Source organism: Heloderma suspectum, chromosome 2 (genome assembly GCF_057233095.1).
Source record: "Heloderma suspectum isolate Gila_16-S chromosome 2, 16-S_ref, whole genome shotgun sequence".
Taxonomy (NCBI): domain Eukaryota; kingdom Metazoa; phylum Chordata; class Lepidosauria; order Squamata; family Helodermatidae; genus Heloderma; species Heloderma suspectum.
In genome coordinates this window covers 160,044,745-160,621,460 of record NC_139459.1, presented here as the reverse complement: position 1 = coordinate 160,621,460, position 576,716 = coordinate 160,044,745, and the positions used below count along the sequence as shown (strand labels likewise).

Sequence of the window (576,716 nt, the reverse complement as noted above, 5' to 3'; positions counted from 1 at the left end):
GGTTAGAATCATAGAATCATAGAATAGTAGGGTTGGAAGGGGCCTACAAGGCCATCGAGTCCAACCCCCTGCTCAATGCAGGAATCCAAGTAAGAGCATCCCTGACAAATGGCTGTCCAGCCTTATCTTGAAGGCCTCCAGTGTGGGAGAGCCCACCACCTCCCCAGGTAATTGATCGTAACACGCAAACCAGGTATTCTGGGTTGTTGGTGTAACCCATAGTTTGACCATGGGTTACAACTCTGGGTTGTCTCTCCCCCAACAACTGTATTTTATCAATGCCCATTTGCACATCAGTAGTGCAGAGGGGGGAATGATGCAAATGAACAGAAGTAACTAAAAGCGATGGCAAACTTTGCATGCTCCAATTCCAAAATTAATTTTAGAAATTCTCCTATAGTCAGTAAGCATGTGTCATTTCATGGAAAACTTTACAATAATTGTGTATTGGTGTTTTTATTCCATTCATAATCCTCTGTAGTTGAAGAACAGTGCCACTCTCTCATTTGAGGCATGTAGCTGTCAAGATGGCCACCATTGCAAAAAAAGAACAAACTCTATTATCTTAGTACATATTGGACCAATTTTATTTTGTAAGCTCTTGCTGGAGAAGTGTTTACATACAGTTTACATTTAGATAAAAACTGGAAAATCTGCTTTACAGATTTTGGAGATCATTATGAAAGGCACCATTTTAGGAGATCCTTATGAATAGAGTTGTACAAGGAAAAAAATAATTTACTTCAGTTACAGCAGTAGTTCTCAAACTTGCTATTTTCAAGGAACACTTTCCACATCAGTGTGACTATGAAATCCCTTCATGTTGGAGAAAATTTGGGGACACGTCCTAGGGCGTTAGTGGTAGCTAGTGAGAGCGTCTGCCACCACTGTAGATTGATCAAGTGGAGAGGGAAATCCCGGACCTTACTTATAAGCAGCAATGGAAACAGGCGTTAAGTACCATCCAAGTGCACAAATGCTGACTGAATAACTAGCCCTGGTGTGGGCTGCTGACATTAGCGAGGGTAACTATCCAGTCAACCATGCATTTGCATGGTGCTGACTGAGGCACCTCCACAGAACCACTGCAACCTCCCAGTGCTTATAGGTAAAGGCAGGAATTCCCCTGCCCTATAATCACCTCACTGATGGCCAGAAGTCCTGACTAGTGAACTGACTCACTAGCCACTGCTGCAGGGCGCTGACCAGGCCTGTCAGACCTCACATTCGCCTCATGAGAAAGCAAACAACGCTCCCCTGCAGCTATATTGAAAGGGGAGTTTTGTAGTGCGGAGGGCGAGCCGTCCTTCAGAGATGCTTGCCTGCCATTACATATCTTCTCATTAAGGAATCCCTGATAAGCTTCCAAAACACAGTTTGAAAATTTCTGGGCTACAGGATAAGGCAGTTCAAATTCGAGGCTTGTGCTGCCAAATTCATCTCCAGGTTGACTAAATTGAATGCATTGGGCAACATGAGCCTGACAAGCAGAAGCAAACTTATTGCACAACCCTTCCTATGCAGGTCTACTCAGAACTAAGTCCTAATTTACACAATGGGTTTTACTCTCAGTTACATATACTTGAAATTATAGCCTGACATTTCCGAGTTATGAGGCTGTTTTGATTTTCATCAGCTTCGCAAGGTGTCTCTTGAAATATGCAGCTCCTGGCTTACCTGGGAGCAATGTTGTGGTGGTGCGCAGTCCTGATGGGGAGGCAGGGAGGGGGCAGCTGAGCTGTGGCAGCGGTGCCAAGTGTGCCCCCACGTGGGAGGCAGGGAGCCAATCAGGGCTAAATTGGCTCGGCGGGAAGAGGGCTTTGTTGGTGGACTGGAGGGACAACGTTAACAGCCACAGGCTGTTAAAAGCAGGGCCTCCCATGTGGCTTCAGCACTGCCGTCGCCGACTTACCCACCCACCCAATCCAGGGTAACTCATTTCTTGCCATGGATTATGGTTAATCGCCAATCAATGGGGCTGGGAAGGAATTTTACCTGCACAGACATTGGCACCAACATGCAGGGGTTTCCCCTTCCCCATTGCAAGAATATGAACTTGGTGATATTTGGATTTGTTTGGCTTGACAAGTATAACTGTAAGGTTGGCTAGAAAACTCTCAGTTCCAAGTCACAACTTTGTAGGCATGGAAGGCATTGGGCTAGGGATGTACGAAAGTCACTTACCTTTTCGACGGGGTGATTCACGGTGGGGGGGAGGCGCTCCACACCTCCCCGTGAAATCCTAACCCAGCCGTCTCCGCTCCGCGGAGATTCCGCAGAGCCGCCGGCTGGGGCCGCCCACAGCCGGACATCCGGCCACAGGGCAGCCTGCAGGGAAAAAACAAACAAACAGTGTACGCAAATGGCAGTGGCTACGGCGGCCGCCATTTGCGTTCCCTTTTTTTCGCTGTTTTAGCCTACGTAAATATTCACGTAAGCTATTACGGCGAGAAAAAAAAAGGAATGCAAATAGGGCCTACTACGCTATTTGTATTCCTTTTTTTTCGCCGTAATAGCTTACGTAAATATTTACGTAGGCTAAAACAGCGAAAAAAAGGGAATGCAAATGGCAGCCGCCATAGCCGCCGCCATTTGTGTACGCTGTTGTTGTTTTTTTAGCTTGCCGTGATAGGCTATGTAAATACTTAGGTAGCCCATCACAGCCTCCACAGGGATGCAAATGGTGTCCCTGCATTAGCCGTGATAGGCTACGTAATTATTTATGTAGCCTATCACAGCTATGATGAGGAAACGAATGGCAGCCGCAGCGCGGCTGCCATTCGCAAGTCAGCACAGACGGCAGCAGGTAAGTGCTCCGTTTCGCGCGCCTTTTGTGGGGGGGGCCTTCGTTCTGCCACGGATTTCAGGGGGCCGAATGCACTGGCATTCAGCCTCACCGAGATCTGTGGCAGAATTCTCTGACATCCCTACATTGGGCTGGATCCATTGGGTAGGGGAATGGGACTGGATGCTCCGTTTTCCCCTTCAAGAGGGGGTCCCCATAAGGGACCATGCGGGGGTGGCATTAAGACCTAGCTCAGCATGGGGCTGCAATTTAGGCCACAACCCAGGGAGGCAGAAAGGAGCTCACTTCAATGGTCTGTGTTGTGGTGTGTGCCTCTGGCTCCTGCCCCCCACAATGAGGAACCTGGCAGGCAGGCCAGGTTGATGGGATTGGACTGCAGGAGGGTAGTCCAATTAACAGATCTGTGCCCTATGCCCCTGCCAACTCTATTCCAAGGCAAGCTAAACCAATAAAGTTGTGGCCAATTATTTAACCCATCCAAGTCTATGTCTGAATTTGTTTCCCCGCCTCCCTGTCCTGCCCTAATGGGGCTAGCTATGCACTGCCACACACAAATGGGGCTTGGGGCTATGTACAGGCACCTGGCTTAAGCAATCTAAGAATGCTGATCATGTTGAGGAAACTACATGAGTACAACTGGCTTCTCCTTCAGGCCTTCATGGATGTCAGAGAGGTCAGAGCCAGTGTCACATAAAATCATATAATGGCTCCCTTTTATTGGGTTAAAGGGTTCATGAAGCTAGAATGGGAAAAGGTTACCAAACGGAACGTGCAAAGTTATCAGAAGAGAACAGCTGAAGAAATGGGGAAAACAGATGTGTATACATGCAAAGCTGACTGTGGAACATGAACAACAAGATGCAGTTAATCAGTGGAGTTTGCAAGAGAAAAACAATGGACAAAGGGACTTCCAAGATAAGCTTGGAGCCTGAGATAGGACTGCCAACAGGTGAAGTCGTGCTCAAGACCGCTAAAGGAAAGACAATATCCTTGTAAAGAGACATTTACAAGAAACATATAGTAGGGTTGGAAGGGGCCTTTAACACCATCGAGTCCAATCCCCTGCTCAATAGAGGAATCCAAGTCAAAGCATCCCTGACAGATGGCTGTCCAGCTTCATCTTCAATGCCTCCAGTGTGGGAGAGGCCCCCCCCCGTAACTGGTTCCATTGTCGTATTGCTCTAATAGTCAAGATGTTTTTCCTGATGTTCAGCTGGAATCTGGCGTCCTGTAACTGGAGCTCATTATTCCGTATCCTGCACTCTGGGATGATTGAGAAGAAATCCTGGCTTTCCTCTCTGTGACAACCTTTCAAGTACTTGAAGAGCGCTATCCTATCTCCCCTCAGTCTTCTCTTCTCAAGGCTAAACATGCCCAGTCCTGTCAATCTCTCTTTATAGGGCTTTGTTTCTACTCCCCTGATCATCTTCGTTGCCCTCCTCTGAACCCTCTCCAGTTTGTCTGCATCCTTATAAAGTACAGTGCCCAGAACTGGACACAGTACTCCAGATGAGGCCTAACCAGTGCTGAGTAGAGGGGAACTAGTACTTCTCGTGATTTGGAAGCCATACTTCTATTAATATAGCCCAAAGGAGCATTTGCCTTTTTTGCAGCCACATCACATTGTTGGCTCATATTCAGCTTGTGATCTACAACAATTCCAAGATTCTTCTCACTTGTAGTATTGTTGAGCCACGTATCCCCCATCTTGTAACTGTGCATTTTTCTAGGTGCAGAACTTGGCATTTATCCTTATTAAATTTCATTATGTTGTTTTCTGCCCAGTGCTCCAGCCTATAAAGATCTCTTTAAATTTTGTTTCTGTCTTCCAGAATATTAGCTATCCCGCCCAATTTTGTGTCATCTGCAAATTTGATCAGCATTCCCTGCATCTCCTCCTCTAAGTCATTAATAAAAATGTTGAAGAGCACAGGGCCCAGGACTGAGCCCTGCGGTACCCTGCTTGTTACCTCTCCCCAGTTTGAGAAGCTGCCATTGATAAGCACTCTTTGAGTCCGATTCTGTAGCCAACTGTGGATCCACCTGATAGCTGTTTCATCTAGCCCACTTTGAGCTAGTTTGCTCATCAGGATATCATGGAGCACTTTGTCGAAAGCTTTGCTGAAGTCGAGGTATACTATGTCCACAGCATTCCCACAGTCCACAAGGGAGGTTACTTGATCAAAAATGAGATCAGGTTTGTCTGGCAGGGTTTGTTCTTGACAAATCCGTGTTGGCTTCCAGTAGTCACTGCATTGTTTTCATTGATTGCTTTATCATCTGCTCCGGAATTTTCCCAGGGATTGATGTCAGACTGACTGGTCTGTAGTTCCCAGGTTCCTCCTTTTTGCCCTTTTTGAAGATAGGGACCACATTAGCCCTCCTCCAATCATCTGGCATTTCCCCTGTCCTCCATGATTTCTCAAAGATATAGACAGTGGTTCTGAGAGTTCTTCTGCCAGTTCCTTTATTTCTCTAGGATGCAGTTCATCTGGCCCTAGAGATCTGAACCCATTCAAATTAAAGACAGGTTGCTTATCTGTAACTGTAGTTCTTCGAGTGGTCATCTGTGCATTCACACATATGGGCTCTGCACCTGCATTGTGACTCGTTCGGGAAACTTCCAAGCTGAACAAGTTTTTGGCAAGAACCCGTCCCCCACTGTCCATGGTATATATAGCGTGGGTTCCCAATTTCCCCTCAGTTCCTTAAGACCGCAAAGCAGTCTTGAGCCCAAGAAGAAAAAACACCTCGGCACCAAGAAGCGATAACATTGACACCGAAGTGGGGATGGTGGGAGGGTTGTGTGAATGCACAGAAGACCATTCGAAGAACTAGTTACAGATAAGCAACCTGTCTTTCTTCTTTGTGATCTCTGTGCATCACACATATGGGCGAATAACAAGCTGACTTACCGGAGGTGAATCAGTGTCTCACTGCAGTATGGATGAGAGCACAGCCCTGCCAAAGGCACAGTCTGCTCAGGCCTGAACATCTAGTCTATAGTGCCTTATAAAAGTAGAAGGCTTAGACCAGGTAGCCACCTTACACAAGTCCACCAGAGGCACACCTCTTGTAAAGGCCGTGGAAGTGGACACTTCCCTTGTCGAATGTGCTTGGATTTGAGGCAGTAACTCCTTCCTCAAGAGGTGGTACATTAACCTAATAGTCTGTACTATCCAGGAAGCTAGTCTCTGGGAGGAAACTGCTAAGCCTTTATTATGTCCTCCATAGCACAGGAATAATCGTTGTGGCTTATGGAAAGACTCAGTCCATTATTTATAAAAGGCCAGGGTTCTTCGGACATCTAAAGTGTGCAATCTCTTCTCCAAATCGGAAGTTGGAGAGGGAAAAAAAGCAGGGAGGACAACTGGCTGATGGAAGTCCATCACCACTTTAGGGAGGAAAGCAAGGTCCGGCCTGAGTACTACCTTTTCCCTGTGACAAATAGTATAAGATGAGTCTATTCGTAAAGCGGAGAGCTCACTCGCCCTTCTTGAGGTTGTAATCGCTACCAAGAAGGCAACCTTCCAAGAAAGCAGCCTCAAGTCCATGGTAGCAAGAGGATCAAATGGCGCAGACTTCAGGCTGTTGAATACTAGGGACAGGTCCCATTGAGGGATGAGGTCTCTCATGGGGGGAGGCAAATTTCTAAGTCCTCTTAAGAATTGTTTGTATAAGGCATGGCTGAAGATGGAGCACCCATCTATGCTGCCCCTCATTGTGCATAACGCTTGAAAGCCAGCATGGTGTAGTGGTGAGAGTGCTGGACGGGAGCCGGGAGATCCGGGTTCTAGTCCCCACTTGGCCATGGAAGCTCACTGGGTGACTTTGGGCCAGTCACAGACTCTCAGCCCAACCCACCTCACAGGGTTGTTGTTGTGAGGATAAAATGGAGAGGAGGAGGAGGAGAATGTAAGCCGCTGTGGGTTCCTTGCAAGAGGAGAAAAGGTGGGATTATAAATGCAATAAATAAATAAATAAATAAATAAATAAATATCACTGAGGCATATACTCTTACGGAAGAATATTTCAGTCCTCTACTATATAAATGTTGGAGAAAAACATAAAATATTCGTAAGCGAACAGTCATTAGGATTATAATTGCTGTCAGTCACAAACTTTACAAATGAAGCCCATTTAGCTGAGTACAAGTGGCACGTCTATGGCTTTATCACCGCATCTAGTATTGCCTGTGCAGTTGCTAGGATCCGTGGGGAGCGGTCTCTGGGCACCGGATCCTCCATGCCGTGAACTTCAAATTATGGAAATCGGGGTGGAGAATTCGACCTCAATCTCAAGAAATTAAGTTGTCTATTCGCAGGAGTGGTAGGCAATGTCCCTGTGACAGGTCTCTCAGTATTTTGAACCAAGGTTGTCTGGGCCACCATGGGGCAATTAAGATGCAATCCGTGGTGCCCTGTCTGATTTTCAAGATCACCCTCGTGAGGAGCGAAAACAGAGGAAAGAGGTAGAATAGCCGTTCCTTCCATTCCTGGAAAAAGGCATCGCCTGTGATCCCTGACCGACTCCTGCTCTGGAGCAAAATTTTCTGCAGGCCATGTTCACTGGAGTTGCGAAGAGATCTATCTCGGGTTGACCCCATTGTCTGAAAATCAGCTGTAGGGTTGCCTTGGCCAGCTGCCATTCGTGGGATCACCAGAGAAGGCAACTGAGAGAGTCCACTAAGACATTGTCTTCCCCCGCGATATGGAGAGCCATCAGACGAATGTCCCTTCTAATGACCCAGTTGTAAATGTCCAGAGTGAGAGAAAGGAGACATGAGGAGTGTGTTCCCCCTTGTTTGTTTAGGTACCATAGAACTGTGGTGTTGTCCGTGAGAATCTGGATGTGCTGGTGCCGAAGGTATGGTTCGAAGGCACGGAGGGCTTTCCAGACTGCTATCAGCTCCAGGAAATTTATGTGATAGATTGTTTCTGTGGATGACCAATGACCCTGTGTTTGTAGAGGTCTGCAATGGGCTCCCCAACCTAGTAAGGAAGCGTCTGTGGTCAGGACCCTGGACAGAGGAGCAGGAAGAAATGGCATCCTTTGGGTCAGCTGTTTGGAGTTCATCCACCACTTCAGGCTGAAAGCAACCTTTTCCGGTACCGTAAGGCTGACGAGGAAGGGGTTGCTGGTTAAGTTGAAAGTTCTAGTGAACCAATTTTGCGGGGGCCTCATCCACAGTCACGCCCATTCTACAACTGATACTGTCACTACCACATGACCGAGTAGGCATTGAATGTCACGCACTTTGGTACAGCGATTGAAAAATATCCAAGTGGCATTTTTTACCAGATCTTTGATATGATTTGTGGGAAGATATGCCCACCCAGTCCTGGAATCGAGTATAGCCCCTATGAACTGTACTGTTTGTGTGGGGGTCAAGTGGGATTTCTCCCTGTTGATCCTTAGTCCCAGCGCCTGAAGGAGATTCAGAACGACTATAATAACGCACGATAGGGCTTCCCGGGAGGTATCCACTAACAGCCAATCGTCGAGATCGGGAAGGTCTTTACTCCCTTGAGGCGGAGGTAAGCGCAAACCATAGCCATACACTTCATGAATATGCTTGGGGCTGTTGAGAGACCAAATGGCAGAATGTTGAACTGCAAGAGTTCCGCGCCGATCGCAAAGCGGAGGTATTTTCTGTGTGATTGTTCTATCGCTATGTGGAAATATGCATCCTTGAGATGGACCGTGGCGAACCATGAACCCTTTCGGAGGAGTGGGAGAATCGTGGCTAGGGTTGTCATTCTGAATCTCTTAACAGCGACAAATTTGTTCAGTTCCCGAAGATCTAAAATGGGTCGGAGGTCTCCATCCCGTTTTGGTACACTGAAGTACCTGGGGGAAAACCCCCTCCATACTGAGGTTTAGATGAATGCACTGGATAGCTCCTTTCCTTAGGAGAGATTGTGTTTCCTCCTGAAGGACCTTCAAGAATGGGGTGGTCCGTACCGAACCCAGCGGTGGAAGTGTGTTGAATTCTGTTTTGGATCTTCGATGGACAATAGCTGTCTGACGTCACTCTCATCCAAGTTGAGTAAAATTTGCTCAGAACATCTCCAAAAAGTAGTTTGTAATGGTCAGTATGGAGGGGAAGAAAACTGGAGTCAAAGGCGATGCTTAGAGAATCCATTGAAACTTAGGAAAAGGATAACTTTTCCTTTGTTGCTGTTGTTGCTGATGTTGGTATCTAGGTGCTCGATCCCCAGGTTGTTGAGGGGTGTAGGTCTGGTGTTGTTAGTACAGCAGCGCTGACAATAAGGAACATGGTGTTGTTGTTGTTGGACTTGGCCGATACCCATTTTACGAGCAGTCGTTCTGGCTTTCTGCAGAGTCCATTTGCTCGTCTGCTTTCGCATTAAATAAACCCTCACCGTCAAAGGGTAAATCCTCTATTCTAGATTGAGCTTCAGGAGTTAGGCCAGCAGAACAGAGCCAAGCATGTCTCCTTAAGGCGATGGAACCCATCATCACCTTAGCATTGCAGTCCGCCTGATGACAGGCAGTATTGATCTGCTGACGGGATAGTTTGGATGCTTCCGTGTGAAACATTCTTGCTAACTCGTGTTGATCCTCAGGAAGGTAAGCGATAAGGGAATCCATTTTTTCCCAAAGGAACAATTGGTACCTGGTCATTATTGCCTGGTAATTTGAAATCCGAAGTCCCAATGCTGCTGAAGAATAGAAGCGGCATCCCATGAGATCAAGCTTACGGTAGGGGTGCACGAAAGTCCCTTACCTGTCCTTGAAGCTTTTCGTGGTGGGGGGGAGGCGATTCGCTGCTCCCCCCGCGAAGTTCAGGCCGGGGGGGAGGCTTCCCGCCTCGCCCGGCCGAAATTCAGGCCGGGGGGGAGACTTCCTGCCTCGCCCGGCTGAAATTCAGGCCGGGGAGGAGGCGCCTCGCCTCGCCCGGCCGCGAACTAAAAAGTTAAAAAAAAAAACGCCCCCGTGATAGGCTACGTGACGATTAACGTAGCCTATCATGGCTAGATCTGCAAAGTCAGCCGTGATAGGCTACGTAAATCGTCACGTAGCCTATCACGGGTGACTTTAAAAAAAAAAAACGCGTACGCAAATGGCGGTCCCCATAGGGAGCCGCCATTCGCGTTCCTTATTTGGTCGCTGTAGTCTACGTAAATCTTTACGTAGACTACGGCGAAAATAAGGGCAACGCAAATAGCGTTGCCCTTATTCTCGCCGTAGTCTACGTAATCTTTACGTAGACTACAGCGACCAAATAAGGAACGGGAATGGTGGCTCCCTATGGGGGCCGCCATTATCCGTACGCGCTTTTTTTTTTTTAAGTCATCCGTGATAGGCTACGTGACGATTTACGTAGCCTATCATGGCTGACTTTGCAGATCTAGCCGTGATAGGCTACGTTAATCGTCATGTAGCCTATCACGGGGGCGTTTTTGTTTTTTTTCTTTTATTGGAATGGCGGCGGCGGCAGCCGGTCGAAAGACTGGCTGCCGCTCCCGCCCTGGACAAAGACCCGACGAACCGGCGGCCGGACCCGCCGCCGGGAGGGACATTCGCCAAAGGTAAGTCCCGTCCTGGGGGGGGCAGGGGGCGGGGAATTTTTCCCCGAAACTTGTTCGGGGGGCCGAACACGTTGGCGCTCGGCCCCCCGAAGTTTCGGGGAGAAATTCTCCGCCAACCCTAGCTTACGGCCCTCCTTATCCACAGGTGAGGCATGAGGTTTTTGAGAGCAGCCCTGAGCAGACTCTATGATTATTGAGTTCAGTTTTGGATGAGCAAAGAGGAAAGAAGCATCCATCACCTGAACCTGGTACACAGATTCTTAGCCTCTTGGCCGTCGGGATCAAGGATGAAGGCACTTTCCATGTCTGTTGCAGTGTACTCAGCAGAGCTGGGAGAAAGGGGATGGCCACCAAAGTGGACGTGTCTGCCATGACGGCATCAAACACCGGATCGTGGAGTTGCTGTGGAGGTTGTTGCACCTCAATGCCCAGTGATTGTGCCATTCTAAGCACTTGCTCAGAAAAGTGTTCCATGTCCTTGGAAGGCGAGGCTCTATCTCATGTCCCAACGACATCATCTGGAGATGAGATCGAAGGGGGGACTGAGGAGTAGGAGTAAGAGTCTGATGATATTCCTCACTGAATTCCAGTGAAGGGGCAGGTTGTTGTGCCACTTCTGTTGTACCATGAGGTGGAATTGGAGGAGGCAGAGCTTGACGGTCCTGACAGGGTTGTTGTAGCATCATAGACATAGTACGTCTCAGTACTGGAGGAGGAGGACAGAAAATGTCCTGTATTTCGGACCGTGGCTATTGTTTGGGTTGAAATGGAGTATATGATGCTCCTAAGTAACAAGAACGATCCAGAAAAAGGTCCCAATCCCTCCTATGTCTCCAGTCCACATCTTGCTGTGGTCCATGGGGAGGAGATGACCAAGTAGAAAAACGATCCCAATCACTGGATGGAAAGCAAGAGCAATCGCGGTCATATTGTCTACACCGATGATCCATATGTTATCGATCTGGAGATCGGTATCAAGGAAGCTGCCGAGAAGAGAGTATCGGTCAGTACCGAGGTGACTGTATATCATAACGGCATGGTGTTGGAGACCTAGATCTCCCGTCCCGAGCTGTCTCATCCACTGAGACCGTGGAGGCCAGATCCAAAACCACAGCTTGTGTGGAAGGGGCCACAACACAAATGGGAGAATCAAGTAGAGGAGGCGGAGGTGGAATGTCCCGCTCCTTCTCCTGCTGTTTAGAGACTTTCTCTTCTTTTTCTCCGGTGCGTCCACAGCCAATTTAGGGGGGGGGTGCCTTTTTTGAAAGCTTCTTAGCCACCGAAATAGTTAGGTTAGTTAGGTTCCTTCTCAGCATAGGTGGGTCTACTCGAACCGGCTCTGTGGTTAACAGAGGGGAGAATGAACCATGGAAGCTGCTCTTTTTGTTGAAGGAGCAACAGTGGGCTGTTTTCAAGGTGTTTGGAAATGGAAGAAAAAAAGGCAAGGAAGACAAGATAAAGATAGGAGAAAAACAGATTGACAAGAATGTCAAAGAAGTTCCCCATGAAGTAACGCTAAGGCAGTAAAAAAGGAACTGAAGGGAAGGCAGGAACCCACGCTATGTATACCATGGATGGTGGGGGAGAGGTTCCCGCCCATATGTGTGATGCACAGAGACCACAAAGAAGAATTAGGTGTTCCTTGACCATGTGCCTATCAGTCTCAAGCTGCAATCCTGCTCCTTCAGCCTGTACTTTGCCTTTGCCAGGGGGGCCATAGACCCTCTTTCTGGAGAAATCTGAGCCAAAAAAGGAATTGAACACGTCTGCCTTTTCTTTGTCATCTGTGATCATTTTGCGATCCTTTTTTAATAGTTGAACCACCGTTACTTTCCTCTGTCTCTTGCTATGGACATATCTGAAGAAAGCCTTTTTGTTGCTTTTAGCATCCCTCGCTAACCTCAGCTTGTTCTCAGCTTTAGCCTTCCTGACACCATCCCTGCAATTCTGTGCTACTTGCCTGCACTCTTCCTTTGCCACTTGGCCTTCCTTCCACTTCCTATATGTGTGTTTTTTTGTTTTCAGGTAATCTCTAAGCTTTTTGTGAAGCCACTTTGGGTTCTTCTCTTGCTTTCCGCCTTTTTTCTTGTTGGAATTGTTTGTAATTGTGCCTTTAGATTTTCCTTTTTAAAAAACTCCCGCCCATCTTGGACTCCTTTTCTCATTAGAGTCGCTTGCCATGGGACCTTACTGATCATTGTTCTGAGTTTATTAAAATTGGCTTTCTTAAAATCCAGGGTACGCGTTTGGCTACGCTTGGCTTTTGCTTCCTTTAGAACCAAGAACTCAAGTATACCATGGTTGCTTTCCCCCAGAGTTCCTCTAACTGCTACTTTATCGACTAAGTCATCTCTGTTAGTTAGGATCAAGTCAAGGATAGCCAGTCCTCTAGTTCCTTCCTCTACTTTCTGTAGGAGGAAGTTATCAGCAACACAAGTCAGGAATCTCATGGTGGGGCCATGTTTTGCCGAATTTGTCTCCCAACAAATATCGGGGAAATTGAAGTCCCCCATTACTACTCCATCATGCTTCCTTGAAACATTGGCTATTTGCTTTTCAAAAGTTTCATCCTCGTCTTCTCCTTCATTGGGTGGCCAGTAATAGACTCTGACCACCATGTTCCTTTTATTCTTTCCTCCATGTATTTTAACTTAGATGCTGTTGATGGGGCTACCAAGCTCATTCTCCTGTATTTCTGTGCAGAGATATGTATTTTTAACATGTAGTGCAACCCCACCTCCCTTTCTGTTCCTTCTGTTCTTTTTGAACAAGTTATATCCTTCAATTGCTGTATTCCAGTCGTGGGAGTCATCCCACCAAGTTTCAGTTACACTTATCAAGTCATAATTTCCCTCCTGTATTAAGAGTTCAAGTTAGTTCTGTTTGTTTCCCATACTCTGGGCATTAGTATATAGACATCGAAGACTATGTGCTTTATTGTCTGGCTTTCTTTCTACATGTTTCTGAATTGAATGCTCTTAGAGCTGTTCTCTCCATTGCAGTGCACGAGCCTTCGTCCATTGTTAACCCCAACTTTACGTGTTCCTCCCCCACAGGATTCAGTTTAAAGCCCTCTTGATGAAGTGAGGCTGTGGCCAAACACACTCTTCCCAGCTTTTGTGAGATGTAACCCATCCCTTGCCAACAGTCCATCTTCCAGGAAGTATAGCCCGTGGTCCCAGAATCCAAATCTCTCGTGTCAGCACCACCTTCGTAGCCTTCCTTTCCCTTTCTAGCCCTCTTCTAACTACTGGAAGGATGGATGAGAAAACTATCTGGGCCCCAAAGTTCTTGAGTTTCCTTCCCAAAGCTTCAAAGGCTGACCTGATTTCTTTGTAGCTCCGCTTGGCGGTATCATTTGTTCCCACATGGATGAGAAGAAAGGGATACCCGTCACTGGGCTTTATGAGTGTAGGCAACCCTTCAGTCACATCTGTAATCCATCCTCCTGGGAAACAGCATACCTGGCAAGTCCAGGGGTCGTCGCAACATACTTGGGTTTCAATCCCACACAGCAAGGAGTTTCCCACTACTCCTCTTCTTGTTGTAGGCCTTGTTTTCATTGCCTCTGCTTAACTGACCTTCAGCCCTTTGCTCGCTGTCCTGCAGGCTGTCCTCCAGTCTCATCCTCAAGTACCTGGAAACAGTTCCATAGTTCCACTGCTTCCACTGGTGCAGAGTGGCTTCTAGTTCTTCTGCTCCTGTCACCTTTTTCCAAGGAGTATCATATACTTCATTTTTCCTCACCTCAGCCTTTTTCTGTTCTGCCTCAGCTTGCTGTTGCTCTTCTGGCTTCTGTTCTTCACTTTGCTGCTGTAGTTCCACCAAGTTCTGTCCAAGTACTCTTCATCTTCTCTTATTCCCTGGAGAGTTGACACTCGCCGCTCCAGTCCTCTTACTTTTTCTTCCAACAGTGCAATCAACTTGCACTTGTTGCACATGTAGGCCATGTTGATCTCAGGCAAGAAAACAAACATTGCATGGATCTTGCAGGTAACCACCACTGGGGAGTCTTTTCCTTCCATTGTATCTATTCCCTTTAAGTTTCTAGCTTCCTGATTGGACTGGGATAGCCTGTGCTTTGTCTTCTGTTCACTGGAGGCTAACGACACGAGTCCCACTGGTTGAAAAATTGAGTTACAAGAAAATGAATTTTAAAAAAAAAAATAGGGACCTCCCCTTTCCTCTCCTTCCGAACTCCCCTGCCAAACTCCTGTTTGCTCTCCCTGTTCGCTCGCTCTCTGGGAGCTTGCTTGCTTTTATAGCCCCTGGACCAGCTGGAGCAGCTTCCTCTGCTCTGCTCAGCTAGGAGACAGGAAACAGGGAAGAGATGGGATGAACCTAATTAATGTACAACCAGGACATGTAGTCAAAAGACATGTTATACCACATCATATAGACTTGGGGAAAGAGTATTTAAGATACCCCCAAATCAGCAGAACTCCGAGAAAGAGTTGGCGCACCAAAAGAATTAGCTGGATGTAGCACACCTCAGCTTCTGAGTATATGACCTGGCTGGCCACTAGGCTCTGTTGTTCCAACATGGGTAATTACCTGAGTGAATGTAGAAAGTGTGAATGGATTGAACTGAACTACATTCTGTCTAAACAAAGGTATTCTAGTAACTGCATTGGGGTTTTGAGCCTGTGTCTCACCCCATAATCACAGCTATCTATAACACCAGGCATGTATGCAACATTGGAGATGGGGCCATTGATGCAATGCACTCCTGATCTCCTTTATTCATGCATTAGCACTTCTTTTTCTGCATCTGACTTTTATACGTGAACATATTTTTTTTTTTAATCAATTGCTTTGGGAAATTCAGACTGTGATTCACATTTCAACTCTGGTCTCAAGGCTTTCTATAAATGGTCGCTTTCCATTCTGCCTTCCATTATTTCTCTGAGAACATATCTTACTCAGTTTTCAATACGTCATACAGTGAACTTGCCAGGAAGCAGAAACATAACTGAAAGATATGCTTTTGTCAGAGGTTATATCCGCTTCTAATGCCGACTAACTGCAATAGCCTGAAAGCCCTTTTTAATTATTAAATAGACTTAAAGGTCCAGTAAGACAACCCCATCTGTTTGCCAGAGCACAGGCCATGATTGCCATTCACTGCCTTAGAGAAAAACAATGAACAGTAAGAGCCAAGCAACCAACATGCCAGGTCTGAGGTAAAAACTGGACTTATCTTAACCACAGAACATTTTGCAAGTGAGGAATGAGAAACTTCCAGGACTGGTGCAGCAAAGTGAATGTTTGGCCAGACTAAACCTAGAATGGAAAATAGTGTTCAGTGAAGTCCCAAGCCTCTCCCCACCTCCTCCACCAACTACTGTCTAACCAACTATATTTGTAAATCAATGTTTGCAGACAAAGCAAGGTTGCTTATCTAAATCATCATCAGTGGTTCTTGCCAGATCCAGCACGAAGATGAGTAATAGGCAGCAGTTCTCTCAATATTAATAACAAGAGGTTGAGAGAATCCCAGATCCATGACCTTTTGTATTCTTTCCCAAGCTTTAAGAGATACTAGATAAATAATATCCCTTTGAGGTAAACCAGATCTATACTAGAGGAGGAAAACTCTGGGCCTCAGTTTGCTAGCAACAACCAAAGAGCCTGGATTGACACTAGCAACTTGGGTAATTAGCAGTGGAATGGAGGATTCTGAGTTGCGAAAGATTGTAGATCTGAATAAAGTAGCAGTTAGTAGCAGTAGATAAAGTAGCCATGGATAAAGTAGCAGTTACAGGAATTCTGGGGGAAAGCGACCATGTTATACTTGAGTTCTTGGTTCTAAAGGAAGCAAAGGCCAAGTGTAGCCAAATGCGTACCCTGGAAAGCCAATTTTAATAAACTCAGAACAATGATAAGTAAGGTCCCATGGCAAGCCACTCTAATGAGAAAAAGAGTCCAAGATGGGTGGGAGTTTTTAAAAAAGGAAATTCTAAAGGTACAATTACAAACAATTCCAACAAGAAAAAAATGTGGAAGGCAACAGAAGAAGCCAAGGTGGCTTCACAAAAAGCTTAGAGATGACCTGAAAACAAAAAAGGACACATATAGGAAGTGGAAGGAAGGCCAAGCAACAAAGGAAGAGTATAGGCAGGTAGCACAGTATTGCAGGGATGGTGTCAGGAAGGCTACAGCTGAGAACGAGCTGAGGTTAGCAAGGAATGCTAAAAGCAACAAAAAGGCTTTCTTCAGATATGTACATAGTAAAAGACAGAGGAAAGTAAAGGTGGTTCAGCTATTAAATAAGGATGGCAAAATGATCACAGATGACAAAGGCAGAAGTGCTCAATTCCTACTTTGGCTCAGTCTTCTCCCAAAAGAGGTCTATGACCCCCCTGGCAAAGGTGAAGTACAGGCTGAAGGGGCAGGATTGCAGCTTGAGATTGATAGGCATATGATCAAGGAACACCTCATTACTTTGAATGAGTTCAAGTCTCTAAGGCCAGATGAAATGCATCCTAGAGTAATACAGGAACTGGCAGAAGAACTCTCAGAACCACTAACTATTATCTTTGAGAAATCGTGGAGGACGGTAGGGGTGCACGAAAGTCACTTACCTGGTCTTGCAGCTTGCTTCGCGGTGGGGAGGAGGCGCTTCGCTGCTCCCCCCGAAGTTCAGGCCGGGGGGGGAGGCTTCCCTCCTTGCCCGGCCGAAATTCAGGCCGGGGGGGAGGCTTCCCGCCTCGCCCGGCCGAAATTCAGGCCGGGGAGGAGGCGCCTCGCCTCGCCCGGCCGCGAAATAAAAAGTTAAAAAAAACAAAAAACGCCCCCGTGATAGGCTACATGACGATTTACGTAGCCTATCACGGCTAGATCTGCAAAGTCAGCCGTGATAGGCTATGTTAATCGTCACGTAGCCTTTCACGGGTGACTTAAAAAAAAAAAAAAAAAACACGTGCGCAAATGGCGGCCCCCATAGGGAGCTGCCATTCGCATTCCTTATTTGGTCGCTGTAGTCTACGTCAATCTTTACGTAGACTACGGCAAAAATAAGGGCAACGCAAATAGCCGTACGCGCTTTTTTTTTTTTTTTAAGTCACCCGTGATAGGCTACGTGACGATTTACGTAGCCTATCACGGCTGACTTTGCAAATCTAGCCGTGATAGGCTACGTTAATCGTCACGTAGCCTATCACGGGGGTGTGGGGTTTTTTTTACTTTTCTTGGAATGGCGGTGGTGGCAGCCAGTCGAAAGACCGGCTGCCGCCCCTGCCCCTGTCGAAGCCCTGCCGAACCGCCGCTGCGACCCGCCACCGGGAGCGACATTCGGGAAAGGTAAGTCCCATCCCGGGGGGGGGCAGGGGGCGGGGGGGCGGAGAATCTCTCACCGAAACTACTTCGGGGGGCCGAATACGTTGGCACTCGGCCCCCCGAAGTCTCAGGGAGAAATTCTCCCCCATCCCTAGAGGACGGGTGAAGTGCCAGATGCCTGGAGGAGGGCTAATGTGGTTCCTATCTTCAAAAAGGGTGAAAAGGAGGATCCTGGGAACTACAGACCAGTCAGTCTGACATCAATCCCTGGGAAAATTCTGGAGCAGATGATAAAGCAATCCTTGAAAACAATGTAGTGATTACTCGAAGCCAACATGGATTTGTCAAGTACAAATCCTGCCAGATGAACCTGATCTCATTTTTTGATCAGGTAACCTCCCTTGTGGACTGCAAGAATGCTGTGGACATCATATACCTCAACCTCAGCAAAGCTTTAGACAAGTGCCCCATGATATCCTGATGAGCAAACTAACTAAAAGTGAACTAGATGAACGATCCGGTGGATCCACAGTTAGCTACAGGATCAGAGTCAAAGAGTGCTTATCAGTGGGATCTTCTCAAACTGGGGAGAGATAACAAGCGGGGTACCACAGGGCTCAGTCCTAGGCCCAGTGCTCTTCAACATTTTTATTAATGACTTGGAGGAGGAGGTGCAAGGAACGCTGATCAAAGTTGCAGATGACACAAAATTGGGCGGGATAGCTAATATCTGGGGAGACAGAAACAAAATTCAAAGTGATCTTGAGAGACTGGAGTGCTGGGCCAGAAACAACAGAATGACATTTAATAGGGATAAATGCCAAGTTCTGCACCTAGGAAAAAGAAATCAACTGCACACTTACAAGATGGATGATACTTGGCTGAACAACACTACAAGCGAGAAGGATCTTGGAATTGTTGTAGATCACAAGCTGAATATGAGCCAACAGTGTAATGTGGCTGCAAAAAAGGCAAATGCGATTTTGGGCTGCATTAATAGAAGCATAGCTTCCAAATCATGTGAAGTACTAGTTCCCTTCTACTCAGCACTGGTTATGCCTTATCTGGAGTACTGTGTCCAGTTCTGGGCACCGCACTTTAAGAAGGATGCAGACAAACTGGAGAGGTTTCAGAGGAGGGCAACAAAGATGGTCAGGGGACTGGAAACAAAGCCCTGTGAAGAGAGACTGAAAGAACTGGGCATGTTTAGCCTTGAGAAGAGAAGACTGAGGGGATATATGATAGCGTTCTTCAAGTACTTGAAAGGTTGTCACAGAGAGGAAGGCCAGGATCTCTTCTCCATCATCCCAGAATGCAGGACATGGAATAATGGGCTCAACTTACAAGAAGCCAGATTCCGTCTGAACACCAGGAAAAACGTCCTGACTGTTAGAGCAATACGACAATGGAACCAACTACCTAGGGAGTTCTATGATTCTATGAAAGAAGACTATGAATAACTGTTAGCCTCTTTTTTAAAAGGCAGGCAGGCAGGAATTATAGAATCATGGAAGAGTAGGGTTGGAAGGGGCCTACAAGGTGATCGAGTCCAACCCCCTGCTCAGTGCAGGAATCCAAGTGAGAGCATCCCTGACAGATGGCTGTCCAGCCTCGTCTTGAATGCCTCCAGTGCGGGAGAGCCCACTACCTCCCTAGGTCATTGGTTCCATTGTCATATTGCTCTAACAGTCAGAACGTTTTTCCTCATGTTCAGCCAGAATCTGGCTTCCTATAACAATCAGCCTAGGATAAACAACACCTAACAGCCAAAGCCAGGCTGATAGTATCCATGGAATGAATGCACTGGCTTCTCTGTGGGACGCAGGTCTGTGTGTTAATCAATAAAATGCTGGAAGCTTTGTAAAAAGATGGCATTTCAGCAGCTGCAGCTGTTGTAGGAGTGTGGTTGTTTGATGTGTTTGTTTGAAGAAACAAACCCGGAAGTATGTTTCTGTCAGGGATTTATAATGGTGCGGTGCAGTCCTTCCAGGAGCCATGCGCGGAGCCATGTGGATTTCATGAAAACTCTGGTATTCCTTCGTTTGCTTCACCCTTCCATTGTCATGGAAACATGGCCCTAGAGGGGGCACTTGCAACAGAGTATTCAGACTACAGACAGGTTTGAGACCCTGTAATTGGTGTGTCTGTTTGTAACTGTGTTGGCAAATGCTAATGTAGATTCAGAAGCATCAGCTGTAAATTAGAAAATGGAGGGAGCAGAACTGCCAGTGCAGCCTGGAATTGCAGGGCAAGCAATGCTGAAAGAGACAGCACATCAGCAACAGCTTCATAGACCATTCCTCCTCCCAGGTGTTTAATAGCACTTTGCCAGTCCATACTGGAAAGCTCAGTGAGTGCTGCAATTCTGTTGGAAATAATAAAAGATGCCACAAATCAGGTCTTTAAAAAAAACAGAATGACAACATGGGAAATGTTGGAATGCAATGGTTTGGCAGAAAAATCATCTAAATTCTCCATAATAACTGAATCAACAAATTAAGTCACTTCCAGAGAAAAGAGTATGGGTATATCCTAGGAGTCCTAGGCAGGTCACAAGAAAGAATGTTTAATCTGCTTTAGCATCATAAAGGTTTCTAGTACTATAATGGGATGCAAAATGTGATCACATGACTTCCTGTGGATTCAGAATTTCCCAAGAAATGGTGAGTATGCCTTGCTGATCTCTTATTCATGAAAATGTTTTGGGGACGGTTTCATGAATTCTCTGGAAAAGTTAGTTAATATCTTGGTAAGGTTAACACACTAGATTTGTGTGTTGTAAGATGCAAGTCTTTGGAAATTTCCCGGAAATTTCCCAGAACTCCATGTATTTACTACCCAAGAAGACAACTTAAGGAGCATTGGCTTCCTTTTTCTCCTTAGGTTGTCTTTGCCAAGGCAAAGTCTTGAACCTCCCTGAAGCAAATGTGATATTTTGAGAGCTTGCTCCTTCCAGAAAATTGTATTGTCTCCCCCATCCCCACCCCAAGACTGCTGTTTGAAGAAGTCTAAAGCAACTAAAGCCTAAACATTAAATAAAAAACTTGTCCTAAAGGCTTGTCACACAGAAGAGGGCCACAATCTGTTCCCTGTCATCCAAGACCGTAGGACATGAAGTAATGGGCTTACATTACAGGAAGACAGATTTCGGTTGAACATCAGGAAAAACTCTGTAATGGTCAGGGCAGTCAGACAATGGAACCAACTGCCGGAGGGGGGGTGTCTCTCCATTGCTGGAGGTATTCAAGCAAAGACTGGATAGCCATCTGTCAGGGATGCTTTAAACTGGATTCCTACACTCAGCAGGGAGTTGGACCCGATGGCCTAAATGGCCCCTTCCAACTCTAAGTTGGTTCTTTTCCCAAATGGCTCCTTTATGTTCATGTGGCCAAGTTAACTGACTATAAGTTGCTCAATGCATAACAACCAGCGTAAATCAAAATAACACAATAGGTAAATGTAAAACTTCCCATGGGAAGCAGACTCTTGCCTATAGAGTCTTGAGAGAAAGAATTATTCTCCAGGCAACATCTTATTACAACCAGCCCCAGAAATCAAGAGATGGACACAAGGCTTGGGGTTTAACTAAGGCCATAACTTTATTAATTTATATAGAGGAAACCTGCAATACAAAAAAGTGGTGCAGAACAAGTTAATGTATCTGTTAGGGAACGAGTCATCTGGTCACAATAGCAGGGTCAGCACCCTATCTGACCCCACCCTCTGGTCACAACTTTAGGTGTTGAGAGCACCTCCCTGAGCAACATCCCCTTGAGTCCTGTGGCCCTACGTGTGAGACCCAATCAGGCTCCATAGGGAGCTCCTTTCCCTGCTCCAAAGTCCCTAGAATCCCCTTTCACCTCCAGGTGTTCACTCAAAGAGACTCCAACCCTAAGTGCCCTATCATTAAGAGCCCTGGCCACCTATTGTAACAATGAACTTCTAACCATTAATTATAAGAAGACTAAAATAATGGTCTTTACCAGAAGGAGGTTGAAACATAGCTGGCAGATCAACAGAAATCCCATAAAACTAGGGAAGGATGAAAGTCCCTTACCTGGTCCCGCAGCTTTTTTCAGGGGGGGCACTCCGTTTCTCCCCCCGAAATTCTTGGCAGGTGGGGAGGCATCCCACCCCTCCCCGCCGAAATTCTGGCCGGGGGGAAGCGCCCCGCCTCTCCGGCCGTGAAAGAAAAAAGAAAAGTAAAAAACAAAACAAAAACGTGATAGGTTACGTAAAGATTTACGTAGCCTATCACAGCTGACTTTGAAAATCTAGCCGTGATAGGCTACATAAATCTTTACGTAGCCTATCACGTTTTTGTTTTTGTTTTACACTTTACTTGGAAATGGCGGCGGCGGCAGCCGGTCGGAAGACCGGCTGCCGCAACGCCGCCAAACCGCCACCGGGCCCCGCCACCGCGAGGGACATTCGCACGAGGTAAGTCCCATCCCGGGGGGGGGCAGGGGGGTGGAGAATTTCCCCACCAATTTCGGGGGGCTGAATGCATTGGCATTCGGCCTCCCGGAGATTTGTGGAGAAATTCTCCGACATCCCTACAAACAGGTAACAAGCTACAGGTACTTGGGAGTAATTTTTCACTCTACCAGGTCCTGGAAACTATAAATAAAAAAGGCTACTGCAAATGCTCAGAGAAGTATCTCAGTGTTGCTTAATTTTTTCCATACTAAAGAAGGACACTATATTCCCTCAGCTATTCAGGTATTTGTAGCCAAGGTTGTATCCCAGATGTTATATGGGTCCCACTCGTGTATTTATGATAATTATGGGCCTTTAAAAGTCCTTCAAACCAAATTCCTAAGAGCTATTTTTGCAGTTCCAAGCTGTGTTTCCAATGTGGCCCTGAGACTGGAGGTGGGCTTAATTTCTTTGGAGACCTGTGCATGGATTTCAGTGACAAACTTTTGGCTCAGACTTATTTTTCTTCGCATAGGGTTGGCTCTATTGACCCTAACAGACACTTTTCAGTCAACATGGAAATGGGTGTTGACAGAGAAATTACTGTCTTACAGGTTTACACCTGGCAGTTTCATAATCCTTGGATACTCTAAAGCCGAAGTAATTATTAAGCCGCATATATAGGATACAGAACTACAGACCTATCTAAGCTTTGTCACTAAATATCCCTTCTCTGAGACTAAGGTACTCACACCAATTAATTATCTGACTTTTAATAATTCCCAAATATAGAAAAGCTTTTATACTAGCCAGATTCAATGTGTTACTTTCCATGCTTTTAGAGGGAAGATATCAGAAGGTGCTGTATCATGAACATACATGTCCTTGTGATGGAGCGGAAGTGGAAACTGTTGGGCATGTGCTATTATACTGTTCCTTTTATCAAGACATTTGCTGTGTTTTTATTGCATGTATTTTAAAAAAAATGCCAAGCATATCAAATGAATTTTATCTTTTTTTGCTTCTCTCTGACCAAGTTCCCCAGATTGCTGGTAATGTGGCCAGGTTTTGCGCAGCAGCCGGTGCGTGCTGTAAACTTTTGACAAAACAATAATATCCTATTTGGCTATTTGGCAAATACTCCAGGGTCAAGGCAGTCCGTTTGACCCTTGTTATTGTTGTTGTACTATATTTATGTACACTGTGCGTAATTATTGTAATTTTTGTATATGTTATATGCGCTGAGCTCATATTATGAGCTCAGCATTTTATGTTTTATTTAACAACCCACACCCTACTAATTGTCAATTACCTCATTTGGCGTTACACTATGGAATAGGTGAAAATCTGTAGGTGCCAGTCTGAGGACTGACGAAAAAATCCTCCTCTGCCCCATCTGCAACCTGCAAAAGCCCACACGACATCTAATCCAGAGAGGGAGGGCACATGCTGGCAAGATAGCAAGTGCATTTGTGGCCAGGCGGGGCCAGCTCATAAAGGCTCTCCAGCCCCGCCTCTTTTACACGAGATTGCAACATAATATGTGCACATACACATGAGATTTCCTTTATTACATGCCTGTGTCCTTCTAAGGCTACTCGCAAATGCTGATCCCCCCATGGATCGCAGTGTGCCCGGGGGTGTGGGGGAAGGGAGAATAGGTATCAGGCTTCTGCCACCACTTATATCACATAACCTGCGCCTAGAAGTTCTGCTGCAGGAGCAGCTCCAGGTTTTTGTGGGCCCTGTAGCAATAGAATATCAGTGCCCCTCCCCTGCCATGCCACTTGCTCCTCTAACCTTGCTCCCTGATTTAATCTAAAACAAATCTTATAAATATAGATATAGAATGGGAATTTTAATGATACGCTATATGTGTATTTTCCAGTACACATTCAATATTTCAAGTCAATATTTCATGTCAGGATCTGGCCTACAGTGTTAAAACATTGCTGGCCCCATTAAATATGGAGTGAAGTGCTGGATAGGTAACACAGAACACAATTTGCCAAAGCTGACTATTAAAAATCATTTTATTAAGCATCTATATAGAGGTATAGTATACATTTTGATACAAAAGCACTTAATAGAGTATTTGCTGCTCCAGATCTTGAACCAAGATGAATACCAAACCAGAGTTAAATTTGTATTGTGGAAATCACAGGACAAATCCAAGACTTCACTGTATTTGTGATTGGGCAGCAGGTATCTCACCAAAAAAGAAATAGAAAGTAGCAAAGGCAGGAGTCCCTGCTCTTTTTAGCTCATTCTTACTCAAATATTCTGTTTGTTTGTTTATTTATTTGCATTTTAAAAAAACGCAGCACATCTGCATGCATATTAATGGAACACAAAGCTTCTACATGCAAGTGAGTGTTGGATATGACATGGGGAAGCTTGGGACCTCAGGGAAGAGGTCTATCCCTGCAGAAAGTGGGAAGTTCAGCTTCAGAGACAGAGGCTGAGCAACCACCCAGCCTCAGAGAGCACTGTTGCCTAATTTTGGCAGATCAGTAGGGCTCCTTTAAGAAGTAAAGGTAAAAAGGTGTCCCCAACCAGTCGTGTCCGACTCTAGGGTGTGATGTTCATCTCCATTTCTAAGCCGAAGAGCCAATGCTGTCCGAAGACGCTTCCGTGCTCATGTGGCTGGCATGACTGAACACCGAGGTGCACAGAACGCTGATACCTTTCCCGCCGAGGTGGTACCTATTTATCTACTTGGAATTTCTTGCTTTCGAACTGCTAGGTTGGCAGAAGCTGGGACTGAAGACGGGAGCACACTCCGTCACGTGGCACTCGGGTCTCGAACTGCTGTCCTGCCGACCTTCCGGTCTGCAGTTCAGCGTCTTAAGTACCCAACTCCAAAGAAGGACTTCCCAAAAGGAGGGAAGTCCTCAGGAGCAAGGCTTGCAATGTACTGCAGCTGAGCCTTAGGTGGGGCTCAAGAGGCTCTGCATTAACAGTCTAGCCTTTGCTGAAAATAATGCTGCTGCTTCAACTCCAATAACTTGTGTTCTGACTTGTGTATGGACCTCTGTGTTATTGATCTTTAGACTTCTGCCTGATGCTGTCTTTTGGACTCAAGTTTCTACTTGACTGATATCTAGGGATGTACGAAAGTCCCTTACCTTTGATGAAATTTGATTCGTGGGGGGGGAGGCGCTCCATCCCTCCCCCCGAAATTCTGGCCGGGGGGGAGTTGTCCCGTCCCTCCCCCCCAAAATTCTGGCCTGGGGGGAGGCGCCCTGTCCCTCCCCCCTGAAATTCTGGCCGGGGGGGAGGCGCCCCGTCCCTCCCGCCGCGAATCCTGTCCTGCCGGGACTGCAAATGGCGGCCCTGCAGTCAGCCGTGATAGGCTACGTAAATGTTTACGTAGCCTATCACGGCTGAGTGAAAAAAAAACAACCCACGCGTATGCAAATGGCGGCGCCCATGGGCGCCGCCATTTGCATACGCGTGGGGTTTTTTTTCCCACTCAGCCGTGATAGGCTACGTAAACATTTACGTAGCCTATCACGATATTTTTTAAAAATCTAGCCGTGATAGGCTATGTAAATGTTTACGTAGCCTATCACATTTTTTTGTTTTTTTTTTTGTTTTTTTACTGGAAATGGTGGTGGTGGCAGCTGGTCGGAAGACCAGCCGCTGCTGCCGCCAAACCACTGCCAAACCGCCGCCGGAGCCACCGCCGCCAGGGACATTCGCACAAGGTAAGTCCCGTCCTGGGGGGTGGCGGGGGGGTGGCAGACCGTTTCGCCATCGATTTCGGGAGGCCGAATGTGCTGGCATTCGGCCTCCCTGAGATTCAAGGCGAAATTCTCTGGCATCCCTACTGATATCCCATGTGTTTGACCCTGGCTACGCGTCTGACTTCTCTCTGGAAAATCCATGTTTGCCTGGTAAAACCTGTACTTAGTTTTTGCTTGCTGAATTGACTTCTCTCTGTTGTAATCCACTCTGTGTTTGCATGGCAAAGAGCTGAACCTAGTTGGAGCAGGACAGTGGGGGAGAGTTTAAAAAGATTTCTCAAAGTGAACCAGCAAATTATCTATCCAGACAGTAAGATGGGTCGGTCTGCTCTCAATAGCTATGTTTCCTCTCCTCCTTTCCCCCATTCCCCTTCCAAGAAAGTCTGACTGAGTTCAATAGTATTTTTATATGGATAGAAATAGATTGACTGGGGAGGAAGTCAATCTAGCTCCCTTACTAGGTAGAGAATAAACCACACTGAACTTAGTAGGAGTTATTCGCATACCTAGGGCTCTCGTGGTCAGTCAGCCACACAAGCTCCCAAAGGAGCCTCGTTTTGTGGATATGGAAAAAATGCCAAGTGGGATTCACGTCCCATTTGCGGGCTGTACTCATCCTCACACACTCACTCATTCCTACTCATCTTCCAACTGTCTGTTTTCTTTGCCTTTAATCTCCATCTATGCTTCTCTCCATGCTTACCTGGCCTGACCTGCCAACAGCTGACTGGAAGTTTTTTGAAGCAGCTTAGGCTGCTGTGGCTGGGGCTCCAGCTTCCCACAAACCCCCAAGACTCTCATCAGTGCCCAGAGTGACCCATGGTTTACCAATGCCTGTGAGTGTTTTGAAGCAGCTTGGCAGAGAGTGCTGAGAGCCACAGCAGCCCCCATTATCACAAAACTCCTAGAAGGGGGGGGGGCTTTGCTTCCAAGCCCCTACACCTCCTCACAGGCTCGCTGCCAGGTGGATCAGGGTCCAACAGGGAGCTCTTCTGAGAGTCTGAACCATTGGCACCTGCCTGACGGTGCTGACCCCAGATGCCAGTCCTCTTCGGCTGCCTTTTTCAGACTTCTATATATACATTTATTAAAATGATTTTTAATTGCTTTGGCAAATTGTGTTCTGTGTTACATGTCCAGCAATTCACTCCATATTTAATGGGGCCCAGCAATGTTTAACACTGTAGGCCAGATCCTGACATGAAATATTGAATTGAAAAGAAGCAGCAAACAGAATCAGACAGAAAAGAAAAGAAAAGCACTGTAGTATCACCTTAGATGGATCTGAGATAGATGTAAAACTTTGGCCATTATTGGTTAAAAATCAAACAAAAAAGACGTTTGGATTTGTCAAAGGGAGTTATACTATGGGAAATTCTGGGAAATTTACAATAGCTCAGCAAGTTTTTCAAGGAATGACAGAACAGTGTGCTGTATGTCCAAACACATGTTCTTTACCAGCTCTTTCATGCACACAGGTGAGTTGTGTCATTTAAATGATACTGAAAGTTGTTTTTAAATCAGGTGAAAATGGGGACTTTGGATATTGTAGATCCATCTTTATTTCCTACAGATGGGAAAATGAGTCTTGATATCTTTCAAGAATGAATGAAGCTGTCACGTCCAAGGTAACCACCTGGAGCTGGTTGTTATCTAGCAGTTCCTCAGCCCTGCTGCTCAAGGCCAAGCTCAGTCCATGTTAACTGGGAAAGAGATACCAGCTTTGTCTGGTGGGAAGATCCTGCTTGTTGTGAGGTGAAGGTGGTGCGCCCAGGGGCTGAGCTTTGATTGGTTACACGAATTCTGCCCTGAGTTGCTAGGGCTGGGTCTTAAATAGGGGGCTGAGGAAGAGGTGGGTCATCTTCCTTTGCACTGATGGTTCTTGGATGTGTTGAAGGCTGGAGACTATCCTGGAAGGCCCATACTTTGTTATGTATAGGATAGACTAGCTAGCTTTGTTATTTTGCTTGGGGGTGCGTATAAAGGCTCTCAGCGTTCTTGGGTGTTTTGTCCATTGCAACCTTGCTTGTGATTCCCTGTACAACCTACCACCTCTCCCCTTCTTTCCCAATTGTCCTTTTTCCTTCAGTAAACTTTTCCCCAACTTTCAGTGGGTGTGGTGTGTTCTGCATAACTTCAGTGCTAATTTCAGTGCCTACTGGCCAGGGTGGAAGGCTACTGGGTTATTGTGGAAATTTGTGGCCAGATGTGGCCTGTCCTACCTTGCCGGGTTGTTGGGTCTTGGCCCAGCAGTCCTTCACAATGTACTTTTCAGTTCTGCAGTTCTGATTAATTTGAGAAGGAGGGAATAACTGAATCTAGTTAATAATGGTGTCCCTATATGTTAGGAAAACATGAAGATAAAATTCTGAAGTTCAGCGGGTCCAAAATGATAATATGAGGAAACACCTGCTAAGTTACATCAGTCACTCATTTCAACTCGTAGCAGAAACACAAACTGTTAATCAAACATTTGAATTCTGTGAGGGAAATTATGCATTTTCTGTTTTGATTCTCTTTAATTATTAAATGTTATTAGATGTAAGGCCAGAAAAGATGTATGTAATAAAATAATATTTTGGTTTATCTACACCTAGCGTACTTTTGTAAAGCTTTGTGTTTCACACAGATGTTCGAAAAGGAAGTTGTATGTAGAAGATGAGCCCTGATATAGAAGTAGCATGCACATTCCCCTAACACAGTTTTTTCTCTGACACTACACCAGTTGGGCAAAAATAGGAAGAGTTTTTTACCTCCACCTTTTGTTGTACCACAAGACTCTGTACTGTGCAAAAGAATTCTTAGGAGGTGCCAAATCTTGTTCTTTTTTTCAAAGTATGGGATTTATTTTGAATTTGATTTGAATTCTTTTGGAGGCACTGTTTAGTTCCAGAAGACTAAGGGCCCATCTCCATGAACTGATTTGAAATCAGTGGAGTTGTCCTGGGGCATGTTTCCATGCTATCAGCTTCCCTTTGTTTGCAACTTTGTTGCGATGTTTCCCCAATCGCATCTTCTCCTTTTCCAGTTTCCTCAGTGCTCAAAGTCCGGGCTTACCATCGCTGTAGCCTGGGGCTCTGTGCTGTTTCCACTGAGCTCTAATCGAATTATTTTCTTGATGGCTGGGTGGAGTCTGAGTGGAGCCTGGGTTGGGTCTGATTACCTCATCAGTGTTCCCACCTCCTCAGATGTGTTTTCAGGACAATGGAAGGAGAAGCTAATGGAGTACGGGATTTTTAAAAAGGAATCAGCTTTGCTGTGAATAGAGGCTTCCCCCCCCCTTTTCTCCTTTCCCCTGAAAGTCCAGATGCACCTGCACTTCCAGAGCAAGCCTCACTGGGCACAATGGGAGTTACTTCTGAGTAGACACACATATGCTTGTGCTGGGAAAGGGGGGCGGGGAGAACATGAAGAGGGAAACCAGCTCCCATTTTAACCTGCAGGACCTCATTGACCACAATGGGAGTTACTTCTGAGCAGACAGTAATGGGTTTGTTGGGGGAAAGAGACAGAAACCAGCCCCTATTTTAATGCACAGGATCTCTGTATGGAAACTGTGAAGGAGTTACGTCCTAAGGCAACGGACCAGAGCCTCGAGATCTCGCTTAATCGCATTTAAGGAATTGGGCTTTGATATGTGCCTGTCAATTGAGGGGCTTCTCTGTTATTTCTGTGGTTATTGAGAGGGCAAGCCTCATTTAGCACAATGGGAGACACACACCCCGGACTGGAGTCATGGGCTGTGTTCTAGTGCTTATTTTCAACGATGTTTTAAAAGCTGGTCCCTCAGCATCCTGCTCCAAACGGTGATGAAACTTCTGGAAAACAGTGAGGGAAAGGGTTGGGTCACTGAGGTCACAGCAACACACCCACAAAGGCTGGGCTACACGCCCCATGGGCAGGACTATGATACCAAACCCAGTGCGGTTGTGGAAACAGGTCAGCAATGGAGCCGTGGTAAGCTGGAGAAGTCAGACTATAAGCAGTCTCAGAAGAAGCAGTTTTTCAGTGATAAAAAGCGATGCTGGTCCTGAATGGCCATGACATCATGGAAACACAGAGACCTCACCACGTAGCCAGATTGGAGTAAATCACTGGTGGAAACACAGCCCTAGACTGTGTCTCCACAACAACGGAAGGAGAAGCAAATGGAGAAGTACTGGATTTTTTAAAACGAAGCGCTTTGGTCATGCAGGGCTCCATGAGTGAGTGCTCCACACCAGTAAAAATCGCTTCACAAAACATAACTCCTGGGGAGGGGGGGTTGGAGTGAATGTCATCTGACTGGCAGGGGCTGCTCAACCAATAAGATAAGCTTCCCCCCTCCCCCTCCTTTCTCCTTTCCTCTGAAACTCCAGATGCACCTGCATTTCAGAAGCAAGCCTCATTAAGCACAATGGGAGTTACGTCTGAGTTGACACACATATGTTTGTACTGGGAAAGGGGGGAAACACAGGGATGGGAAACCAGCCCCCTTTCTAACCACAGGATCTCTATAACGAAGGTGTGAAGCCTCACAACCAGCTCCAAGCCTTCTAAGCCGTTGGTGTGCTGGAGCACTTGAAGACAGGGGTGAAATGCTTCCGATGTGCACATTTGGGGGAAAGCATCACTGAGCACAATGGGAGTTACTTCCCAGCACAGACTAATTGGTCTGTGCTGGGAAACACAGGACGGGAGACAGGAAACACCCCTTGACTGGTGAAAGGCACACCCCTGGGCAGAGCTAGCATACCTGAGCTAAATGCAGGAGTGGGGGCACACAGCAATTATACTGCAGAGAACCCGACTTAAGGCAAAGAATGGGACTTTAAACAGTCTCAGGAAATCCGGGATTTCCCTAGGGATGGGAGAAATCCTCCACGGACCCCAGTGAGGCCAGATTCAAAAGAATCTGGCCCCCTGGAATCCATGGAGGATCGGAAGACTTACCTCCGCCTCTAGGAGGAATCCTCACCGGCCGGATCCTCCCCACCGGCCAGCTCTGGAGCGCCAGTAATATATTCGCCATTGCCGTATCGAGGGCTGAGTGTTTTGATTGCGGACACAAATGGCATCCACTACGCTATTTGCGGCCGTAAAGGTCTTAGTTTAGGTAAATGCAGCCATTTACGGCTGCATTTACCTTAAACTGAGACTTTTATGGCCGCAAATGGCGTAGTGGATGCCATTTGCGTCTGCAGTCAATCTGCTTAGCCAGCGATACAGCAATCAATGGCGGCCATATCGCTGGCACTCTGGAGCTGGCCGGTGGCTCTGCAGAATTGCTGTGGAGCGGAGCCGGCCAACTAGGATTCCAGGGGAGAGGGATGGATCGCCTCCCCCCACTGAGGACACACACATACCCAGACCCAAAGGTAAGCCTTCTGCCCATCCCTATTTTTCCCTGATAAGCTCCGGGATGGCTGCTGGATGGCCACGATGAAATCTATCCCTAACGACCACAACACATAGCCAGCTCAGAGTAAATCGCTGGTGGAGATACCCCCCTTGCTCCCATCAAGGAACACTGGAAGATATTTACATATTAGGCAAAAGCACCCTTTCTTCTTCTTCCCCACTACTTGTACCATATGTGAATCTTGTTAATATGAGAAAACATGGAAGAGAAACAGAATGCACATTGTTAAGTTTTATATTCTTCTTAATCATGTTGAAAATTCTTTTTAGAGATCCCTAAGTCCTTCAAAGACCAATTGTTCCACAGTGTTCCTTGAGTAGGAACCATGTCCATTCTGTCCCATTTTCTGCAATTAGAAAAAAAGGACACAAATGTGCATTTAAATTGTACATCTTTTCCCCTAAAATTTGCAATTTTGCATGCATTTTCTTCTAAAATACATACTTTGTATGATTCCACCCTCACAAACTATACTGTTTCATATGCATTTCCCCTAAAATATGCAGGGTTTGAGCCAAAAACTGCACTGCAAAATTTTGAGATGTATGCAATCTGAAAATTAACTGCATTGCAATCTATGTATTAGCCCAAGAAGTGCAAATTAGGTCACTTAGGGTGCAATCCTATGCATGTTTAGACAGAGAAAAGGCTGGGGAATGCTGGGAGTTGTAGGCTTTTCTCTGTCTAAACATGCATAGGATTGCACCCTTCAAAAGATAGTCTGAACAAAATTCTCCAACATCTCTAATTGGGAAATCTCCTTGGAATTTACTCTTGATTGTTCTTCCATCAACGGAGCCATGTCCAGGGCCACATCTATATGGCACTGCTTTGACCCCCCCACCCCATCGCAATGGCACAGCAATGTGGCTTCAAGACATCATGCCCTGTGATACGCTCGCGATCTTCTGTGTGCTTCCCTTACAGACTCGCCATGCCCTCCCCCCCATTTTACTGAAATGCACAGCTGTGCAGTCCCGTGAGTGTGGGGGTGCGACACTTCAGTGGCTGTTTTGTATTTGAGAGGCTCTGCTGTGTCTTTCCGTCCCTTTTTAGGTAAAAAGTGAGTGTTTTGTGCTCCTTCATTGCTGCACCATCAGTTTGTCAGTTCCCTAGCCCGAGACTCTCACAATGGTTCACACTCACAAGCGTGAGCACTACATGCCTAGCCATCACTCCAAAATGGTGGCCGGAGCGATGTTGGTCCTTCCCCAAGCCCTTGGGTACTGAGTCCACAACTGTTGCGAAGATACAAAGCTACAAAACTGTGCAAAAGTGTGATTAAATAGAAGAAAACACCCCTCTGTGCCTCTGTAACTGCACAGCTGTGAAGGGACGGGGGAGTTAATGGTGTCACAGGGTGACGCAGGCACGACACACGCCTACAACGCGCGCGCTGTAAAATGCTAAGTCAGTTTGGGGAAGGAACAGACAGCCCGCACAAACCCCCAAAATCACAGTAAAATGAATGACTCCTTGGAACTCCGCATTTTCCGGGCGAAAACCATGGATGGCTGCCAAGTCCCATCTATCACAAGGGACTTCGACTCGCACCCACCCCAGAGTAAATGCCCAGTGTAGATCCGCCCCAGGACTTGTGGCGAAAGATGAAATCAACAGCGTTTATCCGAGCTTCAGATTTTAAAACATGATAATCTGGAGTAGTGACTGACAAGTATTTTAGATAATCTGGGCCATTTCCTGATTTCAGATGGCCTGAGCTTGGTTTTCAATAGCTGCACAATTTCACTGGGTTTGGCTTGAAATTGGTGGTTTCAAAAGTGTTTAAGTCCATCCACATTCATGCTACTAAAATTTTGGCTTGAATTCATCATGGAAAGAAAAAAAATTAAATGGGGGTTGTATTTTTATCACAGGGAAATTGAAGTCCTACTTCCTAAAAAAAAAAAGCAGGGAGGGGGGAGAAGAATTGACAGAACAAGGAATCATATAAATTTCAGTACAGAGACCTAAGACAGAGCAGAAAGAAGCAACAGCAACCTCACAACCCCAGACACAGACTTTGCACTCCTCTAGAGGCCCAAGGGCCATCTCCACGGCTGTAATAACCACCTCGATTAATAAATCTTTTGGGTAATAGATGAAGGGTGGAAGACAAATCTACAAACCTCTCTCTTGACTGTCCAAGCGCAACATGAGGAAAGCAGAGACCAAAGGAAAATTCCATATATCTATTCTGCTATATTAAAAAAAGTGTGTATAGCAAACATGTGTAGGGTAAGAGCAGGATTTCAGCATACACAAGACTGTGTGTACAGTCCCCGTGCACATGCAAATTACAGTCTCTGTTTGTGTGGTCCAGAACCCTGAAAAAAGCAGGTTTTCCAATCACACAGATGAGCCTACATAAGGACAGTACACAGGGTTCTTCCCTCCTCCGTGATTCACACTGTGTACTTAGAATACCTTTTTTGCTATTCACTTGAATTCAGAAACTCACCCAGATCTCTTTTGTCATGTTTAGTTGGTCCTAATTAAGGTACTCTGCTACATTTCCTGTTTGAATTTTTTCTAATATACCAACACCAATTATGGAACCAATTACCTAGGGAGGTGGTGGGCTCTCCCACACTGGAGGCATTCAAGACGAGGAGGCAGACAAGGAAGCACACTGGAGGCATTCACACACTGGAGGCATTCAAGACTGGAGGCATTCAAGACGAGGCTGGACAGCCATCCATCAGGGATGCTCTGACTTGGATTCCTGCATTGAGCAGGGGGTTGGACTCGATGGCCTTGTAGGCCCCTTCCAACCCTACTATTCTATGATTCTATGATTCTGTGAACATAGCATCATGTGCCTTGCTAAGGCTTTCAGAACTTGAGGTTACTCTCTTTTTTCATGTGGGATTTTAGCAGCATACCGTTTTCTCTATGAAGAAGCAGACTTCTGATGTTGTTTTATAAATATCAGCATTACGTATTCACTTCTAGAAATAGCTCCATGCAGCACGGTAATGTTATCTCTAGAGCTGGCTTCTCATTCTATCACAGCTAGCTAACTGACTTAAGCCATCTGAACCATTAATGTCAACAAGATATAATCAACACTGTGCTTACTATTCCAATAAGTCATATTGATGTCCATGGTGGGTAACTGGCAGTATCCAAATTGACACTAGTGCTAATGTAAACTATGTTGCGCTAGTGTAAGTGACCTCTAGCACAATGGCAATAGCATTAGCTGACGTGATGAGTTTCCCTAGAAAACCCATCTTGCCAGCTAATGTGCTAGGGATCACTTACACTAGGGCAACATAATTCACATTAGTGCTAGTGTTGACTTGGATACTGCCCTTATGCTATACAATTGCTACTAAGTTAATTTTGCAAGTTTTTATAATGCTTCAAAACCTGTTTGACCAGAGATGACAAGGGACAAAAGAAACAAACAAAAGGGACAAACAAAAGTTTGACCAGAGATGACAAGGGCATGTACACCGAAGACAATGATGTCCAAATTGTTGGAATAACTATGGCAGGGGATCATACCAAATAAAGGTTCAAGTTAAGAGTTAATTTGTTCTTGGAGTTTTTAAAGTAAGTGCAATAACAAGGGTCAGTCAGAGCTTATTAACAGCTTAAGATGCATCAAAGATCTTTGGTTGCAAACACGGGTGACAGGGAGGCGGGGATGTTGCCTAACAGCCAGGTGGAACCAATGAAGTTTCCTTTTGGGCTGGGTTTCTTGTGTATAAAAAAAGACTAGCAGGTTCAGTAGTAGTTGAAGTGGTTTCGATCTGTTAGAAGCTTTGCCTGATACATTTTATACTTCTGATTGTATAGCCAGAGTCACTATTTCTTTATGACCCAGGGTGCTAACAATCAAAAGGCATTGTGCAGCAGCCTATTCCATCTTTTCTTCCATAAAAATTTTTTTCTGGTAAGAAAAGAAGACAGAAGAAGCAATGGGGAAACATAGGAGGGCAATGTCATCTGGACCTCTTGTAAAATTCCATGAATGAAGCAGTGTGATTTTCTGGAAGGGCTGCCAGTAAAGTTTGCTAAGCCCTTCTCTTTCTGGATTCAGCATTAGGGTCCAGGCAGGTAAATATAGGAGGAGACAATCATCCCCAAGCCATTTAGCACTTTGAATTGGGCCCAGAAATGGACTGAAAACCAGTGAAGATCATGAAACGCTAGTGTAATATGCAGTAGTGTAGTGGCTAATTCAGAAGTGCACTGGCAAATTCCTTCGTCACAGCCACACCCCTCACAGCCACGCCCCCTTACACAACCTTGTAAGATATACAACCTTCAACTGGGATCCAAAAACAGTGCCGCTGAGAGTAAGGCAATGGTATTTCAGTTGGACGTCTGAAAAAAATGCAGGGTGTTAAAATCTTTTTCACTCACTCGAACACAAACATTTTAGGTTTTCAAAATATGACACTCTATGGAAGCTTCACCGTCACTCGGTGGCAGGGAAGGGGAGGAGATGGCTGGAAGAGCCTGGCCGACAGCGGTAGGCTGGGAGTGGGAGGGACCTGGCTGAGACCTGGCTCTTTAAAAAGTCCCGGGTCTTTGTCCCTGTGAGACCCTCCACCACTACACCCCTGATAGTATGACTGTATATGCCAGTCCTTGTTAACAATCTCACTGCCCTACTTTGGACCAGCTGAAAGTTTCCAAACCATTTTCAAAGGCAGCCCTACATATAACCCATTGCAGAAATCCCAACAAGAGATTACTAGACTATCTCTGCCCAGACAGGGACATAGCCTAAGATGATAAAAGGTGTTCTGTGCCACCAAGGCCAACTATGCCTCCAGTGACAATTCTGGATCTGACAGTACCACGAAACTACAAACCCAGTGACACTCAGCTGTTTGTTATCTGACTCCAAGGACATGGTAGACACCCTTGAATGTTGCCTGAGTTTGATAATGGGCTGGATGCGAGTGAATAAGCTGAGAGTAAATCCAGACAAGATGGAAATGCTATTGGTCTACAGAAAACCTGGCTCAGGGACTGGGATTCAAACTGTTCTGGAAGAGATCCTGGAAGAGGTTACAAGATGGGGGATATTTGGCTCAACAATACTACAAGCGAGAAGGAGCTTGGAATTGTTGTAGATCACAAGCTGAATATGAGCCAACAATCTGATGTGGCTGCAAAAAAGGCAAATGCTATTTTGGGCTGCATTAATAGGAGTACAGCTTCCAAATCCCGGGAAGTACTAGTTCCCCTCCACTCAGCACTGGTTAGGCCTCATCTGGAGTCATATGTCCAGTTCTGGGCACCACACTTTAAGAAGGATGCAGACAATCTGAAGAGGGTTCAGAGGAGACCAACGAGGATGATCAGGGGACTGGAAACAAAGCCCTATGAGGAGAGAATGAAAGAACTGGGCATGTTTAGCCTTGATAAGAGAAGACTGAGGGGGGATATGATAGTGCTCTTCAAGTACTTGAAAGGTTGTCACAGAGAGGAAGGCCAGGATCTCTTCTCGATCATCCCAGAGTGCAGGACATGGAGTAATGGGCTCAAGTTACAGGAAGCCAGATTCCGGCTGAACATCAGGAAAAACGTCCTGACTGTTAGAGCAATATGACAATGGAACCAATTGCCAAGGGAGGTGGTGGGCTCTCCCACAATGGAGGCACTGACGATGAAGCTGGACAGCCATCTGTCAGGGATGCTTTGCCTTAGATTCCTGTATTGAGCAGGGAGTTGGACTTGATGGTCTCATAGACCCCTTCCAACCCTACTATTCTATGATTCTAGGTCGCTCAGGGCCTGGCTGTCTGAGGGACTGCTTGTCTTGGTATGAACCTGCTTGGTTATTAAGATCAGCAGGATAAGCCCTTTTGAAGGCATGTGTCAGGCACACAGGAAAGGGCTTTCTCCTGTATCACTCCCAAACTCTGGAACGCTCCTTCTCTGGAGCTGCAACTGGTCTTCACTCTTTCTGCATTCAGAAAGGAGGTCAAGCACACCTTTTTAATTGGCTTTTAGATTGATTTCCCCCCCCAAAAAAAGTGTATTCCTTTATTATGTTTTTATCTGATTATTGTTCTGTTTTGTTTTGTTTTTTAATGTACATCACCTTGGTGAGGCAGTATAGAAATACCAATAAATAAATAACTGGACACTGCTCTAGTAGTGTAGAGTCCTAGTATTAACATAAACCCCTACACCCAGTAACTGTAGTTACATAAATCCCGACACTCAGTGGTCCATTGCTGCAGTTGCGTGTATACAAATCAAATTCCAAGTACAATGAAATAATCAGCCTGGCCAACTAGGCAGCTTTGCTTCCAAGATACTGGTGAAAGGCAGCTGCTTTTCTCCAGCTCCAAGTTTATACTCCCTGCGATCCAGAGCTGGCTATCCTGCAGCTCTCATTAGATATAAGCATACCCTTCAACAGCAGATTACCTACTGATTTTTCTGAGGTCTAAATTTGCACCCCCAAACCATGAGAAGATCCCATCCTAATATCCCAAGCTTGAATGATGACAGCTCCCTCAATTAAGAAAAATGAGTCTACTTTCCTGTTCATGGCAGTCTCCTAGGATTAAAATATTTCCACTCTTCTATGCCAGATTACAAAATATGAATACAATATGAAATATGTTATGCTAGTATTAGTCCAACTTCATCAGCAAGGCAGAACTGGACACCCAGCAACCCAGAGCAGCAGAGCAGTTTACTCAATGCAAACCACAGACAAATTTGCTAAAGAAAAATTCTTAGGGCAGTGCAGAAGCTGCCTGAAAAGAAAATTACTTCAAGGCAAGCAGGCAAGCCTCAAATACAGGCTCACCCTTACTTACACTCTCATATCATGGATTTGCAATACCTTCTCACCATTTCCAGACACAGCAGGTTGGAAACTGTTGTAGTGTTCCATCCCATACTGGCTGCTCTCTCAGCCTTTCTGTTCCACAGGAGGATCCTTTCTAGTGGGTCATCTATCATTTTCTTTCCTTGCAAGCTTACAAACAAACAAACATTTTCCCTAAACTTTTATTCAGAAGCCACTGAAGTGTCAGAACAGACTAAATAATTTCTTCTAATATACATTATTTTGAGGACCTGTAAACATTTTGATAGCCATGTAATTTTGAGTTTTAAAGCAAATATTTGTCTATTTCTTATGCATATAGGTCAGACCTCATTCATTTAAATTGCATTTGGAGTAAAGAATGGCAAAGTTGATCTGGGTTTATCCATAATCATATTATTATATCATTGCATAACTAACTGAAAAGAGAAAATTATCTCACAATAATAAAGGAAAGGAATTTTAAGCCACAAAACCTAAATGTCTAGGGTATTAATCATATGGTAGTAGAACACCCACAGGGTCCTGGACCGATGGAAGTTGGGTTTAGAGTTGACCTCAGATCCCTCAAAGCCATATAGAATGCTTAAAATATTTAAGAAAGATATTGTGGACAGTCTGCAAACAAAAACAGGTACAATACCATAGAAACTGAATTTTCAGACGAGTAGATCCTACCATTTGGCAGAGTGAAGCAATTGCCTCAGATGGCACATACTGGAGGGGGGCCAGCAGCAGAAGGTTGGAGGAGAAAGTTGTGAGTGCCACACACGGCCTGCCCTGTCCTCCTGGGCTAGCCTGCTGCCCGCAGGTGCAATGGAAGATGCTTTCCCCTCACCAATGCTGGAGACTCAACAGCCAATCCGATTCTGGAGTGGGTGAGGGTGCTATCTTGTTTGCCTCAGGCAGCAAAATGTCTCAGACCAGCCCTTCCCCGACTGCCTCAGAGACGACTGGTTTTGGGGGGAGCCACGGACTCTGGCTGCTCACCTCTCACCGGGGCGGTGCTATTGTAGCCATTGAGGAACCTCTGAAGAACAACAGTTGGAACACAGCACCTTTTTCTCTCACCACTCGTCTTCTTCTTCCTTCTCCTCGAACATAAGCTACCTTGGAGGCCTGTTAGAAAGGTAGGATATAAATGTTTTCAATAAAGAAATAAATTGTACTAATGATGTTTTTCATTTATTCATGGTTGTAGTTCACATTCCCCACCCCATTGGTCAATTTTTCACGAAGGGCAAAAGCAAAAATGAACTTGCCTAAACATTCTCTTCATAAATCGCTTCTTGGTATTTTGCTGGTGAATGTTCATCAGATAAGTACATATTTAGCAAATATTTTATAATCAGCATTAGTATGTGACATACAATGATCATTGCTGTAGTTTCCAGCAGGTAACAGTGTCTAGCAGTAAGAGACAGCAGTCCTGAAGCGGTAAATGTTTGTTAGTACCTGACCTGATGCACCAGTAGCAGAGATGCAGTAGCAGGTCAATATCAGACACTACCTGACAGCTGATGTGCAACAGCATTTAGTACGTTTTGTACTAGTTTTATTCATGCAGCTAAAACTAGGACCTCTACAGCAGTAAACTGTAGCAATTTCGAAGTATGGAAATCAACATTCTTCCTGGCATTCTGAAGGGTTGTAACAAACCAAGCTTTTTGTTAATTTTGCTTTCCTTCCATGCTGTTTTATAGTTTTCTATAGATTCTTTTCTTCTGTTGATTTTATAACTTATACAGGGTTCAGCTCTTCCAGGTTAGGAAAAACAGTTTGTAAATATTTAAAACCAATTAATCAATCAGTATACAAATCCAGTAAGAAACATTCCCTAGAATAGGCAACACAAGCCTATTCAACAATCAAATGTTGATTGCAATTTTTTTTCTTTTGAAAGAAAAAGAGAGGGAGAAAGAACAGTTCACAAATCATTAATAAACTCTTTCAGCATAATTCATTTATGTTTGTATACTCTTTTCAGCAAGAGAGAAAGGAACAGGGTTTTTTTCTAGATTGTGTAATCTCCTAAAGCTGCATTAAGTTTAAACTATTAGTTTAAGTACTTGAGCAGTGGGTCTGTAAATTTTCTACAGTGTCAAAGACCATTGAGGGCTCCATCATATCTCAGGACCAGATTCTAACAGAGCAATCGGATGGAGCCTAGACAGCTTCTGGGGTGCCATAGGATGCTGCAGATCCCCTCTGCCAAGGCCAGAGATGGAGATCCAAATGTGGATCTCCCTCACCCCCGCCCTTCTCAGCTGCTTTGGCAAACTCAGCAGTGGCTCCTCACCCATGGTCAGAGCTCCGACCTTGGGAACAGGACAGAGAGGCAGGGAGGGGCCATGCCAGTGGGCAGGGTGGGGAGAAGAGAGGCCAAGGATCTGCCCAATCCAAAGGCCTCTCAGGCCAAGGCCTGACACAGCAGCTAGATGGGCTCAGAGGCCCGTCTAGCAAAAAAATTGTGAAGGAGGACAGTATGAATGTAAAAGCCTCTGCCATTCTTCCTGTCCTTCTTGGCTCTTTCCAGGAGGGCTTCGGATCAGAGCCCTCTGTCCATCAGGTGCCATAGGATTCTGCCCTAAAAGTTGAATCTGCATAGTTCTCCTCAGCCCTGCTTGGTTTGAGGGTGGAGCTACCAGACATTATTACTAAAAACTAGGGATGTACGAAAGTCACTTACCTTTTTGCAGCTTTGATTCGTGGGGGGGGGAGGCGCTCCGTCCCTCCCCCTGGAATCCTCCCTGGGCCGGCTCTGCCGAGCCACCGGCCAGGGCTGTCCACAGCCAGAGTTCCGGCCACAGCCCGCTGCTGTGGCCGCAAATGGCGGCTGCCGTAAAGGCCACCATTTGCGTCCTGCCAGGCTGCCGTGATACGCTACGTAAGTATTTATGTAGCCTATCACGGCAAAGAGCAGGGGCGCAAATGGCGTAGCAGCCGCTGTTTGCGCCCCTGCTCTTTCCGTCATAGGCTACGTAAGTATTTACGTAGCGTATCACGGTAAAGGCAGCGGCGCAAACAGCGTAGCGGCTGCTGTTTGTGCTCCTGCTCTTTGCCGTGATAGGCTACATAAATACTTACGTAGCCTATCACGGCAGCCTGGCAGGATGCAAATGGCAGCCGCTACGGTGGCCACCATTTGCAGCCACAGCAGCCAGCCAAGAGACCAGCTGCTGCTGCCCCTGCCGGAGCCACCTCCAGAGCCACCGCAACATCCACCCCAGGTAAGCTTCGTCCCGGAGGGGATTACGCAGGGTGGCAGGGGGGTGGAAGGCCGTTCCACCACAGGTTTCGGGGGGCCGAATGCCAGTGCATTCGGCCTCACTGAAATCCATGGTGGAATTCTCCGCCATGCCTACTAAAAACAGGAAACTGCCACTGCTCGCTCTTTTTTATCTTGTTTTGCCTATAATGTGTATGACATGAGTGTGCTATATACATTTCCCCACCCCAGATGGCAACTGATAACATGAGGCAGGGTCTGGGAAATCCAATGTTATGTCATGCATTTAGGGATGTACGAAAGTCACTTACCTTTTCGAAGGGTGACATTCGCAGTGGGGGGGGAGGCGCGCCGTCCCTCCCCCTGAAATTCTCTCCAGCCAGCTCCGCTCCGTGGAGATTCCGCAGAGCCGCCAGCCGGGGCCGCCCGCAGCCAGACATCCGGCTGCTGGGCAGCCTGCAGAGACACAAATGGCAGCTGCCATAGCCACCACCATTTGCGTCCCTGTATTTTGCCATGATAGGCTACGTAAATATTTACATAGCCTATCACGGCAAAAAAACCCCGAAAACAGCGAATGCAAATGGCGGCAGCTACGGCGGCCACCATTTGCGTTCCCTTTTTTTTTTTTTTGCTATGATAGATTACGTAAATATTTACATAGCCGATTACGGCAAAAGAAAAAAAGGAACGCAAATGGTGGCTACTACGCCATTTGCACCCCTCTCTTTTGCCGTAATAGCCTACGTAAATATTTACGTAATCTATCATGGCAAAAAAAAAAGGGAATGCAAATGGCGGCCGCCGTAGCCGCCGCCATTTTCATTCCCTTTTTTTTGCCGTGATAGGCTACGTAAATACTTACGCAGCCTATCACGGCTTCCACAGGGACGCAAATGGTGTTCCTGCGTTAGCCGTGATAGGCTACGTAAGTATTTACGTAGCTTATCACGGCTATAGTGATGAAGCGAATGGCGGCTGCAGAAGCGGCCACCATTCGCAAGTCAGCGCAAACGGCAGCAGGTAGGTGTCCTGTTTCGCGCGCCTTTCGCTGGGTTGGGGGGCGGGGGGGCTTCGTTCTGCCACGGATTTCGGGGGGCCGAATGCACTGGCATTCGGCCTCACCGAGATCCGTGGCGGAATTCTCTGACATCCCTACATGCATTATGTTCTACTGTGTGTAACCAGGAAGAAGGGGAAAAGAAACATGGAGTGGTGGAAACTATGTCTGGGTTCAGATGATCACGGGTGTAAAAAAAAACACATCATGGCTTTCCCCCCCCCCCACACACACACACGTGCTGCATGCACACCCGTCATTTGCATAATTACCCGCACTGTAGCAGGGGTTGGCGTGTCATCAGAACCCAGTGTGCGGCAGGGATGGCTTCATACCCACCCTACAACCCATGACTTGCAGTAGGGGTTGTAGGGTGTGTACGAAGCCACCCCTGCCGCGCTGCGCACCATATTTGGATAATATGCAAATGATGGGCGCACATGCAGCACACACAGAGGCGGGTTGAGAAGCCACGATGGCTTCTTTTACCCCTGCGATCGTCCGTCCAAACACCCAGTATGGCTTGTCTGACATCTTAGACAAGCCCTAACATACGATGGCCTTGTAGGCCCCTTCCAACCCTACTATTCTATGATTCTATGATCTATTTCACCCTTGGCCGGCCCCTGAATATAGCTGTATTACCAGTGCCAGTCATGCTTTTGATGAGTCCTGTTAATCAGTGATACTCAGTGCCGGACATGAGGGTGGAGATGGAATACACCTGGACCTTGTGCATGATTCCTGGTAGATGTTTGTGAGTAATATATTTTCACAGCTCCTTCTCAGTAAATGAAGTGTAAGAGAGCATGGAAAGGCTGTCAGTCTTTTAAAAATGTATGAGTATTTTCTGTCTGGAAGAGGGTGCAATGCTAGCACCCAGAGGCCAAATATTTAAGAAGACTAAACTACTTCTCCACTGTTTTCTGAACTTTCCACTTTTCATATTGTATTTTGTATCAATTTTCCCTCTTCACATGGACTATCCCATTTAGCCAATGTAAATCAATGAAGGGCATTACTGGCAGGTGATGGGTATCACATAATTGTAATGCTTAAAATCAGCTTGAACTGTAGTTTGGTCAATGTATTATTAGGAATGGGTAAGCATTTAATTTGGTTCATTCTTTGCAAGAACTTATCAGAATTTACAAATTTCTTCATAAACAAGATGGAACAGATTTGGGATTCTAAATTTTAAAATATTGGAGGAAGTGAAACTGACATATTTGTCTATCCCTACGTGTTGTGTGGATTCAGAGTTTGTGGATTTTCTTCATCTACTTTCCCTCCACATGCATAAGAATCTGTCTTTCTGGAACAAAACTTCCCTACAGATTTAGGTTGATGTTAAAACAAATTTTATGTATTAAAAATGCAAAATAAACACAACAATTATCAGTGCAACCCTCACTACTGGGCCGTGTTTCCACAAGGGTGAAGCAAGCAAAGGAATACTGGACTTTTCATGGAATCGGCAGGGCTCCGTGCAGGGCACCCCTGAATAAATGTGCTATCACGCGATAGCACAAATGCATGATAGTGCCTTTTTGGGAACAAGCCTCATCGACTACAGTAGGAGCCAGCAGGAGCCCCTGAACTAATGTGCTATCGTGTGATAGTGCTAGCACACAATAGTGCAAATGCGTGTTAGTGCTATTTCATGATAGAGTGATAGCAAGATATTGACATAGAAGGTATGCGTATTGATGGAAGATCCATGCAATGGTGTTATAATGAGATAGCGCCTTAGCGTGTAATACGAAAGCTGAACTATGAAGCTTGTGAAAGGGAACCAAACGACACAAAGGAATAATAGCCATGGATCCTCCCCGTGTGTAGTTCTGGGGAAGCAACCTGAGATAAAACTTAATTTCAGGTTGTAGTGGGAGCACTTGCTTGCCCACAATAGCATGCTTATACTCACTAGTGATCTTGTGCTTATTTTCAATGTTCTTTTAAAAGTTGGTCCCTCGGCATCCTGCTCCAAAACAACGTTGAAACTTCCGGAAAACGGGGAGGGAAAGGGTTGGGTCAGTGAGGTCACAGGCAGGTGAGTGACACACCCCCATGGCCAGGGCTACACGCCCCCATGGGCAGGACTATGATACCGACGCAAGTGTGGGTGATGGAACACACCCCAACAGGACAGTAACTGAGCCAAAGTAAAGAGGAAAAGTCGGACTATAACCAGTCTCAGAACCGTTTTTTCCACAATAAACTCTGGAGGGGGGGGGGTGTTTCCACCAACAATTTACTCTAGCCTGGCTGCGTGTTGAGGCTGCATGGTTTACATGATATTGTGGCCATCCAGCCGGCATCTCAGAGTTTATCACAGAAAAACCGGTTCTTCTGAGAGTGGTTATAGTCTGAGTTTTCCTATTTATTTTGGCTCGGTTACAGTCCTGTTGGGGTGTGTTCCATCACCTTCCCCAGAACTTCACCTTCCCCAGAACTAAACGCCCCTGAACTAATGCGATAGTGCATTAGTTCAGGAGCACCTGCTGCCTCCTGTTGTAGTCAATAAGGCTTGTTCCTAAAAATGCACTATAATGCATTTGCACTATTGTGTGATAGCACATTTATTCGGGGGTGCCTGCTAATGTGGTAGCTTGGTATTTAGAGGGAAAGGGAAAAATGGGTGGAATGGGGCATTGGCCTGGGAAGCCTACTCAGAAGTAATTCCCCTTATGGTCAATGAGGCTTGTTCCCGAGATTGCCATTAAGGGGAGTACAGCCTGGTGGGGGGAGCCTCCCCTATTGGTTGAGCAGCCCCTGCCAGTCTGACGACATTCACTTCCAATCCCCCCACCTCACCCGGAAGTATGTTTCTGTCAGCGACTTATAATGGTGCAGTGCAGTCCTTCGTGGTGCCCTACGCGGAGCCCTGCTGATTCCATGAAAACTCCGGTATTCCTTTGACCTGTTGTCGTGAAAACACGACCTGGGACACCTGCTGGATGGCCACAACGTCATGTAAACTGTGCGACTTCAACATGTAGCCAGGCTGGAGTAAATCGCTGGTGGAAGCACACCCCTAGTCAATCACTAAACATGCTACTCACACACTGAGTAGAGCCCAGTCATGCTCTGTGTGTGTGTGTGCGCGCCTGTGTGAGAGAGAGAGAGATTAAAATCCCATGGCATGGCTGCAAGTCACACTATTAATGTAATATACACCCTTTGTTATTTAGATTTCAATTACTACAGTGAAGTTAAAAATCCCCACTACAACAGTGGGATGTAAACACAGAACTTCTATAAATTCAGTTATACCTATGTTCGTAGTAACCAGCGTGTCCTGCCAAATTAGTTCTAAATATGTGGAAGTAGTAGCAGCAACATTGCCTGAGCTAGGCAAAAGCAAAGAAACTAGTTAGTCTTCCATTTATTTACATTCAAAATCATGTCCACCTCTTTCTGCTGGACAATCAAGAATGTGAGGGAAAGACATGAAGTGACGTGCATTGAACTCAGAAGAATCCCAGGTTGGGCCACTTTGGACAAAGACAACAAAATGAACCTTAGTCCACTGTCTTCTACAGCATGGAGTAAGTGAATCCCTCCCACCTCAAAATCAACTTCTGAAGGTGCCTAGCTCCCCTGCACCTATTCTTCTGAAATTTGGCAAGTTTCTCACCAAGGGGCACCTGTACAATATCTGCTAGTTTCATAGAAACTAATAATCTAACCATGGGGGTGGGGTGGATTAGCAAATTTTTTTTTACCACACCAAAACTGTCAAGCAGGGGTGGGCAACTTTGGGAGGTGTAAGGGGCATTTTGCCCACTGCATCCCCACGCCACAAGAGTTGGGGAAAAATTAATGACCCTTTTAAGCAAGCTAATTTTGACCCTTTTGGTGCTCTGTAGCCACTACAGACACCATTTTTTCAAAAGACATTTTAAAGTGAATTTGGAGGGAGGTGGGGGCCACAGTGGGGGCCTCAAGGGCTGCATATGGCCCATAGGCTGCATGTTGCCCACCATTGTGGTAAAAACTTCCCTTTCACAAAAACCTGCATCTATATATGTCTGAAACTGGGCCAGTTTTATCCCCACAGAATGGGCAACTATACCTGCAAATTTCATCTAATTCTGTGAAAAAATAAAAATGTCATAGGTGCTTCCCATTTTTAAAACAAAACAAAATTAAAAGGGGCCTAGTGCCAAAACCCCTGAACCTATTTGTTTGACATTTAGCAGACTTTGTACCTTCAGAAGGTTCTACTAAGCCTGCAAATTTCATCCCATTTTATTAAAAAGTAAACAGGTTACAACCATTCGTGGATTTCCCATGATATGCAATGGGAGGCATGAAGGTTCAGGTTTCTGAATCAAAGAGGTGACCCCTGAATCAGTCCAAGTCAAATTTGGGTGTTTTCAAATTTGAGGTCTGAATCTAATCTTGTGGTTGGTGCATACCCCTAGAGGATAGCATTAGATATCAGGTACAAGGAGTGGCATGTCTTGTGGGCACAATGGATGGTAGGAAGACCTTAGTAGTCGGACTCAGTAGAAGGCAGCTTCATATGTGTAATGATATGAATGGAAGCCAAGGATATCATGACACTAAAGAGTGCTTTTGAGGATAAACTCTATTCTTCCTTTCAAAACGTTACTTTGATTTTACATTGTGCCCTAGTTATAGTCCATCAGTTACAATACAAACCCTCATGTTCACCACCACCATCATCGTACAAATTAAGCATTACCATTACCATCTCCTATCTCTTACATCAGAAAGAAAAACATATTCTTAGCTATAACAATGTTGATAATATTGTTCAAGCAATTTTCATGTGTTGTCTTGGAGGTTTTAAAAAAGATGAGGGAAGTAGAGGATGCAGAAACGAAAACAGATTTTAAAAGATCATCCAAAGACACATGAGAAAAGAAAGGGGTGGGAGGGAGAAAAAGCAATAAATAGGGGAAATGATGGACAAGTGAATATCTGCAACAAGAAGAGCTTTACTCCATGTGAAAATCTACATGAGAAGGCTGCAGTTACACTAAAAACAAATACTGAAATGGAGATGCATCAGTAATTATATGTATGGCGGGAAATCCAACCAGAACCTTTCCTGTACAGCTACAAACCTTGTAAAAATGAAATGCAGAGCACAACATTAATGTGCTCTTGCACTCCCCCCATTCAGTGCAGTGGGGATTGTACAAGAGAACTTCTTCCCGGATTATGCTTGCTTATTTATTTAGTTAGTTAGTTAGTTAGTTATTGCACTTTTAAACTGCCCAATAACCCAAATTCTCTGGTGGCAAGGCTGGTGCCAGAGTCCAGTGGGCCCTTGGCATAGTGCTACTGATGGGTTCCTGCCACCAGTGGGCCCCTGCCATCACCGAAACACTACGTCTACCAAAAAGCCCCACCTACCTGACCCTGAAGCCCCCTGCCCACTGGTCAGCCAAAGCCTACCCCCAACACCTGCCCAGACAGCCAACCAACCTGGCTGCAGAGCAGCTCATCCCCATCTTCACTTGGCCAAGCCTGCAGGCCCAGCACATGATTTTACAAGAATTTGTTTTTACTTACATTTTGAGTAGCAGCAATCTGAACCAATCAGATGCTGCCTTTGGGGGGGGGGGACTCCGACAATGAGGGCACAGGAGTAACATAAGGACTGCCCTGTGCCCTCATTGGCTGTGCTTCCCAAAGGAAGCATCTGATTGCTTCAGATTGGTTCAGTTGTTGTGAACCGCCCAGAGAGCTTCGGCTACTGGGCAGCATAGAAATGAAATAAATAAATAAATAAATAAACTCTAAATCTAAGTAACGAAAAAAAAAATCGTTTAAAATGGTGCATTGCAGGGCCTGCATGGCAATTCCTTTCACCAGTGAGGCTGGCCGAGAGGGCAAGGAGGAAGATGGTGGCAGCTGCACCAGGTTCAGGGGCAGATAGGCCCTTCTGACCTTCTGTATGGTCAGCAGCAGCCTGCTGATGCTGGGCCTGCTGGGTGGTGTACAAATACACTGAAAAAAATGTAATACAAGCAACGAAGAAAAACAGCTTAGATGCTGTACTGATGTCATTTACATATCACTTGCACTGAGGTGGTTGATGTCATGCCAAAGTAGCAGACAGTTTATTCTGTATTTTTCTTAGTCTGGGGGTGCTTCTAGGTGAGGCTTTTATAGTGCCATCACCCTGCCTCATTCATGAAATTTTATTTCGGTGGAGCAGACAGTGACTGGGTTTGGATGATCAGTGGGGTAAACAGCACAGCATGGGTTGTTCCCCTGCCCCCTGCATGCCAGCTGCATGACTGGCATTTTCCTAATTCCCTATGGCATGTCACAGGTTGCCATGTCATCTGAACCTGGTGCACAGAGGGGCGGGAGTGGCTTTTCACCCACCCCACAACCCCTACTGCAAGCCATCGGTGGATAAGAAGCCCCCCCACTGCACCACACACCAGGGGCCGATCTACACTTACAGGTTTTTTTTGCTTCCAATGAGGTTTCACCGCCCGCCTTTCACACTACGCAGTACTAGGGATGTCAGAGAATTCCACGACGGATCTCAGTGAGGCCGAATGCCAGTGCATTCGGCCCCCTGAAACCCGTCGCAGAACGAAGCCCCCAACCCACTTACCTGCTCCCGTCCGCGCTGCTGTGCGAATGGTGGCTGTCCTGCAGCCGCCATTTGCTTCCTCCTTCAGCCGTGATAGGTTACGTAAATACTTATGTAGCCTATCACAGCTAACATAGGGACGCAAATGACAACGGCTATGACAGCCGCCATTTGCGTCCCTGCAGGGCTGCCCAGTGGCCAGATGTCTGGCTGCGGGCGGCCGGAGCCAGCCGGCGGCTCTGCGGCTTGGCCGCGGAGCGGAGCCGGCCAGCCAGGATTCCGGGGGGGGAGGCACAGAGCGCCTCCCCCCCCAGCGAGGATTCCGGGGGGAGGGACAGAGAGCCTCCCCCCACCTGCGGAGCCCGGCGGAGCCAGGTAAGCGGGGTTTCGTACACCCCTACGCAGTACCCGCCCTGAATTGGAATCGGAATTTCCCACTTCCATGCTCCTGCTTTCAATACCCTGATATCCTGGTATTTCCTCTAAATGTGCTCTGATTTTCCGCCTTTGCTAACGTATCTAGTCGTAGTCCCCTCCCCTGCTTGTCCATATAGAGCAGTGTTTGGATTTCCCTCCTGTCCAATCACAGCTCTCAATGGCCCCATGTCACCTTCCGGCTACTGATCGCATAGCTTCCTCAGCACTCAATGTTTCCTCAGCAACAAGCAAAGGGCTGGATGTGCGTGTGCTTGTCTGATCTCGGAAGCTAAACAGGGTCGGCCCCAGTCAGTAGTTGGATGGGCAACTGCCTGGGAATCAGGCTTCCTGCACTGAGCAGGGGGTTGTTCTATCCCTTCAAAAGAAACTACGTTTTACCCCCTCCTATCCCCCACTTTGGATTTTTTTTTTATTAAGGCATTATCTTCGAAGAATCGTGGCTTCTCCACAATTTTTTTTTTCTAATTCAGGCATGATCTTCGAAGATTTGAAGATATGAAGCTTCAAATATTTGAATTTTCAAATCTTCGAGGATCATGCCTGAATTAGAAAAAAAAATCAGAACAATGATCGTTAGCGTAGCAAGCGACGCTAAAGAGAAAAGGAGTGCAACATGGGTGGGAGTTTTAAAAAAAGGAAATTCTCAAGGCACAATTACAAACACTTCCAACAAGAAGAAAAGGTGGAAGACAACAGAAGAAGCCAATTTAGCTTCACAAAAAAACTTAGAGATTACCTGAAAACAAACAAGGACACATATAGGAAGAGGAAAGAAGGCCAAGTAACAAAGGAAGAGTACAGGCAGGTAGCACAGAATTGCAGGGATGGTGTCAGGAAGGCTAAAGCTGAGAACAAGCTGAGGTTAGTGTGGGATGCTAAAAGCAACAAAAAGACTTCCTTCAGCTACGTGCATAGTAAAAGACAGAGGAAAGAAATGGTTGTTCAGCTAATAAATAAGGATGGCAAAACAATAACAGATGACAAAGAAACGGCAGAGGTGCTCAATTCCTTGGCTCAGTCTTCTCCCAAAAGAGGGTCTATGACGCCCCTGGCAAAGGCCAAGTACAGGCTGAAGGGGCAGGATTGCAGCTTGAGATCGATAGGCATATGGTCAAGGAACACCGAATTACTTTGAATGAGTTCAAATCTCCAGGGCCAGATGAACTGCATCCTAGAGTTATAAAGGAACTGGCAGAAGAACTCTCAGAACTGCTGTCTGTTCTCTTTGAGAAATCATGGAGGATGGGTGAAGTGCCCGATGACTGGAGGAGGGCTAACATTGTCCCTATCTTCCAAAAGGGTAAAAAGGAGGAACCTGGGAACTACAGACCAGTCAGTCTGACATCAATCCCTAGGAAAAGTCTGGAGCAGATGATCAAGCAATCCATCTGTAAGCACCTTGAAAACAATTCAGTGATTACTCAAAGATAACATGGATTTGTCAAGAACAAGTACTGCCGGATGAATCTGATCTCATTTTTTGATCAGGTAACCTCCTTTGTGGACCATGGGAATGCTGTGGACATCATATACCTCGACTTCAGCAAAGCTTTCGACAAAGTGCCCCATGATCTCCTGATGAGCAAACGAGCTCAAAGTGGGCTAGATGAAACAACGATCCGGTGGCTCCACAGTTGGCTACAGAATAGGACTCAAAGAGTGCTTATCAATGGGACCTTCTCAAGCTGGGGAGAGGTAACGAGTGGGGTACCGCAGGGCTCAGTCCTGGGCCCCGTGCTCTTCAACATTTTTATTAATGACTTGGAGGAGGAGGTGCAGGGAATGCTGATCAAATTTGCAGATGACACAAAATTGGGCGGGATAGCTAATACCTTGGAAGACAGAAACAAAATTCAAAGTGATCTTGATAGACTGGAGCGCTGGGCAGAAAACAAAAGAATGACATTTAATAGGGATAAATGCCAAGTTCTGCACCTAGGAAAAAGAAACCAAATGCACAGTTCCAAGATGGGGGATATGTGGCTCAACAACACTACAAGCGAGAAGGATCTTGGCATTGTTGTCGATCACAAGCTGAATATGAGCCAACAATGTGATGTGGCTGCAAAAAAGGCAAATGCTCTTTTGGGCTGCATTCATAGAAGCATAGCTTCCAAATCCCAGGAAGTACTAGTCCCCCTCTACTCAGCACTGGTTAGGTCTCATCTGGAGTACTGTTTCCAGTTCTGGGCACCACACTTTAAGAAGGATGCAGACAAACTGGAGAGGGTTCAGAGGAGGGCAACAAAGATGATCAGGGGACTGGAAACAAAGCCCTATGAAGAGAGACTGAAAGAATTGGGCATATTTAGCCTTGAGAAGAGAAGACTGAGGGGAGATATGATAGCTCTCTTCAAATACTTGAAAGGTTGTCACAGAGAAGAAGGCCAGGATCTCTTCTCGATCATCCCAGAGTGCAGGACACAGAATAATGGGCTCAAGTTACAGGACGCCAGATTCCGGCCAAACATCAGGAAAAACTTCCTGACTGTTAGAGCAATACGGCAATGGAACCAATTACCTAGGGAGGTGGTGGGCTCTCCCACACTGGAGACATTCAAGATGAGGCTGGACAGCCATCTGTTGGGGATGCTCTGACTTGGATTCCTGCATTCAGCAGGGGATTGGACTCAATGGTCTTATAGACCCCTTCCAACCCTACTATTCTATGATTCTATGACATTTACAGGCCAACAGTTCTGTGAAATAGCCAGAATCCTATGGGTTGCTTACACCCCCATCCCACCTGCTTCTGTTATGCCCCATCAATTCCATTGCAGAAGTAGCCCCAACTGCTTGCGCAACATTGATTTAGCCCTTCCAGAGCAACCCCAAATTAGCGGAAATGTTCATTTCTGGAAGGAGTCAGGTCAGTGGAGCTCTCATAAGGGAGCTCTGCCAGCCTGCCTCCTTCCAGAAACAAGTGTTTCCACTCATTTCGGGGCTCCCTCTACAAAGCATGAAATATCCTTTGCATAAGTGGTGGGTTCCACTTGCGCAATGGAACTGGCAGGACCCACTGCTTGCAGAACGGAACTGGCAGGGCAGAAGGGAATTGGTGGGGGCATAAGCACCCTCTTCAATTCTGCCTTGTGTCTTCTACCCTGGTCAGAAACTAGTTGTGCCAGAGAAGGCCACTTTGGGAACAGAGTGAGAATCTGTAGGCCACTACTAATGTCCTGCTGACAAGTCCTGTTGCCACAAATGCACCTCTCTAAATCCTTCTGTTGTCTCTGGGTTGGATTGCTAATGCGAGGAGGTAGATAGCAACTCTCAGAGCATCTCTACACCAGCCTAAAATTCCACATTTAAAACGTCTACTTTCTGCTTCTGTTTTAAATGCAGGATCACAAGGTAGTCCCTTTACACGTGCTTCCTTTCCCCCCTCCCCTTTCCCCCTCCTTTCCCCCCTTATCTGAATCTTCTATATGTTTCATTGATCTTGCTCCTCTTCTTGCGGCTTTTTCTTTTTCACAGATGGGAAATCAAGTGGAACTCAAGCGCGGCAATTTAATAGCTCATTATCTCCGATCTATTTATAAATGGAATAAAGGTCATTTAGTGCAGGAGACGCCCTGGAGGTTCACGATGTCATCTAAAGGGCCCACAAACTTCCTTGAGTGAGCAATCTCAGTAGCAGGATAAAAGCTCCACATGAGCTGGATTTGAAGCCTCCAGCTGCTTCCAATGCTTTTTACAGCACCTTCAGTTACAGAAACAAGCAATGCACACAGGCAGGAGTGATGAGATATATTAAAATGTAGTTGGGTCCAAAGTACATGAGAATCAGTGCTTCATTGTCACCCCAATGGCAGCATCTGATACTACAGAAGTCAGGCTTGGGATAATTAATTAGGCAGAGGTGAGAGAGACAGTGGATGTTTATTGTATTTAACTTATCATTAAAACCAACAGAGGAATTATTAATGTTTTAGCAATGGGGGATGACTCAAAATCTTTGACAAATTATATGTAGCAATTATGAATTGCATTGATGTCCACCAGAGGTGTGCACTGAACCCCCCCTTTGACTCAGACCCCAATTTGGTACTTTGGAAAATGGCCCAATTCAGTTTGGACCAATTTGGAGTCTGTCCACATAGACTTGAAAGGTTGTCACAGAGAGGAAGGCCAGGATCTCTTCTCAATCATCCCAGAGTGCAGGACATGGAATAACGGGCTCCAGTTACAAGAAGCCAGATTCCGGCTGAACATCAGGAAAAACTTCCTGACTGTTAGAGCAATACGACAATGGAACCAATGACCTAGGGAGGTGGTGGGCTCTCCCACACTGGAGGCATTCAACATGAAGCTGGACAGCCATCTGTCAGGGATGCTCTGACTTGGATTCCTGCATTGAGCAGGGGGTTGGACATGATGGCCTTGTAGGCCCCTTCCAACCCTACTATTCTATGATTCTGTCCTACGATTCTATGATTCAGTACCAAACATGAGTCAAGGTTCAGAAATCCAAGACTTCATGCTTCCCATTGACTGTCATGGGAAATTAAAAATGGTTATTGCTTTTTTTCTGGGTCAGAATTGGCTGATATTTCAGGCATAGTAGCCCCTTAGGAGGGAATTATGCCTGCCATATGTCAGAAAAATAAGTGCAGGGGCTTATTTTACACACCTTTTACACATCTACACACCTTTATATTATATGATGACGATAATAATAATAATAATAGTAATAATAATGGGAGCTGCCAATAACTTTCCTATTTCTTGGTGGAATCGGATGACAATTTCAGGAATACTTGTCCCTCCTGAGGGGATCAAGCCTGCCAAATTTCAGAATGATAGCTGCAGGGGCATTGTGCAAGAGCATTCTTGACATTTTGAGGGTCTCCAGAAGAGGATGTACTTATCTCCCTATGTTCCTTGTGGACCATTGTTCTGAAAATGACAGACTGCCTAGAATTGTCTGTAAATAGGAAACTTGGAAAGTTTCAGAAGGATAGGTTCACATGGAAGAGTAGTTCGCAAATTAGGGGGTGGGGAGTGATTCCTTCCCTGCCCCGTTTTTTTGGCATGTGTATGAAAATGGCACACATCATAGAGGTGTACCCACACAAGAAACTTACAAAGTTTCAGAAGGAAAGATTCAGGGGCTACGGAAATGTAAGACTTTTTTCATAATAATGTCTGGTGGCGCTGGAAGAATGGCTATCTCTCAGTCCCAAACTTGCCATCCCTAAAGCACAGTGATTTGAGCCCCTGGAAAAATGTGCCCTAGGATTAGAAGGTGGAGCTGTCAGTCATTCAACTGCACCCCCTACCTCTCCCCCCCCCCCCGCTCAGTGTTTTAGGGCATTTCTGCATGAGGCTTTTACTGTGTATTCTTGATTGCTCACTCATGGTAGTTTGGGGTCCTTTAGATGACAACATCATACTCCACAGCATCTCCCGCTCTTTGCAACCAATATTGTGGGGTTTTCATAATGAAGAAAGTCTGTATTATTTCCTCATACTGCCACAGAAGCCCCGTGTAAAAGGGCAATCACGCTTTACCACAGTACCATCTAGTGGTTGTATAATGAAACACAGAAGAGCAGAAAGAGAGAAAAATCCTGGAAAAAGGCACGTGTAAAGGAGCCAACCTTAATCCCACAAAGAATGTGGAAGCAGAAGCCCCGATAAGGGTGTGGGATAAAAGCCTCATGTAGAAATGCTCTTAGAGTAACAAGCTATTTGCAAGAAATATAAAGTCTCCGCATCTCCAAAACACAAGTTCCTAATGAAGCCTGGTTCTGGAGTAGCTTTGGTTCTGTTGGGTTCCAAGGGAAGCCCACTTCCCCTCGAGAAGCCTGGGATGCTTTGTCCAAATCCAATGCACATCCCTAATATCCAGCCCACCCCTTTTTCTCAGCCTGGCTCAGATCTGCTGCCTTGCAAGACTACTGACATTCTGCCTGTGATTGACTGCTTGGTCCTCAGAAAAGTAATTGAAAGGGTTATTTCTGCAGATGTTTTAGCTCTTTGGTAACATTCTCCAGCTGTTGCAAATAGAGCTTGAAGGAAGAAATGATAAATGTGGACTCCCTGGCTACAAGGGGTTTGAGGGGATACAAATCACAGTGATTACATCTCAGAATCAATTTACAGTGCCTATCTCTTTAAAAGGGAAGCCAAAGCTCTGATTTGTTTATTGTCATGTATGCATATATAAGCACAATATATATAATGGAAGACTGAAACATGCATAAAAGGTTTCACCTTACTAAAACTTCTGTTTTTCCCATTTACATGGTAACAGAAATCCTGCTGTGCTTGACAGAGTAACTATCCTCAATGAAAAACATTTGCCTGTAGAGCAAGAGGGACTTCATTATATACGAAGGTATTTTTCCACATGAATTTTCCATCTATGTTACTAAGGGGTTTCCTTTCATTTTCAGATCAAGCAAATTCTGTGTTCAATATGTGACATTTTTAATGTTTTCCAAACCAAACATGTATATGTGATTGCAGTGGCAAAACAGAAGCAAATACCATTCTTGGACTGAAACTAGGCCATAACTTTATTTACATACAGGCATTAATAAATCTGCAAATACAGGGCAGGGGAGGAATAGGCCATCATTGCCCTTCCTATGCCACTTTTGGCTGCTTGGATGGTCAGCTCAAGACTGCACCTTCAGTCATGTTGCAGCTTTATGTTTGCTGTCCCTTCTGGACTAGGCATGGTTCCCATTTCCAACAGTTGCCCAAAATCTGTTGGATGGACAGCACTCTTCCCTGCACCTCTAATTATGGGCACTTCTAAATTCATCTCCTATGGGCCTTAATCCTATACAAGTATCCAAGGTTATAAGGGAAGATGAAAAACATGCCAAATCATCGCCAATCTGGAAGATATGGGGGGGGGGATCCTTCCCAGACCCCAATCAGGTAACCAGCTAAAGCCTAGGGTAAACCTGAATCTGAGGGTGGGTAGGCAGCTTGCACTGCCTGGCAGGCCCAGCTATATATGAGGCCAAGCCATGTGTGGTGAAGCCATATGAGGCCGAGCCATGTGTGGTTTTCAGAACTATATTAGCTCAAAATAAAATAAAAAAGCTTTATATAGGCCTCACCAAGTCATGCTCTGAAATCTCAGGAAGCAGAAATCCCACATCTCACAATATTTGGGCCTTCCTAAGCTCTTGCAATGGCCAGGACTACCTGACTACAGTGCCTAGAAACCTCCCAAGTACTGATTGTTGGGGCTGGCAACAATCCAGATGACTATGGAGGGCAGACAGGAGCTGAGCCAGCCCACTCCACAACCTTCTTCCATCCTACAGGTTTCACAGTTCACATCTGGGATTGGGGATGGGGGGGTGAGTGGAGAAAATCTAATGATAGCTTCCAAAATTGTGTTCCGTGGTATTGAGAATCCCCAAATGCACATTTTGGTGGAAATCTTCTTTTAAAAAGAATCCTTTTTTTAATTTGGAGGAGAACAAAATCCAAGGCCGTCTCCCCAGTGTATACTAATACAAGTTTCCAATGTCTGCAAATGTGAAGTTTCAGTGTCCTGAAGATAATATTGCGGGGGGGGGGGGATGTTGTTTGAACCCCTCAAAATGAAATGTTCTGAGTTTTCAAATTTTCCCCATTGCCTGTATATAAATTAAATACAAATATGCCAGTCTTTCCCTTTCTTGCTTTCATAATAGATGAGTAGAATATTATAAATCAAGTATATTTGCAATATATCATACAAGTAAAAAGCAACTCCCCTGCTTTCATTTGTTTAAAGTGTGGAGATTTAGAGAAAATCTCTTTGGAAAATGGAAAATGTTCCCCCAGATTTGGCATTGTCTATGAAAACTTAACAAAATCCCAACAACAACCGCCGTTTCTCTAAACCTGGTATATGTCCCTCCCTTTTGTGAAAACCTGGGATGCTCACCTAAGTTCTTATTCTTCAAATGTGAAAGCCTTCCAGAGTGAAGAATGATGAAAATAGAGAACTCCTGTCCTGTTCTCCACAGATTTTCTTCAGTTTCCCTAATTTGCCTAGAATTTGGTTAGACTTTATTATCCCACACAGTCACATGTCTTATATAGCCACATGTAAGAAGCCTCTATTTTTAACTGACATTTTCAGAACTATATTAGCTCAAAATAAAATAAAAAAGAGCATACGTTTGGAAAATAAAGCTAAATGTGATACCTAATACATTCAAAGTAATCCAAAAGGGGTTTCTACATTTATGTCTGCATGTATAAAACCATATTCATTAGCATAACGTTTACAAAATGCAATAGAAGTTTGCCAAGATGCATATTCAGAAACACACACATACCCTATACATCATCAAAAGCCACTTGCTATATACTATATTAGATCTTTAAATCCAATTTTTGTCCTCCATCCTTTCCTAGCACTCTAGTGCAGCCTTCCCCAACCTGGTGCCCTCCAAATGCATTGGATGACAACTCCCAGCATTCCTGACCATTGGCCATGCTGGCTGGGGATTATGGGAGTTGAAGTCCAAAACATCTGGATGTCACCCAGGTTGTGGAAGGTTGCTCCTTGTGGAAGGTGTGACCAAGGGCATGTTTCCACGCTATCAGCTTCCCTTTGTTTGCAACTTTGTTGCGATGTTTCCCCAATCGCATCTTCTCCTTTTCCAGTTTCCTCAGTGCTCAAAGTCCGGGCTTACCATCGCTGTAGCCTGGGGCTCTGTGCTGTTTCCACTGAGCTCTAATCGAATTATTTTCTTGATGGCTGGGTGGAGTCTGAGTGGAGCCTGGGTTGGGTCTGATTACCTCATCAGTGTTCCCACCTCCTCAGATGTGTTTTCAGGACAATGGAAGGAGAAGCTAATGGAGTACGGGATTTTTAAAAAGGAATCAGCTTTGCTGTGAATAGAGGCTTCCCCCCCCCTTTTCTCCTTTCCCCTGAAAGTCCAGATGCACCTGCACTTCCAGAGCAAGCCTCACTGGGCACAATGGGAGTTACTTCTGAGTAGACACACATATGCTTGTGCTGGGAAAGGAGGGGGGGGGAGAACATGAAGAGGGAAACCAGCTCGCATTTTAACCTGCAGGACCTCATTGACCACAATGGGAGTTACTTCTGAGCAGACAGTAATGGGTTTGTTGGGGGAAAGAGACAGAAACCAGCCCCTATTTTAATGCACAGGATCTCTATATGGAAGCTGCGAAGGAGTTATGTCCTAAGGCAATGGACCAGAGCCTTGAGATCTCGCTTAATCGCATTTAAGGAAATGGGCTTTGATATGTGCCTGTCAATTGAGGGGCTTCTCTGTTATTTCTGTGGTCATTGAGAGGGCAAGCCTCATTCAGTACAATGGGAGACACACACCCAGGACTGGAGTCATGGGCTGTGTTCTAGTGCTTATTTTCAATGATGTTTTAAAAGTTGGTCCCTCGGCAACCTGCTCCAAAACGGTTTTTCTCCCTTCTGGAAAACAGGGAGAGAAAGGGTTGGGTCACTGAGGTCAGAGCAACACACCCACAAAGGCCAGGCTACATGCCCCATGGGCAAGACTAAGATACTGAAACCAGTACAGTTGTGGAAACAGGTCAGTAATGGAGCCGAAGTAAACTGGAAAAGTCAGACTATAAGCAGTCTCAGAAGAAGCAGTTTTTCCACATTAAAATGCGGGGCTGGTACTGAATGGCCATGACATCATGGAAGCACAGAGACCTCACTACGCAGCCAGGTTGGAATAAATCACTAGTGGAAACACAGCCCAAGAAATGGGAAAAAAATCCAGATGAACCATGTTAGTTTCTTGCATCAAGAACAACAAATAGTCCTGTGGTACCTTACAGAGTATCAACTCTATTGTGGCATAAGATTTCTTGGGCCACAGCCCATTTCATCAGATGCATGATGTGGTAACCTCAATGTGTGTGAGTGTGTGATTGTAATGAGTGCAGAGAAAAGGGAATGTTTTTACAAAGTGAACCCAAAATGCCAAGAATAACGATTACATCATGAAAACAATATCCAGTCAAAAGAGTTAAAGATCCAATCACAGCAGGTGTGACCCACTCCCAACTTGTTATGAACTGACAAAGCAAGATCAGTAATGTACATAACTCTCTAAAGAGAGACACTTACTTTCTGTAGTGAGCTAACCCCTCCCAGTCCCCACTGAGTTCAAATCTGATAGGGTGAAACTGGAAATGAATTCCAAGTCAGCAGCTTCATGATGAAGTTTGTCTTTGAAATTCCTGTGTTGGAACGATGAAAACTTCCCAGTCTGTTAAAGAATGTCCATGAAGATTGAAATGCTCCTCCACTGGTTTCTGATCGCTATCAATTTACAGTACCTGATTTGTGAAATGGAAATGAAAGCCAATGGAAGCTGATCAGAAGGGAAGGGCCTTCTCCCACTGACCCACCCTCTTTCTCTGTGCTGCAGAGGTGACAGCACTGGGGGTTGGACTTGATGGTCTTATAGGCCCCTACCAGCCCTACTATTCTATGATTCACTGAGGAACCGAGCAACCAGTTTAAAAGGTGTTGACAGTGGGTTCCTAGTCAGCACTCCTCCCACCATGTGAGCAGAGGGGGCTTCCTCCCCCACTCCATGTAATGGCACCCAATAAAGGAAAAGCAGCTTAGTTCTCACCGAGGTGGAAAATCTGTGCCTAAGCTACACCAATACAGGTGGGGGGTGACATGACAGAATGCTCCTCCCTGCAAGTAGAAAACTAGGATGGCTGGGAAAAGGCCACATTAGAACCCTTCTGTCCATGAAAAGATGGAGAAAGACAGCAAACCCATAACAAGCAGCTGGCTGAGCAGCTTCCTACACATGGATCGGTTCACAAGGAAGATACCCAGCCGGTTGCTGTAACCAGTGAGACTCCTCTGCCTTGAGCATCATCTTGACCTTGGAATGCAAAATTATCTGTGTGCATCTTTCCTGTAACACCGTGCCAGACAGGGCTGAACCAAAATATTTTGCTGCCTGAGGCAGAGTAGCAAATGGTGCCTCCTGCCCTCCCTCCTAAGTCAAGGTGCACACAGCACCCAGGGAAAGTCAAGTTGTTGTAGCATGAGTCAGAAAATTCCACAAACACCTCTCTTCCTCTCTGGTAATATAAATACAATAATATGTTAAATAACAATATGCTACCCTTTCATGACAACTAAACCAGTTGCCTGAGGCGGCAGCCTCACTGTAATGGTAGTACCAGCCCTGATGCCAGCGAAATTTAATTTCTGTTAAATGAGGTGGGGTTTTACTGTAAGTGAATGATAAAGGGTATGGAACTGGCCTCTATTCCAGGAAATTTTGGCTCAGTGTTGCTCTTGCAGTAAGTTTCAAGATGGTTTTTTAAACTTTATTTAAAGATGATGTATTCATGAGAGATGGAGAAGAAAAGTGCTAACATATCAGATGTTTAAGCCATTAGCTATTTTGTTGGACAATGTCTCTCTTTTTCCTTGAGAGCATACCTGGCAATAGAACTGCTAGACACTTCAAAACTATCCAAAAAGAGGATTTTCCACCCATGCTCTGAACACAGTCCAAAAGTTAGAGCTGTATATCATAATTTTGCCACTTTTTCTTCCCATGCTTTTCCCCCCTAGTTATACGTGATGACGAGGAGATATGGATTCTTATGTCAGGAATGGTCTTGTACTGAAAGGCCAAGAAAACAAGAATAAGCAAAACACTGAGGAAGATGAACAGTGATGCATTGATCAAATCAGAAAATGCATGTGTACACAAGGGGGGAAACTTTTGCTAAAAACAGAACCAGGAATTAAAATGTAAAATACAACTTTCTGTTTGGTCCGTATACCTGTGTGAATCTTTTTTCAGTTATTTTTCTTAGGATTACATGTGCAACCTTTATCAAACACCTGTCCAGGCAGAGCACCCAGCTGACTTCTGTCAGATAGGAAAATGTTTGCATAAATCAGCTAAAGCAAAACCTGATTGAACAAAAATACTCGGAAAATATGAGTTACTGCAGAGAAATATAGTCATACTAAGATATCTGAGGGACACTAGTAAAAGAATAATCAAACACTTCATATAACCCAGACTACCCTGGTAATAAAATTATATTCTTAGAAAGCTACCTTAAATCTCTGGAGTTATTAGAAGCCTCAGAAATGATACAAAAATAGAACATGGGAGGAAAGAACCCAAATATTCTTCTGAAATCAAAAGCATGTGTTTGCTGAACACTTTGCCATCATCAAACCCACAAGCCATGTGTTTTGCACAAAAGCTGCGGGTAAGGCATCACCAACTGCAAAGTTAATTTTCTAATGACTTCCCTCAAAACATACACCAGGGTGGGGGGGGATAATTTCTAATCAAAACCTGTTTTGTGCCAGCATATTGTAATATTGGTCTAAGAACAGTCATAAAAGAATTCATGAAAAGGGCCACTTGGAGACACTATTTTGGCAGTATTCCATTGATAGCTATAGCATTCTCAATACAGGGGTCCAGTCCATACTCTCACCAGACCAGCACTCCACAACATCAGTTTCCATTGGTCTAGTTATATAGGGCCTGTTCGCATGTTACAACAAGCCACTCTGACCAGGTTCGGGGCAGGGGGGGTGTCTGTTGCAATCACAGGGCTATTATCAAATGCCATGTAGAAATAAAACAAGCTGGGGAGGAAGCATCTAGCATCTGCCATAACCTGATGGAGAGGAAGCTTGGCTGATTACCTTCACTAAACAGCTGCCATCTCACATTTGGAATTTTTTTGTAACGGGTTGTGTTTTACTATAAAGTAAACAGAACAGCTATTCCTCTACTGCTCATTAGCAATCCACAAAGAAACATTACTCATTTCCTATGGAGGGTCAGATATGTCTGGAAATGTCTGACGGGAAAGGGTGTTAACATGCAAAGACTGTTTCAAAGTGCTGGATTACTTTTCCACCACAGAAGTGTAACTACAGCATGTGGCCTGGAAGTGCTTCTTAGAGCTGCTGCCGTATGTGGGATTGCCTGTGCTTTGCCAGCGAGCTCATTCTAATTGCGCAAAGTATTTCTATCTCGTGTATTTCAGGAGACTATGAAGCCACAGTTAGAGCATGTCCACACCAGCTATTTCCCCAAGATTACGGAAGGGCTCACTTCCCGTGGAAATTCTGCACTATGTCTGAGGAGGCATCGCAGAAACACTAGAATTGCTCATTGGGAAGGCATCCAGCAACAAGTTGTAGGCAGCCTTCCATCGAGATAAATCAGCTGGATGGGAAAGTGGATCTATTCATGAGTACTTCTTTCTGGGTTCAGGATTTTTCTTCTATCAAACAGTCACGGCCATCCTACTAAACAATAAACTGAATACTGCTGCTGCTGCTGCTGCTGCTGCGGTGGCTAATTTTGCAGGTGTGAACTGCAATAGAACATTCAGGAAGGTGAAGAATCAAGGAGAGAAGCAACCCCCAGGTGTACACAGGCCCTAACATGAAGTCTAATAGTGCAATCCTAAACATGTCTCTATATTAATGTTTTAAAGACATGTTTTCAATTAAATGTTTACTCAGAAGTCCCATTGTGTCAATGGGGCTTACTCCTAGGTAAGTGCAGATAGTACTGCAACCTAAAGTAGGGACGTCCAAGGTTCCAAATGACTGACTGATCAAACTCACATAAGCAGTGGTGTAGTGGAGCCTGGACTCACAGGGTCCAGGCATTGGGATGTTCTGATTACCAGGGTGTGTGTGTGTGTGTGTGTGTGTGTAAAAATCAATTATCATTTAAAAAAATCAGATTAAAAAATTAAAGCAATGTTTTGGATTTTTTTTAAAGCATCATAAATAAAATGCTAAATTTCTCTCTCACTTAAAAAACCCCAGATACAATTAAATCTCATAATATCTTAAACCTGTACAACATGGGCACTCATTTCAGTTTTTCGTCTCATGAAAATGGCTCTCTCCAGTCTAATTACCAGCTCTTGCTTCTTGAAAGTTCTGGACTTTCAGTTTCTCTCTGACTTAAGTCACACGTGCAAAGATGCCGGCTAGTTAGGATTGTTTTTTTCTGTGCTTTTGTGGTAGTGCAGTTGGGCCAAGCAAGGCAGTGGAGTTAGGGGGGATCTTCACGACAATGGAATGGGAAGTACGTTGGAGTATTATCTGGATTTCCATCAGGGACACATGAAACAAGAAAAGTTGAGTGTACTGAACCTTAAAAATCCAGTTTTCATGGGTCACACCTTGAAATGACCATACGTCCAGGTGAGGTGGGGGGAGTGGAACTGAACATCATCAGACTTGCAGGGGCTGCTCAACCAGTGAGAGAGGCTTGTTTCCTGGCCCATGTCCAGGCTTCCCCCTGCTACTACATTATTATGGAAAGCAACTAATAGGCTCCCTGTGAGAGCAACCCCCCCCCCCCATTTTGCTGCACTCCAGCAAACAGTCATGGATTTATTCCTCTCTCCCCTGTTCCCCAATATGTGCACTTTTGCCTGGAGAAGCCAAAATCCCTGGTTCTCCATTGCAGCATCTGAAGGCTCTCCCTGAAAGCACCCCCCCCCCATTTCACCCCATTCCAGCAAACCGTTGTGGAGTTATTGCTTTTATACACACACACACACACACACACCACCTTTCTCCTTCTCTTGGCACTTTCTCCTTGCTTGCAGTGACAGGCTCCCAAGACCTCGCCAGATCAGAGAAGCAACTTTATATAACATTAAAGAAGCAACTTTACACAATATCGGAGACATGATTTAATGGAGAAGCGAAGTAATGCAAAGATCAGATAAGTACATCATCATTGAGGCTAATTACTGGCAAAATGGGAGTGCAGGGCGATTCTGAAGGCTGGAAAGGCTCAGTGAGGTCATGGCCAGGTGAATGACCACTGGGGTTCAGCTGGATATGTATGCCGTAACATTGACAAACGCGGTTGCAGCTCAAATATTGGTTGCACCGAGTGGAGATGAAAGGAAAGCAGTGTTGGACTCTTGGAAAGTATAGTCAGATAAAAGCAAAGGAATGAGAAGGATATAGAGTTCCGCTGAGTCCAACCGCAGTTCATACCGCTTTTCAAAAGTGGTTCTGTGTTCTCCCGCTCCACAGTAATGCACATAGATGTGTCTTGGTAGGAAATGAGTTGTGTGTGGCCATGTTCCATTCTGCACTGCCCAAACCAAGTAAGCGCTGGCTACGTTCTCCCATCGGAACAACCACAGTGGCAGTGAGCAGTAGGTCCTGAATTACTAAAACCGGGTAGTAGAGACAGCTGATCTAAAGAAACAGAAACTGCAATGAACACACAGGGCACTGGAATGGCACAAGACAAAGAGAAATTGGCACTTGCGGTGGGCACGTCACTGAGTTTTACTGTTCGACACAGCACATGCTCCATGGCAAGGCAGACTTCCACCACAATCACAGCAGCGGTTGTTCTGCCAACCCCAAACTGCTCTGCCACTGTGCAGTAGACAAACACATTGGCCAGGTGCCAAATGCAGAGTGCCACCCTTCCGACGACAGGGATGGGTTTCCCCATGTTGGTGCTTTCTCACTCCAATATTGGCTGCAGGTGGTCCGCAATCCGGAACAAAGTCCCACGAGACATCCGGAAATGCAAGATCCACCACTCATCATCCCACTCTTTAAGGACAAAGTTCTCCCACCACTCTTGACTCTTGGGAAAGCACCACCACCTCCATGCTTTCCAAGGACAGAATCCTGTGGCAGGGGGGACAGGATGGAACAGTATCTGCTTGTACTTTATGGTACCAAGAAAAAAGGAACTCTACCTCCTTCGACACAGAAATGCCTTTGTCCTCCTCCACCTAGCATTGTGTGCCTCAAGGACCAAATACACTTTGCAAAGACTTACAATGTTACTGAGGGCAGCCGAGATCACAGAAAGGTACACCTGAAGCTGGGAGGGATCCATTTTTAATTGAGGAACATGCGCCTAGCAATCACGTGGGTGAGACTTTGCAAGTGCAAAGCATCGCGAGAGTACCTGCATTCCGGAAACTTGGTTTCTGCTTCTGCACAAAGAGTTGCTATGACAACCAGGAAGATCACTAACCACATCCTGCCAGAGACGTGAGAGTTCGCACTGCTGCAGCCACGATGTGTCGGGTCTGCGCAGAGTTAATCACCACGAAACTGTGCAGTTTCTCACCTCCGTGTATTTGTATGCTTGAGCGTTCGCAGCAATGGAGTTGCGCAGCTCCGATGATATGAAGGACCAAGTTGGTGCCATGTAGTTGTGGCCCATGTTATCCTTCTGAGGCATCTATCTGGGATGGGACTTGGAGGCATTGTTCTATGGTGGCTCTGTTCCTTCTTGGAGGGGCAATTAAAAGAAAATAGCACTGGGGATTCCTGTTCGATGCCATGGCCATTGGCCTGTGGTGTCCCTCAGGGTTCCATCTTATGCCCCATGCTATTTAACATATACATCAAACCACTGGGAGAGGTTGTCCAGAGTTTTGTTGTTTGGGGCCACCAATAAGCTGATGTAACCCAGCTCTAGTTCTAAATCAGTGTCTGATGTTGGTAATGGTGAACAAGTGATGAGGGTGAACAAATTGAAGCTTATTCCAGACAAGACAGAGGTGCTCCTCGTTAGCCGAAAGGCAGATCAGGGAATAGTGATTCAGCCTGCGCTGGATGGGGTAACGTTCCCCATGAGGACTCCGGTTCACTGTTTGGGTGTGCTTCTGGATTCAGCCCAGAATCTGGATGCCCAGTGCAATGAATATGAACTTGAGCACGCTCCGGGAGAGAGCGCAGGAGAGGAAGGCCTGGCGTGCTATGGTCCATGGGGTCACGAAGAGTCGGACACGACTGAACGACTGAACAACAAGGAGTGCATTTGCAGAGCTGAGGCTAGTGCATCAATTGTGCCTGTTCATAGACACAGTTACATCTGGTTTGGACCACTCTATGTGGGATTGCCCTTGAAAAGTGCTCAGAAACTTCAGCTGGTCCAGAACAGTACAGCCATACTGTTAAGTGGAGCTTGGGACTCCCTTGTTACAACAGCTTCACTGGCTCCCAGTCTGTTTCCAGGCACAATTCAAAGTGCTGGTTATGACCTATAAAGCCCCATACAGCTTGGGACCAGGCTACCTGAAGGGCCAGACTTCCATACACACCAGTCCAGGTTTAAGATCTTACAGGGCAGCCCTTCTCTTGGTTCTTTCACCACTGGAAGCATGTTTGGCAGGGACATGAGAGCAGGCCTTCTCAGTAGCCACTCCCAAGCTTTGGCACTCCCTGCTAGGTTGGCCCCCCTCTGTTGTCCTTCTGCCGGCAGGAAAAGATGTTTGTATTCAAGCTTTGGCATGATGTAAGCTGGCCTGTTGCTGAAGGGGGGTTCAACTGGTTGAATGCCATCTATTTTTTAAAATTGAGTTTTTATAGGTCTGTTTTTATGTTATGTTTTAATCACAATTTTGTTTTTAACCTGTATTTTATTATAGTTAGCTGTCTTGAGTGCCATTTTGGCAAAAAGGTGGGCTATCAGATAGATAGATAGATAGATAGATAGATAGATAGACAGACAGACAGACAGACCGAGCATTGCGGGGAGACACAATTGTGTAAAGCTTCACCATGTTATTGCCTTGGAAGCAAGTCTTGTCAAACACCCATGCAATTGGTCTGATGTACATGAATGGTGCTACCAAACAAAGACAAAACAACAACAGCATGTGTGTCTGATGTCACTGTTCAGAGTCTACTTTTGCAAACCTTTGAGCTGCTTTCAAGTCAAACAATGAAATGATTTCCAGACTTACCACTGAAATATTTTTTAAACATATTATTCTCTCAGGGCCCATCATGTGCGCATTGTTTTGACACAGAAATCAATACTAGGGTTAGTCACAAAAGGCTCGTAAGGCACAAGTGAATACATTTGCTTCTTAACTGACATATGTATCAGGTCAAAAAGTGCAGGTTTATAGTCATTCCCATGACATGTGCTTTTCAGCTATTTTTATTTATTGATTTGATTTGATTTTGCCCGAGAAAAATGTCACTCAAGGCCATTTTTATATTTTCACCCTTCCTCCAAGGAGTGCAAAGTAACATGCATAGTTTGCCCCCTCTCTTTTTATCTTTTATTTTTCATGTTATGTTTAAAGCTGCATTTCAAAATTATCCTTTTCCATGTTTTAGCAACTTCCTTTAAAATTATTTCTAATTATCTGTGTTGCTGTTTTTAAATTCTTTTGTTATGTGTTATATCATTGGTTTGATTGCATTTGTTTGTATTATGAAGCCCTGAGAGCTTTGGCTATAGGCCAAACCATAAATTGAATAAATAATAATCAGGAACAATAATCTTCACAACAACCCTGTGAGGTAGGTTAGACTCTGTGACAGTGACTGGACCAGTGAGCTTCGTGGCTGATTTGAACACAGGGATTTGAACAAACATCACACTTATCTGAGTCCAGCACTTCATCCACTACAGTGAGGGATGGGAAAGGTGTGGCCCTCCAGATATTGCTGGGCTGCAACTCCCATCAGCCCTAGCCAGCATAGCCAATGGTGGGGAATTATGGGAGTTGTAGTCCAACAACATCTGGAAGACCAGACATTCCCCATCCTGGCACTACACTGTGAGAACAGGCAGTGGGTAGTTGGTCCATGTATGCTTAGGATATGCATTAATCTTCTCTAAAGGAGTGAAAATGATCTGAGATGCCCTGTGGAAACAAGCAGAAAGAATATGAACTATAAGATCAGAGGAACTCCATGCCACTTTTCCCTAAAAGGCTGGTGGAGATCAAAGTAAGACAATCTATTAAAATTCAAAATGATGACTTCTCAAAGCCTGGCTCTTGTTTATCTAAAGACTCCTTGCCCTCAGGTTGACCTTCTTCCCAATGTAAGTCTGTAATCTGAGAAATTTAGCAAAAGTTTTTTAAAACAGAGCAAAAGTTTAAAAATCACAGATCTCAAGCAACTTTACGAAGACAACTATTTCCATGTGCTCCAGCGGGCAATTAATTCAGCAGTCAATATTTTCTTTAAGCAACCCGTATTCTTTGAACCAGCAAATGTCTCCCTTCTCTTGCTAACTTGGCCTTCTGTTGACGGTAATGATGTGTCTGTATATCAATATGATGTCTGCTGTTGTTATCATCACCAAAGTCCTTTGTGAGGAGAAAGGTGGGCTCACACGGAAACACAGAGGAATCCAGCTGTTCCCAGCATATACCTCTACACATGCATTAATCAAGTTCTGTGTCAAACTCTGAAGACCAACAATTTGGGACTAGTGTGTACTTATACCTGCTTTATGTTCATTGTAACTCCCTCATTCTGCCTTCTCCGTCCTGGTGCCCTACAGATATATTGGACTTCAGCTACTATCAACCCCAGCTAGCATGGGCATTGGCCGTACTGGATGGCATCAGGTTGGGCAAGGCTGCCATGATGTAATGACTCGCATTAGCGTAAGTATGAATGCAAAAACAACATCCTGCACATTGGTTCAGTTTAGATTTTTGGCATTTTTATAATGCCTTGAAATATCATGAAATGTGAAGGCTGGTGATGAAGGTCTTGTGCCACCAATGTTACTGCTTCAGTCCATTCAAAATTCACAAGGCATATGGATTCTATATTTGGTTTCAGTATTTCAGGCTCATTTTATTTCAGGTTTGGCTGAACTAAAGCCAATTGGAGTGGTGATGATGTTCACACAGATGAACATGTGAATCATGCCCAAGATTCTGGGAATGAAATTTCATTCCCAGTCCTGTTGGAGGCAGAACTTCTTTGAGGTTTCCAGAAAATAATACAGCTATGAAGTAAAGATAAATTCTGAATGTTTGGAATTCCCATTAATTTTAATTAATTGTTGCTGTTGTTTATATAGTGTCAGCAGTGTGCATGGTACTTTACAGAGCATAAATGGATAGATCCCTGCCCCAAGGAACCTGCAATCTAAATTCAACACAGGGAAAACAACAGAAGAAAAGGAGGGATGGGGAAATGGGAGGCTGGATCCAGATTTAAGCTGGATTAACTGTGCTGACCGAAATGGACTTCCCTGCCCCCTCCTTCTCATGGCAACCCTTCCAGTCCCCTGAAAATGCTACACAAAGAGTCAAGAGTCCCTGCTGAATGGAGTGAACTGTGGGGGGGAGGGGATCCCCAAAAATCTGGCAGAGGGACCTTCCACGGGTGGAGCCCATCCTCTTGTAGAAGGCAGATCCTGGATCCAAGCCAGGGTAAACAGGGAAGCAATACATTACATGTGCGTAGGCTCAGTTACAGGTTCAGATACAGTAGGGCATGGGAATTAAAGGGCTGTGCCAGTGGCTTCATGGAAAATGTGGATTCTGAGAAGGGATTTGAGAGATGTAAGGGAGATGGCATTACCCAGGTATTCTGGTAGGCAGTTCCAGCAAAAGGGGCAGCAAACGAGAAAGGGGGGGGGGAGGAGAACTTTGGACAGTGGAAGATGGTGGAGCCAAACAGTGGCACTGCCAGGGTTGGACTGGGGGGCACAGGTCTGGGGCCCCATGATCGGGAGGGCCCCCAAATGACCTCCCAAAGCTGGTGGAGCAGCAGCAACAGCAGCTCCTCATTCTCCTAGCCCAGACAGCCCTCCTGGCCAAAGGAAGCAGTGTAGCAGCCGGCCAGGTGAACCTGCAGGCCCTGCAGTGTGCCATCTTAAAATATTTTCCTCCCCCTTAAATTTGGAGTAGCAGTGAGCTGAATCAATCAGAAACTGCCTTTGGGAGAACATGGCCAGGGCACAGGAGTGATGTAAAGACTGCCCCTTTGCTCACTGCTACTTTGATCACTGCTACTCCAAAACTTAAGGGGTGGGATGATGCACCATGGGGCCTGCAGGCTTGCTTGGCCAGCTGCTGCAGCACTTCCTTAAGCCAGTAGGGCTGGCTGGGTGAGGAGGAGGAGGAGGAGAGGGGCTGCTGCTGCTGCTGTGGTTCTTGCTACCACCACCAAGGATGGCTGGCTGGCAGGGTGGCAGTAATGGTGGTGGGGGAGGAGGGGGCCAGGAAAGCAGCTTGCCCAGGGCACCCTCAAAGAGGTCCCCCTCTGAAGCCTGAGGATCAAAGTTCACAGGTAGGGATGTGTCAGGATATATGTGCAGAGAGATGTGGGGAGTAAGTTCATGTAAGGTTTTGAAGGTCAAGGCAAAGAGCTTGTGCTAGAGGGATGATATGTCAGCAGAGCAATGAGAGATTTTGGCAGCAGAACACTGCATAGAGATGAGGGACCAAGGCGAGACCATGTTTAGGTGAGAGATGACCAGGGCGTGGGCCACAGTTTTTTCAAAGGGAATAGAGAGGAAGGGCTGTATTTTTTGTAAAGGGAGGAATGACTTGGCTAAGGAGAAGGGAAGGGAAGAAGGTAGAGAGAGGAATCAAAGACAAAACCAAGGCTATGTGCCTGTTCAGCAGGGTGGATGGTAACAATGTCAATGGATAAGGAAAGTGTGCAGGGACAGGACAGCTTGGGAAGAAAATTAGAAGTTTGGTCTTGTACGTATTGAGTTTAGGATGACAACAAAGCATCCCAGGAGAAATTTTAGAGACTCAGTTGGAGATGTGGGTTTGGATTGAGGGAGACATTTCAGGGGGTAGAGAGACAGGGCTAGGTGTCACTGCTAGTCCTGAAGCCCACGGGATTTGATGAAGTCACCCAGGGAATGTGTAGAACAACCTGGACAACCTGTGGCCCTCCAGTTGTTTTGGACTACAACTCCCATCTGCTCTGGTTATGCTGGCTAGGACTGATGGGAATTGTAGGCCAAAACAGCTAGAGGGCCACAAGTTGCCCAGCCCTGGTGTAGCGAGAGGGCTTTATCACACAAGGCTAAACATATTGCAATTTACAGAGGCTTCTGCTTCCGGAATCTTTGTGGGATTAGATAGGGTCCTTTCCACATGGCTTTAAAAAAGAACTAAACTTCTATGTGTTTCATTACAAAGCCACTGGGTGGCACTGTTGATTTATTTGCAATAAAAGTGACTTTAAACAGTATACCCTCATTTATATCGACTCCACGGTGGGAGGAGGGAAAATGCTGGACTTTTGTCGTCATGGAAAACCACACAATAGAGCTCACAAAGAGCAGGAGGTTCCCTGGAGGAGGGCTGCGTTGTGTACAGAACCTGCAAACGTCTGTGAGTAAGCAATCTCCATAGCAGGATAAAAGCCCTGTGTGAAGGAGCTCAGAGAAAAGCAAAGAATACAGGTACCCAAACTGCAGCCAGTTGCTACTCATTATTTCCTCGGTGGTCTTACTATTACCTTCTCCTCCCATCTCTACACACTGCCAACAACAATACACACCAGTTCATGCATAAGTGAGCAATTTACATGTAACCCCCCCCCCCATTAAATTACAGGGGGAAACAACGTTCCTCTATTCTGAAGAAGACAGCATGAACTAAACCAATACAGTAGAAATTGGTTCCTCATCTATGAGAACTCTCAGTTTGGTCATGTAGTAGGTCCAGCTCACCTTCTTTGTTGCCACCGATATTTTCTTTTGCCATTCATGAGTGACACGCATTCCGGGGTTCTGCCAGATAAGCGCTGGCTGCTCAAGAGAGTAAGCCCTCCCGGAGCCAGCACTCTCCTCACCTGAGGACCCACCCGCTGCTGCCAGAACAGCAAGGAGGGGCAGGACGGGGTGGGAGGATGAAAGGCCATTTCAACACACACAGAGTGGCTTCACAGAGGCAGAGGCAAGTGGAGCTGGCTGCACAGCAGAGACAGCCTGGGGCAGCTGCCCAAGCAAGGCAGAAAGCCGAGAGCCCCAGAAAACCAGAGCCTGGGAAGGCACAAAGGTGTGAGCCTCCCACCCTTGGACAGAGAGCAGCAGCACAAGGCAAGGGGCAGGGTGGGACTAGCCTAGGAGTGAAGTGACTCCCTTTTCCCTACCCCCCCCCCGTGTCGCCCCCCATCATTAAAGAGAAAAGGGCGTGCTTTGTTTCTTCTTGTTCTTGTCTGCCCTCTAGTGGTCACTCATGGGAGTGCAGTAATTCCAAGTTCTCTTATAGCCAAGAAGGCTTCTTATAGTTTTGAACTACATAGCCCTTGCCTGCCTCTTCTCCCAGGGGAACTGGGAACCCCTCTGGGGGGGGGTTTCTCTTGCTGTGTTACTAAAAACTGGCCATCACCAGGTTAAGGCAACCAGCAAAGACCATCCCTGCTTGAAGCCCATAGTGTTGGCAAGCTGCTGTTTCCATGATCAGGGCTCCTCCAGTGAGCTGAGCCCAGAGGGAGCCTCCTCCTCAATGAGAGCCAAGGCCCAGCGCAAGTGCTACGCAACGGCCATCTCTGCAGTAATTATTAAGTTCTTCTCCAGTTCATGCAGATCGTCTGGAAAGCTCTCTTCCAGATGACCTAACAGATGTACAAAGGGACTGTGTGGGGGCAGAATAGATTACACTGGAGCTTTAATGTCCATCTGCTTGGAAAGAAATGTTGGCCAGACAAGGGAAGCCCAAAGCATTTAGCAGACAGCGTGGACAGTCTGTGCGGGAATGAATGGATTTTCGTTTACTGACCTGGGAAGGTTGCACATTCAACTACAGTTAATCCAAAAACCACTGCCGAACTACATGTGCATAGTTTGGCTTTGCATGCAGGGTATCCCCCCCCCCACACACACCCTGTCAGTCTAAGAAGCCCAGTCTCAACTGGGACCCTAGCATGGTCAGCAGGGGGCTTTCACCCTTTGCCCCCTGCTGCAGTCCTGATCTAGTGTACCGACCTGATGTTTACTGACAAGTTAGAGTGCGTGGTGGGGGTGACACCAACTCCAGGCAGCCATGTAGCACAGCTGGGGGAGCAGGGGACTGGAGTTGCCACCTTTGCTGCCTCCTCTCCCACTGATCTTAAAGCAGCATCACAGTGATGAGCTTCTTAGCTCTGAAACAAAGACTGAGAAGGACCCCTCCACACACACACACACACACACACACTTTCTGTCTGAAAGAGTTCTGGAGCTCTAAAGGCTTTACAAGCAGGTAGTGTGATACAGGTTGCAACATGCTCTATTTCATGTGCGTGCGTGCGTGTGTGTGAGCAGCACACAACAAAGAACTCAGGAAATTGCCCACAAAACCACAGCGGAGGAAGGACATCCCTTTAAAAAAATAACCCAAACTTTAAAGGCTCCCTTTGCACAAAAACACCTGCACCTATCCTTCTCAAATTTGTCAGGGAATTTACCAAGGGGTACCTCTACCTTATGTGTCATGTTCATGCAAATTGCCCACGAAAGCATAGAGAAGGTAAGGCATCCTTTAAAAAAAAAGAGCAACTCACATTTTAAAGGTGTCTAGCCCAAAACAAATTGCATCTAGCAGTTTGAAATTTAGCAGGCTTCGTGCCTTCTAAAGGGACCACTATACTTGCACATTTCATTCAGTTTTGCTAAAGAATAACAACAAATATAGCTATTTGTTGATGATGCCGTTGTAGTCAATGCAGATGACATCCAAGGCCTCACCTTGATTTCAAAGCAAAGCATGATGCCAGTCCAAGCCTCTGAGCTGCGATAACCCCCAAACCCTGCCAATGAGGTGGGTTCTGAGGACAAACACACACACACACAACATTGCTAGTGACGGTAGCAGAAAATCTTCTTTCTCTCTGCTGCCACCACCACGAAGCTCTAAAATTCGCTCTCACCTGTTTGTTCAGATTCAGCTGAGGTTTTCTCTGCATGTTCTAGTTGTCATACCTGCTGACTCATCAGGATCTATTATTGTGAGAAGGCTCTTAGGAGCCATCACCACCCATCTCATCTCTGTATATCACAGATCAACATTGAGAAACCACCATATTCAACAGGAAACTTCCTAGGAGCTAACAGGAAACCATCCAGTTCCATCAGCATCCAGGGGCTGATCATTCTAACTAGTCCCCCCACCCTTGCACAGGAGTGACAGAATCAGGGCCTTATTATCCCTTTCTCATTCATGTGTTTGTGCTTAACAAGCCTGATAATCATAATAAAACGAACTTAAGAATGCTGAAGAATGGTGTGTTAACTCCCCTTTCTTTATCTCAGACAGACTGTTTGTCCTACAGATCCCTTCACAGGAATATTTCCAATGACTGGGTTCACACCATCAGCAGCCAGCAGCATGGCTTAAATAAGCCATGGTGGCTTGGGATATGTGCCAGCTGCCATTGTGAATACTTAAGCTGTGGTGGGCTGTCACCATGGCTTATCATGTCGTACAAACCCGGGCAAGGTGGCTTGTTACCATGGTTAACAAGCAACCCAGAACTCACAGGCTGCCCTTGTTTTCTGGGGTGGCTTGTTAACCACAATAACTACATGATAAGCTGCAGTGACCGCCCACTGCAGCTTGAATATTCACAATGGTGGTATGCACTGCAAGCTACCATGGCTTATTTAAGCCATGCTGGCTGCCAATCATGCAAACTGTCCCAATGTGTCTAATGCTCATGGGAAAAGTTGTGAATGTTCATTGAAGAAATTGGATGTATGTAGATTGTAACCCTGCAAGCCTTACACGTGAGCCTTACACTGAATGTTTCTTATTTCATTACCCCATATTTGAACCATTTCTTGGGACTGCAGAACAGGCTAGTTCATGCCACATTTTTCTCTCCTGGTGGCTGTTTCCCCTTCCTGGTGGCCGTTTTATGCCACCAAAAATTGGTTCTGCTTATATGACCAGTTAAGTTAGAACTACATGTCGTCTGATGGTCATCTGATTCATTGGAATTCATTAAATGCTGATTTAATTGCTCCCTACAAACCAGAATTGCAAACTAGGATGAAACTATGGTTTGCAATCCTGGTTTATAGGAAACTATAATTTACAAACCAGGAATCTTCCCAGAAGCTGAGCACACAAGAAGAGGACAGACAGAAAGAAAGAGGGGCTAAAGTCCATCACTTGTTCTCACAGCATGGTTTGCTGGACTGGGAATGCTACATCTGAACCATTTCTAATTTGCCAGAGACAGTGAATTCCCCTGATTGAGATGGGATTTGAATCTGAGCTCCCAGGTCAAATTTATCATTGTGTCACAACCAGTACCTCAAGTTCAAAGAGCTAAAGATCTTTTAGAGGGGTTGTTGGGCTGGTTTGGGGCAATCAATAGTTCTGGGTATAGAAGATAATGTGATAGGGTCAAGGGGTCAGATATGATAACTTTCAAGTCTTTCCCAGTCCTTCCATTCCTGATGTTGATAGTTAAATCATCCCATTCATGAATATTTTTTCTCATAACGCCTTCCAAAGAAAAATCTCCTGACTCGCCTTCAACATGCACCTCCTTACCTATCACTTATTTCTAATTACTTTATACCTCACTAAAAGCATTGCCTAGTGGAAATTTTATGGGGCCTGTACCAAGCACCAACACACATGCTTCCTGCAGATGTTCATGCAATGCAAGCTCTATAGTTGCACAAAACCTGACAGGGTTTTACTGAGTGCCTGGAGTGGTAAAAGGAGCATTACAATTGCAACTGCATTTTGACAGTCAATGATAAATAAATCTATTTAAAGAGAGTAGTAGAGCTGAACTCTGAACTATTAAGGGCTTAAGTAGGTCACTTTTTTTAAAGCCAGGAAAACATGTATCACTAGACTACAAATGAATCATACAGAATTCAGCTTCAGCTTCAAAAGCATTAGAAAGAGGTGTTGCTTGATTGCCAGATAACAAGGTTTCACATTCTCTTTACTTTGGAACGCTAAGTCTATACAGGCCAACAAGACCATTTGAAAGGGCAAATTCCTTTCTTCTCACTCAGTTCTTCTCCCTTACTTTGCAATGCTGTGTGATCCTGGAAAACCAATCCAAGACTCTTAGACATTAGTAGTGCTTGGGTAGGGTCCAGTTCTGGGACATGGGTGTAGTACAAGGTCACAGCATTCGCAACATTTAGTGGTAACAAAAGAACACGCCAAAGACTTAGTCAGCAACATGACACAGAAGAATTCTCAAACATCATGACTTGCTTGAAAAGCAGTTTCAACACACATGAGACAACCCAAAGACAGAGAAAAAGCAGGGCAGGATACCAGAGACAAGGAATGATTGATTACAGTAGGTGATCAGGAATCTAGCTAATGACTGGACACTTTAAGTGATCAAACTGCTCACCTGATAGATCACTCCATGCTATACATAGCTGGAAAAAGCAACCCTACAGTTGCCAAGTCTCTAATTCTAAAGTTTCCTCAGGACATTTCCTAGGAAACTTCCCCAGGATCCCTCTGAGAATGGAAGGACCAGAGAGTTTGTTCTAGTCTTACGGAGCCCTTGCTGCAGGACTGAAACATCTGCAACCCCCTACACTGAATGCAGCCCACCAGCCATGTATGGCAGAGGACTTAACTAAATCTCTTGTTTCAATGGGATTCACACACTTACCTGAAGTGCCCTCTGTTCAGTGTGAAAACACAGCACTTGGGGACCTTGAAAAAGTGGGTTTTCTTGGTCATTAAATATTGGGGTTTGATCTGCAGCAAACTAGTATTAATATCTATAGGATTGTGGGTTGTGAAGTACAGGCCTGCTTCAGACATGGGCTCCCCTTCATGTGGGAAGCAGCTCCCCACAGGGGTGCAGTGATATGAACCACACCAGTGAAACCACCTGAAAATTAGGGAATTTGCTGGTATGGCTGAAATCTCCACAACTATGTGGGGAGCCACTTCACTCAAATGGCTTTGCATGCAGCTGGAAGTTGTCATCATGCCACAAGTGGAACATCAGAAACAGACCTCAGCCTAACTGCCCAAGTGAAGTCAGGAATGTTGATTTAACTTGCCTAACAGCCATTCTGTGTTTTTGTTTGTAATGTGATAACTGCTGGACACTGACATATCAGAATAAAATGTCATACACATATTCAGGAAACCATTTTACTTTTTAAGTTCAAACACCAACCCAACCCCTGTACCCATTTTCAAAGAGGCCATGGAAGATATAAAATATTTTTTAATCTTCCTTCCTTGAGCACTGAGCGATTACAACACTTGGAAGATACATTTTGAATGTATTTCATTTGAGGTTTAAACACCATACCTGTTGAACTCCTGAACATTTGTAGTTGTCGTCATCGTAGTAGTTCTTGTTGTTGCTTTTCTGGTCTAACAAGGAACACACAAAGCAATGGAGAAAACTAGAATTTTACACACAGACACCAAAGAAGGCTCACAAATAAAAAGAGATAAAAACTATATGAATTAAAAGACACAAGAGCACTGAAAAAGTTTAAGTACTTGGGGTTAAAAAAAAGTATTTACTTGCCTCCAGGGCTGGGTGAACAGCCTGATACACACCCCCAAAATCAACTGGACCCTTTGAGCATTCATGTCAAAAGTTTTTAAAACCTCATGGTTTTTAAAAATCTTTTGGAAGGGACAATTTGAAAGGGACCAAAAAACCTTCACTTTGGGGAAGAGGGCAGGGCAGGGGTCCCTTAACCTCCTTCAGGTAAGTGACACTGTCACTGTCTTTTGCTGCCGTGGGCTTGTAATTCATCCTCATTTTCTCCAGCAGCAAAAGACACTGACAGCGTCACTTGCCTAAAGGAGGGGCGGCTCTGCACCCATGTTTTGAATTCTTACCCCAGCCCAATATTCCTTCTAGCTAGGCCTGGCCATCCACTGGGCTCTGATACTCATAGGCAGCCAATTAGAGCTGGCAGCATTGCCCCCTCATGCACTTTGATGAGAAACAGATGGGTCTCATTTACCTCCCATCCTGGACACCTCCGTTATGTAACCTTGTATCAAATTAGGCAGTTCTCATCATCATCATCATCTAAAAGCCAAGCATTATTTTATCCAACATATCAGCTTTTTACCCTGGGAAGAAATGGGTCACTCCTAATGTTCTAACTTCAGGCATTTTTGGAAGCATGTTTCCCTCCAAAGTCCTGGCCAAACTCCAGGCTGGGTAAGCCAATTCTGCCAGCGCCAAATTGCCTCCTGTGGTCCATTGTGCATGTCATTTTTCACTCTCATTTTTACAGCCTTTTAGATCATGTTTCTGGTAGAGGGTAGCAGCCACATTCCACCCTTGCTGTGTCCCTTGCAGCAAGCACTTCAAGCGGAAAGGTGGAGGGTGAAGAAATGCTGTTTGCATGACCTTTAAATTTCATGCCCTGCTCAGTCTTCCATAGTCTGCATGGAGCAAGCAGTCTCGGATCCTCATTACACACATTTATTGAGACCGTCTTCCAGTCCGTTGGTACCTCCTAGGGATAGACAAATCTGTCAGTTTCGCTTTCTCCCATGTTTGAGTTTTTTAAATCTCAAGGATGGAAAGAATTTGAGATTTAAAAAACTCAAATATGGGAGAAATTTGCAAATTTTGGTAAATTCTTATCAAAATCGAACTGAAATTAAATTTCCACCAATCAGAACCAGATAAATTCGACACAACTATCACCAGCATGGCGAGGACCAAGATGTACCTGCCTACCATAGAGCTGTTAAAGATGAGGAGCCTGTCATAAAACAGAGATGGCAACCCCAGTTCAGCACTATCATGGTTGAATACTCAAGGCTTTTAATTGCTAAATCCTCAAATCCTCAAATCTCTGGGCCTGACAAATCTATCAGTTTTGGGTTCTCCCACATTTAATTTTTTTTAAATCTCAAGATTCAAATATGGAGAAATTTGAGAATTCTGGCAAATTCTTATCAAAACCAAACTGAAACGAAATTCTCACCCATCCCTAGTACCTCCTGATATGCCCACAAATGACAGGGAACATGGTTGCATATCAGTCCTCTAACCTCAGTCAGTAACGCTTGAGAGTACATTTCCAGAGGGGAAGCCATGTTACTCTTTTGCAGGGGGGAAAACCCACCTTCAAAGAGTCTTGTGGCACCTTAAAGACTAACAAATTATGCCATCATAAATGTGTTAGCATTTAAGGTACCACAACACTCTTCATTGTTTCTAAATAAAGACACCTTCACCACCATTCATTTTTAAAGGCTGTTTGTTTATGAATTATATTTCTCCCTGTTACGTTCCCAGAACACCCATCTAAGATGCTTATAGGACCAGACATTTTTAGCTTTAAATTGACAAGGTAAATAGTTAGTTTGGAAAGAAACATTAACAAATAAACACATTTCTTCCAGTTACTTTGGTTTATTAAAACATGCCTTTAAGGACTTTCCCCTAAGAAACCACTGGGTTCTGCTCCACTGAATTTTGGCAGAGATCACAATTATTTTATTCCACTCTGCCAAAACCCTGGAGTGGATCATGGAAGCTAGAATGGCTCCTGGAGTTCACTCTAGGTGCTTCCAGAGAGTTCCTAGCAGTGGCAATCAAAGGGCACTGTGCATCTATTCTGTCTTTTCCTCCTTAATGGATTTGTTTCTAGTAAGAAAAAAGACAGAAGAAGTGGGGGGGGGGGACAGGAAGACTACCATTGAAGACAACGTCATCTGGACCCCTGTAAAATCCCATGAGTGAGGCAGTACAACTGCACAATGAATGCCACATCCGGAAGCACCCTCTGATTCAGCAAGATGGTGGTGGTAGTGGTGGTGGTGATGGTGATGAAATGGGCATGAAAGAGGTTCCAGCACACTCCCTCTGGGATATTTTGTATAGTTTTGTATAGAAACACCTTCTTCTATAAAACTACAACTCCCGATCATTTAATATCAGGCCAACAAATGTGCTGCTTCTTACTGGAATAATGCTTGACAGAACGGGGGTGGGGTGGGATCTCAGAGTAGAATCTTGGTCCAGACCATAATAATAATGTTGTAAATCTAACTCGAAAACGGTCAGATTGTTACAGCTAGAAATTCCTATATCTAAAGTTCTCAAGCCAGGGGCAGGGGGTGCTTTCATCTTCCCCTTGCTGGTTCTGACAGCTTCCATTGCAGGATGGAGGTGATGGGCTGTACTAGACCCCCCGTCTAGCTCCTTATCTGCCTTCCTAATAACAGCAGACTCCTAATCTGCCTTCCACAGTGTGATGCCAGTGGGTGCCACAGTACCTGCAACACCTCCCATGCCTCCCTGAAGTCCCCTGCCTCCAATGAATTTTTAATTTTGTTTCATTGATTTTTCCCCAGTGGTGGACAGGCATGGCAGTGCCAGGCCCAGAGGCATTCTTAGGAAATAAAGGCAGCAGTTGGCTGAAGCCTCACTGGCCACCCACTAAAAATGCTTGAAGAAAAATGTAGGAGAACCCTGCCGCCACCAATACGCTGGGGGAGGGGTGGAGAGGGCAACGGGGGAAATCATCAGGGGCCAGGGAGGGGGATGTGTGTCTTGTGTGTGAGAGAGAGATGAATGCGATGCATGCTTGTCTGTGTCCTCTGTGTGTGAATGGATGGAGAGGCGTGTGGGGCGTGTATTTGTGTGTGGGGGGAGGGGGGAGAAACTGTGTGTGTTTTGGAGGGCTGATCCTGAGAGAAAGGGTGTGTGGTTGTGTTTGGGTGGTGATCTCTGGAGAGAAACCAACAGCCATGATTCCGTACTTTTCACAGTATTAACAAACAGATAGTGAGTGTCATTTCAGAAAGTGTTCTTGATTCAAGAGTCAATGACGGCCAAGACACACACTTTTATCAATGTGATGTTTACTTGAAGTAAACAGCAACATTCCAAAGGGCTGGAAGCTGCAAGAGAGGTGCATCAGACTCATGGTGTCACTTTCAGGCAACTATCTTGCATCCTTCTTTGGGGCACACAAATTATCTCCTGGTACTATGTTTGCAGCAGAGACCTGTAATACTCACACACAGGGCACATTATCAAGTTCTCTTTGTGCACCATTTGGGGGGCTCTCCAAGTGAAGAAGTGAAGCTGTCCTCAGAAACCAACAGAGAAATCCAGGACTGAGCAGCAACGTGTCTCCTCAACCCCTCACATTTTTTTTAATTGCTCTTGTTCTTTCTAACTCAGGTCTTATTTTGTCTGGAAAATGTAATTTTAAAAAGATTAAACATTCAAAAGTGCAAGGCATCTGCATGCAAGTCAATGGAGCACAAGGCTTCTATAAACAATTGAGTAGTGAATCTGGGCTTGGAGGGGGCCTGAAGGGTGCAATTTAAAGAGACTGGCCTTTGCTGCAAACTGATTCGAGTTTGGTACACATTATATGTAGCTGAAAATCCAAACAAACCCTACTCCCATCTCTGAGCTGCAAAAGTAACCATGGACAACTTTGCAGGACTGCTGCAAGCCACTCTCAGCCAGATCAATGGATCTCTCCATTGTTTTCTACAGGCAGCTCCCACTTCTCTCCTAGGGAGAGATAAAATGAGTGTAAAGGAACCAGGAAGTTCTTTTTCCAGATAATAGACCCTGTGATTCTTGTCTTTTCCTATCTTGATAATTTGCAGGGTTTGGATAGACACAGAAGAAAGTTGGAGTGACACTAGTTTCTAGTTTCAATAGAACCCTCTCCCCTTGCCCTGCACCTCCCAGGGCAGAAGAAAGCCATAGAAAACATTTGAGAAATTCAGAATTTTACAATAGCTGTGTTTGGGTGACAGTTTCCTCCAAAACAAAAGGTATTGGCAAAGGCAGGAATTCATGGTCTTTCTACCTCAAATCTTATTTCATATAGATTTTTTAAAAATTAAACATCTAAAAATGCAGTGTGTCTGCATGCAAGTCAATGAAGCACAAGGATTCTGCATACAACTGTTTACAATTCTAGGGGGTGTTTCTACAAACAACTTACGCCGAGCTGGCTGCATCTGGAGGTTGTTAGGGATACATGATATCATAGCCATCCCGTAGCCACCCTGGACCTTATTGTGGAAAAACCAGATTTCCTGAGACTTCTTAAAGTCCAATTCTTTTCCTTACATCGGGTTCTCCACAGTATAGCTGTTGTGTGCCCCAACCCTCGCATTTACCTCAGGTATGCTAGCCCTGGCCAGGGGTGTGCCTTTCACCATGACCCAGTCAAGGGGTGTTTCCTGTCCCTGTGTTTCCCATCCATGTGTTCCCCAGCACAAACGTATGTGTTTCTACTCAGAAGTAACTCCCATTGTGGTCAATTCACAGTTCAGAATTTACAGAGATCCCCCTCAATCGAAATTGCACATTTTGAAGCACTAATTCCCTACAGGCTATAAAGCGCAATCTTGATGCTGTGATTCTCCATTGTTTGGTTTATTTCCATTCAGAAGTAATTACTTCCACCTTTCACCATCTGATCCTGCGCAGCATCAGGTTAGAAAAGGGGCTGGTTTCCTATCTCTTTGTTTCCCTGCCCTGTCTTTCCCAGCACAAACATATGTGTGTCTACCCAGAAGTAACTCCCATTGTGGTTAATGAGGTCTGTTCCCAAAATGCGTACTCCCAAAGCTACTGAGATCCCATGAATCAAAATAATTCATTTAGGAGCCTTAATGTTCATGGCCTGTCTCAAATAATATCTTGCCCAACACATGTGGCAGGATACACTTCGGACCTGGTTTTCTGTGCTGGATTGGGGAAAAATGATCTGCGGGTGGAGGAGCAGTGGTGACTCCTTTGGCATGGACAGATCAGATTTGACCTTCAGGCCACCTGTAACCTCCGCAGGGGTGGGGGACCAAATTTGATGGTCCGCCCCCGGAGACTAATGAATCTGGATGGATTTTTGAGGTCTCTTGGGGATTTTCCTGCAGGCTTAGCTGGTGGTCCTGCTGAGGTCCTGGTCACCACCTGGAATCAGGAGATGACCCAGGCTATTGATATGATCGCTCCCAAACGTCCTCAACCTAGTTGTAGAACTGTGTCAGCTCCTTGGTATTATGAGGAGCTGAGGGTGATGAAATGACTGTGTCGACAATTAGAGTGCAAATGGCAGAAGATTCGGAACGAATACGATCCAACACAGGTAAGAATCCACTTGCGATCTTATTCTATGGCGGTGATGGCGGCAAAGAAATCCTACTTCTCCGCCACCATTGCATCTGCTTAGTGTCGTCCAGTGGAACTCTTTCATGTGATGAAAGGCCTCTTGGGTGTAGGCCTTGGAACACAAGAACTCGAACCCTCAAAGGCCCACTGTGAACAATCTGCCAGACACTTTGCAGATAAAATTGCTTGTATTCGTGCTGACTTGGACGACATTGTTTTGACAGAGTCCGATATGGATGGGGCTGGTGCACCATCTAGTCATGTTATGGATACCTTTCGGCTCTTGCCGAAGAAACCAAATTTAGATCCCTTGGTTCCAGATAATTACTGTACTGTGTCAAATTTGCCATTCTTGGGCAAGATGCTGGAGCGTGTGGCGGCCTCACAATTCCAAGCAGTTTTGGATGAAATTGATTATTTAGATCCATTCCAATCAGGTTTCAGGCCTGGTTATGGGGGGGAAACAGCCTTGGTCGCCCTGGTTGATGACATACGCCAGGGAATGGACGGGGGGAGTGCAACCCTGTTGGTTCTTCTGGACCTCTCAGCAGCTTTCTATACCATCGACCATGGTATCCTTCTGGATCATTTATCTGGATTGGGCTTGGGAGGCACAGTTTTACAGTAGTTCTTTTCCTTTCTGGAGGAACGGCCTCAGAAGGTGGTGCTGAGGGACTTCGGTTCAACCCCATGGCCATTAGCCTGTAGGGTGCTACAAGGTTCTATCTTGTCCCCCATGCTTTTTTACATCTGCATGAGTCCTCTGGGGCAAGTCATCAGGAGGTTTGGGCTTAAATGTCATCAGTATGCGGATGATACTCAGCTCTACCTCTCGTTTCCATCTGTACATCCCAGGGATGCTGTGGAACTCTTGAACCAGTGTCTCGAGGCTGCTTTGGGATGGATGAGGATTAACAAGCTGAAACTTAATCCAGACAAGACAGAGGTACTGTGGGTTGGGAAACCAACTACTTCAGATGGAGGTTTACAATTGGTCTTAGATGGGGTTGCACTCCCCCTGGAAGACCAAGCATGCAGTCTGGGAGTCCTCCTGGGCTCTGAGCTAACTGGGGAAGCCCAGATGGCTGCAGTGTCCAGGAGTGCTTTTTACCAGTTTAGGCTGGTATGCCAACTGTGGCCCTATCTGGAGATGATGGACCTTGCCTCAGTTATCCATGCACTAGTCACGTCCAGGCTGGACTACTGTAATGCACTATACGAGGGGCTGCCTTTGAAGATGGTTCGGAAACTCCAGCTTGTGCAGAACACAGCCGCCCAAGTATTGGTAGGGGCGAGGCAATTTGATCATATAACGCCTATACTGCGCCAGCTGTGCTAGTTGCTGGTGCATTTCTGAGCCCAATTCAAAGTGCTGGTTTTGATCTTTAAAGCCTTAAACGGTTTGAGACCAAGTTACTTGAAGGACCGCCTACACCCATATTAGCCTGCCCACACTTTAAGACCAGAAAGAGAGGCCCTTCTCATTTGTCCACCCATGAGAGCAGTCAGGTGAGTGACCACACACGAGAGGGCCTTCCCTGCAGCAGCCCCACACCTTTGGAATAAGCTGCCATCGGAGGTCCACCATGCTCCATCATTGCAGACTTTTAAGAAGGCCTTGAAAACATATTATTTTACCTTGGCCTTCTATTGATATGACTGCTATTGTTGCTGTTGCTGCTATTAATGTTGTTGGTTTCATTGTTGGCTTTTATTGTTGTTTTTATTGTTTTTATGTTTTTATCACTTTTAATATTTTAATTGTTTTTTTATGTATTTTATTGTTGTAAGCCGCCTTGGGAGGGCTTCTGCCCTGAAAGGTGGCCAAGAAATATTTTAAATAAATACAATAAATACAATATAAATAAATTAATGTCAAAGCTTCAAAGCTTTGAAACTATAATTGATTGCAACGCGGCAGGGAGAACACTGTGTTCCTATGTTCTTTGTTGCTTTAAGGAACTAAGGGAGAGTAATGCGGGGGGGGGGGGAGAAGGAGATTGTTTGCAGCTTCAGCAAGTTCAGTGCAGAAGGAACACTGTGTTCCTTCCTATAATGATTGCTGCTTTAAGGGGGTAAGAATGTAGGGGTGGGGGGAGAAGAAGAGTGATTTCATCGAAGAAGAAAGTGGGTGGAGAGCCTGGATGGAGGGGAAGCCTCTCTTATTGATTGAGCAGCCCCTGCCAGTCAGCTGATGTTCACTGCAACCCCCACCCCACCAGAAACTATGTTCTGTGAAGTGACTTATACTGGTGCAGTGCACTCGCTTGTGGAGCTCTGTGTGGACCAAAGCCAGCACCTTGAAAAATCTGGGTAAGCCACCATGCTTTTCTCCTTCTGTTGTCATGGAGACACCCCCCTGGTCACCATACCTCAAAAAGGATATTGTAGAGTTGGGAAAAGGGCATGAAGGGGCAACTAAAATGATCAAGGGCTGGAGCAACTCCTCTAACAGGAAAGGTTAAAACATCTGGGAGTGTTTAGCTTAGAAAAAGGTGAGTACAAGGAGGCATGATAGAGGAGTACAAAATTATGCATGTTGTGTAGAAAGAGAGACGTTTTTCTCCCTCCCTCATAATAACAGAACCTAGTGGGGTCATCCCATGAAGCTGATTGCTGGGAGATTCAGGACATATAAAAGGAAGTACTTCTTCACACAGTGCATAGTTGAACTATGGAATTTGTTAAAAGATTTGTTGGCCACCAACTTGAATGGCTTTAAAAAGGAATTAGACAAATTCTTGGAGGAGAAGGCTATGAATGGCTACTAGTCCTGATGGCTATATCCTCCCTCCAGTATCAGAGACAATATGCCTATGTACACCAGTTGGTGGGGAACATTGGCTGGAGGGTACTGTTGCAGTTGTGTCCTGCTTGTGGGTTTCCTGTGGGCAGCTGGTTGGCCACTGTGTGAAGAGAATGCTGGACGATGGACCCAGGGGTTGGTTTCCCCAATGTTTTCCCCACCTGCATTCCCCTGATGTTTCTGCCATTTCCCCGTTAGCTGCTAGAGTTCTTTTTTTTTTTTTAAGTAAAGGATCAAACCAACACAGCGCTTTAGCACTGCATTGTGAACCAGAAGTAAGCATTCCCCATTCACTAGCCACCAACTGTATCGATGTTGGACATTTAAAGCCAATCTATTTGTTTTAAATGTTGGACATTTAAAGCCTCTATCAGGGGCTAAGACTTACGCTACTAAAAGAGCCGTGGAGTGAGGTGTACATATATAAGTTCCCGGCCAGATCGCAGCTCTAGAGGTAGTTACTGCAGAATCCTTCAGTTGCTCATGAAGGAGGCATCACTATCACTCCACAGCGAAGAAGAAAAAACCCCAGTTCTCCAGCAGCACCTCTACCCCCTCTCTCTTTGTTCCTGAAAGTGCACTATCATGTGTTTGTGCTATCTCGCGATAGCACATTTATTCAGGGATGCCTGCTAAAGCGGAAGCCCAGTATTTAGAGGGAAAGGAAAAAAAATGGGCAGAATCGGGCATAGGTCAGGGAAGTCTACTCAGAAATAACTCCCACTATGGTCAATGAGGCTTGTTCTTGAATTTACTGAGATTGCCATTAAGCCAAAAACACTACGTACACCCAGGGTACATCATGTATTCATCTGGTGAAAGGCATAGTAACTCCCCTAATGGCTGTGAAGTGCTATTTCCAAAGCTCCTTGTCTCTGCTGTTTGGAGCAAGGCTTTTCAGGAGTAATTAATGCTGGCTTCAATCCTTTGCATCATCACATAACCAGGGGGGCAGGAGAAAGGGGATTAGAGCCTGGAAGGGGGAGCCTCTCTTATTGGTTGAGCAGCCCCTGCCAGTCTGATGACATTTGCTTCCAATCCCCCCACCCACCCAGAAGTCTGGTTCTGTCAGCGACTTATAATGGTGCGGTGTAGTCCCTCATGGAGACCTGCATGGAGCCATGCCGATTCCATGAAAAATCCGGTATTTCTTCATTTACTTCACCTTCCATTGTCATGGAAACACGGCCTTTGTCTGATCGAGCAAGGCTCTTCTTATGTTCTTACGTTTAACTGAGTGTTGAATTTGGGCTGGAAGATGGTTTGAGGAGGCAATTTAAGAAAACTGACCTTAACTTTAACCTGGGGCATGCAGGATTTGAGCATGGAAATCCAAACCAGCCTCAGTCCCATCTCTAACCTGCAAAATAGAAAGTGGACTCCATTGCATTGTAAGCCACACTTTCTCAGCCACCCTCACTGAAAACTGCAGTTTGGGAATGAATAATGACCTGTTTGGGCATTTACATTTACAGAGCATTGTTTTGTTTTGTTTTAATATTTAAAAACTAAACAAACAAACAAAACCCACGACATTAGTCACATAATCTAAGCCGTGAGTTAGAAAGTGCAGGAACTCCTCCGTTTGCTGCTACCTTCTGTTTGGGGCTGACACATTACTGCCTAATCTTAGCTATGCTAAAATCCTGGATTTCATTGATTTCTATGGGCAACTCTCACTTCTGCCCTGGCGAAGTTTTAAAATGGCTTCCCTATGTAATGAGATAGGTCACTCTATATTTTTGAACTCTCTCTCTGTGTGTAGCAGCTTGTCTCATAAAAGCAAACTCCCTTGAATATCCTGGGGCCTGAAAGGACAAGGGCTGATGGAAGCTCAAAGATGAGCAGTCACCAAAAGGCAAAGGAGAATCACTAGCTGGCAGTAGCAGACATGCCGACATCAGCCATCACTGAAGAGGGCCTCAGTGTTAGACCCTCCTGCTTTTTTGAAGGGAAGGATCACGTGAATCATCAGCCTCCACATTATCAGGCACTCGTGCGGGAAATCCTGTTCATACTATGGGCTCACACTTCTCCTCCGTGCTGTTTCAGTCCCCCCCCCCTCCCTGACACACACAGCTGGATGGATAAACAGGAGCTTAGTGCTGCCCAACAGACCAGACAAAGCAATGTGAAATTTCATGACTTCTGGACTTTTAGCTTTCCCGTTTTAAATCTGTATTTATATCCTTGCATTGCGGCTAGGTTTTATTCTGGTTGTATTGTTATACTGTGGTTTTAATGTTTTATATATTTTATATTGTTTTATTGTGTGCTCTTTGGTTTTAATTTTTGTGAACCGCCCAGAGAGCTTCGGCTATTGGGCGGTATAGAAATGAAATGAAATAAATAATTTTTTTTTTAAAAGATAAATATTTTCCCTTCTTGCTGAAAAGCTTCAGGCCTCTGTCTGGCCCAGAGCAAAGCTACCCCTCTGCTTACAAAGGCTACTACTATAGGTTATGGGAGAACTGAAATGTGTTTCCAACTATTGATTGTTCCCGTAAAAAAAACGAAATAGTGTGGTGTAGTGCTCAGGCAGTTCCTAAGTGCTGATATCTATCTGGTGGCCTACCTAGACCAGTTGAGGCAAAGCACAAACTTTGGCTTTCTCTCCAGAGGGCACAAGCAGGCGCTTCCAGGCGGAGGGCTCCTAGTGCTACCAATCAAAAGACACTATGAAGCTATTCCACCTTTCCCTCAATAGATTTTTTTGTGGTAAGAAAAAAGATGGACGGAGCAGTGGAAAAACACAGGTGGGGTTATGAGTGGAAGACATCTGAACCCGCTGTATAGTTCAGTGAGTGCGGCAGTGTGACTACACATTAAAAGCCTCATTTGGAAGCACCCTCATTGGGTGATCTTGGGCCAGTCACTCTCTCTCAGCCTAAGCTGTCTTACAAAGTGAAATACAATAAGGGGAAATCTTGTACACAGACTAAACGTGTATTAAAACGTAGCAATGCATGAAATAAATAAATACATTATAGCTTGCCACTGCTGACTGTGGACTGATTTCAACTCATTTTTTGAATAGCTGTTAAAATTCTATATTAATCTGACTTTCAATTGTCTGAGCTCTTTCATCCATAGCAGTTATTACTTTCATGGAAGATCCTGTATTTCCCCCACAATGGAGTAGAGATTTCTTCAGATGGGTTGATTATGGATTTAGTCCAGACATTTCCTCAGTCATTGGTCTTTGCTAAATATTTTCTGCGCTTACTATCTCTAAAAGGGAACAGGGAGTAACTCTCAGGAGTGGAAATGAAATGGAAAATATCTAGGGAATTACTGATGACTAATAAAGTAATTGGCCAAATATAGAACCAAGAAATTCAATAAACAGTTCAACCCCCAGTGCATCAGATCTGATGAAAGTAGATATCACTATGACTTCAGGCTTAGGATGGGTGAGAATTCATTTAGTTTTTTTATTTAAAAATTACCAAAATCCACAAATTCCTTCATAAACAGGACAGAAAAAACGTGACGTTTATAAAATCTGAACATGGGAGAAACTGAAATTGACACATTTGTCCATCCAGGCCTAAGGTTTTGAGTGCTTAGCTCTTAAAAGTCTGGGTTTGAATCCCTGAGTATTCAACCATTAAGGTTGCCACCTCTTTTTTCTGACAGCGTCGTTATTTTTAACAGCTTTGTGGCAGGCAGGTACAACATGATTGTCTCCATGCTGGGAAAAGTTGTATCTACTGAATTTGGCCAGTGCAGATGGGTGACAATTTAGTTTTAGTTTTTTTAAAATAAGAATTTACAAAAACCCACAAAATTCCTCATACAAGGGATGGAAAGTATTTGAGATTGTAAATAACTAAATGTGGGAGAAAGCCAAACTGACAGATTCATCCATCCCTATTTCAGGCCCTTGCTGGAGTAATGGGCCAATTAAAATCATCCATTCTTGAAAGTTGATGCATCGAATGATTCTGCAAAATGCCTTTCATTGTCCTGTCAAAGCCTTGTTCAAGAGGGAATAGGGAGCTGACATGGCTGCTCTAATCTTTCACACACCTGAAGTTGAACATAATGAAGCAACGGGAATAACGCACTGAGTAGTGATAGCAAAATACATCTGAACACTGATTGGGGGTTGGGGGGATTTTCACAACAACAGAATGAGAAGCACAATTACGTATTACCCAGATTTTCATGGAATCGGCTTTGGTCCATCAGGGACACATGAAGCAAGATAAGCCTAGTGTAGCGTACCTTTAAAATCTGGTTTTCAGTGCGTGAAAGGAACATACTTCCGGGTGGGGTGGGGAGAGTAGAACTGAACATCATCAACCTCGCAGGGGCTGCTCAGCCAATGAGACAGGTTTGTTTTCTGCCCCTGTCCAGGCTCCCCACTGCTACTACATTATAATGAATGGACAGCAACTAATTCTCCCCATGTGTGTAGATTTCCCAGAAGAAACCAAAATCCTCAGTTCTCCAGTTCAGCATCTGAAGGCTCCTGAGAGCTCCCTCACCCCCACCCTAACTGAGTGTCCCCACTATTGCGGTAATGTGAGGGGTTGCTGCTGTGCTCCTGGGGATTTTCTCAAGGGGAAAAGCTACTTCCCTTGGGGAAACAAGAGGGAATGCGGCATCCCCCCCCCTCGACCACATCACTGCCAGGTCACAGAGGCACGCCCAGGATTCAATGCGGGCAGGACATGGCACACTGTGGTAAAACCGCCAGGGAGCTGCTTTCAGTAAAAAAGAAGTCAGAGTAAAAGGAGTTTCAGAAAATGCAGCTCTTCAAGAGGGAAGCAGCCTGGTTGGCAGCAGATTGGTGACAACGTCATCTGTCATGAAGGAACTCAGACCGCTCTAACTTCACACTAAATCACTCATTAAGACAGCCCCTAGGTATCATTTGAAGGCTTAACCTGTGGTGGTGGTGGTGGTGGTGATAGAGCCAGCACTCTACCACCACTCTGCACAGACCATCCAGCAGAGTTTTTGAGCAGTAAGAGAATTATTACAGCATGGTCTTTCCTGAGATGGCCAAAACACGCCTATCAGGATATGTCTTTAATTTAGAAAGTTAGTTTTAAAAAACATTGGGGGGTTTGGGGAAGTGAGGCTTTGTTGATAAGTGAGCGATAAGTGAGTTATCTGGAATCTGCTGGTCATATGTTTACATTGCTGCTGATGTGTATTTTATATGCTATATTGTTTACTGGTATATTTTAAATTGATATTATCTTCCTACATTGTTTTTCATTGTTTTATTTTATCAGCTGCCTTGAGGTCTCCATTGAGCCATACTTGGCAGGATTAAAATTCCAAAAAGAACTATAACAGTGCAACCCTATACATGTCTACCAAGTTCAATGGGACTTACTTGTGAGTAGACGTGAATGGGACTGCTTTCTAAGTTAAGGATTTATGTCAGATTGTCTTGGCATCAAAGATGCAAATACTCTTCTTGGGCTGGTGTGATAGACACAGATACAAATGTGTGTCTGTGCCTATAGAAGCAGGTGGGTAGAGAAATGTGTTGTGATAAGATCCAGGCATTATTAAATTGTACCCATGAAGTGGGAGAACGTCACACATGCCACTTCTGCCCTGAACATCCCCACGCATAACGGCTCCACCCCCAACCTTCCCAGATCAAGCAGGAAGGTCTGAAGCAGGTGTGTAAATACATCCTCCCCTTTATTGGGAAACCTCTGTGATCAGGACATTGGTGGGGGGAGAAAGGGTTGTGGTGTTTGTCACAGACATGATATTCTATTGATGTATATATGCATTTATAAGCTGCCCTTCAGCAAAAGCTCCCAGGGTGATGTACAGTTAAAATAATATATACTTTAAAAATTACAAAGATGCCTTACATTGAGTCAGCATTTGCTGGCAGGATTGGCAGTCCCATAAGACAGGGTGAATCCCCTGCTCAGGCAGCAGATTGGGAGGGATGGTGGATCATGCCACAGTGGGAGAGCAGCCAGTAAGGCTCCTTGGAGCAGCCCCCATCTCTCACTCTAAATGCTGTACCAGAGCAAGAGATTGGGGGCAGCTGCTCCAAGGAGAGGCTGCACACCCAATCTCTCACTTTGGGATGGTCCTCAGAGTAAGACATCAGGCAGGTGGGCTCTCTGAAGAGGCCATCTGCCCACCCAATGTCTTGCTTTGAGAACTCTCCCAAAGTGAGCGATCACACGGGCAGCCTCTCTGGAGAGCTGTATCAGCTACCCAAAGTGGCTCTCCAGAAAGCCTGCCTGCCATGGGATGGTCCTCAGAGTAAGACATCAGGCAGGTGGGCTCTCTGAAGAGGCCATCTGCCCACCCAATGTCTTGCTTTGAGAACTCTCCCAAAGTGAGCGATCACGTGGGCAGCCTCTTATCAGCTGCCCAAAGTGGCTCTCCAGAAAGCCTGCCTGCCAGATCTCTCATTCTGAGGACTCTCCCAGAGCGAATCATTGGGCAGGTGGGTGGCCTATCTGGAGGGCTCTCCCACCCAATCTCTCACTCTGAGGTGGACCTAGAGACTGCCTGTAAAGGGCCACTTCACAATGCCTCGCTTTGAAGAAGGACCCTTCAAAGCAGGGCATTTGGGCCTGGGTGGCTTTCTAGAAGGCTACCCACCCTATCTCTCATTCTGGGGTTGGGAGAAGGTGTGGGGCGCAGGAAGTGGCAGCAATGGGAGAAGCACTGATGCATGTCCTCCCATCTCAGGTGGTGAGACATCTTGCACCACCATTGTTTGCTGGGCTGATTGAATGATGGCTGCTCAGTCTGACTGACAGCAGAACTCCAGGGTCTCCAGGAGAAGTCTTTTCCATCTCCTGTTACCTAGCTACTGAGGGACAAGTCCTTTTTTAATTAGGAAAGGGGGGAAAGGTTAAAATTGAATGGGCATTGAAAAATGGTTTGACTAAGCAAAGCAAGTGTCTGTGACACACCTTGCAAGAACACCATGGACACCAAATCACCCATGGTAGTTGTGCTTGGTGGAGAAAGGATCACAGTTTACAAGCCGCCTAGGCTAATTATTTTAGGGCTAGTACACTTTGATTCTGTCCCAGTTGCTCGGACAATGTTATTTGGCTGGCTGAGTGATGGCTGTTCAGTCCAAACAGATAACTACAGCATCTGGAAAGGCCATAAAACCCATAGTGCCAGACAGGCAGGGCTTCTGGAAATCTTTCAGAGGAGGCTCAGAGAACAGATGTAAGTTCAGAACAGTTCAATCAGTCAGTGTGCATCTTGCAGACCAACATCTTGATGGTTTCTAGTAGGCCTATTGCACAGACTGGGCTGGGTTAGGCTAGCTTACACATGGTTCCTAGTTCTCACTTATATCATGAAGAGCCAAACATGTGCAAGTAGTACACCAGATGTTTAAGAAGCAACCACCCTACAAAAACGATGGCTAGCACAGAAGCCATGATGAGCAGACACAAAAGCAGACACAGGTCCACTTCAAAGTAGCCCTGTTTGTTATGGAGAATGCTGGGGAAAAAACATGAAATCATAATGGAAGCTACATTTTAGCTGCACTTCTACGTCTTCAGTATCATTTACAGAACTCAATGTTGCTGTTGTTACAATAAAAATTCCCAAACCCTGAAGCCAACTGAGATTGCTCCATTTTTGGAGCATCTGATGCCCTGTCTCATCTGACACAACATCACTCATTGTCAAAGAAGAGAAGGGGGCGGGGGGAAGCAGATATTAGCTCATACTGAAATAATACAGGAAGCTACTGACTATCAAAATAGGACTCTTCTGGCTGATACATTCATATCAAAACAGGAACTGCAATTTTATCTTTTTCCACATAAGTTTTAGCTTTAGATTCTCATCCTCTCGCTTAAAAAAAAGACAGCCAGCATGTTGAGACAGGGATTATGTACATATGTATGATCCCATTATGTGCTGGACTTAAGCCATGCGGACTCCATCAGTCTGCTGTATCCCACAGCTTAACATATCTCACATTATCAACACTGGAGCTCATTGAATATTCAGAACTCAATTTTAAAATCCACTGATTTGGGCTTTTCCTCCCTAATAAAATCAAAATATTAACTTTGCAATATTTGAAGACAACATTTTGATCTCCCAAATCAGTCTTTATTACATTTTATACTGAAAGCCACTAGACATTTGACAGGTACTATGTAGGCAGTGCCAAGCTGCCATGAACTTCACTGAAAACAATTACCCCAACCCAAGGCTCCATGCTACCACAATAAGGAAATTGTTATGTATCCCGGGGGTGGGGGTGGGGGGGTACTATGGTCTAGTTAATTGTTTTTGAATCTTGGCCGACCTGTATTTCCAGGGGTATTCTGAAGAATTGAGAGAATACAAAGAGAAGCCAGTGTCATTCCATCTGGATCCATCCATTGCACCAGTCTGCATGAAAGCCGTGCCTTTTGAATTGTGGGGAAAAATTAAAGAAGAGCTTGAGCATCTCATCAAGCAAGGTGTGCTAGAACCAGTTACACAGACCCAGTGGGCTACGCCCATTGTGCCGGTATTAAAACCTAATGAGAAGGTAAGAAATTACAAGTGCACTGTGAATACTTAAGCAGCATCCATATCCAGTGCCTGCTGTCAATCAACTCCTCGCTGTTCTTGGTGGAGGAAAAGTCTTTGCAGAACTTGATCTGGCCCAAGCATATCAACGGTTGGTTATTGATTATTCTACAGCAAATGCCCAAACAATAATCACTTATTGAGGGGCATTCCGAGTAAAGCACCTGAAATTCAGAATTTCTGTGGCCCCTGGACTGTTCCAACAATTCATGGAAACCCTACTTTATGGAATTCCAAGTGTTGTACTTTATCTTGGTGATGTCCTGATCATAAGATCAACAGAAGAACTTGCTGAACGACTTCAAGAAGTCCTACATCGTTTTGACACATCTGGCATTCATTTTAAAAAGGAGAAATGTGAAATTTGTGGTGTACCCAGTGTGGTGTAGTGGCTAGGGTGTTGGACTGGGAGCCAGGAGATCTGGGTTCTAGTCCCCACTCGGCCATGGAAGCTCACTGGGTGACTTTGGGCCAGTCACTGACTCTCAGCCCAACCTACCTCACAGGGTTGTTGTTGTGAGGCTAAAATGGAGAGGAGGAGGACGATGTAAGCCACCTTGGGTTCCTTGCAAGAGGAAAAAGGGTGGGATATAAATGTAATAAATAAATAAAATAAATTGGAACCTCCAACGTAACATTTTTAAGCTATCATTTTGATCCTTCTGGCATTCACCCCACAAAACAAAATACATGCAATTCATGATGCACCTGCTCCAAAAACAAAGCAGGAACTTCAAGCCTTTGGGGGACTTCTCAATTTCTACCGTTTGTTTCTTCTACAAAAGGCTACCATTGCTGAGCCACTGCATCACTTGCTGGGCAATGGAGTTCCATGGAAATGGAGCAGCCAGCATGAGAAGGCTTTCCGGAATGTTGAACACTTATTGAGTTCAAATTCTGTGCTTGTATATTATGATGCCCCCCCCCCCACATCCTTACTACTGATGCTTCTTCTTATGAGGTTGGTGCTATGCTAAGCCACAAATTCCCAGATGGTGCAAAGGCACCAGTTCCTTATTATTCAAGGACTATGTCATCCACTGAAAGAAACTTTGCACAAATTGACAGAGAAGCACTGGCTGTTACTGCAAGAGTCAAAAAGTTGCACAACTCTATGGCCAGGCGACCATACATACGGACCACAAGCCTCGTCTAGGAATCTTCTCTCCTGGCAAGCCTACTCCCTGCATACTGTCACCCACATGCAGCTCCCTGCTTATGATTATACACTTGTCTACAAGCCAGGAAAGGCAATAGCTAATGCCAATGGATTGAGTTGGGTTCACTTCCAATTCCAGATTTGGTTGTACCTGCTCCACTGGAAGTCTTGATGCTCAAAGCTCTTCCTGAATTCAGGCTGATCCAATTGCTAGGCTGACTGCTCGAAATCCTGTACTGGCTCGTGTTTTAATCTGGGCATGGAGGGGTGGCCGGATGAGGAACCGCCAGAGGAATTTAAGCCATTCAAGCTGTCAGCATGAGATGTCTGCCCAGAAGGGATGTGAGGAAACCCAGATAAGGGCCATCAAACCATCTTGACTATGCTGCATGCAGTTCATCCAGGGATTGTTTGCATGAAAGCATTGGCCAGGAGCTATGTCTGGTGCCCCGGTATTGACTCAGATATTGAAAAAAAATGTAAATGCGTGCAGAACTTGTCAAGCCACTAGGCACAAACCACCAGGAGCACCTCTGGTCTTGGTCAAGAATCCATATTGATTTTTCAGGGCCATTTCAAGGAAAAAACTTATCAGTTGTGGTAGATTCTTACTCGAAGTGGCTTGAAGTAGTCTTAGTACCATCACAAACAGCTGCTGCGACAATCATAGCACTGCGCCACTTATTTGCAACCCATGGGTTGCCTGATACTATACTCTCAGACAGTGGGACTGCGTTTACATCTGCTGAATTTAAATCACTTGCAGACAAGAACCTTATTCAGGCTGTCACCATTGCACCTCGTCATCCCCGAGCAAATGGCCAAGCTGAACGGATGGTGCAGACAACAAAAGATGCCCTGAAGCACATTGCGGGAGGAGACTGGCCAACACGCCTTGCCAGGTTTCTCGTTGCTCAGCATGTTACTCCTTGTGCAACAACAGGAGTCAGTCCTGCAGAGTTACTAATGGAGCGGTGTCTAAAAACTTGCCTTGAGCGTCTCCGCCCAGATTTCGGTGAAGGCTTACAAAGCAAATGGGAGCAAGCTCTGGATGCTGCCTTCTCAGCTCCTACTCTCCATTCATTTGCCCCACCAGGTCAGGTGTTTGCTAGGAACTATGGTGCTGGGCTAAGGTGGGTTCCTTCCTCTATCATTGAGGTCACTGGTCCTGTGTCATACAAGGTCCAGTGTGCAGATGGGTCAGTAAGGCATCACCATGTTGAACAGCTGAGAAGGCGTTCTGGCCAGAGTGGGTTGTCATCAGTAGAGGTAGCTGCTGAAGATCTATCTGGAACTGGTGTGTTTCTCTCACCACTGGTTGACACACCAGAACCACTAAGTGATGGGAGCAATACTCCTTCCTTACTTATGACTTTCATTCCTTACAGAAAGTCATCCCGTGCAGTGAAAGAGTACCTCCTTGTTGGTTGGAAGACTATTACAGCTAAGGGGGGGAGGAATATTGTGTATCTGGGGGGGGGGGGCTGTACTGTGGGTTAGTTATTGTTTTTGAACCTTGGCAGCTCCTGTAGAGCTGGGAGCAGCAACAGTGGGTGGAGCTTCTGCTAAGTTCTTCACTTCTGTGTGTGCTGAATGAAGAACAGTTGCGTTTGAGGCCTGCTGATTCTTCCAGTCATTCCTACTACCTATACAACAGGAATTGTGCCATCTATCACATCAGAAAGAAGACTTGAAAATTAACCTTTTGAATGATGTATTAAGTTCCGCGATTTTTCACACAGTCAAGCACCCTTTCTCTTCCCGTTTCTCTATTTGAAAAAGAGCTAGTATGGATTTCTCCTTTAGACTTCACACTCTGGAATATTCCCACTAGCCTGTTTCAGACTAAGTCTGGCATCCCCAGAGTTGCTGCCCTGCCAGACAACCGTACTTGAGCAGACAACAGCACTTCTATAAGGGAGTTGCTCAGCTCCCATTCTCCTGAAGCAGTAGCCGTTTTAGAATCCTCAAATCTCAAGCAATGCACTTGGGGGGTTCTAAAATGGCCACCTCCTCAGCAGCATCGGAGCCAAGCAGCTCCTGTACGGAAGCACTGCCACCTGCTTGAGTAACAATGGGGGGAGAGTGGGTAAGGACATCAGGAGGGAAAGCAGAGTGATGGGGAGAGGAGAATGGAGCAAGCAGGGGTGGCAAGGGGAGAAAGCGGGACGGCCCAGAAGAGAGAGGACAGAGAAAGAGAGAGAAAGGCATATTTATATACAAGTAATATAACCAGTAAAACAGGTCCTCTTGAATTTGCAAGTTATTTACATGGGAAATCAAACCATCATCAAGTCACAGATCACATTTGTCTCCATTGTCTGAACCTTAAGAATCACAGGTTTGTTTGTTTTTTTAAAAAAGCTACCATCAAATCATAGAACACCTTTGTCTCCACAGACATATCCTGCGATTTGATGATGGTTAGTTGGCATCCCATGTAAAAATCAAGATCCATGAGGATCCATGCTTTAGATCCATGTTTTTGTGTCACTTTGGAGCTGGCAAGTGTCTAATTTCTGTGGTTCAGTCAATGGAGACAGATGTGATTTAATGGTGGTGTGGGGACCTCATGTAAAAATCATATACATTCAAGAGGATATGTTTTAACTCTACAGGATATTACTTTTTAGCCAGACCCCACGGAAAAGCAAAGCATGTTGTGCTTTCACACCCTGTCTGGTGGGAGTGGGTGGGAGGAAGACAGCAGGTGTCTGTGGCACTTTTTCAAGATTGGGGACCCCTGGACTAAGTGTTTTGAGACTTGAATCTATAATTTTTTTTGCTATTTACAGAAGGCATATAAATAGCTTTTCACTTTGTCTTTTCACAACACTCAAAAGTAACCTTTAAATATATACATTTTGTATTTAAAATAAGGAATATAATTGTGCCAAGTCAAGGTGTCAACCAACTCAGTCCTGAGTCTCCACTTGACAATTATCTCCACAGACAGCCAAAGAAACCCAAGAACAAATTCCCCTTCTAACAAGACATCAAACTAGTAACATTTATTAAAGGTGAATACAAAACAGAATCTAATAAAATTATTTAAAAATGTAGACAAAAGAAGCTGGGAAAATAAAATCTTACAAGTCCCCATCAATAATTGCAAATAAGGAGTGCAAAGCTCATTGCTGCTTGAGACCCTCAGTACCAGCTTAACAACAAAGATAAATGGGCCAGGAAAGTATGGGCATCCTTGCACTCTGCTTTATTTAATGGCACACAGAAAATACAGATTAAGGTGCAATCCTATGCATATTTAGGCAGGAAAAAGTCTTACAACTCCCAGTCTTCGCCAGCCAGCCATGCTGGCTAGGGAAGGCCGGGCGTTGTAAGATACTTTTCTATCTAAATATGCATGGGATTGCGCCCTTAGTTGATTTCTGTAGTCAGCTAGAAGAACATCAATTTCCTTGAGAATTTATTAAATTCTATGATACATTATTGTTGTAGTACACAATTCCATAGTCCATGTTAGAATATTGGATATGAACATTCATACAAACAAGTGGACTAAAAAAGTTGGTCCTAAATTAGGTTATTCACTAAAGAGAGCTTGCTGACCTGACCAGTTTTTCTGCCTGTTTGTTGGTTACCACTCAGCATACAAAGAAGGGACCATCAGAGGCTTATGGATGTCTCTACCCAGATCATTTTGCATTCCATCATTGTTCAAATTTCTGGAGCTGAAAGTCTAACCTTATGCTAGTGTACCAGGACTGTAGTCATGCAGAGAGGGAAGGCTGGGGGAGTCCTAAGGAATATTTGAGGCTCCTTCCCTGGATTTTCAGAATTTTAAATGCAGGCTGTAGTTCTTTGAGTTTTGGAAATACATGGCCAAATGTGTAGCCAGGATTCCACCCAACTATTCTTTAAGAGGTAAACATGCTTGTCCTTCCATTTATTCTGATCAGTTACTGAGAATGCATTGAGCTGATAGATAAGCCCTTGGCAAACTGGTTTTTTAAATGATATTTTTTAAAGCTGCAGCTCAATTAAAGAAATGTTAATTGATGGATCATATGAGTTTTAGTCAATGAATTTATTTATCTATTGATTAGATGTGTATAAATTCACATATCAGTACAGACAATTTCTGAAGGAAGAAGCATATGTTCTTTGCTTTTAAATGATGTACACATGTGTAACAGCAGGTATCATTTTAGACGATATTCAAAGATCTTTGCTCATATGTGAGAGAAAAGTGAAGAATGCCTCTTAAGACAGGGCTTGTCATCTGGAATTTTAATAAGCGCTTATTTTAAAAAGTAATAATTTGTTTTTAAAAATCTGCTGCTCAATTAATCATGGCACCTTTTTAGTCAATTAAAAGCATTTCAATCAATTAATCTGATTAATTGATTCAATATTGCAGCCCTAATTTTAGTATGATATTTTAGTATGTAACTTTAGGCGCGTAAGACTGCTTGTCTTTTCAGGGTTGGAGCCAATGTTCCAAATAAATCCCTATATTCAAGTACAGATGAGGGTAACAAAAACTTGAAAATTAATCTCAACAAGAAAAATTAATCTAATTTACAAATATGATACATGCTTCTGGTTTGGAAAGATTTGCTTTTGGGAAGGGGGATAAGGAAAGTTCAGAGTAGATCCCATTTCATTTGAACTGAGCCAGCTGCAAAACTTGGCAGCTGCATACATGGTAGGTTCCCAACGGACCAGTGTTGTGTTCCATGCTGTGGTGCCCTTCTTAGGACTCCTTCACAGTTGTTTCATATGCAAAGAAGATTATTGAAGCTAAGTTTGTTCATCAGCTCAGCAGCTGTGAATAGTCACTGAAGACAGAATCAGGAAGACTGGCAGGCAGCCAATCCTCTTTTACTACAGAACACTGGAAGGATGTCCATGGTGCTTCTCCCACCTCATACCATAAAAATGAAGGTACTGGATAGGTGTGAGTCATGATAATTCCATATGGTCAGTGAACGCAGCACACAGTGCAGTCTGCACGGCAGAGGAAGAAACAGACTCAGCTCAGTTCGTTCTGCCTCTGAGGTTGGCCTAGTCTATTAGTCCTTTATTTACATAGCTTATATACTGCTTTTTAATGTTTGTTTACAAAGAAATTTAAAACAGTTTCATAAAAACATTTAAAATACAAATGTTTGACATTATTTTGGTTGTTCAAAAAACCGGATCTGTGATGAACCACTTCACTCTGCCACCAAGACAGGAAATAACCCAGTTGCATAGAATCCCAGCTAATCCTAATAATAAAAATGATAACCTAATCCTTCTCACACCCTTCCTAAGTTTCACACCATTGCCACCCCACACCCCATGCAGCACTTAGGGTGCACTTTGGCATGCGCCTGAAGCACAGACCCTGGCTCCCTCCCCCATCTTATTTATTTATGTATGTATGGGGATTTCCACTCTGCCTTAAAAACAATTTCCTAAGGCGGCTACAGCAGGCCACACAGCAAGTGGTAGTTGGAAAAGAAGAGATGGCACTTGCTGCTCCCTACAGCATCTTCCACTGCCAGGCAATGTCTTGGCCAATCAGGAAGGAACAGGTCCGTGGGCAGCCTACATGAGTTGAGGGATAAAATGGACATACCTCTTCTAGGGTGGCCAATTATGAAATGCCAAAAAAAGAGACAGTGATTTGCAAAGTATTTGTACATGCTAATTTATGTGTGTAGATGAAAATTTAGAAATAATTGTTATAATTTGAATACAGTACATCTCACCATAATGTGGAAGAGTGTGGCCTGTGTGGCTGCCTGTTCTGCCTGCTGTCCAGGTGCTAACTGGTGATGGGCAACAGTTGTTATAGTTCTTTATCTTTAAACTGGAATTAGACTTCAACTAGGACACCTTCAAACAGAGGACTGCCCTCTGGCAACTCTTCAAATAGAGAACTGTCCTCTGTAAGAGGATGCTTGGCCACCCTAACTCCTCTTGCTGATCCTCACCTTCAGGCTGTGGTATTCAACCTGTGTTTGGGCTGTACCACTTCAGCCCAATGAGGTGACCAATGTACATCTTCAGATTGTAGATGAAGGCTCAAATGATTGAGTGCCCCCCCCCCCACACACACACTGCACACAGAAAAATGTATGTCCGAGAAAAGGCTTCTAGCCTAGCCTTCTTACTTACATGCTAGTTACCTATGTGCAGGAGGGGGGAAAGGTAGGGTACTATAAGGCCTAAGCATGGAACGGGCTCATAGATTATTGCCTGCAGTGCCTAGTAGGGACCATGAGAGGGCTTCCAAGCACCTTTCCCTCGAAAAAGGGAAAGGAAATCACAACTCACACCCTCAGCCAATCCCATCGCTTTCCCTGTTGTGCTTGTGGTGCCTTGGACAAAAGGGGAGGTGAAATCCCAAGGGGGCACAAAAATAAGGATTTCACTGGCCCAACACATTTTGAATTACTACTACTACTACTATTATTATTATTATTATCATTATTATTTCTATACCACCCCATAGCCAGAGCTCTCTGGGTGGTTGCTGTTGTTCAGTCGTTCAGTCGTGTCCGACTCTTCGTGACCCCATGGACCACAGCACGCCAGGCCTTCCTGTCTGGCGCTCTCTCCCGGAGCGTGCTCAAGTCCATATTCATTGCATTGGTGGTGCTATCTAGCCATCTCATCCTCTGCCGTCCCCTTCTCCTTTCTCTGGGTGGTTACAAAGATTAAAAACATTAAAAATACAATATACAGAGATTAAAAACCATTTACATAAAAAAACACATGAACAGACAATATACACAAAAGAAACATATATCTAAAACAACTTCAAACAACACTCTCAAAAACAAACAACCATAACCATAAGACATTCCAGGATCAATTAAACACTTATCATATACTGTCAAATGCCTGGGAGAAGAGAAAGGTCTTAACCTGGTGCCGAAAAGATAACAATGTTGGTGCCAGGCAAGCCTCGTTGGGGAGATCATTCCATAATTTGAGGGCCACCATCGAAAAGGCTCTCTCCCTTGTCGCCGTCTTCTGAGCTTCCCTCGGTGGAGGCAGCCTTAGATGTTGAATTACAAGTGTTGTTCAGGAGCATTAGGAAGAAGAACTATAACAACAATTACACAATATAATATATCATTAAATATCAATAAAAGAGGAAAAGGAAAACAAACAACTGACAAAAATTTTGCAACATTTCTATGGATACTAAAAATACACAAGTACTCCTTAGTACAAATCAGAACCAGACAAAAAGAAGTTGTAAAACTGCACAATGCCAATACAGTGAGATACTGGCATTAAAAAGTACACCATGTGTTCTCTGGTGTGATCAGTTACAAGGCTGGCTCACAACACTCTGCTGCTTGAGGCAAAGGACAACGTGTACATTCCATGGACAGAAGCTGACCAGACTGGCAGCAGAATTCTATGTCAACACTGGCAGCGGGACAATGTCCTCCTGAGGGAGCAGGCTAGCTTAGCAAGCCGCTTGGCCTACGCAGCTCTGTCCTCCAGCACCTTACCACTGCTCCCAGTCCCACAGCATCCACACCTCACTCTCCCTAATGGCCAAATTAATTCAAGGTCTGGCAACAGTGAAATTTACATAATCACTTTTAAGCACTAAAAAGCAGACTCATCACACCTGTGCAGAGTTGTAAGGGAATCAAGCCTTTTGTTACATGTTCAAGTCTCCATTGCACACACACACACAAATGTAGTTGCCAAAACTAAATGTAAACCTTAAGGAAACAAAAAGCTTGAAAAACAAAACAGTTGTCAAATATGCCTATATAGATTAACCAAAAACATAACTAGCTAGAAAAGGTAAAGGGGAAAACCAGTTTAAAGCAATGGAAGGAAACCCACATTTTCATTCAGATCAGTGGGTACTATGCTGAGTGTGTATCCAATGTATCTCTCAATGAACATCTTAACAGCAGGGGGGGGTTTACCTTGTCTGTTACTAGAGAACATGGTGGTGTCCTTTTTAAAGATGGTTTGCCTAGCAGCTCTGGGCTGGCCCTCATATATGGGTATACAAGCGTGTGTGTGTGTGTGTGTGTGTGTGAGAGAGAGAGAGAGAGAGAGAGAGAATATGGGGGCAAATACCCCAGACCTCACACATGTAGGGGGCGATATTAACATTGTAAGTGCTTGAAATCATCAGATTCTTTCCCTTCCCAGACTGGTCAGTGTAAATGTTACCTCAGGACCAGAAGTAATTACAGTAGTTTGGGTTTGACCCATGTTCCATACCATTTACTGGCCCAAGTAAAGCAATCTGTTCCGCTTGAGCTTTGTTGAAGCTGGGGCCGTGTTTCCACAACAATGGAAGGAGAAGCTAATGGAGAAGTACCGGATTTTTTAAAAGGAATCAGCTTTGCTGTGAGCAGGGTTCCACAAGCAGGTTCTCCGCACCAATAAAAATCGCTTCACAGATCATACTTCCGGGGGGGGGGGGGGTTGGAGTGAACGTCATCTGACTGGCAGGGGCTGCTCAGCCAATAAGAGAGGCTCCCCCCCTCTCCCCCCTTTCTCCTTTCCCCTGAAAGTCAAAATGCACCTGCGTTTCAGGAGCAAGCCTCACTGAGCACAATGTGAGTTACTTCCGAGTAGACACACACAGGCTTGTGCTGTGAAAGGGGGGGGGGAGAACACAAAAATGGAAACCAGCCCCCATTTTAACCTGCAGGACCTCATTGACCACAATGGGAGTTACTTCTGAGGAGACAGTAATGGGTTTGTTGTGGGAAAGAGACTTGACACAATCCTATATACTAATACACAAAGGAGAGAGATACACCACCACTTTACCGAGGCAATGTCCATCATATTCCATACTCAACTAGCCTGGAACAGGAGGGAGAAAACATACTGGTTTGAAAAGCACAGAATGGAGCAACAACAGCTACACCTCCATTGTCCACACCAATACCACCAGTGCCCACCAATCACAGCCAGTGTGATAATGTCATGGAGATGATGTGAAAAAGTTGTGAGGAAATTGCAGAGATGTTGCAGAGATGCCCCCATGTCAGCCAAATTCAGGAGGAGCCAAATCCACATACTGACATCTTCACACCACATCCACAGTACACATACAACTTACCAGATATAATTATGCCACAGTCCCCTCCACTGTAGGAGGCATGGTGGCACAGGCAGAAAGACACCAACACCCAAGAGTTGTAGGCATCCCAGCACATAGAGGTTTAAGTCCCCTTATCTCACACACTGCTCCCAAGTTGTTTTTGATAACAATACACAAAGGGAAGAAAGCAGAGGCCCTATCAAAGAGCTCCCTGGGGAGGAGGCCTGCGAAGAGTACAGACAGCCCTCACTGGGACAAGGGTTCAAGACCCACCTAGGGAGGAAAAGAGTCTTTTGCCAAGCAAAAGAAAGGGAAAGGAAGGGATTAGCAACAAGGGAAATCATAGCCACACACTGAAGGAAACTCTTAACAACAAAGGAACTATACATATGGCAACATCATAACCGTTACTGAACAGCAGGGAGGATGAAGGAGATCGTGACAGGAAAAGATACAGGTATGGAGTGGCCAACCAGTCAGGCCAGCAGGTCCCCTGTGCCTTGGGCAGTAGCTCAACAGACAAGTCAGGAACATTATCCATTTTAGGAACGTTGTCACCTGCTGCATACCTCTCTATCACAGGAGTGCAGGAGCCTGCCTGGAGCAAGTGGGTTGGGAACACCAAAGAAGAACATCCGGGAGTATCCTGGTCACTGCTGCTGGTCAAGGGGTGGGCCTCTCTCATGGCCTGCATGCAGTGGGGTGTGTGAGAAGGTTCTGTACCTATGGCAGAGCAGCCTATGGAAAGCAAGGCTATTCACACACACAGAGGAATGAGAAACAGGCGGCAGCTGCAACAGGTGTTTGTGGAAGGGTGAGTGGTGCCACTGAAATGCTCTGGCAGTGCTCATGCCTCAAACATGGATGTCTGGAGGGTGGGTGGTGGGGGAACAGTCGCTCTCCCATTGCAACCTCAGCCTCCAGGATCAAGCAGCAGATTGGGTGGGCCGCCGAGCACGCTAGCCCTCCCACACGCACACCCCCACAGCATGGCCAGCAGCCACATGTGGCAGAGTTCAGCAACTATTTGAATGAAGCAGGAGGTTCCCAACACCATTCCACCCTCTTATTCCCAGAGCAACAGCATCACATGGAGGAGGAGGTAGATCTGGAGAGCACTGCCCTCCCTGCTGAATGCCATGCATACAGAACATAGATCCTGCCTGCCTGAGCTGCTCCATGGGTAGGCGCTGCTACAGCTGCCTGGCAGAGGAGGAAGAGGCGAGGCTCTGCTTACCGCCAGTGAGTGAGCCGAGCCTGGACTGTGACTGGCAGCCAATGCAGATGGAAAAGTACTGGCATAATGTGATCACATTGGCCAGTCCCTGTTAACAATCTTGCTGCCCTATTTTGGACCAGCTGAAGTTCTGGACTGTCTTCAAGGACAGCCCCATGTATAACACATTGCAGTAATCCAGATAAGAGGTTATCAGAGCATGGATAACTGTAGCTAGGCTATCTCTGTCCAGATAAGGGCATAGTAAGTGTATCAGCCTAAACTGATAAAAGGTGCTCCGTGCCACCGAGTCCACCTGTGCCTCTAGTGAAATGCTGGATCCAGGAGCACCCCCAAACTAGGAACCTGATCCTGAATGCACCCCCCCCCCCCCGAAGAGGTTGAACATCACTTAGCCTGGCAGACAAACTAGGGCAAGGAGGTAGTGAGTGCTCACCCTGCGTGGGAGACACTGCTGCCACCTGTTGGGGGAACAGTGTTACAGCAAGACAGTTTGGGCAAGGCAAAGTATTCACATATAGCAAAGTGGTGGTGGGGTGGAGGGAGACAACATGGGAGTCAGTTGTAGCCCTTTATTTACTTACTTACTTACTTACTTACTTACTCACTGTACTTTTAAACCACCCAATAGCCGGAGTTCTCCGGACAGTGTACAATACATTAAAAACATACAGTACATTAAAACAAAGAATAAAACAGTGCAGAATAAAACCAAAATAAAACCAGCAGCAGAATGCTTATCTGTGTGTATGTGTGTGGGGGAGCTCTGTTCTGGCAAGCCAAGTTGTTGGAATGTTTGCTGTTGGGTGGCTGTGACTCTCAAGGCAAGATCTTCACGTGCACACATACCCAGTGATCCCGATAAAGAGGGCTCTTTCCTCGCAGCTGGAAGTGGCCGGGAAAGAGCGAGCTGTATGAGGATCTCTGGGGGAGGGAGTGGAGAGCACAGGCAGTGAAGAAATCAGTGGGGGTGGGATTTGGTGGGGGGTCTGGCGGTCACCCATGATAGGCTACAATAAAGGCAAATGGGGCAGGTTGTGCATCCCTGATTTACATATAAGATGAATCAGAGGATAAATGCGTTTTGAGAAGCTATTTTTTCTTGTATTTTTGTGGGGAAACCAATGTGGGGGGCCCTCCACACAAACGCATAAATTTGCAGGGCCAACCCCCACCCCCACCCCAAGAGAAGGGGGCCAAAGTTAAAAGAGTGTATTGTATCTTAGCAATTTGCCATTATACACCATTACGGGGGGGGGGGTCATCATACAGTTTAAAACTCTACTAATACACCCCCCAAAATTGAATAATTTTCCTTACAGACTTTAATCTTGGTAACACACATCTGTAAAACACTGACAAGAAATTTAGATGTTCTGAAGGATATATATTTGTCAGCATTAGGCAATAGAAAGCAAACCTTTACAAGAGTTGACCTTCCCTTCAGTGATTTTAACAACGGATGAATATATTTGGCTCTGAGTTCATTATAGATAGAGCATTCTAGAAGTACATGAATAATATCTTCATCTGATACAGAATTGCAGCCACATCCCCTGTCCTTCTTAGGAACGCCTTTATGCAGACCCACCCAATCTGCTAAAGGAAGAACATTTCATCTTGCCCGAGTAAAAGCTACCCTCACTTTAACATTTGGCAGATCTACCAAGACAAGCCTTAATCCCAGCCACCTGAGGTTGCATCTCAGTGTCCTTAAGCCTTTGGAGCAATATTACTCTAACATATCCTTGGAGGTAGAGAATCCCAAACTCATGACAGCAAGTTGCATTTTTTGCTTCCAAGAGTTTGGGCCCATCTCTTCCAATACCATCAGAATAAATTCTGATACCCAGTTAAATGATGATCTTTAACCAAAAAAGCAGGGCTAATCTAAGAGCTTCAGCTTTGATAGTCATTACACCCAGTTCTGCACAAACCAATTCTAGTTTTGTAGAAATGGGAACTGCCAGAAGTCTACGCAGAAATTTAGTTTGAGCTCTTTCTAGTGGATCTAAATTGGCCATAGCCCATAGTGGAGCTCCATGTAGTGATTTTGGCAAAACCCTAGTCTTATACAATTCTAGGGTGGGCTGAACCAGATTGCCCCCCTTTGTACGATAAAGCCATAATAATCCATTTAATGTTCTACCAGCTAGTGAGGTGCTTAACCTTAGGCGGAGGTCACATAGGGAGATTTGGGGTTACTTTTGAGGAAGGATGATGTTTTAGATGTTGTGAGTTGTCTTGCCTTACTTTAGACAAGGTGGCCAAGCGGGTTGGTTTTTCCCCGTTTGTTTTCTAACTTTAAAAAAAAAGCCTTACTGCCACCCCTGCTGGTGTCAAAGACTCTTTGCAGCCTTTTACCTATATTTCCTGAGCCAAAATGACCCTGGGAACAAGGCTGAAATTTCCATGCCAAAACAGCTGTGTGGGTGTTTTGATCCAGCGGGTGGCCATGTGTCCTCTTTTACAGAGAACCATCCTCTGTTTGCAAGGCTGCCCTGTCCAATTCCAGTTTAAAGATAAAGAACCCTAAAAACTATTGCCCATCCACAGTGGGCACCTGGGCAGCAGACTGAACAGGCAGGCACACAGGTCATCTGGCCAGTCTTCCACACTATGGTGACATGTATTGTCTTTCTATTTAAATTAATGTTAATTATTTCTACATTTGCATATAAACATATAAATTAGCATTTGCAAAATTCAGATTGCTGTCCTCTCTTTTGGTGATGTGTTTCCTTGGGGGCGGGGGGTGATTTATACGTGGCCACTTTAAGACAGATGTAAAGAAGAGTTGTTGCAAGGGCACTATCTACATATCCCACACTTATGGAAAGAAAGTGGCATTTCTGAAACCAGAATTCAATGTTTTCCTGCCTTATTATTTCTAAGAGTGACCCAGGACCAACTAAAATCCTCTGAATGTGGCCCCGCTACTATTTTCATTTTTCTGGTATCGGAGCATTTTGAAAGCTCTGCACAAGAGCAATGAGCACTGTGTCAGCTGACCAATCCAGATGGGGCCAGTCTACGGACCCTTTCAAGCCCTGAGCATCTCTGTCCAGGGAAGTGACAATAATGCAATTCATTACATAATCTTTAGCTTTTCCCTCTAGGTCTGTATTTTCACATAGATCATTCAGGTTATTGGAAACATTCACTACAAGAGTGGCACAATTTGTTCAAGAGTTACAAAAGCAGGAGCAACCTGCAAAAACTGGAAGGCAACCTCCCACATATTATTTTGGGCTTCCCTTTTTCAAAGACATGCAGGGCAGCCTTTATAATGTTAGTTCCTTTTTGGAGGTAAGCGCTGAAGAGACTTATAGCATTCTATAATAATCTTTATTTTTACCATTGCCAAGCTTAGTTTGGGTGGCTTTTACTGAGGTGCAGAAACAAGAACAGGCAGGCAGTGCTGGATTCAAAATAGTAACACCACTAAACTCTCAAAACTTCTCCCAGTGATACAAATCAAGGCATCCTACTCATAGAAACACAGAGGTTCAGGGTTCTTATGGTAGAAATTCATTTTTCAACACATTTATCAATGAGGTCTGTAAAACAGTGTCTTTTAATGGGCTTAATTTTGGCTTCTAGAACAAAATGGAGACTTTAATTTTTTGCATAACTTGGTATATCTGTCCCATAAATTATAATACTATTATTGCTACATATGTTGGGTTTCTTTAACAGCAAATTTAAAACACATGTGGCTAAATGTGTGATGTTAAGTAGAAAAAGCAAACAGGTTTGGCTCAGCACTGCTCAAACCCTGCCTATAACATTCCAGTAGTATTAATTCATCTAGCAGTTGGCGGCAAATAAGGGCTTCTAATTGAAAAAGGCCTCCATTTATTTTTCAAGTGATAAACTTGCAAACATTGTTTTCAATTGATAACTGCTGGGCATAATTTTTCTTCCTCAGTTTTTGTGCCAGAAAAAGGATGCCATTGTGTTGATGTGAATAATGACAGAACACACTAAAGCACAGACTTTGACTTGTGACTTTGTCTTTCTCCGGAACGTTCTCACTGGTGGTTGGAATTTGCACAAATGCAGCGGCTTTGGCTTCTTCTGCCTTGCACATGTGCAGTGGCTTTTGTAGTATCTGTTCTGTGTATTGGAATGGGAAGCAGACAGGGCATCTGGGAAGACTACTCTGCCTGGTTGCCATATGTGGCCATGCTATGTTCCCTGAGCCAGTGCTAATTAGTGACAGATGAACTTACCCCAAGTAAATTCATTATTTATTCAGGAAGCAACAAATTTGTCCATCTGAGCTCAGATGAAATCCTTTTTTAATACGAAATCTAGTTCAATGTGGGGCAGTTTCTGTGCATGCGCAATATCAAGGTGCATCTTGGGAGCTGTAGTTGGGAATGATGTGGTGAGGCATGATGTCATGATATGCCCCCTTTCTGATTGGTTGCTTTTATGTGGCCTGCCTGTGTGATGATGTCATGTGATGTTTACTCACTGTCACCAATCACTGGTATGAAGATGGACCCTGCAGACTCCTATTTCTCCTCCTCGCAAAGCCAGAGCTGTAGTGGTGGCGGCGATAAGGGAAGCAGCTAAGGAGACTGCTTCAAGTAAGTGGGGGGCAGGGGTCTAGGTGGTAGGACGACTGAAAATTGGAGGGAAGGAATCTGTTTACTACTTTACTGCACATACTTCAAAGCTTGCAATCAATTCCAAACTTAATAGCAAATGCAGAATACATCAATCCAGGCTTGCTACGAATGGATGAGTTGTGACCAACAAGCTGCTAATTTTGAAATTCAGTGGCATCACTAGTGCTAAAACCTCACTCACTACTTTATCTGTTACCTGCCAGGGAGCATTCAGTGTCACAGGGTGCACTCTCAGACTACAAGGAAGCCTCCTCCATGCCATCTGGCTCTCCAGGCTCCAAATCATGACATGGAAGTCATTGGTTGGGCATGGATAGACAGTATTTCTGTGCATGTCCCAGTTTGAGGGTATATTTTTCAGAGAACTGTTCTGTTATGATTCAGTTCCCATCACATTCTTCTGCAGTAGTGAATAATTACTGAGGAACGTAAAGACACAGGGGAATGCTTCCTCCTGCTTCCTTCTGTCCTCTTCTCATGGGATTGCTATAATATAACGGGCCCAGTGCTGGTATCCAGATGGCAAGAGGTAAGATGACATCAAAGTGATCCATGTCTGGGATCTCTCCACTGGGGATTCTGTTGGGCTCAGAACTAATTCCTCACTAGCTGAGTATTGGGCGCTCCAAGGGACTTTGTTTTCTCCAGCATTCCCTCTCTGGTCACCACCTGGAAAATACATCATTGCAGAAGTGTTTACTCTCTGGCTTAGAAAAGACTGAGAGGAACCACTGAAGCACACCCTGTCCTAAGTTCATCACAATTTGATTTTTATAACAGCTCCAATTGTGTGTTTTCTGTAGCTAGAATATATTATTCGCCAAAAGTCAATCAACCATAGAATTACAAACTCATTTTACCCATCAAAGGAAGTATCTCTTGCCATCTGCAAACCGCTCAGGCTAAAGTAGTTCCCCTTGTAGAGATATGTGATTTTGGAACCAATAACATTGTTCCAGTATGCACAAAGCACCAAAAGCATTGTGAGTTTGACATGGCACAGGTGTTTGGAGATGAGATTTTATAGTGGCATTGCCACTTTAATCTTCAGGCTAGCAACATCACTGACTCAGAACCCGAACTTTGCCATTCTTTCTATATCTGTATTCGTTTAGAAAACAAAATTCCCCAGTGAAAAATACAGTACTTCTAATGCAACACAATACTACTTTTAAAAAGAAAGAATAAAACACCTCCACCAAAACCATCAGCGGTGGGCGGAAGGTGGGATAGATTCTACCAGTAGAAGATTTGCAGTAAATCAGGAAATTGACTCCCAGTTGTTGAACAATGGCAACAAGAAAGAAGTCTTTCCACCCTAAATTAGTCTATTAGAATCTCCAATTTGTAGTCATCCCAGTTTAAAGTGTGAGTAACTGACTCTGCTTCTTGAGCCACCATTTTATACTTGGCTCTGGTTGGTGAACCTCAGGGATATAGTAAAAAAAAAAAAAAAGGATCTCATAAGCCTGAAGTCTGCCCACTCCTGCTCTGCACTAATATAAATCCTCTCCATAATATCCTATTCACACTACTCCTCTGCCTCCACAGCCTTTCTTTTAGTAGGGAATGGAGTATGGTGGACCTTCCTCCTCGACCAATTGCACAGCCTATTTTATGCTAGCATTTCCCCTCTAAAATTGCCTGCCTGTTGATTTTTGAATTAGATCAAGAGTTTCTGGCTTTGTACCATTTGTAACTTAAGGAGTGTATTTAGCAACATTTCTAGTCAGCAAATCAAAAACATAATTGACAGTACAGACTACTTAGACCAGAGGTGGACTGACATAAATCTTGCATTGTCTGCTCCCACACCCTCTAGAATCCCAATGGTCCACAGAGATTTCTTAAATGTATAAAGCAAGAATGTATAGTCAGAATTTCTTAACATCTAAGGCATAACTAATCTGTGTTAAGTAATCTGGAGTATGCTGTTGTATAGGTAGTAGGAATGACTGGAAGAATCAGCAGGCCTCAAACACAACTGTTCTTCATTCAGCACACACAGAAGTGAAGAACTTAGCAGAAGCTCCACCCACTGTTGCTGCTCCCAGCTCTACAGGAGCTGCCAAGGTTCAAAAACAATAACTAACCCACAGTACAGCCCCCCTTCCCCCAGGATACATAACATTTCTCCCCCCTTAGCTATTATAGTCTTCCAACCAACAAGGAGGTACCCTTTCACTGCACGTGATGACTTTCTTTCAGTAAGGAAAGAAAGTCATAGGTAAGGAAGGAGTATTGCTCCCATCGCTTAGTGGTTCTGGTGCGTCAACCAGCAGTGAGAGAAACACATCCGTTCCAGATAGATCTTCAGCAGCTACCTCTACTGATGACAACCCACTCTGGCCAGAACGCCTTCTCAGCTGGTCAACATATCGATGCAACACTGACCCATCTGCACACTGGACCTCATATGGCACAGGTCCAGTAACCACAATGATAGAGGAAGGAACCCACCTCGGTCCAGCACCATAGTTCCTAGCAAACACTTGATCTTGTGGGGCAAATGAACGGAGAGTAGGAGCTGAGAAGGCAGCATCCAGAGCTTGCTCCTGTTTGCTTTGTAAGTCTTCAGCTAAGTCTGGGTGGAGACAGTTGAGACAAGTTTTTAGACACCGCTCCATTAGTAACTCTGCAGGACTGACTCCTGTTGTTGCACAAGGAGCAATGCTGCTTGCTGAGCAATGCTGAGCAATGAGAAACATGCTGAGCAATGAGAAACTTGGCAAGGCATGTTGGCCAGTCTCCTCCCGCAGTGGGCTTCAGGGCATCTTTTGTTGTCTGCACCATCCGTTCAGCTTGGCCATTTGCCCGAGGATGTCGAGGTGCAATGGTGACAGCTCAAATAAGGTTCTTGTTCACAAATGATTTAAATTCAGCAGATGTAAACACAGTCCCACTGTCTGAGACTATAGTATCAGGCAACCCGTGGGTTGCAAGTAAGTGGCGCAGTGCCGTGATTGTCGCAGCAGCTGTTTGTGATGGTACTAAGACTACTTCAAGCCACTTCGAGTAAGAATCTACCACAACCGATAAGTTTTTTCCTTGAAATGGTCCTGAAAAATCAATATGGATTCTTGACCAAGACCAGAGGTGCTCAATCACGGCTCAATACAGGGACGCAAATAGCGGTGGCTACGACAGCCACCATTTGCGTCCCTGCAGGGCTGCCCAGCGGCTGGATGTCCGGCTGCAGGGGCCGGAGCTGGCCAGCGGCTCTGCAGCTTGGCTGTGGAGCGGAGCCGGCTGGGCAGGATTCCGGGGGGAGGGACGGAGCACCTCCCCCCCCGTCAAGGATTCCGGGGGGAGGGACGGAGCGCCTCCCCCCCACCGCGGATTGCCCGGCGCGGAGCCAGATAGGTGTTTCGTACATCCCCAGTCAACAGTCTGGCTGCAGCATTCTGGCTGCAGCTCCCCCCTGTCCCCACCTAGCTTAGGGCTCGGTTACGCATTGTACAGGAGATGCATGGTCAGATCACCCAAAATGTGAGGGGTTCTTCTTCCTGGCTATTTTGAATTCCCTTTGCTGAGTTTCTTTGCTGGTTTTTTGTTTTTGTTTTGCATACATTCAAAATTTGTTTTGAATTCTGCTGTTTCAATTGCCTCATAGAAACTTTTGGTCTTCTAGAGCAGAGCTTTCCAAACTTTTCGTGTTGGTGACACACTTTTTAGACATGCATCATTTCGTGACACGGTAACTCAGTTTTACTAGCAAACCGGAGGTTAAACTAACCCGTTATAAGAGATACGGACACATACATAAATTGTAATAACGAAATGTATGGGGATACAACATATCTCATGAAAACCTTTCATTTATATTTTTAAAAATATATGATTTGTAAGATAATAGTATACATTGTTGTCATTTATGAGTAACAGTATGTAAATATGTGCAAGAATTTAAAAAAGTTGAATAACACCAATAACTACTTACCATTTTAATGGGATGTATGAGGTTGATGGGATGAACACAGCTTTTCAGTATGTGGTGGAATATTAGATAAAGACACTCGCATTTCGTCATCAAGCATTTTTAAGCTTCCACGTTTCAGTGTCTTTAAGTTTGCCATCGTTGAAAAGGATACTTCACAAATGTATGTAGTACAAAACTGCAGAAGAATTTTAACGCTTTTTTAGCTATGTTTGGATGCATTTTTGAAATGTGAATCCAAAAGCTGTCTAAGTCACCCTGTTCATGCATCATTAACAGATTTCGATCATTTTTTATGTCAGCTAATTCTTCTTCTTCAATAAGTGAAAAATTCCTCATTGCAGTTGAAAGAAATGGATTTCTGATCCAATCACAGTCTTGGATTTCAACATTTGGGAAGTAATGATGAACTTTTTCTCCAAGCAATGTTAAATGGTCAACAATTAGAGAGCTGATATCACATACCAGGAGAAAATGGTATACCACCCCCAAGGCTATACTGCTGTAAATATTTGCAATGCCTATGTCCAGAGTCCAGTTCCAGCACTCTCCGGTGGTACACTGCCAGTGAGTGGTTAATCCACAATTACAGCAGAGTAAAAATAAAAATAAATGGCAGAAATCAACTGAGCTCTGTTCCGACTGGCCAAGATGGCGGACGGCCCGCTCGGTGCAGTCCCAGGTGGCGTTTCCACCTGTATGGTACTTTGGCCAGAAGTCCGCGAAGGGCACGCCTGAAACCACGAAGGACTGGTGGCCACTGCCAGTTCTCTGCGCCGGTGTCGGCCGAGCTCTGCTCCCAGGGCAGTGCCTCCCTTCCCCTCTCTTCGCCCTGCGCCTCTTACCTTTCTGGGGAGCGCAGGCTTGAAGCTCCTCGCCTGCGCGGCGCAGCCCTCCCTGCTCTGTGGGCTTCCAGCGGGCCGTTGTTCTCCCCCGCTGCCCTGCAGCCGCACCGAGGACGTGGGGAAGCATCTCGCCCAAGCTGATTGCAAATTGCTCAACTAATTGCTCGGCTAACTTGAAATTCTCCACGCTCCTCGTGCAACCAGCGTTTCCACGCTCCTCGTGCAGCCAGCGTTTCCACACTCCTCGTGCAGCCAGCGTTTCCACACTCCTTGCCGTACTGCTCCAACACCACCAATCACGTGCGTCCTGCATCAAGATGCCACGTGATCCTAAAGCAGCTAATGTTAAAGCACCTAAGCCTTAGCAGCTAAGCTGCTTTAATATTAGCTGCTTTAGGAAGTTCCGGGGGAGGGACCAAGCAAAGCAAACGTGAGTAAGGGAACTCCGCGGTGCTCTTCCGCACAATTTTCACGTGACACACCTACACATTGCCGGCGACACACTAATGTGTCGCGACACACAGTTTGGAAAGCTCTGCTCTAGAGGAAAGCTATGCCCCTCCATCCCTCCCTCAGTTGAAGAGCAGGAGTGCCATGCTGGGCATGGAAACGTTTAACCCTTTCCCATGTTGCTTTTGAAATCTAAATACCCACCACCACCACCTGCTATTTGCCCCACTGGGAAAAAAACCTGGTATCTATATTTCTTCCTCTGCTGGGCTAACAGCTGCTTTTAAGTGAAAACCAGAATTTGGTAGATTGTGGTCACAGATCTCCCACATAATGATGATTTAGAGGATGTGATCATCAATCTCTCACCTAAGGATTAAGGGCCTCAAGGGAAGGCTGGCCAGAGCCCCACCTGGGCCAAAGTCTGCCCATTCTCCTCAGGAGAATATCTTCACAAGATATTGCAGCTATTTGAGGGACCCTCAGGGCAGAACGGGGCCTTCGTGTTAAAGTGCTTTCTCTCGTATATTGAAACTTTGGCTCATGTTTTCACTTTCATGATAAAAATTTGTTCATACACACGCACACTATAGAACCTTTGTGGTAAACAGTTAGGAAATGAAAGTCATTCATTAATGCTGGATGTTCTTCTTACCATATACACCCCACATTACTGAACTTCTCCCCTTGTCAACGCACACCACAGCCACAGATGTTCCTGAAAACTAACACAGACCAGCTCCTTGCCTATTCTCTGAACATCTGGTGACAAACTGAAGGACTCCCCTTCTTAGGCTTACACAGATGTCACAATGTTCCTCTGCTCAAGGAACTCTGGGATGTAATCACAAAAAAATTAAATCTCTCTAAGGGGCTGATTCACCCAGCCATGTACATCACTTAGGGCACAATCCTATTCAGATAGGCAACCGCCTCCGAACACGAAGGCACTATCCAATGCAGTGCAGGAGAAGCACAGAGGGGATTGTTCCTTCCACACTCCTGCTGCCCTGCATTTTCGGCTAGACAGCTGATTGCAGCTGTCTAGCCGCAGGAGGGCTGAGTGGGGGAGGAGGCAGCTGACAACACATTGGATGTGTCCTACAGGCATTTCCACCCACCCCGCCCCAGAACGCCCCTCAGAACACCCCCTTTCAGCTGCTCTGCACTCCTCTTGCAAGCACGGGGGACAGGGCTGTTCAGTGCTGCCTTGGAGGCAGCGTGGAAGTGGCGGGAGGCCAGTTCTCTGGGAACCGACCTTGGAGCACGGGCTACGAGGTCAGTTCCCAGAAAACAGCACATCCTATGGCCATCTAGCTGCTGTCTAGCGGCCATAGGATTGCTCCCTCCATCTCTCATCATTCAGCAGTCAATGATTCACTTGTGCATTGCCTCCATTCAAAAATGCATGAGGTTACGTTTCAAGTACTTGAAGAGCGCTATCGTATCTCCCCTCAGTCTTCTCTTCTCAAAGCTAAACATGCCCAGTTCTTTCAATCTCTCTTCATAGGGCTTTGTTTCCAGTCCCCTGATCATCTTTGTTGCCCTCCTCTGAACCCTCTCCAGTTTGTCTGCATCCTCCTTAAAGTGCGGTGCCCAGAACTGGACACAGTGCTCAAGATGAGGCCTAACCAATGCTGAGTAGAGGGGAACTGGTGCTTCATGGGATTTGGAAGCTATGCTTCTATTAATGCAGCCCAAAATTGCATTTGCCCTTTTTGCAGCCACATCACATTGTTGCCTCATTCACCTTGTGATCTACAACAATTCCAAGATCCTTCTCGCTTTTAGTGTTGTTGTGCCATGTATCTCCCATCTTGTAACTGTGCATTTGGTTTCTTGTTCCTAGGTGCAGAACTTGGCATTTATTCCTATTAAATGTCATTCTGTTGTTTTCCGCCCAGCGCTCCAGTCTATCCAGATCACTTTGAATTTTGTTTCTGTCTTCCAAAGTATCCCACCCACTTTTGTGTCATCTGCAAATCTGATCAGCATTCCCTGCACCTCCTCCTCCAAGTCATTGATAAAAATGTTGAAGAGCACAGGGCCCAGGACTGAGCCCTGCAGTACCCCGCTCGTTACCTCTCCCCAGTTTGAGAAGATCCCATTGATAAGCACTCTTTGAGTCCGATTCTGTAGCCAAGTGTAGATCCACTAGATCTTTGTTTCATCTAGCCCACTTTGAGCTAGTTTGCTAATCAGGAGATCATGGGGCACTTTGTCGAAAGCTTTGCTGAAGTCGAGGTATATGATGTCCACAGCATTCCCACAGTCCACAAGGGAGGTTACCTGATCAACAAATGAGATCAGATTCTTCTGGCAGGATTTGTTCTTGACAAATCTATGTTGACTTCGAGTAATCACTGCATTGTTTTCAAGGTGCTTACAGATGGATTGTTCTATAATCTGCTCCAGAATTTTCCCAGAGATTGATGTCAGACTGACTGGTCTGTAGTTCCCAGGTTCTTCCTTTTTGCCCTTTTTGAAGAAAGGGACAACATTAGCCCTCCTCCAGTCATCTGGCACTTCACCCATCCTCCATGATTTCTCAAGGATAATAGACAGTGGTTCTGAGAGTTCTTCTGCAACTTCCATTATTAGTCTAGGGTGCAGCTCATCTGGCCCTGGAGATTTGAACTCAAGAGGAGAGGAGGCACTAAATGTATCAGTTTGAGAGATCTGGCCACCAGGAGGGGCAGAAGACAAAGAAAGAGAGGGGAAGGGAAGGGGAGAGGAGAGGAGAGGAGAGGAGAGGAGGAGGAGGAGGACGGAGCTTTGCTGTGAGTCAGCCTCAGTTTGCTCATTGTGAGAGAGGTGGTGTTACTGGAGAGGCCTGTCTGAATGTTATTTGGCTAGAGCACTGGTCTCCAAAGTGGGGTACATGCACCGCTGGGGGTGCACAAGATCATAGAATCATAGAATACTAGGTTTGGAAGGAGTCTACAAGACTATCGAGTCCAACCCCCTGCTTAATGCAGGAATCCAAGTCAGAGCATCCCCGACAGATGGCTGTCCAGCCTCATCTTGAATGCCTCTAGTGTGGGAGAGCCCACTACCTCCCCTAGGTCGTATTGCTCTAACAGTCAGGATGTTTTTCCTGACATTCAGCCGGAATCTGGCTTCCTGTAACTTGAGGCCATTATTCCGTGCCCTGCACTCTGGGATGATCAAGAAGAGATCCTGGCCTTCCTCTCTGTGGCAACCTTTCAAATACTTCAAGAGGGCTATCATATCTCCCCTCAGTCTTCTCTTCTCAAGGCTAAACATGCCCAGTTCTTTCAGTCTCTCTTCATAAGGCTTTGTTTCCCCCGATCATCTTTGTTGCCCTCCTCTGAACCCTCTCCAGCTTGTCTGCATCCTTCTTATAGTGCACAGAACTGGACACAGTACTCCAGATGAGGCCTAATCAGTGCTGAGTAGAGGGGGACTAGTACTTCCCGGGATTTGGAAGCTTTGCTTCTATTAATGCAGCCCAAAAGAGCATTTGCCTTCTTTGCAGCCACATCACATTGTTGGCTCATATTCAGCGTCTGATCCACAACAATTCCAAGATCCTTCTTGCTTGTAGTGTGGTTGAGCCACGTATCCCCCATCTTGTAACTGCGCACTTGGTTTCTTTATCCTAGGTACAGAACTTGGCATTTATCCCTATTAAATTTCATTCTGTTGTTTTCTGTCCAGAACTCCAGTCTATCAAGATCACTTTGAATTTTGTTTCTGTCTTCCAAAGTATTAGCTATCCCACCCACTTTTGTGTCATTTGCAAATTTCATGTCATACTGACTGGTCTGTAGTTCCCAGGTTCCTCCTTTTTACCCTTTTTGAAGATAGGAACAACATTAGTCCTTCTCCAGTTATCTGGCACTTCACCTATCCTCCATGATTTCTCAAAGAGAATAGACAGCGGTTCTGAGAGTTCTTCTGCCATTTCCTTTATTACTCTAGGATGCAGTTCATCAGGCCCTGGAGAGTTCAACTCATTCAAAGTAATTAGGTATTCCTTGACCATATGCCTATCGATCTCAAGCTGCAATCCTGCCCCTTCAGTCTGTACTTCACCTTTGCCAGGGGAGTCATAGACCCTCTTTTGGGAGAAGACTGAGCCAAAGTAGGAATTGAGCACTTCTGCCTTTTCTTTGTCATCTGTTATAATTTTGCCATCCTTATTTAATAGCTGAACAACCATTTCTTTCCTCTGTCTTTTACTATGCATGTATCTGAAGAAAGCCTTTTTGTTGCTTTTAGCATCCCTCACTAAACTCAGCTTGTTCTCAGCTTTAGCCTTCCTGATGCCATCCCTGCAATTCTGTGCTACCTGCTTGTACTCTTCCTGTGTTGCTCGGCCTTCTTTCCACTTCCTATATGTGTCCTTTTTTGTTTTCAGGTCATCTCATAGCTTTGTGAAACCACATTGGCTTCTTCTGTTGTCTTCCTCCTTTTTTTCTTGTTGGAATTGTTTGTAATTGTGCCTTGAGAATTTCCTTTTTTAAAAGCTCCCACCCATCTTGGACTCCTTTTCTCGTTAGTGTCGCTTGCCATGGGACCTTACTGATCATTGTTCTGAGTTTATTAAAATCAGCCTTCCTAAATTCCAGGGTATGGGTTTGGCTACACTCGGCTTTTGCTTCCTTTAGAACCAAGAACTCAAGTATAACATGGTCGCTTTCCCCAGAATTCCTATAACTGCTACTTTACCCACTAAGTCATCTCTGTTGGTTAGGATCAAGTCAAGGATAGCTGATCCTCTAGTTCCTTCCTCTACTTTCTGTAGGAGGAAGTTATCCGCCGCACAAGTCAGGAGCTGTCAAGGGCTCCTTGGAGGGCTCTCTCAGTCTAATCCAGTAGCTAAGTCCAAACACAGACAAAGGGATTATTTTCAAAGCTTTATTCTTCTTTTACAACTTAACAACTCTACAGGTAGCAACTAGATCTGAGCAGCAGCAACCCTATGCCCTAAGTTGGAACAGTTGGTCCCCGTTTGAAAGGGATTTACTGGCAGACCCCTGAATATAAGGACTAGGGAGAATCCCTCCCCTTTTCCCTTGGATCCTCTGGGCGCAACCGTTCTTTGAGTGCGAACCGGGCACTACGCCTCCTTTCCGCGCCCTCCATTTGGCGCCGCACATCCACCAAGTCTGCTATCTGTGCTGGGTCACTCCCTGGACTGCTTTCTAAACTAGGAATGTGGGTGGGAGGAATCTCCGTCAGCTGTTGGTCCTGGGAAAGAAGAGCACGGTCCTCTCCTAGGAGCGACTGCTCTTCCTCAGCATCAGAACTACTCTGGGATTCTATGGGCTCAGTGTCCACCCTGACAGGAATTTCCTGGAGGGGCCATGTTTTGCAGAATTTGTCTCCCAACAAATATCGGGGAAATTGAAGTCCCCCATTCCTACTACATCATGCTTCCTTGAAACATTGGCTATTTGTTTTTCAAAAGTTTCATCCTCGTCTTCTCCTTGATTGAGTGGCCGGTAGTAGACTCCAACCACCAGGTTCCTTTTATTCTTTGCTCCATTTATTTTAACCCCGATGCCCTCGATGGGGCTACCAAGCTCATCCTCCTGTATTTCTGTGCAGACATATGTATTTTTCACATACAGTGCAACCCCACCTCCCTTTCTGTTCCTCCTGTTCTTTTTGAACAAGTTATATCCTTCAACTGCTGTATTCCACTCATAAGAGTCATCCCACCAAGTCTCAGTTATACCCATTAAGTCATAATTTCCCTCCCGTATTAAGAGTTCAAGTTCGTTCTGTTTGTTTCCCATACTCTGGGCATTATTATATAGACATCGAAGACCATGTGCTTCATGGTCTGGCTTTCTTCCTACATGTTTGTGAAGGCTATTATTGGGCGCTAGTAGAGCTGTACTCTTCATTGCGGTGCATGAGCCTTCATCCATTGTTACCCCCAATTTTACGTCTCCTTTCACCGTAGGATTCAGTTTAAAGCCCTCCTGACGTTCTTCATGCTGTGGCCAAACACTTTCTTCCCAGCCTTTGTGAGGTGTATCCCGTCCCTTGCCAACAGCCCATCTTCCAGGAAGTACAGCCCGTGGTTCCAGAATCCTAATCTCTCTCATCGGCACCACCTTCGTAGCCAGTCATTTACCCAGAGTATTTTTCTTTCCCTTTTTATCCCTCTTCTAACTACTGGAAGGATGGATGAGAAAACTATCTTTAGTTTCCTTCCCAAAGCTTCAAAGTCTGATGTGATTTCTTCATAGCTCCGCTTGGCGGTATCATTTGTTCCCACATGGATGAGAAGGGATACCTGTCAGTGGGCTTTATGACTTTCAGTCACATCTCTAATCCGTCCTCCCAGGAGACAGCATACCTGGCGACTCCACGGGTCTTCGCGACATACTTGGGTTTCGATCCCATTCAGCAAGGAGTCTCCCACTACTACTACTCTTCTCTTCTTGTAGCTGCAGGCCTGGGTTTCATCGCCTCTGCTTGACTGACCTTCAGCCTCTTCCTCGCTCTCATGCAGGTTCCCCTGTGATTCTTCCTCTGCAGGCTGTCCTCCAGTCTCATCCTCAAGTCCTTGGAAACGGTTCCATAGTTCCACTGCTTCCACTGGTGCAGAGTGGTGTCTAGTTCTTCTCCTGTCACCCTTTTCCAAGGAATATCCTCTACTCCATTTTTCTTCTCCTCAGCATTTCCCACTTCTGCCTCATCTTGCTGTTGCTCTTCAAGCTTCTGGTCTTCCCTTTACTGCTGTAGTTCCCCCATTCTGTCCAAGAACTCTTCGTGTTCTCTTATTCTCTGGAGGGTCGACAGTTGCCGCTCCAGTCCTCTTACTTTTTCTTCCAGCAGCGTGATCAACTTGCACTTGTTGCCTGTGTAGGCCATGTTGTTCTCAGGCAAGGAAACAAACACTGCACACGCCTTGCAGGTCACCAACACTGGAGAGTCTTGTCTTTCCATAGCCTCTTCTCCCTTTTTGTGTCTAGCTTCCTGGTTGTTCTAGAGTAGCCTGTGCCTGCTCCTCTACTCACTGCAGGTTAAAAACAGATGATCCATTGGGGTTGCAGCAGGGTGGGACGGGAGTTGAGAGGGCAGCTACAGGGCATTTCTCTCTTGGCTCCAGTCCTATCCTGCCTCTGCTGCAGCCAGGAGAGCAACTGCACCAGTCTCTGCCAGGCAGGGCAGAGGAAGCTGCAGCACTGGGGCAGCTGGCATCCGGCCAAAGGAGAACAGAAAGATTAACCCTTCCCACTCTCCTTTGGCAGAATGAAGCCGAGAAGAAAGTGCATGCTATGACAGCTATGTTAGTCTCTCCCCACCTCGCCCCACACTTCTGTAATAGGTTTACCTTTCATTCTTCTTGTTTGCTCATTTAAAAATCCAGAAAATTTTACTGTGCTTGATGATCTCCCCACACACATACCTTTTCTGTTCTCTCTCAACTATTAGTTTGCCCTTGCTTTGATTCTGTCTAGATTTTTGAGAGAGAGAGAGAGAGAGAGAGAGAGAGAGAGCTTTCCTTTCCTTGTTCTTGGCTCCCCTGCATGACCACCCTTTCTCAATTCCTGTATTCCTTCCCTTCCCATTTTTTATCTCTTTTCCCGAAAAATAAATAAATAACCCCTTTCTCTTCTGTTAGGATTATAGTTAGTCCCCCAGCCTTTGCTTGTAGTTTAGTGTTTGCTTTTCTTTGGCTCGTGTGTGTGTGTGTGTGTGTGTGTGTGTGTATGCGCGCTTGTACTGCGTGGACAAGCAAAAGGTGTGTGTCAAAGGACTACACACAGTCCACATTTACAAAAACAGTGGGCAAAGCACTGCACACTTCAACAGCTATTATTTAAATAATATAATACTACACTGTGTGTTGCAAAGCAAGCAAGCCCAATATGCAGCACCTTCGGGGTCTTGGCAGGGGCAGAGGTGGGCGAGGTGCTGCTGTGCCCTCCTGGCAGGGTTGCTGTGTTGCTTCCTGCCTCTGTCAGTCCAGCAGACAACTGTCATTGCTCTTCGTTCAAGTCAACATGCCCACAGGGCAGGGCTGCTGTCTTTGTTTGCTTCCTGCCTATGAGCCCAGCCAGTGTTTTCCCAGGCAATTCAGCCAAAGAGACTCTGAGGTTATTGACTGTGAATAGGAAAACAGTACTAGGGGAAAGGGGTTATTTGCACTTCAAAGAAACCTACAGCAGTGTTTAGGGATAACAGCCTCCTCACCCGCTTCAATACCTAACCTGATGAACTTTGCTTTGAGTTTCTGAGACCAGCACATTTTACCTGTGCTTAGCACGAAAACTCCTATGCCAAACTGTCTGATATTGGCAGGTGAGATGCCCTCTGGGGCGCTGTGCATTCCCCAGATTTCATGCACTTCTATGAAAGCAGTGAAAGGTTATAGCTCTTCAGTTTGAGAGATTTCCTTGAAAAAAATCAAATTTTACCTGTGCCTAGCACAAAAACTCCTAGGCCAAACTGTCTGAAATTTGGCAGGTGAGATGCCCTTGGGGGGGTGTGGGGGGGTGAGAGTTCCCTAAATGTTATGTATTTGTCATGAAAACTGAAGAAGTTATGGCCATTTGTGTTTTCTCACGCAAGTCAATGGGAAAACGCCCAAAACGAGTGATTAGGATATCCGAATCTCGCTTTGGATTTGGATCTGAGTCGAAGCAGATGGGGTCCAAATCTGTCCAAAGTGAAGCTTCAGAAGGTCCAAAGCAGCATCCAAAGTGAAGCAGGGCGTCCATGCACAGCCCTAGATTAAATATATATTTAAGTGGAAAATTGCCCAGGAACTCCAACACAGTCACATTTGACTTCAAGACAGGAAACATCTCTAAACTTCTGTAAACCACCCAGAGAGCTTTGGCTATGGGGTGGTATAGAAATGTAAATCATCATCATTATCATTATAATAATAATGGAACTGGTGAAAAGGAAGTTAAAAGGGGGAGTCAACAGGATTAAATCTCTTCAAACTGCTTGGAGATTACTCAAAACCACAATAATAGAAGCCCAGCTAAAATGTATACCACAGATTAGGAAAGGTAGCACCGAGTCCAAGAAGTTGCCAGGATGGTTAACGAGCAGTGTCAAGGGAGCTATTAGAGAAAAGAGAGCTTCCTGCAGAAAACAGAAGTCTTGCCCAAGTGAGGAAAACAAAAGGCAGCACAAGTTTGCACAAAGACGATGAAAGCAGACAATAAGAGATGAAAAAAAGCATTTTGGAGAGCATATCGCCAGCAACATCAAGGCCAACAATAAAGAATTCTTTAAATATATCAGAAGCAGAAAACCAGCTAGGGAGACAGTTGGACCACTGGATGACAATGAGGTTAAAGGAGCACTGGAGGAGGGCAAGGAGATTGCAGAGAAGCTGAATAAATTCTTTTCATCTGTCCTCACTGCAGAAGATATAGGACAGATACCTGTGCCTCAACTGAAGTTTTCCGGAAGGGAGTCTGAGGAACTGAGGCAAATAGTGGTGACAAAAGGTGAAGTTCTCAACCTTACTCATAAATTGAAAGCAAATAACCCACTGGGCCCAGATGGTATTCCTGGCAAAGGAACCTGGAGAAGAGCCTTTCTCTTAGTGCCCTCCTGCCCTAGGTAGATCCTTCTGATTCACTGCTATGGCTCATGATTTCAGGGTTCAGAAAGATTTGTTTTGTCAGTTTTCCCTGGGGAGAGAGTTTTTTTGTTTTTGTTTTGCCTTCCTAATAGCAATCCCTATTTTCCCCAAGCTGATTTGGGGTCGTCGTTGCTGTATGTTGCTGACACAACTCATGCTTTTGCTTTGTACAGGGACTAAGCCTTTGGGATTGAGGGGTTTGGATATCCTACAGTAATCACGTGGTGGGGGTGGGGTCTCTTTGATAAGTCCTTGGAGCTTTTAGGCATCCTAAATAGGATTAGGTTCACCAGCACCCCTAGGGAATGGCTAAGGGGTCCACTTACCATGGGCCCCTGTCCACCACCAGTTGGGTATGGTTTGTTAGGCTGACATCCTTGCCCATCTACTGCTAATCAGTGTGGTTAATAAAGTTGTGACCTGTTCACCTATTTCTCTGTGTTGGCTCCCTTTCCCTATTGTGAGCACAAGTAAATGTCCTTCCTCAAAAGTATAAATGTTATCTCACTTTTAATGGGGGAAACAATTTCAGGACAATATTTAGAAGAAGATGTTGCATTGTTTACTTTCTATTATAAGCTTAGCATTTACTGAAGATACAAAATCAGAAACAAAGTTAACTGAAGTGCAACATTTCATAAGGTGCATAGCTCAATTTGGTGTGAAGCTGGAGGCTCGGATGCAGAAGACAGCAATGGAGACCTGGGATGACATGGAGCATGTTGCCCTTTCCCCCCAAAGGCATGATGCTCCGCTCCACTCTGGTGCCTGCACCTACGAGTAGAAGAGGACTTTACCTCTTTGATGAAGCCTTTTCATTGTTCAGGAGCTCTCCTCACGGTTTGGGGGAATCACTACAAAAAGGAGTAACAAAGCATGGCCATCACTAGTGATGGACTTCCAAGCTATCCCTGCCTACAGCCTAAAAGAACAGGGAGATGAGCATTGAACCCGCAGCCATTTGATGGGGGAAGGTTTGTGCAACATACATTTTCTCACATCAGTCCCTTAATAGGAGAGGGTAACTCTTGCACTGTCTCACTGGGCTGTTTTTTTTTAATTTTTCCTTTTTTTAATTGTATTTTACGAACACATACAGTTCTTCATACCTGGAGAGTCCCCTGCGTAAAAACACCTATTTTATTTTTTGCTTCCACATTGATAGGTACTCAGCCTCGTAAGTTCACTATTAATATACATGATGTTTGACAGTGGGGTAAACATTTTCTAAACAAACAAACAAACAAACAAACAAACAAATACGAGAATTTGGCTCTTAAAGGAACAGTATGGAAGAGACTGCTGCCAGCAAACTTATTTAAAACACACTTGGTTCTGTTATTGAATATGCTTCCTTTTGTTCAGACATGTGTATACATATTCTCATAGACATGCATTTGTTACATCCAACAAGAGCCTATAGACACTGTTCATAGAGCATCTATGGCTAAAAGGAGGCCTCCCCACCCAAGGATCCACATACATACACAACATTGGGGAGACAAGCCACTTGGGTCCAATCTACATGGGTGATTCAGTGCGGAGCGAGAGTACAACAGGGCTGTTTGTGACACATGACATTGTCGCCACTCTGCAGCAACCCTGCAGCTTTCCCCTGAAAATAGTGCATTTTCGGAAAGTAATTTTACTGGATCTTTTTTCCTTAAATGTGCCTCCTGTGTGGTTCCACTGCAGGGTGCCCCATTCCCCAAATTAAATGCTGCATGCTAGGCATACCTAAGGGTGTGTTTGTGACCAGACTAGGGATGTCTCTCCCTCCCCCCGCCACAATCCCTTTTCTTCCACCATTGGCAGTAGCGCACTTTTTGGACACAGGCTTAGGGTTCTTTTCCCACCAGTTAGCACTAATTTGCAGTAGTGCTATTTCGCAATAGTGCAATTTCACTCTTTACCACTAGTGCTCCCCTTTCCTTCTCCTCTGTTTATTTTTACTTTGCACTAAATTGTAGTAGTGCTATTTCACAATAGCGCTATTTCACAATAACACTATTTCACCTTCTCACTACTCTGCAATGGTGTGCTTTGGATATAAGGCACATGGTACTTTCTCCTGCAGCTCCCTTCTCAGCTGTTTATTTTTACTGTGTGCTACTTAGCAGTAGTGCTATTTTGCAATAATGCAGTTTCACTCTCTCACTACTTCACAGTCATGTGCTTTTGATATAGGGCATTTTTCCGCTGTTTATTTTTACTTTGCACTATGCAGTGTGCAGCTTCCTACTAATGTAACCGTTCTAGAAGCGAAGCACACTTATAAAGACAAATGGTGAATGCAAGGGCAGAGGTGTGGGGTAAACTACAGGGACATAATTTATCTCTTCCATTAAACTTCCCTGAGCAGGAGAGCATAGAGAGGGGTAGAGAAGAAGCCTCTCCCATTCACTGAGCAACATCTATGAGGTTGACGACATTCAGTTCTACTGGCAGGACTCTCCACCCAACCATAGAGTAAAGTGGTTTCAAGTGCAGTTTGACCTTGAAAGCAGATGTTTAGGTAGTGTGTAATCTGCTTTTCTTGCTTTATGGGCTGCTGATGGACCAAAGCAATTTCATGAAAATCCGGATATAACCAGAAAGCGCTTCTCATACCATTTCCATGTAGATTGGGCCTTGGTGTGTTGATGGATTACAAACAAGAGCTTAAAAGGCATATGTTGATTTCATAGAATAACAGAATCATAGAATAGTAGGGTTGGAAAGGGCCTATAAGACCACTGAATCCAACGCCCTGCTCAATGCAGGAATCTAAGTCAAAGCATCCCTGACAGATAGCTGTCCAGCCTCACCTTGAATGCTTCCAGTGTGGGAGAGCCCACTACCTCCCTAGGTAATTGGTTCCATTGTCATATTGCTCTAACAGTCAGGAAGTTTTTTCTGATGTTCAGCCGGAATCTGGCTTCCTGTAGCTTGAGCCCTTTATTCTGTGTCCCGCACTCTGGGATGATCGAGAAGAGATCCTGGCCTTCCTCTCTGTGACAACCTTTCAAGTACTTGAGGAGCGCTATCACATCTCCCCTCAGTCTTCTCTTCTCAAGGCTAAACATGCCCATTTCTTTCAGTCTGTCCTCATAGGGCTTTGTTTCCAGTCCCCTGAACATGTTTGTTGCCTTCCTCTAAACCCCCTCCAGTTTGTCTGCATCCTTCTTAAAATGTGGCGCCCAGAACTGGACACAGTACTCCAGATGAGGCCTAACCAGTGCTGAGTTGAGGGGAACTAGTACTTCCCGGGATTTAGAAGCTATGCTTCTATGAATGCAGCCCAAAAGAGCATTTGCCTTTTTTGCAGCCACATCACATTGTTGGCTCATATTCAGCTTGTGATCTACCACAGTTTCAAGATCCTTCTCGATTGTAGTGTTGTTGAGCCACGTATCCCCCATCTGGTAACTGTGCATTTGGTTTCTTTTTCCTAGGTGCAGAACTTGGCATTTATCCCTATTAAATGTCATTCTGTGGTTTTCTGTCCAGCGTTCCAGCCTATCAAGATCCCTTTGAATTTTGTTTCTGTCTTCCAAAGTATTAGCTATCCCACCCACTTTTGTGTTATCTGCAAATTTGATCAGCATTCCCTGCACCTCCTCCTCCAAGTCATTAATAAAAATGTTGAAGAGCACTGGGCCCAGGACTGAGCCCTGCGGTACCCCACTCGTTACCTCTCCCCAGTTTGAGAAGATCCCATTGATAAGCACTCTTTGAGTCCAGTTCTGTAGCCAACTGTGGATCTACCTGATTGCTGTTTCATCTAGCCCCCTTTAGGTATTTTGCTCATCAGGATATCATGAGGCACTTTGTCGAAAGCTTTGCTGAAGTCGAGGTATATGATGTCCACAGCATTCCCACAGTCCACAAGGGAGGTTACCTGATCAACAAATGAGATCAGATTCTTCTGGCAGGATTTGTTCTTGACAAATCCAGGTTGGTTTCGAGTAATCACTGCATTGTTTTCAAGGTGCTTACAGATGGATTGCTTTATCATCTGCTCCAGAATTTTCTCAGAGATTGATGTCAGACTGACTGGTCTGTAGTTCCCAGGTTCCTCCTTTTTGAAGATAGGGACCACATTAGCCTTCCTCCAATCATCTGGCACTTCCCCTGTCCTCCATGATTTCTCAAAGATGATAGACAGTGGTTCTGAGAGTTCTTCTGACAGTTCCTTTATTACTCTAGGGTGCAGTTCATCTTTTAGCATCCCTCGCTAACCTCAGCTTGTTCTCAGCTTTAGCCTTCCTGACGCCATCCCTGCAATTCTGTGCTACCTGCCTGTACTCTTCCTTTGTAGCTTGGTCTTCCTTCCACTTCCTATATGTGTCCTTTTTTGTTTTCAGGTCATCTCTAAGCTTTTTGCGAAACCACCTTGGCTTTTTCTGTTGTCTTCCACCTTTTTGTCTTGTTGGAATTGTTTGTAATTGAGGGAATCAACTTTTGGGGGAATTAACTTGATTTGGGGGGAATCAACTTGGTAGAGCAATGCAATCGAAACATAAGCATAATCAAGACTGTGATCTGGCAAGCCTTCTTTGAGAACTTTACTCTGGATTTGAAAATTAGGGGGAAAAAAGGGGATATGAGGGTAACTGGAAAAGAGGGAGAAGATTTAAGGGAAAGCTGGGCTAATGGGGAGGGGGTTGTGATCTGGCTACACCTGGCATTCACTCACTGTAGTTTACAAGGTTACATGTTAGGAATCTTTTCCTCTAAAAAGAAAATACATATTGGCTAGGCTTCAGCAGTTACCAAATGTTATCTTGAAGGGCAGATGGAAGAATGTTTTTTACACCAACCGTAAATCGGGATGGGTGAGAATTTTGTTTCAGTTCATTTTAGAGAAGGGTTTACTGAAACTTGCAAATGTCTTAATATTCAGGATGGAAATAACTTGAGATTTTAAAAATTTGAATGTGGGAGAAAGCAAAACTGACAGATTCTTCTATCAATAAGATCGTTAAGAAGACCCCTGCTGGATCAAACCAAGAGTCCATCTAGTCCATCAATCTGTTCACACAGTGGCCAACCAGCTGCCTGTGAGAAATCCACATGCAGGACATGTGTGCAGTAGCACCTGTGTTCCCCAGCAACAGAGGCATACTGTGTCTGATACTGGAGATAGCATATAGCCATCAGGACTGGTAGCCACTGATAGCCTTCTCCTGTCTAATCGGTCTAATCCCTTTTTAAAGCCAGCCAAATTGGCTACAACTTGTGGAATTGGATTCCATAGTTTAACTATGTGCTGTGTGAAGAAGTACTTTCTTTATCTGTTTTGAATCGCTCACCTATCAGCTTCATAGAATGTCCCCAGGTTCTAGTATTATAAGAGGGAGAAAAATGTCTCCCTATCCACATTCTCCACACCATGCATAATTTTGTACACTTCTGTCATGTCTCTCCTTCCTTGCCTTTTCTCTAAGCTAATCAGTCCCAGACATTGTAACCGTCCCTCATGGGGGATTTGTTCCAGCCCCTTGATCATTTCAGTTGCCCCTTCCTGCATTTTTTCCAACTAGACAATACCACTTTTAGGTGCAGTGACCAGAACTGAATTCAATATTCCAAATATGGTCACACCATAGAGTAGTATAAGGGCAGTATGATATTGGCAGTTATGTTTTACCTTTTAATTTTCCAATCAATTCCTTTTGCATGTGTTCTTCTATTTCAATTTCCTGCCATGCTGTCTTACATTTTTGTCTGATATCATATAGAGATATTTTAACAAAGTTGTGTCATTTTCAATGTAATTCAGTCAAACGTTTTGACTCATACCCCTTTACTACTTCTTCTATATTAATTCATTTTTCTTTCTATTTTCTTATCACTTTCCAATAGCATTTTTTCATCCCCCCCCCCCCCCGTGTTGCTGCTTTTATCCCACAAACATGTGAAGTGCTTTTATTGCAGACTTGAATGACAGCCTTCTTGATGGCCACTCCCAGGCTCTGGAACTCCTTATCCTGTCCCTTCTCTGGTTACATTCCATTGGTAGGCAAAGACATTTTTATTCAGACAGAACTTTGGTCTCACAAGCTGATGATTATGGCCACTGTAAATGTTGGTCAACTAGCTGTTTTTAATCAGGTTTCTTAAAAAAAAAACTATTGATGTTTTTACCTACCTGTTTGTATGCTTTGATATTTTGTATTTTACTTTGTATTTTACTGCTAGCTGCCTTGAACACCATTTGATAGGAAAATGTGATACAAATTTAACAAATAATAATACACCCTGTGCTCTCAGTTGTGGCATCCAGACTGTGGAACAGACCCCAAGAACAGTCCCCCTCTACTGAACATATATGTAAGTACTATGTTTCCCAGAAAGTCCAGCATGGTCACCTGTCATTTCAAAAGATGAAAGTTCTCAAAAAAGCTAAAAAGAAGTTAAAAGTTACTGGGATGGTGTGCTGTGGGGAAAGTTGCTGGGAAGTGGGGAAACAACATTTATTATTATTGTTTTTCTAACTAAAATGGCGCTATCTGTATAGTCTTATAGATCACTATTCCCCTGAGTGAACTAAAGCTACTTAACTGGTTCTATTGCCATGGAATGGTTTTGCTCCCATATAAACTATATGCTTCAGTAAGAAGCAGGTCACATTCTGAGCGTGTTACAATTTCCTGAGCTGCCGAGCACTTTGAATTTTGGCAGAGTTAAATCTATGAGTCATTAATTTTTTAAAAATAATTTCTCCTGTGTGTTGCATTAGAGAAAACTTGGGAACTTTACTCAGAATTTCCATCCTTCTCCCTCCCTCTCACACTTCCCCCCATAAGCCTCTTACAGCTGGCACACAACCAATGACTTGTAAGACTCAACCTTTACTTCAATGCATGTTAAAATGAGCTCACTCATCAATATCAAAGGCTTGTCACTGTGGCATTAAAAAAATACAGTTGGGGGGAGTGTTGTAATTCATCTGTTATATTGTCAAGAAAACATCCCTCTGATTGTTTGTCAGAGGGCAAATGACATCATTGCTCCCAGTGATTGAAGAGGTTAAGACTGTGCCCTCAGAATTTGCACTGTAGGTCTCTGAGATCGGACATAAATCAAGCATTGCAGGAACTCTTTTCCCTACAAGATGCTTGTAGAGTCGAATGGACAAAATGGATGAAGACATGGGTTTTCATGACGTTGGAAGGGCTGGGCATGAGTATCTTAGGCTCAGGTTAGATATCAGACTAAACCATGATGAAGGGAATGTAGCTTTAGTTTTGACATGATGTTTGAATTGACAACCCATAGTTCTGGCCATGGCTCCGCTTCCAGAGGCTACTGCACTTAGAGACTCAAGTGCCATGCTAACAGAAAATGAAAGCAGACAAACAGCTCTAAAACATGGGTTGCCTACACATTTGGAAGCTCAAACCATGATCTGGGTTCTAAACTACGGTTAGAAGAAGCCATGTTTAAACATGATCTCTGAATTGAGCCAATGTTACAAGAGGCATTTAGGAAACTGGAGAATTCAGGGAAACGGGTGCATTTCCAACTGAACTGGGTCTCAGCACAAGCAAAACTATTCATTTTATCTAATAAAAACATAAGTAAGCTGAAGGAAAATATTACAGATGTGTTATGTGATGTGCTCTTGTTAGACCTGTGTAAGAATTGATACACATTCCAAAAGGACCTTATAAGGAATCTTTAGACATTGGCAAATAGAACATCTATGGCCAAGAAGGTGATTCCCACCCAAAGAGATCCACACTCAGACACTGTTAAAGCGGATAAAGCCACAATGGCCCATTTATTGAGGTTTACAGAGATCCAGATGCTCAAGCTGATTTTGGGAGAGTTAGCTGAGTGAATGGAATTGTTAACACTTACACCAACTGGGGATGCTCAGCCTTCACTTAGTTGTGCCTTGATGGGGAAATTAGTTGCATTCTTAGTGAAGCTGAGCTCCAGGCCTAAAAGTAGTTTTCGAGACTGCAGGAAGAAGTCTTCCCAAGGCTTGAAGCATACACACACACAGTAGAAAGAAGGGGTGCAGGCTACAATTTGTACTAAGAACCTCAAAGAGCAATATACCTTTCCCTGGGCTAAAGCCCTTTCCTGTAGACATGAACTAGCAAGTGTTGCAACTCCTAGTCTCAGGTGAAAAGGAAGGAAAACAGGAAGCCTTGGCAATGGGAGGGAAGGAGCCTAGTGATTTCAACAGGAAGGAGGCTAGTCCTTCAGTGATTTCAGCATGGAGCCCTACCTCTGGAAGGAAAGACTCTGTATGATTTCAGTAGCAGCACTGCACCTTACCCCTGGGGAGTGAGGCACCTAAGGATTTCAGCAGCATGGCCCTATGCCTCTGGAAAGAGCAGGACCTTCATGACTCCAGCAGCATGGCCCCATGCCTTGGGGTTGAGGGAGACACTGGCTGCCCAAACATAAGGGTTCTTATACAGTTCAGAGAAAGGCTGTGACATCACATTATGTTCACTAGCACCAAAAGTTGTGATACTTGCTAAGGGATTAAAGACTGTGCTGGCCTTTCATCCTGTATAACAACAGAGGGTGCTTGGGGATGATGGCTGTACTTGCTGGAAACAAAAGTCCCACTGGGTCCTTCTTACTACATTCTGTGAACAAAAGATGTCCTTTCACGCTAATGACTGTCTTAACCTCACCTGTCAAGGCTAGAGTGCAACAATAGGAGCACAACTGACCAGGTACCTCCCAGATATCACTCTTGCTATCCAGCATGTTCATGTTATGCTCATTTTTTACCCCCACCTTTGTCTTTGGGGAATGCATTTTAAGAAGTCCATTAGAAACTGAATTGCTTGATCTAGTCTAATGTGGTCACTCTCAACCCCATTCCTGTGCCTTTCTCCTACCTTTGCTGAAGCTGGGGATGAAGATGCCTTACTTATTAGCTTGGTCTCAAATTGTTCACTCATACCAGATGGGAAACATGTGTTAAAACATTTTCAGTATTAAATCTAGTCTCTAGGATTTGTCTGTCCATATGTGGCTTATCTGAGACATGGTTTAACTGGCTAAGCAACATTCAGTTTTCAATATGGTTTGCTACTTCATTAATTCCTGAAAGTCTGCAGTCTTTAGGAGGTCATGGAAACAAAGTTATACTACCCAACCATCAGTTATCCACTTTAATTTCAGAAAGGAATGGGAGGACAGGGAGAAAAGAGGAGATAAAAACTTGGCAAAAATAGTAAAGAGGAAAAGAATGCATGAAAACATTATTTGTAAAAACTGCAACAAAAATATGTTTAAGTTATTTACCACACATTGACTTAACATATGGAGTTTGTACAGTCACATGCAATCAAGGAATTTGTTCCATATTTAAACTTGTCTCATTCACTTTCATTTATAAGCCAATCACTGTGGAAAAGCTTCAGACTTTTTAATACTTCCTCCAATCCTGATCACTCACCATTTTATAATTTGCTCTTCTGTTTTTATCTTTTTTACTTTAACGATTATTTATGCCTGTGAAATGCCTGTAAATGTCTTATATTTCTATTTTATTCCCAGAACCAGAAATAGTTTAGGAACTGCTGTGAGTTACAGCGCAATACTTTGCTCAGTTTATGCCAGTGGAGAATGTTAGGATCCCGAGGCTGCTATCGTATACACATTTACCTAGGCATAAGTCCCACTGAACTCAATGGAGATTACTTACTTCTCTAGAAACACATAGGATTGCTCTGAAAGTCTTCTGTGCCAATGAAATCTGAAAATATGCTATTGTGAGGGACTCTGCTAGGGTAACCCCACTTTTGGCACAATTCTGCCTGCATAGAGACCTAAAATGGGCAATATGCCCATGAGGAGTGGACCGTATTAGAGAACCTAAGCTCCCTCAAACTGTGGCCTCTGAGCTTCTTGGAGGATGGACAGCGTAAAAATGTAATAAATATTCTGCTTTAGGCAAGCTGACTTTATTTTGCCTAGTTTTGGTGTTGGTTCAGGGAAAAAAATATGTCTCCACAGTTTATTATGCTTTTTTTTTACTCCGTTCATGGGTTTTGTATTATGTTGAAATTGATCTGATTGTGTCTTAATTTTTATTATAAGCTACTTTAGCTTCTTAGGGTTGAAAAGCAAAATACACATTTTCTTATAAATAAGTAATTGCAATTGAGTACACAAGGGGGAACCTTGGTGTTGGGAACTATGGTGAAAGGGCACTTGGTATAAAAATGCAGTACTTTGTTAAAACAACCTAGTCTTAGAATAAACATAGTCAGAGCATACTGCTAACACTTTTCTTCTCAGAACTCTTATAAGTAGTCAACTTCAGAACCCCAGACACAAACACCCAAAAGGAATTTCAGCTCCACTCCTCCAATTGGGGATGCAAGGACAGGTGGAGGTGAAGAAGGGGGATTGTTGCACAATGTCTCCCTTCTCCACCCCTTGTCCTGAGCTCCAAGATGGAGATAAAGAGCAGCTGCTGAAAGGTCCCAGTCTTTATTCCTAGCGTGCTATTCCTAGCAGAGCTTTAGAGGTCACTGTTGGAAGCACACCTCACCCCCCGCCCCCATGAGGAAAGGTTACAACATTTGGGGCTTTTTACTTCAGAAAAAAAGGTGACTACAGGGAGATCTGATTTATAAAATCATGTTTGATGTGGAGGAAATGGGTAGAGAGGTTTTTCTCCCTCATTATACTATACAACTTGAGGTTATCCAATGAAATTGATTGGCAGGAGATTCAGGCCAGAGAAGATTCTTCACACCACAGATAATTGTTTTATGGAATTGCCTGCCACAAGATGTAGCGATGGTTGTTAGATCAGATCGCTTTAAGGGGGTGCAGGGAGTAGACAGATTCATACAGAATACATATATTAGTGGCAGCTAGGCAGGACGGCTTCACGGAACCTCCAGGTCTGCCACTGAATACCAGTTGCTGGGGAACACGAAGAGCAGCAGGAGGAGGCTGCTTGTGGGCATATCAGAGGCATCTGGTCGTCTACTGTGGGAAACAGGACTAGATGGACCTTCAGTCTGACCCAGGAGAGCTCTTCTTTATGCTCTTATCTAGAAGTTGTAAATATTTTTTCCCAGCCCTGCCCACATTAAAGCCTTTGGGAGAGGGCTGCTCTGGTCTGTTTAAAGGTATTGTTTAACCAGATTCATTCCTCAGGACATGAAAGGCGAATGGAGGGGGAACCCCTAGAGTCTGGGGCCTAGACAACAGTTCCAACTCCATTTGCTTCAGTAATTACCTGACCAAATGATGATGATAGATCTTACCTATTTTGGACAGAATTCACCCAGACACTCTGCTGCGTAACAACTCTCGTGCATTACAGTGGAACTTCACAGGATCTTCCCTGTGGATGGTGCCATTTATGCCCCACCTATACCCTGATATCCCTGAGAAATCTGAGAGAAAGCTATTGAATTGTGAAGTTAACATGAGATGTGTCACAAGGGCTTGTTGTCTCAGGGAATATACTCTGAGGCCTCTGTCATCTGATACAGCTCAGGGTTCCATGGCTTCCATATGTCTCTCTCAGATGGTCTTACATATTTGGCAGGTCATAACCTCAATGTGGTGCTTTGCACTGGGCAGGGAAAAGGTGATCTGTGCTCACTGTAGTTCCTTTGCAATAGACAGATCCTTTCCTGCTGGGTTTAGGTTTAAAGGGACTATTGAACTCTGTGTGGGTGGGGTGTCTATTAGGGCTTCTCTACACCAGGCTTTTACCCACACCTCTACCAGGGCTTCTCCTTCTGGAATCTTTGCAGGATTAAGATTGGGTCCTTTACATGTGCTTTTTTCAGGGATTTCCTGTATCTGACAGTTCTATATGTTTCACTATACAGCCACAAGATGGTAGTGTGGTATAGCGGAACTGTGGAAATACATGAGCTGTTGGAACGCGTCAAAGTACTATTAAAATTAAATACTGCATTTTCCCTGTTAAGAAAAAAGTTGCAATAATGGTCAGAAAGCATGGGAGTGGCCCTGGAGGTTGATGACATCATGAAAAGGACCTGCAAACTACTGTGAGTGACCAATCACGAGTGCACAATAAAAGCCTCATGTAGAGAAGCCCTTAAAATGATCCACCCTTACAGATCTGAATGGCTGACCTGATGGCTCTCAGGGAATTTCCTTTTGTTATGACTGGCAGTTCTGTCAATACTTTGGTCAATATCTGGGATGGAGAAATGGCTGATATGGTTGATACAATCACGCTGAAATTCCATTTCCTGCTGGGCAGAGCCCAATCTGCTCACTGGTTTGTTGTGGGGTTTGGGGTGATGAAATGGTGAGGACAAGAGTGGGGGTGGCAATGGAGGAAGACTTGTGATTAATCCAATCAAATATAGTATGGAAGCACTCTTGGCCTAAATGCACTGTGATTACTCCAGTGAAGAGGGAATGACTGACCTGCTAATGCAGGCAATTGAAGATGTATCATTGTGTTTTTACTAGGGCTCTCAACCAATTACAGAATTTTTAGTTGAATTTTTACTTTATCTGCTTTTTAACTGATCAATCAATAAAATAATACATAGCTTTTATATAAAGCATTTCAAATGTTCAAAGCTTTACATATACTACCTTGGCAGTACTAACAATGGCCTTATAAGTTGGCCTTACAAGGTAAACTTAAACCAGACAAGATGGAGGTACTGTGGGTAGGGAAACCAAGTGCTCTGGAAGGAGGCTTGCAACCGGTCCTAGATAGGATCGCATTCCCCCTGAAGGACCAAGTAGGCATTTTGGGAGTTTTCTTGGACTTAACACTAAGTGTTTTTCTACATGAGGCTGTTCATCCTCTGTATCTACTTTTGGTTTTGTCACAGAATTGAGATTCAAGCACTACATGAGGAGTGTTTCCTTTCCTGCTTTTCTGCTACATAACCTCTAGGTGGCACTGTGGTATAATGGAATAGAGCAAATACACAAGAGGAAATTGCACTTTCTTTGACTTTCACAATAAAATGTTACATTTTCCCTGCTCTACGAAAACTGCTGGTTAAACACAGAAGTGAAACTGGACAGTCATGATATCATCTACAGAACCCATGAACAACTGTGAGTAGGGAATGACAAGCACATGATAAATGCCTCATGTAGAAAAGCCTTAACTGGACAAGCTCAGGTGGTGGCGGCAGCCAGGAGTGCTTTTTACCAGTGTAGGCTGGTACAAATGTGATCCTATCTGGAAAAAAATGACCATGTTTTAGTTATCCATGCTGTAGGCTGGATTACTGCAATGTGCTCTACACGGGGCTGCCTTTAAAGACAGTTTGGAAACTCTAGTTGGTACAAAATGTGGTTGCTTGTGTACCAGTATGTACTAGATAATCAGATCATGTGACACCTATATTCTACCAGCTGCACTGGTTGCCAGTGCATTTCCAGGCCTGATTTAAAGTGCTGGTACTGGTCTTTAAGGTAGCAATCCTATGCAGAGAGGCAACCATCTCGAAACTTGGAGGCAACTGCCTATCCAAAGCATGGCGGGAGAGCGTGGAGGGGATAATCTCCGCTGCACTCCAGCTGCCCTGCATTCATGGCTAGACGACCAATTTTGGCTTAGTCACAGGACATTGGAGTGCTGGTGGGGAGGCCAGACGACCCATAGGAAGTGTCATACCAGCACATACGAACTCCCCACCCTGCCCCTGGGAACACCCCCTTTCTCCCGCTTTGTGCTGCTCTTCCTACGAGGCGGAGGGGAGGGAGTGGGGAGGCAGTTCTCTGGGAACCAACCTCAGGGTGCAGGCTCTGAGGTCGGTTCCCAGGAACCAAACAATCCTATGGCTGTCTAGCCACTGTCTAGCAACCATAGGATTCCCCCTAAAGCCCTAAATTGTTTGGGTCCAGATTACTTGAAGGACCACCTTCAACCATACCAACCTCCTCACACTCTGAGGTCAACATTGGAGACCCTACTTCTGTGCCCACCTATGAGAGCAATTAGGCTGGGGGGCATGAGGGATAGGACCTTCTCTGTAGTAGAATTCAGTTCCAATTGATGTCTGCCAGCCCCCATCATTACAGGTCTTCAAGTGTGCCCTAAAGAATCACCAGATAACCTCGGCCTATAATTGAATTGCAGCATTACTGGGTGCCATTATGTATGTGGTACTATCTGGTTTTAATTGTTAATTTGGGTCTTTTATTCTTATCATGATGTTTATCATTGTTTTATTGTGTTTTGTGATTTTAAATTCTGTTGTACACCACCCTGCTTATCCTAAAAAGCATTTTATTGGGAAAAGAGTATTACTGTTCCCAATATTGTACGGTTCCTATACTTATATATCTATAGATACTCTGGCTTGGATCCAAGGATTGTTCTTTTTGAGCCAAAGGCATTTCCACTTCGTGTGTGCGCGCGTGCGTGCATGCGTGTGTGATTAATCCCTGCAATTGCAGCCCTCCTATCTAAAAGGCTTCTGTGGAGGATCCCCTACCTGACTTGAGTCAGTTTAGGGCAAGTGTTGGGGTTATAGCCAAAGATAACTTGATAACTCCTTCCTTGCATAAGGAGAAGTGTCTTCTAGTCCTGTAATGGGAATTCTGGATCCAAGCATTTAGTTGTGATGAACAGTATAACAGCACAATCCTATGGCTCCTAGAAAGCATCTGAGCTGGGGCTTTCCTCCTCCAAGGCTGTAGACAATGCTAGGACCTTGGAGGGGGATTCCTCACCCCCACCCTGCCACTCCCAAAAGCTATGAAAAGATCTACAGTGGCTTCCTCTCATGAGGTCAGTATTGCAACCTTGGAGGGGAGGAAATTGGTGTGTTGGAGAAGAGGCAGTGGGTAGGGAGGGAAGAAGGTGTGGATCCACCAGATCCAAATGCCTGTCAGCTCCTATCCCCACCTCTGGAAGCATGACTCAGCTAGATGGGCTCAGAGGCCTGTCTAGTGAGAAATGCAGTTGAGGACAGAAAGGCAAAGCTAGCTTCCATCATTCCTTCCTGTAGTGAGTTGGTTAATAAGTGAAAAAGTGCACTTCACAGAGTTCATGTATGCTGGTGATAGGCTTGTGTAATTTGGCTTAACCAGCAGCTTTATAGTTAAGTAAGCAGGCTTTTTACAACAGGCCTTCACTGGTTCCAAGCAAGTACAGCTCCATATGTCAACATTTGGACACTGCTAGGCCTTTGCCCAATTAAAGAGATAAGGGTATGCTGCCTTGATTCTCATGGGGGACCTGGGGGACTCCCCCCTCCCAGGAGCTGGAATGTTGGGGCCTCTCTCTTTAAGCTCAGGAGCAATTAGGTTCCCAGGCTGGGGTGCTTTGAGTGGGAGAAGGCCCCCTTCTCCTGAATGTGTGTGTGCTGGCCTGTTAGCTCCTGAGAGGGTCTTGCCTCGAAGGGCAATGTGTGCACAGCCAGCTTGAAGTAACTTGTGGCTCAAGGGATGGCTTCTGTCTGTTGTGGGGACTCCGACAGACACCCAGCTATGACACCTTCATTAGCTGGTAAGAGGTGTGAGCTTGCTTTGCAAGTATATTCTGCATCTATTTTCTATCAATAAACTGTTACCTTTTTGCACAAGTAGCTTTGTTTCATCTTGGTAAGCAAAAGAATCCGCTTTGACTGGGTCCTGACAAAATCAGAACCCCAGATCAATACACTTCCGCTCAGCCAGAAAGAGGCTTTCAGGGCATTGGATACTCGGAAAGCTCCAGTCTTGGAGGCTTCCATCATTGTGGTGGCAATCCCATAGGTGCATGAGATCTAAGTGTGTGTCTGCACCATGGCTACATTTATCCTGATCTGAGCAGGAGCTCAGTGTAAACACTACAGTTTAAAAACATATTTTCCATCAATCCAGAATATATTGCATACCACTTGTGGAGAATTATAATTAAGGGTGCTTCCAAATGGAGGGCTTCCACCACTACCAATCAAAATACATCAAAATACATTGTGCAGTCATTCCACTTTCCCTTCCTGAACAGATTTCTTGTGGTAAGAAAAAAGATGTAAGAAGCAGCGGGAAGACACAGGAGGATTCAAGTGGAACATGACATCATCTGGATCCCTGGTAAAATTCTGTGAATGAGGCAGGGTGATCGTACAATAAAAGCCTTGCCTTGAAGCACCCTAAGACACTAACTTTGGATTTTAGCCTCTTTGTAGCTGAAAGATACGAACTTTGTTGAACAGGAGAAAAAAAGATGCATTTCACATGCTATAATCAATTATTAGCATGGCTTACCCAAGACTAGACTGATTGGCAGTTGAATCTTTCTTCAACACTGGTGACAGGACAGCATCCTCCACTTCACCTGAAGGCAGCAGGCTAGCTTAGGGAGTGCAGGGCAAATAGCTCCAACACCCTGCCACTACTCTGCACCCCCCTTGCATTCGTCAGCTGAGGTGACTACCTCACTCTGCCTCATAGTAGGGCTGATCCTATCAATTATAAGGATGGCTGTTGTAATTTTTCGATGCTTGACATTTCTGAAATTCCAAGATGTGTCTGTTGCATGTTAATAGATCAATGTGATGCATAGAAGCAATATCAGCCCTTTAATTTCACTGGCACAAAGGACACTGAAATTAAAACATTACTGCAGGTACCTGAGTATCCAGTTCGTTAATCTTTTCAAGGAGAATGAATTGCCCTTGCTTACAAATTAGGTTTTCTTGCAGTGTATGATAACATGCCATCTAAATGCTACAGGCTTGTACAATCACGATTTTATAACATGTTATAGAATTCAATAGCTTTGGAATCCCATTTATAGGGGAACATGAGCTCCTGATCAGACTCCAGGACTTCTGAAGGAAAACATGATACTCTCAGGTCAGGAAAGATGCTAAGAGAGGGCTGCTACTTTTCCAAGTTGGTGCATCATCACAAGCGAAATGCCAGTATAAGATGCCAGTTTATAAGATCACAAAGCTACACATTCTGATGCTGTAAGCTGACTAATTCATAGACTGACTCCTGATCTGAATTATTTTCCATGGGAAGCATGGGCCAACAGTGGGTTGGCCAGACAGTAAGGATGAATCATATGTTCACAAGAGTACAAGTGATATAACCAATGTTCAAGTTCGTTTGTTCGTTTGTTTATAATGTGTATATCCCAACTGTTATGTCTCTCAGGATCCCTAGAGTGCTAACAAAAACATACAATGCATTATAAGAGATGGTATTAATAAACGAAACAACAACATAATGGGAAAAATTGATTATGGCACAAAACGGCAGAATCAGCATCCATCAAATATCTTCAGTATTCAGTCATCACGTACTCTGAAGGCCATCTGAAACAACAGTGTTTTCACTAATTGACAAAAATCAAGACATGAAGGATCCCAGCTGTTGGTCATAGAACCAAGCTTGCTTTTCTGAGGAGGGTGTCCCAGAGCCCAGGCTCCACGACAGAGAAAGCCTTGTCTCCTGTGGCCACCAGCCACACCACAGACTGTGGAGGAATGCAGAGAGTGGCCTCTTATGCCATTCTGAATGAATGGATAGTTTTGCATGGGAGGAGGCATTCCTTAAGAAATCCTGACTCCAGAGCATTTAGGACAGTGATAGGCAACCTGGTGCCCTCCAGGGCTTGGAACCAGAATTGTTGATCTGCCCGCTACAGAAGGATACTGCCGCTGGAATGGGACTTGCTCCACCTCTCCTCCCCCCAGCAGCCTCCCATGTGCCCTCCAGATTTGCTCTGGGAGGTTAGGGGACAGTTGTGCTGGAAGAACGACGATTCTGGATCCACCCCAGATGTCTGGGCCACCACTCCCAGAATACCTGACCATTGGCCATGCTGGCTAGAACTGATCGGAATTGTAGTTTAAAACATCTGGAGGGTACCAGCTTCCCTACTGCTGATTTAGGGCTTTAAAGATCAATGCCAGCACTTTGAATTAGACCCAGAAACCAATTGAAAGTGAGCGAAGATGTATCAGAATTATATGCTCTATATGGCACATTCCGGTTAATATTCTGGCAGCTGCATTTAAAAAAAAACCCAATTGTAGTTTCCAGATACTCTTCAAAGGCAGCTCCACATAGAGTTATAGTAATCTAATGTTACCAAGGCATGAGTGACAATGGCCTGGAAAGGGTCCAGGAAAGGGTTATTTATTATTTTTATTATGACATGTATATCCTACCTTTTTTCTCTCTTGCAAGGAACCCAAGGCAGCTTACAAGCTCCTCCTCCTCTCCATTTTATCCTCACAACAACTCTGTGGGGTAGGTTAGGCTGAGAGTCAGTGACTGGCCCAAAATTTGGTATTTTCATTTGGTATTTAGTTCATTTGGTATTTTATTTGGTTTACCCATGAGGTCATCATTGATTTCAAGCACTCATGGGACCTCCACAGCCTCCCTAGGATTTGATGGAATGCAAAGATAGAGCTGAATGTCATCAGTGTATTGATGGGATTGTACCCCAACTCTCCAGAGACCTCACCCAGTGGCTGATGTTAAATAGCATGAGATACAAGATAGACCCTTGCATCACTCCACAAGCCAGGAGCCATAGAGTGGAATAGCCATCTCCCAGCATTACCTTCTGAAATCAGGAATGATCAGAACCACTGCAACATGGTGCTCCCTAATCCCACTCTGGCAGAGGGTCCATAAGGAAACCATGGCTGATGGTACTGAACAACATTCAGAGATGTAGCAGAAACAACTCCCATCTCCCAACACAAGTCATCTACCAGAATGACCAAAGCAACCCCAGTCACAAGCCCTGGCTGGAAACCAGACTGAAAAGGATCCAGATACTCCACATAATCCACATAATCTGAATTTGGGCTACAAGTATCATATATTTGAGAATGACTGACTGCTAACAATGGTTTCTTCAAACATTCTCTCACCTCAGCCTCCTTTGAAGTTGTACGGATGACACCTTCCCTTAAAGAGGCATTTGTCATCTCTACCACTCAATAGGCCAGAAGTTCTATCAACTCAGGAAGGGTAAGGGTAGAATGTGCATGTTGGAAGGCCTCATTTCTTGAAAGACCCTCTCTGCATCATCAGGCTGCACAAACTGAAATATATACCATATGAACATGACAAGTAGAGACCACAGAAACACTGAGAGCTGTTTCTGTAACTACTAAGGAGACCAGAGGCGAGTCTCCACGACAACAGAAGGAGAAGCGAATGGAGGATTACCTGGAGCTTTTCAAGGGATTGGCTTTAGTGTGCTTGTGTCTGCACAAGGCTCCATGAGCGAGTGCACTGTACCAGTATAAGTCGCTTCACAGAAGATACTTCTGGGGGGGGGGTGTTGGAGTGAATGTCATCTGACTGGCAGGGGCTGCCCAACCAATAAGAAAGGCTCCCCCTTCCAGCCCCTCCCTCCCTTTCTCCTTCAATAAAATCCTGGATTTTCCTCCAGTGTCTTGCCAAAAACCACTCTCCTTCTCTCCCCTCCAACCGCATTAAGTACTTCCTTAAACTAACAATCATCACAGGAACAGAGCATTCCCCCTGCCCTGAAGCTGCCGAAGCTATGAACAACCTCCTTCTCTCTCCCCCACCCACACATTACTTCCTTCCTTAAATAAACAGTCATTATAGGAACACAGTGTTCTCACTGCCCTGCTGCAATCAATCGAAGCTTCGAAGCTTTGACATCAAGGCTCTCAAAAAGCATTATTTCAATTCATGTAAATCTCAGTAACTTCAGGAGTGCACGTTTCAGGAACAAGCCTCATTGACCACAATGGGAATTACTTCTGAGTAGACACACATATGTTTGTGCTGGGAAAGACAGGGAGGGGAAACAAAGGGATGGGGAACCAGCCCCCTTTCTAACCCGATGCTGCACAGAACGAAAGTGTGAATTAGTTACTTCCGAAGGGAATAAACCAAACAATGGAGAATTGCCATTTCAGGAACGCGCTTTACAGCCTTTAGGGAAATAGTGCTTTAAAATGAGGGGGATCTCTGTAAATGCTGCTGTGCGCATTCAGGGGACAAGCCTCATTGTTTGTGCTGGGAAACACAGGGACAGGAAACACCCCTTGACCAGGGTCACAGTGAAACACACACCCCTGGGCAGGGCTAGCAAATCCGAGGTAAATGCGGGGGTTGGGGTACACAACAGGTATACCACAGAGAACCCGACTTAAGGAAAAGAATCGGACTTTAAGCAGTCTCAGGAAATTTGGTTTTTCCCCAGTAAGCTCCAGGGTGGCTGCTGGATGGCCATGACATCACGTATCCCTAATGACCTCAACATGCAGCTGGCTGGGAGTAAATCACGGGTGGAGACATCCCCTAGGACTAGTTTCTTTGTGTACACTGTCCAACAACTAATTCAATGAGCCCCAAAGCTTAGGAAAGCTATAGCCAGGCATAGTATGGAAAGCACAGAGAATGGCAAGCAGTGGCTGCTTCTGCATTCTTTGGCTTCAAGACTGCCCCAAGACATTTTGCTGCCTGAGGCAAAGGACAGTGCCTCCCTGCATTCTGTGCACAAAAGCCAACCGGACTTCAACACTAGCAACAGGTCTGCAGTGTGCCTTAGGGCAGCAGCCTAGCTTCGGGGGTGCAGGGCAGGCCACATGGCACGCACAGCTTTGTCTTCCAGTGCCATGCTGCTGCTCTCCAAATCTCAGCATTTGCTGCCTGAAGTGGCTGTTTCAGTCTGCCTAATGGTAGGGCCAGCTCTGCTTGGCTTCCTAATAGGTGTGAATAGTTTTGTCCGCTTCTCTAATAACAGAACAGATGGCAACTCATCTCTCTCTCTTTGCCATGTACTTTGTGCTAAAAATCCTAAAGAATAGCTATTTGCCAATCATGTGACTAGTTAACTTGCTGGAAATATATCTATGTTCATTCCAGCAAAGTGAATGCAACAGTTGAATGTTTCCATATGTGAGTGACTTCACACATGTGCGTTCGCGCGCGCGCACCCCCCCCCCCATATTGATGCTGAACTTTGTGTGGACACCTGATTGGCACAGCCCACTACAGCCCAGAACTCCTGAGCTCAAGCAATCCATCACTCTCACCCTCCCGAGTAGCTGGATTATAGGCTCATGCCACCATGCCTGGCTTATTTATATACACACAAACACATGAGATGTCAGTGCAGTTTAAGCTGCTTTTCTAAGGCAGAAAACAAAGCAAATATTGTAAATAAAAATGAGGAAAAATGAACAGGAACTATAATAAGAAACAGCTGTGCTATTCAGATCAGGGGTAGATGGCTAATTTATGAATTTGTCAACATTGAAATATAAAATAAAACTAGGAGTTGCCTGTTGATAAGTGATGTGGAACCAGATTTGTCATACACATGGTCCTCAGGGCTCTCAAGCTTACTTGGGGGCCATGTTCACCACCTATGCTCTATGTGCATATTCAATTACAGATCCTGATTCTGCTGCCACCCCCATCTTGATATAACCATTAAATTATAGTGATGTGGCCAGTGTTTAGGGGCAGAAACAGCCAAGGGCACACCTTTAGTTTTGGTTCTGTAGAGTCGACACTCTTAGAATGCATGGTTTGCATGCAGGAGGTAGCAGGTTCAATGAGTGGCATCTCCAGATAGGGCTGGAAAGACTCCTGCTTGGAATCCTCTAAAGCTACTGACCGTCAATGTAGAACAGGGATGTGGAACCTCTGGAACATGGGCCTAATGGAGGTTCCTCATCCAGTCTGCCAAGCTACCTTGGTTCTCCAGGGAGCAGGGCTTGGCCTCCCTGCTGGTATGTGTTGTGCATATCTGAGCTTGGAGATAACAGAGGGGATACAGATGGTGGGGAACTCTGGTGCTAGGAGGAGCAGCCACTCTTTCCAGCACCAGCCAAGATTTCCTTCACATCCCTCACACATCATCAGCGATGAGGATGGCAAGAGGCACACAGAGGAGATGCCCAACTTGGGAAGTGCTGGGAGAAGCGGCTCTTCCCAGTGCCGGACGAGTCTGTTTGCACACTAGTCACCATCCCCATTGGGACATGTGGTACACAAATCTGGGGACTCATCCAGCGCTGGAAGGAGTTACCATTTTTCCTAGCACTGGCCAAGTCTTCCTTCATGTGTCGCTTGTCACTGCTGCTGCATGGAGGTGCTCAACTCGGACAGTGCTGGGAGGAGCCTTCACGTGCCCCTTGCCACCCCCGATAGAGATGACAAGAGGCATGTGGAGGAGGTGCCCAACTCTGCCAGCCCTGGGAGGAGCAGATGCTCATCCCAGCACTGGTCAAGTCATCCTTTGCATGCCTCTCTCTGCCCCCAGCGGGGAGAGCAAGGGGAACACAAATGAGGTGCCCAACCTGGCCAGCACTGGGAGAAGCCAGTCCTCCCAGCACCAGCTGAATCCCTTTCTCTGTGCTAAGAGAGGCATGGAACTCTGTGCCCCTCTCAGCATGAAGAAAGACAAAATGGATGGGGGTGGAGCTACGACATCAGTTGGCATGGCCACACCCACTGGCATCATCCAGCCCACAGAGGGTCTGCTGTGGTGCAATTTGCCCCCCCACCCCCAACTGGTTCTGCATCCCTGGTACTACTGAGCTACTACTGCATAAAATGCAGAAACTGGTTCTGCATCCCTGGTACTACTGAGCTACTGTCATACTACTGAGCTAGATGAAGCAATGTTCTGACTCTGTGTAAGGCATCCACCTTTGTTCCAGTGTTTTAGTTCTTAGACCAAAATCAGAAGATGAGTCCAGAATGTTCTTGACAGTTTCTGGCTCCAAAATAAGCCAAATAACAGTCTCCAAGAATGATCTGACTCTAGGGGCACTTAATGCATTTCTATAAGCAAGTCTGGCTATATAGTTGCCAGGATGGAAGACTGCTTAGGAGTCATAGTAAGCCAGTCTGAGCTCTTTCAGAGCAAGAACAGGCTATACATGTGATAAATATTTTTTCTAAAAATAACTGAGGCACTTCTATCAGACTTCTAGTCAGACATCCTGTGTTCTGAATGCCTACTCAATCTATCAGTCAATCAGTTTATTTTGGTCTATAGACCATAACACACAAATATATAAAATACAAATATATATGAATACAGTATATTGATTTTGTATTACATTGATTATAACCAGAAAGGATATTAACTAATTAAAACTACAAACTAAAAATAGTAAAAAAATGACTGTATACAAATAAAATCCATGGTCAACTAAAAGCCAAGAATACATAAAAATGTATACATAAATAAAATCCATGTTTATCCATCGATAAAATACTGTTCCCTTAGCTTATCACTGCTTTAACAGTTGCAGTCTAATTTTAATGGCTAGAAATTTGGCCACATCCGGTGTGATTCCAGGTTTAACATCTGCCAGCAGGATAGAAACGTAAAACTTGTCAGTATTTGTTGAACAGAGTAAAAGGATTTGGGAAATAAAATGGGCTCTCAGGTCTCTATAAAATTCACGGTATAATAAAACATGAACTACTGCTTCGACTTGGCCACTTTCACAAGGGCAAAATCTCAAGATGTTGAGAAAGACACAAAAAATTCCCTTCTGTCATTGCTGATGGTAAGACATTTAGTCTAGCCAATGTAAATGCTTTCCTATATCTGGAGATATTTAAAGAGGCAAGGTAGTTGGCAGATTGGTGGATTCTGCTCGGTTGTAAACAGAGACGCACAGTTGAACAACCTCCCATCTGTAGGTTTTGCAGGTTTAGATCCAGCACCCTCCGTTGATACATCCAGTTGCTTTACCCAACTCAAATGGTAAGAAATACAGCAAGGAGTGGCCAATGGATTTTACTTTGTTATTAACAGACCCTGGAGAAGATGCTGATGCTAGGGAAAGTGGAAGGCAAAAGGAAGAGGGGCTGACCAAGGGCAAGATGGATGGATGATATTCTGGAGGTGACGGACTTGACCTTGGGGGAGCTGGGGGTGGTGACAGCCGAGAGGAAGCTCTGGCGTGGGCTGGTCCATGAAGTCACAAAGAGTCGGAAGCGACTGACCAAATAAACAACAATTAACAGATCTTAACCATGACCCAGCATAATTATCAACCAAGCCTAATGATAAAAAACCCAGGTCTGTTGGTGATAAATATAAGTGCAACCAAAATCCAATTGCAGAGGACCATGCAATTGACTCCAGGGAACATATTCCCACTTCCATTTGTAAAACTGTTAGATACATCGTTTGGAGCACCTAAGATTTTCCTCAGAAAGATGGATTGTATTCTCTCCTGAGAATCATTATTTCTAGAATCCATAACTGCACACTGTACAGCATCCTGGTAACTTCCACTACTGAGAGTATGTGCTGGCCTCCTAGGGCATAGTATTACTCTCTAAAATATTTTTATTCTTCTTTATTTGAATATAGGCCTTAGTTAAAACTTTAGCTCCAAAGGCTCTGTACTGTTTATAGGATTTTAATAGGTTCTTTTTTTGGTCTATACATTCTGTATCAAACCAGCTTTTGGTTCATAATAATGGGGGGGGGGCTCCCCACTTGTGCAGCTAATAGGTAGATGTTCACAAAGAGCTATAATTAGATCATCATAAGCTGTTAATAATGTTAGTATAGATTTATTTTCCATTGCAGTTTTAAGCTGTGAGAACTCAGCTGAGTTTAAGAGGTTGCTAAATTTATCTTCCAACTTTAGTGTCCATTTAATTCTCCTAAATGTAATACTATCCACAGCTCCATAAACACTTTCACGATGTCCAGTGTGCAATGGACACATTTTAAGCTGCATGCATAATCACAAGGGCTGATGGTCGCTACCAATCTGAAAGTGGACCATAAATTCTTTGACCCTATGCTTCTAAAGGACGGGAGGGAACTAAAAAAAAAAAAGCAGTCTATTATACTACTCCCCTTTAATGAGTTGTAAGTGTATTCCCCTAAGGGATCCCCTTGAGTAGAGCCATTCAGAAGTTTCAATCCTGTTCTCCATTGTTTAAATAATTGCTCCTGCTGTATTTATAACCTTATCTTTAGAATTCCTCCTATTTATGCCATATTCATCTTCATTATCTACATGCCTATTCCTTCTCCTCTGCATATTTGCTGATGCTCTTGTACTGAGGCTATTTCTTCATTTCAGGTATATATATTTTGGCACAGCATTGCATTCTTTAAGTACTCTAAAGCAAGGGAAATATTCCATAAAGGGGACTTCTCCTGTTTTGGTAGACCAACGGTCAATGGACCACAAACAGAGACCCATCCTCCCCAACTGTGGAGTGAAGCTGGAATCCAGATCACACGCCAGAGGGCTTGTTAGAGGGCTCTGGATCCACACCGACCAAATCTAACCTCTACCCCAATATTGTGCATCCTTACACAGCAATGAATTTATTGGTATGTAACTTCTCTTCTCCCCACCCCACCCCGATTATGTGGGTGTAAAGAGGATGGCTTGTATCCAATGGTGGCTTTGTACTAGCAGAAAGCATTTACACTTGCACAAGGTGAGACTACCAATTTTTGCCAATCCCCCTACTTACTGAGCCCTCTGTGCCATAGATACTGGAGCATAGAGGGCTTCAGAAAGTAGGGGGGACTGGCAAAAACTGACTGCTCCACCTTGCACAAGCAGAAGTGTTTTTTGTTAGTGCAGAGAACACTGGATATAACCCAGTGTGTCTGTGGACAAAAAAGTGATAGAATCAGAATGTTGTTTAGGCCATTGTCTCTGAAAGCTCACACCAAAAACATCTTGACTTTCCTACACAGAAAGCACTTCTGTGTAAAGAAAAGAGTGAAAATCACACACACACACACACACACACATACACATGTATATATATATTCATACTGTGGCCAGTCACAGCTTCCCACTACATGCACACAGAGCACAAAAGAGACATGTGTGATCATCATCATATATTTTACATATAGGAAATTCAGAACATTTGAAGCAGTCTTAGGAAGACAAATACTAACAATACCTGGAGAGGCATTTTCCAGCATGAATATGCTCAGAGTCCCTTAGACTGGAACAGACCAGATAGTCATAAAGTCTAACCCAGGCAGAATTGCCCACTTCACTTTAATGGTTTATAAGAGTGAAAGCAGGCTACATTGCTTAAGCAGTGAACTGCTGTAGATCTGCACTCTCCCCTTTCTGGGCAGATGTACATACTTCAAGGCTGAACCGAGTTCAGAAGCAATTGGTTCTTCCTGTTTCCAGGAATAGCTGGCTGTGCAGAACACTGAATGGCTGGTCCTTGTGGCACTCATGAAGCTTCATCCCCATCTGGCTGTGCAAATATGTTGACTGGTTGGCCATTGGGTCATTCACAAAGTCACCCCCCTGCTCACCAAGAGTAACGTTTCAATGCTTTTTGAAAATAACACAACAACTGACATAAAAGACAACAACCCACATGTGGAATAAGTGTTAAAGGCTGCAGTCTTATCCCTATGTTCCTGGGAGCAAGTCCCATTGAACTCAATGGGACTTATTTATAAGTAGACACGTATAGAATTGCACTGTAAATGAATTTTTATCACTATTGGTGGCAATGTCAACATACAAAGAGATTTTAGAAACAAGTGAGCAAAAATTAATAAAACGCTTAAGGTAAAGTTATATCTTGGACCTAAGATTTCTCTGTTCATTTATTTGAATAAAGCAGAGGTTAATAAGGAAAAATAAACACTTTTATCGCATATGATGATTGTAACAGCTAGAATGGTTTCTGCAAAATGTTGGAAGTATTTCACTCTTCAGCTGAAAACGGCTTCCAGAGTGGCTTACAAAGATTAATAATAACATAATCCCTGCCCTCAGGCTTCCAGTCTTAAAAATATGGCACAAAAGGGAAAGGGATTGGGAGGAAGGAGGAAAAAAAGCAACTCGAGGCACTAAATTTTAGCTACGATGTTCCTATAGCTGTTCTTTCTGGCAGGGAAGGGTGAAGGAAGCTCCCTGCTGCTGTTTCTTCTCTGGCTGATGTATAGAGTCAGGTTGCCATGATATTCTCCTAGGAGGCAGGAGGTTCAGCCTCCCAGTGGCCCTTGGTCCCCTAACCCACTGGTGAGGCCAGAGTGGTTGCTCTTCAGCTCTGCAATCCCCGGGCAACTAAACCCTCAGGTGGAACCGAGTTCTTTTTGGCAGGGAGGAGCAAAACAAGCTCCCTGCAGCTGCTCCCTCTGGCTGATGGATGGGGCCAAGTTGGTCTCGCACTTGCCATGACAATTCTTCCGGGGAGGCAGCCTCCTGATGGCTCTTGGTCCTTTAGTGCTGGATATGCCCCTAAGGCAGTCAGCAGCGGGGCATCCACAAACCCATGTGCGGCAGTTGATGCTCTAAGTGTGCCTCGCCACTCACTTGTTGCACAGCAGCAGAGCTGTGGGGGCATTTATCACTGCGCCAAATTTTTCGATCTATTTATTTTCAATCAGTCATTGGAGGGAGGGGCAAAAAGAAATTGCACCCGAAAAATTGTTGGAAAGTCTGAGAATTTTGGATAAATTTCTCAGTGTGAAGGGCTTTAGTGCTTATAATGAGGTGGCTGAGGGTGGTGCTGGTGGTCTGTGCACTCTTTATTTTACCACCATTTATATCCTGTTCAGTCTTTGCGGTCTCCTTGGGAGCTTGAGTTTTCTGAAAAGCCCCCTAAGGACATAGCCAGAAGTTCCTCCCTTGGGGCTTTCCAATATCTGCTGAGGGCCTGAAAGCTGAGCAAGGGTTGTTGTTATTCTTGATGTGTTGTTGTTGTTGTTAAAAGGACTTCTAACAACAACAACAAAACCAAACCAAAAATGCCTTGCTAAGTTTATTCTTGGTATTTCCAGTTAAATGGTCACAGGTTAGAGAGGTCGGAAAGACACCTGCATGACACTCTGGCAGTCGAAGTACACTGTACAGGGCTAGAGGGATCAAAGGCCTAATTCAACTCCTTCTGACCCACCATGGGGATTGCAGGATACTGGGCTTTTCTACATGAGGCTTTTAACCTGCTACTTTACCGAGGCTTCTGCTTCTGGATTCTTTGTGGGACTGAGATCAGCTCCTTTACATGTTTTTTTTCTTTCTGGGGTTTTTGTTTCTCTGTCTTTCTATGTTCCATTACACAACCACTAGGTGGCGCTGTGGTATAACAGAATTGCTCAAATACATAAGGGCTTCATGCTGCCATTCACAGAAATACAAAACTTTCCTCCTTAGGAAAACATACATACTATAATAGCTGGCCCTGGAGGAGGATGACGCGATGTTACGCATCTGCAAACTACTGTGAGTGAGGAATCACAAATGCACAATAAATGCCTTGTCTAGAAAAGCTAATTAATAGTGCTCTATGGAACCATTATTTTAATTCCCCTTATGGCTGATAGCAGAAAAGCAATGCCTCCACTGCAGTAAAGTGGACTTAGTATGGAAGCAACCAGAAAACGTAAGAGTTAAAACCCAAATGTAACTCCAAAGAAGCACATGGACAACTCTAAAGAAGATCTCAACTAGCCCAGCACCAGACTACAACAGGGGCACAGCTGGAGTAGGAGAACACAGTTCTCACACCAAGACAGGGCTATACCACGCTGTATATTTATGGTACCGAAGAGCAGAGACACAAGAATACAGCAGGAGGCACAACTGGCTTGTGCTGTTTCTCTACAAGCCAGCCTTTCCCAATCTGGTGCCCTCCAGATGTTTTGGACTTCAACTCCCAGAAGCCCCTGCCAGCATGGCCAATGGTCAGGAATGCTGGGAGTTGAAGCCTAAAACATCTGGAGATCTACCTTCTCCCCACCCGATTCAGAGTACAACATGGGTGGGCAAGAGGTGCAGATGAACCCTTTCACTACATACACTTTTCCAGCTCAAATAAGTTTAAAAAGCCATTTCCTGCCCAGCAAGGATCAGTTATAGCTGTATGTCGAGGTTTCAATTCCTACCTCCTCTCCATACTGCATTTTAAATCCCGTATAGAATTCAGTAGCAGATCCAATTCTGTACACAGGTCTGCCACCATTAGGTCTAGTTTATGCCTACAAGTGGGAAAGAAGAAAAAACAGTAATGAGGATCATTAGCAGAGAGCCACATAACAGAAATGGAACACATGCACTAGTTACAAACACCCAGCACCTAACAACAACAGAGAACACATTCAATGGAAGAGGGGTTGCTTGCATATAATCCCAGATTCATTCTTGATATTTCCAGTTAAAGGGTCACAAGTAAATATTTTTTTAAAAACATTTTTTCTTAAATTTCCTTTTCTTGTAACACATACTTCCATACCATTGGGACTGTGTTTTTAACCTCCAGCGAATAGAGGACAAAGCACAGGCTATTCCAGTACAATCGGAAAGCTAGAAACATAAAGGGAATAGAGACTATGGAAGGACAATTCTCTCCAGTGGTGGTGACCTGCAAGGTCTGTGCAATGTTTGTTTTCTTGCCTGAGATCAACATGGCCTACATGTGCAACAAGTGCAAGTTGATCATGCTGTTGGGAGAAAAAGTAAGAGGACTGGAGTGGCGAGTGGCGACCCTCCAGGGAATAAGAGAAGACAAAGACTTCTTAGACAGAATGGTGGAACTACAGCAGCAAAGTGAAGAACAGAAGCCAGAAGAGCAACAGCAAGCTGAGGCAAAAGAGGAAAATGCTGAGGCGAGGAAAAATGAAGTAGAGGATACTCCTTGGAAAAGGGTGACAGTTAGGAGCAGAACTAGAAGCTACTCTGCACCAGTGGAAGCAATGGAGCTATGGAATCATTTCCAGGTACTTGAGGATGAGACTGGAGGACAGCCTGCAGAGGAAGAACTACAGGGGACCCCACAGGAGAGCAAGCAAGAGGCTGAAGGTCAGTCAAGTAGAGGCAATAAAACCCAGGCCTGCAACAACAAGAAGAGAAGAGTAGTAGTAGTGGGAGTCTCTTTGCTGCATGGGATCGAAACCCAAGTATGTCGCGAAGACCCATGGACTCGCCAGGTATGCTGTCTCCCAGGAGGATGGATTAGAGACGTGACTGAAGGGTTGCCTGCACTCATAAAGCCCAGTGACAGGTATCCCTTTCTTCTCATCCATGTGGGAACAAGCGATACCGCCCAGCGGAGCTACGAAGAAATCAAGTCAGACTTTGAAGCTTTGGGAAGGAAACTCAAGAACTTTGGGGCCCAGATAGTTTTCTCATCCATCTTTCCAGTAGTTAGAAGAGGGATAGAAAGGGAAAGGAAACTACTTCAGGTGAATGACTGGCTACGAAGGTGGTGCCAATACAAGAGATTAGGATTCTGGGACCACAGGCTATACTTCCTGGAAGATGGACTGTTGGCAAGGGACAGGATGCACCTCACAAAGGCTGGGAAGACTGTGTTTGGCCTCAGCATGAAGAACTTCATCAGGAGGGCTTTAAACTGAATCCTACGGGGGAGGGAGACGTAAAGTCGGGGCTAACAATGGACGAAGGCTCATGCACCACAGTGGCGAGAACAGCTATAATAGTGCCCAATAATAGTCTTCACAAACATGTAGGAAGAAAGCCAGACAATAAAGCACCTTGTCTTTGATGTCTATACACTAATGCCCAGAGTATGGGAAACAAGCAGAATGAACTTGAACCTTTAACATGGGAGGGAAATTATGACTTGATAGGTGTAACTGAAACTTGGTGGGATGACTCCCATGACTGGAATACAGCAATTGAAGGATATAACTTGCCCAAAAAGAACAGGAGGAAGAGACAGGGAGGTGGAGTTGCACTATATGTTAGAAATACATACCTCTGCTCAAACATACAGGAGCTTGGTGGCCCCATCGAGAGCATCTGCGTTAAAATAAATGGAGCAAAGAATAAAAGGAACCTGGTGGTCGGAGACTACTACCAGCCACCCAATCAAGGAGAAGACGAGGATGAAACTTTTGAAAAGCAAATAGCCAATGTTTCAAGGAAGCATGATGTAGTCGTAATGGGGGACTTCAGCAAAGCTTTTGACAAAGGGCTCCATAATATCCCGATTAGCAAACTAGCTAAAAGTGGGCTAGATCGGACTGAAAGAGTGCTTATCAATGGAATCTTCTGAAACTGGGGAGCGGTGAAGAACGCGGTACTGCAGGGCTCAGTTCTGAGCCCAGTGCTCTTCAACATTTTTATTAATGACTTGGAGGAGGAGGTGCAGGGAATGCTGATCAGATTTGCAGATGACACAAAATAGACAGGATAGCTGAAACCCTAGAAGACAGAAGCAAACTTCAAAGTGATCTTGATAGGCTGGAGTGCTGGGCAGAAAACAACAGAATGAAATGTAATAGGGATAGATGCCAAGTTCTGCACCAAGGAAAAAGAAACCAAATGCACAGTTACAAGATGGGTGATACTTGTCTCAACAATACTACAAACAAGAAGGTTCTTGGAATTGTTGTAGATCACAAGCTGAATATGAGCCAACAATGTGATGTGGCTGCAAAAAAGGCAAATGCTATTTCGGGCTGCATTAATAGAAGTATAGCTTCCAAATCACGTGAAGTACTAGTTCCCCCCTACCTACCACTGGTTAGGCCTCATCTGGAGTACTGTGTCCAGTTCTGGGCGCCACATTTTAAGAAGGATGCAGACAAACTGGAGGGGGTTCAGAGGAGGGCAATGAAGATGATCAGGGGATTGGAAACAAAGCCCTATGAGGAGAGACTGAAAGAACTGGGCATGTTTAGCCTTGAGAAGAGAAGACTGAGGGGAGATACGATAGTGCTTTTCAAGTACTTGAAAGGGTGTAGAGAGAGGAAGGCCAGTAGTTCTTCTCAATCATCCCAGAGTGCAGGACACGGAATAATGGGCTCAAGTTACAGGAAGCCAGATTCCGGCTGTTAGAGCAATACAACAATGGAACTAATTACCCAGGGAGATTGTGGACTCTTCAACACTGGAGGCATTCAAGATGAAGCTGGACAGCCATCTGTCAGGGATGCTTTGACTTAGATTCCTGCACTGAGCAGGGGGTTGGATTCGAGGGTCTTGTAGGCCCCTTCCAACCCTACTATTCTATGATTCTATGATTCTAAGTAAGAGAGGTGGGAAAGAACCTGCATTTTTATTTTATTTTCTATTATTGCACTTATCCCACCTTTTTTCCTCTTGCAAGGAGCCCAAGGCAGCTTACATTATCCTCCTCCTCTCCGTTGTATCCTCACAACAACAACCCTGTGAGGTAGGTTGGGCTGAGAGTCTGTGACTGGCTGTCAAAATACACCATACAGGGCTAGAGGGAACAAAGGCCTAATTCAGCTCCTTCTGACCCAAGTAAAGATTTCTTTATAACTCTACAGAATGTGTATTTAAATTGTCACTTAAAAACAAAAACAAAATTGTGACCCTTAGCAGTGCAATCCTGATCTCTAGTGGGCAAATAAATAATGGCAGAACAGTGACTAGTCCATTACTCCACATTCCCTAAACTATAGTGCCTGTGTCCAGCTCCCTTATATCCTCCACCTTATATCCTCTACCAGCCACCTTTCCTTTCAGGCATTTACAGTTCTTTGTCTCCTTAGACCCTTGCTGTTTCAAGAGTGACAGATCAGGCTGAAACCACTATAGCAGAAGATGAGCTGAGGGTTTTTCATCATATGAACACCCCACACACAGTGATGGGGGAATAGGACTGCATCTGGTGGCCATCTCTCCCCACCCCAATTTGGCCAGCATAGGAAGTGGCCCTAAACGTATTCCAGGCTATGTGCATAGAGTTCTTCTATGTGAAGGGGAGGGGGGGGGATCTGGCCCAATAAGGGTCTCCTCTCACCTGGAGGCACTCTGCATATAAAGGCTGGTATGTACATAGAGATGCTTCACACACTGACCAAACACTTGGTCCAGTGTGCATGTTGGTGATGGGGTCATCGCTGCTAGGCATGACCCCCAAAGCTTTCACTCACCTCCTGTACTGGGTAAAAAAGGAGAGGAGAAGGGGACTGCGTGAGCCCAAGGTTCATTTGCATACACTTATTGGGCCATTGGGTGGTGGCACTTAAAAAGACAAATTCCGTGACAGAGCTTTTAACCTTACTTGCTTCTCTTGTCCATTATAATCTACTGCCATCAAATAGGAAAGATACTCTCCACTACTGACGCCTTAACATGAGGAATTCCAGCTCTCCCACTATATGTGGTGAGTTATGTCACCAGTACCCTTTGTGGTGAATATACATGTTAACATTACTTGCTTCTCTTATCGGTCATCTTTCATTGCCACCAACCATTTCTGGTGAAATCACCTATGTCCCAGCCCTTCCATTAGCTAATCACCATCACCACCACCACCACCCCAGCAAAAGCAGTAGGTTCTAGCACCTTTTACTACACAAGAATAAGAACATAAGAAGAGCCCTGCTGGATCAGACCAAGGGCCATCTAGTCCAGCATTCTGATCACACAGTGACCAGCTGTGGACCAGGAACCCACAAGTAGGGCATGAGCACAACAGCACCCTCCCACCCATGTTCCCCAGCAACTGGTGTACATAGGCTCACTGCCTCTGGTACTGGAGACAGCACATAGCCATCAAGACTAGTAGCCATTGATAGCCTTTTCCTGCAGGAACCACCTTTTAAAGCCATCCAAATTGGTGGCCATCACTACATCCTGTGGCAGAGAATTCCACAGCTTAACTGTGTGCTGTGTGAAGAAGTCCTTCCTTTTATCTGTCCTAAATCTCCCACCAATCAGCTTCACAGGATGACCCCAGGCACTAGTATTTTGAGAGAGGGAGAAAAATGTCTCCCTATCCACATTCTTCACCTCATGCATAATTCTGTAGGCCTCTATCATGTCTCCCCTTACCCTCCTTTTTCTCCAAGTTAAACAATCCCAGCTGCTGCAACCTTCTCGCAGAGGGGAGATGCTCCAGATGCTCCAGACCCCAAACTACTAATTGGGCACTTAGTTGAAGTGTAAGTCACTCTGGGAGCCTTTCTGGCTAAAGAGTAAGGTATAAATGCTTTAAGGAAATAAATAATATATTAGTTGATTCATTTCTTTAAAGCATTTATACCTCACTATCCCACAGAGTGGCTTACAAATCAATAAAAACAAGACAGTCCCTGCCCTCAGGCTTACAATCTAAAAAAAAACGATAGGGAAAAGGAATGTGGTGGGGGAACAAGTATGCCAATTATACAGATCTTATATCAAGAGGCTGTAATGCAGACGTAATACTGCACTGGCTGCAATTCAGCCAGAAGTTGTTCTTGTAAGAACTAGCTGGAATGGAAACAGTTCAAAGAGAGGAGGAGACAACAACTGCTGGTCTCTCAGCTGAGCCAATGGAATGGCTCTGCCTCATATCTCCTATCCTTTTGCTCCTCGTCCTCTTTCTCATGCTCGGTTGCAGCCTGTTAGAATGGCTGATGGATGGCAGCTAGGGGAGAGGCAAAGCACAGTGGAGCTGGCTTCTCAGCAGAGCTGATGATGGCCCTGCTTTCCTTCTTTCCCTCTGCTGCCTAAAGGATGACAGTTGGGAGGAAGTCCTTTCTGTGGCTGCAGAAGAATCTGATAGCATCTAATGGCAGTCAGATAAAAGGCAGGTAATGTCCCATCAAGTAAACAGAGTTAGGTCAAAGTAGATAAGTCAAGGCATGGCAGACAATGTCACGGCAGAAGGGAAAAAAGACTTTGGATAGGCCCAAGTCAGTGCTGCTGGCTGGAACTCTCTTCTACTAGAATAGGAGGATGTTGTCTCAGTAGGGAGCTAAAGCCAACTGAAGACATATGTAGGCTGACAAGACCTGTAGTGTGGTCAACTGCACTACTCCTGGAGGAGCTGACTGGACTATTTGCCCCATCTGTAGCCTGGGAATTCTGTGAGGCTAGAGATATGAAAGTTCTGCCAGGGACTCTGAGCCAGAGGACGATGGTGGGGCTGTGTCTTCTGGCCAAGAGGGCCCTGAATAAGGCACTGACTGTCTGGCCCCTGAGAAAGTAACCTGTGTCTCATCCTCCTCAGAATCCTCTGCTGCACACTGGGAAGTCTGAGGATTGGGGGTCATGACAGAGGAGAGGCAAAGCCTGATGAAGCTGGTTTATTATTTATTTGTATTGATCTAAAAGGCATATATCCTGTTTATATCACCAAAAAGGAATTCAAGGTGGCAAAGTCAACAATATTTAAAATAATCTTAACCCCCCCCCCAAAAATAATAAGTTTCTAAAAATGGTAGTTAACCATAAAGTCATTGAAGAGCTATTAAAATGTTTAACCAAACACCTTTTTAAGGAGCTTTTGAGTTTTTACATGCTGCCTTTAAAAGTGCAGTGATGGGGCCTGATAAATCTCAGCTGGCAGAGCATCTCACAAGGTGGGTGCAACCATTGAAAATGTTCTAGATCTTGTTGCTGCACACCTAATTTCATGAAGCTGGGAATCTGAAGGAGTGCCTCAGATGACAACTGAAGCATGTGCGGAGGAACACATGGAACCCAGGTTCCAAGCTGTTTGGGGCTTTAAAGGTTAACACCTGCACCTTGAATTGAGTATGAAAACAATCCAGCAGCCAGTGCAAGTCAACTAAAATAGGTGTAACTTAGTCAAAACAGCTAGCTCTCACCAGTAACCTAGCTTCTGCATTTTATTTATTTATTTATTTATTTTTATTTATTTCTATACCACCCAATAGCCGAAGCTCTCTGCAATTTTGTACCAATTGCAATTTCTGAGTGCTTTTCAAGAGCAGGCCCATGTAGAGCACATTATAGTAGTCAAATTTGTAGTTAACTCGGGCATGAATGACAGTGGCAAGGCCCGCATTTGTCAGGAATGGTCATAGCTAGCAAGCCAGCTCAAGCTGGAAAAAGGTGCTCCTTGCAATCGACACCACCTGCATATCTAGCAAGAGTGCCTGCAAACTACAGGCCTAATCTTTCAGAGTGAGTGCAACCCCATCCAAGACAGGTTATACATCTAATCCCAAATCAGGTAATTTGCCCAACAATACTTCCATCTTGCTAGAATTAAGTTTCAGCTTGTTTTGCTTCATCCAGTCCCACACAGCTGCCAGACAGCAGTTCAGTATTTCTACTACCTCCATAGGATCCAATGAAAATGAGAAATAGAGCTGTGTATCATCCACATAGTGATAACTCTACAGACCTCATCCCTGGATGACCTCATCCAGTGGTTTCACGTAGATGTTGAATAGTGTGGGGAAATGGATGTAACCCTACAGAGCCCCAAAGGCCACCAGCCAGGGGAGGAGCAATTGACCTCCAGCACCAACTTCGGGGTCTCATCTTTCAGGAATGAACAGAACCACCCCAGTACAATCCCCATTCCCTTGAGACAGCCCAGAAGGATACCATGATTGAAGGCACTGAACACTTCTGGGAAGCCCAGGGTTGCACTCCCCTTGTCTATCTCCTGGCACAAGTCATTCACTAGGGCAACCAAGGCAGTTTCCATCCCAAAACCAGGTCAAAAGCCAGATTGGAAAGAATTTAGATAATCAGTTTTATCCAGAAACCCCTGAAGCTGTGACACCACTACTCATTCACACATTTTGCCCAGAAAGGGTATATTTGAAACTGAGTATTAATTACTCAGGTCTGATGAATCCAAAGATGTATTTTGAGATGCACCACCACATCTTTCAGTACCCTAGGTGAGCAACATGTGGCCTACAACTTCCATCAGCCCTAGCTATTATGGCCAATAGTGAGGGATGATGGGAGTTGTAGGCCAAAACACCTGGAGGGCCACAAATTCCCCATCCATGCCCTAGGTACACGTCAGTCCTTCAAGGAATCATTCACTACAAGCCTGAACATATGGACAAGCCATGATGGACAAGGGTCAAACAGACAAGTGGTGGATCACACTTCTCCAAAGATGATGTCCTCATCCCCATGGCCAACAACATGAAAAGTATCCAATAAAATGGAACAAACAGAGTCTATACCCTTGTGCAGAACTGTTACAGACAAACTGGATTCTAAGTGGACCTGAGTGATTTTGTCTTCAAAAAACAAATAATCACAGAATCATAGAACTGTAGGGTTGGAAGGGGCCTACAAGGCCATCGAGTCCAACCCCCTGCTCAGTGCAGGAATCCAAGTCAGAGCATCCCTGACAGATGGCTGTCCAGCCTCGTCTTGAATGCCTCCAGTGTGGGAGAGCCCACTACCTCCCTAAGTCATTGGTTCCATTGTCGTATTGCTCTAACAGTCAGGAGGTTTTTCATATTCAGCTTGTGATCTACAACAAGTCTTTTTGAACAAGTTATATCCTTCAACGGCTGTATTCCAGTCATGAGAGTCATCCCATCAAGTTTCAGTTACACCTATCAAGTCATAATTTCCCTCCCGTATTAAGAGTTCAAGTTCGTTTTGTTTGTTTCACATACTCTGGGCATTAGTATATAAACATCGAAGACCATGTGCTTTATAGTCTGGCTTTCTTCCTACACATTTCTGAAGACTATGATTGGGCACTATTAGAGCTGTTCTCTCTGTTGTGGTGCGTGAGCCTTCATCCATTGTTACCCATTGTTACCAGTAGCAGTACAAAGATCTTAAAACACACTAAGGGTGCAATCCTATGCAGATAGACAAACTCGGAGGCAACTGCCTATCCAATGCAGGGCAGAAGCATGGAGGGGATCGTTCCCTCCGCACTTCTCCTGCTCTGTATTTTTGGCTAGACAGCCGATTTCGCCTGTCTAGCCGTGGGAGGGCAGAGTGGGGGAGGAGGCTGCCAATAAGACACATAGGATGTGTTGTACCAGTATTTCCACCTTCCCCGCCCCGGAATGCCCCCTGGAACGCCCCATTTTGGCCGCTCCGTGCTCCTCTTGCAAGTGCAGAGCACAGGGCTGTTCCACACTGCCTGTGAGGCAGCATGGAAGGGGGGGGGGAGTCAGTTCCTGGAAACCCAGATATCCTATGGCTGTCTAGCCACTGACTAGAGGCCATAGGATTGCTCCCTAACACCATTAAAAAACCCCCTGTAGGATTAAAAAGCCTGAGAGAACAAGAAAATACCACAATATAGGTGCCTGGCAAGCATTTCTAGGGAGAGCATTTGACAACTAGTATGCCACCACTGAAAAGCCCCTCTCCTTAGTAGCCCCCTGCCTCACCTCATTTGGTGGAGGACCCAGAGTGATCCTTCAATTCTGTGTAACGGACTGGCCAAGCTGTAATAAGCCCTTCACCACATGGAACAACTCCACTGCACAGTACTGCACAAGTAAGACTTCTTTGCTGCCATCAGAGCTACAGAATAGGCTCAATAATAAGCTTTCAGCTGTGTTTAGTCAGACCCGCTATGAGTTTTCCTCCACCGTTGCCCTAGGTGGCCAGGTTCAGATGATCAGCGGGGGAAACAATGCAGTATGGGCTGTTTCCCCTGCTCTTGTGTGTGCTGGTCGCATGACCAGCATTTCCCTAATTACCCATACCACATTGGAGATTGCCATGTTGTCTGAACCCAGTGCAGCAGGGGTGGCTTCTTACCCATCCTACAACCCATGGCTTGCGGTAAGAGTTGTGGGGTGGGTGAGAAGCCATCCCCACTGTGCCATGCATCAGGTTCAGATGACATGGCAACCCTTGACGCAGTGCGGGTAATTAGGGAAATGCTGTTCATGTGATTGGCATGCTTGGGGGCTGAGGAAACAACCCATACTGCATTGTTTCCCCCACTGATTGTCCGAACACAGCTGCAGTCTTCCCACTTGCTTCATTTTCAGGTCCCTAGCACAGTGGTCTCTAAACTTTTTTTACTGCACACCCCTATCAGTAAAAAAATTTGAGCATGCACCCCAGTATATGTATATTTATTTATAAATGATATACATGTACGACTATACTAATATATTATGTACACTGTAAAACATACACACACAAAAAGAAAAAAAGGATGAGATAAAGGTGAAATAAACAATATTTTTTAAATAATTGATTTTATTTATTGATGGTACAAAAATGGTACAAAAACAATATTTTTAGTGAGAGCAATATGAATATGCTTCATTATTTTTGAAAATCTTGGTTTAACACTTTGTGATACAGCGATTTCAAGGTCTGATTCCAAGTTCAGTTTATTTCAATACTTGGTTTTAACGGCTGTCATAGCTGAAAAAGACACCTCACAAAGATACGTAGATCCAAATGGAAGAACTGCATCTTTGGCTGCACTTACTAAATCATAATACTCGTTTTTGAATCCTATCCACCAATTATGCAAAGGTTTTTGTTGAAATTCCGCTAGTAAATTTCCATCTTCCCTGATGTCAATCAGTTGTTCTTGCAAACTAATCAGAAGGTGTTGCATTTTTATATTCTTAACAAATGGATTTAAAACCCACTGGAACTCTTTGTTTGGAAGATTTTTAAACAGGTTAGAAAATTCTGTTTCCAATTTTTTAAATGTGCAGATATGAGAGTTTTTATAGGTGACACACTTACATTGTCTTCGGCAACAAAATCACATACCGATGTTTGGAAATATTTCCATCGGTCTTCAAAATGCTCTCTGCATAGCACGAGTTTCTTTCGAAAAGCAGTTACTTTCTAACTCATGGTAAAACATCACCTTTACCTTGAAGGGACAGATTAAGTGCGTTTATTTTTCCAAAGATATCTGCTAGGTAGCATACTATTCACAGCCACTTGTCATCACAAAACAGGTCAGCAAATTTGTGATAATTTGGAACAAACTTGCTCTCCTTCGGCAGGAGGGCACCTGCTCCAGTGCCGTGGCTGAGCAAGCAACTGCGCCTTCCCGTGCTGTGCCTGACAGAGACCGGCGCAGTTGCTCTCCGTGGCCGCAGCAGAGGCAGGATAGGACTGGAGCCGAGAGAGAAATGCCGTGGAGCTTCCCTCTCGGCTCCCGTCCCAACTTGCCGCCTCTGCCGTTGCCATCATTGCACTCAATGGCAGCTTGTCAGGGCAGTGGGAGGCTGCTCAATTATCAGGCGGCTCGCGCACCCCAATGGATCATCTTGCGCACCCCCTGGGGTGCATGTACCCCACTTTGGAGACCACTGGGTTAGAAAACTAAAGATCCTTATGAGCTCTGCAAGGGCAAAGAGGGTGGTTAGGAGCTGTTGTATCAATAGCTTAGGTCATCTATGTATTCCACAAGTTAACCAGGGCATTGGCAGAATCGCTGGCCCTACTGGCTAGAAAATCCCCCAGAACCCTCAGAAATCCATCTGGATCCACCAGTCTCCACAGGTGGACCATCTTAATAGGCTCTCCACCACTGCAGAGTGCAGAGATTGTGAAAAAGCTAAACCTAACCAGGCAGTCCATGACAAACCGAGTGGGTGACTGGCCTATGGTTGTCATAAAAGCCATGAAATCCTGAGCCACAGTTTAGAAGGAAGCCTCTGCGGGGACACTGAAACCACCCAGGACCAGAAGCCCTGGAGACTCAATTGCCACACCAGTGGCCAGCTCTGTCAACTCAGACAAGGAGAGAGTTGGGCAGCAGAGTCAAATATACCAACAAAATCTGTATCCTGAACTGGATTCCCAGTCTCAGGTCCAAGCATTCAAAGACTGTTGGGCAGCACGTCTGGAAAGAGAGGTGGTATCAGGATCGACAATGGCAACCCCAGCCCCCTTCTCACACACTGAGTAACTGACGCACTGACCCATTTGTGTCAGGTAGACTCCACAACCCCACAGTCATGGCAATAGCACAGAAATTTCATACACCATGAAGTTATACATTAGACTGAAGTCAAAGGATACCCTCCACTCTCTCTGGTCTAGTGGCCTCCTCTTTGCCTTTCCTCCCATTCAACTCCTCTCCAGAGTCCTATGAAAGATCAGGATAGAACAGGCCACAATAATGCTAGTCGTACCTCACTGGCCAAGGAAGCCTGGATCTCCGAGATATATATATGTTGTAAATAAATAAATAACATTGATTTCCCTTAGGTGTCTCTCCCTAAAAGCAGCCTTCTTGACAGCGATTACCTTGGCTAGGCAAGTATCAGAGCTGGGGGCTCTCTCCATCAGGAACCACCTCTGGGTCTTTGACAATGACACAGTGACTCAGACTGAGCCCTTAATTTTTGTCCAAGGTTAATTCCTTGCTCCACCATTCACAGGAACTTGAGAGGTTTGAGAGGTTCTTTTGAGAGGTTATGGTATAAGCTGGATGTATGTAGGGCCATAAAAGTCTACATACATAAGGTATACATAAGGTCCCAGTCTAGATATGCAGAAATGGAGTACTTCTTCATACAGTGCATAGTTAAACTATGAAATTCACTGCCACATGCTGTGGTGATGGCCACCAATCTGGACAGCTTTCACAGAGGTTAAGGCTACCAATGGCTACTAGTCCTGATGGCTATATATTACCTCCAGTAACGGAGGCAGTATGCTGGGGAGTATGAGCAGGATGGTGCCATTGCACTCATGTCCTGCTTGTGGCTTCCCATAAGCATCTGGTTGGCCTCTATGGGAACAGGATGCTGAACCAGATAGGCCTACTGAGTGTGCCCTCGAACTTGGAGGCTTCCAAGTTTTTTATGCCCTGCCAGGCTGAAGCCAGTAGGGCAGGAGGAACAGTAGCAGCTGTCTTCACCTTCCCGTCCTCCGATCTCCTGTATTTTTGCTAAATGGGCTTTTCAGCCCCTCTAGCAAGGGCGCTTCAAAGGGGGAGGGAAAGAGTCTGGAGGAGCCTCAGGATAACTCATATCTTGACTTATCATATCTTGGGCGGGGGGGGGGGGTTCTTCATGACAATGAAATGAGAAGCGTGTTGGAGTATTATCTGGATTTTTATAAAATCAGCTTTGGTCCATCAGGGACATACAAAGAAAGAAAAGCTGAGTATGCACTACCTAAAACCCCACTTTTCTTGCTTCGTGTGCTGCTGGCAGGCCAAAGCCGATTCCTGAAAAATATAATCAACATCACAGGTGCTGCTCAGGTGTTGTTCCCCACCCCTGTCCACACTCTCCTGTTCAGGAAAGTTTACCAGAAGGGCTGAAGTAAGCCCCTGGGGAAAAAGCAAACCTTGCAGCATGATCCCCATGACAGCTTAATTGAAAGTAAGTCCCATGAACTCAGTGGGGCTTACTCCCCTGCTTGAGACTGCAGGGGAGCGAGATTTGCCTCCTACTGGGAAGCAAAACATACTTCCGAGTAAACGTGCACATAAGGGCGGGCGGGCGGGCGGGCGGGGGGTGGTGGCTTCACAGAAACTCTCATCCAGCCCTTGCAATATGACTAAAGGCTAAAAGATTAAAGACTAAAACTGTGCTTTTATGAATGGAGCCAACAGCCTGCATTATGGATTAGTCAAGCCACTAACCTGACACATTGGAATTGCAAGACTGTGCCTTTAAGAAGGAAGAAAACTGCATTCTATGAATAAGCCATTATCGTGACCCATTGAAATAGCGAAACTGCACCTTCAAGGGAGAAAACAGCAGCGTGGCTCCGCTTTTAAAAAGGCACTGGAGATTCTCAAGGGAAAGGTACCTTTTTTTCTTTCTTTTTTTAAAAGAGATGGTACGAGCGTGTATTTTGGTGTGTTTGTTGTCGCTTCGAAGGGGGTGGAGGGAAGAAGAGCTGTGCGCATTGGTGTGACGGAAGCAGGAAGAATGGAAGAAGCAAGGTGACAATGGCTGAAGAGTCTGGAGCAGGTGGTTCTCCCCAGGCACCCCAGGGGTTACCCAAGTTCATTCCGAGAAGGTGGATAGACATGGGGAGTTACTTAATGCTTGACCACCAGTTAAAAAACAAACAAACCCCATTCCTATGTCTATTAACAGAAGTGCCAATGTCTCTTCCTCCCCCCTCTCTTTTTCCCTCTTTTCGTAGCCAAACAGCAGGAGGATTTCTGGCTCTCAGACAGCCCAGAAGCTTTTATGAATGAGAAAGGCAGGGTAGATACTCTGGCGACAGTAGTGCCAATGGGGAAAAAGAGTGAATTGGAAGGGAAGATGGGGCGGCCCCTTTGACCACCTCACTGCTCAGTCACAGCCACCCAGGATTTAATGCAGAGGGGCAGGGCATACCACAGCGGAACCGCCTGGGAGCCACTTTAAGTAAACAAAAACGGAATAAAAGGACTTTCAGAAAATGCGGCTCTTCAAGAGGGATGCAGCTGGTTGACTGCAGATTAGGCACGATGTCATGTGTTGCAAAGGACCTCAAACTACTCTCCCTTCACATCAAATTCCTGGTGTAGATTGCTTCCTGGCCACTTTCCCTCCCCACCCACCACAATGCCCCCTTTCCTGAGGCTCTGAGGTTGCTTTTCTGCCCTTGAAGAGGCAGCCAGTGTGTTTCTCTCCGCACTGGCTGCAAGGGGGAGGGGTCTGGGGTTGGATCTCCGACTTTTGTCTCTGACTTTAGAGAGGTTTTACAAGCCATCCTGTTGCCTTGTAGGCCCCTTCCATTACTATGATTCTATGGTCCTTGGGATGCTGTCCCAGGGACCATAGGATTGCTCTCTTAGCTGACTGAGGACTGCACTAAGTACACTGACCTGGGACAGAGCCCCACTGAACATAGTGGGAGTTCCTTCTGAGTAAATATACATTGGATTGCACTGTAAAGGCATTTAAGGATAGGTTCTTGATTTTGCTTACATTGAGGTGTATGTGTCACACTTTTAGTTGGGCACATGTGTAGATGCTGGCCTGGGTGATTTGTGAAAAGGGTGTTAAAGTAAAGTAAGTAAAATCTTTCCCATTGTGTGAGATTTCCTTCATGTTGAGTGCCTTCAGATGCTGCTGGCTAGGTGTATACCTTTGTTTATTGGCATAGTGAAGTAGAGGACGTTCCTTTAACATGAGTGCCTCTAAGTGTGTACAGAACACCTTTCCTTCAGTCACATATAATTGCAAGTCAGTACTACATAAGTAATGCCATGATCATCACTACCAACTTTCAACCTATGTGTATGGTTGCAGATGCTCATTTTGTATTTTGTTTTAAAGATATATTACCAGGGCCACCAAACTTATAGTTGTTTAACATATGTAGCAGCAGTCGTAAAGCATGGAATGGTGGGGTTGGTGGGTAGAGAAATTTTCACAGTGCACTTCAAACCTGAAGTACTACACATGGTACTTCACATTTGTAATCCTTACAACAGCTCAGTATCCTTACATGGTAGCTCAGTATTATCTACATAAGCAGTTGGGGCAAGCAAACTCAAACCACATACAGTGTACTGGTCCAGACAATCCTGCTGACACCCAGGCCACCACTTCTTTAGCAGCCTGTAGCAGCTGTTTCCCAGGCAACGAGCCTGATGAGCCTCAGGATGGGATGCGGGGTGGGATGTCAAAGCAAGAGGCTTTACAAATACACACAGCTTTTTCTGGAGTGCATGGAGCAAATGCAAGGCTGGGGGGCAAAGAAGTGCCCTGATGGATGCTGTTTTTTGTTTTGCATTGTGGAGAAGGTAGTATGCCGGGTTCCTAAGTGGTTTCTATGGATGATGGGTGAATGGGGTGTGTGAAAGGGTGAATTATATGGTGGGGCAGTAAAGTGATTGTGTGTGAGAGAGAAATTTGGAGGGGCACCGTTTCCTACTCCATCTCAGGCAGCAAAATGTCTTGGGCCTGCCCTGGATAGAGCAGATTGCTTTGGACTAGATTGACCAGTGATCGGACCCCAGTATAAACCATGCTTGTATGTGAATCAGATTAGCGGCATAACAAAGAGTCGTGTGGTACCTGAAAGACTAGCAGGTGTATTTTTGAATAAGCTTTCACAGGCCACTACATTAAACGCCATGTAAATAGCGCCAAAAGGCCACCAAACGCAAGAGATACAAGATCTCTGAGATATTTTCACGCATGACAAGGTTTGTGGTTAGGGCCTTGTGATTGCACTAGCTGTCATTCTCCTTTAGGAGTCAGGAGAGAGGTCCTTTTCCCACGTCTTTCGCGTACGCGGATTGGGACATACCAGGTTCTGCTCTGCGTGGTGCCTTGGGAGTAAATATGCCTCTAACCCAGAGTTTACGCAGCATCCTCTGTGGCGCTCCCATCCCACCAGACTACGGTGTTGGCGAAGCTTTGCTTTCGCCTAGCTCCTCCCTTCCGGCCGCTACGGAGTTTGCGCAGGGCCGCCGGTAGCCGCTCGAGAAAGTCACAGAAAACCCAGCTGCTCTTAGCGGACGCTTTGCGTAAGAAGGCTGATTGGTTGGCGCCCTTCGTGACGCGGGAGCTTTCCCTGACCAGAGAGGAGGCGATTTCTCCGGCGTCGGGTCTTACGGGAGGTCCCGGCTTGAGGCCTGTGCGGAAGGGTAAGGCCTCCGCCGCTAGGGATGGGGAGATGTGGGGCCGGATGTGGTTTTAAAGGATGAGCAGAACGCCAAAGCGCTGATAATTGTTTGGGTTGCTTTAAAAGGTGTGTGTGAGAACAAAAGGTTGACCTATTATTTGGTGAAGGAATATGCTGTTGCCTGCTAACCTTCATGCCCCTCCCCCGCTCCATAAAAAACCATCGTTAACTTCTTAATACTAGTTCTCGCTCATGGGGGTGTGTGAGCTGTAGAGTGTGTTCCTGAGCATGTATAGAGTGATTTTGAGTCGTCAGTAAATAACTGCAGTCAGACGAGCCAGTATGCCTGTGGTTTGGGATGCGTGTGTTTAGGGGCATTAAGTTCAAAGGCTTGGGTCTAGGCAAGTGGGATTAAGAACATAAGAGCAGCCCTGCTTGATCAGATCAAAAGCTCCATCTGCTCCAGCATTTCTTCTCCCCCCACCCCCAAGCAGGCCCCAACAGTGACCCAGCCAGGTAGCTCATAAGCAGCAACTGTTGTTTGTCCCCAGAATCTGGTAATTAGCGGTTCAGTGTGTTTGAACGTGGAGATTCCACTTAGCTATCACAGCTAAGGCAATGCCAAGGAAGGTGTCCCATGCCAGGGGAGGTACAAACTCTTTCCTGATCCTTTTCCCACAGTTTCTGCACAAAGCTTGATATGGTCTCACAACAGAGCAAATATCCCTGCTTCCTTCCCGCATTAACTAGATAACTTATTTATTGCTTTTTAACCCTGCCATTTTGCTACTGAAAGAAACTTAAAAAAAAAAATCACCAAAAACTCATATTGAGAATTAAAACAAATAAAAACCAAACCAGCAAATGTACAAATAGATCATAGCAAGATTAAAATGGCACTCAGTATTGGCTTTCAAGAAACACTTCCTGCAAAACATTTTAGTCCGCCTTCTAAAGGCAACAAGAGAAATTGCATGATAGAGTTCTATGGGCAGGGAGTTCCACAGGAAGAATGCTGCCACCAAAAAGGCCCAACCTTGTGCTACCTTTGTATGAAGTGCTGCCATGCAGCATAGTGCTTTGCTTTGCTGTCACTAATCTTCTGTAATTTGTCTGCATGAGATGCTCGTCCGTAGCACTTGTGGTTTTCAGCCATGCTTCATCACACGTCTTGGAGATTTCAGCCTCTTGCATCTCCAAGAACTCTCTCATCTTGGGAGTCAGTTTGCAAACCCTTTCTCTTGACTGACTTCTATTGCTCTGTGATTCTGAATGCTCTGTCATAGCAGCAGTTTGCTGTTTAACACTGGGTGGCTTAGGAGCTGCTGCAGATAGCAAACTTGGGCTAATCCTTCTAGAACCAGGCTTTAGCCAGCACATGGAGCAGTGTTCACTTAATGAAGCTCCTTACTCCTCTCCAAACATGAGAGTAGGACACTGATTCAGAAGTAGCCTCTCTGGGTGACTGGCTGCTTGCTTCTGTCTATGGCTGAAGCCCTTTCCCTTCAGCTTTTAAGACTCTGCAATTATTTTTGACCTCTTTTCACTTCTTTCACCTAGTTTTACTCCGTATTTACTCTGGAATCTGAGTTACTGTGTTTTTACTGTGCTGTTTCTATGCCTATGTGCCCTGCCTCTGGACACTTTTCAGCCAGTGTAACTCAAGCCTCGCTTTAAATCCAACAAACAATTATTTATTGAACAGTCTCTTTCGGTGGAACAACAAGGAAATAATAACTCACAGTCCACAGGAAATAAGGAGGTTGTCACAAATGAGGGCTAGGTCCAGTGGGAAAGTATGGGTGGATGCTGGATAAAAAGGGGTGGGGCCTGGTAAAAAGGATGTATTCTCTCCCAGGTCTTCTGAGCTGGCTAGGCCGAAAGTAAAGAAAGACTGCTGCCCAAAGGAAAGTTTCCATCTAGTCCATCTCAGACTGCTAGGATCCAGCTACAGCAGGCCAGGCTAGCAGATCTTTGATCTCTCCACCCACAGTAGAAACATACACATTTCTTATACTTTAACATGATATATGGGGCAGCACAGCCCTGCTTCATATCACTATCCTTTTAGCCTCATTAGGCTGTAGCACTTGAAGCAGGGACTAAGTTAATTATGGGGAAGCTCATATAGGAGCCATATGCCCTGCCCCCATATGCTCCCCACGACCATCTGTGTTTGGCCAATGTGTGAAGCAACTTTATGTGCAGCTGAATGCATGGGAACCTGACTGCTGGGTGCATCAGCAGTAGGGAGTTGGGCTAGCCTGCATGGCTCCACACCCTCTCATGTGTTGTTTCAACACCTGGGCAGGGAGTCTTCTAATTCCTGCTCCTATCAATTCACATTAGGGTCAGTATATTTGAAAAAAATATACCCTTATGCAGCTGAATTCCCCCAGGTATTACAGAAGATACAACTTTGGCAGATCTCTAGAGGTGGAGTATTCCACAGCTATGAGGCAGCAACAGATAATTCAGGCCTTTCCAATTGGTTAAAAGCACCTTTTCAAGAAAAGTAGTAGTGGTAGTGATATAGTCTATCCCCATGTACTGTAAGTGGAATGAGGCAGCGGTATCCTTGTCACTGATAGATAGTATTGCTTGTTGCTTGGGGACAAGTTGTGAAGCATTACAGACATATGCTCCAGTACTTGAGCAGTGGGGAGTGGGATATTGCCTTCACAGGGGTTTTGAAAAGGGTCCATACAATAGTGGAGCATTGCTGGAGGGGCGTGTTTTTTGCTTTGCTAGTGTCTGCCACTTGCTAAAATGAGGGGCCATAGCCCCTCATGTCTCCATGCAGTCATATCCCCATGTGTGCAGCTGCACTTAAAGTCCCCTTATACTCTGGCAAAACATAGCCCCTGCATAGAAAACATGGTAGAAAACATGTTTTATATGCAGAAGGTTCCAGGTTCAGTTCCTGGCCCCTTCAGACAGGACTGGGAAAGTCACCTGTCTGAAATTCTGCAGAGCCATGGCCAGTCAATATAAATACCACTGACCTAAATGGACAAGTGGTCTGACTTAGTATAAGGTAGCTTTGTATGTTCAAAGACCAGCCTTCTCCCACCTGATGCCCTCCAGATGTGCCTGACTTCCGTAATCTGGCTTCCATAATCTCCAGTGAGCATGGATGCCTATGCTAGCTGGGGATGTTGAGGACTGGAGTCCAACAGATCTGGAGGGCACCAGGTTGGGGAAGGCTGATCTAGATGAGTACTCCCCCACTGGAGGGGACTGGCAAAGCCCTGCTTTACAACTGTATTCTTGGTGTTGCCTCTAGGTTTGGAAGTGGAGTTGTGGGACCCAGGCTTGGCTTGGAGCCCCACCTGTGCAAGTCTTGAATGGCCCATGTTCCTTAATGTGACAGCTCCAGTTCTGTCAGCTTATATTGCCGAAAATGTGTAGTGTGGTCCAAGTCTCCTTGGAACAACAAGGACTCCAAAAACAGCACTTAAGGCACAATCCTATGTATACAGAAAAACATCCCACAACTTCGAGCAATGCTGGGAATTGTAGGACTTTTCCATCTAAACATGCGTATGATTGTGCCCTTAGAGAAGGCTATATAAATGGAGGGCAATCAAGCAGCTACTGAAGGATAATACCAACAAAAGGGTCTATTTTGGCCAGTTCTGAGTGGAGATGTAAAATTTCTGGAAATTTTGAGGCCATGGAAAATAACTGTTTTGGGGGGGGGGGGGGAATTTGAAATTTTGGAAAAATTGAAAAATAAGCAATAGTTTTTAGTGCTGTTTACAGGTCTAAACTCACTTTGTTGTTTTAAAACAGCCTTCCTCAACCTGGTGCTCTCCATATATTTTGGACTTCAGCTCCCATCAGCCTCAGGCAGCATGGCCAACGGTCAGGAATGGTGGGCACTGTAGTCCAAAACATTCAGAGGGCACCAGGTTGGGGAGGATTATTTTATTTTATGGTGACTCTACTCACATGTTGGGAACCTGAACATAAATGTTTATCAGTAAAATATTCTTAGATCAATAATTTTAATAAGGAATGAAAGAACTAACTACGCTGGGAATCTTACAGAGAAGATTAAAAAATATTTTTCCCCATGGCTTCATTATTTCCAGACATTTTACATCTGGATTTTTGGGGGGGACTAAAGGCTGGGTAACAATATATAAATTGTCTTACATTCTAAAATAAAATATTTCATAATCCAAAGCTGTTCAATTTTTCCAATGTGTGTGGGGACACACCAAAAACAGTCCTTAGGAAAAAATGTTTTTTCCCCAGATTTTTCCACCCTCCCCACCAGCTTTGACATCTCTAGTCCTGAGAGCCACAATACAAAGGCTTCCAGAAAAAAAAGAGTACAAGAGTAAACTACAAAGTGATGATCCCTTTTACATGAAGAAGTGTTTGATGGATTTTATTGAGCTTATTGAAGAAAGGGTTAACAGGTGGCCTCAGATGTTAACGCTTGAATTTATTAAGAAAGCTATTGGGGGAGTCAGTGTCCTACTGTGTGGCCACCCCTCCTGAGTAGGTAGGGAACCAGAGGCGCTCTGTTTCCATCCCCATAGTATCTCTTGGACTAGGATTGGTCATTTGACCAATGTGAAAGAAAAATTGGTCAAATAATGGTCAAAATATTTAAAGCATTTATTTGCTAGAACAATAACAGAGAGAGATACTTGTGCTAATCACAAAAACCATGAAACATTTTAAATCTAGATGATTCTTCAGAGTTTTCTAACTAAGAACGTTATCAGAATATAAATGTATGTCAGTGATAAGAGATTGGATTCATTTGAATGTACTGCTAAACCATTGTTTAGTGTTACAAGAACAAGCTGCAGTGAGGCTGGGGCTCCCCTCTCTTCCTCCATCATGGCTGCAAGGAGGAGTTTGGAAGCTTTCACTTCCATTTTAGAAGCTGGCTTGTTTCCACTAACCATAGTTAAGATTAGCCACAATTTAGCCTAGGGGTCCCCAGCGTGGTGCTCATGGGTGCCACGACCTCTGTGGGCACCTCCATAAAGGGGTCTGTGGGCACTCACACTTCCCCCTCCCTTTTTTAAAAATATATGCACATTCTAGCAGTTATACATAGGCTTCAACAAAAGTCAACCAAATATCCAAATAAGTATACAATTGAAGGTGGTGTTTTGTTAATTTCCATGAAGCAGGTAAATAATTTAAAAGAATGTGTACATCAGTGAATATTAAAGAATGTTCCAGTACAATATTCATCTGTATAATAACCTCCTCCAAAAAGAAGCAACTACTGGACATTGCCAAAACATGTCTAAAAGACGCATTAGCTGTATTGCACTGCCAGCAATTAGCTGAATTAGCCAATCCGTTATTAAAGAGACTGTCCGACAGACATGAAACAAAAGTTTTTGCTGAATAAGACACAGCCATCTTTAAGATCCATAGACATGACAGGCAGATGCGAAGGCGGCGATCCACTGATTAGGCATTTTGTGGTGGTGCCCACAGCAGTTCCTCAAATTCCCAAATGTGCTTACAGGTCCAAAAAGGTTGGGGACTCCTGGTTTAGTACATCATCCGAACCCTAAACTGTGGGTTTGGATACAATTAATCTAAAACAGAAGTAGAAGCTTCCGATCTCCTCCTTGTGGCCATGTTGGAGGAGGAAAGGGGAGGGAGAAAGCACATGAACCTGTGGCTCATTCTATGGCAGTGGTCTCCAAAGGGGGTGCACACACCCCAGGGGGTGCATGACGAGCTGCCTGATCATTGAGCAGCCTCCTGCTGCTCCTACAAGGTGGGCGGCAGCAGCAGGATGGGACTGGAGCTCTTGGCTCCTGTCTTTTTGAGAGCAACTGTTTGGGGGCTGTGGTGCCTTCCTGCTGAGGGAAAGCAGGAAGGAGATTAACCCTTCCCACTCTCCTTTTGCAGAATAAAGCCGAGAAGGAAGCGGTCACTTTACACACAGCTTCCATCCTGCCAAAGGAGAGCGGGAAGGGTTAACAGCCCAGGCCAAGCCACCAGTCGACCAAGGATTGGGGACTCTGGGCAGGGTGTGTGCAGGGCTGGTGACCAGGACTCCCAGCTCCGGTGTGGGCAAGCACGCCTTTCCCCTCCTTGCAAGGAGACCTTTCCCCTCCTTGAAAGTTGACAGTGGTACCCTCGTGGATTTACAGATTATTTACACTGAATTTAGATTTACACTAAACTAACCCTCACAAAATGGGCAGGTGACTTAAAAAGAACTGAACCTGGAACCAGACCTTTGAATTGCTGTATCAGAAAGTGTTAAACCAAGATTTTCAAAAATAAAGAAGCATATTCAATCACATTGCTCTCACTAAAATATTATTAATAATATTTTTAAAGCGAGAGCAAAAAGTGGTTTTGTACCATTAATAAATAAACAATATTTTTAAAATATTGTATTTTATTTCATCTTTATCTCCTGTTTAATTTTTATTTTTGTGTATGTTTTATAATGTTCATAATATATTAGTGCAGTAGTACATATATATAATTTATAAATTAAATATACATATATTGGGGGTGCATGCTCAAACTTTTTTCACTGATAGGGGTGCACAATCAAAAAGTTTGGAGACCACTGAACTATGGTTTAGTATTGCAGGCCATTAAATAGTTCTTTCTGACTCTTAATTAGAAGCCCTGGCATAGCTCAGACAATCTTGGTTTTAAATTTAACAAATAAATTATGCACTCTTTATATAGAACCATCAATGTATGTGGTTCTTTACAGACTAATATAAGCAAAAGACAGGTTCCTGCCCTGGGGAGCTTGCATTTAAAATTTTGAAAGGCAAAGTAAACTGGGGAAGAATATGTGGAAATACCGGTGACCATACTTAGGCTTAGTTTATGTAGGGGGTGAGGTCTAAGGTATTAGGCCAACAGCTTTACAGAAGGCGGGACAGATCCCTGTGTGGCTCCTGCATAAGTGGCTCTTTCTCTTGTTTGGTTTTTATTCATTTGTATTTTTAATCCCCCTCTCCTTTATGGAGTTTGCCGGGGCATCTGTGCCCCCCTCATTTTATTCTCATAATAAACAATGGAGATGGGCCCATCATCCCCTCTTAGCCTAACCCAAGGTTACTCAGTATGCTCCTTTTCGTGATGCAGTGAAAAATTTGAACCTCATGACCCAACTTTCTAGCCTCTGTATCATGGTGGCTTGTAAAATAAGTTCTTCAAAGAGAATAAAACAACAACAACCCTCCTGAATTTTACAGTTCAAGGGGGAAGGGGTTAGAGACAAGAAGAATGTAGATAGTTACGCAAGAGTAATTTCAAAGAAGTTCCATGACATATTAAAGACTAACAGAACAATCATATATATCTTTACTCAGAATTATTATTATTATATTTGTTTATACCCCACCTTTTTCCCAGTGCTGGGACACAAGGTGGCTTACAAAAATTAAAACGTATACAATTAAAACATATGAAAATATACAAAAGTTAAAATATAAATTAAATAACAATATAATTAAAATTATGTTAAAACATTAAAACAGCATTTTAAAACAGCATTTTAACAGCTTACCCCCGGGTTCCAACTATGTCCCAAAGGCCTGATGGAACAAGAACGTTTCAGTTTGCCTCCGGAAACACATCAAGGAGGGAGCCATCCTAGCCTCCCTGGGAAGGGTGTTCCACAGCTGTGGGGCAGCCCTGAGAAGGCCTTCTCCCAGGTTCCCACCAAACGTGCCAGTGACAGTGGTGGGACTGAGAGAAGGGCCTCCCCAGAAGATCTCAGAAAATGGGCAGGTTCATAAGGGAGGATATGGTCTTTCGGATAACCTGGACCGGAGCCATATAGGGCGTTATAGGGTGTAGCCGGCACTTTGAATTATGCCCGGAAACAGACTGGAAGCCAGTGAAGCCATTTTAACAGGGGAGTTGTATGCTCCCTGTAACCAGCCCCAGTCAGCAGTCTGGCAGCAGCTCTTTGAACCAACTGCAGTTTCCGAACACTCTTCATAGGCAGCCCCACGTAGAGTGCACTGCAGTAATCCAAACAGGATGTAGCTAAGGCATGTGTCACCGTGGCCAGATCAGACATCTCCAGGAACGGGCGCAGTTGCTGCACTAGTTTTAACTGTGCAAAAAGCACTCCTGGCCACCGCTGAAACCTGAGCATCCAGGCTGAATCCAGGAGCACCCCCAAACTGAACCTGAGTCTTCAGGGGGAGTGTAACCCCATCCAACACAGGCTGAATCCCTATTCCCTGATCTGCTTTTGACTGACCAGGAGCACCTCTGTCTTGTCTGGATTAAGTTTCAATTTCTTCTCCCTCATCCAGTCCATTACTGATGCCAAACACTGGTTAAGGTCAGAAACAGCTTCCTTGGAATCTGGTGGAAAGGAGTAGTAGAGCTGGGTGTCATCAGCATATTGGTGGCACCGAACTCCAAAACTCCGGACAACCTCTCCTAGCGGTTTCATGTAGATATTAAATAGCATGGGGGACAGAACAGAACCCTGAGGGACCCCCTCAAACTAACGGCAACGGAGTCTAACAGGCATCCCCCAACACCACCTTCTGAGTTCGCCCCGCCAGGAAGGAATGGAGCCGCTGTAAAACAGTACCCCCAAGTCCCATCCCAGCAAGGCGTCCCAGAAGAATACCATGGTCGATGGTATCGAATGCTGCTGAGAGGTCCAGCAGAACCAACAGGGACACACTCCCCCTCTCCAGTTGCCGGCGTAGGTCATCCACCAAGGCGACCAAAGCTGTCTCTGTCCCATACCCAAGACTGAAACTAGATTGAAATGGATCAAGATAATCCATTTCATCCAGGAACCCCGGGAGCTGGGAGGTCACCACATGCTCTAATACTTTGCCCAAAAATGGTATGTTAGAGACTGGATGATAGTTATCTAGTAAGGTAGGATTCAGGGAAGGCTTCTTCAACAGAGGTCTCACAACCGCCTCTTTTAAGCATAATGGAACAATACCTTGTTCCAAAGAGGCATTAACCACTCCCATTATCCACTCAACCAGTCCTCCTCTGGCCTCTTTAATAAGCCAGGAGGGGCAAGGATCCAGCATACATGTGGTGGCTCTCACCACTCCAAGGATCCTGTCTACATCCTTGGGCTGCACAAATTGAAAAGAATCCATCAATGCTGAACAAGCAGGAGCCAAAGTGACATCCACAGGATCTGCATCAACTGCAGCATCCAAGTCAGAACGGATCCGAGCAATTTTATCAGCAAAGTGCTGAGCAAATTGTTCACAGCAGGCCGTCGAGTGGTCAGAATTTTATCACATGGGCCAGGATGTAGAAGGCCCCTGGCCACTCAAAACACCTCCGCTGGCCGGCTCCCTGCAGATGCAAATGGTGGCAGAAAAGAAAGACTTCTTTGCTGCCCTCACTGCCACAGAGTAGGCTTTCAAATAAGCTCTAGCCCGTGTTCGATCGGACTCGTTCCAAGTTTTCTGCCAACATCGCTCTAGTCTCCGTCTCATTCGCTTCATTGCCGCCAGTTCCCTAGAGAGCCAGGGTGCTGGTTTGGTTCCACTCCGTGAGAGGGGACGCTTAGGAGCGATTGTCTCCACCGCCCTGGCCATTCCCCTATTCCAGAGATCAGCCAGGGCTTCGACAGAATCGCCTGCCGAGGCAGCAGGAAAATCCCCAAGAGCAGTCAGGAAACCATCCGGATCCATCAGCCTCCTGGGGCGGACCAGCTTAATCGGTCCCCCACCCCTGCAGAGGCACTGAGTTCCAGTGAGTTTAAACCCCACCAGGGTCAGACTCCCAGGTAAATCTACAAGGATTGCAGCCTAAGACATTTATTATGGCAGAAGTTTTTATAGAGTCCACTTTGTCAGATATATAAAGTGGTCATCTACATTGGCAGCAGGATTGATAAAAATCAATGATTTTTTAAATAAAGAATTCGGATTATTTAAATTTAAATCAGATTTTAAAATTTTCTTAAAACAATTAGTAAAAAAAAAGAGCCTAGGTCAAAGATTTCATTTCATTTATTGCATTTCTGTACTGCCCAATAGCCAACGCTCACTGGGTGGTTTACTAAGATTAAAAACCTTAAAATTACAGTGTTGTAATAACATACAAATCATTTACATACAAACATAAACACACAACGCACATGTATTCCAAGCTATTAAGAACAAATTAATGTACTTCTGAAGGGAAAAAATGGTGGAAAAATGCTTTTTTTATTTTGCTGCTTTTACATATTGCTGCTTTTACATAGATATCATCATGAATACCAATTATATAGCTTCTAATTATATTCTGTGAATATGTTAACAGCAGTTTATGGAGTTGGGAGATAATCTGATCAGTTCTATTCTGCAGTCCAGGTGATGTACAGAAGTGCATGCTCGCTTGCTTGCTCTCAAGTCCTTGCCTCTCCCAAAGTGCAAAGATAGAGAAGGTCAATGAATAGAGAATTTGGGGAGATGGAGTAGATCTGAACAAGGAGGAGGAGTCTGGATATAAATGCAGGGGAGGGAAATAGAACGTGAAACCAAAAGTGAACAGAACATACCCATGCAGTCCTGACTCCTGAGGAAGCTCCAGTTCTAATGAAACCTACATCTCTGAATATGTATTAGGGTTATATTAAACAATAATGTTGTTCTACTAAAAATGATTAAATAGAATCTTCCTCACTAGTGATTTAAACTGTGATTTAAATAAAATTAAAACTGAATCCTTCAGAGAAGTGATATAAATCATGATTTAAATCAATTTGATTTAAATCAAATCAACCTTGATTGGTAGGTTCATATCTGATATGCGTCCTGTTTCTGGAAGGCACCAGGTTGCCTACCCCTGGTACAGAGAGAGAAGAAAATGTGTTTAATTTGGTTTTGTACAAAGTGAAGCCAAAAGTTCACATTTCATGCATTGTAAGACGCATATGCCACAATTCATTTATTAGACTTTTAGGTGCCAGGCTACCCTGTTTTTGTTGCAAATGTCTAACAGGGCCCCCCTCTGGAATTTGTCAAAAGTAATATATAACTTGCAAAGCTTTTCACCTTCCGTCTTTGGCCCTTCCCTGAATTCTAATATTTCCTTGTGGAGGAAAGCTGGTCCTCTCTCCATACCCCACCTGGTTTTCCTTCCAAAACCATATGTTGTTATAACCATGGCCACTGTTGCCTGGATGAGTTCTTCCTAAGACTTAGGACCTGAAGCAACCCAGAATTAAGATTTCTTTCAATGGTTGGTAGGGTGGAGCCAAGGGGTCACTGGAGGATCCCACAGAAAAATGGGGCACATTAAGTTCAAGGTCATGAATGCACAGCGCAAGATGATGATACTAAGGCTTTCTTCACACGAAGCTTTTATCCTGCAATTGAGATTATTCCTTCACGGAAGTTTGAAGGCTCTTTGCATGATGCCGTGTCCCTCCAAGGCATCTCCTGCGCTAAATGTGCTTTGTTCCATTTTTAAATAGATCGTAGATAATGAGCTATCAGATTATCCTGTTGTGTTCTGCTTGAGTTCCCGCCATGAAAAGAGTAAAAGCGGCAAGAGGAGCTAGATCAATGAAAGATCAAATTTCAATCAAATGCTATTTTGGGCTGCATTAAAAGAAGCATTACTTCCAAATCCCAGGAAGTACTAGTTCCCCTCTACTCAGCACTGGTGACACCTCATCTGGAGTACTGTGTCCAGTTCTGGGCACCACACTTTAAGAAGGATGCAGACAAACTGGAGAGGGTTCAGAGGAGGGCAACAAAGATGATCAGGGGACTGGAAACAAAGCCCTATGAAGAGAGACTGAAAGAACTGGGCATGTTTAGCCTTGAGAAGAGAAGACTGAGGGGAGATATGATAGCGCTCTTCAAGTACTTGAAAGGCTGTCACAGAGAGGAAGGCCAGCATCTCTTCTTGATCATCCCAGAGTGCAGGACATGGAATAATGGGCTCAAGTTACAGGAGACAGATTCCGGTTGAACGTCAGGAAAAACTTCCTGACTGTTAGAGCAATACGACAATGGAACCAATGACCTAGGGAGGTGGTGGGCTCTCCCACACTGGTGGCGTTCAAGAGGAGGCTGGACAGCCATCTGTCAGGGATGCTCTGACTTGGATTCCTGCATTGAGCAGGGGGTTGGACTCTATGGCCTTGTAGGCACCTTCCAACCATACTATTCTATGATTCTGTGAAAGATAATGGAAGGCTCAGATACAGGGAGAAGGAGGGGGGAGGGGGAGAAGGAAGTGGGTAAAAAAGGGAGTCGTGATCCTGCATTTAAAATGGAAGCAGAAAGCCCTGTTTTAAATGCAGGATTTTAGGCTGGTGTAGAAATGCCCTTATACCGTCTTCATATCAAACACAGAAACCATTCTTAAGCCACATCAACCAGCAAGCCATACCAAAAACAGAAAAATGGTACACATGAATGCACAGCATAAGGTAATGGTGATACTACCACTACTAGTAATAATAATTTTTAAAGCAGCTTAAATGGGTTTTTTTAAACCCAGGCACAAGTCCCCTAAGCAGTTTTTAAAAAGTAAAAAAAAGACACAGAGGGGGAAACGATTTTAAAATGAATTCATTGTGGGGGAAAGGATTTCTTACCATCACAATCCTGGAAAATATATATATTTAATTAATGTATGCATTAAGGCCTAGACACAAAATGACCCCCCACAAACAAGGCACCCTATAAATAATTCACAGTGCAATCTTATGCATGTCTACTCAGAAGTAAACTTCACTGAGTTTAATGGGGCTTACGCTAAGCCAGGTGTGTATAGGATTGCAGGCATATTTAAATAAATACATGACCCAGGTTAGGCAAACAGGAAGCAGTATCAACAACATACTGGTAATTAAAATCAAGGTCATCATCAAATCAGTGCAAGCCAGCTGGAACAAAAAAGAAAAAAAATGGACGGACCTGCTGCTCTGGCCTCGGAACCAGCACAGTGCCTGCTTCCTGAGAGAGAGAAACTCAATGTGGCTGGCTCTGAAGCTGCTCAAGCACTGCAGCAGCCAGTCAGCCACACAGCATGCCCACTGCTCAACAAACTAGTCAATGAGCAAATCAGCCACAGGATTAGTGATTAAATCTGTGGCGCACTGGGCATCCTTACAAAAGCCTGATACATCCCCCTCCTTTGGGAAGGATGGGATTGTCTCTGATTGGCTGCCTTGGCTGGGAGCCTGCACTGAGGACCCTTAAAAAAAATTGGCCAGCTTCAGGGGAGTGTGTCCTCCAGGAAGCCTTTCCCATTAATTTAACCGGGAAAGGCTCTGGACCTGCATGCACATTTGCAAATCACAAAATGACCCTGGGGGATCAGGATCTCTTCTTGATCATCCCAGAGTGCAGGACATGGAGTAATGGGCTCAAGTTACAGGAAGCCAGATTCCAGCTGAACATCAGGAAAAACATCCTGACTGTTAGAGCAATATGACAATGGAACCAATTGCCAAGGGAGGTGGTGGGCTCTCCCACAATGGAGGCACTGACGATGAAGCTGGACAGCCATCTGTCAGGGATGCTTTGACATAGATTCCTGCATTGAGCAGGGGGTTGGACTTGATGGTCTTATAGGTGCCTTCCAACCCTACTATTCTATGATTCTATGACCGTTCTGGTCTGTAGTGCAGCAGCAGCCAACTTTCTGAAGCCAGTGCTGCCTGAGAGAGTTCAGCTGTCCAAGCCAGCAGTAGAATTTTTTGATGGTTTTTTTTTCTAACAGGGGTGAGGTGGAACCCGCACTCCCCTTTGGTTGGCACTGTGATTGCTTCCCAGATACACTGCTTCCCTTTACAGTGGGTCACCTTGTCCAATGTTTTTGTATCAGACTTCAGAACTGTACATTTTGTTTCCAAATTAAACATTTTTCTATTTAAAAAAACATATTGCCATTCTTATTTCACTTGAAACAAAATAATTAAGATGATCAAATGCACGGAGAAGTCAGCCTAAAAGCTGTTTTCAAGTGTATGTTGGAGAGGAAGAAAGCAAAATATCATGGTCACAGATGGTGTTCTTCCACCCTACTCTTTTGTTTCTGGGGTTGGCAATACGGAGGGCGACATAGCATCACCCAGGTAGTCAGAGTTGGTCCAGGGCCTACCAGTTGCTTACTCTAAAAATATTGGCTTGAGTTAACCATTATTTTTCTTTCATTTAAAATGAACAGATTATATTACTGGAAATTATTAAACTGCAGTTATTTCCTTTTGTGTATGAATAATTCAGTTCTGTCCATGTTCCCAGTTAATAGTGGGGAAAACCAGTATTTACGAAATATCTAAAAACTTACACTTGAAAGCCCCTAGGCTGACATGCCAGGCAGCTAACTGGTCAGATATTGTCCACTGACTGCCTAATATTTCACCACCGTCAAATATTCCAAGAATACCACTGTGTAGAGATGGTGGCTTTTTAATAGTATCATCTGTTAGCCAGGGCAGGACTAAGGTCAGCTTGCATGGTAAGCGCTGGAGCAGTCAGGGGCAAACCTAGCTGCATGACAAAGCTTCTTCCGCTGGTTACCTGCTCTAACTGTAGGCATCTCCAAAGAGAAACATAGCCATCAGTAGCAAAGGTGCATAACCTGCAACCTGAATGTGGCCCTCAGCTGCTTCTAGTGAGGCCCATGGAGCGATGGGGACCCTGTCCAGGGTTTCCCTTGTTAGTGCTAGCACTAGGAAGAAAAAGCCTGGGATTTCTCTTGCCAGCAGTAGAACTAGCAAAGGAAACAATTCCCTTATCTCTGATCTCTCCTGAGAGAGGTGAGTTAAGGGAAGGCCTTCCCTTGCTACCACAGGGGAGGGCGGGGGGAGAGGTGGTGTTTGAGGGAGGAAATGTGAATGAGTATGTCTCTGCATGTGCGTGAGTGTGGGTGTGTTTGCACATGGTTGTGCAGGCATATGTGCTGTCCCTGGCAGACATCCGATATGGCCTTTGGGGACAAAAAGATTGTGCATCCCTTTGCCAGTGAGTGAGCGAGTGATCATGGATATCCAGGTTCAAATCCTCACTCACCGTTAAGCTCATTAGATGATGTTGAATGAATAGTTACCTAATTTATTTGTATCAAAACTCTGATGATTATCTTCTTTGTTCTCATAAGGTTAATAATTTGACTGGTTAGTTGACAAAATCTTTTTTTAACCAGTCACTGACCAGCTTTAAAAGGCTGCATAAACTAAAGGCCCCCAAATCAGTATTATAGCTGTGAAATACACCAAATGGCTGCCTACTTATCAGTTCCTTAAGATTGACCATAGTGCTCAAAAGCATCAACTGCAGAGTGTGCTGCAAGGAGACAGCACTTGTATCACAGAAACAGGCCGAGCAAATAGCTTCACGTTGTTCAAGTAAATGATCCAAGCCATATACTATTGGTCATAAGAGTCATAGGAGTATAGAGATTCTGTAACAGAATTGTATCACAATCTGCTTGTGATGTGTATAAGGGGTTAGGTATGTCCAAACCTACAGTTCTGTGAAATAGGGCTAAATCTGAATACGGTGCTAAATAAATTTTAACTGTTATTTGTGTTGGCGAGCAGCTGCTAAGGAAATATCGAAGGCAGGTTAGGTTGAACAGTCAGAAATGTATTAAAGCACATCACAGCTGAGGGAGAAATAGTTGACATTTTTTCTCCCAAAAAGAAAAAGAAACAGGATGCTTTTATACAGACTGAAAGTTGGAGAACAAAGAAAATACGCTACGCATGCTCAAGAGCTAATTTAGCTCAGCAACAGTCTTATAAGCACAGCCGCATTATTTTCTCTTAACTTCTAAAGTCCTAAGCTACCCCCTAAAAAGGGAATTTCCTGCCCACAATGAGCAAGTTACAACTGCCTTCTCAAGGTCAGACACGTATATATTCTTTCAATTCCATTAGGCTTCTTGGTTGGTTGCTTGACTCAAACTACTCAAGAGGCCTAGTCTGGCCTACCTTCACACAGCCTTTATATTAAAACTGGGGAAAATGTATTTCCCGACGTTCTTTAATTTTGGTAGAAGCCATGGAATTTCCGTGTGCTTCATCCTAGTGGAAAATATTCATCTGGTTTGCACAACATGCCAGCCCACCTTGGCTTAATTTACCTGTGGGGGGCTTTTGCATTGTGCTGGGCACCTGTGGGGGGCCATTTTTGCAAAGGAGTCATGGGAGCCCAGCTTTCTGTAAGCACCCAGCTTGCCATGTCATTCAAACCTGGGTGGCAGGGGTTGTTTGAGAGTTAGACACATTTCAATTAACTCAAGGCTTGTTTGTAGGGTTGTTTGAGGGTTGCCTCACTCTCAAACAACCCCTGCTGCCTGGGTCTGAATGTCACGACAAGCCACAACAAGCCGGACGTCCAGAGGTGCCATGCAAAAATGCTGCTGATGGGTGCCCAGCACAATGCGGCAGCCCCTTCAGGTCAATTAAGCCGCATTGGGCTGTCAAGTTGCGTGAACCAGGTTATTCAGAACTTATAACTGGAAATCAAGTTTCAGTGGAATGCCTTATTTTCTTTATGTGATCAAAATTTTTTCCTTCTCCCACCAACTTTAGACTACCTTAAATATGGACATTAAAAAGTGACACTCTGCTCTCTGTGCTAGAATCTAAAAACTTCGTTGGCTTTTCCTGTTTCTTGAGCTTCAGCCATGATGGTAAGTTTTTCTCCCTGTCATATCGCCCAATTCTTGTTTTCGAAATGGGTAGAAGAGAAGAAAACATTGGCTGATCTGCTGTTTTCATTCTTTACACTCGGCTTCACCATGTGGAGCTGTAGGGCTGGTTCAAATGTAATGTCATCTAATAAACATTTATTTAGCCTAAATGGAACCATATTCTCCCTCCTTCCTTTGCTCAGGCAAATAGAAGACTTCTAGAGTTTGTTAAGCCATAGTTTTCCATGACATCCAAACCTGAAAGCCATGGTTTAATTTCAGACTACAAACCAGGATATGAAACCAGGCTCCTCCCTTTCTTAGTGAACACCTAAAAGCAAGAAGATGTAAAAGAGCTATTTGCTGATTATTGTAGCAGATTGTACTGTGCATTTAGACACATCCATCATTCATTGTTCTGAAGAGAGTGTACTTATAGATCAGGGGTGGGCAACTTGTAGGCCAAAACATCTGAAGGGCCACAACTTTCATCAGCCCTAAGCAGCATAGCCAGTGGTGAGCAATTATGGGAGTTGTAGGCTAAAGCATCTGGGCAGCCACCAGTGCTCCTAGATGGTTGAGATAAGAGGAGAGATGTGGAACTGGTAGAATACTACTTAAAGTGCCCCTACAAAGTGGCAGGGATCTATCAATTTCATAGCCTTCTTTTTCAATGTTGTCTGAGATATTAGCACAAATACCTAAGATCCAAATTTATGGTGGATCAACTGCGCTGAAGGAAGAGGACTTTCCTGCCTCATCCTCCCCATGTGGAGATGTGTGCCAGAAAATTTTCCGGTGCTTTATTTTTCTGTGGAAAAATTTCCGTTACATAAATTAATTAGTAACAATGAATGGACAGCAATTGCAAATATAATATTAGGCAAGCTTGGCAGTTTCAAAGTTGTAATTAATGTTTTTCAGGTGATTATCCTTAGCAAGCACGTGAGAGTATACATATATGTCACTGAAATACATATATGGCATGATCTCCCTGACGAGGCCCACCTGGCGCCAACGTTGTTAACATTTCGGCGCCAGGCTAAGACCTCTCTCTTCTCCCAGGCATTTGGCAGCATATGATAGTATGTAATCGATCCTGGATTGTCTTACGGTTATGGTTGTTTGCTTGAGATTACTTGTTTGAAGTTGTTTTGGATAATACGTTGCCTTGTGTATATTGCCTGTTCCTGTGTTTTTTATGTTATGGCTTTTAATCTCTGTATACTGTATTTTTAATGTTTTTAATCTTTGTAAATCAGCCAGAGAGCTTTGGCTATTGGGCGGTGTAGAAATGTAATAAATAATAATAATATAATAATAATAAATGTCTCAGTGTGAAATGGAATTAATAAGTAGTGACAATGAAACTGAAGGTGCCCCAACCACCTTAGTAGAAAAGAGCTGAACTGCACTGAAATAGATAAGTGGTTGCTTTGTGGGGTTGCTATCGTTTATTAATGCAACCTTCCCCAACTTGGTGCCCTCCAGGTGTGCTGGTGTAAAACTCCCAACATCCCCAGCCAGCCATGCTGACTGAGGGATGCTGGGCATTGCAGTCAGGCACATCAGGAGGACACCATGCTGGTGAAGGCTGAATTAAAGTGCAATCCTATTCATGTCTACTCAGAAGTAAGTGCCATTGAGTTTAATGGACTTTACTCCCAGGTAAGTGGGTATAGGATTGCAGCCTTCGTTTGTCAACAGTTTTCAGTACCTATGTTTTTTCTTACATTTAAACAATGTAAGGGAAGTACATGCTATTGTATTTAATTTTTTTGCAAGTATTCAGATAAAAAATTCTACATAATATAACATTTAAATCTCATTAGAATGCTTTAATTTTTCTGGTCCAATATTTCAGGGCAGATACTTGTGGTGTATTGGGACAAAAAATGAGCATAGGGTAGTTTTTTAGCTTTGTTTTACTTTGTATTTAAAATGTTAAAATAAGATCACTCATCTGAAAAATTTCCAGTGTAAACTGAAAACTTTTCAGTGTACATAACCTAATTTAGCCTAATTTGCATCAGAAAATTTTCCAATTCAAAATTTCCTGGAAAACCCACATCACTGTGCCATACCCCTGAGGATGCTACACAGTCAGGAGACCCTGCTGAATGGGGCAAGCTGTGGTGTGAGAGGAGAGAGATCTCCCACAATTGGGCAGAAGAACCTTCCATGAGTGGAGCCCTTCCTCTCATCGAATGCCCCTTACTGTCACAGAACGCAGGTCTTGGATCCAACCTCTCTAGTTTTCTAAATCTAGCTTGTAATTATTTATTTGTATTTATGCATGTACGTATTTATTCATTTAATTTCTATACTGCTGAAGCTCTCTCAGCGGTTTTGTAGTAGTGAGCTTTATAAGGCTCCTGCAGTTGTACTCTTTATTATAGTTAAAAGATCATGTGGTCTTTTTTTCCAACCTCTTTCCTCTGGGAAGTGAATTCCACACTACTGCTTTGACTGTGGTTAAGCATTAACATTAGCACCAGTGTTAACTGGTTTAAGTTACCCAGGCGTCCTCTTTAACCCTGATTTGAAATCAGCTTTAACTGTACTTTGAAACCAGAGTTTGTTGGTTTGAAATTATGGTTAAACGGGTCAGCATTAACCATGATTAACTTCATAAAGTAGCAATTACAGGAACTCTGGGGGAAAGTGACCATGTTGTACTTGAGTTCTTGGTTCTAAGGGAAGCAAAAGCTGAGTGTAGTCAAACGCGTACCCTGGATTTTAGGAAAGCTGATTTTAATAAACTCAGAACAATGATCAGTAAGGTCCCATGGCAAGTGATGCTAATGAGAAAAGGAGTCCAAGATGGGTGGGAGCTTTAAAAAATGGAAATTCTCAAGGTACAATTACAAACCATTCCAACAAGAAGAAAAGGTGGAAGACAACAGAAGAAGCCAGTGCGGCTTCACAAAAAGCTTAGAGATGACCTGAAAACAAAAAAGGACACACATATGAAGTGGAAAGAAGGCCAAGTAACAAAGGAAGAGTACAGGCAGGTAGCACAGAATTGCAGGGATGACGTCAGGAAGGCTAAAGCTGAGAACGAGCTGAGGTTAGCGAGAGATGCTAAAAGCAACAAAAAAGCTTTCTTCAGCTACGTGCATAGTAAAAGACAGAGGAAAGAAATGGTGGTTCAGCTATTAAATAAGGATGGCAAAATGGTAACAGATGACAAAGAAAGGCAGAGGTGCTCAATTCCTACTTTGGCTCAGTCTTCTCCCAAAAGAGGGTCTATGAGCCCCCCTGGCAAAGGCAAAGTATAGGCTGAAGGGGCAGGATTGCAGCTTGAGATCGACAGGCATATGGTCAAGGAACACCGAATTACTTTGAATGAGTTCAAATCTCCAGGGCCAGATGAACTGCATCCTAGAGTAATAAAGGAACTGGCAGAAGAACTCTCAGAACCGCTGTCTATTCTCTTTGAGAAATCATGGAGGACAGGGGAAGTGCCAGATGACTGGAGGAGGGCTAATGTTGTCCCTATCTTCCAAAAGGGTAAAAAGGAGGAACCTGGGAACTACAGACCAGTCAGTCTGACATCAATCCCTGGGAAAATTCTGGAGCAGATGATAAAGGAATCCATCTGTAAGTACCTTGACAACAATGCCGTGATTACTCGAAGCCAACATGGATTTGTCAAGAACAAATCCTGCCAGACAAATCTGATCTCATTTTTTGATCAAGTAACCTCCCTTGTGGATTGTGGGAATGCTGTAGACATCATATACCTCGACTTCAGCAAAGCTTTCGACAAAGTGCCCCATGATCTCCTGATGAGCAAACTAGCTCCAAGTGGGCTAGATGAAACAACGATCCGGTGGATCCACAGTTGGCTACAGAATCGGACTCAAAGAGTGCTTATCAATGGGACCTTCTCAAACTGGGGAGAAGTAACGAGTGGGGTACCGCAGGGCTCAGTCCTGGGCCCAGTGCTCTTTAACATTTTTATTAATGACTTGGAGGGGGAGGTGCAGGGAATGCTGATCAAATTTGCAGATGACACAAAATTGGGCGGGATAGCTAATACTTTGGAAGACAGAAACAAAATTCAAAGTGATCTGGATAGACTGGAGCGCTAGGCAGAAAACAACAGAATGACATTTAATAGGGATAAATGCCAAGTTCTGCACCTAGGAAAAAGAAACCCAATGCACAGTTACAAGATGGGGGATATGTGGCTCAGCAACACGACAAGCGAGAAGGATCTTGGAATTGTTGTCGATCACAAGCTGAATATGAGCCAACAATGTGATGTGGCTGCAAAGACGGCAAATGCTCCTTTGGGCTGCATTAATAGAAGCAAAGCTTCCAAATCCTGGGAAGTACTAGCTCCCCTCTACTCAGCACTGGTGACACCTCATCTGGAGTACTGTGTCCAGTTCTGGGCACCACACTTTAAGAAGGATGCAGACAAACTGGAGAGGGTTCAGAGGAGGGCAACAAAGATGATCAGGGGACTGGAAACAAAGCCCTATGAGGAGAGACTGAAAGAACTGGGCATGTTTAGCCTTGAGAAGAGAAGAGAAGACTGAGGGGAGATATGATAGCGCTCTTCAAGTACTTGAAAGGTTGTCACAGAGAGGAAGGCCAGGATCTCTTCTTGATCATGCCAGAGTGCAGGACACGGAATAATGGGCTCAAGTTACAGGAAGCCAGATTCCGGCTGAACATCAGGAAAAACTTCCTGACTGTTAGAGCAATACAACAATGGAACCAATTCCCTAGGGAGGTAGTGGGCTCCCCCACACTGGAGGCCTTCAAGACGAGGCTGGACAGCCATCTGTCAGGGATGCTCTGACTTGGATTCCTGTATTGAGGAGGGGGTTGGACTCGATAGCCTTGTAGGCCCCTTCCAACCCTACTATTCTGTGATTCTCTATGATTCTATGCTTAACTGCTAAGGCAGGTCAGGAAAATTTGTGCTTAAAATCCAGAGGAAGCACAGTGACCCTGCAGCCTGCTCATGCTCTCTTAATCCTGTATTTATATCAGTCCACAGCGCAGATACTGCCTGTTACACATTTCAGCTTCTCTTCTGGTTTAGCTGCTGTTGTCACAAACCACAATTTAGATTGATTGTGTTTACATCATTTACATCCATATACATTATTGTTGATAATGTATTGCTTATACTCCGTCCTAACCCTGTTTATCCAGATGTCTGATTATTTTCAGTTGGATTTACTTCCAGGTAACTATATTAAACATTGCAGCCTTGGAATATTAAATAAAGGATTTGTTTTTATTGACATTTTATTTGCTGAATAAATAATAGTACTTATTATATGTTACAGTACAGGAATGTACAGAATTGTTTATTTGGTTGTTTACTCAAGTTTTTTAATTGTTTTTGCAGCAACAAGTTTTAGAACTTGCACTGGATCGTGCTGAGGTAAGTAGTAGATTGACTAGATGATGCATACATTTTAAGATTATACTACTGACAATGGGAGGTGCTATTGCTGTTATATATATGATAGTTTCTCTAGCAATATATGAAGACAATGGATAATTCCAAATACATAAACTGTTCAGACATATGACTAAACTATGCTTTAGCATTACGTGAATAAGTGTCAGGCTCATGTTTTCCCCACTCCTCTGACACAGCTGCAAGGAAGAGATTGGAAACTTTTGCTTCTGTTTTCAAATAACTGCAGTTTAGCATTGAATTCAAACTCTAAACCATAATTATTCTTAACTATCTGTTGATAGAAAAATTTACTATGACAGTCTGGTCTTGGGATGAAATGTACCCCAAGAAAGCTATAAATCAGCGGTCCCCAACCTTTTTTGCACTGGGGGCGGGGGGAGGTTTCACAGGCGAACTTCCAGCCGCTGGGACGCAAATGGCATCTGCATAGCGGATGCCATTTGTGTACCTGTTCTTTGCATTAATAGGCTTCATAAAGATTTACATAGCCTATTACTTGAAGAACAGGGACACAAATGACGTCCGCTATGCGGACGCCATTTGCGTCCCAGTGGCCAGAAGTCTGTCAGCGGCCAGGGCCAGCAAGGATTCCGGGGGGGAGGGACGGATCTTGGACCCAAGGTAAGGGGGTTTCGCACACCCCTTCGCGGCCCGGTTCCTAACAGGCCACGGACCAGGACCGGTCCGCGGCCCGGGGGTTGGGGACCCCTGCTATAAATAAAACACTTGGGGGGATGGTATTAAGCATGACAGCATTTACAGGTAAAACATTACACCTTCATTGAGAACTTGCTTTTTCAATAAAACAGTGACTGTGTTCAACAATGTGTACAACAATGGAACCAATTCCCTAGGGAGGTGGTGGGCTCTCCCACACTGGAGGCGTTCAAGACAAGGCTGGACAGCCATCTGTCAGGGATGCTCTGACTTGGATTTCCTGCACTGAGCAGGGGGTTGGACTCGATGGCCTTGTAGGCCCCTTCCAACCCTACTATTCTATGATTCTATGACATGCTAATCCATGATGGGTTGTTTGCTTGAACAACCCACAGTGGGTTAGTGTGTTGTGCGAACCCGGACCAGTTTTATCAGGGTGGGTTGTTGTTGATAACCCATGGTCTGTTCAAGGGGTTGTTTTACCCACGATGGGTTGGCATATTGTCCTAGCCCAGACATGCCAACCCATTGTGGGTTGAGGGTATCAGGCAGCAAGCTGCTCTGCAAGAGCAGTGGGAATCCCTGCTGTTCTTCTTGAGCGCAGCCCCAATCGCTCTTCACGATTGCAGCCACACTGCTGTGCACTTGCGCAACTGCAGGTATCCAAAATATAGGGGCTTGCCTTGGCTGCTCCCTTGCATGTCAAAATACAAGGTAACAGTCAAGGCTATGCTGTAGCAAGGGTGTTTTGACAGCCTTGCACAGTTGACAGGTGGGGAAATGGGGTGTAGATCACCCCCTAACAAGGGTATCCCCAGGGTTCAGTGTGTTTCCTTGAACCTTTGGGGTACTCTGCTGGGAATCCCCACTTGCCTGACTCCCCAGCAACTGTTTTTAAAACAGATCAGAGACCTGAGAGGCCACCCTATTTTGCTCTACAGATCACTGTAACCCCTTCTATTTTGACAGCTGTCAAAATAGAAGCACTTACTCTTTTGGGGGTAGAAAAATGGGGTGGTGTGCCCTTTTATATGAAAATGGGATGCTGCAGACTTGGGGAGGGGTGTACTAGAAGGAGGGAATCCCCAGTGATGGGGGTGGCACTTTAAATCACTGGGGTCGCTTGGCTAACTGGGTGATCTTGAGCACTTTGACCGGTGGGGAGAGTGCCCCCGATCACCCGGTTGGGAGAGTGCCCCCTCCCACCAATGTAAAGTCTTATCCCAACCCTTGGGAGTGCTCCCCTTCTAGTCCACCCAACCTTGAGTCGGCAGGACCCCATTTTCATATAAAAATGTATTCCACCCCTTTTTTGCTGGTTTTCTAAACAATTGCATAGATGTAACAGGTACTATTATTCTTATGCAATGAGTTGTGAATTACTGTAGCAACAACATTTCACAGAACTTACAACCACAGCACATGCTACTCAGGTAGCTTGTGCACAGCTACCACATTTCACAACTGCAGATAAAATTGTTTGATGAAGTACATTGTCATGGCGCCACAGAAAAATATGACACTTCCCCCAGTAGGGATAGGTTTCAGCACTTTAGCTCTTTAGTGTTCTGGCTGGTTCTGACTGAAACCCAGAATGGATTGAAGGAGCCCCACCAAAATTGGAGCCACAAGCCTCCACTGCCATGGCCCACCTGCTTCTGCTTTTCGAAACAACCCAGGGTTGTTTAGTATTAAACAACCCAGAGTTTTAACTCACGGTTTGTTGTTGGGTTAAAACTCCAACCCTGAGCAACCCAGAGTGCCTGGTTGGGATGTCATGACAACCCAGAAATGGGGCATTCCTGGGTTGTTTAGGAAAGCAGAAGAGATGAATACATTGGGGGGGGGGGGGCAGCTCACTTGCTGCTGTGTGGCCATGCCTAACTATAGGTTAAACAACCCATAGTTAGCTGTTGTGTATGAACCAGGTCTGAGTTTTAACCTAACAACAAACCATAGTATAAAACTCTGGGTTGTTTGTCCCTCAACAACCCAGGGCTCCAGGTTTGCATGTCGCATCAACAGCCCAGGAGTGGGGCGTTCCTGGGTTGGTTATAAAAGCTGATGCAAAGTGGAAGTGGTAAGTGGGCAGGAGGTAGCCATACTCATTGCCATGTCACCTCAACTAACTCTGGGTTGTTTAACTCCTCGTTAATCATTACGTGTGAACTGGACCTTGGTCACTGTCTGGGCTAGACTTCAAGTTGCCTGGGCGCCTTCTTCTTTGATAAACAGCATCATATACATACATTAGAATGCAGCCAGGATTTCATGCCATAACTTGCAGGTTTAGGTGGCATATACTGCCTTATTATCACACTTTCTTAGATCTATATTTGGTACGGCCAGGTGTGTTGCTGGTGCTATCGTTAATTTGGGATCTGGCCTTAATTCCTTAAATGGTTTGGTTTGAATATATTCTATCCATTTTTAGCTTCGTTGCTGCCTTTTGCTTACCCCCAATTCCATTGTATCTCAGATGATAACAGACTCCTACAAGTCTGCCTGGAAGAAGGAAGTGGTGCAGAAAATGGTTTCAGTTGGGTTATCTGCTTCCTATCAATTGGGAGAGAGTCAAATGTATTGTTAAGTAGAGGCTACTGGATATTGATTCTCAAGACCTCTACAGAGCGCCATAGGGTCCATACTCTCTTTGGTTGTTCGGTTTACCAGGCCCAAACTTCAAAACTGGGATGTCTAATTTTAATTGGTTATCCATCCCCAAATATAGAAGAGCTTTTTTCTCGGTGCACTATTCCATCCTCTAATCTTATAGTTAGTAGATATTATTAGGTATGTCTGTCATTTGCAAATCTTGCCCTTTTTTGGTCTGATGGAGTCCTGCTGCCTGCTCGGCTTGCATTTGCAAGCTGAGCTGCGTCCCCCCCCCCGAATTCTGAGAACTTTATTTTGTTGTTGTTGTTGTAGTAAATAGAAAGTTGCGCAAATTGCCCCTGCAATTTGAGCAATTGCAGCTACAATTTGCGCAAATTTCTATTTACTAAAAAACAACCCGGAAAATCCATGAGCTGGCCCGATTCGATGCAGACTGAGTTGCACCAGCTCATGGGGAAGCAAGCCAAAGTCTGGGGGGCTGAGCTGATGAAAGCTCAGCAAACCCTTAACACACACACCCCGGACAGATTCCCCTGACATCCCTAGATATAATAAAATTCTAGTTAATAACAGATGTTGCCCCTGTCCTGCAACAATGAAAAGATGGAGTCTGTTCTGCATGTTGTCTTCAATTATAGTTTTTATCAAGGGGTTAGAGAAACCTCGATTTGCCCTACTATGCAATCTTTTCCTGGATGATCCATAGAGTCTTTGCTGATTATTTTACTTGAGGGTTCTTTTTCTTATGGTTATAATCTACCACCTGATGGAAGGTCTCTAGGATCTATATGCAGAAGTATTTTACAAAGGTATTCTTCCTTAGGAAAGAACAAACATGAGGTTTTAAATCTGTATTTTGATAATTATTACTTTTTCTCTCCTTTTTATTGTTCACCGCTCAGATATTTTATTGAAATTCAGAGCGGTGTATACATCTTCTAAATAATAAAATAATAATAATTTATCAGTATCAGCCTATAACCACCTTAAGCTACATTAGCAGCCATATTAAGACCTAGCTGTTCAGAGTTAGTGAGATTGACCACATCGCTAGATATTAAACAAAATGAGTTTAGATCATATACATTCTAGGTAAGAAGGCTCTGTCTGAATTAGGCTGTGATGCTATATGCACTTATCTGGGAGTAAGACCCATTGAACTCAGTTGGGCTTGCCTCTGAGTGGACATATGTAAGATTTCACTGTTAATGCTATGTTGCCTACATATAGAGTGATTTTAAACAATTATGCCGCAGTTTTCATTTCAAAAATCTTATCATTGTTCCTGATAGCTATAGCTAAGGTTTCCATTAAAAGTGAAAACAAGAAAGAAAGTAAGAGAAATGTTTGACATGTCCCTTCTGTAACAAAAATGTATATGTGAGTTATAAATTTGGTCCTTTTTAAGGACTAAAGAACCTGCACCAGATGGGTCTGAAACACCTCGGTGGGTAACCAAGCTAATCTGAACAGACATCACTACTGAAATCTATTTAAGGCTTTATTTAGAAGATTACAAAATATAAAGAAAGTGGTGACATGGTCGTTATATGAGCGTTAGAAACTTTCTTTGTGATTACAGGGAAAGAGAATGCAACAAAAATAGGAGATGAATTAAAAGAATTGCAATTCCCAAAGCTGGTACTACAAATTTAGCTGATAAGATAATGGCTTGACCTTCTAACATTGTTTTGACTCCTCCTTACTATCTTTTCCTGTTTACTACTTGTGGTTTAAAGCTAAACTAAAACAAATCTAAGCTAAATAAAATATAATTGTTAACTTCCCCTTTTCCTCCTCCTGCATATTACTTGAATATAAAAACTAAGCTTAAACATGATTAAGCTCCTCTAGGCATGTGAAAAATAAAGGTAGAAGTTAGAGTGAAAGTGAAAACCCAAGCCTTGGAAAGAATTTAAAGTTGCATCTTCAGAAATCACTCCAAGTCTCAAGCTCAGAAATTACCCAAGCTCAGGAAATAATCCTAAGACCCAAACTCAGAAAATACTCTTAAGGGCACAATCCTATCGAGATAGACGTCAGCCTCAAAGCTTGGAGATTGATGTCTATCCGATGCAGGTTGGGCAATGCACAGAGGGGATCCTGTCCTCCATATTCCGCTTGCCCAGCATTCTTGGCTAGAGGCATGATTTCGCACATCTAGCCATGGCTTCGGAGAGGGGTCTATAGTTATCTAAACCCTTGGGTCCGGTGGTTCAGAGAAGATCAGAGGGGAAGCAGCGAAAGAGTGAAGTGAGGGAGGAGCAGGAGAAAAAAAGAGCTCTCACTACCCATGCTTTTATACACTTGTTCTGGTCAAAGGTGGGGGGCCCAATGAGAAATTAGGCAACCATCTTCCAATCCAAATGGAGTGCGTCCTTTGTTAGACCACCCACTCACCAATCAGGTGTCTTACCTATCTCCAAGAATCTCACGTGTTTTATGCCCATGTGTTTTTGGGAACATTTCTGGCACTACTACTAATGAATAAATTTGAAGTTCCTTAAAATGTGGCAAAAAGTCTCCCATCTGGACATGTTATCTTGATTGACATATTTCTCCCTGGTATATCTTTCTTTGAACTCATGGTCATCTTCAGTCATATTTAGTCATATCCACCCAGACACCTCCTTGCAATTGTCACTCGTGCTCAGGGCTACAACTTTCTCTTCCCAACTTGCATCAAGTAAGGACATTCTCTTATCAGGAGGTGTACACCATGTGATGTCAAAACAGTAATTTTCCTCCTCCTACTGGGCCTCTAAGCATGCTTAGTTCTTTCATTCATCTAATCTATACACTCATGTTAGCTCATCGTGGCCTTGAGATTGTTTTGTGAAGCTGCTTGTAAAGACAGCTGTGATTTTTTCCCTTTCTTCAAAGCCAGTCCTGAAAAATCTTAGTTACAGTCTTAGTGGGATAATATCAATTAACATAGAATCAAAACATCAAAGTCTTCTTGCCCAGGGGTCACGGGTCTGGAATATAAGTGAAGTCTTAAATATGAATCTGAAGTCTTTTAAGGGATCTTGTAGGTCTCCCCAAAACCTTCATTGAGATTATTTCATCATTCCAGATCAAATTAGCCATCTTCAGTCTTTTGTTAGCAAAATTATTTAACCCCTTTAAGTACCAGATAAACACGAGTCAGCTGTTTGCCAATACTCCAGCTGAGGGTTTTGCCATTTTTAAAACATCAGTTTAAATTAAATTTTTCAAGAACAACCAAAGCTAGATACTGCCACTCAGCGCAATCAAATGCTTTGTCCGTGTCTGTGAAAATAATTGCATTATTTTGATTTAATATTTCAATTACAGTAATTTCCTTTATAAATCTTGTTTGGTTCTGATCTGTATAGTGAGATAGACCATTATTTAATCTGTTTGCAACTGTAGAAGTCCAAATTTTAAAATCCTGGATATAGATCTATAACAACCTGGATTCAGTTGGTAATTTCCTAGTTTAGGGATAATATGGTTTGGCTTCAGTCCAGGTCTGAAGACGGGAGGTATCTGTTTTTTATTTTTACATTTGTTAGATGTCTTGCCAAGCGTTAGATGACTTGTGACCATATTTAAATCTTTCATGTTTCATAAAAGTTTTTAAACACATGTTTAAGTTGTTTCAGTGTTTTGTGTAATTCATTATCTCTTTTTAGCCCAAGTTGGTCTTTTAGATATCCAAATTTATTGTAAAGCTGTTCATCCCAAAACTGTTTATCTTTGTTCTAGAATAGAAATGTCACCCATAAGAAGATTTTATATTAAATTCTGACGTGTTTGGCAATAAAATAAAGATATTGCATATATATAGGTTTTAGCAGTATCCCCTAATAAGGCAGTTTAACTCTGGAGTGATGTTAAGGTGGAAAAACTCTTCAGTTTTTTTTAATTAATCTGGTTAACTACCTATTCATTGTGTAAGAGTGTATTATTTAGCCTCTGTTGTCTTGAATTAGAATTATATTGAAACACTCAGGTTGTTACAGGAGCATATCCGTTGTTTCTGTATCTTCTTGTGATATTGTGTAGTGCTGAAGTGATCACTAAAGTGCTACTGGGGTGCGTCGCGTCTGAAGATTAGCTTGTTGGATTAAACTTTCTGTACAAGGGGTTTTCTTCCAAGGTTGAGATTTAACAATCTCATGAATTGTGTACTAAAATAACCTCAGTACTTCAAAATACTATACAGAAAATAAATGTAGAGATTAAGATATCATCATAAAAGAGAACTTTAGGAGTCATCTTTTTGTTAGCTTTCTTAGGGAGCAATCTTATGGTCCCTAGACCACGTCTGACAGGCCATAGGATATTTCAGATTCCCTGATCCAAGGTTGGAGACAATGCTCTGACCTCAGAGGGGGAAATCAAAGCTCTAACCCCTCCTTCCCCTCACAGCCAATGCAGAAAGCAGCACTTGCTGCTCTCCAAGAGTGGGAACACGACCTCGGAGAAGGGGAGAAAGGGACATTTTGTAGGGCAGGGAAGGGAGGAGACTGGATACGAGGCCTCTCCAGCCTCCTTCCCTCCCCCTCCAAATCGCCCCAGTTAGATGGGCAAAAAAGCCAGTCTAGCAAAAAATGCAGGCCGGGAGGAAGTGGAGGTGAAGGTTGCCTGCATTGGATGACTGTAAGCCTCTGAGTTCAGGGACTTATGATCATCGAGGATGCAACCCATAGGATTGCTCTCTAACCTACTCAGCCTTTAATGTAATGTACATTTACACCATTTTAGCAATGCTTTCATGGATCTTAAAACTGCCTGCACATTTGTTGTTGTTTTTTTCAGTATATCATCGAAAGTGCACGTCAGAGGCCTCCCAAACGAAAATATTTATCCAGTGGAAGGTAAGTAGCATTTAGTGCTTCTTGTCTACTACTTCAGCTGACAGAATTGTTACTCAATAGGTTTTTTTTTAATTTTAGAAAATCAGTATTTCAAAAATTATATGAACTGTATCTAGAAGAATGTGATAAAGAGCCTGAAATAAAGGTAAGTGGAATCCATTTACCAAACACATATTCTATGCTCACTAACTAGTGCTCGGCAGTATTTCATCATCAGGGGACTGATGAATCCAGCTGCAGATCCTGTTTAGTTTGCAGTGTAGAGTAGGATGAAAAAGTGGCTTGTCTCAAGCATTTATTTATTTAGACTATTTATATACTGCTTTTCCAAAAGAATTCTCCAAGTAGTTTATATAATGTAAGGTGGTTGAAAACGTTATTTCAATCAAGTTGTTTACAGTCTCAGCAGGGATGGTCTGCCACATATAGATCTTCCAGCCTGGAACGAAGTAACAGGTGTTCTCAATTGGTGCCTGATGTGTACACAGGTTCTGGCTGTCTTGGCCTCAGCAATGAGGCAAAGAACAACCCCTCCTTGAAAGCAAAATCTGGCAGAGATAATGTACAAGTCAAGAGATGTGCTTCTATCACGTAGTTCTTCCCAAAGACACCTAACTCCATGGGAGTTAGAATCTTGATAGAAGAGAACTTGATGCAGTTGCTCTCCTCCCAAACCAATTTTGGTGGTGGTTCTGCCCATCTTGGCCTTGGCAGTGGGCCAAAGAGCAGCCTCTCCCCTGAAGCACTTGCTCCCCAGAACAGATTTGAGAGCAGAGATGGTAATACTGTTTGGGTGCAGAGATCAGTACTGCTCCTACCATACAGTTCTTCCTAACTGGTTTGATGGCAGGTAGAATTTAATAATTTCTGCTGCAGGGGCAATACAAAATATTTTGCTCCCTATAGAAGATGATAGGGAAAGCCCTAATAGTGAGATAAGATCTCAAATTTGGGGCTCTTATTTTTTAACAAGACGTTTTAGAACTGGAAGTATTCAGGAATGACTAATAAGAAGAAAATGGAGAAGCTCCTGTGTGAAATGATCAAGAGTCCATAGTTCTGGACAGGGCAAGATTCTATGAAAATCAAACATAGTGAATACAGTCCAAAGCCTCGTTTTCACATGTTGAGAAATTCAGTGGAGGGTTTTATTAACTCACGAAAGTAGCGGAGTCAGATTATTTTGAGAATTTAAAGAGGTTTTGAAATGTCTATAGATCCCAAGAACATTCACATAAATGAAGACACAGCAATCTTGCTCAAGCTAAACTGCTCTGGATAGGAGGTCACCCAGGAACCTATGTACACTAGGATATACATTTAGGGTCGATTTAAATTGGACCAACTGCACTGACAGAAGTGGACTTCCCCACCCCCTTCTACCCACAGCAGCCCCTCCAGCCCCCTGAATGTGTGACACAGAAAATTAGGAGACCCTGCTCAATGGGGTGAGAGTGGGGATCCCCAAAAATAAGGTGGAGGGACTTTCCACAAGCATAGCCCTTCCTCTTGCGGAAGGACCCTTCCTGTTTTGGAAGGCAGCTCCTGGATCCAACCCATTACAAATAAAACATTAACTTCTGTTCATATAATTTAAGAACTAGTTGTATCATACTTCTTTGAATCATTTTCATTCTGTTAATTTTTTTTTCTTGACTCTTGATGCCTAAAACTAAACATCATGTTCCAAATAAGGTTTTACTTTAAGATTCTTCTGTTAATACATTTAAAGTGGTATTAGTCCTTTGTGCCACTTCTTCATAAGGGTGTGTTCAGTTTGTTATCCCTTAGCAACTTTAAATCCTTCAGTGCGTTAATTCCCAGTGCTCAGTTGGCTGTCCTCACACTTGTAAAATGTCACAAAGGAGAGGAAAACATTTGTGTCTGTTTTTTCATGTGGAACTTTAATTATTGGCTTGAATCCAGAGATGTCTTGCATGAGCAGAAAAGCATGACTGCTTGTGCAAGACAGCCCTTACAAATTCCTTCAATTTTTCAGTCCTGCTACAGTCTCCCTGTGTCCCCACACTGCTGTTCCAGTGCGGTCTCTTCACCTTCAGGAGTGGCTTTTGGGAGTGTGTGCAGAGGACTAATGGGGGGAGGCGGAGGAAAAGCACCATTTTCATGATGAGAGTTCTGCTCATTAGTCTGGATACAGCCCATAATATGTATATCTCCAGATAAGCTTCCATCCTTTATCCAGGCTTTGTAGGGAAGTGCAAAACAGAGTTAAGGAGGAAGACAAAAAGAGGGTCAGATTTGCCATTCTCCCTCCAATAAATACAAATATTTCTACCCTAGTATTTTAGCATGTAGTTTGAAAAATATATAGTCAGTCATCGTCAGAGGCTAAGATACTTGATGCAAAATACACATTAAAATGTGTAACAAAAGTCCCCTTTGTGTACTAGTAGCCTTCTGAAGCGGATGTTTTTTTCTTGTCTTCAAAGAATCTGTAAAGTTGGCCAGTTATGAACTTTTCTGGAGAAGGAATTCTCAAAAAAATAAGAGGCTCATTATAGAAAAAGCCCTTCTCCTGGTTTCCATAAGGATATAAGAGCCATGCTGGAATGTAATTTTTAAATCTAATGATAAAATACTTTGAAGAAGTCTGAAGGTTTGACTCATAATTATAACGATTGGAGCTGGCACTATATAGTGTCTATCACTTAAGTCAAATCAAACATAAATTATGAAACAAAGGTAGACTTTGGTGAGAGAATGATGGAAAAAAGCTTATAATGCTGTTAGTTTCAGTATTCATTATTTACATGCTGCCCATTTTAAAGCAGAAGCTGAGACGAAATGTGAACTTGTTGGAGAAGCTAGTTATGCAAGAGACATTGTCATGCCTGGTAGTGAACCTGTATCCAGGAAATGAAGGCTATTCGCTGATGCTCAGAGGAAAGAATGGCTCAGGTAAAGCTAGTGCTGAATAGCTGTTAACCTCTTGATTGTGTCTTGATCTAAGCCAGGGATAGGCAAACTTTTTGGCCTGTGAACACCTTTGGAAATTTGGAAAACTGTCCTGGGCAAAACCATCAAATGGCTGCCGTGGGTGGGCATGGCTAGTCACAAAGGAACAGTGAACTGCCTAGAGGCGTTCATTGGAAATTAAGATGGCAACAGGTAGAGGCTCCTACTTCGTTCTGAAGCAATCCCAGCAGCCAGTAAGAAAATGTGGAATACTCTAAAGATAATATTGGGAGGAGTAGGGTGTCTCGATGGGCACCAAGGAAGGTGTCTGGGCACATTGGTGTCTGTGGGCACCATGTAGACTACTCCTGATCTAAGCAGTGCTTAGTGTGGCTGGTTTTTTAAACCATCATTTGTGCTATTACTGGCTTCAGCTAACAATAAAACTGTTAGCCTGATTCTGGAAAATCTTTTGGCCTCCTGCTTGCTCTTTGTGTCTGTATGTGGCACTCTTCCAGCAAGTTCTTCTTCTTCTTTGTGGTCCCTATGTATCTACACGGAGCCTCGATTTGGGAAACTTCATAGCTGAGGAGTTTTCAGTGGGAACCCTTCCCCCACCATCCCAGTGCGCATGTCACCGGTGGGTTTCCATCTGTTGTCTTTCGACTGTTGTTGTCGTGACCTCATTTGGGAACTTCTGCGATCAGATCTTTTCTGATAGCTTTTCTGTGATCAAAAAGGTGAGGGTTTTTTCTTCCCTTTATCTTTCCTATTGTTTTTCTGACTTGCCCTTATCCATGTTTATTATTTTTACATTATTTTTCACAATCCTGCTATCATCCTCATGGGCATATGGCCCTTCAGGCCCTGTTTAGAAAGGGCTTCTGTTGTGGAGTGAAGTTGACACCTTCAGATGGGCATTCTCTTTGCCTTTTTTGCCTTGGAGAAGGCCACGTAGTTAAAGCCTTCCCGAATTGTGCGGTTTTTTCTAAACAAACCCATAGAAATCTGGCAGACTGCCTGAAAGCTGCACTCTGGAAATGTACATTGGAGTCTGTTGATAAGCCAAACGAAGTGGTGTCAAAATCGGAGGCTGCCGCACGTTCCCTGAGATCACATTCTCCCCAGTGCTGTACTCCACCAGGTACCCAAGATCCCCACACACTGGGCTGATCTTTGGCATTTACGCTGGCAAAGAAACTTTCAAAGAAAGCCAAGACCTCTAAAAAGGCAGACCTGCCTTCCTCTGAACTGAAGAGGAAGAAGAAAAAGAGTAGTGATAAAGCCATCACCTTGGCTCAGGATTGAGCACGCCCACCAGGCTGTCTGACTCTCCCGAAGAAAGTCCGGCTTTCTTTGGATTGACAGCAGCCTTCTCTCTTGGCGGTATCTCCTGCAACTTCAACTCACGATGAACCTCAGCCTTCAAGTCTGACAACACATGTATCTGAGCCTCAGGATTGACAGCATCTGTCAATACTGACTAAACCCACTGCTCCACCAATGTCTCCTAGTCATACCCTAACATTAGTACTGACAACCGTTCCACCTGATCCACAGATGATGTTTTCACCAACACGTATGGTGAATCCACCTCAAACATTAGAGACAGTACCAAATGCCTCTACGTCAGAGGGCGAGATTTGACCTGTCTCTAAGCTCCCTTAGGTCAATGCACTGTTATCAAAGGTATGATCGACACCAGCTGTCAAGAGTGAGGGCCTGCTTTCTACCATGAGAATAGGGCAGGCTGTCACGTCCAAATCAACCACCTGGAGTTAAGTGTTATTTAATGGTTTCTTGGCTCTGCAGCTCAAGGCCGGGCTCAGTCCATGTTAATTGGGAAGGAGATAACAACTGGGTTTGGTGGGAAGGTCCTGCCCCTTCTGACGTGTGGGTGGTGTGCCCTGGGCTGGAGCTTTGATTGACCATCTGAATTCTGCCTTGTGTTGCTAGAGCCGGGCCTTAAATAGAAGGGCTGAGGAAGGGCAGGCCATCTTCTCTTGGCCCTGATGGTTGGGGGGGGGGGGGTTGAAGCAGCTCCAGATAGCAGTCTGGAGGCTATCCTGGAAGGCCCATACCTTGGTATGTAGACTAGCTAGCTTTATCGCTTTGTTCTCGGGGGTACGTACAAAGGCTGTCTGCATTTCTGAGTGATTCTGGTATTTGTAATTCTGCTTGTAATTTCCTGTACAATCTACTACCTCTCCCTTTCCCCTTGCTCCTTACCTTAATAAAAATTTTCCAACCTTTAGTTGGTGTGTGAGTCTGAATAACTTCAGTGCTAATTTCAGTGCCTATTGGTCAAGTGGGAGGCTACTAGCTATTGTGGGGATTTGTGGCCAGGTTTGGCCTGTCCTACCTTGCAGGGTTGTTGGGTCTGTGTCCAACAATCCTTCAAACCAACAATCACCGGAGTCAGTATACTCCATCGCTTCATCTTACAGCGGTCATGGTAGTTACAGGTAGTTTTTACGAGTGCCCCCGTTACTGGATCTGGGACAGATCCAGATCCCCACATTATAGGTGAGATGACCCTCCCTCAAGAGACTCGCAATATATGAGACCATGGAATTGTTTGGAGGAGCATGATGACCATTACATGGCATACTATATGTCTCACCGTCCTGGTCCATCCTACACTGGAGCAGGTCAATACAGGCCACAGCCATCAGTTACAGTGTCAAGACCCCTGATCTGACACCAAAAGAATGACTGATACTGACACAGCCATTACACGCACAACCGACACAAGCCATAGACCAACTCTTCTCACAATTAGGATCCGCTAACATGTATATTCAACCAAGTGGATAGATGGAAATGCAAAACCCACCACAGGTTTCACCTCAAGAATTCTCCCTCTTTGCTGCAGAGGGCTACCAATCAGACATAACATCACCGTCCTCTTGCCCACTCTCCATTTCATCTCTGGATGCATTGGTTGGATCAAATGAGTCCATTTCTCCATCTGAAAACTTAGGCCAATTTTCCAGCGAGATACTCAGAATGGCTCAGGCTTTAGGATTGGAGACTCAGCAGGTGGCCTCAATGGTACATGACCCAGTCTTTAACTTGGTAAATACCCATTCTGTTCACCTGGTGGCCATTACTCTTCTTCCAGCCCTGGAAAAAACAATAAAACAGTCCTGGAAATGCCTGTCTACTATGCCACTAATCTCCAAACACTTAGAGGGAATGTATTGTTTGCAGGAATCGTCAGCAGAATATCTATTTAAGCACCCGACACCGAATTCAATGTTCGTAGAAGCAGCTCAAGGCAAGGCCTGCACGGCTCACTCATCACCTACTGATAAGGAGGGGAGATAACTGGATCTCCTGGGGAGAAGACTTTACTCTGCGGCAGTGGGTCTAACAATATCCAATTATCAGGCAGCGATGTCTGGATATCAGTTGTTGTTGTGGGACAAGCTTGGCTGTCTCCTAGAACATCTCCCTGAGGAGAAAAAAGAACTGGGGCACCTGTTTCCAAGCTGAGGCTCTAAAATTATTGAGGCAAGAAATTAATACGTCACACCACCAAGTCGACTGTGATGTGAAAGCACTGGTTGCTGCCATGGCCTTGCATCATCATGCCTGGCTCAGGTCCGCCAGACTCTTTCAAGAAACAATGGGCCATATTGAAGACCTCCCCTTTGATGGATTGGGCTTATTCAGTACCAAAACTGACAACGTATTGGATTCTGTAAAGAAGGCCCAGACCACGGTGCGGCGTATGGGTTTCTTGCCTCAACCGCTTCCTAAACAGAGGCATTGGTTCCAAAGCTCCTACAACTGGTGTCAACAGCAGCAGCTGGTACCCTCACAACAATGTAGACCACAGCAATCAGGCTCGGGTAATCTGATACCCTTCCTTCTCTTGTTACCGTGAAAATTACAGCCCCATCTCCTGTCTGCCACCAATTGGTCAAGACACTGCTAGAGAAGGGCACTATCATGCCGGTACTGAGGACGCATCTTCAGGATGGTTTCTACGCTAGATATTTTACAGTACCGAAGAAGGAGGGTATGATCCAACTGATCCTGCATCTTTGAAAACTCAATCTATGCATCTCACCCAGGAAGTTCTGCATGGTCTCTCTGGCTTCAATCCTGCCCCTTCTCAACCGTGGAGAATCATTTGCCTCTACTGACCTCAAAGACGCCTACTTTCACATCACCATAGCAGAACCACACCAGCGTTGCCTGCGCTTCGCCATCGGTCCAGGCACCTACCAGTTTCAGGTGTTCCCCTTCAGCCTGTCCACAACTCCATGAATACTTACCAAATGCATGGTGGTGGTCTGCTCCCATCTCAGACTACAAGCGGTTGAGATATACCCATACATCAACGATTGGTTGTTGGTGGCAACAATACAAACTCGCATGTCACCTCTATCGACCACAGAAATCTCTAAAGTTTGGGACTTTGTATCAACATTGAAAAGTCTCATCTACAACTGACCCAGAGTCTGCAGTTTATTGGGGTGCATCTAGACTCCAGGTCAGGCAGAGCATTCCTTCCTTGGGACCCACTAGAGAGAGTGACTTTGATGGCAGCGGAGCTACATTGCCACACAACTATCTCAGCATAAAAGTGCAGTGCCTGCTAGACCTAATGGCTGTAACAACATCAGTGGTCCGGTATGCCCAGCTGCATATGCGACCTCTTCAAAACTGGCTCATATGCAACTTCAGTACTCCGCAAGATGCTCACTGGACAAAGCTCCGTCTCCCAAGTGGCGTAAAGGAATCCCTACAGTGGTGGATGCTTCCAGGCAATCTGTCAAAGGGGATGCCTTTCTCGCAGCTTTTGCCATCCTGAGTAGTGACTATGGACACCTTGCTCTCGAGATGGGGAGCTCATTGCTTGGATTGTATGGTCCATGGACAGTGGTCAGCCACGGAGTCAACACACCACATCAGTCTCTTAGAGCTCAGAGTAGTATGGAAGGTTCTTTAGGCATCCAAATTAGATCTAGCAGGCAGACTGGTCCAGGTCGCATTGGACAACACAACTGTTGTTGCATACTTGAACAAGGAAGGAGGCACAAGATTGCTCCCTCCTTTGGCCCTAACGTTAGAGATTTTCCATTGGTGCCTATCTCATTGGATCCGTCAGGGCTGATTCTGGGTGCAGGGAGATAGCAGCTCAGATTCAGAAGAGGAGCAGCCAGAACTGGGGGAGGCATTTTCACAAGCCAGTTCAGATATAGGTAGGTGTGCTTCCCAGGTTACCAATTCCCAGATGGCCGGGCATGAAGCTTCCTCCTTGCCCCCCTCTATGAGAAGCAGCGAGCAGGAGGAGGAGGAGATTGAGGACTGTGACCTAAGCGATGCGAAGAGGCGGCGCAGAGCTAAGAGGGAAATGTCAGGGGCGGAGCTCAGATGGTCGACCCGGTTAGCGATGCGTGAGAGGCTATGCAGGGAAGCATCACGAGAGGGGCAAGACCTCCCTCCCTAAGTTAGCCTAGCCAGTAAGCCTCCCTTTCAAACTGCGGGCAATTTTCAGTGATCCCATTTGAATCCCCTGGAGGTATTCCTTTGTAACCAGAGAGTCTTTGAAGATTTGCATCTGTAATGAACCTGTGAATAATGAATTAAAGGCGTGAGACTGAAGCTTCTCTATTTGTGTGTTTGTGAGTGCTTAAGGATAGAAGGGGCCAAGGGATTTGTGACAGGATCTGACTGATGGAGACACACATAGCAGGCGTGGACAGTATTTTAGCAGACCAACTCAGCCAGAGTGCATGAATATCTCACAAATAGGAGTTAGACAGGTCAGTCCTGGAGACTCTGTTTCACAATTGGGGCAAATCCCAAGTGGACCTGTTTGCCACTCCAGACAACACAATCTGTGGCAAATTTTGTAGCAGGGCGGAGGCTTGCTGGGGGATGCCTTTCTCCTTGATTGGACAGGAACATTATTCGTCCCATCATTTCCCCTAATCACCAGGATCCTGGCCAAGATCAGAAGGGATGGCATCTTAATACATCTTAATATTAGGTGACACATGCCTTAGTTACATCCCATTTGGATTACTGCAACGTGCTCTACATGGGGCTGCCTAGGAAGAGTGTTCGGAAGCTGCAGTTGGTTCAAAGAGCTGCTGCCAGACTGTTGACTGGGGCTGGTTACAGGGAGCATACAACTCCCTTGTTAAAGCAGCTTCACTGGCTTCCAGTCTGTTTCCGGGCACAATTCAGAGTGCTGGCTATGACCTATGAAGCCCTGTACGGCTCCGGTCCAGGTTATCTGAAAGACCGTATCCTCCCTTATGAACCTGTCCGTGTTCTGAGATCTTCTGGGGAGACCCTTCTCTCAGTCCCACCACTGTCACTGGCACATTTGGTGGGAACCCGGGAGAAGGCCTTCTCGGGGGCTGCCCCATGGCTGTGGAACACCCTTCCCAGGGAGGCTAGGATGGCTCCCTCCTTGATGTGCTTCCAGAGTCAGACTAAAACATTCTTGTTCCAGCAGGCCTTTGGGACATAGTTGGAACCTCGGGGTAAGCTGCTAAAATGCTGTTTGAATGTTTTAATATAATTTTAATTGTATTGTTTAATTTATATTTTAACTTTTGTATATTTTCATATGTTTTAATTGTATACGTTTTAATTTTTGTAAGCCGCCTTGTGTCCCAGTACTGGCAAAAAGGTGGAGTATAAATAAATATTATAGTAATTATAATAATTAATAACACCTTGGCGGCCTTGCCAGCTGCGGTTTGCTCCAGTTCTGTGGATGGCCTGCTGCCGCAGCCTGCCGGTACCATCGCCTTCCATCCCATCTATTCCTTCTCACCAGGGAGAAGGGCCGCATCCATCACCTGGATTTGATGACCCTCCGATTGACAGCCTCCTTGACAGGAGTCGAGGTTCGGTACAAAAAATCTTCAATATCGTGCACAAGCCATCGATGCAATGTTCGTATGTGAGAAAATGGACAGTTTTCACTGCCTTTGCTCACAGCCAGGACTTTCACCCTCAGTGATGTTCTTTGCTGCAGATACTGCAGTTTCTTCTATTGTTGTTTGACAAAGGATTAGAGTTATCATTGTTACGAGTTTGTCTGCTATTTCTGCCTACCATGCTCCTGTTGAGGCTTGTTCTGTTTTCCTGCATCTGATGGCAAAGGGGTTCCTTAACGGGATCAGGAATCTCGCACCACCAGTTTGTCCTACGGTACCTTGGAGTTATTCATTCATGCTTAAAGCACTGTCATCTAAGCCCTTTCAGCCACTGGTGACGACGGACTTGTGCCATTTCCACTCTCTCATGAAAGGTAGCATTTCTAGTGGCTGTCACATGTACACGCAGGGCTAGTGAGCTCTGTGCACTCAGAGTAGACCAGTCTTACTTAACTTTCCACAAAGAGAAAGTGGTGTGTCTAAACCTGACACAGCCTTTCTACCAAAAGTTGTGTCTGATTTCTATCTGAATCAGGACATTGTACTGCCTGCTTTCTTTACATCCCCATCCTCGCTGTTGGAATCGATTCTGCACACTTTGGATGTTCATCGGGCACTGGCTTTTTACAAGACCAGAACTGAGCAGTTTAGACTTTTCTCCTGACTGTTGGTTTATTATGGTGAGAAGCGCAAAGGTTAGCCTCTCTTGACTGAGTGCTTTGCATTGTGGGTCTTTAACACGGTTAAACTATTGTATGAGCTGGCTGGACTCTGTCTGCCTTGGTCCAAGCACATTCTGCTCGTGTGGTAGAATATGTCAGTTGCATTCGACAGAGGAGTTGCCGTCCCTGAACTGTGCTGTGCCGCAACTTGGTTGACACTGTCCACCTTTGTGAAGTGCTACAGACTGGATGTCAGGGCTAGAGCTGACTGTGCCTTTGGTCACGCTATCATCTCATCTGCCTTGTAGTTGGACACCAACCCACCTCCATGTAAGTTAGCTTGCTACTCACCCATATGTGCGATGCATAGAGACCATGAAGAAGAAAGACAGTTTGCTAATGGGGGGCGAAGGGTTGCTGCTGAAAACTTCTCAGCTATTGAAGTTTCCTGAATTGAGGCTCCGCATAGGAGCAGAGCCCATATGTGTGATGCATAGATGACCACTCAAAGAACTGCAGTTACAGGTAGCAACCTGTCTTTGCTTTACTTGCTAGAAGGAATGTTACATCTGCCTTTCTGTAGATAATCCATTCATTTTAAACCTGCTTCTCATTAATGCAGATTCGGAAACCATTCGACTTCCTTATGAAGAGGGGGAATTGCTTGAATATTTGGATGCAGAAGAGCTGCCCCCTATTTTAGTTGATCTCCTGGAAAAATCTCAGGTTTGAAATACTTTGAAAGGGTTTCTTCATTTTGCATTTGTCTATTTGGGTGGTAGTAGCAGTACTAACTATATATCTATTATGTGTTCAATGATCTGTCCTCACTCTTCTTTCAGAAGCCACTTTGTAGAATTATGATGACAACTGTTGAATTGTGTTAGAGGAATCTTAAATATTCCCCTAATATGGCTCACTTGAATAACAGTGTAATTATCTGCTTATTTTCAGAGGCTCAGTTCAGGTATCACACCAAAGCATGGTTAAGGAAGCTTAACTCTGGTTTGCATAATGTCTGAATTGACAATCTGTGGTTTGTGATTGACTGGCAAACCAGAATTAAAAACGGTGGTTTGAGGCATGTTTGCAAACTATTTTTTGTGAACTGCCCAGAGAGCTTCGGCTATTGGGCGGTATAGAAATTAAATAAATAAATAAATAAAATAAACTATAGTTTTGCTAATTTTGGTGTGATATGGACAAATTATGGTTATGGTTTCACTCCACCTCTAGAGGCTGCTGCACTATGGAGATGGAAGTGAACTTATTAAGCTCAGTGATGAGAGGGCAGAAAACAAAAGCAGATGAGTAGCTGTAAGGCTGTGCTCATATGTGCACTTACCTGGTAGTAAAACTCATTGAACACAGTGGGACTTACATCTGAATAAAAATACAAAGGATTGTGCTGTAAACCATGGTTTGTCATATGTTTAGAAGCTCAAACCATAGTTAGGCATGTTTGAAATGAGCCTTAGTGTTTGGCTGGGTGTCTTGAAAACTTGTGAACAGGGCTTGAAAAAATTGTTCCAAACCTTAGGAACGAGCATCAGATTCTACATTATTTGGGGACCATGCCTATTTAGAGGACACTTATTAACAGAATAAAAATATAGCAAGTATCCACAGAAAACTAAATATCTCTTTAGGTCTTAGGGTATGAATGTTGAAGAGTTGAAAAACTTTCACTTACGCAGGTAATTCATAATGACCTCATGATTAATATTTTTTGTTTGCTTTTAAACAGATTAATATTTTCCATTGTGGATGCGTCATAACAGAAATACGTGACTATAGACAGTCTGGTAATCTGAAATCTCCAACTTACCAAAGCAAGCACATTCTTTTGCGCCCAACAATGCAGGTAAGCTTTTCTTGGTTTCCAGAACTGGTATCGCTCTATTTTTTAAAAAAGCAGTCTTTATGCATCATATTTAGACATCCCCTATTTCATAAGTAATAAAAGACTGCCTTGGTTGCCCTTTGTGATGCCCTTTATGTGTCAGGAGAAAGACAGGGGGAGTTGATGCTGTTGATACTCGATCTTTCAGCAGTGTTCGATACCATCGATCATGGTACCCTTCTGGAGTGACTGTCCAAGTTGGGAGCACCACTTCGCAGTGGTTCTGCTCCTACCTGGATGGTCATTTCTAGTGGGTGGTGCTTGGGGAGTATTGCTCGGGTCCATGGAGCCTCTAGTGTGGGGTTGATTCTATCCTCCATGTTGTTTAACATCTACATGAAACCGCTCTGTGGGGTCATCCGGAGTTTTGGAGTGTGTAGTTAGTATGCTGATGACACACAACTCTTCTTCCCCGAACTGGTGTCTTGGTCTTGGTAATGGACTGGATGAAAGCCAGTAAACGGAGGCTCAGTCCAGACAAGACTGAGGCACTGCTGGTGGGTGGTTTCTCTGTGTGGATGTGGGAAGTGCCACTGGTTCTGGACGGGGTCACACTCCCCCTGAAGGAGCAGTTGCTCAGCTTGGGGGTACTCCTAGAACCCTCATTGTCATTTGATGCTCACGTGGCCTCTGTGGCACAGAGTGCCTTCTACCAACTTGGGTTGGTAGCCCAGTTGCGACCCTAGCTTAATGGGGATAGCCTAGCATCAGTGATCTGTGCTCTGATAACCTCCAGTTTAGATTACTGCAATGCATTATATGGTGGGCTGCCTTTGAAGACGGTTCAGAAACTGCAGGTAGTGCAGAATTCGGCAGCCAGGTTGTTGACTGGGACTTGCCAATGTGAATGTATAAGTCCAGTCTTGGCTCACCTGCACTGGTTGCCAGTTTGTTTCTGGGCCAAATTCAAAGGGCTGGTTTTAACCTATAAAGCCCTACATGGCTCAGGACCCCAAAACCTCAAGGACCACCTTTCCCTCAGGTCAGCTTCAGAGGCCCTTCTCTGTGTGTCCTCTCGGAGAGAAGCTCAAGGGCTGTCAGTATGGGAATGGGCCTTTTCTGTGATAACTCCCATGTGTGTAAGTCGCTTCGAGATGCCTTTTTGTGATAGGAAACGATGTATAAATGTTGTTAATAATAATAATAATAGGTTTCCCTCGTTTTTCTAGACCTTGATTTGTGATGTGCATTCCATTACAACTGACAACCACAAATGGACACAGGTAAAAATGTAGAGTTTGTTTCAATAGTTTTATGATAGCCCTCTAACAATTTCTAGTGCATTGTGATCTTTCTATTCTAAGAGAAGTCCGCTTGTTCAGTGGAACACAGGGCTGCACAGCAGATACGCAGGCCTAGTTCTTACTGAAGCAGCAAGCCTATCTCTGGGCTATGCAAATTTAGACTACAGGTATAGCTCAGATGATTGACTGTTCCTCCAAGTTTTTTTAGAATGCCTCCGCATAGAAAACTAGTCTTGGAGAAGGCTAAGTTAGTAGCCTTCTTCCTAACATCTAGAATTGTACTGTATATGCAGGAAATGTTTTATATGGAGGACCCCCCCCCCCCCGCAGTCTGAAGTGGTACAGCCTAGTCACAGATTTACTATCTCAGTGAGAGCTAACCATAGTGCATTGGAAGACTGGAGCTATTTTGCATGTTTGTTTGATGGTAGTAACCACAAGGCCCTTTATGCGTGTGGAAGGCATGTTCACAGTTAGTTGTGCAGTGGAGGTGCTCCATTTTCCTTTCCCTCCAACTGCAGCTTCCCGATGCCACATCCCATGCTATTCTGGAAATTCCTTTGGCCCTCAGAAGTAGCTGGAGGTGGAGAATGACACATGGGGTTGCAGCAGGAAGGAGTAGGAGGCAGGAAAGCAGAATTCCATCAATCCTATCCATTATTTGCATTCATTTGGTGGCTGGCAAACAGTGGTTTGTGCACGAGCTGTATTTCTTCCATGGTGCTCATAAATGCAATTTTCAGTTTTGAACAGGTAGAACCTTCTGGAGATTATCTGTTAATGAAAAGTTTAGATTAGGCTTGTTATGTTTTGACAATAACCATAGTAGTTCTTAAATGTATATACTTTAAGAGAGAGGGGTCAATTTTGGGCAGTTCTGTGGTTGCTGGGCCCCTCTCTTCTGTCATCCAGGTTGCATGATAACAAACAATTTATGACCCAAAATATTCAAAATCAATTAATCAGTCTCTCTCAAATTAAAAGTAGAGAACAACAGTTACATATTCCTAATGATGAATTACCCAGCTATCATGTTGAAGAGAATTTTTAAATATATATATATATATACACACACACACACACACACACACACACAATAAAAAATGTATTTGTAACTTGCAGCCAGTACTGTGCATATTCACATGCAAATACGTTCTATTGAGTTTAGAGGGACATACTTGCAAGTAAATGTGAAGAGGATTGCCTTAGTATTTTATTGCCATTTTAGAATCTTCTATATTTGTATTTTAGGAAGACAAACTCCTTTTAGAAAGCCAGCTTATACTGGCCACAGCGGAACCTCTGTGTCTGGATCCGTCAGTTGCTGTAACCTGCACAACAAACAGACTTCTCTATAACAAGCAGAAAATGAATACTCGTCCAATGAAACGGTACTGGAAAGTGGTAATCTGTATTGGACCTTGTAAAAATCTTTAAAATGGAATAGATTGCCCTAATGGGGAAAATATTTAGATTTAATTCAGTTTTTTAACATTTTAGCTGGTTTTAAAAATCCATACAATGATGTAGAACACTAGCTACACATTTCTCAAAAAAACTTAATAGTCTGAGTGGAGTCAAGCACACTTGTGATGAACAGGTGATCATTTAAAAAAATGAATTGCACAGCAGGCTCTAGAAATGCATTATTGGGTAGCTCTTTCAGTGAATGCAAGTTTGTATAAATGTGATCCAGAATGTAAACTTTTTTTCCAATGGGTTTTAGGTGCTTCAAGAGATACTCCAGGTCATCTCTGAATAGACAGCAAGAGGTGTCTCATTGCACAACTCCACCACAGCTCAGGTTGTTTGATTATTTGCAAAAAAGAAAGGAGAGGAAAGCAGCCCAGCAGTATGACCTCAAAATTTCTAAAGCTGGAAACGTATGTATATTTTTAAAACCTTAAGACAGCAAATCGGATAAACAAACTTATTTACTCTAATGTCTATTGTTCATATACCTTTGTTTTTCTTTTCCTTTTTTTAGTGTGTAGATATGTGGAAACAGAATCCTTGCTATTTGACTGCACCATCTGAAGTGGATGTAAGTGTACAGGTTTCTAAAAGTTGGCAATATCGGTAAAATGTTCCCTTTTTGATTTTTGGAAGGCAAATCGTATACTATAAGAATGTGAGTAAATTAGCTAGTTTAAGAGAAATAACACTTTATAAATGAAAAAGTTAATTATAAATCAGATAAATTGCACTGTTTGGTAAGATCTGTTAAAATAATTGAAAATGTAAGAACGGTGATTACTTAAAAAGCAAAGTTAGCTGTTTTGGTCCATAAGAAAAAAAATACAAAATCCACACTTGGGCAATCCCAACCTGAGGAAGAGATCTGGCAAACTTGAAAGATTGCTTGCTATTTTGTGACATTTGGGTCAATCCTAATAAAATTATTGCCCAACTGTGGATTTTTTTACTCATTATTTAAAATATTTAGTGCATTTAGAGAAGAAGGAATTGAATATACATAAAAATTAGATTGAAAACTTGTGTCAGGGTTGTATTCATGCTTCTCCTGGAAATTTCTTATCTTCCCACTTTGTAAGGATTTTGGCTATAAGAAAGCAATCCTGTGGTCCCTGGGCAAGCATCCCAAGGACTATAGGATGACTCTGAAAACGCCTTCCGTGGTCGGAGACAGTGCCCCAACCCCCTCACAGCTGGCTTGGAGAGAACAGTGCCAGCTGCCTCTTCGAGGTCGGAAAATCACCCTCAGAGAGGGGGGAAAGGGGGCATTCTGTCTGGCAGGGAGGTGTCAAGACCAGAGAGGCCAGGATATAATTTATCCTCAGCCTCCTCCAGCCCTCCCCTCCGAAGCACCCTTGCTAGACGGGCTGAAAAGTCCATCTAGTGATAATATAGAAGAACAGAGGACAGGGAGGCAAAGATTGTCTCTGCTTCTCCTCCCACTTCTGGATTCAGCCCAGCAGGGCATAGGAATCTTGGATGTCTCCAAGTTCGGGGGCTTCCGAGCAGCGAGGGCACAGTCCATAAGATTGCACCCTAACTCAAGAAACCTTCAGTAGTGTGTTATCTTCTTGTTGACCCTTTAAAACCTTAGTAATTTTTTAAAAAAAATGTAAGGTTGCTACCCTTTTATTTAATTCTGTAGTACTGTTGATAATTTAGAGTATTACAGCAATCAATGATGCTGCTGTTACCTGCTCTCATTTTAATTTAGTATTCTCTTGGATCTTTCTGAAGGTGGAAAAATATGCTAAAGCAGAAAAGTCTATCAAGCCTGATGACTCACAACCAAGTGTCTGGCCAGCTCATGTGAGTAATAATAGACTGTGAGTTAACCTTTTGTATAGTTAAGAGACTTCTTGTTCCAAAATATGAGAACATAAAGAACAATCGGTACTTGAGAGTGTTTAGGTGACTAGAGGGAAGACTAGGAATTGTTTCAATTTATTCAGGAAAAAGGGGGAAATTGATCTTGTGAGTTTCTCAGGAGCGCAACTGCATAGAATTGAGATGTAACTGTGAGATGCCGCTACTGATTGTGTGAATAAAACCAAATTATATTTGTAGTTTTCAGAAGTAGACTACCTCTGAACTAGAAGATTTCACTAGGACATTTGAACAGTCAATTTTGGTAAAATAATGGTCAAATATGTTTAAAGCGTTAAAGTTAAGAGAACAAAGAAGATAATCAGCAGCAGGTTTTATACGCATGCTAATTCCAAAAACAAATGAGATAGCTTTTATTGTGAACATTAACAGTAACATTAGCTTTAAAACATCGTAATGATTGTACTTACTGTCTGCTGATGCGGGAGAGCAAACAGGATGGGCTTCATCATCTTATCCAGGCTCCAGAGGCAGAAAAATCACATAAGGGTTTTTTGGGTGTATACCTTGCCCCAGTTTAGTTTCCTGCCATAGCTCAAGTAGCATGTTCTTTTCTTCTCTCTCCAGAGAAAAAATCCTTTTCCTATTCTACCTTTTACCCAAGTCCTTTGCACTCACCTTGCCTCTGCTTCTTGCCCACTGTTCCTCTGCTTTTTTTCCTCTCTTTCCACTGTGCTTTTCCAGCAAGGCACCAATTCAAAAGAAGACAATAAGCAAGACAAGCAAGTTGGTAATGATACTAAATGTGAAAGTTATCTGCACAAAGAGCAGTGAACCCCACACTCCCCAGGAATTCTTCTGGTGCTCTTATTAAAGACATAGCTGAGCAACTCCACTTACCTTAAAACATTCTCTTAAAAGAAAGATGTATCTTTCTTCCTCCATGTCCTCTTCATCTCTATCTCCAGTCCATAGTGCGGGGGGAGAATCAAAGTCTAAGTGATCAAAATCTAAAAGGCACTGCTCCCTAGTACACTTCTCTGAGGAGAATTTGGGGGAAGAATCAGACCAGTGTAAGAGCAGACCCAGCTCCATGGTCTATAATATGCCCCAACTATCTCAAGGATCTGACCATAAACTCATCTGATGATCAGGTTATAGTTGACACAGGTACCCCCAGATACTCCTATTCAAACCTGGGACTCTCCTCCTATCCCTCCATTGGACACGCTATACATAAAATCAGTCAGTATCCCCAATCCTAGTCAATGGGATAATTCATCACCAGTTCCTTCTAAGGTTGAAGAAGGGCAATTAGAGTGCTGGCGTGATACATACTTTGATCCATGAGCTCTGGTAGTTGTATTTATTTATATTTATTTATTTATTTATTTATTGCATTTATACCCCGCCTTTCTCCCTCTCGCAAGGAACTCAAGGCGGCTTACATTATCCTCCTCCTCACCGTTGTATCCTCACAACAACAACCCTGTGAAGTAGGTTGGGCTGAGAGTCTGTGACTGGCCCAAAGTCACCCAGTGAGCTTCCATGGCCAAGTGGGGACTAGAACCCGGATCTCCCGGCTCCCAGTCCGTCACTCTCACCATTACACTACACTGGCTCTCTTACACTACACTGGCTCTCTTGTAGAGACCCATTCCCTCATGTATGTTCAGAGCCCCTTTGTACAGTCTGGGGATGGGAACTGGATCCTTGGAGAAGTGAAACCTATCACATGTGTGCTTGACCTTCGCCCTTCCTGGCTTATAAAAGTGTCTGGGAGGGGGGGATGGGACTGACCAAGCAGGTAAAGGTAATGGGGAACAGCTCTTTACAAGGTGTGATTCCATCTTGTCTAAAAGTGGTGGCGGTGAGGCCTTCATTGGATAATTTCCAGCCAGTCTTCTATATTCCATTCTTGGGCAAGATGTTGGAGTGTATGGTGGCATCTCACATTTCTGTGTTGGATGTGCCTTGGATGCATCTTAAAGCACCGTCAGAGCAGACATGCGTACAGCTGGTCACTGCAAAAGTGGGGGTTCCATTTGCACAATTTGGGTGCATATCTCAAACTGGTAATGTGCTTACCAATGGTGGCAATGCTTCAGGCATGGAGCTTTCCTCATCAGGGCCAATTAAAGAATATGTATGGGTGACTCGATTGCATTAAGAACCTGGCAGAGTTTGACATATTCCTGAGGTCTCATGCCCCTTGCAAATTAGGAGTGAGAGCTACTACTGTGATTATGTTAGAAGATGATAGCCAATATACATTATGACTTAGATTTCTTGCCCTGGTAGATTATGTCTGTCCTATCTTAGTCTATCCTTCCCAAACAGAATGGAGATTTGGGGGGACAAAATGCTAGGGAGACTCCGCTGTATGGTTAAGTGGGGGAAGGGTTCTAACTCTCCCAAGCCTTCAGTTGTAGCTGTTCTCATTGCTGCCTGCCTGTATCTGTCCCCAATCCAGTAGGTATCCATTTGAAGGAGGCCCGGACCCGTTTACACTCTCCCTCTTATGGTAGCCCAGGCAAAACACTGGCTGCATAAAAAAAGCTGCTGTTTCACAATGGAATCCAGCCACTCATCTACCAACACTTCCTCATAGAAGTGGGATTTTGGTGTATGAAAGAAAGAAAGAAAGAAAGAAAGAAAGAAAGAAAGAAAGAAGTGCCCTGTCTTCTTCTTGTTATTTATGGACATAATAAATGGATTCAGCCCACAGAAAGATGAGAATATCTTAGGAGGGCAAGTTCCACCCTTAAAGGTGGCCTAACAATAATTTTAATAAATACATAAATAAAGGGGGCCTGAGTCTCACGCTTTTTGAAAACACTCATTTATATTCTCAAAGGCTTTGTGTGCCCCAAAGTTTTAACTTTCTGAGGGGCTCTCCAACAGGTTGCCTAGTTTTAGTTGTGTGTCAGAGAAGCTTTTTGGAGATAAGCTGCTTATATAAATATTTTTCTCTTCGATAGGAAATAAAAGATGATTATGTTTTTGAATGTCAAATTGGCAATCATCTTCAAAAAACAAAACTGACAATTTTTCAACCACTGGGAAATCCATTATACTATGGTAAAATACAGACGGTTAAAAATGATGAAGATAATGAGATCCCAGCAACTCCATCACAGTAAGTGGCATTAATCTTAAATTTGGGAGACAAGTATGTTGATAGTGATACTAACTTTTTGGGCAAGTTTCCGCTGATCTGTGGAAGATGAATTTCTTTACTTTTTTGTTACATTTTGGAAATTGGGGAAATGTTTCTTAACTGCAGTGTAGCCTTTTAAATTATTCCTGTACAAGTTATTCATGGAATACTAAATGTTTTAAATTTAAATTTAAACACATTGGCTGTGGTTGGACATGATGATGAACTATGGTTTATCTGTGCTTGTCAACTATGGTTTATTGTTAGGAGAATGGGGTTCCTGGTCCAGCACAACTGTGAGAAGACTGAAGCTGCTTCACCCATTTTCGATTAATCACTGTTTAGCATAAGATTATAAAAACAGCCCTGCTAGATCAGACCACCCAGTCCAGCATCCTTTTCCAATAGTTTCCAGACAAATATCTCTAGAACCTACAAGTATGAACAGCAGTGTTCATTCCCAGGATATGACATTCTGAAGCAAACGGCTTCTGAATAGGAGGGCTTTATTTAGCTGTGATGGCTAATAGCCATTTTATTTATTATATATTCAACCCTCCCACCAAAGAGCTCAAGATGGCGTACATGGTTCTTCTCCCCACCCTCACCCTGGTGAGTTAAGTTCGACGAAGGTTGCCCGGTGCGCCTTCAGGGGGACTGAGTGAGAACTTGAACTTGGGCCTCCCCAGTCCTAGTTCAGCATCCTAAACATCACACCATGATGGCTCCGTAGCAGTGTCCAGCTCAGCTGATCATCTGTTCTTTCTACTCTTTAATTATTATATTGTGTTGCTTACAGGTTCCTTATTGGCTCAAAGTCAGAAGCAGAACGGTAAGCGCTTCATCAATATTTCCATGGCGTGTTCAAGCTGTAACGCGTGCTACTTGCATTGCAAATACAGCTGCTATGCACAGACTCCGCAGCATTAACCCTGTCAGCCTCGTGTGCGCTTCCACGTTTATCTCCAGTGTTGGCACTGTAACACACTGTCTGTTTTTCATTATCGTCTTGTCTTATAAGGTACTGCACTGGAAATACTTACTGAAGGACAGTATATAAATTCATAAAGAGTCCTAATGGTACTGGATGGAAAGATGCCTTGGAGTTGAGCGTCTTTGTATTCTCTTGAGTGCTAAGACCTTTTGTCCCCTTAATTCTGGGAAAGGTGTAATTTTATCCCTCCAATAGGTGAAGACAGTTTGTAGTCTAATCTTACTTCTGAATAACGCCTTACTGCTCTTTCTTTAAACAACACTTAATTTTACCATTAGCCATGTGATATTTCTATTAAAGTAGTATTTTTTGCAAACTTGTGCCTGTAGAGATACTGTGTTTCTCACATCTTTGAATATTAGTTGGCCTAGCATGGGTGTACTGGGTGGAGCATCTCTCTCTTGTATGCTTGCACCTACCCCTCTACTTCCTTGGGACCTGGAAGACTCTCATGCATAATCACCCCAACTAATTACCCAGAAGGAGGAAAGGGGGTTGATACTCTTCTTCTTGCTCTAATAGGCAGCTTTCCCTGGCAGGGGGAGCATTTTGAGTTGCTGTGCCTGTAACGTTGTGGTTTCCTCCTGTCAGCTGTGAGGATGACATAGCTATCTACCATTTCCATGGCTGGGCTGTTCCTCTTGCTACAGTCCTGCTGCTGTGGACAGTAACAATAGGACACTGGTCGGGGTTGGTCTTTTCCTGCTTGACAGCATGGGAAATATTTTGCACGTGGTACAGTATCCGACAGGGCCTCTCTACCTCCAGTGCTTCTGTTGCGCTCCCAGGAGTGAGAGCTTGTGAAGGGGGCTTTTTTGCTTCTAAAAATAACCCTGGAAACAAGTGGAAATACTCATTTTCAGATCGGGACAGGTCAGCAGAGCTCCTGTTCTGAAAATTAGTGTTTCCACTTGATTTGGGTTATTTTTAGAAGCACAAAAGCCCCATTGTGCGAGTGGATGCTCTTGCAAGCGTAGGAGCAGTTGTAGGACCTACTACCCAGAATTTGGTAAGACACTTTGGACTACTACCCAGAATTTGGCAACACAACCGGCAAAAAATTTTAGCTTTTTATATATATGTACATACCCACACATGGATGATATTCTGGAGGTGACGGACTCGACCTTGGGGGAGCTGGGGGTGGCGACGGCCGACAGGAAGCTCTGGCGTGGGCTGGTCCATGAAGTCACGAAGAGTCAGAAGCGACTGACCGAATAAACAACAACAAACATACACACACACACTACCTATCTAAGTTTCAGAGTTCATTGAAGAGTTGCATGCTCTTTATATCATCCTGCCCATCAGTCCCTTGGTCGCGTTCTGCTTGGGCTCCTGCTTTTTTCATTTGTTTTCTTTTTTTGCCCCCAATATAACCCAGATCCTACTTCTGGAAACAACTCAGATAGTGAGCTTCAGAGTACAGGAGGTTATCAGTCAGAGCATATTTATAAAATGTAAGGATCTGCATAGTGGCGTAAAAACTATTCTGTCCAGGTCACTTTTAATCCTCTTTGCATCTTAAATATAATGTTTTATTTCTGTCCCATTATTTATTTGGAAGTAATGGTTAAGCAAAGAAAACACAAAATAAAAAGACCTGACTTCTTTGTTCGGTGTTCAGGTTGATATACCTGCACTTAGTGCTTCTGTGATCTCATGAATGACTTATATTTAATGTTACAGGGTAGTCAGCCAGTACCAGGAGCTAGTTCAGAATGAAGCTAAATGTCCAGTGAAGATGTTTCGTAACTCAGTTGGATCAGACCATCCAAGTCAACTTTCTCCTGGGAAAGAAATGGAAGTAAGTTATTACTGAATATTAAAGGACATCTTTGTACCCTAAAACATGCAGTAACTATAAGATTCCATTTAGTCTTTATTTACAAACATATACATTCACTTCCTATTCACGACTTAAATGCTCGACTTTTGCCCCATCCGCATATTTGCATTGCCTTGGATTGTTATCATCTGGTGTTAGTGTGCATACTTCTCAAAGTATGTCCCCACTACAGATTAAATTGCAAAATATACATTAGGCACTATAGGTTATCAGATAAAATGTAAGCCAAGAACAAACCCTGGATTGCAATTCTGATATGTAAGGGATACAACAAGCCAGGAATCCCCAGTTTAGATTATATGCTTGGGAAGGGAAGGGAAGGGAAGGGAAGGGAAGGAGGATCCCAGCCGCCTGACATTCATGATCTTCCCACAAGGCATGGCTCCAGCTTTCCGTGCTCTCCTGCCTGTTGCTGCTGCTGTCGGGGCCGGGTGTCAGGCTCTCCTGCCTTCTCCTTGCCAGCTGATAATCTTTAGCTGTTGAAACAGCCACAGGGGGTGGCCCACCACTCTCCTCCAGTCCAGAGATAAAAGTTTCCTTAGCAGCTGGCACGAACTTTACGGTCCTGTCCCGGACCTGCTGTAGCTGGAAACTGCATGGTTCCTATCTAGCAAAATAACAAACCTTGGAGTACAGTTCAAAAGCTCTCACATCTCACTCTCTCCCAATCCCTTAGTACCAAAAACTAACCTGCGTCACCTCAGTGTCTCATCCCACTGCTACTACCATGTAACGGGAAGGGAAGGAAGATCCCAGCCTCTGGGACTGGCCCCAACCTCCCTGCAAGGGAGGACTGCTGAGGACCTGATCCCAGGATCTCTTTCCCAAAAACAGGACTGGCCAAACCCGGCCTTTCAGTCCCACAAAATACCCAGTAGCCACTCTCTTAAGCCAAGAGGAACTGAAATTAGCACTGAGGTTATGCAGAGAGATCACATCAACCAAAGGTTGGATAAAGGTTTATTAAGATCAAAATAAAGAGGTAGAAGGAAAGGGAAGAATGGAAGTAACAAGTTGGACAAGAGAGTACAAAGCCAAATCACTTAACAATAAACAGAGAGCTTTATGAATGCACGCCCAAGCAAAATAATAAATCTACCCGGCCTATCCTTACATACCTAAGTATGGATCTCCTCAGATAGCAACCAGCCGTCTGTAGGTCCAGGACCACCAAGATGAAGGGAGACACCATGCCTTGCCCTCGGCCCTCTTTTAAAGCTCAGGCCTGGCAACCCAGGGCAGATTTTCCTTCAGCCAATCACTGGCTGAGTCCCTGGGTGGGCCGCCCTTGCCTCCGAGAGGCTGGAGCTCCCCATCAACTCCAGCTGTTCTCACTTCCCAATTAGCAGGGACTGCGCCCTGCCTTGAGCGAAGGGGCCGAGGAGCCTCTAGCTAACACACAGTCCCAGGTGGTTACATCAGACATGACAGCCTGACCTAATCTTCTGGTGGAAAACAGGCCATCATACTTGACAATGCTAAGCAAACCATTCCTGCCGTGTTTAGTGGTTTCCCTAGCAGGGGGGAACAAAGCAAGAGCAAATGGGCTGCATGCACTAACGTGCAGCTCACTCACAAAACAGTATTCAGGCTTATCTTTGCATGAAGACATGGTCAAATGGCTCCTGCATTGCCTCAAAACTTCTCCATTTCGTTGGCCTCAGAGGGATCTGAGCTGATGGAGTAGAGCCTAGTCATCTCTGTGGAACATGTTGAGCTACTTGGTCTTACAGAATCATAGAATAGTAGGGTTGGAAGGTGCCTACAAGGCCATCTAGTCCAACCCCCTGCTCAATGCAGGAGTCCAAGTCAGAGCATCCCGGACAGATGGCTGTCCAGCCTTGTCTTGAACGCCTCCAGTGTGGGAGAGCCCACCACCTCCCTAGGGAATTGGTTCCATTGTCGTATTGCTCCAACAGTCAGGAAGTTTTTCCTGATGTTCATCCGGAATCTGGCTTCCTGTAACTTGAGCCTATTATTCCGTGTCCTGCACTCTGGGATGATCAAGAAGAGATCCTGGCCTTCCTCTCTGTGACAACCTTTCCAGTACTTGAAGAGCGCTATCATATCTCCCCTCGGTCTTCTCTTCTCAAGGCTAAACATGCCCAGTTCTTTCAGTCTCTCTTCATAGGGCTTTGTTTCCAGTCCCCTGATCATCTTTGTTTCCCTCCTCTGAACCCTCTCCAGTTTGTCTGCATCCTTCTTAAAATGTGGTGCCCAGAACTGGACACAGTACTCCAGATGATGCCTAACCAGTGCTGAGTAGAGGGGAACTAGTACTTCCCGGGATTTGGAAGCTATGCTTCTATTAATGCAGCCCAAAAGAGCATTGGCCATTTTTGCAGCCACCTCACATTGTTGGCTCATATTCAGCTTGTGATTGACAACACTTCCTGGTAGCTCACTCTTCCCAGGCTCAGGAGCCTTTAAACTTAGCAAGGAGTACAGTCCTCCTATTTCACAAAGTACATTTTGAACCTAGGATAGCCAAGAGGGAGAAAGCCCCCTTCCCCTGGTGCAACAACTGCTGGGGCACAAACACTGTAGATTTTCTGGCTCCAAAGCAACCCCCCAAGTTGAGCACAGCTTCAGCAAAGGTGATGTGGTAGCAACAATAACTTTGGCACCTATTGGGAAGCCCATTGGCCATAGAAATTGGGGCCAAGCTCAATAATGTGGCACAGGAAATGAGTGGAAAGAGAAAAGAACCTGAGACTTTTTGACGGTGAGGGCTGGAGGAGAAATATTTTGGAAGTTATAGGGGTTGGAACTCTCCTTCCTTGGCAAATGTGCCACTTAAATAGTCATTTATATTTGCCTTAGCAAACAAACTATATGTAATACAAAGGTCAATTTTCTGATATTTTTCTGTATATTTCAGACCCCATGCCTGGATGGGGAATTGCCAAATACTTCAATCAATTGGACAGACAGACACGTTACTGTAGTGTTGTCCTTGAGTGCAAGGCTTTACTTTTCCCCATATGAGTGAATGCGAGCCATTCTTTTCTGTGGAAGAAAAAGTAAAGGTGCACTTGCAGACACCATTAACCCTGCCCAATGCCCTGGGAAATCCAGTGTGTGGAGGTTTGGGCCTCTTTTAGCTACATCCTGGATTGCAGTCCAGTAACGCCAGGTCAATCCCTACCAGCATAGCCCATCCTCAGTTCTGTTTCTTCTTGTGTTCAAGCAAACACAAGTAGAACTCCTGTTCAGACCTTGCCACTCAACATGACAAAAGTCGGAACCGAGGGTGGAGGAGTCAGCATGTGGTGAGATGTAGGTGGTGGGATGTAGAGGGTGGAGACAGCGTGTGCAGCCCCCTACCCTTACACAAGCATTAGCAAACACCAGCCTTTCCCAACTTGGTGCCCTCCAGGTGTTTTGGACTACAATTCCCAGCATTCCTGGGCACTGGCCAAGCTGGCTGGGGCTGATGTGAGTTGAAGTCCAAAACATTTGGGGGGCATCCAGTTGGGGAAGGCTGGCATACCCTGTTTGGGCTTAATGCCTGAGCAGGGCTTTAGTCCCACTGGAATGTGTGAGAACGTTGGGAGAGCAGGATGGAACATTGGAAGCTGGCTTTTTTAAAAACAGAGATTCCATTGGGAAGGGTACTGAGCAAAAAGGAGCTCCAAGTTCATTCTACCTTCAATCTGAGGAAGCGAAGAACAAAAAAGATTGAAAGATTAGAGAAGTTGGAAGACAATGTTGATGTCTGATGGGAAACCAAAGAAGAGAGCTGACCCTGCAGACACTCTTACCTGCCTCTACTTGAAATACATCCGAATAGATTACAAGATGAAAGAACCAGGCCAGGGGGGCTTTCAGTCCAGTTCTCCTGAAGGAACAGTTCCCCCCCTCCCCCTGCTTCAGTTCCAGGTGGTTAAGGAAAGTAAGTTGGAATTCCATCTTTTGAAGGGAAAAAAAGAGGAATATAGTAGTTCTATACTAAAAGCCACATTAACACCACCAGCATGTATAATTCTTAATTGCTCCACATTTCTGTTAATTTATGTAGAGTTTTCCAGGAAATATTCTGATTAATATTCTGATACCTAGGGAGGTGGTGGGCTCCCCCACACTGGAGGCATTCAAGAGGAGGCTGGACAGCCATCCGTCAGGGATGCTCTGACTTGGATTCCTGCATTGAGCAGGGGGTTGGACTCGATGGCCTTGTAGGCCCCTTCCAACCCTGCTATTCTGTGATTCTAATCAATCTGTGGTCTATGACTTTGCACTTTAATTCTAGAACCAGCACTCAAAGTCACTTAGGATTGCTATAAACAAGTAGGATGGAAATCCCAACCTTTTTGGCAGTAGCAAGTTTCGCTGTTGCATTGGTTCAGATAAAAATGCCAGCAGTCTGATAATACAGTCTTTTCTTAAGAATAAAATAAGTGGCTGAGGAATAATCTCTTATGAGGATCAACTTGAATTACTCCACTGAGGGAAAGTGACAGGGAATTTGGAATATGTTGGTCTAGGGTGGCACTTTGGTTTCCTTATTTGGTTGTCAGTATTTTCTATCAAAATGTAGTGAGATGCATATTATTTTTGGAGCATTTTCCTGTCCCCAAGAGTTTTCTTGGAACAGCTTTGATTCCCAACCTTTTCACAATCTTTATGTATACTAATGTAACTCATGTTGTTCATATTGGTGTGTGTTTTAGCAGCCTGAGAGTGTTTCAGGGTACATTCAGTCTTCAGTACTGGGAAAAGGTGTGAAACACCGACCACCACCCATCAAACTACCTTCAAGTTCAGGAAGTAGCTCTTCAGGTAAATGCTTTTTAGCACTTCTTCTTTGTTTTGATTATAGATAATCTTGTGCATGTATTTGTAGTCTGCCTTGCCCACCCTTCATATGCCGTCCCATACAGTAGCAACCCCATCAGCTTGTGTGATGGGACTCTTCTGGCTAAAGCTGTTCAGGGGAAGAAGTCTCTTGGGTTAAGCAGTTTGACCAGGGGGAGTCTTTCCCACACATACACAGATTGGCAGGTACCCTTTCCATTGGGAAATGAGGGATCATTATGGAAGTCCCTCATACTTCAAACTGACATAGGAAGGAGAGAACAAGACTACATTCATTCGAAGCTCACTGCTATACTGCAGACTAAGTGTACAGTTATAACTGGAGCAAACTTTAGAGAATAAAGAACTCTTTCTGATGTTGGTTCACAGAACATAACATGGATTAATTGTGCTTTTCAGGTAATATTTTTAGTCCACAGCAGTCAAGTGGCCATCTAAAATCCCCAACTCCTCCTCCTCCTCCCAAGCCTCCCACTGTCTCCCGGAAGCAATCCCTGGATCTGAATCAGCTGAGCATGCTTTCTCCAGCAGCCATGTCTCCTGCAAGCTCTTCACAAAGTGAGTCCCGCCCTAAATTCTCCATTAAGTCTTCATAGGCTTCTCACGGTAAACTTCCTAACTGACTGCTTGGAGAACCTAAATGTCTGTCATATCCCAGATTGTGTATAAAGCTGTGCAGCACTTAAGGCAGGCCTCTCGTTGACTGTATGTATTTTGTTTGCTGTAATTGTATTTGTTTTTCTGTATAAATATATCTGTATGCACCCTTCGTGTATACGTTTTAATCTGTTTTATGCAACCATCATTGGTCTCTTTTCAACACAGCCTGATAATTAATGTGATCGTAGATGTTTCCAAAGTGCAGCTCTTTCCATCAGTGTATCAACGGTAGCTCATTAAGACCAACTTTAATTTGCATATTTTAATTAGCTAAAAAAAATTAAATGTTGTTTGGATATGGTGCAGTTGTATTTCTGTGTATGTATATAACATGATCAGTCCCAAGGTGGCGATACAATAAACTATAAATTGACTTTTTAAAAACACTCCTACACTGTTTTACAAATCATTGCTGATGACTAAAGTGTGAGAATAATTTCAGGATAACAATAAAATTTGTTAATGTTTTCTGAATGAACAAAGTATCAGTATTATAAATCTCTTAAATAAACATAACAGCTGTGGATTTTTACTAACTTTCAAAGTATTTACATGAGCAGATTTATAAGGAGGGAGAGAAAGGGAATCCATAAGAATAGTTTATAGACTATTACCTCCTCAGTTCTTACGTCCACTGCACAATGTAGTCCTGTGGCTTGAGTGTGGCATGGTCTAAAATTGTCTGGATGGCTCAAAAGGTGTCATTTTTCTGCCTTCCTGTTTTGCATAAAGAAAACCTGTAAGGAAGCTTTGATCAATTTTCCAACCGTTTTGATTCACACAACCCGCCCCCCCATCCCCCCCCCCGATGCACACACCTTATGTTGCTGGTATGAATTGTATGAATATGTTGCACACAATTGTTGCTGTAAATAAGGGCTTTGCTCACAGCTTCTGGACATTCACATTTCTTTCTTTCTGCAGGACATGAAAGCTAAAAAAAAAAAACCCACATAAAATGAAAACACCTCGAGAGCTTTTGGGTTTTTTGTTTTCATTCTGTTGATATGATGTCTTTATGCCAAATTTATGCTTTACATTAAAAACGCAGTGTTTATTTTTTGCCACAAGCATTGCTACTTTCTTCCTTTGTGATTAGGTCCAAGTTAAGCAAACCAGTTATAGATAACTATTTGTACTGTTTTTTCCCAATCTGGTTATAGTCCTTGTTTTTGTTCAATCTGTTTTCCTTTCTGTTTAAATATTATGGTACTGTGCAGATGTTATACATGTTGGATGAACTTTTTTTGAAGCAAAATGCTTTATTTAAAGAAACCACTCAAATAGATATGAAGTTGTTCATAGAAGGGGTGCGGTATACATGTGTTATCTGTATTAGAATGATTACACTGACTATACAGAACTTGTATAATTGGAGTATCTGCAGGTTAAACATAGCAATATAGTTCACATGCCATACAGTGCATTTGTTAGGAGCAGCAATTACTAACACTTGCAGTTTGCTGTTTTTTGTTTTAAACTGGAGCAAGCTATCAGGACTAAATAAGAAAAAGGACTGACCTTTTATAACAAACTAGTGCTTTTTATTTTTCTCAATGAGCAGGGTCTGGAACTCCTAAACCATCTGCTCCTACTCCAACCAGCACCCTTTCATCAACCCCACACCCTCCTGATGCTCAGAGCTCAACTCTGATTACCCAGTCCACCACCCTTATGCCCCAAGATTCAGGCTTCACCCCTCTGCCCACTTTGCTAACCCCATTTGCTCAGCAGCAAACGTCTCTGAGCCAGGCAATGCCTGTAATGACCATTCCTCTTTCTGCCATGGTAGCATCCACTGCTACAGGAACCTCCTCCAACCAGATCATGACAAGCACCGCAGGACTTAACTTCATCAATGTAGTGGGCTCTGTGTGGTAAGTTGGTTTCACTATAGTACTTCATAGTTTACCTTTACTGTAAAAAAGAAATTTGCCCTGTAATTATTGTGCTCTGAGTCAGATGTTATATGATGGGATTGAGAAGGGCTTGGTCATTTACATAATTAAAGAGATATCCCCTGTATTGAAGGGAAGAGCATGTCCATGTGCTTTGTGCTCCACCTTCTTAAGCACTAGCTGATAATCATAAATATGTGGACTTGTGCAAGACGCTATAAGCTTTATAATATCAGTTTGAATCAGCTTGGAGTCTTTGTTTCTCTTGAGAAAAAGTAAGTTTTCCTATTTGATTCTGTCATTGGAATTGTTCTTAAGGAATACAGGTTCTGTGTGGCACTATGTTGTTTTTTTTGCACTGTAGTCAATTCTTCACATGTTGTCTAAGGTGCCTCTTAGAAATTCTCCCATTTGCATGTTTTTCTAGATTAATAATAAGGCTTAATAAAAATCAGCTGGGAACTGAATTATCTAACTTTGACCAATGATAACGCAAATGTCTTTGTTGTGACTTGGCTGGCAAAACTACTCCTTCATGCTGTTTTATGCCACAGTAGCCTAATGTTTTTCCTATTCCTTTTGTACAGTGGAGCGCAGACATTGATCAATGGCTCAAACCCTATGCTGGGGTGCAGTACTGGTGCAGTAAGCCCTGTAGGCATAAGCCTAAGTGGCATTTTACCATCAGGAGGTCTGGTTCCAAGTACGCTGCTTGCTGGGATGCAGCCCACCTCTCAACCTGGTCAGTATGGAAGTCAGCCATTGTTGAAGGGTGATGGTGCATGGTGGGGGACAGCTTTTTCATTAAGGGAAACTGTGAACAAGAGAATTGAGTGGCTAATTAGTCAACTGAGTAGTTCTCAGTGACAAGAATTCAGGAATTAGACCTGACTTGAATTAAGATGGACAGTATCTGAACTGGTGATCTTCAGTGCTTTGGTAAGTTGTGTTATACCACATATGGCTAAACTTACTAACTCTGATCAAGAGATTCATATATACACATCTGGTACCTTACACAACTTTTGTCTTTATCTACCATAACTCCCTGCCCATTTCATAATAAATTCTAGGTTATCCTCTCTGCAGATTAATGTAGTCTCTGTGTTACTCTACCTGCTGAGGTTAGACAGGTGGCGATCAGAGAACGTGCCTTTTTGTGGTGGCACATGGTCTTTAGAATGCTCTTCCTACATCTGTGTGCCTGCCGTCCACTGTTATGAGTTTTCAGTGTCAGGTAAAATTGATCTAATTTACCTAGGCTTTTTAATTTGGTATATTAATTTGGTACTTCTAGAGTTTCTGGCTGGATGGTTTTATCTGTTGCTGTTTTTGCAGTTATTTTTTCTAAGCTGCCTCAAATTTTTTGATGAGGCAAGTATAAATATACTAAATAAGTAAAGTATGCTTTGTACCACTCCTATGCCTTTCTCTCTTCCCCAGAGTAGAGAGGGAATGGACTAAGGGATTCAGAATTGAGGTGCTATAGTTCTGTGTACTGAAACCAGATATATTGCGACGATTCAGTGCAGATGCTCTCTACCATTCTGAGCCTTAAGATCTGAATACTGAATGTATTTTAAGCTCAAAGACCTTTTTCTTTTCATTCATTGTCTAAATTTAAGCTGACTCAATAAGGCATTTTTGATCATTGTAATTTCTCTTGAAATGGGTGAAATAGTATTTTTGCGTTTAGATTTTGTATTTATTATTGCCCAGCAATATCATTCTCCCTCTAGTTTAGATGTAATTAAAGAAAGAAAATCACAGTATTGTCTTGTCTAAATTAATCTCAGCAGGTGGTCCTTTTGGTTTAAAAAATGCTCCAGGCCTTCGTCCTTTGAAGCTCCTACAGGTAAATTGTATGGTGATGTACTTTGAGCAATTTTTCTGTATTGATTTCTCTAGACGTGTGAGTGGGGAGATTAGATGTGACCTCCATCTGTTTTGACTGGTGATTAAAAACACCCATCCTGTTGAAAAGGTTTCATTTCATTTAAATTTTATATATATGGAATTGACATAGGAAAGGAAAAACAATATGAAAATAATTTTATGCTCAATGGAAAACTTGCGGGGGGGAGAGATGGAGATTTGCATCAGCTGGGGTGGGGTGGGGTGTCTTCATATTTTCCTCACTTGTCACGTTCTCTTGCAATCCCCTCTGCCCAGCCACTTCCCCCAAACTGAGATTCTGAATATGTATTTGCTATTTCACAAGGAAAGGTTGATAAAGAGAGAGCATTGTAAGGGAAATTCAATAAACTGGATTAAGCATTCTGATCCATCGCTTCTCTGTTCGAGCAAGGAGGCATCCACAGTGGGTTATGATCCCTACTGCTCAGGGCAAAGGCAGGGATTGCATGACCAGGCTTTTACCTAGTCCCTCAGCCCTGCCTCCTCTCCATTTCGTTTCTTGCCATTGCCTAGGACAGAGGTAATTTCATTATTTTTCTAAGCTTTTTACCTAAGCTCCTTATCTCAGACTTGTCTCCTCTCCTTCTTGCTCCTTTCTCTTCCTCTGTTCCTTTTTCTGTATTAAAAAAAGAAAGACTTTATTTCCCTTTTCCCCATACTTTTCCTTTCTCTTTGCCCCTGGGCTCTTGGTTCTTTGCCAATGAGACCAGGGATGCCACCTAAACGACAGAAGAAGTTTGGATGACTTCTGAGTGGTCTGAAGCATGGGGTGAAGAAGTAAAGACCAGCGGAAGGTTCAGACCCCTGGCAAAGCAGCTGGGGTGTTTTCTGACCAGCCTCTGTTGCTAGGAAGACGGGCAGTTTCCCTCATAGCCATGCACACAGCTCTGTGGCAGATGAATCCCCACCCGTGCATGCTCTGAGCAACCGACTCCTGCCTGCCATTTCGTCTGCTGTAGAGACGCAGGCTTCTACACAGGATTCCACTAAGCAAACTTGTAGAGGAGCTGCAATTTTTCAGAGCCTACTACTACCAATAAAGAAGTGCCTTTCCCTTCATTTTTTGAAAAGTTGGTTAGGGCCAAGGTTAGAGTAGAAAGGGCAGATGTGGTGTTGGTAGTTCCTTTCTGGACCCATTGTCCTTGGTTTTTGGCAATCTTGCAACTAGCATACAGCAACCCTTGTTTTTTTCCTGTATCTTCTACCAGGGTCCCAGGGGCCAACCCTACATCTGGATGTGGGTTGGCTGCGCCTAGCCGTATGAAGTCTGAGAGGCAAGCCAATTCTTAGACTACCCAAAAGGTAGTCTTCTTGCCAATTCTTAGACTACCCAAAGGTAGTTATTGACACTCTGGTTTCTTCCAAGCAAGCTTCTGCCAACTGTATTTACAATATAATTTAGAAGGCCTTCCTGTGGTGGTGCAAACTAATATGAGTGGACTACAGAAGAGCATGCCTGAATCTAGGACTAAAGGCAAATATTCTGTTCAGGCAGGCATTCTTTGCCAATGCTCTGAAAATAAGGCAACACACCCTTGGGTTTGCACATACACCCAGGCCACTTCCATTTTTTGATGCTCCTAATATATTAAAAATGAAGAAATGCCAAAACATGGTGGTTTTATTTAAGACTTTATTTCAGAAAAATACAACATATAAAGAAAGTGGCGTGGTGGTTATATGAGCATTAGAAAGTTTCACTATAATCACAGGGAAAGAGAAAATAGAAGATTAATTAAAAACAAAAATAGAAGATTAATTCAAAGAATTGCAATTGTCAAAGCTGGTATTATGAATTTGGCTAATAGGATAACAGCTTGAGAAATGAGCTCTTACTACCTGTACTTTTATACACTTGCTCTGGTCAAAGGTGGGGGGTCCCAATGAGTAATGAGACAACCAGCTTCCAGTCAAATTGGGGTGCATGTGTGGTTAGACCACTTGCTCACCAATCAGAAGTAAGGTATCTCATCTGTCTCCCATAATCTCACGTGTCTGGGGAACATATCTGGCACCACTACAAATGGGTTACTTTGAAATGTCCCAAAACTTGGCCCAAAGTCTGCCATCTGGGCATGTTATCTTGATTGACGTATTTGTCCCTGGTACATGTTCTTTGAATTCATGGTCATCTTTGGCCATCTTTGGTAATATCCGCTCGAACACCTCCTTGCAGTTGTCACTCGTGCTCAAGGTTACAGCTTCCCTCACCCAACTAGTGTCGAGTAAGGACATTCTCTCATCAGCAGGTTTACACTGCGAGATGTCAGAACAGTACTTTTCCTCCTTTTAGTAGGCATTTGAGCCTGCTCAGTTCTTCTGTTCATCTCACTCATACCCTCTTCCAGCACACAGTGGCCTTGAACAAGTTCTGCGAAGCCGCTAGTAAAGACAGCTACATTTTTTCCCTTTCTTCAAAGACAGTCCTGCAAAATCTTAGTTAGCGTCTCAGTGAAATAATGTCATCTAGTGTAGAATCAAACTTCAGATTCATCTTGGGTCAAGAGTCTGGACTGATTTGTAAATATGAATCTGGGGTCTTTCAGGGGCTCTTGTAGGTCTCCCCAAAACCCTCACTCAAGTAATTCAACCATTCCAGATCAAATTAGCCATCTTCACTCTTTGTTAGCAATGTTATTTAACCCTTTTAGTACCAGATTAACACACTACTCAAGCTATTAAATTGCCAGAGAAACCCAAGCAGGTTACAAATTACATTAAGTGATTCAAACTGCCTTCTAAGACCCTATAAAATGGAATCAACAATAAAAAAGAAGACATTGATTCTCTAATATATTATGTCGCTCAACATCACACATCTTGCGATTGCAGGTAAACTCAGACAAAATGCCAGTATTCTGACTCTGAGCTACTAATTTGGCCACACTCATTGTTCACAAACCTGCTGAACGTCAGCAGTGAGACTTTAAGTGTTATCCCTCTCAACATCAAGTGTAGCATTACATGCTTCAATCAACAGATTACTATGCTTGGTCACTGTAAGTAACTTAACCCACAAAGATGACATTAGAACAAATTCAAGTTTGGACATGTATTTCTGGATAGAATCAAGTTCAGTTCAAGCCTGTACAGTGAGAATGAGAGATTCGCGTTCACTTAAGGCCTTTCTTACTTTATCCAAATGATGTGCAACTGGTCGTACACCATCAATCCGTGCAGACCACCTAGTTTTGGACATCCCATGCGGTGAAATGGGAAGATGTTGCTTCAGTATTTCACACCTCTGTGGACTGCTGTTGAATAAGTTGTACATTTGCTGTATAGTTCCAAAGTAAATGATTGCCTCTTTCCACAATTCGACACAGTCAACACCTACAACTTTTAATGTGTGGTTTCCACAGCTGGAGAAAATGCACTTTCAGTTACATTCAAGGAGAATTGATTGTACTCCATTATACTTGCCAGCCATGTTAGATCCATAATCGTAGGCTTGACCAATGCAGACTTGAAAATCTAACCCAAACTCCTCTAGAATTGTTAAAACTTGAGCAGCAATTTCCCTTCCAGTTTTTTTTGTGAAATTATCGAAATACAAATCCTTTCTTCAATTGAAAATGTTGAGCTGTGTTGACAATCTTTACATATCGAATTAGAATAGCGGGTTGTTCCTTATTAGAACGATCTGGCATAACATCAACAATTATTGAAAAATATTTGGCATTTTGGATCTCATCAAGAATAGATTTTTGTACAAATGAGCCACAAAGTTCAATGAATTCATTCTGTATGTGCGTGGAGAAATAATGTACTTGCATGCACTTTTGATTCGCTTATGACTCTCAAACCTTTTTAACATGTTCAAATAGAAGTGGTTCATATTTGCTTAGCAGTTCATTTATGCCTAGAAAGTGTCCATTGCTGTGATCACCTATGTGTTGATTAGAACCCAAAAAATTCAGTTCCCGTTCAGAAAGAAAAAGAATGACATCCAGGATGCACTCAAGAATTTTCTTCCATGAATTGACCTCTGTCGTGAGGTCAGCCAAAAGTAAATTCTCTGACAAAATATTGACAATATTTTATTTCTCCACACACAAAAAGTATATTGATTGAAGTATTTTTGACGGATGTGAAACGTTAGAATTTCTGCGGCAAAATAATGTCACTTTAGGATTTTGGATAAAAAGAGGTTTTTATCCTTCTATTTTCATACCACCACCCCCATTACATGCAATAGTCCTGGCATATCAAAAATTATAGTAGATCAAGGCAGAAGAATACAGAATGTATTGTTCACATGAACCAGAGAATATTATATAGAGTATTATACCAATTGTGGTTTGAATGATAGCGATGTGTCACTCGTAATCTATAGATGTAATTCTCTTCTAAATGTTAGATGGCAATGTCCTACAATATAATTGTGCTATTCACAAGATAATTACAGGATTTATAAAAAATATTCATAGTGCACTACAGGTGGTGTGGCCCAGTAATGGGACACAAGTTTAAAGTTGTACAATGAATGTCTTAGAATAGTCATAGAATCATAGAATAGTAGGGTTGGAAGGGGCCTAACAGGCCATCGAGTCCAACCCCCTGCTCAATGCTCTTCTTTCAGTCCCATCAGTTTATCTCTGTGTCTGTACATATAACCTCATTTGGAGATAACAGCAAGTCTGAATTTGAGGCCGTCTGTGAATGTGATAGGCCCACCTCAAACACATCTTGAGAGGGGCTGTGCTGCTAAGCCCTCCGGTGGTGCATCATTTTCTAAATTGGAGCCTACAGGTAGTACTTAACTGCTCTCACCAAGCCTCCTTTTGAACTTCTAGATTCTATTTCTCTCCATCTGCTCCCTCAAAAGATTTGTTTCCTAGCAGCTATAACATCAGCCCGACAGATCTATGCTTACTCTAACCTGTTATTCAGTACCTTTGAGGCTTAATTTAACAGTTCAATCTACCTGTTGCTTGGACACAAACAAACTGGAGAGGAGGAGCCAGGGCTGAGGGACTAAGCAAAAAACCTCCTTTGCCCTTGGCAGTAGGGAGACATAACCCACTGCGGACACCTCCTTTGCTTTGAAGAGGAAGGAACCTTCACGGTGAGTATCCTATGTTCTGTTCCCAGTTCAGATTGTGATTGCTTCCCTGCCCACAGAGGCGTTGCTAGGTACTTAAAAGATTTGGGGCCCAGACCCATTGGATGCAAGTCTGCATAAAATTTGCACTCGCTAATTCATAGCATTATATATACATTTAGAAATAATTACTAGGATTTATTTAAATTTCACAGAAGGCAAAGCCAGCCAATTCATTTCTCACCAAAATCACCTCAAATAAAATATTTTCATTAATTTGCACCCTTTCCTAGATTATCAGTAGTTCCTCTTCAATTAAAATTAATTTGTAATGGTATGAAAAACCTAAAAATGGCAACTTTTGCACCAAAATAGAGTTTAAAAATTTGACAAGAACACTAAACCAGAAGCAAGCCAAGGGCAAATCAGGAGGTCATCCCCACTTAATTGTCCAATTCCCATCCAGATGCTGCTTTAAAATTTAATGAATACCCCTTCAGTGTATTACCCTGTTCATCATTACCACATGAATTTAATTCATAAATTACATTCAAAGTAAAATTCCATTGTGGGTGGGGTGTTTAAAAAGCTAGATGGGTGATGGGAGGAGCTAAGGCTGGAAAGTGGAGCCGAAGAGGTAGGAAAGGAGCAAGGAAGAAGATTAGGAAAGAAAGTAGAGGGGACAGTTCAGAATGAACAGGCAGGTTTGGAGGTGGGGATTAGAAGAAGGGAAAGGATGGAGCTAGGATTGGACAGCATGAAGGAGAGAGAGGCAGCCTAGAAAGAAAAAGCAGAGAACGGGAGAAATCTCTTCCTTTTTCTGCTCTGCAGTTTCTGGGGTTGTTTCTCCATGTGGTGTGGTCTTTCAAAGCCCAACACATACACCGAGGAAGACATAAGCAGAGCAGGCTCAGAAGCCATAACACACACGCACAAGACCAGGATCTAACACACACTTGGGGTACCTGGAGAAGGACCTCCTCCCTAGATTGTTTAACTCCTTAGGAGGTTTTTCTCTCTCTTTCTTGCCCACTCATCTCCCCACCCCCACTTGATTGATTGATTGATTGAATTTCTTAATCGCCCATTTGGCTGGTCACCCAGCCACTCTGGGCAATGTACAGCAATACAACAGTTTTAAAACAATAAAATTCTATTTTAAAACATTATATTTCTAAAAATACCCTAACCCACCCCAAATGCCTGCCTGAACAACCATGTTTTTAATGCATGGCAGAAGCTCATTAAGGGGGCATGGCAGAGTTCCCTAGGGGGGGAGTTCCACAGAGTGGGGGCCACCACAGAGAAGGCCGTCTCCCTTGGCCTCACCAGACTAGCTGTCCTGGCTGATGGGACAGAGAGAAGGCCATCCGAGGCTGATCTTGTTAGGTGGCCTGTCTGGTGTTGCTGGAGGCGCTCCTTAAGGTAGGCTGGGCCGGAACCATATAGGGTTTTAAAGGTCAAAACCAACACCTTGAATTTGGCCCGCAAAACAACTGGTAACCAGTGCAGCTCCTTCAGCACCGGGTTGATGTGATCATGTCGGCATCTGCCTTTAATTGGGTGAGCTGCCACGTTCTGTACCAGCTGCAGCTTTCGAACTGTCTTCCAGGGTAACCCCACGTACAGCACATTACAGTAGTCTAGACGAGAGGAGACCGGGCATGTACTATTGATGGGAGCAGATGGTTGGGAAGGTAGGGGCGCAGCCGCCGTATCAGATGGAGTTGGTACAGCGCTGTCTGGCTCACAGCTGACACCTGAGCCTCCATGGACAGCTGGGAGTCTAAAATGACCCCCAGGCTGCGGACCTGGTCTTTCAAGGGTAGCCGTACTCCATCAACACCAGGTCAACATCCCCCAACCTCCTCTTGTCTCCCACCAAAAGTACCTTGTTCTTGTCAGGGTTCAGCTTCAGCTTATTCCTCCCCATCCAGCCACTCACTGTCTCCAGACATTTGGACAGGGATTCTACGGCCAACCTTGGTGAAGATTTGAACAAGAGGTAGAGCTGCGTGTCATCCGCATACTGATGACACCGCACCCCAAACTTCCTGATGATAGCCCCCAGCGGCTTCACATATATGTTAATTAGCATCAGGGAGAGGATGGAACCCTGTGGCACCCCGCAAGTGAAACCTCCTCTCCCAGTAATACCCTCTGGTACCTGCCGGAGAGGAAGGACCAGAACAACCGTAATACGGTGTCTCCAATGCCCAGGCGGTCCAGGGGGATACCGTGGTCAACGGTATCAAAAGCTGCCGAGAGGTCGAGGAGAACAAGGAAGGAGCATTTGCCCCTATCCAGAGCCCTCCTCATATCATCCACCAAGGCGACCAAGGCCGTTTCTGTCCCGTGCCCAGTCCTGAAGCCCAATTGAAATGGATCTAGATAATCGGCTTCTTCCAAGTGTGCCTTCAGCTGCATTGCCACCACCCGCTCAATCACCTTGCCCCAAAATGGCAGATTCGAGACTGGGCGAGAGTTGTTCAAGACTTGGGGATCCAAGGAGGGCTTCTTTAAGAGCGGTCTTATCACTGCCTCCTTGAGGGCTGATGGCATCACTCCCTCCTCAAGGGAGGCATTCACCACCGCCCTGATCCCCTCACCCAGTCTCCCTCTGCAGTTCATAATGAGCCAAGATGGGCAAGGATCAAGTAAGCAGAATCAAGATGGGCAAGGATCAAGGTCAGCTTTACAGGTGAAAGCACCTTGTCCACTTCATCAGAAGGAAGAAGCTGGAACCGATCCCACAAAACCGGTTTGCCACAGGCCACCTCTCACTTGCTAACTGTATCCACGGCACACGGAATAACACTCCTGATCTGATCAATTTTATCGGCAAAGTGCCTTGCCAAGGCCTCGCAGGAGGCCTTAGAATGCTCCACTGCTCTCCCTCTCTCCCCCTCCTGGAGGATAATTGTTCTGATCCCATGAAATTAAACTTGGAGGGGGGGAGCTTCCATTGGCAACAATGGAAGGTTTTTTTCTAAAGCTTCATTGCCTTTGGGAGGGGAGATTTTAGGTGCCACAGCACACCGGGAGGGGAGAGTTAACCCTTCACTCTCCAACTGCACTCCCTCTGAAAAGCCCCCCCCACACACACACATTTAAGCTTAGAAAAAAGTTCTCATTGGCACCAAATAAAGATTTTTACAAGTTTAATTGATGTTGGGGTGTGTGTGTGTGTGGGGGGGGGGATTTTTTGGTGGGTATAGCAGCATGTGGAGAGGGGAGGGTTGACACTTTCCTTCCCAGCTGCAGTCCCCCTTCAAAATTGCCCCCTTCATATCAATTAAGCTGAAAACAACAACCTTCCATTGGCACCAATTGACACTTAGGGCTCTGGGGAATAGATCTGGAGCTGTGGGGAAAAGACTCAGGACCCCATGGACCCAGGCCTAGCAATACTGCTGCCCACCCCCTTTTGCAGTTGTTGTGCAGATACTTGGGTTCTCAGGCCATGGTCTATGCTGAACATATAGTTCTCCAGGTTGGTGTGAGGAAGGCATCCCACAATGGGTTAACTCCTGCTATCGCCTGGGGAAAATCAGGGACCATATGTGTACTCTGTTAGTCCCAGGCTCCTCCTTGGCATTTTGTCCCTGCCTTTCACCCAGGAAAAAACTATTTCTCATCTCTCCTCCTTAAAAAAGCTACTTCTATTATTGCTATAATTCTTCTGGCTATAAAAACATTTATTTTCTTACCTGTAACTTCCAAACTTCACCCCAAGTCTTCACCAAGATCATGGTGTCCCTGTTGGCCCATCTACACCTAAAATGAGTACCTACATGGCCTACTCATCTGGTCTCCTTGCAGTCACAAAGCTTCACTGGATCTTTCCTTAACTGTCACCTGCCTTCATCAGCAGAGATTTATCATAAACAGGAAAAAGAGCCAACTAACACCAACGCAATCTCTATTCCATCTTGGAGCTGTACTCAACACCATGAAGAGCTACCTGTTCCTTTCCAAACAGAATGTTCAAACTATAAACCCGAAAGAAGTTTCGAAATCAACACAATGCAGACTTAATGGATCGGAAACACTTCCTGGGCCTCATGATCTCCTGCCTTGGCATCATTCCATGGGCCAGCCTGCATTCTTGCCCCTTACAATGGCTACTACTACCCTTCCAGCTCCAGATTGCCAGGAAGGAACATCGTGTAATCCACCTTAATAAATCAGAGCTTCTCTTCTTTGGTGGCAATGCCTCCCAGACCTTCAGAAGGGCACACCATTCCAGCAACTAGGCAGGATCGTACTAACTACAGATGCCATCCTTGAAGGATGGCCCCCCCACTGCAACAACTATGTAGCCAAAAGGAAATGGCAGCCATCAGAAAAGAAATGCAGCATCATTTGGCTAGAATGCAGAGCAGTACACTTGGGGTCAACGTCAAATGCTCACATGTTCTCATAAGTACAGACAATATTACAACAAAGGTGCAAATTATTTGCCAGAGCAGATCAAAATCTCACTCACTTTGTGAAGACGTTCGGTCCCTGCTGCTATGGGCAGAACAGAATCTTGCCTCAGTTTCAACTCAGCCCTTCAAGGGGACACCGAACCACATGGCAGACTACCTGAGCTGACGGCAGATAGTCCCTGGGGGATGGAGTCTGCATCCTTCAGTATTTCAGGGAGTTCAACACTGCTTTGGCCTACTCACAGTGGTCCTATTCGCTTCACAACACAACCACAAGCTTCCAAGATGCCTTTCCAGATTTCACCGTTACGGAACAGAAGGAATGGATGCACTGAACCTCAGTTGACTGAAGGAGAGAGACTATGCCTTTCCACCAATCCCGATCCTCTCAAGGATGCTGCAAAAGATCAGTCAGGAACAGGCAACAGTCCTCTTGATAGCCCTATTCTGGCCATGCTGATGATGGTTCTCTGAACTCCTGTACCTGGCATATCAAGACCCATGGTTCCGCCCTCAGAAATCAGAACTTCTATCCCAAAGCCCAGTCCTTCACCCAGATCCAGGATGGCTTCAATCCGCATGGCTACTGAAAGATCCATCTATTCCAAACTAGGCTATATGGATGCAGTCACAAAAACCCTGCTGGCATCCTGCAAAGAATCCACCTCATGCATATATGAAATCACTTGGAAGGCTTTCTCCAGATGATGCAAGAGAAAAAAAAGACCAATGCCGAAACAGCAGGGATCAAAGAACTTATTATCTTCCTCCAAGCAGGCCTCAACTTGGGCCTAAAACTCAGCACCTTGCTCTGGCAAACATCAGCCATCTCTTCAGTTCTATCAAAACCAAGATGCCCTCCATTAAGCACACACCATCACCTTAAAAGATTCCTCCGGAGAGCCTGAGAAGCCCTCCCACAATTTACAGATTCCTATCATGGAGCCTACGGGTCCTCTCAGCATTAACAAAAGCTTCTTCTGATCCATTTAAATCTGTATCACTTAGAATATTGTCTCAAAAAGTCTTATTTCTGGTAGCCGGTACTTCTGCACAGCACGCAGAATATCAGAAATAACAACCCTTTCAGTAAGCAAAGGGCTCATCAACTTTCAAAAAGACATGGTGATCCTCAGGACAGATCCGATGTACATCCCCAAAGTTAGCACCTTGTTTCGCAGGTCTCAGGAGCTGATCCTACCCTCCTTCTGTCCTAATTCCTCTCACCCACAGGAGAGGGACTGGCACAAACTGGACATATGCAGGGCAGTAAAAATCTACCTTAAATGTATCCATTTAAATAAAAAGGTTTATTCATATCCTTGCACCCAACAGCTGTGGGCAAAAAAATGTCCAGATCCACATTAGCTAGATGGTTAAAAGCACGCATATTTCTGGCATACGAGGTCTCGCATCTCCCCAAACCCCTCCATGTTATAGCACACTCAACTAGATCAGTAGCCACCTGGGCCACTTTAAGCAGTAATGCATCCTTGGCTGAGATATACTGTACAAGGCAGCAACTTGGAAAAATTCAAATTCTTTCGTTAAACATTATAAAATTGACACACGTGCCTCTGGAGATGCCTCCTTTGATAGGAGGGTAACCCAGCATCACAATAGACTCAGTTAACTCATAAACCTTCTTCCCACTCAAATTGTCAATTAGCTTTAGCATTTCCCATCGTGGGATGCCTTCCTCCCACCAAACTGGAGAACACTGGTACTTACCGAGAGGGTTCCTTCAGGGTTGGTGTGGGGAAGGCACCACAACCACACTCTTATTTTTCACACACAGTTCTACAGCAACTGACCTCTGCGCCCTCAAGCTGGCCCTTCCGCAGGGCTCTAGTCGGTTATTCTTTCAGATGTTATAACTGCCTTAAGATTCATCTGCATGGCCGTCTGGTCTTTCTTATGTCTCCACCTGGCAGAGTTTCTACTATTCTCTGTTTTTGAGCTATAGTGACAGATGGAACTGGCAAGGAGGAGCCTGGGACCAACAGAGCTCTTGAGAATCTGTCACATGATCCCAGCTTTTTCCTGGGCGATAGGGGGAGTTTAACCCATTGTGAATGCCTTCCGCACACCATCCCAAAGGATCCTTTTTGGTAAGTCACAATATTCTGTTCTTACTGAATTTGGGGTAGAATGAGTTGGTGTCTGGCAGACAGTCATTGGGTAGGCAGGTTGAGCATTTTTTTGTGGCTGCATAAAGTGTAATTTTCTGCACGAACCATTTGTTTCCTTTGAGTTTGGCCTCTTTCCTCAATGTGAACTTGGTCTTGAAGCACTACATCAAAATCCTCTAGATCTTCTTGAAATGGGGTGAAGAGTCTTGGCGGGAATGGGCTTTTGTAGCAAAGGCCTGTCTCTTATGGTGACATAATCGCTAAAAAAACCCCAACTGGTCTTTTCAGAAACAGCAGTATTCATTTTCGTGAAATCAACAAAGAATACAAGATGTAATATCTGTGCCTACATTTGTGCTCATCACAGAAGAATGAGACAACCTGACATATGCCTCTTTTCTTTAAACTTGAACAGCTTCCAGGTGGCTCACTGATTTTCAACCCTCTCCAGCAGCAACAGCAGCTCCCCCAATTTCCATCACAGCAGCCTATAACTTCAAGACCTCAGCAACAGGGAGATCAGGTAGGCATACAAATAGAGGGCAACATAGGATTCGTGGGAATATGTGTATGCACCTGTCATCCACCTTGCAATACCCTAGAGTAAAGAGATAGTTGGTTACTTTTGCTCATGACAGCTGCACATGGAAAGGACTTGGAATAACTGCAGTTGAAGTCAAAATCAAAAGGGGTTGACATCAGGGGAGAGCTGTGCTGAAGAACACATGATGCAGTCAGGCTGTTGGCTGATCCTTGCCTGTTCTGGCAGTGGCTCTCGGGAAGAGATCCTTCCCAGCCCTGGAATCTTTCATTCATTTAATTTCTGTACTGCCCAATAGCCAAGGCTCTCTGGGTGGTTCACAAAAATTAAAATCCAGAATACAACATTAAATATTTCTTTAGTGAAGATGTTAGAAGAACCTGGGACCTTCCTCATGCAAAGAATGGGCTCTGCCCCCGAGTTCTGGCCCATCCTCAAACATTTTGAACGTATAAAGCTGTCCTGCTGAGTCAGGCGATTGGTCTGTCTAACCCAGGTTTGCCTACTATGACTGGTAGTGGCTCTCCAAGATACCTGGCGGGATTCTTTTCTAGCCCTGCTACCTGAAATCCTTTTAACTGGAGATAGCCAAAGACTGAACCTGAGCCCTTCTGCATGCAACGCTCCGCTATTGAGCAAAGTAATCTATTTATTGATGCTTTGTTGGTTTTGCATGGTTGAAGCTGCTCTAGCCCACTAGGACGGTGGGCTAGAGCAGCTTCAACCATGGGTTAAAGCTGCTGAGTTAGACAGACTAACCCACACACTTTCTTAGCTGCATCATAGCCTTTTGGCTGCGCTCATTAAACCTCCACAACCTTCATGACCTATTTGCCACAATTCAAATAGTTGGAGGGGGGTGGGGTAAGTGAAGAGAGAATTTATCCTAATAGCATGAGGAAGAACAGAATAGATTTGACGTGAGCCATCATGGATAACACTTTGGGGGACTTTCCTGGGTTTCTGTCCCCATAAAATCAAGTAGAGTTTTGCATAATGATGGCCAGAATGTTCCATGGAATTGATTAAATATTCATTGCAAGATGCATGTATTTGAGTTAAGTGTCGTGGAATGGCCATACTTCATTAGTGTAACAATATAATGATTCCCTTGGGAGACAATGGCTAGCAGGCTGTGTTCTCATAATCCCCTACAACATTTTGTTCCTTTATGCTACAGCTGCCAGACTTGGGTGTGTCTTAAGTAGGTGGAGACATGTATCTCACTCTCCCACTAAATATATAAAAATGACTCTACTCCCTATGTATGTGGGTGCAGCAGTCTGAAGAGGAGAGGGAAGATTAATGCGCTGGACTGAGAGCAAATGCTTGTCCCTCTGAAATAAGGGCAGGATTGTGAAAATTCAACAGCAGTTGACTCCTAATTATCCATGCCTTTGTAATGTGCCTTGTATAATTGAAACAACTGTTAACCCAGCAAACCAATTTCTAGCATTATGCTGGAGCATACTCATCCAACCAAGTTCAAATGGGGATCTTAACTCAACACAAGTAACATAACAAAAATAGTTTATAGTCACAGGCATTAGTTTGCATGAGGCTGGTAAGTAAACAACCACATGAGTATTACTGATGCTGTGCCATGAAGGCTGACTTCATTCGCTATCACATACAATCAATATTGCTCACATGGAATGTGACAGCAACTGCATTTTTCAAGGTGTTTGGAAGCAGGGATTATGAATGGATCATGCTTGAAGGAGAAGAATCACAAGCCTACTTCTGCTCAGCCATTTTATGAAGCCCACTCTTAATTTAAGTGCTGCGTATCACAGAAAATATTATTTAATGTACTATTAAAAGAGAATTCTTGTGTTTATGAAATCAAACAGAAATTATTCTGGGTTAATTGAAAGTGGCTCTACCCAGCAACCTGAGTGAGGGACATCAAGAAAACCTCTGAAAGGGAAGGAATTTGTTTACATGTGGTAGCTCTTTCTGCCACTAATTGGAGAGAGCTAGTTGCTATGCTTGAAATGCTTGATTATTTTATAAATATGGATATAACTTAACACCACTCTTTCTTCATATTTCTACCAGTAGTGGATGTTTTGGTCAGTTGTAACAATTCATAATGGAGATTAATACATTAAATAGTTTCCATAAAATTCTAGGTGCTGTTTAAATTTATGCACTCTGAAAGTTAGAAGGAGTATTCTTAAGTACTGTGTCCAGAAAACGCAAGTGTCTTACCTTGGAGGAGGAGTTTATTCTAGCACAGGCCTTCAAATTCACTGTTTCTCATGGACAGCCATTAAAAAAAAAAGTTAACTGTGAGTAGTAATCTTTTGAAAATGTTTGTGGACCCACCCTTTTATATTAGAGGCTTGCTTTAAACAGGAAGGTGGTGTGGTGGAGGCTGTCCGCCTTAGATAGTGTCTTTGTAGCCAATGGATATTGACCTCACAGACCACAAGAGAGGGCCAATGCAAATGGAACATAGGCTCCATGCAAACCATGGTTTGCAATTTGGGAGTAAATGTTGGAGAGGTGCTTCCCCCTCCCAGCGTTAACTATAACCGCATGTTACATATTTACCAGTGCAAACCATGGTTCACGCAAACCATGAGATTATCTATAGATTGAAACCATGATTTGAAGTGTGTTTGCAAGCCACAGTTATGAGGAAGCATGGTTTACACATTAACCATAGGCCTATTCAGTTATTCTTAAAAGCACTTACTTCAACACGTTCAGTAGGGATGGGTCTGTGCTGAGTAGCTCTGCCCTGATGTTGTGCATGTCAGGTAGCCCCAAGTGTCCACAGGAAGCAGAAGACCTCCTCCTTGCGGCTATTTGCAGACGCCTGGGCGAGGAACTATGTGACAAGTATGACATTGGGGATGGAGCTACTTGGCACAGCCCCACTTGAACACCTGAATAAAGCTCATGGCTTCCATCATTGAAAGTTAATGTTGTGAAGTTACTGCTGGAAAAGAGGAAAATCTCTGGAGAGGGTGGGGAAAGGAATGCACATTGCAGAGGCTGGTTCCTAATTTGCAAGCCATGTTTTGCAGGAAGCCACCATTATCTCTCCACCAGCCCAGGAGAAAATTACCTGTGCTTTGAAAATTACCTGTGTCTAATCAGTTATATGCACGTGTCTCTTGAAATCTAGTTACAGGTAGTTCATTTTCAAAAGAAATTACATGCACAAGAGCATCTTCCAGTTCTGTGTGACATATCCAAGTCCAGTGAGTATCAACCTTTCTTTGCCAGGGTTCTGAGCAAGCCTCCACAAATCAAGACCAGGCTTTATCTGCTCAGCAAGCTGCTGTAGTTAACCTGACTGGAGTAGGGAACTTTATTCAGCCTCAGGAAGCAGGTATGTGTCTACAGGAAGCATCCTGATGGAGTGTTCCACTGCAAATCTGTTTCTTAACCACTGAAAGCCATGGAATACCATGACTTATATGTAGGAGTAATGTAGCAGTAAGTGGATAGGTCAAGTCCTTGCAGATACTCAGAAACTCTTCACATGTCACAACAGGGATTGCATGAGGTCTGTCCCATGGGTAGCACAGGCGGTGGAAGTTTATGGTGACACCAGGATAGGAGCAGAGTGCTATGTAGAGAGATGGAAAATTTCCAGGAATTTTGAAGTCTTGGAAAAGCCATGAGGGGGAAATGGAAATTTGGAAAAAAAAAAATATGTGCAGCGTTTCAGCAAATCTAAATTTACTTTCTCCTTTAAGAATGAGAATGTGAAATATCATGTAGTAATTAGTTAAAATTGTCCTGAAATTGAAATGCTTGGATGTCATAAAAATTATAAATACAGTTAGTGCTAGAGATGGGGTACAAAGATTGAAAAATTGAAAGCCATCAGCATTGTAGCAAGCTAAGGAAGATTTTATTATCTGGGCTTAGAAATAGTATGTAGACCGCAGCATTATCATGCAGAAACAGAAGAAACTTGTATTTTTATAGAAAAAGTTCACAAAAGAATTACTCCTATAATGTAATTAAGGAGTAACAGTGACTTTTGGTATTGCATACCGTCAGCATGGAGTACAGTACACAATGGGGGAATGAGCACCACTGAATTCTGTAAGACCTGCTTCTGACTAAGCATGCGTAGGCAGGAGCAGGCTGCAGGTGTTAGTAATTGAAGATAAAATTAGCTGTACTGAGGGCGCAATCCTATGGAATGCACCCTGGGTACTCGTAAGCCTCCAAACAAGTATCCTATGCAGAGCAGGAGCTGCACGGCATCTCCTGCTCTGCATTTAAGCTAGACAGGCATTTTTGCCCATTGAGCAGAGGCTTCAGGGAGGGGGAGGGAAGGAGGCTGGGTCGGCCACAGGATTTCTCGTATGGTTGCCGCCCCAGTCTCCTCCCTTCCCCAGGGAATGCCCCCCTTTTCCAGTCTCCACCCTCTGTTTTCTGAGTGCAGTGAGGTAGCTGGCATGGTTCTCTCTGTGCTGGCTATGAGGGGGAGGGGGCAGGTAGTGTGGTTTCCTGGCTCTGAGGTTGGAGCCCTGTTTCTGACCTCATAGCCAGGAAACCGAACAATCCTTATGTTCCTCAGACGTTGTCTCGGGAGCATAGGATCGCTCTCTGAATCCATTTATTTTATTTTAGGACTCCTTCCCTCTTCTAGCAAGGGCACATCTACTATGGGTTATGCCCCCCCCCCAATTGCCCAGGGCAAGGCAGGGATAACATGACCAAGCTTTTAACCTAGTCCCTCCAATTGGCTCCTCCATTTATTCCCTGCCTTTGCTCAGGACAGAGCTTCTCTCATTTACTCAGCCTTCAGCCCCTTCAAGTTATTCCTTTCCTTTTCAACTATTCTTTTTATTCTCAATTCTCCTTACTGTTTTTTTTTAAAACTTTCTTTCTTTCTTTCTTTCTTTCTTTCTTTCTTTCTTTCTTTCTTTCTATATCGCCCAATAGCCAAAGCTGTCTGGGCGGTTCACAAAAATTAAAACCACGAAGTACAGGATAAAACAATATAAAATATGAAAGCTTAAACCTAAAATATAAAAGTGCAACCAGAATAAAACCTAGCAGTAATGCAGAGATTTAAAATACCGATTTAAAACAGCACAGCTAAAAGGCTAGAATCCTAAAATGCTGGGAAAATAAAAAGGGTTTCACCTGGCGCTGGAAGGAGTACAACTACAACGTAGGTGCTAGGCGAACCTCTCTAGGGAGCTCATTCCACAACCAGGGCGCCACAGCAGAAAAGGTCCTCTTCCTGGTAGCCACCTGCCTCACTTCCTTTGGCAGGGGCTCTCAGAGAAGGACCCCTGAAGATGATCTTACAGTTTGGGCAGGTGATCCTTCAGATACCCTGGCTCCAAGCCGTTTAGTGCTTTGAATGTTAATACCAGCACTTTGAATCGGGTCCAGACATGGACTGGCAGCCGGTGCAGCTGGAAAAGTACTGGCGTAATGTGATCTCGTTGGCCAGGCCCCGTAACAATCTTGCTGCCTTGTTTTGGACCAGCAGAAGTTTCCAGACTGTTTTCAGAGGCAGCCCCTCTTATAACACATTGCAGTAATCCAGACAAGAGGTTATCAGAGCATGGATAACTGTAGCTAGGCTATCTCTGTCCAGGTAAGGGCATAGTAGGTATATCAGCTTAAGCTGATGAAAGGTGCTCCGTGCCCCCGAGGCCACCTGTGCTTCAAATGACAGTTCTAGTTCCAAGAGCACCCCCAAATTGCAAACCTGATCCTTTAGAGGGAGTGCAGCCCCCTCCAGAGCAGCTTGAACATCACCTAGCCAGGCAGACGAACCACCCACTAACAGTACCTCTCTCATGCCTGGATTGAGTTTCTTTATTGGCCCAGGCCCTGATTCAGAACAGCCACTGCCTCATCTGGTTTTGATGAGAAAGAGAGGTAGAGCTGGGTGTCATCTGCATATTGATAGCACCTCAGTCCACACCTCTGGATAACCTCCCCCAGTGGTTTCATGTAGATGTTGAACAGCATGGGGGATAAAATGGAGCCCTGTGGCACCCCATGGCATAGTTGCCAAAGCACAGAGCAATAATCCCCCAGCACCACCTTCTGGAATCGGTTATCCAAGTAGGAGCGGAACCACTTTTACTCTCCGATATTCTTCTTCCTTCTCCTCTGCTCCTGAGCTGGCTGCCTGTATTTCTACCTCCAATGAGCTACAGCACATCCCAAAGCCAAAAGCTCTACCACTCTATCAGAACAGTGGCCATTTCAACTGCTTTTAGCACTAATGCTCCTCTGTCAGATTTGTAAGGCCGCCACCTGGTCCACCTCCAATGCATTTGTAAAGCACATTGGCAACTTACGACTCAGCCGAGGCCGCCTTTGGGTGGAGAGTGCTGCAGCAGGTGGTACCAAAACCATAAGATTCAGCCTCTTCCCCCCCTTAAATTACTGATTGGCTTGTGCACATCTCATAATAGATGCCTCCTTGCTAGAACAGGGAACGGAACATTGGATACCCACCATGAAGGCTCCGTCGTGTTCGTAGTAAAGGAGGCATCTACACCATGAGTATCCAATGTTTTGATCTCGATAAATAATGTATCTTTGAAAATACTAGAATAACGCAAGTTTATTTGTTTAATCTAGAAGATTCTTAAGAGTCTTGCAGAAAATTGAAAGTTTGCATGAACTTTAAAGATGCCTCTAAACTCTTCTTTACGGGTCAGTTTGTTCCTTGAATGCATGTGTATATTTTCAAACATTCATCAGTTTATTTCACATGATGCAGAGAAATTAGAGCAAGAGGAGTCAGAGGCTATGTTCTGTAAAAGTCTTGCCATAATTTTTACAGGATTAATATGCTTGGCAGACTTCTAGTTTGAATTAATTATCCTAAGATGTACTTTTAGCATTCTGTACTTTTAGAAAAACTTTTCCAACAAACTCCTAAGTGTTGCTGGTTTGGCAATCCAGACAAATGCAGAAGCAGTACTAACTTTTGGATTTTAGAACTAGGAATATTGCAGAAGTGTGGTTGGCTTTAACAACATTTCAAAAGATATTCATTCTGAAAGAGAAATTACAAGATAATGGAGATATTAAATTTTGCCCCAAATTCCACCCCTTTTCATTGAAAAATGCGGGGGGAGGTTCCCCCAGGCCTATGCATTTGTTCAGTGATGGCATAGAATTAGGTCTGCACTGCTGCCTGAGTCTCCTGTACTGTGCTGGAGCCAAGACTGTATCAAGACACACAGGGCTGCAGAGGCATCCCATGCATTATACTGGCATTTCATGCTTTGGCAAATGTGCCACAAATCTAGTCCAAACAGATTGGCTATCACTGGTCTATCCTAAAGTTTCTCTGGCTGGGACATTCCAGTAAAATGTGAGCATGATTGTAGACCGACAAATACATTTTATACCAGAGTGAAGCATGTTCTTACAAGCATTTTCACACTAATCTGATTACTACAGTTCTTCTGTTCAGTACAAATTGGTAGAGTACAACTATTCAATTACATACTTAGCCTGGAAATGGAAACATAGTTTGCATCCTGCATTGGTTCAGTGTGCTCTCAGGAAATTCCTTTCTGAAACAAAGTAGATATATGTCTTCCATGCTTCATTATGAAGCAGTTCTTTAAGCCCATAGCTAGAGATATGAAGGCCCATAAAAAAAAACCTGGAAAATTGGGAGGGCGGGTGTCCTATGCTTTTCCAAGAACTTGTTTTGTTTTTTTTCTGAAAAATTGAACAGCTTTGGCTTATGAAATATTTTCTTTTAGAATTTAAGACAAAATTTTATATATTGTTACCAAGCCTTTACTGCTCCCAAATGATTTCTAATAACTATGTAATAAGAAGACTTTTATAGAAAGACTAGAGATGTAAAATGTGTGGAAATAATGAAGCCATGAGGAAAACCATTTTTTTAATCTTCTCTGTAAGATTCCCAGCATAGTTAATTATTCCATTCCTTATTAAAATTATTGATCTAATATATCTTTTACTGATAGACATTTAGGGATGTCAGAAGAATCAGATACCCTGACCTCAGAACCCTTTGCCTCACAGCATGGAAGGTGGAAAACCATACTGATTCTTTCAAGAGATATTAGAGGTTATGACTGTCTCTCGTAAACCTTCCACTCGAACCTCATACACTGTGAAATGAAGGACATTTTCAGCTTTTCTCATACCAACAGGACAGAATCCAAAGTCTTGCAACCTTTCATGAGTACTTAAATTTGTCCTCTCCCTTAGAACTATGGGACTAGCACAAATCATCTCTCAGAGTCTACCTGGCAGTGAAATTAACTAATCATGACAAAGCCGAGGGTTACTCCCTCTACTCACACCCAAATGTTAAGCATTACTTAAGAGACTCTCCAGTCTTCATCTGCCAGTCACCCTACCTATCGCAGCATGGAGCCTGTTGGAACCGGCACAACTCACAGTGAAACTGTTGGCTACAGACAGTTTAAGGCTCCTTGCGATGAAAGTGGCTTTCCTCATTGCGATCAATTTGCCATGCAGAACAGGTGAGCTCTGCGCTCTTTGCCACAATCAGCCATATTTGACATTCCACAGAGATAAGGTAGTTCTGAGCCCAGACTGTGCCTTTCTCCCTAAAGTGATGTCACAGTTTCATTTGATTCATGACATTGTGTTATTCCTTCCACACCCTACCTCCCGTTGGAGGTCAGACTTCACTCTTTGGATGTTAGAAGGGCATTTGCATTCTATTTGCACTGAATGGCAACGTTGCAGACCTCCCCTTGTCTGCCTGTATGCTACTCTGGCCTGAAGAAAGGCTACCCCGTATCCTCACGTGCTTTGCCAAATGCATGGTGTTGACCTACTCCTTGCATACGAGCAGGCACACCTTCCCACTCCTCTGCATGTGTGTGACCACTCAGCTAGGGCCATCTGCCACTTTTCTTAGGGGGATCCCACTCCCCCAGCAATGCTTCAGCATGGGCTCAGCCTTCATCAAGCACGACGGCCTGCATGTCAGGCCCATATAGATGCAGCCTTTGACAGAGAGATGTGAAATTTCTGGAAATTTTGAAAACTTTAAAAAGTGAACTCAGTAACTTTGTTCTTATTGTCCAAATACATTTTAATATACCAAACATGATTAATTTTATGAGCACACCAAATTATACATAAGATATTTTAGATTCCTAGTTTACGTCCAACCAGAGGGAACTTCAGCAACTAATCCCTAAAACATCTGAATCATCCTAGAAGCCAAAAGAAGCAGGAAGAACTGGAGGCAGAAGAAGACAAGTCCAGAAACAAAACGCTATAGAACAAAACCCAAACTGTCAAGAATGTACATTTTCTTCCACATTATGATATGGTGACTCTATTCACATATTGGGCAACTGAGCATCTTGGAGCATCCCAAAATGTATATCAGTAATAGATGCATTGGATCGATAATTTTAATAAGAAATGGTAGAAATAACTATCTTGAGAACCTTACAGAGAGGATTAAAAAACATTTTTCCCCATGGCTTAATTATTTCTAGACATTTTACATCTCTACTCTTTCTAAAAGGTCTTATTACATAATTTCAGAAATCATTTTGGGGGCAGTAAAGGCTTGGTAACAACATATAAACACCTTGTCTTAAATGCTAAAAGAAAATATTTCATAATCCAAAACTGTTTAATTTTTTGGGAAAAAACAAAAATGGTCCTCAGAAAAAAATGGAAAAAAATGTTTTTTCCCTGGAATTTTTCTGTTTTTTCTTCCAGGCCTTCACATCTCTACTTTGGCAGAGCCATTCTCTCTACAGTTTTGGCATGACATTTCCGTCCTCCAGAAAATCTCTTGCTTTTCAGTCAGCCATATACAGAGTGGCCCAAAAGTAGGTATACAGTTGTTTAGAATGTTGATGGGAGGGGGAGAGAATGTGTGAGGTGAAGATGTGTGGGTGGAGTCAGAATGACATTTGGGAAGAGTGAGTGACAGGGAGTGACAGTTAAATCAGTTAAGTGTAGAGAGTGAGGGGAGTGAGGCCCTTAAGTAGGCATACAGTTGTTTAGTTGTTTAGTTATTTTTTTTACTGATACTGTGAATGATGGCAGCGAACTTGAGTCAAGAACATACTGTATACCTACTTTTGGGCCACTCTGTATAGGAGTGACCACGAGGAAGGAGGAGAGGTTGCTTACTTGTAACTGTGGTTCTTCAAGTGGTTTTCTGTGAACTCACACTACCCACCTTCCTCCCAGCTTCAGTGTCTAGCTCTCCATTATTCCTCTGCTGTGGCTGACTGGAACTGAAGGGCAGGTGGGACCCATGCCTGGAGAGCATGGTGGGTGGGACTCCCGCCTAAATTCTGTTCAGCTCTAGAATGTTCTGAATGTCTGTTCTGTGCAGGCATATAACCGATATGTGTGAGACCACTTGAAGGACCCTGTCCTTTTAAACTTGTTCATAAATGAACTGGAGCTAACGATGAGCAGTGAGGTGGCCAGGTTTGCTTATGTCACAAATTTATTCAGGATGGTAAAAACATAAAGAATGGCAAGAAACTCTAAAAGGATCTTTCTGAAGTGGGGGAATGGGCATTAAAATGCAATTCAATATAAGTAAGGGTAAAGTTATGCATGTTGGAACAAAAAATCTTTGCATGTACATTTTTTAATTATTTGTTACATTTATATCCTGCCTTTCCTCAAGGCAGCATACATGATCCTCCTCCCTCTCCCTTTTATCCTCACAGAAACCCTCTGAGGTAGGTTAGGTTGAGAGTCAATGACTGGCCCAAAGTCACCCAGTGAGCTCCATGGGCAAGTCGGGACTAGAACCAGGGTCTCCCCAGGCACTAGTCCAACACTCTACGCCATAGTGGCACTCTCACATGCCACGCTGACAGCGTCTTCGCTGGCAGTGACTGACAATGAAGGGGTCTTGGTGTTATGATGAAGAAGTAAATGGACGTAATGACCTGGTGTGCAGTAGCTGTGAAAAAGGCAAATTCCTGTTGGAGATGACTAGAAAGGGGATTGAAAACAAAGCTGCCAATATTGTATTGCTTTTGTACAAAACTGTGATGGAGCCATACTTGGAATACTGTGTACAGTTTTGGAAGCCACATCTCAAGAAGGATATTGTAGAGGTGGATGCTGAGATCAGAACTGTACAGAGCAGTGGTGGCTGGTGCCCACTGAGGCTGGTGGAGCAGAACCAAGGGGTCACCAGAGGCAGAGCAGTATTTTGAATTCCCAGCAACCCATACCACAGAAAAGGGAAACTGAGACACATGAGTGCAAAACAGGTGGGGGAACCAACACAGACACACAAAAATACTTCTTTAGGGCCACATTTTCCTCTTCCAGCAACTACTCCCATTGCAGAGAATCATGACTTCAAGACCATGAGCACAAAGCAGCAAATGGGGCAGAGGGGTCGGGGGAGAGAGAATCCACACAGCCACACAAAATCATCATCGTTATCCATTGTAACTGGAAACACTGAGAGAATATGCCTGCAAAGTTGAGTATTCAGGGAATGGGATAATGGTCATCATCCACACAAAAGCACTCCTTTGGCCCCATATTTCTCCATTCCAGCAACAATCCGTATTATAGAGAAGGACTCTATAATTATAAATATAAATATAATTTAACGACTTTAAAGTCATGATTGCAAAACAGTGGGGTGGGGCTCCATTCAGTCCAGGCATTAATCAACTCATAAGTTGAACTGAATTTCTCAGGAGTAAGTATGGTAGCAATATCTGAGAACATTCAAACATGTTGACAGAGCATCATTCCTCAAACCACCCCTCTTTATATGTCTACTCTTTTCAGAAGTAACTGTGAGAAGCAGCATAATGCAAAAGTTGGGTTTACGCATGTCTACTAACAAGTAAGGATGACTGGATTCCTCAGGAGTAAGCATGGGTAGAAAGTAATAGCATCCAGAATACAACCTTCTCATGTTAATAACAATAACAATAATCTCAGAGCAACAAAGAACAGCAGGCTTTGGAAGCAAATACCCTTCCTTGTGCTGCTAAAAAGGGAAGAAGAAGCTGGCAAAGAGCTAATGTTGCTGACAGAATAGATATGTAATTTTGAGATTCCGTTATTAAACTTTAAAGTGTTAGTATATATTCCTCTTGCTTCTCCAACCAGCTTAAACAAACACACACAGACACACACACACACCCTCTCTTTGGAGCAGTTTCAAATTAATCAACATGTTGGAGGCAGCCATAAGAAGCAATGTTGCCCAGCTGCCTGCTCAAGAACCTGAGCAGTTCAGTCTGAATGGCACCAATCAGTTGCTGGGCTGAGGGCATCTGCTGTTTCACATTTCTTCTCTGGTCACAACCTGATGCCTGGGAGGTGGGGTATTTACTTCCATATTTGACATCCAGGCAGGTCAGCACTGGAAAACGCTTTTGCCTGCCTGCCTGATGCCACCTTGGCTATAGCTCTGTTATGCCAGAACAGGCAATGAACAAAAGTGCATGGGCAAAAGAGAAAGCTTTCCACAAATGATGGTAAGTGCTGATATGGTACTGGCTAAGCATGGCGTGGCAGCGCTTACAATAACATTCTTTTTTCTTTTCTTTTTTTGCTCTTTGGGTCCTGGGAGTTTGAGATGGGGCAGGGCTCTGCCCCAGTAGACAGTATTCAAAGTATGTTTATGCTATTGATTTATATTAAGGCGTTACAATACTGGTAGTTTTCACTACTTTTCGTAGTAATCCCTAACATATAATTCACCTTTTCACTGCTACTGCACACTGCCCTAATGATCCCTAGCATGGAATTTGCCTTTTTCATATCTGCTGCGCACTGGATTGAGCTTTCCATCGTGGCCGTCAATCTCTTTCATGGTTAGTCACTGCTCGCTTACACCCTCGGTGTACACATGGTTAGGATTTGTTTGCCCTTGATGTGCATCACTTACACTTAACTACGGTTGGCATTTTATTGCCCATTTACCTAGTTTGGAGAAGTCCTCCTTCTGGAGCACTTTGCAATTCATTTTGACTTTCACCAACTTGAATAATTTAGTGTCATCTGCCTACTTGGCCAGCTCACCCTGAACTACAGATAATTTATGAGCCAAGTTAAAAAGCTGCAATCCCTATACAAATCCTTGGGACACCCTGCCTCTTGCTTGCTTCTACTGTGAGAACTGTCTGTTCATTACCAGTCCACAAGAAGACCCATTCTCTTATCCTATGACTCCTAAATTTACTCAGGAGCTTTCTACATTTACAAGATCATTCACATGCTTGTTGACAGTCTCAAAGAACTGAAAGATGAAGAGAAGCGATGTTGATGCTACTTCAGCAACTTTTTGATAGATTTATCTTTAATCATGCTTTCCACCAGTTCACTAGAACAGATATTTAGAGCACAGTCCTATCTGGATGTCCATCAGTCTCTGAACTCAGAGGCTGACAGGCATCCTATGCAGAGTGGGAGAAGCGTGGAGACAACTGTTGCCTCCGTGCTTCTCCCACACTACATTTTTGCTAGCCATTTCTGCTCATCTAGCTAGGGCTCTGCCGGGGGGGGGGGGGGGGACTGGGGATAGTTCGTATCCCGCTTCCCCAGTCCCCTCCCTGCCCTGCCCACAGAACCGCCCCCTTTCTGTCCTCTCTGCAATCGCTTTTGTGAGCATGGAGAGGCAGTCAGCATGGTTCTCTCCATGCTGGCTGCAAGGGGGAGGTGATCTCAGACTCCTAGGTCCGAGGTTGGAGCACTGGCTCCAACCTCTGATCCAGGAATCCAACCCAGATGCTGTCTAGCGGCCATAGGATTGTTCTCCCCACTACATGGCTGTTTTCAGGTTCTCTGGTACATAGGCCAATCTTGGGGACAAGTGACATATTTTTGTAAGAAGATCAGCAATTTTGTATTTGAGTTTTTTGAGAATTCTCAAGTGGATGCCATCCAAACTCAGTGATTTGTTAACTTTAAATTGGAAAATAACTTCTAGAACTTAATCTCTTGTTACCCCTAGTGCCATCCAGCCCATGCTTTGCTAACTTGCTAATTGACCGTGTTCTCCTTCTGAATCATCTGTCTGCAATGGGACTGGGGGGCACTATTATATGGTGGCTCTCCCACACTGGAAGCATTCAAGATGAGGCTGGACAGCCATCTGTCAGGGATACTCTAACTTGGATTCCTGCATTGAGCAGGGGGTTGGACTTGATGGCCTTGTAGGCGCCTTCCAACCCTACTATTCTATGATTCTGTGGTCCTCCTTGGAGGGGCAACCTCAGAAGGAGGTGCCACGGGATTCCTGTTCGATGCGGTGGCTGTTGGCTTATGGTGTCCCTCAGGTTTCCATCTTATCCCCCATAATATTTAACATACATATGAAACTGCTGGGAGAGATCATCTGGAGTTTTGCGGTTCAATGCCACCAGTATGCTGATGACACCCAACTCTATCTCTCCTTTTCATTTAAATCCAAGGAAGCTTTTCTGGTTCTAAGTTACTAGACATCAGTAATGGACTGGATGATGGCAAACAAATTGAAGCTGAATCCGGACAAGACACAGGTGCTCCTCGTTAGTCAAAAGGCAGATCAGGGAATAGTGATTCAACCTGTGCTGGATGGGGTAACTCCCGCGAAGACTCAAGCTTGCAGTTTGGGTGTACTCTTGGACTTGGCCCTGAAGCTGGATGCCCAGGTCATGGGGGTGGCCAGGAGTACACTTGCACAGGCACAGCTGAGGCCAGCCGCACCCATTCCTAGAGATGTCTGATCTGGCCACAGTGACATATGCCGTAGTTATATCTGCAGTTTGGCTTACAGTTTGAGTGTACTCTTTGACTCAGCCCTGAACCTGCATGCCGAGCTCTCAACAGTACCTAGGGGTGCTAATTGGGGTAGACACATGGTTGCTGTGGAGGCCATGAAGTCCTGAGCCACTCCTGACAAGGGGGCCTTAGCATGTATGTTGAAGTCTCCCAGCACAAAGAAGGGAGACTGTTGCGCAGCTGGGCGGGTGGTACACCAGCAGAATCCCTATTCTGTCTCAAACACCCACTTTCCGATACGCACACTCGGAACTAGAAGACTGCGGCATGGAGCACCTGGGTAGGGCAACAGAATCACGATAGCTCACTGCAACTCCAGCTCACTGCCCCCAAGTCTTGTCTGGTTCAGCATGGAGAACCCAGGTGGGCAAAGCTTGGAGAGATTTACTCCCCCAGTCTCATTCAACCAGGCCTCTGTAGTACGGGCCAGGTCAGCACGTTCATCCAGGATTAAGTCCTGGATGGCTGGTGTTTTCCCATTCACCAACCTGTCATTCAGCAGCAGTACCGTCAATGCAGGGGAACTGTCACCAAGGCTATCTGATATGGGAGTCAGTCTGGGAGTGGCCAGCACCCTGTTGTGTCCCCCACCTCCCTGAGCCAGCTGACTCCCGCCACCTCTTCCTCTGCCCTCTGCTGTTTCAGTGGCCGCCACCTGTGCCCTTCCACCTTTCTGTGCCTTTTTAAAACAGGCAGTAGTTATAGGTTGAATAATGCTCAAGAAGGCAGATATACAGGCAATCCATTTCCTTCTCCCCTTTGTCCAACAGATTAGATACCAGCCACAGGAAGCTGATGCAATCTTTTCTAAGGTGGCAGAAGGTCTCTTGGAGAGAATGCAAGGCCAGGGGTCTGGTCCTGCGAAGAGGCAGTTGTTCCCCGGCCCCAGAAAGTCTCCGTAGAGCAGCCACAGTAGAAGTCAGGAAGTACAGTGGTAAAGCTCGCTTACAGTCTACCTGGGCAGGTGTCCCTTCTGTGTCTTCTTGTAGCAGGGGGGTGCTGGTGGTCTGTCTGGGCTATCAGCCTGTGCACTTCCTTAGCAACCTGTCCTACCTCCTATACGTGCCCTTTTTATTTTCAGATCATCATTAAGCATTTTGTGTAGCTATATTGGCATCATCTGTTGTCCTCCTTATTTTCCTCATTGGGATTATTTCTGATTGTGCCTTTAGTATCTCCCTTTTCAGGAATTCCCATCTCTCTTGAACTACTCTTCCTGTTAAATTTCTTTGGCATTGAATCCAACTTATCATAGATCTGGATTTATTAAAATCAGATGTCCTGGAGTCAAAGGAATGCATCTGACTACCCTCAGCATTAGTTTTCCTTTAAATCATAGAATAGTAGGGTTGGAAGGGCCTACAAGACCATCGAGTCCAACTGCCTGTTCAATGCAGGAATCCAAGTCAAAGCATCCCCAACAGATGGCTGTCCAGCTTCATCTTGAAGGCCTCCAGGGCGGGAGAGCCCACTACCTCCCTAGGTAATTGATTCCATTGTTGTATTGCTCTATGGTCACTTGGACATGGTCACTCCCCCCCCCCCCAAAGTTTCTGCTACTTTCACCTTGTCAGGTAACCTCTGTTGGTCAGAATCAAGTCAAGGATTCCTTCGTTCCTGCCTCCAACCTCTGAAGGAGAAAGTTGCCAGGAATTTCCTTGAGAGACCATGCCTGGCAGAGTTTGTCCTCCAGCAGATATCAGAGTAATTAAAATCACCCATTACTGCTACTTAATGCTTCCTTAACATATCTGCTATTTGTTTTTAGAAAGCATCATCTACATCTTCTTGGTCAGTAGTAGACCCTAACAACAGTATTGTTTCTGTTCCTCCATTTATTTTAACCCAAATGCCTTCAACAGGGCCACCATGTTCATTCTCTTGACTTTGTGCGGGTGCATTTCTTACATACAGTGCAGCTCCTCCCACTTCTCTGGCTTCTGTTCTTTTTGAACAGATTATATCTTTCAACAGATTATATCCTTCAATTCCACTCATGGGAGTTATCCCAACTGTCTTCTACCTATTAAGTCATATTTACTTTCTCGAATCAAGAGTTCAGGTTCTTGTATTCTAAGCATTAATATAAGGACATTAAAAGCCATGAATTTTATGCTCCAATTACCTCCCTGCATTTTTATTAAGAGGTTTAACAGGCCCCACTACAGCTGCTTTCCCAGTTCCAGCTACCATGCAGCCCTTATCTGTAATCCTGTAATATACAGCCCTTATCTGTATATCTGAGCTTTTGTCTCCATCCCCCTCAGGATTCAGTTTAAAGCCCTCCTGAACAAATTCACCATTATGCGGGCAAACACATTCTTCCCAGTATTAGTGAGATGCAGTCCATCTCCTGCCAGCAGTCCTTCATTCAAAGAGCATAAATCAAATCTCTCCCGGCAATACCATCTTCATAGTTCACATGCATAATTCTTTCCCTTTCTGGTTCTCTTCAGTGATACCTTTCCTAATCTTTGGTACCCATGCTAGCAGAGTTTCTGTTACTGTGGTTTAAAATAAACTTTTAAGAGTTCTGGAGAGATTTGAGCCTCTTGACTTTCCCTTTCAACTTCTGTCTTAGTTCCCTTATCCTTTAGAAGCGGCTTCTTTTGAAATCAACTATGACTGTGTGGGGGTGGGGGAGTTGGCAGTAGTTTACTTGCATATATTGCATTTAATAGCATTGTGGTGACTGTTCCCAATTGGTTCAAAAATACTTATTTCTTACATCAGGTCCTGGGTGCCGCTTAGGACCTTCCCTCTGGTCGGTTCCATAATCATCAGTTCTAAGGTATAGTAATTTAAGGTATCTAGAAAGGGCTACCCATCTACCCAGTCTGTGTGAGGGTTATTGGAATTATCCAGTATTAGAACACATTCTTTGGATGCCATCCTGATTTCTTTCTCCATACCACAATCACCTGAAGCAGTTTGTCTGGGAGACAATAGTATGATTAGAAACAGAGATAAGGAGAAAACAAATTAAAGCTGTACAGGATCCTGTGTTTTATAAGCAAATAGTTACATATAATGACATGAATAACAAAAACCTACTAGGCTGGGTCTGTAAAATATATTACAACATAATATTGCAACATAAACTGAACATGTTTTGTCACAAAGAGGTCTTCATCAGTGGCCTAGCATAGCATGACAGGATTCAACGAAACAAATTTTATAAGCAATACAAGTAATTAGAGGTCAGCACTTCCAAAATCCAAAACCAATTTATATACAAAAACACCCAATAGGCTTTGGCTCTTGTATACAAAACTTTGAAGAAAATTTTATCTTCTTTCTTTGAAACACTTTCTTTCTTTTAGGATGATTGTGAACAACCATCCTAAACAGACTAACAATTTTCAAAAATCGTTGATCTGAATCAAAAACATGTCTGTCTGAATTTCCAAATTACAAAATTAATGTTCTCAGTACTTAACAATTAAGACTCTCCAAAACTGATAAATGTATTATTTATAAATTATTTATAATGAATTATAAATTATTTATAACTGATTATTTATAAATGTATAAATTGGCGTTTTTGGGCCAGTGGGCACATTTGAGAAAGTGCTGTGGGCACCACCACAAAGTGGCTCCCATAGAGGATGTGGCTAGTCGCATAATGGCTGCTGTGGGGGCTGGATAGACAAGGGTTGGGAGAGAAAAATAGAGAGGCTGGGAGGAGAAAAAGGAAGGAGTTGCTTTCTGGGCCATTCAATCTTCTTCTGTCCACACAGACCGTTCCCTTTTGTGCGCTCTCTCCCCCCCCCACTCCCAGCCTCTAGCCTCGCTATTTCTCCCCCCCCCCCACTACCACCTCTTTACCTCACTGTTTCTCTCCCCTCTACCCTTTTGCCGTGCCTTCTTTTCCTGCCTGCTGAACAGTGGCAGGTTCAGGAACAGGAGGGAGAACCTGGCCTAACATTTTCCAGTTTATTAAAAAAAATTTGAAGGGGGCAGGGAGTGAAGAGCTGTGCGGGCACCATTGGAGGTACCTCGGGCATCATGGCACCCGCAGGCACTGCGTTGGGGACCCCCGTTATACCCTGTTCTTCTGAAAGTGCTAGTGATATTTTACAGAACCATGCATATTTCAGTTTTTAATTGTTTACATGTCATTATATGTAACCACTTCCTTATATAATAAAGGATCTCGTACAGTGTTCATTATTTCTCGTTGTTTGTCTGAAGAGATTTTTGTTAAGAAATAGTTTGTGTCTTTTGTTATTTGTACTGGTGCCATACCATTATGCAGGTATTTTTGGAGCCTGGCTTTGCCACCCACAGCAGTTGTGTGGGTGGGCTCGTTTCTCTTGAGTTGTCATTGGACTCTATGCCTTCTGTGACATACAGAATACCACCACCCACAATTTGCCCCTTCCTGTCCTCCTTACAGAGTTTAGAACCACAGATAACCATATACCATTGGTTCCCTCCATTCCACCAGGTTACTGTTATGCCCAGTGCAGCTGTGCTCATTTAAAATGAGGCATTCCTGCTCCCCACTTTGTGGCTTAGGGACTTCTGGTGTTAAAAGTGGCCCTCTTCATATAAGTTGCATTCTTCTTTGAATGTCTTTATTATGTGTATTTTCCCCTGCAGCCCTTTGACTTCTCCGAGCAGCTCTCACATCTTATACTGTATGCTCACTTCCTACTTCTACTCTGTCCTCCATTGGAAGAACTGGAACATTTTGACCCTCCTCTCCTAGGAAAGATATGTCTTGAACCCAGATGCTGCTCCCCAGCTTCAGACTACTTTCCCCTAGATCTGTTTAACAGCTTCTCTGTAACCTTTTTTGTATTAATCACCAGCAGTCTAGCTCCATTTCAGTTCAAAAGGGACCATAATTTTTGTATAGGCTTGGCTTGTTCCAAAACATTCCTCAGCGCTTACCAAATCCAAATCCTTCCTCCCGACACTTCCATCTCATCTACACATGGAGCCCATTGTAATCTTTGGGGGATTAAGCATTGGCGTGGATGCCCTGGTTCATATGTTCCATGTGAATTAAATCAGGCTGTTCCATGTGAAGTATTTAAGTATATGGCCTATGACTGTCCTACTTTTTGAGGAAAGACTAACTGCTCTACAGTGTATTTATGCTGAAGTTGCTGAGCTACTACAGGGACTATAAGGGGTGTTATATTTGTTACCCCAGGAAGTTTACAAACAGGCCACTCAATACGTTTCTGTGTCACTGGTGCTGCTCGACTGTCCTGATTGTCCCCATACATAGACTCATTCCAGGCATGGGCCACCTGAGTGTACTGCACATCACCTTTAGCTAGGATCAGCCTGCCATGAGAGAGCTCACTTAACTTGACCCCTCATATACCTAATTAGTCATATTCAAATTAGGAAAAAACCCGGTCTTTTAAAACCGATAACTGGATTTTTAAGACGAGTTCAATTTTTTATATATTCAATTTTTTTAATCTCTGCCATTATAGAATCATAGAATAATAGGGTTGGAAGGGGCCTACAAGGCCATCGAGTCCAACCCCCTGCTCAATGCAGGAATCCAAGTCAGAGCATCCCTGACAAATGGCTGTCCAGCCTCGTCTTGAAGGCCTCCAGTGTGGGAGAGCCCACCACCTCCCCAGGTAATTGGTTCCATTGTCGTATTGCTCTGACACTCAGGAAGTTTTTCCTGATGTTCAGCCGGAATCTGGCTTCCTGTCACTTGAGCCCATTATTCCGTGTCCTGCGCTCTGGGATGATCAAGAAGAGATCCTGGCCTTCTTCTCTGTGACAACCTTTCAAGTACTTGGAGAGTGCTATCATATCTCCCCTCAGTCCTCTTTTCTCAAGGCTAAACATGCCCAGTTCTTTCAGTCTCTCTTCATAGGGCTTATCAGTTAGACATGTGAAAACTAGGCATTCTCCGAATTAGTTTGTGATTGTCTCACACGCTACAGTGAGGTACCTATTAATTCCATTGTTTGTTCCATTAATTCTTCCCGAAGTGAAAACTGAACTCTAAATATTAAGTTTTCTTTCTCCTTTCCTGGCAGCAGTTACAGTTCTTGCATCATCAAACGGTTATGGCGGCGGCGGCAGCACAAACAGCTCAGCTACATCATCATCATTCAGGCACCTAGGCAAAAAGTAAAAAAGAAGCGAAGCACCTCAGTGCTGCCAAAATCCTAAAACTTCCATTTGTTATCTATGTATGTATATTTATATTTATAGGATTTTAAAAAAATAAAATGGGTTTTCTGGAGAACTTGAATTTGGGGTTACACTGAGGCATGCAAACGCTACATGGCAACCAACTAATCCTGTGCCACAGTTTTTAAAAGCAAAAATAAGATTGGTGTTTGTACAGAAGCCTACATATTTTAAGATGTAATTTACCTATCCAGCAGCAAGCTGGAATGATATTTTGAAATAACAGAACTTCATAAATGTAGTATTCATTTATTTGAGATAATGAGTTTGTGCGCACTGCAGCAAATACACTTTTTACAAAACTACTTTAAGAAGGCTATTTGTTTATGTTTCTTTTATACTTTTCACCACTTTATCCATTAGTTTCTTCACTTCTTTGTGTCGTGCTGTTGCCCGGCTGATACAGTCTTGAAATTTTGCTCCTGTTAAAGCACTTCCTCCTTATAAGGAAACAAAAAAACCCCAATGAATTTACCATTGGCTGTTCCTTTCAAGCTGCTACCCTGTTATACTAACATTTCTATCATTTAACCAATTTTACAATATTTTCATTATAGTACATTTAAGATCCACACACTCATGATTGAAGTTTTTTTGCATAGTACAGTTCCATGGTGTGTGTGGGTGGGTGTGTGTGTGTTTTTAGTGTGGCATGACGTTTATAATTAAGTACTATTTAAAATGGAGATGGAGATATATAAAAATGAAAGATCTAATTTGTGAAGGTCAAAGCGCTCTAATTTATTTGTAGTAATTAGACACAGTACCTGGCTTATAAACAGAACACAGTTTGCCTTCTTCATCAGTTACAATGGTTAGAGTCCCAGTTGCCAAGTCTTCCTCTTCTGCAGTTGGGTCAACAATCACTAACATGCTTTTGGAGACACAAAAATCCAACAGTGCAGTGATTTTATATAAAAGCATAGACATCATATTTTCAAGATACAGTAATTGCATAGGAATTTACTTTGGGTTAACCCAGTCCAGTAGCTGTGCTGTGCACAGACCGAGCTGCACCAATTCACTAGACAGTAAAATGTATGAGAACAAAAACAAGACATCAGAACTGCTCCTTTGCTTATTCATATGCTCCCTGGAATAAGTATGTTGAAGTAACAATTACTAGCACAAATATCAAATGGACTCATTTTGGAATAAAGCCAGGCTCTTATAAAAGAATGACCCAAAGAACCAATAGCTCACTCTAGTATTTTCAGACAGTGAGAACTCCTTCAATCTATCCCTGAATTACCTGAGCGTCAAGCTGACACGCTCAGGAAAAAGAGCGCCAGAACAGGTGGAGGAAGACTACCACAGTAACTCCCCCACACCCAATATTCTGCACGGTCCCTCTCCACATTGATATGAATTTATTCTCTCCACACAATATTATTAGGGTGTGTTCATCATCACTTACACATCAGGGGCTATTAGGAAACTCTGTAGGGCCTCACTTACTCAAATAACACAAATGATGTAGCCACTGGTTGCTTTTTAATAGTCAAAGGGATCTTCTTCTTCAAGTTAACTTCTGCTAAACCAGTTTCTTCGTTTACAGTAACGACAGGCAACTGCACTGAAATAAGAGCAAGTAGTGAGAAAGTATGGCTGGGCTCCTTTTTACATGGATGTTTCCAGATGAGCAAAGGAGGAATGGGAAATTCCAGAAGCAATAAGAAAATAAAGGAAAGTCGTGTGCAGGACCATGCTTCTGATTTAAAAGTATGTGTAACATGGAAATCCTTGGCTACTGTGTATCTCTATTACTAGCTTCTGACACTGAAGTGTAAAGCAAGGTGTTTCATCGCTTAGACTAAATGAGAATGTTCTGTTGAAGGAAAGGTACGACAGTGCACAGTGCAAGAGAATTTAGCATTATCACTTCAGAATGATTTTCTTTGGGATTTTTGTTTTCTCTCTCTTGGTAATGGAATATTATTCTTATAAGACTCAGAATACAAATTTAAACAATTATCAAACAGGCTGGCTTCATGTGAAAGCCCAATGCTTTTGGTTCTGTGCCAACTCAATTTAGCGTGTTGAATTAAAGGTGTGCAGGAGTTGCATAAATATTAAAGATATTAATGATTATATATAAAACTGCCTTGCTGGATCAAACCAAGGGTCCACCTATGCATCTCAGTGCTCATCACCATATTGTCAGGTAATGTATCCCATAATTATGGATTGTGAGACGAATACATGTATCAAGAAAATTCTGTGAATACATTTTATGTGTGAGAGATCTGTATAAAGTCCAGACTGCCCCCTGATAGAAAGTAGGCAGTGGCAAAACCAAACCCACACCATTAAGAACAGAGGCTATGTTTAGGGAAACAGCTGTAGGAAACGGGGAAAAGAATAATTCAGTGATCAATGAATGAATCTTAACCCTGGTGTACTGGGAAGAAATAAAAGTGATTGAACCATAGCTTTATTACAATGCAAATTTCAAAGTTAAGGATTCGTGCTTTTCAAATGTAGCTAGAGCAAAAATGAAGCAATAGCTGAAGCATTCCTTTTCAGTGGGCAGAGAAATTCACAGAAAAGGGAGGGAAGGAGTCTGTTGTGTGCTTTAAGGGTTCCTAAGGAGAGATGCAGAAAGTCTCTTGCCTCCAGTTCTTCGAGCTTCTTGACTGGGATGGGGGTAAATCTTTTCACTTCTTGTCTCCATCAAGATACTGGTTTATAAGGAAGGAGAGTTGCTCTCAAATGGTTGATACCACATTACGTTTCAAGGGGCCATTGGCATGCAGCTTCCTGGTTGTCATCTCCTTCTTTTGGTGGACACGCCTTATTTATTCCTGCTGGATGGGTGGGCCTACTATGGACCGGTGGTGGTAATAGTGGCACTTTGATAAAGGCTGGGTGGCCACCTTTGTAACTAGTGTAGAGTGGTGCTGCTTTGAGGTATTGTGGGCAATTATAGTGACAGCCACCCAACGTTCAAGGAGCACCGGAAAAAGGCCCAGAGCAGCAACGTCAGCTGTGGTGGGCCCTCAGTAGTTACCTAAGCATGCTGACTTCTGGCAACATACCTCTACTAGCCACTGTTCTGGCCTCTGTAGAGAATCTTGCTTCATACATTTTAGAACACTCAATGGCATTAGTGTCTGGCTTTCCACCAATTCATATGCAACTATTTATTTAAATTTGCAAATACAATAAGGCAACTTACCATTTTTTAAAGCTGCTAAGAAAGCACACATACAGGCATCCAGAAGGTTTCCATCGTAGTCTAAGCATATAATGTCACAATACAGAACCCAAACAATCTAAGGAAATAAGGTCTACTGATGTAAATATTGAAAAAGCTTCTAAAAAGGCACCACAACTAAGTTCTGAAATATATTTGTGAGAGCTGCATTCCTTCGCATCACCTTCCCACAGACTGTCTGTTATAAGTTAAAACTATTTAAGTTGACACACCCATGCTTAAATAGACTCATTTTCCCACAATGATAAAAGGGACTGGCAGCTTAGTCCCAAGTTTTGGCGTGCCAATCTACAAACATGTATAGTGAAGTGTAACTACAGCTACAGTAGCCCACTGTTGCAAAATCACCTTACCCTAGTAGTACAAACACTACTAAAATGATATCAGAACCAGATCTGCTACTGCAAGCGTTTCGGAGTGTGGTTAAAGCCAGCTTAAACATTTAGTACTCTAAACTGTTTGTTGTTTATTCGGTCAGTCGCTTCCGACTCTTCGAGACTTCATGGACCAGCCCACGCCAAAGCAATGCCAAACTTAGTATTCAGATATATGTACCTGGGCTCTCTAGATACCTATGAGTATACCTTAGGGAATGCCCTACGCCAGCCTTCCCCACCCACATGCTGTCCACATGTTTTGGACTGCCATCAGTATGTATTTTTGAAAATAAGAAAAGCTGGACAGAAAAAACTTCACATCAAGCAGAAATAAAGCAATATGCCAAAACCTGCACTGTGACAGAGGTTGAGCACAGAACTGAGAAACCCAATATCCCCTTATGAACTAAAAAAACTACAGCACTTCAGAGTACAAAGGGTAATTCGATATTCACAATGGGCTGGACCCAGATTTAGGCACATGCAACTGGGCTGGCTTCCCTGCCCCCTCCTCCCCACCATAACCAAGTGAAGGAGTGCTCACTTGTAGAAAAAGACTCCTCGAGAGTGAAGTCCTCATAAGCAAGGCCCTTGTGGGTAGGACTTTTGCCAGAGGGCCTGTGTGGTGAACAACAGCTGACTCCTGGGTGGGGCTCTAGGAGCTCAGACTATAAGCCTTCAGTTTCAGTCTAGCCATTGCTGGAATGATGACCTACTTTTACCTCCAGTATCCCTGACCTTGCCTTGTGACTGAACCTCTGTGCTACTGACCTCTGGACTCCTGCTTGATTCTGCTTTTTGGATTGTGTTTGACTGCTCACCTGTGTTTTGACCTTGGCTATGCCTCAGGCATTTCTTTTGGAAATCATACTTTTGCCTGGTAATACTGCGCCCTTGACCATTGCCTGTTTACTGATTACTTCTGCCTTGAATTGCTCTCTTACTGTATTGATACCTGTGCTTGACCATTTGCCTGTTTATTGACTTGCTTTTGGATTGCCCCTTACTTTGGCCTACCACTGAGCCTGATCAAGCCACAGTAGGACATCTGATTACAATGGGGGAATCTGGAAACTGGAGGCAATACTAATAATATTAGTATTAGTATAATTAGTATTTTTTCTAATATAAACTAAGTTTTCCCCATTATGTTTAACTTATTAAATATAATAATCCCGGATCAATGCATTGTTTTCCCTAGTACCCAGTCACATCCTGAAATGTTCCAAAGTCCTGCATAGCACAGGCTTTCCAGTCTAATACTAGGACTAGGATAAAATATCATCATAATTAGTCATTTTATCCATATTTCTCCAGCGCATATAATCTTGTAAAATAGCATTTCAATTTTTCCATGTATGCTAGAACCAAACTGGCTGGTCCAGGGGTGTCCAAACACTCTCTGATTAAAACTCACTGTAGAGACTGAGCCTTTACTTACCTTCCCGTCTACAATGCAGAGATCTTCTTTCAGTAATACCTGTGAACTAAAACAGGGACACAGTGAAGAGGAAAATCCAGTTATTCTTACCATTTTTATTTAAATATTAAAACGTATTTTTCTTACTTTTCAATCACATCTGCAATAAACTGACTAGCTGCCTGAGCCTCTTCCCCTGGAGGTCCAGGTCGAAATCTTGATGAGCAGAGTGGAGGAAGATCCACATTAGGAACTGAGGGGTGGGGGAAATAAATTATTATGAATCAAGCTAAGCAAAAACATTAATAGAAGTAATCTAGTAGAATACACATTCCTCAATATAATTATTTCAGATATTTATATGCTGCCTTTAAGGGCAAAACGCTCTCAAGGTGTCTTCCTCCAAGCCCACTTTTGCACACCCAACCACCAAGAAAAAGAATGGGGGGAAAGAGACTCATGTCTGTCTGGTAAACTGAGGGGAAGGGGTATCACAGGGCAGTGGGGGGCAGTAGGAAGGGCAGCAGTATGCTAGCTTGGGGTCAGGAAAGCCAAGTGAAAGCCAGCTAGAGGACCTGAGGGGTTGGCGAGGGTCATGTGCTTGTATGTCTCAATGGGTGGGGACTGTATGTATGTGAGAAAGAGATGGGGAGAGAATGAGTCTGGGGGGATTTTGGAGGAATCCTGAAAAAAGTGAGTGGTTTTTTGTGTGCTTGCAGTCAGGAGAAGGGCGGGACATGATAAATTCATGGGGTGCTTGTGTGTGTGTGTGAGTGAATGGATGGAGACTGGCTGGGGGTGTGAAAACGATGTATGTGTGTGCGTGCATGTGAGACAGAGAGACAGAGCATGTGTATGGGTGGGGATCCAGGGTGAGAGTGTATGTATGGATGGTGAGGCAGAGTGAGAGATAAAAAGAGATGTGGGGGAATGAGTTGGCTGGCACAGAGGGTTGGGGAAGAAAAAGTTTGCCTTCTGTGAAATAGGTTTTTGTTGGTGCTGAAAACTTTGGGTTCAAAGAACTTGTTTAGTGGGTTGACACTCTGACCGCACCTCTGCCTTATACTCATTCTTTTGGGGAGGTTACTTGCCCTTTGTGACTAACTGCACCTCCCACGATAACTGTTTTGTGGTGGTACCCACGGCCATTTCCCAAATTGCCATATCTGCCCACAGGCCCAAAAAGGTTGCCTACCCCCAGTTAAACAAAAGTCAGACCAACTCTCTTTACATCTTCATTCTCTGAAATGTAAGACGTTGAGGTGCCGAGGTTATGAACTTAGGGGTTTTTTTTAATTGGGAAAGAAATTATGGATGTGAGTCCTTGCACTGGAAATATTTGATGACTTGATGAAGCCCTCATTATATTGGACTGAATAAATGACATTTAAGAATGTTGTGTCTGTCCATTCTATCTCTACCGCCTGCCCCCCTTTTTAAGGCTGTATGCTATTTTTGTACCTAGCACATATTTTTTTACTAATGCTTTATCTGTACTTTTAAAAAAAAAATCTGCAAATTAAGTGTAAAAAGAAGCTCAAGGAGCAGCAACCCAAAGACATAAAAAAAACCCCAAAGAAATAACTGAAACACTTGAGGAGAAAGAGGCCATCAAGGGATGAAAGGACAAAGAGGTAAGTAAGTTCTCTGATATGTCCTTGCTTTTTCAGCAGTATATTTAAAAACATGTTCAGTGGACAGAGTGTTAGGACATGGAGTGGGTGAACTGGATAGAAGTCTTCACTCATGCGGGGGATCATTGCAAGCCCTTGAGGCTGACATGCCCCATTTTTTTCTTTACAACAAAATTTGTTTAGGAGGGAAGGACATAGAGCTATCCATCTGGAAGCACCCACTGTTTTGATATAAGATACTTCTCTAGCATAGAACTAATACAACCCAGTGCAGCATTTCCATTTTAGAAGACTAGTTCCCTAAAGCTGCAATCCTACACACCTGGAAGTACATCGCACTGAACTTGATCGGACTTCTAAGTAGGCATTCTTTATTATTCATTACATTTATATCCCACCTTGCATTGGATTATGCTGACAGTGCAAGATAATTCTTGTAACTTGTAAGAATCATGATAAATATGCTGATTAGATTGAAAATATGCTTTCAGAATAAAGTTCTGAACTGTTAGGAGTACCATGAATTCTAATGCAATTACTTGATCTCTGAAATACCACTAATTCTAACCACTATAAAAAAATCAATACATTCACTGAAAAATGAAGAAACTTTACCAATATATCCTTTGTTACTGGAATCAACAGGGGGTGCTGCAAATTCCTGTATGCAAGGTGTTGGGGAGGCGGGGAGAACATAAACATTGGAAGAATTTTAGGAATGTTATTTCTAGAACCTTTGAAGACATACAGCTCGACTTCTGATTTCCACCTACTAATTGCAGGGAGGCTGTGGAATTCTGAACAGGTACTTGAAGGCAGCTTTGGTATCAATGAGGGTGAACAAGCTGAAGCTTAATCCAGACAAGACAAAAGTCCTTTGAGTGGAGAATTCTGCTGATCTGGATAGGGGGATTTAACTGGTTTTGCACTCCCCAATTAAGAAACAAGTGCATAGCTTGGGGGTTCTTCTTGCTGACTGTGGAAGTAGAGGTGGCAGCAGTAGCCAGGACTGCCTTTTGTCAACTTAAGTTGGTATGTCTGACCCTATCTAGGGTACACGGACTTGGCCTCAGTTATGCATGCCCTAGTTACATCCAAACAGGACTACTGTAATATGCTCTACATGGGGCTGCCTTCAAAGAAGACTCAAACTTCAGCTGCTACAGAATGTGGCTGCTTAAGTCCTCACTGGGGCTAGACAATGCATTTCTGGATCTAATTCAAAATGCTGGTTTTGACCTTTAAAGCCCTAAACAGTTTGGATCCAAGTTATTTGAAGGACAACCTAAAACATATGAACCTACCTGTGTTTTAAGATAATATTCAGAGGCCCTGGTTACCGTCCTGTCACCAACATCAGTAAGGTTGACACTACAGCCAGGGCCTTTCCAGTGGTGACCACTACACTATGGAATTCCCTCCCAAGAGGTATGTGGCTGGCCTTATCTGTGGCTACTTTTAAGAGGGTTTTTTAAAACTTCCTGGCTTTTAAATGAAAATTGGAAAAAGCAATTTTATGGTATTTGCTGATGTATCCACCAGCATTTTGAAACTATTTAACTGAATCTGATTTTATTGAAAATAGTTTGTATTTAATATGATTTATTATGTTTATTGTATTGTTTTCATGTGATAAGCTACTTTTAGGAAGACTAGAAAAGTTTCTACAAAATCTATTAAATAAGTCATGTCCCCTGCCATCAACAGAGCAAGTCAGAGAAAAAAATGCTAAAGTCCAACTGGCTTCATAAGGACTGTGTAACCTGAAGCTACATTAAGTTAGAAAAAAACTCTTCTATTCATGAACCTACCGCCTTTATGCCGCATATCACTGTAGTATTTCCTAGCTTCACAAGGGCGGAGCCATCTGCAGTTGTAATTGAACCTGAGGAGAGAAAGAATGCTTCATAAAATCTAAGCTTTCTACCAAGAAAATATATTTGCAGACCAGGCTAACAACCCTGTGACTGCTTACAGAATAAGGGGCACTGGTTACATACAGGTTATAAGCTTTTCAGAATTCTCTGTGTCATTCAGGGTGCTGAAGTTCTAGAACATTTAAGAAATAAAACGGAAGGTTTATATTCTTTTGAACCTGCCTAAGCACAATTCTGCAAGAAGCCATATGATGGTCGTGAAATGAAGAAAATTAATAAATTTATTTTATAATCTAAATGTAGACACCATTTTCTTCCTTCCTATGTTTACAAATAATGCCTGTCACATATTTCTGAGATGTCCTGGTTTGGGCACTGAGATGAAACTTTCACCCAGATTATTTGATGGCCAAACTAGAAGGTAGGGAAAAAACTTGACAGATTTTGAGAGAAATAAATACTGAAAAAAGGACAGCTGAGGAAAGATAGAAAAGAGGGAGCAAGACAGACAACAGCAGTTATAGGAGTTCAAATTGACTGTAGAAACAGCTAATATAGGCTGAATTAAATGAACAGTAACACTTTAGCTGCAGGTCTGCAGACCTATGCTACCCACTGAACCAGAAAGATTTGAAAAGGAAACTGACATTGCATCCATACAGGTAGGCCTTATGGGCCCAGTCCAGCCAAAGCTAAGTACTTTGACATCACACCACTTTCAATGGAACAGCTAAGTTCTATGGAACTTAAAAGTGGAGATGCACTGTTTAATTGAGTTGGATCCAGCTATCCGCTCACTAAAGGAGGTGGGCAGAAGCTGACTTTTCTGTCCCTCCCGCTCCCCACCAGTCTTCCCAAATGCTCCTTGAGGGTCCGAGAACCCCGCTGGGTAGTGCAGTCTGAGGCTGATTTTCCTAAAACTCCCCCTTCTCTCTCAGCCTCCTGGCACAGTCCACCCCACTCGGCAAGATCCTCCAACTTCTGGGGAGCATTTGGGGGGAACTGGAGACTTGTGGGGAAAGGAGAGAGTGGAAGAGTCAGCTTCTGCCTGCCGCCTTCCATGGGCAGATATCTGGATCCAATCCAATATGTTTTAGGATTGCCAAATTTTAGTAATCACAATTAATACTGTAATAAATTTTAGATACAAATTATATAAATAGGCAGTATGTTATTTTTAGTATAGGGTAAATATATTCAGTTCAGTTTATTTAATTATGATCACAGGCCAGCCACTAGAAATACAAAATACAAAATCAAGCTGACAAATACAATACCAGCTGCAAGTGCAAAGCATACATAGCATGGCAGGTTCAAATCAAAACTAGGTTCAATTACAGTATCTATTAGTATCAGCTAATACTAAGATGAATTCTAATAAGATTTAACCATCTGATTCGTAACAGAACATGCCTGGGCACAGAATTTTGCCACCTTATAAGCAAGTTCATTAGTAGAGTCTGAGAGAAGACGAGAGGAGTAAAACTTATCAGATCTGCCTGGAAATTTTGTTAAAATTGACACAATATAATGGGAGTGAATGTCTTTATAGTATAAACGGTATACTATGATATCTTCAGCTGTTTCAACCATGCCCAATTGACAGGGGCATTGAAAGTAAGAGATTCGTGAGTATCTCCCTTCCAGAAGAGCTGATGGCAAAACATTAAAGCAAGCCAAAGTAAAGGCTCTTCGATAGTTAGGGGTTTCAAGAGCATGAAGGTAATCTGCAGGAAAGGTAAATATATTAAATCTGACAATATTGCAGTTAACATTAACCACTTAACCATACTTTTACACCTGTTGCCTCTTTACGTATCCTTAATTAAACGAGAATCTGTCTTGTGTCTTACCCTTCCTATCAATTCCCACAGAAAACATTCACCTACATACTGAAGACCACAACGTTTGGCATAGTTCACTCAGAAAACTATGAGCAACCCTCTAGCTGTTGTACACTACAACACTCACCTACATTGACAGTTGTAGTTCTGAATTCACCAAGGTCCCTTCCATCAGGCCGACAATTTTCTTTCTAAAGCAATTATCAATAATACTCTTAAGTCAGACCCACACAATTAATCTTACCTTGCAACAAAACAGCTTAACTAAACCAAACTCAAAGTTCAGTACGTAATAGGCCACTAAGTTGCTATGTCATGTGTGTGTGCATTATCTAAATACCGAAGTATCCTTTTACCAGAATTTTTATATTCGTATGCAGATCTGTGCAGATTTAATGTAGGCAACAATAGTCCATCATTGGTTAAAATCCAAAGCTTCACACATTCATGAAATTTACAATGAGAAAACGTCTGGCAGGAAGTCTTGCATCTAAAGAGGAACTTCTGTCTCCCACCGTTGACAATATTGAAATGCAATTGTAACTGTATAGCAATATCTATTCCTATATCAGTTATACAGACAACATGTGATTAGCCTAAAAGGTATTAACAGTTTTCATTTTATATGAAAAATGATGTACCTCATAAATTATGCAATTTTTGTTTTAAAACCAAACTTTACCCATTTCTAATGTTAATGTTTCGATACAATGCAGAAATAGAGCCAGGGTAAGAAGGAGTGTTTTGAACCTAGAGTTCTGATGATTTGTTAGGATGATATTATAAGATTTATTAACTTATTTATTTAAAAGATTAAGCTCCTTGTAGGGCACACTGCCCTCACACAAGTAAGCTTACATTATTACAAAAAATTAACATACAATTACATACGCCTGCACACACACACACACACACACACGCATGAGCAGCAGCTAACGATTTGAAAGGACTAAATGCAGACTGGAATGTGACTAGGGTTTTTTAAGCATCCAGCAGTGATGAGGCCACACATGTCTCCCTGGAGAGGGAGCGCCAGAGTTGTGGGGCCTCCACTGAGGAAGTCCTTTCCCTAGTACCCAGCCTAATGGTTCTTGCTGGTGAGCCAGAAAGTAGGGCCTCTGACACTGATCTTAACGCTTGGGCAAGCTCATTCAGGTGTAGGTGGTCTGTCAGAGAACATGGTCCCAAACCACTTATGGCTTTAAAGGCCAAAGCCAGCACCTGTAATTGGGCCTGGAACCTAACAGGCAGCCAGTGTAGTGCTTCTAGCTAGTATCAAGCGATTCATATACCACTTATCATATTTAAAAAAGCAGTTTACAAAGAAAGATTAAAATACACCATAAGAAATACAAAAACATTTCTATACAACATTTATAAAAACATTAAAACCAAGTACTAACAACCCTATAATTAACCAACTGGGCAGCACAATCAATCAGGGAAAGCCTGGTTAAAGAAATGGGTCTTTAATCAGTACCTAAAACACATCAATCCGTGCCTCCCAAATACCAGGGCTGGGATCTATAAGGTGGGCACCACCATGGAGAAGGTCCACTTCCAGGTGCCACAAGATAGCCACAAGCAAGGCCTCCTGCGATCTTAAGGGTCACACTGGTCGACAGTGAGGAAAGCAATCCGCCAGGTGACCTGGTCCCACACTATTCGGGACTTTACGTGCCACCAGGAAGACCATGTTCCTGGCTCAGTAGCTAACAGGCAGCCACTGCAGCTGATTCAACAGATGTGCAATATGTGCACAGCCAGGCACCCCACTCAGCATCCTGGCTGCTCCATTCTGCGCCAGCTGCGGCTTCCATAACAAGCACAAGGGCAGCCCCACATACAGCACCTTACAGTAATCTAAACATGAGGTTACCAATGCATGGACTACAGTGGCCACACTATCCCTGTCCATGAAAGGGCATCGCTAGCATACCAATTGGAGCTGCTAATAGGTCCTCCTCACCACAGAAGTCACTTTGGCCTCTCATGGCAATGACAGAAAAGGTAAGTAGTTTGGGGGGATGCTCCTGTATCTAAAGGAGTGCAACCCCATCTAGAACAGGCAAACTTCCCAATTCCCATACCTGGGAACCATCCACCCACAGAGGCTTTATCTTCTCAGGATTCAGTCTCAGTTTCTTGACCCTCATCCAACCCATCACTGCACCCATGCATAGGCTCTCCTGATTCAGATGTCACAAAGAAATAGAGCTGCATCAGCATGAAGGTGACATCTTGCTCCAAATCTCCTAATGACTGCCCTCAGTACCTTCATATAGTCGTTAAATAGCACTGGGGACAAGGTGCTGCCCTGTGCCCCCGCCCCGCCCCATAGCACAATTGCCAGGAAGCTGAAGCACAGTCCTCCCAATACTATTTTCTGGAACCGCCCCTGCAAGTAGGAATGAAATCACTGTAGAATACTGCCCCCAATTCCCAGCTTACGGAGACGATCTAAAAGAATACTCTGGACAAGGGTACCAAGAGAGATCAAGGAGGATCAACAACAGTGCACTCCTTCCATCTCTCTCCTACAAGTGATCATCCATCAGGCGACCAAATCCAGTTTTGTCCCAAAACAGAGGGTACTTGAACCCAGACTGAAATGGGTCAAGACTATTGGTGTCCTCCAAGAATCTCTACAAATGCCCAGCCACCACCCTGTCAAGCGCTTTGTCCAAAGGAGGCGTGTTTGTGACTAGGCTGTAATTAACCTCTGGATCCAGGGAAGGCCTTTTCAGGAGTGGGTGCACCACTGTCTCCTTCAAGGCGATGGGCGCCACTCCATCATGCGAAGACGCATCGATTACTGCCTGGATCCATTCAGCCAACCCTTCCCAGCTAGCGCGAACAAGTCAGAATGGGCAAGGGTTGAGAGAGCAGATTATAGGCCAAACAGCTACAAGCATTTGTCTACATCCTCAGGCCGCAAAAGCTGAAAATATGGCAAGTTGTAGTTTTAGAATTTTGCACTGAACTATGAGAGTCCCTTGTTTGTGAACTTCCCCCCAAAATGTACTTTAAATTTCTCCACTTAACAGTTTAGATTATGGAGAGAGAAAAAATCAATATATATGTAGAGATCTCCCTTTTGCTGATTGGGTAGAAATGTACATATTTTTGGGTGCATGAATCAATTTGTAGTAGTTGTAATTCTTCCCTTGCACCAACATGTTTAGTATGAGAGGACATGGAACCAGCCCTCCTTTCTCTTCAAGGCACAAGACAGAGCAGTCAACCTACTACTTGAGGGTGTTCTGCCTTGGCTCCTTTTCCAAATCAGCATGTAGAAAGGCTAGGACAATGTTGGCTGAGGTTGTCAATACTCCTTTATGCTTGAACCATCCACTGAACACCTTCCATGTGGCTTTGAATTATCTAGTTCATGCACTCTCTTCTGAAGGTCAAAAGCATATCCACCATAACCTTCTCATAAGCTTGTGCTGTCTCAAGTCACTCACTCAAGCTCTAGGCAGAGCTTGTTAGACAACAATTGGGTAGGCTGTTTCACAACAGGTACATCTCCACGAGGCCTGAAACCAGGCCCACCTAAGCCAGGAGGGACCCACTAAAATCACTTCCGTCTCTCTGGCCACAACCTGGAAGACAGCTTGGTCCAGGATCCATTCCCCTCCATCTGGGTCCTGTCAGCTTAGCCACTCAGTGGCTGTGCTGTAGATGCCATACACATGCTCTGCTAATGATTTGTCTTGGCCTAGTTGAGGAAGAGGACTGACTTCTTTATGAGAGAACCTCGTAACCCCCTCCCCTGTTCATTTACATGAGCTGTCACTGCCTTGCCTTGACCCTGGGACTGAAGATCAAGGCAGATCACCTTGAGTTCTAGCCAGTGATGGAAGAGGTAACACCTTATAGTGCAGCCCTGCCTTCTAGAACAACTGGGAGGAGCAAGTTATGCAAGGATACCCCTCCTCCACCGAAGGAAAAGGTATTGTTCGCACAATGAAGGCAATCACATTGTCTCCCCGGTATAAAGCAATGGAGTTGTAAAACTGACATGCAAGCAGCTTCTGGGCCAGTCAGCTACAATCCTAAGAGATTTCTGATATACAGTTCCCACAAGAGGCCAGTTCTGACACTTATCTCGCAATTTTTCTCCTTAAATACAGTGGGGGAGAGATACTGCACCATCCTGCCCACCAGGTATGCCTATTCTGGATATCTACTCATGGGAATAATATCTGAATGGGCCCTATGTATGGAAAACCTTACAAGAGTAAAACCTGAGCAGCATGATATGCTCCACCACACACACACACACAAACTGTACTCACTAAAAATCTTCTGTAATACTCCAAAGGTTCCACAGTTCTGAAACAAATTAAATTCAAAGTAAGGGCAAAAAGTTTTAAAAACAGACCATCCAAGTCTAACCTGGTGGGATAAAAAGCTGTTCCTAAGATATTTTTGTGCAGCAAAATAGAAATGGAAAATCTATGCATTCGAATATTCCATTACTATAAAGGTGCAAAGGTGGGTTCCACAATGTGACGGCACTATTGTTTAAAATAGTTTTTAAAAAGCATGGGAGAAACGTAAGGCAAACAAACGGCCAACCCACAGCCACGCGTGGATACTGCATTAAACGGCTCCACGTGATAGCTTGCGAGAGGACATTTGGATGTTGAACCTCGCTGTGGACACTGGGCGATTTCCAAACTTAACTGTGTGGGATGGTGCGGTGAAAACTGGAACCGCTTTAGAGGAGGGCAACAAAGATGACGGGGTGCGTGGAAAGTAAGTCCTGCGAGAAGAGGCTGAAGGAACTGGGGCTGTTTAGCTGAGAGGCGACGCGAGAGCGCCTCTTCGAATACCAGGCCTGCTCCTGCTGAACAGCCGGGTCTCTCGCGGGGCTACGTCGCGCGTCCAGGCCTGGCGAAGCCCCGGCTCGGGAAACGGGGTTGCGGCCTCGCGAGATGGAGCGCGCGGGAAAGCCTCCCCTCGCGAGGGCCGCGCGGGAACGGCGCGCCCCCATCACGACGAGGCCACCCGCCCTCCCCCTGAGCAGGCCCGTGCGAGTCCCGCGCGCCAGCTCAGGGCCCGGCGGCGCACGTGCGTGGACACAAGGCCGCCGCCGGCGAGAAACGGGCAACCGCGCCGGGCGCTGGTCCCGGCCGGACGGCCCCGCCGAGCTCCCAGCGTCGGGCGCGAGGGAAGGGAAGGGGAAACGCCTGGCCGCCCCGGCGCCTCACGGGAAGGCGGGGCCCGGCGGGTCGCCACTAACCTGAACCCGCCCGCGGCCATCGCCGCCGCCGGGAGCCGGCACCGTCTCTCTCGACTGGCTGGGATTCAGGCCGCCCAGCCGCAGAGGGCGCTACCGAGTCGAGACTGGGGTGAATTTAGAGTAAGCAAAAGGTCGAGGGCACGCACGCTGAACGTCTCGCAGCCATCACTCCGTCATAGACGTAAGAGCTAGACACAGAGATGAGAAAGCATAGAGTGCCCCACCTCATTGTCCGGATAAAGAACTTCCGGGTTTACATTAGAAGGCTTTTTTTCCTCACCTCCGGGGTGGAAGTGAAGGCTGCCCATAGAATTCAAGGGAGAGAGACAGGATTTCAGCATAGTTGCGATTGTACATGTCTCCCCCAAACAAAAGATAGAAAGAAGGACAGGAGTTTATACTCTCCCTTACTCTAGTCTGGTTTAAAGAGTGGTTTGATGGCAAACCACCCCGCTATAGTCTGCCAGCGCAAGCGGCGTCCCTCTAGAGGTCAGTAATGACCCGGTGCTTGCACAGGAGGAACCTTCCCTTTCCTTGTTTGTTTCATTTTTTTAAACAACTTTTTAAATGCCCTGCCAATGCAAATACAAACACCCATCCCTATTATACCCATAGTGCAGTTTGAAGGGCTGTGATTGAAGGCACGTGGCGCATGAGGGCCCTGCAGTGTAGCCCAATGTTAATATTGCAGATCAGAGGCTGAGCCGAGGTTACTTTGGATTTCCTGCAAAAATCCCCTTATACAAAATACTCCTCTGATTGCAGCAAAAATCAGTCCACTCAATCTGCCACTTCAGATTCACTCCCAGCCCAAATCAAACGGTGAACTGAATGCTGAAGTCTTGGACTCCACTGACTTCCATGAAGAAAGACACCGCTTAAAAAGAACAAAGCCCTTTTCCATTTTTAACAAGAAATGAGACCTGAGTCAGAAGAAACACGAGCTCTCGCCACTGTTGTTGCTGCCCACCCACAGGTGCGCTGAAATCTCCGGAGATGTCCGAAGGCAGCGGCCACTCCCGGCTTCCAACGCAGCTCGCTCCGCGCTCGCGTCTCCTCGTCACCGTGCTACGAGGGCCGCGCCCTGGCCGCTGGCGGCGTTTCATTTAGCGCCGGAAGTTCGCGCTGCGGCCCTTTCCTGTCGCTCGGTTCCGCCTCCGTGTCTCTGGGCCGCTCACGGACTCCGTGTGCCTAAGCGGCGAAGAGCAGCGTCGGCCCGGCGGGCGATGGAGCTGGTGTGGCTGGTCGAGGGCTTGGTGGCACTTGCGGTCGCAGGGCTGGGGCTGGTGAGAGAGGGGCGGGGGCTTGGCGCGAAAGCTTCCCCTCGGCGAAGAGGGATGCAGCAGGGCGGCCCTCGCAGCCTGGGCTTCCTGCTCCCCCTCTGCCGCCGCAATGGGCTCAGGCCCGGAACTTCTTCAGCATATCAAGCGCTCGGCCTTGGAGCAGGTGAAAAGTGGCAAGAAGGAAAGAGCACTTCTGAGCACATGCAAGCTGCACATGCAAGCTTCATGGTCGAGTAACCCACCACGATTGCAGTAGGGTCAGAGGGCTTGACTTCCAGACATGCTCGAGCCCTGGACCCTCTTTTCCTCGGATTCAACAGCTGTTAAGTCTGTTCAGAGCCCACAAGCGGGTAACCGGGGTCTACCGTTAGGTTGCAATCAGCCTCATTGAAACTGTCCCCTTATCACTGTTGTTCTGTACTTCTAAAAGCTCTTGTTGTGTATTGCACTATATGATGTTGCTTTTACACATCCTGATAACGGCCAAGAGAATTGTATGCTGCTATTGCCGCTATCATGCGGATGAGGAACTAAGGGTGATTGTCATGAAAATTCTCTACTTGGTAGTTTTACCCATGGCCATCTGGCCCCAGTCCTGGGAAAATGCAGCATAAAGAATTTCTATTCTTTGAAACAGCTGGGTCACAAAAACAAAATGCAGTTAATGAAAAACAATAATTTGAAGGTTGATATAATGCATGGGTGGGGAACCTTCTTTTGGCCCAAGGGCCACATTGTGTTGTCTCTGTGGAAACCATTGCAAAGTGCATGCCAGCAATGGATGGAGCCAGATCCCAAACTGGACGGGGCCACCCCACTCTCTCCCCCCTCCCCTGTTCACAATATTCATATATATGTGATGCATACACACACACACACACCCCTCTGCTGGATGGGAGGGTGTTGTTGTTGTTCAGTCGTTCAGTCGTGTCCGACTCTTCGTGACCCCATGGACCATAGCACGCCAGGCCTTCCTGTCCTGCGCTCTTTCCCGGAGCGTGCTCAAGTTCATATTCATTGCATCGGTGATGCTATCTAGCCATCTCATCCTCTGCCGTCCCCTTCTCCTTTTGCCTTCAGTCTTGCCCAGCATCAGGGTCTTTTCCAGGGAGTTTTCTCTTCGCATTAGGTGGCCAAAATATTTGAGCTTCAGCTTCATTATCTGTCCTTCCAATGAGCAGTCAGGGTTGATTTCCTTTAGGATGGACTGATGTGACCTCCTTGCAGTCCAGGGGACTCGTAAGAGTCTTCTCCAGCACCACAGTTCGAAAGCATCAATTCTTCGGCGCTCAGCCTTCCTTATAGTCCAGCTCTCACAGCCATACATTACTACTGGGAAAACCATAGCTTTGATTAGACGGACCTTTGTCGGCAAGGTGATGTCTCTGCTTCTTACTATGCTGTCTAGGTTGGCCATAGCTTTCCTCCCAAGGAGCAAGCGTCTTTTAATTTCATGGCTACAGTCACCATCTGCAGTGATCTTGGAGCCCAAGAAAGTAAAATCTGTCACTGCTTCCATTTCTTCCCCTTCTATATGCCAGGAAGTGATAGGGCCAGATGACATGATCTTAGTTTTTTTAATGTTGAGTTTCAAACCAGCTTTTGCACTCTCCTCTTTCACCCTCAACAAGAGGCTCTTGAGATCCTCTTCGCTTTCTGCCATTAGGGTGGTATCGTCTGCATATCGGAGGTTGTTGATAATTCTCCCGGCAATCTTAATTCCGACCTCTGATTCATCCAACCCGGCATTTCTCATGATGTACTCTGCATATAAGTTAAATAAGCAGGGTGACAATATGCAGCCTTGTCGTACTCCTTTCCCAATTTTGAACCAATCGGTTGTTCCATGTCTGGTTCTTACTGTTGCTTCTTGACCCTCGTACAGGTTTCTCAGGAGACAGGTAAGGTGGTCTGGTACTCCCATCACTTTAAGAATTTGCCACAGTTTGTTGTGATCCACACAATCAAAGGCTTTAGCGTAGTCAATGAAGCAGAAATAGATGTTTTTCTGGAATTCTCTTGCTTTCTCCATGATGCAGCGAATGTTGGCGATTTGATCTCTAGTTCCTCTGCCTGTTCTAAACCCACCTTGTACTTCCGGTAGTTCTTGGTTCGCATACTGCTGAAGCCTAGCTTGTAGGATTTTGAGCATCACCTTGCTGGCATGTGAAATGAGCGCAATGGTGCGGTAGTTTGAACACTCTTTGGCGTTGCCCTTCTTTGGAATTGGAATGTAAACTGACCTTTTCCAGTCTTGCGGCCACTGTTGAGTGTTCCAGATTTGTTGGCATATTGAATGCAGAACTTTAACAGCATCATCTTTTAGGATTTTAAATAGCTCGGCTGGAATACTGTCATCTCCGCTAGCTTTGTTGTTACTAATGCTTCCTAAGGCCCACTTGACTTCACTCTCGAGGATGTCCGGCTCAAGTTCAGTGACCGCACTATCATGGCTATCAGGGACGTTCAGATCTTTCCTGTATAGTTCTTCTGTGTATTCTTGCCACCTCTTCTTAATCTCATCTGCTTCTGTTAGGTCCCTGCCTTCTTTGTCCTTTATCATGCCCGTCTTTGCACAAAACGTTCCCTTGAGATCTCCAATTTTCTTGAAGAGATCTCTAGTCTTTCCCATCCTGTTGTTTTCCTCGATTTCTTTGCATTGTTCATTTAAGAAGGCCTTCTTGTCTCTCCTTGCTATTCTCTGGAACTCTGCATTCAGTTGGGTATATCTTCCCCTTTCTCCCTTGCTTTTCGCTTCCCTTCTTTCGTGAGCTACTTGTAAAGCCTCATCAGGCAGCCACTTGGCTTTCTTGCATTTCTTTTTCTTTGGGATGGATTTCGTTGCTGCCTCCTGAACAATGTTACGGACCTCCGTCCATAGTTCCTCAGGCACTCTGTCTATCAGGTCTAATCCCTGAAATCTATTCCTCACCTCCACTGTATATTCATCAGGGATATGATTTAGGTCATACCTGAACGGTTTAGTGGTTTTCCCGACGTTCTTCAATTTAAGCCGAAATTTTGCAAGAAGCAGCTCATGATCTGAGCCACAGTCAGCTCCAGGTCTTGTTTTTACTGACTGTATGGAGCTTCTCCATCTTTGGCTGCAAAGGACATAATCAATCTGATTTCGATATTGACCATCTGGTGACGTCCATGTGTAGAGTCGCCTCTTGTGCTGTTGGAAAAGAGTGTTTGCTATGATCAGCATGTTCTCTTGGCAAAACTCTATTAGCTTTTGTCCTGCTTCATTTTGTACACCAAGGCCATGCCTGCCTGTTATCCCGGTGATTTCTTGACTTCCTACTTTAGCATTCCAATCCCCTATGATGAAGAGGACATCTTTTTTTGGTGTTAGTTCTAGAAGGTGTTGTAGGTCTTCATAGAACCGATCAACCTCAGCTTCTTCGGCCTCAGTGGTTGGGGCATAGACTTGAATTACTGTGATGTTGAATGGTTTGCCTTGGATTCGTACTGAGATCATTCTATCATTTTTAAGATTGTACCCCAGTACTGCTTTTCCCACCCTTTTGTTGACTATGAGTGCTACTCCATTTCTTCTAAGGGATTCTTGCCCACAATAGTAGATATGATGGTCACCTGAATTAAATTTGCCCATGCCTGTCCATTTTAGTTCGCTGATTCCCAAGATGTCGATGTTCAATCTTGCCATCTCATGTTTGACCACCTCCAGCTTACCTTGATTCATTGATCTGACATTCCAGGTTCCTAAACAGTATTGTTCTTTACAGCATCGGATTTTCTTTTCACCGCCAGACACATTCACAGCTGAGTGTCCTTTCGGGTTTGGCCCAGCCGCTTCACTCTTTCTGGCGCTACTTGGAAATACCCTCTGCTCTTCCCCAGTAGCATATTGGACACCTTCCGACCTGAGGGGCTCATCTTCCGGCATCATATCTTTTAGCCTTGTGATACGTTCCATGGGGTTTTCTTGGCAAGAATACTGGAGTGGGTTGCCATTTCCTTCTCCAGTGGACCACATTTTGTCAGAACTCTCTGCCATGACCTGTCCGTCTTGGGTGGCCCTGCACGGCATAGCTTATGGCTTCACTGAGTTACGCAAGCCCCTTCGCCACAACAAGGCAGTGATCCATGAAGGGGATGGGAGGGTGTGGGGGAGAGGAATCCAAGTCTCTTCCTGGACTGCTGGCTGGCCAAGCGTCCTCTCCATGCACTGAGAAAGGAGAGCTCCTTACTCAGTGCATGGAGAAGAATTCTTTAAGAACTATAAGAGTAGCTGCCTCTTCACCACTGCTCAATTGTTTCCCAGACAGGTGAGCAGTGTGAATTTCCTGCCTGCCTGTTTAGCTATTTGGGAAAGAGATGAGCAATGGTGAAGGAGGAGCTGCTGCTTCAAGACCTGCCTCTTCAGGGCACTCTGGGTGTCTTGATGGGACAGCTCCTGACTGAGTCAGCTTCCCTTCCCCTCCTCCAAGCTGCGGGTCTTTGGGGAGGGGCTTCGGCAGGTCAGGTTCCTCACTGCTGATATAACCGATCACGTTATTGTTTATGTGCATCAGTGTACATGGTATTCCACAAAGTAACATAATCCAAAGACAGGTCCCTGCCTCATGATTCTTGCAGCGTAAATTGCTCCTATACTGTCTGTAACCCATCAATCTGAATATGGTTCCTGAGCCATGGATTCTCTCCTGCCAGGTGTTCGACAACATCCCTGTTCTTGTAGTCCTAGGCAGACAGCAAAGCAGGAGGTTTATTGAGTCCCTGGTGGCTCACAAATTATGAGGCCCTGATCTAAATTCTCTTGTGTCTGCCCTAAGTTACTTTTGTGCAATATCGTGAGGCATTGGTGCAGTTCATAATTGCAGTAAGACCTCAAAAATGTTGAGTTGCAATAACTTCTATATTTTAGTTAATATAGATTCTCCCCCATTTCTACACAACCCCACAATTCTTGCTTGCCAACTGATTTCCCTTTATTATTGAATTGCCTTTGGCTATTCCTGCTTCACCTTTCTAATTTCAAAATGAATGCTCTTCTCCCTGCAAAATGCTTATTATGTGAATATTATGTAATCCTCACCTGCAAATCTTTTTCCTTCTCTCACTCCTCCAGGTCACTGTCATTGCACACATAACTGCAGCAAAGTTGCCAAACCTTAATAGACATGAGTCAGAAAAGTTATTTTTGAATGCTGAAGATAAGAAGGAATCTGTGCCCAGCCTCCATGATCTGCCAACACGTGACCTTTCTGTAGTTGTGCCTTCATATAATGAGGAAGAACGGTGTAAGAATAACTCCTTCTTTTCCTTGAGTGTGTATTTATAACACTGTGTTTTCCCTTTGTATCGCTTTTTCACCAATGCACTTTTATTCAAACCAGATCTGTGGTTTTGCTTTCCTCCCTTCTTCTTGCAGTACCATCAATGATGAATGAAGCTTTAGACTATCTAGAGAAGAGACAGGTATTTTTAAAATTACATTCAGTTGCAGTATTATCATTGATGAAAATATAATTAGCATTTTTCTGCTGTTCTGGTTCTTATGGTAAAAGAGCATATGATGCCAGGCCAAATGCATAAATATTCTTAATTTTATAGAGGCAAGATCCTGCATTCACATATGAGGTCATAGTGGTTGATGATGGCAGCAGAGATCAAACTACAAAGGTAGGAGAAATAATTGTGTCTTATAAATTCTATATATATTGTTGACAATGTCTGCTACTTTTGAAAAAAGCTTCTAGTTTTTGTTCTTCTGGAAATGTTTGGAAGCATGATGCCAGTAAGATATGAAGGCCTGAAAGTTGGAAGATACAGATAAGCTTGTATTCCACATCTCATTGCTGTTAGGTTAGTCCTATTATTTGGAGAGACTTGTCTCAAGACCTTCTCAAGTGTGTGCCATTAAGATTGGCTAGGTTGGTATGCACAAGAGATGTTATCTCAAACAGCACTGATTATTCTATGTATTGTACACCTTTTCCAAGTTCTGCCAAAGAATACTTTCTCTAAAAATAAGTGTAGGCATTAAATATTTGAATCCTATATGTTTAATGTATGTACACTAAATTATTAACTAGCAGGTGTTATAAAAATGTTCAGTAGATTTGGGGGAGGGGGCAGGTCCTAATCAAGCAAATATAATTTTTGTTTTTAACTTTAGTGGGAGTAAAATCGGACTGAATTTTGGCATGGGGAAGGGAAGAAAACTAAAGATGCCTGTCTGACCTCCCTATCTTTTGAGCAGATTTCTGCATTGCAATATATTCATATTTAATGCAGATTTCATGTTATGTCATGGACATGCATGACAACAGAGAGTAGCATTTAATTCTTTATTGAAATTACTGTTTCATTCCAATTTACATCTTCCCCTGTAGGTTGCACTGAAGTATGCTAAAAAATATGGTAGTGACAAAGTGAGAATCCTCACTCTGGTGAAGAATCGTGGAAAGGGGGGAGCTGTCAGGATGGTAATAAACTGTTACTTGTTTTGTGCTTTGAACATTTAAATTATTAAGGGCCCAGTCCTATGACTTACACTCTCAGTGCTTGTCAGCCTGAGAACTTGGAAACTTACGAGCATCCAGTGCAGAGCGGGAGGAGCAACAGGGGTAATCCTCGTCTCCCTGCTAATTCCACTCTGCATTTTCACTAGACAGGGTTTTTTTGCCTGTCTAGCTGGAGGCCGTTGGCGGGGGAGGGAAGGAGGCTCATATCCCAGCCTCTCCAGTCCCATCCCCACCCACCGGAGTGCCCCCTTTACCCCCTGTCCAAAGTTATGTTCCCGACCTTGGAGAGGCAGCCGGCACAGTTCTTTTTGCACCGCCTGGGACAGGAAAGGGGGCTGGAGTGCAGATTCCTGGATTGGAGGTCGGAGTGCTGTCTCTGATCTTGGGTCCAGGAATCCAAAGTATCCTATCGCCCCCCCCCCCCCGATGCTGTCCAGGGGCTCTAAGATTGCTCCCTAATTTTAAAATAGTAATTGAAGAAGTCTTAAGTACACAGTGTCATTGTGATACCAGCAAGTAGCCATTTTCTGTGAATTTTCATATGTAAGAAGATCTTATGGTGATCTTTTCTATAAGATGGGACATATTTATCTGCCAGATTTAAACAGGTATGGGGTAAGTTTCTGTGTTTATGAACACATTTAATTTGGTATCCTATTTGTATTTATGTTCATAAACTGTTGCTAATTGTCCTGAGACTTGGGGGAAAAGAAGGACAGAAATTAAAATTCAAACAAATAAATGCTGCATTTATCTGGCTACATTTGAACTGTTCTGCATTTTGTTCCTCCCACCCACCCTCAATGCATTAAGGCTGTCCATTTGGCAGGAATGTGATGAAGAATGAATGTGCTTCCCATAGAATCCCCTTAAGAGGCACAGCAACGTTAGTCTTTTGCCTTTTCAGAAATGTGTGACATGGCAACGCAATGATAGTGACATAAAATACACCCCTCGGTCCTGCAGACGTCTGTGCATATCCTCCTTGTGATCCTCATCTGGGCCTAGTTAAGATGGGTGGGTGCATCTCTGTCTGGGGCCATTGATTATTATGCAGAACTAGAGGTGGGCAGGGGCCAGGGCTTTACTTTCAAAATCCAAAGACAGCCCCATGGATTCAACTAGTATTGTCTGTCAAAAGCGATGACTTCCTGAAATCTTGCAGCAGAATTTGCTGCACTTGTACTAATACAATACGTTCAATTATTCTTACCTACAGGGTGTATTCAGTTCGCGAGGAAAAAAAATACTCATGGCAGATGCTGATGGAGCCACAAAATTTGAAGATATTGAAAAAGTAGAAAAAGGTCTTGAGGGTCTCCAACCCTGGCCTGTGAGTTTTCGTTAGGTGGATGGGTGTGTAGATACCTACTTAAAAAAAAACAATCATAATTTTTCTGTTTGCATGTCTGTTTGCCAAAGTACTTTTTATATGTAGATGTTGCTGTATGTGGTTTTTCTGCTTCTTAAAACTGAAGGCACAATCCAGAGGAAGGTAGAAACACTTTATTTCCTACTTTTTCTGAGGGTGCATCCAAGGTGGAAAGGTGTGTTCTGCATGGATGTTTGCGGTTTTGGTTTGGTGCTGAATGACCTGAGAGGAAGATGCTTGTACTTGGTTCAGCACATATGTCTTCCTTTGTGCCTCTGTTATAATGGAAGAGTAATGTGAGCATTCTCAGACACTAACAATATGATCAGCATGTTTATTTTCTGATTTCCATTTCTTTTACTGTTTGCATGTGATTTCAGATCATCTCAAACAAATTTTGTTTCTCATTGCTGTTATCTTTAAATTCAGTGTAAAAACGTTTACAATGCTTAAATATATATCTTTACCATGTGAATGAGTACTGAGATTAGTACTGGACTGATTACTTGAACCTTCCTTCATTCTGTACTGTCTTTCTTAATACATGGCTAGATTTTTGTGTGCGTTGTTAATTCAATTGGATTAATTAAACACCTTCTCTAAAGATCTACAAATTTTCATCTTTGAACTTCAGTTGAGTTGCATATAGCAACCTAATTTGAAGAAACCATCTGTTATTCACTGGTTTGGTATATTTTTCTTAATGATTATTAAAGTACATTTTTCCTTTAGGATCAGATGGCCATTGCCTGTGGCTCTCGAGCTCACTTGGAGGAAGGCTCAATAGCACAGGTAAGCTTCTCTTCGCTACTTTTCCTTCTGCATAAGTATCAGACTGCTGCATCCTTGAAGAAGTAGTGGAGAACGTACCTTACTGTTTCAGGTCAGCTCCTAGTCCTCCTATAATTTGCCTGATTTATTTGGGAATATGGGGTTAGAATGAAGAAATTGCATTCTTCGGCAATATCCAACCAGCCCAGTTTAGCAATGGAGGCACCACTGTATTGTGCACTATTAACAGTATTACTTCAGAATCTATGTTATTTTCTACAGCAGAACCTCAGGTCCAGGGGCCAAATCTGGCCCTCACGCCCCCTTCCCCTGGCCCCACCCGGTTTTCCCCAACCACTGATCATTTGGTGGTTTCCCGGCTTCTTGTGCAGTTTCCCCTACACTCTAAAAGGTTGAAATGTCTCTCTCAAGGTTTAGCTACTAGCACTAAGAGTGTTAAGCTAAAATATGCTGGCATTTTTGGTGTTTTGGCCCCACCTTTTTGCATTTGCCCCCGAGAGCTTCTTTGAAATAGAATTCAGCCCATGGGCTGAAAGAGGTTCTGCACCCCTGTTCTATGGTCTCTGCATTGACCAACGTGAATTGTATATTCACATACCATAGCAGTCATTTTCAAATGAAGTTATAGTAATATGTCTCATGGACAAATAGGGGGCTGTCAATAGGAAGTATTTATAGATTAGAATTCTTTGGGGAATTGAAACCACTGAGAGATTTTATTATCTTAAGCATCGTCTAAGTATTATAAATACAAAATAAATTGCTTTAGGTTAGCTATCAATAAAGGCAAGATAGTAAAAGGGTAGACTCTCATGGACCAAATATGCAAAGATTGTAATAATCCTGTCCATGTTTACTTAAAGGAAGTCCCACTGACACTCCTTAGTAAATATTTTTAAGATTGCAGCATAGGTTTCCTAGAGGTTCAGAAAATCCAGTAACCTGTTTTGAATGGCCCCTTTCCGTGAGGATAAAATTCGTTTCCATTGGTCAACCACTCAAAACAGTAGTAAAAATTAAAAAAAATAAAAAATACTCTGCAGTTCAGAATATTAATGGTGTTTTAAAAGAGCGTATATCTGGATGGCCACCTATTAGGGACCAGATGACCTTTGGGTACCTTCCAACACTATGATCCTTAAGAAATCTATTCTGTACCATATCACAAAAGGAGGGCTATGAGTACACAGAATATTTATAAAATATAATAAAAAGGCATATACTTCTAAACACCACTGAGCTGCTGCAGAATTCTCTTCTCCCTCTTATTATCCTGTTTATATTACTGTGTATTTTCTACTGGTTGTGATGTTCTTATGATATAAAGAATTTGTACTCCCTTGGTTATTTTGGTGATTTTTGAGGTGGACATTGCTGGAGACTTAGACCACTTTAGGGCACAGTCCTATTGGCATGGCTGTAAGCTTCCAAACTTGGAGGCTTATGGCCATCCAGTGCAGAGTGGGAGGAGTGGCAGAGGCAATCTTTGCCTCCGTGCTCCTTCCACTCTGTATTTTGGCTTGACGGGCTTTCCCCTCCATCTAGCTGGGGTGTGTTGGAGTGGGAGGGAAGAAGGCTGGGGATGCCCAAGGATACATCATAAGCCGGCCTCCCCAGTCCCCTCCCCTCCCCTCCCCTCCCCGCTCACCAGCATATGCCCCCTTTCCATCCTCTGTGAGGTCACTTTTGCGAGCTCGGAGAGGCAGATGGCGCGGTTCTCTCTCTGCTGGCTGCGAGCAGGAGGGGGGCAGGGAGCTTGGATTCCTGGGTCTGAGGTCGGAACTCTGTCTCCGACCTCAGATCCAGGAATCCGAAATATCCTATCCCCCCCCCCCCCCCCGACTCTGTCTAGGAACCATAGGATTGGTCCCTTAGTCATCCTAGTGGAGTGGGCCTCACAGAGGAGCAAAAGAAGAGGATTTTACTGTGAATACACATCCCTTGAAAAAGTATAATTTTTCTTAAAATAAATTGGAAATTAAGAATACAGTCTCTTTCTATATAACTGTTTTTGTGTGTGTGTGTGGGGGGTGTTCTTGTAGACAGTTTACTGACTTCTTGGTCTTTTTCCTTTTGTTTTTTTAATCAAGATCATTCTAAATATTGGGCTTGATATATCCAAAAGCAATCTTGCTGATCTGTACCACATCACAGCACATCTACATACTTGTACACATAGAAGCTATAATGAATTCTGTGTTTTCATTTCTTTTAAAACTTATGTCACAAAAATATAACCCATATAGCTTTGGTGAGTATCATGAACATAGAAACAGGAATGTTGCTAAACATATTTCACCAGTTCCTTTAATACAAACGACTAATATTTTGCCTTCTTTTCTGCAGCGGTCATACTTCCGAACACTTCTCATGTATGGATTCCACTTTCTAGTATGGTTCCTTTGTGTTAAAGAAATCAAAGACACACAATGTGGTTTTAAACTATTAACCCGAGAGGCTGCTTCTCGAACTTTTTCAGCTCTTCACATAGAGCGTTGGTAGGTTCCATCTTCCTCGATTCTGATTTGATCCATTGGAAATGGTATTGCAGCTAGTAACACGGGCAGGTTCAAGAGGCTATCCACTGGTGCATATTCCATTATGGTATGGAACATACAGCCATGTATGCTATGCAACATTATGGCTGAGAGCTAGAGAGCCACTTTTAGCAGTGTGCAAAGGCTTTTGCATACTCGATAGCGCTTCTCACTTCTGTGTCTTCAAAACAGCTCCTCATGCTGTATCAAAGGCTGTTTATGAAAATTGTTGTCAGTATAATGCTATCAGTGTATGTGGTGTATAATTGATTAACAAAACTAAACAAGGTTTTGTTTGGTTTTGAACTTAAAGTCTTCAAGGAATTTACAGTCTTTTCAGTTAAGGGGGCTGGTGGGGTGGGGAGAGATGACAAAGGGAGAGAGAAGGGTAGTAGGAAGAATGAGAGAGGCAAGGATAACCAGGCATGAATGTGAATACATACAGTTGCTTATATATAGGCTTTGTTTCAGTTGGGGATAGGTTAAGCCAAAAGCTTTGTGGAAAAGCACATTTGTGAGAGCGCTTTAAAGAAAGAGAAAAGGCACCATGTAGGAGCTTATGAAGGGAGGTCCAGACATAACGGCAGTAAGGAGAAATGAGCCATTGAATTAGGAGATGTGCCTCTTTATTATGTATACAAATAGCTGCTTCTTGTTTAGGAAGAGCAACTGACGTACCAAACGTCTTCTTGTTCTTTTTAATTTCACCACCGTACATAGTGATTTGCAACATGTATGCCATTTTCACATTTATGCCCCAGCTTTGCTGTGCTCAGAAGAAGCTTAGCATTACAGCTATACACAAAAGTTTTGGTGTGACTTCAACACAGTACTGAATATTCATTCTGCTGTTCTGTTGCAGGGCATTTGATGTGGAACTTCTTTATATAGCTCAGTGCTTTAAAATACCAATAGCAGAGGTTGCTGTCAACTGGACAGAAATTGAAGGTCAGTTAATCTTCACACTTTTTTGTCAATATGGATCATTTTAAAAAATGAGTTAGCTGAGTTCCTCAGATTTTCTTCTGTATTTTTTTAACATTTCTTATAACATAATGACAGGGTTCACATGGCACAGCAACCCACCACAGGCAGCCAGCCATGGTGGGTTGCTGTGTTGTCCAAACCTGGCACATTCTCTGCAGGGTGGCTTATTTCTCGAGAATGAGAAGGCAGCTGCATGGGACAGAGCAAATGGGGTCCTATTGGTGGGAGATATTGCTGGTGTAAGCACTGCTGGTGCAGGCAGTCCATTTGCTGTGTCCCATTCAGCCACCCTTTAAGGGTTTCTTTGAAACTGCATAAGGGTTTGGGGGTTTTTAACTGTTGGGAATATTTGCACAAATACAAGGGCTGGGAAGTAAATGGAGGGGAAATTTGCACAACTGCAGTAACTATTCCATTACTGCAGGTATGCAAATTTCCCATCCATTTACTGTCAGGGAGATTTGCACACATCCATTGAAGTGCAGCAACTGCAGCAGTAACTGCTCTGAAAAGGAGCAGCAAAAAGGGGTGGGGAGTTAATATCTCCCCTTCCTGGACTAGCTGGAGACTCAGGGAAATGTTGAAAAAGTGGAGGACACTGAGAAGTGTTAGTTCAACCCTTAAAAGTGAGGGGGATACATTGCCAAGGGGGGAATACTGGCCCCCCTGCCCCCCTTTTGGTGCACCTACTCTGTTTGCCTTTTCCCACCATTTTCAGTGGTTCTGAATTGTGCTACTGGGTCCCTCCTTTCTCTTACTATTATTTCTCCCCTCCGTCCTTTGCAACTGTGCGCAAATTTGCCTATATGCAGCCTGGTCTAGTCAATTTCCATGTATGTCACCTACTCTACTTGCTGTTCCCTTTGACAGCTGAAACATACAAGGAAATACACAAGGCAAGACTGCACATATCGGACAGCAGTAAGTGTGCACTTACAAAAGACCAACAAAAAATAATAATTAAAAAATTACAGCCCCATTTGTGCATTTTTGAGGCACTGAAAAAAAATGTTTAAAAAGCCAGGGAACTAAAAGGGGTAGTAATCAGACTAGGGAGGGAGTCAGGATGAGGAGACAAAATGGGTTCTGCCACAAAGGTGCCTGGGATGCATGCTGGAGCTGGCTGGAGGACTGAGGGGGGAGGAAGGGGAGGACAAGCCATGGCAAGCCTGATCATCTGTTGGGTGTGCCGTGAGTTGTTCTGCAAACAACCAACCCACCGTAGCTTATTTGCTGGGTGCCTTAACATGACATGCGAACCTGCCCACTCTCTCCACTAAACCATCTAGTTCAGTTACAAAAAACCAAAGGTGACTTCATCCATCCAGTGTTCCTTTTGCATGTTTTTTCCTGCCTCTCGTTCTCCTAGTATGATCCTTCCATGTCAGTACACTCCATATACAGACTTCCTTTGAATCTACGCTTGGCTTAGTTTTCCTCACATTTCTCACTGCTTCTTTCCCGTAGGGATTAGGGTAATCCAGTAGGGTAGGGATTATGACTGCTATGGAAGACAGAAGGGACCCCTCCCTGCCTGCAATGCTGAGAGGTGTGCTGCAGTCAGGCAGGAGTTCCCTGTCTCTTTGTTCTCATTAGCAGGAAGAAGAAAGTGTTATTTCTTTTCTTATCTCTTTACATGGTGTGGCAGTAGCTCCCCCTTCTTAAATTATCCCAGTCATTTTGATGAACACCAATACTGCAAAATCTTGCTACCTTCAGCATTGTACATGCAAAGGCAGAAATATGCATTTAATAAACAAAAATAACATTTTTATTTCAAGCATAAAAAGTATATCCACATTTTAGAACAAATCCATCTTGTAAACTTAAACAGGCACATAAAGCTTGTTAGTTGCAAAAAGAGCTTATTCCACAATACAAATTCTAAATAATGATACATTCAGCTCAAACATTATTCCAGTGACAGCTCAAGATTGCCTCTCCTTTGGTACAGTTCTTTAACTGGCCTAAGAAGCATGCAAGTATTTCTGTGTGCCCATGGGGGCTTTGGGGTCACGTTTGTGATATGGGATAGGTGAGGGGAAATCTGTTTAAAGTAAAACAACAACAAAAATCGTTCTGGGCATGCCTAAGTGCTTGGATGTCCTGGCTGTAGCTCTAGATGCTAGCCATCTGTGGTATGGCCTTCAAAAAAAAAAAAAAGGCTGGGTTGGATCCAGAATTCCAATGAGCAGAACTCCACTCATTTGATACTCCTGCTGGAGGAAGGTGATTTCTGTTGATTTCCCCTTCCTCCTGTGCTCCCTGTAAAATTGTTCTGGAGGGTCAGGGGACCTGCCAGAACAGTACGGGAGCTGGTGCAGGGGGCTGCAGGGGAATTGACAAAAACTATCTCTCCTTCTTCCAGTGGAGGCCTCCATTGGATCTCAGTCCTTTCTGCAAATGGAAGTATACCTTCCATGCATGGAAGGGATGCTCTGGATCCAACCTACTGATTTCAGGACAGCCTCAGTGATATCCAGTTGGTTCTAGCTGTAGAGCCAAGTGAGAAAATTCCATACATTAAGTGTTTGGGGGAGATATCAGATAACAGTTGCATTTGAGAGAGGATAACATAAATATTTACTTCCTCTGAGCTGTCTGCTTGATAAGATCTGCTGTCTGATTAAGGCTAGAAGGAGAAAAGGAAATCCTATTCTAACATTTTCTTTTCATTTAAATAATGATATAATCTGTGACAACTTCTGAAGATGAGCAGTTTCTCTTCAGTCCTCTCCCCAAATCCACATTGTTGTTCAGTCGTTCAGTCATGTCTGACTCTTCGTGACCCCATGGACCACAGCACGCCAGGCCTTCCTGTCTTGCGCTCTCTAAAATCCACATAGAACTATATTATTATTCTGGACTTTATTTCTTAAGCCTAGTTTAGTATTTGGCACAATTTCTGATAAGTGAGTTTTTATCCAATGAATGGCTGGCCTGAATTCCTTGGAGGATAGGCTTGGAAAACAAATGTGATAACTTAATAGTATGCAATGCTCTGGCCAATAGCTACTCAGCAGGACAATGTGTGTCTTTTTCAAATGCATTTTATTGTATTACTATCTCATACGTATTCGGAAAAGGCCAAAGGCTACTGTCAGTCTGCCTCCAGGAGGGCAGTATTTTAGGAAGCACAACCATTCCTAAGCAACATTCTCTCCCCCATCCCAGATCTGTTGATGACCTTATGCCACCTACATAGAATCATAGAATAGTAGGGTTGGAAGGGGCCCACAAGACCATCGAGTCCAACCCCCTGCTCAATGCAGGAATCCAAGTCAGAGCATCCCCGACAGATGGCTGTCCAGCCTCATCTTGAATGCCTCCAGTGTGGGAGAGTCCACCACCTCCCTAGGTAATTGGTTCCATTGTTGTATTGATCTAACAGTGAGGAAGTTTTTCCTGATGTTCAGCCGGAACTTGTCCCATTGATTTCAGTGGGTCTATTCTAAGTCTGAATCAACTCAACAAGTCCAAGTCCATCTTCCACAATGTAGCATGTTCGAAATTTGGAGCATCTGGGAATGTGCTCAGGCCATCAGGGGAGCAACGGTAGGCAGAGGAGGCATGGCCACACGTAATTTGGGACAGGAGGCAGGGAAGAGAAAATGCTGCACCTCTGGAGAATGGGATTTAAAAGGAAGGGGGAAAGAGCAATGCGTAAGTGTGTGGCAAGTGACTAGAAGTCTAAAAGAACTGTGCAGAACTGGTGAGAAACTAGCTGAGTGAGGCAGGGGATTCCTAGTGGCTGCTTTCCCAAGCTCTATGTGAAGTCATTTACATAAGATCTGGGAGTAAAGGCAGCAGCAGGTGCAGGTCTTCAAGAAAAAGAATGATTGCCCTTGGTATCTGTGAGTAAGGAAGCCAGTAGGGAGCAGGGAAAGCCCACAAAGCTAAGGAAAGGATTTTTTCCCTTGTGGAAAAAAACATGAGCAGCAGAGTTATTTACCTAGGGAGGTGGTGGGCTCTCCCACACTGGAGGCATTCAAGATGAAGCTGGACAGCCATCTGTCAGGGATGCTTTGACTTAGATTCCTGCATTGAGCAGGGAGTTGGACTCGATGGTCTTATAGGCCCCTTTCCAACCCTACCATTCTACGATTCTGTGATCTGTACCTGTGAATAAAAGCCGCAAACTTACCTGGAATGTCAAAGAACATCCTCTCTGTAACAGCATATAGTTACCTCAGGGGAAAAGTGATAGTGGTAAGCTCACTCCCCTACCGCACTTCCCTCCAAGAATGCAAAAGCTGGTCATCTTAGTTTTAGTTGGCAAATACACATATTCTTACCTCCTATGATATCTTTGAGCGGCTTTGCTACATTTTATGTTAGAACTGTATCCTTAACAAGTCTTCAGAGTACATTAAAGGTTGAATGTTGGTGAAGCTGAAGAAGCAACTGCCTCTAATATGGGCATATAAAAGATTATAATAGTTTGTCTTACCTGTTTTTAATAATCATAGGTTCTAAGTTGGTTCCCTTCTGGAGTTGGTTGCAGATGGGCAGGGACCTCCTTTTTATACGACTGCGATATTTGACTGGTGCCTGGCAGCTTGGAACAAGAAAAATGAATTAAGTTATTCATACTTACCAAATGGATTGTTTTGATATAAACATTGTGGTGAATTTTCTCAACAGTATGAAATAAGGAAATATCTGAGTTTACTACTGTTCTTACTGCATTTTTGGTTAATCTGTTTAAAAAATGGCCAAGAATATGGATGTCCTATATAATAAGCCTTTTCAAATTTTTGGGTTTTTAAGTTTTGTAACTGTTTCTCAGCCTTTTTACTTTTGAAGGAACATTTAAAAGTTATTTTCCATTTGCACAAAATACTTCCGGGAACCAAGAAAATATATAGCAGTAATTAATACATGAACTGGTATGGACTACTGTTTTCTATGAAGTCTGTCACTGTAGTAAGCCAAAGCATTGTTGTTTGTATACTTATGCACAAGAGAGCATCTCTTTAAATGCACAGAATGTCTCCTTGGTTGAAATGAATGGAGAATCCTTTGTGTATAAGATGGCTTCAGTACTTGCAAGAAATCACTGGATTTCAACATTTGTCTATTTACTTAAACTGGTCACTGACATCTTAAGAATTGCAGCATCAGTTTTCTAAGAGTACCATGAATGATGCAGACAGAGGTGGACATTTCAGCAGGAGAGAGTTGTGCATGAGTTGAACTCTCCCATTGAAGTCAACAGGGCGTAAAATTGCGCAACTTTAGTTGGATAGCACCCACCGTGTATTCTAAACTAAAGGTACATCTGTGAGGCAGAAGGTATTCCTAATAAACTCAAGAACTGGAGTTCAGAAGAGAAGGAAATATTTGTGTAACGGAGTGCAATGACATCAGTTTTCGACATGAGTTGTGACCGTGTGTTAAGCTCTGAACATAATGGACGTTAATTGACTACAACTGCAATTCCAACAGAAATCGAAGGTATTTTCATATTATCTCCATATTGTGGAACATTAAATTTAAAATGGTGTTGTCAAACTGTTTGAGAATCACTGTTTCTTAAATCATTTTCATAGTCTACAACCACAATCATAATCAGATTGCTTGCTTGCTTAGGAGTGCTTACAAAAGGCCAACCAGAATATCTATACGTATACAATTACACATATAGAAAGTTTTGTTAAGAGTATTTTACCCTTTCTGATGTCATATTATTTCTATAGCAATGTTTCTATCAGGCTCTCCTGACAGAATATTCCCAATCAATATGACCATTTTTATTGTGTTGGCATATTAGTCCTTAAAAACTGCCTGCTTTATTTACCCCATAGTAAAGGGGAAGCCTTCACCCTTAATTCTGGGTATGTGTTTGGATATACAGCATCATTCAGAGATTTCATCAAATTGCATAGAATAGTCATTTGAAATTCCTATAAAACAAGTTCTAAAACAACAGATAGTTGTCTGGTTATCTGGAAGGGCAAATGTCTGAAATGGTCCTTACTAGACATCTGCTGCTGCTGTGATCTCAAGCCCCCCTCCTATTCACTTTCCTTTTTGTCAACAATACTAAAAAGAAAACAAAGAAAGAAACATCTAGGTTTGTGTGCTACCTTTTAGAAAAGCCCTCTGGATTTGATCTTGGTATCAAGTGCCCACTTATAACTCAAACATATAATTGTGTTATACCTGTCTGGGAAAGAGGACAGGCTTAGTAGAAGGGATGGAGAAAGGAGTAGGGGGAACCACAGGGGCATTAGATGTACAGCAATACCATCCATCAATCAAAATTTGCCATTGCCTTGTTGCAGCTGAATGTTCTTTTCTGCTTCAGTGGTGGTTATCCAAGTATGGAATGTAAGTCTGCAATATCGTTCTCCCACATGGAATCATAGAATAGTAGGGTTGGAAGGGGCCTACAAGACCATCGAGTCCAACCCCCTGCTCAATGCAAGAATCCAAGTCAGAGCATCCCCAACAGATGGCTGTCCAGCCTCATCTTGAATGCCTCCAGTGTTGGAGAGCCCACCACCTCCCTAGGTCATTGGTTCCATTGTCATATTGCTCTAAGAGTCAGGAGGTTTTCCCTGATGTTCAGCTGGAATCTGGCTTCCTGTAACTTGAGCCCATTATTCCGTGTCCTGCATTCTGGGATGATGGAGAAGAGATCCTGGCCTTCCTCTCTGTGACAACCTTTCAAGTACTTGAACAGCGCTATCATGTCTCCCCTCAGTCTTCTCTTCTCAAGGCTAAATATGCCCAGTTCTTTCAGTCTCTCTTTACAGGGCTTTGTTTCCAGTCCCCTGATCATCTTTGTTGCCCTCCTCTGAACCCTCTCCAGTTTGTGTGCATCCTTCTTAAAGTGTGGTGCCCAGAACTGGACACAGTACTCCAGATGAGGCGTCACCAGTGCTGAGTAGAGGGGAACTAGTACTTCCCGGGATTTGGAAGTGATGCTTCTTTTAATACAGCATTTAATTTGGAAGTGATGCTTCTTTTAATGCAGCAAGTAACATTTGCCTTTTTTGCAGCTACATCACAATGTTGGCTCATATTCAGCTTGTGATCGACAACAGTTCCAAGATCCTTGTCGCTTGTAGTGTTGTTAAATACACAGTTACAAGATGTATCCCCCATCTTGTAACTGTGTATTTGGTTTCTTTTTCCTAGGTGCAGAACTTGGCATTTATCCCTATTAAATGTCATTCTGTTTTCCGCCCAGCACTCCAGTCTATCAAGATCACTTTGAATTTTGTTTCTGTCTTCCAAAGTATTAGCTATCCCACCCAATTTTGTGTCATCTGCAAATCTGATCAGCATTCCCTGCACCTCCTCCTCCAAGTACAGCACTGTGAAAATTTGTACAGAAGACTACTTGTTTGAGCACCTGCCCCATGAAAGCTATGTCAGAAGAGTGTGGAACAAAAGAAGATACATGTGATCCCCAAGTGGCTGTCTTGCAGTTTTCTAAAAGAGACATACTGGTTCTGAAGGCAGAAGCAGCTGTTGGAAGTAGTCTTAGGCCATGACAAAGTAATGCCTTTGTGTGCTAGGAAGATGTAGTCATTTATCCACACAGCCAAAATGGCCTTGAAAATGTTTTTCTGTAGTGGAAGAAAATGAGCAACACCTTGCTTTTATGAAACCCTGAGATCAGTTTAATATACAGTCCAAAGGCACTGCACATTGAAAGGTTTTTCCCCTCCCTCTTGAGGTACTTAAACTTAGAAAAAAGAAGGAAAAGGAGTCTCTTGGCTTATGGGAGCATCCTTGTAGGTCTGGGATACTCAGACCACCAGAGCTGAGATCATGCTACTTTTGCTACTCTCTGCTTAACCCTGAACAGAAGCTTTGTTAGGTGGGAAGGCATATGGGTCATTGTGCTTAGTGCATCTGTGGTTTCTGGTCTGTCACAAGTCTTGCAAAGTGTCTGTGAACTACTATCTGAAGGCTGAACCTGCAGGTCAGAGAGAAAAATTTCTGTGACTGTGGACTACACTCCCTTATCTAAGTACTGGTAGTTCAGCAAGTCCACTTGTGTTGTGAATTCCCCTCACAGGTGACCCAATTAAAGACTGTATGGATATAATGCTCATCAAGGGCCCAAGGATGCTTCCTGAAACAGCAACCTGGATCTTGTCCCATCTTGCATGTTCACCTGTGCTTTTGTAGTGGTATATTTCTATGTAGCTATTTAGGACATTTGTCATGTTTGAAGCAGCCATAGTTCCTCATATACAGACACAACTGCCCCAATCACTCGCACTTCTCTGTTCACTCATATTCAGGGTTAGTACCAGGTTTTAGGGGGTCTTGGGCAAAGTGCCCTCAGTGAGCCCCTGATGGCAATGGGTCCTCCCCCAAGTAGCGTCAGCAGACTGCGCCCCCTCGCAATGCTGGGCTTTCTAATGCTGGGCTTAGCAGCAGTTGGTGGCCAGCCAGCAATGCTGGCAGAAACTCCAGACCTGATCAACTGGACTCACCAATGCAGCAGCCATTTTAATTTAACCACAATGCGAGTCCTGTGACATACATTTCCAGCATTGCCTTATGGGAAAATTAAAATGGCTGCTGTTCTTACAAGTCTACTTTCAGCACTGCTGCTGGGCAGTCAGCACAGCATTGGCTTGCAGCAACTATTGCGGTAGGGGCCATAGCTCAATGGTACTTTTCATATAGAAGATCATAGAATCATAGAATAATAGGGGTGCAAGGGGCCTACAAGACCATCAAGTCCAACCCCCTGCTCAATGCAGGATACTAGGTTCGATCCCCGTTATATCCAGGAACAACTGCCTGAAACCCTGGAGAGCTGTTGCCAGTCAGTGTCAACAGTACTGGGCTAGATGGACCCATGGTCTGATTCGGTATAAGGCAGCTTCCTATGTTCCTATGTAACACTGACATGAGTGACAAGCCTATTCAGCTGGACTTCCCAGCACAGGGACCATATAATTTTCCAATAATGTAATGCCCATGATATACAAGTCACAGGCATTGCGGGGGGGGGGGGGGGGGAATGGCTGCCATACTGGCAAGTCTGGTTGCTTCAGGACTTCAAAATTAAACGAGCCTAGAGGAAAAGTGAACATGATGGTGGACCCTCCCAGGCCCTTGACATTTGCCTGAGTATGCTGTGTGTTGGCAACAGTCTTGCTCATGTATGTACATAATGAGGATGCTATCTCAACTTTGTGGTGACTTTGCCTAGTTCTAATGGCCTTTTGGAGTGTGAGAGGCAATGGGCTCCAATACCTATGGATCTGTAAGGCAACAGGTCTTCATCTCACACAAGAAAGGAATAAACTTACTGACGCTGCCCAAGCTAAGCATGACGTGGAACTAGAAATTCCCTATTCCTAGCAATGGAATCACAAAATATTGGACATAGCAGTTATCCAAAGACTATCAATGCAAATATGAACATCTTCAGAAAGCCCTCCTCTAAAAACGTATAGTTCTGGTATACAGAAGGAACATGGGAGATGAGGGTTGTGAAATGTCATATTATGCCACTAAGAAGTGGTTTACATCATTGCCTCATGACTTGCAGATGACTGCATGTATTATTTATTTATTTATTATTTATTTAGAAATCATGGAGGACCGGGGAAGTGCCAGATGACTGGAGGAGGGCTAACGTTGTCCCTATCTTCAAAAAGGGTAAAAAGGAGGAACCTGGGAACTACAGACCAGTCAGTCTGACATCAATCCCTGGAAAAATTCTGGAGCAGATCATAAAGCAATCCATCTGGAAGCACCTTGACAACAATGCCGTGATTACTCGAAGCCAACATGGATTTGTCAAAAACAAGTCCTGCCAGACAAATCTGATCTCATTTTTTGATCAAGTCACCTCCCTTGTAAACCGTGGGAATGCTGTAGACATCATATACCTCGACTTCAGCAAAGCTTTCGACAAAGTGCCCCATGATATCCTGATGAGCAAACTTGCTCGAAGTGGGCTAGATGAAACAACGATCATGTGGATCCACAGTTGGCTACAGAATCGGACTCAAAGAGTGCTTATCAATGGGACCTTCTCAAGCTGGGGAGAGGTAACGAGTGGGGTACCGCAGGGCTCAGTCCTGGGCCCAGTGCTCTTCAACATTTTTATTAATGACTTGGAGGAGGAGGTGCAGGGAATGCTGATCACATCTGCAGATGACACAAAATTGGGCGGGATAGCTAATACTTTGGAAGACAGAAACAAAATTCAAAGTGATCTGGATAAACTGGAGTGCTGGGCAGAAAACAACAGAATGGCATTTAATAGGGACAAATGCCAAGTTCTGCACCTAGGAAAAAGAAACCAAATGCACAGTTACAAGATGGGGGATACGTGGCTCAACCACACTACGAGCGAGAAGGATCTTGGAATTGTCGTCGATCACAAGCTGAATATGAGCCAACAATGTGATGTGGCTGCAAAAAAGGCAAATGCTATTTTGGGCTGCATTAATAGAGGCATAGCTTCCAAATCCCGGGAAGTACTAGTTCCCCTCTACTCAGCACTGGTTAGGCCTCATCTGGAGTACTGTGTCCAGTTCTGGGCACCACACTTTCAGAAGGATGCAGACAAACTGGAGAGGGTCCAGAGAAGGGCAACAAAGATGATCAGGGGACTGGAAACAAAGCCCTATGAAGAGAGACTGAAAGAACTGGGCATGTTTAGCCTTGAGAAGAGAAGACTGAGGGGAGATATGATAGCACTCTTCAAGTACTTGAAAGGTTGTCACAGCGAAGAAGGCCAGGATCTCTTCTTGATCATCCCAGAGTGCAGGACACGGAATAATGGGCTCAAGTTACAGGAAGCCAGATTCCGGCTGAACATCAGGAAAAACTTCCTGAGTGTCAGAGCAATACGGCAATGGAACCAATTACCTGGGGAGGTGGTGGGCTGTCCCACACTGGAGGCCTTTAAGACGAGGCTGGACAGCCATTTGTCAGGGATGCTCTGACTTGGATTCCTGCATTGAGCAGGGGGTTGGACTCGATGGCCTTGTAGGCCCCTTCCAACCCTACTATTCTATGATTCTATGATTTCATTTCTATACCGCCCAATAGCCGAAGCTCTCTGGGCGGTTCACAAAAACTAAAACCAAACAACACACAATAAAACAATTTAAAATATATAGAACATTAAAACCACAATATAACAATACAACCACAATAAAACCTAGCAGCAGTACAGGAGTTTAAAATACAAATTTAAAACAGCAAAGATAAAAATTTAGAAAGCTAAAATGCCTGGGAAAATAAAAAGGTCTTCACATGGCACCGAAAGGAGTACAATGTAGGCGCCAGGCGAACCTCACTAGGGAGCTCATTCCAGAGCCGGGGTGCCACAACAGAAAAAGCCCTCCTCCTAGTAGCCACCCGCCTCACTTCCTTTGGCAGGGGCTCATGGAGAAGGGCCTCTGATGATGACCTTAAGGTCCGGGCAGGCACATATGGGAGGAGGCGATCCTTCAGGTAACCTGGCCCCAAGCTGTTAAGGGCTTTGAATGTTAACACCAGCACTTTGAATTGGGCCCGGAAATGGACTGGCAGCCAGTGCAGCTGGAAAAGTACTGGCGTAATATGAGCTCGCAGGCCAGTCCCTGTTAACAATCTTGCTGCCCTATTTTGGACCAGCTGAAGTTTCCGGACCGTTTTCAAAGGCAGCCCCACGTATAACGCATTGCAGTAATCCAGATGAGAAGTTATCAGAGCATGGATAACTGTAGCTAGGCTATCTCTGTCCAGATAAGGGCGTAGTTGGTATACCAGCCTAAGCTGATAAAAAGTGCTCCGTGCCACTGAGTTCACCTGTGCCTCAAGTGACAGTTCTGGATCCAAGAGCACCCCGAAACTACGAACCTGATCCTTTAGGGGGAGTGCAACCCCCTCCAGAACAGGTTGAATATCACCTAACCGGGCAGACGAACCACCCACTAACACTACCTCCGTCTTGTCTGGATTGAGTTTCAGTTTATTAGCCCTCATCCAGTCCATTACCGTGCCCAGGCACTGGTTCAGAACAGCCACTGCCTCACCTGGTTTTGATGAGAAAGAGAGGTAGAGCTGGGTGTCATCCACATATTGATGGCACCTCAGCCCACACCTCCGGATAACCTCCCCCAGCAGTTTCATGTAGATGTTAAACAGCATGGGGGATAAAATAGAGCCCTGTGGAACCCCATGGCACAATTGCCATGGCACAGAGCAATAATCCCCCAGCACCACCTTCTGGAATCGGCCATCCAAGTAGGAGCGGAACCACTGTAGTGCAGTGCCTCCAACTCCCAACCCAGACAACCTATCCAGAAGGATACCACCGTCGATGGTATCGAAAGCCGCTGAGAGGTCCAGGAGAATCAACAGGGTCGCACTCCCCCTGTCCCTCTCCTGGCAGAGGTCATCCGACAGGGCGACCAAGGCAGTTTCCATTGCAAAACCAGGCCTGAAGCCCGATTGAAATGGATCTAGATAATCCGTTTCATTCAAGAGTGCCTGGAGCTGTCCTACAACCACCCGCTCAAGCACCTTGCCCAGGAAGGGGATGTTGGCCACTGGCCTATAATTGTTAACATCCTCTGGGTCCAGGTTAGGCTTTTTCAGGAGTGGTCTAATTACTGCCTCTTTTAAAGCAGCAGGCACCACTCCCTCTCTCAAGGAGGAATTTACAACCTCCTGGACCCAGCCGGACAACCCCTCCTTGTTTGATTTAATAAGCCATGAAGGGCAAGGGTCAAGCACACAAGTGGTCGATTGGACTTGGCCAAGCACCTTGTCCGCATCCTCAGGCCTCAGTAACTGAAACTCATCCGATAAAACTGGACCAGATGGTGCTCTGAACGCCTCTACCAATGGAACTACATTAATGGTGGTGTCCAATTCATGACGAATCTGAGCGACTTTATCCTCAAAGTGCTGCACAAACTTGTCACAGCGTGCTACCGAGGGTTCCACCGTCTCTCTCCCTGGCCCAGAATGTAACAGGCCGCGAACCACTCGGAAAAGCTCCGCTGGACGACACTGAGAAGATGCAATGCTGGTGGAAAAGAACTGCCTCTTTGCCACCCTCACCGCCACAGAGTAGGCTCGATAGTGGGCTCTTACCTGTGTTCAGTCAGACTCAGCACGAGTTTTCCTCCACCTGCGTTCTAGCCGTCTTGCCTCTTGCTTCATTGCCCTCAGCTCAGGTGTATACCAAGGAGCTGGCCGGGCTCTGCTCAGAGGGAGAGGGCGCTTGGGCGCGATCATGTCAGCCACCCAAGTCATCTCTGCATTCCACAGAGCGACCTGGGCTTCGACAGGAGCACCAGCCATACCAGCAGGAAAATCCCCCCGAGCCCTCTGGAATCCATCGGAATCCATTAATCTCCGGGGGCAGACCATTTTAATAGGTCCCCCACCCTTGCAGAGGGGAAAGGCCGCCAGAAGTCTAAACCTCAGCCGGAAGTGAGACAGACACATGTACTGAGACAGACACATTTGTATTTTTTAAAAACGGGTGTGTGTGGAACAGGCTGTGAGGTGATGGCTGTGGTGTGAAAACACAGGGAGCAATAACCTTTGTGTGGTGAAGAAAGCTTGGGATGGTGGGTCAATGTATTTAAGTCCGTACCCATGGCAACAAGCCAGCCTGCCCGGGGTTGCATGTCATGATGAGCCATGGCAGCTGCCCACCACGCCTTGAATATTCACAATGGTGGCTGGCATGTGCCACAACCCACTGTGGCTTATTTAAGCCACTGTGGGTGCCAGTGATTGTGAACCCTAATGTGAATAGGGAGAAATGAGGCAGAATTGCATTGGGTCTTTGGGGGTTCTGGAGAACTACTAGACTGAGAATAGAACTACATATTATGTATTTCCGTTATTCTTTTTACAGACTTATTTTGTTTTAGAAAATGGAGCCTTCAAGGCTGCATTCCAAAGGGAGAGACAGACTTGTTACCTACTTGCTTAGTTACCTACTTGCTTAGTAATCAACATGAGTTGATTAGATCCCTGTTTAATGGCTGGTCAGATGATATATTCCAAATAAAGAAGTTCCTGTCTGAGTGCAAGAAGCTTCTGATCACCCTACCTGACTTTGTACTAACCAAACTAAGTGGGGGAGTTATAGCTAACTCAGGAGAAATTGAAATAAAGAATAGCAAACAAAAAAAATCAGGGCCCCATCTACACTGGGCTTTTACTCTGGGGCAGGTGCAAGTCAAAGTCCCTCATGATAGATGATGCAGTCATGAGTTCGCAGCCATCTATGGTTTTCGCCTGGAAAAAGCTGAGTTCCAAGGCGTCGTTTTACTGAGATTTTTTGGGTTTGCTGCAGATTCCCCTGTGGTTGCGGGCCGTCTGTTCCTTCCCTGAACTGACTTCGCATCTTACAGTGGGTGTGCTGTAGGCATGCGTAGTGCCTGCGTCACTCTGTGACGCCCCTTTGCTCCCCCATCACTTCACAGCTGCGCAGTTACAGAGGCACAGAGGCATGTTTTCAGTTATTTAATCACACTTTTGCACATTTTTGCAGCTTTGTATCTTCGCAATGGTTGCTTTTGGACTCGGTACCCAAGGGCTGGGGGGATCTTGGGGGAGGAACAACATCGCTCCAGCCACCATTTTGGAGTGATGGGTAGGCACATAGCGCTCACACTTGTCAGTGCAAACCATCGCGAGAGTCTCGGGCTGGGGAACTGACAAACTGATGTTGCGGAAATGAAGGAGCACTAAATACCAAATTTTTACATAAAACAGGGTCATAAAGACACAGCAGAGCCCCTCAAATATAAAACAGCCATTGAACTGTCGCACTCCCACACTCATGAGACCGCACAGCTGAGCATTTCAGTATAATGGCAAAAAAAAAAAAGGGCAGTGAGTTTCTTAGGGAAGCACGCAGTACATTGTGAGTGTATCCCAGGGCATGGTGACTCGAAGCTGCATTGCTGCGCAGTTGCAACGGGGTGGGGGGGCCGAAGTGATGCCATGTAGATGGGGCCCATGTCTGTCTCCCTTCATCACAGGGAGGCATTTTACCCTCTTTTCCTTCCAATCGAGAAATGTGCTCAAGCATTTAAATGGCAGCCACGTGGTTTGACAGCAATGCACTTCTTTGGCGCCATCTGGTGCTGCTGTTGCCAAGCAGGATTTGGGCAGTTTGGATGGGGGGTTGCCTTGAAGCAAAGGGGAAAATCGCCAGCAGCGGGGGAGGGTTGGGCGCAGATCTTTCCTTCCTCAGCAAGACTTGAGTGGAGGCAGGAGTTTCTCTCAAACCGTGTGCCCTCCCCTCCTTGCAAGGAAGGGAGGGAGCACAAGCCCTCATGCCTGTCAAATCTGCCCGCAGCCTCGCAGCCCATTCTCAATGCCTTCGTCATCCTGACCATGCCCCCAACAACTGAAAACAAGTGCCCACAGCCAGTTTCTTCCGCTATTGGAGAATTTCACAGGGAGGCCATCGCGCTCCTGTTCTGTGGGCTGGAAAAAATACCACATTTTTTGTGTTTGGGGAAAACATGGGATAGGTTGGGGGAAATGGCAGGAGACACCCTGGAGGGTAAAGGCGTCATCTAAAGAGCCAGCAAACTTTCATGACAGAGCCATCTCAATAGAAGGATAAAAGCTTCATGTGAAGAAGCCCTAAGGCTCTATTCATACCTGATATTTTTAGCAGGATCTAATCACTGGTTTTTGCGGGAGCCTTCAGTGACACCACTGCTCTCCTGCTGCTATCTCACAACTTTCCTTCCATCTTCCTGTGTTATCTGAGAATGGGGAAAACCCAGCATTTTCTGTGCTAGTGATCCCCCCCCCCCCGTGTATTTCCCCTTTAGTGCTTTGTCCCACTTTGTGTGGGCCTGTGCTAGGGGGTGTTGCTGCGAGGTGTTGAATAACATTGTCATGGCAACAAATTGGTGGAGTGGGGGGCAGGTCACTGACCAGGCTTCCAGTGATCATTTCTGCCTCCTTCCCCTTTCACCATGGGCTCAGAGATCCCCTTGAACACAGCAGTGCTTACTTCTGAGTAAACTCATTGGCTGTAAATCTTTCCTTTCCTGGGAGTAAGTGCCATTAAAATCTGTGAGGTTTGCTTCTGAGTAGGCATGCATAGGAGTGCATCCCCTTCAGTGCATTTACTTGGAACTTCCCCATCCCATTGACTTCACTGACTACTACTTCTCCCTTGTGCTCACCAGTTTGATGGGCTTTTTTCCTCCCAGGTGATGGGGAAGTCTCCCTTCTCAGCCTCACAGAAGAAAGGCTTGACAGTTAGGATTTCAGTGGGTATTAAAAGTGCCTCTTCTTGTCCCCTGAATAAATTCATCATGCATAGCTTGGAATTGTCATTTTTAATAGTTTCCTTTTGGGGTGTAGAGTTGTTTTAGATAAGGTAGTAATACTGAGGTTGTTTTCCATAGCACTCCTTCCCACCTAGCCAGCCACTATCTCTTCCCCTAGCCCACCTTGCAGGGTTGTTGAGAAGCCAGAATAAGGAGGAAGAGCAACAATAGCAGGGTGGGGGGAGCAAGTCGGGTCTAATGAAGGTATCCCTGTGAAGTGGTCGCCTGGGGGCGGGGGCTGCTAGGGATGGCTTGCTGCATTGCTTGTATACAAGTCCGTTTGTGGATTTCTTACTTCTGTAGTTGGGAACCTGGAAATCAGTACACCCTTCAAACTCAGCAGTGCAAGCAATATACTGCATTTAATTCCATCATATACTGACATATTTAGCAGAGAAGGACTAGCAGCACCAGCAACCTCGGGGTAAGCCACTGAGAAGACTCTCACTCCCTCGGAGGAAGGAGGGGATCAGCTCCCATAGCCTGCTATCCAGATCACTTCTGACTTCCCTCCTGCTGGGGAGGAGTGGAGGGATGGGGCAGAGCCATCAATCATGTTACAGGAACCAATGATCGGGGAGGGGAGGGGATATGGAGCCAGCAACCCCCTTCTGTCCTGATTGTTCCATGAAGCTTGGCCTAGCCATGAAAAGATGTCATGTGAAGGGACGAGATATGAGAGATGCCTGTATACAGGGCCAGTCTAAATCCCAGAAAGGATCAGGAATCAAAAGGAATGGTTTGTAGTAGAATAAAATGCCAGGTGTGAAGAAAGCAGTGGCTCTAATGATCCCTCACTTAATATCCTTTACCAACCACAGAAAGTTACTCTAACCTTGGGAATTTCTAACAACCCCAGAGGTACAGATGAACCCCAGTTAGGGGGTTTTATGCTATCTCTGAATATTTCTTCCCAGAAGAATTAAAGTTAATAGAATGTTTCAGTGCCCTACCAATGCAAGATCAATAGGAGAGTCTATCACAATTATCTTCTGTATTGGAATTCTTGAGGAATAAGAGCCACTAGGGTCCTGGGACCCTACTGATTAATACCTCCACAGTTGGCTGTGACCTCCATAATGAAGGGGTAGCCAGATTGGCTGAGGAAGAGTTTGTCACTTACAGAGGCATGCCTTTGACACACAATTCACAACCCTCCAGTAATAAGGGAGAGTTGGCATTAAGTTCTGGGACACTGGCATTACAGCCATCTAAACTTTGCCATAATATTGTCTCTCTGAACTCTGGCATGCAGGGGTATAGTGTGGACTTAACCAGCTCCATTGCAAATTGTTTTGCTTTTAAGGGGATAACAGACAAAACAGACATATCTGGATATTAGGGCACTGGGCTTTTATCCTGCGATTGAGATTGCTACTTCATGGAAGTTTGAGGGCTCTTTACATGACAGTCTGCTGTGACCCTCCTGCCCTTTGTTCCATTTTTAAATTGACTGCAGATAATGAGCTATCAAATTACCCTGTTGTGTTCCACTTCAGTTTCCTCCATCAAAAGAGTTAAAGAGGGAAGAAGAGCAGTGAGATCAATGAAAGATAATGGAAGACTCAGATATGGGGAGAAGGAGGGGGAAGGGGAGGGGGGAAAGGAGTGCGTGTCAAGGCAGTTGTGATCCTGCATTTAAAATGGAAGCAGAAAGCCCCATTTTAAATGCAGGATTTTAGGCTGGTGTAGAAACGCCCTTAGTATTGTTAAAAGGTCCTTAGAGGGTCATCCAGTGACACACAAGTGCGAATTTATATCTCCTAAGGACTTAGAATGAACTTGAGAACACTCCGGGAGAGAGCGGGGGACAGGAAGGCCTGGTGTGCTATGGTCCATGGGGTCACGAAGAGTCGGACACAACAACTGAGCAACAACAAGGACTTAGAGAGAGGGAATGACAGACAGTTAGCCAAAGAAGGTAGGGCTCAAATGATTTGAAGGGGAGTTGTCTTTGAGCCCATCCGGAGAAGTTACCTCTTTCGATGTTCCCAAAGTTAAGTCAAGTAACGCTTGGACGCCTTTGTCTTTTAAGAACTGACAAAGAGCTAAAAGAAACATGTCGAATGCAAAACATCCTATGCCACATTCAGCCCAAAGGGCTGTTAGAACTGCCAATAGAATCACTAAAATTATTGTATTGGAATATTTCTGAGTGGGGGAACAAGTTGAAAGATCAGGGCTTTCTACAGCACCTGTCCCAGTTACATGTATTTAGCCTTCAAGAAACCTGGACTCAAAAGATTGACCTACAAGGCTTTCAGGTGTTTTCAGTGCCTGCAAGAAAGGGTCAAAAGAAAGGGAGAAGCAGGGGTGGTCTTGTCTTTGGGGTGTCTGCTAGTTTGGATATTGAGGTCCAGGCTCTGGAAACTGATTCACCATACTTGCAGGTTATCCATTTGACCAGCTCGAAAGGAGCAAGATTGGTGTGCAGAAATGTGTACATTCCCCCAAAAGGTTCTCAAGATTATGCCTCTAATACCTGGGATACTCTTGAGTCCCTTTTGAAAATTGCCAATCAACAGTATCCCTTATGTCCAATTATAGTAATGGGAGATTTTAATGCAAGAATAGGTGATGAATATATAATAGCAACACAAAAACTTGCCTTAAGTATGGAGGATATAGCATATTTGCTAGATAGGAAATCTAGGGACAAGGTTATAAGCAATGCCAGCATTCATTTATTTAAGTTACTGTATCAGCTTACAATGCTTCTACATAATAGTAGTGGCCCAGATGAATCCACAGGCAACTTTATGTATTGCTCCTTGAAAGGAGGGAGTGTCATAGATTATTATTTTTGAACGTTTTGTGCAAAGACGGGCATGATAAAGGACAAAGAAGGCAGGGACATAACAGAAGCAGATGAGATTAAGAAGAGGTGGAAAGAATACACAGAAGAACTATACAGGAAAGATCTTAATGTCCCTGATAGCCATGAGAGTGCGGTCACTGAACTTGAGCCGGACATCCTAGAGAGTGAAGTCAAGTGGGCCTTAGGAAGCATTAGTAACAACAAAGCTAGCGGAGATGACAGTATTCCAGCTGAGGTATTTAAAATCCTAAAAGATGATGCTGTTAAAGTGCTGCACTCAATATGCCAACAAATTTGGAACACTCAACAGTGGCCGCAAGACTGGAAAAGGTCAGTTTACATTCCAATTCCAAAGAAGGGCAACGCCAAAGAGTGTTCAAACTACTGCACAATTGTGCTCATTTCACATGCAAGCAAGGTGATGCTCAAAATCCTACAAGCTAGGCTTCTGCAGTATGCGAACCGAGAACTACCGGAAGTACAAGCTGGGTTTCGAAGAGGCAAAGGAACTAGAGATCAAATCGCCAACGTTCGCTGGATCATGGAGAAAGCAAAAGAATTCCAGAAAAACATCTATTTCTGCTTCATTGACTATGCTAAAGCCTTTGATTGTGTGGATCACAACAAACTGTGGCAAATTCTTAAAGTGATGGGAATACCAGACCACCTTACCTGTCTCCTGAGAAACCTGTACAAGGGTCAAGAAGCAACAGTAAGAACCAGACATGGAACAACCAGTGGTTCAAAATTGGGAAAGGAGTACGACAAGGCTGCATATTGTCACCCTGCTTATTTAACTTCTATGCAGAGTACATCATGAGAAACGCCGGGTTGGATGAATCACAGGTCGGAATTAAGATTGCCGGGACAATTATCAACAACCTCAGATATGCAGATGATACCACCCTAATGGCAGAAAAGCTGGTTTGAAACTCAACATTAAAAAAACGAAGATCATGTCATCTGGCCCCATCACTTCCTGGCGTATAGAAGGGGAAGAAATGGAAGCTGTGACAGATTTTATTTTCTTGGATTCCAAAATCACCGCAGATGGTGACTGGAGCCATGAAATTAAAAGACGCTTGCTCCTTGGGAGGAAAGCTATGGCAAACCTAGACAGCATAGTAAGAAGCAGAGACATCACCTTGCCGACAAAGGTCCGTCTAATCAAAGCTATGGTTTTCCCAGTAGTAATGTATGGCTGTGAGAGATGGACTATAAGGAAGGCTGAGCGCCGAAGAATTGATGCTTTCGAACTGTGGTGCTGGAGAAGACTCTTACGAGTCCCCTGGACTGCAAGGAGGTCACATCAGTCAATCCTAAAGGAAATCAACCCTGAGTGCTCATTGGAAGGACAGATACTGAAGCTGAAGCTCAAATATTTTGGCCACATAATGCGAAGAGAAAACTCTCTGGAAAAGACCGTGATGCTGGGAAAGACTGAAGGCAAAAGGAGAAGGGGACGGCAGAGGATGAGATGGCTAGATAGCATCACTGATGCAATGAATATGAACTTGAGCACACTCCGGGAGAGAGCGCAGGACAGGAAGGCATGGCGTGCTATGGTCCATGGGGTCACGAAGAGTCGGACACGACTGAACGACTGAACAACAACATGTGAAGAAATTTTCCATTGGAGAACAGCCAGCAAGTGACTATCAGCCACTGCTTTTGGAGTTAATAGGGTTTCAAGAGTTTAAGAAGGGAATGTGGCAAGATCCCCCCTACAGACAGTATGGGAAGCGTAGATTGAGATGGGACTCTAATTTACAGTTAAAGATAGCAGATGTCCTATTAAGTGAACATATGCTGACACTAAGAGATAGATTTTTGGGGGCAGATACACAAGATCCCCTGCCTATGTATCATATCATGGTGAAGTATTTGGACACTATTTGCTCAGCCAACTGATCTGGAGGCACATATTATGCCTAAGATGTGGGAAACATATTTTGAGCAAGCCCTTAATTTTGAGGCTGGCAAAGACCTGGACATGAATTATTTGTCACCACTTCAGCTCCCTAACATCATAGAAACTGATATGTGACCAGCTGTGACTGCCACTGAGGTGAAGCTTATTGAAATGAATTCATTTCAAGCTTAGGTAGGCGGAAGGCACCTGGGGAAGATATGGTTCCTCCAGATTTTTTGGGGGGGGGATAATTTATATTGGTGGGGCCCCATATTGGCCACGCTTTTCACTTATATCAACTCAATTGGCAGATTTCCCAGTAGTTGGAATCAAAGTATTGTTGTCCCGATTTTCAAAATGCGGGACAAATCCTCACCAGCCAACTCTTGCCCCATTAGCCTGTTGGATGTATCCTCCAAATTGTATACAGGATATCTGCTTGCTAAAGCGGAGACTTGGGCAGATCAAAGTAACATCATTGGAGAGGAACGAGCAGGCTTCCGTCATGGTAGAACAACCACAGATCAGTGTTTTGTGTTAAATCACCTGAGAGAGAAATATGCATGTCCCCTGAAGAAGCATTTATATGCCGCTTTTATCAATTTGACCTCATCCTTCGATAGAATAAACAGAGAGAGACTGTGGCATATATTATGGAGGCTTGGGATGAATAGATGCCTTTTGATTTTGATTAAGAACTTATATTCTGATACAGTGATTCAAGTAAGAGCTGGTAAAGAAGAAAAGAAGGACAACTATCAAAGGAGATTAAAACAAAAGGCGTAAGGCAAGGAGGCCTGCTGGCTCCATTTTTGTTTAACATTTATGTAAATTATATAATTGCACAGCTAGCCAGTGACTCAAATTTCCCTGTGTCTGTTGGGGCTCAGAAATTGAATATATTATTATATGCTGATGACATGGGCTGCCTTTGCATTAAAGTAAAAACCTGCATTCCTCCTGTTGTGGAGGCTTTCCATGTTTACAGCAGGGAGCCAGTGACCACGTAATTGCTGAGAGGGAAAGTGTTTAATTTTCAAGGTTCCACAGAACTCAATGAAACCGCACCATCTAGTGGCTGTTTTAATTGCGTAACATTCCAACTTTTAAAAAAGAATTCATTCGTTCCAGATCTTTTTGAGATGGAATAAGCAGGAAATACCTCTGAAGGTGACGGACTCGACCTTGGGGGAGCTGGGGGTGGCGACGGCCGACAGGAAGCTCTGGCCTGGGCTGGTCCATGAAGTCATGAAGAGTCAGAAGCGAGTGACCGAATAAACAACGAACAACAACCTCTGGATGTGCCCTGGAGGTTAATGACATCATGAAAAGGACCTGCAAACTTCAGTGAGTGAGCAATCTCAATAGCAGGACAAAAGCTCCACGTCAAGGAGCCCAAAGTTGCTCAACCTTGTATTAGATCTTGGAACTCTGATTAGTTCCTTATCCAGTAGATAGCAGTCATACAGCCTATATTCAGCCTCTGCTAGACAGCACAGCAGATGATAATGGTTGTTGGTAATTGCCTCTAAGGGCTCAGTAATGGGAAAGAGGAATTTGTGTTCTGCATCACTGAAGAAGAAAGGGCCAACAGACATGATGGTGGTCATGGGTAAAGTGATGGCCCAGTAAGCATTCTACACGTTACCACAGGCACATGAGTTGATGCATTCCCTTGCAGAGTTAGCATGCCAGACTGATAATCCAAGACCAAGTGTGCTGCTGGTATGCTAACTCTACGGGCTGAGTGATGTGGTAGGCAAATGCATTTATATGCAAATGTCTAAAAACTTTGGCTGGTCTTGGAGGCCAGCCAGACATTTGTGGTTACCAAGCCCCTCCCCAAGCCCCCCATTCTTATGACTGCATCTTAAAAACGACTGGCGCTGAGGAGGGAATGGGGGATTGTTCCTAGAAACACACTATGCAGTACAGCACTGAAACAAGCCTTGTTTTGGAGCTGGGGAGAGGGAATGGGGGTCATTTCCTAAAGTTGTGCTGTGCTTTGGAGGCCCTTGGAGCATGTAGGCAGCCTAGCATAACTGCAGGGACAATTGCCACCTGCCCTTCTCCAGCTATGAGCTGGAGAGGAGCGTGGGAGCTTATTTGGCTGTGGGCTGGGAGCACCTTTTATTTATTTTAGGCATTTATACCATGCCCTTCAAAAAAAAATCCCAGGGCTGCTTACAGCATTTCAAAACACAAAATAAATTAAAAACATCCAAATTAAACACATTTAAAATATACTAAAAAACAATAAAACCAATACAAGCAAAATCAACGGCTGCTTGTCATGATGGCTATATACTATCTCTAGGACAGAGACAGTATGCCTCTGAACACAGTCACTGGGGAACAACACCAGGAGAAGCTATTGCCATCATGTCCCGCTTGTGGGTTTTCCTGAGGCATCTGGTTGGCCACTGTAGCAAGCAAAATACAGAAGTAGATAGGCCTTTGGTCTCATTCAGCAGGACTCTTTGGGTGTCTCTACACCTCCAGTTTATCGCACATTCATGATTGGCCACTCACTGAATTGTGCGGGTCCATTACATGACATCATCATTCAGTCATTATCCCACCATTTCCACCCACCTATCTTGTGTTTTCTTCAAACTGAAAAAATGTGGTATTGTTCCAAATATGCACGAATGGAGCGACATGACCTCCCCGTGTATTTCTCCCCTAGTGCGAATGAACCGCTGTGTGTTGGTGGCTGTGGGCAGTTGTTTTGGGTTGCTGGGGATGCAGTCATGATGGCAAAGGTGGTGACGATGGACTGTGGGGCGTGTTGCCTACCTGTGCCTGCACCACTTTGGGTCCTTGCCATTTTCGGCCTGCAGCATTTTGAACGTGGCGGCAGAGCAGCAGATCAGCAGAGCTACAGGTCGGCAGAGCAGCATGCTGGCTTTCCGACCTGCCGGGACACCCCCCTGCTGTGCATTCCCAGCGAGTAAACAGCTGAGTAAATGACAGAGATTGTCAAAAACACTAAATGGGGAGGCAGGGGGGCAGAGAGATCAGTGGGGGTACTGTCTGCATGTCAGTCCCCATCCACCAGTAATGTCCAGGGGGAGGGAAAGGGGCAGGAACCAGGGAGGAACCCCAAACACGTGTAATGCTTTTTTGCAGAAAGGTGGCAATGCCTCCGAGCGGCATCATCACCCCCATGAGAAGGAAAGAAATGAGAAATAACTTGACAGGGACAGTCATCTAAAGAGAACGACCCAGTCCTGAAATGATACTGGATGAGGAAAGAACCGGCATTGATGTAGAATTCGCCACCTGTGTGATGGAGCCCTTCTTATATTCTTATGGAGCAGCATACAAATAACAGACCCATCTGTATGCCCTGGCCGTGGGCGGCTAAGGTTTGGAGGTGCTGAGATAGTGATAAGCCAGATCCAGGTTTACTTACAAGGAGACTTTATTGAGTACTTGCAGCACACAGGCGTACCCAATGGTTGGAGCAGACAGCTTCTCTGAACCCAGAGCCATGGGGTAAAATGGGTTTTATACAATACATGTTAGCAATGGGCAGCATGACAGCACCAAGCGTTAATTAGTGTTCATCTGCACCTTTCCCAGCATAGACTAACAATACTTGTTCAGAGGGAAAACAATCAAAACTTTCCCAGCACAGCCACCTGTAAACATAGCCTAAACAGAGCCTCACTTCTCAAGCACATCCTAGGCCCTGATAAGATAAGCGGTAGCTCGTTAGCATGGAATGTGCTGAGGCGGCAATATCAGCCTTTGAATAATCTCACAAGCCAAGAGGCTCACTAGCAAGAGAATTGCACTAATAATAATGCCTAAAGAGAGCAATATGGATCTCTAGGCTCCTCTAAAACTACTGGTCACTTGTTTACAGGTCTGGGGCCATTACACTCCACCCCCAGATGATCAAAGGATGATATGAGTCTGTGCATCACAATATCTTCTTACCCAGAGGGCCGGATCTTCTTTGCCCTGTCCTTTGATCACCAGGGGATTGAGAACTACTTTACTGTATATTTTAGAATACAACAACCATATGAGCAAGCACACAAGGCTATAAAGCTGTTAATGATAGTCAGAGGTATTGCAACCACTTGCTTCCACCTTGAAACCAGTCTGAAATCGGTTTGAAGAGGAAGTCCTCTTCTAGGTGATGTATTTTCTCACTTTGCACATACAAAGCCCTTACACTGTGATTTATCATACTCTGCTTGTCAGGAATGTACATGCAGCATTCCTGCTGCAGCATGGCACAAATACCTCCCTGGGCCGCTGTAATCATATCTAAGGCCAGGCAGTTCTGCAAAATAGCAGTTCTCATGCTTGTCAACTACATTCCAATGGCTTCTAGTGCCTCAAAAGTGATATTCAGTGCCATATCCATTGCTCTTCCAAAAGATATTTACCTTGTACATTATGGTAGCCACTCCACTCTCGGGGAATAAACTCCAAGCATAATTAGCAGCACTGAAGATGCTTCGTTGCCATCTCACCTTCCAGGCCCTGCAATTCTCTATGGCAGGGCTCTCTAAGGTATTTCCAACCCTATGGAGACCCCATAACAGTCCCAGGGAACACCTTCCAAGTCATCCTGGGGGCAACCACGGCCACGCCTTTTCTCCACAGATCTAATAACTACCATTAGGGGCAGCCAGTTAATGCCAGGATGCTCTTTCTAATACCCACCTTCCCAACACACTAATGGCCATGGTGGGGCATACACTCTTAATGTGGTAAGCCATCCTATCCCACTGTGTAATTGCTAGGGATGGCAGCGAATTCTGCCACGGACCCCAATGAGGCCAGATTCTAAAGAAACCTCTGCCTCCCTGCGGAATCCTCTTCAGCCGGATCCCCCAGCTCCGGAGCACCAGCAATATGGCCGCCATGCCGTATCACTGGCTGAAGGGGATTGACTGCGGACGCAAATGGCATCCAGGACGTCATTTGTGGCTGTAAAGGTCTTAGTTTAAGGTAAATGCAGCCGTAAATGGCCCTGCTTTTTTTTCATGCAATAGGCTACGCAAATATTTGAGTAGCCTATCACGTAAAACAGGGATGCAAATGGCGTCCACTACGCCATTTGCAGCCATGTTATTTCACCCCCTGTTTTTTCACTCATTTGGAGTTATATCTGACAGTAAAGACATTTGCAGGTATCGCGTAGTATTTAAGAATTCATAAAATGCACACAACAAACTTTCATTGAAATCTAACACGATGAGCGGAAAACACCTCTTGCATGGTGAGGCATGATGGAGCAGATCCAGCAATCATACTGCACCTCCAGGTTACATGGTCAGGGCCCATCAATATCAAGGGAAAGACATACTCACACACGCAAGGAGTTCTAGGCCACCACTTTCACATCGGCAACTCCATGCCGCATGAGTTCTGGCAGAGGGAAGTCCAAAAGTCGTAGATCAAACCCAGCCTGCCATACACTGAGCTGACTACAAGCACAGACATACAATCCACAGCAACGAGAGTTCAAGTCTATGAAAAGCCTCACAGCACTTTTCATGGCAAGTGCTTAACAGGTCAAAGTTCCAGTCCATGTGCAGAGTTCTTCTAAAAGCCCATACAATGACAAATCCGAACAGAGTAGGCTTTGGGCAATAAAGACAAGATGTTCTTAGCCAAGGCTCCCTGCCTCTGCATCAGCTCAAAAGGAAAGGTGTGACTTTACACCCTTTCCAGATCCCCCGACAGACAAGGGCCTTTAGCCTTTCAGCAAGGCTTCTGTCTAAACAGAGCGGTACTGCTCAGCTCTCTAACAGTGACACTTCAACCTGGACAACTTTTCTGCAAATCCCACTCCACCTCTGTCAGGTTCTCACATACATCATTCCAGCCTCCCTGCCCGCCAAAGCTAGACCAGCAGTGGACAGGGAATTGGCCCCTGGCTCCACTCTGAGAACACTGACAGAGATAAGCTCACAAAGACTCTGACATTTCTAAAAACTGAATAGGCCCAAACTCTTCCAGGCTACTTCTAATCAAATCCTGGCTATAACTTAGAAGGCCTGCTGCATTACTGATGCTGGGCCTTTGACATTATCTTCGCTCCCATAGAACCTCCTTACCCTAAAAACTTTACTCCCCTCCCTTCACACCGTCTTGGCTTGGTTGCTCAGAGATTGCTGAGGGGAAGCAACTGTCTAAACTAGGGAGCTTGTAACCACATTGCCAGTGCTTCTGAGCTTTCAATGGGTCTACTTGGAAATTTAAATCTAAGCTATTTCAAACACATTAAAAACAACAAAACCACCTCTTCTGCAAGGAGAAAAGGGGAGATCTACATTGGCTGTCATTCTTAAAGCTGTTGACATGGCTTTACAGACTATAATCAGCTATGATCCCCTCCCCTTAAACTTAAAATTACAGGGCAGTTTTGAACTGCAGGGCTCTTAACAGCAAGGGAACAACAATTGTACTTTTAATTGCTTCTCAAATGAAGACTAAGGAAACTGAGGTTTGAGTGAGGGGAAAACCTTTGGGGCTATCCATCACTAGGTAGGCTAGCCAGGGATTCACAACATGACACACACACCCCTTCTTCTCCCTCACTTGGCACACAAACTTAAGCAGAGTGCCGAAACTCAGGACGCCACAGGGAGATGGGGGTCACCTTATACTTGCATTCTTTACGCAGCCATCAATCTTCTTTGGGAGGCAGCAGGGTGATTTGCAGGGCTTGAAAGTGAAGCTTCATGGTTTGTTTGTATTTGTAAATCCAGGGTTCGAAACAAGACACGATGAGGTAAAGGGCAACTGAATCTTTGCTTTGTCAGGGGTGATGAATGACTCAGGTTGGTCTTTCTCCGCTGGGGTGTCAAAAAGGAAAACAGTCTTGGTTTGCAGTTGTAACATAATTTACAGCATTAGCTAGCCAGCTACGGCAGGTCTCACTGTTTTTGGAGACAGCTACTATGATATCTTCTTTTTCTCAATCAGGTTGGGTCTCCCAGCTTACCGGGTTTGTTGCAGCTTGCAGGAGTATGGTAGTAGCGTTTTTGGCTTGGCTAGGAACACGCTGTCAGGTTTCCCGATCTCTTCAGCGCACATGCTCAGGCATTCCAACACTGGACGCCCAAATCAGTGAGATTTCTTTATTGCAGGGAATCCCACAGCAAAAGCTTAATGGTTACACTCTTCAGAAATCATATAGCTGATAATCAGTAGCTATAGGCTTTATGTACTTCTAGAACAGCCCAAAGCTAAACACTATTACCATGACTGAGATCTTCAACAGGGTTTTTCTGCTTTATTCTGCCTTAGGACCATCCTCTGGAACGCTTTCTGCTCTAAGAGGGGTCTCGCCCGTGCTCTGGGAGTGCTGATTCTTCATCTTTACTTCATTCCTCGTCTTCATCTTCTGGGTCTTCATCTTCAGTCTCCACTTCCTAGGGATTTCATACCAATCGGGGGAGGTGATGGTGTTGTGCACTTCGGCAGTCTTTGGGAAATTCTTCCAAGCTTGGCATATCAGCCTAATGGCTACTTCTTCAGCCTTACACTCCCATGCCTCTTTGGAGGCCAGGCTGTCTTGCAACATTTCTCTAGTTAACAGCCTCAGATCTTGTTTTTTCCCCAGGTCGTCCTTGAGCTTTTCTTTTTCTCGCCATTCTGACTCCTTCTGCCCAACAGTTTGCAATGCTGTCAGCAACAGCCATGCCAGAGTTCCTGCACTCTGCACCTCCTTAGCTGACCACTTTTCCAGCTGCAGAGATTCCAATGCAGTTCCCAGAGCCACTGGCGTGCAGTCCTTCTCCACCTCGGGCCACGCAAATGGTCCGCTCAGGACCGCCGATTGCTTTGCGACTGGACCCCACGGCTCCAACTGCAGACAGCCCGAGAGTCAGTTTTGCAAGCCAACAACCACATCCTCCTTCCCTTTGACTCTGAACACATCAGTTCTCTTGGCACCCTGCTCACTGTGCAAATTATGTGCCCCAGCTGTGGGCTGCTAAGGTTTGGAGGTGCTGAGATAGTGATAAACCAGATCCAGGTTTACTTACAAGGAGACTTTATTGAGTACTTGCAGCACACAGGCGTACCCAATGGTTGGAGCAGACAGCTTCTCTGAACCCAGAGCCATGGGGTAAAATGGGTTTTATACCATGCATGTTAGCAGTGAGGCAGCATGACAGCAGCAAGCGTTAATTAGCGTTCATCTGCAACTTTCCCAGCAGACTAACAATACTTGTTCAGAGGGAAAACAATCAGAACTTTCTCAGCTTAGCCACCTTTAAACAGAGTCTAAACAGAGCCTCACTTCTCAGGCGCATCCTAGGCCCTGAGTAGATAAATGTTAGCTTGTTAGCATGGAATGTGCTGAGGCAGCGATATCGGCCTTTGACTCATCTCACAAGCCAAGAGGTCCACTAGCAAGAGAGTTGTACTAATAATAATGCCTAAAGAGAGTATGGTGGATCTCTAGGCCCCTCTAAAACTACTGGTGACTTGGTTGCAGGCCTGGTGTCAGGGGTGTTTCTGAGCACAGGGAGTGGGATAGTAGTTCAGATTCTGAAGAAGAACCACCAGACATGGGGGAGGTATTTTCCCAGGCTAGTCCAGACATGACTAGGCAGGCTCCTCAGGTTTCAAAGATACAGCTCTTCACCCCACCCCCCAGATAGCAAACAGGGGGAGGCGGGGTTCATGGAGTCTGATTTAATAGATGCCAGGTGCAGACAGAGAGCAAAGAAAGAGAAGGCTGGGGTAGAACTTAAGACGGTCTACCTGATTGGCCTTGTATGAACAGCTGCACTTAGAAGCCTCACAAGAGAGAGAGACAGAGACCTCCCCCCACCCCTTAAGTGAGGCTAGTGAGACCGCCTTCCTCTTTGGCAGCAACTTTTGTAACTACCTTTTGAACCCCCGAAGGCATTTCCTTGTAGACTGAGAGTCACTGAGAATTTGCATCTGTATGACCCTGTGAAGTAATGGATTAAAAGCTGTACACTGTGTTTGTTTTGGCTTTTGATGTTAAGTGGGGGCAAAAGGAATCCTGACACTGGGGGCATTACACCAGCCAAGATAAAAACAAAGCAAACTGAATGAAAAGGTCTGAGGAAATAAAGGTCTTCCCTGCCTTTTGCTAAAATGACAGCAGGGTAGGCACCAGGCAAGCCTCTCTGAAGACAAGATTCCACTGAGGACTTCTGGGGCTAGAGATGAACACTTCAGGCTTGGTTTGGCACTGCTCCCAAAGTCTGGGGCATATAGTTTCCTCCCTGCTTTTTACCTTAGAGGCACTAAGTGCCTTGCCGGTGGAGCACTGAAACTAGCCTCAGCACTCTTCTTTAAAAAGGGAGCTGAAGCTTATCATTTTGCTTCTTCCAAGGCACTTCTAGAGCCTCAGGGGAATAGCGCCAAAGCACACATGGTCCGCCTCCGACCTCTGGAACTGGGGAGGAACTAGAGGTTGTCTCTGCAGTTGTGCTGCACTTGGAAAGTGCTCTGAGCTTGGCAAAATGAAGACAGGAAGGCCTAGTTGTGAGTGGTAAATGTGCATCCTGGCCAGAACCTGTGGCCCTCCAGATGTGTTGGGACTCAGTGTCCCATCACCCAGGCCATCATGGCCAGTGGTCAGGAATGATGGAAGCTGGGAGGCTACCTCCCCACCCCGATCTAGGCTGTACCACTACAGGTGGGGGCTCACATACGTGCCTTCAGACGAAAACTTTCCTCCACATGGAACACTAGTATGCCAGGAAGATGGCTAATCTAGGCTAGAACCCTTTGCCGGCAGGCCGATTTATTACATGCCCGTGTGCGTGTCTACGGGAGCAGCCCATACTATTGGCTATGTAAGAGGCCAACGATCTCCATCGTCCAGCACAGAGTGGCATGCGTGTTTCCTTCGAATTAGAAGGGTCCGACTCAATTCATGCGTTACATGCTTAGGCGTCTGTCTTGGTACTTTTAAATGTACACCTAAAATATGGCAAGCCAATACGCCAAACACGTGCCTCACTCTGGTGTTCTCCCGAGGCAACAGCGGCTCGAGCCGTGCACGTCGAGCGCCCAGTCGCTGGGCGAAACCCGCGCAGCTTCTGCCTCTCCGTGCGGCGCGAGGGCGCGGGGCGTTGTGCGTGCCGCGCTTCCCGCCTCCAGAGACGTTTTTGCCGCCTCCAAAATGGCCGCCATGACGCTACTCCGCTCTCCTCCCTTCCCGGGTGGGGCGCCGCCTTTGCAGCCGTCGTCGCGCAGTGATGAGCGCATCAGTCCTCGTTGCCACGTCTCTTCAGAGCAGCGGGCGGCCGCCGCGGCGACAGCGAGGAGCGGGAGAAGGGACGCGAGTAGGGAGGGTCGGGCCGGGCCGCGCCCCCTCCCCAGCCTGGCGGGCTCCTGGGAGCAGGCCGGCGGCGGCGGCGGCAACGCCAGCACTCGCTCATGGTGCCGCTGGAGAGGCGGTGAGTTGGTCTGAGCGGTCGCCGCCTCCTTCCCTTTCTTCCTTCTCCACGGTGTGGGGTGAACGGGGACACCGGCCATAACGAGGCACGGCCGGGCGGCTTGGCTGCGGAGGAGGGGGCCGCCGCCTGTGCCTCTCCCTTTGTTGCCGGGCCTCTTTTCTGCTGCTTCATCCCTTCCTCCATCGCGCTGGGTTAGTAACGAGTTGCTGTGGCTCAGTTACTGGCCTTCCCGCTTTCGCCTCCCCTCTCCTCAGGTGCCTCCTCCTCTGCGGACGGTTCAGCATCTTCCTTCTCCCGCCCGCCCTACCTACCATGGCTGCGTCTCTCCTCATTCCCTCTCGTTTTTCTCAGTCAAGCAACTTTTTCTCCATTGAGAAGAATGAAACGCCTTGTGCAGGAATTGGGACGCCTCACATAGAAATCCTTCGTTCTGTTTCCCCTGGACGATGGTACTGTTGCTGATGAAGACCAAGGCTGGTAGTGTGAGTTCGTTCATTCTTGTGTAGGCTGCTGAGGCTTATTAGAACTTCTTTTCTTCACCAAAAATTCAAACGTGCAAGGTTTGTCTCCAGATCTGAATGTCAGACTCTTCAGGGGTGCCTGAGTCGGAAACTCGCAGCAGTCAGGCACTCAGCTAGAGCAAGTGGGTGATGCAGATAGCACATTTGACTACCTCTCTAAAAGTTGTGTGACTTGTTCTGTCTAGGCTGCAACCCTGTGCACACTTATGTGGAAGTAAGCTCCATTGAACTAATGGAGTTTGCTTCTAAATACACACCCTGCCCAAGATCAGACTGCACGTCAACTAAGAATGGTCATTTTCCAGTTGGGGGTGGGACTTAACAAGTGGACTTCAAACACCCCAAGTTTCAACCGATGGTCCCCTTGGCAAAGCAAGCCTAGATGTCTGGTCAGGTTAGTGCCCATCCCAATCAATATAGGCCTGGAGACTGACATGGTGAATACACACTACTGCTGGTGTACATTGGTACCACATTGGTCATTGCACATGACTACTCTTATTGGTTGGAATGGGCTTTGTTTTGATCAGCTAACCCCAAAGTATGCAGGACTTGGGGGGCTTATCTTTCAAAACTCCAACAGAACTTAGAATCCACTTGTACTTAGTATCCATTTGTACTTAGAATCCATTTCAAACATAGAATCATAGAATAGTAGGGTTGGAAGGGGCCTACAAGGCCATCGAGTCCAACCCCCTGCTGAATGCAGGAATCCAAGTCAGAGCATCCCCGACAGATGGCTGTGCAGCCTCATCTTGAATGCATGCAGTGTGGGAGAGTCCACTACCTCCCTAGGTCATTGGTTCCATTGTCGTATTGCTCTAACAGTCAGGAAGTTTTTCCTGATGTTCAGCCGGAATCTGTCTTCCTGTAACTTGAGCCCATTATTCCTTGTCTTGCACTCTGGGATGATGGAGAAGAGATCCTGGCCTTCCTGTCTGTGACAATCTTTCAAGCACTTGAAGAGCGCTATCATATCTCCCCTCAGTCTTCTCTTCTCCAGGCTAAACATGCCCAGTTCTTTCAGTCTCTCTTCATAGGGCTTTGTTTCCAGTCCCCTGATCATCTTTGTTGCCCTCCTCTGAACCCTATCCAGCTTGTCTGCATCCTTCTTAAAGTGCGGTGCCCAGAACTGGACACAGTACTCCAGATGAGGCCTAACCAGTGCTCCAGATGAGGCCTAGCCAGTAGAGGGGAACTAGTACTTCCTGGGATTTGGAAGCTATGCCTCTGTTAATGCAGCCCCAAATAGCATTTGCCTTTTTTGCGGCCACATCAGATTGTTGGCTCATATTCAGCTTGTGATCAACAACAATTCCAAGATCCTTCTCACTTGTAGTGTTGTTGAGCCACATATCTCCCATCTTGGAACTGTGCATTTGGTTTCTTTTTCCTAGGTGCAGAACTTTGCATTTATCCCTATTAAATGTCATTCTGTTGTTTTCTGCCCAGCGCTCCAGTCTGTCAAGATCACTTTGAATTCTGTTTCTGTCTTCCATAGTATTAGCTATCCCGCCCACTTTTGTGTCATCTGCAAATTTGGTCAGCATTCCCTGCACCTCCTCCTCCAAATCATTCATAAAAATGTTGAAGAGCACTGGGCCCAGGACTGAGCCTTACGGTACCCCGCTCGTTACCTGTCCCCAGTTTGAGAAGATCCCATTGATGAGCACTCTTTCAGTCCGACTCTGTAGCCAACTGGATCCACCTGATTGTTGTTTCATCTAGCCCACTTTGAGCTAGTTTGCTGATCAGGACATCATGGGGCACTTTGTCGAAAGCTTTGCTGAAGTCGAGGTATATGCATTAATGTGCATATGTGTGTGTCTGTTCATTAATAATGGCTATCAAATAATGAATAATTCTGATTCTTGGAGTAAGTGTCCATTATTGCAAATAAGAATTTATTTTTCTGAAGTACCAGAGAACCCACTGGTGGTCATCTTTGAAGTAACTGGGGATTTTTGCATGGAGAAACAAACACAAATGGAGAGAGCTATCTTTTCAGGGATTGGATACAGGCTATCCTCATCTGCACCCCTGTATGTTTGGCAAGGGCAACATGCAGAGGTGGGGGGTGGGCAAGCCAGTATCCTTCAGTTTCATGCTGATGTGCATGTGCACAGAAGCATGAAACTGAAGGAAAAAAATAAAAATAAAATCCCCGGCTATGGGGAAGTGCGGAAAATGTTTTCCCGGTCCCATTTTTGCACAAAAACAGGGGTGGGGACATTTTAAAAAAGGGATCTGACCCCGACCACAATTGCAATCAGAGTCGGGAAGGGGGACTTGGCAGCAGATAAGACGGGTCTGCCGCTAGGTCCTCTGGAATGCGGGGTGGAGGACTGAGTGGGAGGGAGGGGAAATGAGGGGGCGAATAAGCCACCCACAGTGGGTTGGTTGCCTGATCATCTGGTGGTACACTAACTATGTAGGGTAGATTGTTCGAAAAACAACCCACCCTGCATGGCTAGTCACTCATCATGGGCTACCGTGGCATGTGAACAGCCCAGTGAGAGCATGCCCCTCCCAGTTTGAAAAGTTTGCTTATGGAAAAGTTGCACTTCCTGATGTGAACTACTTTGATCTACATTCAGAAATTTCTTGAAATGAATTACCACCAAAGCGTGGGTTCCTTTTTCTCAGCTCTTAAATCACTTGTTCTTTGAATGCATGGATGCTCACTTAATTCAAAGCAGTCTGGAGTTCATGGGCAGTTTTCTCTCACAGCTTTTCCATTTTGAATTTGCTACTTGGACTATTTCCATTGATATATGCCAAGGATGCTTAACCTGACTTGATTATGTTCAGCATAAGATGACCAAACATTTTATCATTGTCTAGGATATCAAAGAATCATAGGGCTGGAAGGGGCTTACAAGACCATCGAGTCCAACCCTTATTCACTTATACTTATTCACTTTCCTTGTAAATACTGATGAGGAATAAATGTTTGTACATTGCACTTTCCTGTGTGCTGTGGTCCAATAGATAAGTGTTGTGTTTAAATCCTAACTTCTAAAATGTAGCCCTGTGGGATGTTGCACCGCCAAGCAAGGTCCAGCTGCTGAGCAACAACTGGCAGCATTGCTGTGTGTGATGGGAGCATTTGCAACAATACTGGCAAGGATTTGTAACATTGTAGTGATATTTCCTAGTTAGGAACTGTTGTGATTACTCCAACTAGTTGCAGCAATGTCAGCTGTTGTTGCACAGCAACTGGGCTATGCATTATCCAATCCTTTTGCCATGGAGTTTGTGGTAATATATCTATGTGGCAGGCGATCTAGTGGATCACTCCTTTTGGATTGCGATCCTGAAATACTTTGAAATGAATGAGACTGGTAACTAAGGAAGAAAGCAAAGCAGAAGTGGCAGGGGCATGGAAGAATGTGACACACAGAACCAGATCAGTTAGGAGACATTCTGTGCCTTTAGAACTACACAGTCAGTACCAGGCTGTTCCCACAGAATCCTGGCCCATATGGAGAAGAAATCAACCCTTGCTCCACAGAACATTAAGGAGGACACTCAGGGCCCTGTGGCTAGTACTGGTGGTTAGTGACTCCTTACTGAATGGGATGGATGCAGTTGTGTGCAGACCTGACATATCATCTCAAGAACAGACTGCTATCTGTTTCTGCTGAACAATGTGGGAATGAATGATACAGTCAGAAGAAATCTTGAATGGATCTTCACAAACTAGAAGTGGAAGATTTCTGGAAAGTTTGAAGCTATGGGTAAAAATAGCTTTTTCCTAGGAGGAATTGGGAAAAAATGGAAATTTTGGAAATGGAAAAATGTGTAATACTTATTTTTAGCACTCTTTACAAATCTAAAGCCAGTTTGTTACTTTAGGATCCTAAAAGGGATTATGTGCAACATGGTTTGCTCATAAAAGTATCATTAAAACAAAAAACATTTAAAAGTAAAATCAGTACATTTGTAATTATTGTCTGAATAAACTATACTTCTAAGTTTTACTATACCAAACATGATAATTTGTATGAGAAAAACAAGTTACATAATACATTCTAGGTTCCTATTTTATATCTGACCAGAGGGATCTTCAGCAAGTAGTCCCTGAGACAGCTGAATCATCCCAGAAGCCTGAAGGATGAAAAAGAGCTGAAGTCGGGGGAAGACTGGTGTACAGTATCTGTTCATGTTTGTGAGGAATTGGTTGGGAAGGAGTGTAGAGAAATCTGGTCTGAAGGAAAAGCTATTGAGAGCTTATTTAGCTGGGTAAGAGCTAAATAGGATTGTGCTCCCCTTAGAAGGAAGCCTCCAATCTTGGAGGCTTCCGAGTATCAAATGATCTGTTAGGCTGCTGCCGGCAGGGCAGAAGTAACAACACAGGTGATTTTTGCTTCTTGGTGGTCCTTGTACAAAATTTTTCCCTAGACAGGCCTCTGATCCCATCTAGAGAAAGCATGCTGCCTGGGGCTGGGCCATGGCTGAAGAGACCATAGGATTTCTCGTACCCTGGCCTCTCCTCTCCCCTCCCTGCCCACTGGAACACTCCCTTTTCCCTCCCTCCGAGGCCATATTTGCAACCTCGGGAAGCAGCTGGCATGATTCTTTCCGGATCAGCTGTAGGGTGGGGGGAATGGGATCTGAACTCAGAGTCCCCCTTTCAAGGTTGTAGCAGTGTCTATGGCCTCAGGAAGGGGACTCCGAACAATCCTGTGTTCCCTGAGATGCCCTCTCAAGGACTGTAGGATTGCTCTGTAAGACTTGTATCTAGTAGGAATGGTAACCAAGCATATTTAATTTAAGAACATTTAAGCAATCTCAATCTATTATTTGAAGAGTGACATTTTATTCTGTTTTGTAAATAATTTCCCTTAATAAACACCTTTATTTTTCTTCATTTTGAAAGGTAGTGGTGGTGTTATTCCCATGCCATAGGAACCAGGCTACTGAATTTCTTTTAGATTATAGAAAATTAATTTTGGTTTTTATAGCTGAGGCAGCATTTCCTAACAGTGAGAACTAATTGAGAACTTAAATGAGAATTTAAAAAAAAAATCCAGTGGCAATGAATTCGATAGACCCAAGACAAAAGTGTTTTTTAAGAAAAGAAATATAGGTGGGATAACCCACACATGGTTCCATCACACGTGATAGTACTGGTGGGATAGCCTTTAGTGTTGATCTCATATGTGGGGTTTATAATACATTCATTTGACTGCTACATCATCTTACTAGAACAAGCTCAGAAACACTGGGCTCTGTAGAACAAAACTGTTAAGAATGCGTATTTTTTTCACACATTGACCTGGTTCACACAGTATGACAGCCCACCTTGGCTTAATTTACCCATGGGGGCTGTCACAGCATGCAGGGGCGCCTGCCATTTTCACATGGTGCCTGTGGGTGCCTGGCTTGCCAGGGCATGCGAACCCAGGGGGCAGGTGTTGTTTGAGGGTTGTTTGAGGGTTATTTGAGGGTTGTTTAACCCTAAAATAAACCCTGCTGCCTGGGTTCGCACAACATGACAAGCCATGGCAAGCTGGTTGCCCATAGGTGCCTTGCAAAAATGGCACCTGCAGGCACCCAGCATGATGCAACAGCCCCCATTAGTAAATGAAGCCATAGTGGGCTGTCATGTTGTGCATATCAATATGATATGCTGACTCTAGTCACATATTGGGAAACAGCATGACATAGAGCATCCCTAAATGTATATCAATAAAAGTTACATTAGATCAGTAATTATAATAAGGAACGGAAGAAACACCTATGCCGGGAATTTAAAAACCGTTTTCTCCTATAGCTTTAAAATCTCCAGAAAATTAAAACACTTCCTATTATGTAGTTTTTAGAAATCACTTTGGAAGAGTAAAGACCAGGTAGCAATATAAGAACACCTTGTCTTAAACATTTTATTTCTTTTTCAAAAAGAAAATATTTCATAATGCAAAATTGTTCAATTTTTTGAATTTTTTTTTTAAATCCGGGGGGGGGGGGATTTAAAATGGGATTCCCCTCCCCATTTTTCTGGGCTTTCACATCTCTCCCACAGACTATGAGGTTCTGGGTAGAAAACTGAAAGAATTAGGCTCACAATGCCCTTTTCCTCTGTCCTTCCTGTCAAAGGTCAGGTTGTTGGTACAGAAAGCAGGATACTAGAAGTGAACAACTGGCTACACAGATGGTATCATCAGGAATGGTTTGGTTTCTTAGATCATGGCCTACAATACCAATATCAAGGACTCCTAGTGGGAGATGGGGTGCACCTCACAAGAATTGGAAAGACCTTTTTGTCAGGATCTTCACAAGGTTTATCAAGAGGGCTTTAAACTAAATCCTGTAGGGAAGAGTGGCAAAAAGAAGCAGCCCAGAGCCAAGTACAGAGCCAAGTACTGGTGACAACCATATATGACAAAGGAGTAAGCAGGACAGTGGAGGTGGTGCCCAGTGATGTAGGTTTTCAGGAAAAATTTCCAATGCAATTCAGATTAATTTGCACAGGGTCAGTTTGTACTGGAAATTTTTCCAAAACAAATTAGGTTAATTTGTGTAGGGCCGTTTGCATAGGAAAAATTTCAGTATGCATTGAAACATTTTCTGATAGCCTAGAGAGATTTAATTTAGCATGATTAGTAAACAACAAAGCTTTAAAAAGTAGCCCATGATATTTTTTTTGTCCCAATACACTGCAAGTATTTGATCTGAAATATTTGAGGGGGAAAAGTAAAGCATAGTGTGATTTAGGGAGCAATCCTATGGTCCCTGGAAGAGCATCCAAGGAACGTGGGATTTTTCAGATTCTCCCTCCCAAAATCATAGACACTCCTACGACTTCAGGAGGAGGACCCTAAGATCCCTTCCCTCGTACTTGCTGCAGAAAGAACAGTGGCACCTGCTTTCTGAGAATTGACCTTGGATTACCTCATAGAGGTCAAAAGGGGGGTGTTCGGGGAGGAAAGAGGATAGGCCAGAATCTTCTCAAGCTGTGGCCTCTCCAGCCCTGCCCCCAGCAGTGCAACTCCTCTAGATGGGCTCAGGACGCTGTCTAGAGGAAATAAAAGGAGAATGGAGAGGCAAAACTTGCCTCTGTCGCTACTCATGCTTTGCCAGCAGCAGCCCAGTAGGGTACAAGATACTCGGAAGCCTCCAAGATTGGAGGCTTCCGTTTAGCTGGTGGCAATCCCATAGGATTGCACCCTTAACTGTTACATTATATAGAAAGTTTTATTGAAATATTTGTAAAAATTTAAAGACAGTAGCATGTACTTCCCTTCCTGCATGCATTTTCAATTCAAGAAAAAAAACAAAAGGTACTAAAAACTTGACACACTAATTAATTTTACCAACCCAGAGAACTGCATGAAAAGTTGACTCATCTATTTCAACAGAGTTCCTATAGTTAATGGCCAAGACATTAGTTTCTTAATCTGCATTTTTTTTCAGTAAACATGTTAAACGCAGTCTAGATTGAGATAAATGAGTCACATCATCTGCATATAGCAGTACTGGAATTTCTGAGATACCAACTGCAGCAAGAAATCTAGGCAGAACTGAGAGAAAATCCTTTTAGTAACAGGGATAATATTCAAAAAGTGGCTTGCTTGAGTGCAGTGTACCTGTTATATTTATATTGTTAAATATAAAAGTTGCTCTTCCCTTTGTGAAATGCCTAATTTATCCCATAATATTTGGGATAATATTTATCCCATAATATCCCATCACTCGCCAAATATGGAATCCAACACTGATATTTTCCACTACAGTAATACAGCCAAACAATGGTCCCCAGTAGAGCATCTGGCTTTAAGTCCAATTTGTTCATCTCCAGTCACTTTAAAATTGTGGATCCAACCCTTCAGTTTCGACCACAGGTATGAACCATAAAGCTTCCCAGTCTCAGAAAATAACCAATTGGGCGATAAGTGGTAGGGCCTGGTCTCCCTCCCTTTTTATATATTGGCACAATAATTGTTTTCTTGCCCAGAATTATTTATTATAGTGAAAATAATGCTTCCAGTGGGGGGTAACTACGACCCATTATTTGTCATAATAAGTTCAGTGAACATGCCGTTGGGTCTCTGAGCCTTTTAAGATGACAATCTGAAAATGAGATCACTAATTTCTTATGCTCATCCACAGAAGAAACCATTTTGGTGTTTCCATAAGGTTGGGAAGTACTAGTTCCACTATTCCGTGCTGGTCAGACCCCATCTTGAGTACTGTGTCCCATTCTGGGTGCCACATTTTAAGAAGGACATTGACAAACTGAAGCATCTCCAGAAGAGGGCAACCAAGATGAAGCTGGGTGTGTTTAACCTGGAGAAGAGAAGATTCAGAAAGACAAGATAGTAGACTTCAAATATTTGAAGGGCTGTCTTGCAAAATATGGAGCAGACCTCTGTTGCTTTAGAGGGCAGGACTTGAAGCAATGGCTGAGAACTGTAAGGAAGCAGAGTTCAGCTGAAGATATAACGGAAGTGCTGTTCGACAGTGAAACAGAGGTCTGGGTTCTCCTGAGGCTGTATGGCCATTTGTCAGGGATGGGGTAGTTGCATACATTGAGCAGGGGATGGACTAGATGACCTTCAATGGCCCATATGGTGGCTCTAAATAAATAGGATAGATTTCTCTTTAAGGAAAAAATAATCTGTCTCAATGAATCAATGTTTGTATCCAGTTAGGCAGGGATTTTTACTTTATTCAAGGGATTATTGCTAATAAGATAAAAGTTTGATATACATATAGAAACGTGGAACCACACGGGCCTAGTCTAGTATTCTGGAATGCTTGAACATTTATTCTTAGCTGCTTTTCTACCAAATAAACAGATTTATTACCTTCTATCATCTTTATAACTACTTGATAAATGAAAGCATGAAAAAAGAACCTTTTTCAGTACCATCATTTTTACTAATCCAGTCTTCCCAAACCAAGATAAATGTAGATTCGGCCATTAATCTAGATCCTTCTTAACTCTATCCCTCAGTGGTTCATAATTTAATTTGAAGAGATGTTCTTCCTTATGTTAAGTAAATACCAAAGTACTTTACTAGAATAGTACATCAGGTTGTATTAATCAAACTCTATTCCCATTTTCAGATTGCCACTTACATTAATTCCAATAAACTTCTTAACTTGTTCTATTCATTTTACAACCAGAGAGTTTACTGTAATTAAATTAGTTTTAATTTCCCTTAATGAATACACAGGCTTCATTACAGCTAACATTATGTCATTGGCAAAACCCAAGGTAATTAATTATGTTTGACCCAGATTAGTAGCCTTAATTTTCTTGGGTTGGGTCCAGATATATTCAGCAGAATTCTGCTGGTGCTGGAAGAAGGGGTGTCACTGTGACTTTCTCTGATTCCCCCTTCCCTCTTGCAGCCTCAGTGCTATCTCCTATGCTGTTCCCAGGGCGTTGGGGGACTTTCTGGAACAAAAATAATAATAAGGAAAGCCATGGGACTATCTTTTTTTTTTTTTTTTTAACTGAATATAATCATTTTCTTTATTGAGTGTTAGCTGCTCTCAGGAATGAAGCTGAGCGTGTGGAGATAGCTAGCAGCTCAGATTCATAATGGGAACAGCCAGAACAGGGGGAGGCTCCCTCCCTAGTGAGCTCAGATATGGCAAGGCCTTCTTCTCAAGTCCTTGGCACACAGATGGCTTGGCCTTGGAGGGCCCCACCTTTCCTCGTCAATGAGAACCCAAGTCTAGGGGGAGGAGGAGAGTGAGAGGCGTGACTTGAGGGATGCTAGGGTCCATCACAGAGCGAAGTGGGAAAAGTTAGAGGCAGGGCTCAAGACGCTTCTCCAGGTTGGCTATGTGTGATAGCCTACGTAGGAGGGAGCAAGTGTAAGGGAGGGGCATCCCCACTAAGCTAGTCTGGCAGAGAATTTCTTGTTCAAACCGCTGGCAACTTCTCTAACTTCCACTTTGGCTCCTCTATTGGTATTCGTAATTGTGCGGAGTAGCTGTTTCCTTTGCAGCCTGAGAGTCTCCTAGAATTTGCATTTGTAAGGAACCTGGTCATTAACTAATAAAGTAGTGAGCCTGAAGCCTGCTATCTTGGAGAGTATTGATTGCGAAGGAGGAGGACGAAGGAACTGACAGCTTGCCGGCAGTTTCCTACAACTTTGTCTTTTCACACCTTCCCTTCCCATTCAGTCCTTGTTTCATCAGTCAGTTCCTCAGAGAGCCCTCTCCGAAAGCATCATGGAACAAACTGTAGCCACCTTGATGCAGGAGAACTAGGCTCTTCGCGATCAGGTGAATCAACTGATGGGGGCTGTTCACGCATTACAAGCCGCTGCTCAGCCCACTCCACCCCCAATCCCTCCCTGTCAGAAATGCCCAGTGGGACTGCTGGAGAAGTTTGCTGGAGACAAGGGACTGTTTCCAACTTTCCGGGCCCAATCGGAGCTGTATATGCGCCTACGGCCAGAGGATTTCCAGACAGACCAGATCATTAACTTGCTTTCAGGAGTGGTGGCGAAATGGGCTTCTCCTTGCAAATGACCCCTTGTTGGTGAACTACCAGTGGTTCATGGATGTGATGGTGGGGGTTTTCAGCAACCCCCTTTGTGCAGAGACGGAGACCCAGGAAATCTGCCGCCTCAAGCAAGGAAAAGACTCTGTATCAGGTTATGCAATGACTTTTTGCTTGCTGATGCAGGATTTACAGTGGAACAATGCTGCTCTTGTGGCCTTTTTGGAAGGCTTGAATGACAGAAACTTGGATGAGTTAGCACGGGCCCCACACCCACCGACACTGGCTGGCTCATCCAATCGTGCCTGCAGATCTACAGTCTGCTGGAGGGGTGCCAACAAGCTAAGAAAAGCTCTGCCAGCCAAGACATCCCTCCTGCCATCCCTCTGAGGCCACTTCCCCCTCCCTGCAGCAACCCTGCCGCAGGAGCGAAGGACCCCCCACTGCAACTGGGAGCAATGTGATCTGGGCTGCCTCCGGCAGAGCGGGAACAGCAGCTCGCTGAAGGTCTGTGTTTCAGATATGGGAAGAAAGGACACTTTGCCAGGGCCTGCCGATCCTAACCAAAGGCCCCAGTGCCCTCACCACCTCCTGCCCCCCCAAGCCTGACTAGACCAACCCCCAAGTCTGGTGGGAGTTTCCAGCGAGGAAAGAACGTCCGCCACCAGGATAAGCCTTGCACACACCTCGGCCCCATCTGTTACTTCCTGTGCATCTCCAATCTCCCCACTGTGGGGGGAACATGTCATGGCCTTGGTGGATTCTGGGGCTACTGCCAGTTTTATGGAGGAAGAGTTTGCTCGACAACACAACATTTCTGCTCTGTCCCTGCCCGCCCCTTTGAAGGTGGAGGCCATCAATGGGCATCCTCTCTTGTCTGGAGCAGTCACTTGGATTACAACTCCAGTCACCTTAGGTTCCCAGGAGGACATAGAACAAATTCAATTTCATCTAGCCAAGGTTCCCCAGTACCCAATTGTGCTAGGCATATCATGGCTGTCAAAACACAATCCTCAGATCTCATGGAAGCTTCATCAAGTGCAGTTTACATCCCCTTACTGTCAACAACATTGCTTCCCTGGAGCTAGAGCGGTGATGACTCAGGAGTTAACCCTTTCCTCTCCCTCACTGTCGCTGGTGCCTCTAAGCAGCTCTCCTACTACAGTGTCCCTACCCAGGAAATATGTTGCTTTCAGGAATGTTTTTGACAAGAAGGAGGCTGACCAACTGCCCCCCCCGACCCTATGATTGTGCCATTGATTTGATCCCAGGAGCTACCATCCCCACCAGGCAGCTGTATTCTATGTCAGAGCTGGAACTGAGAGCTCCACAGGAGTTTTTGGACACCAATTTGAAGCGGGGTTTTATTTGTCCCTCCACCTCCCCTGTGGGTGGTCCAACTCTGTTCATAAAAAAGAAATTGGGGGAGCTCCATCCCGTGCATGATTACAGAAACCTTAATGCCATTACTATACGTGACAAAATATCCCCTCCCTCTAATCCCTGAGATGTTAAAGTGCCTGGGACAAGCCAAAGTTTTCACCAAATTGGACCTGCGTGGTGCCTATAATCTGATATGCATCCGGGAGGGGGACGAATGGAAGACAACGTTCAGTTGCAGGTATGGCACATATGAATATTTGGTCATGGCCTTTGGGTTAGCCAATGCTCCACCTACATTTTTGCATTTTATGAATGACATTTTCAGGGATTATTTGGACAAATTCCTCATCGTTTCCCTAGATGATTTACTTAATTATTCGCCAGACCCCCGGGCTCATGAATGGCATGTGAAAGCCGTCTTAACAGCACCTCTGGAAGCACCATCTGTTAAGCTGGAGAAGTGCGCTTTTGATTTGCCAACCTTGGACCACGTGGGTTATGTTATTTCAGCAGAAGGCATTAAAATGGATCCTGTGAAAGTACAAGCAGTGCTGTCCTGGCAGGCTCCAGCATCCAAGAAAGACTTACAAAGATTTCTGGGCTTCGGCTTTACCAATTTTTACAGAAAGTTCCTGCCCAGCTATGCAAAACTTAAGGCTCCTCTGACAGACCTCCTCAAAGGCAAGAAATCATCCTTCCACTGGTCTGACTCCACCCAACAGTCTTTTGAAGAGATGAAGAGTGTTTAGCTCTGAATCAATCCTCTTACATCCTAATACACAAAAACCCTTTGTAGTACAAACAGATGCTTCTGATTTTGCTGTAGGGGCTGTAGTTTTACAGCTTGGACAGGAGGGGGAAGAATTGCAGCCGTGTGCTTACCATTCCAAGAAACTGACCCTTTCAGAGAAAAACTGCACCATCTGGGAAAAGGAACTTTTAGCTATAAAGTTGGCATTGGAAACGTGGCGGCATCTTCTAGAGGGGGCACAGCACCCAGTTCAAGTTAGAACTGACCATCAAAATCTGTAGCACCTCCAGACAGTCAGGGCCATGAATCAATGCCAGATTAGATGGTCCATTTTTTCCCCACTGTTCAACCTCAAAATCTGCCACATTAGAGCCACAGGAAACCAACAGGTGGACACACTCTCTCGTAAGCCAGACTTACAGACAGGGGATGAGGAGAGCCCCTCCCCTGCTCCAGTCCTTTCCCCTGAGAGTCTGGCAGCTGCAGTTGACCCCCAGTCCTGGGTAGAGGTCCTTCACATGGAACAAGCACAGATCCCTTTGTTTGCGACAAAGTGGAGCTGGGGCAGACAGTTGGCGCTACCAAGTCAACCCCCTTTTTGTTGCAAGGTGGGCTGCTTTATCATTCACACAGTTTACGTGCCTTCCAAAAGCCTGTGGGAGAAAGTCCTCCAACAGTGCCACGACTCATCCACTGCTGGGCATTTTGGCTTTTCCAAAACTTGGTGCTACATGGGGTCACTTGGGATTTTTGGTGGCCCCAAGTGTGTCGGGATGTCAAAACCTACATGGCCTCCTGTGACACCTGTCAATGGGCAAAGGACCCCACGGGCAAACCCACTGGATTGCTCTGTCCCCTGCCTAAACCCCCAGGGCCCTGGAAACTGCTCTCCCTCAACTTTATCACTGACTTGCCACATTCACAAGATAAGACCACCATTTTGATGGTGGTGGACTTATTTTCTGAAATGACCTATTTTATTCCATGCTCTGGACTGCTCATGGCCAAAGAAATGGCAGAGCTGTTTTTGACCCACGTTTTCCGGTTCTATGGCTGTCCTGAGGGGCTAGTTTCAGATCGGGGGGCTCAATTTATGGCCTGATTCTGGTGGGAGTTACTTATGTTGCTTAATATAGAACTCAGATTTTCCTCTGCTCACCACCCCCTGATGGATGGGCAGACTGAATGCACCAATGCCACACTGGAGCAGTACTTACACTGCTATGTAAAATACCAACAGGACAATTGGGTGTCCCTGTTGCCGCTGGCTCAATTTGCTTACAACAATGTGTCTCATGCCTCCACATGCCAAACTCCATTCTTTGCCAATTTTGGGTACCATCCCAAGACCTTTCCCTCTTCACTAAGCTCTGCCTCAGTGCCAGCCACCCATGACTTTTTATAGGAATTGCGCTCTGTGCATCAGCTTTTACAGGACATTAAGCAGGCGAAAGCAACGTATAAAGCAACCGTGGACCAGCATTGGCAACCAGGTCCAGCTTTGCATGTCGGGGATTGGGTGTGGTTGTCAACCCAGAACCTCCTGTCTTACACCCCAAGTAAGAAGCTGGCAGCCCGTCGGACAGGACCTTTCCAAATTATGGCCCAGATCAATCCTGTTGCTTTTAGACTGGCCATCCCTCCCTCCCTGAAGGTGAACCCTGTTTTTCATCGATCTTTGCTTTCCCCAGTGATCTCTGGGGACCCTCATCACTCTGACTGCATGTCCCCGCCTCCCATTTTGGTGGGGGGAGAGGAGGAGTTTGAAGTTTCCAACATCCTAGACTCGTGTTTTTTCTGGGGGCAGCTGCAATATTTGTTTGACTGGGAGGGTTATGGGCCAGAAGGTTGCTCCTGGGAACCGGCAGAAAAATTGCATGCCCCCTTGCTGGTTCGTAGGTTCCACCATCGCTAGCCCCACAAGCCAGGACCCCCACGGAGAAAGGGGGGAGGAATTGTGGGAGTGGGGATGATGTCAGGAATGAATCTGAGTGGAGATAGCTAGCAGCTCAGATTCAGAATGGGAACAGCCAGAACAGGGGGAGGCTCCCTCCCTAGTGAGCTCAGATATGGCTAGTCCTTCTTCTCAAGACCTTGGCACACAGGTGGCCTGGAGGGCCCCCCCCTTCCTCCTCCATGAGAACCCAGGTCTCGGGGGAGGTGGAGAGTGAGAGGTTTGACTTGAGGGATGCTAGGGTCCGTCGCAGAGCGAAGCAGGAAAAGTTAGAGGCAGAGCTCAGACACTCCTCCAGTTTGGCTATGCGTGATAGCCTACATAGGAGGGAGCAAGTGTAAGGGAGGGGCATCTTCCCTAACCTAGTCTGGCTGGGAAGTTCTTGTTCAAACTTCTCTACCTTCCGCTTTGGCTACTCTATTGGTATTCATAATTGTGTGGAGTAGCTGTTTCCTTTGTAGCCTGAGAGTTTCCTAGAATTTGCATTTGTAAGGAACCTGGTCATTAACTAATAAAATAGTGAGCCTGAAGCCTGGTATCTTGGAGAGTGTTGATTGCGAAGGAGGAGGACAAAGGAACGTGACAGCTGGCTTCCTATAATCCTGCTTGGCCCTTCTTAATGTATTTTATTTAAAAACATGAACAGGTTTTTGAGAGGGAATTGCTTCAGAATTTAAAATCCTGGTTTAATAAAGAGATTGTACAATATGATTTAACACTGTTGGGTGTTTCCCAGGTTTAGGTATTAGCATTGTTATAGACATTATATCCCCTTCATGGATCACTGCCTTGTTGTGGCGAAGGGGCTTGCGTAACTCAGTGAAGCCATAAGCTATGCCGTGCAGGGCCACCCAAGACAGACAGGTCATGGCAGAGAGTTCTGACAAAATGTGGTCCACTGGAGAAGGAAATGGCAACCCACTCCAGTATTCTTGCCAAGAAAACCCCATGGAACGTATCACAAGGCTAAAAGATATGACGCCGGAAGATGAGCCCCTCAGGTCGGAAGGTGTCCAATATGCTACTGGGGAAGAGCAGAGGGTATTTCCAAGTAACGCCAGAAAGAGTGAAGCGGCTGGGCCAAAGCCGAAAGGACACTCAGCTGTGGATGTGTCTGGTGGTGAAAAGAAAATCCGATGCTGTAAAGAACAATATTGTTTAGGAACCTGGAATGTCAGATCAATGAATCAAGGTAAGCTGGAGGTGGTCAAACATGAGATGGCAAGATTGAACATCGACATCTTGGGAATCAGCGAACTAAAATGGACAGGCATGGGCGAATTTAATTCAGGTGACCATCATATCTACTATTGTGGGCAAGAATCCCTTAGAAGAAATGGAGTAGCACTCATAGTCAACAAAAGGGTGGGAAAAGCAGTACTGGGGTACAATCTTAAAAATGATAGAATGATCTCAGTACGAATCCAAGGCAAACCATTCAACATCACAGTAATTCAAGTCTATGCCCCAACCACTGAGGCCGAAGAAGCTGAGGTTGATTGGTTCTATGAAGACCTACAACACCTTCTAGAACTAACACCAAAAAAAGATGTCCTCTTCATCATAGGGGATTGGAATGGTAAAGTAGGAAGTCAAGAAATCACCGGGATAACAGGCAGGCATGGCCTTGGTGTACAAAATGAAGCAGGACAAAAGCTAATAGAGTTTTGCCAAGAGAACATGCTGATCATAGCAAACACTCTTTTCCAACAGCACAAGAGACGACTCTACACATGGACGTCACCAGATGGTCAATATCGAAATCAGATTGATTATGTCCTTTGCAGCCAAAGATGGAGAAGCTCCATACAGTCAGTAAAAACAAGACCTGGAGCTGACTGTGGCTCAGATCATGAGCTGCTTCTTGCAAAATTTCGGCTTAAATTGAAGAACGTAGGGAAAACCACTAAACCGTTCAGGTATGACCTAAATCATATCCCTGATGAATATACAGTGGAGGTGAGGAATAGATTTCAGGGATTAGACCTGATAGACAGAGTGCCTGAGGAACTATGGACGGAGGTCCGTAACATTGTTCAGGAGGCAGCAACAAAATCCATCCCAAAGAAAAAGAAATGCAAGAAAGCCAAGTGGCTGTCTGATGAGGCTTTACAAGTAGCTCATGAAAGAAGGGAAGCGAAAAGCAAGGGAGAAAGGGGAAGATATAACCAACTGAATGCAGAGTTCCAGAGAATAGCAAGGAGAGACAAGAAGGGCTTCTTAAATGAACAATGCAAAGAAATCGAGGAAAACAACAGAATGGGAAAGACTAGAGATCTCTTCAAGAAAATTGGAGATCTCAAGGGAAAGTTTTGTGCAAAGACGGGCATGATAAAGGACAAAGAAGGCAGGGACCTAACAGAAGCAGATGAGATTAAGAAGAGGTGGCAAGAATACACAGAAGAACTATACAGGAAAGATCTTAATGTCCCTGATAGCCATGATAGTGCGGTCACTGAACTTGAGCCGGACATCCTCGAGAGTGAAGTCAAGTGGGCCTTAGGAAGCATTAGTAACAACAAAGCTAGCGGAGATGACAGTATTCCAGCCGAGCTATTTAAAATCCTAAAAGATGATGCTGTTAAAGTGCTGCATTCAATATGCCAACAAATCTGGAACACTCAACAGTGGTCACAAGACTGGAAAAGGTCAGTTTACATTCCAATTCCAAAGAAGGGCAATGCCAAAGAGTGTTCAAACTACCGCACCATTGCGCTCATTTCACATGCCAGCAAGGTGATGCTCAAAATCCTACAAGCTAGGCTTCAGCAGTATGCGAACCGAGAACTACCGGAAGTACAAGCTGGGTTTCGAAGAGGCAGAGGAACTAGAGATCAAATCGCCAACATTCGCTGCATCATGGAGAAAGCAAGAGAATTCCAGAAAAACGTCTATTTCTGCTTCATTGACTACGCTAAAGCCTTTGATTGTGTGGATCACAACAAACTGTGGCAAATTCTTAAAGTAATGGGAGTACCAGACCACCTTACCTGTCTCCTGAGAAACCTGTACGAGGGTCAAGAAGCAACAGTAAGAACCAGACATGGAACAACCGATTGGTTCAAAATTGGGAAAGGAGTACGACAAGGCTGCATATTGTCACCCTGCTTATTTAACTTATATGCAGAGTACATCATGAGAAATGCCGGGTTGGATGAATCAGAGGTCAGAATTAAGATTGCTGGGAGAATTATCAACAACCTCCGATATGCAGACGATACCACCCTAATGGCAGAAAGCGAAGAGGATCTCAAGAGCCTCTTGTTGAGGGTGAAAGAGGAGAGTGCAAAAGCTGGTTTGAAACTCAACATTAAAAAAACTAAGATCATGGCATCTGGCCCCATCACTTCCTGGCATATAGAAGGGGAAGAAATGGAAGCAGTGACAGATTTTACTTTCTTGGGCTCCAAGATCACCGCAGATGGTGACTGTAGCCATGAAATTAAAAGACGCTTGCTCCTTGGGAGGAAAGCTATGGCCAACCTAGACAGCATAGTAAGAAGCAGAGACATCACCTTGCCGACAAAGGTCCGTCTAATCAAAGCTATGGTTTTCCCAGTAGTAATGTATGGCTGTGAGAGCTGGACTATAAGGAAGGCTGAGCGCCGAAGAATTGATGCTTTCGAACTGTGGTGCTGGAGTAGACTCTTACGAGTCCCCTGGACTGCAAGGAGGTCCAATCAGTCCATCCTAAAGGAAATCAACCCTGAGTGCTCATTGGAAGGACAGATAATGAAGCTGAAGCTCCAATATTTTGGCCACCTAATGCGAAGAGAAAACTCCCTGGAAAAGACCCTGATGCTGGGAAAGACTGAAGGCAAAAGGAGAAGGGGACGGCAGAGGATGAGATGGCTAGATAGCATCACCGATGCAATGAATATGAACTTGAGCACGCTCCGGGAGAGAGCGCAGGACAGGAAGGCCTGGTGTGCTATGGTCCATGGGGTCACGAAGAGTCGGACACGACTGAACGACTGAACAACAAGACATTATATGATGGCAGTAATTGGTTCCTCATACCACATCCGTTCATGACCTGTGTCAACAGAGGAGTTGTTACTGATGCTTATATTCTGTAAAAACCTAAGTTCCCATCTTGGATGAGGGTCTCCAGCATCTCTCTTCATTAAAATTCTATACTTATTTATTCTAGAAGGTAAGAAAGTACTAATAGTTCACTTGTCAGACTTTGTTTAGGTATATAGTACTGATAGATGGGTGTTTAACATTTTCTGTATGTTTTTTTTTAGCCCTGATACAATTTCCTTCTTACTTTTTGTACTCCTGTAATGAACTAATCATTTCCCAGCTTTATTACTACACTGAAAAAAGGATTGTCTAGTAATCCCTTCTGAATCTTTTGTTTCTAATAAATCTAATTTTTCATAGCAATCTTCAGAATTATTATTTTTTGGTTCTTTTCCAGAACCTGTGTGTCTTTCAACAGCTTGCCTCTAATCCTTTCCTTAGTCTTGTTATATATATATTAAATGAAGGATCTATTCCCTCATTCTTTGTAAAGTGGCATATACATGGATGATGCTATACAATAAATAATATTTGAGCCCTCTCAGAAGCATTTAGGGTCTCATCACCTGTTTAAATTAAAAATGTCTTAACTTCTATTTTTTTTTTCGTTTTAACAGTTTATTATTTATTCATTTACAATATTTTTATACCGTTCCATATCTAGAACAGATTTCGGAGTGGTGAACGCAAGAAATAAAACAGTAACAGAATAAAAAGATTAAAACACCACATTAAAATTATACTTGTTTAAAAACACAATACCAATAAAAACCATAACTGATCAATTAACAATGCCTCCTGGAAGAATGCTGTTTTGTTGTCTGCCTGACCTCCAGGGGCAGGGAATTCCAAAGAAAGGGGGGCCACCACACTGAAGGCTCTTCTCCTGGTAGACTCCAATCGGGCCGTAGGTCCATGTGGAACCACCAGGAGCAAGCCCTCCAGTGACCTCAGTGGCTGGGAAGGTTGGTAAGGGAGAAGGCGTTCTCTCAGGTATCCTGGTCACAAGTTGTTTAGGGCTTTGTACACTAGTATCAAAACCTTAAACCTGGCCTGGTAGCGAATAGGCAGCCAGTGCAGTTCCCTCAGCAAAGGAGTTACATGCTGGAAAGGGGCAGCTCCCTACAGGAGCCGAGCTGCTGCGTTCTGCACTAGCTCCAGCTTCCGGAGCAGCCTTAAGGGCAGCCCCACATAGAGTGTATTGCAGTAATCCAATCTTGAGGTTACTAGTGCCTGTACCATTGTGGCCGTGCTATCCCTGTCCAGGAGAGGCTGTAGTTGGTGAACCATCCGAAGCTGGTAAAAGGCACTACGAGCTGCCACGACCACTTGGGCTTCCAGTGACAATGATGGATTTAAAGAGTACCCCCAAACTATGGACCTGATCTTTCTGAGGGAGTGCAACCCCATCCAGAACAGGCAATGAGCCTATCTCCCAGACTTGGGAACCACTCACTCACAGGGCTTCCGTCTTCCCAAGATTCAGTTGCCGCTTATTGACCCTCATCCAGCCTATTACTGAGTTTAGGCACTGGTCCAGGATTTGCACAGCCTCTTCTGATTCAGATGTCACAGGGAGATAGAGCTGTGTGTCATCAGCATATTGATGTCACTTGGCTCCAAATCCCCTATTTACCGCTCCCAGCAGCTTCATATAGATGTTAAATAACATTGGGGGCAAGGTGGTACCCCACGGAACCGCATAGCTCAACTGCCAAGGGGCTCAGGAATGGCCACCCAATGTTACTGTCTGAGTACTAGTTCCCCTGTACTCAGCACTGGTTAGGCCTCATCTGGAGTACTGTGTCCAGTTCTGGGCACCACACTTGAAGAAGGATGCAGATAAACTGGAGAGGGTTCAGAGGAGGGCAACAAAGATGATCAGAGGACTGGAAACAAAGCCCTATGAAGAGAGACTGAAAGAACTGGGCATGTTTAGCCTTGAGAAGAGAAGTCTGAGGGGAGATATGATAGCACTCTTCCAGTACTTGAAAGGTTGTCCCAGAGAGGAAGGCCAGGATCTCTTCTTGATCATGCCAGAGTGCAGGACATGGAATAATGTGCTCAAGTTACAGGAAGCCAGATTCCAGCTGAACATCAGGAAAAACTTCCTGACTGTTAGAGCAATACGACAATGGAACCAATGACCTAGGGAGGTAGTGGACTCTCCCACACTGCATGCATTCAAGATGAGGCTGGACTGCCATCTGTCCGGGATGCTCTGACTTGGATTCCTGCATTGAGCAGGGGGTTGGACTTGATGGCCTTGTAGGCCCCTTCCAACCCTACTATACTACTATTCTATGATTCTATGATTCTATGTCTGGAATCAGAGTTCAGAACGTTGTTGGAAGACAAAGATTTTAAATCTGAGACATAGTTTGGCTGATTGCTTAACTGTACAATTTAAAAAATGTGGGATTTTAAAGAGTGGACTGCTTGTTGGGTCATCCTGCTACTCAATATCTATCCAGCTAGATTTCAAAATAGCCTTAGCTTTCATTACATTTAGAATTCATTTTCTTAATGAAATTAATCATTTGGATCCATTATCATCTGGCTTTAGGCCTGGTTTTCGAACAGAAAGTGCCTTGGTTGCCCTAGTGAATCACCTGTGCCAGAGATTAATGCGGGCATTCTACATTGTTGATTCATCTGGGTTTCCTAGTTGAGATGAGTATATATGATATCCCTCTTCAGTGGTCCTGTTCCTATCTCGAAGTCCAGACCAGGTAGATGGTGCTGGGAGAGTGATGTTCTGTCCCATGGCCTGTCAGGTACCACAGGGTTCAATCTTGTTTCGCCTGCTTTTTTATTTGTACATGAAACCACTGGGTAAGGTGATCTGGAGGTTTGGGCTGAGATGTCACCTGTATGCAAATGACGCACAGCTCTATTTCTCGTTTCAGTGCCAGGGAGGCAGTGGAGGTGATAAACCAGTGCCTGCGGTCAGTTCAGGAGTGAATGGGGGATAACAAGCAGAAGCATAAACTGGGCAAGGTGGAGGTAATATTAATCAAGAAGAGTGGCAATTGCGTTAAGTGGTTCAACCTTTTCTGAATGGGGGTGCGCTACTCCTGCAAGCACAGATATATAGCTTGAAGGTCCTCCTTATTCCATTGCAATCCCTTCATTCTCACGTGGTGGCAGTTGCTAGGAGTGCTTTTTATCAACTTCAGCTGATAAGGCAGCTTCAGCCTTTCATAAAGAAGGTGGAGTTAATCGCCCATATGTGTGATGCACAGAGACCACAAGAAGAAAGGCAGTTTGCTTACCTGTAATTGTGGTCTTCGAGTGGTCATCTGTGCATTCACACAACCTACCCACCGTCCCCACTTCAGTGTCAGTGTCGACTTCAGTGTTGGTACCGAGGTGTGATTTTTCTCTCAGATTTGAGGCCATATTAGGTGGCCTCAAAAAACTGAGGGAATGGACAGGAACCTGCTGAGACATGCGCAATGGACAATGGGGGAGGGTACCTGCCAATCCTCAGATATAGAAGTTTCCTGAATCGAAGCTCTGTGCAGGCGCGGAGCCCATATGTGTGATGCACGGATGACCTCTCAGAACCCCATTTACAGGTAAGCAATGTGCCTTTGTAGTTAATCATAATGCAATAACTTCGATAAGCCACAATCTGGATTTTACTGCTTTAGTGACAGGTCTCTGACTATAAGCTAGTCAAAGTTACATTCACCTGGAATTCACCAACTGTGGCATGTTTTGGGAACCATTTAAAGACCCATCTCTTTACCCAGGCCTTCCCTGATTGATTGTGCTGCCCACTTTGTTTGTTAATTATGGAGGTTTGAGTATTTGGTTTTAGTGTTTTTACAAATGTTTTATATAAATGGGTTTGTATTTATTGTGACTTATTTTAATGTGTTTTTCATTTTTTGAAAAAAATTCTTAGAGATTCTTTTTAGATATAGTAAGCAGTATATAAATCTATTTAATTAATTAAATTCTTGCTCCAGGAAGTCAGAGCAGACTCTGTTATTCAGCCTTCCACAACCTAGTGCCCTCCAGATGTGTTGGGTTACATGTGTGCTGCATGCGGGTTGGGGCATGCTGGGAGTTGTAGTCCAACACGTTTGGAGGGCACCAGGTTGGGGAAGGCTGCTGTAATAAGTTAACTAAAAGCAATGCTAAACTGTGGTATTATTTATTTTTGGAATGTCTTAAACGAGTCACTTAATAAAGGGCCAGAAGCTCTGACAGATAATTACCATGAAATAAAAAAGGGTAGCGTGTAGGAATTTTTAGTCCTGGGCAACTTTCCCCTTACTGTGCATGTGTCAGCAGCAACTTTTCCATCATCTTTTGTTTATTTTACTCTGTAAAGTGGCATGCATGTTGTGTTATATAAATAATATATTGGCACTAGGCACGTTAGTGCTATATAAATAACATTATATTGGTGCCATTCATGTTTGTACTATATAATAATAATCTGCAGAATGTGTGCTGGCTATATTATTCTCATAACTTCATCTGGTTAGCTATATTCCCTGGCATGGACTGAAAGTGAGGTGTGGATTCCTACTCTCACGTGTTAGGTGTAACACTCCATAAGTGAGAGTGGAAAGTTGGGGTTTGCCATGCTTTTGTTATATTTTGTTTGTAGCTCTCATCTGAAATGACACTAGAAATGAATCCTGGCCACAACTGTGTTGAAAACTGAGGTGCAAATAATAAGCTGGGAATCAGGAATTCCAGGTTCTATCTCACATCTGTTGATACTGTGGAGCAACACTGGATATGTTGTTGTCATTCAGGATTTACTTTTTCATGTGTGAAAGTGAAGAGACAATTTATTGGTTTAGTAGAATCCAAATGGTTTAGTTTCAAGCTGTTTGGCAAAATTTTCTCTTCTGTACAACTGTCATATTCAGTAGCTCTTTGCTCTTTGACCTCTTTGCAGTTGATCACCCTAGTCTGGGGTTTGCTGCAGACATTTTGCTGAAGTGGAAACTCTTCTGGCTAGTGCAATGTAGACTATTAAAGATTGGTACTAATATATTAGATTCTTTGTCTGTGGCACTCATATTTTTGAGCACTGTCATACATCCAGTGGGATTAGTCCATTGTGCATTGTGGAAAAAACAAGAGGGAAGAACTCCCAAATGGAATTATTATGACTGAAAAATTCCAGAAATGAATAAGGTCCTTCATATAAGACAACCTGAAATCCATAAGTGACTGATCTGGGTCTTTAAGACATGGCCATGTTTTCAACACCATTGATCATGTGTGTGTTGTTGCAGAAGTGGTACTGGGATGAAGGAGTGACTCTGGGTCTCATTACGTTTATAATTCTTCCTGCTTCACCAAAGGGAGAGTACAGCACTTCATTTGAAGCCTAGCGGTTGCACGCATACATAAGACTGGAAATATTACTTTATTGCAGAATGTCACTGAGCTTCAAACTGTCCCCATAAGCATCAAAGCAAAGCCTCCTCCCAAAGGGCTTCCTTCCTACCAAAAGGTTAGAAGACAGAAATCTAATCAGAATTCATTAGCCTTTCTGATTAAGTAGCCAAAAGGAGTAGCAGTTCCAGCAAAAGTCTAGGAAGCAGTGGAGCTCTTTTTTAATGCAGATTATTAGTTCTTCCAATATCTTCTAGAAACAGAGAGAACCTTCACAGTACACCCAGTCTATCTTGTGTGGATGGTGGTTGTAATATCCATGTTTTCAGGTAATAAAGGATTGGTCTTGCCTCTGAACAAGTACCAGGTCAGTTGTGTGCAAACAGTTAAAAGTGTTTCAATCCTGGATGCACGTCTTTTTGAATAAGCTCCATTGCTGGCCTTGTACTTGTGTTACAGCTTATGCAATTAATGCCACATACAAAACCAGTATTCACATTCTTAAAAAACAATTACTTAACCTTCAAATGTCTTATTCTACACTGAAGCAATCTTTGGACATGCTTTTGTTAATTGGTAAACATGGATACAGCCAACAGCAATCTTCATTGTTGTGGAACAAATGGGTTGCTGCTCTCTGCATCTGTGAATGTGCACATGTGCATGCATACCCAAGAGAAGGTTTGAACTGTTTCTATGTAGAAATAACAGTCTTGTGTAAACTACTGCTCCTTGGAAGATTCCATGCTTCCCTGTAGGATCTAGCCACTTTAAGGGCACAATCCTATTGGGATAGTCGGCTGCCTTCAAACTCGGAGGCAGCCTATTATCCAGTGCAGGGTGGGCAGAGCAAGGACAGGATCTTCTCCTCTGCACTCCGTCTGCCCTGCATTTGCTGCTAGACAGCTGGTTTTGGCTGTCTAGCTGGGGCCATCAGAATGGGAGACAGTGCATAGGAAGCATTGTAATGAAGCTTCAGCAGTCTCCTCCCCCTCCCTGCCCCTGGGAACACCCCCTTTTTCCCATGCTACGGTTATGAGCACTGAGACAGGGAAGAACTAGTGCCACCTGTGAGACGATGGGGAGTGGGGAGAGGTGTGAGGTTTCTGGGAACCGAAAAATCCTGTGGCCATCTAGACACTGTCTAGCAGCCATAGGATTGCTCTCCTCAGTGCCCAGAGAAATACTTAATTTAAATCGGTTTCCCATTTGTACTTCAGATATTTCTTAAATAAAGATGTATAATAATTAAGATCTATTGTTTTTGATAGAAGTTAAATAGACCTTTTATTGTACCTGTGGCAGTACACTTCAGCTACATATAACTATGGTTTACTATTTTAGAAAATGGTACCTAATGCATTGTTTACATAGATAACCTACTCTTTGTTTATAACTTATGTCAAGCTACTTTAGGGTGGTAACTAGAACTCAGTCTCACATAATATACATATGTTTGTATTTTTTACTTTCAAAACATGAATTTCTGTTTGTGTGCAAAGACACTGAGTAAGACCATGAGTTGAAGACACCGCAAAGACACTGGGTAAAACCATCAGTTGAAGTCTTCGACTACCAAACTTGCCAAAAGTAAATGCTAATAGTTAATGGGTAGAAAAATGTTTTTACATGAGATGGAAAGTAAATGTCCATGTTGCCTGGTTAGTAGATGGGATGCACCCAGGACTTACTGGGAGAAGGGGCATATAGTTCAGTAGTACACAACATGCTTTGTACTTGGAAGGTCCCAGGTTCAACCTCCATCTACAAAAGATCTCAGATGTCAGGGCTGGGAAAGACCCTTCTCTCTCTGAGACCTTGGGAGAGCCATTGCCAGAGTAGATAGTACTGGGTTAGATAGACCAGTGCTCTGACTCAGTACAAGGCAACTTCATGTATTCAGCTATCCTGGTGAGAGAGATAGGCTGGTGTCTTCTGGGTAAAGGGGCTAGGTCTCATTATCTGTGGTGACTTGTCAGCCTCTGCCTCTAGTATTGAGCCTATAGTAAATTATACAGTACGTGGTCCCCATTGTACCATAATTAAAATGATTGTCCATTTTATTTAATAAAGGATTATGGATTCAGTTTTAAGGGATAAGTTTAAGCTTTGTAGTATTGGGCTTCTATTCCAATTCTCCCCCCGCCCCCATTGGAACAATCTTGTAGACAGTGTCTGCCTATATCTTTTTTTTTTTGCAATTGAGCAAAAAATACCAATAGATTTTTAGGATGGGAACATACCAGCACAACTTGATAAATTATGTGTTACATTGGGAAAGCAGGGGCAACAGTCTGGTGTTGCTAGCAAGCTATGCCAGTGCAAATTTTTAGGATCAGTGTGTGTTGGGCATTTCCAAGACGCTCTGGACATATGTCTGAACCTAAACTAGGAAGGGACAGAACATAAAATATGAGATGATTGGGTGGTTGCATTTTTAGATAAATATGTGAGTATAATATATTATATATTATAACAGTATGCTTTCAACTGTATATCTCAACGTTTGGGTGCCCTGCAATTCACAAGTGCATCCATTTTCTACAATGAACAGCCCCAAGAGACACCAGGGGTGTCTTGGCCTTAACCACATCTCTGCGTATAACAGGCTAATCAGTGCTCTTCAAAAGTTTAAACTTCAGAGTAAGATGACAAGTAAGATGACATCAACCACCACCTGCAGAAGTGTTTCTCCTCCTGTAACTGTTGTTATGGATGATAGCCAGTTTCTCATAATTTCTTATAACAAATGGAATCTAATCTCCAGGCTGGCTTCTTGACGAGAACATCCAGATTTGCTTCAGTGAACTCTGACTAATAAACAGGATGAGAAATGTATGATTGACATCTAATTTAAGTGGTTTCTTGATGGTCTATTCTTAAAGTACCTTAATTTTTGCCTTTTAAATATTTCCCTTATCTATACTAGGTAATTAGTGAAAATGACTTTGATTACCACTAATACATCCTTTGTCTGCTGTTAGATATAATGGATTTTTGAATGAGTTACTTTGACCTCAGGAGTTATACAAGAGACATTTGCACTCTCTTTTGTTTTAGCAGGTGGCCAAGCCATAATTTTGTTAACAAATGTCTTTGCTTTTTATTTGCAGAGTTGGGAATTCTTTTAAGTTGTTACCTAGATCTCAGGGCAGCGGCTGCCAGAGGTGAAAGAGGTGGATTGGTTCCTGGTCATGCCCGGTGGAAGGAGGGGACCCAGCCGGCAGCAGCTAAGCCGTTCAGCTTTGCCTTCTCTCCAGACATTGGTTGGTGGGAACTGTGGCAACGGCACTGGTCTGAGAAACAGGTGAAGTCAAAATGTAACACTGTTGGCTTGAATCTGGGAAGCAGAAATCATAGGTCTGGTTTGCATGTAATGACAACCCAGAGTACAGATTAAGTATGAGTTGTCATTGAATTGTGGGTTGTCATCACTTGCAAACCTTGCATTATGGTTTAATTATAGGTTGTTAATCATGAACAATGTAGGAAGAGAACCCATGGTTTGTTGTTGGGTTGTGAACTCTGGGTTATTTGTGGTAACAACCCATATTTAAATCATAGTGCAGGGTTCACATGTAACATCAACCCAGGATTCAACAAGAACCCACGATTCAATGACAACCCATAGTCAATCCATCCTCAGGGTTGTTGTTAACGTGCGAACCAGGTCATATAGATCAATCATGGGTTAGACAACCCACAGTTAACCTACAGTTAGTAATTAGATTACTAATCACTAAGTGGGGTTGTTTAACCGAAGATAAACGTATAATGTCTGGGTTTGGACATCACGTAGCAATCCCTGATTGGCCCAGTTGGGAGTTGCACATTCAAAAAGGTTAATTAATTAACCTACAATTCGCCACCGTTATGTGCGAACAGTCCAACTGTTGGCAGTCCTATTTTAGAATTATGTTATCAGTGAATCCTTCCCAGAGGGTAGTTATAGCTGTGACGGACAGGGCTGGAGTCTGCCCTTTCCTGGGTCAACCAGTCACAGCCCCTGGAATGTTGGGAAGGAGTAGGAAAAGAAAAGAAAGGATGTTTGAGGATGTGTCAGTTCAGGGATGGCTGGGCCAGAGAGCGGAACTGGAGGGAGGTTTGGAGTAAGAGAAAGAGATTGCTGTAGCAGTTCAGGGAAAGGTTAAGGATTGATACAAATGTAACCAAGTTAGCTGGGAATGTGTGGCAGTCTGTTCTTGTGATAAAAGAAGCCTGCAAATAGTTTTTTTCCTTGTTCATGTTAACCATTTGCTTGAGCCTAGTCTGTCAGGGAACTTATTGGGTCCTAACCACAAACCATCATAGACAGAAGGGCACACCCGCTTGTCCATTTCAGTAAGCACCTTATTCCCTTTAAGGAAAGCCCCGGGCGTGGGTTAAGTAGAAGGGTTAAGGTGGATGACAGGAGTCTTGGGTAACCTGGAAGAAGGCTCTGTCACATTTTGGTGCCAAGCAGTGGAATCTTGTGGAGACCTAGAAAAGGCCAGAGAGATGGTCTCAGTTTAGGACATTTGGTGGTGTGTCAGTGTTTGAGAGAGTGGAGAAAAGCAGAAAGCAGGTACCCAAAAGAGGGTTTGGGGAAGGAAGAAAAAGAAATAAAAGCTGTTACCAGTAACTCCTGAGGTAAAAGTTTGGGTTAATAGTAAGGAGTTGCTGAGGGAATCAGTTATTAGTGAATTGCCAAGGTGGCCTCAGCAGGAATTGTACTTTCTGAGGTAAAACTGTTGGTGTAAGTAGGAAGTACTTGAGGCACAAGGTTTCAAGGCAAAAGGCTGGCAGTAACACTGAACTCAAAGTGATTTCTGAGGTATAAGACTTGGGGAAAGTAGGAAATCACTGAAGAAATAGGAGTGGAAGTAAAAACAAAAACAGAAGTCAGTAGACTTGTATGTTAATGTAGTATTTCTGAAGTACACAGAAGGGCAATACATAGGGAAATAAAGGAAGGTATGGCTCCTAAGAAAGTGAGAGGATTTCCGGGGGAAAACCCTGAAAGCAGCCAATGAAGGGGTTAGTGATCCAGGAATGGATGGGACAGACCCCATAACTGAAACCGCTGATACAGTGGAAATGTGGATAAGGGAGCGAATTGAGCTGGCTAAGTTGGAACATGAGAATTTGAGTTAATTAGGCTTGAAAAGGAAGAAAGGGGTAGAAAAAGAATTCATGAAAAAGAGCTCATGAATTGGAGATATATAATCTGAAATTAAAATAATTGGAATTAAAGGCCAGTTTGGCACCTGCTAGTTCCTCAAGTAGTAATTCCCCTCAAGTGGATATGAAAAGGTTCCCAAAATATTATAAAGGGGATCATACTGAGAATTATGTTTTCAGTATCTATCCTTCCCAGGGGGTAGTTATAGCCATTAAGGCTACAGGAGAAAAACAAGTGAGAATTGTGTCATCCTAGTGGTTATCAATTCTTTTCTTCCAGATGTGGAAGCTAACCAAAACTTGGACAGGGGATATTTCCAGTCTTGGAGCTTGCCAGTTTCATCCTGTGCAATATGTGAAAATGTTGCAATTATTACTTGCACTGTTCAAAGGCAGCAATTTGCAGCCTGTTGTCAAAACCAGACTAGGGGCTATGCAGAGATAAACACACTTGCCCTGTGCCATTGGGATAGCTGTGAGACCCATAGCATTCTGGTTTTTGTCATTTCATGAATATTCAGTGTACTGCAGTAGCTAAGCTGTGAATTGGGAAGTACCCAGTTCAAATCTCACCTCTATTTCTTTGTTACGTTTCTCTCCTGCCTTGCCTTTAAGGAGGCCAAGGCAGCATACGTAATCCTCCTCCTCCATCTCATCCTCACAACAACCTGGTGAGGTAGATTAGGGTGAGAGTCAGTGACTGGACTAAAGGCATCCAGTGAGCTTCATGGCCAAGTGGGGACTAGAACCCAGGTCTCCCAAATTCCAATCCAATACCCTAACCAGTACACCACAGAGCTTACTAGGTGACCTTGGACAAGTCATTCTCTCTCAGCCGCATATCTGCAATATATCTGCAATGATGATATTGACCTATGGTTTTGGAAGGATCTCTTGATATAATTTATGTGAAACAATCTAAGCATTCTAAAGCCCAGAGTAAATGCTGAGGATTATTATTCAGCCTATAACAGCATGAGATATCCCAGGACATTGGCAAGAACGACTGATGTGTGTTTCTTTGTTTCAGGAATGGTAGTGTTATCAACCTCTCTGCTCCTCCTATCACAGCCTTGATTACTCCTGAGCCTGTGCGACACTGCCGAATCCCAGAGCTGCCTGTGGATGGGAACCTTCTGTTTGAATTCCTCTTTTTCATTTATCTCCTGGTGGCCCTTTTTATTCAGTATATTAATATCTACAAGACTGTCTGGTGGTATCCATACAACCACCCTGCCTCCTGCACATCACTGGTGAGTCCACCTTGGTCCTTCTCACAGTTCTTTCAGTTCAGGAATGTTTATGCATTATGTCTTGGTCTCTCAGTTTATTAATATATATACATAGCACCAGGTAGTGATAAATAGCTTCCAGAGTTATACAGATAAGAAAATAGGAGCTGAGAAAGAAATACAAGGCCCTTCTATAGAAATTGTAGTTTTGAGGTGGAGGGGAGGGTTAATTTATACTTTGTTTACTATGTAGGCCAGGGTGGGCAATGTGTGGCCCTCCAGATATTGTTGGACTGCAACTCCCATCAGTCCTAGCCAGTGTAAACAATGATGAGGTGTGATGGGTGTTGAATTTGCAGTCCAACATCGGGAAGGCCACAAGTTGCCCAACCTGATTTAGGCTTTGAAACTGAGTGAAAATTCCATAGCAGCCTGCAGGGCAAGACTGTGTGTAATCTGTACCCAAAAACCTTCCAGTCATTCACCAATTTCTGGTCTCCCCCCGCCTGCCAGGTGCATCTGTTTGCATTGCACGGTTTTCTAAACTAGGGTTTTAAAATGCTATTAATATTGTGCTGAGTGCTGAAGTTGTACAGGAGAGAGTTGGTGACATTGGAGAGGATAGGAATAGTAGTGCCCCTTCTGAAGCTTCAGCAAACATGCTACCTACCATGCTTTTCTTTGCTACCATATAGCTAGAATGCTTTGGCGGCGGTGGGGGGGGGGGTGTTAACGAAAGAGTATGTTATGTCAAATACTGTGTAACTGGACACTGCACCCACAGATGTGGAACTCACAGTGGGGCTGTTCGGGGCAGGTGTGCGGCCACCATTGTGAATATCCAGCTCCCACTCGGGTTGTCATGTTGTGCAAATCTGGTGAGCATGGGTTATTCAAGGGTTAAACAAGGATGCTGTGGCTTGTCGTGGGTTAAGTAACCATGTCATCCGAACCTAATCATCATCTTGTCCCAGGATCATTTGACCCTCAGTAGACAACTATTGATTGTGGTGGTGGAACTTCTGGAACTTGCAGTGGGGGTCCCGAGTGGCTCACTGAGCCCAGAAGGGCTGGGAAGAGTCTCCACTCTTAGTATCTGGAGGGGGGCCCTCCCCACTGAATCCCCAAATGACTTTCTGTCTTTACTGCAGGCAGACAGTCCTCTGCAGGACTCTGTATGAGTCCCGTGCTGCCTCAAAAACACACATACAAAATAAAACCCAGCTATTTTTAAAAAGAGCGGAATTAAGGATCAGGGGATAGTTGGAAGATGGTACCTCTGGCCTCTTTATGGAAATTTCTCCCATAAAATTTTCTTGGCAAGCTTTTTCCGGAGTAGGTTGCCTGGTCTTTCTCCAACCCTCCCCATTTATCTAGGCTTGGGACCGGCATGCACACAAGTGTACATGGCTGGGTTTCATAATCTCATGAATATCAAAAGGTCATCTACTTATGCTTTATTGATTACATGAAAGCTTTTGACTGTGTTGAGCATGACAAGTTGTGGAGAGCACTACGAGATTTGGGGGTACCAGCACATTTGGTCAAGTTAGTACAATCATTGTACACAAATCAGGAAGCCACAGAAAGGAGTACGGCAAGGCTGCATTCTTTCACCTTTTCTTTTTAACCTCTATGATGAAATGATCATGAGGAAGTTAGAGCTCAAAGAAACACAAATCGGGGTAAGGGTTGGCAGAAGGATTATAAATAATCTTCGTTATGCTGATGACACAACTCTCCTCTCAGAAACCAAAGAAGTTCTGGAATATATGATCAAGAAAATCAAAGAAGAGAGTGAGCTGTTTGGCCTCTCCTTAAACATCAAAAAGACCAAGCTCATGTCCACTGCGAAGAACGGAAATATCAGCATAGTAGTTGATGGTGAAGAGTTTGAATTTGTAGAAGAATTTATTTTCTTAGGATTGCAGATCAATCATAGCGGTGAATGCAGCCCAGAAATAAAACATCGAATTGCGCTGCGTCTCCAGCAATGATGAGCATGAACCGAGTATGGAAAAACAAGGACATCAGCTTGACAACTAAATGTAGATTAGTTTGTGCCACTGTGTTTCCCATAGTTACTTATGGATGCGAAAGTTGTACAATGAAGAAACAAGACAGAAAGAAAATTGATGTATTCGAGCTGTGTTGTTGGAGAAGGCTCCTGTGCATTTCTTGGACAGCTGAGATAACAAATAAGCAAGTACTGGAACATATAAACCCAGACATGTCGTTGGATGGAAAAATAATGAAACTGCGATTGACTTATTTTGGCCATGTTATGTGGAGAAACTCACTAGAAAAAGCAATTATGCTCAGATTGGTTAGCGGCAAAAGGAAACCCGGCCGCCGAAGACCAAGATGGCTAGATACCATCAAAATTGATACCAACCAGAGCATGGAACAGCTCAAAGAAATAGTACAAGATTGGGATACGTGGAGAGAGATGATCGATAGAATCGCCAAAAGTCGGACACGACTGAATGGATAATATCATCATCACCTCTGGCATGACAATCTCAAGTCTGATGGAATCTTTGTGAGGCAATGGTGAAAGATTGCTTTAATCCAATTGACAATAGAGAGTTGAAGAACATATGAACTCTCCATACACTCCATGGGGGGCGGGGGGAGGTGAGAGCATCCCCTTGGGCCCACTGTCCCAGCCCCAGGGGACAGTATGTACATTTCCTTCCTTCAGGCTCTTGTTGTGCCCTTGCACTTGGTGGGAAGCCATCACCATTGCTGCCACTAAACCTGTGTGGCTCAGGAATGGTTAGGAGTCTATGTGAGAATGGGTGATGAACATGGTTTCCAATCCTTTTACTAGTCTCTGGAGATCCCCACAACAGCTAGAACAAGACCTATTCCCCCTATGGGGAAGGGAGATACTAATATTTCACCTGTAGCCATTCTAGGGAAAGGGAAGGAGTTCCTGCAGGTATCTCTCTTGCTCTCCTCACATGAACATGGGGGTCAGTTTTGCTCATGAAGCCATTCCAGGCCCTGCTCATTATAGACATGAAATTCCCCCTAGATGTCACCAGAGGGGGTTGGGCATTCTGATCTAAGCAGGACTGTGGAGGAGACAAATACCACAAGGGGGGTTCTTCCTGCATGCTTCAGGATAGGTATAAGAGGCCTAGGGATAACTCCTCAATAGCCTCTAGACCTGTTCATTCAGCCAGAGAGAGAGAGAAAACCCAAAACATCCCCTTCAAGGCTTTTGGAGTGGTCAGGCACCTCTTGCAGTCCTCTGAACACTAGGTATCTTTCCCTGGCAAGAGAAGATGAAGATGTCTCTGAGGACAATTGTGCTTTCCTAAACTTTTGGCCAGGACTGTGAAGTCACTACAAGTTGACGGGAGACCCACCTCAGACTACAGTTTCTAAAGCAGCCATGCTTGACGGGAATTGCATCTATGTTCCCAGGTCATGCCTTGAAGGCATATTATACAACCACCTTGTTGAAGCTAAACATGTCTTGGTCTGGTCAGTGCCTAGATAGGAGACCACTTGGGAACCAAATGTATCCTCTTTTGAGTTCCATGATGAAAAAAGGTGAGCTATAAATGTACTGAATAAATAAAAATCCCTATGGCTCTACCTTCCTCACTTTTTCCAGCTTACTTCAATGGTAGTCTTCACAGGGAATGGATGATGCCTTCTAAAGGTAAGTAATGCCACTGCTTCTTCAACAAGTTTTACTAGCTTCCAGGAAATGTTATGCACCACTGTCCATCCCCAGAGTACACACTCCAGTCACCACCTTGATACCTAAAGCGCTCCTTCCATCAGAACTGACAAGTTACCGATCGACAGACATGACAGAAGACTACTTTTCACAGCAATTTTGGTGCTTTCTCCACTGCATTGGTGGTTGGCAGAGCTGTCTATCTGGGATAATGAAATCCTAGAGAAGGACTGCTTGAATAAGGAGACTAGGAACATATTCAGGAAAGGATCCCTCTCCATAGACTTCTCCTCAGATCCATTCCTGAGCATCCTTCAGCTAGAAGTCAGGTCCTTGGCCTCCAATGTTTTTGCCAGAAAAAACCTATGGTTGTGAATCCAGGGGTGGAAGGAGGTGTGGGTTGATGCCAAGTCTAAGGCAACCAGTATTCCTGTTTCTGTGAATATGTTGGAAGTGTTTTTGGTAAAGACCAATAACAATAACAGTTTTCCCCAGCTCACTGAAGAAAGAGGATAAGATGCCTTCTAAACACGCACATTGTATATGTCCCTCTAAGCCAAGAGCGGCAACCAGTTGCAAAATGGAGATTACAGACTGAATGAATTAGTCACTGGTAGGTGTTGCTGGTATCAGAGTACACCTAGCTTTCTTGGATGAACAAGCAATGGCTGACAACCTCCCCTTTCTGAAAACATAACAGCTGGCAATCTCCATTTTGATACTGGGTCTAAACTGTAGAATTCATGGCTACAACATCTGGCCTAATTTTTGACTTTCACTGTTCTTCCCCCATCTCCTGTTTTGTTTTGTTTTGTTTTGTTTTACCGCCTAGCCAGATGAAGAGTTCTGGAGAACTCCAAGAGCTTGCACAATTTTTGTGGGATTTTGGATGGTCCTAATAAAAGTATTGCCCAACCGTGGACTTTGGATTTTTTTCCAGCTGGACCAACATGGCTATCTTTGTTTTTAATTTTTAATTAAAAGTATTTTAAAAGGAAATGTATTTATGAGCTTATTTATTGAACTATCACAAAACCTAGATGATTGGATTTCCAGGCTGAAATGGAAGTGATTCCATATCTACATTTCATCACTTACCTATATGCATGCAAAAGCAAATATTTGTTTCATTAAATGCAGTTTCCTGCCTCATTTTGAAGGAGTTGTCGCTCTACCAATATCATCAGTGGCTTGAACCCAGAGGTCTTGGTTCCAAAATCTGCCCATTTATTCAACAAGGCAGTCCCTGTCCACAGTCTTACAATTTAAAAAGACATACATTAAAAATGACATACAAGGAAAAGGGAAGAGGGGGAATTATTACTTTAGATGGGATGGTAGAATGGCCCTGTTTCCCCCTATCATCTCCCTAAGTACAAAGCCTGCTTGAATGGCTGCAGGTGATAACAGTTGAGGGAGGAGGAGCCTTCATCGTGGAAGTATTCAGCAGGGCTGGTGGAATGGCCCTGCTCTCCCTCAGCTCAGCCTGAGTGATAAGGCTGACCCTTCTGGTTTTTGTACCAGTTACGAGGTCTACACATTTTAGTCAATATGGACAACATTGGAGACAAAGCCTCCATCAACAGACAGGGAGGCATACATTTGAAGTCACTCCTGAAGGAAGTGGTATTCCTCATGGGTAGAAAATCACCTTCAGTTTAAAAGGGCAAAACACCCTGAAATGGACACTCTGCATTCAAGCAGATTAGAATTGATCAAGCAGAGTGAACTCTGAATCCAGATGTGTTCAACAGCTGAGAGCAAAATTTGGGGAGCCAATTGTGGACCTTTTGTGTCATCCTTCAAGAAGTGATCTTAATTACTCCAAGATGGACACTGCATCCTTGGTTCTCAGTATCTGATCCATGGACCCTATTGGTGATTTCAGAGCACAGTACACAAGTGGATGATGTTGAAGAAACACTTTCTGCAGCTCCAGAAGAGATGCTTGATTTTTATCTAGACAATCTGTCTCCCTAACAGTGTATGGAGACAAGTCTCTACTCTTGCGAACATCCTGTATTGGTCAAATTTCAGCTCAGTAGGCACTCCCCCACCCCCAGCATCTGGAAATTCTTTAGAACTGCTTCTCTTCTTCTTTCTCTTCTCTGCCTTCTGATGGTGGATTGCAGTCATACATGGAAACTTAACATAGTTCTACAGCTTGACCAGACCTTTTTTTATTTATTTGGGGGATCTCTTCTTTCATAGTACTGATTTTGAAGACTGTGTAGCTGCTACCTCAATGCAGAGTATCAAAATTTGGAGTGCTTTCTTTGGAAAAGGAATTGTGTATTTTCCATCAGGACAAAGAGGTGCTCCATCTGTATCTGTTGTTCACATCCAAAATCTATTCTTCTTTCCTCAAGACACTGGAATTTAGTTTCCCTTCCTTCTGCCCATATCTGGCCTAAAGGGAATGGCATATGTTTGCTGTGCACTTAAGCTCTAAATATCTTAAGGTTTTCTTCAGCACAGGTCAGTCTTTGTCTTTTTCAAGAACTGATTCTGGGTCAAAGGGTGAACAGGGCTTCATTAGCTGAGGGAATGTATGGTACTTACGCTTCCAGTAATATACAGGTTCCAGAGGGACATCCTGGCACACTCTTGGGGGCAGGAGATATCTGGGAGAGGGCCCCACTTGACGAGATCTGTAGAATGGCTACTTGGTTTGCCATTTTTTCCTTTATTTATCTCATTATAAAAGAGTTTCCTTTTTTTTCTTCAAAGTCTGCCTTTGGATGATTTCTCCAAACGGTCCTATACTTAGGGGGCAGGAAGACATTCCTGGAGTTGTTGGCCATGGGATTCCTTCCCTGGGATGTGCTACTTTTCAATGTCCTCTTAACTACTTGCCATCTTCCCCTCAAAGGGAAAAATAGACTTACCTATGAATTTCTGTTCTTCTCAAAGGAAGGAGGACCACTCAATCTGCCTTCTATACACATCTCTTTTGGGGGGTGATTACCTGTTTGGGCTCCAGGGAGGAAAGATACTGAGATCCAAAGAGTTCCCTCTCCCTTGTGTCTTGGCTCATTCTAATCTGGTCTTTCTGTCACTGCCCCCCCCCCCCGCCATGTTTTCCTTTCAGGGGAGCGAGGCTTTGTGTTTAGGGGCATTATTTAACCTACTAATGTTCACTGTCATGTCTGGAGATTATGGGGTGAGGCCCTTCCTCCAGTGATTGGAGACTGATTTCCCCAACCCCAAAGGTGGGACCTTTCTCCTATGCTAGCTGCTCTCCTTCCCTCGAAAAATGGAAATTCACAGGTAAGTACAAAATGTCTGTCTGTTTCTAGGTTTTCCGTTCTAAGTGCTATCTGTAAAGTATGGTTCTTCTCCCCCTCCCCCCACATGACATACTTAACCTGTCCCTTTCTCTTCCCAACTTATCTGGCAGACTCAGAATTACTCACAGTGTGTCCTAATTCTCCCCTATAGGAACTTCCATGCTTCTGCTATGTCAGCTCAGCAGCTCCTGACTTTCTGGCCTCTCCTTCACCATGGTGAATACCTATTCTTTTCTCCTTTAGAACTTTCACCTCATTGATTACCATCTGGCAGCATTTATCATAGTGATGCTAGCGCGGAGGCTGGTATGGGCCCTCATCTCTGAGGTAATATTTTCATGATAATCTCATCCAAATTAATAATCCAGTTTCTAAAGAAGTTTTAAATGAACTAGAGAGAGTCTTTTTGTTGCAGTGCATGAAAATAGACACATTCTCATCTTCCTCACCCACCTTAGTCAAATGTGCCCTCAGTGTTGATGGAGTTAATGTTATTGCTGCCAGACCAGCTGTGAAGGGCAGCAGTAGGGAGGTTTGGACTGGTGCAGATTGGATCCTTTCCTGAAGACTTGCTGCTGCTGCTTCCCTTCCCCAAATTAACCTGGCAGCAGGGATTACCATTAAGCTACAGACAAAGCCATGAACATGAGCAGTAGCCTCTCAGGCCAGTGGCATCTAAAGGTAGTTTCCATGGGTCCCAGTGACCCAAGTTGGGATTTATGAGAACTACTTTTTCCATATTTCCTGTGGCTCTGAATGCTACTCCATATATTCATGGCAACATTTAGGGTAGGGGTTGGCAACATGTGGCCCTCCAGACATTTGGACTACAATCCCCATCAGCTATAGCCTGTGGTGAGGGATAATGGGAATTGTAGGCCAAAACATTTAGAGGGCCACAAGTTTCCTGCTCCTGATGTAGGGTTTTGCTACCGCTGCCTTCAACCCTGCTCACCGCCAACATGTGCCCCCCCCCCCGAGGTTACCCAAGAAGGAATACAGCCCTCAACCGAAAAAAAGGTTGCCCACCCCTGCTATAAGCATTCAGTACTAATTTATTTGGCCCAACAAAGAAATGGAATAAAAACTCTTGGCTTTGAGACCATCGTAATCCCCTGTGAAGTTGGCAAGTCAAGTTGTACATCCTAGGAAGATCTTGTGGAATATAGGAGGAAAGACTGTGGAACTGATAGTTTTCTGGGTTCGAATTTGCAGGCCTCTCAGGTGGGCACTATGTCAGTGATTCACTATATGGCACTGATTCTGGCACGTCTGGTGCTGCTCACCCTGTGTGGATGGGTGCTCTGCTGGACTCTGGTCAATCTCTTCCGTAGCCATTCTGTCCTCAATCTCCTCTTTCTTGGCTACCCGTGAGTATCATTCCTTTTTATCCTGAATGTAATAGGGAAGGTGCAGAGAGAAACCTGGTTGATCAATACAAAGGATGTAGTGGCTTCAAAGCTATCACAGGTCTTTTCAGGAATGGCTAGGAGGAAAAAGTTGCATGTCTGTTTTTACTAGTGTGTGTGTTTACTAGAACGCTTTTCGTAATATAGGTCAGGTGACACCCAATCCAACAACTTGATATAAGAGTAGTTATCATGGTGGGTTGCAGAAGGGAGAAGAACAGGAGCCATCTGGAAGGCAGGGAAAACTCCACAGACCTGCTTGAAGGCTAGAAACTACCAAGCTCTTTTATCTCTAGTCTCATTGCTTTGCTCTGAGTATTGAACAGGCATTGCCACAGAAGTAGCATAATGGAAATAATCAAGGTGGAATGAGAGTAATGGCCCTGGAGTAGGAAATACAAGTCTCTCAGCTAGGAAGCTCCTTTTAGGTGTTCATGGATGGGATGCATTCCAGGCTATAAACTCACCCTGGTATTTCTCCCTTTTCTGTAGGTTTGGTGTCTATGTCCCACTGTGCTGCTTCCATCAAGACAGCAGAACACAGCCTCTTCCAACAGACTGTGGCTATTTAGTTCAAGATCAGCTGGTGGATGCTGGTGCCTCTGGGGTTGGCAGCCTTGTCAAGCCCAAAGACTTCCTCTCTCTCCTGAGAGAGTCTTTGAAAGAACAGTTTAACAACCCTATGCCCATCCCCACACACAGCTGCCCCTTGTCCCCAGACCTCATTCGTAATGAGGTGGAGTGCCTGAAAGCAGACTTCAACCGCCGAATCAAGGAGGTTCTATTCAATTCCCTCTTCAGTGCCTACTATGTGGCATTCCTGCCACTGTGCTTTGTGAAGGTAGCTGTTGTCCGATTCCTTAACTGCTATTGTTGCTGCTGCCGCCACCTCCTAAATGTTGCCTGTGGATTGTTGGCACAATGGATTTCTGGTTAATTCCCCTTTTTTCTGTCTCCCCTTTGGCAGCCTGGATGGTGGAGCATAGCTGCATCTGGAGTGCACTAGTATCGCTCCTGGTTGGTGGATAGGTATTGCCATACATGTAGTGCCCCTGTGGTTCCCCACTCCTTTTTCCATCCCATCTACTAATCCTGTCCTCTTTCCCAGACAACTGTAACACAACTATATTTTTGTGCTATAAGTGGGCACTTGATGCCAAGTTCAAATTCTGATGTGACGGTGCCTGGGGTGATAGTGCTACAGCTGTGGATTAATCTGGTTAGAGAGTGGGGGCAGCTTTGAAACTCAGTCAACTCACAAGAGACCTCAGAAGCGATCCAGATCACTGACGTTGTACCAAGCTGGTGTCTAAATGTGGAGATCTAGTACTTACACAGCCAATCCAGTTTCTCTCTGTTCCTGAGTAACAAGCTTCTCTGGGCTCGTTATTCTACTTCAGTGCCAGTATCTTTGGGTGTGCACATATTCCAGATAACTGCTGCTGCACAAAGCAGTGTGCAAACATACCATGTAACTCATCAACCCATGCCAAGGAGAAAGAACTCAGGGGATCCCTTGTCTTGCTGGCCTTGCAGTTCATAGAGAGCTGCTTAGATATGTGGCTGTAGAGCACCCTCTCACTGCTTTGGAAATCTCTGGAGCACTGCCATTAACTCCCTTTCTGGTTTCTTGCAGAGCACTCAGTACTATGACATGCGCTGGTCCTGTGAACACCTCATCATGGTGTGGATCAATGCTTTTGTCATGCTCACTACACAGCTGCTTCCTCCCAAGTATTGCGACTTGCTACACAGATCAGCTGCCCACTTGGGCAAGTGGCAGAAGCTGGAACATGGTTCATACAGTAATGCTCCCCAGCACATGTGAGTGTGAGCTCGGAGTATTATTATTATTATTATTATTATTATTATTATTATTATTATATGGGTTGTAGGATGAAAATAGGACATCTGACCCTATCTTATTTATATCCTCTCCATGTCAGTATTCATTAATGATTTTATTTATACTCTATTTGCCTTTAATAGGTTACACCATTAGTAGGATTTATTTTTAGTAGGCTTATCTGACACTGTCTTCACAAAATTCATTGTCTTAGTGACAGGGTTTTCCTTTCTGTAGGAGGAGGGCAAAGATTGGTTGTTGAGCACAGGCCTATCTTCTTTATTCTTGGCTAAATTACTTAACAGATTAATTACTTGTACATGTTTTCAAATCATCATTTCTTCTAAGACCGATTTTGGGTGGCCCACCCTTTTGCCAGAAATATGGGTTAGCCACAGATAAGGTTCTGCATACTTTGGGAACTCTCAATGTAGGCAGAAAAAGGGCCCCCACACATTTTGGCAAGCCTTGGTAGCCAAGCCAAAACTGCTGGATGACAACACCTTGCTTATCCCCTTCGGTACAATCCTATACATGTACAATGTGATGTAAGTCCCACTGTATTCAATTGAGCTTAGTCCCAGGTAACTGCAGTCATATGTAAACTCGTCTTGGGAGTTTACATACGTCCCATTGAACTCAGTGTAACTTACTTTTCAGTAGGCATGCATAGGATTGGGCTGTTGGTCCGCACTTCATTTCTGCATGAAATCAGGGGCAATCCCCCCCTCCCCCAACTTGGAGCTGGAGGGGACATGGTTCCAACCGCTGCACTGGGCATTGAAGAGACTTGGAAACTTAAGTATCAACTGCAGGGGCCCTGCATAAGTTTGAAACTTGAATAAGATCAATGGGGTGGATACTGGTAATTTTGAACATATTTTGGAGATTGTCAGGGGTGGAAGGTGATAGCTATATCTCATCTTTCAGGATAGAAATCCTTCCAAGGCAGCTTACAAGTAACATAAAATTTCATTTCTTAAAAACCCCATGAACAGTATCAGCATAACACATAATAAGCCATCGGGATCCTTTCCGCAGGACAGCTGGTAGGAGATGGCCTTAAGGAAGGATGGAACAGTTCATCTTGAACAGGGGTAGGCGCTTGCTGTCATCTTCACTTGCCTCCCTCTCCTGGGATCCTTTCCACAGGTTTGTTGGTGGTAGATGGCCTTGTGGGGGAGGGTGGAGTCAGCTGGACTCCTTGTGTCCCCTTTGCCTGACTTCCTTTTAAGATATTTTTAGCAGAAGAGGTTGGAATTTTAAGACCCCAGTCATTATAGAGGATTGGCAACATGATTTAAACATCTGGCTGATATCCGCGCCAAATCATTTAGACTTTAGGCTACTTAAAACTTCAATTTTAAACATGCTTTCCAGGACGCAGGTTCCACTACAGTGAATCCTAAACATACTTAGGATTGGCCAGTTAGATGTTAGATGTCATACCAAAGATATGTCAAGGGTTTCTAGGTGCAAGCAGTTAATGGATAATAGCTTGATTAATGTTTAAGTGATTAAAAATAGTATAAGTTCCTGTTGAACATAAGGTAACTTAATTAAGCAGATGATAGCCAGGGATTTTTTTCAGCTGTTAACAGCTCCATTGAGAATAATAGTGGATCCAAAACAGGATCAAATAAGTGAAATAGAAATATGCTTATTCTGAATGGGTTATCATTATTTGAGGAGAGATGGAGCTCCCACTTACCTGCAGCATCTCATTTGCATTTTTCACTTTTCATCAGTTACCAGCTTGCAGCTGAAATGTACCAAGATTGAAAAGAACCATCTCCATCCTCTGTAGAAGTTTCATCCAGCCTTCCCTCCCTGATAGCTTTGTACTGACAAGCCTGAAGTATTGCAGAGGAGTGCTCATCCAAGGGCCTGCTGCAAATTGCTTCCTCCTGAGTTCCAGCTAAAAAAGGCCACAAACCCTTTACTAAGAATCTATATACTGCTAGTTGTATGGTTAGATCCCTGAGTATATCACAGTGCAAGAGCATGAAAGCTATGTGTGCTCAGGGGTTTATGCCTCATTACATCAGAGGGTCTTCCCCATGCCTTTTTTTTCCACAGGAAGAAACTCTCTGGCAAAATAAGCTCTCGTGTTTCTGCCCTGTGCAGGGAAGTGGTACCAAACAGGCCTTCTCATGGAATTCACTTTCTATGTTTTAAAAATTATTTATTTAAAATAAGCAACTTCCTTATTCTTAGGACAAATATTAAATTTGAGCTATAACGCCCATGATCCGAAGTGGAAATGACATTGGCAGTGTCTTTACTAAGTACATGCTGAAAAGGATGGGTCTCTCCTGTCTAAAAGGGAGTCTGCTGCCTAGCATGCCATCCCCCAGCCCCAAGATGAGGGGAGGGGGATGGTGTAGCCAGGAGGAGAGAGCTGTATCTGCCTCAGTTCTGCTCAAAGGCATGCTTGCCTAGTCTAGCATCCCTGCTTTCTGTGCTCATCCCATCCCCAACCCCAGTGGGATGTTCCACAAGATTCAAATGCATTTTTAATGATTCCCATTCTCCTTCAAACTTCTTAGTACTAAATTCTCCTTATTTAACACATATACATGAAATAATTTTATTCATAACGGCAAGATCTCAAAGCCTTTAGAAATAGAAATCCATTGTCTTCCAGTATTTTGCCTTCAAAAGTCTCATTGCACAGATCATATGAGTAATGTTTGATTATCTTTAGGCTCTGTCCCTTTCAGTGGGTCAATAAATAAATCTCAGAATAGAGGGCAGGGAGGGGGGTGTTCCACCTTCAAAATCGTAGTAATCCTGGATAAATAATTTCTTGACAAAAGGCAAATTTTCCAGCAATGAACAAAGTTATTTCCTTCTTCCCCTCTTAGTTTTTAAGGTGCTACAAGACTCTGTTGTTTTTTGCTGTAATGAACTAACATTTGGAAATTATAAATCTTAAAGTTTCTGACGTGGATTATAACATTTTTTTTCTTAACCTTGAAGATACAGTGTAAAGATTAATCTTATCCCATATATATTCCCACATTTCTATAAAAAGTTAATTTTAGGCCCTTTTCTCATTTGTATATGTCCTGGCTACATCTTCCCCCCGTTACAGCAAAATTGTATGATTTAGATAATAGATGTTTCTGTTTCCCTTCATAATGTGTAAATTGGAGCCCAAGTTCCTGACATCTTAACCTATTGGACAAAAAATTTATAACCTGGCGATATTCTAATATTAGAAGTCTAAAATTTCCCACTTTTCTCATAGCTGAGTCCCCCCCGCTCCACCCCAGCTGTTGTTGTTCAGTCATTCAGTCGTGTCCGACTCTTCGTGACCCCATGGACCATAGCACGCCAGGCCTTCCTGTCCTGCGCTCTCTCCCGGAGCGTGCTCAAGTCCATATTCATTGCATCAGTGATGCTATCTAGCCATCTCATGCTATGGCGTGCTATGGTCCATGAGGTCACGAAGAGTCGGACATGACTGAACGACTCAACAACAACAACAACAAAGTCATTTGAATGGAATTTTGTTGAATTAAAGTGAGCAAGGATGAATGCTGTTCTGTACTGGTAAGCTTACAAGTATGAGGCTCCAGCAATTCCATAATCTGAACAATTATTTAAGAATAGTGGAGAACAAGGCTTATCCTCTGCAATTCTCAGATGGTGTAAATCTAGGCCTATCAACTAATGGGTAACAACACAGAGTGGAGGCTTCTTTAGGCCATAATAACCCAAACCCTTGGGAGAGAAACCCAGCATAACAAACTTCTTGTCTATTACCTGTATTAACTAACAAAGGAATCAGACAGCAATAAGTGAATGTAACTAGAGGGAACAGTCTGTGATTGATATGGGAAAAGAACAATCTAGAATTACCGTTCCCACCATTAATAAAAATCTGGAAGATTTTCCATTTCCTATGTATGATTATATTTTTAGGCAAAATTATATTTACATGATTAATACTTATATCAGATTTTTCAAAGCTTGCTGCGGGCACAATGGAAAAAGCATTTTCTGAACTGTCCCTGAATTGCCCTGGATGTATCCTCAAGGACAGAAGGCTGTTTGTGAGAAGTAGCACTGTCATTCCAATGGTGAAAAGTTTGGCATAAGTATAAAGGTTCTTAACTACGCAAACAGACCTCCCTTAGCCTTGGTATTGTTTGATTCCGATTTCAGCAAAAATGGGTCTTTGGGTTTATTTTCAAGATGTGTGGATTGAGTACAGCCACATCAGTTCATCAAGGGAGCAATCCTATGGGGATAGTAGGCCGCCTTCAAACTTGGGAGGTGGCCGACTATTCAATGCAGGGCGGGAGGAGCACAGAGGGGATTCTTCTCCTCTGCATTCCAGCCCCCCTCAATTTGCGGCTACACAGTCAAGATCACCGCCTTGTTGTGGCGAAGGGGCTTGCGTAACTCAGTGAAGCCATAAGCTATGCCGTGCAGGGCCACCCAAGATCGACAGGTCATGGTGGAGAGTTCTGACAAAATGTGATCCACTGGAGAAGGAAATGGCAACCCACTCCAGTATTCTTGCCAAGAAAATCCCATGGACCGTATCACAAGGCTAAAAGAGATGACGCCGGAAGATGAGCCCCTCAGGTCAGAAGGTGTCCAATATACTACTGGGGAAGAGCAGAGGGAATTTCCAAGTAGCGCCAGAAAGAGTGAAGTGGCTGGGCCAAAGCCGAAAGGACACTCAGCTGTGGATGTGTCTGGTGGTGAAAGGAAAATCTGATGCTGTAAAGAACAACAGCCAAAGATGGAGAAGCTCTATACAGTCAGTAAAAACAAGACCTGGAGCTGACTGTGGCTCCGATCATGAGCTGCTTCTTGCAAAATTTCGGCTTAAATTGAAGAACGTCGGGAAAACCACTAAACCGTTCAGGTATGACCTAAATCATATCCCGTATGAATATACAGTGGAGGTGAGGAATAGATTTCAGGGATTAGACCTGATAGACAGAGTGCCTGAGGAACTATGGACGGAGGTCCGTAACATTGTTCAGGAGGCAGCAACTCAATCCATCCCAAAGAAAAAGAAATGCAAGAAAGCAAAGTGGCTGTCTGATGAGGCTTTACAAGTAGCTGAGGAAAGAAGGGAAGTGAAAAGCAAGGGAGAAAGGGGAAGATATACCCAACTGAATGCAAAGTACCAGAGAATAGCAAGGAGAGACAAGAAGGCCTTCTTCAATGAACAATGCAAAGAAATCGAGGAAAACAACAGAATGGGAAAGACTAGAGATCTCTTCAAGAAAATCGGAGATCGCAAGGGAACGTTTTGTGCAAAGGCGGGCATGATAAAGGACAAAGAAGGCAGGGACCTAACAGAAGCAGATGAGATTAAGAAGAGGTGGAAAGAATACACAGAAGAACTATACAGGAAAGATCTTAATGTCCCTGATAGCCATGATAGTGTGGTCACTGAACTTGAGCCGGACATCCTCAAGAGTGAAGTCAAGTGGGCCTTAGGAAGCATTACTAACAACAAAACTAGCGGAGATTATAGTATTCCAGCTGAGCTATTTAAGATCCTAAAAGATTATGCTGTTACAGTGCTGCACTCAATATGCCAACAAATTTGGAACACTCAACAATGGCCACAAGACTGGAAAAGGTCAGTTTACATTCCAGTTCCAAAGAAGGGCAATGCCAAAGAGTGTTCAAACTACCGCACAATTGCGCTCATTTCACATGCCAGCAAGGTTATGCTCAAAATCCTACAAGCTAGGCTTCAGCAGTATGTAAACCAAGAACTACCGGAAGTACAAGCTGGGTTTCGAAGAGGCAGAGGAACTAGAGATCAAATCGCCAACATTCGCTGGATCATGGAGAAAGCAAGAGAATTCCAGAAAAACGTCTATTTCTGCTTCATTGACTACGCTAAAGCCTTTGATTGTGTGGATCACAACAAACTGTGGCCATGTCTGGTTCTTACTGTTGCTTCTTGACCCTCATACAGGTTTCTCAGGAGACAGGTAAGGTGGTCTGGTACTCCCATCTCTTTAAGAATTTGCCACAGTTTGTTGTGATCCACACAATCAAAGGCTTTAGCATAGTCAATGACTTTGTCCTTGCAGAATTGGAGAAGTTGAGTCTGTTGGCCATGTTCCTTTATGCTGCATTTTGTATAAGGAGACCAGAGAGAGATTGATTCTCCCTTTACTTTACCCAGGAGACCCACTGGAACTAAGGGGAACCAACTCTATCCATATTACTGAAAGGGTAGCTAAATTATTTTTGGCTCCCCTGTGAAATTATTTGTGGTCTTATTATATATTAACCTTGTATTAACTTTTATTGGTATGTGATTGCAATAAACTATTTATCTGTCATATCACCAATTCCATCCATTTATTTAGTAGTGGGCCAAAGGCCATTCACACATACAAAACAAGTAAACAACTAAAACATATTAGGGCAGATACAATATCAGGTCAAAATCTAAAATGGTTAAAACTAAAGTATATTCACAATATATTATTTAAAATTCATTTAAATTCATTTAAGATATACTGCTTCCACATTTAAATGAATAATTATGATCTGAGAATTAAAACAACTCAAAGACCATTAAAACAAGGCATTCCCAAAAGTCAACTGTATTGTCAGAAATGAATTTTGCACAAATTTTCAATGCTGCCAAAGTGGAGACCCTGGGAGTTATGGTGGGATCTGTAAAAGATAGAAAATCTTCTCTGAAACAGTGTTAACAGTACAGATAAGACAAAATAAAACCCAGAAATTTAGACCTTGTTTCAGAGTATAAAGGGCAGGACAGCAAATAATGTGGTAGTATGATCTTCAGTCTCTGGAGCATCACAAATGCATAAACGTTGAGACAGAGGAACTTGAGAATATCTGCTGTCAGTCAATGCTGTTGGCATAGTTTGAAAATGAAGAGCCGTAAAAGCTTGCCTAGGTTCTGGGAAAGCAAGCTTTGTCAAATAGGCAGCTCTTTGGTGGTCATATTTGTAAAACCTGTACTATTTTGAAAACTTTAAATTATTAATATCCTGTCTGTCCAGGGAAAGATGCACTGTGACCAAAGATGCATTCACAAAGTTTCTCTTTTGAATTCAGAGTGGAAAATGCATCAACTGAGGTGAAATAGGATTGTAGTAAATTATAGTATCTTGAACTCCAGATTTATTTATTTAGTGTTTGGCACACATTGCCAGGGAGTCTACAGTGTTTTTACACGATAGATATTCTGGCGCCGGTAGTTGCTAGTCTTTGTTGCACTGATGCACCACAAGAGGGTGAGCTAGCTTTGCATCAGCTGGCCAGCAGCATTCTTAGGGAAGTCGGCTCATCTGGGCTTTTTCTCCACCGCTCCTCTGCTGGTTGTGTCCAGGCAGATCCAGCATTGGGTCCTGCTCCCTGCACAGAGTGCTGCCAGCATTTCCCCCCACCGAAATGGGGGTACCTATTTATCTACTCGCAGATGGTATGCTTTCAAACTACTAGGTGGGCAGGAGCTAGGGATGAAATGATGGGAGCTCACTTCCGTCATGCGGAGCTGGGCTCGAACCGTTGGAGTGTCGACCATTTCTGGCCGGCAGACTCCAGCGTCTTTAAGCCGCTGCGCCACTGCGTAAATTCTTGAACTCCCGAATTTACAATTTAACAGCTGTTCATAACATAATTTAGGCAAAACCTGGACAGAAGATTCTTTTAAAGTTATCCAATAATTAATCAAGGCACGGTGGATGTGAGCTCTAATGGAGGGAAGACCAACCTCTGCCCGAACCAAAGCAGCAGGAATGCCAGGAGGCAAAATTAAGTTTTCTGAGAAATCTGTTTTGAAGGGCCTCCAATTTGACCATTAGAGAGTCATCCCAACCCCAAACTACAGCCCCAATTTAAGTATGAATAGTTCTTAAGGCCGTTACTTTAGTTGCTTCTGCATGAGCTTTCCAGGAAAGATTTTCTGTAAAATGAATGCCAAGATATTTAAATTCCCAGCACTGATCAATCTGATGGCCATCAATGGGCCATTGGAAGTGAGAATGTCTCTTTCCAAACACCATCACATTTGTTTTAGCATAATTAATATTTAACCTTTCTTTAGTGCAATATTCACTAAGCTTAGACAGCAGCCTACTTAAACCTAGATGAGTGAGTGATAAAAACATATTGTCAGCATATAGAATAGAAACTTGTTTTGACCCAACTGCAGGATGAAAAAATTCTGGCCCAGATAATTTTAAAACTATACCATTCAAATATAAATTAAAAAGCAATGGAGCCAAAAGACACCGTTGTTTAACCCCTCTGTTGTTGGGGTTTGGTTCAGTTAATGAACCAGAGATCCCCACTCGTATTCTGGCAGTTGTATTGGAATAGAGTTCCTTATTTAAAAATGAGACGTTTATCAGTATTCGTGTTGGCCAATTTATGGCACAACTGCTCTCTGTCAATTGAGTTAAAGACTGCAGCTAAGTCAACAAAGGCAACGTGAAGATGTTTAGAATGCCTTGCTGGGCTAAAAAATAGGCAATGATCAATAATACTTTGGCCTTTCGTGAAACTGGCCTGTTCCGAATAGATAATACTATTAGAAGACTCCCAGTCCTCCAGTTTGTTTAATAATATTTTACAATATAGCTTGGAGTCAATGTCCAAAAGACTTATTGTTGATAATTATTAGGATCCTGCTTATCACCCTTCTTGTATATTGGGACAACAATACTCTTGTATCCGGCCGACTGGGAATATACCTGTACTGTTAATTTGAGTAAACACTTTGGCTAATAGTGGAGCCCACCAGTCGGGAAAATACTTGTATATTTCTGGAGGCGTCATGTTTTCTCCTGGGGCCTTGCCCAGAGTTAGGGATGCAGTAAGATTCTTTATCTCAGTTACAGTAATGGGAGGCTAGTGAGGTAAATTAATAGCTTCAGGAGCAGTAGAAGAGTTAGTTCCCACAAGGGGTGATCCATAAAGCGTACTAAAATGAGTACATTCACTTGCTGATATTTGCCCAACTATTAAAGATCTAACCGCACCCATACCGAAGGAAACAATATCCCAGAACTGGGACTCCTTCTTTTCCATTACAGCCAGGCCTAGCTGTTGCCACTGCGATTTAGCATATATCTCCTTTTTTATTTTAAAAGTGCCTTGTAAGATGACCTCAGAGACATTAAGTAGTCTGGAGAGATAATTGCTTTATTCCTAAATGCCTGGCAAGAGTGATTCATTCATATTTTCCTGGCAACTCTGCATTCTTGATCAAACCATTTATTGATTACTAATCTATTAGAATTGAACTGTTTATTACAAACCAACATAGGTCTAAGATTTTGGATAATGGTTTGATAAGCATGTAAAGTATCTGAATCAGAGTCCACAATTCCTTGGCAAGGCAATTTAAAAGTAATGCTCTCAGTGTCTAGGAAATAGAGGACCCCCGTTATATCGATCACAGGCTCTCAGTCCCATTCATTCATTCATACCAGAGGCCACAACAGGGATATTTTGCATCCAAATGTTAAAATCTTGGATATAATACTTTCATAAATTTCGGCTGACCTTGGTACCCAGGCCAAAATCTGTGCCCTACCTGCACAGTTCTGTGGAGGTTTTCTCAGGAGTGTCAGGAATGAATCTGAGCGTGTGGAGATAGTTAGCAACTCAAACTCAGAATGGGAACAGCCAGAACTGGGGGAGGCTCCCTCCCTAGTGAGCTCAGATATGGCAAGGCATTCTCAAGACCTTGGCACACAGATGGCTCATCCTGAAGGGCCTTCCCTTTCCTCCTCCATGAGAACTCAGGTCTCAGGGGGAGGAGGAGAGTGAGAGGCATGACTTGAGGGATGCTAGGGTATGTCGCAGAGTGAAGCGGGAAAAGTTAAGAGGCGGAGCCCAGACGCTCCTCCAGGTTGGCTATGCGCAATAGCCTACGTAGGGGGGAGCAACTGTAAGGGAGGGGCATCCCCTTTAAGCTAGTCTAGCCGGGAAGTTCTTGTTCAAACTGCTGGCAACTTCTCTAACTTCGGCTCTTCTACTGGTATTCGTAATTGTTTAGAGTAGCTGTAGCCTGAGAGTTTCCTAGAATTTGAACCTGCTGTTAACTAATAAAGTAGTGAACCTGAAGCCTGGAATTTTAGTGTGTGTTGAATGCAAAGAGAGGATGAAGGAACTTGACAGCAAGTCACACCTCAGAGTAAGTGTAAGACTGCTACCTTAGTTCTTGTCCTGGGTAGCAGAGCAGGGACTGATTGGCTAACACTGTCTGAGCACCTCAGCCTGAGCACCTCAGCTGCATGCTGCCCAGATAGCCAGCTCCAACCTTCCTCAAGCTTTGAGCTATAGATTGGGAGAGAATTGTCTGTCATTGTGCCGACTAAAACAAGAAAGTCCACACGATCTAATTCAGGTTTGATTTTACTTATTTATTTTGTTACATTTATAGCCTACCGAATGTGGTTTATATGATCCTACTTCTCCAATTTTATCCTCACAACAACCCTGTGAGGTAGGTTTAACTGAGAGTGACTGGCCCAAAGTCACCCAGTAAACTTCATGGCCAAGTGGGAACTAGAACCCAGATCTCCTGTGTCCTAGTCCAGCATCCTAACCACTACACCACACTGGCTCTCAAAAATATTTAGTCACAAATTTTTCATAATTTAATCTATAGAACTATGCATTAGAATTAAAGGATTAGCATTCCAGTGTAATTGTTTTTGCTCATGTGTTTGCTCATGAAGCCCTATGAGTGTTAGGAAAAACGTATAGTCTCTTTCTTCTGGATGCATATGTCTACTAGTGAAGAAGATTAAATGGCTTTCCTAAAACTCTTCAGTTAGAATCCCAGATTTGTCTTTCTATTGATCTAATTCAGGATTTACAATTCCTTTGAAGTCTCCTATTATTATCTCATCTGTTCCTGTCTGAACTATATTTTTAAAAATTCCTAGTCATCTGATTTGAATGTGGGGCATGAACTTTAGCAACTGTATTTTTTTTAATGTGAAATACCCCTCCAGCCTGGCTTTCTGATGCTCACTAAAAATGTTTTTCTTATTCCGCAGCTGGTCTGAGAGCACAATATGGCCACAGGGGGTGCTAGTGCGGCACAGTCGATGTCTATACAAAGCAGTTGGGTCTTATAACGTAGCGGTGCCTTCAGATGTGTCCCATGCCCGCTTTTATGTAAGTACCATGCATGAATGTGGGAACATTGGGGATCTAGGGATTCAGCGCTTCTCCACTACGGCAAATTGTGTTCAGGGAAGATATTATAGCTCTCTTGCCTCAGTTTCATCCTCAGAACAGAATAAACTTCCAAGATTTAAGTTTTTGCCTGCTGACATGATATCCCTCTTCCTCTGCTGTTCTTTATGCAGAGCTACAAATACTCAGAGATGCTTCAGCTAATAAGAATTTAAATGCAGGGAATTGCTTTTGTTCTAGACATGTTTTGGATAAAAGTTTTAAGCTGCCTTTGTTTTGGGGATGAAATACAGCAGACAAGAGGTTAATTAAGAATTCACCACCACCTCATGAAAGCAATTTGAATACTTATGAGTCTTCCCTACATATACTCCCCTACATACACACGCACTGCCCTGGGCAGACACGTTGGAAACGTCTCTAGGATAGCCTGGCTAATTCAGTGGGCTGAAGCATCTGGCATAGCTTAAAACTTGTTTTGAATCAACAATGTTTTATTCCGCCGTTGCACCACATAAGTGTGGATTCTGGTATGGGGGACAATCTCTCCAGTTGTATTAAGGGGGGGGGGATCTAGACCTTAGGATTGTGCAGGCTCAATTAAATCTATGGGCCAGGCTTTTATGATGCAGTCAGCCTGCCTCATTCACAGAATTTTACAGTTGGGATGAGGGTCCAGATGACATCTTCCACTTATGAGTCTTCTACGTTTTCCTACCTTCCACCTATCTTATCAAAGAAAATCCATTTAGGAGGGAAACATGAAATAGATGCACAATGCCTTTTGATTGGTAGCACTAGGGGCCCTCTATTTGGAAACACCCTTAATCCCAACTATGTGTGCACAGGATTACAGCCAAAGTCAGCGTAAACTGTTTCTCTTTGGGTTACAGTTTGCTAGCCAAGGGCCATTGTTGGTTGAGTGTTTAGTTTGAACATTTGAGTTGTTTCCATTAAAAGTCTCCAAAGCAACTAACTGGCTTTGGTTGCAGTTGTTTGACCTTGATGCCTCCTCCCCCTGCTCTAAAGTTCAGTTTTTATGAAACAGCCCACAGCTTGTTTACCATTTAAACATAGTTTCTTTCCTCCTGTAGTTCCTCTTTCACCGTCCATTACGGCTCCTCAACCTGCTGATTCTCATTGAAGGCAGTGTTGTCTGCTATCAGCTGTACTCCCTGCTTCGCTCAGAAAAGTGGAACCACACACTCTCCATGGCCCTGATACTCTTCTGCAACTACTATGTCTTATTTAAACTCCTACGGGACCGGCTAGTATTGGGAAAGGCGTACTCTTATCCTCTCAACAGCTATGGGTTAAAAGCCCATTAATCAATCTGAGGAAGGGAAGGATATTTTCATACAGTTCTATTTTTTTCCTTGCAACTGTTTATAAATATTTAAAAAATATTTTATATTTTGTATACTACTGTTTTTTGTGGGGTAGGGAAGGGCTAAGTGGCAATTAAATGTCGCTTTATAAACAAGGTGTTATTTTATATAAAGAAATCATTGTGTATATAATGTATATCAACATATATCTATGTGAAGTGAGAGCATTTGTATGTGTGGTCACTCCATCTACTTTGCAACAAGCTTAGCATCCCAATAATTGCCAGTTTTATCTGCCTGTGTACTAGATATTTAGACATGTAGCCATCCCTCAAAGCAAGAGAATGAGATGTCTTCAGCATCTCCTTTTGTTACAGGTAGGAGCACTTAATTTTGCACACTTTAGCTTGTGCAGTTTTAAACTACATATGATGATCAGGTTGCACAGGATCCATGGGTGGGAAAGCACCAAGGGATAAGGATGTGCAGACTTTGTTTAGTCCGCTCTGTATGCGCTTCACGAATTGTCAGGCATCTTCCGTTCTGTTGTCTGCTCATTGATGGAATGGGATGTTTCCCCCTTTGAACAAGTATGCAAAAACGTTGGCTGGAATTTACATAATTTTTGCTGGTATGAAATACTTTGGAAATTTTTCTTAGTTCAGTGTACAATCAATGAGCAGAGTGCACAAAAAATGAGTGTGTATTAGCATATTTTCCAGTAACTTTCATACAACCAATACATACAGTTCCAGAAAATTGAAAAAACTTTCTGCCAGTCCACAGAATCCGCACAAATCAAAGACACCAGTCTGCTATGGACTACGTGGGTTACAATCATAGAAATTCGTCATCAGAATTAGATTTCTCTGACATCCCTACCAAGGGGGCATGACTTTAAGTGGACTAATGGTGGGAATGGAAAGGGCTACGCAGCAATACACACGCACATGCTCTTTCTACTCTCCATTGTAGCTTCAAAGGCTGATTTGCATTTTAACAAGCTAAAGTGGGGAGGGGGCAGAGCAGAATATTGCAATGGAGCATTGCCCATAGTTTGAGTCTTAGACACTGATCTCTTGCTTATTACAGTAGCAGAGCTGGTATACATAAGCAGGTGGTCTGGTTCGCATATGGCGAGTTGAGTATTTCATCAAGGGATAGCTGATGGGGTGCATTGCATTGCGGTGGGCAGATGCACACTGCAGCCCCTGGGGCAGGGGTACACAGTGGGTTTCACCCTCACTATAAGAACCTACACGCTCAGCACCTTACTTTACTCATGCAAATGAATGGCAACCATATGTGAAAAAAGTAAAGGAGTCAAGACGGGAGTGGAGATTAGCCTAGTCTTTATTCTTGGTGCTTCCAGCAGGAATAAAGTTCCAGCCCATATCCTTTTTGCTTCGCTCAATAGAACCTAGTCAGAATAGGAATTCTTGCAAATGGCTTCTATCTATAGCTGTTCCCCACCCAAATCCTGGGTTGCACTTCTTAGTTACAGTAAAGTGTGGCAAAATTGTAGGTAGCTTGAAAAGTTTCCACATAGGGGTGTGGCCTGAGTACTCCCAGCAGCTGACTGGGTGGGAAGCTTCAGTCTGTTTCCCACCTCCCAGCTGAGCAGAGCAGAGGAAGCTGCTCCAGCTGGTCCAGGGACTACAGAAGCAGGCAAGCTCCCAGAGAGCGAGCGAACAGGGGGAGCAAACAGGAGTTGGCCAGGGGAGTTGCAGTGGTTGAAGAGACAAAGGAGACAGAGGCTAAGAGGTAAGTGGGTTGCACTTGCCCAGGGGGCTGCCCTTTATCCTTCTGATTGGCTGTGAGCTCACCAGGTGCTTCTGAGAGCTCCAACTGAATTGGAGGGGTGTGGCCTGAGTACTCCCAGCAGCTGACTGGGCGGGAAGCTTCAGTCTGTTTCCCTCCTCCCAGCTGAGCAGAGCAGAGCAAGCTGCTTCAGGGACTACAGAGCAGGCAAGCTCCCAGAGAGAGAGTGAACAGAGCGAGCGGACAGGGGGAACAAACAGGAGTTGGCCAGGGGAGGTCAAGGGGGAGGCCCCTAACATTTTATTTATTTATTTTTTTAACTAACTTTTTTCCATTTATTTGTCTTGTAACACACACTTCCACACCAGTGGGGCTCTGCTTTTAACCTCTACTGAGTAGAGGAGCAGGCACAGGCTAGTCTAGAACAATCAGAAAGCTAGATACAAAAAGGGAAAAGAGGCTATGGAAGGACAAGACTCTCCAGTAGCGGTGACCTGCAAGGTGTGTGCAATGCTTGTTTTCTTGCCTGAGAACAACATGGCCTACACCTGCAACAAGTGCAAGTTGATCACGCTGCTGGAAGAAAAAGTAAGTGGACTGGAGCGGCGACTGTTAACCCTCCGGGGAATAAGAGAACACAAAGAGTTCTTGGACAGAATGGGGGAACTACAGCAGCAAAGGGAAGACCAGAAGCTTGAAGAGCAACAGCAAGATGAGGCAGTGGGAAATGCTGAGGTGAAGAAAATGGAGTAGAGGATACTCCTTGGAAAAGGGTGACAGGAGAAGAACTAGACGCCACTCTGCACCAGTGGAAGCAGTGGAGCTGTGGAACCGATTCCAGGTACTTGCGGATGAGACTGGAGGACAGCCTGCAGAGGAAGAATCACAGGGGAACCTGCATGAGAGTGAGCAAGAGGCTGAAGGTCAGTCAAACAGAGGCGATGAAACCCAGGCCTACAAGAAGAAGAAGGGTGGTAGTAGTGGGAGACTCCTTGCTGCATGGGATCGAGACCCAAGTATGTCGCGAAGACCCGTGGACTCGCCAGGTATGTTGTCTCCCAGGAGGACAGATTAGAGACGTGACTGAAAGGTTGCCTGCATTCATAAAGCCCACCGACAGGTATCCCTTCCTTCTCATCCATGTGGGAACAAATGATACCACCAAGCGGAGCTACGAAGAGATCATGTCAGACTTTGAAGCTTCGAGAAGGAAACTCAAGAACTTTGGGGCCCAGATAGTTTTCTTATCCATCCTTCCAGTAGTTAGAAGAGGGATAGAAAGGGAACGAAAAATACTCTGGGTGAATGACTGGCTACGAAGGTGGTGCCGACGAGAGAGATTTGGATTCTCGGACCACGGGCTATACTTCCTGGAAGATGGGCTGTTGGCTAGGGACGGGTTGCACCTCACAAAGGATGGGAAGAATGTGTTTGGCCACAGCATGAAGAACTTCATCAGGAGGGCTTTAAACTGAATCCTACGGGGAAGGAAGATGTAATGTTGGGGGTAACAATGGACGTAGGCGCATGCACTGCAATGGAGACAACAGCTCTGATAGCGCCCAATAATAGTCTTCAGACACATGTAGGAAGAAAGCCAGACTATGAAGCACATAGTCTTCGATGTCTATATACTAATGCCCAGAGTATGGTAAACAAACAGAACGAACTTGAACTCTTAATACAAGAGGGAAATTATGACCTGATGATAAGTATAACTGAGACTTGGTGGGATGACTCTCATGACTGGAATACAGCAATTGAAGGATATAACTTGTTCAAAAAGAACAGGAGGAACAGAAAGGGAGGTGGGGTTGCACTGTATGTGAAAAATACATATCTCTGCACAGAAATACAGGAGGAGGAGCTTGGTAGCCCCATCAAGAGCACCTGGGTTGAAATAAATGGAGCAAAGAATAAAAGGAACATGGTGGTCGGAGTCTACTACCGGCCACCCAATCAAGGAGAAGACAAGGATGAAACTTTTGAAAAGCAAATAGCCAATGTTTTAAGGAAGCATGATGTAATAGTAATGGGGGACTTCAATTTCCCCGATATTTGCTGGGAGATAAATTCTGCAAAACATGGCCCCTCCAGGAAATTCCTGACTTGTGTGGCGGATAACTTCCTCCTACAGAAAGTAGAGGAAGGAACTAGAGGATCGGCTATCCTTGACTTGATCCTAACCAACAGAGATGACTTAGTGGATAAAGTAGCAGTTACAGGAACTCTGGGGGAAAGCGACCATGTTGTACTTGAGTTCTTGGTTCTAAGGGAAGCAAAAGCCGAGTGTAGTCAAACGCATACCCTGGATTTTAGGAAAGCTGATTTTCATAAACTCAGAACAATGATCAGTACGGTCCCATGGCAAGCGATGCTAACGAGAAAAGGAGTCCAAGGTGGGTGGGAGCTTTTAAAAAAGGAAATTCTCAAGGCACAATCACAAACAATTCCAACAAGAAGAAAAGGTGGAAGACAACAGAAGAAGCCAATGTAGCTTCACAAAAAGCTTAGGGATGACCTGAAAACAAAAAAGGACACATATAGGAAGTGGAAAGAAGGCCAAGTAACAAAGGAAGAGTACAGGCAGATAGCACAGAATTACAGGGATGGCGTCAGGAAGGCTAAAACTGAGAATGAGCTGAGGTTAGCAAGGGATGCTAAAAACAACAAAAAGGCTTTCTTCAGCTACGTGCATAGTAAAAGGCAGAGGAAAGAAATGGTGGTTCAGCTATTAAATAAGGATGGCAAAATGATAACAGATGACAAAGAAAAGGCAGAGGTGCTCAATTCCTACTTTGGCTCAGTCTTCTCCCAAAAGAGGGTCTATGACCCCCCTGGCAAAGGCGAAGTACAGGCTGAAGGGCAGGATTGCAGCTTGAGATCGATAGGCATATGGTCAAGGAACACCTCATTACTTTGAATGAGTTCAAATCTCCAGGGCCAGATGAACTGCATCCTAGAGAAATAAAGGAACTGGCAGAAGAACTCTCAGAGCCGCTGTCTATTCTCTTTGAGAAATCGGGGAAGTGCCAGATGACTGGAGGAGGGCTAACGTTGTCCCTATCTTCCAAAAGGGTAAAGAGGAGGAACCTGGGAACTACAGACCAGTCAGTCTGATATCAATCCCTGGGAAAATTCTGGAGCAGATGATAAAGGAATCCATCTGTAAGCACCTTGACAACAATGCCGTGATTACTTGAAGCCAACATGGATTTGTCAAGAACAAGTCCTGCCAGACAAATCTGATCTCATTTTTTGATCAAGTCACCTCCCTTGTAGACCGTGGGAATGCTGTAGACATCATATACCTCAACTTCAGCAAAGCTTTCGACAAAGTGCCCCATGATATCCTGATAAGCAAACTAGTTCAAAGTGGGCTAGGTGAAACAACGATCCGGTGGATCCACAGTTGGCTACAGAATCGGAATCCAAGAGTGCTTATCAATGGGACCTTCTCAAACTGGGGAGAGGTAACGAGTGGGGTACCGCAGGGCTCAGTCCTGGGCCCAGTCACAGTGCTCTTCAATATTTTTATTAATGACTTGGAGGAGGAGGTGCAGGGAATGCTGATCAAATTTGCAGATGACACAAAATTGGGCGGGATAGCTAATACTTTGGAAGACAGAAACAAAATTCAAAGTGATCTGGATAGACTGGAGCGCTGGGCAGAAAACAACAGAATGACATTTAATAGGGATCAATGCCAAGTTCTGCACCTAGGAAAAAGGAACCAAATGCACAGTTACAAGATGGGGGATACGTGGCTCAACCACACTACAAGCGAGAAGGATCTTGGAATTGTTGTCGATCACAAGCGGAATATGAGCCAACAATCTGATGTGGCTGCAAAAAAGGCAAATGCTCTTTTGGGCTGCATTAATAGAAGCATAGCTTCCAAATCCCGGGAAGTACTAGTTCCCCTCTACTCAGCACTGGTTAGGCCTCATCTGGAGTACTGTGTCTAGTTCTGGCCACCACACTTTAAGAAGGATGCAGACAAACTGGAGAGGGTTCAGAGGAGGGCAACAAAGATGATCAGGGGACTGGAAACAAAGCCCTATGAAGAGAGACTGAAAGAACTGGGCATGTTTAGCCTTGAGAAGAGAAGACTGAGGGGAGATATGATAGCACTCTTCAAGTACTTGAATGGTTGTCACAGAGAAAAAGGCCAGGATCTCTTCTCAATCATCCCAGAGTGCAGGACACGGAATAATGTGCTCAAGTTACAGGAAACCAGATTCCGGCTGAACATCAGGAAAAACGTCCTGACTGTAAGAGCAATACGACAATGGAACCAATTACCTGGGGAGGTGGTGGGCTCTCCCACACTGGAGGCCTTCAAGATGAGGCTGGACAGCCATCTGTTGGGGATGCTCTGACTTGGATTCCTGCATTGAGCAGGGTGTTGGACTTGATGGCCTTGGAGGCCCCTTCCAACCCTACTATTCTATGATTCTATGATCTAGATATGCAAAAAGTAAAACATAGCAATAGAATCAAATTGCCTAAAACAGCAGCAAAAACTGATGCTGAGCAGAGGTTTGAGAATTCTCTCCAAGGAAATATAAGATCTTGACATTTGTGGGCCAAGCCTGTCCCAATAGCCTTAAGGCATTTGGCAATAGTGACTGGTTTCTTTTCTATTAAATTGTACCAGGGCAGCACTTTAGGCATATGTTGTGACACATCCCTGTTTTGACATTTTTACAAGTTCAAACAATAAGCATGTTGATAAAGCATGCTGGGAATCTGCGCAACTCTAGCACCACATTGAATTCAGGTGTCAAGAGCAGGGAGGCTTTTACTGGAATCCAGGCTCTGAGATCCACAGTCACATAGATTCAACTATACTATAATGTTAGGTGTGCGCATAGCATTCAGTGAGCCACAGGGAGGTTATATTTACTATAACTTTCAAGCTGAGAGTTACAGATTTAGTAAAACATGAACACTTTCTCCCAATTCCATGCTCATGTACATCAGTCCCCAGGTGTAGCGCTTCCCACCTCCAGACAGCTGAACATGACCTGGTTTTGAGGCTGTTGCTATTAATTAAAAATGAAGTCAAATCTATATAACTTATAACCTACCAGCTGTGTATTTTGGGCTACCAGGGGCTTTAAAACACCAACTCTACAGTCCAAGGGAGACACATTTGTGCACCTGGAAGCCAGCATTAGGCTTGGTGAGTCACACATTGCACAGGCCCAGCCTCAGTGCTGTCCCAGGTGGGTATTGTGACAATTGCAAAAGGAGGAGAACAGTTTCTGTGGGAGGAGCAGAACTTGGCTGAAGGGCCACACAATACCTGCAGCTATCTTAACATTATTCCTGAGAAATTCCTTGTGCTTTCAGTACCTGCTTATATTCATTCTGAAACAAGCTATTTTGAGTGGAACATTTGTTGCTTATAATAGCTTCATATAAAGTACTTAGAGACACATCCAAGGAAGTTGTAAGAAGACACAAATATTTCTTTATCTGATAACAAACACTACAATCCCACCTCACCATACTTATGCCAGCAGATCTCAAGATTAAGCTACCGCACTATCAGTTTCATTTGTCTTAAATAAAGGGTAAGTGTCTAAGTGAGATCTTAAGCTTTGCGTATACAAGGCAGAAATACCTTTCCACCTCTGAAAACAAAAGAGGCAAAATGACATTTGGCAACTTTGGGCATTTTCCCATGTATATTTTTCAGCTATGCTTTCGCTATATCTCATTTGGAGCATTATGAATTCATAGCACCTCTCTGGCTCTGCCACATAAGGAACGTGAATTAGAAGTAGCTATTTCCAACAGCTGGATCCTTTACTTTGATCAGGTAACCCAAATGCAATATCCCATTAACAGAAGTGGGAGGCCTGCTATGTCGCCTGGCACATTGAGAACAGATGCACCGCTGCACAAAAGTAACATAACTCACTTTTCTCCTTTTGTATAGGACTTTACAGTTTTGCTGAACAAGCTGGAAGAGAGGGACAACTGTAAGTGATGTCACTATATGGAAGGAGCTATATTTGGTTAGGCATTTGCCCAAGTGGATTTTCTTTTAAATTTGTGGATGTGCTTGTGGCCTCCCTTCCCTTCCCATGGAGAAAAATTAAATACTGATAGCACTGAAGGGCGGGGGGGGGGGGGTAGCCTACACCAGCTCTGCTTAGTGCAAAAGAGAAGCAGGGGAATCAAAGAAAGTGAACTTTTCTACAAGTCTTTGCAGAATTTGGCACATCCCAAGAGTCAGCATCATCTGTGCGTGTAGCCTAGCTGTATGATCAATACAAAATCTAAAACTTCAACCAAAACATAACTCGTCACACCTTCTTTATTATGTTATTGCTCCACATACACTGAAAATTCCAAGCAGATTTTTGTGGGGATCAGTTTGAGTGAGGGGGCATGAAAAAGAAAAAAGGCTGTTTTCCTGCCTCAAGCCATCCAGACTTCAAACTGTAAGAACAACCATTTGGTTCAGACTGGATTGGCTGGCTGTATTACCCAAGAATGTCATAATAAATGACTGGTTTTGCTGTTGTGTCACGAAGTTGCTCCAGCTTCAGGCCAATTCGGAACAGCAGAGATTCATCCCACCACTTTGCCATGATCTGTGAAGGGGTGATACAGCAGAATACCATGTGAGAAGGAATGCTGAGAGAAGCTGCTAAGATACACCGGGTGGGGTGGGGGAGGTAGAAGAGAGTCACCATCAGTTCATTTGTGCTATAGTTGGACCAACCGCTGGAAAGAAGGGCCTTAAGGAGGCATCAGAGTGAAAGGAAAGGGGACAGCAGGAGAACTGGCCAACCTTTGGGTAAAGTCAAGTTTCGGTTGATTAGGGCAGAGCCAGCCAAAGGTTCTGTAAGGTTACATAGCAGTACAATTTTAAAAAAGTGCCCCTCTCTCTGTACCACACAGGCTCTAATGTGTAAGCGCCCTCTACAGAACATAGGCGCTTTCCCACTTGCCTCCCATGAAAATCCACATCCTTTCAAGAAGGGCCTGCATTACACAGGAGAATATACACAGGAAAACCTGCCAAACAAACCATAACCAGCAAATTTGCCTCAATATTCCTTCTATGACCTACCATTGCTGCATTCCATTCCATACAGAGCAGTAAGGTAAAAAAAAAAGAAAAGGGACAGTTATGAGCCTGTAATCAGTACTGCCATTGCCTGCATTAATGGCATTAGCATTTGACTGTCTGGACTACAAGTACACATCTCGTACTTGTTTCCTTCCTTGAATTTCAACCAGCAATGGCTTCTTTGGAAAGAAGCTGGAAAAAGATGTCCACATGAGTTTCACTAGGGTGTTGCAGCAGTATATGTGACCAAAGAGCACCTTGCCCTCACAAGAAAATACACCAACTCCTAGAGTGCCATGTGATTACCGGCCAGAGGGGCATCATCTCTCATATTGGCTATCGCATCTGAGAGGGGCATCAAGCCAGTGAAGAAGACAGACAGGATGCCGATGTAGGTGGGTGAATTAGTCTGTAAGGGAGCAATCCTTAGTTGGTCTTGTTCACAACAACCCTGCTCACTGCATGCAGTGGACCATGCGAAAAGAACGAAGCTTGTGCAAACCATCTGGGCCACACCAGGAAGAGGTGGTCATATTTACCTGAAGGCTGATGGGAAGCCCTGAAGCAGTGTATCCAACTGGCACCACCAGCGCTGGAATGCCTGTCAAGTTGGCCAGCTGCATGTATCTGCAAGGATCAGTGGAGATGGAGGAGGGGTCACTTGGGTTCCTGACTGCCAGGAAAGTTCTGGAGAAGAAACAGTGACCTCTCCGTGCAGACTGTAAGCCCAGATCACATTTCTTTAGCTAATGGATATTTAGCCATGAAGGTCAATCTGGAAAAATACCTGGCAGGGTGCCTAAAAATTCTACCCAACTGGGGTGGTTTCAGTAGCTGCACCGCAGCCAACATCAAGTGTTAGGAATCCAAGAGACAAGCAGCTAAGGAAATTATGGATATAGAAATAATTATTCCCACTTTATAAAGGGAACTAGACCAAACCAAAGCAAGTCACAACTGTCATGTATTCATCAGCCACAGCCTACTTTAGCAGATTCAGCTTTGGAAGGGGGGGGGTGCCCTAGACCAGTGCCCTCCAGATGTTTTGGTCTACAGTGGCCATAATCTACGTCCACTGTCTATTAGCAAAAGAAATGCTGGCTGAAGTTTATGGGGTTTGTAGTCCAAAATATCTGGAGGGTACCATGCTGCCTTTCTCTGCCCTAGAAGGCTGTCCTCATCTGCCCATCATCTCCCTCTCCCACAGCTGCCCTTTTGCTTTGAACAGCACACAATCTTGTTCTCACCTCATGGCCCGGAGAGTTGTCCGAACATCATTACATCCAGTCAGGAGATCAGAGCCCTGGATTCTTGGAGCACAACAAGCAGTTCCTTGCCCAAGAGAAAAACAGGTGATTGTTCACAAGCTGAATATGAGCCAACAATGTGATGTGGCTGCAAAAACGGCAAATGCTATTTTGGGCTGCATTAATAAAAGTACAGCTTCCAAATCATGTCAAGTACTAGTTCCCCTCTACTCAGCACTGGTTAGGCCTCATCTTGAGTACTGTTTCCAGTTCTGGGCACACTTTAAGGAGGACACAGACAAACTGGAAAAGGTTCAGAGGAGGGCAACAGAGATGATCAGGGGACTGGAAACAAAGCCCTATGAGTATAAGGAGAGACTGAAAGAACTAGGCATGTTTAGTCTTGAGAAGAGAGATGATAGCACTCTTCAAGTACTTGAACGGTTGTCACAGAGAGGAAGGCCAGGATCTCTTCTCAATCATCCCAGAGTGCAGGACACGGAATAATGGGCTCAAGTTACAGGAAGCCAAATTCTGGCAGAACATCAGGAAAAACATCCTGACTGTTAGAGCAATACAGCAATGGATCCAATTACCTAGGGAGGTGGTGTGGTCTCTCACGCTGGAGGCATTCAAGATGAGGCTGGACAGCCATCTGTCAGGGATGCTCTGACTTGGATTCCTGCACTGAGCAGGGGTTGGACTTGATGGTCTTGTAGGCCCCTTCCAACCCTACTATTCTATGATTCTATGACTTAAAAAGTCACGTAGTTTTCAACTGAATTACACAGGCTTTCGACCCTCACCAAATGCAGAACTTCCCAGTCAAGCCTGAAAAATGGTTTCCAGGTAAAAACAGTAACATATTCCACATATAAGAACAGATTTTTAGCTGGGCTGGCTCTGGAAGCCAAAGTGGACTGAAAGGTGGCTAGAAGATGACACACACAAAAGTTTGGTAAATTGGATCTTAAGGAAGCCCAGTTAATTAATGGGTTATAGAGCCAGCAGGGAAACCCATTTTTCAGACAAGCACATTTTGGTAGATTTGTAGTATTCACAAACCTGAGTGATGAACTGAGCTTTCAGCTTGTAAAATACTGAATACTTTTCTACAAAGCTGCAGCATGGCAAAAAAGGGGATTTTAAACACACCATTTTCCAGCTGTACTCAGAGTACGGGACAAATCAAGCAAATAAATAAATACAGTGCGTTCCAGGACTCAAGCCGCAGGTATACTCCCTCTTCCAAGCCAGAATGTACTCTGGTCTTTCATCCTTTCTGCACTGACATCCATGGAGCTTCTTCAACTGCACCCTGCATCACCACGCCACACCCATGAATAAGCCTTCCTTCTACATCACTATATATTTGATTTTAAAACTGCCCCACCACAAGCATTAAGCTACTCACACAGGCATACCCCACAAAGGGGCTACTTGGTTTCTAATTAACCGAGAACATGCACGTTATTTGAAAACTCCTTGAACATAAAATGTTATCTACGCAGATAAACATGGAATCGAAATTAACATTCATAAAACCAAGTTCTAAGGTATAGTTTATGGTATATCTCCCAACTATTAAAAGGTAGCAGTCATAGCTATCTCCATCCTCTTTGGTTTCCAGTAAGTTTATTTCAGGAAGGAATTACAGCTGTGCTACATTTCATCTGCTGTATGGAGACGGCTTGATGTAGCCTCTGCAGTGTCTTCTCAATCCTGCTGCTGAAATATGCAGAACCTTTTGCTCTTGCACTGCACACAGATGTAGCACACAGGTAAGGAAATAAATCCTTGAGTATCAGACCATCAGAACCCCCACAAGTTATCACAAATACTGATAAAGTCAGCTGACATCAGATACCTGGAGTAAGGAGGCAGTTCACATTCGCGAACAACTCTTGCAGGAAGGCCATGGTGCGGCTCCGCTGCCGATTTGCCTGCAAACAGAAGGGGGAGCCAAGCCTGTAACTGGCTGGGTGCTGGCCCATAAAAGTTACATTAAAGCATGGGAGGCTGAGGTAAATGTGTGTAAGGGAAGCAGTACAGGCTACCACAGCCAAATACAAGCAACCTTCTCTCCATCCACTCCAAGAAAGGTAGCCCAAATCTAAAGAACAGGAAAGCATATCCTGCTCTGATACTTGCAGCATAAAGAGAGAGAGCAATCACTGAATTAATGAGAGAAGTGAATGGGGACAAAGGAGCAATCCGAATGTAAGACAGTTTTTACCTACTGTTCAGATGCTATCAGAATGCATCTAGTTGTAGCATTCATAGATTTAAAATGGGTTTCTGAAAACTGAATTAAATTTCAGCTTCATGATTGCACTAACTAGAGTTTCTCATTATGTCTGAACTGGGAACTCTGGTTAATTTAACACTTGCAACTCACAGCTTGATCCTGGCTTGTTTTCATAACCCATAGTTTAAACCAGGGATGGAGAACCTTCAGCTTGCAGGCTGAATTTGGCCAACCAGGCCTCCCCACCTGACCCATAAAAGCCTCCAACGAGGCACTCCCCGAGGCTCCTCCCCTGGGAAGCTGAGGCCTCAGTGTACCTTCCCCAATGGGAAAGGCAAGGGCCAAGCAACACCAGCTCAGTGTGCGGTGTGTGTGTGCGTGTGTGTGTGTGTGTGTGTGTGAGAATGGGGCAGGCATGTGCGAAAGATGTATGTGCATGTTAACACATGACACGAAACCTGTGTACAAAAAATCCCAATTGACTGCAAACCTGGATACTACAAGCCTTTTAATCAAGTGAAGAAAAGGGACAATGGCTGAAAACATTTGAAAAACGAAAAATATATTGCTGTGTCTGCGTGGGCTTTTGCCTTTTTCAGTAGAAGCCTATTAATGGAAAACACACAATACACATGTGAGTGGATGCTTCCATCGTCACTCTGAAGTTGGTACATCCTCCCTTTCCCCATCTCCTGTCAATCTGCAAGGAGGAACAATCTGCAAGCCCACAGTGCTTTTTGCCCCAGCTCTCCTTTCCCCTGCAACCTGCTTTTCACCTTAATGTAATCCAGAGCTGTGAACTGAGAAGCAATTGCAAGATTTAAACGAGTCTCCAAATTCTGGAAAACAAAGACAATGGGGAAGTTTCAACTGTTGAATCAAAAGCAACACAGAACCATTGACAAGTTGCACACCTAGAAAAGTGCTGAAGGCTAGGCAGCATCTGAAGGCTAGGACTCTACTGTACTGAAATTAGATCACTCCACACCCAATCTTTAGGCAGAGAACACAGACAAAAAGCCAAAGATATTGGCAAAGTTATGCAAGGTACAGATGCATTTCCCCCCTTACTTTCCTCCCCACTCCCCTATTTGGAATCCTGCCTAAAACCTGTTTGGAGTCTGAGCTTTCAGCAGACAGAGGACTGTTTAATAATAATGATAAGGAGAAGGTTTTTTTAAAAAAGTAAATTCTGTTCCACTTGCATCCCAGCACAAAGTATGCCACAAAACAAGCGGAGAAAAACATAACATGTCTAAGATGTTTGTGGGACAAAGAAGTTTTAATCCCTATGCTGATGCTTGGTTGAACCAAACTGTCAGAAGATGCAGGAGAAGGCAAGAGGCTATCAAGGCTCCAAATCCATATGACTGAAACCAAAAGGAATGTTGAACTTGTTGGTCCAGTTCAGATGCAATGATTGTAGTCTGTCATACCATGGTTTATCAGACTCAGCCTTGTGCCCACACATTCCCCCCTTGTCCTTCCCCTTGAATGGCACCTGCCTTTGAGGAAGAAATGCAGGTTGCTTACCTGTAACTGTAGTTCTTCTTCGTGGTCATCTGTGCATTTCACACATATGGGCTCTGTGCCTGCGCTGAGTCCAGTCGGGAAGCTTCCGTAGCTGAGGAACGCTTTGGCGGGAGCCCTTCCCCCACTGTCCACTGCGCCTGTCCCGACCACCTAATGTGGCCTCAGAGCCAAGGGAAACAATCATGCCTCGGTACCGACATCGAATGTGACAGTGACACTGAAGCGGGGATGGTGGGAGGGTTGTGTGAATGCACAGATGACCATTTGAAAAACTACAGTTACAGGTAAGCAACCTGCATTTCTTCTTCGTGGTCTCTGTGCATCACACATATGGGCGATTAACAAGCTTACTTACTGGAGGAGGGTAGGTGTCTTAAGCCAAAACTGATGACAGGACAGCTTGCCCAAAAGCACAGTCTGAACGTGCTTGAACGCTGAGTTTGTAATGCTTCACAAACGTCAACGGTTTTGACCATGTTGCTGCCCTGCACAAGTCTGACAGCGGTAAACCTCTGGTGAAAGCCGTAGACGTGGCCACTGTGTGAGTGGAGTGTGTACTGTGGGAATGAGGGCATTCCAACCCCAACAAATCATAGGCCAATCCAATAGTCTGCACAATCCAGGAGGCCAGTCGTTGGGAGGAGACAGGAGAGCCCCTCTTGGGACCGCCGTAACAAACAAAAAGGCATTGCGTGATATGGAACGATGCCGTCCTGGATTTGTAGAAAGCCAATGCCCTCCTGACATCGAGAGTGTGCAACTTTCTTTCCAGATTAGAAGAGGGGTCCGGGAAGGTCAGTAGCAATATGGACTGGTTAACGTGGAAGTCAGAGACTACTTTTGGGAGAAAGGCAACATCCAGCCTAAGATCAACCTTGTCTTTATGAAAAATCATGTCTGGATGGTCTACCCTCAGGGCACAAAGTTCACTAACATCTCTAGAGGATGTGATAGCCACTAAGGCAACTTTCCACAAGAGCAGGCGAAGGTCAGTTGTGGCCTGAGATTCAAAAGGCTTTGAAAAGAGAGCATGTAAGACCACTGAAAGATTCCATTGACAGACCAAAGTATGAAGGGGGGGGGGGCAAGTTCTTCAGACCTCGCAGGAACTGGCGAGTGGTAGGGTGAGTAAAAAATGAAAAACCTTGAACTGGCCCTCTATAACAAGGAAGAGCCACCAGATAAATTCATAAAGGTGAGAGTTTCAATCCTTTTTGAAACAAACTGTGTAGAAAAAAGAGAACATTCTCCAAGGAGAGAGATATGGTCCCAAGTGGAACCGATGCTCTCGATCCTGAGGAGGGGATGGTAGACAGCGACACAGGGCCTCCTGCCTCAATGGTGAATGACAGCCTCTGGACGGAGAGAACTCTCGATCCTGAGAAACTGGTAGCGGAGGGGAAAATTCCCGGATTTCGCCATCAGACACGGTCGACATCGGCTCAGTGACTGGACCAGCAGGTGCTGGAGAGAGTACACTGATTGGCGAGTCCAGCAATGGAGGGGGTGCTGGGATTGTCGACTTCAAAGAGGTGTTCTCAAACTTCTTTTTCTTATGTTCTTTCAGGCTACTCAATCCTGACTTCGGAATCTTTGCCTTTTTCGTGATTTTCCTTGCAACTGAGAGTGCTAAGAAGCGCCCCAGAGTCGGAAGGTCAGTCTGCTCGACTGAGGTAGCTGGATGAGGAGACTTTGGCTTAGAGGAAGACATAGTCACCTCACGTTTGCCACTCGTGGAGGACCCAGCAGTAGTTTTTGGGTCAGTAGCCAACAACGCTCTCCACAGCTCTGCCTTCAGTCTGTCCACTCTGTTCTTTCGGGCCTGCTTAGTAAAGGATTGCACACAGAGCAGGAGTCAGGGCAGTGTCCTTCTCCCAGGCAAAAAAGACAGAGAGAGTGTGGGTCGGTGGGGGCAACTTACTCCCATACTTAACACACTTTCGGAAGGGTGCCTTTGCGGCCATAAGACGGCACCGCAGCCGCGGTAGACAGACGACAAAGACAAGACGACAAAGGAACTTGTTCGTTTGTTGAAGGAAGAGAACAAGGGGGATGGCGAAGAAGAAAACAGACGAACAAGAAGACACAAAAAACAATATGAAGAACCTCAGCACTTCTCTTTCTGCACAGAGGAAGCTCCAAAGGGACTAACCACTATGGTGGTCTCAAGGAACTGAGGGAATGGGCGGGAACCCGCTGGGACATGCACAGTGGACGGTGGGGGAAGGGTTCCCACCAAAACGTTCCTCAGCTATGGAAGCTTCCTGACTGGACTCAGCGCAGGCACAGAGCCCGTATGTGTGATGCACAGAGACCACAAAGAAGAACTGTTGGTTTGTTAAACCAGCATCCCCTAATGTCCAAACTTGGAAACTGTAGCTTAAGCACCGCTTACATGCCAGGAGATCCAACCAAGATCTGCCCTTAAACAACAGCTTCCCAGTTCAGATATGATGGGGAATGGTGGCTTAAACCACAATCAGGTGCCCAAGGGGAGGAGAGAGAGAGATGAGACAAAGAGACCCATCCTCAGTCTGCTAAACCATGGTTTAAATTGGACTGAGATCGTTGCATTGAACCAGGCCACTGTGAAAGCTTCTCTTCTTCAGAAGGTGTCCTGGATACAGGATATTCTGACAAGGGCTATTCCTTGCACTCACTCTGTAGACAGGGCTGTGCAAATCAGAGTGAGGACCAAGGGGACAGGGAAAAAGGCAGGCTGTTTCTATGGACTGGTGGCCCTGAGAGGCAGAGAAACCCCCAAAATCTATCCTTGGGCAGAGAGGCAGCAACTTGAGACCTGAGTGCGACAGAGATGCTTCTTGTCGTCTGAAGAAAATGAACTTGCACAGTCAGTTCAATGTTGCTTTCTTCTTCCATGCCTGGAAAGTGTCCTGGCATGGAGGAGCAGCAGTATTTACAGTCCCAAGGGGGCAACCTCGCTGTAAATAACCTAGGCACTACTCGCTGGAGGTCTCTCCTCCCAACGGCAGTGCCTGAGCAGGCAGAGACATGCAACCTACAGTGCCAAAGTAGGAGATGTCTGGTGCCCGAGTAGCTTACGTATCTCCAAGAGTGGAACACTGAGGGCAAGAAAGCAGTTGCTCCCCTTGGAAAGTGAGGGTACACAACACTGTACTAACTCACAGGCCAGGCTTTGAGCCATACCTGCTTGGATCCATTTAACTAAAGCCTTGGACACTGCAAAAGGCATGACCTTGTACCCCGTCACAAGGGAATACCTCCTTTGCCCCACTTGGGTCTGGAGCTGTCTAGGGTTCCTGCACCTTCACTATGAGTTCCAGGATGCTAAGTACCTTGGTCAGGAATGGTTGGAAATTCTTTGAGGAGAACAGGCAGGAAGGTATGACCTCTTGTTCCACAGCTGCCTTGCTTAAGAGCTTCTCCTCCTCTCTGCCTGTGAGGGTAAAAACTTCTAACTCTGCCTATGATATAGCTTACTCCTCCTTACACCAGGCATGATTCCTCATCTGGCTGTCATAAGTTAGACCGGGGTGGGCAGACTTCAGGCTTGTCGGATCTACTTTGGGTTTTTTACTAGAACCCCAAGATCCAGAGCCAGATGCAACAAATATACACTTTATTGAAAGGACAGGGTGTGTCTGAGCACATTCTGAGTCGAGGGATTGTGTTTCAGTATTAGAACTGAACAAGTCCAGCCCTAGTTACCCAAGCATCTTTCATTCCAGCACTTTAACTTAGGTGGGGAAAGTCATGTTGTTGTTGTTGTTGTTGTTGTTGTTATTGTTATTGAACAGTTTTGACGGATAGGCAACTTAGTGCCCTCCAGATGTTTTGGACTACAACCCTTCAGCCAGCATTGCCAATGATAAGGGATTATGGGAGCTGCAATCCAAAATGTCTGGAAAGCACCAAGTTGCCTACCCCTAAGTTAGGAGTTGGAACCCCTTGCTGATCTACTACAAATCACCCAGAGGTCTGCCAGTAGATTCCAGTCTACTCTCTACCCTACTACAAACAAGGCCATCTGAAAAAGTTGTTCCTCCTGACTCCCTTCCAGCCCAAGCTAACTAAAACAAGGAAGGGAAGGGAAAAGCTCAGACAGGCCTCTGGAGCCAAAGTAAAGACACCTTTGTGCAGCCTAAGCACCGCAAAAGCAGGCAAGTCTTGAAATGGTGGGGTGAGGGGGCTCTTTTGATATGCAAAAAACTACATTCTTAAATTAATCTGCACAGACCTGCTTATAAGCAAGTGAGAGAAGTCACTGATGTTGGGATACATTAAACCACCAGAGGAAGTACTTCACACAGAGATTGCAACCAGCAGCACAGCCACTGATTTGTACAAGGAGCTCTAAAGTGGAGAGAACACAGATCCAGATCCAGATGCAAAGGACATGCACTTAGAATGAAAGGACAGGGATTCCAGGATTAGAACTGATATGCTTATTTGTGCAGAATACCAATTAATGCAAGGGAGGTGGCTGATAGCATATCCAGCCAGCCCACCCACTATTTACCATTTGCTCAAAATGATTGTTGTAGTCAGGCTGCAGGAAATCCCTCATTTCACTAAGGATGCAGATGATGTGAGCCACTCGCACCTCCTCCATTTCTGGCAGGGACACATTGACCACGGAGGCACCTAAGCCCTCGAGGGACTCCACAGCTGAGCAATCCATGGCCGCAGGCAGGGGATAAAAAGTGAGAGGCTTAAGTGTCAAACAAATGCTTCCTGTATCATTCCACAAACCTGAGGTTCCAGGCTTCCACACATACATTTAGAAAGGGTCTTTGCTATGACAGTTCCAGGACAAGTCATCAAGGCCAATCTTCAGGAAGTACTTGCCCCATCAACCCTAACTAAGTGATCACCATGTTCACATGAAAACACAGAGCAGGGAGTCACAGAAACCTCAGTACATCACCTTCACCAGCCCACCCACCAACCCATCCCAAAGCTTTCTGGAACAGATGCAGGAATCCTACCCAAGCAGGGGTTCATAAGAATAGGCATCAAGAATCAACTCACTGCAACAGTTTAAACATGTTCGTTAAATTTTGTCTGCAAAGAAGAGGTAAGTATTTGGTGTTGTAAGCATAGTGGCTAAGAATCAGAAAGTCCCCAGTACAAATCTTGTCTCCGGACCAAAACTACTATACACAGGAGATCTGTGGAACAGTTCTCCTAATTTTGTGCTTTGTTTTTATCTGAAATGCAGCCATGGGCCAATGCACTGCAAGGAGATGTTTAACCTTTTCCCCAGTATCATGCACTTGATCAGAATGGCTCTCCATGCTCAAGTGACTGTTTGCCCTGCAAGAGAAAAAGATAAAGCTACTTTGGGGGAGGAGTTGATTTTGATCAAGCAAACACTATCAGGGAGGGAAAGGTAACACACACACACACAAATCCAAAGTCCACTATAGCTGCATTTCATGGACACACTATAAATAATCAGGAGAGACAATCACTGAACTCCCACACACTGTGTAGTTTGGTCTCCAGCCCATCCATCTGCAGTACTGACATTTTCCCTACAACAGCCCTGTAAAGTGTGTCAAGTGCTTAGAACACTTGAAAGCTCTCTATGCACACTAAGTATTTCCAAATGCACTCAGCAGAATAGTGCAACTCCACTGTCTGCACATCACTGGGATGATCTGCGCAGTGGATGTACCAGGAAGTGGGTGGTCTATCTCACAATAATGGGCCTCCCAAAATCTTTTTCCTCCTCAAATTGACAAGTTCACAAAATTACTCAGAGATTCTGGGACAATCCTGATTTTCAACCCACATAACCATTTTAAAGGCAGCAAGGTGAAAGACTCAGCAGGCCAGGACACTGCAGTTCTTGGCAAGAACAAATATCTCTTGCACTTTACCTTTTTGGCAGACAGCTAGGATTTCAGCATCACAAGCCTGGCAGACAAGCACAAACAAAAGAGAGTTATCTCCCAGTGCTCACTTTTCCAAAACCACTGTAAGGTACTTTCCTCCTCCCTCCCTCTGTGGAACCCACTGTGGTCTCAGTTGCATGACAGAGTTATGACATGGCCCTCTATTTCCTTTGAAGGGTGTCTTACACCCAAGTGAAGAACCCAGAGCCCTACATCTAACCCCCACTACCAAAGGAGTTAATGATGGGTCAGGTCTGAATTAATAATGCAACAGAAATGGGGAGGCAAACAGGCACCTTAAAGAACATCCAATCAATCCCCAACTTCAAGCCCTTTAGATCAGGGGTGACGATTTCAGAGAGGGATGGCTTGGGCTGGCATAATCCTATAATGGTTAAAAGAAAAAAGGAAGAGGCATGAAGCTTCACATGAGCAAAAGGAAAACATGGTGTGCTCTTCATTGCTGGGAGCAAGCAAGAAGCAAGACTCACCATATGGATACAGGGGATCTGGCCCAGCCAGGATAGCATAAGCAATCGCTGCATCTGCCACTGAAACACAGAGAGGGCCTGGCCAAGATACAAAATGGAAAACGAGTGCATTATGGTACATTTATTTTTTACATTTTTAGTTTGTCCAATAACAAATGTTCTCTGGGCTTTACGAATAGTTAAAAGAATACAATGCAATGCAAAACAACAAACAGTGCAGAAATAGCTAAATATAAAGATGTACAAGAACAACCATAAAATTTGAAAACGAAGTCTCTAAAGTACCTCGGAGAAAAGATTACAATGTAGGCAGGCACCCAGGTGAGTCTCCTTGGAGACTCCCATAAATGGGGCACCATTTATTAACTTCCTACTTATCCAGATGGTCCTCTGGTTTCCAAGGATTTCTGCTTTTGTTTTTAAGCAGTTTTTAAAGGCAGCTTTCCCCAACCTGGTACCCACCAGTTGTTTTGGACTACCACACCTATCGGCCTGAATCAGCATGGCCAATGGCTGGGAACAGTGAGAGTCAAGGTCTAACACATCTGGAGGGCACCCAGAAGTGGAAGGCTGCTTTAGAAATGGGGTAGTGGAAAGCCAAGGAGGCAAAATGGGCTGCGCCACTTCAGACTGCATATTTTGGGAGAGAGCGAGATTGCATTTTTGTACAAGATCCCTTGTGAAACACATACATGCACACAGGAAGTAAAAAAGGAGACGAAGGTTCAAGCCCGGCCCTCTCCTCCCACAATGCACTAGTTTTCTATCCGCAGTGAGTTATGTCTGAGACCATTCAGAATGAAAGCATACCCCTATAATCTGAAGTGGTGCATTCCGTTCTGCCGCCTCATTCTCTCCCATGCGTAAATCAGGCATCAGTTTGAAACGGACAGAAGGGCCTGCAAACATATCCAGAGTCAAAGGATGTCCCGCATGGTAATCTCTTTGCCCCTCACCATGCTGACCCCCATTAGACTAGCTCCCTTTTCCCCATCCCTCCTACTTCACCACCCCTTGCTAAACATTCCACAACTATGAGAAAATTGAGCCCCTAGGTTTAAGAAGCACATTTACACTGCAAATGTATATAAAGCAGAGGGCGGGGTGGGGGGATTATAGCCCTCTAGATGACACTGGACTCTTAGCCCCCAGCAGACCCAGTCAGGATTGCCAATGGCCAAGGATGATGGGAGTTATAATTTAAAACCACCTGGAGGGCCTCGGGTTCCCCCTCATATAAAGTAAGGAAGTGGCACAGAATGCAGCCTCTCCTCCCAGGGGTAGACATAGGACACACGAAATTTCCTGCAGCTAGAAATACAACTCCAGAGACATCCTTCTTACCGAGGCCTACAGTAGAATACGAGAGAGGAAGGCAGCCAAACCCACTGATTCGTCCAAATGTACCTTTGGACAAGACAGAGCAAGATGGTTAAAGATGCAAAGCAACAAATTACCAAAATGGAATGCCAGAGGCCAGTTCAGCCAGAGTGCTGGGTCAGGCTATGTCGTGGGCCCAATCCTTCAAGCACACACTCTGGCATTCTGACACAGGACACCCCAAATCAGTGAGACTTTTTTACTGTAGCAAATCCCATGGTAAAAGCTTAACAGTTACATTCTTCAGAAATCATAAAGCTGGGGCACTTCTGGTTGGAGATGGCATTGTGATTGGATCTTCGCTGAGTTTCTCCTGAATTTCAGCTTTAAAAATACTCCTTTGAGACTGTCACGTTATCTGGGTATTTGCTATTAACCTTACTTCAGCTTTTATTTTTTGTTTTCTATGTTTATATCTGCTTGTAGCGCTTTTGGAGGTGAGAGGGGCCATGGCAGCACCAAAAGGAGAGGAAAGCTTGGGGACACCACCTACGCCACTAGTGGGTCCCCCGGCAAAGCTTTCTAAAGAAGCAACTGAGGGAGCAGAGCTGCTTGTTTTGATAAAAAAATATGTCTTCACGGTTATCTTTCCAGTCAAAGCAGCTCAAACAGTGGAAATTGATTCAGGATCCCATCTCTACCCTTCAAGGGTCTATGGACTCGATAAATGTTCATCTTCAAAAGATGGAGTCAAAAGTTAATGCACTTGAAGACCAAATCACTGCTCACAGAACTGCAATGGATGCCTCTCACAGTGTATTATCTGGTCGAATTCCTCAATTAGAAGCCCTCACTTGGAGAGCGAATCTGAGTATTCTTGGCCTTGGAGAGCTGGCTACAGATCTCCATCTCGCTGAGTTTATGGATACATTTCTGTGTGAGTTATTGGCTTTGCCTTCTGATTTTCCACTTGATATTGAGCATGCTTATTGTGTTCCTGGTTCTACGTGAGGTTTTAGAGTGGGGCCGGTTATTGTTCAGTTTCTACAGGCCTCCACTAAAGAATATCTGCTGCATACAGTAAGACAGAAAGGGGAGCTTTGGTGGGGACCAGCCAATAATATTATGCTCTTTCCTGATTATACTGAAGAAATCGCTGATAGAAGACAATTTACCAAGGTGAGAAACCTCGCAAAGCAAGTCAATTGGCAGTACCACATCAAATATCCTGCCACATTTTGCATTTTTTTGAAGGCCAGACGTTTTTAAGTTCTGATGCTGCAGAATCATTTCTCACTGGAATTAAAATTAAAACTAAGGATCTCTCTTCCTCAGCTCCCTGAATTTGGACTTCAGCTACTTTTATTTATTTTATTTTTTGGTTGCTAGTCAGTATTTTCATGTATTGTTTTGGTTTTGCACTGGTATTTTCTGATATCAAGTCTGGGTGACATGACAGTCCTAACTGCATCGCATTCTACTGTTTTTTCCTTTTCTCTCTCCCTTTTTCTTTTTCTATCCTCCCCCCCACCTTTTTTTGCATATCTATAACCACATATCTTTAATTTCTGTTCCTGAGTGTGTCTATTTACGTATTTTGTTTAATCAAAATAAATATATATTTAAAAAAAAAATTAAAATATAACGTAGGTTATATGTAACTATCACATTAAACTTAGTTTAATAAGGTTATGTACATGTGTGTGTGTGTATCTCTCCAGATAAAATATTACTTTAAATACCCGTTTGTTTTTTAACCTTTTTATCATTATTTCTTGTTGGTTAATCTTACTCTGTGTATGTATTTAATATGTGAGAGAGGCCTAGCTGAGTACTGTGGTTGCACATCAGTCCAAACAGAAGGCAAAAGCTTTTATTTTTTGTTTTTAAGTTTTGTTTTGTTAGGGGTTTTTTGGCAATTTTTCTTTTTGGAATTAGATAAAAGATGTGGACACAAATTGGATTATTTTATTTTTATTTTGGTTTTTTATTTTCAATTATTGTATATTTTTGAGTAATTTAATTTTTTTCTCAGTTTCTATGCAATAAGAACTATTCTGATGATGTTTCAAACGGTTAGTCCTACATGTAAACTAAGGATGTATTTGTTATACCACTTATGTTATATATAAATCTAGTTATTTTAGGTAAACCTGGAAAGATGTGTTTGGGTAGAGGGGCAAATAATTTGCTTTTGCTTTTTCAATGTTTAACATGACTTCATGGAATGTCAAGGGGCTGTGAAATGTAAACAAGCAGAAAAGAGTTCTTTCTAAGTTAAAAGAGCTTAATGTTGATATGGCTTTTTTTTTTTTTTTTTACAAGAAACCCACTTGATGGCTGCAGATGGACAGATGTTTCGAAAGGACTGGTTTGGTGAGGCTTATGTTACAGATACTTCAACATGGTGTAAAGGGGTTGCAATTTTAATTTATAAGCGACTTTCTATTTCAGTTTAACAGGTGATTCTTGATACTGAGGGGTGTTTTTTTAATTCTGGTAGGGAAGTATACGAGTAAATTAATTTCTATGATCCATGTCTATGGGCCAAATATTGATTCTCTGGCTATGTTTCATGATTGTTTTGCTAAACTGATTGATATCACTTATGATTATTTGATTGTGGGTGGGGACTTTAAACTAGGTCTTAGATCCTTTGTTAGATAGGAGTAGGGATATACGGATTCCGCACCGCCCGTTCCGGTGGGGAATACACAGGGGGGGGAGGCGATCTGTTCCTCCCCCCGGAACCCTCACGGAGCGGCTCCGCTCCGCGAGGGTTCCACAGAGCCAAGGGCCGCCCCATTCCACCGTCCGCATGCCCCGGATTCCCCAGTTTTTTTCTGGCTCCCCAAACTTACGTAAATAATTCTGTATGTACCGCTGAAAAATCCTTTTCGTGCATCTGCCATCGGTCTCCGTAAGCCTCGGGTCACACAATAAAAATGCCTATTTATTTTCATTAAAAGGGTAAAGCCCTTCGCAGAGATTCCCCACGTAACTTCCGGTCACTTCACCTCACCTCACCTGACCTGTCCTTCCCTCACTGGACCTGTCCTGACCTCACCTGACCTCACCAGACCTCACCTCACCTCACCTCCACAGACAATAAAATGAAAAGATGGAGGATTTCCGTGGACTTTGCGACTTAGCCGCAGCGAAAGAAAGCCTCGGGTCACAGGGGAAATGTTATCATAAAAAGGGTAAAGCCGTTCACATTCTTCTTCCATTTCCGATTTACGGATTTCTCTTCATTATTATTTTCATAAAATCCGCCATTCGGCGAACAACAACAAAAAGGGTCTGTGTGAGCTCCAGCCCGGGTCAACTGGGCCACCCCATTCCGAGGAGGATTCCACGGACTGGATGTGTCAGAATTTGATCCCATTTAAAATTCGTGTGGAATTCTCTGACATCCCTAGATAGGAGTACACCTTCTCCTAAGACCCTATCTGCTGTGAGACTGGCACTCCACGCTTACACGATGGGATATGTTTTAACTGATACTTGAAGAATTTTACATCCTGCTGACAGGAAGTATACTTTTATTTCACCAGTTCACTATAATTGCTTTAGACTATTTTTTGATCTCTACATCTTTAATATGTCAAATTAAAGATTGCAAGATTGACACATTGGTAGTGTCAGATCACGCCCCAATATGTTTGGAACTGCAATTTTCTGACACTCCTAGGGCCCCTGGTCTTTGGCACTTTAACGTTTCTCTTCTCAATGAGAAGTTTAAAACTCAGATGTTAGAGAGTATTTTAATACTAATAACGATACAGAAGGTTCGTGTGCCATCAAGTGGGAGGCCAGTAAAGCTTTTATAAAGGACCGAATTATTGCTTATGCTTCTTACAAAAAAAAACCTTTAAAAAACTCAACAGACATTTTTAAATAAGAAGCTGAAGTCTCTTATGACTCAGTTTGCCATTTCCTCCACTGCACAACTTTAAGAGTTCCAGAACACTAAGCATGAGCTGAATTCTTTCCTGACCAATAATTCTTTCACAGCAGGCGGAATTTGCTCTGACTTGTTTAAGATAGAAATATTGGGAAAATAGTGAACGTTAATCCTTGCACATGGTCTTAAAGAGCATCAAAATGTCATTTCAGCTATTAAAGATGAGAGTGGTAAAGTATATACTTCTCCTACAGACATAAACTCATACTTTTTAAAGTTTTATTCTCATCTTTACAGTACTGGTAGCAAGATATCAGAGCAAGATATGGATTCTTCTTTTGCTCAGATTAGTCTTCCATGCTTAGATTCTTCACAACAACAGCTCCTTTTAGCTCTTCCATGTTTAGAAGAAATTATGAATGCAATTATGGAACTGAACACTGGAGAATCACCCGGTCTGGATGGATTCCCAACTGAGTGTATAAAACATTCTCCAGTGTTTTAGCTCCAAAGTTGTACGGCCTCTATAACCATATTTTTGAGGCGGGCTCCCTTTCTTCATCATTAAATGACTTATATTATCGTGATTCCTATGCCTGGCAAGGATCATACCTATTGTGCTAACTATCAACCTATATCATTAATTAATGTACATATCAAAATATTAACGGCAATCTTGGCTGATAGATTGCAACAAGTTATGGCCACATTGATTAGACTGGGCCAGGTGAGATTTATTAAAAATATGTTATTAAAAATTGATTTATTAAAAATGATAATCTTATATTAGTTGTCGATCTAGTCACTTTAAACTCTGAAAGAACTGACCGGGTGGCCATCATTTCCTTGGATGCAGAAAAGGCCTTTGACAAAATTCATTGGAAACTTATTTTTACCATATTGACTAATTTTGGTTTTCCTATAGAATTGCTGAAATGGGTAAAAAATTTATACTCAGCTCCAAGAGCGAGAGTAATGACTAACAGTTTATTTTTGGCTTTTTTATTACAAGGTTGTCCACTTTCCCCACTGATATTCAATTTATGCTTGGAAGCCCTGGTGTGTGCTATTAGCCAAAAAAGTAGTATTCATGGGTTTGTCCATTTTGGCTTAGAATTTAAAATTAGCCTTTATGCTGATGATCTTTCGTTGTTTATTTCAAAACTCCAATCTTCAGTTCCAGCTTTGATGAAACTGATTAATACTTTTGGTGAATTGTCTGGCTATTCAATTAGGGTGCAATCCTATGCATGTTTAGACAGACAGAAGGCCTACAACTCCCAGCATGGCTGCCTGGGGCATGCTGGGAGTTGTAGGCCTTTTCTCTGTCTAAACATGCATAGGATTGCACCCTTAATTGGTCAAAGTCGGAAATAATGCCAAATGGAGCGTACTAGCCAACTGGCAATTTCTACAGTGCCCAGAGTCTTATTGGGGAATAATTATCTCTAGAGATATATCTCAAATGATTAGGTTAAATTTAAACAAGTTGACTAATGATATTTCACAAGATACAGATAGATGGTCATCTTGAAAGCTGAGTTTATGGGGTAAGGTTAATAAAAATTTGAGGTATAGTATGAATACTATACCTCAAATTATTTATGTTATACATGGGATCCCCATAGTTATACTGGACAAATATTTCCAAAAACTTAATGCTTTGTTTTGTAAAAAAAAAAAAAAAAGGGGGGGGGGTCCTTTCCACCAAGAATACCTTTGAAAAGGATGCAACTTCCAATTAATGAAGGTGGGTTTGGTTTTCTGGATCTTGCTACATACCATCAGGCTTATTTGCTGACGTGTAATAAATTTTGGTCTTTTCCACTCAGATTTGATTTTCCACCTTGGTCAGTGTTGGAATCTTCTTGTCTGGAGCCTCTCTCCAAATGGATGGCATTAGGTTCTCGACATATTTAGGCCGACAGAGCTCCTCCCACAATCTTGGCAGTTAGAGATGTGTGGCGTATAATGTCACACCAATTACAGTTTGACCTATTTTCTCATGCTAAATTGACTTTATGGAGAAATCCAGATTGAAGAATTGGAAAAAAAATGTTAATGTGGCGGACCTGGACAAATAAAATAATCTTTACCCTGGATCAATTACTGGCTGTTGATAAGCTTTTGTGATTTTCAACTTTGAGAGATAGGTCTGATTTGCCTGCTACAGCGGAATGGCAGTATTTGCAATTGAAACGTTTGTTAGTATCTAGATTCGGTCCTGCTGCTTTTACTGTCTTGCTCCTTTGCTATTGGAAACACTTATTGAAGCTGACCAGATAAATCGACCCAGGATTCATGTTCATAAATACTTATTATCAATGAATAAATATGATACAAGTGGTCTATAGCAGGAATGGAACAGGGAATTGGAATGTCCTATTTTGTCTAATCAATGGACTGCCAATTTGGCGTCTGTATTGAATATCTCTATGGATCTATATGGTTCCAGCCCAGCCTATCTGAAGGAGTGCCTCCAGCAACACCAGACAGGCCGCTTAACAAGATCAGCTTCAGATGGCCTTCTCTCTGTCCCATCAGCCAGGACAGCTAGGCTGGTAAGGACGAGGGAGAGGGCCTTCTCTGTGGTGGCCCCTACTCTGTGGAACTCCCTCCCTAGGAAACTCCGCCATGCCCCCTCTTTAATGAGCTTCTGCCACGCACTGAAAACTTGGTTATTCAAGCAGGCATTTGGGGTGGGTTAGGGTATTTTTAAATAATGTTTTAATGTATAATTTTACTGTTTTAAATTGTACTGCTGGACATCGCCCAGAGCGGCCAGGTGACCAGCCAGATGGGCAATTAAGAAATTTAATAAATAAATAAATAAATAAATCTTTGGTTTCACCTTATTCAGCAAAAATTTTTGTTTCAGGTCTACTAGATGCCACAACATCTCTTTAATAAAGGTTTATCAAACTCGTCTAATTGTTCGAGCTGAAATGCAGCTAACACTTCTCTTATTCACATGTTTTGGAAATGCCCAATAGTTGCCTCCTTTTGGGAGGAAGTTATTATATGGATAAATTTGTACTGGAAAACTCTTTAATATTTACTGATGTAAATGTTCTCTTAGATTACTTACCTGCTTTTTGGAATTTAGCACTTAGTCAGCATAAATTGATCTTTTGCACCCTTTTGGTTGCTAAAAGACTGATACTATGATACTGGAAGAATAAAAGCTCACTGCCTATAATGCAATGGACTGAAGACTTAACAACGCTAGCAACATTTGAAAGAGTAGTATATCGGCATAACTGGCAAATGGGCTTATATTTGGATATCTGGTCTGCTTTTACTGAAGTTCATGTGTAAACTATTCTTTTTCTATTTTTTTTCTCCCTAGAATATTGTAATATTTGAAACTGAGGATTTTAGACTGTTATATTTTTAATTTTTTGTTTTTTGTTTCTTTTGTTAAAACTCACTAGAAAAAATTGATTTTAAAAAAGAAAGAAATCATATCGCTGGTGACAATTAGCTATAGGCTCCGTAAGTAATTCCAAAACATTTCAAAGCTAATAACTATAACTGTGTCAGAGATCTAGACAACTTGGTTTCCCTGTTGCAATCTCTCTGGCTCAGAACACAGGGCAAGGGGCTCAGAAGATTCCTGGCATAATCCATCCCAGGCAATCCAAGAGAGGGGTTCTAGAACATGACCTAAACAATTCCACACATGCAGAGGTTTAGTCCAAACTTGAGATCTTCATTGGAACCTCAGCACTACGTGGGTCAAGGCCTATTAAATCCAAGAGTCAAGACAGTTCAAGAGTAAGTCCAGATTAATCCCACACATGCAGAGATTTCGACTACCATAACTTCCACTTTGATATCTCCACACTACATGGGTCCAAAACCATAGCAAACAGGAATTCAAGGTCTATGAAAAGTACAGCAGTGCTTTAATTGGCACGTTCTTAACAATTCAAAGTTCAAAAAGAGTCCAAATTGGATGGAGAGTCCATGTGAAGAATGCCTTGAGAGGCTCAGATGGTAGCAAATCTAGATAGAGAGGTTTGGGGGCAGTAAAGAGGAGAACGTTCCTAGCAAAGGCTCCAAGCCTGGGCATCGGCTTAAAAACGAAGCTGTGTCCTCCTGAATAACTAACTAGCCAGGGCTTTTAGCCCATGAACGAGGCCCCTGCCCAAATAGGGTGTCTCCATTCTGCCCTTCAAGGATGATGCTTCAAACTAGGTTCTCACAGAGAGGCTGCCAGCTTCCTTCCCTGTCAAGGACAAAGCTAGCAGCTGGATGGGAGTAACTTAACTCCAGCCTGCTTTGCTCTGAGAACACTGACAGAGGTAAGCTCACACTGATTCTGACATTTCCCAGGCTGAATAGGCCCAAACCCTTCCGGACCACTTCTGATCAGATTCTGGTTATGAACTATAAGGTCCACGGTAGCGCTGAAGGTGGACCACAACAGGCTAAGCCTCCTACAGGAAGAAGTGTGGTTGATTCAACTCAGCTCAGCGTCTCACATTCTCCCACCAGGAAGCTCCAACCAAGTAAACAACCACAGTCCAAACGGCCAGTCTGGTACACTGGACTGAGTGTGGGGTCTGGACTCAAGAGGCCTAGAAATCCCTGCTCGGCCATGAAGCTCTACAGGTGATGCATTCTTCTGGTGGTAAAATAGAGGATGAGACAGAATGCTGCATCTCTAGGTAGACCACTTACTGCAATTAATTGGTCCATGGTAATCTTGCCCTTTCCCAGCAGATGGCTCCCAGCATAAAATAGCTTTTGGAATTTCTATGTTGCTCCCTCAGTGCGTCCCCTCTCTTCACCCCCCATCCAGGGAAATCCAGGTTCCCCAACCAAGTAAATATATTTTACCTTTCAGTCCCACAATGCCACAGAAAGAAGCAGGGATCCTCACAGAGCCTCCCCCATCTGTACCAAGAGCCAATGGGCAAAGGCCTAGAGAGAAGTAGATTAATGAGAGGCTTCCATTAAGGAAAATTGCCTATGAACTGCTGATCCATTAAGGAAAACCGCCATGAACTGCTGATCTTGCCATGAACTTTGGAACCCTGTTGTCCTTCTGCCCATTACCTCAACTCCTCTCTCAAAATTTCTATCTGTAATACTCACCCCACCCCTTGTATGATCTCACCTGCAGCCACAGCCGCTGCTGACCCACTGGAGCTGCCACCAGTGAAATGCTGGGGGTTGTAGGGGTTTCTAGCTGTACCATGATATCTGCAGGAAGGCAAAGTAATATGTTGAAGATCGTCATCACCAAGGCGGATGGGGAAGGAAGGAATTTAACATCTCAACAATAGTTTCAGGAATCCAGCATGGCACCCCTTTGGCAGCAGTCTGAGGGCCAGACTAAACATCATGCAAGAAGGCCTGTGTGTTAAAATTGACCCAAAGCCACTGACCCCCAGCCACTGCACTCCACCCCAGCTATGAAACCAGAAGTAACCATTGCCAGGAGAAACAGTTGGGTGCACCAGTTTTAAGGTGACAAGCATGGACACTCTAAAAGGCGTAATGCTGCCCTCATTGCATTAGGCCTTTACCCAAATTCAGCAGGACCCAAGCTGGATCTGCTGCTGTCACCTCTCATCAACCTGAGCTAAAAGACACTCCCCTCCCTTCTGTCTATGTGCAGATACACACCAAGGCTTCCTCCAGGCCCATAATTCCTACAACTGAAATCTGGCATAGCATAGAAAAAAACAATCCTCTTTCTTAGTTGCAGTAGGAAAGCTGAAAGAGAGAGAGCGCGTGCGAGAGAGAGAGAGAGCGCCATTTGTTGTTTTTTGCTGGAACAAGCTAAAAGTCTAGTGGCACTTCAGAAACTAAGAAATATATCATGGCATAAGTTTCCATGGAATTTCTTCATCTCTAAAATGCTGGTAGACTGTTGTTTTTTCATCCACCATTACAGATTCTCAGAAAGGAATCCAGGGATCCCCAGAGCACAGCATGAAATGAAAACCACTGTTTCATGAAGGCAAACTACTTTACCTGTTTGGATTACAGCCAGTGGTCCCAGTACCCAACTCATGCATGTTTGAGGCACCAATAATAATGGCACCAGCCTCACGCAGTTTCCTGGTCACAGTGGCATCTTCAGTCTCTGGCTTCACACCCAGGTATTCTGTTCCACTCCGGTGGTGATAAGGGACCTCAAAATACAGAAACACATGAAGATACATTGCACTAGGATTTCTGATGAATGCAGCCCAGCAATCCCTTTCTTTAGGGTTGGACTCAATGGTCTTATAGGCCCCTTCCAGCCCTACTATTCTATGATTCTTTCCCCTTTAGCAGTCCAAGAGGATTCTCTCAAGTCTATCCGGGTGCAACAGCAATAATTCAGGCAGAACATCACCTCCCTTCTTAAGAACAACCTTCTTCAGTGACGGCAAACACATTTTGTATGCCTACCACTTTAATCTCTTCCTTCAAGCAAACTGGGATTCCGTCCAAGAGAGAGAGGGGCTGCTTGTTTCTATAGCGAGCAGTGGAGTCCTCAGCCATCTGGGCAGGGAGAGATTTAGAGGAGCAGTCATGTAACATTTGTTAATATAATGGCTGAGTAGGAACAGAAACGGAGAACCTTTGAACAGGCAGACAAGCCAAAGGATTCCTGACATGAGTCCAACCTGAAATACGGATCAGAGAGCTTCCCCTAGCCCGAAAATCATACCATTTGGAGGAAGCCCTTTTCCAGTCAATAAGCAACACTTGTTGTGGACAGAAGCCCAACACACCTTGATTATCTCCTGCTGGTCCCACTGAACTATCGCTTGGAGGTGGGGACTTGATTTCTCAGCATCTTCCAGTGCAGCAATAATGTTCTTGGCCACTTGAAGAGGGGTTACCTCCCCTGATCTAGCAAACAGGTAACAGTCAAGGTAAGAATACTTAAGTTTCCCCTCTTCCTCACTGTCATAATCAGGCTGAGGTCACAGGCAGTCCTAAATACTGTGGTCTCCATTCTAGGATCTCCAAGATCAAGTTGCCAGAGATGGGCTATTAGTGGATCAAGGCTCCCATTTCTGATCTTGGAAGGATTTAAATATTTTGTTGGATGTTTACACTGTACTTAAGCAGAAAAGTTCTTGCATTCTGAAGGGGAAGAAAAAGGATATACCAGAGCTTTACCAATGCAAAAAGCTGTTCTGAAACTCCTATTTCATAGCAGAAAACAGGGCTGACGTGTTCCATAATAATATATGCTTTAAGAAATATCAACAACTCCTGAGGGATGATTTAAGAAATATTAACAATATTTGAGAACATCTGAGGACCTGCAAGATCTGTTTGAGAGAAATATGACTACACCAAGGAGAAGAAAGGGGCTGGCATCACCGCCAACTCCCCCCGTACCTCCTGTGTCAAAAGTTTCAAAAACAGAAGATATAGGGGAATTATTTACTCTGATAAAGACTTTATCTTCACAATTTATGGAGCAAGCCAAAAGGCTGGATTTAATCAAAAATTCCATCACCGCCTTGCAAGGAGCTGTGGATTTAATGCGTCATGGCAAAAAATGGAGACGAAAATTAACGAGCTAGAAGATCGAATGGCAGGGAATGAAACTACGACACAAGTATGTTTTAAAAATGTCTATGACAGAATTTCTCAACTGGAGGCCTTCACGTGAAGATCCAATGTACGTATTATTGGGATTAAAAATCTGTCTAATGATGTAAAATTGCCTATTTTTTGGATAAACTTTTGCATGAGATACTCCCTATCCCATCTGATTATTTACTTGATATTGAGCAGGCATTTCATGTGCCAAATGCTAAAGGGACTGACTATACGATCATAGTCCAATTTGCAAAAGTCTCCACAAAAATTATATCCTGCGTTTGGCAAGAGAGGATGGAAGCCTTTCCTGGAAACAAGATAAAGTTATATTATTTCCAGATTACATCAAAGAGGTGGCAAATAAAAGAAGGCAATTTATCAAAGTGAAAAATATGGCAAAACAAATGAACTTACAATATTACTTAAAATATCCCACTATACTCTTTATTGTGTCTGAAGGTCAGATAAAGAAGTTTCTAAATCGTGACATGGCGGAGGCATGGCTGAATGTAAAAATGCGTGAGATTTCTTTCACAACCCCATGAACTGGAATCTTTAAACAAGCTTTGTTAACTGCTTGTGTTTAGTCTACATGATCCAGGCTAGGTCAGAAGATAAATGATTATACATGTATTCGTTTATTCTCTTTCATCTTTCTTTTTTTCTTGCTTTTCTTTATATTTTTTATTTCAAAATAGATATGATATGCTGAATTTAAATTTATTGTTTGAGGGTAATTGTGCACATGCATTTATATATAAAATATATTACTGATCATTGAAGGTTTATTTTAAGTTTTATTATTACATAACACTATATTTCTTTTAATTATTATTATTATTAATATAGGCTACTGGAATGAACTGTAGACCTGTTTCTTTGATATAAGATTGATGATATGATACTGAAATGTAAGGTTGTTTATTAAACTGTAAGATTGTTAAGGTTATAGATATAGTTTTTAAAATAGAATGGCATCGGAGGCCGGGGGGTATTGGAGTTTAAACTTAATTCCTTAAAGGGGAGGGAGAGGGGGAGGGAGGGGGAAAGAATCTTTTCTTTTTCTTTACTTCCTTTCCTCCTCTCTTTTCCTTTTTTTCCTTTCCTTTTCCCTTTTCTTTTTGTTATTGTGGTGTCCTCATCAGAATATTGTATTGCTGGGAAATTGTAGTATTGATCAGGTTGTTGGTATTTTTGGTATTGTTTATTTCATTTATAAAGATAAAATAAATAAAAACATATTCAAAAAAAGAAAAGAAAAAGGATTTATCCCAAGCTAATGCAAACAAAACAGGATTGGAATCATTTTGTGCCCTTGAATGCTTACCCGCTCTCACAGGGATCCAGATGTATTAATTTATTTATATGAATTATATTCCCACCTTTTGGCTGCAAGAATTCCCAAGGCAACTTACAATATATATTAAAAACATTCAATAAAATGACACTAACATCACAACAAAATGCATAAGAATTGAGAGCTAAAAACCATTTTTATAACAGCAGGATGCAGTTAAACAATCTCTAAATACTGGAAAAATAAGGATGTCTTGATTGTCCTCCAAACGATCTAGTCCCAAACCATTTCGGGCTTTATACGTAGTCACCAGCACCTTAAATTGCACCTGGAAACCAATCCAAGCTAGTGCAATCCACATAAAACCAGAGTTATAAGCTCCGCAAGGTGGATTCCGGCTAACACCCTGGTTGCCACATTTTGTGCTAGTAGAAATTTCCAAATACCTTTTCAGGGCAGCCCTACACAGTTTCAGTAACTCAAACCAGATGTGTTTAAGGCATGTGAAACTGCAGCCAGATCTGTATACATGGCTCTATGAATAAGCAGGGGGCTACATACAGATATACATGGAGATTTTAGTGAAAAGCTTGCTGTGAAAGCACAATCGCTATGCTTGGATCAGATGTACAATCTTCTCTCCTCTGGATGAAGCTGAGGGGAAACCTGATCTTCCAGTATGCAGCTGATGGGGGTGTGCACACCACTGACTGGCTGGCCCTTGTGTCAATCATAAAGTCATTTCCTTCTTCTGTGGGGCACTTTTTCAAGGTTAAAGGAGTGAACCAATTTAAAAATCAGCAGCAGAAGGAAACAAATGTTTGTTTGATCAAACATATAAAGTGCCTGACTTTTCCCCCTTTAAAAAAAGGTGGCTAGCCCATCTGAAGCATCTGGGGCAGGCCAAAGAGGAACAGGAAATGAGTATTCTGAGGCTAATCAAGTGTTATTTGAGGAATGAAGATGGAGAGAAGCTCCCCCGCAGCAGAAAAACCCACACCTGCTCATGTTTGCAGGCAGAGGTGTTGCTAGGCATTTAAAACATTCAGGGCACAAATCTGCATTAAATCTGCATATGCTAATTTGTCTATATTTGCAAATTTAGAACTAATTACTAGGATTTGTAAACATTTCACAGAAGATAACACCAGCCAATTAATTTCTCATCCAAATAATCTCAAATAAAACAAATTCTTCAGTTAATTGGCATGCTGCCCCAAATCATCCCTTATCAGTAGTTACTCTTCAATTACAATTAATTTGCAATCTTGCACTGTCCCTTTCCCCACTTCAATCCCTCCACCCCAATTTTTGTCTTTCCTTTCTGGGAGAAAATTGTCCCCAACCTATGCAATTAAACTCAGAAAAAAGCTTCCATTGTCATTGATCGAAGTTTTTTTCTCAGCTCAATTGCCATGCAAGGGGGATTTGGGGGAGACGTTCCAGCATGTGGGGAGGGGAGGGCCAAAACTTCCTTCCCCAGCTGCAACACCCCTCCTTGAAAAACCTCCCCCTGCATGGCCATTAAGCTAAGAAAGAAATCTTCTGTTGGCATCAATGGGCAGCCAGGGCTCTGGGGAAGAGATCTGGGGCCAGGGACCCAGGCCTAGCAACGCCCCTGTTTGCAAGTACATCTGTGAGCACCTATGCAAATGTATGGAAGATGCAATACACCTTTATGTTAAATATGGGATAGCTAACTAAGAATAGTTTCCGCTTTGCTCTGGAATGGAGGGGAAAGCAGGAACCACAAGAAGCTGCAGTCTCCTCTTTATCATAGAGAAAGAAAGATTACCCATAGATCAAAGAGAGCTTAATTTACTCACTGGTAGCAATTCAAATAATCCTGGATCCCTTTGAAGCTAAAGGTAGGACCAGCAGAATGTGAACTGTGACGGAAAAAGAAAAGAGGAAACATGAGGCCTGGCAGAGAAGCAGGCCGGTCACCTGAAAGCAAGAGGGTGCCGAGCAGGCACAGGCATCGCTTTTCTCATCACCTCCATCTAAGAAGCATCTGCCTACGGCTGATCGCCCTTCATTTTCCACAGTCTGCAGGCTATTAGCCCTTGGTGGAAGCAACTGCAAATTTCTGTGTAATGCTATATTCACATGTGAAGTAGGCAGTAAAGAGAACACTCTGCTGGAACAGGCCTGATTTGAAGGAGGCCAGCCAGTTTTAGGGCTCCTTAGCACCTCCCCCAAATGCAAATGGGAATCTTCATTTGTAGTATTTCTTTTTTTATTCATGACATTTGTATGCTGCCACATAACAAAGTTCTCTATATGCTGCCCCATAACAAAGTTACAATAAACAAACATAAACACAATTTCAATACAGAAAACCATACAATCAAAAGCAACAAAAAATCTGTCAACACAACAAAACTCCCAGCATCCTGAAACTAATTACACAAATTTTAGAACAGAGAGGCCCAGACTATATAAGCTTTTTTAAAAGGTCTGGAATGGTGCCAGGCAAACCTCTCTGTGGGAAGGCCGTTCCATAACTGAGGGAGCCACTACCAAAAAGGACCTCTTCCTGATAGCTATCTCCCTCACTTCATTCAGCTGCGACACTTGAAGTAGGGCCTCTGAAGATATTTTAAGGTTCAGGTAGGCACATATGGGAGGTGGCCTTTCAGGTTACCTGGTCCCAACTCATTTAGTGCTTTAAAGGTTAAAAATGGCTCTTTAAATTGGGTTCAGAAATGGACTGGGAGCCAGTGCAACCAACAAAGCACAGGTGTAATATGATCGAAATGTCCAATTCCAGTTAGAAATCTAGCGGCCCTATTTTGGACCAACTGTTATTTATGAATTTAATCAGCAAATAATTTATTTTATTTAAAATATGTATATATCACCCTCCATTTCTCAATTCTAGAGTAGTTTATAATTACTTTAAGACACAAGAAAAATAGACAGATGATGCAAACTAGGCCAAACTGAAGTCGGTGTTGGAGTATGAAAGCTTTTGAGATTCACAGAACTCTTCCTCCGTTGGGCAGAGACAATCCAGCAGTGATTTCGGCACAGACTTGTCATATTACTATAGGCTATGTGAAGCACGACTGTTTAGTTATGCCACCCCGAAAGGTCCCTATGAAACCTAAGAGGAGCCCAGAGCCCAAACTCTGTCACCAAACAATGCCACAGCCCTGCCCCTTTAGCATGTGTGATCTCCTCATTGAGGAACTCTAGTGTGGCATTTTGCCCTGATTCAGAAGTTCTCTCAAAACATATTATCAGTACGTAGGCAACCCCAGGCTACCAGTCTACTTAATATATTTAGATTCCTCACAAAACCAGATGCCATCTTAGAGTTAAAGAAAGATTGAATTCTTCACTCTAGATATAGGTCACACAGAATTTTTTCTTTCCAGAAATCGCACTCTCAGACAAGATCCATCTTTTGTTTCTTTACTGTAAAAATATCAGCATAACAATACTAAATGCAAGGCTTACACATGCATAGATTCAAACACTTGATAATTCAAACACAAGCATAATCTTAAACCAAGGCTTCTAAGCAGAACAATTGCAACCTCATTCCCAATGATAGTCAGCATGAGGTTTACCAGGCTCCTTCTACAGACAAATAAAGGAAAGTTCTCCTTGAGAGAACAGCCAATTCCATGTGTTCAGAATCCCCTTTCTATACTCTTTTGGAGCCCATCAAATCGCCTTAGATTGTTTTTACTACATTAATTTATATTTCCATTTAGCTACTTTCCTAATGATACATTTCTATTTTTTATTACATTATGCCTAAGTAAGATTATCTCTTATTGAAATAAATGATTGTTACACATCAAAAACATTCCAGAATTTCATGACATCTTACAGGCCTGCTTATCAGTAAAGAGTACCAATGAGCCAATCATCAATTACTAATGGTTCAGCACTTCTGTTTCTCATCTGGGAAGCTCCAAAGATAACACAAGTTTAACTACTCTTGTAACAAGAGGCCAAGTTGAGTTGCACTGGGCTTTGGAATTTCATATTTTAATCCAGAATTCTCTTGGAGAAATCAAATTACGCAATTTCTTAATTGGGCAGTGAGAGGACGCAAATATGGAAGATTTGCCTGATATGCCACAAGGGTTCCAACTGGACTTCCCTTTATGGCTTCCCAGCACATCTGTACTTTCTCCTTCAGCCTGAGGAGACATTCTCTGCCCTTTCACAACCAACTTCCCCCAACCATTTGCTCCTGAAATACAGCTGCTGCTTTCCACATGTTTCTAGCGCCCCAGGTACAGCCAGATATTTCCATGCCTTTCATACCACCTACTTGCCTTGTCTCCATCAGCTTTTGGAGGCACTCTGAGACATTTCCAGACTTTGAGTGGTCACTTTTTCCTTCCTCAGCAACCACTGGCACAAAAGTGGGATCTTCAGCAATATCAAGGTAACGCAGAACAGTAAAGTTGTTGAACCTGCAAAGAGGCGTGTGGGAAAGAACCATTACAAGAGGATCACTCACACCAACTCACAACTGCACCAGTTGTCTCTATTACTGATCATTCTCCTTCACTAATATGCTACAAATTGGACGCTGCCAATAAAGACGCATCTGCAGAACAGGGAAGAACAATGTACACCTATAGCTATCAAGAATCCAAACTTGTTAAAAGGCACTGTCAGCAGCAACAGCAGGAGAAGACTAATGCTTGACGGTTTTATTTAAACACGTGGATTGGGAGCAGTTAATTTATGACACATGCACCCCTCACAACCCACACCTCCAACCTCTAGGGCACCTTTGGACAAACCTCCAAACCATGGGATGGAAATGAGCAGGTGTGTGTACTGGGCTCATGCGCTCCCCCCCCCCACCCTCCTTCACGCATGAGTGGAGATGCTTTCGATCATGCTTGGAAGCAAACACCACTTGCCCATGTTTGTGCACAAGAGGCAACTGCAGCCGGAAGCGTCTCATCTCTTCCCGTTAGACTCAAAGGAGCGGGGAGGAAAGAGGGAGCAGGCTAGTCTGAAGCTTTGGCCTAACCATTCTCATAATGGAAAAAACTGGGCCCCAGGATCGACCTTGCACCCACAATCCAGAAATGGCCCCTTTTTTACCCGTTCAGTATGTGCTATAAAAAAGTGCCAAATTCATGGGAAATGAAATATGCAGTGTTAGCCTTGTATGATTGGCTAGCTTAATTTGTGTGATGTATTCAGCTGTGGGATGTGGAAGTTTTCTGTGAATTTGTAACTGTTTGACCAAAGTACAAACCCACACAAGCCCCCCCGCCCCGCATACTATGATGCATAACTGCACCAAGAAGCTAAAGCCAACTTTTGTCGTGGACATGTGAGGGCTTAAAGTTGGTAGAGAGTCGGGGCTGTGTGTGCTGACAAGGCAAGGGCCCTCGATCGTGCAGACAGTTCTACTTGCGTTCAAGCAAATGTGAGCAAAACTCCCTTTCAGACCTTGCCGATTCAACACAGCAAGGTCTGAATTGGGGGTGCGGGGCCAGCATGCATGGAGATATAGGGGGTAGGGCCAGCATGCACAGGGCCCCGTCGCTCTACCCACTTCAAACCCTCACATGTTCAGTGAGGACAGGGCATGTGTCTGCTTGTTATGCACAGAACATAGAAGAGTTCATGAAATAAGGATTCCTTAAAAATTTCGGGCTGCCTGCTTAGATGTTAGCACTATAAATAGGAAGGGTTATTGTCTCTCATCCCCTTCATGTATCACTGCCTTGTTGTGGCGAAGGGGTTTGCGTAACTCAGTGAAGCCATAAGCTATGCCGTGCAGGGCCACCCAAGACAGGCAGGTCATAGCGGAGAGTTCTGACAAAATGTGGTCCACTGGAGAAGGAAATGGCAACCCACTCCAGTATTCCTGCCAAGAAAACCCCATGGAACGTATCACAAGGCTAAAAGATATGACACTGGAAGATGAGCCCCTCAGGTTGGAAGGTGTCCAATATACTACTGGGGAAGAGCAGAAGGAATTTCCAAGTAGCGCCAGAAAGAGTGAAGTGGCTGGGCCAAAGCCAAAAGGACACTCAGCTGTGGATGTGTCTGGTGGTGAAAAGAAAATCCAATGCTGTAAAGAACAATATTGCTTAGGAACCTGGAATGTAAGATCAATGAATCAAGGCAAGCTGGAGGTGGTCAAACATGAGATGGCAAGGTTGAACATCGACATCTTGGGAATCAGCGAACTAAAATGGACAGGCATGGGCGAATTTAATTCAGGTGACCATCATATCTACTACTGTGGGCAAGAATCCCTTAGAAGAAATGGAGTAGCACACATAGTCAACAAAAGGGTGGGAAAAGCAGTACTGGGGAACAATCTCAAAAACAACTGAATGATCTCAGTACGAATCCAAGGCAAACCATTCAACATCACAGTAATTCAAGTCTATGCCCCAACCACTGAGGCCGAAGAAGCTGAGGTTGATCGGTTCTATGAAGACCTACAACACCTTCTAGAACTAACACCAAAAAAAGATGTCCTTTTCATCATAGGGGATTGGAATGCTAAAGCAGAACGTCAAGAAATAACCAGGATAACAGGCAAGCATGGCCTTGGTGTACAAAATGAAGCAGGACAAAGGCTAATAGAGTTTTGGAACACGCTGATCATAGCAAACACTCTTTTCCAACAGCACAAGAGGCGACTCTACACATGGACATCACCAGATGGTCAATATCGAAATCAGATTGATTATGTCCTTTGCAGCCAAAGATGGAGAAGCTCTATACAGTCAGTCAAAACAAGACCTCTTATCACAAAATTTTGGCTTAAATTGAAGAACGTAGGGAAAACCACTAAACCATTCAGGTATGACCTAAATCATATCTCTTATGAATATACAGCGGAGGTGAAGTATAGATTTAAGGGATTAGACCTGATAGACAGAGTGCCTGAGGAACTATGGACGGAGGTCTGTAACTCTGTTCAGGGGGCAGCAACTAAATCCATCCCAAAGAAAAAGAAATGCAAGAAAGCAAAGAGGCTGTCTGATGAGGCTTTACAAGTAGCTGAGGAAAGAAGGGAAGCGAAAAGCAAGGGAGAAAGGGGAAGATATATCCAACTGAATGCAGAGTTCCAGAGAATAGCAAGGAGAGACAAGAAGGCCTTCTTAAATGAACAATGCAAAGAAATTGAGGAAAACAACAGAATGGGAAAGACTAGAGATCTCTTCAAGAACATCGGAGATCGCAAGGGAACGTTTTGTGCAAAGGCGGGCATGATAAAGGACAAAGAAGGCAGGGACCTAACAGAAGCAGATGAGATTAAGAAGAGGTGGAAAGAATACACAGAAGAACTATACAGGAAAGATCTTAATGTCCCTGATAGCCATGATAGTGCGGTCACTGAACTTGAGCCGGATATCCTCGAGAGTGAAGTCAAGTGGGCCTTAGGAAGCATTACTAAACAACAAAGCTAGCAGAGATGACAGTATTCCAGCTGAGCTATTTAAAATCCTAAAAGATGATGCTGTTAAAGTGCTGCACTCAATATGCCAACAAATTTGGAACACTCAACAGCGGCCACAAGACTGGAAAAGGTCAGTTTACGTTCCAATTCCAAAGAAGGGCAATGCCAAAGAGTGTTCGAACTACCGCACAATTGCGCTCATTTCACATGCCAGCAAGGTGATGCTCAAAATCCTACAAGCTAGGCTTCAGCGGTATGTGCACCGAGAACTACCAGAAGTATAAGCTGGGTTTCGAAGAGGCAGAGGAACTAGAGATCAAATCGCCAACATTCGCTGGATCATGGAGAAAGCAACAGAATTCCAGAAAAACGTCTATTTCTGCTTCATTGACTACACTAAAGCCTTTGATTGTGTGGATCACAACAAACTCTGGCAAATTCTTAAAGAGATGGGAGTACCAGACCACCTTACCTGTCTCCTGAGAAACCTGTATGAGGGTCAAGAAAGCAACAGTAAGAACCAGACATGGAACAACCGATTGGTTCAAAATTGGGAAAGGAGTACGACAAGGCTATATATTGTCGCCCTGCTTATTTAACTTATATGCAGAGTACATCATGAGAAACGCCAGGTTGGATGAATCACAGGTCGGAATTAAGATTGCCAAGAGAATTATCAACAACCTCAGATCCGCAGACGACACCACCCTAATGGCAGAAAGCGAAGAGGATCTCAAGAGCCTCTTGTTGAGGGTGAAAGAGGAGAGTGCAAAAGCTGGTTTGAAACTCAACATTCAAAAAACTAAGATCATGGCATCTGGCCCCATCACTGCCTGGGATATAGAAGGGGAAGAAATGGAAGCAGTGACAGATTTTATTTTCTTGGGCTCCAAGATCACTGCAGACGGTGACTGTAGCCATGAAATTAAAAGACGCTTGCTCCTTGGGAGGAAAGCTATGGCAAACCTAGACAGCATAGTAAGAAGCAGAGACATCACCTTTCCGACAAAGGTCTGTATAATCAAAGCTATGGTTTTCCCAGTAGTAACGTATGGCTGTGAGAGCTGGACTATAAGGAAGGCTGAGCGCCGAAGAATTGATGCCTTCAAACTGTGGTGCTGGAGAAGACTCTTACGTGTACCCTGGACTGCTAGGAGGTCAAATCAGTCCATCCTAAAGGAAATCAACCCTGAGTGCTCATTGGAAGGACAGATAGTGAAGCTGAAGCTCAAATATTTTGGCCACCTAATGCAAAGAGAAAACTCCCTGGAAAAGACCCTGATGCTGGGAAAGATTGAAGGCAAAAGGAGAAGGGGACGGCAGAGGATGAGATGGCTAGATAGCATCACCGATGCAATGAATATGAACTTGAGCATGCTCCGGGAGAGAGTGGAGGACAGGAAGGCTTGGCGTCCTATGGTCCATGGGGTCACGAAGAGTCGGACACGACTTAACGACTGAACAACAACAACAACATTGTCTCTCATAATTAAAGTTTCCCCTGTTGGGCTTCTCCTCACCATTTTGCCCTGCTGAATGTCAAACTTTGTGGGGTATGGTCCTGCTGCTTCTCATACCCACACCTCCAGGTGTCAATAGCTGCTGCCAGGCATTGCCAGGCATTGCTAGGTGCAGTATGCTTGACAGAGATCATATATCAAGGCAAGCAAGTGTCCCTGTAGATTCATCTCTACGTCCCAGGGGAACCAGATGGGGAAGGGAACAAAAGTGTCCACGGCTCTGCAGAATTCAGCAAAACTGGCAACAAGGGTTCAGTCAAATCAGAACCCCAAAGGGTTGCCAGAGCAAGAATTTCCATATACGGTGTTCCAAGATTTGATGCTGAATTTTTAAAATATAGCTATACTAAAGCCCTGATTTGATAAACTATTTACCACACTTTCAGTGAATCATTGCAGTTCTGAATTCTTTCAAGTAAGTAGAAGAACAAGACAGGCATGTCCTTTATCTGCTTTGCTTCTTGTTCAGCAGCAATTCTGAATCAAAGCAGCCATTTTGATTTGTTCATGAAATGCAGTATCAGGTATAAAACCTGCTTAACTAATTTTGTAATTGGCTTGCTTGTGGACGACATCATGCTTTCTTTTAAAAATCCCTAGTGTCTATTCCAGCACTTCACAGATCTACAGTAGATTTTGGATCTGTATCAGGATATGAAGCAGATGTTCAAAAGACAGAATATATGGGACTTAAGAGCAGTCTCCAATGGGGCCAATTCTGTGGCTCCCTGCCAATTGTGTAGCACAAGCAGTGGGTCCTGCTAATACCATTGCGGACGTGGGACCCATCACTTGTGCAATGGAGATCTAATGCCTCCTCGAAGGGAATCGGCAGGGTGCATAAGCTCCCCATTGGATACTGCCCTTATACTCCACTACAAAACAGGAATATGTTAACGGCCAAATATGAAATCAGGTGAACAGGTAAGCCAGTGAAATATTTTAATTTGGCTAACTTCTGAAATGGATAAATGGCATCAGCTTAATCTCCTGCAACAGTCTTGGAGGGCGCAATCCTATGGCCACTAGATAGAAACGGCACTTCCTGTCCCCTCCTGCTTGTAGCCAGCATGGATCTGTCCGTGCCAGCTACGTCTCCATGCTCAGAAACGGAGCACGGAGATGAGGAAAAGGGGGTGGTACTGAGGGCAGGAAGGAGACTGTGGAAGCCACTTTATGCAGCTTCCTATGCATCATATGTCCTCCCCCCACCCCAGCTATGGCTAGACAGCCAAAATTGGCCAAAAATGCAGAGGAGCTGGAACACAGAAGTGAGGATCACTTCCATGCTCTGGCCACCCTGCCTTGGATAGTTGTCAGCCTCCGAGTTCAGAGGCTGACAACTATCTCCATAAGATTGCGCCCTAATGAATTCTGTTGCAGAAGACATTAAAAATGGTCCTCTATGGGAATCTTTTGGATAGACAAAATTGCTATCCTTAAAATAAATGTAATACCTAGTATATTGTTTGCTTTTGAAAAATGACGATTCCTCTGTCATTAACAATATTAAAACAATTGCAGGCTACATTCATGGGTTTTATACAGGAGAGGAAGAGACTGAGTTCCACCAAAAACTTTATGAGAAAATATGCAATTTCATAACGTCTATGCCACAGGTTTGAAGGTGATGGCACAATGACACAACATATGTCCTAGCACATCATGTTATCTAACTGAGCAAAAAATGTTCCATGATTCCACTTGCTAAGGATAGGGAAAAAATCAAAGGTGTTAGCCAATTGCAATCTATGCATTTCTGCCACCATATTAAGTTGGGGCAGCTAAGAATGCTTCCTCCCCAAAGCTTTCCTTGCTTTTATCATTTACAACAATAACGTCATGTCAGCAAGGTTTCCGGTTGGATCAGACCTGGTTCGTGCATAACAACTACCCAGAGTATGGGTTGATGTTGAATATTGGATTGTTGTTGACTTGTGGGTTGTCATTACATGTGAATTCTGCACAACAGTTTAACTATGGGTTGTTAAACACAAACAACCTAAAATTCACAACACAGGAACAAACTATGGGTTCTCCTCTTGTTCATGGTTAACAACCTATAGTTAAACCATAGTGCAGAGTTTGCATGTAACAACAACCCACAATTCAACAACAACCCACAATTCAATGACAGCCCATACTCAACCTATACTAAACCCATATTCTGGGTTGTCATTACATGTGAACTAGGCAACAACAGCAGCCTCCACCAACCTCTTTAACTACAATATAACCAATTAAGGGCTTTCAAAAAACTGAACGTTCGCAATACTGCTTTGAATTCAGATTGAACTACCTTCAAGCAATTAATTTAAGAATGGTGGAATGGCTTGTCAGATTTATCTGTTAATTACAAAGAGAGAGAGAGAAAGAGATATGAATATAAAGGTAATAGGAGAGAGTGATGGGTTGTCCTGTTCCCCCTGCATTAACGTGAATGAGAACAACTATAAGATGCTATATCAATACCATCTGACACCCAATTGATTGAGTCACATATATGAGAATGAAGATAGGTATTGGTGATATGGAAATGATAAAGCCACTTCTATGCACATTTGGAATATTTATTTTTGGGAGAGATCATAAGCTCAATATCAATAATTACACATTGATATCATGTGACCCTCTGATGGCTATGTAGATAAACAGGTATATTCTATATACAAAGAAATGGTTTAGAATGTATGGACTGCTGTTAGGATTTTGGTTGCCAGAAATTGGAAAAGTAATGTTATCCCCACTTTGAATGGTTGTGTAGTTTGGAGGATTGCAGAGATGACTATGTTAACAGAATATATGTTTAAGATATGGTAAAAAGACTGCCTACCTTTCTAACATCTGGAACCTTTTAATGATTTCATGAGGGCCAGATACAACTTGGATAAGAATTTTTTTCTTGTAATAAATTGATTCAGGTCAATTCTTTGTATATGTACATTGTATAATATTGTGTGTGTGTTCCGCTTTTCTAATATTATGATGTTAGCTGTGTGTGTTTAAATGACATTTTGTGAGAATATTAGATGTGTTTTTTCTATGAACATAACATTTGTTTGTAATATGTATTATACACATTTATTAACATCTTCTATACATTTTTATAAGATGAATTATATCTTAATTTATTTTATTAATAAAAAATGTGGTGTGGTGATGGTGGGGGAAACACAGGAGGGTGGGAAGGATAAGAACTATTCCACCATGCTATCTCTACATGTGGCCTGTGGAAAATCCCAAAACATGTAGAGCAGACGGTCCTTCTGGCGACACTGCTGTAAATATTTCAGAGCTGCTACACAATACAAACACTAAAATCAATACTTACCAGATTAGAAGTGGCACTAAAAAAAGTTGTCCATAAACCTATAAAGGAGGGGGGGGGAACAAAGAAGATTTGCAATCCATTTTTTTCCCCAATCCCAGACCTTTAAAAAATTGTATCCACTTCGTGTGGTTTTTATCTTATATACCACCTTGACAGGGTTCTACCCTTAAAAGCGGTCTAGAAATAATTTTAGACAGATGGATGGATGGATGGATGGCTAATAGAGCTCCTATTGACTCTTACTTGGACTGAGTACAGATGCATATAATTTTAGAGGAAAACTTGCTGAAGCACACTGGCCATATTTTGGGCACAGTCATGAACCATCTCTTCCTCAAATTGCATTCAGAAAAAACACACAATCTGGTTCTCACCAGAAACCAGATTTGCACAACCTTGAAAGGCCAGACTTTGTGTCAATCATAAAGTCATTTTCTTCATTCTCAGAGCAGTTTTTAAAGAAACATGCAAATATTTGAGCAGAGAAACACTTGATACAAATATCCTCACACAAATATTTGAGCAGAGAAACATGCAAGGTCCTTGGGAGGAAAGGAGAAGCCTGCTAAAACTGGGGAGGTCAGTGCTGGGTGTGGATCCTGTGTGAGTCACAAGACTAATTACAGGAGCAAAGGTAAGGGAGGCAAGGAAATAAACTCCCCCAGGAGGAAAAACACATGCCTGGTCTTGTTTGAACCTATGACTGTATTCAGCCTTGGAGTGCAGCTTAAGTTTATTCCTAATCAGAGCCTAACACAGTGATCTGGTTCACACGTAACAGCAGCAAATTGTGGGTTAACCCCCTGATTTGCCACGGTGTGTACCGTACATGTTCCACAGCCTTTTTGAATATCTTGTGTGAACCTCCAACTGGGTTGATTGACGGTTGCTACATGACATCCAAACCAGAACACTATAGGTTATTCATGGGTTTAAAAATCCACAGCTAAGCTACAATTATAGAATAGTGTAAGGAATTTAGGATAGAAGTCCAGGGAATGGGCAGTACTGAAACAGAAGAGTAAAACACTTCTTAAAACTGCACCCTATGCTTTGTATTATTGTAAGATTGGCAGTTTGGACAAAAGAATCAGTGGCAAAGTTGCCAGATCACATCTGTTGTTAGGGAGATTGCTCTCTGATTGTTCTCAATAGTTGGATCTTCCTCAAATCTTTTGAATGAGTTAGATTAGAAAGTCAAACCTCCCTCTCTCCTTGTAATCTACCTGTCTGTGTGAAAAGAAACAACAGAAGCTGCAATTTGAGTGGGGGGAGTGAAACAGATTATTTGGCCATGCTGGCTGGGTGTCTTAAATCTGGGGCCTGATCCACCCAGGACCCACACTAAACAGATGCAAAGGTACCAATATGATTCATAGCCACTTGTGTGAAAGTACGATATAGTTTATTGATGGAAAATGGATACAGATAATAAAAGCAAAGCAAAGCTTACACATGTCCCTCAACTCAAAGCTGGAGCTGCCCTGGTTCCCTTAAAGCAGCAGGCATCATCCCAGAGCTGTTTTACTGAGCAGGTGGCACGCCTTCCCCCTCTTAGGTGAGAACAGGTAGCAGGCCAATCTGCCCAAGATTTTATAGGGCTTGTCTCACCGAGTTGAAGACTGTCACAAGATACACACACACCACCCTCCCTTCACCAAGGAGGACAAAAGGGTGAGGGGCTTAACTTCTTGGCAGGAAAAAAAGTTTCTCACAGCAGAGAAAGGAACAGTTTTATCAGAAGGAAAGTACAGACTGTGCAAGACAGCTATTGTGCATTATCTGACTTCTGTTAGTAGCAAAAAGTGCTATACAGCTATGTGACCCAAATCTAACTTCATAATAGTTGCCAACTGTTCTACCAAATACGGCATATGACTGTATGTAAGTTCGCATCTGACTCCTCACTATTCTTCCAAAACCAAATCCAATACACAGGTGAAGATGGGAGTTGTAGCCCCACAGATCTGGAAGGTACCAGGTTGAAAAAGGCTGATCTACATGGTCTGGGCCCTAATTTCCTCAAAGAATGCCATGCCCCATATGGACCCCAAGCGAGACGGGGAGAATCTGGCTTCATGAATAACACAAGGGATGGCCAACCAGTGCTGTGCAAATCCAGCTTCTGAAGCTGAAGTTCAGGTTTCCTCCATGCTGGACATGGAAAAGAAGATGGCATGTATGTCACAAATGTGGTGAGTGTGCTTACACACCAGGCTCACCACCAAAGTACATGTGGAAGGACCTTTAGTCATGACTAAGTTGCACTGAAATTGCCAGCATGTATTTGGAATCCCAAGGTGTTGGGGGACAGGACACCTGGAGAGCCATTTGGAATGGAGAAGGAAGGAGGAGGGGTACTTGACTCTAAGTGCGCCCTCCCAAAACTACTGTCACTCAGATGCTGTGGAACGGATAGTAGCAATGTGGTTCAGGTTCAGAAGGGGAATTCAAATGTGGCTTGACCTCCCTCCCTCAGTCTTGAGTACTTTGGGTTTTCTTCACACACTTAAAAAAAGTAGATCTCATTTACACTGGAATAATCTTATGAACTTTACTTAATTCTGACACAGACAGACTAAATCAGTTATTTGAATTAATTGTATAATCTTCATAACACTCCACCTACACCCTTGAGTCTTTATAGCAGGTTCAGTAAGAAAAGGTAAACTAAATCTAGTCAATATGAAAGAACTTAAATCAGACAGAGAGAGAGAATGCATATACTGTGTGCATGCACGAGTATAATATGTATGTGTATGTACATATATGGATACATGCACTTTTGGAGCAAGCAATCCAGCAAAAATTAACCATAACTCAATTCCACTCAAAGCAATAGGATGGGGCAGGGCTGAAGTAGATGTTACACACAAATGCATGTAACAAACCTCCAACAGCCCACCATTTTTTCCTTCAGAAAAACAGCACATGACACTGCTAACTAGCCAGGCCCTGTAAGCAGCCAACCTACTAATATGCATAAAGTGAGTAAGAAAATAAATCCAAATGAACAGCAGAAGAAAATTTTCACAACCACCATCCATGAGGTTGTGTAATCCAGAGAAGAGGAAACTATGAATTATTTTATCCATCTCAGGGGCTGAGGGGTGTATCCAACTGTAAAGCAGACCCACTGAAATGAATGGAACTTAAGTTACTCATGACTAACATAAGTCTCACTTATTTCAATGGGTCTACTCTGTGTAGGACTGACATGGGATACTACCCTGAGCTAGTAAAGACACTGACAACCAACTGTTATTGTGGCATTCAGGCAACCACAGGGTACATCCCAGCAACGAGGAGCTTCCTAGTTGATGTTCAGCAGTCCCATGGACTTCAGTGCTCCAGAGAAGACACCAGCAATCATACTCACATGAAAAATCTACCCATGGCAATTAAGCTAAGAGTATCCCTCTGATAAAAACACACCGTCTGTCCTTTGGGAAATAAACATTCTCCTGCCCTCAGTCCCTCCCCTTGGATAAAACCTTATGCAAAGGAATTAGCATGCTGGCTGCTTACAGGACCTGGCTGCTTCACAATGGCATGCACTGCTTTTTCTGAAAAACAAAATAAGTGGGCCGTCAGAGGTTTGTTGCATGCATTGGTGTGTAACATCAACTTCAGCCCTGCCCCATTCTATTGCTTTCAAAGGAATTTAGTAACAATTGAGTTTTGCTGGATGCTTGCCCCAAATACGCATACATACAAATGCACACAGCCACAATTTTGTGCATAGCCAGGGACTTTCACGGTGCTATGGGTTATGGTGCAGGTTTTTTTAAATGAAAAAATGGTATGTGAATTTAGTCAATATACAGAAAAGGAGCGAGTATCCCAACTGACAGGAAGATTCCAGTACAGGCCGGTTGAAGCACTAGGCATTACTTTTTAATTCAATGTTGTTCTAAGGAGCTGAGAACAGAATCTCTGGGGCTCTCAAGCAGCCTCCCATGGAGGCCCTGGCCAACACTGGCCTGCCTAGCTTCAGACCTCCATCAGGCACCACCATCACAAGCCACATTCCAGACCCTCCCACTTTGCTGGCCCTTCAGAGGCATTTATTCTACTTACTTCCACATTTGGTACCTTAGCCCCCAAACAGTGTCCGGATAATGTCTCCAGAACATTTCAGGTGGAATGCACAACTGTAGAACCCTGCCAGCAGATAGCACAACCAGCACGGGCTTCCTTTAGGATAGCCCTCCCCAAATGTTTTGGACTTCAACTTCAACAGCCAGCATGGCCAATGGCCAGGAATGCCGGGAATTGTCATCTAAAACGTCTGGAGGGCACCCGTCTGAGAAAGGCTGCATTAGGAGTCCCCTTTGGCTGGGGGTGTTTGTGATTCCAAGTGTAGGCATGGCTCATATATATCTGCTTTGTGGGGAACCAGATGCACTGAGCGCTGGCACACCCTGAATGCATAGAACAGCAGGGTTGGAAAGGGCCTATAACACCACTGAGTCCAATCCCAATTTGGACAATGTGACAAAAGCATAAGCAGCATGGGATCATTCCTTTCATTATTTTTAATTATTTGGATACATAATTGAAACTAGCAGAAATGGATGATTAGTAGCTATTCATTCTGCTCTTCCAAGTGGAAGATCTCTAATCAATGCAGTTCTGAATGCGAACTCAGAGACTCCGCTAGACCGCTCATTGTTCTGATTCCATATGAAGCAATTTCACCTGTCCTGAAGCTGTGAATTGATTCAATGTGGGTTTCGATTAGAATGATAAGTGAAAGAAATTCCCCTTGCCACGGCTCGCTCTCCTTTTGCTTTCCCCAGTAAGAACTATTGCTTGAGCATAACCCCAGAAAGACAAGTTCCTGTGCTCTTGCACAGTTTCCATTACCTAAAACACACACACACACCCTTAGGCCACTCCAAGGTCCTTCATTATCACTGTCTTTTTCAACATCCATGCCTCGCAGGAGCAGGCGGCCTTGGAGGATCTTGCTGACCACAAGCATACGGCGCTCTTAAAGTACAATAACCAGATTACAACAGCGGGATACTCACAGTGTTGGCCAAGTGCACACAAATCCGTAGCGAGAAGCCAGAGAGTCTGGGGCCCCACTGGAAATAAAGAGAGAACACAGAAGTTTGTGAACAGGACTGCAGATACGGGACTGCTAACTCACTCCCATGGCATTAAATCTTTCCTCAAAAGTGGCAACGTCCAACAGACAGTGGGATACCATTTCAGTCTCCAGGGCTGTGTTTCCACCAGCGATTTACTCCAACCTGGCTGTGCAGTGAGGTCTCTGTGTTTCCATGACGTCGTGGCCATTCAGCACCAGCCCTGCATTTTATCGCAGAAAACCCACTTCTTCTGAGACGGGTTATAGTCCGACTTTTCCAGCTTACCTTGGCTCCATTACTGACCTGTTTCCACAACTGCATTGGGTTCACTATCATAGTCTTGCCCATGGGGCGTGTAGCCCAGCCTCTGTGGGTGTGTCACTCGTGACCTCAGTGACCCAACCCTTTCCCTCCCTGTTTTCCTGACGTTTCATTGCCGTATTGGAGCAGGATGTCGAGGGACCAACTTTGAAAACATCATTGAAAATAAGCGCTAGAACACTAGTGCGTATAAGCCTGTTATCGCGGGCAAGCAAGTACTCCCACTACAGCCTGAAAATCAGGTTTATCTCAGGTCGCTTCCCCAGAACTACATGTGGGGAGGATCACAGCTAATATTCCTTTGTGTTGTTCGGACCAGGGAAACAATGCCGCAAACATCATAGTCTAGTTTTCATCTTACATGCTAAGTCGCTATCTCATTATCACACTATTGCGCAGGTTTTCAATCAACATGCACACCCTCTACGCATTTTCCGGAACAAGCCCCCTTGACCTCAACTGGAGTCAGCAGGGCACCCCGGAGTAACGCGCTATTGAGCAATCGCGCAAATGCGTGTTTGTGTTATTTCGCCATTGATAGACTCCTAGTAACATACTGACACGGAGAGTATGCGTACTGATGACTTGTGCAATAGTGTGATAACGAGATAGCAACTTAGCATGTGCCTGCTAATGCGGTAGCCTTAGGGGTGCCTGCTAATGCGGTAGCCTGCTATTTAGAGAGAAAGGGGAAAAAATGGGCAGAATTGAGCATACATCTGGGAAGTCTACTCAGAAGTAACTCTCACTGTGGTCAATGAGGCTTGTTCCCAAGATTGCCATTGAGGTGAGTAGCACCCGGAGGGGGGAGCCTCTCTGACTCGGTCAGCAGCCCCTGCCAGTCTGATGACGTTCACTTCAATCCCCCCACCCCACCTGGAAGTATGTTTCTGTCAGTGAAGGGGGAGAGGGAGGGGGGATTCAGCAAGAGGAGGAGACAGGAACATGGAAGAGGTAATCAGACCCAACCCCGACTCCACCCAGACATCAAGAAAAGAATTCGATTAGAGCTCAGTGGAAAGCACACAGAGCCCCAGGCTACACCAATGATAAGCCAGGACTTTAATCACTGTGGAAAACAGAAAAAGAGCAGATGCGATTGGGGAAAAATCGCAAGGAAGTTGCAAGCCAGGTGAAGCCAATAGCGTGGAAACACACTCGAGATCACACTGCTGCTGTCCTAAGAAAAAGAAAATCACCATTCTTTTTCAACAAGAGCAGACATGCAAGGGAGACTCCAGTGTGAAACTGCGTAACTAGAATTTATCAGCACATTTGGTCCTCTTCTTTACATCTTGAGATCAGAGGTCTCTCCCACTACACATTATATTAGCATAACAAAGCCAGGAGCACTGTTAACACAAATTACTACAGCTGTGAATGGTCACTGTGTTTAGTGCAGGCCTGCACTAAAATGTTGCAATGCAGAAACAACCATCTTACTTTTGGGTAGTTCCTCATTTAACTTCCAACCCAATAGGCACCAGGCTACCCAAATTCAGTGCTTGAGGTACAGTCATGTGAAAAAGAAAGTGCACCCTCTTTGAGTTCTATGGTTTTACATATCAGGCCATAATAAAAATCATCTGGTCCTTAGCAGGTCTTAAAATTAGGAAAATACAACCTCAGATGAACAACAACACATGACACAGTACACCGTGTCATTATTTATTTTACAGAAATAAAGCCAAAATGGAGAAGCCATGTGTGAAAAACTAAGTACTAGCTATTTCATGATAAGGAAAAGATGTATCCAAGCATGTGCAGAGTGCTATTCAGCTTCAAAGGAAATGCTACTTCATCTGCCCAGAGCATCTGCCTGAACATGCAGTGCACCTGAATATCCTGCACCTTGCATTTCAAGTAGCCTGCCTTTGGTGGATGTGGGTAGAGCAGTGACTGTGGGATCAAGCTAACAGTCCAGAGACAGCAGGTGGTCGGTGAACTGAAGGGGAGGGGCCTCAGGCACTGCTCTGACCTGGTTCACCGGGGCAGCAGCAGCTGAGAAACCAGCAGCCATTTGCAATCTATTGACCCAGTTCACAGGATGTGACAGTCCATTTAATTTATGAATATGCAAGCCCCAGCTGGTCTTTTAGGGTTATGTGAGGATTGTTTAACCCTCAAATAACCAGCACCACCCAGATTACATGACAAGCCACAGCAACCCCCCTGGCTGGGGCTTGCATATTCTTAAGTGTGGACGGCATGCACCGCAGCACCACAACAGTTAATGAACCCACGGTGGGCTGTTGTGTCAACCAAACCAGGTCTTAAACTTAGAATGAAAGGATTCTGAGCCCAGGAGTTTGTTTTAAGTACCAGAACTGAAGAATTTATTTTCCAGGGCCCCAGATCTATGTCCAAGGGCACTGAGTGTCCATTTGTGGCAATGGAGGGTTTTTTCTAAGCCAGGAGCGTGGGGTGGGTAATTTCAGGGCAATCATAGCTGAGAAGGGATGGGTTAATCCACTACTCCCCACACAGTACAACCCCTGCCCCCAATTCCTTCTAGTGGCAATGAAGCGTAGGAAAGACACTTCAATTGGTGCCACTGGAAGGTTTGCTCTAAGCTTTATTGCGGTGGCCCTGGGGCGGGGGGGTTCCAGGGGGGCTGCAGTTTGGGAAGGAAAGGGTTAACCTTCCCCTCCCTATGCACTGGGACCCTTCCCCAATCATCCCCCATGTGGCAGTTAAACACAGGAAAAAACTTCCACTGGTACAAAATAAAACTTGGGGGCCGGGTGATTAGCTGGTTTTGCCTTCTGTGAAATTTAAATAAATCCTAGTAATTATTTCTAAATATGCATTTGTTGTTGTTCAGTCGTTCAGTCGTGTCCAACTCTTCGTGACCCCATGGACCATAGCACGCCAGGCCTTCCTGTCCTGCGCTCTCTCCCGGAGTGTGCTCAAGTTCATATTCATTGCATCGGTGATGCTATCTAGCCATCTCATCCTCTGCCGTCCCCTTCTCCTTTTGCCTTCAGTCTTTCCCAGCATCAGGGTCTTTTCCAGGGAGTTTTCTCTTCGCATTAGGTGGCCAAAATATTGGAGCTTCAGCTTCAGTATCTGTCCTTCCAATGAGCACTCAGGGTTGATTTCCTTTAGGATGGACTGATTTGACCTCCTTGCAGTCCAGGGGACTCATAAGAGTCTTCTCCAGCACCACAGTTCAAAAGCATCAATGCTTCAGCACTCAGCCTTCCTTATAGTCCAGCTCTCACATCCATACATTACTACTGGGAAAACCATAGCTTTGATTATACAAACCTTTGTCGGCAAGGTGATGTCTCTGCTTCTTACTATGCTGTCTAGGTTGGCCATAGCTTTCCTCCCAAGGAGCAAGCGTCTTTTAATTTCATGGCTACAGTCACCGTCTGCAGTGATCTTGGAGCCCAAGAAAATAAAATCTGTCACTGCTTCCATTTCTTCCCCCTCTATATGCTAGGAAGTGATGGGGCCAGATGCCATGATCTTCGTTTTTTTAATGTTGAGTTTCAAACCAGCTTTTGCACTCTCCTCTTTCACCCTCAACAAGAGGCTCTTGAGATCCTCTTTGCTTTCTGCCATTAGGGTGGTATCGTCTGCATATCGGAGGTTGTTGATAATTCTCCCAGCGATCTTAATTCCGACCTCTGATTCATCCAACCCGGCATTTCTCATGATGTACTCTGCATATAAGTTAAATAAGCAGGGTGACAATATGCAGCCCTGTTGTACTCCTTTCCCAATTTTGAACCACTCGGTTGTTCCATGTCTGGTTCTTACTGTTGCTTCTTGACCCTCGTACAGGTTTCTCAGGAGACAGGTAAGGTGGTCTGGTACTCCCATCACTTTAAGAATTTGCCACAGTTTGTTGTGATCCACACAGTCAAAGGCTTTAGCGTAGTCAATGAAGCAGAAATAGACGTTTTTTCTGGAATTCTCTTGCTTTCTCCATGATGCAGCGAATGTTGGCGATTTGATCTCTAGTTCCTCTGCCTCTTCGAAACCCAGCTTGTACTTCCGTTAGTTCTCAGTTCGCATACTGCTGAAGCCTAACTTGTAGGATTTTGAGCATCACCTTGCTGGCATGTGAAATGAGCGCAATTGTGCGGTAGTTTGAACACTCTTTGGCGTTGCCCTTCTTTGGAATTGGAATGTAAACTGACCTTTTCCAGTCTTGCGGCCATTGTTCAGTGTTCCAAATTTGTTGGCATATTGAGTGCAGCACTTTAACAGCATCATCTTTTAGGATTTTAAATAGCTCAGCTGGAATACTGTCATCTCCACTAGCTTTGTTGTTACTAATGCTTCCTAAGGCCCACTTGACTTCACTCTCGAGGATGTCCGGCTCAAGTTCAGTGACCGCACTATCATGGCTATCAGGGACATTAAGATCTTTCCTGTATAGTTCTTCTGTGTATTCTTGTCCTCTTCTTAATCTCATCTGCTTCTGTTAGGTCCCTGCCTTCTTTGTCCTTTATCATGCCCGTCTTTGCACAAAACGTTCCCTTCAGATCTCCGATGTTCTTGAAGAGATCTCTAGTCTTTCCCATTCTGTTGTTTTCCTCGATTTCTTTGCATTGTTCATTTAAGAAGGCCTTCTTGTCTCTCCTTGCTATTCTCTGGAACTCTGCATTCAGTTGGATATATCTTCCCCTTTCTCCCTTGCTTTTCGCTTCCCTTCTTTCGTCAGCTACTTGTAAAGCCTCATCAGACAGCCTCTTTGCTTTCTTGCATTTCTTTTTCTTTGGGATGGATTTCGTTGCTGCCCCCTGAACAGAGTTACAGACCTCCGTCCATAGTTCCTCAGGCACTCTGTCTATCAGGTCTAATCCCTGAAATCTATTCCTCACCTCCACTGTATATTCATAAGGCATATGATTTAGGTCATACCTAAATGGTTGAGTGGTTTTCCCTACGTTCTTCAATTTAAGCCGAAATTATGCAACAAGAAGCTCATGATCTGAGCCACAGTCAGCTCCAGGTCTTGTTTTTACTTACTGTATAGAGCTTCTCCATCTTTGGCTGCAAAGGACATAATCAATCTGATTTCGATATTGACCATCTGGTGATGTCCATGTGTAGAGTCGTCTCTTGTGCTGTTGAAAAAGAGTGTTTGCTATGATCAGCGTGTTCTCTTGGCAAAACTCTATTAGCTTTTGTCCTGCTTCATTTTGTACACCAAGGCCATGCTTGCCTGTTATCCCGGTGATTTCTTGACTTCCGACTTTAGCATTCCAATCCCCTATGATGAAGAGGACATCTCTGTTTGGTGTTAGTTCTAGAAGGTGTTGCAGGTCTTCATAGAACCGATCAACCTCAGCTTCTTCGGCATCAGTGGTTGGGGCACAGACTTGAATTACTGTGATGTTGAATGGTTTGCCTTGGATTTGTACTGAGATCATTCAATCGTTTTTGAGATTGTTCCCCAGTACTGCTTTTCCCACCCTTTTGTTGACTATGAGTGCTACTCCATTTCTTCTAAGGAATTCTTGCCCACAATAGTAGACATGATGGTCACCTGAATTAAATTCGCCCATGCCTGTCCATTTTAGTTCGCTGATTCCCAAGATGTCGATGTTCAGTCTTGCCATCTCATGTTTGACCACCTCCAGCTTACCTTGATTCATTGATCTGACATTCCAGGTTCCTAAACAATATTGTTCTTTACAGCATCGGATTTTCTTTTCACCACCAGACACATCCACAGCTGAGTGTCCTTTCGGCTTTGGCTCTTCCCCAGTAGTATAATGGACACCTTCCGACCTGAGGGGCTCATCTTCCGGTGTCATCTCTTTTAGCCTTGTGATACGTTCCATGCGGTTTTCTTGGCAAGGATACTGGAGTGGGTTGCCATTTCCTTCTCCAGTGGACCACATTTTGTCAGAACACCCTGCCATGACCTGTCCGTCTTGGGTGGCCCTGCACGGCATAGCTTATGGCTTCACTGAGTTACGCAAGCCCCTTCACCACAACAAGGCAATGATCCATGAAAATATGCATACATAGATATAAATTAGCATGTGCAGACTTGTGTCCTATAGTCCTGGGCCCCAAATCTTCTGAGTGTCTAGTAACACCCCGGGAGTGGGGTGGGGGAGTAATTTTGTTGCTATAAAATAATTGGGAGTTAGAAATCCTTTCTTGGTCTTCTGCAGATCATGTTTCGCAGATCATGTCTCCTTCAGATCAAGTAACGTTTGCACAAGCATGTCTGCACAAGCGGTTGTGCATTATACTTGTGCAACCTGTTGTGCAACCCATTGCACATACCTCCTGCATAACCCACTGTGCAACCGTCTGCTCAATGGAAAGATTCGGGGGAGGTCTGCTAGCACTATTTGAGTTTGCAGAATGGCACTGTTGGCTACTGCCCCAGAGATGTACCAACAAATCCAGATCTGCCTCCGGCCCGTTCCTGATATCGAGGGCCATTCAAGCATACCAGACGTATCAAGGGTCGCGGCAGCGTGCGCTAGACCCTTTTCCACTCCACCTCTCCTCTTAACGCAGAGAGAGGCAACGGGAAGCCTCGCCCACCCCGCAGCCGCGGGACAGAGGGAGGCTCAGCTCGTTCGCCCCCTCCGGGGCACCGGCGCCGAGGGCAGGCGGGCGTGTCCCAAGCGCGAAACCGGCCTTGCGCCCCTCACTCACCGCGTCTACAGGCGGCTTCCCCGTTTCCCCCCCGCGGCCGGGCTCCCGGCGGACGAAAGCAGTGCCCGAAGCCCCGGTGACGCGCCGCACGAAGCCCAGATAGACAAGGAACAAAAGCGCGGCTCCCCACGCCGCCAGCAGCAGGCGCCAGCCGTCCTCCTGCTCCATGGCCCAAGCGAGGAGGCGTCGGCGGGGACCGGGGAGGAAGGAGGGCCGAAGCACTCTCCACTCCGGCTCTCCTCTCCCTCTCGCGGAGCTTCCCTGGACTGGAGGCGGAGCTTGGCCTGGAAGGGGCCCGCGAGCCGGCAGTGGCAGCTTCCCGCGGGGCGCGGCGTCGGCAGTGGTCTCTGGGACGCCCCAGGCTTGTTTTCCTCCAGTGGGGATTCACTTCAGCGGCAGGTCTGCGCTGGAAGCAAACTACCGCGGAATAGGCTCGCCTGAGATTGCAGCCGTTGCTCCGGACTACTCGCGGGTTTGCGTCCACTGGCGGGGGGGGGGGGGGCATGCTCAGAATACCACACCAGTGGGACAAGTGCCAGAGGGGATCATTTGGGTTAGCGACAGCGTCCTCCCTGTGGTGCCTTCCAAGAGTGACATCAGCGTTCCTCAACCTGGTGCCCCAGATCTGTTGGACCGTGCTGGCTCCGAATTACAGGAGTTGGGGCAGTAGTGTAGTGGCAAATCCAGAAGTGCGGGGTCCCTTCGTGGCAGTCAAGCCACGCCCCTTTTTAAGACTGCAAACTTGTAAGATGTGCCGCCTCCAGCTGGGATCCAAAACGGTGCAGCTGAGAGTCGGGCAGGGGTTTTTCAACTGGACGTCTGAGAAAAATGCGGGGGTGTTAAAAAAAAATTTTCACCCACTCACTCAAACACAAACATTTTAGGTTGTCAAAGTATGATACTCCGTGGAAGCTTCACCCTCTCAACTCAGCCCTCATGGGCAGATCCCTTCTCACCTAGACAGCCCCTCTGCACCCTCCCTTAGTGCCCCAACAATACCCATTAGCCTTCCCTAAGCTTCATTATCTCTCTCCCATCCCGCAACAGAAACGTCCACGCACCCAGCTGGATTGAAACACACACACACACCCCTTCTTTCTCCTCTCCCCCCAACTGATATTTTTCTGTTTCCCTCCCCTCCACCAGGGTTTGTTTGCCCAGATACATGCCAACCTTGCACCAAGCGGTGTAGCTGACAGAGCAGGTTGCATTTGGCAGTTCTGCCTACTGTGGAAATCAATGTTCAAGAATTAAGAGTGCAATCCAATGGGTGCTTATTTCGAATTAAATTTACAGAGATCTCCGGAAGGCAGCGAAGGCTGCAGTCCTCCGCACAGTTACCTGGGAGAAAGCCCACTTGGCCACTGAACATAGCGGGACTGGCTTCTGAGTGAACACGCATAGGATTGTGTGATAAATCCTAAAAACTGGCACAAGCCAGCCGCCTGCCCTGCCCCGTAAGTATATAATGGCGGCGGCGCTGCAGGAGACGAGGGTAGGGCCAGGCGCGCAGGCCCGGAGCGGGGATGGGCGGAGAAGCCAAGAGCAGAGGAGGAGGAGAAGGTGGGGGAGAGGAGGCTGCCGCGCTCCCTCAGCTCCCTCTCGCTCGCTCCTCTTGTGGCCAGCTCAGCGTGGTACACAAGAGGCAGCTGTCCGCACTCCCTCTGCGCCCGCCTCCTTCCCTAGCAGACTGCGGCCCGGCTGGGGCTGGCTTCGAAAAAAGCGCTGGAGCGAAGCCCCGACGCGGCCTGCCACCACGACACCAATGGTTAGGGGAAGTGAAACCGCCTCCTGTTCAAATCGCCGTTCTCGCCTCGCCGCATGGCTTTGGGCAGAAGCTTTCATGGGCCAGAGAGGCTCTTGCGATTGACGAAGCTCTAGGAGTGTATGACAGCCCGGCCATAGCACAGTACCTCTGGTGCTCTGGGGTGCCTGTGCGCGCTGCTAAATGCTCCAGAAGGGAAAGAAGGACCAGGGTTTTTCAGGCGGGCAGTGGGGGTTCGGAACAGGCGGGCAGGGCAAAAAAGAGGCTACGCTCCCAAGCAGGCTTATTAGAGAGTAAGCCCCACTATACACGATAGAACCTATTTCTGAGTAAAGACACATGGGATTGCATTGTTAAACTCCACTTTGTATGTGCCCATATCTAAGCTGGTGCATAGGGCTGTATCCAATGCTAGTGTAATTTAAGTCCTATTCATTTCATTGGGCCTACTCTATGTAGGACTAACATTGCATGCAACCCTCAGGTACCTCGTGCCTTTCCAGATACTTTGGCCTACAACCCCCATCAGCCCTATCCAGCATAGCCAATGGTGAGGGATGATGGGTGTTTTAGGCCTGAACATCTGGAGGGGCACAGCTTGCACACCCCTGCTTTACAGGCAATCTTGAAACCGGGGTTGATGAAAGGAATCCTCCTACCAATCTCGGGCTGCTGTTTAAGTCCGGGGGAGCCGCAGAGCCAGTAAAGAAGCTCAAGGTGGAATAATAATCTACACCGGGAACAGCCTAGCCCTGAATGTATTGACTCACTGGTGCCAGTGGCACTCATTTCAAGGGCTACTAGTCCAACACACCAACCGAAGTAGCAGAACACAGCCAAATCTGTGCAACTCTTACGCCGCCTTCCCCCCGTGGAACCGTCCCCCGAGGAGGCGTGCATCGCGCGCGACCCCCCGGGGAGATAGGCGCTCGGCGTCACAGATCTGCAGGAAGCACGCCCAGATTGCAACCATGGCCAATCGCAAAGCGTTCTTCCTTCCAACCAGCCAATGGGCGCAAGCCCGTCTGTTGCTCTCCTTCCGGGAGCTCTTTTGGAAAATAAATTGGGGCCGGGGAGGTTCGCGGGAAAGCGAGCGTGAGTACAGCGTATTGTTGTGAGGGGCGCAGGGAACAGACTGTGATGTCTCGCTTCTTCCAGACCCTTTCTAATAAACACGAATGCAGGCAGGGAGGAGCAGATATTGAAGAGGAGCATTTAAGTCAATGGGGGCTGACAGGTACGTGGGACTGGCTTTGGCGCTTTAGACCGGGAATTGTCTAAGGAAGTAACACTCATGGCGAGGTCTATATTCAACGATTCAAACACTTTTTAGTTGAGTAGATGGCGTGTAATTTGTCTGGAGATGGGTCAGTGGAAATGAAGTGGCTTGAAAAGTAAGTCTGAGCTGTCATCTCGAAACGGACTTCTCAGTAGTGGCCCGCATTTTCTGGAACTCCTCCTCCCGTGCGGTTAGGGAGGCAGAAAATTGGTGAATTTTAAACGCCTCCTGAAAATGTACCTGTTTGCATAAGCTTTCCTCTGCTTATTATTGACTACCGTGATGCTTCTCCATTTGATTGCTTTCTATTGTTTTTAAATTGTTCTTATCGTTTCTGTTACTTAGTTGTATTATGACAGCTTATTGTAGCTGTAATTGTTGAGTATTTTTATAGTGATTTTTAATACTTTGTCACGTAAACCTGCAGAGATTTTGTTATATCAAATGGTATACAAATATTAATAAATATGTGCTGTGGGTATACTTAAGCTACAGGTTAAAATGGGTTTTATGCCACTGAGTAACTGATATGCCTCCCCCCAAAAAAAGAATTCTGGGAATTGCAGTTTGATGGGTGTCTTGAGATCTGTAGCTCCCCTGATTAGAAGTGCCTGCAAAGATGGTACAAGTACCACAGAATTCCATGGGATTTATTCCTAATTAACTGTGTGAAGCCATAAACTATGCCATGCAGGGCTACCCAAGACAGACAGGTCATGGTGGAGAGTTCTGACAAAATGTGGTCCACTGGAGAAGGAAATGGCAACCCACTCCAGTATTCCTGCCAAGAAAACCCCATGGAACGTATCACAAGCCTAAAAGAGATGACGCCGCAAGATGAGCCCCTCAGGTCAGAAGGTGTCCAATATACTACTGGAGAAGAGCAGAGGGAATTTCCAAGTAGCGCCAGAAAGAGTGAAGCGGCTGGGCCAAAGCCGAAAGGACACTCAACTGTGGATGTGTCTGGTGGTGAAAAGAAAATCCGATGCTGTAAAGAACAATATTGTTTAGGAACCTGGAATGTCAGATCAGTGAATCAAGGTAAGCTGGAGGTGGTCAAACATGAGATGGCAAGATTGAACATCGACATCTTGGGAATCAGTGAACTAAAATGGACAAGCATGGACGAATTTAATTCAGGTACTATCGTATCTACTACTGTGGGCAAGAATCCGTTAGAAGAAATGGAGTAGCACACATAGCCAACAAAAGGGTGGGAAAAGCAGTACTGGGGAACAATCTCAAAAACGATTGAATGATCTCAGTACGAATCCAAGGCAAACCATTCAACATCACAGTAATTCAAGTCTATGCCCCAACCACTGAGACCGAAGAAGCTGAGGTTGATCGGTTCTATGAAGACCTACAACACCTTCTAGAACTAACACCAAAAAAAGATGTCCTCTTCATCATAGGGGATTGGAATGCTAAAGTAGGAAGTCAAGCAATAACCAGGAGAACAGGCAAGTATGGCCTTGGTGTACAAAATGAAGCAGGACAAAGGCTAATAGAGTTTTGCCAAGAGAACATGCTGATCATAGCAAACACTTTTCCAACAGCACAAGAGACGACTCTACACATAGACATCACCAGATGGTCAATATCGAAATCAGATTGATTATGTCCTTTGCAGCCAAAGATGGAGAAGCTCTATACAGTCAGTCAAAACAAGACCTGGAGCTGACTGTGGCTCAGATCATGAGCTTCTTGTCGCAAAATTTCGGCTGAAATTGAAGAACATAGGGAAAACCACTAAACCATTCAGGTATGACCTAAATCATATGCCTTATGAATATACAGTGGAGGTGAGGAATAGATTTCAGGGATTAGACCTGATAGACAGAGTGCCTGAGGAACTATGGACAGAGGTCTGTAACATTGTTCAGGGGGCAGCAACGAAATCCATCCCAAAGAAAAAGAAATGCAAGAAAGCCAAGTGGCTGTCTGATGAGGCTTTACAAGTAGCTGAGGAAAGAAGGGAAGCGAAAAGCAAGGGAGAAAGGGGAAGATATATCCAACTGAATGCAGAGTTCCAGAGAATAGCAAGGAGAGACAAGAAGGCCTTCTTAAATGAACAATGCAAAGAAATCGAGGAAAACAATAGAATGGGAAAGACTAGAGATCTTTTCAAGAAAATTGGAGATCTGAAGGGAACGTTTTGTGCAAAGACGGGCATGATAAAGGACAAAGAAGGCAGGGACCTAACAGAAGCAGATGAGATTAAGAAGAGGTGGCAAGAATACACAGAAGAACTATACAGGAAAGATCTTAATGTCTCTGATAGCCATGATAGTGCGTTCACTGAACTTGAGCCGGACATCCTCGAGAGTGAAGTCAAGTGGGCCTTAGGAAGCATTACTAACACAAAGCTAGCAGAGATGACAGTATTCCAGCTGAGCTATTTAAAATCCTAAGAGATGATGCTGTTAAAGTGCTGCATTCAATATGCCAACAAATTTGGAACACTCAACAGTGGCCACAAGACTGGAAATGGCCAGTTTACGTTCCAATTCCAAAGAAGGGCAGTGCCAAAGAGTGTTCAAACTACCATACAATTGTGCTCATTTCACATGCCAGCAAGGTGATGCTCAAAATCCTACAAGCTAGGCTTCAGCGGTATGTGAACTGAGAACTACTGGAAGTACAAGCTGGGTTTCGAAGAGGCAGAGGAACTAGAGATCAAATAACCAACATTCGCTGGATCATAGAGAAAGCAACAGAATTCCAGAAAAACGTCTATTTCTGCTTCATTGACTACACTAAAGCCTTTGATTGTGTGGATCACAACAAACTGGCAAATTCTTAAAGAGATGGGAGTACCAGACCACCTTACCTGTCTCCTGAGAAACCTGTACGAGGGTCAAGAAGCAACAGTAAGAACCAGACATGAAACAACCAATTGGTTCAAAATTGGGAAAGGAGTACAACAAGGCTGTATATTGTCGCCCTGCTTATTTAACATATATGCAGAGTACATCATGAGAAACGCCAGGTTGGATGAATCACAGGTCAGAATTAAGATTGCTGGGGGAATTATCAACAACCTCAGATACGCAGACGACACCACCCTAATGGCAGAAAGCGAAGAGGATCTAGAGAGCCTCTTGTTGAGGGTGAAAGAGGAGAGTGCAAAAGCTGGTTTGAAACTCAACATTAAAAAAATGAAGATCATGGTATCTGGCCCCATCACTTCCTGGTATATAGAAGGGGAAGAAATGGAAGCAGTGACAGATTTTATTTTCTTGGGCTCCAAGATCACTGCAGACGGTGACTGTAGCCATGAAATTAAAAGACGCTTGCTCCTTGGGAGGAAAGCTGTAGCAAACCTAGACAGCATAGTAAGAAGCAGAGACATTACCTTGCCGAAAAAGGTCCGTCTAATCAAAGCTATGGTTTTCCCAGTAGTAATGTATGGCTGTGAGAGCTGGACTATAAGGAAGGCTGAGTGCCGAAGAATTGATGCTTTCGAACTGTGGTGCTGGAGAAGACTCTTACGAGTCCCCTGGACTGCAAGGAGGTCAAATCAGTCCATCCTAAAGGAAATCAACCCTGAGTGCTCATTGGAGGGACAGATACTGAAGCTGAAGCTCAAATATTTTGGCCACCTAATGCGAAGAGAAAACTCCCTGGAAAAGACCCTGATGCTGGGCAAGATTGAAGGCAAAAGGAGAAGGGGATGGCAGAGGATGAGATGGCTAGATAGCATCACCGATGCAATGAATATGGACTTGAGCACGCTCCGGGAGAGAGCGCAGGACAGGAAGGCCTGGCGTGCTATGGTCCACGGGGTCACGAAGAGTCGGACACGACTGAACAACAACAACTGTGTATAGGATTACAACCCTAGCATTGCAAGAGGAGAAACAATTGTTCAACTATTATCTGTCAGGATGAGTTGGAACTCAACATCACCATCTTGAGCTTGGAGCTATCTAGCTGGCAGTCCAGTACTAACACTGTGCACTGCAACAGCCATGTTGTGATCCGGATGGGTCATACACCGATATTCTCTTGGAAGAAGATGGTGAAGGAGAGCAAACAAGGATAAGAGCCAGCATGCTGACAAATGGGGCTTCGTTCAGAGGTAAATTAGATGGTAGCTGACAGCTCTCTTTGCCACAAAGGATAGCAAATATGCTATCAAGGGGACTCTTGTATATCTTCTCTTCATTCCCTTTCTGCTTTGGGGATAGGTTCCCTTATTGGGAGCTGAATCTGGTTTCCCCAAGTTCTGACTTAGGAATCCTCTAATACTTCTAGGAAACTTTGCTTTGTCTTACACTGATTAATCACCAGTGCCATTTTCCTTGTGGGAATCCATTTGGCTGTTAGCATACCAGAACAGACTGTGCTCTTCTATATTTCCCACAAAGACAGGAAGGTACTTAAGAGTGGGGCTGTTCTTCATATGCAAGACTATCCAGCGGGAGAGATTGCCTTGCCTACCTTTTTGTCCTGACCTCTAGTGGCTACCCCGCAAAAGTGTCAGACGCAAGTTGGATGTTCACAGGGCTCTCGAAATGTATTGCTGTAGGATTAGAGTGTTTTAATGCTTTCTTGCTTTGTCAGTCTGGTGGGCTGAGGGAACAGGACAAGAAGGTGTCAAACCTCTGTAGCTCAATGGGTTATGATGAGCACCAATGAAGGCAGTTAAGCATGAAGATATTCTAAAGTGGGGTGGAAGTGGTTTCAGCAAATGTTCACTGCATTCTGAGGCATTTATTTCCAGGGCAGAGTATGTCTTCAAACCATTTCCACCGCACTTTAGAATATGTATCTTTGTTCTAAGGCTTACTCTCTGTGCCCTCATCTCAGGCTATTAGGTGAGTCAGTGTGAAAAAGAGGGCCTTTTGTGCGGCAGCACCACAGCTCTGGAATACTTGCCCTCTGGGCCCTCTTTGGCCTTTTTTGCTGTAAGCTGAAAACTCTTCTTTTACAATAGGCTTTTTAATGCTTTACTGCCACAAGTTGTAAAACCCCAGGCCTGTAAGCAAGTTAATAGTAATTTAGAGAGGCTTAGAGATCCATAATGCGCTCTGCTTTGGTTTATTAAGTGCAATTTCCTTGCAAGTGGGCTCCTTGGCTTGTAAGATGAGTCAAAGGTCAATGTGGCTGCCTCTGCACATTCCATGCGAATGAGATTTGGTACCTTTTCTCTTATCAGAGTCTCGGATGTGCCTGGGAAGTGGAATGCTGTTTGTCTTAAAGCTACAGGTGTCTGTGCTGGGAACCAAGCACTGTTAGGCTGTGCTGGGAAAGTTGCTTATGAACACTAATTAACTATTGCTGCTGTCATGCTGCCTGACTGCTAATATGTATGGTATAAAACCCATATTGCACCACAGCTCCTGGTTCAGAGAAGCTGTCTGATCCAACCACTGGGTACGCCTGTGTGCTGTAAGTACTCAATAAAGTCTCCTTGTAAGTAAACCTGGATCTGGCTTATCACTTTCTCGGCACCTCCAAACCTTAGCAGCCCACAGCCTGGCCATACAGAAGTGTTTGTATTATATTTTAGATTGCTGCTTTTTTGTTTATGGTTATTTTTAATGTATATTTTCCCTTCTGCTGTAATACTGCTCTGAGAAAAACAGGTATAAATAAATAAATTATGGCGCAATTACATATCTACTCATGCATAGACTCAGTGGGGCTTAATCCCAGGTAAGAAGTCCCATTGAGTTTAGTGGGTCTTACTTCCAGGGAAGCGTGTGTAACAGTGCAGCCTTAGGTTGCAATCTCATACCCACTTACCTGAGAGCAAGCACAGTGGAATTCATTGGAACGAAATGTGTCGGATTGGGCTGTTAGTGTGGCATTGCTACACATTTTCAAGATCAGTTGTCCACACATTTTGGTTGGCATTGATATCCTACCAATAATTTGTGGCTGCCAGGATCCTTGCTCGCCAAGGACCAGCTTCTTTCCTCTGACTTCATCCTGTGCCTCCCAAATGCCACAAGAAGTCAAGGGCATTCTCCTGTGCTTCTTCTGCTTGGATTTGGGGGATCCAAGCAGAATGTGTGTGGGATTGTTCTTGGAACTGGGCTATTCAGAAGCATAGCACAAAGCAAGCTCTGCCAGCCTCTCCAGTGCAAAGTGCCTCGGAAGTGAAGGACCAAGCTAACAAGTCGCTGCCCCCATCCCAGTTTTGAGCTGGAGAAGAATGTTTCAGTTTGTGGTTTGGCACTCTGCTTCCAAGACAGTTGGGAAGTCTTAAAATGTGGTGCCCAAACATCTCCCAGGGCTAGAGAGAGGGAAGAGATAATTCCTGCAGTTAAACTGAGCACCTCCAAAGCATAGCACAACTGTGGGAACAATCTCCCCCCTGCCCCCTGCTTGCTCCCACATCTGAGGAAGTTTGTGTTTGTCATTCTCAGCAGAGTGTGACCGAACATTTGCCATGGCAGGGGTTGCAAGCCAAATTGTGCACCTCTGTTAAAAGACCCTTCCTCAACAGCTGAGGTCTCCACCAAGATCACTACAGTGATCTTGGAAGCAGGACTGCTGGGGGCTGGGAGGCAGAAGCACTGGATTCGGAGAGAAGTGCTGGTGGCAAAAAATCAGCAGTGGGAAGCGGCAGCGGGGTCAGGGCACCTGTGGGGGTGCATTTCATGCCTTGGGACGGGGGCTGTGGGTTGTGCACACCAGTTCTAAAATATTCCAGCACTTACCTCTTCATAATATTGCAATCCTGAACAAGTTATGTGGAAGTAAGTCCTGATGAAGTCAGTAACAGGGTTTGCATGATCAACACATGATCAAGTTGGCTATTTTGAATATTCAGGCACAGCAGGCAGTCTCCGTGGCCTATTGTATCGTGCGAACCCAGCAAGGGTTCTACATAATCATGGTTAAGATTTGGCTGTAACCCCTGACAAATTAAAATATCACGTCTAGCCTTTTAGGTCCACCTGACTGCACATTGGATGTTTATATAGGTCATAAGTTCCTGCATGATGTGTTTTCAGAGGGAAAGCTTAAGAAAAATTGATAGTTGAGCTATGTAGAACTTCTAGCCTCCCAACGGTGTCAAACCTGTAACGAGTAACCTGTAATCCCTATGCAACCATATCCATGTACATTGTTTTCTTTCTCTTTTGTTGTAGGCATTCATCTACGCCCCTATCAGATAGAAGGTGTAAACTGGCTGACACACTGCTATGGAACCTGGCATGGCTGCATCCTGGGTGATGAAATGGGTCTTGGGAAGACTTGTCAGGTGCATCATTCTCTCCTTCTATAGGAAATCCACTGCTTAATCATTGTAGGAGGAAGATGGATATAGCATTGCATTACAGTTAATGACACTCAAAATCTGTGTATTTCCTTATGTATTCCAGACTATTTCTCTGCTTGTTGTCTTAAGTGGGAAGCTTAATAAAAGGCCTTTTTTGATACTTTGTCCTCTGTCTGTGTTAAACAACTGGAAAGAGGAACTGAAAAGGTAAGCTTTTCAGTGTTTGTAAACTTCTTGAAGCAATGAGAAACATAGGTGTTTTCAAAGGCAAATTTTAAAATCCAGAATAACCATTAATGCCTAATGGCGTCCAATACTGGCATTAAAAGTCCAGAATCATTTAGCTATGGATATTTCTAGTCACTAGGGGTCTTTTAATGAATCTGGAAGTGCTTTGATCTCCAGAGTATTTTTTTCTCTGTTGCATTGTTATGATAAACATTGTGGGTTGATTCCAGACTTAGTCATACACTGAGGAGACCCACACAAGTTGGTCGTGATTAACTTAGGTCCCATTGATTTAAATGGGCGTACTCTAAGTATGATTAAGTCTGGATCCAACTCATTGATTTTCAAATTGTTTTAAGTCAAGGGCGGGCAACTTGTGGTCCTCCAGATGTTGGACTCCCATCAGCCCTAGCCAGCATAGCCAATGGTGAAGGATGATGGGAGTTGCAGTCTAACATCTGGAAGGTCACAAGTGAACAACCCCTGCTCTGTCCTACACCATGTACCTGCAAAATTCTATACAGCAGCCATGTAGTAAGGAGACCATTGTCTGTCTCCTTTTTGATGTGAGCAGTGTGCAGAATGCTGTTGTGGCAGTTTGAGAAAAGTTTCAGGGACAACTTGCTATAGTCAGAACATACAGTCAGGGCCAGAAATATTGGAACAAGGATAACTGTTTTGGCAGTTTGCCTCTGTATACCACCACATCGAAGTTGAAACGAAACACACCCAGATGGGAGTGAAGTCAGGACTTTCAGCTATAATTCAAGGGGTTTGACAAAAGTGGGGCACTAACCATTCAGGAAGGACAGCCAGTGGCATACAGACACACCTGTCGTTGGTGGCTCATAAGTAATGGAACAAACCAACAGCATTTCAAACTTAAGGATTGCCTTTAATACCTGGATGAAAATCCTTTGCAGTCAATGACTGCCTGAAGTCTGGAACCCATGGACATGACCAAATGCTGAGTTTCCTCCCTTGAGATGCTTTCCCAGGCCTTTACTGCAGCTGCCTTCAGCTGCTGCTTGTTTGTGGGTCTTTCTCCTTCAGTCTTGCCTTCAGTAAGGAAAAAGCATGCTCTCTTGGGTTGAGATCAGGAGACTGGCTTGGCCATTGAAGAACATCCCACTTTTTTGCCTTGAAGCTCTTGGGTAGCTTTTGCTGTATGTTTTGGGTCATTATCCACCTGCAATATGAAGCGGTATCCTATCAGTTTGGCGGCATTCGGCTGAATCTGAGCAGAAAGTATAGCCCTATACACTTGAGAATTCATCCTGCTGCTTTATCAGCAGTCAGGTCATCAATAAACACCAGTGACCCGGTTCCACTGGCAGCCATACATGCCCATGCCATAACACTTCCTCCACCATGTTTGACAGATGATGTGGTATGCTTTGGCTCATGAGCTGTTCCTTTCCTTTTCCATCCTTTTCTCTTCCCATCATTCTGGTACAAGTTAATCTTGGCTTCATCAGTCCAAAGAATCTTATTCCAGAACTGGGCAGGCTTTTTTAGGTGTTTGCTGGCAAAGGCTAATCTGGCCTTTCGGTTCTTGAGCGTTACCAGTGGTTTGCACCTTGTGAAGCCTCTGTATTTACATTCATAAAGCCATCTCTTGACTGTAGATGTTGACTATGACATGCCTACCTCCTCAAGAGCGTTCTTGACCTGGCTAGATGTTGTGAAAGAGTTCCTCTTCACCATGAGCAGAATTCTGCCGTCATCCACTTGAGTTGTCTTCCGTGGTCTGCCAGGCCTTTTGCTGTTGCTGAGCTTGCCAGTTGATTCCTTCTTTTTCAGGATGTTCCAAACTGTTGTGTTGGCCACTCCCACTGTTTTTGCTATCTTTCTAATGGTTTTATTTTAACATGTTTCCTCAGCCTAATGATGGCCTCCTTCACTCACATGGACACATCTTTGGACCACATGTTGGGGGTTCCAATGAACAGCTACCAAATGCAAATGTAACAGAACCACCTCCAGGCCTTTTCTCTGCTTGATTGGCCATGGAGTACCCAGGAAACAGGCCACACCTGGCCATGCAGCTGCTTGTCAGCCATTTGTTCCGTTACTTATGAGCCACCAACAATGGGGGGGGTATGCCACTGGCTGTACTTCCTGAATGGTTGGTGCCCCACTTTTGCTAAACCCCTTGAATTACAGCTGAAAGTCCTGACTTCGCTCCCATCTGGGTGTGTTTCCTTTCAACTTCAATGTGGTGGTGTACAGAGGCCAACTGCCAAAACAGTTATCCTTGTTCCAATATTTCTGGCCCTGACTGTATGACAACACCATGCAGGGACTGGGAAGAAAGTGTAGGGTGAAATGCGTATAGGGTGTGAAATTCATACAGGGACTCCATTCCCCTTCACAGTAACCTCTCTGAGATACATAACTTAGGTTATCTTTAGGCATTTTCTGGACTGGAGGCAGATCACAACTTAGAGCACCAGTTATAGCATATCGCTTGCATACAGAAGGTCCCGTCTCAGATGGAAAGCATCTTGTGCCAGAGTGGACAGTACTGAGCGAGCTACGGACCAATGATCTGACTTGGTAGAAGGCAGCTTGATATGTTCATAGATTCTGATTAGCAAAGTGTGTTCTATATCTTGCTCAATAGCATTTTTTAAAAATTAAAAACAGGTTTTCTCCAAGGCTTTCTTTCGTGACATATTCAGGAAACAAGGAAGAAAGGGCTGAGCTACAACATGACTTGAACTCCAGTCATGATTTCCACATTGTGCTGACGACTTATGAGGTACTTGACATTTTCTACAGTAGTTAATATAGAGTTGTTGCTCTGTTCATACTTCAGTGGATTGCATCTGACTGTTCCCTTGGCTTTGTATCTGTCCAGCCCACAAGTTCAGTATAGGGGTGCATTATGTTTAGCCCAATGCCTGTATGTGGCTGTTTGGGGGTAGCTCTTAGCAGTAGCTACGAACAGAAAGATGTCTGTTAAGCTGCAGCTCTGTGTAGACATGTGTGTGTATGTCTTCCCTACCCTGCCCCCATGCAATTAGAGTAGCAGGGGGAGGGTGGAGAGAAGTCCACTGACTCTGCCCCTTCTGTGGCATCCTTATCACTTGTCCCCATAGCTCTCCACATGGTGGAAAGTGAACTTCAGCAGGAACCCTTTGCTACTTGAGTAGGAATGAGGGTAGGCATGTCTGTCGCCTCTGTAGACCCACAGACATAGTAAGGAGTTGGAAATACAAGGTGCACTGATTCTACCTGTGTGAGCACAATGCACTGCCATTTAGAGTGGCGGGTTTCCATTCCTAAATGGCATCAAAAGGTGTGGATTCTGAGCCTGTGAAAAGTACATTTTAACTCATTTTTAGGGTTTTAGGGTTTTGGTGTGATCACTGTAAGGCCTTCCTTTGAAAAAGAAGGGGGAAACATTTTTATTTACATAATAGTGTAATATGATGATTTTGCACCTGTAAAAATAAAGGGTTGGGGAACAGCCTGGGTGTACAGGCCAGAGTCTCAGTTTAAGACTTCACTCCTTGATTTGTTCATAGGTTTGCATGTAATGCTAAACCATGTGCTTAGGCTCACACACTCTCCCACCCCCTTCTCATCCAGCATTTAGTTTCACTTTCAAAGAAAATGCACATACGAAGCAGAGATCATAGTTTAAAGGTCTGGTCAGAATGGATTATGAAAATGGTTTGTTTCATTAACCAAAGTTTGTTTTAAGCCAGAACTAAACACTAGCAATGTCCTTCTTCCATTCATGTGGGAGGAAGAGAAGGGGGGGGAGTGCGCAAGCCTGAGGCTTTGCAGGGACACCTTCCACATGCACATAGCACTAAACCATGGTTTAGTGTTACATGCAAACCAGCCATTTCTCTCCAGCTGCAACCAACTTGTAGGCCTCTACTGTTACAATACTGTAGAAGGATGTGAATAACGCTTTTCTTCCACTTGATTGCAGATATGCCTAAGAGATGCAGCATTTCTAAAACGGTGAGGACACTGGATTTACAGGGGGGAAAGGCTACTGGCACTTCCCATAACATGCAAGTTTCAAATTTGGTCATCTGTGCCTCCTTCAAAGGAAACAGGCCTTTCTCCTTTTGGCTAACTTCTTGCAGCTGGGCTTAAGGGATAGGATTTTAATGGCTGATGGATTACACTGGCGCTAAGTGGTGTGTGTGTGTTGGACTCCATCAACACTTCTGGAATGGATTAGGCATCTTTTCTTAAGAACCATGTAATATGATGGCTGGAGTGTTAATTGGTTAGTTGAGATTGATTATCCTTTTAATGTGCTGTGGCTTGATAAATCCCCCCTCCCCCCGCAACACGCAGTTAGTTAAAGCACCCCCCCCTCCCTTTTTCATGTTTTGGAAGATCTGGGTTTCTAGCATAGCTGTGCTTTCAGCTTCTCACCCAAGTGTCCCTGCTCTTCCCCAGGAGCCTGTCCCAGGGGCCACCGGGGCAGGCATAAGAGGTGTACCCAGTGGAAGGAGTGGAGCAAGAGAGTCTTTGCTCTTGCAGCTTGCTTTTCTAAGATCTTTTGCAATGTTTCTCCAATGGCAGAGGAGGGCAAAATTTAGTGGCAACAACATTCTTAAGTTACAATGCCTGGTTTGTCTGCGTTTGCTTCAGTTTTGTTTGCACTGTTCCATTTATGCTTAGTTGGGCAAGCCAAATCAGCAGCAGACGCTGGACGGAGCAGTCTGGAACTCTGCTCCTTACCTTGTGGACCAGTCATGAATCAGCACCTCCCTTACAGATTTGCCCACCTGCCTTCTCAGCTGTTGCTGCTGGGGTACTGAAGCCCCACCCACCGCTGAGCAGCTATTTGCATGGCTGTTCGGGCCCAGCCACCAGGGCAGCATTAAGAGCAACCTCCCATCACCTGCTTCTGCCAGCTAGATTCCACTCAAGAAAACCTACTGAGCACCATACAGCTATTCCCAACCTAGTTTTCGTTTTCTCCCTCCATGCCTCCCTTAAGTTTATAGCTAGCTTTAAACAAATACGTGTGTGAGGCAAGTTATATCTGTGGTATTTAAAATAAGTTGTTCTGTGTTATTATATTGATCTATGGGTTCAGCCTTGCTTGTTCAGCTTTTGCATAATTTTTTTCTAGTTTCAGCATCAAATTCTGTTTTTTCCTCATTTGCATGGCTTGTAAGATGATGATCTGATTTTCCTGTTTATTTGTAGCTTCTAAACAAACTGTGGTGGTGATGTGGCTCTTTATTTTCCCTTGTTGCCCATCTTGTAAAACCATACAGCTGTTGTACTGTGGTGGCTAACATCCCATTTCTATGCAAGTTTACTCAAAAACAAGTTCTGAATTTCATAGAATCATAGAATAGTAGGGTTGGAAGGGGCCTACAAGGCCATCGAGTCCAACCCCCTGCTCAATGCAGGAATCCAAGTCAGAGCATCCCGGACAGATGGCTGTCCAACCTCGCCTTGAAGGCCTCCAGTGTGGAGGAGCCCACCACCTCCCCAGGTAATTGGTTCCATTGTCGTATTGCTCTGACACTCAGGAAGTTTTTCCTGATGTTCAGCCGGAATCTGGCTTCCTGTAACTTGAGCCCATTATTCCGTGTCCTGCACTCTGGGATGATCAAGAAGAGATCCTGGCCTTCTTCTCTGTGACAACCTTTCAAGTACTTGAAGAGTGCTATCATATCTCCCCTCAGTCTTCTCTTCTCAAGGCTAAACATGCCCAGTTCTTTCAGTCTCTCTTCATAGGGCTTTGTTTCCAGTCCCCTGATCATCTTTGTTGCCCTCCTTTGAACCCTCTCCAGTTTGTCTGCATCCTTCTTAAAGTGTGGTGCCCAGAACTGGACACAGTACTCCAGATGAGGCCTAACCAGTGCTGAGTAGAGGGGAACTAGTACTTCCCGGGATTTGGAAGCGATGCTTCTATGAATGCAGCCCAAAATAGCATTTGCCTTTTTTGCAGCCACATCACATTGTTGGCTCATATTCAGCTTGTGATCGACAACAATTCCAAGATCCTTCTTGCTCGTAGTGTGGTTGAGCCACGTATCCCCCATCTTGTAACTGTGCATTTGGTTTCTTTTTCCTAGGTGCAGAACTTGGCATTTGTCCCTATTAAATGCCATTCTGTTGTTTTCTGCCCAGCACTCCAGTCTATCCAGATCACTTTGAATTTTGTTTCTGTCTTCCAAAGTATTAGCTATCCCTCCCAATTTTGTGTCATCTGCAAATTTGATCAGCATTCCCTGCACCTCCTCCTCCAAGTCATTAATAAAAATGTTGAAGAGCACTGGGCCCAGGACTGAGCCCTGCGGTACCCCACTCGTTACCTCTCCCCAGCTTGAGAAGGTCCCATTGATAAGCACTCTTTGAGTCCGATTCTGTAGCCAACTGTGGATCCACCGGATCGTTGTTTCATCTAGCCCACATCGAGCTAGTTTGCTCATCAGGATATCATGGGGCACTTTGTCGAAAGCTTTGCTGAAGTCGAGGTATATGATGTCTACAGCATTCCCACAGTCTACAAGGGAGGTGACTTGATCAAAAAATGAGATCAGATTTGTCTGGCAGGACTTGTTTTTGACAAATCCATGTTGGCTTCGAGTAATCACGGCATTGTTGTCAAGGTGCTTCCAGATGGATTGCTTTATGATCTGCTCCAGAATTTTCCCAGGGATTGATGTCAGACTGACTGGTCTGTAGTTCCCAGGTTCCTCCTTTTTACCCTTTTTGAAGATAGGGACAACGTTAGCCCTCCTCCAGTCATCTGGCACTTCCCCCGTCCTCCATGATTTCTCAAAGAGAAGAGACAGCGGTTCTGAGAGTTCTTCTGCCAGTTCCTTTATGACTCTAGGATGCAGTTCATCTGGCCCTGGAGATTTGAACTCATTCAAAGTAATGAGGTGTTCCTTGACCATATGCCTGTCGATCTCAAGCTGCAATCCTACCCTTCAGCCTGTACTTCGCCTTTGCCAGGGGGGTCATAGACCCTCTTTTGGGAGAAGACTGAGCCAAAGTAGGAATTGAACACCTCTGCCTTTTCTTTGTCATCTGTTATCGTTTTGCCATCCTTATTTAATAGCTGAACAACCATTTCTTTCCTCTGCCTTTTACTATGCACGTAGCTGAAGAAAGCCTTTTTGTTGTTTTTAGCATCCCTCGCTAACCTCAGCTCGTTCTCCGCTTTAGCCTTCCTGACGCCATCCCTGCAATTCTGTGCTACCTGTCTGTACTCTTCCTTTGTTACTTGGCCTTCTTTCCACTTCCTATATGTGTCCTTTTTTGTTTTCAGGTCATCCCTAAGCTTTTTGTGAAGCCACATTGGCTTCTTCTGTTGTCTTCCACCTTTTCTTCTTGTTGGAATTGTTTGTGATTGTGCCTTGAGGATTTCCTTTTTTAAAAGTTCCCACCCATCTTGGACTCCTTTTCTCGTTAGCGTCGCTTGCCATGGGACCTTACTGATCATTGTTCTGAGTTTATTAAAATCAGCTTTCCTAAAATCCAGGGTACGCGTTTGACTACACTCGGCTTTTGCTTCCCTTAGAACCAAGAACTCAAGTACAACATGGTCGCTTTCCCCCAGAGTTCCTGTAACTGCTACTTTATCCACTAAGTCATCTCTGTTGGTTAGGATCAAGTCAAGGATAGCCGATCCTCTAGTTCCTTCCTCTACTTTCTGTAGGAGGAAGTTATCCGCCACACAAGTCAGGAATTTCCTGGAGGGGCCATGTTTTGCAGAATTTGTCTCCCAACAAATATCGGGGAAATTGAAGTCCCCCATTACTACTACATCATGCTTCCTTAAAACATTGGCTATTTGCTTTTCAAAAGTTTCATCCTCGTTTTCTCCTTGATTGGGTGGCCGGTAGTAGACTCCGACCACCAGGTTCCTTTTATTCTTTGCTCCATTTATTTCAACCCAGATGCTCTCGTTGGGGCTACCAAGCTCCTCCTCCTGTATTTCTGTGCAGAGATATGTATTTTTCACATACAGAGCAACCCCACCTCCCTTTCTGTTCCTCCTGTTCTTTTTGAACAAGTTATATCCTTCAACTGCTGTATTCCAGTCATGAGAGTCATCCCACCAAGTCTCAGTTATACCTATCAAGTCATAATTTCCCTCCTGTATTAAGAGTTCAAGTTCGTTCTGTTTGTTTCCCATACTCTGGGCATTAGTATATAGACATCGAAGACCATGTGCTTCATAGTCTGGCTTTCTTCCTACATATGTCTGAAGACTATTATTGGGCGCTATCAGAGCTGTTCTCTCCATTGCAGTGCATGCGCCTATGTCCATCGTTACCCCCAACATTACATCTCCCTTCCCCGTAGGATTCAGTTTAAAGCCCTCCTGATGAAGTTCTTCATGCTGTGGCCAAACACATTCTTCCCAGCCTTTGTGAGGTGCAACCCATCCCTAGCCAACAGCCCATCTTCCAGGAAGTATAGGCCGTGGTCCCAGAATCCAAATCTCTCTCGTCGGCACCACCTTCGTAGCCAGTCATTCACCCGGAGTATTTTTCGTTCCCTTTCTATCCCTCTTCTAACTACTGGAAGGATGGATGAGAAAACTATCTGGGCCCCAAAGTTCTTGAGTTTCCTTCCCAAAGCTTCAAAGTCTGACGTGATCTCTTTGTAGCTCCGCTTGGCGGTATCATTTGTTCCCACATGGATGAGAAGAAAGGGATACCTGTCAGTGGGCTTTATGAGTGCAGGCAACCTTTCAGTCACGTCTCTAATCTGTACTCCCGGGAGACAACATACCTGGCGAGTCCATGGGTCTTCGCGACATACTTGGGTCTCGACCCCACGCAGCAAGGAGTCTCCCACTACTACCACTCTTCTCTTCTTCTTGTAGGCCTGGGTTTCATCGCCTCTGTTTGACTGACCTTTAGCCTCTTGCTCACTCTCATGCAGGTTCCCCTGTGATTCTTCCTCTGCAGGCTGTCCTCCAGTCTCATCCGCAAGTACCTGGAATCGGTTCCACAGCTCCACTGCTTCCACTGGTGCAGAGTGGCGTCTAGTTCTTCTTCTCCTAACTGTCACCCTTTTCCAAGGAGTATCCTCTATTCCATTTTTCTTCACCTCAGCATTTCCCACTGCCTCATCTTGCTGTTGCTCTTCAAGCTTCTGGTCTGCCCTTTAATTTAATTGGGTTTACTCCGAAGTAACAGCCTGAATCTCTGTAGTTTTGTGCATCTACACCCATTGGAACCAATAGGTGCAGGTGTTGATCAGGTCATCTGTGTGCCTGGGATTATAGCCTAGGAATGTGAGTTATAAACTCTCTGGTTCAAATCTCAGCCTTGATTTTACTAGCTGGCCTTAGAAGAAGCCTTTTTTTGTTTCGTTCTCTCACCTGTGATATAAGGCTATAGGTTTGTGCTACGATCTGTGAATTAATGCAGATCACTGTGGTTAATCGAGGAGGGGACAGCACCATGACAAAAGGGCCCCCCACTGGCATCCCCTTGTCCAAGACCCGCAAAAGCTGCCTGGCAGATGCCTCTGGGACAGACTCCCATTTCCTGGCTGGGGACTGTGTGCCTGGAGGAAGGAACAGAGCAGTGATTCTTCCATGATCCGGTGGGGATAAAAGGAGGGGGAAGGAGCAGAGCAGTGATTGCAGAGAAGTTCTGCTCCAAACCCTCTTCTGGGAGACAGAAATGGCGGAAACATGGAGGATTGTGGGGAGGTCCTCTTTGCTGCACGCCCATCTCAGTTAGGGAGGGGACAAAGCAGTGACTTGGCAGATAAGGAAGGGCCCACTTCCTACCAAGCAGCCTCTTCTTTGAGTGTCTGGAGAGCCCAACAAAGTACTGCTTCCCTATACCTTTTATGGGGGCTTGGGGGAGAATTGTATCTGACTGGCCACACACGAAGATGCCAAATTCAACACTGAACATGCTCAGTCCTCACTGGGCTATTTTTGAGATTTCAGATTTTTAATAAAGATCTTTTGTTCTTGCAAACCTTGGGGTTCCCCCAAACCTGCTGATACCTCCCTCCTTGTGTGTTGGTGGTGCCATATTGGCTACCTAATTACTAGCACTTGGAAAATTGAGGTTGCCTCTAGCATTGTTACACACACCCCAATTCTCTGAGTGATGAGAAGTTCTAGTGGTGCAATCCCTTTTGGAAGGAGGTCACTGGAGCTTTATGGTATCTTGCAATATTTGTATTTATTTACAAATCTACAGGTCAAGCATGGGAGGGAGCTTGGCTTAAATGCTCACACAGAGAGGCCCAAATCTAGTCCAGGAAGATGCTGTTAGTTTTTCACAGTCCAAAGCTCAGGTCTTTGACTCAAATTGTTGCCTGCCTTCCTATTGTTGTTGTTTTTTCATAGACAGACCTAGGTTGATTACATCATTCTTTGCTGCATGCGGGGGGGGGGGGGGGAGTTTTACCCCTTCTCTGAAGGTTTTGCCAGGTACTGTAATGCGCTTTACATGAGACTGCCTTTGAAAACTGTTCAGAAACCGCAGCTGGTCCAGAATGCTGCAGCCAGACTTCCAGCTTCACTGGCTACCAGTGTGTTTCCAGGCAGAATTAAAAGTGGTGGTTATGACCTATAAAGCCCTATACAGCTTGGGATGAGGCTACCTGAAAGACCGCCTTCTCCCATATGAGTCTGCCCAGTTCTTAAGATCTTCTGGAGAGGCCCTTCTTTTGAGACTGCTGCCTTCAGAGTGCATTTGGTGGCGACCTAAGAGAGGGCCTTTTCAGCGGCTGCTCCCAGGCTGTGGAACTCCCTCCCAAGGGAGACTAGGTTCTCTCCCTCTCTGCTATTCTTCCAAAAGAAGGCAAAGACCGCTTTATTCAAGAAGGCATTTGGCCTATTAATGGGTCTGTGGGTTGAGTGCTGTTTTATTCTGTAATTGTAATGCTTTTATTGTATTTTACTGTGTTTTATTGTTTAAATCGATTTTAAATTGTTTTGTAAGCCACCTTGAGTGCCATTTTTTGGTAGAAAGGTGAGGTATAAATCAAATCAATAAATAAATATTTAGTTCCCATGACAATGTATCCCCTCTAATTTACCTGAGAGAAGGAGATACTTGCCCAGCCAAACTATTAAGGGAATCTCCTGTCTAAACCTGAATCTTAGAAATGTAGAGTTACCAAGTTGGAAAGGACACTGGAAATTATCCAGTCCAGTCCAATCCACCCAGTATTACATATGATTCGTTCTAACGTTTTAACCTTTACTGTTGCTCTCTAATGGAATAATAAAATATACCTAAATGCATATGTTAACTTGTATGCTAATTCAGTGAATAGATCAACTTAAACACTTCCAATTAATCAATTAACATTTATTGTATTAAGCTGTAGCCCTTACTTTATACTTTTTCTCTGGTTCACATTTTTCCTCTGTCACTTTCAGCAAATAAACTTTTTGACAAGGACTTTTGGTATAGATAGATACTCTTGGCTTCTAACTGGAGAATCTAAATCCAATCCCTTGACAGGAAGGCTGTATTTGTTTCTTAAACTACTTGCTATGGAGTAGTCCCATTGGGTGTATTTTAGGCTAAGTGTTTTGGATAGTTCTCACTGGCCATCTAAAGACAGAGTTCTCCAGTGCTTAGGATATTGGGCATGGATGTGGCCATTAAGAGGCATTTGTGGTCATTCTCCCTCCATGAATCCATTCCTGTCCAAACCCACTCATCTAAAAATGGTGGGTCCAGATTGTGGAATTATTGTGGAAATTAAGCAAACTCCATATGTTTGCATGAGATGTGAAAATAGTTGTTTTACTTTTAAGGATCATCAGGCCACTGCCTCTAAATAACATCACCTTTTTGTGCTTTACCTATTCAAATCAGTTTGGGGGGGGGGGGGACTAGTAGCCGGGGTTTGCCTTGGGCTGCAAGCAGAGTCTCGGAGACATGGTGAGAACAGCGCAGCACCAAGGAAAGAGGGAGGCATCTGGTGGTAATAATTCAGCTGGGAGCAAGGTGGGGGGAGCCCTAGTGCTCAACATCATCCAGTCTCTCTGGGTGAAGAATCTCATGTCCGGATACTCTGATAACTGTGGTCTCTAATTTCTCTGCTTTGTGTTCAGTTTTAACTGGGCTTGCCTCATAGTGGATGAAGCTCACAGACTGAAGAATCAGGATTCACTGCTTCATAAAACACTTTTGGAGGTAAATTGTACAATTGTGCTGTTTCCTTCTTTCCCAGTGAATATATCTTTCTCTTAAACTTCTGACTGGAACTCAGTTAGGCGAAGGTTCTTTCGGTTCCTTTTGTTGTTGTTCAGTCGTGTCCGACTCTTCGTGACCCCATGGACCATAGTACGCCAGGCCTTCCTGTCCTGTGTGTAAGTTCTTGTTTTTTCAGTTTGGTGATTGTCTTGTCTTTAGGATTCAAACTAGATAGCAGTATATTCTAATAGCAGAGTAAAGAAAATAATTGGAAAATGCACAACTGGACTAAAATATGTCACAACTAAAACAAAGTACCCTGCTTAACACTAGTAAATAGGCCTCAGCTCTTCCAGAAAACAATCAAGTTTTACAACATTTCTGGAAAAGGGAAGGGATTTCATAGCTTTGGACCAGCCTCTCTACTTGACTTCACTGATTATGCCACAAGGGCAAGCAGTTTGAGATGCAAAGCAGTCTTCGGAGGGACCAGATCATGCTCCCACCTCACCTCGCCTCCCTCTACCTTATCCCCACTAAATTAGCAGGAGCAGGTCTGATGATGATGCGTGACTACTAAAAATCCGCCTTCCAGCAGTGCCTCAACTACATATTCTGGATCTCTCAGTTTCCAACAGATTTTCGCCTCCTGCTGACAGGTACTCCCATTCAGAACAGTCTCCAAGAGTTATACGCCATGCTTGCTTTTATTGAACCAGTTACATTTCCCAGGGAGCTAGTGGAAGAATTTGTTGACTGTTACCATGGAATTGAAAAGAAAAACAAAGCAGGTGAGTAAAAATATTGTGACTGGTTGTTGGCTGTTACGTGCAAAATACTGGTAGTTGGGACACAGGTGTCCTTTCTGGTTCTGCTCCTGAACTGTTGTGAAAAATAATTATGTGGGACAAAAAAAGAACCATTAGATTTCTATAAAGCTTTGAGTATGCTGTTATGGATCCTGTCTTCATGTATTCTATATGGCTATTTCCCTTGGCTTTTGCTTTCCAATAGAGTTAGAAGCAATGTGCAATTGTGCTTGGTCTCTCTTAATTGTTTTTAACTTAAATGGTATGAGCGGCTATACTTAGGGGGTTCATCAGTTCACAAATGCACATGCAGAGACCTATATTTCTGTCATCTGCAGTGGGGAAGCACGAAGACTCTTAAGTTGTTGTTTTTTTAAGCATAATTTTAAAAATGTGCGAAACAGGGCTGAGCTTGCCAAATATGTGTGGGAAGAGAAGTCGGTTGGCTCGCTTAGTTAAGTTATATGGATGCTAGCCAGAAAGTGCCAATGATGCTTGGATAAGCCACACAGCACTCGTAATAGCAGGGCAAGTCTACGCCAGCAACCATAACGTGTGTAGCTGCCCATGCCCCCATGTACATATGACTGGGAATCTTTCTTTGGCCAGGATTCCTGGAAATCTGTACACAGGCGATGTAAGGCATGCATGTCGTGTCCAAGCTTGATATGTGTGCTCCAGGAAGCCCTCTTTGAATGTAATGTTTCAGCTAGCTTCTGTCTGTTTGTTGTTGTTCAGTCGTTCAGTCGTGTCCGACTCTTCGTGACCCCATGGACCATAGCACGCCAGGCCTTCCTGTCCTGCGCTCTCTCCCGGAGTGTGCTCAAGTTCATATTCATTGCATCGGTGATGCTATCTAGCCGTCTCATCCTCTGTCATCCCCTTCTCCTTTTGCCTTCAGTCTTTCCCAGCATCAGGGTCTTTTCCAGAGAGTTTTCTCTTCGCATTAGGTGGCCAAAATATTTGAGCTTCAGCTTCAGTATCTGTCCCTCCAATGAGCACTCAGGGTTGATTTCCTTTAGGATGGACTGATTTGACCTCCTTGCAGTCCAGGGGACTCGTAAGAGTCTTCTCCAGCACCACAGTTTTGTCTGTTTAACTGGAGCTTTTTTGTACTACTTAAAAACAGTCTAGGTTGTGACCCATGATAGAAACGCAGCTCCCTGTTGCTCATGTACTTTGTCTTACTTTTTGAGTATGAACATTCAGGAGACAGCACTCCATCCCTTGCTGGTGCAGTTTCTTGTAGCCTCATTCGGTTTTAATAGTCACATCTTGGCAACATGGTGCACTTCTGGAAGATCCAAGAGAATGAGTGTTGGTCCTCCCCGTGCTCGTATGTAAAACTCAGGGCTGTAACAGCATTTCTCTCTCAGTTATTCAGCCAAAGAACTGCATAGTCTGTTGCAGCCGTTCTTGCTCAGGAGAGTGAAGGAGGAAGTTGCAGCAGAACTCCCAAAGAAGGTGGAGGTTGTTCTCTACCATGGAATGTCAGCGCTGCAGAGAAAACTTTACAAGGCTGTTTTGATGAAAGACCTAGGTAAATGGACCACGGGAAGATTTTAGAACTAGTCATTTCATTTACACATAAATTTAAAATGGCTGGGCTTGGGGGTGGGTATTAAATAATGCTTATCTGTAGTCTTGCCTTGTCAGTTTCCTTGAATGTTACCTATTCCACTTCAGTGCTCCCTTTTGCAGCTGCAACATACAAGGACTTGGATAAGGCAAGACTACACATATCAGGCAGGTGAAAGTGCACTCTTTCAAAAGTATGGGAATAATAATAAAAATAAATAAATAATAAAGAGGAGCACATTTGCATACTCCCAAAGCACCGAAAAAATAAACAGGAGACAAGTGGCGGACCCTCCAACTTGCGGTTTGGGCATCGGTAGAGGGGCATTCACTGACGAGGGAGGCTGGAGGCAGCACTGGTGAGATCGCAAAGAGTGACATGGGCTTTTTTGCTGCTCTTGCCAAGTGGCTCTGTAGCCGATCCTGGCAACCCATAATAAAATCGCTCTCCTGGGTATCAGACAGCATGACAACCCACCATGGGTACGAACAACCCTACAACGAGCCATGTGTTCTCAGGGTGGCTTGTCTGCAAAAATTATGCCACCCTACTGAAAATGCACTGGATTCGGGCAATGCGACAATCCACCATGGCTGGCTGCCCATAGTGGGTTGTCATGTTGTTCAAACCCAGCTAGTATATAACAGCTGTGTTTTTTAAAATATATATTTTACATTTTTCAGATGCATTTGAAAATGAAACAGGGAAGAAAGCTAAGCTCCAGAATGTGTTAATTCAACTCCGGAAATGTGTAGCTCATCCATATCTGTTCAATGGTAAGAATGAGAAGAGTATTACTGATGCTGTTGTAGAGTGAGTCATGTGTAACAATTGTGTTGGTTTGCTGAGCAGATCCCATGGCTCATTTGCCCATTAGAAGGAAAATGGGAGGGAGGCACCAATCCAGGCCCTGAAGAGGAGAAACCACAAAGGTCCGCAAATAAACAGTACCATTTATTGAACCCCATACACTGTCTTAAGTTGCTTTTACCAAACAGTGTGCGAGTGTCTCAAGGATTTCCTTCTGCAATGTACTTTCAGTTGGTCTGGACAAAGGATCTTTAACTCTGAACCTGTTGGGCCTCAGTAAACTGTACTTTTACTTCTTCAAATTTGAGAATATTGGCACACAGCCAATGAGCAGCTTAGGATTTGCATCACATCAGGGCTTTCATCTATATGCACACATTGTTTAGGGCAGTATCCAGTGGTGACTGCCAGCAAGTGGCCAGCCCCACCAATTCCGCTTGTGGACAGGCAGAATTGGATACTGCCCATTATGTGTGTATAGCTTTATTATAGGTATATTATAGAGAGACGGGACTGGCCATAACTTCACAGTGTTGTAAATGTGCATTTCCCACCTGATAGCATGTAAGAGTAGGTCAACTTGCTGTGATGTATGGGATTCCATCGTTCTTGCAAGATTGTCCATTAAACTACCTATATCAAGTGTGTATACCTGGTGTTCTTGAGACAGCCTGGGATTCTGCTATTGTACCTCCCACTGTCATGCCTAGTAGACCCGCAGTTGATGGAAGTGGTTGTGGGCTTGGTGTTAACAGGATTTTTTTGTTTTTGATATCTGCAAGAAGACCCAGGGGAAGCTTGCGCTGAACTAGCATATTGATGACTATATGATTATATCTTGATTATATCTTTCCTTTTTTTCTAACTCTGGTAAGGCAGTAGAATACCTGAACGGGTGTTATGAGGTTGTGAGGCCTTGCTTGTGGTGGGTGGGTGCATGAGGTGGCCATGGATTAGGAGTTAGGCATGTCCTTTGCAGGATCCTTGTAGGCCCCTTCCAACCCTACTATTCTATGGTCACGCTCCCTCTGAAGGAGCAAGTTCATAGCTTGTGGCTGCTCCTAAATCCAGTGCTCTAGGTGGATTCTCAGGTGACGGCTGTGGCTAGCCACCATCACATATGTCTTGGTAATCTCCAAAATTGCAGAACTGTGTTGTGCTGTATGAAAGCCTACCTTGGAAGGGTGTCTAGAAGTTTTCATTGGTCCAGCATGCAGCAGCTAGCCTCCTGAAGGGGGCTTGCCCAAGGTCTTGTATAACATCTATTCTAAAGGAGCACTAGTGTTAAAACTAGTTACAGTTTTGTTTCTGATCTCAACTCAAAGTGAAGGTGTTAACTTTTGAAGCTTTTTAGGGGGCTTGGACCCAGATTATCTGAAAGAACACTGCCTCCTATTCTCCCCCGGGTCCCTTGAAATTTTCAGAGGAGACCTTTGTTATCATTCTCTCCTTTCAGGGGGCACAGTTAAAGGTGAGAAGATCTTGAACCTTCTCTGTGGTGCTCCCTCTCCTGCTCTGGAACTCCTTTCCCAGGGAGATACTCCTTGCTAGTTCTTTCCTGACATTTAGGAAGCTGCGCAAATACTGTTTTATTTACTAGAATGTTTGGAGAGAACTCAGGGCTACAGGGCACCTGCTGCTTCTAATTCTGTCTTGATGCTGTCTGTCGAATAGTGTATTTTATAGTTTATTGTTTTTTTTGTTTACTGCTTTTAGTCAACAATGACTCTCAAAGTGGGACTTAAAAGTAAGAAAAGGGCATATCACCTGGGATCTAGTACAGGTTGTGTGGACTGCTGCACATCAACAGATGCAAAGTCTATCTGTGGATTAGCTCTCCTTGTGAAGCTTTAGAGCCTGCTGTGTGCTGATGTTAGGGCTATTCCAAGGATCCCGCCAGTCCAGAGGGTTTGATCAGGAAAAGACTTCCAGGCCCCTTCCAGAGTTTATTTAATAGTACTTGGGAGCAGCTGTGCGACGATGTGTTTTGCCTTAGAATACATATTCAGCGGTCATTCCTTTGTAGTTTAGGGTATTAGTAGTGATGCTTCTTGCTAAAACCTCTTTCCTTCACAGGTGTTGAACCAGAGCCTTTTGTCACTGGGGATCATCTCATTGAAGCCAGCGGGAAGCTGAACTTATTAGATAAACTTCTGTCTTTCCTTTATGTTGGGTATGTTTTGCATTACTGAGTATGCTATGCTGGGTATGTTTCTCATACTCTCCCTGGGTTAATGCATTCCTACAAATCTTCACATGTGTGCACGTATTCACAAAGAACTGGCCAATGTGAGGAAAAGGGTTGATTTAGCAATTCAGCACCAACAACCCTATGGAAACAACTTTTAGCGTGACACAGAGAGAGAGGGAGACGTAAGACAATTTTTAAAACCAGACAAATTCTAGTAAAAAATTAAGCACTTCTAAATCTTATTTATCTCAATGAGAGAAGTAAGTGCTTTTCAAAATCTTGCTCATTGAAATCGGGATTTAGATGTATTTTAACTTTGGCTGAATTGTGCTAATGACCATGATAGCCTGGTAAGAACTTCTAGTCCTTCCAGCTGATTCCACAGATTTCAAGGTGACAGAATTCTAAGTGCCAAACTGGATGAGACAGTGGAAAATGAGTGATCAGTTTCATTGGCACTGGTAGAGCCGGACCTCCAGGTGGAGGTCTGGGCACCCGCATGATTAGGTCTCCCAAATGCAGTCTCCCCACCACCCAGCACTCTGCTCGCTCTCTCCCCAGCCAGCGTTACCTTTTCCTGCCTGCCTGCCTGTCTTTCTCTCTCTCTCTCTCTTTCCTCCTTTAACTTTTAGAACAGTCCAGGTACTGGAGGCAACTTTCTCCAGCTGGCCTCTAGATGGCCACATGAGCCCAGAGGCATGCTGAGGAAATCAGCTTGCTGGGGATGACTGGAGCTATTCTAAAACGTAAGTGGGGGGGAGGAAAGGTGCTTCTGCCTGCCTGATAAGGTGGTTGGAGAGACAGAGTGGACACGGGCGTCAGGGAGTGGAACAGGAGAGAACAGAAAGGGGTGGGGGGGGTAGAGAGCATGGTGGGGACTGAAACTGGAGAGAGGGGTGGGTGTACTGGGAGTGTTGAGGAAGAGCCCAGAGGGCATCTCTTGCCCAGGGCCCCCTCAGCCTTGACAACAACATTGTTCAGATCTCCCTTTTAAAAAAAAAGAAAGCAACTTGTTAAAGAAGCAGCCATAGGAGAACTGGTTTGGCATGGCAATGCTTAACGTCTTTCTCATTGAGCTGTTTTCCTGATCTAATCCCCCCTCCCCCCAACTGCTACTTGCCCTTGTGGAGAAACCTATTGTATGTATATGTTTTCTCCTGCATGGAAAATAGTAGCTGCAGGAGTGATTTAGATTGGAGGGTTAATCATCCCCTCTTCTCCCCCACCCCTTGGGTCTAGTTTTAAGTCTTAAATCCAATCACCCACTCACCAACTTGCCCAGCTTAACTATAAGTTGCTTCACTTACTTTGAGTTTTTGAATAGAATTAGGAATCTCAATGCTATTGAACTGTTAACAGTAATAATTGAATAGAGTTCTGACAACAATTAAAGGTTGGGATGTATCAAAGCCTGGGATGAAAATATCCTAGAACTCTGCGTGATTGTGGTAGCCTTTTCATGTGACCAAGCTGTCTGGCAGATAGCAGCATAAGTGGGATGGTGCTCATTTCATCTTGCTTAGCACGCAATCCTATTTTGTCTACATAATTATTAGGAGGCACTTTGGCTGCAGAGATTTGCCTTGCTGCATCCCACACAGGGCAAGCAGGACAGAGCTGGTCTCCTCTTGCATAGTGTCCCCTAAGGTGGGGCCATACATTTTCGGTAGGCATTCTCTGACTCCATGACTCTCCCTCTACCTAGCAGAAATAGAATTATCTATGCAAACTAAAAGATGCAAAATCGCTTATTTATTCAGCTTTCACTATTTGGGTTTTGCATGTCCTTCTGGTGGCACAGTTGTGTATACCTCTGTATTTGCTAACTGAGTTACTATGTGATGAGGCTGGACTCTTGACTGACTTTCACAATAACAGCCCTCTCTGATATCTGCTGGGTTCAGTGGCATTTATTCCCAAATAAGGGTGTGTAGGGGGTTGCAGTCTAATTCTAAATCTTCCTTGGTTATGCTACACAGAAAACTGAGCTGAGATCAGAGGCTTCTCTCTCTTTCTTATTCCAGTGGTCATCGTGTATTGCTGTTCTCCCAGATGACCCAAATGCTGGATATTCTGCAGGACTATATGGATTACAGAGGTAAATTATGTAGCTAGTTTTACTGTCAAGGGGCCTATTACTGGGTGCAAAAGGGTTCTTCAGCTGACCCTTTGTACAGAGAAAGGTCCTAAAGAAAAGGTCTTAACTAGTAGTCGACCAATACTCTCTAGGACTTAACTTTGAGCCTGGGCTTCAGTCCAGAATCTGTCTTCGGTGCTTTCAGTAACAAGTGAGAGTGTATCTGAACATGTGCAACTGCATTTTCCTTCCCATGCAATAGCCACATACATCCGGGCTTATGGCAAGGTGTTCATGTCATAAGATGTGATGTCCAGGCTTCACAGGACTCTGGTGTTGCTTACTGAGTTGTGTAATTAGTAAGCTTAGTTTAAGCTTCATTTAAAGTTTGTTCGTTTGTTTGTTTTAAATAAAATCTACCAGGATAGTTTGAACACTTGTATATTATTAGGTTTTAATTGAGCACAATACAAAGAGTATTACAGATTTTTTTAAAAGCAGGTAAAAACAACATAAAACTAATCAATCCAGGGTTAAAAGTTCTTAAAAGTCCTGGGAAAATAAAAAAGGACTTTGCCTGGCACCGAAAGATAACAACGTAGGCGGAAGTTGAGCATTCCTGAGGAGACAATTCCACAGGCAGGAAGTCACCACCAAGAAGGCCCTCTCCGCAGCTGTCACCCACTTCATTGTCGATGGCAGGCGTGGTTAGAGAAGAGCCTCCGATAGAGACCTCGGGTGAATGGACAAACCATTATGGAGACAACAAATCCTTCAGGTACCCCATTGATGGGCTTTAAAGATTAGTACCAGGACTTTGAATAGTGCCCAGGAATGGACCAAAACCTAGTGTCTCTCTCTTAAAGACTGACAAGATTTGCTCCCAATGCCCACTCTCAATTAGCAATCAAGCACTGTATTTTGAATTAAGCATAATTTCCAGACAGTTATCAAAGACAAACTCACATATGACTTTTTATAGTAGCGTGGATAACTGTGGGAAGGTTATCCTTTCCCAGAAGAGACTGCTGTTGGTACACCAGCCAAAGCTGATGGATGTACCACAGAGGTTGCTTGTGGCACAAGTGACAAAGCTGGATTAATGGGCAATGCCCCAAGCTGTGAACCTGATCCTTCAGAACAACTGCAACCTCATCCAGAATAACATTATTCAAGGCAGAACAATCACCCACCAACATCACCTCCATTTTGTCTGCACCGAGTTTCAGTTTATTGGCTCTCATCCACTCCATTACAGAGTCCTGACCTCACTTTATCACTATGGTTGCCTCATCTGAATTGGAGGTGATGGAGCAGTACAACTGGATGTCATTTGCATTTTGATGATGCAGCACTCCAAATCTCCCGATGACTCCCTCATCATTGTAATGTAGATGCTTAAAAGCGCTGAGAATACCCTCTGGAACTCCACAGCACAAGTACTGTGGAGGCTGAGCAGTGATTTCTCCAACACCACCTTCTGAAACTTGCCCACCACTCAGAAGCAGAACTACTGCAGTGTCCCCAGACAGCCTGTCCAGAAGGCTACCATGGCATCAAAAGTTGCTGAGTGGTCCAAGAGAAAATATAATTGCTTGCATATGCTTGACCTGAATTCTCCTTCAGATACAGTACAATTACCAGACATTCCCAGAGATCTAGGTGGGAATATCTCCTTTGCCTGCATGAATTTCAGTTATTGTAGCCTGAGGAGGTCAACAGCCCACCTGAATAGGTGTGCCTGCTTCCTTTTTGCTCTGAAGGAGGCAGTCATTGAACTGCTCATAAATAAACCCTCTTTTGACCAGATGATTGTAGCAATTGTGGGATGGCTGCAAATATCTCTTTTTTGGACAAGGAACTCCACAGATGGTGAACATTCCAAACTGACTAGGATGGCACAGATTATCAGAATCCATTTTAGTCTGACATCTGGCCAGGGCATGACACTGAGGATTTAGAATTGTTACGCCCCGCAGCTTTACATTCTGCATGCACCACTCCAAACAAGCCTTCCATGTGCTGTCGTATAATTTGCTGGTTGTCTAGAAGCCAGAAGTATGGCAAGCACCCCCCAGTTAGCCAAAGCACTTAAAGTAGCCATTCCTTCCCCACACCATCAGCTAGAACAGGAGAAGTGGAAGATGTGCAAAATCTGACATCTGACATTGGCCTCTAAATCTGACACCCTGTCCGTCTTGGAGCTCTTTGTCCCCCTCTGCCTCAATGGCTCCTCCCCAGTCTTCTAATCTTTTTTTGCTTTAAGTTCCTTGTCCTTCCCTTGCCTGTTGCCACAGTTGGCCCTGCCAGATCATATGTTCAAAAATCTAGATCTTAGAAACTGGGTGTGTTATGCAAATAAATACATGCAAAATTTAAGTACAGGCTTTGGCTGCTTTTTAACTTTTTAGTGCACACAGGACATGCAGCTCTAAATGTAGCCTTTTTACTGAGAGGCAGCGTGGTGTAATAATTAGATGAGAACTGTGGAGGCCCAGGTTCAGATCTACCTCACAGTGTGATTGTGAGCATAGAATGAGTGCAGAACAAATTTTGAGCTCCTTGGAGGAAAGGAGGATATAAATGTAACACGTATTCAGAGATATGCTTTGTTTTCTCTGATGTGATTAAAAAAACACCACACCCATCTCTGGTCAACACCACTTCAGACTGCAGGGAGGGTATTGACCGTTTCTCCATTACCAAAAAAATCTCTGGTCAGAAAAATTCTAGCATGTTGTGGAGAGGGCTATGTTAGAAGCCATCTTTGGTGATACTTCTATTTGCAAAGGCATTTTTATATGGAGGAGCATTTAAATGCTTTGAGCCTTTACCCACAGTTTGAAATAGAACAGCCCACACAGGTTTTAACTCACTAACCAAGCCACAGAGCCTATTTCGGCACAAAGCCAGTACCAGCCCTTCTGGTTTAGATGCATTTTGAGGCTGCTGCATCATGTGCTTATTGTGGGTGTCTTGCCACAGTATGCTGTCTTGAAAGAGCTGTGTTTCATGGCCCAACATCCAGGTTGCAAAATAAATCTGAGTCTTAGTGCTACATTCCACAAATGTTCCTAAGTTTGACTTGTGCCTATTGTACGTGTTCCCTGGGTACACAGCTGCAAGCACTGGGGAAGGATAAAGCTTTCATTTGTCACCACATAGGTATGAGACGGTTTTAATCTCATTCTGATCTGTGTGGCTTAAGCCTTGTTTTGATTGGTGTTTGTGGCAGAAACAGAATGGAATCAGCTACCAAGGTGAAGCCAGATTCAATAGTGTATATTTAACAAAGGGTTCTTAGAGTTCCATTTTGGAAGGTGTGCACGACTTGGCTCCTGGTGCAGGAGTTGCTCAGTGCAGAACAGTACTGGAATGGTCAACAACACCCTTTCTTGTTTAGCTTTTGCTGGATGTCTGTTCTCCCCCACCCCTGTTCTGTCTCCAAAGCTGCAGAGTACAATTCAAGAACTGCGGTTCAGGTGTATGCACCCTGGCATAACTTTATTGATTCTGGTATAAATATTGAAACTAAGTTGCATCCATGTAACTAGAATAACAGTGTAATGTAATATGGCATCATTAGGAAGGCCCAGGCAGAGGAGAGTGAATGGGGGAGAGCTGGAGACAAGTGTGGAAAAAGGAATTTGGGATGTGGAGTGGCTTTCAGGTCAGTGGATGGTACAGGAGAAAGGTCGCAGAAGGTGGCATAATGTTCCAAGAACAGAAGCCTTTTGAATATCTGTAATACTCCACTTAACTCTTTTTCTTTTTTAACTGAAAAGGTTACAGCTATGAGCGTTTGGATGGATCTGTCCGAGGTGAAGAAAGGCACCTTGCCATTAAGAACTTCGGTCAGCAGCCCATTTTTGCTTTCCTCCTGGGCACCAGGGCAGGTGAGGTTATGAAAGGGCCAGGGCAGCTGAGCTGAGCCGCTTCGCAGTCCCTGAATGTCCCTCTGCTGTCCTCATAGATGGTGAATAAAGGCTTGAATTGAGTGCAGCTTGGAGGTTATAGAGAAAGTCTGAATAAACTCAAGTTGAGATAAACTGGAGGGCTGTTTGCAGAATTTTACACTGCCATAAGGCTACATCTGGGGAAATGAGAGATGCTCGTACAATGGGTGCATAACACATGTGCACACACGTTTCAGTAGATGAAGGTAACTGATAATTCTGATTACCTGTGGCTTGGCTAATGGTAGCTCTGAAGTATGCTACATTGGGTGGTCTGCCTGCTGTCAACTTGAAGACTCATTGTGCTAATCTTAGCCTTCTCCCCTGATCCGTTGCCTGCTACTAAGGGCCCCAATCCCCTTTCCTTAGTGAGGGCTTCCACATGTTGCACCCATAGCCTGGTTCAAAGGATCCTTCTAGATCCACTCCATGCTCTTTTTCCTTGCTACACTGTCATGCCCAAACATCTCCCCATTGCCTTCTCAACCAGAAAAAAAGGCATCCAGACCCAGCTCAGTCTCTTGTTCTAAGAGCCTGACTTCAAAGGATTTGTTTCCATCCTATTCATTGTTTGTTTTGTTGTTTATTTGGTCAGTCGCTTCCGACTCTTCGTGACTTCATGGACCAGCCCACGCCAAAGCTTCGTGTTGGCCATCGCCACCCCCAGCTCCCCAAGGTCGAGTCCATCACCTCCAGAATATCATCCATCCATCTTGCCCTTGGTCGGCCCCTCTTCCTTTTGCCCTCCAATTTCCCTAGCATCAGCATCTTCTCCAGGGTATCCTGTCTTCTCATTATATGGCCAAAGTACTTCAGTTTTGCCTTTAATATCATTCCCTCAAGTGAGCAATCTGGCTTGATTTCCTGGAGTATGGACTGGTTTGATCTTCTAGCAGTCCAAGGCACTCTCAGAATTTTCCTCCAGCACCACAGTTCAAAAGCATCTATCTTCCTTCGCTCAGCCTTCCTTATGGTCCAGCTCTCGCAGCCATAGGTTACTACGGGGAATACCATTGCTTGAACTATGCGGACCTTTGTCAGTGTGATGTCTCTGCTCTTCACTATTTTATCAAGATTTGTCATTGCTGTCCTCCCAAGAAGTAAACATCTTCTGATTTCCTGGCTGCAGTCAGCGTCTGCAGTAATCTTTGCGCCTAGAAAGACAAAGTCTGTCACTGCCTCCACATTTTCTCCCTCTATTTTCCAGTTATCAATCAAGCTGGTTGCCATAATCTTGGTTTTTTTGAGGTTTAACTGCAACCCAGCTTTTGCACTTTCTTCTTTCACCTTTGTCATGAGGTTCCTCAGCTCCTCCTCCCTTTCAGCCATCAAAGTGGTATCATCTGCATATCTGAGATTGTTAATGTTTTTTCCAGAGATTTTAACTCCAGCCTTGGCTTCATCAAGCCCAGCATGTCGCATGATGTGTTCTGCGTACAGGTTGAATAGGTAGGGTGAGAGTATACAACCCTGCCGTACTCCTTTCCCAATCTTAAACCAGTCCGTTGTTCCGTGGTCTGTTCTTACCATTGCTACTTGGTCATTATACAGATTCCTCAGGAGGCAGACAAGATGACTTAGTATCCCTATACCACCAAGAACTTGCCACAATTTGTTATGATCCACACAGTCAAAGGCTTTAGAATAGTCAATAAAACAGAAATAGATGTTTTTCTGAAACTCCCTGGCTTTCTCCATTATCCAGCAGATATTGGCAATTTGGTCTCTAGTTCCTCTGCCTTTTCAAAACCCAGCTTGTACATCTGGCAATTCTCGTTCCATGAATTGCTGGAGTCTAGCTTGCAAGATCTTGAGCGTTACCTTACTGGCATGTGAAATAAGTGCCACTGTTCGATAGTTTGAACATTCTTTGGTGCTTCCCTTTTTTGGTATGTGGATATAAGTTGATGTTTTCCAATCTGTTGGCCATTCTTGTATTTTCCAAATTTGCTGGCATATGGCATGCATCACCTTGACAGTATCATCTTGCAAGATTTTAAACAGTTCAGCTGGGATACCATCATCGCCTGCTTCCTTGTTATTAGCAATGCTTCTTAAGGCCCATTCAACCTCACTCTTCAGGATGTCTGGCTCTAGCTCACTGACCACACCGTCAAATCTACCCCCGATATTATTATCCTTCCTATACAGATCTTCCATATATTCTTGCCACCTTTTCTTGATCTCTTCTGCTTCTGTTAGGTCCTTGCCATCTTTGTTTTTGATCATACCCATTTTTGCCTGGAATTTACCTCCTATGTTTCTAATTTTCTGGAAGAGGGCTCTTGTCCTTCCTGTTCTATTATCTTCTTCCAGTTCCTCACACTGCTTGTTTAAAAATAATTCCTTATCTCTTCTGGCTAAACTCTGGAATTTTGCATTGAATTGGGCATATCTCCCCCTATCACTGTTGCCTTTTGCTTTCCTTCTTTCTTGGGCTGCTTCCAGTGTCTCAGCAGACAGCCATCTTGCCTTCTTGGTTTTCTTTTTCTTTGGGACGTTTTTTGTTGCCACCTCCTGATCAGTGTTGCGAACTTCTGTCCATAGTTCTTCCAGGACCCTATGTACTAAATCTAGTCCCTTAAATCTGTTCTTCACCTCCACTGCATATTCATTAGGAATATTAGTGAGCTCATATCTAACTGATCTGTGGGTCTTCCCTATTCTCTTTAGTCTGATTCTAAATTGTGCAATAAGAAGTTCATGATCTGAACTACAATCAGCTCCAGGTCTTGTTTTTACCGACTGCATAGATGTCCACCACCTTTGGCTACAAAGGATGTAGTCAATCTGATCTCGGTGTCGACTGTCTGGTGAAGTCCATGTATAAAGTCGTCTCTTAGGTTGTTGGAAGAGGGTGTTTGTTATCCCATTCATATCAGTTTCTAAATAACAGTCTCTAGGGCTCAAGGCAGGTAATGCCACTCAAGAAAACTAGTGAGATGAAATACAATATAAATGCCATTTTATATTGAGGGAGCCAGTGTGGTGTAGTGTCTAGAATGTTGGGCTTGGATCAGAGAGATCCAGTTTCAGAGCCTAGCTCAACCATAAAGCTTACTGGATGATCCTGGGCACACACTCTCCTGGGCACTACCTCATAGGGTTGTTGTGATCATCCCAGAATTCAGGACACGGAATAATGGGCTCAAGTTACAGGAAGCCAGATTCCGGCTGAACATCAGGAGAAACATCCTGCCTGTTAGAGCAATACGACAATGGGACCAATTACCTAGGGAGGTGGTGGGCTCTGCCACACTGGAGGCATTCAAGACGAGGCTGGACAGCCACTTGTCAGGGATGCTTTGACTTAGATTCCTGTATTGAGCAGGGGGTTGGACTCGATAGTCTTCTAGGCCCCTTGCAACCCTACTATTCTATGATTCTATGGTCTTTCAGTTCTTCTGAAAAAAATTAATAAACCTGCTAGGAAAAGCTTCCTCATGCTGTGTGGGTTAGGTGTCAGTAATACCTCACTATAAAATTGATATGCTGTGGCAAAGTTATTTTTTGAAATCTGTTGTCTAAAAATGAAAACTGAGGGAGCTGGCAATTTCCAGCTCACCTCTGGGAGAGAGGATCAGGGTTGAGGCCTAAGTTACCCATGGATGTGGCAAGCCCAAGATTTCAAACCTGGGTCAGTTACATTTATGTGTAAAATTGTTGGGGGGCGGGGTGGCTTTTAGAATGATATTTTAATATTATTTGTAACAATATTTTATGGTTTTAAATTGTTACCTGCTCTGAGTGTTTGGGATGGGATGGTCTATGCATCTGATTTAATGAAATGAAAAGACTCGTAATACTTGGTTTTTAAAATCAAAATATGGATCTATGCATCACAATTCATCAAATTAAGGGGATAAAATATGTTTTATTTTCAATGATACTTATGAAAAAATTTAACTGAATCCTTTATTTACCAAGGTGGAGTTGGCATAAATCTAACCGCAGCAGACACCATTATTTTTGTTGACAGTGACTTTAACCCACAAAATGACTTGCAAGCAACAGCAAGAGCCCACAGGATTGGCCAGAAGAAGTAAGGATGAGTGTCTAGGCATGCATGTGTGCCCCCTTCTCTCCCTAAGGGCCTGTTCCAAAAATCCTGCTGCAGCCCTCGCCAGCACAGCTACAGCCATAGCCTGGCACATCCCAAGCATATGCGGGATCCAAGGTATCTCAAGACCCAATGGGTCTTGCTGTGAGGCTGCAGCAACCGGCCAGAATGCAGCAGGCTTGGTGTTAGTGCCCAGGAGCTGTTGTGACCACTGCAGCGAGTGGCAGCACCTGGAAGGTACTGGGGTGGGTCTCAACCTAGGGCTTCCGGCATTCCTGACCATTGGACATCCTGGCAGGGGCTGATAGGAGTTGAAGTCCAAAACATCTCGAGGCCATGAGGTTGGGAAAGGCCGATCTAGACTAACTGGAGCAAGTTTAGAGGAGGGCAACAAAGATAGTCAAGGGTATGAAGAACAAGCCCTATGAGAAGAGGTTGGAGGAACTGGGTATGTTCAGCCTGGAGAAGAGAAGACTGAGGCATGATAGCACTCTTCAAATACCTGAAGGGTTGACTTCTTCTTTATTGCCCCAGAAGGCAGGACTACATCAAATGGGGTTAAGCTGCAGGAAGATAGATTTTGGTTGAACATTATGAGAAACCTGGTGAAATGGAAGCAATTACCTGGTTGCTGGTGGCTCTCCCTCATTGGAGGTCTTCAGGCAGATGGTGGACCACCATCTCCTGGGAATGCTGTAGCTCTGGGTTTTCTACATTGAGCAGCTTTTGGACTAGATGGCCCCGGGGGCCTACTCTAGTTCTGTGGCTCTAGGGGCTACTGTTCCAGTCTGAAAAGAGTCAACTGACTCCCCATTCTTCCTGCTTTCATGCTGTGCTGATTCCACAAGGCAGTTGTCATACACCAGGCCCTATAAAATCCTTGAGGCCAAGCTAGTTTGTTCATCTGAGCATCTTGTCACTAACTGCAGCCACAGAGACTGCTATGTCTTGCCTCCTGACCACCAGCCTTCTGTCTCTGGCCTGTTCACTCCCACTGCTTGTGACAGGACCAGGCCTGTCCTGGTGCGGAGCCAGATCTGACAGCACCCTGGCAGAGGCTGCATGGCCATTGTGTAATAGCTGGGTACCTTTGCATCTTGCTGTGTCTTTGCTGCGTCTTTGCTGCCTGTATACTAGAAGGGATTAGGTTAGGTGCAGTGCAGTAAGGTTTTTGGATCACGCTCTACATGTTATTCCCCTTCATGGATCACTGCCTTGTTGTGGCGAAGAGGCTTGCGTAACTCAGTGAAGCCATAAGCTATGCCATGCAGTGCCACCCAAGACGGACAGGTCATGGCGGAGAGTTCTGACAAAATGTGGTCCACTGGAGAAGGAAATGGCAACCCACTCCAGTATTCCTGCCAAGAAAACCCCATGGAACGTATCACAAGGCTAAAAGAGATGACTCCGGAAGATGAGCCCCTCAGGTCGGAAGGTGTCCAATATACTACTGGGGAAGAGCAGAGGGAATTTCCAAGTAGCGCCAGAAAGAGTGAAGCGGCCGGGCCAAAGCCGAAACGACACTCAGCTGTGGATGTGTCTGGTGATGAAAAGAAAATCCAATGCTGCAAAGAACAATATTGTTTAGCAACCTGGAATGTCAGATCAATGAATCAAGGTAAGCTGGAGGTGGTCAAACATGAGATGGCAAGATTGAACATCGACATCTTGGGAATCAGCCAACTAAAATGGACAAGCATGGGCGAATTTAATTCAGGTGACCATCATATCTACTACTGTGGGCGAGAATCCCTTAGAAGAAATGGAGTAGCACTCATAGTCAACAAAAGGGTGGGAAAAGCAGTGCTGGGGTACAATCTCAAAAACAATAGAATGATCTGAGTACGAATCCAAGGCAAACCATTCAACATCACAGTAATTCAAGTCTATGCCCCAACCACTGATGCCGAAGAAGCTGAGGTTGATCGGTTCTATGAAGACCTACAACACCTTGTAGAACTAACACCAAAAAAAGATGTCCTCTTCATCATAGGGGATTGGAATGCTAAAGTAGGAAGTCAAGAAATCACCAGGATAACAGGCAAGCATGGCCTTGGTGTACAAAATGAAGCAGGACAAAGGCTAATAGAGTTTTGCCAAGAGAACACGCTGATCATAGCAAACACTCTTTTCCAACAGCACAAGAGACGACTCTACACATGGACGTCACCAGATGGTCAATATCGAAATCAGATTGATTATGTCCTTTGCAGCCAAAGATAGAGAAGCTCTATATACTCAGTAAAAAAAAAACAAGACCTGGAGCTGACTGTGGCTCAGATCATGAGCTTCTTGTTGCAAAATGTCGGCTTAAATTGAAGAACGTAGGGAAAACCACTAAACCATTCAGGTATGACCTAAATCATATCCCTTAAGAATATACAGTGGAGGTAAGGAATAGATTTAAGGGATTAGACCTGATAGACAGAGTGAGTGCCTGAGGAACTATGGATGGAGGTCCGTAACATTGTTCAGGAGGCAGCAACTCAATCCATCCCAAAGAGAAAGAAATGCAAGAAAGCCAAGTGGCCGTCTGATGAGGCTTTACAAGTAGCTGAGGAAAGAAGGGAAGCGAAAAGCAAGGGAGAAAGGGGAAGATATATCCAACTGAATGCAGAGTTCCAGAGAATAGCAAGGAGAGACAAGAAGGCCTTCTTAAATGAACAATGCAAAGAAATCAAGGAAAACAATAGAATGGGAAAGACTAGAGATCTTTTCAAGAAAATTGGAGATCTCAAGGGAACATTTTGTGCAAAGACGGGCATAATAAAGGACAAAGAAGGCAGGGACCTAACAGAAGCAGATGAGATTAAGAAGAGGTGGCAAGAATACACAGAAGAACTATACAGGAAAGGTCTTAATGTCCCTGATAGCCATGAGAGTGCGGTCACTGAACTTGAGCCGGACATCCTCGAGAGTGAAGTCAAGTGGGCCTTAGGAAGCATTACTAACAACAAAGCTAGCGGAGATGACAGTATTCCAGCTGAGCTATTTAAAATCCTAAAAGATGATGCTGTTAAAGTGCTGCACTCAATATGCCAACAAATTTGGAACACTCAACAGTGGCCACAAGACTGGAAAAGGTCAGTTTACGTTCCAGTTCCAAAGAAGGGCAACGCCAAAGAGTGTTCAAACTACCGTACAGTTGTGCTCATTTCATATGCCAGCAAGGTGATGCTCAAAATCCTACAAGCTAAGCTTCAGCGGTGTGTGAACCAAGAACTACCAGAAGTACAAGCTGGGTTTCGAAGAGGCAGAAGAACTAGAGATCAAATCGCCAATGTTCGCTAGATCATGGAGAAAGCAAGAGAATTCCAGAAAAATGTCTATTTCTGCTTCATTGACTACACTAAAGCCTTTGATTGTGTGGATCACAACAAACTCTGGCAAATTCTTAAAGAGATGGGAGTACCAGACCACCTTACCTGTCTCCTGAGAAACCTGTACGAGGATCAAGAAAGCAACAGTAAGAACCAGACATGGAACAACCGAGTGGTTCAAAATTGGGAAAGGAGTATGACAAGGCTGCATATTGTCACCCTGCTTATTTAACTTATATGCAGAGTACATCATGAGAAATGCCAGGTTGGATGAATCACAGGTTGGAATTAAGATTGCTGGGGGAATTATCAACAACCTCAGATACGCAGACAATACCACCCTAATGGCAGAAAGCGAAGAGGATCTAAAGAGCCTCTTGTTGAGGGTGAAAGTAGAGAGTGAAAACGCTGGTTTGAAACTCAACATTAAAAAATCGAAGATCATGGTATCTGGCCCCATCACTTCCTGGCATATATAGAAGGGGAAGAAATGGAAGCAGTGACAAATTTTATTTTCTTGGGCTCCAAGATCACCGTAGATGGTGACTGTAGTCATGAAATTAAAAGACGCTTGCTCCTTGGGAGGAAAGCTATGGCAAACCTAGGCAGCATAGTAAGAAGCAGAGACATCACCTTGCCGACAAAGGTTTGTATAATCAAAGCTATGGTTTTCCCATTAGCAACGTATGGCTGTGTGAGCTGGACTGTAAGGAAGGCTGAGCACCAAAGAATTGATGCCTTCCAATTGTGGTGCTGGAGAAGACCCTTAGGAGTCCCCTGGACTGCAAGGAGGTCAAATCAGTCCATCCTAAAGGAAATCAACCCTGACTGCTCATTGGAAGGACAGATACTGAAGCTGAAGCTCCAATATTTTGGCCACCTAATGCGAAGAGAAAACTCCCTGGAAAAGACCCTGATGCTGGGAAGGATTGAAGGCAAAAGGAGACGGGGACGGCAGAGGATGAGATGGCTAGATAGCATCCCCGATGCAATGAATATGAACTTGAGCACGCTCCGGGAGAGAGCGCAGGACAGGAAGGCCTGGCGTGCTGTGGTCCATGGGGTCACGAAGAGTCGGACACGACTTAATGACAGAACAACAACAACTACTACTACATGTTGTTGTCAGACCAGCACTCACTAAAGATCTGTGCTGAGTGACAAAGAATAGAAAACAGTGAGGGCGTTTATTCAATGCATAAATGCCCTTTCAGTTTCCCAGTCCTTCAGATATTTGGCCTCCCGCGGTCACAGATTCTGTAAGGTGGGGCAGTGGAAGAACCAGAGCAATTGTTGTCCTATAAAGGGAAGTTGAAAAGGTCTACTATAAAAATGAATCGGTTGTAAATAATGTAGAATGTGCTGTTTAACTCTAGGGTCTGGCATGTTTGCAAACCCCCTTTTTTCCATATGAGCCTCTGCCAGTGATGTGGGTCTTCCAGAAGATTTTGAATTGGAACATTTTCCAATGCAAATTAGGGTCATTTGTATTGGAACATTTTCAGTTTGCATCAGAAAATCACTAGAGGGTAATCCAATTTAACAAGTTTACTAAATACAAGTAAAATAAACAACACAGCTAAAAAAAGTACCCCATGTTAATGTTTTGTCTCAACACACCGCAGGTATGTGACCTAAAATATTTGAGGGAAAAAATCAAAGCACATTTAATGTCATTTAAATGTTATATTATGTAGACATTTTTATTGGAATTCTTGTAAAAATTTAAAGACAATAGCATATATTTACCTTAATGTTTAGGTGTGAGAAAGAAACAAAGGTACTAAAAACTGTTGACACACTAATTCAGCCTTCCCCAACCTGTGCCCTCCAAATGTGTTGAACTACAACTCCCAGCATCCTTCAGTCAACATGTATTTAAGTAATAAATGTATTTCAGTGACATGCGTATTTTCTCACATACTGGCTAGGGATAATCACCTGAGAAACATTAATGACAATTTTGAAACTGCCAAACATTGTATTTGCAATTGGCATCCATTCATTGTTACTGATGAACTTATGAAGCAGAAAAATTTCTGCAGAAAAATGAAGCACTGGGAAATTTTCCAGCCTACATCACTGGCCCCTGCCCAGAGAGACTTGCTGTTAAAAGACAGAACTGTTTCTTAACAGAATCTTTTCTCTCTGGCCCCAATCTTGTACAATTTCTTGCTCTGTATAGTCCACCTGCAGGCTTTAGGGAATCTGAAAAAGTAGGCATTTTAAGATACGTAAATATAACTACAGACACGTGTTTACTACATTTATTATTGTAAGCATTTGGGTTTTGTAGCAAGATTTTTACAAATGAGATACTCACTTTATAAGCTCTCTGGAATTGCAGAAAGGCAGGATAGAAATATCTCAGTAGAGGCACCCCCAATGTGAGCTGCTCAGCCCAAACAGATGCATTCTTGTTTAAAAACAAAACAGAACTGTCTTTAATTAACGATGATCACCCAGGCCATTGTTTCCTTTGTAAAACTAGAAACAACAGGCTCCAGAGTTGTGTAGAAGATGCATCTCCTGACCTGGATGCCCCTCTCTCCAGGCAAAGTTGTATACCAGGTGGTTGTAGATAGTCAATTCTGAGGAAAAGGCAATGACTCTATGCAAAGGCAAGCTGTCTTGAATGCCTGACTATTTGTGGTTACTAGGAGGTAGAAGAAATCTGTACTTTACAACATTGTGAGATACTGGTGGATTTTTAAGAATAATTGATAATGAGAAACATGGAACAGTTTGGCCGAGCAGCTTAACCTGCCATCTGCACTGGTCAAATTTGAATAGTTCAAATGTTAACTGCCTACTGCTTTATGCTCTGGTGATGTTTTAATGCAAAAGTCCTACAACTTTTGTTGAGAGTTGTAGGTCTTTTTTCTGTCTAAACATGCATAAGATTGCACCCTTAATCATTTGGATTGGCTTTTATCTTCCCTTTTATGTTTTTCTGTTAGCTGTCTTGAGTGCCATTGACAGAACGGTGGGATATAAATTGTAATAAGCTGTTCTTTAGCATTACTCTCATGCATTCTAGGACTGAACAAGGCAGAAACTCTCCCATCAGGTTACAGTGCCAGAATGAGACTGGCTGTAGAAGGGAGGCAGTAGCAGCTCTTGCTTCCAGGTTCTTCCTCCCAGCCCCTTGAGTTCTGCAGGAAAGCCCTTTAGAGAGGCCAAAGCCACCCTGGTCTATGGCAGTGGCTCCCATGACGGCTGGGCGAGAGGGGCACCAGGATGCAGCCTGCAAGGTAAGACACCATTGGGCTGGTGCTTGCAGCTGCAGATTTGCATCCTTCTGGGCTAGGGGTAGCTACAGGTGGCCCTCCAGATGTTGTACTGTAGCTGTCATCATCTCTAGCCATACTGGGTGGGGCTGATTGGAGCTGGTGTCCAACATCATTTGGGGAGCCCCAGGTTCCCTACCCCTGCTGCAAGCCATGCTTTCCAGCTTACACAGGAAGCTTGCAAGCCCAGAGATTCTACAGCAGCCAGACCCGACAGGTGGCAGTCATGTCTGCAGGTAGGGACTAATGTACACATTCTGCACTTCTCTGTCTCATGACTACGAGGATGCTCTCTTCAATCATGGCAGTCTCCTGAAAAGCAAAATAGAAGTCTGGGCAACTACTCTGGATGTGGGGAGACCTTGTTGGGGTGAATTGTAGGCTTTCTTTGGGGAGCTGACGGGGCAGGGTGTGAATGAGTTGCGAACTACCTCTGTTCCTGAGGGACTACTAAATTCCTTGTTATACTGCTTTTTGGTTCTCAATCAGGATTATGTGAGCTTTAGACTCTTGTGATCTAATGTGATGAATTCTATTAAAAACAGTTTTATTATGCCATTATAGGCCTGTAAAGATTATTCGCTTGATTGGGAGAGACACTGTAGAAGAAATAATCTACCGACGAGCAGCATCAAAACTCCAGCTAACCAATGCTGTTATCGAAGGGGGACAATTCGCCCTTGGAGCACAGAAATCACAGGAGGCAGCAGATGTCCAGGTAAAACAGAGGCCAAATGTGTCTCCACCAGCAATCTAAACTTCTGTGCAAAGCCAGACCCAAGTGTATTAAAAAGTTGTGGAAATCAGCAAAGAGATCTAGTGCAGTTTGTGCCAGATCAGGGAATCAAGGAAGTATAACGCTAGAGATGAAGTCTGTGGCTTTTGCATGCTTGTTTTTGTTTAAACCTCCTAGAAAGACTCCACACCTTTCTGTGTAATGAGCACCTCACTAGCCAAAGCCACAGCCCTCAATTCACAACCTCTTTCTCTTATTTGTGAGACCAGTGGGGAGGATTTGACATTACCTTTAAAAGTTTAGTTTTTCTGTGAAGCTCTGAAGTTCAATCAAGGCCCAAGGAAACAGTAAAATATGTAGGAAGAGAACTCCCAGGAAATGGTACAGCCACTCCAGCTGCCACCAACGTTATGCCCACTTTAATTCCTTCTGCTTCAAGATTTGCACTCAGTTCATTGTTTGGGAACTACGCCCTCCCGTAGAGGTTTGCTGCTGCAGAATTGGATCATGAATGCTGAACAAAAGAGAAAGGCAATCCATGCCCAGCTGTATGCTTGAATCGGCAGCTGCTTTCAGTATGGCTACTATGATTGTTTTACCCATCAAACAGGGTTCTGTTGCTTGACATGCAGGTAGTACAAAACCATAATCAGGACTTGATTGTTTGGGTCTTGTTTTCCCATGTCCAAACTCCTGTTTCTTCTTAATGTACCTCTGAAAGCATTGGGAAAGGTGATGGTGAATCCATGTAACCTCCATTCTTTTTCATTTTTTGAAAGCTGAGTGAAATCCTGAAGTTTGGTTTGGACAAACTGTTGTCATTGGATGGAAGCACCATCTGTGATGTGGACCTGGGAAGTATCCTTGGGGAGACAACAGGAGGAAAATGGTTAATGGATCCTGTGCTGTCTGTCACAGAGGGAAATGAGGAGCAAAATGTAGAAAGTATGTGAATGAATTCTACATAGATATAAAAAGCAATAGGGAACAGAGTTTGCCTCACTTTGGGAAGTGAATTTTTTTTCTAAACCCTGGCTCTGCTCACTTGTTCACCCTTCCTGCTTTTCCAGTCCTCTTGAGATCAGCCTATTCTTGCAAAAGACAGTCCCACTCCTTTGCACAATGTTCCACTCAGCCCTTCCTTTTCAGAACTCCAGACTGTTGACTTGATAAACACCCTGCACCTGTCTCTCCAGAATTTTGCTTCCCTGCTCAGAAGCTGATCTGGCAGCAGTAATATCCTGAGCTAGCGAGCAAGTCTGATGGTCTTTCTGGCTTAAAAATGGCTTTATGTCAGGGTTGGAATAATTCATGGAGGATAGGCTAATGACCACAATAGCTAAATGGACCTTTGAAAGGCAATATATCTCTGAGTACCAGGGGCTGGGGGTGAGGGATGGACAAACTACAAGGGAAGGCTACTGCTTTCATATTCTGCTTGTGAGTTTCCCTGGAGGCATCCAGCTGTCCACTATTGGAAACAGGATGCTGGATTAGATGGACCCATGGCCTGATCCAGCTGTTGGTCTTATGTCAGGATTTATCTCTGGGGTTTAGTTGTGTTCTGTAACGTGAAGCTCTTCTCTCTCCAGTCCAAGTCTTCTCTCATATGACAGCTGGGTTGGAGAAAAGTGCTGAAGTGAGAGGACTGAAGGAAGGTTCAACTTTTCTTGTTACTGTTGTTCTTTTATTAAAACTAAACATGCACCCTCCATCTACCCAGGCATACAGGAATGAGCAAACACGGGTAGCTGCCCCTTTTGCATCTAATTTGGAACCGAGGAAGAAAATAGGGTTTGGGGAAAATCTGGGTTCTTGATATTCTGAGGATTGGAATCTTACTCTTGATTTGCATAACTGGACCTATGTCTCTGACATTTTGTTTTATCCATTCAAGTAGAAGTTATCCTCACCTTTACCAGCCTTATTTGAATAGGAAAGGAAGTTGCATTGATCAGTGTTGGTAAAGTTCTTTGAGATTCTTGAATAACAAAATATTAGAAAAGTTTGCCCTGTTGGCTGTGGTATGAAACAGGTCATGTTGCTGTGGACTTTCTTGTTCAGGAATTGTCAGTTTGTTTGTAATTATTTGTTAGATTTGTATCCCACCTTTCCACCAAACGGTGCTCAAAGCTTCTTTAGTTTCCTTTGTGAGTGTAACTGTTGTCCAGGAGGGCAAATACTTTAGGTTATGGGGAAAGAATAACAATTAATGTTTAGGTTGCACTGGATCCATTTTATCATGTGTTTCTTCATCTTAGTTCTGATCTTCACTTTCTGTTAAGATCATTCAGTGGGAAATAAAATAAATGGTCGAGTTGCCTGACAGAAGGCACAGTTGGAGCTGCTATGAAAGGACAGCTTCTTAAAACAAACAGGGCCACTTTAAGAATATTATAATGCTTTACTTGATCTTAAATCAAAATCCCCTGTGATGTCAATGGTTCATTTTGAGGTGGTGGTTGTTTTTAAGGCCACATGTACCTATATGAAGGCAAAGACTACTCTAAGGAACCTAACCAAGAAGACAAGAAGGCCTTTGATCAGCTGCTAAGTCTTCAGAGAGTTCTCCTTGAAGACATCAGTCAAGAAGGAAGAGCTCTCCGAAATAAAGCAAATGTAAGGATAGCTAAAATGTAAAATTTTGACATTTTGGGTGGTGTGCCCAATTATAACCAGCTCACTGGAAAACTGACTACAGGGGACCATCCTATGTTGGATGAAGAGAGACATAACACCAAGTTGAGATAAAATAGATGTTGTAACCCATGAATGCCTTTCCTTATCCAGGTTCTTGTCACGGGCATTCAGATGGAACCCAGTAAGAAAAGGTGCAAATTGAGTCCAGAAGAACTGGAAGCCCGGCAGAGAAAACTGCAGGAAGAAGCAGCAAAGAGGGCCAGGCTCAGGGAAGAAAAGAGGCAGAAAAAGGCAGAAGCTGAACACCAGAAAAAGTAAGACTCTGTGTGCATTGATCTCGTAAGGGCACAAGCGTTGGGGGCCTTTCTCAGTTCTATCTGCTGCTGCAACAATACCGCACTTGGATTAAGGAATTGTATCTGGTGATACCTCTTACAACTAGGATAGTGTCAAAATTGGTTGTTTGCCATACTCTGAATGGCTTTCTGAAATCTCTATAGAACATGGATTGCTTCCATACCGGGGGGGGGGGGGGGGGAGGGCAGCAGGCTTCGCTTTTTTGCTATCACTGTAAGCAGGTTAAAGCCATAGTTCCGAATAGGAATTACTACACTTTGCAGTGCTATATTCCCCATGCCTGTCCACATAGTGAAGGAAGAGGGGTGGAGGCAATGCAAGCTGTTGAAGTATAATGAGGAAGTGGATGATCTGATCTCTTTTTTTGTTTCTTTTATTGCTGTCACCAAACTTCTGCTCCAGTGCACCAACACGTGTTTAATTCTTAACCACAATATGGAATCCAGCAGAAGGACAGGGTATCTTCTAGATTTGCGGGGGGAGATGGGTGTCATTTGAGGAAGCAACTCTGAGTATGAGGAAGGGTTAATCCTGAGGTTTTAAAAATGGCACTTAGTTGTTCCATTGAAGCACAACTCCACCACAAATTAGTGATTGACTTTTTGTTTGTTTGCACTCTTTGTGGCTCTGAATGGGCAGTGGGGTTTGAACTGATGTTTTGTAAGCCTCTCCAAAGTCAGTACCAGTTGGAGGTGTTCCCTCCTTCAAGTCTTCTCTGACTCTTGTGGGTACTTCTTACTGCTTCCAAGCTCTTTGCAAGCTTGCAGGGCATTTCCAACCACATTCATGGACCAGTCCTCCCACTTAGTTGTTCTTTTTCTTGTCCACACCTATATGCAGATTTCACTACTGGTCAGTTCCTTTTAAAAAAAAGTTGGATTTTCTGAGGTCTGCAAAGAGATGGAAGGTGCAGGGACAAAATACAGTTGGGAAACTAGTTGACCTCAACTTTGTGTAGATGCCCCATAAAATGAGTGAGCAAAGCATGGCTATACCACTTTAAATGCCTAATGTGGAAGCATCTATAGCTATCAAAACAAAACTGTTTTCCACACCATTTGGAAAACTGTCCAAACTAGTAAGGAAATCTCAAAATAGTTCTAGTTAAGTTGCTGTGCAATTTTTTCAATAGCCTGGGCACCAGAAAACTGTCCCATGTCATGGGGAAAACATACATTTAAACATCATGGATACCTATACTGTTTTCATAAGTGCATTTGTAGACTGTAATAGCATAAATTGGGATAAATATAGAAGTGTTTGAAGTCCAACTCTGAAATTGGTTGTTGATGCATTGACGATATTACTCATCCCTTTGCTGGCACATCTTTGCCTCCGCCAACTTCTGCTCATTTTGGGGTCCTCTTCCCTCCTTTTAAATCATCTGACTTGCATTTCTCCTTTCATTTTTTTCAAACCAGGAATGTTTATTTCTTTCGGACTTCTTCCCTGTTGATCAAAATGAGGCTAAAATGGGCAGAATCCAATGGGACATTAATGCCTCTGTGATTCCTTTGCGCCCCACTGATTTTGTTGTGCAAGCGGTGGGTCCCACCAATTCTGTTGCGCAAGCGGGACCCACCGCTTGTGCAAGAGCGATTTAGCACATCCCAGAGGAAGCACTAGAAACAAGTGGAAACGTTCATTTGCAGCTGCCCCAGAAGCACTGCCTCTTCGGCAAGTGTATAACAGCAAATTCATTGGGTGTAAGCTTGTTCATCTATGACCTTGGTTAGATTATTATAGAATTTACCATCTACTTTTGGGTGGTATTCCCAGGCAACTCAACTTGGAGAAGACTTGGTCCTGCTCTGCCAGGGGCATCTACTGGCTTTACATAGTCCACAGATTGTTCCTCAATCAGAAGGCTTAAGTTGAATAGATATTTAAGTGATACATAATAACGGAAACATCTCTTAACAACCTGATGTTTGTTTGTTTGTTTTTAAATTCAGGATGGCCTTGTGGGAAGCTAATCACTACAGGTCTTACTGTCTTGAGTCAGAAGAGAGCAGTGAAGAAGAGGAAGTTGGTAGGCTGGATGTGGATTTGGAGTATACAGACCCAGACCTGGGCTCTATCAAGTATGTTTTGGGTGATGTTACCCATCCTACAGCAGGAGAAGGGGATGCCATCATTGTGCACTGTGTAGGTAGGTGGAATAAACTTTGCTATAATAGACTTGGTTCTCATGCACTGGATTAGCTGGATTTCTGAGCAGCCGTAGTCACCACAAAGTTCTGTTTGGGTACAATTCCTCTGTTGCTTATGAGTTGGGTTGAAGCATGTATTTCCTCCATCCCCACTACTGGTCAGTGGTCTGGTCTGGAAGTCTGGGAACTGCAGTTGCTAGAAGTTCAGTTTGAAGTGGAATTTCTGCAGTGTCCTTGCCTCTATGACAAGATGATTTATCAGGTCTAGTTAGACAATTAATTACAGTTATGAGTATCTGTCCAAGGATGTTGGTTGTGTATCCCAATGGGGTAAGACAATTATTACCAGAAATCTATGTAAATCTACATCCTGTCTTGGCTGCTGCAGAACCTGGAATTCTGTGGATGCTTCAGTGTGTCCGTGGCTTAAGGGTACCAAGGTACTTCCAGGTGTGAACATTCAAATATGAAAAGGTTGCACTGTAAAGTTATCCTTTCTGTCCTACTGCAAAACACCAATAAATTTACATTTTAAGCCGGCAAGTTTTCCCCTTTGTGGCTCGTAGCACCAGAAGGATGATCTGAATTGGGGCTGTAGCATGAGAGTAAAAGGATAAGACAGACACGTGCGCGCGTGCGCACACACCACCCCTGATCCAAATTAGGGCCCCCCACAGCTAATTTACAAAAAGAAAACCTTGCTGAAGGCTCAATACACATAGATTCACCATAATGTATGTTTAGCCCTAAGACCATAGTTAAATGCCATGTCGTGCTACTTAATTTTAAAATCAGATCAAATATCTGCATTTAATTATTGTATATAACACAATTGATTGCATGACATTTTACAGAGTAATATGAGCACAGCAGACAGGTTTCTGCCCCAAGGTATTCACATTCTGTTTTGCTAGCAGTGGTAATGACAAATAGAGGGAAGAAAAGGGATGGATGGTCCAGGGGAACAAGAAATGTGTTTTTTTTATATTATTCTTTTACAATATCAGACAAAACAATAACAAATGGTAAGGAATATACATGTATAATATTTTATATATAAACTCTGCTTAGAGTTGCTTAGGTGGATGCTTAGGAGGAAGCTTCACCACCTTCATGTCCAGCATGGAAATGCAGTGGGCTGCCAGAGGAGGAATGATATGCTCCATGCCTTTGCCAGAAACCCATTTTCTTTCTGCACAGGGTGGGAAGAAGGCAAAGAGTTATCCTCCACACCCAGCATAGAACACAGTGGCATGGCATAGGAAAGGGCCAAGCGTTCGACAGCACACTTACGTGCCATGTGAAATTCCTAGTTGCCTTTGGCAACCAGGTGAGCGGTTTAAACAAGGCTAATATATATAGAATCACAGAATAGTATAGTAGGGTTGGAAGGGGTCTATAAGACCATCGAGTGCAACCCCTGTAATAAATAAATTCCCTGAAGCTAAATTGGGCACACAGAGTAGGAGAACAAAAATATAAATATGTATATAAACAAAGTTCAACAGATGAGTAAAATTCAAGGAAAACTCAAATATACATAAATTAAGGAGAGAATTTGCATGTATGAATTCTCTTGTGAGCATTCTGTATTCCAAAAACCCAAGAACATTGCCCAATCTTGCACTAATTCAGACATGGTGTTAAGCTTTCTAGCACAACATTCAATTGGAGTAGTTAACTTATTTGCAATCATACCTTTCTACTGCATTACAATTCCGTAACAGCTACGGAGCACCCAAAAGGTCAAAATTTACTTCCAAACAAGCTTATTTTGGCACTCGGTAGCCACCAGACACGGCATCCCTCCCTCATTTTTAAATGAATTTGGGGAGTGGCAGGGACTGCACGCAAGCTACATGTTGCCCACCCCTGCCTTCATTTAAGAGGAATGCCTGTGGAATGTGGAGCCATACGGAGCCCTCTAACTCCCAACCTATAATTTGTATGTCTTACTCTGTTACCATGAAAGACATTCTCTTAAACCCAAGTGGCCTGGTAGTTTGGAGTACATGTTTCATTAGCTTCATATAGCGCCCGGCCTGCCCTTTTTCCTCCAGAATACTTTCCCACAGCATGATGAGTGCTACATAGTACATTAGTGAACATCAGAAATAGTTTGAGTGGTACAGTCAAAATGCACAGAGCTAGTCTTTAGACACCCTTTTGTCACCTAAGAGGCAGAAGCAAAAGGTGCCAAAAATGTGCCTGTGCAAGATAGCTTGTGCCTCTCTGAGGCCTTTATAGAGCTTCTGGCCAGGACATGTCTAGAGGGCATGACTGCTTCCTCCCTTTAGGGTTTGGTTCTCTCTCCGCCCTCCCACACTAAAGCATCCAGTCAAGAAGTTTGTAATGCAGGTAGCTGTTAATTCCTCTATCTCCATCAAGCCCCACAGGAATAATGCTTTTGCATCTGCCAAGGTAATCTTCAGGAGAAAGAAATGTCAGGATTTTGACGATGGATCTTCTATCAAGTCTTAGAAGCTCATCCCTTTGAACGCCTGACTTTTCCCCTCCCTTTTAAATAGAAACCTCTTACATGTAACTCTTTGTTTCAGATGACTCTGGCCATTGGGGGAGAGGAGGCTTATTCACAGCTCTGGGGAATCGTTCTGACCAACCAAAAAAAATATACGAGTTGGCAGGAAAGATGAAAGGTAAGCCAGACATGGGCAAAAGCTTCTGTAGTTTTAGGGAATTTCTCCCTTTGTAATATTTTACTGTAAATTCCCATTTGTGAGGACAGGGAAGCCCAGGCCTAGCTCAGGAGTGAGAAAGGAACGCACACTCTGTTGCTGCTGAAATATTATTAATATTTTATTTCCTTGCCTGCTGTTTTGTTGACTCTTTTGCCCATCTGAGGGAGATTACCACTATGCTAAATAAAACGTGAAAGAGGGAACCAACAAAGTTTGTTTCTTCCTCACCTCAGTTCTGCATGGAATTAAATGTTTTTCCACTCTTTATTATTTTTGTAGACTTAACATTGGGAGGAACTCTTTTATTCCCCATTGATGATAAGGAATCCAGAAACAAAGGGCAGGACTTGGTAACTATACAAAGAGATGCTTTTCTTTTCTTTTATTGTAAATATGAGCCAAATACAATATGCAGCTGAACACAGAATAAGCTACAAAACATTTCTGTAGCAATAGAATTTGAATGTTACTAAGCAACATCCTTGGAAACTTTTGCTATTAACTTCCAGCACTCCTGGCAAGATTGTCTCTTACCTTATATCCTAAGATTGTCTCTTACCTTATATCCTAAATATATCCTAAGTTTTTAGGATATATTTTTGTTTTCAAGCAACCATGTAGACAAGGGGCTGGGGGGATAATAAAATAAAAGCCAGGGTATTAGGATTCCTTCAGGCTTAATTCAGAGGCACTATAGCACTTGCAAAGTGGGGGAAGGGGATGTTTCTTGTCACTAAGCCATGCAGTTAGTTGTGTTTACCTGATCGGCTCTGAGCATATAAAATTTCTTCCTAGTTGGCCCTTGTTGTAGCAATGCACCGAGAGAGTTCTAACAACTTGTCTGGAATTAAGCTCCCTGCTTTGGAAAGGGGATTAAAGAAAATTTATCTGGCAGCCAAGAAAAAGGATGGTAAGTGTGCCTGTCTGAGGGATTTTGAAATGGAAGGAATATGGTGCCCTTTATCTTGCAGATAGATTCCTGATGGTCCTGTTTAAACAAGCTGAAAGGCTTAGCTGAGACATTCCAGGTTATGATTCTCTAGTACAGCCTCCCCCCAGTGCAGTGTCCAAGGCGGCCTACATAATGTTTCTCCTCTCCATTTTAGCCCAAAACACCGGGAGGGAACATCAGGGAAGGCTGCTCTAGAATTCCTGCCCTTGTAGGATTATCCTGTTGGAAGGCTCCCTGTCAACAGCAGTTGTGACACTGATGAACCAGGTAAAACTGGTCATTCATCCAAGAGAAAAGGAAAGCATCCCCTAGGGACCAGTTCCCCATCCCTGCTGTCATGCAGAATTTTTTGCACGCTGCATTTCCCAGAGTCACGAACAGGTCCACTGTAGGAACACCCCACATCTGAAAAAGGTGATGTAGAATGTCAGGTGTGAGTTGCCACTCATGAGACAGTTGAAAAGTCCTGCTCAGCGAGTCAGCTCGCACATTGTCCTCCCCAGCGATGTGTATGGCTGACAGGCAAATTCCTCTGTGAACAGCCCAGTAGTAGATCTTCAGAGTCGGGGAGATTAAAGACGGTGTGTGAGTCCCACCTTGCTTGTTTATGTACCAGACCACTACTGTGTTGTCTGATGTGATCTGCACATGTTGACCCATCAGGCTGTTTTCGAGAGCCTGCAATGCCTTCCACACCGCTAACAACTTTAGGTAATTTATGGGCCACTCTTCCTCGGGTCCAGACCAAAGACCTTGAATCTGAAGGGACATGCAATGTGCTCCCAATCTGAGGAGTGAAGCATCGGTCATGAGGATACAGGAAGGAGGTTCTGGTAGAAAAGGCATGCCCTGACAAAGGTTCTCGTCCGTTGTCCACCACAGAAGTGATTGTAGAATGTTGTCTGGTACCCTCAGTTGAACGCGACAAGAATTTTCTGCTCCAGAAAAAACACAAAGGAACTAAGTTTGAAGGGGCCACATTCATAGTTGAGCCCATGCCACCACTGATACTGTGGCTGCCATAAGCCCGAGAAGGCGTTGGACTGAAAAGGCTAGCACTTTCTTCCAATGAAATTTTTTTGACAAGGCCAATGATGGTCAACACTCTTTCTGGGAGAAGATAAGCTCTTCCAGTTCTGGAATCTAGTATCGCCCCAACAAACTGGATATCCTGAGAAGGGCAGAATTTGGATTTCTCCTTGTTTATGTGAAGACCCAACGTTGTAAAAGATAGCAAACGAGGGCTGCTGCTTGAGATAGACCCGATCTGGGATGTCCTGCAATTGGTCAGTCGTCCAGATGTGGATACATGCTTGGTCTGTAGATAAGCGCAGACTACGGCCATGCATTTCGTAGAGACCCTTGGGGCCCTGGCCAATCCAAATGGGAGGACCCAGAATTGAAAAGTCTCGTGACCGACAGCGGAGTGAAGATACTTTTGATGTGAGGGATGAATCGCTATATGGAAATATGCATCTTTGAGATCGATCGCTGCAAACCATGCACTCTTCTGCAACAGCGGGAGAACCGATGCTAGCGTGGTCATTCGAAACTTCTTGGTGGAAATGAAGAAATTTAGATTCCTGAGATCCAGGATCAGTCAAAGCCCTCCATCCCTCTTCAGGACTGTAAAATAATGGGAATAAATCCTGCCTGGCAGTTGACTTGGCCTCACCTGCCGGATGGTTCCCTTCTTGAGGACAGAATATGCCTGTAACAGCAGAATCTCTGAGGGTGATTTACGGTATGAAGGGGAGGGAGAGCATCATATTCGATCCTGTATCCTTTGAGAACAATATTCAATACCCAAGTGTCTGATGTTATTACAGTCCAGTTCATGAAAAACAAGCCAGGCAAGTCCCGAATAAGGGATCTAGTAGACAAGAATGGGTATGGATCAGTTGACAGTCAAAGATGATATTTTGAGGCTGGGTCAGTTTTCCCCTGGTTCTGACAAGAGCAACTGGGAACATAGGAGTATTTCTGCTGGGAGAACAGCTGCTGCATGCTGTATGGTCAGTATGTTGACGCAGCGGGTACTACGGTTGTTGCCAAAATCATCAACATGGCTTGTAAGATTGTTGGGTTTGCCCCAATACCATTTTCTTTGCCATTGTTTTGGCCTTCTGAAAATTATGCATTGCCTCATCGGTGCCAGCATTAAACAAACCTGCCCCTATCAAAGGGTAGGTCCTCAATCCATGATCTGGCCTCGGGTTAATCCAGCCGAATGAAGCCAGGCATGTCTCTAGAGTGCCACTGTTCCAACCATAGCCTTTGCCTCACAGTCCATTTGGTCTCTAGCAGAATATATCTGCTATTTTGACAACTTCAGTGCTTCTGATTGGTAAACCCTGGCCAGTTCACACTGATAATCAGGTAGATAATCACATAAGGAGCCCACCTTCTCCCACAAGAAAAGTAGGGTGTACAAAACCCACTTACCGTTCTGGTTGGAGGCGTCCGTGGTACGGGGGAGGCAATCCGTCCCTCCCCCCAGAATCCTGCCCAGCTGGCTCTGCTCCACGGCAAGTCTGCAGAGTCGCTGGCCGGGCCCATCCGCAGCCGGACTTCCGTCAACTGCCAGGCTGCGGCCACAAATGGCATCCAGCGTAGGGGACACCATTTGCATCCCTGCTCTTTTCAATGATAGGTTATGTAAATATTTATGTAGCCTATCACGGGAAACAGCAGGGACACAAATGGCATCCCCTACGCTGGACGCCATTTGCGACCGCAGTCCGGGGCAGCGGATGGACAGCAGCAGTGGACGGACCTGGACCAGCCGGCAGCAGGGAGGGTCCATCCAGGGAGGATTTCAGCGGGGGGAGTAGTCCGTGGCGGATTTCTCCGCCATCCCTAAAGAAAAGGTGATATCTGGCCATCATCGCCTGGTAATTAGAAACACAAAGTCCCAATGCTGAGGATGAATAGATTCTTTGACCAAGCAAGTCTAAATGATGACCCTCCTTGTCTACTGGCGAAGCATGTGATTTTTGTGATTTCCTTTGCGAAGACTCCACTATAATGGAATTTGGTTTTGAGTGCACAAACAGAAAACTAGCATCCTTTTCCTGCACTCTGTACGTTGATTCCAGTCTTTTGGAAGATGGAGCCTTCCACAAGAGCTGTACTGTATGTAACAGAGTGGGAAGAAATGGTATTGCTACTGGAGCTGAAGACTCCATGTAGACCACATCAAAAACAGGATCCTGTATCCTCTCTATTGGCTGTTGGGTTTCAGTGCTGAGTGATGGAGCAGTACAAAGAACTTGATCACTAAAATGTCCCATATCTTCAGATGGTGAAGCTCTCTCCAGAGCACAAACAGCTTCATTGGGGGAAGAGATGGAAGGTGGCACAGAAGAATGGGAAGTCGAGTTCGATTGATAGTCTTCAGCATCTGATGGTTGGGTCGTCACAGCCATACAATGTTCTTTCAATTGAACCCAAACCAGTGATGCAGCTAAAGGTTGCTGTCTCTGGGGTGAAACTGAAGGAAACATCCCCTGGTGTGCTGAGCATTGATGGCAAGGATCATTATGTCTATTCTGCATTGACGAAGAACGAAGTGAGACCAGTGGAGGAAGAAAATCCAGTACCACTGGTGGTGGAGGGGGTGAATCCCTTTCCATTGGAGGTCGAGAGAGCGAAGCTGATGAAGCTGCTTGGTACTGAGGGACAGGCGCTCTGAGATATCACATCTGATCATAAGATCTCTCTCTATCTCGATAACTCCCAATCATCCCAATAATTTGGCCTCTGTGGAGGATCACAATAGTCAGAGTATCGATCCCAATCTTGCAGTGGTGATTTAGATCTTGGGTGGCAATCCCTATCTCGATAGAAATCCAGCCTTCAATCCAGTTGAAGAGAGCATAATGATTCCAGCGATCTTTCCCTGGAATGCACAACCTTCAAGCGAGATCTCTGTGGAAGGTTGACCTGCACAGGAGATGTAGCAACATTTAGTCAGGTAGGTGAGGGATCAGGTATTTCTCCTTCCATTATCGACACCGGCTGGCCCAGATCCATAGTCTGTACTGAAGCAGTTGGTTCCGACACAGAGAGAGTTGGTTTTCTGAGAATCTAACAATGGAGGAGGAAGCAGAAGAGACAGTTTTCCAGTCTCCTTTTTCTTATTTTTCTTCTTTTTCCACCTGTGCTCCTTTGGTTTGGGAGCTTTTGCCTTCTTAGTTTAGTTTTTTGCAGCCGTGAGAGAGAAGAAACATCCAGGCGTTGGCGGGTCTGTCCGCTCCTTAGCTGAAGTGGACTGTTTCGGTGACACGGGTCGTGGAGAAGCCACGACCCGTGTCATATTACATATTAGACAATTTAGCAGATGCCTCTGAAACACGACACTTCCGCTCTTTGATCCACTGCTTCCAAAGCCCTTTTCCAAAGAGCTATTTTTAAGCAGTCTGTCCAGTTTTTGTGAGCCTGCTTCAAAAAGGACTAGGAATGTGGGCACGCTTCAACTACATGAGCTTCTCCTAAGCAAAATAGACATGATGAGTGGCTGTCTGTGGGAGGTAACTTACTCCCACAAGGTACACGCTTTTGGAAAGGAGCCCATAGGGCCATCCGCCTGAGGCAGATAGCAATCAGTGATCGCAACATGAATGAAATAAACGCCAAAGAAAAAGTTACAAGAACAAAAGAAAAAGCTAGAATAAAATGAAAGAAAAAATGTGAACCTCAGCAATTAGAGAAAAGCAGCGGTCGAAAGAGAACTGAGACCAGGAACCCCTTAGGATATGCGCAGTAGGATGGTGTGGGAGGGTTCCCGCCGAAATGATCCCCAGCTATAAAAGTTTCCCAAATCGAGGCTCCGCGCAGGCACAGAGCCCATATGTGTGATGCACAGAGACCATGAAGAATTACTACTTTAGGCCATGTTCAAGAATTTGGGGCTTGGTTGCCTTTAGCCAGCCCCAGTGTATCCTGAATGTCTCCCTGCATTCTGAGGACTCTGAAATGGGTATGTAACAAAGCATCTCCCCGTTCTATATGTGTCTCTTATCTGGACTCCATCTGTATCCTTCTGGAATGTATCCCCAGAAGATTTTAGAGGGAGTCACCATTGTGTACATGACTACGAGCAGGTAGCCTTTTGGACTGACAATGACCAAGGGCCAAGATACTTATATGTAAAGAGTCTGCCTCTCTGTGCTCCTGGCTGAAGTGAGATCACCTGAAACAAAACTTGGAGTCTGATGTTGAGTAAACCACCTCCAGAGCTCAGACAAAATGAAAACCAAAAAGTTGTAGATAACATCAAGAAAACTTCCCCAAGTTACTTGTGGGGTGAAATACTATCTACATCTAGACAACATACTGAATTGGAGTTTCAGCTGGTTTGAGTTCCATGGCTTTTCATGAAGAAACCCCAGGAATTGTGCTCTTGGGAGGAGGTGGGGGATCCCATGAGAATGTTCGATATCCATGCCAAACCACAGTTTCCTTGGGGTAGAAGTTATGAACAAGTTTGAAATACGGACCTGACATTCCCTGGTCAACTTTAAATTGGTTAAAGTTTGAAGGTGCCAATGACATTGGCTCTGCCTACTGAATCATTCTCACAAAGGTCTCTCTGCCCCTTCTTCCACAGTGGGGCACAGTTCTGCCCTTCCCCTTTTATTATGTACCTTGTTTGCCTACGTCCAGGTTTGGATGATCACAGGGGTAACAAAAGCCATTGTGGCTTCTCCCTTGGCCCCCATGCATGTGACCGTAATTTGCATAATTACCCATGCTGCAGTGTGGGTTGCTGTATCGTCCAAGCATGGTGTGGGTGGCTTTGTACCCACCCTACACCCCATGACATGCCGTAGAGGATTAGGGTGGGTGTAAGGCCACCCCTGCCACACCACGCACCAGGTTTGGACGACACAGCAACCCATGCTGCAGTGTGGGTGATTATGCAAATTATGGTCACATGCACAGGGGGAGAAGCCACGATAGCTTCTGTTCCCCCCGTGTTCATCCGAACACCCCAAAGTCTTCCTCACATTTGAGAGTCATCAGCTGAAGTATATGTAGGGGAGAACTCTGCCAATGGGTTTGCTGCTATTCACACTGGGGTAAAGTGGGGGGCGGGAGGGACAGCTAAAGAAACTTTTGCCTGTGTTATAGGTTACCCAGTAGAGAAAGCAGCCAAAGTGCAGAAGGGGGAAAGTGTCTTTGGGATCAGTGGCTAATGCTGGGAACCAGACTGAGTCCCTGGGTTTCCAGTTATCTACCCTTATTGGTCCAGTGAACGGCATAGTTTTGTTCGTATATATAACTTCCTAGGTACATGGAACAGTGTTCCTTTACCAGTGTTGTATATTTCATCTGAACTGCAACTCAAGATAGCTTCTCTCCTTCCTTCCTCTCTCTCAGCCAGCATCCACCTGCCTCGCATTGGATATTCAACCAAAGGCTTTAATTGGTATGGAACAGAACGTCTCATCCGCAAATACTTGGCGACAAGAGGAATCCCCACATTTGTGTATCCTTGTGAAGCACACATTTTTCCGTATTCAAAACAGTGTGCCATATCTGTAAAAGCCCACGTGCAGGGGTTGGAAATTAATTGCATAAGTTTTGCACAGTGAATTAGGACCTTTTGAACTTTAAGGACCCAGATTAGTGCTGTTTGGTGAATAATGGGTTTTACCTTTTCTTCATCAAATCTCTCCCTCAACCATTTAAGTGGCTGTGCATAGGTGTATATTGACACAGTAGAACTTCAGAGCGAGGGCACGAGGCAGTAATAGATTCCATAGACAGCCAGAAGATGTTTTTCTACCTGAGGCAGAAAATCCAAATTATCCACCCCACCCCCACCCCTTAGTTCACATACTTCTAAATGCGAAGGAAGCAAGCAAGCAAGTTACAGTTCTGGACAAACACAGTGCTGAGGCTATCTTTTTATGGCTCTGAGGAAAAGGCTGTTGCAGCTCAGTTCTACGCATATTTAGTAGAGCTGCATCGAAGCAGTCATTGCAGCTTTATTTTACCACATTTGTGGCAAGAATAGGGAGATGAAAATGTCCCTGATGTTGGGAGAGTGTGGACATTTGGGGACAATGAAATTCAGGCGGGAGTGGGTAGTAGAATTACCTATCAAATTACAAGGTGGCAAATGGCTTTTCTCTCTCTTCTCCCTGCCCCCCCCCCCGCTCCTTTTTTTTTTTTTAAATTTAAAAAGCTAAGCAATGGCTTGGCTGCATGCTGAGTAGCCTGGCTGCAATGTGCTTTCAAAATGGGGCCACTGCGGTTGATGTATCATTTCCAAGGTCATTTAGGGGAGAAAAAGATGGGTGTCCCCATGGTGGAAAAGGATAGCTACCCCACCTCAACCAAAAAGTCGCCTGATTTTTGTGTCCCTCTGAAAGTCCCCTAAATTCCTTTTCCCCAGCTTTGCTGAGGACCAGAGCTCCAGCAAAGATGGGGGTGGTGTCATCCTTCCCTAATATTTACTCAGAAGTACCACTGAGTACAATGAGTATAAGCCCATGGTACTAAAGTATATGTAGACCAGATTAAACCTTTGTAAGTGACTCCATGATGAGCACTGTATGTTGAGGAAACATTTTTGCTCCTGATTTAAAGCTGATGGTAGTTGTAGGTATGTGTTGGCAACTCCTTAACTTTTCTGTTTAGATACTACTTTCCTAGAACTAAAGCATCATCTTCACAAGCATCCACAACATCAGTACCAACTTTGCAACCTTGAGGAATTGAGCAGAAATAACTCCTTGCAATTCATGAAGCTCCTTCCTCCTGTATGTTCAGCCAGTTAGCATTCATGTAGCTTTCTTGAATTGTTTTTGGAAAACATCCCCCTCCCCATGTCTATAACTCTGGGTGTTTCTATATTAGTGGGATGAACTGTGCTGATTCAGGGATTTAGCCAAGGTTTGAACATGCATTCAGTTTTTTAGAACAGAAACTGCCGTTTTGTATGGCACACAAGCCTTCCACATGTGGATTGAGTGTTGGGCTTGGACAAGACCTGTTGGCTCTCAGCACACTTGAAGCCATGCAGTACAAAAGCAACAGACTAAGAGTAGCATTATAGACGTGTGACTTGCTCTAGCTTTACTCCATGAATCTGTAGAACTGTTGATTTCTTGTTTACTTATTTTTTAAGTACATGTTTTTTTTTTCAGAATTCTTTGAGGTAGAGAGTAGACATTTAAAATAAATAGTACACCAGGTCTTTCTGTAAAGTGACTACTTCTAGCAAAATTGTTGAATGATCTAATTGTTTGCAGAAATAGGTTCTGCCTCTTGAAAAACAGAAAACAAGGGGTTGGTTGTGGTTGATGGGATGGCCACTGTTTCCTGTCTTCCTCCAGGACCAATTAGAATGCTGAGAACCTACAAGCACTGCAACATTTTCAGGTTGCTTACCAGTTAAATTGGCCAAATTGTGAGAAGAGTCTCTGTGCCAATAACCACCAAGAAGCTGAGATCCTTCATGCAATCAGATAAATCCATGTGATGGCAGGTTGTAACCAACCTTCAAGACAGAAGACAGCATGTGACAGGTGTAAACACAAGGAATGGCCATAAAGAGTTCAGAAATAGACTGGATTATGGTACTCTTATTCTCAGTGGCTATACAAGCCTCAGCCCATTTATGGAGTAGACCATCTGGCTTTAGGAGGAGTGCAGTGCCCCGGTTGCTAACAGACCCTCCTCCATTGTGTCCAAAAATGTCACTTCCTTAAGAATGCTGTGGGCTTTTAACACATCTTCCTGATAGACACATCCTTCGCTGCCACCAAATTTCACCAAAGGAAATCAACCCTGACTGCTCATTGGAAGGACAGATAATGAAGCTGAAGCGCCAATATTTTGGCCACCTAATGCGAAGAGAAAACCCCCTGGAAAAGACCCTGATGCTGGGAAAGACGGAAGGCAAAAGGAGAAGGGGACGGCAGAGGATGAGATGGCTTGATAGCATCACGGATGCAATGAATATGAACTTGAGCACGCTCCGGGAGAGAGCGCAGGACAGGAAGGCCTGGCGTGCTATGGTCCATGGGGTCACGAAGAGTCGGACACGACTGAACGACTGAACAACAACAACAAAATAAATTTTGTAGGATTTTTTTTTGCTGTGATTTATAATGGCAACTCATTATACTTTGTCATTTTAGAAAAAGGTAAAAGTCAAGTCTACATGGATTCTCATGGATCCTCAGAATTTTTCCATTTCACCCCCTTCTCCCCAAATAATTGCCATCAAATGAAACTTCACATCCATGTCCCTAGATTGCACACCAAAAACCATAGGCCTGGTGTGATATTGCATGTCTGTATATAAGAAGTCTATGGTTATGTATTCCTGTTATATCTCAGCTTTTATGGTGAGTATTTCTGTGGTGAGAGCGGGAGATGAGTGACAGGAAGAATGGTGGATGTGCATATGTGTGATGATTGGCTGAGTGAGTGAAGGCAGGGTGGAGTGTGTGTTACATAAACTTTGCTTGAGAGGGTCAGATACAGACAGGAATATGATTTGAAATGGGGAATTGATGTAATATGGGTATAGGATTGAGAACGGGGGGGAGGTCTGTGGTGATTTGTGAAATGATTGTTTGAGAGTGTGATATGGGGTATGAGAGAACATACATTAATAGAACCATTAAGAGATACTAATTTACTATTCAACAACTTAACCAAATCTTATGCCCTCTGCTCTTGGCTACATAAGGGGAAGTAATAAAGGAAACAGTACAGGTGATATTATAAACACGTGTGTTCTCACAGATAGAGTATGGGTTGGACCTGAGCCTTAAAGGTCCTGGTGGCAGCGTGATTCTGTGTGGGGAAGATGTTTCCTGCTTCTGGTGAGAAAGGCCTTAGAGAAGAGGTATTCTCACTGGGAAGGGGCAGGAACACCACACCTGGCATTTCATGCCACTATCATGGCACAAACGCATAGATCCAAGGCACTGATCTTCATAATTTTTAAATGGTTCCTCTCCATCCACCATCAAATCATAAGCCATACATTGCTCAATGATGGCACTATTAAAGTCATGCATCCATTACTTCATGCTACAAAAATGTGAAACACATCCTTATGGATCATCTTGATTGTTACATGGAGCCACGCACCCCCACTCCACCATCACATCACACAACCATTGCTTTCTGGTATCTCCACAGTGCAAAAACATGGCTCTAAAGCATAGGTAGGCGACATGCAGGCCGCATGCAGGGGAGCTTGGCCTTTTCGGCATACCCCACCCTACTGAATTTGCCACTGAAATTTGGTGAAACAGCAAAAAAGGTGCAATTATTCCTAACTTTAAAAGAACAACTTGTGGTTGCCATCATAATGCAGCACGGCAGTGGCATGACAGCAAAAAAAAGGATGTTTTAAAGAAAAATTGGTTTTTATATAGAATCCACCACCACCCCCATCAAATCACATGTCTGTGGACTGCACTGTAAAAATCTCACTCAGTGCTTCTTGGCACCACATCATTCCTTTTTAGTATCACCCTGTTTTTGCACCAGGACAGCAGCCGATCTGACATTTTTATGGTGTACTTGTCAAGCAAAGGTAGATCATTTGATGGTGATTTGGGGAAAACTGCATCCAGAGGATCCATATTTTTCCACCATGGTGGCAGCAGGAAAGGATGGATCCAAAAAAATTATCATGCATCCATGGAGGGTGGATACAGGTTTTTTTCCCTTTTTTCTGGGAGGATCGATATCTTGGATCCATGTTGCTGCACCATAGTGCCATGAATTTATAAGATCTGTGATTGTGATTCAATCCATGGGCTCAGATGTGATGTGTGATTTGACAGTGGTTATGGTGGCATGCGGTACAATGAGGTCCACGTGTCTGTAGCAGGGCAATGCCAGGAAGTGCCAGATACATGATTTCTGTGGTTCAGTCTGTAAAGAGAGATGGGATCTCTGAACTGATTGTAGGTAGAGGTGGTACCGTCTTATGCAAATTCAAGAGGCTGAGTTTCTTATTTACTCCCGACTTTTACTTGCTTCTGTGTTTGGGGGACAGGGGCTATGTAAACAGCGAGAGAATTCCTGTCTCAGGTCCACGTTTTTTGCTCCATATTAGCACTGATGGAGCCACAATTTTCACAGTGCAGGCTGCGTACGTGGATGTAGCCTGTGATGTGATGTTGGATTCGAAGGATTCTACATACAGCCCGAGGATCCGCGCCTCGTTGCTCCGTGGCAGCGCCAGAAAGCAGTGGGTGCAGCTCGTGGCCAGGGGCGTGTAAAAATCATGCGAGTGAACCGAGATCGATTTGGAAGTAAGTCTCCTTAAACACAGCGGGAGGGTGGCATCTTCCGAATAAAGGCGGATATACGCCCGGACTGCAGGTTTCTCTTCTTCTCCCGCCCTCGCCGTCCCTGGGAGAGAGGGCAAGAACCAACGGCCCTTCCCGAACTTGGAAGCGGCCGCACTCGCCTGCACAGGAGGAAGCCGCGCCGAGCTATGAGCCGCTCGCTTCCGAGTAAACGCTCCCGGCTCTCGCGTCTGACCAGGCCGCGGCAGGGCAGGGCAGGGCAGGGCTACTTTCGGCAGCGGGCGGGGCGGCGCCGTGCCGCCGCCGTCCTGGGCACAGGAAGCGGAAAGCGCCGCTGTGGGCGCCGCCGAGGAGAAGCTTGGAGTTGAGCGGTGGAGGCGGCGCGGGCTTGCTGGCGCTTTGCATTGGTCGCCCCGTCCCGCCCGTCCAGCAGGGGCTGCGAAATGGCGCGACGGCGAGCGAGAGGTCAGTTGTCCTCTTCCTTCCTTGTCGCTGATTCGGGTCTGGGAGCTCGCAGATTAACCCTCCTCCTCCTGCTGCCGAGGGCGCGGCTTCTCCCGCTCCTTTGCCCAACAGAGGACGGACCCGCCCGGCGCAGCTAGCCGTGCGTCTCGGCTACCTTCCCCGAGAGCCCCGGAATCCGTTCAGCTCTTGTGCCGCGGGTGGCCCTGCTGTTGCGCTGCGTCCTTCCGACTGTGTATGCTTGGCTGGCTGGTGGCGACCCAGGGCAGGAGGAGGAAGGGAAGCGCCCGGGGCGGGGGGCGCTTTGCGCGGCCCCTCCCGTTGCATAGCGGGGCCGAGATGTGTAGAGAGGAGGGCCGCGCAGAGCAGCCGTGCGCTCGAAAAACGGGATCCCTTTGGGCTGAGCGCGTGTCTTCCGCCGAACGACCCCAGGGGGGCTTGAGCTGCGTGTGGAAAGAGGGCTGCTGGGGCTAAGCAGCTGTCTAGGAAGGTCCTCCTGCTAGAGCAGTAGGACTGGTTGCCTCTGGAGGTAATGAGGTGCCCCCTCCACAGGCCCAGGCCGTACTTGCGAGCAGCTCTGTTGCCTTTTGGTCTAACGAGTTGTCCTCTGCTGGATTTGGTTTTGTTATATGCAGACCTGACGTCAGCGGGCCACGTGGTGGGGCAGCTGCCGAAGAGCTCATCCCTGACCATGCCAGCCTCCAAGATGGCAGGCAGTCCGCACTATTTAAAGGTGCTGGAGCAACAGCCACTCACCCTCTCATCACCACAAAGAAGTTTCGGGGGGGGGGGGCGCGCAGCAGTACTTTGAATGGGAGCAGGGCCAACACTTGGCTCCACTCTGCACCTGCCGCCCACCATTTTAGATTACTGCAAATGCGATGGCTAATGACAGATGCAGAGTGGAGCCAAGCGCTGGCTCCACAGCCATTCACAAAAGCCCTCCTCCCTACCCCACCCCACCCTGGTGAAGGGGTAAGTGGTTGTTGCTGCTGCACTTTTGAGGAGGAGCTGGGTTGGTACATAGCCCCACTTCGCACCTGCTGCCTGCCCTTCTGAGCCCATGGGCCCTTGGCAGCTGCCCTGCCATGCTAACCCCTGACACCGGACCTGGGCAGAGGGGCCATTGGCAGCACCATTACTGGAGGCCCCGTGAAGTCTGTCACTGGCCCTGGCTATATGGGCTCCACTGAAAATACAGCTGAAAATCCACTAACGTTTTTCCTACCAGCCTGTAGGAATTTTTGCAATCAGAGACACATGACAGTAGAGAACACAGCATACCAGGAGCACCATTGGTGCCACATGGAGACACGCTATTAATGACTGAAGAAGTACAATGTGTCTACAAGGGAAGGTCTGGTGGAGGACAGGCCGGCTTGGCCCCACTATTTGAGAGTTCCCTAAGCAGTGGCACCCAACACCCCCTAGCGTTTCTCAAAGGAAGAGCTAGCGTGGCACATGGTGCTGCTTGAAGTTACCCAGACCATCTCCAAGCTGTCCTGTGCAACACTCCCAAATACCCCACCCATCCACTCCCCTGGAAAGGCTGGCCGGTAGGGTGGCTTGTTGCACACCCCGAGCACATTCAGGCAGCAGCATCCAGCCCTTCCCTGGGGAGCAGGAGAGGCCAGCGGATGGGGCTTCCCACTCTGGCCTTCACCAGGTGCCTTGGCGATACAATGTCCAAACAACCCCCTGCCTTCCTCCCAACTCAAGCTGAGGAGGTGCAGGAATTGCCGCACAACTGCCAGGATGATCTCTCCACCTGGCTCTGCAGCTTTGAAGGTGGGAGGAAAGCTGGCCTCTCATCACACTTGCCAGCAGGCACCACCACAGTTGGTGTGGCAAGCAGAACTGTTGACGTTTGATTCACCACTGCCACATGGTGATTCCTCCTGTGTTTTCTTCTTTGCAGGGCAGACACATGGTTATGCCCAAAGTGGTGTTCGGAGGATTCATTCACCGTAATGGGCCAATTCCAGTCAAAAGCATTGAGCAGCATGCTAACCTGTTGGTTGCTCGCATGCTTGGACAGAAGTTCACGGTTGTACATCTGGACAGGCCCTCAAGGGTGTCCTCCAGCTGATTGGCTGCCTCCCTTCCTGCTCTCCAGTTGATTGGTGCTGGGAACAGTTCCTAGCACCAGCTGGGTGACAGGGAGAGGAGGCACAATGGGATCTCATTGCGGCAGGAAAGAAGATTTCATCCTCCGTATATCTGCACACTGAGATGGGAGAGAAGGGAGGATGGGAGGGGAGAAGGGTGGTTGTGCGTAGCTAGAATGAGTAGGGGGAAGGCTGGGCTGGTTGTGTGTGGGAGAGAAGGAGCCCAAGGCCCATTCTCTACAGGCTTGGGCCACATCCACCATTGGCATGGGGGGAAAGTATATGTGTGGCAAGAATGAGTGGGGGGTGGCAGGGAGAACATTATATGAATACTGGTGAAAGAGAGAGAGATCTGATTCTCTTCTTTCAAAAGTTTTGGATTGGGTAAGCTCCAGAAAGAAGATATGTCAGTCTGTCACAGCAAACACACACATACAAAAATAGATTCATTGTGGCATAAGCCTCGGTGGATGAGAGGTTCAGTTCCAAGGATGAGCAATTCTACTACTTTTCAGTAGAGGGCAGCAGTTGCAGTATAGCCAGTCATTACCCAATCACAAGATGTGGGTGAATATTAATAATTGGTGCCAGTGCAATGCACACAGGTTCTGTTAGGATGCTTCTGTATGTAGAAGAGAGTAATCAACATGTACAATTTTTAAAAGCTATTCATAAACACACCAATGTTAACTAGCTAAGATCCTTGCTTAATGTCAGTGCATCTAATTAATATGCATTAAGTACTGACTATAGCCAGTAGTCTGTGAAAGCTGATGCTACGATAACAGTGCAGTTCTGTGCATGTTTACACAGAACGTCCACTGTATTCAGTGGCGCTTACTGTCAGGAAAGTCTTCTTAGGATTGCAGCCTACTTCTGTTAACCTTTAAGGTGCCACAAGACTTTTTGTTGTTTTAATGACTACCTATAACACTTCCTAAATTTATGCGAATAAATTTATACAAATCACCAATCCAGCATTTTTGAAAAACAAAAATGGAAATACAAAAATATATGACTTTGGACAGCAATCTATTGTATAGTACAGTCCTACCTTGATCAGGGTGTAGCAGGTTTAGGTGTGACTAGGGATGTCAGAGAATCCTGCCATGGATCTCAGTGAGGCCGAATGCCAGTGCATTCAGCCCCCCAAAATCTGTGGCGGAACGAAGCCCCCCGCCCCACCACCCCGCGAAAGGTGCGCAAAATGGAGCACTTACCTGGCGCCGTTTGCGCTGCTTTGCAAATGGTGTCTGCAGCCGCCATTTGTGTCTGCATTTTTGCCGTGATAGGCTACGTAAATACTTACTTATGTAAATACTTACGTAGCCTATCACGGCTAACTCAGGGATGCCATTTGTGCCCCTGTCTTTTGCCGTGATAGGCTACGTAAATATTTACGTAGCCTATCACGGCAAAAAAACAGGAACGCAAATGGCAGCTGCCATAGTCGCCACCATTTGCGTCCGCAGGCTCTGCACGCCTGCAAATGCACCCGGCCAGCGGCTCAGCAGAGTTGCCACAGAGCGGAGCCAGCCGAGTTAGGATTTTGGGGGGAGGTGCAGAGCGCCTCCCCCCCACCGCGAATCACCCCCTTCAAAAAGGTAAGTAACTTTCGCACATCCCTAGGTGTGACTTCATTCTCTCTATTCAGATTCATTGTCAAAAAGCTAAAGGTCAAATTGCATGGAAACTTTGGTAGGTGCAACTTTTCTCATCTCAACACGACAAGGTGCACCTGCCAAAATTCCTCCTCTTCCACACAACAGTTAAAAGGCACAAGAGCCCTGCTGTTTTCCTCTGAGCTCCTTAGATATAGAGTGTGTGAATATTATTCACAAAGTCAGGAAAAGAGTCGCCACAGGGAATATATCAATTGTTTGTATTGAATAGACCTTCTCATTAGTTTTTCTTTTCTTAGGTTTATGTTGAAGATTAAGGGAGCTGCTCCTCCTTCCTTGGAAGTGAAGGCTAGAATTGCTATTCTCTTGAAGTTTTGGACTTGTGGATGATCAAGAATTTAAGCATACCACCAAAGCCTTTCCTCTGGACCTAGTGGCCCTCTAGGGTGCAAGACGTGTGCCAATCGCTGTTGTTACTTGGCTTCTCTTCTGCCATGGATACTGAGTCAACCTACTCTGGATATTCCCACTATTCAGGTCACTCCAAAAAAGCCCAGAGACAAGGGTATGGACATTTCTTAATTGCAGCTCTCATCTAGACGTTGTCTTCTTCAAAAAGTTTCTGCTTCCTTCAATTGTATAGCGAAACCTCTGTACCACTTGTGACTTCTGTTGGTGGATACAGCAGAAACCCGAAGAGAGAACACATCAAGTGTTTTTTCTTTGGAACTAATCGTGTCTCTTAGAGGCTCTGGTTACATATGAGGAATCAGATGTTGTCTCTTCATTACTCTGTAACACTCTGAACCCACATTGCCAAGATCTCCCATTCCCTTTCTCATCTCTCATCCTCCATCATATTATCACAACCTGCAACTACCATAGTCTTCTAGGCAAGTTTGTGGTTAGAGTAACAGAGAGATCTAACAAACTGCTATTTTCTGCATAGTTTTAGAGGGCTCAGTCATCTCCTTTCACCAAACCTAAATTATTTTGATGACTTTGAGAATACAAAAGATGACTTAACTTTTGAAGTTGAAATCCATTATCCCCAATCAGCTGCAGTTGGCTTGTTTCAGGCACTGCACTAAACTATGGTTGCACTACCACAGATTAGAACCCAAAGGAGTTTTTGAGCTCTCAAGTCTACAGCATAAAAAATACAGCTTAGAACTCTTTGCCTTTGTTTTCTGTCCTCTCAGCTTTGTTCCTGTCTCCAGACTCTGAATAATGGTCATAATTTTGGTTTGTCCATTTAAACAAATGGACAAACAAAATGTTTCGCTACACCCCCCCCCCCCCATAGTTACCCTAACCACCCTCCCCTGTGCATGTCTGAACAGGTCCATTGCCTTACAACTACCTCTCACTAGTTTTCCCGGCTGCCTTGTTTTTATGCTATTGTGCGTTTGCAGTTTTAAAGATGGGCCACGTGTGTAAATTAACATAGCAGAGCCTTTTAAAATTTCCCTCCTGTTGGCTTCACCTTCAGTTTATCGTCTCTTTTACTTTTCTTTTTGATAGTGTAATTCAGTTAGTTGTTTGTCATGTTTAACTGATAGAAAAGAGAAAATTGAGATTAGATGTCCAAAGAAAGCCATCCTTTGTGGCTGCCAGAAATGTACAGGGCTAATTCAGAATGCTAATGTTATCTTGCTTGTAACAATCTTCCTGTGCATTTCACAAAACTGAAGCCACTTAAGTAGATGGATACACCCAATTTGGCACAAGCACAATTTCAGCTACATTCCTGCAGAACCCAGCTTGATTTGGAGACCTTTCCGGGAGCAGGAAATGAAGTGCCCACCCACCTTTTAGTCCCCCTCCCCAAGAACAAACTCCCTAAAGAAGCTGGCAAGTGTATTTAGGACTGAGGGGTAGCGTAGGATCCTCTTCCATCCACAGAGCAAACTGTAATATAGTTCACTGTTCACAACGTCCAGCTTAAAGGCTTTGGAGTTTGGAAATGGTTTGCCAGTTTTGAGTGACATTATTGTCAACTTTATATTGTGATTGCACAACTGCACTTATTTCTTATGAAATTGTAAACTGGAGAAATAATGCAAAGAGTGGAAAGTTTTGCATGCACATTTATATTTGGTTGTCACTTCTGTGGTTTTTCATGTTTGTGTGACTTGCTTTGAAAATGGGCCCTATCCAGTTGAGGACATCTGCAAGATTTTCAGTATTCCACTGCCTTCAGTGGAGGATGCTGTCTTATAATCAGTGTTAAAACAGAGTAATCTGCCAGTCCAGTCAGCTTTTGTATATGGAAAGGGAGGGGGCGCCTTCTTGTCCTTTGCCTCAGGCAGCAAAATGTCTTGGGCTGCCCCTGTCCCAAACCATCATAGAATAGTAGTATGGTTGGCAGGGGCCTACAAGGCCATGGAGTCCAACCCCCAAATCAGGGGGACCACGTATCAGGATATGCTAGTGTGGTGTGAGAGAGGCTGAAATGTGCCTTGGAAAATTAAAGCACCATGTTGAATGCATCTACCACTCTATGTCCCCCTCAGAGAGAAGAGGCCCACTGCAGCATAGGTCCTGCCCTCTGCCAACATACGGGCACTGACATTCCAAGGGAGGGAGTAAAGATATGCTGGAATTCCTGGTCCAGCCCATGCTAAATCTGACAGATTTGGGGGAATCCCAGAAGCCTAAACTCTGCCCAAAAAGCACAGTCCCATCCCTGAGCCCTGACTGAGTGGGCAGAAGCTGGAAGGAAACATTTATGGAGTTATCCCACAGTTTCAGGAAGGATGTTTTCCCCCTTCCCTATTATCATGGGAGATGATCAAGGACAGTATATACTTTCTGGAGCATAAGAGAGGTGTGCTGTGATTTTTAATCCAGTAAAATACTGTACTCTGGGCACCAACTGCTCTTAACAACTAGCCAATTCTGCTTTAAAAAACCCACTACTACTAAGAATACAGTACAAAGGCAACATCTTTAGAAAGCTTTGCATTTTGTCTTGGCCATTGTGTACATACCTGGGATAGGTGTGGCCAGAACTCTGGGATTTTTTCCATCAGTACAGGAAAGGAACAATTTCCTGCTTTTTCAAAGGATTGTGGTCTTGCAACCCTTTATCTTTGGGCTACTCAGTAGCATTCAAAGCCTGCATACTGAGCAAACCACCAGGATTATCTCCTAGTCATGGGATCCATTTAGGGAGGCCCCATGTGAACAGCAGCTCTCAGTAAGTGGCTGACCAGAAACACGAAGAGCCAAGTAAATATTGGACTGGGAAGGTAGCAGTTATTCTACAAAGAGTAAGGCTTCAGGCATTTGGGGGGCAGGGAGATGAGATTTCCTGCTTAGATGCAATCTGTTACCATGTCATGCTTAACTCTGTCGCCTCAGGAAACTCAGTCACTGGAATATTTCTTCCAGTTAGCCAGCCCCAGTGTGATGCTACTTGTTGTTGTTCAATCGTCAAGTCGTGTCCGACTCTTCGTGACCCCATGGACCATAGCACGCCAGGCCTTCCTGTCCTCCGCTCTCTCCCGGAGTGTGCTCAAATTCACGTTCATTGCGTCAGTGATGCTATCTAGCCATCTCATCCTCTGCATCCCCTTCTCCTTTTGCCTTCAGTCTTTCCCAGCATCAGGGTCTTTTCCAGTGAGTTTTCTCTTCGCATTAGGTGGCCAAAATATTTGAGCTTCAGTATCTGTCCTTCCAATGAGCACCCAGGGTTGATTTCCTTTAGGATTGATTGATTTGACCTCCTTGCAGTCCAGAGGACATGTAAGAGTCTTCTCCAGTACCACAGTTCGAAAGCATCAATTCTTCGACGCTCAGTCTTCCTTATAGTCCAGCTCTCACAGCCATACGTTACTACTGGGAAAACCATAGCTTTGATTAGATGGACCTTTGTCGGGAAGGTGATGTCTCTGCTTCTTACTATGCTGTCTAGGTTTGCCATAGCTTTCCTCCCAAGGAGCAAGCATCTTTTAATTTCATGGCTACAGTCACCGTCTGCGGTGACCTTGGAGCCCAAGAAAGTAAAAGCTGTCACTGCTTCCATTTCTTCCCCTTCTATATGCCAGGAAGTGATGGGGCCAGATGCCATGATCTTCGTTTTTTTAATGTTGAGTTTCAAACCAGCTTTTGCACTCTCCACTTTCACCCTCAACAAGAGGCTCTTTAGAGCCGCTTCGCTTTCTGCCATTAGGGTGGTATCGTCTGCGTATCTGAGGTTGTTGGTAATTCTCCCGGCAATCTTAATTCCAACCTGTGATTCATCCCACCCGGCGTTTCTCATGATGTACTCTGCATATAAGTTAAATAAGCAGGGCGACCGTATACAGCCTTGCCGTACTCCTTTCCCAATTTTGAACCAATCGGTTGTTCCATGACCGGTTCTCACTGTTGCTTCTTGACCCTTGTACAGGTTTCTCAGGAGACAGGTAAGGTGGTCTGGTACTCCCATCTCTTTAAGAATTTGCCAGAGTTTGTTGTGATCCACACAATCAAAGGCTTTAGCATAGTCAATGAAGCAGAAATAGACGTTTTTCTGGAATTCTCTTGCTTTCTCCATGATCCAGCGAAAGTTGGCGATTTGATCTCTAGTTCCTCTGCCTCTTCGAAACCCAGCTTGTACTTCCTGTAGTTCTCGGTTCGCATACTGCTGAAGCCTAGCTTGTAGGATTTTGAGCATAACCTTGCTGGCATGTGAAATGAGCACAACTGTATGGTAGTTTGAACTCTTTGGCATTGCCCTTCTTTGGAACTGGAATATAAACTGACCTTTTCCAGTCTTGTGGCCACTGTTGAGTGTTCCAAATTTGTTGGCATATTGATTGCAGCACTTTAACAGCATCATCTTGTAGGATTTTAAATAGCTCAGCTGGAATACTGTCATCTCCGCTAGCTTTGTTGTTAGTAACGCTTCCTAAGGCCCACTTGACTTCACTGTCTAGGATGTCCAGCTCAAGTTCAGTGACCACACTATCATGGCTATCAGGGACATTAAGATCTTTCCTGTATAGTTCTTCTGTGTATTCTTGCCACCTCTTCTTAATCTCATCTGCTTCTGTTAGGTCCCTGCCTTCTTTGTCCTTTATCATGCCCGTCTTTGCACAAAACGTTCCCTTGAGATCTCCGATTTTCTTGAAGAGATCTCTAGTCTTTCCCATTCTATTGTTTTCCTCGATTTCTTTGTATTGTTCATTTAAGAAGGCCTTCTTGTCTCTCCTTGCTATTCTCTGGCACTCTGCGTTCAGTTGGGTATAGCTTCCCCTTTCTCCCTTGCTTTTTGCTTCCCTTCTTTCCTCAGCTACTTGCTGCTGTATAAAAATGTTTTGAATTTTGGGCAAGAGGGCCTGACTTTTCCCCAACCATCTAGGGCTTATGAGTAGGATCCAGTGGTGGTTAGCATAAGTGTGGGTTGGTGGGAGATTTCAGTTGCTGTTGAGGCAAGAGAATCCACGCCTGCCAGGAATCTCCTGGGCAGCTACTTCAGTACAAACAGCTACTTTTTCCCTTGCATTGCTGTGGCTGTGTGTGTGTGTGTGTAGGCGGGATTTTAAGGGTCAAAAATAAAAGAAGTGAGATCTGTCAGCAGATTCCAAAATATTTGAAGGACTTGCCACATGATGTCCTAAGCAGTGGTTGTTGGAGGCAGCAGATTATGGACTGTGGCCAATGAGGTCACAAGAGGTTAATGAAATAGGATCTCATCTGCTATCTCTCACTGAGGGGGTTCCTCAAAGCTGAGAACCCTATTGCACTTCCTCATTAATCCTCTTAAACATCTGCCTGAGGAGTTGGGTTGCTGTGTGGCCTTTCTTTCTCTTGCCGGGATCATTTGAAATGGTTTTGCATGCCGAAGAGTCTGATTGCAGTTGTCCTGGCCAAAAACGTATGGCAATCTGCCTCCTCTTTCACCAGCTGCTAGGCTGTCAGGGCTAACATTTGCTGAAGAACAGAACAATAAGTTTGTAAAACCATTTTCTCCTTGTTTTTATGGAAAAGGAGCCGGGACAGGCACAAGTCGCCACGGAGCAAAGATGGCAGTCGCTCAGAGAAGTCTGTTACCATTCAAACACCGCCAGAGCCACTGTTAGGGAATGATTCTTCTCGGGCAGAGGAAGCTCAGGTAAGGACTGAGAAGGTGGGCAGAGCACAGGGTGCAGGATTTTGTTGCAGTAAATAGCTTGGCTGGCTGCCACGGTTAGTATTGCGGGATTTTTTTTTTTCATGCCAATGCTGTCTTCTTGTTGGAAGTATGCCAACAAGATCCTGTGCCTAACTCCCAATGTTCTTCCTGACGTATTTCTAATCTTACATGTTTATGGCAAAGGCTGTCACACTGTTGCCTTGAAAGCTTTAGAAGCGTAATAGCTATGCACTCCGTCCTCAAAGGTCACAGACACAGAATATTTAAATGTGCTCAAATGCTTTTCACTGGAGCTCCAGCATCAAGTTGTAACCCGAGTTATTCTTGTCACAGGATGCCACACTATAAATGGCAGATATGTGAAAAGTACCTTTTGGCTGTCGTCTGGATGCACTGACTGCTTGTTGCTTCCATAGAAGCTGAGGCCTTCTGACTGCACACCAAGAATAGCACAACTAATTTCCTCCATGTCACCTCACTAGAGTCTTCAGAGGTGATTTTCTCGCACACATGCTTCTACCTTGTCGCAATAAACTCCAGTTGAGATCCACCCAGATGTCAATCTTGTGATTAGATCTAATACATTCTTAGTTCCTTTGCCCCTCCTGCCAAAACAAAGCACTAGGCATATATAGGATAGTAGTGGGAGGAACAAATATGTGTTGGACTTGAAATCCATTGTAATTTAATGGATAAAGAGTTGGACTTGCTTTTGAGAAACTGTCTGACGCTGTTCACACGTAACGCTAAGCCATGATGGTTAGGGAATTTGCACGAACCACAGTGGCTTAGCCTGTCATGCGGCGGGAGAAAACCCCACTAACCATGGTTCCAGAACCACCCTGGCTAACCACTCCCCTGCATCAGGGTTAAGGGGTCCTGGGGTTGCTAACCGCTACATGTGGCAGGCTCTTCAGTGGTTAGAGCGGGTTCCTGGTGGTTCCTAGGCCGTGACCATAGAGATGGCAGCCTAGAGCGTCCTGCACTTGTAGCAACACTCTAGCCAGCGCAAATTTTCCCTATAGTTGCTGTCACAGAGTGACAGATGGAGCAGCCAGCATGCGCATTTATGCAGCACAAGGGCTGCTAGGATCAGCGGCGGCAGGAGAATGGTTATGGTAACAACAGACCGGGGTGGTTCCCAGCTGTGTGACAGGCACGTGCATTTTGTTTTCACTAAGCCCCCTTCTCTAGTTACCCTAACCACTCCATGAGCGCCTGAACAGGGCCTCTGTGTTTCCTCTCTGCTTTGGCCTCTTTGTGTCAAGCTATTTTACAGCTTCACTTTGTCATCTGTAAAATGGGACTAATAGTGATGTGCCTTAAAAAGAAAACATTTCGCAAATTAAACGGACTCAGGAAATGTTTAATATTATGCAAAATACACCTATATGACACCTACTACGAGGGGGTTCCAAAAGTCCTCTAAATCCAAAAATGTATTCCAAATGACTGAAGGGTGAAAGGAACGCAATGGCTGACTCGTTGTCATCTTTCGGGGTAGTTCAGTTGAAGTTAAGGATTGTGGCTTATGACTCGGGTTATGTGGGATGAAGGATCTACCAAATATGTGTGCTGTTGGAAGTGAAATACAATTTAGAAAGCACGAGAGTAAACTAATATCCTTCAGCAATCTAGTTTTCTAAATGGCAGAGCCATTTCAGACCCATGCTTGACAGGCTGACTATCTTAACAGCCATAGTAAGAATGTCCAACCAGAACACAGCATGCTGATACCTGGCACTATGTTTGGTAGACTTCCTTAGGGCCTATTCATCTGTTACAAAATGTCTACATCACAAACACTTCCTTGCAGGAAATCACATTCAAACCCCTATGTAGCTATTCACGTGTCATGTGTATGAACATAAGAAGAGCCCCGCTGGATCAGACCAAAGACTTATCTAGTCCAGCATCTATGTGAACCTTGATGGTTCACATAGTAGCCATCAAGGTACCCATGGGAAACCCACAAGCAGGACTCTCTCATTCATGTTACCCGGCAACTGGCATACAGAGGCATACATCCTCTGATAGTGGAGGTAATAGGTAGCCATCTTAACTAGTAGCCATTGATAGCTTTATCCTCCATGAATTTTTGTAATTCCCTTTCAGACTAATCTGACTTGTCTAATCCAAGTTCATGGCCATCACTACATCTTGTGGTAGCAAATTCCATAGTTTAACTATGCGCTGTGTGAAGTACTTCCTTTTATCTGTCCTGAACTTCCCACCAATCTACTTCAGGGGATGACCTCAAGTTCTAAGTACTATGACAGAGGGAGAAAAATGGCTCCCTACCCACTTCCTTCACAACATGCATAATTTTATGCACCTCTCTCATGTTGCCCCTTATTTGCCTTTTATATAAGCTACTGAGCCCCAAATGTTGTGACCTTTCCTCAGAGGGAAATAGTTCCAGCCTTCTGATTTTCAGATAATTGCTAAGGTTTTTGTGTTGCCACGTTTGCTTCTTCTATTTTCCAATTTTCCCTCATTGGGATTGTTTCTGATTACGCCTTTAGTTGTCTTCCATCCAAGAATGCTGTGGGCATGGTTTGGAAGCGTAATTCTGTAAATGAGGTTCTCAAGCAAAAGTAAGAGTTTGCAGGTATTGAGCTCTTTCGTGATCCATTTTAAACAAATAATACCACTGAGAAAAGTTTGAGCATTTAATTAGATCTAGGTCCTGCCTATTATCTATTCTATAAAGCCAATCCCTCAGTCAGCAGTTCGAGACCCGAGTGCTGCGTGACGGAGTGAGCTCCCGCCTTCATTTGTTTCATTTGGGAGCTCCCGTCCCGTGCACCTCGGTGTTCAGTCATGCCGGCCACATGGCCACGGAAGCGTCTTCGGACAGCGCTGGCTCTTCGGCTTAGAAACGGGGAAGAGCACCGCACCCTAGAGTCGGACACAACTGGTTGGGGACACCTTTTTATAGTAAAAATATCTAAAAGAATGTTTTTAGAGGTTAGCAACTCTTGGCATGACTTAGCCGAGCCACCCTTCTTCATTTGTTCTTTTAAGCAAAGCTTGGGGAGGCGATCTTCTGGCATATCCAGGACCCTCTTATAATATAGAAGGGCTGCCTTCTGAACCCTAGCTCCTACTGATACCACGCCTGTCTCTGCCCTGAAAAAAGGAGCTGGGGTCCCTGGGGGTACTGCCAGTATGATCGCAAAAACTTATTCTGACAACTCCTTCAAATTGTTATGCCTGATCCCCCAAATCTCAATCCCATATTGCATTTGAGCAACAGCTTTTCCAAGCAGCACATTCAGTGCTGGCGCCACCAACCTGCTTCCCTTGGAGTAGAAAAATTTCAAGATCGCTCGAGTTGTCTTCTGTGCTGTTATTTGAATGTTCTGGAGCTGAATCTTCCAAGAACTTGTCTCATCAAAATATACACCCAGGTATTTGAAGGGGGAAACCTGCTCTATCTTATTTCCATCTAGCCTCCAGTTGTACCTGGGGGAACATTTACCAAAGACCAACACCTTGGATTTAGCATAGTTAATTGTGAGCTGTTCCATTAGGCAGAAATCATAAAGTTTGTTCAGACTTCTCTTCAGCCCAATTTTGTTCATGGGGAGCAGTACCAAGGCAACTGTGTAGATTAATATCGCAACTTTATGGTTGCCTGTTGTGGGAGGGAAGTGCTCTGGGCAGTTTAAAACATGTACAATGTTGTTAATATAAAGATTAAACAAATGTGGTGCCAACAAGCAACCTTATTTGACTCCTTTGGTTGTACAGGTTTCTTCTGACAATCTCCCATCTGTGCTAATCATTACCCTCATAGTTGTGTTTGCATAAAATTCCCGAATTAGGAATAACAATCTCTTATCAGTATTGGTCTCTGCAAGCTTATCCCACAATTGACTCCTATTGATTGAATCAAAGGCTGAAGAGAAGTCAATGAAAGCAGCAAAGAGCTGTTTGGAAGGAGCAATCAAATATTTATAAATTAAATGGTGCAAAACAAAGATCTGGTCCACAGTGCTATGGCCTTTCCTAAACCCAGCTTGTTCCTGGTATAAAGTATTATTTTCATCTTCCCAGTCTGACAGCTTCTGCAGGAGGAAACGGCTTAGAGCTGACATCTAGTAAACTAATTGGCCAATAGTTCTGAGTTTTAGATTTATCTCCTTTCTTGTGAATTGGAAATATTATGCTCAACTTCCATCCTTCAGGGAAGATTCCCGTGGTATTAATATGAGAGAATAATTTTGCTAATACAGGTGCCCACCATTCAGGATTACTCTTAAAAACCTCTGGTGGAATCATATCCTCCCCAGGTGCTTTGCATGCTGCTAAGGCATGGATAAGTTTGCTCACTTCCTGTTCTGTGACTGGGGGCCATTCTGGGTGTGTTGCCAAGACCTGGAAGGAAGTTGAACCATTGCTGCCAGTACTTATATCATTTCCCAAAATGTAACTAAAATAAGTATGCCAAGTATCTGAAATACATGCCTCTAACATGGGATGTGCCCCCTTATTTATTCTGGTAATCGAGTCCCAAAACTTTATCTCATTCCTTTCCATGGCTGCAAGACCCAACTCCTTCCACAGAACCATCATAAATGTCATTTTTTTCTTTCTAAAAAGGTTCTTGTAAGCTAACCAACAGGAAGCCAGTGCCCTCCTAGTTACTGAGACAGGTTCTTTTTAGCTTGTCCGCATTCTATGTTATACCACCCAACTTTATGAGAGACCAATCCAGGTTGATTGGCTATTCTTGTTAGGAGTGGCCTTAAGGCATTGGCAGTAATCAAGCTGCCATCTGTAGGATCGATGTGTCCTTCGACAATATTTTGGTGTACTCCCAAAAGATAAGGACTATTCAAATGATCCTGAACAGACTGGCTAACAGAAGGAGACCATCTTAAATGTTTCCCACCTGTGATTGTTCCATCTGTTGTGTCCATGGGGGGGGGGGGGGGAGGCGCAGTTGGGGAGCTTGTATAGAGATGGACCAAGTATAGGTAAACGGTCACTTTCTGGTCATTCTATAATGTTATAGCTTGCCTTATAGGACAATAAATTTGGTGTGCAAAAGATGTAATCAATAACACTACCTGACCTACTATTAAGAAATATAAAATATCCATTAGACTAATCCTGCAAACTGCGATGAAGGCATATTAGATGGAAGCAGGACATAAGTTCAATTAGTCTCCGACCTTCTTCATTGATTATTTTATGATGTGAAAAGCTATCGTATGGAAAGACATCACTACAATCCAGACTGAAAGCGATTCCATTTTTGTTTGGTCCTGGACCAACACGAGCATTAAAGTCACCACAAACCACTATACTTGCTTCAGGAAACTGTGCTTCACAGAGGTTCAGTACCTCTGCCAATTCTTCCTATAGAATCTTTGAGTTCAGTGAGGATTTATCAGGTGGAAAATATACATTAAGACAAATTAAGGTGTCTAGTTCACACCTCCACTTACCTTTTACCAACACTGATAAAATTACTTTTAGACTGATAAATTACCTCAGCCTCAACACCAAGCTTCACTGAGACCAGTGTAGCCAGGCCTCCCCTGGCTCTTCCTTTCTGATGGAGTTTTGTTGCAGGTAGCAGAAAGGAACTGAACCCCTGCAGCAAAACGGTTGAGGTTTGTTTCCAAGTTTCTTGGAAACAAAGAATGTCATAAAGTGAAAGACATTTGCTAAACTCTTGATCTGCTAATGTGTTCTGCCACCCAGCTGTGTCCCATGATAAAATAGAAAGGGGGGAATATGAATCCAACCCATCTAGTCAGGGACGTTCCCAGGAGCGGTGCTGGGCTTTGGGGAGAATAAATCGGGATTTCCCCATGTTTTCCCTAAAACAGTGCCTACCTCTCAAGTTTGAAGAATTGTTTGAACTCTTGCTTAGCTCATATGTATTTCTGTCCCAGTTATAGTTGGCTTGAGTGCCTCGAACATAATTCCTAGGCAAAATGATAGTATTATGAGTAGTAAGTGAGGGAGGTGGGCCTCCCCAACACTCAGAACCACTCCCTCATCTGTGCCATGGGATGGGAATGTTATTTGGATGAGTCACATACAGAGGTACAGCTTCCTCAGAGGTCCTCCGATTATGTGGAGTCTCACTGGGGGAATGGAGACCCTATTGAGCCAGTTTGGGGAGTGACTAATGACCTTTTGTTGAACCACTTCTTGGCATGAATAGGTGAATTTAGGTCTCTGTGCTAGTGTGTGCTTACCCCACTTAAAGGACACATTGTTACTCTTACAAAGGGAGAGTAAATTCCAAAAACCTTCGCAATGCTCCAAACAAGTGAAGGTCAGTTCAATTATACCTCTTGTTTTCCTAAACCTCAAGGGGTACAAACATGAGCAAGTCAGCCCCCCTTTGTCCTTCCATAATGTCCCAACTATAGATAGTAACTCTGATAGCACCTCTGTACCTTTTTTCCATGAGCTATCTGTCTGTTTCATTGGCCGATTGTATATGGAGATACAGAAATCAGACTTACACAGGGAATCCTTTGTCTGGGATGCCCTAATTAAATCTGATTCATTGTCCACCTGTTTCAGCTTCTCCCCCAATTCCCCATGCTCACCTTCTATTCCATTCTGCCCCATGATCTGGCATACCAGTTTCCATTACTGAGTCCTCTTGCCACTCATCTAATATAATTAGATCAGGGTCAGAAAAAGTAAGGTGGGAAATTTCAGTAACGCTATCCTGAGTTTCTTCCGCTTCTACCATATCTGGCCATGGCATGCCCTGTCTTTCCCAGTCCAGCAAAAAATTACTCACATGGTCCCTAAGATGCTGTTTATCAATGAGAGAAGTGTCAGCCTGCAGCTCTCTCAAATCCGGAATGTTATCAGTTTCTTGACTGAGTGGTACAGGAGCAGGAACGGGAGCTGTTGTCAATATCCCAGTCTCAGTTAGGCCCACTATGACTTGCATGCTGGCCTTAAGACCAGAGAGCTCCTTCTTTAATATGTCCAGACTCTTAAAAATGTTCTGATTAACTTCAGCTGTAAGGAAACATTGGTCCTTAAGGAATTTGTACACTTCAGCAAGGACTACCTGATTTTCCTTTTCTTTGCACTTATTCATCAGGTTGTCCTGCTGTTCAGAACCAAAATTATCCTGGAATACACCATGTTCAGGGGACAGCAAGTAGGAATTTCTACACAAATGTTTTGGGTCAGGGGACCAATTGCCCACCATAGCCTAACCTTGTGTATCTACAAACTCCTTCAACTGGAAATCCCTATTATCGCCACCTCTCACCATGTAAATATGATTCAATGTGTCTACCATGGCAGGGGTAAATTGGTCCTTAATTGGGTTATCTTCAATAGATATTCTCTCAGGTTCTACTGGGGGACAGTATTCCAAAATTGACCTCTGTGCAGATGCAGAGAGAGGTTCTTTAAATCTCTTTTGGCCTTTCTGGGCCCTGGTTAGTACCATGGTAACCTGATCACTCTAAATTCACTCCAATATGTGTTAGAAGAAAAGGAGGATAAAAGAAAAACAAACAACTTAAAAATAGGTTTTAAAAAGTTAAAGTTAAAAAGGGATACCCTTTCCTAAGAGAGGGGATAAAGCAATATGAACTATTGCAAAGTAAGAGCACAATTACAGTGTCCAACCAAAACCAGATAATCACCCCACTGGCATATCCAAGTCCAGTAAACTCTTCAACTTCCCTCACTGGCCTTGATCTGCTAAGGAAGGAGCTCTAGCCAAATATATAGTCTGTAGGGCATGACAAGCACACCTTTCATGGCAGCCCAGGTAAAGCAGCTTCTCCTTCTAGTCTGCTCCCCAAGAAGCCTCTGGCAAGCTGCAGCCAGATACACAGCCTGTAGATGGGCAGGGCAAGGCAAAACACACACCTGAAGGCAGCCCAGGTAAAGCAGCAGCTTCTTCTAGTCCTCTCCCCCAGGAGCTTTACTCATGTTCCCTTGAATGTGAGTAGAATTTTCCATACGATCGCAGACCCTTCCTTATCAGGATTCCTGATCTCACAGAGAGTTCTACTCATGTTCAAGTGAATGCAAGTAGAACGCCCTTTCAGACCTTGCCGGATGAATACAGCATCAGTCAGTACTGATACAGCCAGCACGCCCAGAGATGTAAGGTGAAGGGCCAGCATGCATGGCTCCATCCTTCTACTCAACTTAAGCCCTCATGTGTTTGGGCGATCACCTGAACAGGGCTCTACTTGTACAGATCTGGGTTTATTAAAATCAGTTTTTCCAAAGTCCAAGGTACACATTTGTCTACGCTCAGCTTTAGTTTTCCTTAAAATCAACTCAAGCATTACAGGGTCATTTCCCACCATTTCCTGCTACTTTCACCTCATCAGACTTTGAAGCTTTGGGAAGGAAACTCAAGAACTTTGGGGCCCAGGTAGTTTTCTCATCTGTCCTTCCAGTAGTTAGAAGAGGGATGAAAGGGAAAGAAAAATACTCCAGGTGAATGACTGGCTATGAAGGTGGTGCCCATGAGAGAGATTTGGATTCTGGGACCAAGGGCTATACTTCCTGGAAGATAGACGGTTGGCAAGGGATGGGTTGCACCTCACAAAGGATGGGAAGAATGAGTTTGGCCACAGCATGAAGAACTTCATCAGGAGGGCTTTAAACTGAATCCTAAGGGGAAGGGAGACATAAAGTTGGGGGTAACAATGGACAAAGGCTCATGTACCGCAACAGGGAGAACAGCTCTAATAGCGCCCAATAATAGCCTTCAGACACATGTAGGAAGAAAGCCAGACCATGAAGCACATGGTCTTCATTGTCTACATACTAATGCCCAGAGTATGGGAAACAAACAGAACGAACTTGAACTCTGAATACAGGAGGGAAATTATGACTTGATAGGTGTAACTGAGACTTGTTGGGATGACTCTCATGACTGGAATACAGCAATTGAAGTATATAACTTGTTCAAAAAGAACAGAAGGAACAGAAAGGGAGGTGGGGTTGCACTATCTGTGAAAAATACGTATCTCTGCACAGAAATACAGGAGGATGAGCTTGGTAGCCCCGTCGAGAGCATCTGGGTTAAAATAAATGGAGCAAAGAATAAAAGGAACATGGTGGTCGGAGTCTACTACTGGCCACCCAATCAAGGAGAAAATGAGAATGAAACTTTTGAAAAGCAAATAGTCAGTGTTTCAAGGAAGCATGATGTAGCAGTAATGGGGGACTTCAATTTCCCCGATATTTGTTGAGACAAATTCTGCAAAACATGGCCCATCCAGGAAATTCCTGGCTTGTATGGCGGATAACTTCCCCCTACAGAAAGTAGAGGAAGGAACTAGAGGACTGGCTATCCTTGACTTGATCCTAACCAACTGTCAGGGTGGACACTGAGCCCATAGAATCCCAGAGTAGTTCTGATTCTGAGGAAGAGCAGTCGCTCCTGGGAGAGGAGCGCGCTCCTCTTTCCCAGGACCAACAGCTGACGGAGATTCCTCCCACCAGCATTCCTAGTTTAGTTAGCAGTCCAGGGAGTGACCAAACACAGATAGCAGACTTGGTGGATGCACGACGCAGACGCAGAGAGCGGCGCCAGATGGAGGGCGCGGAAAGGAGGCGAAGTGCCAGGTTGGCGCGCAAACAACGGCTGCGCCCAGAGGCTCCAAGGGAAAAGGGGAGGGACTCTCCCTAGTCCTTAAGTTCAGGGGTCTGCCAGTAATTCCCTTTCAAACGGGGACCAACTGTTCCAACTTAGGGCGTAGGTACTGTGCTGCTCAGATCTAGTTGCAAACGGTATAGTTGTTAAGTTGTAAAAGAAGAATAAAGCTTTGAAAGGAATCCCTTTGTCTGTGTCTGGACTTAGCTACTGGATTAGACTGAGAGAGCCCTCCAAGGAGCCCTTGACAGCTTGGTCCCCGTTCCTCTTTTTTTTTTTCTTTCTCTCCTCTCTCTCTCTCTCCGATTGCCTTATGGAGGGCGCCGGGGACCCAGCGGTGCAAGCTCTGGTGCAAGAGAACCAGTTGCTCCGTGATCAGATGGCTCAACTGACGGCGGCCGTGCAAAATCTACAGGCTGTGTTTCAACCCCCCACCACCACCTCCGTTTCCCCCACGCCGCAAGTGCCTGGTGGCGTTGCCAGAGAAGTTTTCTGGTGAGAAAGGACTTTTTCAGATTTTCAGGGCCCAATCAGAGCTGTACATGCATCTTAGGCCTGAGGATTTCCAGACGGAACAGGTTCGTGTGGGTTTCATCATTAACCTACTGTCAGGCATGGCAGCTAAATGGGCTTCGGGACTTCTTCTCGCTAATGACCCCCTGCTCGGGGACTATCAAGGTTTCATGACAGCCATGGCACGTTTTTTCAGTGACCCCCTGCGCACGCAGACGGCTTCTCGGGAGATTCGCCGCCTCCGGCAGGGTACAGACTCAGTTTCCAGCTACGCGACAACCTTTCGCTTGCTGATGCAGGATTTACAGTGGAATGATGCCGCGCTAGTGGCTCAGTTTTTGGATGGTTTAAACAACGAGATTTTAGATGAGTTAGCGTGCACGCCCAGCCCGCCTACTTTGGAGGAGCTCATCCAGACCTGCCTTCAGATAGATGGTCGGCTGGAGGGGCGCCGGCAGACCTGGCAGGGTGCCGGGGGCCGGTATTTCCCTCCTCCCATTCCCCCACGTTTCCTGCCAACTCCCCCACCCCCCGCTCCAGCACTGGGGGTAGAGAAGACCCCGATGCAGCTGGGAGCTACTCAAGCCTCGCTGCCGCCAGGGGAGTTTGAGTGCCACCGTGCTGAGCGCCGATGTTTTCGATGTGGAAAGCTGGGGCATTTCGCCAAGACCTGCCGAGTGAAATCCACAGCTCTGCTGCCTCCCCCTCCTCCTCCTCTCCTTCCCCCTCCTCCTCGTCCCCAGGCCTGACTAGGCTGCCCCCCAGGCTTGTTGGGGGCCTCCGTTGTGGGGGTCAGTTCCCCACCGGGTGGGTGCCTTCCCCAACCCCCCCACCCTCTCATCTGCTGTTGCATATTCACCTCCGCTCCTCTCGGGGGGGGGGTGGAGGCCCTAGCGTTAGTGGACTCGGGGGCGACGACCAGTTTCATGGATGAGACCTTCGCCCTTTTCCACAAGATTCCTACCCTGCCCCTTCCTGCCCCCTTGGCAGTGGAGACCATTGATGAGCATCCTCTCTCTTCGGGCCAGTGACCCGGATTACAGTTCCGCTCACTATGCGCACCCAGTCCCACGTTGAGCAGATTCAGTTTCACTTAGCTAAGGTTCCCTTATACCCAATCGTGCTGGGTGTTTCCTGGCTCTCTAAGCACAACCCTCAGATTTCTTGGGGACTTCAGCAAGTGGAGTTTGCGTCTCCCTACTGCCGGGAGCATTGCCTCCCGGAGGAGGCGCCAGTCCCAGCCCAAGCCTTAACCCTTTCCTCCCCCTCCTTGTCTGGTTCTGGCAGTCCTTCAGCGACCGTCATCCTCCCAGAGAAATATGCAGCTTTTTGGGATGTGTTTGACAAGACGGAGGCTGACCGGCTTCCCCCCCACCGCCCTTTTGACTGTGCCATTAACCTCATTCCGGGGGCGACCATCCCCGCTGGCCGGCTGTATCCGATGTCGGAGCTGGAACTTCGAGCTCTGTGGGAGTTTTTGGACACAAATCTCAAACGCGGTTTCATTCGCCCCTCCTCCTCCGCCTGCACTCCTACCTTCTTTGTGGCCAAGAGATCTGGAGAACTCAGGCTGGTGCACGATTTCAGAAGTCTAAATTCCGTTTCCATCCCTGACAAGTACCCCCTACCCCTCATATCAGAGATGCTGGGGCAAGCCAAGATTTTCACAAAGTTGGACCTGCGTAACGCATATAATCTCATTCGCATCCGGGAGGGGGATGAGTGGAAGACCTGTTTCGGGACCCGGTACGGAGTGTATGAATACCTAGTAATGCCCTTTGGGCTCGCCTGCGCCCCTCCCACTTTTTCGCGTTTTATGAATGCCATCTTCAGGGACTATTTGGACACTTTCCTCATTGTTTATCTCGATGATTTACTTATATTTTCTGAGCACTCCAATGCCCATCAGCTCCATGTCTCTGCCATACTCCAGCGCCTCCGCGAGAACCATCTTTATGCCAAGCTGGAAAAATGTGCGTTTGACCTAACCTCTTTGGACTTTCTTGGCTACATTATCTCAGCTGACGGTATCAGGATGGATCCTGCAAAGGTCCAGGCTGGCCTCTCCTGGCAGGCTCCGTCCACCAAGAAGGACTTGCAACGTTTTCTGGGTTTTGCTAATTTTTACAGAAAGTTCCTGCCCAGTTTTGCTCGGCTCACTTCTCCTCTCACGGACCTCCTTAAGGGCAAGAAATCTCCTTTTCATTGGATGGCATCTGCCCAACAAGCTTTCGAGGAACTTAAAAGGCTTTTCAGTTCTGAGCCGATCCTGTTACATCCCGACCCGAGGAAGCCTTTTGTAGTGCAAACTGATGCCTCTGACTTCGCAGTTGGGGCGGTGCTCTTTCAGCCTGATCGGGAGGGCGGTGGGCTGCAACCCTGCACCTACCACTCCAGGAAACTGACCATGTCTGAGAGGAATTATACCATCTGGGAGAAGGAACTGTTGGCCATCAAGTCCGCTTTGGAGACCTGGCGTCATCTCCTGGAGGGGGCACAGCACCCAGTCGAAGTTAGAACCGACCATCGCAACCTCGAACATCTTCAGACAGCCCGTGCCTTAAACCAGCGGCAGATTAGGTGGTCGCTTTTTTTTTCTTGGTTCCACCTTAAGATTTGCCATGTGAAGGCCTCAGACAACCTACAAGCGGATGCTCTTTCTCGTAAGCCTGACCTCCAGCCAGGGAGTGAGGAAACTCCCCCCCCTGATTCTTCCCCCTCAAGGCCTGGCGGCAGCTGCAGTACCTCATTCTTGGGACAGGCCTGATGAGCGATCCTGGGAACCCGCGGAAAATGTGCATGCTCCGTTGCCGCTGAGGTGCTTCCACCAGCTGTACCCCCACAAACCTGGGGCCCCAGGGGAGGAGCATGGGGGGGGGCTCATGGGAGCGGGGATGATGTCAGGGTGGACCTGAGCCCATAGAATCCCAGAGTAGTTCTGATTCTGAGGAAGAGCAGTCGCTCCTGGGAGAGGAGCACGCTCCTCTTTCCCAGGACCAACAGCTGACGGAGATTCCTCCCACCAGCATTCCTAGTTTAGTTAGCAGTCCAGGGAGTGACCAAACACAGATAGCAGACTTGGTGGATGCGCAACGCAGACGCAGAGAGCGGCGCCAGATGGAGGGCACGGAAAGGAGGCGAAGTGCCAGGTTGGCGCGCAAACAACGGCTGCGCCCAGAGGCTCCAAGGGAAAAGGGGAGGGACTCTCCCTAGTCCTTAAGTTCAGGGGTCTGCCAGTAATTCCCTTTCAAACGGGGACCAACTGTTCCAACTTAGGGCATAGGTACTGTGCTGCTCAGATCTAGTTGCAAACGGTATAGTTGTTAAGTTGTAAAAGAAGAATAAAGCTTTGAAAGGAATCCCTTTGTCTGTGTCTGGACTTAGCTACTGGATTAGACAGAGCCCTCCAAGGAGCCCTTGACACCAACAGAGATGACTTAGTGGATAAAGTAGCAGTTATGGGAACTCTGGGGGAAAGTGACCACATTATACTTGAGTTCTTGGTTCTAAGGGAAGCAAAAGCCGAATATAGCCAAACGCGTACCCTGAGTTTTAGGAAAGCTAATTTTAATAAACTCAGAACAATTATAAGTAAGGTCCCATGGCAAGCCACTCTAACGAGAAAAGGAGTCCAAGATGGGTGGGAGTTTTTAAAAAAGGAATTTCTCAAGGCACAATTGCAAACAATTCCAAGAAGAAAAAAAGGTGGAAGACAACAGAAGTCAACAGAAGTAGCCAATGCGGCTTCACGAAAAGCTTAGAGATGACCTGAAAACAAAAAAGTACACATATAGGAAGTGGAAAGAAGGCCACCTGGGAACTACAGACCAGTCAGTCTGACATCAATCCCTGGGAAAATTCTGGAGCACATGATAAAGCAATCCATCTGTAAGCACCTTGAAAACAATGCAGTGATCACTCGAAGCCAACATGGATTTGTCAGGAACAAATCCTGCCAGACGAATCTGATCTCATTTGTTGATTAGGTAACCTCCCTTGTGGACTGTGGGAATGCTGTGGACATAATATACCTCGATCTCAGCAAAGCTTTCGACAAAGTGCCCCATTATATCCTGATGAGCAAACTAGCTCAAAGTGGGCTAGATGAAACAACAATCAGGTGGATCCACAGTTGGCTACAGAGTCGGGCTCAAAGAGTACTCATCAACGGGATCTTCTCAAACTGGGGAGAGGTGATGAGCGGGGTACCGCAGGGCTCAGTCCGGGGTGCAGTGCTCTTCAACATTTTTATTAATGACTTGGAGGAGGAGGTGCTGAGAATGCTGATCAAATTTGCAGATGACACAAAATTGGGCGGGATAGTTAATACTTTGGAAGACAGAAACAGAATTCAAAGTGATCTTGATAGACTGGAGTGCTGGGCAGAAAACCGAATGAAATTTAATAGGGATAAATGCCAAGTTATGCACCTAGGGAAAAGAAACCAAATGCATAGTTACAAGATGGGGGATACATGGCTCAAGAACACTACAAGCAAGAAGGATCTTGGAATTGTTGTCGATCACAAGCTGAATATGAGCCAACAATGTGAGGTGGCTGCAAAAAAGGCAAATGCTCTTTTGGGCTGCATTCATAGAAGCATAGCTTCCAAATGCCGGGAAGTACTAGTTCCCCTGTACTCAGCACTGGTTAGGCCTCATCTGGAGTACTGTGTCTAGTTCTGGGCACCGCACTTTAAGAAGGATGCAGACAAGCTGGAGAGGGTTCAGAGGAGAGCAACAAAGATGATTACGGGACTGGAAACAAAGCCCTATGAAGAGAAACTGGAGGAACTGGGCATGTTTAGCCTGGAGAAGAGAAGACTGAGGGGAGATATGATAGCGCTCTTCAAGTACTTGAAAGGTTGTCACAGAGAGGAAGGCCAGGATCTCTTCTTGATCATCCCAGAATGCAGGACATGGAATAATGGGCTCAAGTGACAGGAAGCCAGATTCCAGCTGAACATCAGGAAAAACATGCTGACTGTTAGAGCAATACAACAATGGAACCAATTACCTAGGGCTTTGCCACACTGGAGGCATTCAAGACAAGGCTGGACAGCCATCTGTCAGGGATGCTTTGACTTGGATTCCTGCATTGAGCAGGGGGTTGGACTCGATGGCCTTGTAGGCCCCTTCCAACCCTACTATTCTGTGATCAACTAACTCTTCCCTATTGGTCAGAATCAAGTCAAGGATGGTTGATCCCCTCTTCCTGTTAGGTTTCCCATCCCTTGTTCGTTCCTCCACTCTCTGAAGGAGAAAGTTGTCAGCAAGGCAACTCAGGAATTTCCTGGAGAGACCATGCTTGGCAGAGTTTGTCTGCAACAGATATCAGTGTAATGAAAATTCCCCATTACTACTACTTCATGCTCCCTTGTCATATCTGCGGTTTACTTTTGGAAAGCATCGTCTACATCTTCTCTTTAGTTGGGTGGTCAGTAGTAGACTCCAACCACAGTATTTTTGTTATTCTTTCCTCCATTTTTTTAAACCCAGATACTGCCAACAGGGTCACCATGTTCATTCTCTTGAATTTCTCTGTTGGTGTGTATATTTCTAACATATACTGCAACTCCTTCCTTTTCTATGACTTCTGTTCTTTTTGAACAAGCTATGTTCCACTCATGGGAGACATCCCACCAAGTCTCAGTTATACCTATTAAGTCATATTAACCTTCTTGAGTTTAAGCTCATCCTATTTATTTCCCATACCCTGGGCGTTAGTATGAAGACATCGAAAGCCATGAACTTTATGCTACAATAACCTCCCTGCATTTTTATTAAGAGGTTAAACAGGCCCCACTACAGCTGCTGTTCCAGTTCCTATTACCATGCATGAGCCCTTATCTGTAGTCCTTACCTTTGGGCTTTCGTCTCCATCCTCCCACAGGATTCAGTTTAAAGCCCTCCTGATCAAACTTGCCATTCTTTGAGCAAACACATTCTTCCCAGTCTTCGTGAGGTACAGTCCATCTCCCACCAGCAGTCCATCCATAGAGCATAAACCATGGGCCCAGAAACAAAATCTGTCTTGGCAACACCATCTTCATAGCCAGTTGTTCACCTGCAGAATTCTTCTTTCCCTTTCTAGTTCTCTTCCATGGACTGGAAGGATGGATGAGAACACCACTTGAGCCTCAGGGTCTTTGAGCTTCCTCCCTAGAGCTTCATAGTCTGATCCAATGCTGTCATAGCTGTTCTTGGCAGGTCATCTTTTCCCACTTGGATAAGCAGGAGGGAATAACTAATGGTGGACTTAATGCGTGTTGGCAGTCACTCAGTCACATCTCCAATCCGTGCTCCTATGAGAGAAACAGGTCTGGCTGGCAAACATTCCCGTCTATGCTTCACAGTGGGGAGGCACCAACCACCCTTCTCTTCCTCTTGCTGCAGAAAATGATTCCATCCCCTCTGTTCTGTAGGGATCCAGCATCTTGTTTCCTGTCCAATGAGGTCTGCTGTAGATCTTCCCCTGAAAGCTCAGAGCCACTCTCTTCTGCAAGAGCCTCAAAGTGGTTTCTTCGTTCCAGTGGTGCAGAGTGCCTTCTGAATCTCTTCCTCCTGCATGTCACTGTCATCCATGCAGGTTGCTCCTGCTTTTGTTCATCCTGCTCCTTTCTGAATAGCCCCTGAGTAGCACTGCCAGTGTTCTGTCCAAGAACTCTTCATCTTCATGGAGATTAATCTACTTCATCACCTATAAATGTCTACCTTATTCACTACTTTTATGGAGCTGTTTGTCAAGTGAGTGTGCATACTTGGTTTTCATTAGCTGCATAATCATTAAGCGTACACGATAAGGGTGCTATATTGGTCACCGTTCTTTTCAGTCTTTATCTTGTTTGTCCTGACAATAAGTGTGTGAAAAATTATGTCGTGTGGATGGGGAACAGAAGTTGAATAATCCTAGACCACTCTGTGGATTCCTGGATAAACCAGGCACCAGTTTGAAAGCAGCTTTCCAAGATTCAATTCCAGTACTTATTCTATTCACTTAAATATACTGGCTTAAAAAAAGAGAAGTATAGGAATACATCCTGGTCATGAAGTCACAAATTAACCATAGAGATACAGTTTAATTGCAGCATAACAGCTCAGTTATTTTAAAATAAAAATGTAAAACATTACGCTTGTTAATTTTAAATTATTGGGTGTGTTTGTTGGTTCAAATGATATACATAATTTGTACTTCTTTGTCTTTGGACTCAGGTTGCTTTCATGGGTCAGTCTCCTCTCCTTGCTCGCCCCATGTAGCTTTTTCACTAGAATTGCTCTTTTGTTCCTAGATAGGCTAACTACAGTGTATCTGAATGTCTCTTTCTAGGTAAATTGGTGGAAGCTAGAATTGCTAAACGTATAAGCCCTATTCAGGTGTTCTTCTTTTGCGTTTACATAAACACATGAGGGGGTATAATAAATATGAGCATTCTAGCTCTGCCCATCTCAGCTATTTGGGGTTTTTTTTGCAATTGGCATAAATATCAAATCTAATGTGTGATTATCTTCTTTGTTCTCAGAACATTAATGTGTTTAAAACACTTTATCATTTTTTGACCAATATTTGACTGATCAGTTGATTGAAGTCTTTTAACCTGTCAAATGCCCAATCCTAGCATGGCTCCTGCCACATCAGCCTTTTATAATTCTTTGAGATTGTCAATATACATGTCGATGGGGGTGATCTGAAAGTCCCTCATTAAAGGCACCAAAGTAAATTTAGTGGTCGTGGGACAAGAGGACAGGGACCTCTTATGAATCAGTAACTGGTAAAAGAATGGGAAGCCGAGGACGGGAATAAATTGACAGTTTTTGCAGTGGACGGAAGTAAACAGCAGGATCCCATTTTATCTGTTATTAAGACTGGTGCTATTTAATGTTCATAAATGTTCTGAAATTAGGGGCAAACAGATGCTTTGCTACTTGTTTTTATATGCATACTGCAGAGGTGGGCCACATGCAGGCCATGGGCCCATGGGCTTTTTTGTGGCCCCCAAATTTGGCACTGAATTTTGGTGGCAAAAAGCTGCAAATTTGCTTGAAAATGAGGTATGCAGGGAGTGTGCACCTTGTTTTGAAGCGAAATTGGGGGGGGGGGTCGCTACCACAGCACTGCACCACCAAATTCCAGCGGCAAGTTCAGTGCCACAGCAGTGGGGGCCAGGGGGATTAGCCTCTGGGGAGGCAATGCAGCCCCCCAATCCCCAGAAGTTGTCTGCCCCATTATACTGTGTTACTGCTGTGTTTTTAGATGTTTTAATGTTTATGGTTTGGAATTATGCTACGAATGAATGTTATGTGTTTAATATGTTGTGAGACGCCTTAGGAGGGTTCATCCCTGAAAGATGGCTGATAAATATAAATAATTTTTGGATGATACCAAATTATTCTGGATGGTGGAATTTCAAGCAGATTCTGAAGAAATCTGAAAGTATCTCTCCAAAATGGATGAATGGACAAAAGATGAGGTTCAATATAACTGCAAATTGATGCACAGTATGGCAATGTTTTCAATAAACACACTGTTAAAAAACAGACCAACACTACTTTTGCATGTCTTAAAGTACAAGGATATGCATCTGTATCTTAGGCAGAAACTATGTCTGTGGAGAGCTGAATAATGGTCCTTGATACTGACCCTTTAAAGGAAATGTTTTCTTTGAAAAATAATTGTGTATAATACTGAGAGTAAAGGAGGGAAACTGTGTAGCTTCTTGTAATTCTAGCTGAGTGCTATAATGGAGGTCAGCTGAGGAACATGGGAAATGTCTTATGGAAAGGCAGATGTCCTTTTCTCCAGAGCATTCCATTAAGTACGAGGAGCCGTACATGCTTGCACTGGTCCCTGTCAGCCATTTGACCTCAAATGCCCACACATCTGGACTGGGAGATTGGAAGCACTGAACTAATACTCTTCAGACAACAAAATTAGGGCCGTCTGAAGGTTTCCTAGCTATTAGGCATTATTATGACTGAGTGCTATTTTCCTTTCAGGATGACAACTGGGGTGAGACCACAACAGCCATCACAGGTACTTCAGAACGTAGTGTGTCCCTGGAGGACATTTCCAGGATCAGCAAGGACTTGGAGGACAGTGTTGGCTTAGACTGCAAGCGCTACCTTGCCTTAACAGTGGCTGCCGTCCTGGGACTTCTTGTCTTCCTTACTCCCATCACCTTTATTCTACTCCCACAGATCCTGTGGAGAAGTGAGCTGAAGCCATGTGGCACAGCTTGCGAAGGACTCTTTATCTCTGTGGCTTTCAAACTCCTGATCCTTTTGATTGGTACCTGGGCTCTCTTCTTTCGCCAGCCCAAGGCTGATCTCCCAAGATTATTTGTGTTCCGCACCCTCGTTTTGGTCCTCATATTTCTGCTGGTGTTTTCTTACTGGCTTTTTTATGGTGTTCGCATCTTGGAGTCTAAGGACCTCAATTATGAGGGAATCGTACAGTTTTCAGTGTCACTGGTGGATGCACTGCTTTTTGTTCACTATCTTGCTATTGTGGTGCTGGAACTGAGACAGCTGCAACCAATGTTCACGATCAAGGTGGTTCGATCAACAGATGGAGAATCGTGCTATTATAGCTTGGGACACTTGAGGTAGGTCAAAGGCCCAAAGTGTCTAGAGAAATTTGGGAAGCTGGAGCAGCAATTCCCTCTTGATCTACTTCCTGCTATTTAAAGTTTTTCACTTTTTTTGTATTTAAAGAAATACAAAAAATAAACTGCAGCCAGAAGAAAAAAGTCAAAATCCAGAACACACTTTTTAACAACCACTGCCACCACGTCATTAGTACCGCCATTGCAGACCAAAATGTTTCACCAATCTTCTACGCACAAATGTAGTCAGCCACCCCCATTTGTTTGGATTAAGATCATCCCTGGACACTACTAATGGGTTCCAAACATGAATTCTCTTCCCCAGGAGCCCAAATCTATGTTGCAGTATTGCCCTTAAACAAAATACCGACTGAGGATGCAGTCCTATGCATGTTCAGACAGAGCAGAGTCCTACAATTCCCAGCATGCCCCAACCAACATGGCTGTGTAGAGGGATGCTGGGAGTTGTAGGACCTTCTTCTGTTTAAACATACATAGGATTGTGCCTTTAAAGGGGGAAATCCCTTCTTTAATTAATTTATTTCTGTTGAAGCTTAGGGTACAATCCTATGCATGTTTAGACAGAATAAAGTTCTACAACTCCAGCATTCCCCAGCCAGTATGGCTGGCTGGGGAATGCTGGGAGGTGTAGGATTTATTTCTGTCTAGACATCTGTAGGATTGTGCTCTTAGTGTGTTAACTTGCCTTTTGGGCATGGCTGTGCAGTTTTTGGAGAAAGGCACTTACAGCCTTCAGAAGTCTTCGTGCTTGGGGTGTGCAGAAATAGTGTAACAATATGGACCGTGATTATCCTTGTGTCTTTTTAAAAGGACTGTTTTCCTCACAATACTCAGTTTTCCATTAGTGCTGTGCTGGAAGAATTACCTCCAGAATTGCAGCCTCTGAGGCAGCCCTCAGTCCTATCTGGTGCAACAGCATCATTTCCCTCCCTTGCGTTTGTGTGGGAGATGTTGTGAACATTGGCAAAGAGGTAGGCTGAAGCAAGGATGTTCATTCACATCCCAGAAGTAGGGGTCCATGCTGTGCGAGAGACCAGAGGCATGGGATTTACCACCATCAGGCTCATTTTGCATCTTGAGGAATGTGCGTACCAGTCAAGACTTACTGCAGTTTTCTCGTATGCACCTTGATCCCAGTTCAATGAGGCTTCTTACTGAAATTCTCGCAATATGACTCCCCAAACCCAGGCTTTTTCAGAAACGTAGTAAAGTCCTATGCTTAAGATACATCAGGAAAGGATGTTGCGTTGTAGCTAAGCTATTAACAGCAGCTTCAAATGTGCATTTTGCTGGGCCCCATGCATCTCCTTCAAAGTCTTGTGCTTAGAGGGAATTCAGCAAAGAGGCCAGAATGACATTTTTCTAGATTTTTGCTGGTGGGTGGGTGGGGATGGGGGCAGAAGTGATGGCATAACGCACATTATTATTTGTAAATTACCGAGTAACAACAGAAAAGCCAGGTCCTTGCCCTGAAAAGGTGACCATCGAAATTTCAGTAGGGGGGAGACAGCAGAGGGAGGGAAGATGGAGGCAGACAAGGGTAGCAGGGGAAGTAGATGGGCAAATACAGTTTGCATATATTTGGGTATCAGGTTTATGTAGTGGCTGGACCTGAATGGCTCTCAATTACTGTGCAGCACCATATACATATACACTCACATTCTCTCTCTCTGTTTTCTCTCCTTCTGTCAGCCATCCCCAGCCTGGTGCCCTCCAGACGTTTTGGACTACAACTCCCAGCATTCCTGACCATTGCCCATGCTGCCTGGGGCTGATGGGAGTTGAAGTAAAAAAATCTGGAGGGACCAGGTTGCGGAAGACTGCTTTAAGTACAAACTTACACTTCGTGTGTCGTTTCTTCTTTCCCTTGCAGACAGAGGAGGGTGAAGACAGGCATTTCTTCTAAAGTGTGTTTGAAGTGGTTTGGGCACACATTTGCTGCATTCTGAGGCATTTATTTTAGAGGCAGAGAATGTGTTGAAACCACTTGTACCAGAGAATGTGTTGAAACCACTTGTACCACACTTCAGAATGTTCCATCTGTCTTACTTAAAGGGAGCAAGGAGAGTGTGGCAATAACACGGAGCACCTGATACTGCTAGGCAGCAAACTTCATATGCTCCTGTGCTGAATGGACAGAGCACTAGTTGGTTGGAGCTGCAGTTCTTTCAGTTTAGTTAGAGAGTTTAAAACATGAGGAGAAGCCTCATTCAGTGTACCTGTTGCTGGCAGGCAGGGGATCAAATGTTGAATGTTCACCTCCATGCACAAAACTTGGCACATCAGAAAGAAGGCTAATCTAGAACCTTCTCTTGTAATACTCCAGCTTTGCATGTGTAGGGGGTGCTCTAGGTGAGGAAGCATTGAAACACTCAGTCCTCCTCCCCTGAAGTCTGAAGCAGTGCAGTTTAGCCATAGATACATTGTATTGGGCATCTTCTCAAACTTCTCCTTCATGTATGACCCAGTCTATACATAACACAGATTGAAGTAGGTTTCTGGACTGTTCCACTGCAGATTGTAGTTGGGAAAGGGGTCATATTTTGGAAAGCTGTCCCATGTCAAAAAGTGCCTGCATGTAGTAAACTGGCATATCAGAATGGGAGCTATTGCAGAAGCACAGCGGATGTGAAAAGGTAGTGTGAGACTTGAATACAGGCTGCTATAGCTGAGGAGCATGGAAGCAAAAGCTGCCATTAGAAATGGGTGATAATAGAGGCAGGAGGGGAATCTGGTTCTTTGAATGAGAGGCAGAGTATTGTAGTAAAGCAGCCGTCCCTAACCTAGTGCCCTCCAGATGTTTTGGACTTTAACTCCCATCCACCCCAGCAGCGTGGCCAATGGTGAGGAATCCAGGGAGTTGTAATCCAAAACATCTGGAGGGCACCAGGTTGGGGAAGGCTGTAGTACGGGATTGCATGAACCGTAACATGGCCTTTGAGTTTTAGAACATTTTCACACACTATATTTTTCAGGTCTACACCTAAAAGCGCAGAATAGGCATGTGTATAATCCAGGTACACCCTTGAGTGAGCCAGAATTAGCTCCAGTTCCCTGTTGCTTGTACACTTGATTACAAGCCCAAGTTTGCCTCTGCATATCCAGACTACTGTGCATGATTACAGTCCTTTACCAAACTTCAGGAAGGTGCAGATTTAAAATCTCTGCCAGTTGTTCTTGAAGAGGATCAGAATATCTCAACTTTTCTCCTCTGTCCACCCTTGCTCACCATGCAGTTGTGCCAGTCTAGACGCCTCAAGAAAATGATGGGTTAGAGAGATGCATAGTAATTACAGGTCTGTAAACATGGATGAGACAGCCTTAGGTGCCTGCTTGATCATGAAATGCCATGACTTAATGTCCCTTTCTGCTTGATTACTCATTAGTTGTAGGGGCATAAGATTGCTGAGAATGTGAAGGGTCTGTTGTTGAGTCTGCTGAAGGTCTTTGATTGTGCACTTTGTATTTATTGCAAATTGTCAACATTCCCTACTAGATCTGCATTTTTATTTAGCAACATTTGAAAATCTCATAGAAGCATTCATTAATTCTGCTCTTTAGCCTACCCCATTCTGAAGACACTGACCTAACATGACACATAGATCTGTGTACTAAAGGCTTATAATCTAGAGCAGGGATGGGGAAGTGTTCCAGCCCTGGGGACCAGATTGACTCCTGGGATACCCCTGAGATACCAGATGACATCAGGGCGAGGGTCCCTCTGAAGCCCTGCCCCTAACTCCAAAGCGCTGTCCCCTGACATCAGCAGATCCCTTTCCCTTATCTAGCTTTGACAAGTGAAACCCCTGATTGAAGAGAAGAGCGGGGTTACCCTTGTTAGCACTGGAGAATGGCTTCCTTCTTCCAGCACAAACAAGGGAAAACCTTGGATGGGGCCAGGGAAAGGAAGGAGGACTGGGGAGACAAATTATTGGGCTGGATCTGGCTTGTGGACTGGAGGAAGGGGAACAGTGGAAAATACACACACACTCATACAGATGCAGGAGTGCGTGCAATTTCAGAGAGGATGTGTATGAGGCACTGTGATGCTGTGCTGTACACAGTATTGTTTTTACTGACATTTATGATGATGTTAATCTAAATTGTGTTTTTGTTAGCTGCCTCAAGTCTTGAAGAGGCAGAATAAATATGTTTTAAATAAAGGAGGAAACAAAGGCGTCATAAACGTTAAGAGGAGAGTCAAGCCAAAAGTTGAAGGCTAAGGCTTCTAAGGACAGTGACATGCTGGGCAGAGTAAGTTCAGAGAACTGGTGATGGAAGACGGTGGTAATAAATATAGCAAAGCAATATAAGGGCTTTTAGACAAATTCACAAGTCTTTCAGTGGCTACTGGCCATGATAACTGAATGGAACTGCTATGTTCGGAGATAGTGTACTTCTGAAAATATAATATGTGCTGGAGACTCAAAGTATCTAGCTGGACACTGTTGGAAGCAGAAAGCTAGACAGGGTGGGCCTTTGGTCTTATCCCAAGAGGTGGGCTCTTCTGAAGCAAGAGAGTAGTTCTGTAGCACCGGGAGTGATCTGATACTCATTCCAAGATCAGTGCCAGGATCTGGAGAGGCAGAAGTGCCATTCTGGAGGAATTCGAATCGGCCAACAGCAGCACATTTTGGGAGTCCTGTGATACAGCTTGTAAGATACTATGTGTAGGCAGCCACTTGTCGGACAGCACCTCAGATTCTAAGAGAACTGGTGCAATGGAGTTCCAAACCCCTTTCAAGCAGCGGCAGTGTAATGTACTACCTTTTCCCTCAGTTTAGCATAAGCTGCTTAAATGTCAGCTCGTACCTTTGACTGTCTGTTATGTATTGGGTCCTGGTGGCTCTTGGGCCAAACTGACACGCCCAGAGATGTTGCTCTTTACTTAGCCTTTGTTCTCTGTGGACAGGAAGAGACATGATAGGTAGCGAGAGGCAAGTGGTTTCCTCTTTTATGTTGTGGGAATGCAAAGGGGTGGGGGGGGCAAGATCTCTGTCACCCCCACAGCACACCACACCTCCTGCTTCACATGTACACATCATTATACCTTTTCCCCCCTGCCCCCTTCTGTCTGTTAAATGTGAGAGGGGGAAGTTGCTAGGCAACAGGCTTGTGTACTCTTATTGCTTCTGGGCGTAGTAGGAGCAAGATGGTAACTGAGAGGAATATGCTGAGAATATGCTGAGAAATGTGCATACAGAAATGGATACTGATGTACTTTAAATCTTGCTTCAGCTTTTTTGAGTTAATTGTAATTATTTGACTTCTTTTCCATTTGCGTTTAGCTGTTTTTATAAAGGGTTTTGATAGTTTTTGTATTTGTTGTAAGCCACCATGAGGGAAAGGCAGAAATGAAGTACATGCAGGGCTGTTCTTCATGAGATCCTGGCCTCCACAGAGTGACTTCAGGAGCTTCTTTTAGCCAGGAACTGGTGCTCATCCCTTCCTTCCAAAAGTGGGTGGTACCCATACCTAAACACTTGGGCAAGGTTGCTACTCTGCGTAATTTTTCAAGTGCAATAACTTTTAGGACTTTATGATAGTTTGTCTTCAGAGAAATGAGCTCCTGCCTAGGATTTGCAGCTTGACTCTTGCAAAGTTTATTCTAACAATATCACTGCAGTGAAAAGGGAGGCAATTTATAATATTTATAACATTAAATAACATTGGTTATTGGGCAGATTAAAAATATAATGAATACATATTTAGACAGAAGTGAAGAGAATAAAAACAAATTGTTTGGTGATGTATAAGATCCCCAAATGGTAAAAACGCTGCATCAACCCCTTACAGTCAATGGTAATAGGTTTGCTCTAAGCTTCTTTTTCTAAATGAGTGCCTAAAGGCATCTGATCAACACCATCCATTAGCACTTTTCTGGGTGGTAAGGGGTCTTCTGTTTAGCGGGGCCCAAGGTAATGTTTTTGAATCCTCAGTAGCCCACTGTGACTTGTTTGCTATTTGCTCCAACTTGGACTCTGAATTAGATGCAGGATGCTCATTTTAGTGCTAATTTCTTGGATCAGTTTGTTACAGCTGGGGACGCTGACAAGGTGCTTGACCTCCTGTCTGTGCATTCATCCTTTGCCTGTCTTGGCTTCTGGCATCTAGCCAAAGGGGAATGGCTGGCTGGATCTAGGAGATGATAGTTCATGCTGCCTTGAAGGAGGCAGCTGTGAGACCGCTCCTTTGAAAACCTTCTCTAGAGGACTTAAGAGGGTAGATGATGCATATTATCTAGGCCCTTTTAAATGTGGCTTCTGTGTTGGGTTTAGGATAGACTCCACTTTGGCTGCCCTGGTAGACAACCTTTGCCATGAAATACTGTGTTGAATTCTGACTTTCCTGGACCTCTCAGTAATTTTTGATCCCATGGTATCCTTTTAGATCACTTATTGGGGATTGGAATGTAAGACACTGTGTGCTTCAGTGCTTCTGCTTCTGTGTGAAAGGTAGGGATATGGGAGAAATTCGCTTCAGTTCATTTTTATCCCTATTTACCCAGTTCACACCTTCCAGACCGAACACGGACTGGGATGCAATCTGCATTCGAAGTCCATACGTTTCCAAGCTTGCAACGTGATTTGTGGACCAAAACAAGAGTGTTCGGCAGCATGCATCCATTTGAAAAATGAGCATGAAAACATTTGAAAAATGCACACAAATGTGCATTAATCAATGGGAGAAGAATGTGTACATCTCTAAGATGCACACAATTGATGTGTACGTTTGGAAAAATACACACAGAAATACACATGGATTTTTGTTTGAAAAGAAAACAAGCTCGCAATCTGATACGAACTCCAGTTGGAACGACCTTCGAGATGGAATTCAGAAAACCTTGGTGTGCTCGGGTTTTGCCGATTCACACAACCCTACTGAAAAGTTGGTTCCAGAAAGTGGATTTCCCTCCCACCACCACCCCACATGCTGTTTTAGCATCTGCATGGAACACTGGGAGAGGTTTCTGGTATTTAAGAAACTGCCTTATAGTGAATCAGACCGTTGGTCCATTTAACCCACTCTTGTATTCTCTGATGGGCAATGGATCTCCAGGGTCTTGGGCAGGGATCTTTCCTATCATCTGTTACCTGGCCCTTTTGACTGGAGATGCCTGGGATTGAACGTGGGACCGACTGCATGCAAAGCATGTGCTCTGCCATTGAGACAGGTCATCTCCCATTAGATTTGGGGTTTTGAGAAGAACTCTTTCTTCTTCTCATGTAACCTGGGTGAAGCAGTGGATGTGCTTAACAGAGTCAGTCACGGGATAAGGGCTAATAAACTAATGCTGAATCCATATAAGGTTAAGGTACTATTGGCAGATGGAATTGACCATGGAGCTGTTCAAGATGGGGTTGCACTTCTCCTGAAAAGATCAAATTCACAGCTTGGGGGTGTTCCTGGATCCAGCATTGCTTTTTGATGCCCAGTTTGCACCTGTAGCTCAACATCTTTTTTCAGTGTGGGGGGTTGGAACAGCAGCTGCAACTCCTACTGGACAGGAATGACATTGCCATGGTTATCCAGATTTGATTCCTATAATGTGTTTCACATGGGGCTGCCTTGGAAGATCTTTGGAAACTTCACTTTGTTCAGAACACAGCAGCTAGGCTGTTCATGGGACCTCATTGGTGAGAACATGTAGCACCTGTTCTCAAGGAGCTTACTTAGCAATAATAGCTTGTTTCTGGGCACAACTCAAAGTGCTGCTTTTGACCTCCGAAGTCTTAATAGACTAGGGCCAGGATACTCATATGATTCTGCTTGGCAGTTGAGACAGTTGTCAGAGACCCTTTTCTAGGTGCTCTGTGGATGTTAGGCAGTTGGCAACTGAGAAAGAAGGCCTTCTCTGTGGACATCTCTCCCAGGGGAGAGCCACCTGGAGCCTTCTCTATTATCCTTTAGGTGCCAGATGAATGAAATCTATCCAGTTTAGCCAGACTTCTGGTATTTATTTGGAAGTTTTTTTGTTTCACCATGCTTGGCTGCACTGTTTTGTTTTGTGCTTGCTGAAATTTATTTAAATGCAACATTTTATGTGTATTATCATTTTTATGCTTTTATCATCCATTGCTTTGTGTTTTCTTATGACTGTTGTGGTGGATTGTTAAGCTGTTTTGAATGCCATCTATTTCAGAAAGGCAGCATACAATGTTTAAAAATAATAAATAAATACAGGGGGGTTATTTACGCCTTTTGAGCGCTGAACCACTGGCTTCCATTTATATTGTAAACCAGGCAGCTGTATAGCACAGTTTCCACCACAAAAGGACATTCTTCAGTGTTTGTTTGAGAAATGTTTGCTTAGTTGTGAGAGTATCAAAAGTACCTGCCAGCAAGGATTAATAATCTAATAAGTGTTTTCTGTCCCCAATTCCTTTCCACCACCCCAATTCCTTTGCAAGTAACATTTTAATCTTACCTTGTTGAAAGTCCATATTGGATGTCTTATGTGTCTCCTTAATCATGGCTGTGAATTAGAGGAATAAGTAGCTTTCAGTTTGGTCACTCACGGCCACCAGAATTCTATGTAGAATAGCATTCCCCAACCTGGTGTCCTCTAGATGTTTTGGACTACAACTCCCACCAGCCCTAGCACATGACTAAAGGTCAGGAATGCTGGGATTTGTAGTCCAAAAAATCTGGAGAGTACCAGGTTGGGAAAGCTGATGTAGAAGGTACAAAGGTGGCTGTGTGCGGGTGCAGATATTGGCCTTGTTTGGTGAAATTGGCATCCTGAGAGCCTCAGCTTGCATTCTGCTTCTGGCAAAATCTCCCCTGTTTCTGTTTTGCACCCTTCTTTCAGCAGTGGTCCACCATGTACTTTTGGCCCCGTTGGCCTCCTTCTCCCATGTCCATCTCCATGTTTTCTGCCAAGTTGCTTATGCCAGGAATGGTCCCTTCCTCGCTCTTTTTCAAGCCGTTTGCTACCCTGCTTTCAAGGTGTGGGGCTAGCTTTTAACATTCTCCCCCACAACCTTCTGATTTCTCTCTCTCTTGTGTACACTGTCCTTGACATCTCTTCCCAACTTCTCTTTGGTCCACCTACTTTAGATTGAAGGCCCTCCGGGCAAGGGCTGTGCCTCTCCCCTGTATTGCACAATTCTTAGTCTATTGTTGTCACTAAAAAAAATGAGCAGGAGGAAGAGCATAATATCAAAGTTCTGCCTCTTAATGTAGCCTGGTAGCTGCCTGGGGGCTGCTTTCCTTGTCCGCCGCTGGGGGCAGAGATATTAGAAGGGAAAGCGAAGCAGAGAGGAAAGGAAGCTGGGTAACTCTTTATGATGATTGATCAGCCCAAGGGAAGGGAAAGGCATTACTACAATGAACCACTTGGCAGGTGAGCAGTTGGCTTTTGAGATCACTTACCAGCGGCGTAGGTGGAAACTCTTCACACAGCGGTGGGTTGACTTTATTTTTTTGTTTATTGTTTTAAACTGGAATCCCCCATTGTCGAAACATGGGTGCATAGTGTTCAGGATTTTGTAAAGTTAAGACAAAGTAAAGTTCATTAGTGTTAAGTGCTCTGGAGTGTGCACTGTTGCTTAAGAATGTAAGAAGTACCTTGCTGAGTCAGACCAAGACCCACCTAGTCCAGCATCCTTGGCAAGAGTCCCAGCAGCCAAGCAATGCTAGGTGCCCCATCAGTGGGCCATAATCCCCTCTCTGCCCACCCTTCTCTAAATTCATCCAGCTCTCTCATTGAGCCTTGAGAGACCTAGTCTTGGGACTTGGTGCAACCAGTTGGATTTGGCAGGCACCAGGGAAAATTTGGGGGCAAGCCGAGCCTGTACAAAAAGGACAGCCTTCACTTGAACTACAATAGAATCAGAGTGCTGGCGCCTAATATGAAAAAAGATCACAAAGCAGCTTTTAAACTAACTTCTTCTGGGCAAAGCTGACAGGAGCTGGGGTCTGTTTGGAACAACCAGTCGTCAAGGAGAAATCCCAAAAATGTTTCCAAGTCATCCAAATGAGGATTGGATGCAAGTTAGCAATGAATGAATGTACAGAAATCCATGGCAGCTGTTCATTCAGGCAGGTAGGACAAAACTGCAGGGATGGTGTCAGGAAGGCTAAAACTGAGAACGAGCTAAGGTTAGCAAGGGATGCTTCATCGGTCATCCTATGAAGATGATTGGTGGAAGATTCAGGACAGATAAAAGGAAGTATTTCTTCACACAGCGCATAGTTAAGCTATAGAATTCACTTCCACAAGATGTAATGATGGATAATGTAGCGATAGATGGCTTGAAAAGGGGATTGGACAAATTCATGGAGGATAAGGCTATCAGTGGCTACTAATCCTAATGGCTATATGCTGTCTGCAGTATGAGAGGCAGTATGCCTATATACACCAGTTGCTGGGGAACTTGGGTGGGAGGGTGCTGTTGTACTCATGTACTGCTTGTGGGTTACTGTGTGAACAGAATGCTGGATGGGATGGACCCTTGGTCTGATTTGGCATGGCTCTTCTTATGTTCTTAGCAATAAAATCCAAATCCAGCACAAAGAATAAAACAAATACCAGCAGTAATACAAATTAATCACATAAGAACTAAAACCAACTCATTAACAAACAAACCATCCAACAGATAAACAGGTAGCATAACATAATAAAATAAAATGATGTTAACATGCTGTTAAACTGCCTGGGAACATAAAAATCCCTTAGCCTGATGCTAAGACATTAGAGAAGGTGCTCAGAGATCAGCTCTTGGGAGAGCATTCAACAAATGGGGGTGGGGAACCATTGAAAAGGCCCTCTCCCTCATGACCACCCTCTGGTCTTCAGATTGAAGGGCACTTGAAGAAGGGATGCTGATAATGAAAATTGTGATGTCTTTCCAGTTTTCAGATCCATGATTATCCCATTGGGATAAGGGTATCTGTTTGTTGCCAACTAATGTTGCAGTGTGATCACAGAAACCAATCCCTGGAAGGCTGGGCAGAGGTGGGCGGGTGGGTGGGTTTTGTTAGGGACTTGCCTTTATTCTTTGGAGCAGAGACTGCTTCACACTTTTAGATACCTGATACCTGTCAACATTTACTGGTCCTGCCATTGGGGCATTCTCCCCTTCAGTCAGTAATTAATCTTGTGGCCTTTTCTTCTCCCAAAGATACAAATAACAGTGGTGTTTTCAAAGGTGGTGCTTCGTGTGGCGCAGAGTGGTAGGTGGCAGTTTTGCAACCGAAACGCTCCCCATGACCTGAGTTCAATCCCAGCGGAAGCCGGGTCCCAGGTAGCCAGCTCAGGTCAACTCAGCCTTCCATCCTTCCGAGGTCAGTAAAATGAGTACCCAGCTTGCTGGAGGAAAGGTAGCCACGACTGGGGAAGGCAATGGCAAAGCACCCCGCTATAGTCTGCCATGAAAACGCCAGCGAAAGCGGCGTCCCTCTAGGAGTCAGCAATGACTCGGTGCTTGCACAGGAGGAACCTTTCCTTTACCTTTCCTTTCAAAGGTAGTGAGACAAAAGGAGTATTTCACTTTCATGATACTTTTCTCTTGTTAAGTTGTGGTTGCAAAGCTAAAGGAAGGCTCACAGCTTAGTATCAGAGCATGGTTGAGTTGCGGCAAGCCATAGGTTTGAATTCTAGTGAAGGGCTTTGACCAAATTTGGGGGATTGTTATCATTGGCTGTGCCCTAGAGTGACAGCCAACTCTCACTTTACATTTCATAATCCAGAAGAGAATACTGTGTGCATCTTGTAGAATATAACATGTTTGCCTTTAAGATTTACTAGAAGCAGCAACTGGGAAAGGACTGTGTTCCACTTCCAGGTATTTTAAAGAGAAATAATTTGGTTACACAACAAACCCACTGTCTTCATAATTGTTTGGGGGGGGGGGGTTAAGAGTAAGATCTGGTTTTCATGGTTGCAGAAAAAAATATCTGTCTATTAATAATTAAGAAGAAAAGAGTGGTCAGCTCGTCTTTTCACAAATTGTCGTTAAATCTGGAAAAATCCAGATTATGGGTTAAATCCAATGTTGCATCAGCGGACGTCTGCTTGCACAATGGGACGGATGTTCTCCCTCTCTCCTCCACCCCTGCAGTCCTCTGCTTCATCCAATAATCTGCTCTGAAGGACATCTGGACCCCATGAAATTCCATGAATGAGGCAGTGCAATTTCACAACAAAAGCCTCATCTAGAAGCACCCCTAGCAACCCTGTTGATACAGAAAAAACAACAACATTGACTACAGGGATTTTTATGGCAGGCAGTGAAGGGTTTCTATAGAACCTGTGAAATGTGTGCACACAGGAAAGCAATAAAGTGAATTATATGACCCAAGTTAATTGGTGGCAAATCTGGATATAAGCCAGCTCCACGTAGCCAGCCTCAGCTGGAGCCCCACCACCGTTAGTAAGAAATGATATGTCACAGTAGCCAGCTCTCTCGCTGTAGGAAAAACCTTCAGACGCTCTGGAGAATGGGGAGGGCAGCGCAGTTCATTACAAAATAGGCACTGCCGTGGCTTGTCATCCTTGAGGCCCTTGTTTTGGCTCTCAAAGAAAACAGGGTTTGCAGAAGTTGCCTGTGTACTGGAACTCTTCTGCTTTCTGGTGTTCCTGTAATGAGGCCCTGGTTCATTACACTTGCTTTCCATAGCGTTCAGTTTGAATCAGTGTAGGATTTCACCCACATATAATTTCATTCATTTACTATAAAAACTATTAATATGGGAAACTAAGTTTGCAAGTGGTGCTTGCAAAGATATATTTAACCAGCCCACACAGTGCACAGATGCATTAAAGCTTTTGGAGAAAAATAGAGCTCTTATTGCTGGGTTTATTCAGCCATGTACAAGATTTAAAAATATTAGAGTGCTTTTCCATTCTCTTTTGTTGTTGTTGTTTATTCGGTCAGTCGCTTCCGACTCTTCGTGACTTAATGGACCAGCCCACGCCAGAGCTTCCTGTTGGCCATCGCCACCCCCAGCTCCCCCAAGGTCGAGTCCGTCACCTCCAGAATATCATCCATCCATCTTGCCCTTGGTCGGCCCCTTTTCCTTTTGCCTTCCACTTTCCCTAGCATCAGCATCTTCTCCAGGGTATCTTGTCTTCTCATTATGTGGCCGAAGTACTTCAGTTTTGCCTTTAAGATCATTCCCTCAAGTGAGCAGTCTGGCTTTATTTCCTTGAGTATGAACTGGTTTGATCTTCTAGCAGTCCAAGGCACTCTCAGAATTTTCCTCCAGCACCACAGTTCAAAAGCATCTAGCTTCCTTCGCTCAGCCTTCCTTATGGTCCAGCTCTTGCAGCCGTAGGTTACTACGGGGAATACCATTGCTTTAACTGTGAGGACCTTTGTGGACCTTTCTCTTTAGAGTGAGCCTAAAAAATATTTTTAAAAACAACAAAAAAGTGGTCCAAATACGAGAACAAATCTACTAAGAGAGGAGACAATGAACATCTTTCCTGTTCTCTGTTACTCCTCTTAGCAGATTTGTACTTGGGTATAAGTGGAAATGCATCTTCTTGCTGAGTTTTTAAAGGTTTAGCTTTGTTCATATACAGATAATAATTTTAATTTGTTTCCAGTTTTGAGGTTATCACTTACGATATTGAAAGCTGGAATAACATAACGGCAAACAGCCTGAGCTACAAAGCAGGAAGTTGGAGTTGTCAGGATTACTGTGATAATGTATGTGGATCATTTAAACACTTGAAAGCACTAAGGGTGCGATCCTGTGCATGTTTAAACAGAAAAAATTCCTACAACTGGCTGGCTGGGGAAGGCTGGGAGTATTATGACTGTCTTTTGTCTAAATGTGCACAGGATTGTGCCTTAAATAAGTGATTATGATTTTATTACATTTCTTTTTAATGTTAATGTTTATACACTGCTTTTTCTTCCCAGAGAAAGACCAAAGCAGCTAACATACAAAAGAAATGCAATAATATCAAAACTACAGTCCAACAATATGAAAAAATCTTTTAACAATAAAATGCTACAATAGCATTTCAGTTCAATACCTAATAACAATTAATTTAATAAACATGCTACAACATTCAAAAGAATTAATCAATACATTCCTTTAATACCAACATTTCAGTGGATATCAAGGAGATAATACATAGCACTTAGGCAGGTGCTTGTCTTTTGCTTATATTACTCTATAAATACCATATGTTGATGGTGCGATGATGATGAGCTGAGCAGAAGGTCACATTCTCACTAAGACAGAGGTAGAGCAGAAGGGTACAGAGGGGACTGGATGGTAGAATGGGATGAGACCTTTGGGTGTGTCCCATGAGCAGAAAGCAGGTGCATTCGAAGAACAAAAAGCTTCAGCCCACTAGGGCAAAAGAGAGGAGCCAAGCCACAAGCACCCCCACATCTGCAACTAATTGACTTGGGGTGCTTCCACACAAGCCTTTTATTGTACAATTGTCCTGCTTCATTCAAGAAATTCTGGGTGGGGACATTGTCATCATCTTCCATTTGTACCCTTCCTGTGTGTTCCCACCACTTCTTCCATCTTTATTATTAGCAGAAGGAAGTATGTTACAAAGGGTCAGATGGGATAGCTGCACAGTGTCTTTTATTTGGTGGCACTAAGAGCCATCCATCTGGAACCACCCTTGGAGGAAGAGTGTCATGTCCAAGGACTGGGAGCGCTCAGAGACTGAAGCCGACAGTGACAGTGACTCTGGGGAGGCATCAGAACCAATTCCTGGTCCCTCTGAAGTGGGGCCCAGTGCCTCAAACCCCATGTCTTGTCCATACAACCCCCAGGAGGTACCATTGTCCTCTGACGCTGAGGAGTGGACTTCAGACTCCTCTAGTGAGGAGGGAGATCCTGGGGAGCAGTCTGGCTATCCCCTCCGCCAAACTTTATTCCCTAGAAGTCAACACCAGCAGAAAAAGGCTGCTGGCCCTTTATCAGCCAGATGCAGCTCCTGAGGGTGTGGAGGTTCCAAAGAGACTCTCCTGACCTGACTATAAAAGCCTGCCAGCTGCACCCAGACTCTGCTGGAGTAGCTTGTTAGTTCTCTACCTGCAGGATTGATGATCAAGTTTCTGAAATTTAACGTTAGTTCCAGATGTGACTTAGCTATCTTGACCACATTGAGGCTCCTCACCTGACCCGTCACCCAGGACAGATGACGGATTTCTTGATGGAGCATGACAAAAAGAGAAATTCAGCAGCTGGATTATTAGTTTTGATTCAAATAGGTTTGAATGTCAGTGGATTATAAAATTCAGGGTAAAATACCTAATGTTATGTCACAGAAAAATGAAGCATTAACAAAGAAAACCAACCAACATGCAGGGGTGTTGAACCTCTTTCAGCCTGAGGGCTGAATTCTATTTTTGAGAAGTTGTCAGGGGTCCAGTGGTGGGCAGGGCCGCAAAGACCGGCATATCTTAGTTTAAAGCTCTTACAACCAGTAGTTAAGTCTTAGGGGAGGCATGTCAGCCTTTTAGAATTGAGGGGTGGGGGTGGGGATTGCACAAAAGCCAGGAAGCCACCAAAAGCTCAGGGGAAAGGGCCAGTGCCATAAGGGGTACCCCAAGTGGGCTAGATTTGGCCCCCAGGCCTGAGGTTCTGCAACCTCTGTCCCTGAAACATTCCAGTCAAACTAATTTATTTATGAAGATGTTCGTCAGCTGCCTTTCAAAGGTTCAAGGCAGCTCACATTAACTGTCCAAACAAATTAAAAAAGAACTGACATTAGTCAAAAGACAGAAGAACACCGCCCAAAACTGCTCTCCAACAAATGGACCAACTGGCCAGGCCAAAGGCTAGATGGAAGAGATGAGTTTTGCAGTCCTTCAAAAGGAGGGGCTCTGCACTTCAGTGGAGAGATCATTCCACAGTCTCGGGACAACCAATGAAAAGACCCAGCTTCAGACCACAACAGTTCTTGCTGATAATCAAAACTGGCAGTGGAGAAAATATTAAATCTAGCTGTTAGTACTAGGCTGATGTGGATTTTAGATTTTTTTTTCAGCCAACACAGATACCATCAGTTTTTGTGTGACCTGGAGAGTACTATCTCTGTATTTGTTGGAGCCCAGGTTGACTGGCTGCAGCCTCCTCCCGCTTTCCATCTTAAGATGAGAACCAAATGCAGACTCTATGGTCTGGACACCAGCCACTTTTTTTGCATACACCAGGTATATGCATACGTAAGTCTGATTAAAAGGACTTGGCATGCTACCATGGTAAGGGAACAGCACCGTAACACCTGTTTGCATCTTATAAATGTAATAGGTATGGGAACATACAATCAACACTTAATTATTAGCATGGGTGATAATCTTACTACAGGGCTTTAGACGAAGGTGAAAGCAACTTCCCAACTTAAGAAACCTGAAAAGTGTTTGCTACTAATGGAGAAAAATTCTACTGGTGCAGTTTGATCATTCTTCTTTGCACTGTCATTGTACACAAGATACATTGGCTATCAGAACCTGCTTTTCATTTAACTTTTTCATCTGTGGGTGCTCCCAGACAAGGATTTTATAGCCTTGCCCCATTCACAGAATTTTACAGAGTGTCCAGATGTCATTGTGTTCCACTTGTAATCCTCCCATGTTTTCCCACTGCTGCTTCTGTGTTTTCCCTTATCTCAGGGAACCTGTTAAGGGAAAAAAGACAACTCCCGCACAGTGCTTTCTGAGTGATAGTGCTAGGAGCCCTCTGTCTGGAAGCACCCACAATCTGCTGTTAACTTCTCAGCTTGGTGCTTTTTCTGCTTGTCTCCCCAGAGCTGATCACCAGACAAGAAGTCTTTCCTTCCACACTGGCAGTTGATGGTTTGGGAAGGGCATTTGAAATAACAGGCAACTCAGAGCAGCTGGTGGGTGGTCTTGCCGTTTTTTCCAAGCATCATGCAGAGTTTTTGGCAGGCTGCACATTTGGGAGCCACTCAAGGTCAAGAATCTGAAACAGCTTCTGCAGCCAAACAGTTTTCTGGGACTGAGGAATTGGGGCAGGCTTAATTATCATGCCAAAATGGATAAATAGGCTTAACTGTGGAAAAGTCATTTCAATCATAGTGTCCTCCATTTTCTTAAGACTTCCTCAACTTCTTTAAAAATTGAGAATATTTTCACCAGTCTTTGTGCTTTTAGTTGTAAATATAAGTGCTTCAAAATGCCTTCACAACATTCCACCAGCTTTATGTTTACACTAACAAACACAATGCATTTTCCCTTGTGATTATATTCTCCTTTTGAACTTCTCATACTGAGTAAATAAAGTCATTCTCGATGTATAAGCAGTGTGACCTGGTGTCCACCGCAACAGACACTGTTTGTTCTTCGTTTTGAAGACAAAGGGGGCTCTTGAATCTTGAGAAGATTACTTAGGCTCTTATCCCTCCTGGCCCATTGGACATGTCAGGGAGAGATCTGGCAAATGCTGCTGTTCCCATTTATAATCATAATGTTGGAAGCAGCATCTGCCAAATACCTCTCTATCTATCTTCCTCCCTGCCATGTGTCTGCAGTCAAAGAATGACTGCTGCTACTACTATCCAAAGATCCATCATCTGAAATGCCTTGCTTTCCAAATTCACTGGGTACATGTGTAATATAGCTCTCTGTACATACAGTAATGCTCTGTGTAAATGACACTCCGAAGGGCCCAAATCTTTTGAATATCCATATATTTTGGCTTTCTTCCATGCTCTTTGGAAAAATAACTGGCATTGCTGTTAGTAACTGGCTTCCAAGAATGCTCTCCTTCTGTGTTTCTTATGGCAAGAGTGGGGGAAAGCAAGCTAAGTACATTTTTTTTTAATGGCATGGGGGAGTTTGTGTGCATAAGGCTTTCCACTACTCTAGGTATCTGATGCCATTTTGGTTCGGCACAGCACTCTAGCCACCACCTTACCTGCCACAGCATGTTCTGACATGACCCTTTTACTGACTTAACCACAGAAGAGGCAGGGGTTTCATTTACAGAAGGGAAATGCTGATGCACAATTCTGCTAGCACTGTAGTAGCCTAGACAAGGTAGAAGCAAGTTGTTGCAACATCAAAGTGAAATTGCATGCCTACTTCTAAAACACATTTTGAAATAATTAAGTCAAAAGATTAATACACCAGCAAGCCTTTGTGTGTCATGTAACCATTATGCCTGCTGTAGTGAGTTTCTCCCTCTTGATTACTGTGAATGAGCAATTGATGAGTTGCCACAGATTTTAACAAAAGATCTTTCTGCACAATCCTACACATGTCTACTCAGAAGTAGGTACTATTGAGTTCAATGGGGCATACTCCTAGATAAGTAAGTACAGGATTGCAACCCTAATAATCTTTATTTTATTTATTTATTTCTATGCCACTGAATAGCTGAAGCTCTCTGGACAGTTCACAAAAATTAAAACCAAAAAGTGCAGCATAAAACAATATAAAATATGAAAGCATTAAAACCACAATATAACAATACAAACAGAATAAAACCTAGCAGCAATACAGAGATTTAAAATACAGATTTAAAACACCAAAGATAAAAGACTAGGGGTGTGTTTCCACACTGTCTCCTTTACTTCTTTTCCAACTTCGTTGCACTGTTTCCCCAAACGCATTTTCTCTCGCGCATGTTACCATGTCCCAAAAGGACCCGGTCTGTCATCGTTGTACCCTGGCAGGCTGCGAACCCTAATCGCTATTTTCTTGATGGCTGGGTGGAGCCTTTTTGGAGTGGGTTGGGTCTGCTTACCCCATCTGTTTTCCTGCCTCCTCCTGTTCCCGATTCCCCCCTCCCTCACCCCCTCTGCCCCGCTAAAGTTTCTTGCTGTGGCCAGTCTCCTCCTTGCCTTCCCAGCCCTTTTGTTTTGCTTTAGAGAAGGAGTAAAAAATCAGAGCACTGTGTCTGGAGCACACACACCCCTTTAAACCGTCCTTGTTGCCCCTGAAAGGGGTGCTTATGTGTGCATCTTTTCATCTCTGCCTGACCACTCCCTCCAGGATCATCTCCCCCTCTCCTTCACACAACTTCAGTGTTCCTGCCTCAGCTGTGTTTCCAGGACAACAGAAGGAGAAGCTAATGGAAGAGTGCAGGATTTTTTTTAAAGGCTTTCCCCTTCTCCCCCTTTGTCCTCCCCCCCCACTTCTCCTTTCCCTGCCCCTTTCTCCTTTCCCCGAAAGTCCAGATGCACCTGCATTTCAGGAGCAAGCCTCATTGAGCACAATGGGAGTTACTTCTGAGTAGACACACATATGCTTGTGCTGGGACGTGGGGGGAGAACATAAAGAGAGAAACTAGCCCCCATTTTAACCCAGAGGACCTCTTTGACCACAATTGGAGTTATTTCTGACAAGACAGTAATGGGTTTGTTGTGGGAAAGAGAGTGAAACCAGCCCCCATTTTAATGCACAGGATCTCTATGGACCGAAGCCTCTAGATGAGATCCGTGCTTAATCGCATTTAAGGAATTGGGCTTAAAAGTGTGCCATTTCAATTGAGGGGGAATCTCTGTAAGTTCTGATGTAGGCATTCAAAGGCAGGCCTCATTCAGCACATTGGGAGTTACTTCTGAGGAGACACTAATGGGTTAGTTGTGGGAAAGAGACCTTGAGATCGCTTTTAGTTGCATTTCAAGAACTGAGGGCTTTGATATGTGCCCTGTCAATTGCAGGGCTTCTCTGTCATTTCTGTGGTCATTGAGAGGGCAAGCCTCAATTCAGCACAATGGGAGAAAACACCCCTCATGGGCTGTGTTCTAGTGCTTATTTTCAATTATGTTTTAAAAGTTGGTCCCCTGGCATCGTGCTCCAAAACAGCAATGAAACTTCTGGAAAGCAGGGAGGGAAAGGGTTGGGTCACAGAGATCAGAGTGACGCACCCACAAAGGCTGGGCTACATGCCCCATCGGCAGGACTATGGTACCAGACCCAGTGCGATTGTGGAAATAGGTCAGTAATGGAGCCGCCATAACCTGGAAAAGTCGGACCATAAGGAGTCTCAGAAGAAGCGGTTTTTCAGCGATAAAATGTGACACTGGGGCTGAATGGCCATGATGTTACGGAACCACAGAGACCCCACGGCACAGGCAGGTTGGGGTAAATCACTGGTGGAAACACAGCCTAGGAAGCTAAAATGCTAAAGTGCTGGGAAAAGAAAAAGGTCTTTAGCTGGCGCTGGAAGGAGTACAACATAGGTGCCAGGCGAACCTCTCTAGGGAGCCCATCCCACAGCCGGATGGCACAGCAGAAAAGTCCCTCTTCCTGGTAGCCACTTTAATGGCTGTGAATGTCTCACCCTTAGCTTGGAATCTTTCTCCAGCCTTCTGAAGCCAACATCTCTAGCAGAGAAACAGTTTAGAGCTGGTTTAGCAGTTTGAATCTAGACTTAGAGAGGCAGGTGAGGGGTTTAGCTAAAGCGGAGATGCAGTCTTGGGCTGAAACAGAGCCTCCCTGCAAATTCAATGCAGGGTTAGGATTTTGTTGCCTGTTTTTAGGAGTCTCCCTGCTTCCAGTTGTATATTTGTAAATATTGCAAAGACACCATAAAACTCCAGTGTTCTGTCATCCAAGGAAATTGAACCCTGTAGCACTGCCCGTGGAACCTTATACCTCTCTTGGAAGTTGGAGAGCGTGTAACAGTATTATACAGAGAGGTGGTTGGAGCTGAGTCAGTCTACATGTTGGGTTTCTTTGATTTCACTGAGACTTAGGAGGGTTCCAGGCGAGGTTTTTATTGTGCCATGTCCCTGCGTCATTCACAGAATGTTATGGGGATCCCAGATGACGGTGGCTTCCACTCATTACCCTCCCATGTTTTCCCATTGTGTCTTCTGCCTTTTTTCTTACCATGGAAAATCTGTTAAGGAAGAAAACAAGGAATATTTTATTTATTTATTTATTTATTTATTTATTTCATTTCTATACCGCCCAATAGCCGAAGCTCTCTGGGTGGTTCACAAAAATTAAAACCAAACAACACACAATAAAACAATTTAAAATATATAGAACATTAAAACCACAATATAACAATACAACCACAATAGTTGCACAAAGTCTTCTAATGGTTAGAGCTAGGGCCCCTCTGGAAGCACCCCTAGTCAGGTCCATCCTAACAACCTCAGCTACCCTACATAGAGTAGGAAAAAGGCTGCTTTTGCACTATTATCTGAATCCCACAGCTTATCCTCTATGGCTTCTGGGTCTAGCAGCCTCTCTTCTTCACACAACCTGCTTGGCTCTTTAATCCAACTATTTGCTGAGATCTATGGCTTGTCCCTTTCCTTCACATCTCGCTGCTCATTGACCCACTGGAAGCCTTGCCTCTCTTTTAGCTCCTTGCCTGATCAATCCATCTTTGCTTGCCTGCCTGCCTCCATCCTTCGCTGCCACTTCTGTTGAGTAACAGATGTGCATGTACCAAGGCAACAGTTGGGAGTGGAAAATTCCCCCACTAGTAGGTCAAGCCTAGCTAAGGATCTGCCTCCAAGGGCAGATGGTACCCATTCAGATGGTACACATTTCTTTGTCCACATTAAAACTTGTTTCTAACATGATAGCATCAGCAGTGTGGGGAAAAAGTGTTAGGAAGATACTGCCAGAGGGAGAGGTGGCCCAAGATATTTTGATGCCCCCTCCCCACCCCCTACGTGGCACATAATAATAATAATAATACACACTTGCCTTTATGGCACTGAAAATCTGAAGTAGCTGCCCATCCCATTCTGACTCATGTTAGAGCTGGCTAGAGAAAAACAACTTGTCTCTAGTATATAAGCTGGAGGTACTGTTTAAAAATATGGTTCAGTAAGAAGTTATATGACACTCAATATTGTGCTCTGTGCTGCAGAAGTTAGTCCAGCTTAAACACAGAAAGGGGGAGGGGGCTACATTGTCAACTCCATGAAACTAATAACATATACCAAAGCATATCTTGTAATCTGCCAAATAATTTTGGAGAAAACATTGGAGCCCACTTTTCTTGCTATCTCATTCACGTGAGTTGAGCCCTTTGGAATGCTTTTCTCCCTGCTCACATGATTTCCATTCTTCACTACCACTTGGTAACGTTTGCTTAAATAAACGGTGGCCTGTGTGGGAAGGGCAGGGTGTGTGCCCACACTCGTGTTGGATTGGGGGTGGTTCCCATTGCTTTATGGCTCATAACATGCAGCCAGCAAACCTGAGTTACAAAGGGTGGTGCTTCTTCTTGATGTGGGCAGGAACATTTAGTAATGCAGCCCCAGGGCTCTGTTTCAAGCATATGCTCATTCTGCAAATTACTGTGACCTTTCTGGTTTTCTTGTTGGTGTGGTCCATATAATTAAAGCTTACTCCTCCTTGCATGATTTCAGCTGTCTCCTCTTTTAGTGAGCGAAGAAACTAGTAAAGAAAGGTTTTAGCAAACTAGATGAAATGGGCAATCTCTGACTGGATCCCTCACAATTTTAAAAAAGCTTAATAGTAGATGTTAGGGAGCCTGCCTCCAAAATCAGGTTGGTGCTAAGATGCTGGGGGAAGGAAGGATTAACTTTTTCCCCTGCACACTTTTCCTGCTCTAAATCAATCTCTCTCTCTCTCTCTCTCTCTCTCACACACACACACACACACACACACACACACAGACATACACCCCTTTACTGGCTTTGTATAAGAGAACCTACATGATACCTGTATATTTTCCCCCACAGTCAAGTACCAGCTTTGAGGAGGGAATAATTTCATTCCAGACAATTGGTTTGAGAAGGGGGTTAAAAACTTGCCCTAGTGCTGCAGCTCCTGCCCACCCACCCAGTCCCTCCCCCCAACCCACATAATCCTTCCCTGCAACCCACACAGAGAGAGCTGCTTTTAAGTTTTTGTTTTTTTTAAAAAAACATCCCTTTCCAGTCGCAAAAAGTTGCATGTATACTAAGTGGGTAGAAAGGGGTTAGAGTGCTTGAGGAGGCTCATGAGAAGCATGGCTGATGGGGGCTCTTACTCATGATCACTCAGTGCCCAGCAGTGTTGGGATTATGTTAGGATATGTTTTTTAGTAGAAGTTTGTCAGAAGAAGGCTAAAACTTTTGTGAAATCATGTTGGTGATGAGAAATTGCAGGATTGCAATAGTCGCTCTTAAGGCAGAAAAGCAGCTTGGAGCTCCACTTTTTTTACTTTGTTCTGTCACTGCAGTCCATACAGTGTATGAGAACTATGGCCTACTGGGTGTCTGTGGGTCAGATACACCTGCCAGAGTACAGAGAGATCATGAACATTGCTCCCAAATAACGTGGTACTTTTGCCTGCTTCCACTAAGTGCATCTTTTTTAAAAAATGAATTTCTTCCCATTTCTCTTTCCAGTATCCAGCGTGCTGCTTTAGTTGTTTTGGAAAATTACTACAGAGACTTTGCTGTCTATAACCCAATGCTATCAGCAGTTTCCAAAGCATGCACAGCACAGCACACGGCAGGCCTGAAGGTCTACAGTGTCGATGGTAGGTTGGGATTGTCGGGAATGTTTTGGGAGCTGCCACGGTCCCTTATTTCCCTTCGCTGCCTTGTTCTTTGGCTGCAGGAAGGTTCAGCTGCTGCCGTCCCTTTTCTTGCCTGGAGGGTCTTCCTGTTAAGAACGTGCAGCCAAGGTTGAAGTTTCTAGCAGCTTATTTTTCACGTGCTGAGAGATTCATTGTGGCTTATAGGCACAGAACATAGGCATGCCTCCTTCTGTGGCCTGCTTAGCATTCTCTGTGGCAGTGTTACCCACAATTCAAGAGCTCGTGATTAAGTGTTTGCTACCCTGACAGCATGGCCCATGCCTCACGTGTATAATTCAGGCCCCAAACATCATACATATGCATACGCACACACCTTATTACTGTGACTCCATGACAGGTAAACTGCACCTGTTGAACTTTTCAGTCACACACAGTCCTTTCTCAGAAAAGGTGGGATAATCCTCTCTGATCTGGGGCAGAGGGGGCATTCATGGGGGGACGGGAATTCACATCCATTCCTTCTGCCTTCTTCATGTGCTCGGTACCCACGACTGCTGAATGCCTGACTAGGGCTTTTGTCCTATCCAAGATAGAACTTAAAAGTTGGGACCCACAACAAAATATTGCAGAGTATCCCCAGCTCCTAAGGGGAGTGCTCTTGTTCAGGCCTTCAACCTGGAAAAGAAGCCTTGTAGTGCTGTTTTGGGCTCACAATGTGTGTGTGTGTGGGGGGGGGTTGAGGTAGGGATTGCAGAGAATTCCACCATGGATCTCGGTGAGATCCCCCGAACTCCGTGGCGGAACAGCCTGCCCCCCCCGCAGATCCCCCCCGGGATGAGACTTACCTGGGGCGGATCTTCCGGGCGGCAGCAGCTCCGGCGGCGGCTTCGGCGGCGGCTGGTCTTCCAACCAGCTGCCGCCGCCGCCATTTGCAGTCTTGTGTAAAAAACAAAACAAAAAACAACGACGTGATAGGCTACATAAATCTTTACGTAGCCTATCATGGCTGGGTTTAAAAAAAAAACAAAAAACGACGTGATAGGCTACGTAAAGATTTACGTAGCCTATCATGGCTGGGTTTAAAAAAAACAAAAAAACCCGCGTACGCAAATGGCGGCGGCTATGGCCACCGCCATTTGCGTTCCTTATTTTTGGCCGTCTTAGTCTACGTAAATATTTACATAGATTAAGACGGCCAAAAATAAGGAACGCAAATGGCGGCGGCCATAGCTGCCGCCATTTGCTTACGCAGGTTGTTGTTGTTTTTTTCCCAGAGACCTCCGCGGCCGGAAATCCGGCTGCGGACGGCTCTGGCCTGGCTGGGCCTGGCCAGCTGCTCCGCAGAGCTGCCACGGTGCACAGCCGGCCGTGGAGGATTCCGGGGGGAGGGACGGAACGCCTCCCCCCCCACCATCAACATAATCCGCGGAAAGGTAAGTGACTTTCGTACATCCCTAGTTTGAGGAGGAGGAAAAGAAAGGACACCTTTTCCCCAACTGCCTCCTGAAACTTGCTGTGCCACAAGGTGCTAAACAGCTCAGGTTCACTTAAGCATTTCATTGCTATATTGTGTGTGGGGGGGGGGGAGTGGGGGAATATAGTACAGGGCAGAGTGTGGGGTGGAGGGGACGTTAATCCCATGGCATGCATCTCCCTAATGCTCATGTCCAAGATACTATAAGCTGTTACTCTAAGCAGGTTAGTTCCCTCTAAAAATGCTGGCTAACATCTCCAATTTTGGACTTGGAGAAGAACTTTGGGGGACCAGGGAAGCTCACCTTAGAAAAGAATATTAAAAAGCCCTGAATTGTTCTCAGGCTCAGCTCAATATCTGAACTGGGAAAGAAGTTGCTGCTTCCCTCACACTCACCCACCTGTCTCTGCCAGCCCACCGTTGCCAGAATTCTTCACCACCAGCCCTCAATCTCCCCAAACATCACCACCCCCTTTCCTCACAAGCAGAAGCAGGAACAGCAGTGAGAAAGGGACAGGCAGAGGAGAGGAGGGAGACTTGTCCCATCCTGCCTTCTCCTCCCCCTTATCTCTGGGATGCCAATCCCAGGGGGCCCAGGGAGATGTAGTTATCAGAGGCAGGCTCAGGAGAGCTTCCCCATCTTTAACTCTCCGTCTTCCTCTTCATTTTACTATTTTATTCATGTTTCCAACTCAGCCATATACTTGCATAGTTAGCCCAACTTCTGTTTCCTTTTGACTCTCTGGGCTCCTTCACACCGGGCTTTTATCCTGCGATTGAGATTGCTCCTTCACAGAAGTTTGCAGACTCTTTACATGACAGCAAGAAGGAGGACCAAGATCAATGACAGATAATGGAAGACTCAGATGGGGAGGGGGAGCACATGTAAAGGGAACAGAAGCAGAAAGCCCCGTTTTAAATGCAGGATTTTAGGCTGGTATAGAAATCCCCCCCCCCCCCCGGCCGCTTTCTGGGAAGGAAATGAGAGCTGCCCATAGGAACCAGTAAGAAGTCCAGGGTTTTTTTAGCATAGCTTTGATTAGGCAGCAATATAGTTCTCCTCCCCCAAAGGGAAGCAGCCAAGACAGGAGTGTTTGTCTTTAGCATTCAGTGTGAACCCAGGAGTACCATCTCCAAATAAGGAGATGAGTTACTAGCACATTCTTATATCTCTACCCTCAACTTTTCACAGGACATGGAAACTTGTAGAACCATTTTGTTCTTGGCTTTTAACAATCCTTTTAATTCACAAACTTCTGCACCCCTATGGAGTCTCTTGAGCACATAGAAAACACTTTTGGATGGTCCCAATTTGCTTCCAAACTTTTAGGCGCTCAGCAACCCAAGCTTGCTGTTAAAGGAAGTTACAACCCTTCCACCACTCACAATGGGAAGATGTGAAAACCCCCAAGGCAAGGTCACATTGCACATCTCCCCCTTCCCACTAGTCTCTGTTTAGGATAAGAGTTAAACTGTGGAAGAGCCATGTTTGCCGCTCATGTATCTGTATCTGCTATAAAGTTTGTGGGGTGTCTGTGTTGACATCAAAAGGAGCACACAGTAGAGGGGAGCTGAACCAACCCCCCCCCCCCACACACACAGTATTTCATCAGGTCTGTCTCCCTTTTCCTCTGTCACAAGGGTGGGCAACTTCAGAGTATTTGGGGCCAATTTCCCACCCCCAGAATCCTCTGCAGGCCACAAAAAAAAAGGCTGGAGGGCTGCTTTTGCCCACGCCTGTTTTACCAGTTCTGTGTCTGCCAAACTGACATCCTGCCTGGTACTTATCCAGTACTTAAACAGGCAGCCTGTAAGCCATAAGGGGAAGGTTCTTGTAATGCAGCTAGAACAAAGTGTATGCATAGATTTTATTTCATTTTGTCTATAGAATCATAGAATAGTAGGGTTGGAAGGGGCCTACAAGGCCATCGAGTCCAACCCCTTGCTCAATGCAGGAATCCAAGTCAGAGCATCCCGGACAGATGGCTGTCCAACCTCGCCCGGGATTTGGAAACTTCCCGGGATTTGGAAACTATGCTTCTATTAATGCAACCCAAAAGAGCATTTGCCTTTTTTGCAGCCACATCACACTGTTGGCTCATATTCAGCTTGTAGTGTTGTTGAGCCATGTAATCTTAGCAATCCCGCCCAGTTTTGTGTCATCTGCAAATGTGATCAGCATTCCCTGCACCCCCTCCTCCAAGTCATTATTAAAAATGTTGAAGAGCACTGGGCCCAGGACTGAGCCCTGCGGTACCCGACTCATTACCTCTCCCCAGTTTGAGAAGGTCCCATTGATGAGGACTCTTTGAGTCCGATTCTGTAGCCAACTGTGGATCCACCTGATGGTTGTTTCATCTAGCCCACTGTGAGCTAGTTTGCTCACTTGGTCAAAAGCTTTGCTGAAGACAAGGTATATGATGTCCACAGCATTCCCACAGTCCACAAGGGAGGTTACCTGATCAAAAAATGAGATCAGATTCGTCTGGCAGGATTTGTTCTTGACAAATCCATGTTGGCTTCGAGTAAGCACTGCATTGTTTTCAAGGTGCTTACAGATGGATTGCTTTATCATGTGCTCCAGAATTTTCCCAGGGATTGATGTCAGACTGACTGGTCTGTAGTTCCTATGTTCCTCCTTTTTACCCTTTTTGAAGATAGGGACCACATTAGCCCTCCTCCAGTCATCTGGCACTTCACCTGTCCTCCATGATTTCTCAAAGAGAATAAATAATGGCTCTGAGAGTTCTTCTGCCAGTTCCTTTATTACTCTAGGATGCAGTTCATCTGAGCCTGGAGAATTGAACTCTTTCAGAGTAATTAGGTGTTCCTTGACCATTTGCCTATCAATCTCAAGCTGCAATCCTGCCCCTTCAGCCTTTACTTTGGCTTTGCCAGAGGGCTCATAGACCCTCTTTTGGGAGAAGACCGAGCCAAGTAGGAAGTGAGCACCTCTGCCTTTTCTTTGTCATCTGTTATCATTTTGCCATCCTTATTTAATAGTGGAACCACCATTTCTTTCCTCTGTCTTTTACTATGCACATAGCTGAAGAAAGCCTTTTTGTTGCTTTTAGCCTCCCTCGCTAACCTCAGCTTGTTCTCAGCCTTAGCCTTCCAGACGCCATCCCTGCAATTCTGTGCTACCTGCCTGTACTCTTCCTTTGTTGCTTGGCCTTCTTTCTACTTCCTATATGTGTCCTTTTTTGTTTTCAGGTCATCTCTAAGCTTTTTGTGAAGCCACATGGGTTCTTCTGTTGTCTTCCACCTTTTTTTCTTGTTGGAATTGTTTGTAATTGTGCCTTGAGGATTTCCTTTTTTAAAAGCTCCCACCCATCTTGGACTCCTTTTTTCATTAGAGTCGTTTTCCATGGGACCTTACTTATCATTGTTCTGAGTCTATTAAAATCAGCTTTCCTCAAATTCAGGGTACGCGTTTGACTACACTCGGCTTTTGCTTCCCTTAGAACCAAGAATCTCCCTTCAGTCTTCTCTTCTCCAGGCTAAACATGCCCAGTTCTTTCAGTCTCTCCTCATAGGCCTTTGTTTCCAGTCCCCTGATCATCTTTGTTGCCCTCCTCTGAACCCTCTCCAGTTTGTCTGCATCCTTCTTAAAGTGTGGTGGCCAGAACTGGACACAGTACTCCAGATGAGGCCCAACAAGTGCTGAGTAGAGGGGAACTAGTACTTCCCGGGATTTGGAAGCTGTGCTTCTATTAATGCAGCCCAAAAGAGCATTTGCCTTTTTTGCAGCCACCTCACATTGTTGGCTCATATTCAGCTTGTGATCGACAACAATTCCAAGATCCTTCTCGCTTGTAGTGTTGTTGAGCCACGTATCCCCCATCTTGTAACTGTGCATTTGGTTTCTTTTTCCTAGGTGCAGAACTTGGCATTTATCCCGATTAAATGTCATTCTGTAGTTTTCTGCCCAGCGCTCCAGTCTATCAAGATCCCTTTGAATTTTGTTTCTGTCTTCCAAAGTATTAGCTATCCTGCCCAATTTTGTGTCAAAAGTTGATCAGCATTCCCCGCACCCCCCCCCCCCAAGTCATTAATAAAAATGTTGAAGAGCACTGGGCCCAAGACTTCACGTTCCCTTATTCCCCAGAGGGTCGACAGTCGCTGCTCCAGTCCTCTTACTTTTTCTTCCAGCAGCATGATCAACTTGCATTCATTGCAGGTTTAGGCCGTGTTGTTCTCAGTCAAGAAAACAAACATTGCACACACCTTGCAGGTCACCACCACTGGAGAGTCTTGTCCTTCCATAGCCTCTTTTCCCTTTCTGTGTCTAGCTTTCTGATGGTTCTAGCCTAGCCTGTGCCTGCTCCTCTACTCAGTAGAGGTTAAAAGCAGAGTCCCACTGGTGTGGAAGTGTGTGTTACAAGAACAATAATTTAAAAAATGTTAGTTATTAAAAAATGTTTAATAAAACATTATTTAAAATGTTTTTAATAATTTAAAAAATGTTGACCTCCCCTTCCGAACTCCCCTGGCCAACTCCTGTTTGCTTTGCTCCCCCTGTTCACTCCCTCTGATTGCTCGCTCTCTGGGAGCTTGCTTGCTTCTGTAGTCCCTGGACCAGCTGGAGCAGCTTCCTCTGCTCTGCTCTGCTCAGCTGGGAGGTGGGAAACAGACTGAGTTTCCCGCTTCCCAGCTCTAATTTGCACAGCACTACTGTATCAATTTCTTGGTTTGGTACACAGCTCTAGAACCCCTGCTTTAACTGCTTTAATTTCCCGCTTACAATTGGGTGATTAGTGTAGATTTGCGTTCCACCAGTGGGGATAAAAAAGTACTATGTTGACTTCAGTTCCTAGCTTTTTCAGCTAAGGGAGCAGCATTTATTATTAACTGATTTTATAGCCACCTTTCAGGATAAATTAAGCTTATATATGCCCCCCCCCCCTTAGGGATGACCTGGGACATGTTTGAGGGAGAAACCGTAGCTCACTGATAGAGCACATGCTTTGCCTACAGAAGATTGTCGGCTCAATCCCTGACATCTCCACAGGGGGCTTCAGGTATCAGGGCTGGGATAGTCCATGGAGACCCATTGCCAATTGGAGTAAACATCAGTACTAGGCTAGATGGGACAGTGCTCAAACTCACTATAGGGTAACCTTTCATGTTCTGCTTTTTCTGGTGGGGCCATCTTGCTTTATAGGGCCTGTTTGTGTCTAATAATTATGTTGTTCTTCTTTTAGAATTTTATTTTATTGTGTCTGGCAGTGCTTTGTTTTTGCCCGTTGTCTTATGTCACTTGATGTTCTTATTTTCTGTCTTTGTTTCCCCCGACCTTTGAATCTCTCCCCACCACCACCACCACCACCACCCACACCCTCCTGTTTTTCCTTACTCCTTTCACACTCCCTGTTTCTTGTTGCTGAATTGCCATGCGTTCCAGCTGCCCTTGTGGCCAAACTGAAAATGTATTTAGCAGATGGTAAGTAGCATCTTTGGCATGTGTGTGTGTCCTCTGTCTATGTGTATTCGCTCAATGTTGTTTTGTGTAGTTATTTATAATTCTGTAAAATTATTGGTTTTAACTCTTTTTTGGTTATATGGGGCCTACATCTAGTCTCCTTTCCCTCCTTACATTTCCCTCTGATAATTTGAGTGTATCAGGGAAAACTGTCCTCTTACTTCACAGCCACCCCCAAGGAAATATTTTGTGGTGGGAAAGGGCTTTGCTTCTTTAGGAAATTAGGGGCATATGGAATGTAGCATCAGGGTGCCACACTATATTGGCAAGTTGACTGGCACTGATAGATTCTTCTTCTTTAACCCTTTCCTAACCCTCAGTCTTCCTGTTCTACTTCTCCTTGAAGGACCAGATACCAATGCTTCTGGGCAGTCCAGGGCCATGATTGCTGCCGCAGCTCACCACAGAGACTCCAGTCACAACGAGCTCTATTATGAAGAAGCAGACCATGAGCGAAGGATCAGAAAACGTCGAGCAAGGTAAGAACTTTCTTTAGGCCAACCACAACAGAGAACACAGTTCTTCCTTTTTCTGGAATGGGAGTGGGAATATTCTCTCTCTTGTGCAAGCGTGCGCGCACGCGCACACACCCCTCCTGTATACATCCGCCTCAGTAAATGTGCTGCACTTTGAAAGGGGGAAGGAAAATGTGAGAGACCCTCAACAAGCAAAATGAAGTAGTGAAAGCCATCACAGGTTCAGAGAGGCCTTAGGCAAAAGGGGAAAGTTCTCCTTGCAGGCAGACATCACACCTACTCCAACACACTCCCAGGTTATTTTGCAGCCAAAAATATGTCTGGTTCAGCCAATCTGCATAAGCCCTTAATTTGCCAAAAATATTCAGACCCCAAACTGAGGTTTCTATAGGATATAGTTTTCCTTCCTTGCAAAATCTAGAGGGTACAATCCAACCCAAGTTCAGCACCTGTAAGTCCCATTATTTCAGTTGGAGAGATTTCAGCTGATGCTTACATCTTTCTTTGGCTTCAGTGGGTCTTTCAAATGCTGAGCTTTGGTTGAATCAGAGCAAAACTGTTTTCACAGGTTTTTTAAGGGCACATGTGAGTTGCGAGCAGTTGTTCTCAGCTACTGAGACTCTTCAAGTCCCATGTGGAAAGTGAACATCGTTATCTAAGAGCTCATGTAGCAGAACTGGCTGAAAGACTGAAGATACGAATTGGTAGAGCTGTTGTGCAAACCTCACCGCTGCCATGAACTAACTAGGTGGCCTCAGGCAAGCCAGTCTCTTTCAGCCATCCACCTCAATCTGCTATATGGAGATGGTGGTACCGGTCTGCCTGGTGAGGTTTTGTAAGGACTATAACATGATAATGTATTTGAAGCACTTTGAACACTCTGGTGGCTGTTGAGTTGGTGGCAACTGCTAGCCCTAGTGTTCTTGTCCCAACCTAATTGCCAGTTGTCCCCATTGCGTAATCCACACACATTCTGTATATTGTTCACTCACAATAAGAGTACAAGTGCTGTAGGACATTGCAGTAGCACCATGACCCAGGGATCCATCTCACCGATAGAGGCTCAGCAAATAAAATCCTGCAGTTCCCAACCCAGATTGTTTAAACCAGCCTTCCTCGCTCTGGCGCCCTCCAGATGTGTTCAACCACAACTCCCATCACCCCCAGCCAGCATGGCCATCTGAAAGTGAGTAAGGCTCATTTAAAACCTGGAACTGTCAAGAGAACTGTGTCATTCAGACACCTGATGGTGAACATCGTCTTCTATCCCAAGAAAATGTTGTTCTTTTTAAGTACTTGCATGTCCGTTGAGGAAACAGTAAAGGAAAAGATTGGGGATTCTAGAATAGGAAGGCAAGAGTAGAGGAGGTCAACCAACTGAGTCTGGCATTTTGGTTCCAGAGCATTAAGCTTCAGCACTAGAGCCCAGGAGGGGTGAGGTGGGTGGATTCTACCCCTCTAAGCCACGGTCTCCTACAGCTGCCTACAGGCTAGTATCCTGGAGCTGAGTCATTTGGTTTTTGGAAAGATGCCATCATTGCAACCAGCAGAGTTAGAGTTTTCAGCTAAAGATTTTTAATCCAGCTTTGGTGCATCTCTGTGCCTCAGTTTGTAAGTTTAGCCAGAGTGGCGCTGAGGTTCCCTACAGAGGAATGACGCCCTTTCTGCCACACTGACAGTATGTATAAATATAGCAGTGATAGGCATTTCTGCTCAGAGCAAGTTCTTTCTTCCAGCCCCCATGTTCTTTTCAACCTAGGCCTTGATGAATCATGCAAACGGGGCCCCCATCTTGCCATGCACGTGTAGAAGGCCTAGGTTCCCACTGGGCTGGAGGCTGCCTGCATGGGGGAGGAGAGGGGAGGAGAGGTTTCGGTGCCACATCTTGCTGAACCTTTATTATTGACTGGTGCTGACATCCCATCTCAGACCTATTGCGAAGCTCCTTCTTGAGAGAGCCACAGTTCCTTCTGCCCAGCAATGTGCTCAGCTCCTGTATCTGTGTTTTGCTGACTTCAGATAAAAAGTCTTCTTGCAAGAAAGTTTGAATTCAGGCAGTAAACATACTTGATGATGTGTCTAGGCAGAGCAGGTTTGACTAACAGCCAGCCAACAGTAAACTGAAGAGTGTTCCTGGGGGGACCACTTGTGGTTTTATTTGTATGTCTGAGTGGAACTTCTTATCCTATGATACTTGTAGATTTGCATGCTGTTGGGTTGGCAAAAGAGTTACTTCTGTATTTGTTCCTTTGGAGGGAATTTAGTAACGGAATTCATTTATTCAGTTTGTAGCCCACCTGTGTGTGTGTGTGTAAGCTAAAATACAAAATTATAGTTAAAACATAAAAGCAAATCAATTTCAATTCACTTTCAAATCAGTTCCCATTTAAAATGGTTACTGCAGACAGCATTTTCAGGGTCAAAGAGCAACTGGGCAGAATTTTTGTCAGGAAACTGGTGCAGGGTGAAGATTGTGGCTGCATGTGATTTTTCTTCAAAATAAAAGTGACAACACGCCTAACATAACATGTAGTTTGGTCTGAAGGCCAGGCTAGATGAGGTGGAGATCCATGATCAAATCTATTTTAAACTATTTTAAAAGCAGCTACAGGGTGTCGGGGTGGGGAGGGTTAGGTTGGGATGGTGGCACGTTGGGAGGGGGCTTAGTAGCAAAAAACTGAGGGCAAATTAGGTCAGGAAATGGCATGGGGAGAAGGTTCAAACTTTCCCCTCCCCCTTCCCCTGTACTACCATCCTGATCCAATTTCCTTGCCTTCAACTGCTTTTAAAAGAGATGGGAGATCCAATCCTGTATCTCTCCAACTGAACTACGCATGACGATATACATATCATGTATCTGTATCTGACTCTTTGCAAAGAATGAGAGGACAGGTCCTTGCACCAGGGGGCTTAACAGTCTTCCTGTTAAATCTGCTGTCCTCTTTCTTTCCCCCAGTTTGCTTGCTGCACCCACCTATGGTAGCTTGCAGACCCTCCCCTGCATTTGCTAGGAGTTTCCATTTCCTGAATTTGTTTGCTCAGCTGCACAAAACCAGAGTGGTTAGCAGAGGTTCCTGCTCTGTGTGGATTGAGAGAGCAGAATGTAGCTACTTGAATACAAAGGAAAGGGACCCATCCCAGCTACTGTTGTCTCCAGTAGGAGAGACAGCAGTGGAGACCACAGGGCTCCAGTTGCTGCCAGCGGTAGTTTTCAGGGTTGCCAAATTACCAATCTGATATTCTCATCCCAGATCTGCAATATTCTGTTTGTGTTTCAAACTCTTGTATTGAGGTGGTGGAGAGAGAAATCCCATCATCCCCACCCTCAGCACCCCATCCTCTCTCACACAGGCGCATCACTGCTCCTTTCTCAGTTCCGGCAGTAGCAAACCTAGGCGTATTGGCAGTCTCACACTTTGCCTATTTTAAAAGGGTCTGCTTAGGCAGAGAGGGAGTTACAGCCATCTCCAACCACCCAGCACTTGCTGGCCACACTAGGAACTGGTAAATGACGATTCTTGAGTAACGGACTAATGCCACAGCATCTCATCATGGTAGCCCCGTGAGCACAGTATTTGTCAAAGGCTTGGGAAATCTGTAGTAAGAGCTTTGCTAAGCTTTACTTTCTAGGCAAATTAGTATCTCTCTGAATCAATTCCTTGTCTGTAGAAATAATAATAGGTGTGGACATTAAATCTGGTATTCAAAACTTTTGGATGGGATTGACTGCCTGTATTTAAAAAACAACAACAACGCTACAGCTGTGATGGTTGTGAATGCTTCCTTTGCAAAGTACACATTGGCATGCTGAAGTTTGTGCCTGAGTCCAGTTCACTTGGACATGATGACTCTTCTGGTTCCTTCTTGTGTAGGCTTATGGTAGCAGTGGAAGAAGCTTTCACCCACATTAAGCGTCTACAGGCAGAGGAGCAGCAGAAAATGCCAGGGGAAGTGATGGATCCCCGAGAGGCAGCTCAGGCCATCTTTCCCTCCATGGCAAGAGTGCTGCAGAAGTACTTACGGACTACACGGCAACAGCACTACCATACCATGGAGAGCATTCTGCAACATCTGGCTTTCTGTATCGCCAACAGCATGACGCCAAAGGTACAGCATGGGAAGAGCCCTGCATAGGTATTCACCCTCGCGTCATTTCAGTCATGTGATAGCGGGGAGTGGGGGGAGAGCAGACCTGTGCTCGCTGGCTCCCCGCCCCCATTGCATCGCTGTCACTGACCCTGCCATGTGGGAGAGTAAATATCTGCAGCAAAGGCCTATGCAGACGTCCCTCCAGCACGTGTAGGGCAGCAGGGCCAGATAAGGGTGCCATGACAAAGGAAGTGGGGCCAGTAAGTGCAGCCCACTTTCAACCTATGTGATTCCAGCAGTGTGTGGAGTGACAGCCCACTTAGGGCTTATGTGTGCCATAATTGGGCTGAGAATTCAGCTCCCTTAAAAACTCAGCTTTCATTTCAAAAGAAGAAGACATTCCTAGCCCTTACTTTTGGTTTGCAAAGATATGCTTGCAAGCATGTGGGCAGTGCCTCAGAAGCTAGAGGGGAGGAGTGGAATATGGTTTCCAGTGTCCTTCCCAGCTCCTAGCCCCCCCCCCCCCATGGCTAACAAAACCAGAATATATTAAACAGGTTGCTGAATTCCATTTTTCTTGGTGCGGAATTCTTTATTTTTTTAAATCACAGTGTATCTGCAGTCCTCCATGTGAGCCCCAGTCTCACTTGGAGACAAGTCATGCTGGTGGGGTTTGTGGGAACAGAAAATTATATTGCATACAACATATTATGGGGTAATTGTCCATCCCCAGCCCCACTCACCTGAGAACCCCCTCCTTCCCTACACACAGCCCCACACTTGCTGCTCTCCCACCGATCCAACTCTTGGGCTTCTTTCAAGAGAACAGGGAAGGAGCCACGGAGGGCTGCAAACATTAGGGCTGCACTCCTTTGCACAGTGTCAAACTCCCTGGGGGCTTATCCTTGTTTTGAATGCTCAAAAAGTTCGGCAGGACTTTGTGGTGGTGGCGGAGGCTGAGGGAAGCGCTTCTTACTTTATGGGGAGAAAATTAAATTTCGAAGGACTGCAGGTGGAGTCTTCTCCTATCTAGTCTTCCTGGAACAAGAGAGCCCCATAAGCTCGTTGGAGAATGCTTTTCTACCGGGACTTCCAAATGAGGAAGCGCTTCTTTGTTATGCTATCAGGGGAGGGCAACTTGTGGCCCTCCGATATTTTGGCATACAACTCCCATTGGCCCTAGTCAGCATAGCCAATTGTGAGGGATGCTGAGAGTTGTAGGCCAAAGCTTTGGGAGGGCCGCAAGTTGCCCACTCCAGTGCTAGGTAACGAGGGATAGCGCCAGTGTTTGCTTTCTCAGAGAGGAGATGGGAAGAGAGCTGGGGCAGAGCATGTTAAACTGCTCGTCGAACTGTCTCTTTTCTTCTCCTCTTTCCCCCACCCCACCCCCTTCCCAGAGACCATTCCAGTGTGCTGCCTTCAGAACTCCCCTCCCTCTTCCCATTTTAAGGAAGAACTTCTTGTAAAGGGGGTGAGGACAGGGAGAGTTCCGCAGGTAGCTTTCAGAACACAACCTGAAGACAATATGAGGGGTGGCTCCTTTCTTTTCTCATAGGAGGGAGAATGGGAGCGCATCTGGGGACAGTTCATACTCACCATAATCAGGTGAGTGATAATTGGCAACGCTGGCTTAAAGGGCAGCTGAACAGTGCAGTGCAGTTAACACACTTCTTCCTTTTTGCTTGAATCTCTCTGTCCCCACTGTGTGACCTCCACTTTGCCTTATTGCATGGTGCCATCTGGGCATGGACCAACACCTCTTCACTCCTATTGTTCTCCAGAGGCTCTGCCTCCAGTATGGGCAGGTGGATTCCCACGTGTGCATAGCCCTATGCAGGGCTACACACACATTAGCCCTACGCACCTACTTGCCTGTAAAGTGGGGAGGGGGATGTGGGCACGCACATTGGCCCTGCCCGCAACGTTCCCATGCACCTGGCTGCCGGTTAGACCTTTGGGTGAGAACGTCTGAAAAGGACTCTGTAAGCATGTTCAGACCTTCACGCTCAACATGTTGTCCAACCTGGCAGCCAGGCACACAGAGATGTTGGGGGCAGGGCTTATGTGTCCTCCTCCCTGCTTTTGCCCTACGTAAGAGCAGGTGAACACCTTGACCTGGTTCATATGTAACAGGTTGCATGCTGCACGCAGTCTGGTCAGTCCGGTTGTAGGTTGCTCCATGGTGTGCAAACCACTTGGGGTTGTTCGTGAGTTAAACAACCCAAAGTTAACCTAACAACTAATCATAGATTAATCGTATGATTAGTTGTTACATTAACTTTGGGTTGCTTATCCCATGAACAGCCCAAAGTGTCCAGGTTTGCACATCACACAGCAACCTACGATTGGTCTGATCAGAGGTTGCATATTTAAAGCAGCAGCGGCACACAACCTGGCAAATCTTGAGCTAATTAACCCATCATTTGCTGCTGTTACATGCAAACTGGCCCCTTGTGTCGACACAGAGAACCCTGCATAAAACAGAAAGTTGCCGGTAGCAGCCCTGTTTTCCAACTGTAATGTTCCCTTTCCAGTTCTCAACGTTTGCTCACACAATGGAATAGCCATCCTTTTTACTCTCTGTCTTGCCTTGCAGTTCAGTAGTCCAGCTGCTAACTATTTGCCACAATCCTTTGCAGTGGGTTGAGTATGCATGTGAACAGTTTATTAGCTCTGCTCTTCATAGCTGTATGTGTGTGTTAAACAAGCTTGGCATCAAGTATTCTGGCAGAGTTTCCCTGCCCCACCCCAGGGTTTGCACTTAATAAAATTCAAGTGGTATCGAGCAAGCACCAGAAAGTGAAACCTGTTCTTCCAGGTTTGTGAGCTGAAGGACTTTGCTTCCCATCCAGTGTTTTGGCAACTGTCCACTCAGCATGGTTCTGCCAGTCAAGGATGGGGCCCTTTGGCAAAGAAATATGCTGGAGTCATAGCCTTGGTTCTGCACTGCTGCAGTTCATTTCACTGGGTCTGAGGAATTCTTTTGTAGTTCCTCCAAAATGCAGAGTTTCTCCCTTGCTTGTTTATGGCAAATAGCAGAGCGGTCTGGAAAAGGAACTGGATGAAGCTAGCAGGGATAAGGTATGCATCAAATTAAATTGACTGAGTCAGGCCTTACTTTTGAGCTGAGAAGTTTCCAGGCTGGCTCTAGATCTCACTCCTCCTTTCTCTGTCTGCTTTTTTCTAGGCTTTCCTGGAACGTTACCTCAATCCAGGCCCAACCCTGCAATACGATAAAGATCGTTGGTTCTCCAAACACTGGACACTCATTAGTGAGGAACCTGTTACAAAAGGATTGAGGGATGGTGCTGTGTTTGTCCTCAAGTGCTTGGATTTCAGTCTTGTCGTCAATGTGAAGAAAATTCCCTTCATCAAACTCTCAGAGGAGTTCGTAGATCCCAAATTTCACAAGTTTGCCCTTCGGTTACAGTCTGAAACTTCGGTCTAGGGATGGGGTGGGGTGAGGAGAAGATAATTTCTGACTCCATGTATTCAGGTGTTTGGGTTTGGTTTTTCTTCCCTTTTACTCAGATCAAAAAGCACAGGTGATGGACCACAAATATTTTTACCATCTGCACTTTATCAGAAAAAAGAGGGTGGTGGAGATTTCGTGAGTAGAAAGATCTGAAGAGCTCATGGATTGGTTTAGCACATTCATCAGGACTGGATGGATGCCCTGAGTTCAGGCACGTTGCAGAGGCCCAGGAGCCTCGGTGGTGGTGTGCTCTTAGATCAGTTGCTGCACCACCCCACCCTGCCTCTGTATTTCCTGACATACATCTTTCTACAGACGCTCATCACTTCGCTTAGCTTTTGGCAGTCACCTGTGTCACTCAGTTCAGGCATCACACAAAACCATGGTTTGCACTATCTATAGTTTTTAGAACTCAAACCATGGCTTAAGATTCCAAACATGCAGCAAGCAGTGTATGCTTTAGAGTTGTTTGTCTGCCTTCCTTTTCTGTTCTCACAGCGTTCAGTGTCATAAGTTCATTTCTATCTCCATGGGGCAGCAGCTGCTGGAGGCAGAACAGTGCCTCGAACTGTGGTTTGTCAATTCAGACACCACATCAAATTAAATGTTATAAAGCTTCCTTAACATGGTTTGTTACGATGCCAGAACTGAGCCAATGTAAAGTGGGTTTGCAACTAACCTATTGGGCAGTATCTGCTGGGAGAGGTGGGAAGACCATTTTGCTTCTTAAAGAAGGTAATTTATGTATCTTGAGGAAAAATACTTGTGCATAATCCCACCTTTCCATAGGCTGGTAGGTTACTTATTTCAGCACTCTATATCATAGCTGTTTTGAATAATGACCAATGGTGTGTAAGGGGTTTGCATAACAAGCGGCTCTCTTCCTGTCAGCATCCTATACCCATACATGTTCCCTACTAGCTTAAGTTCCCCTTTCTTTCCTTGTGTGTGTGTGAAACTATTTTTCTCACCCTTCCAAGGTTTGTCTGTTACTCTCTTAAATATATTCATACAGTTGCAGAATGGTTTAAGGAGAGCGTGGTGTTTGCCAGAGTCTGTCGAATATGTCGAAGAAGGGAATATGAGCAGGAGGGATTGCTTCCGTTTAAAGGGGTTTTAGATTCCTCTGGAAAGGTGATTGGAGATTTCTAGAGCTTACAGGGAGGGCAGTTTGGATTTAGAGCAGGGAATACTTTCAGCATTTAATAGCATTTGGGAGCAAACTGTTGAGTGTTGCTGTGTCCACAACTCCACAAATTTTAGCTAGCCTTGATAGTCAGCTATTATTTGTGTTTGTAGCTGATCCCTTTGCTTGTCCTCTGTCATACACAGAAAGGAGGGGCAAGCCTCTCACTTCACACTAGGCTTTGGAGCCCCTCAGAAGAAGCAGTTCTCTCACATTGCTTCTGAGTGTCTCCAAAGCCTGGTGCAGAGAGACTGCCATACCTTCCCTTGCCCAAACATCCTGCATGTGGAAGAGGGCACGTTTGGTCTCCATGTGGGGGGTGGGGGTGGGAGTGGGAGTCTCACTTTTTACTGAGGGGGGAAGGTGTTCACCTGAGGAAGAGTGTAGTCAGTGTTAGTCACTTGACAACTGTATTTGTGGACCCCTGGCTATTTGTGTCCTGACCAGTATGGTATTGCATTCACCTATATACTGGTTCCCAGGTTCTGCTGGCACCTCCGCTTGTTTGATAGCGGCTCCTTTTCCTTTTAGTCAATTGTATTTTTTAAGACACTCAAGAAAAAGAAATATATGATCAGATAAGATAACACAGATGTTATAGGGAAAATAGTCCAGTGGACATACACCACCACTATTTTTTTTCAATCCAGACATATCATGTTAAGTCATAGCTAGTGCTTGCCGTACATCTTCGTCAGGTTTAACCCTTTCCCAATAATTAACAAAAGGAGGCCAAGGTTTACTTACTCGTGCATTTTCTGTGCATTTTCCCATCCCACAAATACCTTTAACTTATTAATTAAGGCCATCTGCCACATCTGTCTCAGCTTTTCTTTCAAATGAGGAAGTAGGCTGTTTTTCCAGTAATTTGCCAATAATACTGTAGTCAGCAATAACAAATTGCCAACTAATTCTTAAAACATGTTTCCAATATCTGACATCCATCCCTGGGAAAATTCTGGAGCAGATGATCAAGCAATCCATCTGGAAGCACCTTGAAAACAATGCCGTGATTACTCGAAGCCAACATGGATTTGTCAAGAACAAGTCCTGCCAGACGAATCTGATCTCTTTTGTTAATCAGGTAACCTCCCTTGTGGACCGTGGGAATGCTGTAGACATCATATACCTCGACTTCAGCAAAGCTTTTGACCAAGTCCCCCATGATATCCTGATAAGCAAACTAGCTCACAGTGGGCTAGATGAAACAACGATCCGGTGGATCCACAGTTGGCTACAGAATCGGACTCAAAGAGTGCTTATCAATGGGACCTTCTCAAGCTGGGGAGAGGTAACGAGTGGGGTACCGCAGGGCTCAGTCCTGGGCCCAGTGCTCTTCAACATTTTTATTAATGACTTGGAGGAGGATGTGCAGGGATTGCTGATCAGATTAGCAGATGACACAAAATTGGGCGGGATAGCTAATACTTTGGAAGACAGATGCAAAATTCAAAGTGATCTGGATAGACTGGAGCGCTGGGCAGAAAACAACAGAATGACATTTAATAGGGATAAATGCCAAGTTCTGCACTTAGGAAAAAGGAACCAAATGCACAGTTACAAGATGGCTGATACTTGGCTCAACAACACTACAAGTGAGAAGGATCTTGGAATTGTTGTCGATCACAAGCTGAATATGAGCCAGCAATGTGATGTGGCTGCAAAAAAGGCAAATGCTCTTTTGGGCTGCATTCATAGAAGCATAGTTTCCAAATCCCGGGAAGTACTAGTTCCCCTCTACTCAGCACTGGTTAGGCCTCATCTGGAGTACTGTGTCCAGTTCTGGGCACCACACTTTAAGAGGGATGCAGACAAACTGGAGAGGGTTCAGAGGAGGGCAACAAAGATGATCAGGGGACTGGAAACAAAGGCCTATGAGGAGAGACTGAAAGAACTGGGCATGTTTAGCCTGGAGAAGAGAAGACTGAGGGGAGATATTATAGAGCTCTTCAAGTACTGGAAAGGTTGTCACAGAGAGGAAGGCCAGGATCTCTTCTCGATCATCCCAGAGTGCAGGACACGGAATAATGGGTTCCTGTTACAGGAAGCCAGATTCTGGCTGAACATCAGGAAAAACTTTCTGACTGTTAGAGCAATACGACAATGGAACTAATTACCTAGGGAGGTAGTGGGCTCTCTCACACTGGAGGCGTTCAAGTCGAGGCTGGACAGCCATCTGTCCGGGATGCTCTGACTTGGATTCCTGCATTGAGCAAGGGGTTGGACTCGATGGCCTTGTAGGCCCCTTCCAACCCTACTATTCTATGATTCTATGTTTTTGCCCACCCATACAACTCCATATATTAAAAAAAAAGTTGGCATCTGTAGATTTTTATCTTAAGTCATACTTTGTACAATTGGCTTTTTTTACTCTTGAAAAAGATTTGTATTACCAGCATATACAATTTGGCAGTCATGTCTAGGGCTGTCTCCACGACAACAGGAGAAGGAAGGAGTGGCTTATCCACATTTTTCAAGGAGCTGGCTTTGGTCCATGCAAGGCTGCACAGGCATGTGAATCGCACCATTCTAAGTGTCTCTACAGAACATACTTCTGGGTAGGGT

The 576,716-nt window shown here is 44.5% G+C and overlaps 7 protein-coding genes, 1 long non-coding RNA gene and 1 pseudogene across 44 annotated transcripts; 5 read left to right on the top strand and 4 right to left on the bottom strand.

The window, feature by feature from the left end:
* The first annotated feature begins 170,440 nt into the window (after positions 1–170,440).
* SUPT20H (SPT20 homolog, SAGA complex component) lies at positions 170,441–268,514 on the top strand. 18 transcript variants are annotated; one of them, XM_084835427.1, is made up of 26 exons: positions 170,441–170,595; positions 187,090–187,190; positions 192,565–192,600; positions 200,704–200,762; positions 200,841–200,907; positions 203,555–203,681; positions 211,874–211,977; positions 212,999–213,115; positions 214,324–214,377; positions 215,650–215,789; positions 216,125–216,281; positions 216,386–216,442; positions 217,612–217,683; positions 220,683–220,840; positions 221,661–221,693; positions 223,545–223,662; positions 228,378–228,486; positions 228,922–229,080; positions 230,975–231,059; positions 231,668–231,822; positions 232,877–232,935; positions 245,022–245,129; positions 248,388–248,493; positions 254,859–254,971; positions 265,928–266,083; positions 267,643–268,057. In XM_084835427.1, exons 2-25 carry the CDS (start codon positions 187,185–187,187, stop codon positions 266,012–266,014), a joined length of 2,286 nt encoding a protein of 761 aa, XP_084691553.1. In that variant the 5' UTR covers positions 170,441–170,595; positions 187,090–187,184; the 3' UTR covers positions 266,015–266,083; positions 267,643–268,057. The 18 variants fall into 18 exon arrangements, with proteins under 18 accessions (XP_084691553.1, XP_084691554.1, XP_084691551.1 ...); XM_084835428.1 differs by having other exon boundaries at positions 203,552–203,681; positions 232,880–232,935; XM_084835425.1 differs by having other exon boundaries at positions 203,552–203,681.
* On the bottom strand, positions 173,377–182,900 carry LOC146353018 (uncharacterized; annotated as a pseudogene).
* EXOSC8 (exosome component 8) lies at positions 265,330–282,776 on the bottom strand. 4 transcript variants are annotated; one of them, XM_084835459.1, is made up of 13 exons: positions 282,628–282,776; positions 281,705–281,892; positions 280,755–280,791; positions 276,581–276,644; positions 274,544–274,617; positions 273,348–273,393; positions 271,246–271,351; positions 271,120–271,165; positions 269,263–269,359; positions 267,543–267,660; positions 266,852–266,958; positions 266,426–266,524; positions 265,330–266,010 (listed from the first exon to the last, which is right to left on the bottom strand). In XM_084835459.1, the coding sequence occupies exons 2-13, from the start codon at positions 281,722–281,724 to the stop codon at positions 266,003–266,005; spliced, it is 822 nt and encodes a 273-aa protein (XP_084691585.1). In that variant the 5' UTR covers positions 281,725–281,892; positions 282,628–282,776; the 3' UTR covers positions 265,330–266,002. The 4 variants fall into 4 exon arrangements, with proteins under 4 accessions (XP_084691585.1, XP_084691584.1, XP_084691587.1 ...); XM_084835458.1 differs by lacking the exon at positions 265,330–266,010 and having other exon boundaries at positions 266,318–266,524; XM_084835461.1 differs by lacking the exons at positions 265,330–266,010; positions 273,348–273,393; positions 281,705–281,892 and having other exon boundaries at positions 266,318–266,524; positions 276,585–276,644.
* A 60-nt stretch (positions 282,777–282,836) lies between these two features.
* On the top strand, positions 282,837–300,686 carry ALG5 (ALG5 dolichyl-phosphate beta-glucosyltransferase). 3 transcript variants are annotated; one of them, XM_084835457.1, is made up of 10 exons: positions 282,837–282,939; positions 288,086–288,257; positions 288,389–288,435; positions 288,571–288,639; positions 289,353–289,445; positions 290,704–290,817; positions 291,589–291,648; positions 293,995–294,146; positions 295,048–295,133; positions 299,642–300,686. In XM_084835457.1, the coding sequence occupies exons 1-10, from the start codon at positions 282,931–282,933 to the stop codon at positions 299,752–299,754; spliced, it is 915 nt and encodes a 304-aa protein (XP_084691583.1). In that variant the 5' UTR covers positions 282,837–282,930; the 3' UTR covers positions 299,755–300,686. The 3 variants fall into 3 exon arrangements, with proteins under 3 accessions (XP_084691583.1, XP_084691581.1, XP_084691582.1); XM_084835455.1 differs by having other exon boundaries at positions 282,837–282,990; XM_084835456.1 differs by having other exon boundaries at positions 282,837–283,150.
* LOC146353014 (uncharacterized) lies at positions 296,881–326,392 on the bottom strand. Its single transcript, XR_014787932.1, has 3 exons — positions 326,184–326,392; positions 299,623–299,730; positions 296,881–298,003 (listed from the first exon to the last, which is right to left on the bottom strand). It is a non-coding gene; the product is annotated as an uncharacterized LOC146353014 (long non-coding RNA).
* Positions 326,393–326,460: 68 nt separating this feature from the next.
* On the top strand, positions 326,461–381,008 carry TMEM39A (transmembrane protein 39A). 5 transcript variants are annotated; one of them, XM_084835450.1, is made up of 11 exons: positions 326,461–326,627; positions 326,979–327,109; positions 348,643–348,739; positions 354,217–354,410; positions 357,294–357,516; positions 364,726–364,809; positions 365,698–365,852; positions 366,384–366,732; positions 367,528–367,715; positions 378,777–378,897; positions 380,013–381,008. In XM_084835450.1, exons 4-11 carry the CDS (start codon positions 354,298–354,300, stop codon positions 380,244–380,246), a joined length of 1,467 nt encoding a protein of 488 aa, XP_084691576.1. In that variant the 5' UTR covers positions 326,461–326,627; positions 326,979–327,109; positions 348,643–348,739; positions 354,217–354,297; the 3' UTR covers positions 380,247–381,008. The 5 variants fall into 5 exon arrangements, with proteins under 5 accessions (XP_084691576.1, XP_084691577.1, XP_084691580.1 ...); XM_084835451.1 differs by having other exon boundaries at positions 326,882–327,109; XM_084835454.1 differs by lacking the exon at positions 348,643–348,739 and having other exon boundaries at positions 380,013–380,999.
* A 7,312-nt stretch (positions 381,009–388,320) lies between these two features.
* Positions 388,321–439,172, bottom strand: LOC146353012 (uncharacterized). 4 transcript variants are annotated; one of them, XM_084835441.1, is made up of 20 exons: positions 438,910–439,172; positions 431,887–431,943; positions 426,851–426,888; positions 418,887–419,027; positions 416,415–416,477; positions 412,466–412,586; positions 412,140–412,232; positions 411,717–411,877; positions 410,854–410,939; positions 410,574–410,657; positions 401,846–401,908; positions 400,502–400,579; positions 400,307–400,395; positions 399,996–400,032; positions 398,630–398,778; positions 393,372–393,434; positions 392,215–392,290; positions 390,348–390,432; positions 389,640–389,727; positions 388,321–388,618 (listed from the first exon to the last, which is right to left on the bottom strand). In XM_084835441.1, the coding sequence occupies exons 1-20, from the start codon at positions 439,075–439,077 to the stop codon at positions 388,508–388,510; spliced, it is 1,851 nt and encodes a 616-aa protein (XP_084691567.1). In that variant the 5' UTR covers positions 439,078–439,172; the 3' UTR covers positions 388,321–388,507. The 4 variants fall into 4 exon arrangements, with proteins under 4 accessions (XP_084691567.1, XP_084691570.1, XP_084691568.1 ...); XM_084835444.1 differs by lacking the exon at positions 438,910–439,172 and adding an exon at positions 432,066–432,148; XM_084835442.1 differs by lacking the exons at positions 426,851–426,888; positions 438,910–439,172 and adding an exon at positions 432,066–432,242.
* Positions 439,173–502,525, top strand: CHD1L (chromodomain helicase DNA binding protein 1 like). Of its 6 annotated transcripts, none has more exons than XM_084835418.1 (24): positions 439,173–439,308; positions 440,206–440,366; positions 449,063–449,175; positions 449,297–449,400; positions 452,071–452,185; positions 453,371–453,402; positions 461,477–461,558; positions 462,187–462,349; positions 463,752–463,907; positions 464,630–464,722; positions 466,833–466,929; positions 468,972–469,045; positions 472,810–472,920; positions 476,908–477,022; positions 484,215–484,368; positions 485,166–485,331; positions 486,860–487,005; positions 487,177–487,340; positions 489,339–489,535; positions 492,095–492,193; positions 492,515–492,585; positions 493,031–493,145; positions 499,572–499,680; positions 500,838–501,415. In XM_084835418.1, exons 3-24 carry the CDS (start codon positions 449,152–449,154, stop codon positions 500,908–500,910), a joined length of 2,460 nt encoding a protein of 819 aa, XP_084691544.1. In that variant the 5' UTR covers positions 439,173–439,308; positions 440,206–440,366; positions 449,063–449,151; the 3' UTR covers positions 500,911–501,415. The 6 variants fall into 6 exon arrangements, with proteins under 6 accessions (XP_084691544.1, XP_084691545.1, XP_084691540.1 ...); XM_084835414.1 differs by lacking the exons at positions 439,173–439,308; positions 440,206–440,366 and adding exons at positions 441,565–441,769; positions 501,536–502,525 and having other exon boundaries at positions 500,838–500,959; XM_084835417.1 differs by lacking the exons at positions 439,173–439,308; positions 440,206–440,366 and adding exons at positions 441,705–441,911; positions 501,536–502,525 and having other exon boundaries at positions 500,838–500,959.
* Positions 502,526–504,826: 2,301 nt separating this feature from the next.
* VANGL1 (VANGL planar cell polarity protein 1) lies at positions 504,827–576,268 on the top strand. 3 transcript variants are annotated; one of them, XM_084835446.1, is made up of 9 exons: positions 504,827–504,946; positions 508,973–509,238; positions 514,653–514,776; positions 533,929–534,536; positions 557,836–557,969; positions 559,244–559,402; positions 565,272–565,404; positions 569,274–569,508; positions 572,678–576,268. In XM_084835446.1, the coding sequence occupies exons 2-9, from the start codon at positions 509,168–509,170 to the stop codon at positions 572,936–572,938; spliced, it is 1,725 nt and encodes a 574-aa protein (XP_084691572.1). In that variant the 5' UTR covers positions 504,827–504,946; positions 508,973–509,167; the 3' UTR covers positions 572,939–576,268. The 3 variants fall into 3 exon arrangements, with proteins under 3 accessions (XP_084691572.1, XP_084691574.1, XP_084691573.1); XM_084835448.1 differs by having other exon boundaries at positions 569,274–569,535; positions 572,678–573,984; XM_084835447.1 differs by lacking the exon at positions 559,244–559,402.
* Positions 576,269–576,716: the final 448 nt, after the last annotated feature.

Bases quoted from the DNA above. Each gene is read 5' to 3' on its own strand.
- TMEM39A (XM_084835450.1), top strand. From the start codon at position 354,298: ATGCCCGGTGGAAGGAGGGGACCCAGCCGGCAGCAGCTAAGCCGTTCA. The intron at 364,810-365,697 runs GTAATATTTTCA...TCGAATTTGCAG, and splicing joins TATGGGCCCTCATCTCTGAG to GCCTCTCAGGTGGGCACTAT. The intron at 365,853-366,383 runs GTGAGTATCATT...CCTTTTCTGTAG, and splicing joins CTCCTCTTTCTTGGCTACCC to GTTTGGTGTCTATGTCCCAC.
- LOC146353012 (XM_084835441.1), bottom strand. From the start codon at position 439,077: ATGGAGCAGGAGGACGGCTGGCGCCTGCTGCTGGCGGCGTGGGGAGCC. The intron at 419,028-426,850 runs GTAAGTATTGAT...GCCTCTTTGCAG, and splicing joins TTAGTGCCACTTCTAATCTG to GTTCAACAACTTTACTGTTC. The intron at 400,033-400,306 runs GTGCCTGTTTGC...CTTGTCTGCCAG, and splicing joins TTGATTGGATGTTCTTTAAG to GCTTGTGATGCTGAAATCCT.
- EXOSC8 (XM_084835458.1), bottom strand. From the start codon at position 281,724: ATGGCCGCGGGCGGGTTCAG. The intron at 274,618-276,580 runs GTGAGTGTTGTA...TTCTCTCCTCAG, and splicing joins AACTACAACTGTCAATGTAG to GTTCAATTACAACTGCAGAT. The intron at 267,661-269,262 runs GTAAGTTGCCTT...CTCTTATTTCAG, and splicing joins CTTAGCAGCTTTAAAAAATG to TGCAGTTGCCTGTCGTTACT.
- SUPT20H (XM_084835421.1), top strand. The intron at 200,908-203,551 runs GTAAGTGGAATC...CCCATTTTAAAG, and splicing joins ATAAAGAGCCTGAAATAAAG to CAGAAGCTGAGACGAAATGT. The intron at 215,790-216,124 runs GTACTGGAAAGT...AATGGGTTTTAG, and splicing joins AATACTCGTCCAATGAAACG to GTGCTTCAAGAGATACTCCA.
- ALG5 (XM_084835455.1), top strand. From the start codon at position 282,931: ATGGAGCTGGTGTGGCTGGTCGAGGGCTTGGTGGCACTTGCGGTCGCA. The intron at 288,436-288,570 runs GTATTTTTAAAA...TTAATTTTATAG, and splicing joins ACTATCTAGAGAAGAGACAG to AGGCAAGATCCTGCATTCAC. The intron at 289,446-290,703 runs GTAATAAACTGT...TCTTACCTACAG, and splicing joins AGGGGGGAGCTGTCAGGATG to GGTGTATTCAGTTCGCGAGG.
- VANGL1 (XM_084835446.1), top strand. From the start codon at position 509,168: ATGGATACTGAGTCAACCTACTCTGGATATTCCCACTATTCAGGTCAC. The intron at 557,970-559,243 runs GTAGGTTGGGAT...TTTTTTTCCCAG, and splicing joins GAAGGTCTACAGTGTCGATG to AGACCTCCGCGGCCGGAAAT. The intron at 569,509-572,677 runs GTACAGCATGGG...GCTTTTTTCTAG, and splicing joins CCAACAGCATGACGCCAAAG to GCTTTCCTGGAACGTTACCT.
- CHD1L (XM_084835414.1), top strand. From the start codon at position 441,646: ATGGCCAATCGCAAAGCGTTCTTCCTTCCAACCAGCCAATGGGCGCAA. The intron at 449,401-452,070 runs GTAAGCTTTTCA...AATTAAAAACAG, and splicing joins TGGAAAGAGGAACTGAAAAG to GTTTTCTCCAAGGCTTTCTT. The intron at 464,723-466,832 runs GTAAGAATGAGA...TTTCCTTCACAG, and splicing joins TCATCCATATCTGTTCAATG to GTGTTGAACCAGAGCCTTTT.